This window comes from Pongo abelii, chromosome 5 (genome assembly GCF_028885655.2).
Source record: "Pongo abelii isolate AG06213 chromosome 5, NHGRI_mPonAbe1-v2.0_pri, whole genome shotgun sequence".
Taxonomy (NCBI): Eukaryota; Metazoa; Chordata; class Mammalia; order Primates; family Hominidae; genus Pongo; species Pongo abelii.
The window spans coordinates 123,785,344-124,362,059 of record NC_071990.2 but is presented as its reverse complement, the minus strand read 5'-3'; the positions used below and the strand labels follow the sequence as shown (position 1 = coordinate 124,362,059).

At 37.4% G+C, this 576,716-nt stretch overlaps 5 protein-coding genes, 1 long non-coding RNA gene and 2 pseudogenes across 28 annotated transcripts; 3 read left to right on the top strand and 5 right to left on the bottom strand.

Annotated features, from left to right (window-relative positions):
• The first annotated feature begins 118,998 nt into the window (after positions 1-118,998).
• On the top strand, positions 118,999-119,444 carry LOC100459893 (ATP synthase subunit g, mitochondrial-like; annotated as a pseudogene).
• Positions 119,445-158,410: 38,966 nt separating this feature from the next.
• Positions 158,411-189,028, bottom strand: SMPDL3A (sphingomyelin phosphodiesterase acid like 3A). Of its 6 annotated transcripts, XM_054558112.2 has the most exons (9): positions 188,685-188,912; positions 182,285-182,498; positions 181,208-181,352; positions 176,730-176,826; positions 174,316-174,485; positions 173,058-173,238; positions 171,785-171,909; positions 168,824-168,977; positions 158,411-158,651 (listed from the first exon to the last, which is right to left on the bottom strand). In XM_054558112.2, exons 1-9 carry the CDS (start codon positions 188,794-188,796, stop codon positions 158,635-158,637), a joined length of 1,215 nt encoding a protein of 404 aa, XP_054414087.1. In that variant the 5' UTR covers positions 188,797-188,912; the 3' UTR covers positions 158,411-158,634. The 6 variants fall into 6 exon arrangements, with proteins under 6 accessions (XP_054414087.1, XP_002817363.1, XP_054414088.1 ...); XM_002817317.6 differs by lacking the exon at positions 158,411-158,651 and having other exon boundaries at positions 168,341-168,977; positions 188,685-189,028; XM_054558113.2 differs by lacking the exons at positions 158,411-158,651; positions 188,685-188,912 and adding an exon at positions 188,133-188,667 and having other exon boundaries at positions 168,341-168,977.
• A 4,985-nt stretch (positions 189,029-194,013) lies between these two features.
• On the bottom strand, positions 194,014-198,451 carry FABP7 (fatty acid binding protein 7). Of its 2 annotated transcripts, XM_002817316.6 has the most exons (4): positions 198,183-198,444; positions 197,588-197,760; positions 196,853-196,954; positions 194,014-194,378 (listed from the first exon to the last, which is right to left on the bottom strand). In XM_002817316.6, the coding sequence occupies exons 1-4, from the start codon at positions 198,253-198,255 to the stop codon at positions 194,328-194,330; spliced, it is 399 nt and encodes a 132-aa protein (XP_002817362.2). In that variant the 5' UTR covers positions 198,256-198,444; the 3' UTR covers positions 194,014-194,327. The 2 variants fall into 2 exon arrangements, with proteins under 2 accessions (XP_002817362.2, XP_009240479.2); XM_009242204.4 differs by lacking the exon at positions 194,014-194,378 and having other exon boundaries at positions 196,505-196,954; positions 198,183-198,451.
• A 51,173-nt stretch (positions 198,452-249,624) lies between these two features.
• Positions 249,625-255,167, bottom strand: LOC134761553 (uncharacterized). Its single transcript, XR_010140337.1, has 4 exons — positions 254,495-255,167; positions 250,844-251,046; positions 250,543-250,651; positions 249,625-250,036 (listed from the first exon to the last, which is right to left on the bottom strand). It is a non-coding gene; the product is annotated as an uncharacterized LOC134761553 (long non-coding RNA).
• A 3,958-nt stretch (positions 255,168-259,125) lies between these two features.
• PKIB (cAMP-dependent protein kinase inhibitor beta) lies at positions 259,126-495,691 on the bottom strand. 16 transcript variants are annotated; one of them, XM_063724971.1, is made up of 11 exons: positions 494,285-495,691; positions 493,974-494,096; positions 396,038-396,124; positions 378,099-378,218; positions 351,472-351,556; positions 311,196-311,410; positions 309,759-309,825; positions 283,884-283,988; positions 283,550-283,610; positions 267,067-267,243; positions 259,126-259,886 (listed from the first exon to the last, which is right to left on the bottom strand). In XM_063724971.1, exons 8-11 carry the CDS (start codon positions 283,950-283,952, stop codon positions 259,819-259,821), a joined length of 375 nt encoding a protein of 124 aa, XP_063581041.1. In that variant the 5' UTR covers positions 283,953-283,988; positions 309,759-309,825; positions 311,196-311,410; positions 351,472-351,556; positions 378,099-378,218; positions 396,038-396,124; positions 493,974-494,096; positions 494,285-495,691; the 3' UTR covers positions 259,126-259,818. The 16 variants fall into 16 exon arrangements, 13 of the variants coding, with proteins under 13 accessions (XP_063581041.1, XP_054414073.1, XP_054414074.1 ...); XR_010140336.1 differs by lacking the exons at positions 311,196-311,410; positions 378,099-378,218; positions 396,038-396,124; positions 493,974-494,096; positions 494,285-495,691 and adding exons at positions 263,404-263,512; positions 266,227-266,377; positions 361,874-362,238 and having other exon boundaries at positions 259,757-259,886; positions 283,430-283,610; XM_054558098.2 differs by lacking the exons at positions 378,099-378,218; positions 396,038-396,124; positions 493,974-494,096; positions 494,285-495,691 and adding an exon at positions 361,874-362,022.
• On the top strand, positions 453,601-455,002 carry LOC129059830 (histone-lysine N-methyltransferase SETMAR-like; annotated as a pseudogene).
• Positions 495,692-504,473: 8,782 nt separating the features above from the next.
• Positions 504,474-532,607, top strand: SERINC1 (serine incorporator 1). The gene is given in 10 exon segments (NM_001132252.1): positions 504,474-504,573; positions 517,297-517,458; positions 519,323-519,492; positions 521,738-521,817; positions 522,062-522,199; positions 523,913-524,082; positions 524,213-524,303; positions 528,707-528,851; positions 528,964-529,194; positions 530,779-532,607. Coding segments are annotated over 10 exon segments (1,362 nt in total). The 5' UTR covers positions 504,474-504,534; the 3' UTR covers positions 530,915-532,607.
• A 10,427-nt stretch (positions 532,608-543,034) lies between these two features.
• Positions 543,035-576,489, bottom strand: HSF2 (heat shock transcription factor 2). 2 transcript variants are annotated; one of them, XM_002817308.6, is made up of 13 exons: positions 576,201-576,484; positions 563,525-563,633; positions 563,240-563,367; positions 562,356-562,480; positions 559,699-559,774; positions 556,767-556,828; positions 555,785-555,872; positions 553,721-553,869; positions 553,060-553,299; positions 552,325-552,430; positions 548,053-548,106; positions 544,476-544,563; positions 543,035-544,067 (listed from the first exon to the last, which is right to left on the bottom strand). In XM_002817308.6, exons 1-13 carry the CDS (start codon positions 576,291-576,293, stop codon positions 543,772-543,774), a joined length of 1,614 nt encoding a protein of 537 aa, XP_002817354.1. In that variant the 5' UTR covers positions 576,294-576,484; the 3' UTR covers positions 543,035-543,771. The 2 variants fall into 2 exon arrangements, with proteins under 2 accessions (XP_002817354.1, XP_002817355.1); XM_002817309.6 differs by lacking the exon at positions 548,053-548,106 and having other exon boundaries at positions 576,201-576,489.
• Positions 576,490-576,716: the final 227 nt, after the last annotated feature.

Sequence of the window (576,716 nt, the reverse complement as noted above, 5' to 3'; positions counted from 1 at the left end):
CAGCAGGGCATCTGAAGATATGAAGCTGCCTGTGTGAGGCCACAAGAACTGATGGTAATTGTGGCAAACTAGAGAACATGCTCAGCCTCCACATATTCTGATTTCTTTTCATACTGCACAGTCAACTAAACCATCTGCTGGGCTACCAGTTTGCAACTCTTGACATTACATAAAACCTTCTGCCAAGCTACTCCTCTCTCATTCTTCAAACCTGAGATTTTGGGGACCATTCCAGTTTCTGGATGCTCAAGTTGTGCACTCACACTGACCTCCCCCAACAGCACCTGACAACTTCCTTATATCTGACCCACAGGTGGACTCAATCCACAGGACTGAGCTGTGAAGCATGCCCCAGACCCTTACACACTGTCTAGCCACCTGTTATTCTGATTTTCTCCTTCTGGTTGCTCTCCCTGTGACTGTGTTAGTAGTGGAAGAGATCTAAGTTACTCCGAGTTACCGGCAGCAAATCCATAGGCTCTGCAGCAACTTCAGCCTTTGCCCCCTCAGAAGAAAAAATTCAACTGAGAGGCATAAAGCAGAAAAAGAGACCAGACCGAGGCAAATTTCAGAGCAGAAGTGGAAGTTAATTTAAAAGGCATTAGAACAGGAAAGAAAGGAAAGTTCACTTGGAAGAGATTCAAGAGGACATGTGAAGGTTAAAGAGAGAGGTCAAGTCCCCATTAGCCATGATCCTAGGACCTTTATAGGCTCACCTCTTTCCCATGATTCTTCCCTTAGGGTGGGCTGCCCACATGAGCAGAGTCCTCCTTACCCTTGGGAAGTGAGCACGTGCAGTGTGTTTAGGGAGTTGTACACATGACCATCTGAGGCTTTCTTTCTTTTTCTAGGGGAACCTACCTGGAAGATCATACTTCACCATTTTTGTCTTTTTTTTTTTTTTTTTTTTTTTTTTTCCTGACGGAGTCTCCCTCTGCTGCCCAGGCTGGAGTGCAGAGGCGCGATCTCGGCTCACTGCAAGCTCCGCCTCCCGGGTTCCCGCCATTCTCCTGCCGCAGCCTCTCCAGTAGCTGGGACTACAGGCGCCCGCCACCACGCCTGGCTAATTTTTTGTATTATAGTAGAGACAGGTTTCACCATGTTAGCCAGGATGGTCTCCATCTCCTGACCTCATGATCCGCCCGTCTTGGCCTCCAAAAGTGCTGGGATTACAGGCGTGAGCCACCACGCCCGGCCATTTTTGACTCTTAATGTCCATGCCCAGGAAGTTGCTTTTCCCTGGGGTCTGCCTTTAATTAACACTTTAATGTTAACAGGTGTGGACAATCAGAAACTCGCCTCTCACTGGTGCAGGCTGACAATGTAACACTTTGAGAGAAGCAGTACAATAATTGCTGAATCATCAGCCGACATTTCTAGTGGGTGTGGGGAGAGACCTCTGCTGTTCTACTCATGCCTATCTACCTGTAACAGCTGGAACACTGCCTTGTATCTGAAATTAGGCACCCATTATTAATAGACAATTTTTCCAGAAGCTGACCACAAACCCACCGACTTCAGAATGTTCTTCCACCCTGATGGGGACTGGAGGCTGCACCCTGTGTACCTGAACATGCAGCCAGGTCCCAGAATCTACTGCAACTAGAATCATGGTTGACAGCAGGTCTCTCCTCTAATTCTGTGACCTAAGAATGCAATCCCCACCATATAAGCACCTGAAGCCTAGCAGCATCTTAGAGAAATTTTAGGGCTCCATCCTTCCTTCTTTATCCAACAAACATTGTTCCTCAGTTCACCAAAACTGTAATTCAAGAATATGCAATGGATAGGCCAGAATAGGACTTTAGTTTTCCACCCTCTGAATTATGTATGTTTCTCTCCACATTTGAAGAAACTATGGATAATTTGTTGTTGACCACCAGAGTGAAAACCACTCATAATATACTGACCAGGATACTCTGCCCTGTAAAAGCGGCCAGCTGCTTGGTCAAACTGTGAGCGGTCCATTTTCATACTGCTTGGTTGCAAAAGTTAAGAGGCATCTTCACTATAAATACTTTCCTACAACTCAGAAACTTTGTAGCATACGCCTATCAAGTCACTCTGAAAAAGATATAAGCAACTCTCACAATGAGGCAAAACATAATAAGAATGTTACATCATTAAACCGTTAGTAGCAATTTTCTCCATCTAGTCCTTTCAAATTATCTATTGCTAGAATAATAATCCCTGAAAATCATATCTTACTTCTTTCTTCTGATCTTGTAATCCTCTAAAAGCTACAAAACAGGACACTAAAGATAGCTTCAAGCTTGCTGAAAGGCAGTACAAGGGAATAGCAAAAGAGTTTGTTATATATTTATTGTCAAATAGAAGAAATAAAATACTGGCATCATGATTTCAAAATCAGTCAAAGAATAATTGACTTAAGGCTGTAATAATTTCTTAACTATAAAACAACTTATGGAAAAAATTTTCAACCCAAATCTTCAAAATACTGCCTACTTCATGCAAAGTGATCCACTCACTGTCTCCTGTAATCAACATATCCGTTCTCCCAGTGCCATCCATTCCTCCATGCTCACAGCCTCAGAGCTATATAGTTCAAGATTTGGTGTGGCTTCCCAGCACAGGGAGCTGTAAACTTGATAGAGCTTGACTAACATCCCATGACCAAAAGCTTAGTGGTCACTTGGGCTCTGGGCTATTGAATGCCATGTTGGAGGATTTACGGAGGAAAAAGAAGATGCTCAGATAAATTTGAATTTTAGATAAACAAATAAAAATTTTCAAAATAAGTATGGACTATGCAATATTAGAGACATAATTTAAAAATTTAAAGTTAAACTTAAATCTAATTAGACATCGTATCTTTTCTCCAGCAACCCTGGTTGAAAAGTCAGTTGGCTACAGAGGGGAAGAAAGAAGAGTAACATTTAACAGTAAAAGACAGGGCCTCTTTTATCAATACTAGAAATGGAAGCAGGAAGGAACTGGTTAGCAACATCAACCTCATGGTGATGGCACTGCACCTGCCAGATCAGATGATCAAATGTCTGCAGGAGAGTAGCCTGCTAGACTGTGGGATAGTGGTAGTGGGTGGAATATAAGGAGTGGACTCCAGAGGGACTTTGCATAGGAGCTCAATAAGGATGCCTGCAGGCTGGGAAGCAGTCATTTGACTTATCTGACCTATCTTATATGATTGCCCTAACTACTTTTGGAGGTAGGGCAGAGACTCTAAGACATTCCCCTGTCTCATGAAAGGGAACCAAGGAGGTGAAGAGTTGGAAGTTCAGAGAAATTTCATGGACGTTTGAGTTAAATGTGTCTTTGAGTATAATTCCAGCCTTTGAGATATCCTGTGGCTTAAATGAACTAAAAACAGCAGGCACAACTATGTCTGTCTTGCATCCACAAGCTCCTTTAGCTTCTTCAAGAAAAGAATACAACCTTGTTCATCATTGACTCTCCGGTAATGGATACAAACTTGTTTCAAAAGATATGACTCTAAATATCTATCGATTTGATTTGTTATAGTTATGAAACTAAAAATAGTATTTCTCCAAAGAAAATAAAGGGGTCTCCAGCGTCGAGAGCTATATTTGTTTTTAAAATGATCAATAAATCAAGGTATAATTGAGAATTTTTTAAAAAACAAAGAGAAAGTAAAAGTAATCTGGTAAAAAAATGTTCCTCTTTCTTTATGTAAAATTGTACTATTTCTCTTTGAACACTAAAAACTACTGACATCTCTATGCACAACCGAACACTCCGCTCTTACAGGAAATAGTTAGCTATACTCTGGTGGCAGAGTGATCTCAATATGACCTGGATTTAAATCACTGGATGGACAAGGAGTACTTTGTGGAAGAGCAATGAGCTCAATATCTACTGATGTGTCTGGAATAATGTCCTGTCTTAGCCTCCCTCCATCTCACATCCGTGGTCCACTGCCCTAACTTAGACTGCTGTGAGACTCAACATGTCCCTTCCAATAGATGAATAGCATAGCTCAGAAGGAATTGCTTCAGCCTGAGAGACTTACCTTGGAAAATGTCATTTTGAGCATAAAATGTTATATTAGATACCATGAGAATAAGGAAATGATACAAAATTAGGAGCATCAGACAAAGCAAATATTTTAGCTTAAATCATAAGCTTTATCTTTCACGTTAATGCCCAGACTGTCTGGTTGACATGAAAAGTCACTTAGTTGGTATGGCTTAAGTCACCCTCTAAAGTTCATTTTACTACTTGTATAAAATATATTTTAGAACCATTTCAAAATTGAGATTTTTATACTGTCAAATAGTAGAACAATATTATACTAATTTTTATTAGCTGTCATCTTACCTCCACGAAAATAACAAAATGAGAATATATTCTTAGAAAAAAACTGACCTCTTGCAGAGGATTCGCTAAATTCATAATATTTGTAACTATTGAGGTAAAGACAGAGGGATGAGATAAACGAGTTATCCCATGAGGGTTTAAATGATCTGGCACTATTTTATATTTTAGGATGTATGGTGAGTATAAAGATTTTCTTGTAATACTCTTTGTATCTGTATCTATCTTAAATGTTTCATAGCAAGCTTTTAAGAAAGATGAAAAATCATAGCTACTTCATTCATACATATACTATGGTGACCTTATATACAGGTCAAATTACGTGCTACACATTTATTTAGTATACATTTTTATCTTTAGGAATGTGATTGCCCCTCTTCTCTGATGCTTTTATAGTTATTTAATTAAAAATCAAAGAAAGATATTTTGGTGAGCTATTGAAATGGCTTTAGATTTTCAAAATCTATCATCTGTAAAAAATGGCATTGATTGTAGGCTTCTTCAACCCCATAAGCCTCTCTAACTATCACCCTCTTTCTTAGTCTCCTCTTCAACATTTTGAAAAAGCTGTTTAAAGTAACCATCTCCTCTTAGCCACTCTCCATTCATCCTCAGCTGTGTCCTCTGACTCACTCCATTAACACTGAAGTCATGCATTAGTAGTTGTCACTAACAAATTCTTGCTAAATCTTACTTAATCTCTGAGCTTTTGCGCTGTTAATCTTCCCATGTTTCTTGTCACATTATCTTGTCATCTTTAGGCTTCCATAATAATATATTTACTTGGCTTTTCTCTTCTGAGTCCAGTTTTCACCGCTTAGCCACTTTCTCTTTACAATTTTACTCTAAACCTAATTTTCCCTATAAGCCTAACTTTCTTCACTGTAAATATTACTCATTGCAGCAGATTGCTTATTGTATCCATACAGAGGAATTTCAGGAAACTACTTTAAAGTATAAAGGAAATCAGTTATGATCATTCGGAAAAAGTAAGTTGTACAAAACAACACATTTAAAAAAAAGAATTGTTGATAGCAATATAAATGTTCAGAGTAGGAAAAATTAAAGAAATATGCACTATGCTTTACCAAAAGTTGTTTTATAGAGTGAATTACATAGGATATTTACCTTCTAAATTGTATATTTATATCATTTTGAATTTTGTATGAGCATATATTACTTTGAAAGCTGTAAAATATGAAAGAGAAAGTGAGAAATAGGGATGTAATAGACTTCATTGTATTGTCAGATTGATTAAATGACACAGGACTTGCCTGGATTTATTGTGGTTTTAACTGTCTGTAGGACATAGTAAACCCACAATAAATGTTAACTATTATTATTACCTCATTGCACCTTTGCAGTTTCATTCTTCTTCTTCTCCCAATCCTAATGCTTTGTTCGGTAGGGTTGCCACCTCAGCTCTTTTCTATCATTCTCTTATACTTCCCCTGACATTCCTATGCCAATAACTCACACATTTCTAGCCAAATTATCCTGTGAAGCTCCAGACCCACCTGCCATAGTCTTGAGCACAGTTCTACTTGTATATCCTACAGGCCCCAAAATGCAACACACATAGAGCCAAAGTCTTCATCTTGAGCCTCGGTAAGTATTTGGCCTCTGAGGTCCCCATTTCAGTGCCTAATACCATCATCAATCCATTGTGCAAGCCAGAAACCTGAAGGTCAACCAATATTCTGCCAACATCCATTACAACTGATACCTGTGTCCAGTCAATTCTTCCCCTTTATCTCCTTCACAGCTCAAGAGCCCATCCACTTCTATCCAACTCCACTGCCATTCCCTTGGTCAGTTCCTACAAATATCTGTAACTGCTTCCTATTGAACTCACTGCCTCAGTTTTATACCATCCCAATTCATTTATTCAACAAGCATTTACTGAGCATAGTTTACAACCACTGGGGAGAGAAACAAGTAAATTTGCAATCATAACTTCTGCTTTCATTAGTGCTGGTGTGGTTATTCTTATTTCCTATATTGTACACACACACACATCTTATTCATGTTTAATTTTTTTAAGAACACAAACATTTTAATGCAGTCATACTATAGGATGACAATGTTATAATAGTGATGGTACAGAGAATCTCAAAGACACAGAGTAGATGAAAAGCAGCTTAGAGTAGGTTATTTCAAGGAAGGCGTCCTGGAGGAAGCAACTTCTGTGCTAAAGTATGTGGAGGTGTTGGCCAGACGAAGAGGAAAAGGAGAAGTGTCCCAGGTCAGAGACAGCATTTTCAATGTTCTGGAGGCCTGTCTTCTTAGCATGAAACAGTCTGTTCCAGTGTAGCTGTTGTCATCAGCTACACTGATGACAGAAACCAAGGCAGATTCCTGTAAACTTTATCAGGATATTACATTCTGTCCTAGGGAGAGTGGGAGCCATTGTATGATTTGAAGCAAGAACATCACATAGTAAAATAATCACCCTGGCCACAGGGGTGTCTGTCCCTGCCCTCCAAATCAGAGTAAATTTTGTACATTCTACTTAATACCCTTCAACAGATCTCTGTTTCCCTCAGTTTTAAGTCCAAGTATTATCTGACCCCTGCTTACTTCTCTATTCATGTATCTTCCTATTCATCCAGCTTTAACAAACTCAGCTTCAGCAAAATCAGTCTTCTAGCACCCCATGGAAACAAAAGTACTGCACAGTTTGCTTCTGAGCCTTTGCATACTCTGTTCCACACTTCCTTTACTAATTCTGGAACATATTTCCATCCTTCTTCACTATGGTAACAACTAATCATTTAGAACTCAAGTTAAAATTAACCCCGTTATATGGTACCCACCACATCCAAAGTTTGATCTGTGCCCTTTCTTTTTTTTTTTTTGTTTTTTTTTTGTTTTTTTGTTTTTTATTTTTTATTTATTTATTTATTTATTATTATTATTATTATTATTATTATTATTATTATTATTATACTTTAGGTTTTATGATCTGTGCCCTTTCTTTGCAATCAAAATGCTATATGATGATCTTTATATTTTATCACCTATCATGGTCCACTGTAAGTGCCTGCTTTTCTCTTTTCTTTTCTTTTTCATAAGATACTTTGATACAGGCATATAATGCATTTTTTCTTTTCTTTTCTTTTTGGTCTTGCTCCCTAGTGTGCATAAATTCTGTAAAGCTAGGGATTTGTTTTATAGTAATGTGATAAATATATGTTGAATTAATGTATAACAGTATTTGGCTTTCTTGTTTAGAGAATATATCAGGTTTCTAAAGAAATGCAAAAGCTCAATAATCAAGTAAAATATTATAATAGCATTAATTTAAAATATGTAATAAATAGCTTTATAAATTACATAGTGGAAATTGTGGGATTCAAGAGATCCAATATTAGTTACATCTTTCTTACTTGCTGTGCTGTTAAGTTAGATAATTTTAATATTTCTTTCAAATTTAAAATCCTCTAATCAGATAATAAAATTGATTGTAGATAGAATCTACTTAAGTTACAAATGTTTCCCAGACAAATAATTAACAATATAGTTTACTTACTTCTATTCAGTTGTTTAAAACAAAAGTGGGAGAAAAAAATATCTTTGTAAGCCATCAATGTTTGACTAATATTTTTCACACTATCCTGATAAATTGGTTTGTTTTTGTGATTATGCTACTGAATGAAAAATTTAATTCTTAAATAAAATTGTAGTGGAAAACAATTTGTCTCAACTACAAATGGTGCCTTAAAACCCACTCTTAAATCTTCTCTTAGTAATTCAATTCTAACCACTATAATTCAACCTTAGATACAAACTCATTTATCAATTGAATAGTCATTTCCCCTGACTCTGTGTTTTATTAGTATCTTTCTACGTATTACCTTCTTTAATTAGAGAAATACAGAAACTGGCATAGAGAATTTCAAACATTAGTATTATACATCTTCAAATGAGTTTAATTTAATGTCAGAACATTGCCATGTGGCTATAAATCTGGAATTTCAGTTTTAGATTAACAAGGTCATATCACCTTTGAGAATCTATCCACAAACTGCCAGAGAAAAATTAAAAGCAATTCATCAAAAGAGCATACTGACTATCTTAGTAGAACAGACATTGATTATGTACCAATTAAAGTGAACATGACTCACACTGAACGGAAATCAATCGACTCTATCTGTATAATAAGCATGCTCCCCCCTTCACTCTTGGAGAAGGCGCCATGCAGACAGCTGGGAAAAAAGATGGGCACTATATGTCACATTAGTGCTACATTGGAGTTCAGGAAAGATAAGGGTGAGTCCCAAAGGATATGTGGCCACGGAAACACTAGACACAGGCTTGTACACACACACCCCTCCATTTACTTAGTGGCCAGCCAGCCTGTAGAGGGAACTGTAGAGGGAATTATGTGAACTGCTGTCCTCAGCCAGACCCAGGGCTTCTCCAAAGACAAAGAAGATTGAACTAAGTTGAATGTCTGGATGAGGGACAGAAGAGGCCCCTTCTCCCACTAGAGCCAGCCAGTGTGCATTCCTCAGGGCAAAAGCGAAAAGCATACTTTTCTTTTCAAAGTTTTTCATAGCCTTTGCTTTTCTTTCTTTCCTTCTCATTTCCCATTTATTATTTTTTTAAACAGATTTATTGAGCTATAATTCACATACCATGTAGTTCACCATTTTATAGCGTACACTTCAGTGGGTTTTAGTATATTCACAAGGTTGTGCAATCATCACCACTATCTACTTCCAGGCCTTTTTCATCACTCATGCCATTAGCAGTCATTCTCTGTTTCTCCTCCTCCCACACCTCACCCCAGTCAACCACCAATCTCCTTTCAGTCTCTATTCTATTTGCCTAATCTGGACATTTTATATCAATGGAGTTATGTAATACGTGGTCTTTTGTGACTGCCTTCTTTCACTTAGCATGTTTTCAAAGTCCATCCATGTTGTAGCATGTATCAATACATTCCTAGATATGACTGAATAGTATCCCACTGTTAGGATATTCTGTGTATTTATCCATCCGTTGATGGCTATTTTGGTTGTTTCTACATTTTGGCTATTATGAATAGCTGCTTTAAACATTCACGTACATGTTTTGTGTTGACATATGTTTTCATTTTTCTTGGGGAGATATTCATTTGCTTGGGGAGAAATGCTGTCATATGGTAACTCTATGTTTAACCATTATCCTAAGCAAATTATCACAGGAACAGAAAGCCAAATATCACATGTCTTCACTTATAAGTGGGAACTAAACATTGAGTACACATGAACACAAAGAAGGGAATAATAGACACCGGGGTCTTCTTGAGGTGGGAGTGTGAGAGAAGGGTGAGGACTGAAAAACTACTTATTGGGTACTATGTTTGTTACCTGGATGAAGAAATAATTTGTGCACAAAACTCCAGTTCAGATAATTTGTCTATGTAACAAACCTGCACATGTACCCCCTGAACCTAAAATAAAAGTTGGAAGGATAAGGTTACATGGCTTTAAATTGGTGGGTGTCAATGTATCCCTCACCTTCTACTTCCCAGCAACTGAGTTTCACACCACATCCTCCCAGTGCTGCTGTGATACACTCAAAGTTTCCCCAACATTTCTTAAAAGAGAAAAAACAAATTCTTACACATTACACACTTTGTTACATAGCACTAGGATGGCGAGAGTGAAGGCCTTAAAAATCTCATCAGCTCCATTTATTAGATGTTGTGAACCTTTTATGGTTGGTACAAACAATTGAGCATTGCAGTGCAATGAAACGAGAACAACCACATGGTGCCTGAAAAAGCTCTCTTTGAGTTGTGTGAATTCAGTAAACCATATACAAATCATGAGAGCAGCTGCTTTGACTAAAAAGCATACTATAATTTGATGCTATTTTTTTCACGGAAACTATTTAAACCTACAATGTTATATGGTACATTTAGAAAAACTCCTCATTATACCCTCTAATATCTTATTAATTTTTTTTTCTGTTATTGGCTACAAATGCCACACATATTATCAATCTTCCTTTGAGACTGTGGATTAAAAAAAGAAAGAAAGAAAAACCTACACTGTTTTCTTTAGACTTCAAATTTGTTTCATACAATTGTTTTGTTTTGTGTTAAGTGGTCTCTCAAGGCAAGAAAATATATTACCCTATATTTGATTTTCTCAGGCTCTGGAGATAAATTGCAACCCTCTAGTTAAGCATTTTTTTTTTCTTTCTCACTCTTCTTTTCCTCTGGATTTAATTGCTCCTTTCTCTGTCTTCATTTATTTGGACCTCCATAAAAGTACTTGTTTTATTCTTTCCAGCAGTGGATCTCTTTTGTGTGTTTTTCTCTATGGAAGGATGTGCAAGCTCTTAAGAGAGTGGTACACATGGCTTTTTCATCTTTGCATACCTGACAGGCACACAAAAAACGTAGCTTCCAAAGAGACGTCGTATCTGATTGAACTAAGTTTAACTAACCAGGTGAAAAAATCTTACTTTTAAGAGATTTAGGGAGAAAAAAATTTATTGACAACAGTCAACCACTGTGGTCACTATGGACAATCTATGATCAACCAGAATCCATGCAAGAAGATCCATTTTGTGATCACATTAGGCAGCAATGTTCCCTAAAGACACATGTTAGAAACTAAATGCAAAGATCTGACATTTAACATAAGCAGTAGTGTGCAAAACACAGCACTTTTAAGCATCAAAGTAAAAAAATCTGTCAATTATATGGTCATTTTAATGACAGAAGATTAAAATAACAAATGGTTTAAAGGCATACATTTTATAGGCTACGTACACAATTGCTATTTCCAAATGGCTGCCTATTCTATGTCAGTTGAGCAAAATATTTGTTTAGGTGATCCAACTTTATACTTTCCACACAACCTTGTACAGATAATAACTTTAATTCATTTTTTACACTCACATTCTTCCATTTAACACATTTATTTGGTGTTTACAATGCTCAGTTCTCTATAAAAGGTGTCTTAATACTTTGTATTTGAAGTTTCTAAAGTGAACCTGTATTCTTTATATATTTCATCCTTGTAACAAGCCAGTATTTGCCTCTGAGCTAAAGGACAGTTTTTAATTCCTACTTTAGAGATGAGAACTGAGGACATAGAACACAAGGTACATGACAAAAATCCCACTGGTAGCATATATCTGAGTCAGGACTTCTAACTCAAGGAAACTAGAAACTTCCCAGGGCTCCTCAATACTGTACCACATGAACATATCCAGGGGAGATACTTGTGTTTGTCACATTCATTTGAATATTTTTCTTATACAATCCTTAACCTTTAACAAGGGCTCCATGCAAATAAAATTACATACAGGTGAAATGATGTGATGTCTGGGATTCTCTTTAAAACTCTCTAGGGGGAAAAAGTGAGGGGGGTGGAAAGTTTCAAAATAATTGAGAAAATGTTGCTAAGTGTTGAAGCACGGTTATGGATATATAGGACTTGCTATGCTATTGTCTTTAATTTTGTGTGTGTATGAAAATGCCCATAATAAAAAGTTAAAGAAAATAGAGACAATTTTAAACACTCACTTGGGAGCATAGATGGTAAATTATTCAAGTAAATGGTTCCTTCTGATCTTGACAACAGAATGATTCTGGAGGAAGCCCAAGATTATAACTCTTAGAGCTTTAGACCTGTAGATTCTACTTCAACTCATCTCCTTTCAATAAACAAAATGTTCACTCCGCAAAAACATTTACTGAGTATTCAAATTCTTCCATGAGCTAGCCAAAGAAAACAAAGTTAATGGAAAAAATATGCATAAAAACGAAAATTAAAATTCCTTTGAGAATAATGGATGAGAAGAGCTATTGGGAAAAGGAAATGATAAGAAAACACCAGTTGAATATATTATTCTCAAATTTTTTATAATATGCATATGGCTTGGCACATTTTAAATTTCAGACTTTTTATGGAACTTAAGAGAATACTCTCTAAAATAATGCAAGAATAAAACCAAGGATGGGAACAAATTTAGTATAGCATGAAAAGGAAAAATGAAAAGTGTGACTGCTTTACCCTGGACCCCTTTTATGGCCTTACAGAAGAAAAGTGATGCAGGAATGTGACCTCAGATTTGTTATAAATGCACCACATAGTAGGTGTGATGGCCCTTAGTATGTCACCTGTGAAGGGAAATACATATTTTTCCTAACCAGATAAAAATTAAGATGTGAAACATCAGGCTTGCCCCTACCCATAGTGACAAAAAACAGCACTTAGAATAAGAAAGCAAGTGTCCTATTGACAATCTGCTTACTAGTCCATGAGAGCAATTTGTCCAACTTCTCTAAAGAAACACGGAACTGAACTTTCTGCAGAGAGTAGCTAACTACCTTAAAGGATTACGGCAACCTCTCTGAGCATTTAATTATATTCGGGGTTTATATAATTAGGCAGAAGTTAAAAGAGAAGAGTGGAAACATTAAGAGTCTCCATTTCTGCATTAACTTAGGACAACAGAATTCATATTTTGTGTTAGAAAGTCAAGGTCATCCCATACTAGAACAGTGAAGGGGAAAATACAAGTTGGAGCCATATCAGGAGAGACAAAATGTGATCATTATATGATTCTTGCTCTTTCCATTACCTTCAAGTGATTACACAAAATGTTGTGAATCAGTGTTAATATTTTTGCTGCTTTTATGCTTTTATAGTGATTTTGTCAATCATTTAAGGCAAATTAACTCTAAGCAAGTTTTCTTATAATAGAGCCCTCTGACTTTTCTCTGGAATGTTCTAAGGGAGTGGGCTTTGCCATTCTACTGCTTGGGTTTGAGTCTCTCTTCCATACGTTACCTATCTGGAGCAAGCTGCTGAAACTCTGAGGCTTGATTTTTATATCTATGAAATGGATATCATTGTACCTACTGTAATAGAATTATTGCAAGGGTTAAATTAGGTACCACATGTAAAGAGCTTAGCTTAGTATTTTGACACGTAGTAGGAATTCCACAACTGGTAGATAATAATATTATGCCCAATACAACATATACATCTTTCTGATTTTTCTTTCTATTTTTAATTAAAATGGATAGATCATAGGCCAATAAATCTCAGCCTTGGATATTGAAGCACAGTCTTGATTCCTCATGAATCAAAGATTCTGTTTGAATAGAGTATCATTAACATTGTTTTTACGTACCAAGAATCTATGCAACCTCCCTTCTTTCTTCCTAAGAAACACTAATTAAAAAAATTTTGTAGAAAAAAATAACAAAATCTACCCACTTAAAATTGTAAGTGTAGGGCCAGAGAGATGGTTCATGCATATAATCCCAGCACTTAGGGAGGCCAAGGCAGGTGGATCACTTGAGGCCAGGAGTTCCAGACCAGCCTGGCCAACATGTTGAAACCTCGTCTCTACTAAAAACACAAAAATTTCCCAGCTACTTGGGAAGCTGAAGCAGGGGAATCACTTGAGCCTGGGAGGTAGAGGTTGCAGTGAGCTGAGATCATGCCATTGCACTCCAGCCTAGGCAACAGAGAGAAACTCGGTCTTGAAAAAAAAAAGTATGTAGTACAGTATTATTAACTCTATGCATATTATTGTAGAGAAAACCTCCAGAACTTTTGCATTCTGCATGACTGAAACTCTATACCCATTGAACAGCAACTCTCCATTCAACCCTTCCTTCCACTCCAAAATTATACAATTTTCTTTATCATTCAACTTTCTTTTCTTTTTTTTTAGATTACTGTTTTTTCAGCTTTATTGAGGTATAATTGACAAATAAAAATTGTATACATTCAACATATACAACATGATGTTATATACATATATATATAGTAAAATAGTTTCCACAATCAAGCTAATTAACACATCTATAACTTCACCTACCTTGTGTGTGTGAGAGAGGTGAGAATACTTAAGATCTATTCTTTTAGCAAATTTCAAAGATACATTATTATTAACCATAGTCACCATGCTGCACATGAGGTCTCTGTAACTTATTCATCCCATAACTGAAAGATTGTTCCCTTTAACAAACATTATCCCATTTTCCCCACTCCCTAATTCCTGGCCACCATTCTTCTAGTCTATGGCTCTTTTATCTTTTCTTTTTTTTAACTTTTATTTTAGGTTCAGGGATACAAGTCATGTTTTTTTATACAGGTAAATTGCAAGTCACAGGGGTTTGGTATACAGATTATTTCATCACTCAAGTAATAAGCATAGTACCTGATATGTAGTTTTTCTATTGCCTCCCTCCTCCCATCCTTCACCCTCAAGTAGGCCCCAATGTCCATTGTTCCCTTCTTTGTGTCCATGTGTTCTCAATGTTTAGCTTCCACTTATAAGTGAGAACATCTAGTATAATATTTGATTTTCTGTTCCTGCATTAGTTCACTTAGGATAATAGCCTCCAGCTCCATCCATCTTTCTGCAAAGGACATAATCTTGTCCTTTTTTATGGCTACATAGTATTCCATGGTGTATATGTACCATATTTTCTTTATTCAGCCTACCGTTGATGGGCATTTAGGCTGATTCTATGTCTTTGCTATTGTGGATAGTGCTACAATGAACATATGAACACATTTGTCTTTATGGTAGAATAATTTATATTCCTTTGGCTACACACTCAATAATGAGATTTCTGGGTTGAATGGTAATTCTGTTTTAAGTTCTTTCAGAAATCGCCCAACTGCTTTCCACAATGGTGGAACGAATTTACACACCCACCAGTAATGTATAAGCATTCCCTTTTTCTCTGCAGCCTGTTCAGCATCTGTCATTTTTTGAATTTTAGTAATAGCCAGTGAGACTTCTGTGAGATGGTATCTCATTGTGGTATTGATTTGTGTTTCTCTAATGATTAGTGATGTTGAACATTTTTTTCATATGCTTGTTGGCCATGTTTATGCCTTTTTTTGAAAAGTGTTCATGTCCTTTTTCCACTTTTTAATGGGGTTGTTCATGTTTTGCTTATTGTTTCAGTTCCTTATAGATGCTGGATACTAGACCTCTGTTGGATGCATAGTTGGCAAATATTTTCTCCCATTCTGTAGGTTGTCTGTTCACTCTGTTGATAGTTTCCTTTGCTATGTAGAAGCTCTTTAGTTTTATTAGGTCCCATTTGTTAATTCTTGTTTTTATTGCAATTGCTTTGGTGTTTTTGTCATAAAATCTTTGTCAGGAAATGGCATTTCCTAGGTCATCTTCCAGAATTTCTATAGTTTTAGGTTTTACATTTAAGTGCTTCATATAGTTTTAGGTTTTACATTTAAGTGTTTCATCCATCTTGAATTGATTTTTCTATATTGTGTAAGGAAGGAGTCCGGTTTTAATCTTCTGTATGGCTAGCCAGTTATCTCAGCACCATTTATTGTATAGGAATTACTTTCCCCATTGCTTGCTTTGTCAAAGATTAGATTACTTTAGGTGAGCAACATTATTTTAGGGCTCTCAATTCTATTCCATTGGTCTATGTGTCTTTTTTTTGCCAGTGCCATGCAGTTTTGTTTACTGTAGCCCTGTAATATAGTTTGAAGTCAGGTAGTATGATGCCTCTAGCTCTGTTCGTTTTGCTTAGGGTTGACTTGGGCTATTCAGGCTCCTTTGGTACTATGTGAATTTTAGAATCGTTTTTTTCTAATTTTGTGAAGAACATCATTGGTATAAAAATAAGAATGGCAATGAATCTACAAATTGCTTTGGGTAGTATGGGCATTCAACAATATTGATCCTTCCTCTCCACAAGCATGGAATGTTTTTCCATTTGGTTGGGTCATCTCTGATTTCTTTGAGCAGCGTTTTGTAATTCTCATTGCAAAGATCTTTTATCTCCCTGGCTGGCTGTATTCCTAGGTATTTTATTATTTGTGTGTCTATCATGAATGAAACTGCACTCTTGATTTGACTCTCAGCTTAGACATTGTCAATGTATAGGAATGCTAATGATTTTTGTGCATTGATTTTGTATTCCAAATCTTTGCCAAAGTTGCTTATCAGATCTAGGAGCTTTTGGACAGAGACTATGGAATTTTCTAGATATAGAATCATATCGTCTGTAAACAGAGAACATTTGACTTCCTCTCTTTCTATTTGAATATCTTTTATTTCTCTCTCTTGCCTGATTGCTCCAGTTAGGACTTCCAGTATTATACTGAATAGGAGTGGTGAGAGTGGACATCTTTCTCTTGTTCCAGTTATCAAGAAAAATGGTTCCAGCTTTTGCCCACTCAGCATAATGTTGGCTGTAGGCTTATCATTCATGGCTCTTATTATTTGGAGGTACGATCCTTCAATGCCTAGTTTGTTGAGGATTTTTAACATAAAGGGAAATTGAATTGTATCCAAAGCCTTTTCTGCATCTATTCAGATGATCATGTGGTTTTTGTTTTTAGTTCTGTTTATGTGGTGAATCACACTTATAGATTTGCATATGTAGAACCAATCTTGCATCCCAGGGATAAATCCTACTTGATTGTGGTGAATTAGCTTTTGGATGTACTGCTGGATTTGCTAGTATTTTGTTGAGAATTTTTGTGTAGGTGTTCGTTAAAGATATTACCCTCAAGTTTTCTTTTTGTGTGTGTGTCTCTGCTGGGTTTTGGTATCAGGATGATGCTGGCCTTATAGAATGAGTTAGAGAGGAGTTCCATCTAAATTTATTTGGAACAGGTTCAGTAGGGATGGAAGCAGCTCTTCTTTACACAGCTGGTAGAATTTGGCTATGAATTGGTCTGGTGGCTTTTTCTGGTTGGTAGGCTTTTTATTACTGATTCAATTATGGACCACATTATTGATCTGTTTATGGGTTCAATTACTTTCTAGCTCAACCTTGGAAGGTGGTATGTTTCCAGGAAATTATCCAGTTCTAAATTTTCTAGTCTGAGTGCATAGACTACTGAGTCAGTGTTTACGGTAGTCTCTGAAGGTTTTTAGTATTTCTGTGGGGTCAGTGGTAATGTCCCTTTTGGCATTTCTGATTGTGTTTACTTGGATCTTCTCTCTTTTTTTCTTTATTAGTCTAGTTAGCTTCCACCATGACTGTAAGTTTCCTGAGGCATCCCCAGCCATGCTGAACTGTGAGTCAATTAAACCTCTTTCTTTTTAAATTACCCAGTCCTATTCTGTAGGTTGTCTGTTTACTCTGCCGATTCTTTTGCTGTGCAGAAGCTTTTTAGTTTAATCAAGACCCATTTATTTATCTGTATTTTTATTGCATTCTCTTTTGGGCTCTTGGTCATGAGGTCTGCCTAGGCCCATGTCTAGAAGGGTTTTTCCAATGTCATCCTTTAAAAGTTTTATGGTTTCAGATCTTAGATGTAAGTCTTTGATTCATCTTGACCTGATATTTGCATAAAGTTGGAGATGAGAATTCAGTTTCATTCTTTTACATACGGCTTGTGAATTATCCCAGCACAATTTGTAGAACAGGGTGTCCTTTCTCCACTTTATGTTTTTGTTTGCTTTATTAAAAATCAGTCAACTACAAGTGTTTGCTTTATTTCTTGATTCTTTATTCTGTTCCATTGGTCTATATGGCTATTTTTATACCAGTACCATGCTGTTTTGGTGACTATATACTTATAATCTGAAGTCAGGTGCATTAGTCTATTTTCACGCTGCTGATAAAGACATACTCAAGACTGGGCAATTTACAAAAGAAAGAGGTTTAATTCGACTTACAGTTCCACATGGCTGGGAAGGCCTCACAATCATGGCAGAAGGAAAGGAGGAGCAAGTCACATCTTACATGGATGTCAGGAGGCAAAGACAGAGCTTGTGCAGAGAAACTCCCATTTTTTAAACCATCAGATCTCGTGAGACCCATTTACTATCATGAGAACAGCATAGGAATGACCACCCCCACGATTTAGTCGTCTCCCATAAGGTCCCTCCCATAACACATGGCAATTATGCAATCTACAAGATGAGATTTTGGTGGGGACATAGAGCCAAACTGTTATCATCAGGTAATTTGATACCTCCAGATTTAGTCTTTTCACTTAGTATTGCTTCCTCTATGTGGGCTTTTTTGGTTCTCTATGAATTTTAGAATTATTTTTTCTAGTTCTATGAAGAATGATGGTGGTATTTTTATGGGAATTGCATTAAATTTGTAGATTGCTTTTGGCAGTATAGCCATTTTCACAATATTGATTCTACCATCCATGAGCATGAGATGTGTTTCCATTTTGTGTGTGTGTGTCATCTATGATTTCTTTCAGCAGTGGTTTGTATCTTTCCTTGTCAAAGTCTTTCACCTCCTTGGTTAGGTATATTCCTAAGTTTTGGTGTTTTTTGTTTTTTGCTTTTTTTGGCAGCTATTGTAAATGAGGTTGAGTTATTTATTTGTTTTCAGCTTGCTTGCTGTTGGCATATACCAGAGTCACTTATTTGTGTACATTAATTTTGTATCATGAAACCTTGCTAAATTCATTTACCAGTTCTAAGGGCTTTTGGGGTGAGTTCTTAGGGTTTTCTAGGTATACAATAATGCCATCAGCAAACAACAGTTCAACTTCCTCTTTACCAATTTGGATGGCCTTTATTCTTTCTCATCTGATTCCTCTGGCTAGGACTTCCAGTACTATGTGGAATAGTAGTGGTGAGGTGGGCATCCATGTCTTGTTCCAGTTCTCATGGAAAATGCTTTCAACTTTTTCCTTTTCAGTATAATGTTGGCTTTGGCCTTATGATAGAAGGCTTTTATTACCTAAAGGTATGTCCCATCTATGCCAATTTTGCTGAGAGTTTTAATCATAAAGGGATGCTTGTTTTTGTCAAATGCTTTTTCTGCGTCTATACAGATGATCATGTGATTTTTGTTTTTAACTCTGTTTATGTGGTTTATCACAATTATTGACTTGCATATGTTAAACTATTCCTGCATTCCTGGTATGAAACCCACTTGATCATAGTGAATCATTCTTTTGATATGTTGTTGGATTTGGATAACTAGTATTTTGTTGAGGATTTTTGCATCTATGTTCATCAGGGATATTGGTGTGTTGTTTTCTTTTTTTTATGTTATTTCCTGGTTTTGGTATTAGGGTGATATGGGCTTCATAGAATGATTTAGGGAGGAGTCTCTCCTTCTCTGTCTTTTGAAATAGTATCAATAGAATTCGTACAATTCTTCTTTGAAGGTCTGATAGAATTCAGGTGTGAATTCATCTGTTCCTGGACCTTTTTGTTGTTGGTAATGTTTTAATTACCATTACAACCTTCCTGCTTGTTTTTGGTCTTTTAAGAGTTTCTATTTCTTCCTGGTTTAATCTAGAGGGTTGTATATTTCCAGAAATTTATCCATCTCCTCTAGGTTTTCTAGTTTATTTTTCTAAAGATGTTCATAGTAGGCTTGAATGATTTTTTGTAATTCTGTGATATCGGTTGTAACTTCTCCTATTTCATTTCTAATTGAGCTTATTTGGATCTTCTCTCTTCTTTTCTTGGTCAATCTCACTAATGGTCTATCAATTTTATTTGTATTTTCAAAAAAGCAACTTTTTGTTCTATTTATCTTTTGTATTTTTTGTTTCAATTTCCTTTAATTGTGCTCTGATCTTTGTTATTTATTTTCTTCTGCTGGGCTTGGGTTTGGATTGTTCTTCCTTCTCCAGTTCTGTGAGATGTGACCTTAGATTTTCTATTTGTGCTGTTTCAGACTTTTTGAAACAGGCATTTAATGCTGTGAACTTTCCTCTTAGCTCTGCCTTTGCTGTATCCCAGAGGTTTTAATAGTCGTTTTTGTCACTATTATTCAGTTCAAAGAATTTTTAAATTTCCATCTTCATTTAATTATTGACCCAATGATCATTCAGGAGCAGGTTATTTAATTTCCATGTATTTGCACGGTTTTGAAAGTTCCTTTTGGACTTGATTTTCACTTTTATTCCACTGTGGTCTGAGAGAGTACTTGCTACAATTTTGATTTTCTTAAATTTGTTAAGACTTGTTTTGTGGCCTATCATATGGCCTATTTTGCTGAATATTTCGTGTGCTGATAAATAGAATGTATATTCTGCAGTTGTTGGATAGAATGATCTGTAAATATCTGTTAAGTCCATTTGTTCTAGGGTATAGTTTAAGTCTATTGTTTCCTTGTTGACTTTCTGCCTTGATGACCCATCTAGTGCTGTCAGTGGAGTATTAGAGTCCCCCACTATTATTGTGTTGCTATCTATCTCATTTCTTTGGTTTAATTGTAAATTTGGGAGCTCCAGTGTTAGATGCATATATATTTAGGATTGTGATATTTTCCTGTTGGACTAGTCCTTTTATCATTATATAATGTCCCTTTTTGTCTTTTTTAACTGCTGTTGCTTTAAAGGTTGTTTCATCTGATATAAGAATAGCTACTCCTGCTCACTTTTTTTGTCCAATTGCATGGAATATCTTTTTCTATCCCTTTACCTTAAGTTTATGTGAGTTCTTATGCTTCAGGTGAATCTCTTAAAGATAGCAGATACTTGGTTGGTAAATTCTTATCCATTCTGCCATTCCGTATCTTTTAAGTGGAGTATTTAGTCCATTTACATTCAATGTTAGTATTGAGATGTGAGGTACTAATCTATTCATTGTGCTTTTTGTTGTCTGAGTACCTTGTTTTTTTGTTTTTTTTGTTTTTTTTTTTTTTCATTGTGGTGTTGTTTTATAGGTCCTGTGGGATTTATGCTTTAAGGAGATTCTACTTTGGTGTATTTTGAGGATTTGTTTCAAGATTTAGAGCTCCTTTTAGCAGTTCTTATTGTGCTGGCTTGGTAGTGGCAAATTCTCTGAGCATTTGTTTGTCTGAAAAAGACTCTATCTTTCCTTCATTTATGAAGTTTAGTTTCACTGGATACAAAATTATTGGCTGATAATTGTTTTGTTTAAGGAGGTTAAAGATGGAACCCCAATTCCTTGTAGCTTGTAGGGTTTCTGCTGAGAAATCTGCTGTTAACCTGATAGGTTTTCCTTTATAAGTTACCTGATGCTTTTGCCTCACATCTCTTAAGATGATTTTTGTCTTGATTTTAGATAACTTGATGACTATGCGCCTAGATGATTATCTTTTTGTAATGAATTTTATAGGCATTCTTTGACATTCTTGTATTTGGATGTCTAGATCTCTAACAAGGCTGGGAAAGTTTTCCTCAATTATTCCCTTAAATATACTTTCCAAATTTTTAGATTTCTCTTCTTCCTTGGAAACATCAATTATTCTTAGGTTTGGTCATTTAACACAATCCCAAACTTCTTGGAGGCTTTGTTTATTTTTTTTTTTTATTCTTCTGTCTTTTTCTTTGTAAGACTGGGTTAATTCAAAAGCATTGTTTTCAAGCACTGAGTTTCTTTTTTCTGTTCGTCAATTCTATTGCTGAGACTTTCCAGTGCATTTTGCATTTCTCTAAGTGTGTCTTTCATTTCCAGACGTTGTGACTGTTTTTTGCTTATTCTATCTATTTTACTGAAAATTTTTCCATTCATATCCTGTATCTTTTTTTTTTTTTTTTTTTTTTTTGCTTTAAGTTGGACTTCACCTTTCTCTGGTGCCTCCTTGTTTGGCTTAATAATCAACCTTCTCAATTCTTTTTCTGGCAATTCAGAGATTTTGTCTTGGTTTGGATCCATTGTTGTTGAGCTAGTGTGATTTTGGGGGGAGGTTAAAAGAACCTTGTTTTGTCATATTACCAGAATTGTTTTTCTGGTTCCTTCTCATTTGGATAGACCATATCAGAGTGAAGATCTGGGACTCAAGTCCTGCTATTCAGATTCATTTCTCCCACGGGGTGCTCCCTTAATATGGTGCTCTCCTTTTTCCCCTAGGAATGGGGCTTCCTGAAAGCTGAAATGCACTAATTTTTATTTCTCTTCTGGATCTAGCCACCCAGCAGTGCTACCAGGCTCTGGGCTGGTAGAGAGGGTTGTCTGCAAAGAGTCCTATGATGTGTAATGTGATCCATCTTCAGGTCTCTCAGCTGTGGATACCAACCCCTGATTTGGTGGAGGTAGCAGGGGAGTGAAGTGGATTCTGTGAGGGTCCTTTGTTGTATTTTTGTTAAGTACACTGGTTTTGTGTTGGCTGGACTCCAGCCAGGTGGTGGCGCTTCCAAGGGTGCATCAGCTGTGGTAGTGTAGAGAAGATCAGGTGGTGAGTGGTGCCATAGAGCTCTGAAGAAATTATATCCTTTGTCTTTGGCCACCAGGGTGGGTAGAGAAAGACCATCAGGCAGGGGCAAGGTAGGTGTATCTAAACTCAGATTCTTGGGCAGGGCTTGCTGCAGCTGCTGTGGAGGATGGGCATATGGTTCCCAGGTCAAAGGAGTTACGTTCCCAGTGAAATTACGGCTGCCTCTGCTCTGTCACACAGATCACCAGTGAAGTGGGGGAAAGCTGGCAGCCACCGGCCTCACCCACGTCCCAGGCAGCCCACAGCCCAAAAGACCAGTCTCACTCCCGTTGTACACCCCCAACAGCACCGAGTTTATTTCCAGGCAGTCAGTGAGCAGAGGTGAGGAACGTGCCCCAGGTTACAGCCTCCCAGCTGAGAAAGCAAGCCAATTCACAGTTCTTTGACTATCCTATGGTGCCTGCAGCAGCATTTCACCTCCTTCGAAGGGTCTGTGGATTCTCTCTGCTTTCCTGGTATATTCCTGCAGTAATTCCAGGAGCAAAAGTTCATGATGTGAGCCTCCACACACTACTACTCCGTCCTTCCAAAAGGGAGCTGCAAGTTAGTCCTTCCTCTTAGCCACCATTTATTTTTCCTCTCTTAGCAATTTTCTCAGTATTAATTTTTATTTTTGCTATATTGTGGCCTGAGATTGAGTCTGGTATCTTTTTTTTTTTTTTTTTTTTTTTTTTTTTTTTTTTTTTTGCTGAGGTTTGTTTTATAACCAATTTTGTGGTTGATTTTAGAGTATGTTCCACGCGCAAATGAGAAGAATGTAGGATTTTGTTGTTTTGTGGTGGAGAGTTCTGTAGATATATGTTAGGCCCGTCTAGTCAAGTGTTCAGTTCAGGTCCTAAATATCTTTGTTAATTTTCTGCATCGATGATGTTTCTAATACTGTCAGTGGGGTATTGAGGTCTCTTACTATTATTGTGTAGTTATCTAAGTCTCTCCATAGGTCTCTAAGAACTTGCTTCATGAATTTGGATGCCTCTGTGTTGGGTGCATAAATATTAAGGATGGTCAAGTCTTTATGCTGAATTTAACCCTTTACCATTATGTAATGCCCTTCCTTGTCTTTTTTGATGGTTGTTGATTTAAAGTCTGTTTTGTCTGGAAATAGAATAGCAACACCTCCTTTTTTCTCTTTTCCATTTGCTTGGTATATTTTTCTTCATCCCTTTACTTTGAATCTATGGGTGTCATTGCATGTGAGATGGGTCTCTAGAAGACAGCATAAAGTTGGGTCTTTCTTCTTTATCTAACTTGCCATTCCATACCTTTTATTTGAGGGCATTTATCCCATTTATATTTAAGCTTAATATTGATATATGCAAATTTGATCTTGTCATCATGTTGTTAGCTTATCATGTGGATTTGATAGTGTGGTTGCTTTATAGTGTCAAAGGTCTATATACTTAAATATGTTTTTGTGGTAGCTGGTAATGGTCTTTCATTTCCATATTTAGCACCTCCTTAAGTACTTCTTGTAAGGCAGGTCTGATGGTAACAAATTTCCTTAGCATCTGCTTGTCTGAAAAGGATCTTATTTCTCCTTTATGAAGCTAGTTTGGCTGGATATGAAATCCTTGGTTGGAATTTCTTTTCTTTAAAAATGGCTAATACAGACCCCCACTCTCTTCCAGCATTTCAGATTTCTGCTGAAAGTTCTGCTATTAGCCTGATGGATTTCCCTCTGTAGGTGACCTGCCCCTTTTCTCTAGCTGCCTTTAATATTTTTCTTTCTGATCAAGTGGGCTTCATCCCTGGGATGCAAGGCTGGTTCAATATATGCAAATCAATAAGTGTAATCCAGCATATAAACAGAACCAAAGACAAAAACCACGTGATTTTCTCAATAGATGCAGAAAAGGCCTTTGACAAAATTCAACAACCCTTTATGCTAAAAATTCTCAATAAATTAGGTATTGATGGGATGTATCTCAAAATAATAAGAGCTATCTATGACAAACCCACGGCCAATATCATACTGAATGGGCAAAAACTGGAAGCATTCCCTTTGAAAACTGGCACAAGACAGGGATGCCCTCTCTCACCACTCCTATTCAACATAGTGTTGAAGTTCTGGCCAGGGAACTTAGGCAGGAGAAGGAAATCAAGAGTATTCAATTAGGAAAAGAGGAAGTCAAATTGTCCCTGTTTGCAGATAACATGATTGTATATCTAGAAAACCCCATTGTCTCAGCCCAAAATCTCCTTAAGCTGATAAGCAACTTCAGCAAAGTCTCAGGATACAAAATCAATGTACAAAATCACAAGCATTCTTATACACCAATAACAGACAAACAGAGAGCAAAATCATGAGTGAACTCCCATTCACAATTGCTTCAAAGAGAATAAAATACCTAGGAATCCAACTTACAAGGGACGTGAAGGACCTCTTGAAGGAGAACTATAAACCACTGCTCAATGAAATTAAAGAGGATACAAACAAATGGAAGAACATTCCATGCTCATGGGTAGGAAGAATCAATATCATGAAAATGGCCATACTGCCCAAGGTAATTTATAGATTCAATGCCATCCCCATCAAGCTACCAATGACTTTCTCCACAGAATTGGGAAAAACTACTTTAAAGTTCATATGGAACCAAAAAAGAGCCCACATCGCCAAGTCAATCCTAAGCAAAAAGAACAAAGCTGGAGGCATCACGCTACCTGACTTCAAACTATACTACAAGGCTGCAGTAACCAAAACAGCATGGTACTGGTACCAAAACAGAGATATAGATCAATGGAACAGAACAGAGCCCTCAGAAATAACGCCGCATATCTATAACTATCTGATCTTTGACAAACCTGAGAAAAACAAGAAATGGGGAAAGGATTCCCTGTTTAATAAATGGTGCTGGGAAAACTGGCTAGCCATATGTAGAAAGCTGAAACTGGATCCCTTCCTTACACCTTATACAAAAATTAATTCAAGATGGATTAAAGACTTAAACATTAGACCTAAAATCATAAAAACCCTAGAAGAAAACCTAGGCATTACCATTCAGGACCTAGGCACGGGCAAGGACTTCATGTCTAAAACACCAAAAGCAATGGCAGCAAAAGCCAAAATTGACAAATGGGATCTAATTAAACTAAAGAGTTTCTGCACAGCAAAAGAAACTACCATCAGAGTGAACAGGCAACCTACAAAATAGGAGAAAATTTTCCCAACCTACTAATCTGACAAAGGGCTAATATCCAGAATCTACAATGAACTCAAACAAATTTACAACAAAAAAACAAACAACTCCATCAAAAAGTGGTTGAAGGATATGAACAGACACTTCTCAAAAGAAGACATTCATGCAGCCAAAAGACACATGAAAAAATGCTCATCATCACTGGCCATCAGAGAAATGCAAATCAAAACCACAATGAGATACCATCTCACACCAGTTAGAATGGCAATCATTAAAAAGTCAGGAAACAACAGGTGCTGGAGAGGATGTGGACAAATAGGAACACTTTTACACTGTTGGTGGGACTGTAAACTAGTTCAACCATTGTGGAAGTCAGTGTGACGATTCCTCAGGGATCTAGAACTAGAAATACAATTTGACCCAGCCATCCCACTACTGGGTATATACCCAAAGGACTATAAATCATGCTGCTATTGTTTACTGTGGCACTATTCACCAATAGCAAAGACTTGGAACCAACCCAAATGTCCAACAATGATAGACTGGATTAAGAAAATGTGGCATATATACACCATGGAATACTACTATGCAGCCATAAAAAATGATGAGTTCATGTCCTTTGTAAGGACATGGATGAAATTGGAAATCATCGTTCTCAGTAAACTATCACAAGGATAAAAACCAAACACCGCATGTTCTCACTCATAGGTGGGAATTGAACAATGAGAACACATGGACACAGGAAGGGGAACATCACACTCTGGGGACTGTTGTGGGGTGGGGGGAGGGGGGAGGGATAGCATTAGGAGATATACCTAATGCTAAATGACGAGTTAATGGGTGCAGCACACCAGCATGGCACATGTATACATATGTAAATAACCTGCACATTGTGCACATGTACCCTAAAACTTAAAGTATAATAATAAAAATATATATATATATGTTTTTCTTTCATGTTGACTTTGCAGAATCTAATGATTGTGTCTTGGGGATAGTCGTCTTACATAGTATTTCACAGGGGTTCTCTGCATCTTCTGAATTTGAATGTTGGCCTCTCCAGTGAGGCTAGAGAAATTTTCATGGACCATAACCTCAAATATGTTTTCTAAGATGCTTGTTTACTCTCCCTCTCTTTTGGGGATGTCAATGAATCATATATTTGGTGTTTTTACATAATCCCATATTTCTTGGAATTTTTTTATTCTTTTTAATTTTTTTCTTTATTTTTGTCTGACTGAGTTAGTTCAAAGAACCAATCTTCAGAATCTGAGATTCTTTCCTCAGCTAGTCTATTCTGCTGTTAAAACTTGTGATTGTATTATGAAAACCTTGTTGTGAGTTTTTCAGCTCTATCAGATCAGTTTGGTTCTTTTTTATAATGTCCATTTTGTCTTTCAGCTCTTTATTATTTTATTGTAATCCTTAGTTTCTTTGTATTGGATTTCTACGTTCTTCTGAAAGTCGATGATCTTCCTATACATATTCTGAATTTTATATCTATCAATTCAGCCATTTCATCGTGGTTAAGAGCCCTTGTTATGGAAATGGTATGGTCATTTGGAGAAAAGAAAACACTATGGCTTACTGAATTGCCAATGTTCTTGTGCTGGTTCTTTCTCATCTGTGTCGGCTGATGTTTCTTTAACAGTGTTGTAATTTGATTACAGTCAATTGACTTCCTTTCTGGATGAGCTGAGGCCCTAATGGAGGTAGGGTGACTCATGGGAGATCTCCTGAGCCTAATATTGCAAAGATCCATGGAAGAAGTGTGAATCCCCAGGGACTCTCACTCATTGTTTCCTCACAGTTGGAGGCCTCCCCTAGCTCCACACCACTCCTGCTTGGTTAGTTGCCCAGTCTTGCTCTTCTCCCATTCTCTGTGGGTTGCTTTGCTTCCTTGATGAATCCCAATGTGTTCCCCTGGATGATCCAGTTGAAGAGCAAGTGTTTACTCACCACTCTCTTCTCTCTACGAGAGTAGCACACACTAGCTACTTCTAGTTGGCTGTCTTGGCCAGAATCTCTACTCTCTGTTTCTATGAGTTAAACTTTTTAGATTCCGCATATTAGATCATGCAGTATTTATCTTTCTGTGTCTGACTTATTTCACTTAGTGTAATGTCCTCTGTGTTCATCTATGTTGTCACAAGTGACAGGACATCCTTCTTTTTTAAGGCTGAATATTCCATTGTATATACATACCACAATTTCTTCATTCAGTCATCCATCAATGGACACTTAGGTTGTTTCCATATTTTGGCTATTGTGGATAATATTGCATTGAACATAAGAGGCAGATATCTTTTTAAGATACTAACTCACCATTCTACTTTCTGCTTCTATGAGTGTGATGACTTTAGATACTTCATATAAGTGGAAACATACAGTATTTGTCCTTTTGTGACTTTCTCATTTCACTTATCATAATGTCCTCAAGGTTCATTTATGTTGTAGCATATGATAGAACATTCTTTTTCAAGGCTGAATAATATTCTCTTATATGTATATACCACATTGTCTTTAACTATTCATCCATTGATTGACATTTAGGTTGTTCTTACCATTTTGCCTTTGCGAATAATGCAGAATAAACATAGGAGGACAAATGTCCCTTTGAGATCCTGTTTTCAACTTTTTGTATAAGTCTCCAGAAGTAGGGTTGCTGGATCATGTGGCAGTTTTATTTTTAACTTTTTGAGGAACTTTTATACTGTTTTCCATAGATGCGACCCCATTTTGTATTCCCACCAACAGTGCACAAGGATTCCAATTTCTCCACATCCTTAGCAACACTTGCTATTTTCTGTTTGTTGTTTCTGTTGTTCTTGTTTGCTATCCTAACAGGTGTAAAGCCGTATCCCACTGTGGTTTTGATTTGCATTTCACCTATGATGAGTGTTGAGCATCTTTTTATATACCTGTTGACCACTTGTAAGTCTATTTTGAAAAAAAAAATCCTTTGCACATTTAAAGGCTTTTTTATATTGAGTTGTGGAAGTTTCTCATATATTTTGGATATTAACCCATCTTTCCTTTGCTGTGCAGAAGCTTTTAGTTTAAAGTAGTCTCACTTGTCTATTTTTGCTTTTGTTGCCTGTGCTTTTGCTGCCTGTGCCTTTGCTGTCATAACCAAGAAATCATTCCCAACACCAGTGTAATGAAGCTTAAGTTTTTAATCCAATTCAAGTTGATTTTGTGTACGGTGTAAGATAAGGGTTCAATTTTGTTCTTTTTCATGTGGATATCCAATTTTCCCAGAACCATTTATTGAAGTACTGGGTGCTACATATTTTTTTCATTGTGTAGTTTTGGCATGCTTCTCAAAGATCATTTGACTACATATATGTGGGTTTCTTTCTGATCCCTCTATTTTGTTTCATTTGCCTATATATCTGTACTTATGCTAGGGTCATACTGTTTATAATACTATGGATTTATAACGTGTTTTGAAGCCAGAAGTGATGAGGTCTCCAGTTTTGTTCTTTCTCAAGATTGGTTTGGCTATTCAATATCCTTTGTTGTTTCATATGAATATGATGATTTTTTCTCTTTTGGAAAAAAATTTCATTGGGATTTTGACAGAGATTGCATTGAATAGATTTATAATATGTTTTAAGGTCAGGAAGTTTGAGGCCTCCAGTTTTGTTTTTCTTTCTCAAGATTGTTTTAATTATTTGATTGTTTGTAGTTTCATATGAATATGAGACAGAGACTGCATTAAATCTGTAGATCACTTTGTGTAGTGTGGACAATCTAACAATATTAATTCCTTCAACCCATCAATATGAGATGTATTTCCATTTATTTGAGACTTCTTTAGTTTTTTTCAGCAATGTTTTATAGTTCAGTGTATATACCTTTTGCCTACTGGTTAACTTTATTCCTAAGTATAAGTTGAAACATTCCTTCTGATGCTATTGTAAATGGGAATATTTCTTAATTTCCTTTTTGGCTTGTTTTTAGTGTATAGAAACACAACAGATTTTTGTGTGTTGACTTTGTATCCTGAAAATTTGCTGAATGTATTTATTAGTTTTAAAAGATTTTGGAGGATCTTTGAGTTTTCTACACATATTATCATGTCTTTTGAGAACAGACATAATTGTACGTCTTTCTTTCTAATTTAGATGCCATTTATCTCTTTTTCTGGCCTAATTGCCCTGAGTAGGACTTCCAGTACTACGTTGAATAGGAGTGATGAGAGTGGGTATCCTTGTCTTGTTCCAGATCTTAGAGAAAAAGCTTTCAGTTTTTCTCCATTTAGTGTAAAGTTAGCTGTGGGCTTTTCATATAAAGTCTTTATTATGCTGATCTGAGTTTCTTCTATTCCTTGTTTGTTAAGTGTTTTTTTTATCATGAAAGAATATTGAATTTTATTAAATGCTTTATCTGCATCTATTGAGATGATCAAATAATTTTTATCCTTCTTTCTGTTAATGTGGTATATCACACTGATTGATTTTCATATGGTGAATTATCCTTGCATCCCAGGGATAAATCTCACAAGGTCATGGTGCATAATACTTCTGATGTACTGTTGAATTCAACTTGCTATTATTTTATTGAGAATTTCTGCACCTACGTTCATCAGGAATGAATAGTTTGATTGATTGATTGATTGACTGAATTATTGGTTTCCTATAGTTTTCTTTTCTTGCAGTGTCTTTGTCTAGCTTTGGTATCTGGCTAATGCTAGCCACATAAAAGAAATTATGAAGTTCTCCCTCTTCTTAAACTTTTTTTAAAATAGTGTGAGGATTGGCAATAGTTATTTTTTAAATGTTTAGTAGAATTTGTCTGTAAATACATCTGGCCCTGGGCTTTTCTTTGTTGTGATACTTTTGATTCCTGATCAATCTCCTTACTAGTTATAGGTCTGTTAAGATCTTCTATTTTTCCAGTGTTCAGTTCTGGTAAGCTGTATGTTTGAGGAATTTATTCACTTCTAGATTATCTAATTCAATCACAAATAATTGTTCATCATAATTTATTGTAGTCCTTTTTATTTCTGTTGTACTGTCTCCTCTTTCATTTCTTTTTTTTAATTTTTTTCCTGCTTTCAAGCTAACAAGTTATCCTCTTTCATTTCTTATTTCATTTGTGTTTTCTTTTTCTCTTAATCAAACTAAAGCTTTTTCAATTCGTTGATATTTTCAAAAAATCAACTTTTAGTTTTGCTGATTTTTTGTTGTTTTTCTTTTTTTTAAATTTATACTGCTCTAATCTTTATTATTTATTTATTTGCTTTTGATAACTTTGGGCTTAGTTTGTTTTTCTTGTCCGTCAAAATGTAAAGTTAGGTTGTTTATTCAAGATCTTTAAACTTTGTAAATGGAGGCACTTACTAGTATAAGCTCTCCTTTTAGAAATGCTTTTGCTGAATCTCACAATATTTTATATGTTTTGTTTGGGTTTTTTGTCTCAAGATATTTTCTACTTTGCCTTTTGATTTTGTGTTTGACTTATTGATTGTTCAAGAGTGTGTTGTTCAATTTTCATGTAATTATAAATTTTCTAGTTTTCCTTCTCTTACTGATTTCCAGTTTTATTTCACTGTGGTCAGAAAAGATACTTGATATGATGTCAATGTTCTTAATTTAAGACATGTTTTATAACCTAATGTGAGCTATACAGAAGAATGTTTCATGTGTGCTTGAGAATAATGTGTATTCTACTACTATTGGGTGAAACATTCTGTATGTGACCTGTAACATTGTTAAATGTTACATGTTAAATGTCCATTTGGCCTGTAACATTGTTAAAGTTCTATTTATTTTTTATTGATCTTCTGTATAGATGTTCTACCCACTATTAAAACTGAAGTATTGAAATCTTTTACTACTATTACTTTTCCCTGCAATTCTGTCAATGTTTACTTCATATATTTGGGGACTCTGATGTTGGATGGATACATAATCATAACAGTTATACATTCCTGGTGAATTAACCCTTTAATTACTATATACAGTCCTTCTTTGTCTCTTGTGACAGTTTTCGATTTAAAGTCTATTTTGTTGCATATTAGTATGGCCACTACTGCCCTCAGTTGGTTGCCATTTCAATTAAATACCTTTTTCCATTGTTTAACTTTCAGCCTATACCTGCCTTAAATCTAAAGTGAGTTTCTTATAGACAGCATATGTTTGGATCTTGTTGTTTTAATCCACTCAGCCACCCTATGTCTTTTCACTGGGCACTTTAATCCATTTACTTCTAAAGTTATTACTGACAAAGAACTCACTATCCCCATTTTGTTAATTTTCTTTTGTTTATCTTGTAGCTCTTTAGTGCCTCTTTTCCTCTTTTACTCTTTTTATTGTGTGTTTCATGGATGTTTCATAGTGATATGCTTTGACTCTTCTCTCATTTTCTTTTGTATATCTTTTATAGGCATGTTCTTTGGGAATACCATATATTGTAACAATTTATTTTAAGCTGATAAAAACAACTTTAATCTTATACAAAACTCTACTTTTATTTATCCTCTTTACATTTTATGTTATTGATGTCACAAATTACATTTTAATATTGTGTGTCCATTAACATATTTATATAGTTGTACTTATTTTTTATATTTTTGCCCTTTAACTTTTATTCTAGAATTAAAAGTGACTTATGTACCATCATTATGGTTTATAGTATTCTGTATTTGTCTATATATTTGCCAGAAAGCTTTACACTTTTATGTTTTATGTTGTTGTCTAGCATCCCTTCATTTCAACTTGAGAGACTTTGTTTAGAATTTCTTGCAAGGCAAGTCTAGTGGTGATGAACTTCCTCAGCTTTTATTTATCTAGGAAAGTATTTTTTCTGTATCTTTGAAGGAAACTTTTGCCAGATACAGTATTCTTAGTTGGCAATTTATTTTTAAATTTCAGCACCTTGAATACGTCATCCCACCCCCTTCTGTCCTATGTGGTTTCTGCTAACAAGCTGGCTTATGGGAGTTTCCTCATATGTGACAAATTGCTTTTCTCTTGCTGCTTTTAAAATTCTCTTGTTCTTTGTCTTTGACTTTTGACAATTTGATTATCATGTGTCTTGGTGTGGAATTCTTTGCATTCATCTTAGTTGGAGGCTGTTGGGCTTCTTAAACCTGGAAGTCTATTTCTTTCCCCATATTTGGGATTTTTTCAGTTATTATTTCTTTAAGTAAGTTTTCTTACTCTTTTTCTCTTCTTCCTTTTTTTTTTTTTAGAACTTCCGTAACGTATGTATTGGTTAATTTGATGTGTCCCATAGTTTTCAGACTAGATAATTTCAAATTATCTCTCCTTGAGTTTGCTGACTTTTTCAATTTTTTTAATTCAGTTATTGTATTCCTCAGCTCCAAAATTTCTTTGATTCTTTTTTATATTTCTTATCTCTTTTTAATATTCTCATTTTGTTCATAAATGATTTCTCTGAGCTTGTTGAACCTCTTTATGCAAGTTATTTGAATTCTTTGTCAGGTAATTTATATCCCCTTGAGATATGGTTAGCACCACCCAGATCTTATCTTGAATTGTAATCTCCATGTGTAGAGGGAGGTACCTGGTGATTGGATCATGGGGGTGATTTCCCCCATGCTGTTCTCATCATAGTGACTGAGTTCTCACAAGATCTGATGGTTTAAAAGTGTGTAGTGGTTCCATCCCCTGCCCTGACTCCTGAAAGCTTGTGAAGAAAGTGCTGGCTTCTCCTGTGCTATCTGCCACGCTTGTAAGTTCTCTGAGGCCTCTCCAGCCATGAGGAACTATGAGTCAATTAAAACTCTTTTCTTTATAAATTACCCAGTCTCAGGTAGTTCTTTATAGCAGTGTGAAAATAGAATAATACACCTTGCATCTTCAGAGTCCATTTCCAGAGATTTATTTTGTTTCCTGATTGGGCCAGTTTTCCCTGTTTTTTGTTTTGTTTTGTTTTGTTTAATATGCTTTTTAATTTTCTGCTGAGATCCACACATTTGGAAATATAGCCACCTCTCTCAGTGTTTATGACCTGACTGTACAGGGAAAGACCTTTACCAATCAACCAGGTTGAAGATTCTGGGGGCCTCTCAGACCTTTTCTGTGGATACTTACTCTCTGAACCTGTGCATGTAAATTGTCAACGAGGGGATTTTACTGGATTATTTTTTCAGGAGCTCATAATCTCTTGCACCCCCTGGTGTCTGCAGTACTGCAGAGTCTCTGGGGTTTCCACAAGCCACCCAGTTTCTCCTTTGTTCTCAGCAGCCTCTATTCTTCTAGACTATGCCATGTCTAATCAGTGCTTTTAGTAGGGCAAGACAGAAGTCAGTCCTCTGGGAAGTTTCCTGTAAAGCCAGAACTTTGGATGCACACTCCACTCTTCTCTTCCCCCTTTACCTCCTTGAGGGAGAGGGAACCAAGCTGTATCTCTCTCTCTGTGTCTGCTGTAACACAGCTCATCTGGAGGAGGAGCAAGCCACCAAAACTCTCCTGTTTTTAGTGGCCCCAAGGCATTTAAAATATGCCAGATGGTCCCCTGAGTGCTTCAAGACAAGTGACACAGAAACCAGTACCCGAGGTGATCCATCAGAAAATTGGAATATTGGATACATGCTCCAACTCTTTCACTCCCAAGGGAGAAGCCAGGAGTTGACAGTTTTCTTTTACTCGTTTCATGATGAGCCTGGGAGAGAGACTATTGCAAGTTAATGCAAGCTAATCCAAACCATTGCCTTTATTCTCAGTAGCCCCAAAAGTGATGCCCTTTCCTGTCCATGCTTAGATTCGGGCAAGATAGAAATCATCCCTTTGGAAGACCACCAAAATGTCTACACTTTAGACTATGTTCTAGTTCTAGTTTTCTCTTACCTTCCCCAGAAAAAATATCTAGAAGGTGGAACTTTCCTCCCAATTGCACTGTGCTGTCCTGAGGGTGGGGATAGGAGACTACATTGAAAGGGTGATGCACTTTTCCTACCAGCTTCAATGTTGCTGGTGTCATGATCACCTGGTGTGCAGGAGCCTCTTAATGGATTTCTGAATTTCTCACAAAGGGAATTAGTTCATGTATATTGTTGAGTCAGTCTCAATGGGGTGAATGAGGTTTTAGGACATCCTATACTGCCATCTTATTCTAGCAGAACAGAGTTTTATTCATATATCCATCCACCCCTTTCATCCTCTGATTCTCAAGGGAATTGACTCCACCACCAGCTCCAGGGATAGCTCTGACTGTTCAAAGGATCATTTCATCCTTTTTGCCAGCAATGAGATTGTGCTTAGGCCAACTTCATTCAAGGAAAGTGTTGCTATCCCTATAGCATTCTGGAAAAGTCTGCCTTGTTCTTCTGAGAAAGCCTCCAGAAGCAATGTTCTCCCCCATGTGAAAAAAGAAGCATGAAGCGATTGGAAGGTATTGTAGGGTCGTGAAGAAACTGGTCTTATGATGAAGACAAAACTGTAAATGGCATCACAGAGAGACCAAAAGAAACTGAGTTCTTGATAACATATTTTGTTTCTTGAAATAATCAAAGCTGAAGCCCACTATTAGCTTTGGATTTCTTGTAATGTGAATCCTTATTGAAAAAATTTGAATCACATATTCTGATACTTACTAACAAAAGCATATGGGATGAACTAGAGAATATCATTAACATCTCTGAAGCTTAGTTCTCTGATCCGTAGGGACTCAGCTATGATTTAATGTGAAAATGTTTATAAAGCCTCTATCCACAGTATCTCAGACATTCAGTTCTCAATAGGTATTAGTTTCTTTTCCTTCTTTGAATACAGAGACTCAGCATTTCTTTATGCACACACCCTTAGACTTATCAAGGGGCATACTTCCTCTTTTTCATTTTCTAAGGTATAAGCAAATAAATTTCACATGGCTCTCAAAAGGAAAGAGTACTATTCCTTTAGCAGAAAAATGCTTTTTCTCTTTTGTTCCCAATAATAAGATTAGTCCAAATTTCTTTTCAATGTTCACCCCCTTACTCCAGCCCCAATTTTCTATGAAATTTTAAGTGGATATGCTTGAAATAACTGTTGTTTATTATGTTATAACAGTTGGAGTACAGGAACATATGATCAAGAACTAACAGTTTTTGTTGCAAGTCTAAGACCAGAAACAATGTTCCCCCAAAATCCACAAGCTATATTTGATCAGTAGTTTTTACATAAAAGCAAAGGGGACTTCTGAGGGTGGAGCCAAGATGGCCTAATAGGAATAGCTCCAGTCTACATCTCCCAGCCTGGGTGATGCAGAAGACGAATGATTTCTGCATTTCCAACTGAGGTACTGGGTTCATCTCACTGGGGATTGTTGGACTGTGGGTGCAGGACAGTGGGTGCAGGACAGTGGGTGCAGCCCATGGAGTGTGAGCTGAAGCAGGGCGAGGCAGTGCCTCAGCCGGGAAGCACAAGGGGTCAGGGAATTCCCTTTCCTTGCCAAGGAAAGGGGTGACAGACGGCACCTGGAAAATCGGGTCACTCCCACTCTAATACTGCACTTTTCCAATGGTCTTAGCAAATGGCACACCAGGAGATTGTATCCCGTGCCTGGCTCAGAGGGTCCTACACCCACGGAGCCTCTCTCATTGCTAGCACAGCAGTCTGAGATCAAACTGCAAGGTGGCAGCGAGGCTTGGGGAGGGGCGCCCGCCATTGCCGAGGCTTGAGTAGGTAAACAAAGTGGCCAGGCAGCTTGAACTGGGTGAAGCCCACCTCAGCTCAAGGAGGCCTGCCTGCCTCTGTAAACTCCACCTCTGGGGGCAGGGCATAGCCAAACAAAAGGCAGCAGAAACCTCTGCAGACTTAAATGTCCCTGTCTGACACCTTTGAAGAGAGTAGTGGTTCTCCCAGCACGCAGCTTGATATCTGAGAACGGACAGACTGCCTCCTCAAGTGGGTCCCTGATCCCCGAGTAGCCTAACTGGGAGGCACCCCCCAGTAGGGGCAGACTGACACCTCACACGGCCGGCTACTCCTCTGAGACGAAACTTCCAGAGGAAGGATCAGGCAGCAACATTTGCTGTTCACCAATATCCACTATTCTGCAGCCTCCACTGCTGATACCCAGGCAAACAGTGTCTGGAGTGGACCTCCAGCAAACTCCAACAGACCTGCAGCTGAGGGACCTGACTGTTAGAAGGAAAACTAACAAACAGAAAGGACATCCACACCAAAACCCCATCTGTAGGTCAGCATCATCAAAGACCAAAGGTAGATAAAACCACAAAGATGGGGGAAAAACAGAGCAGAAAAACTGAAAATTCTAAAAATCAGAGTGCCTCTCCTCCTCCAAAGGAACACAGCTCCTCACCAGCAACAGAACAAAGCTGGATGGAGAATGACTTTGATGAGTTGAGAGAACAAGGCTTTAGACGATCAAACTACTCTGAGCTAAAGGAGGAAGTTTGAACCCATGGCAAAGAAGTTAAAAACCTTGAAAAAAGATTAGATGAATGGCTAACTAGAATAACCAATGCAGAGAAGTCCTTAAAGGACCTGATGGAGCTGCAAATCACAGCACAAGATATACGTGACGAATGCACGAGCCTCAGTAGCCGATTTGATCAACTGGAAGAAAGGGTATCAGTGATGGAAGATCAAACGAACGAAATGAAGTGAGAAGAGAAGTTTAGAGAAAAAAGAATAAAAAGAAATAAACAAAGCCTCCAAGAAATATGGGACTATGTGAAAAGACCAAATCTACATCTGATTGGTGCACCTGAAAGTGATGGGGAGAATGGAACCAAGTTGGAAAACACTCTGCAGGATATTATCCAGGAGAACTTCCCCAATCTAGCAAGGCAGGCCAACATTCAGATTCAGGAAATACAGAGAACACCACAAAGATACTCCTCGAGAAGAGCAAATCCAAGAAACATAATTGTCAGATTCACCGAAGTTCAAATGAAGGAAAAAATGTTAAGGGCAGCCAGAGAGAAAGGTCGGGTTACCCACAAAAGAAAGCCCATCAGACTAACAGCTGATCTCTCAGCAGAAACTCTACAAGCCAGAAGAGAGTGGGGGCCAATATTCAACATTCTTAAAGAAAAGAATTTTCAACGCAAAATTTCATATCCAGCCAAAATAAGCTTCATAAGTGAAGGAGAAATAAAATGTTTTACAGACAAGCAAATGCTGAGAGAGATTGTCACCACCAAGCCTGCCCTAAAAGAGCTCCTGTAGGAAGCACTAAACATGGAAAGGAACAACCAGTACCAGCCACTGCAAAAACATGCCAAATTGTAAAGACCATCAATGCTAGGAAGAAACTGCATCAACTAATGAGCAAAATAACCAGCTAACATCATAATGACAGGATCAAATTCACACATAACAATATTAGCCTTAAATGTAAATGAGCTAAATGCCCCAATTAAAAGACACAGACTGGCAAATTGGATAGACTCAAGACCCATTAGTGTGCTGTATTCAGGAAACCCATCTCACATACAGAGACACACATAGGCTCAAAATAAAGGAATGAAGGAAGATCTACCAAGTAAATGGAAAACAAAAAAAGGCAGGGGTTGCAATCCTAGTCTCTGATAAAACAGAGTTTAAACCAACAAAGATCAAAAGAGACAAAGAAGGCCATTACATAATGGTAAAGGGATCAATTCAACAAGAAGACCTAACTATCCTAAAAATATATGCACCCAATACAGGAGCACCCAGATTCATAAAGCAAGTCCTTAGAGATCTACAAAGAGACTTAGACTCCCACACAATAATAATGGGAGACTTTAACACCCCACTGTCAACATTAGACAGATCAACGAGACAGAAAGTTAACAAGGATATCCAGGAATTGAACTCAGCTCTGCACCAAGCAGACCTAATAGACATCTACGGAACTCTCCACCCCAAATCAACAGAATATACATTCTTTTCAGCACCACACCACACCTATGCCAAAATTGACCACATAGTTGGAAGTAAAGCACTCCTCAGCAAATGTAAAAGAACAGAAATTATAACAAACTGTCTCTCAGACCACAGTGCAATCAAACTAGAACTCAGGATTAAGAAACTCACTCAAAACCGCTCAACTACATGGAAACTGAACAACCCGCTCCTGAATGACTACTGGGTACATAACGAAATGAAGGCAGAAATAAAGATGTTCTTTGAAACCAATGAGAACTAAGACACAACATACCAGAATCTCTGGGACACATTCAAAGTAGTGTGCAGAGGGAAATTTATAGCACCAAATACCCACAACAGAAAGCAGGAAAGATCTAAAATTGACACCCTAACATCACAATTAAAAGAACTAGAGAAGCAAGAGCAAACACATTCAAAAGCTACCAGAAGGCAAGAAATAACTAAGATCAGAGCAGAACTGAAGGAAATAGAGACACAAAAAACCCTTCAAAAAATCAATGAATGCAGGAGCTGGTTTTTTGAAAAGATCAACAAAATTGACAGACTGCTAGCAAGACTAATAAAGGAGAAAAGAGAGAAGAATCAAATAGATGCAATAAAAAATGATAAAGGAGATATCATCACCGATCCCACAGAAATACAAACTATCATCAGAGAATACTACAAACACCTCTATGCAAATAAACTAGAAAATCTAGAAGAAATGGATAAATTCCTCAACACATACACCCTCCCAAGACTAAACCAGGAAGAAGTTGAATCTCTGAATAGACCAATAACAGGCTCTGAAATTGAGGCAATAATTAATAGCTTACCAACCAAAAAAAGTCCAGGACCAGATGGATTCACAGCCGAATTCTACCAGAGGTACAAGGATGAGCTGGTACCATTCCTTCTGAAACTATTCCAATCAATAGAAAAAGAGGGAATCCTCCCTAACTCATTTTATGAGGCCAGCATCATCCTGATACCAAAGCCTGGCAGAGACACAACAAAAAAAGAGAATTTTAGACCAATATCCCTGATGAACATCGATGCAGAAATCCTCAATAAAATACTAGCAAACTGAATCCAGCAGCACATCAAAAGCTCATCCACCATGATCAAGTGGGCTTCATTCGTGGGATGCAAGGCTGGTTCAGCATATGCAAATCCATAAACATAATCCAGTATATAAACAGAACCAACGACAAAAACCACATGATTATCTCAATAGATGCAGAAAAGGCCTTTGACAAAATTCAACAACACTTCGTGCTAAAAGCTCTCAATAAATTAGGTATTGATGGGATGCATCTCAAAATAATAAGAGCTATCTATGACAAACCCATGGCCAATATCATACTGAATGGGCAAAAACTGGAAGCATTCCCTTTGAAAACTGGCACAAGACAGGGATGCCCTCTCACACCACTCCTATTCAACATAGTGTTGGAAGTTCTGGCCAGGGCAATCAGGCAGGAGAAGGAAATAAATGGTATTCAATTAGGAAACGAGGAAGTCAAATTGTCCCTGTTTGCAGATGACATGATTGTATATCTAGAAAACCCCACTGTCTCAGCCCAAAATCTCCTTAAGCTGATAAGCAACTTCAGCAAAGTCTCAGGATACAAAATCAATGTGCAAAAATCACAAGCATTTCTATATGCAAATAACAGACAAACAGCCAAATCATGAGTGAACTCCCATTCACAATTGCTTCAAAGAGAATAAAATACCTAGGAATCCAACTTACAAAGGATGTGAAGGATCTCTTCAAGGAGAACTACAAACCACTGCCTGATGAAATAAAAGAGGACATAAACAAATGGAAGAACATTCCATGCTCATGGGTAGGAAGAATCAATATCGTGAAAATGGCCATACTGCCCAAGGTAATTTACAGATTCAATGCCATCCCCATCAAGCTACCAATGACTTTCTTCACAGAATTGGGAAAAACTACTTTAAAGTTCATATGGAACCAAAAAAGAGCCCACATCGCCAAGTCAATCCTAAGCCAAAAGAACAAAGCTGGAGGCATCACGCTACCTGACTTCAAACTATACTACAAGGCTACAGTAACCAAAACAGCATGGTACTGGTACCAAAACAGAGATATAGATCAATGGAACAGAACAGAGCCCTCAGAAATAACGCCGCATATCTATAACTATCTGATCTTTGACAAACCTGACAAAAACAAGCAATGGGGAAAGGATTCCCTATTTAATAAATGGTGCTGGGAAAACTGGCTAGCCATATGTAGAAAGCTGAAACTGGATCCCTTCCTTACACCTTATACAAAAATTAATTCAAGATGGATTAAAGACTTAAATGTTAGACCTAAAACCACAAAAATCCTAGAAGAAAACCTAGGCAACACCATTCAGGACATAGGCATGAGCAAGGACTTCATGTCTAAAACACCAAAAGCAATGGCAACAAAAGCCAAAATTGACAAATGGGATCTAATTAAACTCAAGAGCTTCTGCACAGCAAAAGAAACTACCATCAGAGTGAACAGGCAGCCTACAGAATGGGAGAAAATTTTTGCAATCTACTCATCGGACAAAGGGCTAATATCCAGAATCTACAATGAACTCAAACAAATTTACTAGAAAAAAACAACCCCATCAACAAGTGGGTGAAGGATATGAACAGACACTTCTCAAAAGAAGACATTTATGCAGCCAAAACACACATGAAAAAATGCTCATCATCACCAGCCATCAGAGAAATGCAAATCAAAACCACAATGAGATACCATCTCACACCACTTAGAATGGCAATCATTAAAAAGTCAGGAAACAACAGGTGCTGGAGAGGATGTGGAGAAATAGGAACACTTTTACACTGTTGGTGGGACTGTAAACTAGTTCAACCATTGTGGAAGTTGGTGTGGCGATTCCTCAGGGATCTAGAACTAGAAATACCATTTGACCCAGCCATCCCATTATTGGGTATATACGCAAAGGATTATAAATCATGCTGCTATAAAGACACACGCACATATATGTTTATTGCAGCACTATTCACAATAGCAAAGACTTGGAACCAACCCAAATATCCAACAATGATAGAGTGGATTAAGAAAATGTGGCACATATACACCATGGAATACTATGCAGCCATAAAAAATGATGAGTTCATGTCCTTTGTAGGGACGTGGATGAAGCTGGAAACCATCATTCTCAGCAAACTATCGCAAGGACAAAACACCAAACACTGCATGTTCTCACTCATAGGTTGGAATTGAACGATGAGAACACATGGACACAGGAAGGGGAACATCACACTCCGGGGCCTGTTGTTAATATTAACATTAAATGTTAAATGACGAGTTAATGGGTGCAGCACACCAACATGGCACATGTATGCATATGTAACAAACCTGCACGTTGTGCACATGTACCCTAAAACTTAAAGTATTAAAAAAAAAAAGAAGCAAAGGGAAAAATGTGCTACCATGGTAGATACTGGACCAGACCACTGGGTCTAAGTCAGCCAAAAATACATGTATGCGTATGCAACAGTAGTGACAGACTTGAGGTCTGCAGATCATCATTTGTAGTTCAAAAAAGCAATTGGTTTAGCAACTTTCACCCCACAAATTGTAATTTAAACTTTCATCTTTTTTCTTAAGAGACCTTGGAGTATGAATCAGATGAACACTCTGCCATGTAATAAGCTAGAGTAGATTTAAGCTGATACAATAAAAATTGAGTATTTCATGTCCACTTGTGAAAGATTTATGCATTTATGAACTACATCATTTATGTGATTTGTGAAGTCATCGGATAAATGACACCAATACAAATAGGGTTCATTGTGTAACATACAGCAGATTTCTAATTTTGTGTGTTGTCAGGCAGCGTTTATGGTACTTTAAAATTTCCACACAGCTGGTGACAAATTATAATGGAAGAGACAGCTAGCTCTAATATAACTCTACTGTAGATTTTTGCTCTTCAGAACACATTATCAAAGCCATTTTTACCAACTTAACACACATCACTGCCCTTCACATGTGGATTTAGCTTCCTTCAATTTATTTTGACTTCCCCTGCCTATATTTTCTTTCTACTTGCTCAAGTATCTGTGTTTTTCCTAACCACTGGGCTAAATCAGCACCATGGAGCACATTATAAAATATTGAACATAAGAGTTACACTATTTTAAGTGGCATCAATGAAAGCAGTTTGGGACTACATAGTTTCAAGCAGTATTGGTTATATTGCTTTTTAATCCATCAATGTCCATAGATTTTACGGTGTACCAAAAACCCTGTGGGAAAAAAAGCATACAAGTCTAAAGCAAAAAGTTCTGATTCAATAGTACATTGAGCTGACTGCTCCCTATATGTAACTGTTTGCTGCTAATAAGACACTGTAAGAAGTTCATTAACTCTTTGAGACTGTCTAATTGCAACCCACAAAAGACTGTATGCTTATCTTGCATGTGAATAGCTCCTGCTATAAGTTCCTGCAATAAGTTCCTGCTATAAGTCCCTGCAATAAGTTATTAATTTATATTCGTTTTACTTATTTTACTCCCTACCAAACTTATCTTCTGGATATTTTATATAAGCATCCAGTTCAGGAGCAAAAGTCTATAATAGATGGATTAACAATTAATATAACTTAAATAATTTCTATCAACTAGAATATTTATTGAATACTTTAGCACAAGGCTAACTTGGAAAAAGAATAAAAATTAGAAGGCACAGTTTCTTTCTAGGGTTTAATTGAGAAAAAAAATAAAAATTGTGAGTCAGGCACAGTGGCTTGCACCTGTAGTCCCAGCTACCAGGGAGGCTAAGGTTGGAGGATCGTGTCAGCCTAGGAGTTAAGGCTGCAATGAGGAATGATCATGCCACTGCACTCCAGCCTGGGTGACAGAGAGAGACCCTGTGTCTAAAGATAATAATAATAATAATAAAAGTTGTGGAGATACACACACATACATGTATTATATAGTGCTATAATATATGGTTATATATCATACATAGTTATACAACTATATATTATTTTTATATTATATATAACACTTTTAATATACATGTAATACATCTTATGTTTACATATATATTGATATGTATACATATGTATTACATATATGTTTAATGTATGTAAAACAAATATACAATGAATATTATATAATATACATTATGTTGTATACAATGATATCACTATGTATATGACAAAGTATCAAAATTGAGTTATTCTGGGTGTAGAACAAAGCTTGGCACACTTTCTATAAAGAGTCAAACAGTACATATTTTAGGCTTTGGCGGCCATATAGCCTCTGTTGGAACCGTTCTACTGTCCAGATGTACAATATAAATGAAGGGTGTGGCTGTGATCCAATAAAACAGAAATTCTTTCTGTGACTGTAAGGGTCTGTGTGATCCAGCCTTTTGTTTGCTTTTATCATTGCATCTTTGCTGTCCGTAGGCACAGGGACTTCTTGTTGGCAACCACCACAACAGGGCTTAGTACTTGTTTCCACCTGCAATCCTCCTTCCCCCAGATATCTGCATGACTTGTTTCTTTATCTTTCTACTCATATATCACCTTCTGAGTGAGTTCTTTCTGACCATGTTATCTAATACCATAATATGTCACACTGAAACCTCCCAACAGCCTTGTCCAATACTTTATAATACATGGCCCTGATTTAGCCAGGGGTGAGGAAAAACACAAACACTGGATCAAGAATGTCTGGGTTGAATTCTAGTTCTTTTCATTTGCCGGCTATATGACTTTAGGCCAATTATTTTATCTCTCTGTGGCTTATTTTTTCTTTATAATGTAGACATACCAATAATATATACCTCATAGGGCTGTTCTGAGGTAATTAGTTAATATATATAAATATGTAAAATATATATGTATGTAAAATGCTTAGTGCAGTGTCTGGCACTTAGTCTCGTAGGAGGGTTAGCTACTATTACTACCCTTTGCTAGAATATAAACTCCAAGAAGAAGAGATATGCATCTTCTCTGGTCACCATTGTCTTCTTAGTATCTAGAGCAGTGACTGTTACAGAGTAAGTGTCAAATTGTTACTGAACTGAATGAAATTCCTAAAACGACAGAGTAATCTAAAAAAATAATCCAACACAAGGCAGAGAAGCAAGGCAGAGAAGTAGACAAGTAACAAAAGAAAAAAAATATGAGAAACAGAAAATAGGTTGCAGAAATAATTCCAATCATTAAACATTAATTACAGTCATTAGCTTCAATATACAAAAATGAATTAAATCTATTTTAAAAAAAACAGATTTCATGGTTCGATTTAAAAAAGAAAAACCAGCAGTATCATGCTGACAAGAGACATGCTTAGAAAACTCACACACATGCATACATAAATGCACAGAGATTGAACATAAAATGAAGGGAGAGACTACGTCTTGCAAAAACTAGCCAAGAACTTTAGAGACCAAGAAGAGGGGCAAGAGAGAAGGAGATGAAGGATGAAAAGCAACATATTGAATACAATCTACACTACTTGGATGACAGGTGCACTAAAATCTCAGACTTCACCACTATAAGATTCATCCATGTGACCAAAAACCACCTGTACCCACAAAGCTATTAAAATATATACATAAACCAACCAAGAGAAAGTTCAGGTAGAATGTTAATTGTAGATAAGATACAAGTTAAAGCAAAATTCATTAAAAGAGATAAATACATAGAAGTATAATTCCACTAAAAAGATATAACAATGATGATCTTGTATGTACCTAAGGTATATATGCAAAAATTTTTATTGTAGCACTATTTATAATAGCAAAAATATGGTTTATTTGTTTATTTAAAAACCATGAGATAAGAAACAAATTCAAATTTTAAAAATATAACTTTATATGCCACATTTGTAAAATATGTAGATAGACTTATATTTGCATAGAAAAAGAAACTAGACAGAATTCATCAGACATTGAACGTTTGTTATTTCTAAATAGTAGAATACCAGGTGATTTTAGTTCTTCTGTTCCTTTTTTTTAAATTTATCTTTCCTAACTTTATATGCTGGACATTACATATAATTTTTTAAGTAGGAAAATAAATAATTTTTAATTTAAAGCTTTACCAGCAAGCCATGGAAATTTATTCTCATCCATCATATATATATATGTGTGTATATATGCATTGTGACATCAATATTAACTTTTGTTTAGTAGGAGCACTGCTTATTAGAGTGCTTATAAAACTACCATTGTCAATTGAATTTTGGACACATTCAAATGTTTCTATTTCTTAATGTCTCTAACCTTAGTTAGGTACAGCAATTTTAGCCATAAACAAATAGTAGAAATTCTTCACATATTTGTTGAGAACATAAATATGCATTAGTATGTCTTATTTAACCCTTCAGGATAACTTCAGCCTATATCACTACTCACCAATTGCAAGCTCTCAGCTTCCACACTCCAACTTTGCAGTGATGCAGGCATGTTATTTATGCTTTCATACATATATTCTATATATTTGAAATAATATGAAGTAATATGAAAACCCCCTGCTGTCATTATCACTCAAAACATTTCACACAATGCCACAGGAGTAATGGTTTGAAAAGGAATAAAACAAATATTTTTATATTAAATTTATATTATATAAATTATTATTTAAATTATTTTATAAATAAAGGATTTTCATTGTTACATTTTAAAGATCTAAACAGAAATTTCTGCCTGATTTTTTAAATCTTTTTTTTAAATGCCATTCTGTTATTGTCACACTAAAGGGAGATATTCTACACTCATGAGTGGTACTTTCTTAGTAACCTCAGGTGTTTGCATAGGTTCTCTAGCTCTGTCTCACATTATGTCTCTTAGATTCTCTGTCTTCCTGTCTCTGTGGTGTGTGTGTGTATCTCCTTCTCTTTCCCACCCTTGTTCTCAGACCTTGGGCTAGTCTTTCACTAAAGGAAAGAGAGAAGCACTAAATTGCAAGTAAAATTAGAATTTTGAATTAGACTAGATTTTAGGTTTCAATATCTGCAAATAACTGAAAAGATATGTAATCTTCTCAAAATGCTGAGACAGGGTAGGAAAGATTGATTCTACAATATTTAATTAATTGATGCTGTTAAGATTGAAAAACCCTGTTTCTTGGTGGTACCCTGCTGAGTCCAATCCATGTAAGAAATCAATTTAAATTTATTCCTGAACTCTGAATTATTCATCAACAGCCCTGTCCAGGTCTTGTTCACTGTGCCTTATGAGGTCTTTGTTTCATGAGGGCTTTCAGGTTGACACGAGGCCTAAAGATCTCTCCTGCAGTCTTAAGGAATCTAACCTGTATTCTCTGTGGTCAACTGCTTTACAAACTCACAGGGGACAAGAGCCATTTGTAAGTTTATACAAAACAGGATAGCCTAAATCCAGCCATGGAAAAGACCATTTGTCTATGGGTAAAAGACTCTAAGAGATGAACTCTGTGTCACGGGTAACTTTTCTTATTATTGTGAGGAGAGGTTTAGTGCCTACTAGCCATCAAAACCTCAATCTTTTCTAAACAAAGAGGGTCTTTGCTGTATATTTGTGTCACTGGGGTAATTTTTCCAATAGAAAAGAATAGATGAAGTCATCTGCCCAATGGTGAAGTCATCTCAAATTACATGCGTTTCTTCATTTCTGCCTTCATAATCAGAGGCAAGTAAGTTACATTTCCATTTTGCACGTATGTCCATTATTTTTCATACCTTCCTTGTCTCAGAACTTCCCCACTACCACTTCCACTGAAACAAGGGAAGGCGCACTTTCTTTGTATGACTTTTAAGAAGGGCATAACATTGAGAAAAATAGTGGCTTTTTAATGCAAGCATATTATTCTTTACTCATTAATGAATTTTACAGTATTTATCAAGTCTTACCCAGTTCCAGACCTATGACCTGGGATACAGTTGTAAGCATGATGCTATTGCTTCTCTTTACTGAGCTGTGGTACAAGAGAGACCCAGATAAGTCAAGAGGAGATTACAGAGCACTCTCACAGGCCTGGTACCCAGGGCTGTCTACCACTTGCTAGTTCAGTGACCTTAATTAGGTGACTTTCCATTTCTCAACCTCAGTTTCCTTTGCCTGCCCAAGTCATGCCACCTTTACCTGTCCTGGCATTACTGTTTCACCCCTGGACTTCCCAAGTCTGTTCAATCAATCTCCACCCACAACTTTTCTTGTTATAATGCCAGGTGTTTTTTCAAGACAGAGGAATGGGGGTGTGCCGAGAATAGTGAAAAGTATTTCAGACTTTGAGAACGGAGAGTCTCGGGGGTGAATGTCAAATCTAAGAAAGAAGCAAATCAGCTGACAAGATTGACTCAGGCATAGAGTTCTAGAAATAACCAGCATTTTAGAATAGTTAAGAACAATGGTTAGTAACAATGCTCAGAGCAAAAGGCCTGGGTTACTATAAGCCAAGTAAAGAGGTTATAATAATAGTTTCTGGAAGTATACTGAGACAGACCTCCTGAGGGAAAGTCAATCTAATGTTTTTATACAGAGAAAAAATGTGCTGAAGAATGAAAATATAATGCCAAGCTATACAAATTGCATATTAGCTTATTCTACCTCCTGTGAGTCATATAGGAAACCCTAAGAATTATGTAACCTCAAAAAAGATGACTTTTGAAATACATAAGTTAGAAACCTCAGCCCTCTCACCACAACACACACACACACACACACACACACACACACAATTTAGCATGATTAATGAGATTAAATATATTTACAAAGGAAAATTAGTTTTTATGGGACAGACACATTATTTTTCCTGAATAAAAGTTAGTTCTATATTCCAGAAAATCATGTTAGTATTATTTTCAACAAACTTTATCTGTAATGAATGAAAATAATTTATCATTTCACATGTGTCAACAAAGGAAGGGGGTTCACTTTTCCTCAAACTTTGCACTTTGAATAAATATTACAAAATTGATTAACATGTAAGTGTTAAGTGCTCTTTATAAACCTCTTGACTTTGATCGAAGAATACAAATTGAACAGAGTTCTAAGTATATATGGTGTGTTACAGGAGCCCATGCGGTGTGGGCAGGCTGCCCTCCCCAGGGAAGGATAGCATTAAGGAGCACTCAGCACTTACTAGGTTACCAGTTGTGCTTATTGAGATTAGATACTTCGGTACATAATCATACATATAATGTAGGTTTCATTAATAGTAATGGCCCAAAGCATTTACCCACACCTGATCATGGAGCATTTCAGCTCCCTTACAAAATGTTCCCAAGCTGCATCCATCCAAGTTTCCTGAGTGTCTCACATGTTCCCACTAGCATCACCTTTCTCCCACACAGTATGCATGGAAAAACCACCATATTTCTCAAGGGTTAGCTGTCTCCACCAAAGGTGCAATCTGCATCTTTAAAATGCCAAATTTCCATAGTAATCTGATGTTAAATAGGGAAAAATTCATCTTTACTTTAGGTTTTCTTACTAAATCAGTTTTTTTTTTCATGCATTATTCCTTTAGCTCTCAGGATGAATTACCACACATGAAAATGGACTTCCATAAGATTGGACTTCTCTCCCAATTCTTCAGAAATGCCCATATATGCTTATTTCTAGATGTGAATACAGTTTAGGCTGATACTGGAATTTCTACTATATTATTAAAAATCAATACTGCACTAAGTTACTTAAACTACATTTTTTAAAAGAAAGGAATGATAGAAGGGGGCAAGATGACTGATTAGAAGCAGCTGCAGTCCACAATTATCATGGAGAGAAATGAAAATGGTGAGTGAATTCAGCACCTTCAACTGAAATATTCAGTTTCTCACATTGGGACTGACTAGGCAAACAACTCGACCCACAGAGAACAAAGAAAAGCAGCTGGGGCAAAGACCTGCCAGGAAGTGACATGGAGCCAAAGGAACCCCTACCCCCAGCCAAGGGAAGTGGTGAGTGATTGTGTGACCCTGCCCGGGAAGCCACACTTCTCCCAGGGATCTTTGCAACCCGTGAATCAGGAGATCCTCTTGTGAGCCCACACCACCAGGGCCTTGGGTCTGATACACAGAGCTGTGCAGAGTCTCAGCAGAGCAGTCACTCATGTTCACACAGAGAAAACCCAGGAGTTTTAGACTCCCACCTTGGGAATCCTGGCAAATCAGGAGATCTGCCTGTATATTCCCCTAGGAAGGGGGCTGAATGCAGGAATCCAAGCAGCATTGTTCTGTGGGCCCCACTTCCATGGCACTTCACAAGTTAAGACCCACTGGCTTGAAATTCCAGCCAACTAGTACAAGAGGTTGGAGACTGCCTGAGATAGACGAGTTTCTGTGGGTAGGAGTGGCCACTATTTCTGTGGTTAAGTCGACTCGGCTATTTTAGCCTGTGGGCTCTGGGGAGTCTAGGTGATCTGAATAAGGAGGAGTCCCCAACAAGAGCTGCTGTGCCAGATCATGGCCAGACTGCTTCTTTAAGTGGGACCCCAGTGCATCCCTCCTCACTGGACAGGTCCCCCCTGTGGGAATTTCAGCAACTCCAGCCAGGGTTATATGACAGAACTCTGATCTCTCCCTGGGATGGAGCCCCAGGGGTTGCGGGGGGTTGGGGGGTGAAGGAGAGTGGCCAATGTCTCTGTGGTTCAGTCAACTCCGGCTTTCCAGCCTGCTGGCTCTGGAGAGTCCAGGTGTTCTGGACAAGGAAGGGTTCCCCCCAATGCAGCACACCTGCTCTACCAAAAAGCAACCAGACTGCTTCTTTAAGCAGGTTTCTGATCCTGTCTCTCCTGACTGGGTGAGACCTCCCAATAAGGGTCTCCAGACACCTCCTACAGGAGTGTTCAGGCCGGCAACAGGTCAGTACATCCCTGGGATGGAGCTCCCAGAGGAAGGAGCAGGCTGCCATCTTTGCTGTTTTGTGGCCTTCATTGGTGATACTACAGGTAAGGGAAAACCCAGGCAACTAGGGTCTGAAGCAATCCCCCAGGAAACCAAGCAGCTCTATGGAAGAATGGCCTGACAATTAAAAGGAAAACAAACAAACAGAAAGCAACAACAACATCAACGAAAACGACACCTCAAATCCAGTTCAAATGTTAGCAACCTCAAAGATCAAAGGTAGATAAGCCCACAAAGATTAGAAAGAATCAACACACAAAATCACTGAAAAGTCAAACAGCCAGAGGGCCTCTTCCTCCCCAAATGACCACAACATCTACCCAGCAAGGACGCAGAAACGGACTGATGCTAAGATGGCTGCATTGACAGAAGTAGGCTTCAGAAGGTGAGTAATAACAAACTTTACTGAGGTAAAGAAGTGTGTTGTAACCCAATGCAAACAAGCTAAGAGCTGATAACCAGAATAGTCAGTTTAGAGAGGAGCATAACTGATTTTATGGAGCTGGAAAACATAGCATGAGAACTTCACAATGCAATTACAAGTATCAACACCAGAATAGAACAAGCAGGGAAAACTATCTCAGAATGTGAAGATTATCTTTCTGAAATGAGAGAGGCAGACAAAATGACAAAAATGAATAAAAAGGAACAAACAAACCTCCAAGAAATATGGGATTACATAAAAAAGGCCAAAGCTACAATATGATTGGGATACCTGAAAGAGATGGGGAGAACAAAAGCAAGTCAGAAAACATTCTTCTATCATACAGGAGAACTTCCCCAACATAGCAAGACAGGCCATCATTCAAATTCGGGAAATCCAGAGAACCCCAGTAAGATACTCTACAAGAAGATCAAACCCAAGACACATAACTGCGAGATTCTTCAAGGTCAAAATAAAGGAAAAAAATGTTAAGGACAGCCAGAGAGAAAGGCCAGATCACCTACAAAGGGAAGCCCATCAGACTAACAGCAGACCCCTACAAGCCAGAAAAGATTGGGGGCCAATATTCAAATTTCTTAAAGAAAAGAATTTTCAACCCAGAATTTCATATCTGACCAAACTAAGTTTCATAAGTGAAGGAGAAATAAGATCCTTTTCAGACAAGCAAATGCTGAAGGAATTCATCACCAGCATGGCTGCCTTGCAAGAGCTCCTGAAGGAAGCACTAAATATAGAATGGAAAAATCATTACCAGCCACTACAAAACCACACTGAAGGACACAGACCAGTGACAATATGAAGCAACCACATAAACAAGTCTGCAAAATAGCCAGCTAGCATTATAATGACAGGATCAACTTCACACATAAAAATATTAACCTTAAATGTAAAAGGGCTAAATGTCCCAATTAAAAGACACAATTTGGCAAGCTGTATAAAGTCAAGACTCATTGGTATGCTGTCTTCAAAAGACTTACCTCACAAGCAAAGACACACATAGGCTCAAAATAAAACAATGGAGGAAAATTTACCAAGCAAATGGAAAACAGAAAAAAGCAGGGGTTGCAATTCTAGTTTGTGAAAAAAACAGACTTTAAACCAACAAAGATCAAAAAAGACAAAGGGCATTACATAATGGAAAAGTGTTCAATTCAACAAGAAGAGCTAACTATCCTAAATATATATGCAACCAATACAGGGGAACCCAAATTCATAAAGCAAGTTCTCAGAGACCTACAAAGAGATTTAGACTCCCACACAATAGTAGTGGGAGACCTTAACACCCCACTGACAATATTAGACGGATCATCAGAACAGAAAATTAACAAAGATATTCAAAACCTGAAATCAGCTCTGGATCAAGTGAACCTAATAGATATCTACAGAACTCTCCATCCAAAAACAACAGAATATACATTCTTCTCATTGCCACATAGCACTTACTCTAAAATTGATCACATAATTGGAAGTAAAACACTCCTCAGCAAATGCAAAGGAACTGAAATCATAAGTCCCTCAGATCACAGTGCACTCAAATTAGTACTCAAGATTAAGAAACTCCGTCAAAATCACACAACTACATGGTAATTGAACAATTTTCTCCTGAATGACTCCTGGAGAAATAATTAAATTAAGGCAGAAATCAAGAAATTCTTTGAAACTAATGAGAATAAAAAGATAATGTACCAGAATCTCTGGGATGCAGCTAAAAAAGTGTTAGAGGGAAATTTATAGCACTAAATTTCCACATCAAAAAGCTAGAAAGATCTCAAATTGACAACCTAACATCACAACTAAAATAACTAAAGAACCAAGAACAAACAAACCCCAAAGCTAGCAGAAGACAAGAAATAACCGAGATCAGAGCAAAACTGAAGTAGATAAAGGCACTGAAAACCCTTCAAAAAATCAAAGAATCCAGTAGCTGGTTTTTGAAAAAAAATTCATGAAATAGATAGACTTCTAGCTAGACTAATAAAGAAGAGAGAGAAGAGAATCAAATAGACACAATTAAAAATGATAATGGGGATATGAACACTGACCCCACAGAAATACAAACAACTATCAGAGAATGCTGTAAACACCTCTATGTATATAAACTAGAAAATCCAGAAGAAATTGATAAATTCCTGGACACATACACCCTCCCAAGTCCGAACCAGGAAGAAATTGAATCCCTGAAAAGACCAATAACCAGTTCTGAAATTGAGGCAGTAATAAATAGCCTACAACCAGATAAATTTACAGCAGAATTCTACCAGAGGTACAAAGAAGAGCTGATAGCATTTCTACTGAAACCATTCCAAAAAATTTAAAAGGAGGGACTCCTCCCTAACTCATTTTATGAGGCCAGCATCATTCTGATATCAAAACCTGGCAGAGATACAACAACAACAATAACAATGACAACAACAAAAAAAAACCTCAGGTTAATATCCCTGATTAACATTGATGCAAAAATCCTCAATAAAATACTGGCAAATTGAATTCAGCAGCACATCAAAAAGCTTATCCACCATGATCGCATTGGCTTTATCTTCATGATGCAAGGTTGGTTCAACATTCACCAATCAATAAATGTAATTCATTACATAAGCAAAACTAAAGACAAAAACCACACAATTATCTCACTAGATGCAGAAAAGGTCTTCATGTTAAAAACTCTCAATAAACTAGGTATTGAAGGAACATAGCTCAAAATAATAAGAGCCATGGATGACAAACTCACAGCCAATGAGAAATCTCATTACTAGGTATATACCCAAAGGAATATAAATCATTCTGTTATAAAGATACATTCACATATATGTTCATTTCAGCACTATTCACAATAACAAATACATGGAATCAACCTAATGCCTATCAGTGATAGACTAGACAAAAAAAATGTGGTACATATTCACCATGGAATACCATGCAGCCAAAAAAAGGAACAAGATCATGTTCTTTTTTAGGGACATAGATGGAGCCGGTAGCCATCCAAACACCACATGTTCTCACTTATAAGTGGGAGCTGAATGATGAGAATCTATGGACACATAGTGGGGAGCAACACACCCTGGAGAGCCAGCTGGAGGGGGTTTGGGATGAGAGAGAGCATCAGGAAGAATAGCTAATGGAGGCTGGGCCTAAAACTTAGGTGATGGGTTGATCTGTGCAGCAAACCACCATGTCCTGTGTTTACCTACATAGCAAACCTGCACATCCTGCACACATACCCCAAAACTTAAAAGTTGAAGGAAAAAAAGGGTAAATATGTAAATTTTTTTAAAAAGGAAAGGAGTTACCTGAAAATAGTTCAATGTGCCCAATATGGCTAAAATTATAATTGGAGATAATTAAGCATGTGAATATATATACATATGTAGAATTATAAATATCTCATACCACTAGATTGGTAGACCATATGCAATTATGATTGTTAGACATATCATCCTGGGAATTATGTCAATAACATTCTTTCAAAAAACATCAATAACACCAATGTTCTTTCAATAATGCCAACAACAAATACCTTCCATTTCCCTGTTCTTGTAAATAGCAACCAATGGATTTCTTCATTTTAAATCCTCACATTCTGTGGTTGTATGGCAGACATCAAAAGGTCATTATAGGCAATGGAACATCCTAGGTTACACAGAGTTGAATAGAGGCATAAGATTAGCACATTAACTACAAGTGGGTTGTATATGGAAATGCATAGAGTACATGATTAAAAGTAATTCTAGTATGAAAACCTAGATCTATCTTTTCAAAGTACATGCTGAAGGCCGGGCACAGTGGCTCATGCCTGTAATCCCAGAAATTTGGGAGGCTAAGGCAGGTGGATCATCCAAAGTCAGGAGTTTGAGACCAGCCTGGCCAATGTGGTGAAACCCTGTCTTTACTAAAAAATACAAAAGTTATCTGGGAGTGGTGGTGCGTGCCTGTAATCCCAGTTACTTGGGAGGCTGAGGCAGGAGAATCACTTAAACCTGGGAGGCAGAGGTTGCAGTGAGCCAAGGTCACACCATTGCACTCCAGCCTGGGCAAAGTCTCAAAAAAAAATGTACATGCGTAGTGGCAGTGGCATCTGTAAGGTAATAGAAAAGCTTGAATCTTTATTTAATATGCAGCCTTTGTCACTTGGTTTTACTGTTTACCATTGATTTTTACATTTTAAAGAAATCTTACTTTTTCTGTTTTCCTATTTTTATTGTTATTTATACTCACCAAATCACATATTTATGTCAGAATGTGCATAATTGGGTATGTTTATTTATACAGGCATGTAACAGTGTAACATCTGTGCTAGAAAAGACTGGTCTACAAGTATGACCCATGAGAAATAAAGAGGAGGAAATTATGTATTTAAGAATCTACTATTTGACAAGACTAAAGGTACCATCAAAAAATTATCTTATTTAATTGCCAGAGTTTATTAAGATGACTAATATGTCCTCCTCTTGCTAATGAGAAAACTGAAATTCAGAGAGGTAAGTAACTTGCTAAAATGTATACGTGCATTAATGATAAAAATCAGATTCAAGTCCATGTCCAACTCCAAAATCCTTATTCTTTCAGTTACGCACTAATTGCTGTCTTGTGTTTATATTAAAATACAGTGTGGGATGTGTGTGTTTGCCTGAATACATTTTTAAAAAGACATTTTTAATAGTAAGTGTTTTCAAAAACACAGACTGCATAATCACAAAAACAGAGATCATCAAATAATTTCTCCCAAAACACAAGTTTTACCCAGCACCAGCCTTCATTGCTGGCTAGCAAAAGACGCAACACTTGCAGCAGCATGTAGCAGAGGCCTTGAACTATAACATTCTTGATTCTATTTCCTACAATGGGATATGTGGTGGTTCCATTATGATGAGTCAACAGAGGGCAAGTTCAACTAAAGGAAACTCTTTAATTTGGGGGTCTGTACACTTTGTGTGTTGTGCTAGTCATCAAGCTCCATTCGGGTTACATAACTAACCTTCATTCTTCAGTGTACCTGTGGTCATATATTGCAAGTTTGTTTACATAAACAGATTGAACAACCAGAAATCCATATTCCTAGTGCGTATCTAGGTCATTGGTCAGGTGTTTAAAAATGCATGCAAGACCTTCATGTGTCTTCTAGCTAATAAATTCATTTAGTTAACATTATCAAGGACTTCAGGTTGGAGTAAAAATGACACCAGATGTTTTTGAGGAAGAAATCAGGTATCAGGTACACTTCTTTCTCTCCCATAGATTTTATTGTGTAGAGATTAGTCATTTTTACCAGGATTCTGAAAAACACGGAAAGACAGATATATTCTTCTGTCTGAAAACAGTGGATGTTTATAATTATCTCTATAACACATATGTAGATTTATAGCAAATGAATACATTTACATATCACTTTTGGTATAATAAGGCTCTTTCAGAATTAAGACATTAAGTTGCTGATTACTGCTTTAATGTGTCTGGAACAGAGCTTCTGAGAGTCTGCCTAGAGGAAGCAAGAAGCCCTAAAAAGGCTCTTAAAAATATTCTTCCCTCTCAATTATGCCGATTAAAGATTATTGAGTTTTCAAGACCTCTCTTTGGGCCATCAATCATTCACACCTCGACATGAATTAATCAGTTAATTTTGATTTGTTTCTTGCTATGTATTAGCAGATTTGATAGACGAAGTATGGTATAAGTATTCTAGCTGAATTTTGAGGACAGAAAGGACTTAGTAGGGTCTCAGAGTGTGCAATATGAGGGCAGTGATCAATCTGGGGATGGGAAAGATTGAGGAAATGTCAGTACAGAATAGGGAAGAGAAAAAGAGCTGGGAAAACATTCAACATAAATCCAGCTTTTTAGCAGTTTTGACAATGGCAAATCTTGGTGGTGTCCCCACGACCACACAACTGAAATCGTCTGGGCTATCATATGTTGTTGGCCATTGCACATATCATTCTCCAATGTTCCTAAATTTGGATGGCAGCCTAAGAGAAATAGTTTTCCCAAGATAATATCTGTGTATAGAAATAGACCCACTAAAGTTTCCTGCAATCCTTTCGTCAATTCATAAAGGTAAGGACTATATTATCTATCAGCAGTAAATAGTGAGAGAATTGACTTTAGCATAAATGTAGTTTAAAGTAGAGGAGATATTGTGTCCATAACTGGAAAAGAATAATCTGTAATGAGAAATAAATAAAGTAAATAAAAGAGGTCATGAAAATAAATAATATGATTACTGAAATAAAAATTCAACTCAGAATTTAATGATAACATGAAAATTGTATCCCCCAAATCTAAACAATTAAAAAGAGGTAAAAATGCAAGAGAAAAGATAAACAATAAAAACCTTAGAAGACCAATTCAGGACATCAAACATGCAATTAATATAAATTCTAGAAAGAAAGAGCCAAGGAAGAGATGAGAGGAAGTTATTATTTAAGCAGAACAACAAAAAATATCTCAGAATGGAAGAAGGTCATAAGAACCTAGATGCAAAATTGTCCAGAATTAAATGATCACTTAAAAATGCGGAAGAGAATGTTTACCACTGCAACCTGTAGACATAAGCAATTTCTTCAAGTTCTGAAGAAACACTTTTCATCCTAGAGCTCCATTAACTAAACAATTATCAAGACTTTGGAAAGTAAAATTGAGACATGTTCACACATACAGAAGCCCGGAAAATGTACCCTCACACAATTCTTTTTAAGACACTACTTATGGCAATGTGCTCCAGACAAACAAATGAAAAAACTGCAGCTGACACCTTTTTAAAAGCCAACCTGCTTTTTCTATTTAAATTTTTACTTCTCTCATAGATGATCTACGAATGGTGATCTTATTTCCTACTTTGAAGGTAAATTTTGATTATTGAAACCAATCATAGTAATTCCATTGCTCTTGCCAATAATTGGTTTAGGAGGAAGACAAAGAACAGGAAGTCCGCAAAATGGCTTCCAGGGAAAAAATTTTTAGTACAAAAACAGAGAAATAAAAATAAAACTCTAGATATTCCTGTGTGTGAGCCTAGAATCGTGAAGGCTGTTTTTCCACACTGTCAACAGGAACACAGCTGGACAAAGACAGTATGCTGAGGATAGTAGCACAGAAAGATGGAAAGCAATTACTTTTTTGTTGAAAACTCCCTTTTTTCTTTAACATTAGCACGCTTTATTGTCTTCATTTCATTCATCAATATTTGAATTTTCTCATTAATTCATTTGCATGCTGATCTCTCCCATCAGTGGGCCATATGCTCTTTGAGAGCAGGGACTTTGTCTCATTAATTGTTGTAACCCCATGACCTCACTCATTGTGTGCACTCAGTAAATATTTCTTGAATGAATAAATGCGGGAGTGGGGGTGAGATGATATAAATAAGCCAGCATAGTAAGAAATCCATTTAGAGGGCACAAAATTAATAAAGTTTAAGCTAACTATATGAGCATATTATTTAGAGATATAAAGACAGTCAGGGAAGAAACAGTTAAAAGATTTAAAAGTGACTAAGTTGCCACTTGGGAAGCATTATCAGCAGTCAAATACGGGCTTTCTACAGTGTTGCAAGCTATAGGTATAATATTCTTTTTCTGTTTTTTCTATGATGACATTTAATATCCTCCATTCATTATTTTAACCACTTATACTTGTCTTCCTAGTCCTCTCATGCTGAGGCTGAAGATCATAAATTGAGGAAGATGGTACAAAATTCCATTTCTTATACAAATGAATATAACATTTGCATAAATCATTATCTGGAGGCAATGCCCTCACTGCTATTTCATGCCTTTAAAACTTTTTCCTAGGGCTCAAGAACAGAAGTCTGAAACTGACTGATCTACTGGAATGTTGGCTTACTCTTCCACTGCCAAGTAAGAGCTCAAACTTGACTTTAAACTTATTACAGAAAACAGGAAATTTAAAGAAAAAGACTTTTATTTATAAGGATACCAGTGCCCCTTACCTATCCATAGAGAAAGAATTAATTTTGCAGATATCATAATAAAAGGATAACATTTTCATTTTCATTTTATATTTCTGGGAGAAACAACAAGGATTCACTTAGTGTTTTAAAATAAGGCTTGAAGGAAAATATATACTTTTAATTAAAAGAATAATTTCAACGGATACTGAAACCAAATTAAATTTCCTTGGGGTTTTAATATTATCCTAGGCCTAAAGGAAATATTACAGAAGGAATTTCCCTTTGATTCCATAATAGAGGCAGACTTAAGACATTTCTCAGTATGTCATTTACTGTCCATTTACTCCCAATGTCTCTTATATTGCAACCTCTGATGTTGTGAAGCCAATAGAGTTTCCTATCAAATTGGATAATCTATGCCCTTAACATTGAAGGGTTTGGCATAAATGTTCTGGTATGAGTCTGAATAGAGTAAATGACTCATGGAATTAAAGTTCTTGATGAACTGTGTAGATACAGATTTTACATACTTAATAACATCTTTTACATTTACATTTTACATTTACAAAAAAAGTGAGAAATGACATTTCTGTATGAGACTAAAAGAGCTTACATGGAGGGCATGTAAAATATGACAATAAACAAAGGGGAAATAGGGATGAAGTCATTTCAACCATTTAAGAAATGGCAGTTTCTTAAATGATTAGTTATTATTAGTTATTCTTAAATGATTAGTTAATTCCTTCCAAAACATTGTTTTTAGGGACTTTCATTTCCAGCAACATGACGAACCAGATGTGTATTTCATCCTTCTTATGAATAACATCTTCTCAACTGTATCTGTGTGTTGACATGTGAGGACTAATTTATACATTGATTTCCTTTCTTCATTAAGACTGGAAAGCAGAGGACAAAGCTAAGGGTATATGTAACATGGGAAGTCTAATAGGAGACTCTCATAAAATTGGGACCTCAAAGGACTCCAGCCACAGTATAAGGATTAATTATAAATAAATGCCCTCTGTCTACCTATATTAAAACATCTCATGTACCCCATAAATATATACACCTACTATGTAGCTACAAAAGTTAAAAATTAAAATTTTTTAATAATAACAACAACAATAAATTTGTTTAAATGCCCTCAATGGTTCAGCAAGAAAAAAATGCCTGTCTTGAAATTTGGCACTGAAATATGGGAAATCAAAGGGCAATAAAACCAAGACACACTTAGGGAAGAGAACAAGATGAAACGACTTGCTCTAAGACCAATTCTTTCTTTAAGCTTTTCTATTTATTATAATATCAAATGTAACTAACAGACATTACTTATATATTATTTCCCAACATTATCCTTTAGAGATACATGATCATTAGGTATATTTTCTGCCTTGAAAATTCTTTTAGACAACGATTTGCCATGCATTCATGGTTACATGCATTACAAAAATAGCAATTCTTTTTGCCTCTCATATTTTTCACTGTTGGCCAATGGTCATTAAGCCAATGCCACACATTTGAAATTTTTAAAAAAATTATAACAGAACCCATTCCCTCTACCAATTTCTATATAAGTCAGGATACTATAGTTTATATTCTCATAACAAAAACCCAAATCTCAGAGAAAAATACAACAAAAGCTTATTTTATACTTAGACATATCTAATGTTGATCAACAGTCATACTTCTGGTATTATACTCACTTAGGAACTCAGGCTGATAGAAGCTCAATTATATGTTTCCATGACTACAACAGAAATAGAAGACAATATAGCAAACTGTGTACTGGTGCTTAAAAGCTTCAAACAGGAAGGTACACTCATCATTTATCTTCCCATATTACTGGTCAGGATCTCAGTAGAACATATCAAACTTTCAAAAGGACACAGAAGTCAAATCATATCATGTGCCCAGAAAGATAAGAGATCTAGGATACTGGTGAAAAGCCTTAATTAATATCAAATCAGCAGAAACAATGAACATCAGAATCTAACGATAAAATTAAAAGAAAGAAAATATCTTAATATATCCTGCATTAGTTTTACTGCTGCTGTAACAAATTACCACAAACTGACAGGTTTAAAAAAAACAAATGTATTACAGTCCTGGAGGTCAAAAGTCTGATGTGGGCCTCACTGAGCTAACATCAAGGTATTGGCAGAGCTATACTGCTTCCAGAGGCTCTAGGGAAGAATCCACTTTCTTATAATCTTTTCCAGCTTCTAGAGGCTGTCTGAATTCCTTGGATTGTGGCTCTCTTCTATCCAACAAAATACTGTATAAGATAATTGCAAAAAAAAGTCACTCTCCAAAAGTAACATGACTGTAAAAAAATACAAAATAATTTTGGATGAATTATTATAGAAAATAAGAGAGTTTGGAAATATTGTTGGATTCAAAACAGTATAGAACAAACAAACATTTTGGTAAAAGGAGAAATGCATTTAAAAATAAATCATGGGGGAATGACATCAGCAACATGGAGGAATAGGAGGCTTCTGACTCTCTCCGCTCATGATGTACTGACTTAGCATCTTCATGGATCACTCCCCTCTGAGAGAAAAACAGAAACCAGTTGTACCTCATAAATACGTACAACAATTATGATGTGTCATTCCAAAATAAAACAAAACTTTTTTAAAAACAGTTTAAAAAACTTCTACCCGCCAGGCAACTGAGAAAACATCCACATCAAACAAGTAGGAAAAGCTGAGGCACACTTGGGCACAGACCCCACCCTGGGCACTGTGCTATACAATTGGGAAAGGAATCACCAACACCCATTACCTCCCTGTGGAGAGGAGGGCTTTGACCTCACATATAGCACCCCAACTCTAAGGTTCCCCATAGTCTTTTAAGTCATTAAGTCTGGGAGCAGAGGGGACTAGGCATTTATGAGTCTCTCTAGACCACAGGAAAAATTGGTGGTTTTATATGTTGGCACAAGCATTTCGAGGGCTTCATTTCCTTGGAGAAATACAGAGAAAGATCTCAAAAATGAAGCTTTCCATTTCTTCTGGAAGGAGTTCATAACACACTCTTTCCTTAACTGCTTAGGAAACCTTAGAACAGGTATTCTAATTAACTTTCATGGAGGAGTTGAAGAGGCACACAAAAACAGTAACTTGCTGGCAGACTGAGACGCAGCATCTTTCTGATTTTTCTCCCCCAGCTCACGCTGGAGATAACTTCAGGTCTACCAATTTCCTCTGGAAATTTGTCCACTCATCAAGTGCCCCAGATTTTACAGTTCCTACCCAAGGGACTTAATTCTAAACCTCCTTGCTCTGGAGAGAGAGAACTGGACATGTGTGAGTCCCTCTAGATCACGGAAAAAAGAGCTGGTTTAAAACAGATGTGCAATTACTTTCAGGGGCTACACCTCCCAGGAGCAGTATGGAGTAGGAGCTAAAAAAGCGAAGCTCTCTTTCTCCCAGGAAAGGGTTTCGGGCACACTCTTCCAGTGTCTACTTGATTACCTGGCTTCTAACTAACTTTTATCCAGAAGTTAAATGGCTAAACAAACAAGAGCCCTGCAGTGGCTTGAGCTGCAGTTCAGCACTGCTTGTGCTTTTCTCCCTCAGCCTGACCCAGCATAACGCAAGGTCTACAAATTGCTCCTGGAAGGAGTTTGTTTATGCAATTGACCCAACTATTATAGCTACACACCCAAGGCACTGGACCACAAATCTCCTAGTTTTGGGAGCAGAAAGGACTAGGCATATGCAAGTCTCCATAGGTCACAGAATAAAAAGGTGATTTTTTACCGGGTATGCAAACACTTCCAGGGACTACTCACCCTGACAGCAGTGTAGAAAAGTGGCTGAAAGGCACAACTCTCACTTTCTCTCTCTAAAGGGGCTTACTACACACTCTTCCAGTGGCTTTTTTATGGCCCAGCCTCTAACTGCTTGCATTGGGTCATTAATGGAACAAACAGCAGCCCTCTGGTAACCTGAGCAGGAGCCTGGCACTTCCCAAGCCTTTCCTCTCGGTTGCCTCAGTGATAAATCCAGGTCTATCCATTCTTTCTGGAGTAAATTTGTCCACACACTGTGTGCCACAAATTATAGAGCTCTCACCAATGGGCTGTCTCCAAAATGAACCAGCTCTGGAAGTTATAGCCATCCTGAGTCTCCCTGGACCAAAGAAAGCAAAGAGGTGAGCATGCAAAAGACGTGCTTCCAGCAGCTATCTTTGCAAGGTCAGAGGGTATAACCTAAATGTGAATACAGGGCATTTTCCAAAGATCCTCTCCTCAGCTTAGTGCAGACAGAGTGGGAGGTAAACACCCACGCTCAACTTCACTGTGAAGATAAAAGCAACCGGAATACACATCCGAGGCATCAACCTTTCCAGCTATATCTAAAGAACCTGGCTTTTACCTTACTGATCTCAGGGTATTAACAGGACATGGCACATCCTAATCAAAAACAAAGATAACCATTTGTTGGAGGTCATCAGAAAGAGAGAGTACAGTTTGAACAAACCAAAGATTTTAGAGAAACCTTAAAATCTCTCAGTGGACAGATTTGTGAGATCCTTCTCCTATACAAGCCAAGTCTAACAGGACTGAGAGAGGCAGCTGTCTTATCTAGTATGCAGAAGCCAATCCAGAGAATCAAGGAAAATAAAGAAACAGAGTGATGTATTCCCAATAAAAGAACAAGATAAATCTCTGGAAACAAACTCAAGTGAAATGGAGATGTATGATTTACCCAACAGGGAATTCATGATACTTGTCAAAAAGATGCTCACTAAGCTAGGGGAGCAAGGTAAAGGCAAACTGAGAATTTCAACAAAGAGATACAAAAGATTTAAAAATACCAAACAAAAATCATAAAGCTGAGGATGTCAATAGATCAAGCAGAAAAAAGATCAGTGAACTCAAAGACGGGTCACTGGAAATCATCCAATCTGAGGAGTAAAAAGAAAAAGAATGAAAAAGATTGAAGATAGCTCAAGAGATTATAGGACACTATCAAAAACAACTTATGCATTATTGGCATTCCAGAAAGAGAAGAAACAGAGAAAGGGACAGAAACATTTTCAAAGAAGTAATGGTAGAAAACTTTCCAAGACTTGGGAAGGAAATAGAAATCCAGATGCAGAAAGCTCAACAGACACCAAATAAGATGAATCCATAGGCACACTGAGACACATCATAATTAAATCATCAAAAGTTCAAGACAAAGAGAGAGTTTTGAAAGCAGGAAGGGAAAAGTGAATTGTAACATATGAGAGAACATTTATAAGACTACTAGCAGATTTTTCAGCAGAAATCTTGCAGGTCAGAAGACAGTGGGATGATATATTCAATATCCTGAAAGAAAAAACTGCCAATCAAGAATACTATACTCAGCAATCATGTCTTTCAAAAATGAAGGGATGATAAAGACTTTCTCAGACAAAAGCTGAGAGTTTATCACCACTATGTCTACATTACAAGAAATGCTGAATGGAATTTTTTAAGGTAAAGAAAATGGATGCTAATTGGTAACATAAAAACATATAAAACCACAAAACTCACTAGTAAGTACATTGTCAAATCCAAAACACTCTAATACTGTAATGGTGGTGGATAAATTGATTATATCTCTAGTATAAATGTTAAAAGGCAAAAATATTAAAAACAGTGAAAGCTACAATTATTTGTTAAGAGATACAAAATATAAAAAGATGTAAGTTTTGACATAAGAAATAAAAAATGGGAGGATGTGGTGTATAAGCATAGAGTTTGTGTATGTGATTAAAATTAAGTTGATATCAAGTGAAAATAATCTGCTATAAGGATAAGATGCTTTATCCTGTGGTAATCACAAAAGTCTATAATGTATACACAAAAGACAAAAAGAGTGATTCAAAGCATACTACTAAAGAAAGCCATCAAACTGCAAAAGAAGGAAACAAGAGAGGAAGAAAGAATCAAAGAATCTACAAACAACCAGAAACAATTGACAAAAAGATACTAGTAAGTCATTCACCTATCAATAATTATTTTGAATGTAAATAAATTAAACTTTTCAATAAAAAGAGAGTGGCTGAATGTCTTAAGAAAAAAAGACTCAACTACATGCTGCGTATTCTTATAAAAGACTCACTAATTCACCTTAAATGATACTCACAGGCTGAAAGTTAAGGGATTCAAAAGATTATTCCATGCAAATGGAAACCAAAAGAGACAGGGGTAGCTATTCCTATTTCAGAAAAAAATGACTTTAGCTCAAGACTGTAAAATGAGACAAAGAAGATTATCGATGCAGTGATGAAAGGGTCAATTGCTAAGAGGATATGTAAATTATAAATACATATGCATCAAAATCAGAACACATAAATATATAAAGCAAACATTAAGAGATATAAAGAGAGACATAGACTGCAACACAATAATAGTATGAGATTTTAATATTTTGTTTTCAGCAATAGACAGTGCATCAGTCAATTTTCACACTGCTATGAAGACATACCTCAGACTGGGTAATTTATAAAGAAAGAGGTTTAATTGACTCACAATTCCACATGGCTGAGGAGGCCTCAGGAAACTTATAATCATGGCCAAAGGGGAAGCAAACACATCCTTATTCACCTGAGTGCAGGGAGAGGAAGTACCAAGGGAAGGCGAGAAAATTCCCCTTATAAAACCATCAGATCTCGTGAGAACTCACCCACTATCACAAGAACAGCATAAGGGAACCACTTCCATGATCTAATCACTTCCTACCAGGTCCCTCCCAGGACACATGGGGATTATGGGAACTACAATTCAAGATGAGATTTGGGTGGGGATACAGCCAAATCATATTATTCAGCCCCTGGGCCCTCCCAAATCTCCTCTTTCTCAAATTTCAAAATACAATCATGCCTTTCCAATAGTCCCCCAGAGTCTTAACTCATTCCATCATTAACCCAAAAGTCCAAGTTCAAAGTCTCACCTGAGACAAGGCAAGTCCTTTCTACCTGTGAGTCTGTAAAATCATAAACAAGTTAGTTACTTCCTAGATAGAAGGAGGTACAGGCACTTGGTAAATACACGCATTCAAAGTGGGAGAAATTGGCCAAAACAAAGGGGCTATGCAAGTCTGAAATCCAATAGAGCAGTCACTAAAACATTAAAGTTCCAAGATGATCTCCTTTGACTCTATGTCTCACATCCCGGTTATGCTGATGCAAGACATAGGCTCCCACAGCCTTGGGCAGCTCTGTCCCTTTGGCTTTGCAGAGCACAGCCCCCCTCCTAGCTGCTTTCTCAGGCTGACATTGAGTGTCTGTGGCTTTTCCAGACGCACGGTGCAAGCTGTCAGTGGATCTACTATTCTGGGGTCTGGAGAATGTGGTCCTCTTCACACAGTTCCACTAGGCAGTGCCCCAGTCGGGGCTCTGTATAGGGGATCCAATCACACATTTCCCTTCTGTACTGCCCTAGCAGAGGCTCTCCATGAGGGCTTCACCCCTGCAGCACACCTCTGCCTGAACATCTAGGTGTTTCCATACATCCTCTGCAATCTAGGCAGAGGTTCCCAAAACTCAATTCTTGACTTCTGTGTACCCACAGGGCCAACACCATGTGGAAGCTGCCAAGGCTTGGGGCTTGCACCCTCTGAAGCAATGGCCCAGGCTGTACTTTGGCCCATTTTAGCCATGGCTGAAGCTGAAGTAGCTGGGACACAGTCCACCATGTCCTGAGGCTGCACAGAGCAGGGGGGCCCTGGGCTTGGCTCGCAAAACCATTTTTCCTTCCTAGGCCTCCAGGCCTGTGATGGGAGGGGCTGCTTTGAAGGTCTCTGACATGCCTTGGAGACATTTTCCCCACTATTTTGGTCATTAACATTTGACTGCTTGTTACTTCTGCAAATTTGTGTAGCTGGCTTGATTTTTGTCCCCTGAAAATGGGTTTTTCATTTCTACCACATCATCAGGCTGCAAATTTTCCAAAATGTTATGCTCTGTCACTTCTTGAACACTTTGCTACTTAGAAATTTCTTCCACCAGATACCCTAAATCATCCCTCTCAAGTTCACAGTTCCACATATCTCTAGGGCAGGGGCAAAATGTCACCAGTCTTTGCTAAAGCATAGCAAGAGTGACCTTTACTCCAGTTCCCAACAAGTTCCTCATCTCCATCTGCAATCACCTCAGCCTGGATTTCATTGTCCATATCACTATCAGCATTTGGATCAAAGCCATTCAACAAGTCCCTAGGAAGTTCCAAACTTTCTCACATTTTCCTGTCTTCTGATCCCTCCAAGTCTGTAGGAAGTTCCAAACTTTCTCATATTTTCCTGTCTTCTTCTGAGCCCTCCAAACTGTTTCAACCTCTGCCTGTTACCCAGTTCCAAAGTTTATTCCACATTTTTGGATATCTTTACAGCAGCACTCCTTTCGATGCAGTACCAATTTACTGTCTTAGTCTGTTTTAATGCTGCTGTGAAGACATACCCAAGACTGGGTAATTTATAAAGGAAAGCGGTTTAATTGACTCACAGTTCTGCATGGCTAGGGAGGCCTCAGGAAACTTACATCCATGGCAGAAGGGGAAGCAAACACTTCCTTCTTTACATGCCAGCAGGGAGAACTGCTGAGTGACAGCAGGGAAGCCCCTCATAAAACTGTTAGATCTCGTAAGAACTCACTCACCATCATGAGAACAGCATTAGAGAACAACCCCCATGATCTACTCTCCGCTGGGTCCCTCCCATGACATGTGGGGATTACAGGAACTACAATTCAAGATGACACTTGGGTGGGAACACAGACAGATTATCAAAACAGAAAATTAATAAGGAAACATTGGACATGAACTCCACTGAAGACCAAATAGACCTAACAGGCATATAACAGAACATTCCATCCAACAGCAAAAAAATGCACATTCTTTTCAAATGTTCAGAGAACATTCTCCAGGATAGATCCTATGTTAGGCCACAAAACAAGTCTTAATAATTTGAGAAGATTAAAATCATATTATCTTTTCCAACCTCATCTGTATGGAACCAGAAAACAATGAAAGGTACAATTATAAAAATCAACAAATATATGAAAATTAAGCAATATAGTCCTGAACAACTATTTGGTCAAGGGAAAATTTGAAAGAGAAATTTAAAAATACCTTGAGACAAATGAAAATGGTAACATATCATATCAAAACATACCTGATACAGTAAAAGTACTTCTAAGAGGGAAATTCATAGAATCAAATGCCTACATAAAAAAAGAAAAAAGATCTCAAATAAACAACATAATGTTACATCTCAAAGAACTAGAAAAAAGGATAACAAATTAAGCCCAAAGTTAATAGGAGGAAGTAAGTAACAAACATAAGAGCAGAAATAAATGAAATAGAGACTAAGAAAAACAACAACAACAACAACAACAACAAAAACCTAAGAGTTGTTATTTTGACACTCTAAACAAAATCAACAAGCTCTTAGCTGGACTTAAAAAAAGGAATATCAAAAAATGAAATCAGGAATAAAAGAAGTCTCACAACTGATAACACAGAAATACAAAGGGTTATGAGACTACTATGAACAACTACATTCCAACAAATTGGAAAACCTAGAAGAAATGAATAAATTCCTAGAACTATATAATGTATTAAGACTAAATCATGAAGAAATTAGAAATATGAACAGACCAATAATGAGTAAGAAGATTAATTCAGGAAATAAAAGTGTGCTTTTATTAAAAGAAAAGCCCAGGACCAGATGGCTTCACTGCTGAATTCTAGTGAAGATTTTTAAAACTAATACCAGTCTTTCTCTAACTCTTCCAAAAACTTGAAGAGGAGGGAGTACTTACAAATTCATTTTATGTGTCCAGAATTATCATGATACTAAAGCCAGACAAAGGCACTACAGGAAAAGAACACTACAAACCAATATCCCTGATAAACATCAGTGCAAAAAGCCTTAACAAAATACTAGCAAACTATATTCAACATTATGTCAAAAGGATCATTCATCATGATCAAGTGGAATTTATCCCTGGGATGTAAGGATGGTTCCATATATGTAAATCAATACATTTCATTCACCATATTAACAGAATTAAGGACGAAAACTAGATGATTATCTCAACAGATACAGAAAAAGCAAAATTTGAAAAAAATTTAACATCCTTTCATAATAAAATCTCACAAGTTAGGTATAGAAGAAATGTTCTTCAACAAAATGAAGGCCATATATAATAATCCCATAGGTAGCATAATACTCAAAGATAAAAAGTTGAAGGCTTTTATTCTAAGATTAGGAACAAGAGAAGGTTGCCTATTCTCACCACTTCTGTTCAACATGGAGTAGCCAGAAGTCTTACAGCAATTAGGCAAGAAAAAGAAATAAAAAGTATCCAAATAGGAAAAATAAAATGAAATTGTCTCTGTTTGCTGGTGACATGATCTTACATATAGGAAAACCTAAAGACTTCATTTTAAAAAAAAGTTATAACTGGTAAACAAGTTTAGTAAAGATGTACAATGGAATACTATTCAGCCTTTAAAAAACAGAAAATTCCCTTATTTGCAACAACATGGATGAACCTAGAAGATATTTTATGCTAAGTGAAATAAACCAGGCGCAGAGAGATAAAAACAATCTGCTCTAACTTGCATGTGGAATCTTAAAAAGTCAAATCCATGAAAATAGAAAGTAGAAAAGTAATTACCATAGTTGAGGGGAATGGACTGGGAAGGAGGAGATGGTGGTCAAAGGGTACAAAGTTTCGGTAGAATGCAAGGAATAGGCTCTAGTGATCCTTTGCACAGCATAGCATGGTGACTATAGTAAATAATATATTTCAAAATACCTAAAAGAGTGAATTTCACAAAGAAATAAGTATTCGAGGTGATAAATATGTTAATTAGCCGGTTTGATCACTCCACAATGTATATATGTATCAAAACATCACATTTTACCCACAAATATATGCTATTATTTGTCAATTAAAAATAAGATAAAACTGGCCGGGCGCGGTGGCTCACGCCTGTAATCCCAGCACTTCAGGAGGCCGAGGCGGATGGATCATGAGGTCAGCAGATTGAGACCATGCTGGCTAACACAGTGAAACCCGAACCCATCTCCACTAAAAATACAAAGAAGTTAGCTGGGCGTGGTGGTGGGCGCTTCTAGTCCCAGCTACTCGGGAGGCTGAGGCAGTAGAACGGCGTGAAGCTGGGAGGCGGAGCTTGCAGTGAGCCGAGATCGTGCCACTGCACTCCAGCCTGGGTGACAGAGGGAGACTCCGTCTCAAAAAAAATAAAAATAAAAATAAAACTTGGCCAAGTGCCTTGGCTCGTGCCTGTAATCCCAACACTTTGAGAGGCCAATACAGGGGAATCACTTGAGTCCAGGCGTTTAAGACTAACCTGGGCAATATAGCAAGACCCCATTTCTACAGAAAACATTTAAAAATTAGCCCGACATCATGGTGTATGCCTGTAGCCCTAACTACTCGGGAGGCTGTGGAAGGAGGATCACTTTAGACCAGGAGGTCGAGGCCGCAGTGCGCCATAATTGTGCCACTGCACGATTATCTGGGTGACAGAGCAAGAAAACTAAATACATAAGTAAAACTAAATAAATACATATATCCTTGAAAAGTACCTAAGATTAATTTAACAAAATAAATGAAATTTGCTTATAAAAATAATAGTAAACTTAATTAATAGACATTGACAAAGGTTTTTTAAAATGTAGTTTACTATTTTTATGGCTTAAAGACTTGATATTTTTAAAATATCCATGTTTTCCCAAGTTAATTTATTTCTGATGCACTTCCAATCAGAATCCTAACATGATTTCTATAAAACTTGATAATTATTTCTTAAATAATAATTGATAATTATTCTAAAATTATGTAAAATAAGGAAAATTTCTAACATCAGAGGACCTGTCTTTTTACATACCAAGAGTTATTAAAAAGATATAATTATCTTTTTTAAAAGTTACTGTTTTGCTTTCTGAATTCAATTATAAAACAACTATAGGCCAAATGCAGTGGTGCATGCCTGTAATCCCAATGCATTGGAAGGCTAAGGCAGAAAGATTGCTGAGGCCAGGCATCTGAGACCAGCTTGGGCAACATAGCAAGATCCCATCTATAAAGAAAAAAAAAAAAAAAGAAGGCAGAATCTCAGCCTTTTCCCAGTGGCTGAGTCAACCAGCATTTTAAAAAGAAATAAATAAATAAAATAACTACACTTAATTTTTGTTTATGAAGTGAGGTAGGGATCTGATTTCGTTTTTGCATTCCATATGAGTATTTAATTACCCTCACACTAATTATTGAAAAGATTGGCATTTCCCCCATTGCGCTTTAATGTCACCTTTATTTTAAATTACATGTCAACATATATATATGAGTCTGTTTCTCAGTTCTTTATTCTACTATGATGGCTAATCTATTCTTAAACCTAGTACCACACTTTCTTATTTACTGCATATTCCAAAACACGTATTACTATGTTATAAACTACCCCAAAACTCAGTGGCTTCAAACAGCCACATTGTATCTCATTACTCCTGGATCAGAAATTCAGGTGGATCCCAGCTAGCTGATTTTTTTTAACCATGTGAAGGCTTATAACAAAAGTCACTAGGTGGTACTCAGCTGGTGGTTGGAATGGCTTAAAGAGTCTGAGGTCATTTTACTCACATGTCTGGCACTTTAGTGGAGATGCCTAAGAAACTAGGCTCAGCTGGATCTGTTGACCACAGCTCCTACACATGGCTTCTACAGCACAACGGTTTCAAAGAACCTGATCTTTTTTTTATGACAGCTCAGATTTTGCAGTGAGAGAATGTTGTAAGAGTCCTGGATGGAGGCTGCAGGACTTTTTATGACCCTGATTTTAGAAATCCAGGGATGTAATTTCTACTGTATTCCAGGAATTGTTTAACATTTGAAAATCAATGTATATTCAACACATTAAAAAGATAAAAATAGATAGATGAAAGAAAGTAAACATAATCATTTTGACCAATGTAAAAAACACATTTGAGGACATCTAATATCAATTTATAATTTTTTTCAAAATCTTGGAAGTGGAAATAGGACTTCAGTCTGATAAAGGAAATCTTTACAAACAAAGAACATGATGGTAATACCATGTCTAATCTACTTCCCTCTAAGACTGAGAAGGAAGTAAGCATGTTGTCTCATGTCTTCTATTCATCATTGTAATAAAGTACCTATACAATGTATGTATTAGTCTGTTCTCACACCGCTATGAAGAAATACCCAAGACTGGGTAACTTATAGACAAAAAAGTTTTAATTGACTCACAGTTCTGCAGTGCTGGGGAGGCCTCAGGAAACTTACAATCATGGTGGAAGGCAAAGGAGAAGCAGGCACCTTCTTCTCAGGGCAGCAAGATGTAGTGAGTGCAAGCAGGGGAAATGCCAAATGCTTGTAAAACCATCAGATCTCATAAGACTCGCTCACTATCACAAGAACAGCATTGGGGAAACTGCCCCATGATCCAATTACCTTCACCTGGTCCCACCCTTGACACATGAGAATTGTGGGGATTATGGGGGTTACAATTCAAGATGAGATTTTGGGTGGGGACACAGCCAAATCATATCACTCTAAGAAAAGAAAATGAAATATAAGTGAATAATTGTGTGGGTATAAAACCTAAGGAATCTACCAGAAAATATATTAGATCTACTAAGTAAAAGCAATAAGATTGCGGTGTAAACCATCAATAAACAGAAATCAGTGCTATTTCTGTATATATTAGCAGCAAACAAATGGAAAATAAAATGTTTAACTACCATTGAATAGAACATCCTCCATATATAACACACTTAGAAAATTTAACCAAAAATGTACATTTTTTTGCAAATGAAACCACAACTGAGTTAAAGATAACTGTATTGTGTGAGGGCAAGGCAGAAGGATAGCTTGAGGCCATTAGTTTGAGGCCAGCCTACGCAACATAGCAAGACCCTATTTCTACAAAAATATTAAAAATTCAGCCAGGTATGGTGGTGCACACATTGCAGTCCTAGCTCTTTGGGAGTGTGAGTCAGGAGGATCGCTTGAGCCCATGAGTTTGAGGCTGCAGTGAGCTAAGAAAGTCATTGTACTCCAGCAGGTGACAGATTGAGATCCAATCTCCATTAAAAAAATTAAAATAAAAAATAAAGTAACAAAGACTTAAATAAAATGGAAAAATATTCCATGTTTACAGATTAGTTGGCTTAATATCATTAATATCTTCATTTTCCATTAATTGATATATGTAACTTCATTGCATTCATAATCAAAATCCCAAAGGCTTTTTTATGACATTGACAAGTATTTTACGATTACTGACAAATTTTATATGAAAATACAAAGGCTCGGCAGGGCGTGGTGGCTCACACCTGTAATCCCAGCATTTTGGGAGGCCGAGGCGGGTGGATCACGAGGTCAGGAGATCGAGACTATGCTGGCTAACACGGTGAAACCCCGTCTCTACTAAAAATCCAAAAATATTAGCCGGGCGTGGTGGTGGGTGCCTGTAGTCCCAGCTACTCGGGAGGCTGAGGCAGGAGAATGCCGTGAACCCGGGAGGCGGAGCTTGCAGTGAGCCGAGATCGCGCCACTGCACTCCAGCCTGGGCAACAGAGCGAGACTCCGTCTCAAACAACAACAACAAAAAAAAACAAAGGCCCACTAACTAAACAATATTGAGAAGGGAAAACAAAGCTGGAGTATTTACACTATTCGATTTCAATATTTACTCTAAACCTATAGTAATAAATAAAATTTAGTATTGGAAAAAGAATAGATAAATATATCAACATGCAGAAGAAAATTAAAAACCAACCCCAAAATATATATAGTCAATTGATTTTTGATCAAAGTACGAAGATTGTTCAATGGAAAATGAAAAATCTTCAACAAGTAGTGATGGAACAATTGGAAAACATATAAAGAAATGAATATTGGCTGGGCGCGGTGGCTCACGCCTGTAATCCCAGCACTTTAGGAGGCTGAGGTGGGTGGCTCCCCTGAGGTCAGGAGTTCAAGACCAGCCTGGCTAACATAAGGAAAACCCGTTTCTACTAAAAATACAAAAAATTAGCCAGGTGTGGTGGCGCACGCCTGTAATTCCGGCTATTCAGGAGGCTGAGGCAGGAGAATCTCTCGAACCCAGGAGGCGGAGGTTGCAATGAGCCAAGATTGCACCATTGCACTCCAGCTTGGGCAACAAGAATGAAACTCTGTCTCAAAAAAAAAAAATGAAATGAATATTACCCATTCTTTATAATGTATGCAAAAATTAATTCAAGATCATGACAGGTGCAGTGGCTCGTGCCTGTAATCCCAGCACTTTGTGACGCCGAGATGGGTGGATCACCTGAGGGGCCAGGAGTTCGAGACCAGCCTGGCTAACATGGTGAAACCCCATCTCTACTAAAATTACGAAAAAATTAGCTGGGAGTGGTGGCACATGCCTGTAGTCCCAGCTACTCGGGAGGCTGAGACAGAAGAATCACTTGAATCGGGGAGGTGGAGGTTGTAGTGAGCCAAGATCATGCCACTGCACTCCAGCCTGGCCAACAGAGTGAGACTCTGTCTCAAAAAAAGAAAGAAAGAAAGAAAGAGAGAGAGAGAAAGAGAGAAAATTAATTCAAGATCAATTTTATAATTAAAACTATAAGCAAAGCTATGAAGTTTCTAACATGAAACATTGAATAGTATATTCAGAACCTGGGTAAGATAAACATTTCTTAGGGAGGATACAAAAACACCAACCCTAAAGCAAAAAGACAAAAAAGGAAATATGAAGAAAGAGACATTGGATTTCATCAAAATAAACATTCCGTCCATCGAAGGCACCATAAGTAAAAGTAAGAGAGATGCTACTGTATGGAAGAAAATATTTGCAATACATATTTCTAGAAAAAGGCTTGTGCCCACAAAATATTAAGCATTGCTACTAAACCAATAATAAATAAAAAGACAACCCAATCTTTAAATGGCCGAAAGATTTAAACAAACAAAAAATGATTTGTGAATGGCCAATCAGCATAGAAAAATGCTCAAATTATTCACCAAGAAAATGCAAAATAAACTCACAACAAGATACCACTATAACTCCATTAGCTTGGTTACTATTTCAAAACCTGACAATACCAAATTTTGGTGAGAATACAGAGCAACTGAAACTTTTTAAATTGCAGTTGTGAATTTAAAATGTCACAGCCAAACCATACACACTGGGGACTACTAGAGGATAGAGAAAGCGAAGGGGGCAAGGGCCGAAAAACTACCTATTGAGTACTATGCCCATTACCTGGGTGATGGGACCATTCATAACCCAAACCTCAACATCACCCAATATACCCATGAAACAAACTTGCACATTTACTCCCATGAATCTAAAATAAAAGCTGAAATTATAAAAATAAAATAAAATGTCTCAGCCACTTTGGAAAACTATTTGGCAGTTTCTTGTACATTTAAACCTTATAACCCAGTAATTTCACTCCTTCAAATTTACTCAAAAGAAATGAAAACATATGCTCCCAAAATGACTTTTATAGGGATATTTATAGCACCCTTATTTATGACGGCCAAAAACTGGATACAAGTCAAATGCCTACCAGTCCTAGAATGTATAGTCACAATAGTGTAATACTGTTGAACAGTGGAGAAGTACAAATGTCCACCCACATATATGAACCTCAGAAACATAATATTCATCAAAAGAAGCAAAGCACAGAAACTTATATATAACACTGAATATATTTAAGTTTAAAAGTTGGTATAATTGAACAGTACATTGTTTATGGATTTATCGTGGATGATATTTTAGTCTGTTCTCATACTGCAAAAAAAGACATACCAAAGACTGGGTAATTTATAAAGGAAAGAGGTTTAATGGACTCACAGTTTCACATGGCTAGGGAGGCCTCATAATCATGATGGAAGACGAAGGAAGAGCAAAGGGATGTCTTACGTGGCAGCAGGCAAAAGGGCTCGTGCAGGGGAACTCCTCTTTATAAAATCATCAGATCTCATGAGGTTTATTCACTATCATGAGAACAACACAGGAAAGACCCACCCCCACGATTCAGTTACCTCCCACTGGGTTCCTCACACAACACATGGGAATTATGGGAGCCACAATTCAAGGTGAGATTTGAGTGGGCACACAGTTAAATCATATCATAAACCTATAACAATGAGCAAGCAAATGGTTACACGAAATTCAGGTTAGTAGTTAGCTGCTGGACAATGAAAAGATATATGATTTGGTACATTACATAAGGGCTTCTGAATGTTGGCAATGTTCTATTTATTAGCTTGCATGGTCATACTTCTTAATTTTATTCTTCTTTGTATTGTAAATACACTTTTTTATAAATGAATATAAATTTTATAATATTTTATAAATCCCTAGCTAACTTCTTAACTATAAAGACAGATAGAATTATTTTTATATATTGTTAAAAGCCTAGTAATTGTGGCCAAATGCCATGTGATTTGTAGAGTTCTCCACTTGAGTTTCATTTAACATACATATTAAGATATTGCTTTTCAATAAGAATATTGCTTAAATTAAAATTTTAAAGTTCCAATAAAAGCTACTTATAATTTTAAGGGAAAAGGCTAATTTTTTGTCACTGAAGTGCCTACCTTTTTCTAAATTTATCTGATGTAGTTCCTACTACTTACTTGTATGAATTGTGACAGTCAAATAGGCTTAACTTTTAAATTTAACTTACTGAAAAGTAAACATTCATATGAATGTCATTATACAAACAATTCACCTTGAAAGGCTAAATACATGCCAGTGATGCTGCAACTATTTTTGGAAATCCTCCCGTAAAATGCCCTTCCAAGTCAATTTAGGAAACTGTATTAACTGCTTTATAGTTTCATATCTTATTTGTAAATCAGAATTCCACATTATACTTAACATGAAAAGAGATACAGAAAACCAGCCACTGTTTTAAAGCATAGAATCATCTGGCAGCACAGATGACATGAATAAATGTACATTCGACAGATGGGGAACGATAGGTGGTCGCTGTACCTGGAACAATTCAAAGAACAGATGGTATTTGTCTAGATTTTCTAACAAAATAAAGAGATGTTTACTTATTTAATTTTAAATGATGGTTCAGAGAGCTATAGAAGGACAGAAAAATCACCTTAAGAAGGACCTAGTGAGCAAACAGTAAAGATAAGTATATTTTATGTTCTACAACAGGAGATAGCATATTTTCTCTCAATTATAAACACTACATGCTAAAGAACATTGACTCAAAGCCCAAATAAAAATGTAGGAAATACATGCTTTGAGATGCTGTATAAGTCTCAATCAACTAACCCAACTGCACAAGCAGACACTTAAGTCAAACTTATGGTAGACCCTATTGTATTTTAAAATGTTTTTTGCTTAGTATATAAACATTTTTTGTCATCTCATTCTCCCTGGGCAGCTTAAGTAACAGAAATTAACATGATAAACTTACTATTGTAAGGTGGTAATGATGGATAATGTAGTAAGATATTTCTACTCAAAGTCTTTAAGAACAAATGTTAAAATAATGAGATATCTTTTTAAATGCCAAACAAAAAGCGTGTACATACACTTAAAGGCTATCCTTCAGAGTATCCTTCACCTTGAAAGATTATAATACACATTTATTCCAGGGAGGTTTACAGTAATCAAAATATTTGGGGGAACTTTTTTTACAATGCCCTTGAATAGGTTCTTAGACACACACACACAAATTACAACTTTACATTTATATTTTGATTGGCATACATATCAATCTAATCAAATATCTTTCTTTCTTATCACTTCTGGGGCCAAATAACATTTGGAAGCCTCCGTTCAACCTAATTTCTCACCAAACAAATGGAATGGAGATATGTCCCCACTGAAGTTTCCATAAGAATTTTATGCAGATTACGAGGCAAGTACTTTGAAGTCAAACTTGAGCTTGAATCCTGACTCGTTTTTTATAATCATAAGACTTAGGACAAGTATTACATAAACTCAAGTCTAAATCTCTCATCTATGAAATAATAACCACAATGCCCCTAATCTCTGAGCCAGAAGATGGAGGATGAAAAATAAGTTTGAGGCATTCTGTTTACTCAGAGACTGACACAGCACACAATACACGTATACATTCAATAGATATTTATTGGCTATATAAATAATGGCTTTATTTTTAAGGCTATGGTTACTGGATTAAGACTTTCTACATTTTATTAAGAGGACTATAGGTAGACTTAAGGAAGAACAATTTGTGAATTGTTGAAAAAATAAGAGAAGACTAACATGTGATGGGTAAAAAAGGGTGTTTTAGAGAAATGGGAGCAGAAGGCATGAAGAAATTAGAAGAGAAATAAGATAATATGTTCAAGGTCACGAAAACACCTGAATACAGTCATCAGCCAGAATATTGTGCACAAGTTTTAGAGCAGGAAGAAAAAGAGAGGCCAAGTCAGGAAGATGTCTGAATCCAGAATAAAATGTAAGAAAATCATTGATTTTAGAGCTCAGATAATTGAAAAACAGTTCTTACTAGGATTAAGGAACAACCCTGGGATGCAGGCAGGACAAAAACCCTTCTTCCTCAGTGACTAAGGAATCTCTGAGAAATATTTCTGGTATTGTATTGAGGAGAATATAAAACCAAATTCATTTGTCTATGTGCACTCAGAAGCAAAGGAGAGTCTACAGAGAGCAAGAAAAAAGCTGATCTGCTTGAGAAGACACCAAGGGAGACCTCCTAGCACTAAGAGATGGAGCAAGGAGAGCCAGGCCATATTGCTGTCCAGCTCTGGCTCCAGGCCCTCCTGTGGCCCACCTGAACTTCCAGCTGGTAAACACAACAAAGCAACTCTGAAGCCTTCCAATTTTTTCTCATTTTTAGTTAAATTACTTTTAATGTGTTTCTCTTCTTCATAATATTTCTCTCCTATGACAAAAAGTCTCATGGAGTGCAACCTTAGCAAAGTTTTTAATACATTTTTAAATTCAGACACCCTGAGTTTTAATCATGGATCCATTGGATGTAATTTTTCCAGAATAAAACTAGGGTAAATATTACATCCCTTTGCTCCACATAATGAGGCTAAGAGGTAAGCAGAGGCCATATCCTGAGGGATCTACAGAGGCCAAGTAAGATAAAGTCAGAAAAGCTGACAGTGACATTACGAAGAAGAAAAAAGAAGAGGAAGCAGAAGGAGGAGGAGGAGGAAAGAAGGAAGAAAGAAGAGGAAGAAGAAGAAGAGGAAGAGGAAGAAGAAGGAGAGGAGGAGAGGAGGAGGAAGAAGAAGAGGAAGAAGAACAGGAAGAGGAAGAACAGGAAGAGGAAGAAGAGGAAGAAGAAGAAGGAGGAGGAGGAGGTGGAGGAGGAGGAAAGAAGAAAGAAGAAGAAGGAAGAGAGAAGGAAGGAAGGAAGCGAAGGAGGGAGGAAGGAAAGAAGGAGGGAGGGAGGGAAGGAAGGAGAGGGAAGGAAGGAGAGGGAAAGAAGGAAGGGAAGAAGGAAGGGAGGAAGGAAGGAAGGAAGGAAAAGTAGATTATGAATAACCTCATGAGTTGTTTGAGTGGAAAAGTTGAAGCAGAAATCAAGAAGTTTTTATTTAAAGGATGAAAGTAATAACATAGTAGCTGGCGCATTGTAGGTGGGTTGTTTATATAAATGTTTGCTTTTGTAAAATCAGCTACTTTGTTGCTTGGCTTTTGATGTTTTAAATTAATTTAATATGGAGCAATATGAGTGTGATTAAGTGCTGACAGAGGAGACCATAGAAACAAAAGAGAGGACAGAGTGCAAAGAATTTTAAAAGTGATGTCCCTCAGGGAAGGAAACACACGCCAAAGAGTTCTATCTTTGATATTAGGTGCAAAAGAAGAGAGTATTGATGTTGATATAACTAGGTTTATAGGTTTGTGGGCAACATTTTTAAAATGTTATGTTTGATGGCCCCATTTTCTTTCTGAAGTAGGGATAAGATAATGTACCCAAATATGAAGGGGATCAGTGGAATAGTAGAATGATAATTTTGAGAAGATTATAGAACATTTGAAATGACACACGTAGAGAGAACTCACAAGGCAAACAGCAAGTATCATTGGACAAATCTTGAGGATGGGGTGAGTATGATCCTCAGAACCATTCATTTAGAGCATCTATTATCGGCTTGTGTGATTGTTTCCAACAGTACTGCGCAGCTCCTACGCAGACAAAAAAAGTTAAATAGTTGGATTTGTTCAGCACTGGGGTCTATCCGTGTGACAAAATAATAGAGCAAGGAAGCTTAGTATACATGTAAGGGAGTGACTGGAACTGTGTACCATGAAATCTAAGCTACCTGTCAGGGGACATGAAGATGGAAAACAGATAAAATGAGATTGAATTAGAAGGATCTATGCTAAAATTCCTGGTAAGGCAAAACCAAGGAAGAAGGGAGTAATTATTATGGTAGTTATTTGTAATATGTTCTGAGTTTTAGGAACCTGTTGATTATCTGTGAAATATTTGCATATTTTCTGCCTTATGAATCCTACCTATCCACAGTCGGGACCAAGAAATTTCCCTGGAAACCTTTTTGACTGGAGTGTAGGCATGTGAACAGCAATCAGGTGCATCCTCTCAGAACATCACTATAGAGAGTGAGCAAAGTAAGGATGCTGGCTAGAGGAATTTACTTTCTAGCTAGCAACCATATTAACAAAGACACCTGGATCCTCAGGAGAATTAGCAGGGAGCTTTCAGCATCCAGTGAAACCTTTGGCATCACTGGCATCACCAACAATGGTGGTGCTAAGTAGTGGCAGCAAGGATGTTTTTACTAGAGCAGTCCCCAAGGGAGCCAGTCAAACACCATTTCTGGCTTCTGGCAGTTAGACATGGCTCTCTGACTTCCTCAAGCTATCTAGTATACTTCAATTAATTGATTTTCTACTTAAGCTATCCAAATCAGATTTATTTTTTGCAACAAAGAATCCTGCCTAATATTAAGTGAAGTAGGTGGAAAGATTAAAAGTTGGAGTGCAAGAGTGGAACAGTTCTGAGTGATGATTTGGTCCAGAGCATAGACATGAAAATGTGTGACTGAGAAGTTGAAGATGTCATTACAGATGAGGCTCCCAAGGAATGGGGCAGCCAGGATGCAAGATATTTATCCAGAGATGTGGATGAATATCTCTGGAATGACTGAGCAGAGGATGAAATAAATGAATGATGACAGTAACTACAAACAACACAAGAAGTACAGCTGATTACATGAGCCTCAAAAGAGAAGAAGAGCTACATGAAGGAGAGTGATTAATGGTCCTGACATGGTGGCATGGGCTGAGAACCCATCAAACACATTCCATTACCTTAAGATTTGGGAATAAGATATTATAGCCTTAATCTGGGAGGGATGCAGGGCCTTGATGTCCTCAGGGATAATTAGCTTTCAAGGAAGAACAGGAGGTTGAGGAAATGTCAGTAAAGAAATCAAGGATGTAAAAGATTTCTTAACAACAGAAATGTGCTTAACAGTGCATAACAAAAGGTGTGAAGAGGAAAGAAAAGTAAAAATTGAGTCTGGAGAAAGAAAATAAAAATGAGAATTCAGATGAGAGAATAAAAACAGCATGTGATCCACAACCATAGGGACTTTCATTTCTGGCAGTGAACAACGATAAAGTGGTTGAGAGTGATGTGTATTTAGGTGACCATAAGTATGCATGATAATTAATTTTCATTTCTGTCCTCTGTTGATATATGAGAACCCTTAGCTCTCATGGAATACAACTGAAGTCTAAACAGATGACCATTCAGAAGGGTAACTGTCTACCGTTGTGCACACTTACACTGTAAAATACTGTGCAGGCATATGTACTGAACTTGGGTCTCTGGAAAATAAAGGCATCTCCAAAATCCTTGGAAGGTGTCTGAATTCAAGACGAGAGAAGAAGAGAGACTAAAGGCTCAAGGCTGCTGGCACCCTGGTTTCTGGGCTTGATTATAGACTTTGTTGTGACAGAAGGGCTTGCAGTCTGGGAGCTCCTGGGGGTGGATGAAGACCCTACAGTATCTATGGAGGCACGGCTGGAGGTAAAGCATAAGAAAGGTCCTTCCATCTATCAGATTATGACAGTATGAAACCTCATACTTACATTCGATAAAACTCTGTTTCATGGTTACTGAAGCTATTAGTAGTTCCATCCTTTGGGGTCTTGCAAAAGCTGCCTTACAACTTATTTAAAACAGGAGTCATTACACATATGTGAAGAAAACTGTCTTGTCTTCCCAGAGTCACATTTCTTAAATGTTTGTATTCCATTTTCCTATACTATTTCACAACCAAATTCCTTTGTTACTGACTCCCAGTTTGATTGTGTTTCTTTTCAATAGAACTGAATAAAATATTCATGTTTTATCTTACCTCCTTTGTCCATGATTCTAAACGTATAATGTAACCTAAGATAAGAATAGCTTTTAGGCAATTATGGCCCACTGCCAATTCCTATAGTTTGGTATCAGTTGAGATTTCCAAGTCTTTTTTACAAATGTTCCTAATGGTAAATGAGACAGTGTGCATGTTTATTCATGTAATAGACCAAAAGAACAGGGCCTTATATTTATTCTTTCATTTGACAAATATTTATTGAGCAATCTCTATATGTTTGGAACTTTTCTAGGTGCTGGGGATACAAGAAAAATCAGAACAATCCAAAACCTCTTCTTTTGAAGCTTACTTTCCACCTGAGGGTCGCTAAAAACAAATAAGGTAAATATATGTCTGTATTATGTTAGATAATTAGTGATGCTGTAAAAACAAGACATGAAAAACAGATACTACTAAGATGGAGAGGCACAATTTCAAATGGGGAGCTAAAGAGCAATCACACTGAAATGTATATCTTCATTGAGTTGAAGGTATGGATCATGGGGAAGTGTAAGGATGGAGTTGCCATGACCCAAGTTGTGGACATGGATCAGGTTTGGGGTCAGGGGCCAGGAATTTAATTTTGGACCTTTTAAGTGTTAGTTTAAGTGTTAGAGCCTCTGAGTGGGATGTCAACTAGGCAGTTAGATACAAAAGTATGGAGTCAGGAAAAAGTTGGCTAGGTATATTACTATAAGAAAAGAGGCTAATGAAGTAGTCAACTATGACAGTGTGAGAAGGAGCCACTAGGGGAATGTAGTAGGACTACAGGCCTGATTGAAGTAAATGTCAGAAACAGAAGGTGAGAAACAAAGAGCTCAAGCAGGGGACATGTCTACACTAATACTGGTTTTATGACAGAGGTGTTTATGGACCAGTGAAAGGCCAGTACTACCCAGAAGGATGGCTGACTTTAAAAAATAAAAGCTGATAATGTGAAGTTATAGCAAAAATGTGGAGAACTGCACCTCTCAAACACAGGTGGTGAAGGTATAAATTGCTAAGACTTGTAGTATCTGCTGGAGTTAAATATATGCATAGCCTATGACCCATCTATTTCAACCGTAAGTATTCAACATATGTACATCAAAGATATATCAAAGGATGATCGTATCAGGATTGTCAACAGCAGATCCAATAATTATAAATTTGTTTTATAATTTATTCTCTAATATTGTATTTGTTTCTTCTTGTTTTCGCAACAACTGTAACATCAGTAAAACAGTTACATAATTGATGGTGATGGTATAATTATACAATGGAAAACTATACAGCAACAAACATGCCCAATCTACATGTACATACAGCATCATAGATGAATCTTAAAACATTGTACAAAATAAGGAAGACACAAAATTATACATATATTATACATACATTAGAGTTATAACAATAGAATGCAAAAACAGATTAACCTAGCCAATATTTTTTACAAATGCATACTTAAATCATTTTAAAATGTTCAATGAAATTATTTAAAATAATTCTAAGTGGTAATTACTTAAGACCAAGGAGGAAAATAATTATGTTTGGAAAGGGACACATGAGGGAACTGTTAACATTCAACTTTTTTTTACCTGCGTGGTTGTTAAATGATGTTTGCTTTATAATTATTCTCTAACTGAACATTTACCTTTTACATGTTTTGTTGATGCATGCTGTATTTTTCAATTAACAAGTTGTTTTTTTTAAAAAAAAAAAAAAGAAACATCAAGGATCTCTCCTCCCTGCTCAAAACTCACTGAATCCCCTTCCCCGCTCCAGCCCCACAACCCAACATACACACAGACAGATCAGAAAAAGTTTCAAAGGCAAGTGATGGGGGCAAGTCAGGGGGTGGAGATAGTGAAACGGAGTTGAAAAAAAATAAGAAAACTAGCCCAGTTTGGGGCTTTGTTAGAAAATATGGAAGAAAGAAGGAAACTCAAAGGTCGAGGCAGCTGACTTATGATAGACATTTGGGGAAAGATGAGTGGATATTCTGCTGTGTCAGTCTGTGTAATTTTCCATTAAAAAACTCTTTAGTAAATAATTAAATAACTTTGCAAGGGAAAAATATATTAAAGTGACAGCAGTCAACATGGCAGTGTTTTCTCCACTGCCATTCCACTGAAGGGAGAATCACTGGAGCAGTGACCTTGAGTCTGAGAGAAGGAGTGGGCTCCAGCACAAAATGCGGGGTGGGCCTCAGGTGCAGCACAGACAGTTCTGTTGTAATGTGGCAGGCGACACCGTACAAGAAGGCAGAAGCTGATAGTTGGGAAGATGTGCGAGAATGTGTGGCAGTTTACTGAAGTTCTCTTCTGATAGTTTCAATATTTTCACACATGGGTAAGAAAGCAGGAGCATTTAGCTGGGAGAAAAAATTTGGCTAAGAGAGTTGGAAGTTTGAGGAGTGAGTAAAATGTGCATTTCTTACAAATTTCCACTTCATTCTGAGATGTAATTGCCCGAAATCAAAAGGCATTTTATCCTGTGATGTAATTCAGTGATTAACACCTGAAAATTACAATCTCAAACAGAAGTGCTTATGACAAAAATCAATGGAGAAGGACCATTGATGGAAAGAGTGGGAATATTTGATTAAAAAACTTTTTAAACTACTGATTGAGAGAGTTTTGGATTGAAAGAGTTTTTGTATGATGGTGGGGACTTTACACACCCCACCCTAGTACAAATGACAAATGTTCTTAAATAGTATAGTCTTCTATTATAATTTAATTCATTAGGCCAGAGAAGCCAAATTCACTCTGCCATCTTGAAACTAATCAACCAACCAAACAATAACAAAAAAGAAATTGTGCAAGTGTAATTTAATTTCACTGTATCATTGTTATCGGCTCATTACCTGAGCTCAAATTTTTCATTAAGTCTCTCCAAAACCCAAGTATGAAAGATGGGGGTCAAGAAGAAAATGGATAGAACAAAAGCCTAACAGAACCTTACCACATCAGAAACATCAGGTTTCTCTCTTTTTTTAAATCTTCATTGAGACAGCCTCCTGAGGTTATCAGATTTCAGTTTCATGAGATTTTATAGACACATAGTCACCTGAACACAGTGCCAGCCTAACCTTAGAGACCGTAAAAGAAAGTACACTACACCAGTGAATGTCCATCTGGGTGGGGTGAGATTTATGGGAAAAAAGAACACCGTTACCTTCTACTCAAATAAACTCTTGTATTATTAGCTCTTCCTACACTAAGCACTCTTCCTACACTAAGCACGTCTGATTTTAAATTAAAAACACACAAAAGTATTGTTTGTTTTTTTTTAAGACACTGGTTTTTTTTTTTTTTCTCAGCCATCAGTAAACTCTAGTGATTATAGCTCTGGATCACACTGCCTGTATTTATACTCTGTGTCTGCTACTTTCACATGTGTGACCTTGGGCATGTTTTTTTAAACATCTGATGTCTTATTTATTTTCCTACAAATGAAAATAATAGTGCTTTCCTACAAAGACGAACAAAGTTAACATGAGTTAAATACTTAGAAGGGTGCTTGGTATATAACAAGCACTTGATGAATATTAACTGTATACTTTCTTTTGAATAGGGATACTTTTTCATTTGTGGGTTTTTTTTTAAGTTTTGAGCTCTTTTCTCCCAAATCTCAAAATATCCTGTTTACTCTACTATATGTGCTATACCATATTCTTATGTTCATTTTCCTGCTTGTGTATCAGTGCATTTTATACCAATTTTCCTTAACATTTAGGTTTTAAACATTTGTGCATTTTAAAGCCACTCATCATTTGAAATTATTTCCTATATTGGGGAAATTCATACCTTATTAGTCCTAGTGAGAAATAAAGCAATCTCTCTGAAGCTTAAAGCACCAGTTGCACATTTTCCCAGCTTCTCTTGTATAATAGTTAAGGTGTGCCTCATGTGACCCAGCCTTGATCAATCAGATTTACCCAATTGAGGCTATGAACAGGAGTTAAAGATTCAAAGATACAAGGTCCACAAAAAGTCTATTCTAGTGGCACGGGATAGCAACACCAGCAAAAAAAGTAGGTTTCCAGAGATGTCAGGGTCCGCTGAGCAGGGTGGTGTTTGGTTTCTGGTACCATGATGGACTACCAAGTGAGCCATGGTGGTGAGTGGCAGTGGCGGCAGCAGAAGTGTCTTCACAGGTTTCATCTGGAGAGTGCCGTTAGCCTGGTCTTGGCTGATACCTAGCTCCCTTGTTCTTATGTATTTTTCTAATTCTGCAGTTTCTGTGATATTCCTAATATCCTGTCAGTAAATTCATTTTCTGTTATCTGAGTTGTTTTCTGATCCTTGCAACTAATAGACATTAACCAATAGAATTTATTTTTGTGTAGCATTGCATAGATTAGTGTTCACTCCCCCAGATGCCTTCTTCTCACAGCACCCTGGGAATGTCTGTATAGAAATAAATGCTTTTCTATTTATGACAAATGCATAGCGAATATCACACAGCATGAGCAAAAGCTGGAAGCATTCCCTTTGAAAACCTGCACAACACAAGGATGCCCTAACTCACCACTCCTATTCAACATAGTATTGGAAGTTCTGCCCAGGGCAATCAGGCAAGAGAAAGAAATAAGGGTATTCAAACAGGAAGAGAGGAAGTCAAATAGTCTCTGTTTGCATATAACTCATTGTATATTTAGAAAACCTCATCATCTCAGCCTGAAAGCTTTTTAAGCTGATAAGCAACATCAGCAAAGTCTCGAGATACAAAATCAATGTGCAAAAATCACAAGCATTCCCATACACCAATAACAGACAAACAGAGAGCCAAATTGTGAGTGAACACCCATTCACAATTTCTACAAAGAGAATAAAATACCTAGGAATACAACTTACAAGAGACATGAAGGACCTCTTCAAGGAGAACTACAAACCACTGCTCAAGGAAATTAGAGAGGACACAAACAAATGGAAAAAAAATTCCATGCTGCTGGATAGAAAGAATCAATACTGTGAAAATAGCCATACCACCCAAAGTAATTTATAGATGCAATGCTATCACCATCAAGCTACCATTGACTTTCTTCATAGCATTAGAAAAAAACGACTTTAAATTTATATGGAACCAAAAAAGAGCCCATATAGCCAAGAAAATCCTAAGCAAAAGGAGCAAAGGCGGAGGCATCACACTACCTGACTTCAAACTATACCACAGGGCTACAGTAACCAAAACAGCATGGTACTGGTATTAAAACAGATATATAGACCAATGGAACAGAACAGAGACCTCAGAAATAACACCACACATCTACAACCATCTGATCTTCCACAAACCTGACAAAAACAAGCAATGGGGAAAGGATTCCCTATTTAATAAATGGTGTTGGGAAAACTGGCTAGCTATATGCAGAAAACAGAAACTGAACCCCTTCTTTACACTTTATACAAAAATTAACTCAAGATGGATTAAGGATGTAAATGTAAGACCTAAAACCATAAAAACCCAAGAAGAAAACCTAGGAAAAGCCATTCAGGACATAGGCATGGGCAAAGACTTTATGACTAAGACACCAAAAGCAATTGCAACAAAAGTCAAAATTGACAAATCAGATCTAATTAAACTAAAGAGCTTCTGCACAGCAAAAGAAACTATCATCAGAGGGAACAGGCAACCTACAGAATGGGAGAAAATTTTTTGCAATCTATCCATCTGACAAAGGTTTAATATCCAGAATCTACAAGGAACTTAAACAAATTTACAAGAAAAAGAAAACTAACAACCCCATCAAAAAGTGAGGAAAGAATATGAACTTTTGAGACACTTTTCAAAAGAAGGCATTTATGCAGCCAACAAACATGAAAAAAGCTCATCACCACTAGCCCATCTCTCTAGTTATTAGAGAAATGCAAATAAAAGCCACAATGAGATACCATCTCACACCAGTTAGAATGGCAATCATCAAAAAGTCAGGAAACAACACATGCTAGAGAGGATGTGGAGAAATAGGAACACTTTTACACTGTTGGTGGGAGTGTAAATTAGTTCAACCATTATTGAAGACAGTGTGGTGATTCCTCAAGGATCTAGAACCAGAAATACCAGATGACCCAGTAATCCCATTACTGGGTGTATACCCAAAGGATTATAAGTCATTCTACTATAAAGACACATGCACATGTATGTTTATTGCAGCACTATTCACAATAGCAAAGACTTGAAACCAAACCAAATGCCCATCAATGATAGACTGGATAAAGAAAATGTGGCACATATACACCACGGAATACTATTCAGCCATAAAAAAGAATGAGTTCATGTCCTTTGCAGGGACATGGATGAAGCTGGAAACCATCATTCTCAGCAAACTAACACAGGAACAGAAAACCAAACACCACATGTTCTCACTCATAAGTGGGAGTTGAACAATGAGAACACATAGACACAGGGAGAGGAACATCACACACACCTGGGCCTGTCAGGGGGATGAGGGGCAAGGGGAGGGATAACATTAGGACAAATATATAATGCATGCAGGGCTTAAGACCTAGATGATGGGTTGATGGGTGCAGCAAACCACCATGGCCCATGTATATCTATGTAACAAACCTGCATGTTCTGCACATGTATCCCAAAACTTAAAGTATATTTAAAAAAAAATAAGAAATGTTCTTATACTGGATAGATAGGCAGATGTTAAATTAATAGAAAATATACATAATATTGTATTAGTTTCTTATTTCTGCTGTAATAAATTACCACAAACTTAATGGCTTAAAACAACACACATTTATCCTCTTACAATTCTGGAAGTCAGAAATCCAAGATGAATTTTACAGGGCTGACATCAAGGTTTCTAAAGAGTCGGTTTCTGGATGCTCCAGGGAAGAATCCATCTCTTGCTTCCCTTGCCTCTTCCCACTTCTAGATGCTGCCTGCATTCTTTATTTTATGACCACACTATTGGGTCTCTTGCTTCTGTCCTCATATCTCCTACTACTAACTTTGATCTCTTGCATCCCTCATATAAGGACACTTGTGATTACATTTAGGGCTTTCAGGATAATACAGAATAATCTCCCCATCTCAAGATTCTCAACTTAATCATATCTAAAAATATCTCTTTACTACATTAGATAACAGGTACAGATTTCAGGGATTAGGATGAAGATATCTGTAAGAGACCATTATTCACTCTACCACAAATACATAAACTAACCACTACTAAGTGCAGCTGAACATAAGTAATCTCATCTCTTCCAGAAATCTCTGACTCTCTTTATATTAGAAGTCTTCAGTAACCTCCAGTCCTTAGCCACTTACTAGGGATTGAGAAAACTCAAGTTGTGTAAAGCTACTGACTGCCAGATTCAGAGAAACCGAGAAGATGTTCTTGAGAAGAGATCTCATAGAGAAAACAGTCACACACAATACCACTATAGAGTTGTATAGCCTGTCTCACTACCTGCCTAGCTCGGTCATGACTCAAATCACAATTTGACAACTGTGATTATCAGTACAGGATGACATAGTCTTAATCAGGTGTATTATCTTTGTTTTACATGTAAGAACACTTTCTTTTTCATCCCATTTCACACATTAAGAAAAAGAAGAAATACTTCTTGATGATATCTTTGAGTGATGGTGTCATTGCCTGTACGTACTGGGATCCATTACAATCACAGAACATCCCTTCTTGTTAGTGAACTCCACGTTGCATGGCCAGAATAGCAGCTCACCTTCTCTATGGTCACTCTACTCTAGTCGGCGATCACCTGATTAATTTTACTTTCCCTTGCACATCACACTTAGTTTTTCAGAATTCTACACAGCTTTTCCTCATGAAGATCAAGCATCATTCTGTGAATTTAGGGACTTTCACACATTCTTTGGTTTCAGTGAATCAGTGAACTGTCTGCTTTATTCTTGTGCCAAGTCTCATTTCTTTCTTTACTTTTGGTTCTATCAATTAATACCTTTGTTTCCTTCCCCCTTGTCAATACAACAAACTTCCCTTTTCATTTTATGATATTTCCTTTGCTTTATCTATAAATGTGAGTTGTCTCCAGATATTTGAAGGGTCGTCATGTGATACAAAAATTCAAATTATAAAATAGCTCTATGGGAAGAATTTACAGAAACAGCTGTTAGAAATTATAACAAAATGACTTACGATTATGTTAACAAAGACTTTTCAAACAGTGCTCTTTAGAGGTAGAATGAGCTTGCTTAGGAGTGAGTAATATGTTAAAACTTCATGAAGAGACCAGGTGGTCATTCATCAGAAATAGTGTTCTAAGTGTTCTAAGTAGAGGGAATTCTATCACTAAATAAATAGCTGGATCAGATAATCCCTCAAGACCTTTTCATCTCTGAATTCTGTTATTCCCAGTAGCTAGGGTCATATGGTACATGGATTAAAAGAGTATTTTTGCCTGCATTTGATACTTTTTTCATATTTATAATACCTTGTTAAGGTTGTTGGTTTATTCTTGCTGTGTGTGAAAGTAAATATAAGTATGAAAATGAAATGAAATTTTCATGATATGAAAATTGAAAGACAAGAAGGCAGAAAGAGGTATCATAGTTTCCATTCAGTGTAAGGTTTTCTATTGGGATGCTATTAAATTTGCATGAATAAAAAGGATCATGAGTGTATGTTCAATGTGTGCTGTTTATGATTTTTAAATCAGCAATTATCTTGAGACAATACATCTACTACCAGGGACATAAATAACAATATATGCATGATGCTTGGGTATTAGCAAGATTGCCCAAAAGAAAATGTGAGGTAGAGCAAATTGAAAGCTTATCAGAGTCAGCCAAATGCAAACAGGGAATTGGAAGTTGAAGGAGCCAAAAGAACAGATGGACAGAAGAGGCAATGAGGTTAGCAACAATTTCTGTGATGGCAAGTCTTCTGCCAGTGATGCCACCATTAATGCCACACAGAAAGGCACGCCATCAACTTTTATTAGGGATAATTCTTAAGGTTATAATATCTCATTATAATGGATCTAGTTCTACCATCCTCCATTTTACTTGGAATGCTATTCTACCAAATATGCCTGAATTTAACTTAAGAAAATTAAGATTAGGGAACTTTTGGAGCCATGTATAATAGTTAGAGAAGAGTTTCAGTAAATGAATTATTAATTTTCCCAGAATGCATATGTTTTGTATGTTTTCCACTTGGCCCTGTTATAAGGTTTAGGATTTGGTCTTCACAGGAGTTAGAGAGAGCTTAGAGAGTCCTGGGATCCAAACTCCATTTAAAAAGCCTACTTTAAGAACAGAATAAAGTTAGGTCTCTGGAGAATGGGTGGTCTTCTGTGATCCCTCTGGAGAAATGCAGAGAGCTCTCTCCAACTGGCAAGGCATCTACATAGTAACCTCTGCTCTTTGAAAATCCCCTCTGGTAAAGTTAAAGGCCATCTATCATATTCAGCAAAGATTATATTCTTGGAGTTATATATGTTTTTAAAATCTCTAGGTATTTTTCTAATTTTTCTGGTTTCCTTGATAACTTTTTAAAGTTGAGATAGTCATTCAAATACCTATCTAATTAGTTAGTACCGACTTTCAATAATTTATAACTAAATACAGTACTATTGTCCGCCATTTGTGTCAATAATCAGTTTAGTCCAAGAAAAGGACAAGTGTACATGTGCTCTGAATATGAGGCAGAGGACCTCAAGGGAATAGTGTATAATGCAGATAAACTCCCTTTAAAAACTCAAGTAGAAGTAATTTAAAGGAGGTCAATTTTTTAACGCATAGCAACACCTCTTAAAACAATCCCTCACTGCCTCTCTCGTTCTCTAATCCTCCAGAATTTCTCTTTCTCTAAACCCTTACTCCAACTCCCTGCCTGCTAACTTTCATGAAGCTCTACCATATCCAGTTAGCTTTGGATCTTTTTCTTTGTCCTCCTCTCAAATTCCTTTGTTTCTTCTGTCCTCTTTTCTAAATTCCAGTCCATATTCCTAATTCTGAATCACACTACTTCAAACACAAGACTGGAAAAGAGAAAATTCTTAGGTTTGGGGAAAAGTAAACAGTTTAGTAAATATAAATTCTCTTTAGCAATGGGGGAACATCGTATGTGTTAATAAACTTTATCTATTATTTTTATTCATTTGACAAATAGTCGTTTAGCATCTACATGTTACAGGTACTATTCTGTTGTAATATATCAGTGAACAAAACAAAGAATGGCCTTATGCAGTTTACATTTTAGCAGGAAAGGAACGACAATAAAATTCTGTGGGGAAAAAAAGGAAAAGTGGAAGCAGTTAAGGGAAGCTGAGATTCTAAGTCAGTGTGGTAACCCAGCAGGGGTTGCAAATCTTGAATGGCTTAGTAGACATTTGTAAGTACCGGGCAGCGAAGGAGAGAGCGTTGCTAGAGATTTTAGCAAACTTTCCTAAATTGGTCAAGTAGAAAAATGTTGAGGATGAATAACATGTACAACGAACCACCATGACACATGTTTACCTATGTAACAAACTGTACACGTACCCCCAAACCTAGAATAAAAGTTTTTTTTTTTTAAATGTTGAAAACAGAACTGAGTTATTATATGAACATAGAGGTATAGAATTGCCAAACTCAAAAGAACTCTCCTCATAGCAGCCCTTTCCCCACTCTCAGTAAGAACAGATACACCTTGCAGATTCTATTTCTTCTGATACTAACTTATAATAGCTCATTAGCAGATCACTATATATGTTCCAGCTAATAACAGCTGATTGCCACTAATAAATAAAAAACACTTTTCAGTTTTATTTTTAGATATACCATTAAATTGATTGGCTCTTCAATAAAAATGATAATTGATGATAAAAAAGGTTATTGTTCAACAGGAAAAAATAATAAAAACAATAATATGTGACCCAATTGATGTGTCTCACATTCAAAAATTAAGAGTCAATCTAACAACAAGTAAAATATAAAAAAATACATCAATACATCTTCCTACTATTAAAGTCAACATCAATTATTTAGTTTCAGCCTAAGATAATTCATTGTGTATATATATTTTTTTTATTTTGTTTATTTGTTTATTTGTTTTTTTGTTTTTTTGTTTTTGGAGACAGGGTCTCTCTCTGTTGCCCAGGCTGAAGTGCAGTGGTGCAATCTTGGCTCATTGCAGCCTCAATCTCCTAGGCTCAAGCGAGCCTCTCACCTAGCCTCCCAAGTAGATAGGACTACAGGTGTGCACCACCACAACCAGCCAGCTGATTTTTGTATGTTTTGTAGAGACAGAGTTTCATTACATTGCACAGGCTGGTCTCAAACTCCTGGGCTCAAGTGATTCACCCTGCCTCGGCCTCCCAAAGTGCTGAGATTACAGGCATGAGCTACCACACCTGGCCCATTATATAATATTAATGTTATTTGAGTTTTCTGGTATTTTTTGTATTTGATTTAAAAATGTTTTGTGGTAAAAGCAAAAAGTGTAAGAAATGTATCCCTGTAATAGGCCTATAAGTTTTTAAGTAATGTTGTGATAATTGCAAAGTAAACATGGTAAAGATCTACTTTAAAAAAATCTGTGTATTCCTTTTGTGTAAGGAATTTGGATTTGTTATTGGTATTAATTATTCACTTCAGATTGCTTTCGATCGGTAAGCGCAGAGAATCCAGAGAATAATATACAAGTAAGTTAAAGAATAGAATGTTTGTGAAGACATGGTGGGGCTCACCTCAGTGTGGTGCCCTGGAAAGAGATTCAGGACAGCTCATAGCCCTGAGCAGGTACCAGGGGCCCAGTTGAATAGGACACAGGAGAAAGTACTAAGTAACTAGGAATTTCCCATACACCCATCTCTAATGTTTCCAGTTTCTTCTGATTCCTTCTCTTGTAACAACAGAAGACCCTTGATTACAAGAACTAGAAGAAAAATCACAGTGTACTTCAAAACACATGTAACACTAAATATGTCTTCACAAAGTGAGAGTGAAAAAAAGAAATACAGCATACTTATTTACTTATTTTGTGTAGGAAAACACTCAATGGGTTTCTAAACAACTAATTTATACATAAATTGGGAAAGTGATATATTGGTGAGTTGGACACTATCTACAATGTTATATTTTTGTCCTTATATGTTTCAGCTATCTTACATCTAAAACACATATGTTTACATCATGTTGTACATATGTTTATTATGTAATATGTTATAAACATATAATATGTACAACCCTATCGATTTCATTAGCAAAACAAAAATACTCAAAAATTGCTGCGAGTTAGTTTTCACATTAAAACACTGTGCTGTAACCTTTTATCAAGGTTCTTAGCTTCCTTGCATTGGATTAGAACATGCTGCTTTAGCTTCCAGGAGTTCATTATTGCCCACCTTCTGAAGCCTACTTCTGACAATTAATCAAATTCATTCACCATCCAGTTTTGTTCCCTTGCTGGCAAGAAGTTTGTGTACCTTTGGAGGAGAAGAGGCATTCTGGTTTTTGGAATTTTCAGCCTTTTTGCAATGGTTTTTCCTCATCTTTGTGGATTTTTCTACCTTTGGTCTTTGATGTTGGTGACCTTCGAATGGGGTTTTTGACTGGTCATCCTTTTTGTTGATGTCAATGCTATTGCTTCCTGTTTGTTAGTTTTCCTTCTAAAAGGCCTCTCTTCTGCAGGTCTGCTGTAGTTTGCTGGAGATCCACTCCAGACCCTGTTTGCCTAGGTATCACCACTGGAGGCTGCAGACCAGCAAAGATTGCTGCTTGGTCCTTCCTCTGGAAGCTTCGTCTGAGAGGGTCACCTGCCAGATGTCAGCCAGAGCTCTCTTGTATGAGGTGTCTGTCAACCCTAACTAGAATAGCTGGATTAGAGAAGAACATAAATGACCTGATGGAGCTGAAAAACACAGCCTGAGAACTTCGTGAAGCATACACAAATATCAATAGCCAAATTGATCCAGTGGAAGAAAGGATATCAGAGATTGAAGATCAACTGAATTAAATAAAGCATGAACACAAGATTAGAGAAAAAAGAATGAAGAGGAATGAACAAAGCCTCCAAAAAATATGGGACTATGTGAACAGACCAAACCTAAATTTGATTGGTGTGCCCAAAAATGATGGGAAGAATGGAACCAAGTTGGAAAACACTCCTCAGTATATTATCCAGGAGAACTTTCCCAACCTAGCAAGACAGGCCAATATTCAAATTCAGGAAATACAGAGAACACAACAAAGATACTACTTGAGAAGAGAAACCCCAAGACACATAATGATCAGATTCACCAAGGTTAAAATAAAGAAAAAAATGTTAAGGGCAGCCAGAGAGAAAGGTCAGGTTACCCACAAAGGGGAGCCCATCAGACTAACAGCGGATCTCTCTGCAGAAACCCTGCAAGCCAGAAGACAGTTGGAGCCAAAGTAAAACATTCTAAAAAAAAAATGTAATTTTCAACCCAGAATTTCATATCTAGCCAAACTAAGCTTCATAAGTGAAGGAGAGATAAAATCCTACACAGACAAGCAAATGCTGAGGGATTTTGTCACCACCAGGTCTGCCTTACAAGAGCTCCTAAAGGAAGCACGAAAAAGGAAATACCAGTACCAGCCACTGCAAAAACATACAAAAATGTAAAGACCATCGACACTATAAAGAAAGTGCATCAACTAATGGGCAAAATAACCAGGTAGCATCATAATGACAGGATACAATTCACACATAACAATATTAACCTTAAACGTAAACAGGCTAAATGGCCCAATTAAAAGACACAGACTGGCAAATTGAATAAAGATTCAAGACCCATTGGTGTGCTGTATTCACATGCATTTCACATGCAAAGACACACATAGGCTCAAAGTAAAGGGATGGAGGAAGATTTACCAAGCAAATGGAAAGCAAAAAAAAATCAGGGGTTGCAATCCTAGTATCTGATAAAACAGACTTTAAACCAACAAAGATAAAAAAAAGACAAAGAAGGGCATTACATAATGGGAATGGTATTAATGCAACAAGAAGAGCTAACTATCCTAAATATTTATATACCCAATACAGGAGCACCCAGCTTCATAAAGCAAGTTCTTAGAGACCTACAAAGAGACTTAGACTCCTACACAATAATGGTGAGAGACTTTAACACACCACTGTCAATATTAGACAGATCAACGAGACAGAAAATTAACAAGGATATCCAGGACTTGAACGCAGCTCAGGACCAAGCGAACCTAACAGACATCTACAGAACTCTTCACCACAAATCAACAGAATATACATTCTTCTCAGCACCACATAGTACTTATTCTAAAACTGACCACATAATTGGAAGTAAAACACTCCACAGCAAATGCAAAAGAATGGCAATCATAACAAACAGTCTCTCAGACGACAGTGCAATCAAATTAGAACTCAGAATTAAGAGACTGACTCAAAATTGCACAACTACATGGAAACTGAACAACCTGCTCCTGAATGACTACTGGGTAAATAACAAAATTAAGGCAGGAATAAATATGTTGTTTGAAACCAATGAGAACAAAGACACAATGTACCAGAATCTCTGGGATACAGCTAAAGCAGTGTTTAGGGGGAAATTTATAGCACTAAATGCCCACAGAAGAAAGTGGGAAAGATCGAAAATCGACCCCCTAACATCACAATTAAAAGAACTAGAGAAGCAAGAGCAAACAAATTCAAAAGCTAGCAGAAGACAAGAAATAACTAAGATAAGAGCAGAACTGAAGGAGATAGTGACACGAAAAACTCTTCAAAAAATCAATGAATCCAGAAGCTGGTTTTTTTTAAAGATTAACAAAGTAGACAGACTGCTAACCAGACTAATAAAGAAAAAAAAAAGAGAAGAATCAAATACACACAATAAAATATGATAAAGGAGATATCACCACTGATCCCACAGAAATACAAACTACCATCAGCAAATACTATAAACACCTCTACATGAATAAACTAGAAAATCTAGAAGAAATTGATAAATTCCTGGACACATACACCCTCCCAAGACTAAACCAGAAAGAAGTCGAATCCCTGAATAGACCAATAACAAGTTCTGAAATAGAGGCATGAATTAATAGCCTACCACCCAAAAAAGCTCAGGACCAGATGAATTCACAGCCAAATTCTACCAGAGGTACAAAGAGGAGCTGGTACCATTCCTTCTGCAACTATTCCAAACAATAGAAAAAGAGGGACTCCTCCGTAACTCATTTTATGAGGCCAGCATCAACCTGATACCAAAGCCTGGCAGAGAATTTTAGACCAATATCCCTGAAGAACATCGATACGAAAATCCTCAATAAAATACTGGCAAACCAAATCCAGTAGCACATTAAAAAGCTTATCTGCCATGATCAAGTCGGCTTCATCCCTGGGATGCAAGGCGGGTTCAACATATGCAAATTAACAAACATACTCCATTACATAAACAGAACCAATGCCAAAAACCACATGATCACCACAATAGACACAGAAAAGTCCTTCAATAAAATTCAACACCCCTTCATGCTAAAAACACTCAATAAACTAGGTATTGATGGAACATACCTCAAAATAATAAGAGCTATTTATGACAAATCCTAGCCAATATCATACTGAATGGGCAAAAGCTAGAAGCATTCCCTTTGAAAACTGGCACAAGACAAGGATGCCCTCTCACACCACTGCTATTCAACATAGTATTGGAACTTCTGGCCAGGTCAGGAAAGAGAAAGAAACAAATGGTATTCAAATAGGAAGAGAGGAAGTCAAATTATCTCTGTTTGCAGATGACATGATTGTATATTTAGAAAACCCCATCATCTCAGCCCAAAAACTCCTTAAGCTGATAAGCAACTTCAGCAAAGTCTCAGGATACAAAATCAATGTGCAAAAATCACAAGCATTCCTATATACCAATAAGAGACAAACGGAGAGCCAAATCATGAGCGAACTCCCATTCACAATTGCTACAAAGAGAATAAAATACCTAGGAATACAACTTACAAGGGATGTGAAGGAACTCTTCAAGGAAAACTACAAAACACTGCTCAAGGAAATAAGAGAAGACACAAACAAATGGAAAAACATTCCAGGCTCATGAATAGGAAGAATCAATATTGTGAACATGGCCATACTGCCCCAAGTAATTTATAGATTCAATGTTATCACCATCAAACTACCATTGACTTTTTGTGCAGAATTAGAAAAAACTACTTTAAATTTCATATGGAACCAGAACAGAGCCTGTATAGCCAAGACAATGCTAAGCAAAAAGAACAAAGCTGGAGGCATCATACTACCTGACTTCACACTATACTACAAGGCTACAGTAACCAAAACAGCTTGGTACTGGTATTAAAACAGATATATAGATCAATGGAACAGAATAGAGGCCTCAGAAATAACACCACACATCTACAACCATCTGATCTTTGACAACCCTGACAAAAACAAGCAATGGGGAAAGGATTCCCTATTTAATAAATGGTGTTGGGAAAACTGACTATCCGTATGCAGAAAACAGAAACTGGACCCCTTCCTTATACCTTATACAAAATTAACTCAGGATGGATTAAAGATTTAAATGAAGACCTAAAACCATAAAACCGTAGAAGGAAACCTAGGCAAAACCATTTAGGACATAGGCATGGGCAAAGACTTCATGACTAAAGCACCAAAAGCAATGGCAAGGAAAGCCAAAATTGACAAGCCAGGTCTAATTAAACTAAAGAGCTTCTGCACAGCAAAAGAAACTATCATCAGAGTGAACAGACAACCTACAGAATGGGAGAAAATTTTTGCAATCTACCCATCTGACAAAGGTCTAATATCCAGAATCTACAAGGAACTTACACAAATTTACAAGAAAAAAACTAACAACCCCATCAAAAAGTTGGCGAAGGATATGAACAGACACTTTTCAAAAGAAGACATTTATGCAGGCAACAAACACGAAAAAAAGCTCATCATCACGGGGCATTAGAGAAATGCAAATCAAAATCCTAGTGAGATACCATCTCACGCCAGTTAGAATGGAGATCATTAAAAGTCAGGAAACAATATATGCTGGAGAGGATGTGGAGAAATTGGAACACTTTTACACTGTTGGTAGGAGTGTAAATTAGTCAACCATTGTAGAAGACAGTGTGGTGATTCCTCAAGAATCTAGAACTAGAAATACCATGTGACCTACCAATCCCATTATGGGGTATATATACCCAAAGGATTATAAATCACTCTACTATAAAGGTACATGCACACGTATGTTTATTGCAGCACTATTCACAATAGCAAAGACTTGGAACCAACCAAAATCCCCATCAATGATAGACTAAAGAAAATGTGGCACATATACACCATGGAATGCTATGCAGCCATAAAAAAAGAATGAGTTCATGTCCTTTGCAGGGACATGGATGAAGCTGGAAACCATCATTCTCAGCAAACTAACACAGGAACAGAAAAACAAACACCGCATGGTCTCACTCGTAAGTAGGAGTTGAACAATGAAAACATATGGGCACAGAGACAGGAACATCACACACTGGGGCCTGTCAGTGGTGGGGGGAAGGGGGAGGGATAGCATTAGGAGAAATAACTAATGTAGATGATGGGTTGATGAGTGCAGCAAACCACCATGGCACATGTATACCTATGTAGCAAACCTGCAGGTTCTGCACATATATCTCAGAACTTAAGCATAATTTTAAATAAATAAATAAAGCACAGTGCTGTCTATCTCGCTAAGCCACATGTTGCAGGAGGGGTAGGCAGTATGTTATGCTGACAATGGGAAATGATTGAAAGTTGCCATCCAGACAGATCATCCCTGGAAGAAAAAGAAAAAAAAAAGAAAAGCTACTTTTGCTCCACATTGTAAGAATTATCTAGACTATTGCTCCAATTCCATATTTTGCCTTAGGATTAAGGGTTTCTACTCAGAAGCCTCTCTTCTGCAACAGTTCTACCTTTAGACCCAGAAACCATGTTAACTAACCACCACAGCAAAGGCAACTTCCTGTGCCACTGTGTATTTTCTAGATCTTTACAGCTGAGACTTAAAACACTGCTGTATAATCAGCCAATCCCTCAGACTGTGCAGTCAGCTCGTTGCCCTTTATTGATATGACTGGCATCATTAATTTTTGGATGAATGTGCATATAAGGCAACATTTTGCATAGAAGGGATTAACTATGTGCTGTTGCCTTTTGCTATCATTAGGTGACAAACTCTTGTAGCTCTATTTTATTGTTTTAATTAAATCCCCAGAAGGCAGAGAAAAGTGAGAAGATATCATGTCCTGAACATAAAAACAGATGCTCTTATCTTTTCTAAATATGATATTTATATTGTTCTCAGAGAGTAATATCCCAGAGATTATCTGTCACTTGGGCCATATATAAAATAAAGAATGGGTTTCAAGAGATAGTATGTGCACATATGTGTGTCAGTATGTGTCGGGGAGGGTGGTAGAGAGAAAGAATTTTGTTAAGTCAAATACCATTGAAATGTAGATAACAGTTTTATCATTTGGGGGTTCCTCAAATTGTAGTGTGTCATTAAATAAACTCCATTAAATAAGCATGTAAATCTCCCATTTATAGCACTGAAAACATTGGAAGGTAGAGTGTAAAACAGTTTAAAGAAAATATTCTAGACTGAACTACCTCATTCTTCTGCCATATGCTGGCTTTGCAACCTCAGGAAGGCTGCCTACCATCAGTACTGTGACTTCTTTGCTTCATCAGTTCTAAAATGGGGGTAATAATAGTAGTTCCTATTTCTTTGGACTGTCATGAGGATCAAATGAGTTAACATATATAATTCATAAATGTGTCTAGAATTTAGTGTTTGATAAATCTATGCTATTATCATAATAATCATCATTTATTTTACCATTATTAAATTATTTCTGATATAAAATTGAATTTCAACAGTAAAACAAATAATCGAAGACTAATAAACAGATAAATGAATAAGTACCGAAGAAAAGAAAACAGATACACAATAGCTTCAAATCATTTAAAAAATTGCCTTTTTAAATAGAAAGGCTCTAAAAGATAATTCAATGCTTATGCTACATTGTACAACTTTGGACACCCAGAAGCAAAGAAGGACAGTAGCTAACTCAGGGTCCTGGAACTCTTCTAGGTTGGGAGAGGCAGGTTGGGAGAGGTCACTGACTCAAGTTTCCTAATCTCTAGTTCATTTCTACTCCATCACACTAATCCCCTTTATAATCCTTATTCCATAGGTTAGCTATGTTAAACTTAGCTTTCCAGAGATGTCATTTAACTTGCAATATTAATAAATATGGTACATAGGTCTTCCTGTTACTGGATCCATTCATGTGTGTATATGGAAATCTTAAGTTAAGTGCACAAGTGTATATGTTGTGCATATTTTCTGTTCTTTAATAGGTGATAATGACAAAATAAATGTCTTAACTTGTTGAAGCTGCATTATATTTTTCAAAGTTATCAGTAAGTACAATTGTTTGGGTAAGAGCATCAGCTTTGAAATTCAACAGACTGACAGTCAAGGCTTAAATCATGACTCTGCATTTTAATAGTTGTGCCTCAGTTTCATCATTTGTAAAATTAGGATTAATAATATCTCCCTCAGAGCTTTACTGTAAAGGTAAAATGAGATAAAATAGATATTGCCCTTAAAGTGCCTTACAAATAGTAAAAATTAGCCATAATTTCTTTGTCGCAGAGGAATTATGGTTTAGGATCTTTTACTATACTGTTTCTTAGTATAACTTTGCCAATATCTCTACACACAGAGATTTTCATTTTTCATTACTAGTTTTTACATATAGTTAGATCCAAAACACGAATATTTTGTGAAATCTAAGAAATCTTAGGGATATAGGAAATACTAGACTTTCTGGAGATCTCTGTTGACTCCTGAACTTCTCCATACCCACAACGTCTAGGGGGTCTACCTTGGTTGCATAGATGAAGCATCCGGAGATCTTTTCATTTCCCAGCCCTCATGCTGATTAAGTATGAATTTCTGAGATGGAACCCAGGCATGAGTAGATTATAAAGCTCTTTGGGTGTTTCCAATATGTATCTAAGGATAAGAACTATTTTAATAATTATATGATATTTGATATGTAAACGTTGTACCTGATTGAACTAATCTGTGAGCTCTATGTAAATCAGACACCGCCTCCTCAAACCTGACTAAAAAATCCAGCACATCTGCCGCCGGCTGGCCTTTTCTCTTGGAAGTCCCCTCTCTCTCACTAGAGAGAGAACTATTTTTCTTTCTTTTTCTTTTGCTTATTCAACCTCCGCTCCTAAACTCCTCATGTGTGTCTATGTCCTAAATTTTCCTGGCGCAAGACGATGAACCTTGAGTACCCCAGAAAATGTAGCTGCTTCACCACCGCCACCCCCTATCTGTCCTCTGATGAAAAGCTGATATTTCTAAAGCATAAACCTGACCAAGCTATTCCATAGCTTAAGCTCTTGACTTCCAGTTTCTGGAAAGCTAGGCAAATTTTCACTCTGTATGCCCGTTTTTGTACTGTTTCTGCCCCAGAATGCTGTTCCTACTCTTGTTCATGAGAAAATTTTTGGTGAAGAGAAAATAGTTCCTCACTTTAACACTTGTAGGGAATGAAGGTTGATTACTTTCTATATTTCAGGGATTAAGTTGATTGGCTGTTTGATTAGTTTATTTTATTAAACAAATTTGCTGTTTAGCCAGTGTATCATGAAAGCCTTTCAATAACACTTCAACACTACTCTCAGGCCGGGCGCGGTGTCTCACGCCTGTAATCCCAGCACTTTGGGAGACCAAGGTGGGCAGATCAGGAGGTCAGGAGTTTGAGACTAGCCTGACCAACATGGCAAAACCCTGTCTCTACTAAAAATACAAAAAAAAAAAACACCACTACTCTACTCTCAGAATTGAGGATGGTATAGGAAATAAGAAGCTTCCAAACCATGTATGAATCTTGAATAGAATGTGGTAGGCAGAATTTTAAGGTGGCCCCAAGATTCCTGGTGCCTTGTGTACATATACCTTCTCTGAGTTATTCAATCCAACACTAATCTAGGAACTGCTGTACCTAGAGTTTTGCAAAGAGAGTCAAGATTTCAAATTAGTCAACCTTAAATTAACATAAGGAGATTATCTGATGGACATGACCTAGTCACATGAGCTCTTTAAAAACAAATCTCTAGCAAATGGCAGAGGAGGAAGTCAAAGACTCAGAGCATAACAAAGATTTGATCAACACACATCCCTGGCTTGAAGATGGAGGGGATAGCTTAGCAAGGAATGCAAGTGATCAGTAGGAGTTCAGAGGAGCTCTCAGCTCCCAGCCAGCCAGGAAACATGGATCTCAGTTTTAGAGCCAAAAGGAATGAATTTTTGCCAATGGTAAGAATGAGCTTGGAAGAGGATTTTTCCTCAGAGCCTTTTGAAAAGAACCTCATGTGGCCAACATCTTGGTTTCAGCCTCATGAAACCCTGAGCAGAGAACCCAGCCATGCCAGACTTCTGACCCACAAAACTGTGAGCTAATATGGGTATTCTTTTATGCCGCTGTTTGTGGTAATTCATTACACAGGGTAATTCAATACAAGGGGCTTTGAAATACATTGAAAACAGCCGTTCTCTATTATCCTTTCCTTAACCTCCTTCTCTTTCCTGTATCGATCTGGCTAAAAGAGCCCTTGTTTTTATTATTTTAATTGAAAGTAAATAATTATTTTAAATATGCCAGGAGTGACTCCTAAAAAAGCAGTAGCACTCCCGTGTGCATGCACATATGTCCTTGTTCTCTACCATGCCAGCTCTCACCGTGTCCAACTTCAAACCCAGACAGAGTACAAGTGGTGTGCAGAGTGACTCGGAGAACCATACCCAAGGACTCGGAGTGACAGAGTACAAGTGGTGTGCAGAGTGACTCAGAGAAACTTACCCAAGGTAGCCAGGCGCGGTGGCTCACACCTGTAATCCCAGCACTTTGGGAGGCTGAGGCAGGCAGATCACCTGAGGTCAGGAGTTAGAGACCAACCTGACCAACATGGTGAAACCCCATCTCTATCAAAAATACAAAAATTAGCCGGGCATGGTGGCAGGCGCCTATAATCCCAGCTACTCTGGAGGCTGAGGCAGGAGAATTGCTTGAACCCGGGAGGCGGAGGTTGCAGTGAGCTGAGATTGCGCCACTGCCCTCCAGCCTGGGTGATAGAGCAAGACTCCATCTCCAGAAAAAAAAAAAAGAAAAAAAGGAAGAAACTTACCCAAGATAACAGTAAATGATAAAACTTGGACTTAAATACCATGCTGAATTTAACTCTAGCTCTGTTCCCAATTGTGTTGATCTTGTGTAGATTTCTTTTTCTGGATCAATAACAGTCATTCTCAACTTGACTGTACCTTAGAATCACCTTGGAGCTTCACAACAATTCCTGATGGCCAGACAACACTCCAAACTAATTTAATCAGAGTAGCAAGCACTGTTCCCAGACATCAGTATTTTGTAAAGGTCCCAGGAGATTCTAAGGCACAACCAACTTTCAGAATTACTGGTCTATAAAAGAAGACTTAGACTGCCAGTTCTAACAGTCTATGAGTTTATGCTTACTAAACACAAATATTAATATTATTAGACAGGGTCTCCCTGTGTTGCTCAGGGCTATAGAGCAGTGGCTATTAACAGGTACAATCATAGTTTACTGCAGCTTCAAACTCTTAGCCTCAAGCAACCCTCTCACCTAAGCTGCCTGAATAGCTGGGACTATAAACACAACTATAAATTCACAAGCAATATTTTAATGATGATGAGAAGGAAGGGGTAAATTACTATTTAAGTCTACCATTTCCTGCAGCTGTTTCTGTCCCTAAGCGAGTTGGAATAATTTCAATCCAGAGGACATGCCCATTTCATTCTTTTAGCAACTTTGGATATAAAAGCTCATCTTTTATGTATATGATTTTGAGGCAGGGGAATACAAAATAAAAGGGGAAAGAGCGTAGTGGGGAAACAGGGAAGAAGAAGAAGGAGAAAGGAGGAGGAGGAGGAGGAGAAGAAGAAGGAGGAGGATGAAGATTGAGGGAGAGAGGGAAAAGGAAAGGGAGGGGGAGGAAGAAGGGGAGGGGAGGAAGAGGAGGGGGAGGGGAAGGAGGAGGAAGAAGAGAAAAAAATACATACAGATAGGTGATGATAGATTGATTAGGTATCTTGATACTGGAAATGAGAAATATTAGCCAATGACATATCCCTGATAGTGAACTAAAGGACTTTTAAGTCCTGAGATGTAATAACAGTTGTCCAATTGTCAAACCTTCAGTAAATGTGACTATGACATAAAAAAAAATCTTGTGGGAAAAGGAGTGTTTTAGGGACAAGAGAAATGGTGGTTTTTCTTAGCTTGGGAAGTACAAGGCAGAGAGCACAAAACAGTTCTGTGTAGTGAGACTCAATTGATGTTAATAACTCCTACGGGAAAAAAAATTCGATCAGTTACCATGAGAAAACAAGTACTTTGGAATTCCTGGGACTCTTAGGAGGGCACTGGCGTTTTTACTGAACATAGGTTGGGGGATCTAGAATTTATGTCACTCCTCCCAGTGCTTCAGATTCCTAAGCTGTAAAATGGATTCAATCAGTGGGACCCACTTCACAAGTTTATTTGAAGATGAAATGATTTCAAAGTTATAAATCCCTAAAAATAATGTTCAGCATGTAGTGTTAAGTAAATGTTTATTAAATAAAAATAAATATCAAAACAGTATTAAAATAACATAGTGTTGGAAGAGAACTAGGCAAATAAATCAACAAAATAAATTCATATCTAAAAACAGACTTGGGGATATGTAATCATTCAGCATATGATGAAGCTCACATTTCACCTCAGTGAGAAAAAATGGCATATTTAATGAGTGGTGTCAACTGTTCCCCTCTGATTTGTCTTCTCATTTCTTGGTGAACTAAAGCTGTGAAAAAAAGACACTGAATTCAGATTGACCTCACTCCCTCTCAAGCATTGATATAACTGAATAATGTCTAGATATAATTTATCAAAAAAATACATTTATGTCTTAGAGTTCTAGAGGCTGGAAGTCCAAAGTCAGGGGTCCCCCATCTGCTAAGGGCTTTCCTGTTATGTCATACCATGGCAGAAAGGAATGAGAGGATGAGAGAGAGAGCAAGAGGGAGCTGAACTCACTTACATAAAAAGCCCCATGTTGCAATAACTAACCCACTCCTGAGATAACGACATTAATCCTTTCATGAGGTTGGAACCCTCATGGCATAATCAGTTCTTAATGGTCCTGCTTTATAATACTGCTATAATAGCAATTACATTTCAACATAAATTTTAGAGGGAACATTTAAATCACAGAATTCCAACCCTGGCACCTCACAACTTATGTCCTTTTCATATACAAAATACATTCATTTTATGCCAATAGCCCCAAAAGTCTCACTCATTTCAGCACCAACTCAAAAGTCCAAAGTCCAGCATCTCATCTGAATCAAATGTGAGTGATACTCAAGGCATGATTCATCTTTAAACAAATTTCTCTCCAGCTGTAAGCCTGTGAAATTAACAAGTTACGTGCTTCCAAAATAGCCAAGACATAGGATAACCATTCTCATTCCAAAAGGGTGAAGTAGGCAAGAAAAAAGGGTAGCTGTAACAAGTAAGTCCAAAATCCAACAAGGAAAACAACATTAAGTTGTAAATCTGAAGAATAATCTTATTTGATTCCATGTCTCCTATTCTGGGCACCCTGGGCTGGGGTTGGGCCCCCAAGGCCTCAGGCAGCCCCACTATGAGGTTTTGCTAGGCTCAGTCTACCCAGCAGCTCTCATGGATTAGAGTCTCATGCCTGTGGCTTTCCCCAGCTAGAGTTGGCATGCTGGTAGCTCTACAGTCCTGGGGTCTTGACAGCTGCCCCACTCCCATAGCTCCCAGTAAGTGTTGCCCAAGTGGGGACTCTGCAGTGACCCCAGCCCCACAGTTCTGCTGGGCATTGCCTTGGTGGTGGCTGTCTGTGGTGGCTCCACCCCTGAGACATTTCTGCCTGTGGCCATGCTGTCTACGACATCCTTTGAAATCTAAGTGGAAAAAGTTACAGCTCTTGTATTCCACCTGTCTGCAGAATTAGTACCACATAGGCATTGCCAAGATTTATGTCTTGTACCTTCCAGAGTGGTTGATTGAGCTGTACTGGGCCCATTTGAGCCAAAAAAAATGGGGCAGCTAAGGTGTGCTGCACCAGAATTTAGGGACCAAAGTCTGGGATAACCCTGGGCAGCAAATCCTGAGCTTCCTTGGGTACCTCTCTGGAAACTTTGCCCTCAAGGTCACAGCTTGCCTGGAGGATCTCTGAAATGCCTTCTGGGTCATTCGCCCATTTTCTTGAAAACTAGCCCCTGGCTCTCCTCTATCAATACCAATTTAGCAAATAGTTGCTTGGCTAGACCCTTGGTTTGCTCTTCTAAAGCAAATGTAAAAGTCCTTTTCACTGTTTACATGGCTGTAATAGTTAATACTGAGTGTCAACTTGGTTGGATTGAAGGATTTGGCCTTCCTGGGTGTGTCTGTGATGGTGTTGCCAAAAAAGATTTACATTTGAGTCAGTGGAATGGGAAAGGCAGGCCCACCCGCAATCTGGGTGGATACAATCTATTCAGCTGCCAACCCAGCCAGAATAAAAGCAGGCAGAAGAATGTTAAAAGACTAAACTGGCTTAGCCTCACAGCCTACATCTTTCTCCCATGCTAGATGCTTCTGCCCTCAAACATCAGACTCCAAATTTTTCAGCTTTGGGACTAGACTGGCTTCCTTGCTCCTTAGCTTGCAGACAGCCTATTGTGGGACCTCCCATTGTGATCATGTGAGTCAATACTCCTTGATAAACTCCCCTTTACATATACCTCTATCCTATTAGTTCTGTCCCTCCAGAGTACCCTGACCAATGGCTAAGCTCCAAATTTTTCAAATTTTTCTGCTCTGCTTCCCTTTTATTATAAATTCTGTCTCCAGTATCTCTCCTCTCACATTGTACTGTATGCAGTTAAAAGTAGCCATGCAGCTCCTTCAATGTTTTGCTTAGAAATTTCTTCTGCCACACATTCTAATTCAGTACTCTTAAATTTGTCTTCCATAGAGTCCTAGGACATGGACACAATTCTGCTAAGTTCCTTACAACTGTGTCACAAAAATAACTTTTATGTCAGTTTACAATATTTTGTTCCTTATTTCCATTGAGACCTCATCAGAATGGCCTTTACCATTCATGTTTCTACCAACATTCTAATCATGACCAATTAAGTAATATCTAAGAAGTTCCAGGCCTCTTCACATTTATTCTCAACTCTCACCAGAATCACTCTTACTGCTCTTTTTATAGCAATCTAGGCTTTTTCTAGCCTGCTCCTCAAAATTCTTCTAGCATCTATCCATTACTTACTTTCAAAGTCACTTCAACATTTTTAATAGCAGTGGCCCCACTTCATGGTACCAATTTTGTGTCTTAGTCCATTTTCTGCTGGTATAGCATGGTACATGAAACTGGGCAACTTACAAAGAACAGATATTTATTTCTTACAGTTCTGGTGGCTGAGAAGCCTAAGTTGAGGTGCCTACATCTGATGAGGGCCTTCCTGCTGTGTCATCCCATGGCAGAAGGCAGAAGAGCAAGAGAACATGAGAGAGACAGCAAGAGGGGTGCAACCTCACTTTTATAACAAGTCTACTCTCAATAATAATGTGCTCCTGTGATTATGACATTAATAAATTTATGAGGAGCACAGAAACCTTGTGACCTAATCACCTATTAACAGTTGCCTCACAAGTCTACTGTCACAATAACTAACCCATTCCCACAATAATAATGTGCTCCTGTGATTATTACATTAATCAATTTATGAGGAGGGCAGAGACTTGTGACCTAATCACCTGTAAACAGTTGCCTCTCTTAATGCTATCACAATGACAATTAAATTTAACAAGTTTTGGAGGGAACATTCAAACCATAGCATCTACTATCCCTGTCTTCTTTCATATACGTGATAAAGGCATAACTATTTCCAAGAGCTATGAAAAATATCTTACCTAGTATGTACCAGGCTCATATTGTAAAGAATAAAATTATTAAATAAAATTTCTATAGCTTGTTTTAGTGGCAAAGCATGTGAATATTTGCAGGACAACTTTTTAATCTAGATACAAAGATTAAATGCTTAAGTGGTATTTTTAAATAGTATTCCAGAAATACTTTGTGATGTTTGACTGCTACCTTTTATCTTTTTCTGTCGCAATACCCTCCCACCCTCACCTAGGTAATTCTCATTGAAGGTCATGATAAACTTAATATTATGCTCAGCTCCTATAAGGTTGCACAATTTCCCAGTGTGTTCTCTTCCCCTGGCCTCTTAGTGCACCCTGCTGGACTTCCTCAGGAACACCACCTGCTCTTAGACTGCCACATAAGAACAAGCTTCATTTATATACTCTAAATGACGCACACACACATTAACAGATGCATCATAGTCTGTAATGCTAAGATCCCACAAATATTTTCCTTCTCTTTCTTGGTCCACAGACTGACCCAGCTAATATTTAGATGTCAGCAATTTCTGCAAATGATTGTGCTTTCTTAGTGCTATGAACTGAATGTTTGTGTTCCCCCAAAATCTATATGTTGAAATGTGATCCCCCATATGATGTATTTGGAGGTGGGGCCTTTGGGAGGTGATTAGGTCATGAGAGTAAAGCCCTTATAAGTGTGATTAGTGTCCTTAAAAGAAAAGAGCTCTCAGTCATATAAGGATGTAGAGAGAAGGCAGCTGTCTACAAGCTAAGGAGTGGGCTGTCACCAGACACTAGATCTGCCAGCTCCTTGATCTTGGACTTCCCAGATTGTGGAACTGTAAAGAAATAAAGGTTTGCTATTTAAGCCACCTAGTCCATGGCATTTTTGTTATATCAGCCCCAACTGACTAAGATCCCAGTTAACTTCAAGTTTCTGAAAGCTAAAGTAATTTCTATTTGTTATGTACAGCACAGACAGATGCTTCTAGACTCAGTCTGTCAGATAGCCTAGTGGCACTGTGATAGCAACAAGAATTCTAACCCTGCCAGTAAATTTCCCAGTCACCAGTGATGGTGAAGATACTACTGTTCCTCTCCTCTAATACAAAGAGCATAATGCTCCCCTGCTTGCCTTTCTACCTGAAATCCCAAAGGAATCTCTTTTAAACTGGTAGTCCTCCTCATACCCTCATTTGTCTTAGTCCATTCTGTGCTGCTATAAAAAAATTCCTAAGATTAGTTAATTTATCATGATCAGAAATGTATTGGTTCACACTTCTGGAGGCTGGAAATTTTGAGATCAAAGTGCCGACATCTGGTGAGTGCCTTCTTGCTGTATTATCAAAGTGGTGGAAGGTGGAAGGGCAAGAGTACAAAAGAGGGAATCCACTCCCATAAGCCCTTTTAATAACAGCATTAATCTGTTCATGAGCGCAGAACCCTTGTGACCTAAACAACTTCCATTAAGCCCCACCTCCCAATACTGTTGCATTGGGAATTACGTTCCCAACATATGAATTCTAGGGCACACATTCAAACCATAACATCATCCATTCTTCACTTGTAAAATTTGCTCTTCTGGTAGCTCACCAAAGGGTACCATTTTCTTGCCCTCCTCTAACCATTTCCCTTACTCAGCTAATAATGACCTCAATTTAGTTTAATAGCTGCCTAGAGAATCTGGTATAATTTAGTTTATCTGCATGCTTTGCTTATGTTAATGCTGCAAGTTGGCTAATTTCCTAATGATCCTCACAATCACATAATATTAAAATTTGTTATAGATACAATAAAGAGTTGTAAGACCAGAGTTTACTAAACATAGATAGTGTTCCTTGTCCTGTGCTGAGTTCTGTTGATACAATTAAACATATATCTGTACTTCATCCCAGATACTGCAGAGAACTCAAGCAAGTATGTAGCAATAAGTTCTCAAGAATGTATAACTCTAAAGGGGAAAAAAAACCCTAATATTTAGTGAGCACCTAACATGCATTATTCTCACAATAAATCTACAAAATAATTATTATTTCACTCATTACAAATGAAAAGAAAACTGAAGGCCAAAAAGATTTAAGAATTTGCCCAATATTCCATAGTGAGAAAAGACAGAATTGTGATTAAAAGTATTTAACACTATGATAATCCCATATTGTACTGACGAATGAGTGTAGTATTCAGTTCACCATAATATAGAGAAAAAAAGACAAGTGACATGTAGGGACAAAATGATTTGTAAATTTAACGGATGAAGAAATCACATCTGGTAAAGGGAACTAGAAAGGCCTCAGAGAAGAAATTGTATTTAAGAAAGGGCTGGAAGAAAGGTCAAGACTTCAAAGGCCAATCTGGGGGAAAATGAAACAGTCCTGCAAAAATACTCCTAGAACTTAAAAGTGAGTTTAACATGATCACAAGATACTAAGTGAAGACACAAATATCCATAGTATTTCTATATTTTAGCAATATATATTTGTAAGCTGATTTAAAAGCACTACCATGTATAACAGGTTCCTCAAAAGTGAAATGAGTATACATCTAACAGAACATTTTCTAGATCTGTATGCTGAAAACTACAGAATACTAATGAAAGAGATTAAAGAAAATCCAACTAAATGGAGAGACATACAATGATAAAGGTCTGAAGACTCAACATAGTAGAGATGTCTATTATCCCCAAATTGATCTATAGATTTAATACAATGTCAATAAAAATTCCAGCATGATTTTTTGTGGCTATAGAAGAGTTAATTCTAAAATTTATATGGAAAGACAAAGTAACTAGAATAGCTAAAATAATTTTGAAAAAAGGAATAAATTTGGAGAAATCACTCTCCTATATTTTAAGACTTTAGAATAATCAAGAGAGCATGATATTAGCAGATGTGTAGACAAAGATCAGTGGAACAGAATAGAGAACGCAGAAATTGACCCAAATAGATTTGGCCCATAGATTTTTGACAAAAGTGCAAAAGCAATTCAATGGAGGGAGGATATCTTTTCAACAAATAGTGCAAATAGTGATGGAACGATTTACATCAATATGCAGAAGGAAAAAACAAATAAAATGTTGACCTAAAATCTGAAGGGAACATTTTAGAGAAAATCGTATGGCCATGTTATTTAATTTTTTAAATCTCGAGTCATCACTCTAAATTACGTATTATGATATGAGAATAACCAGAACTACAATTTGCTAAGATATTTGAATTGTTTGTCTATGTTGTAACTTTAAGCAATATTAATTGGTCACCATTAAACCCAAAATTTGAAAGAAAACAACAGATAATTAAAAAACGAAAATTTTCATTAGTGAAGGGAAATACCTTCTAAGTTAATACATGGTGTTCTTAACTTGAAAAACTCATTTCCCCACAGAAGTTTTAAAAGTATCAGTGCAAACTTTGTGTTCTAATTGTAATTCCATATTATATTTACTTTATATTGTTCTTCAAAACTGAAATGTGTTTACAATTTGGGTCTACAAATATTTATATTATTTTGCTCTAAAACTTAATTGGACAAAGAAAATGGGAAGATTAATTTAATGTGCAAGTTGGTAAAGTATTGGGAATCTTTCAAGAATTTATTATCTCCCAGGCATGGTGGCTCACATCTGTAATCCCAGCATTTTGAGAGGCTGAGCCAGGTGGATCACTTGAAGCCAGGAGTTTGAGACAAGCCTGGCCAACATAGCAAAACCCCAACTCCAAAAAAAAAAAAAAAAAAAAAATTATTATCAACTGACAAAAATGTGACATTTTGCTGTAAAAATAGAGGATAAAGTATAAAATATCTTTAAGATGAGCTGTGGTGAAATACTGCTCATATATAACTAATAAAAACATTATAACAGTTTATTGAGATATAATTGCCATATAATAAGGCCCACATACCTGTATACAGTTTGATAGGTATTGACATATTTATATACCTAAGAATTGATCACCTCAATTAAGATAGTGAACCCAGCCATCAACCCCAAAAATTTCCTTGCTCCTCTTGTCGATCCTCACTTCTGTCCTACCTAGCCCCAGGCAACCACTAATCTATGTTCTGTTACTATGGATTTGTTTGTTGTTTCTAGAATTTAACAGGATGGAATCATACTGCATATAATCATTTGTATCTGGTTCTTTCACTCAGTACAATTTTTGTGAGATTCATCTATTCTGCTGCTTGTATCAATAGTTTATTCTTTTTATTACTGAGTAGTATTCAATTGAATGGATATACTGCAATGCTAGTTACCTGCTGGCGGACTTTTGAGTCATTTCTACTTTTCAATGCTAATCACTAATAAAACTGCAATAAAAAAGAAAATGTTGACCTAAACCTCACATCTTACCTTCAAAATGTAAAATATAAAACTATAAAACTTTTTAGAAGAAAACATACGAGAAAACCTTTATAAACTGTAGTTAGACAAAGAATTCTTAGACATGACACCAAAAACATGATCCATGAAAGAAAAAACTTGATAAATTGGAATTCATTAAAATAAAAAATGTTACCAGGCACAGTGACTCATGCCTGTAATCCCAGCACTTTGGGAGGCTGAGGCAGTTGGATCACTTGAAGCCAGGAATTCAAGACCAGCCTGGCCAACATGGCAAAACCCCATCTCTACTAAAAATACAAAAATTAGCCAGGCATGGTAGCACTCACCTGTAATTCCAGCTACTTGGGAGGCTGAGGCACAAGAAATGCTTGAACCTGGGAGATGGAGGATGCAGTGAGCCGAGATCGCACCACTGCACTCCAGCCTGCGGGACAGAGCAAGACTCATCTCTAAATAAATAAATAAAATGTCTATTTTGTCAAAAGCCTTATGCTTAGTAAAGAAAGCCATACTCAAAAGGTAACATTCTATTTAATCTATCTATGTATTTATCTGATTCCATTTACGTGATATTCTCAAATTCTATTAAATATTTTTAAGGGATAAAACTACAGTTACAGAAAATACAGTGAGAACACATGGACACAGCGAGGGGAACAACACACACTGGGGTCTGTGGAGGGGGCGGCAGGGGAGAGAGAGCATCAGGATAAATAGCTAATGCATGCTGGGCTTAATACCTAGGTGACTGGTTGATAGGTGCAGCAAACCACCATGGCACACGTTTACCTGTGTAAGAAGCCTGCACATCCTGCACATGTATCCTGTAACTTAAAATAAAATAAATTTTTTAAAATATTTAATTTTTTTTAAACTATAGTTACAGAAAATAAATTAGCTTGCCAGAGGTTATGGATAAAGTGAGGGTGTGATGTTATAGGGATACCATGAAGGCATTTGAGGGGTGATGAAACTTCTTTATATTCGGATTGTGGTATGATTACATGCATCTCTCTATATATATGTTAAAATTCATAGAACTGTACACCAAAGAAGCCTATTTTTAAAGTAAAGTTAGAGGCTGGGCAGTGGCTCATGCCGGTAATCCCAGCACTTTGGGAGGCAGAGGTGGGTGCATCACTTGAGTTCAAGAGTTCAAGACCAGCCAGGGCAACATAGTGAGACTTAGTCTCTACAAAAAAATAAACAAGAAATTAGCAAGGTACAGTGGTGCATGCCTGTAGTCCCAGCTACTTTGGAGGCTGAGGTGGGAGGATCGCTTGAGCCCAGGGAGACTGAGGCTGCAATGAGCCATGATCACACACTGGACTCTAGCCTGGGTGACAGAGCAAGAGTCTGTCTCTAAATAAATTAAAAAAAAAAAAATAGTGAGATAAGAAAAGAAGAAAGAGGCCGGGTGCAGTGCCTCACATCTGTAATCCCAGCACTTGGGGAGGCCGAGGCAAGTCGATCACCTGAGGTCAGGAGTTCAAGACCAGCCTGGCCAACACAGTGAAACCCGTCTCTACTAAAAATACAAAAAAATTAGCCGGGCATGGCGGCACATGTCTGTAGTCCCAGCTACTCAGGAGGCTGAGGCAGGAGAATTGCTTGAACCCGGAAGGCAGAGGTTGCAGTGAGCTGTGATCGCACCACTGCCCTCTGGTCTGAATGACAGAGCAAGACTCTGTCTCAAAAAAAAAAAGAAAAGAAAAGAAAAGAAGAGAGAGAACCATAAATTAGCCTATTGTAGATGAAAGGCAGTAGAATAGATACAGGCAACTAGTGGGAGATACAACGGGATGAAGTATTGGCATCAGGTTCAAAACTCTCATAAGTAGAATAGACACTGTTGTGACCTTAATGTGCCAGAGCTGCCTGGTTTCCTTCTCTGTAGTCAAGGTTTCTTCCTCCCTTCCTCACTTTGCCCTGGAAGCAGATATTCAAACAGCCCAAGTTCTTTCCTCTCTTTATGAACTGTGTATTCAAAAAGATCTGGCACCTGACCTGCTCCTGTTAAGAGAAAGATGAGAAACATTACTGGTAGAGATCTTACTGGGAAGATCAAGGCCTGAGTGGAGGAACACAGGTTATGTTTGGCCACTGCAAGTATTTCAACAAGATTGGCAAATGCATGAGAGCAGTGGGGAATTAAAACTTCCCAGCATTTTAGGAGGCCGAGGCGGGCAGATCACGAGGTCAGGAGATCGAGACCATCCTGGCTAACACGGTGAAACCCCGTCTCTACTAAAAAATACAAAAAATTAGCTGGGCATGGTGGTGGGCGCCTGTAGTCCCAGCTACTCGGGAGGCTGAGGCAGGAGAATGGCGTGAACCTGGGAAGCGGAGCTTGCAGTGAGGCGAGATTGTGCTGCTGCACTCCAGCCTGGGTGACAGAGTGAGACCCCATCTCAAAAAAAAAAAAAAAAAAAAAACCCTGAGGCATGTTGGGATTAAACTAGAGAAGGCAGTGAATGAGGATTGAGGAGGATTGAATGAGGATTGTGTATATAGTTTGGTAAGCACCGGGGAGCTATGAAAGTTTTCTTAAGATGTGCTTCAGGAATATTAGGCTATGTTATAGGATGGAATCGAATGGAGAGGTAGGAGTGAGAGCTCAAGAAAGAGAATGCAAACAATAACCAACACTGGTAGCAGTCAGAGTTCATGGGTGTGGCCATGCTGATGGAAAACGGGAATGCAGACAAGTAGCAATTTGTGAATAAAAGTTAAGGAAAAGAGAGAGGAGTTTGAACAATCAAATATGTCACTTGCTATATGCAAGAAATAATGTTTTAGGGGAATTTCTGACAAATGTTAGGGAAAACCACTCTTTTTTACCAAGTCCCAAAGTAATGCATCTATGCGTCAGCAAAAAGAGTTTCAGAACTCCCAGAGACAAATAGTACTATGAAGAGTTTTGTAACAATATTCCTTTATTTTCCACTCAAGATAACATTAAGTAATCACTAGAATTATGCACACTGTTCCTCAGCCGTCTGCTGGTGTAGCCTCTCTCCTGGACCTCTTTTAAAAGTAGAGCATCAGGGAAACAGCCATCCCTAACCCACAACTATCCATAATCAAGTTCTTTCCTCTGCTTCTCCTCCCTGCTAGATTTCCTCATTTACACCCAACATGACTGACACTGATGACACCCAGTTGTGCTTTTCCATTCTCGTTTGGAGCACTGAGTGGCAGACATCTCTATTTTCTAATAAGGACAAATTAGCAAACAAGATGCAGAGCAAGTTGGAAGGGCTGAAGAATGCCTCATCCTTTCTTTCTCTCCCCATATTGAAGCTTATGGAATAACCCCAGCCTTGCTGTACATGTTTCTTTAAAAACAGTTTCTCAAGCCCATTCATTCTCAAATGAAGGAAGAATTTAGCAAATTTTTCCAAGGCTTTTCTCCCAGCCTGCTTCATAGGACTGTCCTAAGGCACAAAGCATAGCAGGTGCTTGACATTTCTGTATCAATCATAATTATAGTTGTTTTTAGAGGCTTTTTATTTTTTTGCTGCATCTCCATGTCTTATCTCAGTAAAGCAACAGTATGCTAATTTTACAGATGGAAAAGCTGGTATTGAGATTGGTTTTAAGCTTAGTCATAAAAGGAGTAAATGGCAGAGTCCGGACTCAAACATTCAGATTCTTCATCTTTTCTTCCCCTAATATAACCAGGGCTCCCTTGTTCTTTTTATTTGCAGAGACTTCTGATCTCTTTATTTGAAACGAGGTTAAGGACCAAGACTTTTAACCTAGCATCAAAGAATTAGCTCAGCTTCGCTATCACACTATTCTCTCCTTAGCCCAGCAGGTGGGCGATTAATTGTGTCCTTCATTTAAATGAGGATATTCTGGGCTGTGCTTTGCATTTGCAAAGTGCATGCGTCAACTGTAAATGACAAGTACCCTTCACAAAGAGATAGCCAGTGCAATCTCTGCACAATCCAGCAACATTCTGGAAGATGCATTGATCCCTTGGGTTTCATTTTCTAATTCTCTTTAGCTTCTAGGAATTTTAAAAATATAATCTATAAGTTATATTTTTTCTTTTTCTGAGCCACTCTCTGCCATATTATTAATAAATAAATTATTTCCTGAGGAAAGACTATAAGAAATTTTCTGAAGATGATTATTTTCACTCAAGAATTTTCAGGATAGGGATTATGGAAGAGACAGGAGGACCTATCCTGAACTCTAATTATGATATTTAAAATGTTCAGTCTTGCCATATAAAAATATTATGCTAACATAATGTTTTTATATGTATACTTTGGCTACTAGATGTATATATTGAAAATTGTGAAAATGTTTCTCTTAGCGTTGTGAGCATAATGATCTGAATGCATGCATAAGTGCCTTTAATGCAAACAGATACACTCATCTGTAGAAATCTAATCTAGAGGAGTAGATGTAATTTACTATCAGATGCTTTTATTAACTTGATGGCTTGAAGCATTTCATTATTTGTCTATCCAGCAGGCCAGGGCCTCTGGAGTAGCCAACTGTGCATGTTCAAAATCTGTTCATGCCAGTCAAACATGAGTCCTGACAAAGCACCTGCAAGAGCCAAATCCAGTGGTGCGTCCTCACCACTACACCCATTTACGTTACCCATGTCTGAAGGAAACCCCTTGCAAAGGGATTTGCCAAAATATGGTCATAGATGACCAGTTTTGGGGAGTGGTTCTGTGGTGCTCAGTCAGAATGGAAAGCATGTCCCCCACCCAAATACTAAATGACCCCTTTCCTCCCAAAGCTTTCCTATCTCCAGTCCAAACAACATAATATCGAGGTTGAGCGTCCCTAATCTGAAAATCCAAAATCCAAAATGCTCCAAAATCTAAAACTTGTTGAGGACTGACGTGATATAACAAGTGAAAAATTCCACTTCCACACTTGACTTCACATGATAGGTTGCAGTCAAAATGCAGTCAAAAGTTTGTTTCATGGACAAAATTATTTAAAATATCCCACAAAATTACCTTCAAGCTATGTGTATAAGGTGTATATGAAACATAAATGAATTTCATATTTAGACTTTGGGTCTCATTCCTAAAATATCTCACTACATACATGTAAATATTCTGAAATCCAAAATAATCCAAAATCTCAAACACTTTTGGTCCCAAGCATTTTGGATAATGTATTACATTATATATATGTGTGTGTATATATATATAATGTGTTTTATATATATTTTTATGTATAATTATATATGTATATATAAAGTTACATATATTTATACATATAATGTCATATTATATATAATATATAGTATATACATATATATTATATGTGTGTGTAATGTTTTCATTCCACAATAAAGCATATAGGTCTGGAAAGGATAACAAGTGTTGTCTATTGGCAGTTCTGTGTGAAAGAGTTTATCAGCTCCTGTTCAGCTGATGGCAGCTCACTGCAGAAGTTACTTACAGGTGGACTATCTCTATCCAAAATGCTTGGGACCAGTTTTTCAGATTTCGGATTTTCTCTAAACACAAAATTTCTTTATGTTTTAATTACATGAAACAAAGTTTTGACTGCCTTTTGACTGTGAGCCATCACATGAGGTCAAGTGTAGAATTTTCCACTTGTGGCGTTCAGGATGACAGACTTTCCATCCCAGAACCATGGCCCAATTTGTCCGTAACCTTGTGGAGAAGACCCTGGCGCTGGTGAATGCTGCTGTGACTTACTTACTCAAAGCCTCGATTGGCCACATTTTGGTACTACACCAAGTTTGAGCTGGTTCCTCCCACCCCTGCTGAGATCCCTAGAGCTATTCAGAGTCTGAAAAAAATAATAGTGCTCAGACTGGTAGCTTCAAACAACTCACAGTTAAGGAAGCTGTGCTGAATGGTTTGGTGGCCACTGAGGTGTTGATGTGGTTTTATGTCAGAGAGATCATAGGCAAACGTGGCATCATTGGCTATGATGTTTGAAGACCGGTCTTTAACACCTGATTATATTTGATTTATTATTTGAATGTTGTTGGAGCATGTGTGATCAGACTGCTATCTGAATAAAATAAGATTCATCAAAATTCAAAAAAAAAAAAATTTCCACTTGTGGCATCATGTCAGTAACCAAAAAGTTCTGGATTTTGGAGAATTTGGGATTTTGAATTTTTGGTGTAGGGATGTTCAAATGGATATACGCATATCCATTGTTATGGAATGAAAATATAACACACACTTGTGTATGTGTATATATATAACATTTTGTCCCTAAAGTGTTATTTCAATTTGTGGAAGTAAACTGGAAGAATAGATACCATCAGCATCTTTCCAGGGTCATTCCAAGAACCTTCCAATTGTAATAAATTACATAAAATAAAACAAAAAATAAAACCTCTTGCCATGTTGTCATGGAGACCTCCCCTAAATGTGTATGCCACAAAAGAAGCAGTGTCAGCAGCAAGGGGGAGGATCCCAGAGAAAATAGAAGAAGGGGATGCCTAAGCACCATACATCATGTTGCTTGTACAATACAAAAAGAAAAACAATTAAGCAGATTTTCCAAAGTAGAAAATAATTGGTTTTTATATAGAGTTGACAATTTATATAGAGTAATTTATATAGAGTTGACAACTTCAGAAAAAGATAGGGCTGATTTTCCAAGTCACCCTAATAGATTGTACCTTTTCTTATTTAATAGACATTTTTACTGAAGCTTAACATATATCAAGGACCCAAATCCTAAGTCAATGTATTTACATGAAATGACCACACTTGTGAAATGAGCACTGAGACGGAGAAACAGAATGCACTGTTCCAGCACCTCAAAAGACCCTTCATGCTCTTTTCCAGTAAGTAATGACCCTTCCAGATGTAACTGGTATAACCATCCTTCCTTCTAATACCATGGAATAGTTTTACTAATGTATTCCTAAGTAGAAACAACTCTGCCATTTTGTAATAGTTGTATTATTACCATCTGGTATTAAGTCAAAGACACAGTAATTAGAGACACTTGGTTTCCTTAAGGTATTCTTCAGGGCATGTGCTTTTCTGAAAGCCCATCATCTTGAATTATCAAGAACTGAAAGTGCCAGTTTTAAAAAGATGACTTTTTATCACAAAGTCCTAAACCAGAAGAGTAATGATGTTGAAAGAAGCCACTGTCAGATGAACAACAGCATTACTACTGCAGCATAAAATACAGCCTGGCTCCAGCCATAAATTCATAGTGAACTTCTTTTATGAGCAACACTTTATTATTTTATTATTATCAAGAAGAAATACAACTTTGCCTTTAACCACATTCAAATCTTCTGGGGGGAAAATATTAAATATATAAATGTGTGAGAAATGAACTTCAGCACTGTAATACATTATGAATATATTTGAGGCATAAAATCTATGATAAATGGATAGAACCAGTACTAGTACATTTCATACTTAAAGAGTGGCTGCTAATACGTCATTCTGGCTGAGCAATTTATAGATTGGGTAGCTATTTTCCTGGCTCTTCATCCCAACAATTCGTCAATTTTTATGTTTTTTAAAAGTTGGATGATAAGTTTATCGAACTTTGATTTTCCTACTACCAATTTTTTTTTCAGGGCAGAAACGGGGAGAAACAAACTGACTTATAAACCTTCACTATTCCTTGGTAGTTTTTTTCCTCAACCATAGACTCTGATAAATACAGTATGAGAAGAAGGGGAAGAGAAATGTTATTGCATGAATTTATTAAGCTATTGGGTAGATATAGTACTTTACTCATAGTTGGTCAACTAATAAGGCACATATAGTCCTGCTTCCTATGAACTTACAGTTCAAAATTAAATTATATCAATCATATTACATTATAAACACAGAGACAGTCACCTTTATATTTTCTGTAGGAATGGAAGAAAGCAACCATATGAAAAGTCCTGAATATTACAAAAGCTTTTATTATTGGATGTACTCTCACCTATATTCACATATGGCCCTGTCTGGTGCTCTGGTGATTAAGCCACAGCACTTCTAACAAAGTAATGAAACAACCTTGTAAAAGCCTAGCTCATAAAAATGGAGAAAGTAGTCAACACCTCTATTTGATTCTATCTCAACTTCTTCCTAATCCTATTTCAGGCTGATACTGTGTTTGTTGGAGAAATTTGAAATTTGTGAGCTTCACAAATTTCTCCAACTTGTGAAAAACAGTTTCCCTCTCTTTAAAAGCTTTCACTCAAATAAGGAAAACAAAAATTGTGTCTTCAAATTATTTATTTGATTTGGTACAGGAACAAGGTAAATAGATATGAATAAACAGACAGAAAAAGATGATCATAAGCATAATCAATGAGAATAGTTGCTAATTCTTAAAAAGATCTAGATGTCAACATTCTAATATATTGTACCTCAGAAAAAATAAGGAGAAAGGAAGGCTTTCTTTTTAATGTAAGCAAATAGCTTATCTTAAAGACTTGTGCAGAGAGGACTCACACATAGAGGGAACCAGTAGGGTGAAAATGGAGTTCCATAAGAGCGACAGTCCATGCTGAGGTAGCAGCAGAGCCTGATTGAGCTTGTACAGGCAGTTTTTTCCTTGATCTAGGCAAGGGTGAGTTCTGAGGGTACAAAGATACTGTTGAAAGCAGTAGTTTTCTGATATAGTTTGGATTTGTGTCCCCACCAAAACCTTATGTTAAACCATAATCCCCAGTGTTGGAGGTGGGGCCTGGTGGGAGGTGACTGGATCATGAGCGTGGATTTCTTTTTTTTTTTTTTTTTTTTACATTTACACAACATTTATGTTAGGACTGCATTTATTCATCAGTTGCAACCATAGATTGGTTGCTATAGGTACAAGGACTTGGCAAAAATTAATAAAAACATTGTATAAGAATAAATTGGATTTATAAAATTTACATTAAACAGTATTGTGTATTTTATCATAATTTTTAAATTGTGAGCTACACATCCTTTACATCAATAAAACAATATTATAGCTGTCATTTTTTTTTTGGGGTTGTATTTTATTTTTTTATTTTTTATTTTTTTAATCTTTTTTATTATTATTATTATTATTATTATTATTATACTTTAGGTTTTATGGTACATGTGCGCAATGTGCAGGTAAGTTACATATGTATACATGTGCCATGCTAGTGCGCTGCACCCACCAACTCGTCATCTAGCATTAGGTATATCTCTCAATGCTATCCCTCCCCCCTCCCCCCACCCCACAACAGTCCCCGAAGTGTGATGTTCCCCTTCCTGTGTCCATGTGTTCTCATTGTTCAATTCCCACCTATGAGTGAGAATATGCGGTGTTTGGTTTTTTGTTCTTGCGATAGTTTACTGAGAATGATGATTTCCAATTTCATCCATGTCCCTACAAAGGACATGAACTCATCATTTTTTATGGCTGCATAGTATTCCATGGTGTATATGTGCCACATTTTCTTAATCCAGTCTATCATTGTTGGACATTTGGGTTGGTTCCAAGTCTTTGCTATTGTGAATAATGCCGCAATAAACATACGTGTGCATGTGTCTTTATAGCAGCATGATTTATAGTCCTTTGGGTATATACCCAGTAATGAGATGGCTGGGTCAAATGGTATTTCTAGTTCTAGATCCCTGAGGAATCGCCACACTGACTTCCACAAGGGTTGAACTAGTTTACAATCCCACCAACAGTGTAAAAGTGTTCCTATTTCTCCACATCCTCTCCAGCACCTGTTGTTTCCTGACTTTTTAATGATTGCCATTCTAACTGGTGTGAGATGGTATCTCATTGTGGTTTTGATTTGCATTTCTCTGATGGCCAGTGATGGTGAGCATTTTTTCGTGTGTTTTTTGGCTGCATAAATGTCTTCTTTTGAGAAGTGTCTGTTCATGTCCTTCGCCCACTTTTTGATGGGGTTGTTTGTTTTTTTCTTGTAAATTTGTTTGAGTTCATTGTAGATTCTGGATATTAGCCCTTTGTCAGATGAGTAGGTTGCGAAAATGTTCTCCCATTTTGTAGGTTGCCTGTTCACTCTGATGGTAGTTTCTTTTGCTGTGCAGAAGCTCTTGAGTTTAATTAGATCCCATTTGTCAATTTTGGCTTTTGTTGCCATTGCTTTTGGTGTTTTAGACATGAAGTCCTTGCCCATGCCTATGTCCTGAATGGTAATGCCTAGGTTTTCTTCTAGGGTTTTTATGGTTTCAGGTCTAACATTTAAGTCTTTAATCCATCTTGAATTGATTTTTGTATAAGGTGTAAGGAAGGGATCCAGTTTCAGCTTTCTACATATGGCTAGCCAGTTTTCCCAGCACCATTTATTAAATAGGGAATCCTTTCCCCATTTCTTATTTTTGTCAGGTTTGTCAAAGATCAGATAGTTGTAGATATGTGGCATTATTTCTGACGGCTCTGTTCTGTTCCATTGATCTATATCTCTGTTTTGGTACCAGTACCATGCTGTTTTGGTTACTGTAGCCTTGTAGTATAGTTTGAAGTCAGGTAGTGTGATGCCTCCAGCTTTGTTCTTTTGGCTTAGGATTGACTTGGCGATGCGGGCTCTTTTTTGGTTCCATATGAACTTTAAAGTAGTTTTTTCCAATTCTGTGAAGAAAGTCATTGGTAGCTTGATGGGGATGGCATTGAATCTGTAAATTACCTTGGGAAGGATGGCCATTTTCATGATATTGATTCTTCCTACCCATGAGCATGGAATGTTCTTCCATTTGTTTGTATCCTCTTTTATTTCCTTGAGCAGTGGTTTGTAGTTCTCCTTGAAGAGGTCTTTCACATCCCTTGTAAGTTGGATTCCTAGGTATTTTATTCTCTTTGAAGCAATTGTGAATGGGAGTTCACTCATGAGTTGGCTCTCTGTCTGTCTGTTATTGATGTATAAGAATGCTTGTGATTTTTGCACATTGATTTTGTATCCTGAGACTTTGCTGAAGTTGCTTATCAGCTTAAGGAGATTTTGGGCTGAGACGATGGGGTTTTCTAGATATACTATCATGTCATCTGCAAACAGGGACAATTTGACTTCCTCTTTTCCTAATTGAATACCCTTGATTTCCTTCTCCTGCCTAATTGCCCTGGCCAGAACTTCCAACACTATGTTGAATAGAAGTGGTGAGAGAGGGCATCCCTGTCTTGTGCCAGTTTTCAAAGGGAATGCTTCCAGTTTTTGCCCATTCAGTATGATATTGGCTGTGGGTTTGTCATAAATAGCTCTTATTATGTTGAGATACGTCCCATCAATTCCTAATTTATTGAGAGTTTTTAGCATGAAGCATTGTTGAATTTTGTCAAAGGCATTTTCTGCATCTATTGAGATAATCATGTGGTTTTTGTCTTTGGTTCTGTTTATATGCTGGATTACATTTATTGATTTGCATATATTGAACCAGCCTTGCATCCCAGGGATGAAGCCCACTTGATCATGGTGGATAAGCTTTTTGATGTGCTGCTGGATTCTGTTTGCCAGTATTTTATTGAGGATTTTTGCATCAATGTTCATCAAGGATATTGGTCTAAAATTCTCTTTTTTTGTTGTGTCTCTGCCAGGCTTTGGTATCAGGGTGATGCTGGCCTCATAAAATGAGTTAGGGAGGATTCCCTCTTTTTCTATTGATTGGAATAGTTTCAGAAGGAATGGTACCAGCTCCTCCTTGTACCTCTGGTAGAATTCGGCTGTGAACCCATCTGGTCCTGGACTTTTTTTCGTTGGTAAGCTATTGATTATTGCCACAATTTCAGCTCCTGTTATTGGTCTATTCAGAGATTCAACTTCTTCCTGGTTTAGTCTTGGGAGGGTGTATGTGTTGAGGAATTTATCCATTTCTTCTAGATTTTCTAGTTTATTTGCATAGAGGTGTTTGTAATATTCTCTGATGGTAGTTTGTATTTCTGTGGGATCGGTGGTGATATCCCCTTTATCATTTTTTATTGCATCTATTTGTTTCTTCTCTCTTTTTTTCTTTATTAATCTTGCTAGCGGTCTATCAATTTTGTTGATCCTTTCAAAAAACCAGCTCCTGGATTCATTGATTTTTTGAAGGGTTTTTTGTGTCTCTATTTCCTTCAGTTCTGCTCTGATTTTAGTTATTTCTTGCCTTCTGCTAGCTTTTGAATGTGTTTGCTCTTGCTTTTCTAGTTCTTTTAATTGTGACGTTAGGGTGTCAATTTTGGATCTTTCCTGCTTTCTCTTGTGGGCATTTAGTGCTATAAATTTCCCTCTACACACTGCTTTGAATGCATCCCAGAGATTCTGGTATGTTGTGTCTTGGTTCTCATTGGTTTCAAAGAACATCTTTATTTCTGCCTTCATTTCATTATGTACCCAGTAGTCATTCAGGAGCAGGTTGTTCAGTTTCCACGTAGTTGAGCGGTTTTGAGTGAGATTCTTAATCCTGAGTTCTAGCTTGATTGCACTGTGATCTGAGAGACAGTTTGCTACAATTTCTGTTCTTTTACATTTATTGAGGAGAGCTTTACTTCCAAGTATATGGTCAATTTTGGAATAGGTGTGGTGTGGTGCTGAAAAAAATGTATATTCTGTTGATTTGGGGTGGAGAGTTCTGTAGATGTCTATTAGGTCCACTTGGTGCAGAGCTGAGTTCAATTCCTGGGTATCCTTGTTGACTTTCTGTCTCGGTGATCTGTCTAATGTTGACAGTGGGGTGTTAAAGTCTCCCATTATTAATGTGTGGGAGTCTAGGTCTCTTTGTAGGTCACTCAGGACTTGCTTTATGAATCTGGGTGCTCCTGTATTGGGTGCATATATATTTAGGATAGTTAGCTCTTCTTGTTGAATTAATCCCTTTACCATTATGTAATGGCCTTCTTTGTCTCTTTTGATCTTTGTTGATTTAAAGTCTGTTTTATCAGAGACTAGGATTGCAACCCCTGCCTTTTTTTGTTTTCCATTTGCTTGGTAGATCTTCCTCCATCCTTTTATTTTGAGCCTATGTGTGTCTCTGCACGTGAGATGGGTTTCCTGAATACAGCACACTGATGGGTCTTGAGTCTTTATCCAGTTTGCCAGTCTGTGTCTTTTAATTGGAGCATTTAGTCCATTTACATTTAAAGTTAATATTGTTATGTGTGAATTTGATCCTGTCATTATGATGTTAGCTGGATATTTTGCTCGTTAGTTGATGCAGTCTCTTCCTAGTCTCGATGGTCTTTACATTTCGGTATGATTTTGCAGTGGCTGGTACCGGTTGTGCCTTTCCATGTTTAGCGCTTCCTTCAGGAGCCCTTTTAGGGCAGGCCTGGTGGTGACAAAATCTCTCAGCATTTGCTTGTCTGTAAAGTATTTTATTTCTCCTTCACTTATGAAGCTCAGTTTGGCAGGATATGAAATTCTGGGTTGAAAATTCTTTTCTTTAAGAATGTTGAATATTGGCCCCCACTCTCTTCTGGCTTGTAGGGTTTCTGCCGAGAGATCTGCTGTTAGTCTGATGGGCTTCCCTTTGATGGTAACCTGACCTTTCTCTCTGGCTGCCCTTAACATTTTTTCCTTCATTTCAACTTTGGTGAATCTGACAATTATGTGTCTTGGAGTTGCTCTTCTCGAGGAGTATCTTTGTGGCGTTCTCTGTATTTCCTGAATCTGAATGTTGGCCTGCCTTGCTAGATTGGGGAAGTTCTCCTGGATAATATCCTGCAGAGTGTTTTCCAACTTGTTTCCATTCTCCCCGTCACTTTCAGGTACACCAATCAGACGTAGATTTGGTCTTTTCACATAGTCCCACATTTCTTGGAGGCTTTGCTCGTTTCTTTTTATTCTTTTTTCTCTAAACTTCCCTTCTCGCTTCATTTCATTCATTTCATCTTCCAGGGCTGATACCCTTTCTTGCATTTGATCGCATCGGCTCCTGAGGCTTCTGCATTCTTCACGTAGTTCTCGAGCCTTGGTTTTCAGCTCCATCAGCTCCTTTAAGCACTTCTCTGTATTGGTTATTCTAGTTATACATTCTTCTAAATTTTTTTCAAAGTTTTCAACTTCTTTGCCTTTGGTTTGAATATCCTCCTGTAGCTCGGAGTAATTTGATCGTCTGAAGCCTTCTTCTCTCAGCTCGTCAAAGTCATTCTCCGTCCAGCTTTGTTCCGTTGCTGGTGAGGAACTGCGTTCCTTTGGAGGAGGAGAGGTACTCTGCTTTTTAGAGTTTCCAGTTTTTCTGCTCTGTTTTTTCCCCATCTTTGTGGTTTTATCTACTTTTGGTCTTTGATGATGGTGATGTACAGATGGGTTTTTGGTGTGGATGTCCTTTCTGTTAGTTTTCCTTCTAACAGACAGAACCCTCAGCTGCAGGTCTGTTGGAGTACCTGGCCGGCCGTGTGAGGTGTCAGTCTGCCCCTGCTGGGGGTGCCTCCCAGTTAGGCTGCTCGGGGGTCAGGGGTCAGGGACCCACTTGAGGAGGCAGTCTGCCTGTTCTCAGATCTCCAGCTGCGTGCTGGGAGAACCACTGCTCTCCTCACAGCTGTCAGACAGGGACATTTAAGTCTGCAGAGGTTACTGCTGTCTTTTTGTTTGTCTGTGCCCTGCCCCCAGAGGTGGAGCCTACAGAGGCAAGCAGGCCTCCCTGAGCTGTGGTGGGCTCCACCCAGTTCAAGCTTCCAGGCTGCTTTGTTTACCTAAGCGAGCCTGGGCAATGGCGGACGCCCCTCCCCCAGCCTCGCTGCTGACTTGCTGTTTGATCTCAGACTGCTGTGCTAGCAATCAGCGAGACTCCGTGGGCGTAGGACCCTCTGAGCCTGGTGCGGGCTATACTCTCCTGGGGCACCGTTTCCTAAGCCCGTCGGAAAAGCACAGTATTCGGGTGGGAGTGGCCCGATTTTCCAGGTGCCGTCTGTCACCCCTGGAAAGGGAACTCCCTGACCCCTTGCACTTCCCGAGTGAGGCAATGCCTCGCCCCTGCTTCGGCTGGCGCACGGTGCGCTCACCCACTGACCTGCGCCCACTGTCTGGCACTCCCTAGTGAGATGAACACGGTACCTCAGATAGAAATGCAGAAATCACCCGTCTTCTGCGTCGCTCGCGCTGGGAGCTGTAGACCAGAGCTGTTCCTATTCCGCCATCTTGGCTCCTCTCCCCGAGCGTGGATTTCTTGAGTGATTTAGCACCATTCCCTTGGTACTGTACTCATGAGAGTGAGTGAGTTCTCACAAGATCTGGTTGTTTAAAAGTGTGTGGCACCACCCCCACCACCTTGCTCCTGCTGTGGCCATGTGAAGTGCCTGCTCCCCGCTCACCTTCCACCATGATTGTAAGTTTCCTGAAGCATCCCCAGAGGTCAAGCAGATGCCAGCATTATTTTGCCTGTACAGCCTGCAGAACCATGAGCCAATTGAACCTCTTTTCATTATAAATTACCCAGTTTCAGTTACTTCTTTAGAGAGATGCAAGAGTGGACTAATACATTCTCAAAGTGTTGCCCCCAGACCAGCAACATCAGCATCACCTGGGAACTTGTTAGAAATGTAAATTCCCAGGCTGCATTCAAGACCTACTGAATCAGAAACACTGGAGGGGAGGCCTGGTGACCTGTGTTTCAAACCCCTCTCCCCACCCCAGGGATTCTGATGAATGCTGAACTTTGAGAACTGCTGGTCTCAAGGAGAGGTCAGTAGACTTTTTCTCTAAAACGCCAGAGAAGAAAAGTTTTAGATGTTGCACTTCATACATTCTCTGTCACAACCAAACTCTGCTGGGTAGTGCAAAAGAAGTCATAGATAATATGTTAACAAATGGGCATGGTGATGTTCCAATAAAATTTTGTTTACAAAAATGGGTCAGAGACTAGATTTGGCCCATGAGCCATTGCTGATCCCTGATACAGAAAACAAATGGGTGAGAGGAAGAAGAGGCAGCAGGTTTGCTCACTACTTCTCCTTCCTCACCTTTTCACTTTCATTGGTCCTGACACCTAGTGATGAGCCCAGATGGTATCAACGTACCTCCCAATATACATGCACTTCCCTGCTTCCACTTCAGAATTGTGCACAGAGTACCCAAGCCATGTACTAATTAAGAATAAGACACAGAAAGGAAAATAGAAAGAGATGAACCTAAATCTTCCCGTCAGTTCACAGAATTCCAGAGCTCTTCTGAAAAAAAGTAGACTTCAGACTGAAATATCAACACCATAACTATCGTTTATCCAAGTTTTGTGTGTATCATTTTTCTAAAAGAAATGTTCTCTGTGATTCTGTTTGTCCTCAAGGAACAAGGGGGTAAAAAGGAGCTTGACAGCTCTTCCTTCACTAAAAAAAAACAAGGAAACAAAACAATAACAACAACAAAAACCCATAAGACTAAGCACAAGGAAGCCAAGGAAGTTCAAGGCCACTCGAACTTCGCTGAACGTCCTGCTGGAACATTCAACAAGCCTCGGGTGGAAAGTATTACCTTACATCCAAACAGAAACTCTCAAATTCCGACATAGATCAGAATTACCTGGACAGGTTCTTAGATCACTGGGCCCCACCCCCAGAGTAGACGAGGGTGCAGTCTGAGAATTGCATGTCCAACAAGTCCCCAGATGATGCCGATGATGCTAGTCCAGGAACCACACTTTGAGAACCACTGCTCCAAAACATACTGTTCTCTTCCTTCTGTGTTCCCAATCTTAGTTGGCAAACCACCGCTATCTATCTAGGCACCTAAGCAATACCTGGGTCATCCTTGACTCCTCACTATCTCTCACTCCCATATTAATCAATCACCAAGTCTAATCAAGTTTGCCTTATCAGCATCTTGGAAATATAATTCCTCTTTACTATCCTCATTGCCCATGAATTAGTTTAGGCCAGGGTTTTCACACTTTCCACATAAAAGTGAAATTATTTTCACATTAGAAAATAATTATATTCTATAAGTATAGGCCATAGGGGTAAAAGATCTTTTTTCTTTCTTTCTTTTTTTCGAGACAGAGTCTCACTGTGTTGCCCAGGCTGGAGTGCAGTGGCATGATCTCGGCTCACTACAACCTCTGCCTCCTGGGTTCAAGCTATTTTCCTGCCTCAGCCTCCTGAGTAGCTGGGATTACAGGCGCCTGCCACCACACCTGGCTATTTTTTGTATTTTAGTAGAGACAGGGTTTTGCCATGTTGGTCAGGCTGCTCTTGAATTCTTGACCTCAGGTGACCCACCTGCCTCAGCCCCGCAAAGTGCTGGGGTTACAGGTGTGAGCCACTGTGCCTGGCCAAAAATATCTGATTGTGTAAGTTACTGGAAACAAGACTCAGACTCCTTCAACCATCCCGAGGGGTGAGGGGTCCATATTCTTGTACAGCTATTCTCCATTCATTCAGTAGGGAAGCCTTGACTTAGGCCCTCATCATCACCTGTCTAGGCATTCTGCCAATTCTAGATCAAACACTTCACTCTTTCCACTAGCCAAAGTTATTTTTTTAATTACTGTATAAGATAACCAAATAGTCTAAGACCAAACATGTTATTTCTCCTTGTGCACCTCAAAATGAACTTCAAATTCATTTAGCTTTGCACACTCTGTATCAGTCACTAATTCCAACAGGATACAGATGTCATACTTAAAATACGATAATTCAAGGAAGGTTTATTTACAAAGGTGAGAGTTTAGGGCAGTGCTTCTCAAGTAACAGTGATTTTACTCTTGGGACATCTGTTGATATCTGCAGACGTTATCAAGACTAAGGGGGGTTGAGCATACGCCTGGCATCTAGTGAGTGAATGCCAGGAATATTGCTAAACATCCTACAATGTGCAGAACAGCACAGCACAGCATAGAATTAGACAACAAAATGTCAAGGCAAAATGTCAAGAGTGGCAAGGTTGAGAAACCTTGCTACAGAGTAAGGTCTTGTTAAATGCTTGTCAGACTGAATTAAATGAGAAGCGCAAACAAAGTTCCCAGGTGCAACTAACTCTGCTTGAGTAAACTGAAGAGAAATCATGATGGGTAACCTGTGTGGAAAGATGGAAACTGCACCTCACGTTGGGCCCTTGTATTAGTCAGGGATCTCCAGAAAGACAGAACCAATAGGATGGATATAAATTCTATATTAGAGGAGATATGTTATGGGAATTGACTCAGCAATTATGAAGGCCCAGAAGTCCCACAATCTGACATCTGCAACTGGAGACCCTGGCATGATGGTTAATATTAGGTGTCACTTGATTGGATTGAGGGATGCCTAGATGGCTGATAAAGTATTGTTCCTGGGTGTGTCTGTGAGGGTGTTGTCAGAGGAGACTGACATTTGAGTCAGTGGACTGGGAAAGGAAGACCTGCTTTCAGTGTGGATGGGCACCATCCAATCGGCTGCCAGCACTGCTAGAACAAAGCAGGTGGAAGAAGGTGGGATAAGTTTGCCTACCAAGTCCCCTGGCTCTCTTTGTTCTTCCTGTGCCAGATGCATGCTTTCACTTCCCCTGTACTTTGAGATCAGGCTCCAGGTTCTTTGGTCTTTGAACTCTAAGACTTGCACCCGCAGCTTCCTGGGGACTTTTGGGCCTTTGGCCACAGACTGAAGGCTGCATTGTCAGCTTCCTTCGTTTTGAGGCTTTCAGACTTAGACTGAGCCTCTACTGGCTTCTCTCTTTCCCCAGCCTGCAGACAGCCTAATAAGGGACTTCACCACGTAAATGTGTGAGCCAAATCTCCGTAATAAACTTCCTTTTATATATACATATATCCTATTGGTTCTGTCCGTTGGGAGAAGGCTGACTAATAACACCAGGAAACTGAGTGGCAAAACTCCCAGTCTGAAAACCAGGGAAGCAGAGATGAGAGTGGTGGTGTAAGTCCCAGAGTCCAAGAACTCTGCCATCCAAGAGCAGGCAAAGATGGGTGTCCCAATGCGATGGGAAAGAGAGAGAGAATTTGCCCTTCCTCCACTTTTTTATTCTGTCTTGGCATTCAGTGGATTGAATGATGTCTGCCCACATTAGTAGAGAGGATCTTCTTTACTCAATTCACTGATTCAAATACTAATGTCTTCCAGAAACACCCCCCCAAACACCCCTATAAAAACCTAAAAACAATGTTTTACCAGCTATCTGGGCATTCCTTAACCCAGTCAGGTTGACACATAAAATTGACTATCATGACCCTGTTATCTGGATTAAATTCACCCTTTTGAAGGTATTGCTCAGCCACAATTAGTATCTTTTATGTGGCTGAGGTCTTTCAAGGCTTGCCTGAGGTGTTTTTTGATCCCAGAGTGTCAACATTTGGCTGCAAGGAAAGGTCTCAGCAATAAGCTTAGGTATTTGATATGGTTTGGATTTGTGTCCTCGCCCAAATCTCATGTCGAATTATAACCCCAGTGTTGGAGAAGGAAACTGGTGGGAGGTAACTGGATCATGGGGACAGATTACCCCCTTGCTTTTCTCATGATAGTGAGTTCTCAAGAGATCTGGTTGTTTAAAACTGCGTAGCACCTCCCGCTTCACTCTCTTCCTCCTTCTCTGGCCATGTAAAACGTTCCTCCTTTCTCTTCATCTTCTGCCATGATTGTACATTTCCTTGGTCCCCCTGCCCCAGTCATGCTTCCTGTACAGCCTGTGGAAGTGTGAGTCAATTAAACCTCTTTTCTTTATAAATTACCCAGTCTCAGGTATTTCTTTATAGCAGTGTAAGAATGGACTAATACAGTATCCATTCAAGGTTGAAAATAGAAAAGTCACTTAATGCATTCACAAATTGTTTATTGAAAGCCTACTATATTCCAAGTATCATTCAAATAAACTTGAAGATACAATTCAATATAATCTAAAGAAGGTTTAGCTCTGATGTTCCAGGTAGAGCTTTTCTTAACTTCTAGTTTAAAAAATATGATTTTTTTTCTTCTAGATTTCCCCTTATATAGGAAAGACAGCTGGGCTCCAGTGATAAGCCCTATAACATGAAAAAGAGAGAGAAGAGATTTCCTTTGCCTTTGCCAACACCCTCCAATATATCGAATGAAGCCACTGTTAAGAGAAAAACTTGGGGCTGTAACGTTCCCCCCTTTTAAACTGGGAAGTTGCCAAGAGACCAAAGAATGGCTCAAACAAGTCCAGATTGATGAGTAGATGATTTATTTTGACTTACATACAGGGCATTCCTGGATGGCGGCATGCTATTCAGCTAATTTTTTGGCTCTTTGCTGACTGTGTTTGAACAATGAGACTGTTTTTCTTGGTATGTTCTCAGATATTCTCCAGGATGTTTGGTTTCTCAGGGACACCTGGGTTGGGCGCCATGGCCTTGGCTTACTGCCCAGCCTTCAGGGTTCAGGTGGCAGACATACGCCCTTAGGTAGCCTAGTGAGGGACCTGTCACACCACAACCACCTATTATTTGAAAAAGGAGATGTTCTATTTTCCAACTACATTGTGCTAGAAAAAAATCCAACATGAATTTGTGTTATTAACTAATTTGGGGCTGGGAATATATGCTTATGAGTTATTCTACAGAAATAACTAGCTAATATCTTTCTCAATAAAAGCAAAATAGTTGATAGTCTATATTGTGTTGTTTGTATATCACTTGCCCCAAATATATCCATTTATTGTTTCATGCCAAAACAGGCAGCATAACACATGGTACAGTTATCTCTATTCTCCTTCCTGCTTCCACAACAGAAGTAAGTAATCAGCCATGGCATTCTTTGCCTGGACATGGCCTCAGATTTCTTCTGTACATAGCACTTCAGAGAGCCACTATTAATGGAAAAGAACTGGCAATTCAGGTAAAATTTATTTATGTTTGGTTGGCAAGAATATTGACTTGGGTAGGCCCTGTTAACAAATAAATATGTACCTGGAAAGAGTGACTCAATGACACTATTACCTTATTTTATTTAGTCTATCTCCTTAGTGACACCTGATAAGATAGAATGTGTAACAGTTTAGTTCTGATAAGAGGGATGGGGCCATTGGAAAGAAATTTTCCAAGGCAATATGTGATTAAATGTATATAACAAATGTGTATCTCTAATCTGGAACTCTTTCCTGATCTCCAAACACATATCTAAATGCCTGCATGACAACAGTACTTGCATGTTCAACAGACATATCCCCAAATTAAAATGCCCTAAGAGTTTCTGCTTTCTACCAATTTGGAATAACAGAAATTGGATTTAACCACCACCAGCAGCATCCTAGGCTTTTACATGTACTGAATCAGACAACATATATGAAACAATAATTTTCAGCCATTGGACATTGGTAGTGTGCACAGTGATTCCCCAAGAGAAGAAAAAAAAACGAGTAAGATGAGCTCTATCCTTACTATCAGCTTACTGCTTGGACAGTTTCCAGGCTGTAGAGGAGACAGAAGAAACCCAGAGCCAAGGTATCTCACAGAGTAGAGAAGAAGAGATCTGAGTTGAGAAAGGCCAAAACAGCTAGAATCTGTGAGGCAGAGAGGAGGGAGCTACACAGAGAGGATTCAAGAACTGCAGAGGAGCACCTCAGTCATTGAGTACTGATGTGAGCATACATGACAGAAAACTATCTGAGACTGGAGAAAACGCCTTTAAAAAACAGCAGGCAGAAAAATTCTAAACATTCACACAGGGTGGAAAATACTCAATGTTTCCACCAGCCAAAGAAGAAAGACCTTGAAATACATAGAGCATTGGGTAAAATCCTCAGAAGAGTGTACACTTAGTATTGGGGATAAGTTAAATTTGAACCAAAAGGTACCCTGGATTCACCCTAACAAAGCTTAAGGCAGGCCTCAGAAGGATCAAACTGAATCTAAGCAACTTAACTAACTGCGTGCCAGAACAATGTTCAGCATTATTTAAAAGAATGCAACAAAATACAGCCCCTGACAACACAAAATGTATAATGTCTGTCTTCAAATAAAAAATAACAGACATCAAGCCAGACACAGTGGCTCATGCCTGTAATCCCAGCACTTTGGGAGGCCAAGGCGGTCGTATCACTTGAGGTCAGGAGTTCAAGACCAGCCTGGCCAGCATGGTGAAACCCCATTTCTACTAAAAATACAAAAATTAGCCGGGTGTGGTGGTACATGCCTGTAGTCCCAGCTGCTTGGGAGGCTGAGACAGAATAATGGATTGAACCCAGGAGGCAGAGGTTGCAGTGAGCCAAGATCATGCCATTGCACTCCAGCCTGGGTGATAGCCTGGGTGAGACTCTGTCTCAAAAAAAAAATAATAATTTTAAAAACAATAATAATAACAGACATCAAAGAAGGAGGATATATGACCCATAACCAAAAGGAAAGTCACTCAATAGCAACAGAATCAGATTTACAGAGATGATGAAATTAGCAGACCCTTAACCCTACAAAATTGAAGATCAGTGAACTTAAAAATATTAAAGTAAACTTAAAGCAATAGAAAATGTCCAAGATAAAGCACAGAGAAAAAAAGACTTTTTAAAAAATGAACAAAGCATCATGACCTTATCAATGATATTGTTTGACACTATCAAGCAATCTAACAGCATGTAGTTGAAGACTCAGTAAAGGGAATTGACAGAAAAAAATACCCTTAAAAAAAATGATAAAAGATGTTCTTAATTTGATGAAAACATAAACCCGCATATCCCAGAACCTCTAAGAACCCCAAACAGAAGAAACACAAAGAAAACCACACCAGGGGCACATGTTCTCAGGACCTCCTGAAGCTTTGTCACAGACTACATATATATATATATACACACATATATGTATGTGCATAATTTATGTATATGTATGTATATAATTTTAAAAGAAAGAAAATACTGGGTTCCAGTGATAAGCCCTATAAAATGGAAAGGAGAGAAAAAAGATTTCCTTTGCCTATTGGCAATACCCTCCAGCATATCAAGGAAACTACTGTTATGAGAAAAACTTAGGACTATAACATTCTCTCCCCCCAAACAAGGAAGGTGCCAAGAGACCAGAGAATGACTCAGACAAGTCCAGCTTGACAACTAGATGAGTTTATTAGGACTTACATACAGGGCAACACACCAAGGCACACCATAATCAAATTGCTGAAAACACATGACGAAGCGAACAGTTTAAGCTCGACCAGGAAATAAAAGTATATTAAATTCAAAGGAGAAAGCTCAGTATGACAACAGAATTCTTGTCAGAAACTATAAAAGTCAGAAGACATTGAAGCAACCGAAGTTATTGATTGGGGTAGGGGTAGGAGGTGGGGGGAGGCAGGAACTGCTGACCCAGAATTCCATATCCAGTGAAAATGTCTTTCAAAATTGAAAGTAAAATGAAGATGTTTTCAGAAAATGCTGAGGGGATTAGTCACCAGCAGATGTGGACTAAAAGAAATGTTAAAGGAAGTTCTTCTGATAGAAGGAAAATTATACCAGATGCTAATTTGGATCTACATGAGGGAAGGAAGAGCACTGTAAGTAATCAATATGTAAATAAATAGAAACATTAACACGTTCTAAACTGAGCTCCTCATCTTCTTCTGAGAATCTGCTTCTCACTCAGCCTTTTCTTAGCACATTTAATGGCCACTCCATTCTTTCATGTTCAGGTAGAACATTTGAGGGTCAACATTGATGTGTCTCTTTCCCACACCTCCTACATCACATCATCAGCAAAGGCTAATGGCTCTAACTTCAGGACATGCACAGGGTCTCGCCTCACAGCCGTCTCCCCACTACTCACTGCCATCGTTTTGTCTCGGTTATTGCAATGGCCTCATGCTAGGCCTCTGTACTTCCACAGTGTATTCGCAATGCAGCAGTCGGAGGACTGACTCTAAAGGCTTCCGAAGGTTCATGCCATACCTCTACTCACGAAAGGCCAGTGGTCCCCATATCCAGAGAAAAACCAAACTCTTGCTCCAGCCCACAGGCCCCACTGGTCCTTCCCTTCTCTGCCTTTTCACGGCTCTGTGCTTGTCTCTATTCTCTGCATCTCACTCAGCTCAGAGCACAATGGCCTCTTTACCGTTCCTCAGAACCAGCAGATGCCCTCTTGATCCTTGGCATCTTCACATTTCCGCGGCCCGGGCCGTGCTTCCCCTGGCCCCAACACGGCTTATGCCCTCACCTCCTTCAAGTCTTTTCTCAAACGTCTTATTTCCAGAGAGGCCAACCTAGGAACACATGATTTAAAGTTGCAATTCTCCAGCCACATATGCCTGTCCCTTCTCTGATTTATCATCTCCATAGCCTTATGCGTTATTTGATGTGTTTGACAGAGATATTGCGTTGCTTTTTTACTACTGAAACTCCAGTGTCTAGAAGGTGGCTGGCATAATGTCGATCTCAATAAATATTTGTCAACTGAGTGAATACAGAGGGAGGAGCATGCTTGGGCCAAATTCTGTAGCTGTAGTGGATAATCTTTGTCACCAGGGGGCAGCACAACAGCATTAAGGGTTTGATAAAAGCTGGGGAAGCTATTACAACCCAGGTGCGCACAGAGGAGATGAATTTTCCAAACTCAGACCATGAAGAAGAGCCTACATGGAAGAGGAAATCAGAGGTAGCAGAATCAACCTCTGTTTTGATGTGACCTTGAACATCACTTCACTCTCTGGACCTTGGTTTCAGCATATTAATTCAAGGGCATATTAGTCAAGTTTCTCTAGAGGGACAGAACTAATGGAATAGATAGATAAATATATATAAAGGGGAGTTTATTAAGTATTAACTCACACGATCACAAGGTCCCACAATAGGCTGTCTGCAAACTGAGGAGAAAGGAGAGCCAGTCGGAGTTCCAAAACTGAAGAATTTGGAGTCCAACGTTCGAGGGCAGGAAGCGTCCAGCAGGGGAGAAAGATATACGCTGGGAGGCTAAGCCAGTCTCTCTTTTCACATTTTTCTGCCTGCTTAAATTCTAGCCATGCTGGCAGCTGATTAGATTGTGCCCACCCAGATTAAGGGTGGGTCTGCCTTTCCCAGCCCACTGACTCCAATGTTAATCTCTTTTGGCAACACCCTCACAGACACACCTGGAATCAATATTTTGTATTCTCCAATCCAATCAAGTTGACACTCAGTATTAACTATCACAACGGGCTAGCACTTGATTTGTTGACTCTCATTTACTTCTGGTTCTAACATTCCATGATTCTAAAACAAACAGAAATCACACTGAAGTACAAAGCCCCCAGACCCCAGAAAGCAAAAACACGGCAGAAACTGCAAACAGCTAACGATATCGTGATAGGATCGAAACCTCATGTATCAATATTAAACTTGAATGTAAATGGTCTAACCCCCCTGCTTAAACAGGACACCCTCTCAACTTCTCCTGCCTATTTTAATTTCACATTCAGACTGGAATAAAGGGGCAACAAATTTCCCATAAATTTGTATTTGAGCTACTGGAATTCAGTTAAATACCCACAGGTTCAATAGAAAGGCCCTTTTGTGTGAGGTAAAGCTATATCAGGGAGTGAGCTTGACTCAATTTAGTTATTCCCACATCTATTTTTTTAATGAGAATGAGTAATATTTCCGGAAAGAGAAGAAAAGTTAGCACCACTCAGGAGATCCCGGGGCTCTAAGATAGCATCAACTAAATGCTACAGTTTCTTATTACTTTTAGGGAGAAGCTAATGTACAGCAATTTGAAACATAGGCAATATTGCATCCTAGAAAAGAAGCCATTTAACTTTATCCATGGGATGAAAAGACTAAATTTTCTTTTCTTAGTACTATCATAGAATAATTTAGTTTTCTCCAATAGAAGCAGTATTTCCACAACAGATCAGGGGAGGGCAGTAAAGAGTTGCTGTCTGGTCAATAAAGTATTTGTATGACAGAGAAAAATTATAGTCTAAACTAATTTATTTTTATATTGTATTGCCCATAATAAAATTCACTCACCATTTTGTTGGCTTGAATTAAAGTGTCATCAAAGGGCTTGTGGAGATGAGTTTGGACATTGACTTAACATGACATCTCAAAATAAATACTCCCCAAATTGCATTTTACCATTGCATATGAAGACTGCAACCATAGAAAATCATAATGATTTTATCAGGATCAGGTATTTAAATGACTTTAAATCCATATCTTGTATGGGGTTATTGATTTCTATTTTAGGGCAATTCTTTTTCTTAATCCAAATATTTGAATTATTTCAGAATATCTAATTCACATCCCTGTTTCACAGAATTTTACTTAAAGTAAAAACCAACCTAGGAGCCTTGTGTCTTTGTCCTAACTCTATAGATATGTGTGGTTGTCTCTCATTGGAAATGTACAGGGCTGCTAGAGAAATGGAGAAAGAAAGCATCCACACCGTGCATCTGAAGGGCACTAAGTGAACTTCTCTGTCTTTCTGTCTAATGTTCTGAGCAATATTAGATAGGGTACCTGGAATGAATCAAACTGTTAGCAGTGGTGAGTATCTGAGTTACAAGCAGCAAATCCATATGGGTCTGCAGCCACCTCAATTATTGTCTTCAAAGAAGAAAAAATTCGACTGAGGGGCATAATGCAGAAGAATAGATTGAGGCAAGTTTTAGAGCATGAGTGAAAGTTGATTTAAAAATTTTAGAGCAGGTGCACGGCTCAGTGGCTTATGCCTGTAATCTCAGCACTTTGGGAGGCTGCGGCAGGTGGATCATCTGAGCTCAGCCTGGGCAACATAGTGAAACCTCATCTCTACAAAAAATTTTTTTAAAAAACTACTCAGGAGGCTGAGGTGGGAGGATTGCTTGAGCCTGGAAGGTGGATGGTGCAGTGAGCCAAGATCACGCTATTACACTCCAGCCTGGGTGACAAAGTGAGACCCTGTCTTAAAAAAAAAAAAAAAAAAGAAAAAGAAAAGAAAAGAAATGAAGAAAGAAAAGGAAAGGGGAAAAAAAGCTTTAGAGCAGGAACAAAAGGAAAAAAAAATACATTTGGAAGAGGCCCAAGCAAGCGACTTGAAGGACAAGTGCAGGGTTTGACCTTTTGACTTGGGTTTTGTTTTTTTGTTTTTGTTTTGTTTGTTTGTTTTTTGTTTTTGTTTTGGTGACAGAGTCTCGCTCTGTTGCCCAGGCTTGAGTGCAGTGGCGCAATCTGGGCTCACTGCAACCTTCGCCTCCCAGGTTCAAGCAATTATCTGCCTCAGCCTCCTGAGTAACTGGAATTACAGATGCCTGCCACCACGCCTGGCTAATTTTTGTATTTTTAGTAGAGACGAGGTTTCATCATGTTGGCCAGGCTGGTCTTGAACTTCTAACCTCGTGATCCATCCGCCTCAGCCTCCCAAAGTGCTGGGATTACAGGCGTGAGCCACTGCACCCGGCCTGACTTGGGGTGCAGGCCCCAATATGTTGGCATGATTCTGGGTCTTGCGTTCCTTCTCCCCTGATTCTTCTCTTGGTGTGAGTTGTCCACATACACAATGGCCTGCTAGTGCTTGGGAGGGGAGCATGCACGGTGTGTTTACTGGAGTTGTACGCATGCTCACCTGAGGCATTCTTCCCTTTTGCCGTGGAATGGGCGCGGAAGGTCATATACCAGTTAAATTCCACCGTTTTGCCTCTTAGTGCACATGTGTGAGCCCACTTGCCCAGCTCCTAAGATCTCATCAGGAAGCTGCTGATCACTGGTTTCAGTTTTTTTCTATCTATAGGGAAACTGCCTTTCCCTGGCACTGGCTGCAACCAATTATTATTTTAGAGAGGCAGTGTGACAACTGTCTGACCATCACCTGATGTTCACCCGACTTTCCTGATGGGGTGTTGGGGGAGCCCTCTCTTGCCCCATTCATGCCTGACTAGCCACCTACTGTAACAAAATCATCCAAGCTAGATCCCAGCTATATTCTAGTACCTGGGACTTCCTTTGTAGCACTTATCAAAACTGTAATTATTTAATGATTTGTATTTTTCTAATTATCTATCTGCACCACCTAGAGTGCCCCACCTCACCTTACTTCCTTCAAGGTTGTATCCCTGGCAACACTCACAATGCCTGTTCATAGCAGAGGCTCAGGGATAGTCTCATAGTCATCTTAAAATTCCTAGTACTTAGCACATATCATGTAAATGTAAGGTTTCTTGGATAAAACTTTGGCTACTTTAGTCTGTCTATAGGATACTGCAGTAAACAAAAAACATTTCATGTTCTCATGAAAACATTCTAGTGCAAGATGGGAAAACAGAGGTAATAGATACAAATACCATATGTATGAATAGTTAAGCAATTATGATATCATATCAGACAGTGATAAGTGTGTGTACACAGACACCTCTACAATGTCAGGGGTCTGCTCTGGGTAACTGATAGCCAAGCACAGAGTTGAAAGAACTGTCCCCTGAAGAGCACAGAAGAGACTTCTAGGCACGGGAACAGCTCATGCAAAGGTCCTGCACAAGAGTTTGGCAGGTTCAAAAGGCCAGTGAGGCCAGAAGGAATTGTTGAAGGAAGGCATGGCCACACATCCATGCCATTCCTTTCAATGAAAACCAAAGAAAAGTAGCTTGAAAAGAACAACCCAAGAAGTCCAGTAATAGAACAATCATTTAATAACAAACACAAAGGAACCTGCCCTAACCATCCAAACCCATAGTGTTCAACAATCTTAGCTTCTGATTTTGCAACATTATGTAAAGCTTAGGGAAAGATTCTTTCTATGATGCTAATTTAAGTATCAAGAGAAAAAATTGCTTAAGACAGGATAGGTTCAACTGCACAAGGACTCTTGAAAGGTAACACATGCTTGTTCATTAATGCACTATTTAACAAATACTGAATGGCTTCTAGTGTCAGACATTGTTCTTAATAGTATTGGGGACATGACAGTGAACAAAATAGAAAACAACACCTGTCCTCATGGAGCTTATATATTTATTGGGGAGAGATAGCCAAAAATAAAAATAAAAATTTCACAAAGGACTAGATCAAGCTTGTCCAACCCATGGCCCATGGGCTGCATGCAGCCCAGGATAGCTTTGAATGTGGCTGAACACAAATTCATAAACTTTGTTAAAACATTATGAGATCTCTTTTGCAATTTTTTAAAGCTTATCAGCTATCATTAGTGTTACTGTATTTTATGTGTGACCCAAGACAATTCTTTTTCCAAGGTGGCCCAGAGAAGCCAAAAGATTGAACACCCGTGGATTAGATCATTTCAGCTGTAACAAGTACTAAAAAAGAAAAGTGCCAAAACCAACTTGGATAGTTGGATGCTTTCTTTTTAGCAAACAACCTGTCAGCCAATCAATCACTTAATAATAAGAGAGGTTCCCTTTATGTAATAGAATAATGGAATGATTTTTCTCCTTCATGTTTTCTGCATTTTCTAATTTTTTTACAGTGACAATGCTACTTTACTTATCAAATAAAAAATTTATTAAATAATACATAAAGATATTCTTGTTAACATTTCAGACATTAAAGACAAAGCTAAGGCTTCCTTTACCACAGGAAAGGTGACAGGCATAAACTCACATAATCAATCAGCTTTGTTAAAAGTGACAGAAAGATTTGAAGTGTGTGATTCAGTGCCTCTGATTCAAAACTGGAATAAATTTTCTCAGAAAGTTTTATCTCTTCCCAGAAGAATAAGAAAACATACTTTATTTTTTTAACACAAATTCCTCCTTCCTTTATTTTTAACACAAATTCCTCTTTCCTTTAATTTGTGAAAAAAAGTAGTATCAGGAGGGGTACCATTGTTAGCCCCATGTGATCAAACAAATAATTTGCAATTCTATTGTAGATAAGCAACAAGAAATGCTTTTAGGGTTTGGTTCACGTGTTACGGAGAAGTTAGTGGACCTCAGTAGAATGAGGCTCTTATTTTAAAAACCTTCTTGATCACATGTTCAAACTGAGGGTCAAAACACTGTTGATTGCCATGAAACCTATTGTGAAAATGGGTTATCAACACCAACTAAAATTGCTTCCACAGGCATATGGAATCTCCACGGTACAGTCCTCAGATAACAACACTGGTAAAACCAATGTGCCACATTACTTTCAAATAAGCCCCCCCTGAACAATATGTGATATTGATGAAACATATGGGGACTACCCTACTATATTTTTAAAGCATACAGTCTGTTTTAAGCAATGAAGTCTGAGGGAGAATAACCAGAACATTAAGATCATAGAAGAAACATTCTAATTATGTTGGTTAACCTTCCTCCCAACTGAAAGAAGTATTATTTTCTGCCTCTGCTCTGTTAATGTACATACATATTTCTAGATAAAAATTAATACAACCACTGCAAAAACCTAGGAGCAAGTTGGGGGCAGGGGGAAATCAATAAAGTACCAAAACAGATAAAACTGATATATACCACACCAGAGTTTCAATATACTATAAATTATTTCTTCCTCAAGACTCTATCTTTCTTTACTCCCCTCCTCCCTTACAGAATCTCAATTTAAAAGAAAAATGTATTTTATAATAAATAGCATTTAGAAATTCTCAAGGAAAGGCAGGCGTATCTTGCATCTCTTCTTGCTGTTTTCCAAGGCTTTCTTATCTTTCTTTGAAAGACCAAAAAAAAAAAAAAAGAAAAAAGAAAGAAAGAAAGGGCACCAAGAAGAGACTGTTTGGCACTGCCCGGTTCACCATCATGCGATACTGACGTAATGGTCTGGGACACACTGACTGGCTGCCTCAGAACTGGTCACTCTCTTTGTTTTCACATATGGAGCAGCAATGAGCTTACAACTAAATCACATCTGAGCACAAGCTGTCTCCACAAAGCCAACCAAAGAGGCAACATTCACAGGCTGACAAAGCATCCCTAAAGCAGGAAAGAAAAGAAGCCCCTGAGGCTTCTGTGGGGAGAAGGCTTTCAACATTCATACCAGTCTGTTGGGGCATTGTGCAGACCACAGAGGGAGAGTAACTGATGGAATACTCTCTGAAGTTCACACTTGGGCAAAGCTGCATGTTTAACATCAGGAGTGGGAGGAAAGTGTCAAGATACAAAATAAACAAATAAAAAGACAGAGATATAAAAATAAGAAGGAAATGCAGTGTCAGTGTGGTAACACCAGGGACTGGTGATGTCTGTTGAATTTTAGGCTTCTGGTGAACTCAATTAATTATTTCCAAGCAGAATTTTTGTGAATTTATAGTTTACATATAGTTTGCATGTCATTTATTTTTTAATGTAAGCAGTGGGAAGAGTCATTTCTTGAAAGTACAGATGACTTTTGTTTGGAAACACTTTAAAAACGGTAACAGTGACTAAAGATCATCAAATGATATCTAAAATCTGGATTAACTATAATACATCTGTTCTCCCTGGGCAGATGGTTAGTTAATCCTTTATAAATTAATTACAATGACATCATTGGTGATCTCACAAATGGATTGTACAAGAAGAAATATACCAGCTCTGACTTAATGTGGCCCTGAGATCTGAGCCTTTTCTCTTTACTTATCTATTAACCTTGTCTCTACACTTGCTCCCCATCCCTACGTATGCATCCTTCTACCCATTCAGCACTCACCAAGGAGCTCACTAATTTCTTCACTGTATTTACCTCTTTGTCATCACCTCCCTCTTCTTAAAAGATTTCAACAATACCAAGTCACATCCTTTTGTGATACTTTTTCAAAAGGACAGTTTTGGTAGATCCATATATGGAAGCTGCTGAACTCCAAGTTGATAGCATGCAAATGTCAATTTACTTCTAACTGAGTTAACAAAATAATGAAAACATTGAGCCTACTATAATTTGAATGTGAGATATACAGGGTTTTAGAATGACACTTAGAATTTAAAAGGTAAGAGATTAGTTCACGCTTGCGCAGAGTTCACCTCATTTATTTACAGTTAGGTAGTCCTCACTTTTTGTCAGGTAACAATTTTATGAGTAAGGAAACTGAAGCCCAGAAAACTGCCAAATTCCTATGGCTAACTAGTAGTAAAGATGAGATTTAAACTGTAGCTGTCTAAATCTAGAAGTTGAGTTCTTAATCTCTATGTCAGACAATGTATTATGCCATTTTGTATTCAAGTATATTTAAGATTTTCTATCAGTCCCTTTCAAGATGTTTTAACTCCTGAGGGGTTTTTTTTATTATTATTAAAAGGCTCCTATAACAAAAACAGATTACATATACATTTATTTAATACTTTTCTATGATCTGGGGCCTTCTGAAGTGAAGGCTCAATAAAACAGGTAAAACTTTGTGTTTCTTATGCTAGCTATGATGAAGTGGAGGGTTGAGAAGTATGATCAGACAAAGTAGGTATAATCTGATGGTTAACAACTGGGGAAAACCTAGTGAGACTTGTTTGCTCAGATTCTTCTCCGTGTCCCTGTGCCTTCAGAGATAAGGAAGTTCTTTCTTCTGGGCATGGGCAGGGCCCTTCTGGAACGAAGGTCCTATGACCTGCTTCAGGGTAGAAAGGTGGAAAAAGGTCAGAGATTGACCTTTCTAGGTTTTACGACTTGCTTCAGAGAAGGGCAAGAGGAAGGTAAGTGTGACCTTCTAGCTTCCACCATTTTCTCAAATGCGAAGGTGCCATATTTTGGGGGTAACATGTTGTGAACCCCATCACCATTTTAAAATAAATCTGTGAGAAACTCTTTAAAAGTATTATCACTCTAATGTGTCCATGAGATTAGGCCAAACTATTTTTTCTAGAATTCTCCTTACCGTATGCTTCTGGTAAGGGTGGCCACACAAGAGAACCTTGTGGGAAATTGCAGGATAGAAGTGGTGGCCACTTTGTAGCTCATATATTTTGTTGCTTCTCTGCCTGCTCACCTTGTTGGCATGGATCAGCTGCCTGATCTGCAACTGCTCTACCTGTCCCTGGATCTTCCTTCAAGTTCTCTAATTCCTGGAACGAATGTGTGTATAGCTCTTTGATGAAGAGCACCAGCCTCTCCAGCAGCATCTCCACATCATTATGGTTGGGGGCAGTAAGAACTAATGTGGATCTCAGTCTGTTCTTGATTAAGCTCATGCTTAAGGGATCCAGCTTGTTCTCACTCTCTCTGACTTTACATTCAGTTCCCCTTCCAGACTGTCTGCCTTGTGGAATTGAAGCTTCAGCATTAGATGCAGAAGCTGCCACCTTACAGAGACTTTAACCAGATCCCAAAAGGGCATAAAATCAAATCTTTGTAACAAATCCTTTCTTTTACAAAAATAGATACATTGGTTAACCAATTAATCAATTAGATAGACAGATAGATGGATAGAGAGACCTCCCTAATGGTTTTGCATCTCTGATTGAAACCTAAGCACCATAGCGAATTGATACCCACCATTACTGATCTTAAAAATACACCATCTAGGCCGGGCATGTTGGCCTATGCTTGTAATCCCAGCACTTTGGGAGGCTGAGGCGGGCAGATCTCTTGAGGTCAGGAGTTCAAGACCAGCCTGGCCAACATGGCAAAACCCCGTCTCTATTAAAAATAAAGAAATTAGCTGGGCATGGTGGTGAGCGCCTGTAATCCAAGCTACTCAGGAGGCTGAACCAGGGGAATCACTTAAAAAAACACAGGAGACAGAAATTGCAGTGAGCCGAGATTGCACCATTGCACTCCAGCCTGGGTGACAAAGCAAGACTCTGTCTCAAAAAAAAAAAAAAAATCATCTATTTTTTTCATTCTTTTTCATTTCTTGTATTCACATGCTTATTGCATTTTCATTCAAATGAATTACATTTTTGTTTTACCCAAATGTGACCACCCATTAATACTTCTCTTCAACAAAAATAGGTACCTAAAATAATTTTTTAATTGTCTGTGGCCATAATGCTCTAAGACATGTATTAAAATATGTCTTACCGATTTCCTTCTTACTTTTGTTATTAATAGTAAGCAAGTGATCCAAATTACAAGAATAATACATTGTTAACTATTAAATATCTATGTGGGTTAGCAATTGCTGCTACCCAAAACTCAGTAGATTCAGTTTACTAGTTATTCTAATTTATGTGTCTGTGGGGCAGAGGGGAGTCAGCGCTCTTCTGGCTGGCTTCGGCTGGGGCAGATCATCTGGGACAACTCTACTTCACATGTCTCTCACCCTGTCTTTCCACAAGCTGCCTAGCCTGGTCACTTCTTTGCCACAGCTCTGGCAGATGCATGAGAAAGAAAGCAGAAACATGTAAGCTCTATTGAGGACTATACCCAGAACTGGCACACTGTCTCTTCCAGCCAATTCTATTAGCTAAAGCAAGTCTCAAAGTCAAACCCAGAAGTGAGGGATTGGGAAATTGTGATATGTTGATTTATAATAAGAGGCATATACTTAGTCTACATCCCAGTTCCTGGCACAGGCTTCTAAAACCCTTGGAATTTTCCAAGTGATAAAGGTGAAAGGACCATTTTTTGTTATTCATAGCAAGCTCCTTCAACCACACCTGAGTTTATGTTAATGAAGTGACTTTTGGAAAGTCCCTAAGGGTGGGGACTCGTTGCTAGGGAACCATCCAGGTGATTAGAGGGCTAGAAATCTCAGCCTCACCCTCCTACGCCTTCTTCCAGAGAGGGAAAAAGGACTAGAGATTCACTTAATCATCAATGGCTGATGGCTTAATCAATTATACCTATGTAATGAAGCCTCCATAAAAACCTAAAAGATTGTAGTTTAGAGAGCTTTCAGGCTGGTGAGCACATTGAGGTGCAACAGGGTGGCAAGCCTGGAGAGGCTGTGGAAGCTGTGCCCCTTCCCATTGACTTTGCCCTATCCATCTCTTCCATCTGGCTATTCTAGAGTTTCATCCTTTTACAATAAATTCTAATCTACCAAGTAAACTGTTTTCTTGAGTTCTGTGAGATCTTCTAGCAAATGACCTGACCCGAGGAAGGGACAATGGGAATCACTACAGTGTGTCACTCAGAAGTGACAACCTGGACTTAACGATTGACGTCAGACTAGGGGCCTTTCTTGTGGGACCTAACCTGTGGATCTAATGCTGTCTCCAGGTAGACAGTGTCAACATTTAACTAAATTAAAGAACACTCTGCTAGTCTCAAAGAATTGGTCTGTGTAGAAAAAAATCCAGACATCTGGTGTCAGAAATGATGGATTGAGAGTGTTGTGAGAGTATAAAAGGAGATTTTCCTACTCAGAAACATAATCTGCTACTTTTATGAGGAGAACTGCAAAGCTTCAAGGCAAAGAATGGAAAAAGTGAAGAATCGAGGCCAATAACATAGTTTACCATGGCATCTGTTAAGGATATTGATGGTACTGTGGGATTTTTTTTTCTTTCCAGTTAGCTTATATATTATAGATATGTCATATTGCTAGAATAAGACAGATGTGAGAATTTATTTTCTCCCTTAAAAATTTTTTTTCATGGACATATGTACTGAGAAACATTTACATAAATAATAGTTGAGGTGAATGTAACATTAGTATTGAAATATCAATCTATTCTTTGTTTTTCTTGTTTTTTGAAACAGCGTCCTGCTCTGTCACCCTAGCTCAGGTAATCCTCCCACCTCAGCCTCCTGAGTAGCTGGGACTACAGGCGCATGCCGCCACATCTGGCTAATTTTTAAATTATCTGTAGAGATGAGTTCTCCTCATATTGTCCCGGCTGGTCTTAACCTCCTGGGCTTAAGCAATCTGCCTGCCTCAGCCTCTACAAAATGTTAGGATATAGGCATGAGCATGTGGCAAATCCATTATTTGAATTGTTTCCAAGTTAATTGCAAACTCCTATAGTGATCAATCATCAAAATTATTTTAAATAACCTATCTGTATATATTGATAGCAAAGAATTAGAAGTCATCTGGCTTTCAAAAGGATTTGCTTACCAGTCATTAGAGTATTCACTGTCTCAACACTGTAATATTTCTAGTGTCCCTTTATTTTGTATCTGAGAAATTTTTACATGGTGAGATCATCAATCATATAAAGATACTAAATAGATAAGCAGAAATCCTTTCTATTTAAAATGGGAGAAAAAAATGGTTATGAATGGGGCAGTGAAAAAGAATTATCCTCATGCTTTCAATCATAAGTTCTTCCTTAGGCATATAAATTTTAGAAAGCGTGCACCTGAAAAATTCTTGCCATAGTTATCTGGGCATGAAACTCCACTGTTTATAAGCTTTAATTGCTATGTTCACATTATCCTAGAGATAGAATAAATACTGGGAATTTCATCAAGCACTTTCATCTATAATCAGGCAAACAAACACAAATAATGCTACATATGCAAACCAAAAACAAAAACAAAAAAAAGGAACAGTTCTTGGGTTTTCGAGCAAGGTCACAACTTATTAAGGTTTTTAGGTGATTACTCCTACCCAAAAAAATTTCTTCATTTGCAACAAAAGCCAAATGTTTAGACCTTTCCTCTTCCAAATATAATAGTGCAAACCACTATAGCAGCCCCCACTTATCTGCAGTTTGGCTTTCTGTGATTTCAATTACCCAACTGCAGTTCAAAAATATTAAATGCAAAATTCCAAAAATAAATAATTCATAAGTTTTAGATTATGCACCATTCTGAGTAAAGTGAAGAAACCTCATGCCGTCCTGCCTGGGAGGTAGATTATCCGTTTGTCCAACAGATCTACACGATATGCACTATTCATCCATTAGTCACTCAATAGCCATCTTCGTTATCAGATTGATTGTCTTGCTATGGCAGTGCTGTGTTCAACTAATTATTTTAATTAATAAAGTGCAAGAGTAGTGATGCTGACAACTTGGATATACCAAAAGAAACCCAAACGTATGCCAAAGAGAAGTTGTTAATCTCTTACTGTTTCTAATTTATAAATTAAACTTTATCATAGGTATGCTCACATAGGAAAAACATAATATATATGGGGTTCGGTATCTGTGGCTTCAGGTATCCACTCGAGGGTCTTGGAACTTATACCCATGGATAAGGGAGGACTATATTATTTAATTATCAAATCAAAATGCTTCAAAGAGAAATACAGTCAAAGAGAAACATGCTTGTAGTAACTTTTATAGTAAAAGAGACACAGTAGGACAAAGTGTGCCTTACAACAAAATCCCTTGACACTAAAAAGCACTTTTCACTTAATGATGACTTAATAGCAGGAAGAAGCACCAGAAAATGATGACAATCCCAGGTCACTGATATTATGAAAATACAGTTGACCCAAACAACGCAGAGGTCACCGATCCCTGCACAGTTGAAAATCTGTGTATAGTTTTTGACTCCCCCAAAACTTACGTATTAATAGCTTAGTGTTGACTGCAAGCCTTACTGATAACATAAACAGTTGATTAACACAAATTTTGTATGTTATATGTAGTATATGTTCTATTTTTACAATAAAGTAAGTTAGAGAAAATAAAATGCTATTAAGAAAATTATAAGGAAAACATATTTACTATTCATTAAGTGCAAATGGATTGTCATAAGATCTTCATCCTCATCATCTTCATGCTGAGTAGCCTGAGGAGGGATCGTCTTGCTGTTTTAGGAGTGGCAGAGGCAGAAGAAAACTTGTGTATACATGGACCTATATGTCCGGACATGGTAGCTCACATCTGTAATCCCAGCACTTTGGGAAGCCAAGGCTGGTGGATCACCTGAGATCAGGAGTTCAAGACCAGCCTGGCCAACATGGTGAAACCCTGTCTATACTAAAAATACAAAAAAAAATTAACCAGGTGTGGTGACAGGAGCAGGTAGTCCCAGCTACTCAGGAGGCTGAGGCAGGAGAATCGCTTGAACCTGGGAGGCAGGAGTTGCAGTGAGCCGAGATCGCGCCACTGCACTCCAGCCTGGGCAACAAGAGCGAAACTCCATCTCAAAATAAATAAACAAATAAAATTAAAAAATAAAGCCATAAAGTTCAAATCCATGTTGTTCACAGATGCCAAGGGGCAGCTGTGCTCTATACAAGTGCTGGGTAAGCTCTTTCATTGTAACCCGCCGTTTTGTAACTTTGAAAATTTTGAAAGTATAAATGAATATATTTAATTGATTCTGCATAAGACAGTAGGTCATCACAAGCACATACACAAAATAAAGCTTTCTATTTTTCTCTTCTAAGCTTCCAAGGTAAGCTAAGAGAACAGTCCCTTTTCTGCAGGAAAATGTGGCTTACCGTTATAGAGACTACTCATTGCAAAATTTATATAAGAAAGAAAGAAAGATTTTCTTCCGGATGATTTCCACAGAGGGACCAGAATCCCTTAAAGAGATGTTCAAAATGGAGGCGGGGTGCGGTGTCTCATGCCTGTAATCCCAGCACTTTGGGAGGCTGAGGCGGGCAGATCACCTGAGGTCGGGAGTTCGAGACCAGCCTGGCCAACATGGAGAAACCCCATCTCTACTAAAAATACAAAATTAGCTGGGTGTGGTGCCGCACACCTGTAATCCCAGCTACTCGGGAGGCTGAGGGAGGAGAATTGCTTGAACCCGGAGGCAGAAGTTGCGGTGAGCTGAGATCATGCCATTGCACTCCAGCCTGGGTAACAAGAGTGAAACTCCGTCTCAAAAAAAAAGAAAAAGAAAAAGAAAATGGAAGGCAGACATGTTAAGCAAGGTTGTCCATTTACAGGCTCAGGAAGAAGCTGAAAATGGCTGTGGGAAAGTAGCAACAGTGATTCATACAAATCTTGAACTTGACTTTTTGGGAAAAGGAATGTATTCTGCTCTGTGTTTACAGCATCTAATCCAAATCACCTCTGCAAGAAAGCCTGTAATGAGAGCCGATTACCTCACAACATGCCACTAGAAAGAATGATCCATCTAATTTCCATTATTTACTGAGTTACAAGGGTTACCATGGTTCAGGAAGCCTCATTACAAGCGATGCTAAATATGCAGAGTGTGAATGTAGATTACATAAAGGCACCAGGGATAGGGCTGTATAAAATCCAATGGTTCCTTGTTTTATAGCAACAAAAGTTTGCTTCAATGGTGAATATAGCAAGAGAGAGAAAAAAGCTTCAAGAAAACATAATTAAGTTGCACTCTATATGAAATTTTATAAGCTACCTAAAACAATTAAGAAGTAGTTTATGACACTCAAAAACAAAAAGGTATTTCAGAGAGCTTGCCATAACAAAAGGATTGTAAACAAAACAAGTCTCACAAATTTTGTTCCTCATCTTTATAACTTGGTTAAATTATTTCATTATTTCCAAGACACAGACAGAAGGAATAACAACCATTGTAGTCTCAATAATTTTTGTTCCCTTTTGCTTTGCTTTGTTTTATTTTTTAGGTACAATGTTTTTCTTGAATTAACTTTTTCATATTTTACGTTTCAACTTTTTATTTTAATGCATATATATTTGTATATGTGTATATATGCATGTATATGCGAACATGTATTTGTGTATTCATACACTAGTTTTATCAAATTCAGGAGACTTAACATTAATGTAATATTATAGTACACACAGTTGATTTTCAGTTTTCACCAAGTATCCCGATAACATCCTTTATGAAATTTTTTGTGTCAATCCAAGATCATGCTTTGCATTTACTTGTCAGGTTTCTTTAGTCTCTCTTGACCCGAAATGATTCCTCCATCTTTCTTTCTTTTTCTTTCATGACATTGACCCTTATGAAGATTACAGGCCAGTTGTTTTGTAGAATGTCCCTCAATGTGAATTTGTCTGATGTTTCCTTAACTGTATGTTCATTTTACGTATTTTAGGCAGGAATGGTATATCATTCGTGCATCACAACAGGAGGATCAGCTGTTTGTCCCATTATTAGCAATGTTAACTATGAATACTTTGGTTAAGGTGGCATCTGCCAGGTTTCTCTACTGGAAAGTCACTGTTTCAATTTTTGTAATTGGTTTGTGAGCTGTAGAAAGAAACTTTGGGATAATACAATATACTGTTCTTATTCAGATTTTCACTCTATAGTTTTAGCAAACATTGATGATACTTGCTTGAAATAATTATTACTCTGTAGGTTGAAAAATCATTTTAATATCTTTTGAAAAAACTATATTAGTAGAAACTAAGAAAAGAGTTTTGGGTTGTGTCATTTCTCACTTTTATGCCTTTAGATATGTATTAAGAGATACTTGGGCAATTTGATCAAACATAAAATTTAATTGACTTTTTGAGAAATATAGAAATATTTCTTTCCCACTCACGTATCTTTGAGTGAAAAGCCTTTCCTCTTGTAAGAGTACCTTAATGTGTGTGTAAGTATACGTGTGTGTGTGCAGCAGTTATTATTCATATTTCTTCTATTCAGAGAAAGTTCTGGGGCATGATATAAACCATATATCAGTGTGTTTTTCTTAATATAATTATTGTTCTTGACATGCAATTGTAGGATTTTTTTTTCTTTTCTTAACGAAGGGATTGGTGGATGGGTGTCCAAGGCCTCTTTTAATATCAGATGTTCTGGGGACCTTGATAATCCAGTACCAATGCAGAAACTTGAAAACCATTCCATAAACTGAAGCAATCGAGCCTGTAGGAACTAACTGTGCACCTTCCTTAAAATGGATGCTTACTAGACCATGTTAAATGTGTAACTGACTGAGCCTCATTAAATATGTAATGGGCTGTTAGAGGATAAAAGAAAGCTTTCTAGCAACATACTTGAGAGTCATTATGCATTTAATATATGAAAATCAAGACTGAAAAAAATCTAAAACTTGAAAAGATATATTTTATCTTCTCTGAGGTAATGGAAAAAAGATGGGCTCTTTCTTCTATGGTTCCTAAATTATATCTTGGTCAGAAGAAAAAGGAAACCAAAATATAAAATGGGAGCTTTAATGCAATAGAAGCTGACCAAGAAACATCATGTGGCCTTAGTGTCAGTTGTGTTTTCAACTCACTGATAACAACGAAATGAGTATGTCCTCATAAGGAGGCTTGTAGCATCAGAAGAGTGTTTGATAGTGAGCACTCAGAACAAGCAGACTCTAACAGGTCAAAGAAGCAAGAGGCTTACTGAATACACACAGCATTTTGAACTACTGACAGGCAATCTTGGAAAAAATCCATGGCCTAATTCAATTGTGAAAAAAACAACTGGCCGGGCGCGGTGGCTCACGCCTGTAATCCCAGCACTTTTGGAGGCCGAGGCAGGCGGATCATGAGGTCAGGAGATCGAGACCATCCTGGCTAACACGGTGAAACCCCGTCTCTACTAAAAATACAAAAATATTAGCCGGGCGTGGTGGAGGGTGCCTGCAGTCCCAGCTACTCGGGAGGCTGAGGCAGGGGAATGGCATGAACCCAGGAGGCGGAGTTTGCAGCGAGCCGAGTTCGCGCCACTGCACTCCAGCCTGGGCAACAGAGAGAGACTATGTCTCAAAAAAAAAAAGAAAAAAAAAGAAAAAAAAACTGAAATTGTTTTGGTAGAACAGTTTATTATCTATTGCCCTGTGAATTTAATGAATTATTCATCAACATGGAAAGTACTGAAAACTGCATATTTGACTAGTATAATGGAATTATTACTGAACTTGAAGTCAGAAGTCTTGGGTTTGAGTTTCAGCTTCTTTACTTAATTAGGAATATCCCTTAAGCAGTTTATTTAATCTTTCTGCACCAACTCTGCCCATAAATAATGTGGTGGATGGACTGAAATGCTTCTGAAACATTAAAATACTAAATGAATTATATTAAAAGTCCATGTAGAAGATATATAAAATGCTGTGCAGCTTTATTTAACAATTTAAATTTCCTCAATGAGTAATTTATGGATATGAGAAAAGATCAAACTGATTACCCTAATATTTGAAATTCACTAGATATGCCAAAGTGTTTTAGGTTGGGCTTCAGTGTCAAATGATATCTATCTAGCAGCTCTTCTTACTCCTATCCATGAATTCACAGAATGAGATGAAAAGGCAAAACAAGAATTTAAGCTTTATAAAGGCAGGTTTATTTTATCTGTGTTCCCAGTGCCTAAAATAGCACCTAGTATGTAGGAAAAATTCCATAAACATTTGATGAAAGAATAAGTTAACTAACCAGGACTAAGAGTCATATTGTTGCCAGAATCTGAAAAGAATTACAACTGACAGTTGGGTGGGGAGACAATTACTGACCCCTGCACAATATACACTCAAGCAATGAAAATCTGCTGCCTTGAAAGAAAAGGAAAATGCTTTGTCTTTACCCCTTTATCTGCCACTGGCACAGAAATACAAGGCATTTATAATACTAGCCAGAAATCAAGGCATATACCTCTCACCAGACAGAGTGCAGAAACCTATGTGTTGGTCTCCTTGCATCCTCAGTAAGTCTATCTCTTTCTATGTAAAATTAGTGACTACAATTCCTAGAAAAGAACTGGGCAAGAATTATAGAGGAGAAATGTTTGTAGAACTCTGGGAGATGTAGTCTCCTTAAATAAAATTATATGTATGTATGGAGTCAAGATGAGCCCAAATACTACTCCATGTGGGAAATTATGGATTTTCCCGTAATTCTCATGTTTTAGCATCTCAGACAACCAAACAGTAGGGACAAAAGAAGATACCAACTCAAATCTAGGGGCAGTTTCACTGTAATCCAAATTTCACATTTGGGAGTGGTCACGTTAATTTACCATCAAGAATGCAGGGCCCACAGGCAGTCAGTGAGAGCTCTAATCAGGAACTGTTACTCTGCTAATTAGCATATTGGATCTCAGAAATAGGTTTTTATTGGTGGAAATAATGGCCTGTGGATTAGCATGTAGCATGATGAAACTCTCAATGATGAAATTTAAAATACCTGAAGTATGTAGTTTTGGGTTTTTTGGGTTGTTTGTTTGTTTTACAGAGACACTGACTCCTCCTAATATGCATGACCAAGTAGAAGAACCCTGAAAGGTCAAAAGTCTTGCCTTTAGGGATAATGCCTTGGACTCAATCTCTACCCCCTCCTACCTCCAGAGGTGAACTCTTGAGGGATCTAAGCAGTGCCCCATCAAGCCATACTGGAATCTGAGTTCAGCAAAGAAAAGAAGTGTGCCCCTATATATATTTACAAAAATATTCTCCCATATTTTGAACTAAGTGAAAAAAGTTAATAACATCTCTACAATAAAAGAACATGGCTATATATAAAGCTCCACGTTATCCGCTGTGTTGCCCAAGGGGATTGCATGCCATTGTCAACCCCTATAAAACCATCTGGCAGCCCCAGAACCATCGGTTATTTGGATATAACTTTTCTTGTTGCACAGTAACCCAGAGACATAAAACAAACAACAGCCTCCCGTTATGTAACATTTTGATATTTTCTTTACGATTTTTGTTTTGAATTTTTTTTTTCAATCCTGCCTTAAAGTACACTCCTGGTGGGGTGCGGTGGCTCATGCCTGTAATCCCAGAACTTTGGGAGGCTGAGCCAGGTGGATCACTTGAGGCCAGGAGTTTGAGACCAGTCTTGGCAATATGGTGAAACCCTGTCTCTACCCAAAATACAAAAATTAGCCAGTCTCATAACCTAGTCTCTAAATAATAAATATATTTTTTAAAAGAATTATTTTAAAAAATATTACTACTCCTGATTACTGAGTTTTTGGCACTTCCTTAAATTTTGCACCTGTGATAAGTGCCTCACTACCCTGATTCTGAGCATCTGAGAGTCTACAAAGCTGAAATGTCTTGTCCTAGAATTTCGGCATTTGGTTCTAGCAAATCTTTCATTCAGGGTAGTGCTCAAAGCACTTCATGGCTGGAGAACTGGAGCTATCTAGAAACTATAAAATGAGTTGTACAAAATATTTGTTTCAATTTTTGTTTTATATGTTCTCTTACTAATCAATATTTAGTTAATAAATGTCTGTATATGTGGTATAATTTGGCTGAAGTTTGCTTTCGCTTTTATTTGAAACCCAGGAATTTCGGGATGGCTACCATTTCTACCAAAAAGAAAGAGTTAGTTGACTTCGGTCAACCACAACCACCAAGTAGACAATGACTGGAATGGGGAATCGGGTATATTTTATTTTATTTATTTTATTTAACTACATTTTGTAGCACTTACTATGTGCCAGACATTGTTATGCTTTTAAACGATTAACTCTAATCATCACAACACCACTCTTTGTGAAGTACTGTTACTATTTCTGCTTCACAAATGGAAAACACTCTTTTGTTTCTCTTGGTAAAATACAGAAATAGGTGTACGTCATTTGAAGCTGGCTGACAGAAAACGTCCACCATGAATATTATAGAAAACTAACAACAAAAGGAAAGAAAACACTGCCTTAAGACTCACAGCAATACTATATTTCTAAAATAATTCATCATGAGAACCAAAACTAAATTAAGGAAACTTATTAAGATCCTCAACTGAATGCAGAAAACTGCAAATCAAAACTACAAAACACCACAACTCAAAGCTACAAAGAACTGGGCAAAATGTGCCAGCTCAATCAACATAATTTCTCTACTATATATTCTTTTTATTTGTCTACATATGTATTTATCTTCCCTTTTGTTTCATATTTTATTTTAATTATCTTTGTACTCCATACCTAGCCCAGGCCCTGCACATAACAGGCTCCAAGAAAATGCTTGATGAATAAATGTATGAGCCCACTCCTCCTTTTTACGAAAACAGTTGTTGAACATATGAGTAACTTAAATAAACATATTTGTAGCCTCTAAACAAAGGAACCACCAATTTAATTATCTGTGGCTTACAGACACCCATTGAAGAATATAAACGGAATCTTAAATATGCACTTATTGAAGTAATCTTGTTTTCCTTCCAAAGCACAAAGATTTCAAATGAAAGATTTTGGTTCTTTCTGGTGAAACAAACATATTGATTAAAATATAAATAATTAGTAAATGGTATTTTGAATTTTTAAAGTCATTTTTTATATTCAAAGGATTTAATATTTATATATTCTAAGATAATTACTACCAACTCTTCCCAAACAAAAGATTATAAAAAACTACATAAATTTCAGCTAAAGATTCTAGCTAGATTTGAAGGGAAATTGTGATTAATGAATTTTCAGGTGAATAGAAACTAACTCCTATTGTTGCTATGGTTCTTTGACACCACTTGGCAGCGATTTAAGGGCTTAACAGGAAAGAAGACAAATGAACACTATAGCAAAATGCTCCACATAACACTAGTCATTGTTCCAAGCACAATTCCATTTGCAGTCTGAGGGATCTGAGAATAAATGCTTTGAAGGCACATCCATAAAAAGGGATTTTGTAAGTATCAGACAGGCACCTCCACACTGATCAGCGAAATAATAAAATCTGCCAATGAAAGTAATCAGAAAATAGATTTTTATTCTATATTATGATAATCATTTCCATGTTTATATAACTACATGGTTTTAGACAAAGTAGTTATTTTAGTAAGTTTTCATCATTCTTCCCAAATATTTAAAACTCAAGTGGATATCTTTGTAATATAGTTGACAGTATTTCCAGCATTTTTGTTTTGTGCCTTGACAATCACAGCCTCTATTAATTAGTGCTCTGGGAATGAAGTCCATTACACTGAAGGTGACCCTGTAAGAAGACATTAATTATTAAATCATTTTTATTATGTGTGGTGTGGTTCAAAGACAATCAGTGTTATTTCGAAGCTGTACACAAACAGACACAGACACACACACAAGCACAGATGTTGCGCTACACCAAGCTCTACCTGAGCAGGAATCTTTGTCTATTATGCTCAGTGCTGTAACACTAACAGCTCCTTTGAGCATCTAATAATATTAAAAAAGTCTTAATACTTCTAACTTCTCATAATGCTAACTATGTCCAGAAACTGGAGTGTGCACTATACGTTTTTATTTAACCACCACTGCAAAGTTGTAAATTAGGTGATATTATAACCCTCATTTATTTGATGAGACAGATTGAATTACAGATAGGTAAATAACTTGGCTGCAATTGAAAAAATTGGAGGAGCTGGGATCAGTCTCATATGCCTCCAACTAGAAGTTCTGGCCATGATAGCTTTATTATATCACCTCCAAATGACCTCCTAGTCACTAAGTCTTCATCACTATCAGAACATGAGATAATATTTTGTCTTTTCTTTTCTAATAACTCACTATCCCCATCTTTCTCGTTCCAGTTCACTTTCCCCAACCCTCCAATGCCAGAATCCATCCTCTCTGTCTGAACTGGAACGAGGTGCACTCAGTCATGTAGGATGGTGACTAATCAACTCATTACACTTTAGAGTAAATGATTTTCAATAAATTGCCTCACCCAAACATTTCTATCTTAAACCATTCATCTCTGCTGCTCAAAGTTTAATCTGTTTCTAAAGGAATTTAGACATCTGCAAGTAGTTGAGGAAAACATTTCTGAAAATAAGAATAATGTCATTCATTCAACACATTTTATTGTAAAGTTTATTGTTATGGAATGAAATTTGCCCCCTTGAAAATTCATATGCTCAGGCCCTAACCCGCAATGTGACTCCATTTACAGATAGGGTCTTTAAAGAGGTAATTAAGGTTAAATGAGGCTATAAGAGCGGGCCCCTAATTTGATAGGACTAGTTCCTTATAAGAAGAGAAAAAGACGAGAGCTCACTCACTTCTGGGCTTAACGTGCTCTCTCTCTGAGAACACACAGAGGAAAGGCCATGTGGGGACACCAAGAGAAGGCAGCTGTCTGCAATCCAAGAGGAGAGGCCCCACCAGAAACTGACCCTGCTGGCGCCTTGATCTTGGCATGTCCAGAACTATGAGAAATTTGTCTTGTTTAAACCACCCGGTCCATGGCATTTTATTGTGGTGCCAGGCAGACTAATACACTTCCTTACCTATTTGTCAAGCACTGTGTTAGACAGTAGGGATACAGAGTCGAGTAAAGCAGAGCCCTTATTTGCTCAGAATTAATGGCGGTGAGGAAGATAGAGAAAAGGAGGTGTGATCAGTGGCACTACTGATTGTAAGTAAAGTGCTATGATGGCCTCAAGAAGAAAAGATTAATTCTACCTAAAAATGTTAGATAAGTCTTAACAACAGAGGTAAATTTTATGTTGGGTCTTCTAGAAAAAATAATAGTTTGGGAGAGGAAGAAATAGGGTAGTTTAGACTGGGAAAAGGAATAATATGAGAAAGGTAAAGATATGGGTATTGCATTTGTGTTTCGAAACTGACAATCTGTTTTAATTAATTAGAATATGGGTGGTGATGGGAGATGAAGGAGTCTGCATTGAAAAAGAAAAAAAAGCTACAGAAACCAATAGAGCCATATCAGTCCCTGGTCTTGTATGAAAAGGAGTCCTCCAGGCCTACAAGGCAATGGTCAGGGGATATTCACAGCCATCTTCTTAAATCATTAGTTCTTAAAAGTTTGAGGACACCAAACTTTCAATAGGAAATGCATTATATATAAAGCAGAATGCAAAGGATCTGAAGTTTTACAATAAAAGATACAAAGTTTATACTGATTTAAAATTTTAAATTAAAGAACTAATACACATTATATAAAGAAATTCATTCTATTAATGAGTAAGGACGCTGAATCATGCTGACGTTTAATAAGGATAATTTTGTATAATAGAAACTTTTGGTATATCTCAGAAAATTGAAGTCATAGAATAGATATGATCCTTATCTTTTCCTTATTTTGTCCAGTGTTCCATGGAGTGATTACCCACATTATGCTAATCCATATAATTGCTCCAAGGAGAACTAATCCAAGCAGGGGATTCTAAAAGAAAAGGGAACCCATTCTCCAACAAAAAAATTAGATAGCTCATCAATAATTTAATTAAAACTATTTCTAGCAAGGTGTGGTGGTATGCACCTGTAGTCCCAGCTACTCAGCAGGCTGAGGTGGGAGGATCACTTGAGTCCAGGAGTTCAAGAGAAAACCATCTCTTTCTCTCTATATATAAAATTTAATAATATACAATTATATATTATTAATGTAACATAAAATAATACATATATAAACTGCCTCTATACATTATATTTTATATATATAAAACTCCCCATATATAAATATTATATAATATATATTTATATATATTTTATATATTTTATATATTATATATATTGTATACAGAAAAATATATAAATATATAAATATATTTGTATATACAGAGAAAAATCAATATATAATATGTATTATATATCTGTAGAGAGAGAGAAAGAGAGGTTCCATATATATATATATATATATACACACACACACATATATACATACACACACACATACAGAAAGAGGGGAGTTATATCTATAAAATATATATGTTTATATATATAAAACCTCTCACTATATATAATTTACATATATAAAATTTCCCTGTATATATACACATATATATTATATAGAGAGAGCCTCTGTATAATATATGAATATTTCTATATAAATACAATATATAAATATTCATATATAAATACAATATATAAATATATATAAATATAATATATAAATATATATAAATATAATATATAAATATATATAAATATTTATATATTATATTATATATAAATATATTATATTATATAAATTTATATATAATATAATATATTTATATATAATATATAAATATTTATATAATATAATATATTTATATATAATATAATATATAAATATTTATATATAATATATATATAAATATAATATACAAATATATAAATATTTATACATAAATATAATATATAAATATATAATATATATAATTTTATAATGTATATTTATAAATATATATAAACTTATATATTATATATTTATAAATATATACTATATATAATATATGTAATATATGTATATAATATATACATATAATATGCATATTATATGTACATAATATATGCTATATATATAATTATATATAATATAAATATAATTACATATAAATATATATAATTATATTTATAAATATGTATAAATTTATATATAATATATATTTATAAATATGTATAAATATAATATATAAATATATATAAACATAATACGTAAACTTCTATAGAGGCTCTCTATATAAATATATAATAAATATATCATATAATATATGATATATATTTATAATATATAATATATGATATATTTATATAATATATAATATGATATATTTATATAATATATAATATATAATATACGATATCCATTTATATGTAATATATGATATCTATATTACATAGTTATATAATATATAATATTGATATCTATATTATATATTTATATAATAAATAATATATGATATCTATATTATATATTTATATATTATATATTATATATTTTGTATATAATATATTTATATAATATATATTATATATTATATACTATATATTTATGTTATATATAATATATAATATATATTATATATTTATATAATATATATTAATATATATATTTATATAATATATATTAATATATATATTTATATAATATATATTAATATATATATTTATATAATATATATTAATATATATTATATATTTCTATAATATATATCTATATTATATATTATATAATATATAATATATGATATCTATATTATATTTTATATAATATATAATATATGATATCCATATTATATTTTATATAATATATAATATATGATATCTATATTATATTTTATATAATATATAATATATGATATATTCATATAACATGCATATTCTATATAAATATATAATATACATTCTATTTAAATTTATAATAAATATGTAATACATATTTCATGTATAATTTCAGGTCCTTTGCATATATATATATATATATATATATACACACACACACAGAGAGAGAGAGGTTTTTATTCATATATATAAAACCCTTGTACACTGTCGATGGGAATATAAATTAGTACAGCCACTATGGAGAACAGTATCGAGGCTTCTTAAAGAAAAAAAAACCTACAAATAGAACTACCATATGATCCAGCCATCCCACTGCTAGGTATTTATCCAAAAGAAAGCAAATTGATGCATCAAAGAGATATCTGTACTCCCATGTTTATTACAGCACTATTCACAGTAGCCAAGATATGAAATCAAACTGTTTCTCAATGGATGAATGGAAAAAGAAAACGTGGTACATATAAACAATGGAATATTATTCAACCATAAAAATATGAAATCTTGTGATTCGCAACAACATAGATGAAAGTGGAGGATATTATGTTAAGTGAAATAAGTCAGGCAGAGAAAGATAAATACAGCATGTTCCCACTCATATGTGAGAGCTAAAAAAATTGGAATTCGTGAAGGTGGAGAGTAGAATGATGGTTACCAGAGGCTGGGAAGTGTAGTTGGTGGGGTGGGACAGAATGAAGAGGGGATAGTTAATGGGTACAAAAATACAGTTGGATAGAAGAAATGAGATCTAGTGTTTGGTAGCAAAATAGGGCAACTATAGTTGATAATAGTTTATTGTGTATTTCCGAATAACTAAAACAGTAGAATTGGAATGTTCCTAACACAAAGAAATAATACCTGCTTAAGGTGATGGGTATCCCAGTTATCCTGACCTGACCATTACACATTGTCTGCTTGCATTACAATATCACATGTACCCTATAACTATTATGTATCCATAATGATTAAAATTAAAACAAATTTTAAAAAAACAAGCATTTTATCTGTCCTTTCCTTTATCTCCTCAACATTTGTCTAGCGTGGTTTAGGCAGTACCAGAAGGGACGGGGCAGATAATACACTCCTATAAGTAAGTCATGTTTATCTCTAACAATTTTTTTTTTTTTCTGCTTTTTTCAGAGGGAGTGTCTCTCGTCGCCCAGGCTAGAGTGGAGTGGCAAAATCTCAGCTCACTGCAGCCTCCTCCTCCTGGGTTCAAGCAATTCTCCTGCCTCAGCCTCTTGAGTAGCTGTTGTTACAGGTGCCTGCCACCATGCCCGGCTAATTCTTGTATTTTTAGTAGAGACGGGATTTCACCACATAGGCCAGGCTAGTCTCAAACTCCTGACCTCAGGTGATCCACCCACCTCGGCCTCCCAAAGTGCTGGGATTACAGGTGTGAGCCACTGCGCTTGGCACAAATTTTAAATATTGTAGAAACAATCATAGTAGACTGAAGCTGGGTTGGTTAGGCTTCTTTTATAAGATAGTGATTTATTTTTTAAAAGAAACTTTTAAAAGAAAGCCTCCCACTTAGAGATAATTAGAATAGCAAAGCATTTAAAGAACTAGAGAGATTCTTGGGTACTCTGGGTTAGCTGTAATACACAATAAGACCCTCAGTCTTTCACTCTGCACTTCACACTCTCCCCAGGAGTCCTTCTAGTAATCTTAACTCCCTCATGATACCACTATCTACCAGTTGCTCCAGCGAAAAATCCAACAGTCAAACCTTATTTCTCTCTGTATTTCATTTTGTACATCTATGTCAGCAACAGATCACACTGCTTCTAATTCCAAAACATATCATAAACTGAGCTATCTCTCTCCACTGCCACCTCCTCAGTCCAACTACAATCTGCTCTCAGCTAGATTTCGTCAAACTCTCCAATATCTCCAAGCTTTCCCAATAAATCATTCTCCCTACAAGAGCGAAAGTAATCATTTTTAAAGGCTGGACCTCTGTCTCCGCTTAAAACAAGTGATTATATAATACTGAATACATGTATTTAAGAAAAATAGAGCAGACATCTATACAGCCACTACACATTTAAATCTCCTTATGTATCTCTTCCCAATTAACTATGCTGTTCATTATCTTCCGATTACCCTGTACTTGATATTTATTTTACTAACATACTTCTTTTGGTTGTCTAAATCTATCTCTAAGCAATATATATTATTTTTGCATTTTTAAAGTTTGGTATAAATGATATTGTATTTATTCTTTGGCAATTGGTTATCTCATCATTATGCTTATGACATTTATTCTCGTTCATTTTTGCTTCTGTATAATATTCCACGTTCTGAATAAACAATACTTCACTGATCCATTTTCCTGTTGATGTGTATTTAAGTGGTTTATATGTTTTTCTTGTTGTTGTTGTTATTGTTATTACAAACAATGCTAACCAGGTATTTTATACATGATTATTACTACATATTTTTGAGAGCTTACTCTTAAGTGTATCCCTAGAATGAAATTGCTAAGCAATAGCAAGTTTAATCCTTAACTCAACATTGTAGAACTGACCCAATGTAGTTATTTGCACTTATTTGGTATTTTGAAATTTATAGGTAGCTCCAATAGTAAGAGGAAGGTGAAGGTTATTGCCTTCTTCCCTCATAATTTTGTTATCTGATGAGTTTAACAATGAAAGCAAATCTCATAGATTTTATTCAGCAAGCAGGTCCAGAAATAGTCACATTACCTGTACTATTAGCCTAACGAAGTTCTAGTTTTCTCCTTTTGGCATAAAGCTCATTGCCTAAAAGTGTCACTCAAGGCAGATGTGACAAGGATTCAGCTCATCTTCCAAGAATATAGAGAAACAGAATGCTCTGTTAGAGGTCTGTACACAAGTTCAAGTGGTGTCCTAGGCTAGGCACCACCAGAAGAGCAACTGAGTTTATTAAGCAGATTCCTCTACTGCATATTAAGAAGGGGGGTGCCTGCTCAGTTTAGCCAATCCATTCATAATATGGGAGAGTATTGCCATCAGGAATGGAAAAAATTTATTCAAATAGATATTTCTCTGTGTGTGTGTGTGTGTGTGTGTATGAGTAAGGTATAGTTTGCCCTTAAATCTTTCTATTCTCCTAAAACAGTGGTTTTCATTTAAGGACTCTTTCCTATTCTCTTCACTTTTACTTCCCCCGCTCCTTTTTTTTTTTGAGAGGATGTCTCCCTCTGTCGCCACCCTGGAGGGCAGTGGCACGATCTTGGCTCACTGCAAGCTCCACCTCCGGGGTTCACACCATTCTCCTGCCTCAGCCTCCTGAGTAGCTGGGACTACAGGCACCCACCCCCATGCCCGGCTAATCTTTTGTGTTTTTAGCAGAGACAGGGTTTCACCATGTTAGCCAGGATGGTCTCAATCTCCTGACCTAGTGATCTGCCCGCCTCGGCCTCCCAAAGTGCTGGGCTTACAGGCGTGAGCCACCACGCCCAGTCCCCTTTTTTCCTACCAATATATGGTTAATGTTCATTCAAAACCATTTTCAAAGTAGCAGTGTCTATATCTAAACAGGATACAGTTTATGAATTTGCCAAAGCACCACCAATAAACAGACGCAAATATTAAGGTAAGTTTTACTGTGGACATAATAAAATTCATAATTTATTTGAACATAATCTGAAATAAACCACAATAAATAATTGTAACATGCTCTGGTTTTACAATGGAAATATCAATTTAACTGTTGATAATGTCCCTAAATGTCACTCAGATTTTAAAATCATTTCTATTTCAAGAGGAAAGTAAACTGAATACAAAAATGTGTAATTAAAAATGTAAAAACTGTAGAATAAAGTAGGATAGACCCTAAATATTCACTGCCCCAAACCCCCAACAGATGCAGAAATTTTCTCCACAATAACCCTGCAAGCATTTCCAGTGCTGGGACCCATTTTCCAAGTCAGCTAAAACCATATTTGCTTTTCACTGTTTCTAAATTTTCCTACATGTTGCAAATTTGCTTTCTTAGAACCTCTGTCCGTAAGTATAAGAATATATGAATATCGTATATTTTTAAATAACTAAAATAGTATAATTGGATTGTTTGTAACACAAAGGATAAATGCTTGAGGGTATAGATACCCCATTTTTCATGTGATTATTACGCATTGCATGCCTGTATCAAAATATCTCATGTACCCCATAAATATATACACCTACTATGTACTCACAAAAATTAAAAATTAAAAAAAGTATGAATACACAATCTAGTCATTTGAAAATACCAACTTTAAATATAATTGCAGGCATGAAGTTTTCTAAATGATGTGACTATTTTATAACACAATTTTGCTGTTTCAGCATTCTCACTTTTAAAGCATACTAATTTATTTGTTGAAACCTAAAAAGTAAAAATTTTAAAAGAAACTTTACCTAATGAATCATGATTGCTTCTCAGATATGATATCTTTGTTTTGTAATACTTATTTTATTAGCTCTCTGGAAATCAGGATAATTTGGTTTCATTATTATGCAACGTTGCATCTAAAAGTCATTTTAATACATGAAGTCAAGACAGTCACAAGGATGATGAGTTCCATTCTCCTCAATCTAAGGTTGCTCATTTTATGTCTTGACAAAGACTCTCTCTTTTGACCAAAACTTTAGTCAGGCTCCTCCGATTCCTCCGCTTGACTAGGCCAACATTGGGCTTCCTTCTTTGTTGTTGCAGGATCCAGTTTGAGCAAGAATCCTGTTAAGTTGGCTTAGGGAGAATGCCCCACCCTTGGTATCTGACTGCCTTTGATATCCTATCACACTGGCCTGCCTTCAGCAATAATCCTATCAAGTTGGTATAGCCAGAAACCTCTTACCTTTGATGTTTTTCCTCCTGGTGATTTTCCATTCATTGATCCCCACTCTGCTCCTTGGTTATAATTCCCTACTCAGCCTTGTTGAAGTCAGAACTGAGTCCACTCTCTCTCCCTCACTGCAGGATTCCATTGCAGTGGTCCCTATACCTATCACTAGGGCCTACCTTGGATAACGTCTGCCTTAACATCTTTAACAAGTGTCATGATGAGTTTTTTTTCTTTAACAGTCTTCTCCACTATGCCAAAGTGTTGGGATATACAATCTTCTCTTCCTTTAAATCCCCCAGTCCCTCCCACTCTCCCTTCCATTTCTACTTTAATTCTCCTACTTAACCTGAAAGCAGAAAACAGCTTGAGCCATTGGAGAGTCCTAAAAACAATCCCATTAAATAAAAGGCTCATTTTTATCGTATCTTGGAATACTGTGACAAAGAAAATGCCACCACTGCAATCTAGGACGTTTCTTTGAAAAATATTCACAGCTTTCAATTCATTTCAACAATTATTTACTAGGTGCCAGGCACTGGACTAGGACCCAGGCCTTGTGCTAGTACTGCAGTTGCAATAAGTATGTGTGACATTCTCATCCTTAAAAGTTAGCAATGCCAAAGACTCACAGAATGAAGAAAGCTAGGCAATAGATGCCCTGTGATGTTTCAGCATGGTCCTAATGACCATGGTATTTTCCCAAGAACAGATAGTGCATGTAAACAGTGGTAACCTCTGTTTACATATGAGAGGTAAACAATTTGGACCTCAGTTAACACATAGATTTTAACTAAAAATTATCATGTTAAGAAAACTTCATCATATTTAGAGATAAAGAATTTGCTTTATTGTATAAATGACAATTTCAACAAGGGTACAAATTAGATATAATTATATAAACTGAATATTTACATCCAATTTATATCCATCATTCTATTAATGAGCAGTTTAAATATATAATACAACTCAGAATGATAAAGATATCTACATTTAGGCATCAAAAAGAAAAAAAAAACAGAAAGCAAAGACAGGAAGTCTACTTGCCCACTCAGGAATTAACAAAGATTTATGTAAAATTCCCACAAATTGATCTCAGAATCAGAATCAGAATCAGCATTTTCTATTAACAAAAACTGTGAAATACTAGTAATTGTGCTTTATATAAAGCTGTTTGAGGCAATCTACATAGGAAATATTATCAAGATTCATAATTGCACAAATCTGAAAGGCCTTACATGTCTTATCACATATTACACTGCTGTCATAACTCACAAAGAAATAATTGTAGTATTTTATAAACTGCTTACTGTCTAGGATTGCAAATTGTTTAGCTAATCCGTATAAACTTTCCGGCTGCAAATCTTCAATGTCATAGGTCTGGGTCAGGATATACTCCAGCTTCCAGATGGACTCTCCCTTTAGATTCGCCTCTGTCAGATTCAAGTAATACTGCAACATATCCTGCAGTTAAGAACAGTAACAAAACCTGGTTCACTTTTTGGCACATGAGGCATTGTACAACAAGAAGCGTTCATGTTTAAATTTCTGTGACATTTTAGGCTGGGCACTGTGACTCACGCCTGTAACCCTAACACTTTGAGAGGCTGAGGCGGGTGGGTTACCTGAGGTCAGGAGTTTGACACCAGCCTGACCAACATGGTGAAACCCCATCCCTACCAAAAATACAAAAAAGAAAAAAAAAAATTAGCTGGGCATGGTGGCGGGCACCTGTAATCCCAGCTACTCAGGAGGCTGGGGCAGAAGAATTGCTTGAACCCGGGAGGTGGAGGTTGCGGTGAGCTGAGATTGCGAGATTGCGCCACTGCACTCCAGCCTGGGTGACAGAGCAAGACTTCATGTCAATAAATAAATAAGAAAGAAAGAGAGGGATGGAAGGAGGGAGGGAGGGAGGGAGGAAGGAAGGGAGGGAGGGAGGGAGGGAAGGAAGGAAAAGAGGTTCAATAAAAAACCTGTATCACTTTTTCAATTTTAAAAAGGATGAAAGAACATAACAGCACATAATCCAAACTACAAAGAGAGATGTACAAAACAAAAAACCTTCAATTCACACAACCTCAGAGGTAACCATCACTAATGGTTGTGTGTATCAGTGGTGTGCTGGAGGCAGCTTGTACCAGCTCACAACAGCCGACTGTCAAATTTTTAGGAATGTTGCTAGTCAATCTGTGGCACTTTGGTAGCTTGAAATTGTCCATGATGTGAGTATTTCTGTCATGGAAATTGGCAAACACTACAAATTAAGGCACTTTTCCCCTCAGTGAACCAGCTGTTAAACATTTTTCAGTACTACAGTGTATGTGTGGTGATCTAGGCTTTATATCAAAACAAAGATAAATATTTGGAACGTGCATACTTATTTACATTTTTGGCTTTTTCAAAAAAATGGAGTCTTACTATATACATTGTTGTATTTTAGAAAATTATTTAGAAATTATATGAGAAATTATTTTTATATTTTTAGAAATTATTTAGTGCTATATCAGGAGAATCTTCCCACATCGGTACATATGTACACACGTAAATATACATCGGGGTCTGAACCTCAGATGCTGTGTATTAGATACATAAACACATATATAGATGGATATATAGGTGTGTGTGTGGACCTACATATCTGAGGTTCAGATCCAAAATTAGGCAACTGAAAGTTGTAGAAAAAATTCTTTTGGACTAATTTATCACATAATTGTTTCATTTTCCCATTTAATCAAATATTTATGAATAAAACCAGATTTCTGCCACCATACCTCCTCCCTGTTATTCTGGGGAATAACAGAACCATCTCCTATTTAAATTCATCTAGAAAAAAAAAGCAGTTATACCAATAATGGCTTTAATTGAAGTGAATTATTTTCAAATTATGTTTGTAGAAAGGGGAAGTTACCCAAACTGAAGTACCCATAAGCTAAATGGCCAGTCTTTTGTGCTAAATTGTTCTAAAGCAAGGAGCCATGAAGCTGCTCCAAAGAACTTTTGTCCCAAATATCCAATTCAATTTTTTTTTCCTTTATTTTATTTTATTTTATTTTGAGACGGAGTCTCGCTCTGTCGCCCAGGCTGGAGTACAGTGGCACAATCTCGGCTCACTGCAAGCTCTGCCTCCCAGGTTCACGCCATTCTCCTGCCTCAGCCTCCCAAGTAGCTGGGACTACAGGCACCCGCCACCACGCCCAGATAACTTTTTTGTATTTTTAGTGGAGACGGGGTTTCACCGTGTCAGCCAGGATGGTCTCGATCTCCTGACCTCATGATCCACCCAACTTGGCCTCCCAAAGTGCTGGGATTACAGGCTTCAGCTACCATTTTTTTCCTTTAAAAAATTTTTTTGGGTGGGCCCAGTGGCTCACATCTGTAATACCAGCAATTTGGAAGGCCAATGTGGGAGGATCACTTGAGCCCAAGAGTTCAAGACCAGCCTGGGCAACATAGGGAGACCCCCCATCTCTACAATAGGATTATAAAAATTAGCTGGGCTTGGTGGTGCATGCCTGTAGTCCCGCCTACATGGGAAGCTGAAGTGGGAGGATCACTTGAGCCCAGGAGTTTGAGGCTGCTGTAAGCTATGATCGCACCACTACACTCCAGCCTGAGTAACAGAACAAGAACTTGAAAATAAAATCCTGTTTGTTAACATTTATTAAGCATTTAGTATGAGCCAAACCTGGGTAACAGAACAAGAACTTGAAAATAAAATCTTGTTTGTTAACATTTATTAAGCATTTAGTATGAGCCAAGCATTTTTCTAAGTGCTTCACATAGATTTGCTCATGCAATCCTCATAGCAACTCAGTGAATTAAATAATATTTTAATTCCCATTTCATGGAGAAATAGACTGGGACACAGAAAAGTTTAGAAATAATGGCTCATGAGAGGGAATGGGGGAATGGTAACAGAGCCTACCCTCTTCTTGATACTTATATTCTGGAGAAGAAGAATGAACATGACTTAGTGAAACATTTCAGTATGTATACAAGTCCACAAACATGGCACTAACCAATGAAAGCATCTAAATAAATGTGAAGTCCTTAGAAGAACAGAACAGAAACAGCCTTCCAAAGACTAACTTCATCAGCTCACACTTAGTAAGTCCTGATAACATTGCAAGTATAAAAAAGAAGAAGGATGCCAGGAGATTTCAACATAAAATACATCTCACATGACTGTCCTGAGAAAAATTCAACTAAACTAATGAAAACTGCAAGGATATGCATAAATATGGGGTCAGCTCTGAAATCTGCCAACTTACCAATAATTTATAATCACGAGGATCGTACTGAAACAGTCTGATACCAGGATTGTTGGTCTGTTTTTCTAAAACATTCTTCACTGGTGTAACAGCAGGAGCCACAAACAAAGAATTTACTGGACGCCCTGAACAAAACACATGCACATAAACATACATTTTTAAATAATAGAGTTTAACTATATTAAAAATATAAACAGGCTCCAGATTAAGAGATTAACAGAGATAACCAAGTGATATGTGATCATTGATGGATACTGACTTGAAACAACTGCAAAGAGACAATTTTGAGAAAATAGGGGCATTTTTGTTATTGATACAGGATAATTATTGTTGATTTTGTTAACTAAGTTTGTGGTTATGTAAATTATCCATATATTTTAGCAAAGAATATAGAATATGTAGTGCTGAAAGGGATCCAGTGTTTGAGATTCACTTTCAAATACTCCAGCAAAAAATTAAAAGAATATAAGGCCAGGTGTGGTGGCTCATGCCTGTAATCCCAGCACTTTGGGAGGCCGAGGCGGGCAGATCACTAGGTCAAGAGATCGAGACCTTCTTGGCCAACATGGTGAAATTAGCTGGGCATGGTGACACACATGTAGTCCCAGCTACTTGGGAGGCTAAGGCAGGATAATCACTTGAACCAGGGAGGCAGAGGTTGCAGTGAGCCGAGATCGCAGGGTGCACTCCAGCCTGGCAACAGAGCGAGGCTCCGTCTCAACAACAACAAAAAAAAAGTGAAAAGTCTTGATAGATGTTGAATGTGAGTGATGGAGTACATAGGAGGTTTGTTTGTATCATTCTCTCCGCTTATATATGTATCAATAAGAACTTACAAGTAAGAGCTTAATATATTTTATTTTAAGCCGCTGTGTAAATTGTGCTTTGCTTTCTAAATTCTGAGAAATAAAACAAGTAGCATCAAAAGAAACTTCAGTGTAGCAGTTAAAATAGAGTGATATTTCTTTAAACTCTAAGATTTAAAAGAAAATTTGAGTGAGCTGAGGGTTTCTGAGGCTTTGGTGTTGACAGCAAATAAATAACGCTGGCCCTGTGGAGCTAATAGGAGCTTATGTTGAAGAAATCTAGCTGCAGGCCTAATGTTGTGATTTGGACACTCATCATACAACCATTGAGGATAATTCAGAAAAGGCTAGTGCTGGCAGATTTTTAAATAAAATGTTTAATTTACTAAATCAGCAAATTTACTGGATATTCACCACTTTGCTCTAGACTCTTAGACTGGGGAGATGCAAACACAGCATTACATTACCTTTTTTATCTGAAAGAACCATAATGCTGTCTCTGTGAGTGTGTCCATAAAATTGTCCTGCAATGACATCACTGTATTTTCGAAAAATATCTATCAATTTCTCATTATAGTATTCTCTCATTGCTGTGATGTTCTGTGAAGATGGCAGATACCCCACTGGAACATGTGCTATGATATACACCTGGAAAAAGAAACACAAAAAGGCCTCATGAGAATCTTTCTGCACATTCATCATAACTAAATGACATTTGGATACCCAAGATTGAAAGTATATTAATTAAAATTTAGAAAGCAAATATATCATCTCTTCTATTTATAACAAAAAGAGATGAAATTATAAAACTATTAGGGTCACTATATTTGCACACTGTTGATGATGTAAGGCAACTGTGACTTCAGTCACAATTTTTTGAATTGGCCTCTTTTTATACCAATAGATGTCCACTAATCCTAAAAGCAGTAAAAGCAAAACAAAATAAAACTTGCTATGCGAGGTGGCTCAGGCCTGTAATCCCAGCACTTTGGGATGCCAAAGCAGAGTTTGAGCCCCGCCCAGAGTTCCAGACCAACCTGGGCATCATGGTGAAATCTTGTCTCTACAAAAAATAACAGAAAAAAAAATTAGTCAGGTGTGGTGGCGCACACCTGTAGTCCCACCTACTCAGGAGTCTGAGATGGGAGAATCACTTGAGCCCAGGAGGCTGAAGCTGCAGTGAGCCATGATCACACCACTGCACTCTAGCCTGTGCAACAGAGTGAGACCCCTGTCTCTGAAAAAAAAAAAAAAAATTAAAACTAAAATGAGTTGGCCAGGCATAGTGGCTCATGCCTGTAATCCCAGCACTTTAGAAGGCCGAGGCGGGTGGATCACCTAGGTCAGTAGTTTGAGACCAACCTGGCCAACATGGTAAAACCCCGTCTCTGCTAAAAATACAAAAATTAGCCAGGCGTGGTGATGGATGCCTGTAATACCAGCGACTGGGGAGGCGGAGGCAGGAGAATCGCTTGAACCTGGGAGGTAGAGGTTGCAGTGAGCCAAGACTATGCCATTGCACTCCAGCCTGGGCAACAGAGTGAGATTCCGTCTCGAAATTAAAAAAAAAAAAAAAAAAGAAAATCTGTGAATTGTAAAGTGTTTATGCAAAAAAATCTTCAAATTCTAATACTTTTATTGATACTGGAGTCCACCCCAAGTTTAATAAACATACAGATTTTGCCTTCCGTCTATTCCCAGATGGTTTTGGTCTATGGGATCTACCTTCTCCTTATTCTGCTGAGAGCTGTTCAGTGTACTTTCTAGCCATTCAAACTGGTTGGCTGGGTCAGTCTTGTTCAGTGTCATTATATTTGGGCTGTAGTACAAGTTTGTGTTTAGACTGATGATCCTAAGGTTTGGATTAGTTGTAACTTTCTGTGAATAAAAACCACCTATAAAAACAATTTTAAAACACATTTAGGAAAACATACACATACACACAAACATTGTGAAAGCAAATTCCTGAGGTTTACAATCCAGTCAGGAGGTTGGTGCTTATTTCTCATTGTTTAGTTTGCACATAGACAGGCTGTCATTAGATAAGAATCAGATTTAGCAAGCATTTACTGCAAACCTGCTATGGTGCCAGGCCCCGTGCTATCACTTCCAACATATTGAGATAACAACAGCTGTATCCAATATTCACATGAAAAGATAAATAAGTGTTTTGGCAGTAAGCAATGAGATTTTATGAAAGAAAGACTTACACAACAACTTCTACTTTTATGATTAGGGGCTTAAGAAGAGAGACATTGTGAAATATAAAATCCAAAAAATGGTAACACATATGGATCTTGCTAGAGACTACTCGGAAAAAAAGGTCAGACAAACCACAGCTGCTACAATCTCAGGGGAGAGGAGGTTTAAAGGCATCATTCCACCCACGCCTCTGAACCACTGGTGATGGGACACCTGAGGATCTGTTGCAATGACACTTTCAGAGCTGGGCACTAAGATCTGGCCCAGCTTTCTTTGCCCTGAGCCTACTCACTATGCACGGCTTTCCCTAGCTTTCAATCATGATGGATCACTGCCCCTTTAATTTTCTCTATTCTTTCTTGTAGTTATAACACCTTATTATTTTTATTATGGTACTAGCAGGGCAGTTGGGTTTGACTTTGTCAGAAGTTATTTTTGAGAAGCTGCCTTTCATGTCCTAGTAGTAGAAAATGACAACAGGTCTCACTAGGGCCTCTGGGATGACAAAGTTTGAGGCCCCTCATGCAAGACATCTCTGCCCCAAATCACTTTTGCCTTTAAGACTTTCTCAGGATTGCTTCTATGACTTTTAACTTAATATTATACTCCAGTGTTTAACTGGAGCTTTGAGGGCTGTCATTGGAATGGATATCATTATGAAACTCATATGGCTTTTTCTTAGGGCCTGCATTCCACTTCTCAGCTTTTTTCTACCTCCCCTGCTTTATGCTGAGTCTCCTTAGAAGGCAGAGCATTTCTTTAGGAATCTTGATCATTCTTTATGGCTCTCCCTTCAACCTGCATAAGCTCTCCGTGTGTCTTGTAGGATGTGAAGTATAAGACTAGACATAGGCCGGGCATGGTGGCTCATGCCTGTAATCCCAGCATTTTGGGAGGCCGAGGCAGGTGGATCTCCTGAGGTCAGAAGCTCAAGACCAGCCTGACCAACATAGTGAAACCCTATCTCTACTAAAAATACAAAAATTAGCCAGGTGTGGTGGCGGGTGCCTGTAATCCCAGCTACTCAGGAGGCTGCGGCAGGAGAATCGCTTGAAACCAGGAGGCAGAGGTTGCTGTGAGCCAAGACCATGCCATTGCACTCCAGCCTGGGCAACAAGAGTGGAACTCCATCTCAAAAAAAAAAAAAAGACTAGATATAGTTCCCTAGATTAATCAGAACCATAGTCTAATTCTAAGCTATCATCTCTCAAATTCATATATACTATGATTTGCTGCATGCTAGCAAAAACAATAACAAAATAGTGGCAAAAGCCAAAGGGTTAACAAAAATACCGAAAGAAGTGTTTTAACTGAGAGAAGTCTAGCCATTAACTTAATATTTGTCTCAACATTCTGAAAACGCCAAAGTCTTAGTTTAACAGCTGGACACCTCAGTTAAGCTCACAAAATGTCAGGGATTTACATAATGATGTGTCAAGAGCCACCGGAGCAGAGGGCCTTTAGACATGACCCAGGGAAGTCCTTATTATGCACTAATTATGCATTACTTTCCCAAGCACCTCAAAGTCCATGTTAAAAGCTTAGTTATCCTCACTTTACCAGCTGTTTGTTTTATAAAATTGTGCTGCTTGGTTAGAAGTTAGTGTCCATTCTCTCTTCTCAATCAATTTTCCAATTAGAAACATATACTTTTATTTACATTCAAATCCAAAGTTCAGCTTTTGCTCCATGGGGAACATACCTACCTAATTAAGAGTAGAAGAAGAAAAAAGAGTAGAAGAAGAACAGGAAGAGCTCCCTGCAAGATAAACAGGTTCATGACCTGTGTCACAGGCAGCATTACTACTCACTGTCCTCCACAAAAACTGGGGGCTGTGCTCCAGAAGTGGCACACTCAAGCAAACATTAAAAATTTAAGTCTAAATAACATGAATAAAAATTGAGGCAAAATAGGAATAACTAAGTCTTTCACTTACCTTTCCTTAAAGTACTAATAGCTTCTTCATCTAGCCATGGTTTCCAGAGGTTTGCTACTGCATTGTACACTTTACTGGTGACTACAGGCAGTTGATCCTGGCCACAAACAATATAATCCACCATTGAAATTTAAAGATACACAACTGAATTAATGTAAACACTACTTGAGCACTGACAACTACGTTAGGCATCTAGAGATGCAAGGATGATTATTAGATAGACTTCATCTTCAAAGAATTATAACTTAGTTGGAGACTGGGGGATAAAATGTAACCAATTAACTATAAGACAATGTGCTGGGCACTACCCAGAGGTCCGGGGAGCCTAGAACCTCTAGAACAAGAACAATCAAGTGTAGAACAATCAAGCAAGAACAATCAAGTGTAGAAGAAAGAATAATCAAGTGTAGCCAAGGGCCAGGTGCAGTGGCTCATGCCTATAATCCCAGCACTTTGGGAGGCCAAGGCAGGCGGATCACTTGAGGTCAGAAGTTCAAGAAGTGCCTGGCCAATATGGTGAAACCCCATCTCTACTACAAATACAAAAATTAGCCAGGCATGGTGGTGAGCACCCATAATCATAGCTACTTGGGAGGCTGAGGCAGGAAAATCACTGGAATCCGTGAGGCGAAGGTTGCAGTGAGCCAAGATCGCATCACTGCACTTCAGCTTGGGCAACTGAGTGAGGCTCTGGCTCAAAAAAAAAAAAAAAAAGAAGGTGTAGCCCAGGGAATTAAAGAGTGAAGAGACTGTTTAAGCCAGGCCTTAAATAAGGACTTTATCAACTTAACAAAAGGGCATCAAAGCAAATGCAATGGCCCAGATACAAACACAGGCATAGGCACAGGCACAAGCACAGAGTTCCATAGGTGTGTACCATGTACAGAGAAAAGCTCATGTTTTAGCATGGCTAGGATATGGGAAGGATGTGGGAGTGTGCTCATTAAAGAGATGCCAAAGGCAGGTTTGAGCCTGCACATGCGCTGCCTGATGCAGCATGCCGAGGGAACAGGAAAACATCATGTTTTAGAATTTAACAAAGTCTTCTGAACTGTTCAAACTATTATAAGCTTCTTAACTCTTTGAATAAAAATTTACAACCACATGCTTTTGATTTGGAGAAGTCTCTTTAGGGTAGCATAAATTATATCAAAATATTTTGATTTTTTAAATAACACATTTTAAGTACAAAACATTTTTATTATCATAAAGTATCTTCAGGATGACATAAGCTCTAGTGTAGAAGTAAATGGGGACCCTCACCTGGAGGAAAACAAACAAACAAAACTTTAAGAAAGTAAATACTGAAGCAGGGCATGGTGATTCATGCCTGTAATCTCAGCACTTTGAAAGGCTAAGCCAGGAGGATAGCTTGAGCCCCAGAGGTCGAGGCTGCATTTATCTATGATTGTGCCACTGCACTGCACTCCAGCCTGGGCGACAGAAAAAGACCCTGTTGCAAAAAAAAAAAAAAAAAAAAAAAAAGTAAATACTGAGTAAAAACCCATAAATCATTTGTGAATTGGATAATTGTTTTTAATTTTGTTTTAAAAAATTATGTTAAATGACTGAAATCCCTTCTTCACTCTCTTCATTTACTTCTCTACATTGGTAAAATAGACCTATTTCTGAGAGAAGTTTATCAAAAGTTATTTTTCAAGAAGATGCCCAAGTCCTAGTAGTTCTTGATACATGTGTCTAATACATGATGAACATATAGATACACATAGGGCAAGTAATAACCAAATGACTTGTTTCAATTGGACTAAACATGTATTTTCAGTTTGTGTCCAAGATCAGGGTCGCCTATCTGAGAATTACACAACAGCTTAGGCCAATCTAGATTCTGATTGAAAATTGGTATGCATCATTATCATCATATAATAAAAAGCCATAAAGTCTTGGCCATTTGTTTACTTTGGGATGGATGCCAAGTATGGTGTGGTGACGGAGAAGCTTAGAGTTATGTAAAAATCACTTTAGACTTTCTTCTCTCTTTTAAACATGAGAAATACAAGCACCAGAGAAGTTAGATGGCTTATCCAGGGATAGGTGTCAGTCTCAGGGCTGGTCTAAATCCCATGATTACTCTCACAGTCAATTGTCTATTGCACCATGTTTCCTTCCCAATCCTTTTTGGCTCTGACATAACCACTGCTGAGAAATGAAGCCTAATGGAAAGTGATCCACCCACAAATTCAGTGGCACCAGTCTTGCCAGTGTAGGAGTAAATGGGGACCCTTCCTTGGATGGCAACAGGAAGAATCCTCCAGGATGTCCACACTGATACCTACTTCTGATGTCATAGGTGGGGACATGCATCTGTATATGTATATTTATGTAGCTATGCTGCATGAACATAGAATTTCAGTGGAAAAAATAGCACTTATGAAATTTATTTGTTTCTAACATTCTCCAGAGTTAGATCTCAGACATCAGCCTCTAGGAAATTTTGTTGCGGAGCTTTCATGTTACATTTGACATTTCCGAAACTGTGAGGTGGAAAGATGGTAGTAGAATAACAGAAAGAACATTTTTAGATATCAGATCATAAGCTAGAAAGAGAAAAAAAATTAACTGTTAAAGGTATGTAGGCTGCCCAATTTACCCTAGCTGTATATATTAATATAACAGGATATGTTATAGAAGTTAGGTAGCATTTCTGTCTTTGAATTGTAAGATCTGACTTGACAAAAAGAGGACAGAGATAAAAATAAAATGAAACAAATCCTCAAAGGAGTTACAAACATGTATCCCCTTGTCACCACTTAATGTGACAATCACCACCAGCCCACTTACTGAGGGCTGATGCTGTGCCAGATAGTAAGCTATGCCTTTTTCATATCACCAATGCTCACAAAAGCTTTGAAAGGTAGGTACTTCTAGCTTCTATTTACAAATGAGTGATCTCTGCATCAGCAAAGTTAAGTGAATCACCCGAGTTGGCCAAGCTATTAAAAGCAGGGCTGGGAGGGAGGTGTGGTGGCGGGGAGGGAGGGAGCGGAAAGCAGGGCTGGTTAAAGATGTACATTCTAGTGACTATGAACTCCTGTGTTTTCCAATATTCCAGTCTTCCTGCCACCTAAGGCATATAAACACAATGTGTGTGACCTTGGGCTGCTGGGGCTCATTTGTTCCCAAGCCTCTTCACTATGTGGTCTAACACATCCACAGGAACAAATGCTCGTTGACAGGCTGACTCAAAAAGACTCACATATTACTCATCTCAAGATAGTAGGCCAGGGTCAAGAAGTCACTTGAAACTTAAGCTTATTCTAGAATACAACTCATCAAAATTACTGTATTCAGGTTCAATTAACTAAAAATAATCAAAACCCTCATTCAGCATTCATTTGACATGAGACGGAAGATATTCTAAGCAAAGAGAAAAATGTGGACACAGGCGTGAAAGTAGATATGTTTGGGAAATACTGAGTATGTTAATCAGGCAAGGCAAGGGATGTGCAAAAGGATGTTGGTTTAAGTGAACACAGATCTGAGGTAAAAAGATCTAGAGCATGGGCTCTGCTCCCAAGGGATTCTGAGCACTTGGACAAGTAATTCACATTTCTGAGCCTTCATTTTCTCACCTACAAAATGAAGGGTAGGTCTAGACCAGGAGTCAGCAAACTTTTTCTATCCATTTCAACTGCTCTATTCTGAAACATGAAACAATCAAAAGCAACGTAGAATGAATGGAAACATAGCTGTGTTCCAATAAAACTTTATTTACAAAAACAAGCAATAGGCTGAATTTGTACCACAGGAGACAATTGCCAAGCCCTGGACTAAACAAAAATCTCTGGGTACAAATCTAAGATTTTACACTACTACGATACGATGCTGTGAACAGGATGGCTATCTTGCTGTTATGCACCGGTTGGTTCTCAAATAAAAACCTGTTGGAGCCAGGGGTATCTCAGGCATTAAATGCTCCGAACATGGTTTCTGCCTTGAATCATGTCTTAATTAGATAAACTATGACTTGAACATGGACCTCCTTCCTCTTTGCTTCTTATGGTAATTTGTAATGTTTTTGTTTTTATTTACAATCTAGCTTAGATCAGGGTATGCACATCTTTGTAGGCCTAATAAGAATTCTGGAAAAAGTAAATATTTATCAATATTAACCTTACTTGCTAACCTTGTCATGGACATGCAAATGAACCAGAACATTACTCAAAAGAAAAGAGAAATTGAAGAAGATTATGAAGGAAAACATAAATTAATAATCCACAAACTGGATAATTTTATTCTGAAAACTCACTATTGATATAACTTCTCATGAAGTATTAAAAGAATACTTTTACAGTCCCCAAAGTACTTGTCTTTGCCTTTCTTGATGATTAGGATTAAGACCATATTCTCCCTCTATAAGACCCATTCCCATGCCCTATCACTAGCTAGTTATTGTCACAATTTTGACACTACTAATAGGAAAAATTCTTTAAGCATTTCTGAAAGTCTATCAAATTTACCTGTGGCCAATAGTCATGATTACCCAGTGCAGGGAAAACCTGGAGATTTGGAAAGAGACTCTGGATGGTGGTTGTCATATTAGTGATCACATTTATAACAGTGTCTGTTGAGAGTTCAGGTACAGGAACATGAGGCGGGCTATCCCTGAAAAAGAGACAGATTGTAAAGAACAAAATCAGTTTCATGAAGAGTTACTAGACTTATGCATGATGCCTTGCTATATCTATCATTGCAGACTTCCATTTTAAAACAGCAGATTACAGCTAAAGAGTTGATAGACTACTCTTCACCTACCTCTACCCTACAGATAATCCTATAAAAGAAAATTAACAAAATATAATACAAAAAATAAGCTGGAAATCCCAGCCTATTTCACTACCTGACTGAAGATTTATAAGAGGCTAAAAACTGCAATAATTAAAAGCAGATGCCAATTGAACGAGAGCCCAAATGCCTATTTCAAATCCCAGTTTTGCCAATTACTAGCTGTGTATACTCATAAGTTACTTAGATGTTCAGTGCCTTCATTTCCTCATCTGTAAAATGGGAATAATAATACCCATTGTAAAAATTAAATAAGTTACAATGTATAAGTTAATTAAAACAGTGCCAAGCCCCAAGTAAATACTCTACAAGTATTAGCCATGGTCATTATTCCAGGTAAAGAAATATGGGCCTCTTCACCCTATAATGATGAAGGGAACCAGTTAGTTATACTGCCAGAAGATGATGCTTTACAAAATTGTCATGACAGGTAAACTTCCATTTATTGCCTTTCGTCTTTGATAATTTCATGAAGACCTAGTATCAACACTTCAAGATATTGAAGCAAGTGTGCTGTTTATGGATTCATCTCTTAGTTAACACTGACATCTTTCTGAAATCTGTATTCCAAAATAAAAAAAACTTCTAAAATTGTTCTTACCTCTAATAATGTTGATTAGTTTGACCTAGTGTTTTTTTAACTCAAATAACTCTTAAAATGTAACTAATCTTACGGAATTCAGCACTCTTATGAAGTTTAGGACACTGTAAATAAATATTGAGTAATTAATGGTACTTATATAATCACTTACCCTGTCCATATCATGAAAGATGCTTCTTGTCCAGAATTTTTAATAAAATCAAATGCTGACAAAATAAGTTGATATGGAGAATCACACAGAACATCTCCAAAAGGGCCAGGGTTGGAGGCATTTGCACCTTTAGATGAAGCGCACACTTTTGTGTGGTCATCTGTGATGTGGTAAGTAGGGTCTAAGTGTAAGTCAGTCACATGCCAAAACTGTCCTGTTGATTACACAAAAAATGCAGATAAATCTACTTGTTCTCTTTTGGAATTCTCATACAAATATTTATATTAAGACTAGAGACGGTTGTTCCTCCCTGTGATGGAGGAAAGCCTTGATAATTTAAATGTTCATACGCCTTGAAGTTAAATACAATCCTTCTCTGTGAGAAGATGAGCTTCAAGGAACTGTAGGAACAATTTACTAAAGTGTGTCAGAACTGAAGAGCTCAGGCCGGGCGCGGCGGCTCATGCCTGTAATCCCAGCAATTTGGGAGGCTGAAGCAGGTGGATCACTTGAGGTCAGGAGTTCGAGACCAGCCTGGCCAACATGGTGAAACCCCATCTCTACCAAAAATATAAAAAATTAGCCGAGTCTGGTGGCACACGCCTATAATCCCAGCTACTTGAGAGGCTGACGCAGGAGAATCACTTCAACCCAGGAGGTAGAGGTTGTGGTAAGCTGAGATTGTGCCACTGCACTCCAGCCTGGGCGACAGAGCAAGACTCCGTTTCAAAAAAAAAGAACCGATGAGCTCAGTATTAGTATCAGCATGATAACCTAACAAAGAGTACTTAGCAAAGCTATGTTTCCATAATAAAATGTATGAAAATATTCTTCGGAGAGGCCAATGATGATATCACCTTGTGTCTTAATAGCATGTCTCCTTTAAGAATTTAAGATTTTACAAATTATTTACATTCTTCTTGTAGAAAAATTGACGTATAAATACGATGTTGTTTGTTAGGGTTACACAGTGAGTAAGCAGACTGCAGAACCAGGAACTATATATCACTCTTACTTTCTCATAAACCTTGCCTCTCAACATTAATTCAAAGAACATAAATCTCTAATACAAGCTTTAAGCCAAAAACAGGAATTCCCAAAGGTTCTTAAAAGTTATTTAATAGAGGTACATCTTCTATCATATACTCATATAAAAAGTTAATAATATTAAGGGAAGCAGTTGTTAAAAAGGATGCTTCCATTGGGTTTTTAGGAAGCAGCCAAGCCCATTTGATAGCATCCTTACTTGGAAATCATCTTAAGAAAGTTTTGTGTGTGTGTGTGTGTTTTTTGAGACAGAGTCTCGCACTGTCTCCTGGGCTGGAGTGCAATGGCGTGATCTTGGCTCACTGCCACCTCCACCTCCCGGGTTCCAGCGATCCTTCTGCCTCAGCCTTCTGAGTAGCTGGGATTACAGGTGCATGCCACCACACCCAGCTAATTTTTTATATTTTTAGTAGAGACGGGGTTTCACCATGTTAGCCAGGACGGTCTCGATTTCCTGACCTCATGATTTGCCCGCCCCAGCCTCCCAAAGTGCTGGGATTACAGGCGTGAGCCATCGCGCCCGGCCAAGAAAGTTTCCTCTATTGAAGGTAATACTAGAACAAATAATCACAGCGGTATCTCTCTTTATTAAGTATTTGCTATGTGCCAGGCACTGTGATAAGCAATTTAAATATACTATGTCATTTGATTCTCAAAACTACTCTCTGAACTAGGAATTATAGTTCTCATTTTAGAATTGAAAAACCAGTGCTGGGTCAAACAGAAAATTTGTTAAAGTATACACAGCTAATAAATTTGAACTCCCATACTGAAGGGCTTCCAAGTTTGTTTATACATCATTTATATATGTATTCAATGATCCTTATAGACCATGTTCAAATTGTTTTAATAGAGATTTTTTTCCACACTTTTGAGTTTTTGTGTTTACTCTGATTATGACTAGAAACACATCAGAAGTGACAAAGTAGCATGTACTACACCAGAAGCACAGAGCAAACAGGTAGGATGCAAACTTTAAACTCTACCAATATGTTACAACTGAATAAAACCCAAAGCTGGGATAAGGTGAAACAGTTGATAAGTTAAGGTGAAAGGGGCGAGTTATCTTGTGGTTGTTGTTTCCTCCCAACATAGTAGTCATTATAATTTCATAACACATTTATGTTCACAACTAAGAAATGGTAGACAAAAGATCCAGAAGAAAGTAGTAGTACGGTCAATTACTTGGCACTTAGTCACTATTTGAAAACATCTGCCAAAAGCAATTTTATTTTATTCCATAATGCAGAAAATACCCCAATCTTTATTTCCATCTTAGATATACTTTACCCAGCACAAAAAGTATAAAGATGGCAAATAGCTCAGAGTCATCCCAGAGAATCGTTTTAATGTGAACATGTATTTGTATTATTTCGAGAATTTAAGGGTATAGTAAACGAACATGAAACAATACAGTGTCGTGGTTAAGAGTGGAGGCCAGAGTCAGACTGTTTGACTTTCCAACCCAAGCTCCACCACCTACTAATCTTGCTGTGTGATCTTGGCCTATTTCATTGATGAAATGGGAATAATAATAGTGCCTACTGTGAGGGTTAAGTGACTTAGTAGAAGTAAAGCCCTTAGAAGGTGTATGGAACCAAGTAAGCTCAATGTTAGTTTTACTGTTATTTTTTTAACTTCAAACCCCATTTCCAAGTAATACTTAAAATTCAAGTACTTATTACATGTTTAGTACTATTTTTTATGCTTCACATGTATGAGCTCATTATTATGTATACTCCATTTTACAGATAAGAAACTGAAGCACACAGAGATTAAATTCAAGTTACATGCATCATCTGCAACAGAGCTAAACTATCATCTGCAACAGGGCTAAACTGAATTCAGGAAATCTGACTCCAGAGTCCACATTGCCCTTATCCACATACAAATCCTCTCTGTGTTTTCACGTTCAAATATCTCCAGTCTCACTTGCCTCACATGAAAACAGATAATGATACTGGGCACTCATGCCTGTAATCTCAGCACTTTGGGAGGCTGAGGCAGGAGGATCACTTGAGCTCGGGATTTTGAGACCAGCCTAGGCAACATGGTGAAACCCCATGCCTACGAAAAATACAAAACTTAGGAAGGATCTCTTGAGCCAGGGAGATTGAGGCTGCAGTGAGCCAAGATTGGGCCAAGGCACTCCAGCCTGGGTGACAGAGACCCTGTCTCTTAAAAAAAAAAAGGAAGAAGAAGAAGAAAGAAAACAGATAACAACAATATCTACAAACGAGATACTGTGAAGATTAGGGGAAAAGAGACTATAAACATATTCAGCATCTGTTTCAGTAAACCCAAACCTGAAACGCATTAAGAGTACACCCCTCTGATATAATTTAGTACCTAGATTTATATCACCAGCATCTAGAATATGCATGACTTATAGTAGCCCTTCAACAAACATTCTTTAATTTATATATGATGACATTTAGGCAAATTTCATGATATCCTCAAGATCACAGACGACTCAGTAATGAAAGCTTAACTGGAACCAGTCTCTTCAGACTTCCGGTCTAGTGATCTTTCTACTGCATGGCATTGCCAGACAGATAAATTAGGGGATAATCATTTAAATTCACTGAAAGATGTCTTTAAATAGAAGCCAAGAACAGAGCTCTGACAGGTTCTTAACCTGGGACTCACAAATAATGAACATCTGGAAGCCTCATGTCCCTCCCCTAACTAAACTGTGCGCATATGTGTTTCTAAGGCCTGGCCTGTGGCAGAGCCCACACTCTAATCCATGTTTCCTAGTTCAAAGTCCAAACTTCTTTTTACTACACCACGTTTTCCTGTTCTGCAGACTATCTCTAAAAAGATTTCCAGGTCGGGTGCGGTGGCTCACGCCTGTAATCCCAGCACTTTGGGAGGCTGAGGTGGGCAGATCACGAGGTCAGGAGATTGAAACCATCCTGGCTAACACGCTGAAACCCCGTCTCTACTAAAAATACAAAAAATTAGCCGGGCGTGGTGGCGGGCGCCTGTAGTCCCAGCTACTCAGGAGGCTGAGACAGGAGAATGGCGTGAACCCGGGAGGCGGAGTTTGCAGTGAGCCGAGATAGCCCCACTGCACTCCAGCCTGGGTGACAGAGCGAGATTCCGTCTCAAAATAAAAAAAAAATTTTTAAAAAAATTTCCAAAAATATGTGTGTGTTCAATATATCTAGAAAAACGCTCAAAATTATACCAGAAAATCTTTTAATCCAAAAGACTTTATAACTTCTCCTCAAGAATCCAATGAACCATAGTTCAGACATAATTCAGCTCGCCTTATGCTTTATTTGAACGCAGTTTGAACACTCAGCAGTATATGAACGGTTGAAGTATGGCTGCTGAGATTGGCCAAACTTAGCTATTGTTACCGGTGCATACTCTTAAGTTTTCAGTTTCATCTGACTATTAAGCTAGGTTACAGTTCATTCACAAGGATTCAAATATACAAGTAAGGAGTCCTTCTCAGGCCATATTTAGTTTGCTTTAACAGTACCAATACACAAGCCAGTCCCAGCCTACTAAATCCAAAGAACTGTAGCCAAAAACACACAGGTGAAGCTTCTTAGGACTTTTGTCGTCCGAGCACCAGGACTTGACAAGGCAGAAAACTAAGACTGGGAATGTAAACGCAAAAACACAAAACAAGAAAGCAGTAGCCAGGCAGGGTGGATGCTGAAAGGAAGTCCAAGCATTTGGGGCTGAGAGGAGGAGGCAGGGGAGTTGTCACATCAAGTGGAAAATATGCAAAATATTACAAACAAGGAGAATTGTGAAACTGCTGAGTGAACACTTCAGACCTTTGAACTCCAGTAACACTTCAGACCTTTGAACTCCAGTGACTCCAGTAACGCTTCAGACCATTGAACTCCAGTAACCCCTCTTCCTTCCCCTTTAGTAGGAGGGGATTCAACCTTGCAGTTTCCCAACCAAATAGGAGGTGTGAAGACTCAGAGTCCCCAGAAAGCGCTCATTGAGGCCTCTTTAAAACACAGGTGAATTTGCCACTGTGTGGCCTCAAGCAACCTGAGACATTTTATTTCAAAACCCTAACCGGTCACATAATTAAAGGAACACAAGCTAAGCTGTAATAAAAGCAGAAACCAGTATACATAAACATTTTGGGGAAATTTCTTGTAATGACTGACATTTGCCACAGTTCGGAAACCAGATTTACAGTTTTTGCTTCAGACCTGACAGCTGAGTCGTGAGGACTTGGCCTTCAAAGAGAAGATATTTGCCCTAGAGCGTTCCCAAGTCCTGAGAAAGCACAGAGGGAGCGAAAGAGGTTTCAGCACTAGGTGCTGCTACCGAGTCTCAGGGACAACTCTCCCCCAAAAGAAAACAGAACCCCACTTCTCTAATTTTGTTTTTCCTCTTAAGAGTGCAATTATTTTTAAAGGGAGTTGAGGAGGTGGGGGCACCTTGATTTTTGAAACTGGAGGCTCAGATGGCATTGTACAATCTCCCACCAAAATGTATCTATTCTGGATCAGTGAGTCTCAAACTTAGCCGAACGGAATCATGCGGAGGGTGGGTTAAACTGCATACTGTGGAACCCCAAAGCCGGCGTTTCAGATTCAGTAGGTCTGGGATGGGCTGGAAATCTGCAACGCTAACAATTTCAGGTGCGGCGGCTGCTGCCACCCCGGTCCAGGGCACACTTAGAGAATCACTACTGTAACGGGCACTCTGTTAAGTGTTGGGAATGAATAAAATGGGTCCCGCCCGCAAGAAGCCTAGTGGACATCCAGGTGAAATGAAGTCCCCGTGAGTTCCACGGTAGACTAAGGGGTGAGTCTACCTGAGGGTGCTTTCGCGCTCTGGCTGGGTGAGTGGCAGAGAAAGCCACCGACCTCGGTCGAGCAAGACAGAAGATAGTCTGAGTCACGCTGAAATTTACATCTCTGAGCTGAGGGCGAAACTGCAGTCCCCCTCCATTCAGGACCGATTAGGGGCCTCTTGCTGTGCTGGACATCGGACTCCCAGCTTCCTCTTCCCTTGAGTCCCGCAGCTTTTCCTTCCTTCCCCAAGGAGCAAAACAACTGAGATGCAGGATGTAAACAAAAGCCAGGCTGGCGAAATCCGGCTGACGCGCCCTTGGAGCGCCCCCACCGGCGAGGGCATTTCCCCCGCCCAGCCCCGGCCTCCCGGCTGGACGCCCTGACGCTGTAGTCCCTTGGTCGCCCTCCCCGCGCCCAGCAGCCGTAGTCAACGCCGGACGCGTCAGGTGCCCCGCTAGCCCGAGCCTCTGCCGGGGGCAGCTGCCCCCACGCACTTTCTCCTGCTATGCGCAGGCGCCGCCGCTCCGCGCTCTCTGCCCCGGCTGGGAAGAGAAGGGTCGCGGACAACTCACCTATCGCCGGAGGAGGATTCCTGCCGCCTGCGGGCGCCACGGGCAGCCCGAGGCCGGAGCGGCAGTGCCAGGCAGTCAGCAGGCAGCAGACGAGGGCGCGCAGCAGCGCCATGGAGGGCCGCGGGGCTGACCCGGAGCCTCGGGCTGTCCCGCAGCTCCACACGGACCGTCAGGCCTGAGGGTGAGGCGGAGGCAGAAGACGGCTGCGGGTGTAGACGCCCGGCTGATCACGTGCAAAGGCAGATTGCGCGCGAGTCAGTTCGCCTGACCTTCAGCTGCTGTTTAGCGATGATCTGTTCTCGTATTTCTTAGCGTCAGTGTTTGGCCTAGGAAGGAATGTACTTGTAGAAGCTCAGATTCCGGCTCGTGTATTAGTGGTGCAGTTGATGTCAAACACTGACATACTGGTGCTTGGGGATAGAGAAAGACATTCAATTTGGTAAAAGCCAGAAGGAGGGAGAACAAGATCTCTCAAATCCGTGTGTAAAAAGGAAAAAGCAGAGAGTTTTTATTCTGCTAGAGAATAAGAGAGGGGGAGTTTCAAAGAATCCAGGGGAAAATTCTGTTTCTTCAGTCTCAGATAACACCTTTGAGCAATTAGACGTCCAGGCATCCGCAGCTGGTTGCAAAGCCCTTGGATGTATTCATCCCTTCTGCAAACATTTTTGTGACCCTGAAGTTACCTCTTTGTTCTAGACGAGGAAGCAGTACATCAGCAGTTCATAATTATATTGTGGAAACAAGGAGAATATTGGGCAAAAAGCCAGTGGTTAAAATGTGCAAGCAAGCAGGAGCCTGATCAGAATTTTCATTATTTCAGTCACTAAAAAATGCTGGGGTGCTGAAATCTCAACGATCCCGGTTCCATTCTTGGGCCAACCTACCCAGCTTTAATGGGTAGGGCTCCTCAGTTGAGGTGATGCAGAGAGAGCCCTGAAGTATCATGATTTGAAGGAAATCAGCAAAAGCTCTGGATACCGCAGTGGATCTCGAATTGTCGTCTCTGGACTGGGAACATTAGCACCACCTGGGAACTCTAGTTAGAAATGCAAATTCCCAGGCACCACCCTAGACCTGTTGAGTCAGAAACCTGCTGGAGCCCAGCATTTTGTGTTTTCACAAGCATTTCAGGTCATGTTAAAGTGATTGTGATGTTTGAAAACCAATGCTCAAAGGTATCACGTTTTGTTTTTTGTTTTTTTTAAACTGCCGGGAAGAGAAGGGTCTTAGAATTATAACATGTTCTGAAATCATGCTTTATGCATTCCAGAGATGCATGGAAATCATAAGTAGAGGTGGTTGATTTGATGCTTCCACGGAACTTTTTTGAATATACTTCTGGCAAAGAATTAAGTCTGTACAAAGAAGTAAGCAAAGATAAGTCTGGCAAAGAAGCCAGAATCCCGAAACTGTGCTGGATCCTGTATTCTGTGTTCCTTCTCTCACCATTTATGAGGATGCTGATCTCTTGGAGATGACAAGCTAATAATTTAAATTTATAGGGCGTGGAATTCCTTTGCAGAAGAAAATGCTTTCCATAATTACTAACCTCAAAAAAGATGTTGTAGAGTGTATTTCTTTCCCAGCATAGAAAGCTTTGTTTTGTATCCCATGTAATTTAATGGGAGTGTGTGTCATGAAAGGGGCTTTGAAGTGGGAAGCAAGGTGCTTCCATTTTCTGTTTTGTAAACCAAAAATAAAATTTGAAGGCCCCCCACAACCATCTGAATGGGCGACCATCTGAATGGACTCTTTCCCCAGTCAGGGCACTCTAAAATTTAACCTAAAAGACTGGTTCAGGCCATGAAAAGGGGGATGGGGGGGGGGGGTTGGACATGTGTAATTAACATCAACACAGACCTTGAGTCTGATAAGAAACATTTAAGGTCTGTTTTCTCTAAAGCCTGCTACGTGGAGGTTTCATCTGTGTGATAAAATCTAGGTCTAACAACCCCTTCTCATAACCCAGACATCCTTTCTATTGATAATAACTTTTTCAATCAACCAATTGCCAATCAGGACATGTTTAAATCTACCTATGATCTGGCAACACCCACCCGCCGCCCAGCTTAAGGTTGTCCTGCCTGTCTAGATCAAACCAATGTAAAATCTTACATGTATTGATTGCTGTATTATGTCTCCCTAAAATATATAAAAGCAAGCTGTACCCTGACCACCTTGGGCACATGTCAGGACCTCCTGAGGCTGTGTCACTGGCCCATCCTTAACCTTGGCAAAATAAACTTTCTAAATTGATTGAGACCTGTCTCAGGTATTTTTGTTTTACAGTTTCAAGTCCTGCCAGGGCAGCCCAAGTCCTGCTTCAGCTTTTGGATGATTCAAAAGCTTGCAAGAACCAAAGTGCATTCCAGTGGTGTACAAGATGGTCCCTGGAGTTTCTCAGTTCACAACCTCTAGAGTATGGGAGAAAATGGAGCCAGAAAAAAATGGTGAGCTGGTGAGAGGAAACAACTGTAAGGATTAACAAAACAACTTAGAAGTTTTTAGTCCAAACATTTAAAGCTAGGAAAAGGATAAATTATAAAAATAGCTCTTTTCACTCCTTTTTTTTTTTTTTCCAATTTCAATATACTTTACTGGAAGTAGCTGGTTGCAAAATAGTTTTTCAGTAAGCGTGAAACAAGGCATACACATTTAGAAACTTAAGAAATGTTTGAAATCCTAAAAAGTACAGTATATTAAAATTAGTGGGTAGAAACACCATCCTTCTTTCTACTCACTCCACTTTCTTTTTTTTTCCTTAATACTCACTAAGAAGCAAAAAACTACAGTGCCCCAACATCTCTACAGGTATATCTCAACCATGGGCATATATTTGTAGGTCTCCATGTTCCAGGTGTACAAATATGTCATCGTGAGTGTGTGTATCTGGGTGAGGGAAATCACATGAAAGACGAGCAGAAGCTTCACAAGACAGCCTTAGCTTAGTTTGTATCATTGAGACCTTTGTATCATTTCAGAAATGTTCTTCCAGGGCCTGTTGGTCAAATTGCCTTTGGTCTTGGTCATTTTTCCTTTCCTTTAATTATGTTTCTTAACTATGTTAAGAAACAAAACAAAGGTGGCAAACCAGAAAAGTTAGTGCATTGACAGATTGACAGTGTGAAATAGAATTTGGTTTGAAGAAAGATGATTTGCGACTACCCAGAAAAATTTAGGAAGCAAACATGTTAATTATCTTCCCTCTTAAAATCATTTGTTCTACCACTGCAACCCTTGATCTTTCAGACCATTGCATCTTTGTTTCCCATTTAGGCCACCCAAAAACCTTCTCATTCTTCACTCTGGGAGACAGTTGTTATGGAAACTGGTGCCGGTGTTATTTGGCTTCATTTTAATGAGCTAAAGATAAATCTATCTTTGGCTTTGTATCTTTAATAAGAGAGAGGCCAGAATCTGGGCTTCTGGTAGAGTGTAGGCTGAAATCCAGTTGTTAAGCAGCCCTCCACTAGAAGCAGAGATGGTGGCTGTCAGAACAGTTGGAGCCAACAACCTGTTCATGTTCTGTTTCATGCTTTTAAAGACAGGTAAACTGAGTGCAGTGGTATGTGCCAGTAGTCCCAGCTATTCAGGAGGCTGAAGTAGGAGGATTGCTTGAGCACAGGAGTTAGAGACTAGATTGGGCAAATAAGCAAGACCCCATCTCTTAGGAAAAAAAAAAAAGGAAAATTTTCTCATACTTATAGCTGTAAGTTAATTGAACATTTTTTTTTTCTTTTGAGACAGAGTCTCTCTCTGTCACCCAGGCTGTAGTGCAATGACACAGTCTTGCCTCACTTTAACCTCCACCTCCCGGCTCAAGTAATGCTTGTAACTCAGCCTCCTGAGTAGCTGGGATTACAGAAATGCACCATCACACCTGGCTAATTTTTGTATTTTTAGTAGAGACAGGGTTTCGCCATGTTGGCCAGGCTGGTCTTGAACTCTTGGCCTCACGTGATCCACCTGCCTCGGCCTCCCAAAGTGCTGGTGCTGGGATTACAGGTGTGAGCCACCATGCCCGGCCAGTTAACTGAACTTTGAATTAATTTATAAAAACTTACTGAAAACACTGGGCTGATTAAAAATGAATACAGTATTACATATAAGTGCTGAAATATATTTACCTCCCTAGCCTCCCAAGAGGCTAACAAACAAAAGGAATGATCGGGAGAATAAAATCTTGTGTTTTTGTTTCAGAAGAAAAGTTAGCTGAAATATTAATTTTGGAGAGGAAATAAAGAGAAATATTGCAAGATTTCCAGCTCTCAATATTATTTACTACTCATGAGAACTTGGACATGCAAATCTAACCTTCAATTTCCTTGTTGGTAAAGTAAAAATAATACCTGCCTTCTTGCTAAACATTGTATGGTTGAGAAAATGTATAAAAAGCATTTTGTAAATGATGAAATATGTAATAATATTTGTTTGTTTGTATTTCACAAATTCAGACCCCAGCCAGACACAAACAGGTATTTAATTTGGTTTGGTCAACTCAATCACCTTCCCTTTCTTCTCCCCACCCCGCCCCACCACCCTGAAATTTTGAGTGTCTTTATGCGCAGCACTCCATTTGCACTCTCATTGACTTTATCCAACTCAGTTTAGTTGTCTGGAGAAACATTTTTTATAATCCAGGATAAAATTCACTCCTTTTCTCTGTTGCCTTTCAATAAGAAATTTTGATTACATGGTATTTTGATTATATTTACCGTTTAACAAGATATTTTGATATACACCATTTTGTTTCTTCAAACTGTTTCTTCTAAAGACACTACTTCCACCGAGTGCGGTGGCTTATGCCTGTAATCGCAGCACTTTGGGAGGCCGAGGCGGGTGGATCACCTGAGGTCAGAAGTTCAAGACCAGCCTGGTCAACACGGTGAAACCCCGTCTCTACTAAAAATACAAAAATTAGCCAGGCGTGGTGGCGGGCACCTGTAATCCCAGCTACTCAGGAGGCTGAGGCAGGAGAATCGCTTGAACCCGGGAGGCGGAGTTCGTACCACTGCACTCCATCCTGGGCAACAAGAGTGAAACTTTGTCTCAAAAAAAGAAAAAAAACGACACCACTTCCGTAGCCCAACCCACTATACAAGGCTTCTCTGGGTCCTGGCCAAATGAGTTTTACCATCACAGATTCTTCATGGAAGGCTCAACCAAAACTGTGGCATTTCTGTATTTTCTAAGGCATTTGCTTATTTTTTAAATTAGTATTTTAAACAAAATGCTAGCTTTTTCAGCCTTCCTTTATGCTATAAGAGTGACTATTTTACTTAAAATTGTCTAATATAGAATTCTTAGCCAGATTAATGATATTAGAAACAACAACAAAATTTCACATGTAAGATTTTTATTCAAATTTGATTTACATTCCAAAAGAAATTATAAAATGTATTCACTTGTTTATTAAAAAAATGGGGGGGACAAAACTTTAATTCAAATTATAAAACATGATAAATTTTCAGATTAAAATTGGGCTAGTTGCTTGGAGTAACAAGCTTTTAAATCACCATTTTCCACCTCCACACCAAGGGTAACCTTCTAATTAATGATCAGCCATGCTGTAATAGGATAGCACTGAGACTTGAGGAAACAGAAAAACTGAAGAGCTCTTCCAAGCCCAGACCTGGAACATTTTTATGCCTTCTCATAGTGGCGAACAGCAACCACATCACCAAAAGTAAGGGTCTGCAAGGTTCAAAAAATAATCAAATCTTTTTATACAGGAACGTCAGTCACTGAATTTTAAAGACCATCATATATGTGATCTAAGTATTATGCAAAAGAATGACATTTACAAACATTAAATGCTGCATAAGCATTTCACATCTTGAAAAGAGAACCTATATTGATATACAGTTTATGTCTCTGAAATGAGAATGAAGCAAAAACTAGGATTAGCAATTTAGATTCAAGTCAAAAGAATTTCTTTAGCCTTAAATTATCAGGGTAATTGAGCAGATCAGGTGTGAGAAATGGAGTGTCTATGTTGTTTTCTCAGCTGTCTGCTTTAAAAGTGAATGAGTTGTATAATAGGTTTACATAACAGTTTTCAATTCTTAACCTAGATAAATTTTGAATAGTCATTAGAAAATTCAATCATTTGAGCTGATGGTATTTGGAATGACTTGTTCCAAAATCACGAGGAACATGTAAAGGTACAAATGTTCTCCTTGCTTTGGTTGTCATGGTTTAGCCTAAGTGAACCCAGGTAGGTAGGTGGATAGGATGTAGAACATCAGCTCTATTACTCTAATGTCAAATCTAACTTGAAGAGTTATTATAAAACCACTTTACAGAACTTAGGGGGTTTTGGTGGTCATCGTTTTCATGTATTGATGTGATGTTCAGGAGTATAGTATATCCTTGTAGTCTATTGCTTTAATCTTCCTTTTTGAACTCAGTCTTGCCTGATCATGGTCATGCATGAAAAAAATGGAGGTAAAAGCATAAAGGAGAACTTCAGAGCGAATCTTTTAGAAATGAGTCCTTTCTTTTATTGATTGTTGCCAAAAAAAATGTGAGCAAATATCCTTTAACATGAAAGGAAAACTGTCCCTCTGCTCCCCACTTCCATCTCCACAGAAACATGCATATCTCAGTGTAGAACAGTGCTGATTGCAGTAGTCAAGGGGAGAAGGAAACATGAGTCCCCATTCTTAAACAACAAAACTTTCTCTGCTGTCATCTTACAAGGACTATGTAAAGCATTCTCACACCCTCCTCCAAAATTGAATGAGCCTGCCCACTTATGTCAGTATCATCAATATACCATTGCAGGTCACATAAAAAGTGTCTGAGGAAGGCTTGATCAAGGCATAATATTTCTCCTAGTTTGTGATACTACTCCATCATTAGAGAAATTATTTGTTAATTATTTTATATTTGATCAATTTAGGACAAAAACAGACAGGGGGAAAAGTCTTGTAAAGGGGGAGTCAGAAATGGATCAGAGTGATACAAATGTAAGCCCAACAACCTCAATGATTGCCAGGAGCCATCCGGGAAGTAGGAAGAAGCAAGGGAGGGGGCCCGGAGAAGGACAGCGGCACTAGGGTCGCCTTGATTTCAGGCATCTAGCCTTCAGAACTGAGAAAATTCATTTCTGTTGTTTTAAGCCACCAAGTTTGTGGTACTTTGTTGTGGCAGCCTTAGGACACTAATAAATCAGATAATTCCTAGTAAGTAAGAAGAGGCTGATTGAAAAAAATATTTTTCATGGCTACCTAGTATTGAATATATATGTTTAAAAGGCATATTATGTATTCGAGAAAAAAACTGGAAAGAAGTAACATCAAAATGGTTCTCTTTGGGGGCTGGGAGCCTTGGCTCAGGCCTGTAATCCCAGCACTCTGGGAGGCCAAGGCAGGAGGCAGGAGCATCACTTTGAGCTCAAGAGCTGTAGACCAGCCTGGGCAACATGGCGAAACCCCGTCTCTACAAAAATACAAAAAAATTAGCCCGGTGTTGGTGGCTTGCACCTGTAGTCCCAGCTACTCAGGAGGCTGAGGTTGTAGAATCACTTGAGCCCATGAAGCAGAGGTTGCAGTGAGCCAAGATTGCACCCCTGCACTCCAGTCTGGGTGACACAGCAAGACTTCATCTCAAAAAAGAAAAGGTTATCTCTGATAAGAAATCAGAGGGGATTTTAATTTTTTGGTTATACTTTTCTGTTATATTGTAAATTATCTGCCCTGAACTTGTGTAACTTTATAAATTAAAATATAAACTGTTTAAAGATCTCTTATTACAGGAGCTATAAAGTCATCTGTCTGAGATTCTCTTATAATAGCAATTATTTTTATATATTTCAGTGATTATGGGCTTTATATTAAATTTTATTTGTGAGACATCCATAGTTATCCTACAAAAAATCTTTTGACACAGTTTTAGGCAAATCAGTGGCAACTTTTATTTTTTTAACTACACATGAATTTTTCTCTTTTTCTGCAATCAAAGAAGTTGAGCTGAAGAAGACAATTAACTAGGATCTTTTTGTTTCCCCTGTTTTACATATAGTTAAAGAACCTTGCCAGTGATGTATTATTAAAGAAGGAAGGAAGGAGGAAGAATGGAAGGGGGAGGGAAGAAGAAGGAAGGAGGTGAGAGGTGTGGGGAGAGGAGCAAAAAACAAGGAAGAAAAGAGAATTGTCATTACTTACCATAACCATTTTGCCATCCTTAATTTCTCTTACAAAATTTGTTTCTTTGCCATCCCATTTCTGTATGTGAACAAGTTTGTCTCCATCCAGGCTAACAACAGACTGAGACCAACAACAAAATGCAGAACATAGCAATAAATACAATTCAGATTTCTGATACCAAAAACAAATGATGTGATTTTTGAAAGAGTTGTATAATTGAATAAATCATGATCAATTAATTATCTTATTGTTATTTCTATTACTTCTAGATTTTCTATTATGTAAATTTGAATAATTCATAATTTGATTAAAAAGTATACATCTAAATACAAAAATTTAATATATTAAAAACAAAAATCCTAAACTAGTGCTTTGCAGCTAGTCGTCCCTCTAAACAAAGCCTTAGAATGAGGCAAACTGTCTATTTAGTCAATCTGAGGCAACCTGGGGAATTAAAATGCAATCTCTCTTTCAAACAAATCTTATTAAATATTTTCTGAAATACAAGTTTGATATAAAATGTGAACAGTATATGGTAAGAGACAAATACAATTGAGATTTATGCTATAGCAAGTACCCACTGTTCAAAATATAACATATGCACACTAAACTAATTTTGGTGTATTGCTCCTTGGATTGAAATGCTGAAAATATTCTACACTTTCCAACATCTTAAAAAAAAACATGCATTGGAAATCTTTATCTTTATTCTCCCCTCCCCATCCCCACTCTAGAGAAGAAGCAGTTTCTCACCTTACAGTTTCTATCGTCTGCAGTGGTTTCATCAAACTCTTCTCCCAGGTGGAAACTAATCTCCGTGTTCTTGAATGTGCTGAGAGTCCTGATGACCACTTTGTCTCCTTCTTGACTGATAATTACTGTTGGTTTGGTCACATTTCCCACCTGCCTAGTGGCAAAGCCCACGCCTATAATAGCAAAGGAAACAGTACAGTCTGCAGCAACTTCCAAAATAACTCACAAAGCAAGAGTCTGCTTTCTGATTCTGGAATCCAGGTTCTAAAGTGTAAGTTTCATTAGAACATGATTAGCCCATTAATCATGTAAAACACTACTGTGATAATAAGTGGATGCAGAAGAAAACCAAAAAAGTCAGAGAAGCTTCATATTCTCCACAGAATAGCAAATGTTCTGTTTTTATTAGCCCTGGGTAAGAAGGCAAGCAAGTGCCACATTAAAAATCCATTCAGTGGAAAATGCATAGCCTAGCATCTGATCAGGACAATGTGATCTGTCTTTGCCTCTTGCTGACCTGATGAGTGAAAAATGGAATCTGCAAATATCTAAAGCTGCACGTTAAGAAGAGACAGCCGGTCTTATTGTAACCTACCTAGAGCCTTCATGTACTCATCAAAGTTCTGACTGTCGGTCAGCTTCCAGGTAGCACAGAAAGCCTCCACCATCCTTACCCTTTCCCCTCTTTAGAGACAGGAGCAAGGATCTTCTGGTCTAATTGCCACTGCAGCTCAGAAGACCCTTTACACATCAGCAAGCAGCTCCTGCCTTCTTATTTGGAAAGAGGGTGGGCAAAAATCCAATGATTTAAATTGCAAACACACCCCTCCAATGTCCCTCTTTCCAAGAGGCTGTCACAGAGAGAGGAGAAGGGAAGGAGCACTCGAGTGAGGCTCCAATCCTCTTTGTGATTGGCTCAGGCCACTGGGTTAGCGGAGTAGGTCGAGTTCCTCCCGATCCTCACACTACAGCCCTTATGCCTGAGAAAGCTCGGCAGGGATTCAATGGGGCTGGAGGCAGGGAACGGGAAAATGAGAGAAGGGCTTTCAGGTTCAGTGAGAAAAAACTTGGCAAAGGCAATCTCAGACTGCAAGGAAAGAAAAAAGATGCACAATGGGGCATTCAGATTGATTTCCGTTAATGACAAAGCTGGTCACAAATGAGGACCCCCCTTACAGAAAACCACTGAAATGCCAGACTTTGCAGACAAAGGAGAGTGAATAGTGTGTGTTATTTTCTCTCATAGTTACAGGCAAAGCGAAATGCAGGCTAGAGTATGCCAAACTGAAAAAGAGGGCGGGGAGGAGGTGTAAATGCCTTCCCTAGATATATTGCTTGAAGGCTACTCTGTCAGTGAAGAAGCACACTAATTTGGGTCCTTTCCCAACACAAACCGAGAGAATTTAAAGATCTCGTTGTCCTTTCTAAAAATGTGAGAACAAGACTGAGTTGGAAAAGGGACCTAAGGAAGAGTATGGTTAGGACTTACTAATGAGGTACAAAAATAAAGAAAAGAATGCTTTTCCCCCCGACCTCCTTGAACAGATTATAGAATCCATGTGGAAAAACTGGACAGAAGATTATTTAGTAAGACTTTAAGTTACCTGCATTCTAGGACCTTTTGATTTCCTGAGGCCACATCTACACAAATACAATCTGTGTACATTTGTTGGGAGTTAATGATGGGGAAGGGCAGGAACTGGAGGAGCGGTAGGAATCAGAAGGGCTTTGGTTTCAGTTTGCCCTGGCTCGCGGTCCCCCAAGAATGGCAAATACCTTGAGGGTTCTAAGTAGAGTATTTAAAGGAAGTCTCTAAAATTCCCCTTCACCCAAAGAGATTCCTTCCTGACTTACTAGTGCTGACCAGCAATGAAAGCAGCTTACCTGCCTCTCCTGGGGACAGAGCAGGAGAATCCGACTTGATATTCCCTGCCCTTCTCTCTCCCCTCCCAATTAAACTGCAGCCCAGCACATTTCTACCCAATCCACACCAGATCCAAGAGAGAAGGCTCAGAAGGCCTCCTACCCTAGCTGGCGGCTACATGATTCTTCTTTGGTTTCTCAAGGGCTCTTGTTTAACAAAAACTGTAGTCTTCCTTCACAACTGCTTTTCTTCCAATTTTCACTGTATTTGTGACTGATACCACCATGCACCCAACTGTACAAGCCAGAAACCTCTGAATCGTTTCTAATACTTTACCACTAAAATCAAACTTAATGTCAAGGCCTATCTCTCTTGGTTTGCTAACAGAAAAACCAAACTCTGTAAAATGTTTTACAGAAGTTTACTCTGAGCCAATATAAGCAACTGAGGCCCAGGGAAAACACAAACCCAAGAAGCCTTGAGAAAGTGGTCCCAAGGTGGTCAGATTACAGTTTGGTTTCATACATTTTAGGGATCCAAGAAGCACAGTCAAAAACATAAATCAATACATGGAAGGCATACATTGGTTCAGCTCAAAAAGCTGGGATATCTTGAAGCTGGGGGCTTACAACTTATAAATGAATTCGGAGATTCTTTAATTTGCACTTGGTTAAAGGAATAAGTCTCTGTCTAAAACTTGGAGTCCACATAAAAAATTATTTTTATTTATTTATTTATTTATTTATTTATTTATTTTTGGAGACAGAGTCTTGCTGTCTCACCCAGGCTGGAGTGCAGTGGTGCGATCTCAGCTCACTGCAACCTCCACGACTCAAACGATCCTCCCACATCAGCCCTCTGAGTAGTTGGGACAACAGACATGTACCACCATGCCTGGCTATTTTCTTGTAGTTTTAGTAGAGTCAAGGTCTTGCCATGTTGCCCAGGGTGGACATAGAGAAATGTTTTATATTAACATAAGGATGCTCTGTGGCAAGATGAGTGGCCTAATTCTTGCCTTGCATTACCTTAGATCTTGTTTATAGTTTGGTGTCTTATTGACACAAAGAGTCTGTTTTGTCAGTTTTATAATCTCTATTTTAACATGAATACCTGTCAGTTGTGTCTAAACTCCAAAAAGCCAGAAGTATGTCCGACTTCCCTTCCTTTTATGGCCAGGAATTCAGGTTTTAAGGTTTTTTTTGAGGGGGGGGTCCCTTGGCCAAAAGGGGGTCTGCTCAGTATGTGGGAGTGCTTAGGATTTTATTTCCAGTTTACAGCTAAAATTCCAATGACTGTTTCATCTATGCAAACTATTTCTCTAGTAAAGGTTCTCAAACAGTTGTTTTGTTACAAGTTATTGCTATATGTTTCATCTAATAAAACACATTTAAAGTGGTAGAATGTGTAAGTATTGTTCTAAAATATAATAGATCATTTCCTTTTTGTATTCTAAGAACATAAAATTGTTGAGAGCAGGAACCATGTATTAGATATCTTCATCTCAGCCCTTTATAGATCACAAGTGCTGAAATATTTGTGCATACCCATTTATTTCTTCCACTCTCTAGATAAAGAATATGAGATGGTGACATATTTATTCGTAGAGCATATATTCCTGTAATTCTGATTCCTTTAAACCTTATCAAAAACATGAAAGCCCCACAATTTAGAGGCAGGTTTTTTTGGTTGCATATTAATCTTGTAATAGGCAGAAAAGAATACATGTTGCCATACAGATATCTGTAATAGAAATTTTAGAAAAAGTCAAGTGACTATTTTTTAATTAATCATGTATGGATACATAATAGTTGTGCATATTTATCAGGTACATAAGATATTTGGATGCAAGCATTACATGAGTAACGATTGAATTTGGGTAATTATGATATTTATCACCTCATTGGTCATTTCTTTTTGTTGGGAACATTCTAAATATTCTTTTCTAGCTATTTTGAAAAATGCTATGAATTATTGTTAACTATAGTAAACCTGTTGTGGTATCAAAGGCTAGAACTTATTCATTCCACCTAACTGTGTTTTTGTACCCATTAACCATTCCCTCTTCATCCCACATTCCTGACTACACTTCCCAGCCTCTTGTAACCACCATTCTATGCACTACTTTCATGAGACTAATTTTTTTAGCTCCCACGTATGAGTTAAAACATGTGATAGTTCTCTTTCTCTGCATGGCTTATTTCGCTTAATATCTTCCAGCTCCATTCATGTTGTGGCAAATGACAAGATTTCCTTCTTTTTTTATGGCTGAATAATATTTCATTATGTATATATACCACATTTTCTTTATCCATTCATCCATTGATGAACACAGGTTGATTCCAAATCTTGGCTATTGTAACTAGTGCTGTAATAAACATGGAAGCACAGATAACTCTTTGATATACTGATTTTCTTTCTTTTGGTTATATACACCACAGTGGGATTATTGCATCATATGGTAGTTCTATTTTAAGTTTTTTGAGGAATCTCCATACTGTTTTCCATAGTGGCTGATCTACATTCCCAACAACAGTGTATAAGCATTGCCCCTTTATCAACATTCTTACTGTCTTTTTGATAATAGCCATTTTAACTGGGATGAGGTGATATCTCATTGTGGTTTTGATTTGTATTTCCCTAATAATTAGTGATGTTGAGTATTTTTCATATGCCTGTTGTCCATTCTTATCTCTTCTTTGAGAAATGTCTATTCAGATCTTTGCTAATTTTCAATCAGATAATTTGATTTTTATATATATATATATCAAATTATATATATATATATATTTTTTTGCCATTCAATCATTTGAATCTCTTACATCTTCCCTTGTTGGATGGATAGCTTCCAAATATTTTCTTCCATTCTGTAGGTTTTCTCTTCACTTTATTTAGTGTTTTTCTGTTTTGTTTTTGTTGTGAAGAGCTTTTCAACTTCATATAGTCCTATTTGTCCATTTCTTCTTTGGTTACCTGTGCATTTGAGGTCTTACTAAAAAATCTGTATCAAACCAATGTCCTGAAGTATTTTACCGATGTTTTCTGGTAGCGGTTTCATAGTTTCAGGTCTTACATATAAGTCTGTGATTCATTTCAATTTGATTTTCGTATACAGTGAGAGATAGGGGTCTAGTTTCATTATTCTGCATATGGTTATCCAGTTTTTCCAACACCATTTGTTGAAGTGACCATCCTTTCCACAGTGTATGTTCTTGGCACCTTTGTTGAAAATAAGTTGGCTGTAAATGCAAAAACATTTTTCTGTGTACTCTATTCAGTTCTATTGGTCTATGTGTCTGTTTTTATGCCAGTACCATGCACTTTTTGTTACTATAGCTTTGTAGTATCTTTTGAAGACAGGTAATGTGATGCTTCCATGTGTTCTTTTTGCTTTGTTCTTTTTACTTAGGATAGCTTTGGCTATTTGGAGTCTTTTGTAATTCTATATGAATTTTAGAATTTATTTTTCTGTGAAGAATGTCGTTGGTATTTTAACAGAGAGTGCATTAAATCTGTAGATCATTTTGGATAGTATGAACAATTTAACAATATTATTTTTCCAATTCATGAATATGCAATATCTTTCTTTTTGTGTGTTTTTTTCATTTTATTTCATTAGTATTTTATAGTTTTCATTGTAGAGATCCTTCACTTTTTTGTTTAAGTGTATTCCTAGGTATTTGTTTATTGTAGCTATTATAGATGGGATTGCCTTCTTGATACCTTTTTTAGATTGTTCATTGTTGGCATATAGAAATGCTACTGATTTTTGTATGTTGATTTTGTATCCTACAACTTTACTGAATTTATCAATTCTAACCTTTTTTTTTTTGGAAGAGTCTTTAGGTTTTTCTAAATCTGAGATCATGTCATCAGCAAACAAGAACAATTTGACTTCTTCCTTTGCAGTGTGGATGCCCTTTATTTCTTTCTCTTGTCTAATTGCCCTGGCTAGGACTTCCAATACCATGTTGAATAAAAGCCACTTGAGTGTTCTATAACTCCATATACTGACATATTTGACTTATTTTACATTATGCAGAATATAGTGGCTGTATACACCTAAGAACGGTTGCTTTCAAATACTAGCTTATTTGCTCTGATTACTGAGGAGTTTAATAGAAGATAAAGTGAAAGAACAGAGAGTGTGTTGTGCTAAGGATTTAACATTTAACAAATAAACCTTTTTCCAAGCTTTCTTTTCCTTTCTTTCTCTCTCTTTTTTCTTTTTTCTTTTTTTTTAATTTTTTTTCTTTTTATTATTTTTATTATTATTATTATTATTATTATTATTATTATTATACTTTAGGCTCTATGGTACATGTGCGCAACGTGCAGTAAGTTACATATGTATACATGTGCCATGCTGGTGCGCTGCACCCACCAACTCGTCATCTAGCATTAGGTATATCTCCCAATGCTATCCCTCCCCCCTCCCCCACCCCACAACAGTCCCAGAAGTGTGATGTTCCCCTTCCTGTGTCCATGTGTTCTCATTGTTCAATTCCCACCTATGAGTGAGAATATGCGGTGTTTGGTTTTTTGTTCTTGCGATAGTTTACTGAGAAGGATGATTACCAATTTCATCCATGTCCCTACAAAGGACGTGAACTCATCATTTTTTATGGCTGCATAGTATTCCATGGTGTATATGTGCCACATTTTCTTAATCCAGTCTATCATTGTTGGACATTTGGGTTGGTTCCAAGTCTTTGCTATTGTGAATAATGCCGCAATAAACATACGTGTGCATGTGTCTTTATAGCAGCATGATTTATACTCCTTTGGGTATATACCCAGTAATGGGATGGCTGGGTCAAATGGAATTTCTAGTTCTAGATCCCTGAGGAATCGTCACACTGACTTCCACAAGGGTTGAACTAGTTTACAGTCCCACCAACAGTGTAAAAGTGTTCCTATTTCTCCACATCCTCTCCAGCACCTGTTGTTTCCTGACTTTTTAATGATTGCCATTCTAACTGGTGTGAGATGGTATCTCATTGTGGTTTTGATTTGCATTTCTCTGATGGCCAGTGATGGTGAGCGTTTTTTCATGTGTTTTTTGGCTGCATAAATGTCTTCTTTTGAGAAGTGTCTGTTCATGTCCTTCGCCCACTTTTTGATGGGGTTGTTTGTTTTTTTCTGGTAAATTTGTTGGAGTTCATTGTAGATTCTGGATATTAGCCCTTTGTCAGATGAGTAGGTTGCGAAAATTTTCTCCCATTTTGTAGGTTGCCTGTTCACTCTGATGGTAGTTTCCTTTGCTGTGCAGAAGCTCTTGAGTTTAATTAGATCCCATTTGTCAATTTTGGCTTTTGTTGCCATTGCTTTTGGTGTTTTAGACATGAAGTCCTTGCCCATGCCTATGTCCTGAATGGTATTGCCTAGGTTTTCTTCTAGGGTTTTTATGGTTTTAGGTCTAACATTTAAGTCTTTAATCCATCTTGAATTGATTTTTGTATAAGGTGTAAGGAAGGGATCCAGTTTCAGCTTTCTACATATGGCTAGCCAGTTTTCCCAGCACCATTTATTAAATAGGGAATCCTTTCCCCATTTCTTGTTTTTGTCAGGTTTGTCAAAGATCAGATAGTTGTAGATATGTGGCATTATTTCTGACGGCTCTGTTCTGTTCCATTGATCTATATCTCTGTTTTGGTACCAGTACCATGCTGTTTTGGTTACTGTAGCCTTGTAGTATAGTTTGAAGTCAGGTAGCGTGATGCCTCCAGCTTTGTTCTTTTGGCTTAGGATTGACTTGGCGATGGGGGCTCTTTTTTGGTTCCATATGAACTTTAAAGTAGTTTTTTCCAATTCTGTGAAGAAAGTCATTGGTAACTTGATGGGGATGGCATTGAATCTTTAAATTACCTTGGGAAGGATGGCCATTTTCATGATATTGATTCTTCCTACCCATGAGCATGGAATGTTCTTCCATTTGTTTGTATCCTCTTTTATTTCTTTGAGCAGTGGTTTGTAGTTCTCCTTGAAGAGGTCCTTCACATCCCTTGTAAGTTGGATTCCTAGGTATTTTATTCTCTTTGAAGCAATTGTGAATGGGAGTTCACTCATGATTTGGCTCTCTGTTTGTCTGTTATTGATGTATATGAATGCTTGTGATTTTTGTACATTGATTTTGTATCCTGAGACTTTGCTGAAGTTGCTTATCAGCTTAAGGAGATTTTGGGCTGAGACAATGGGGTTTTCTAGATATACTATCATGTCATCTGCAAACAGGGACAATTTGACTTCCTCTTTTCCTAATTGAATACCCTTGATTTCCTTCTCTTGCCTAATTGCCCTGGCCAGAACTTCCAACACTATGTTGAATAGAAGTGGTGAGAGAGGGCATCCCTGTCTTGTGCCAGTTTTCAAAGGGAATGCTTCCAGTTTTTGCCCATTCAGTATGATATTGGCTGTGGGTTTGTCATAAATAGCTCTTATTATTTTGAGATACGTCCCATCAATACCTAATTTATTGAGAGTTTTTAGCATGAAGGGTTGTTGAATTTTGTCAAAGGCCTTTTCTGCGTCTATTGAGATAATCATGTGGTTTTTGACTTTGGTTCTGTTTATATGCTGGATTACATTTATTGATTTGCGTATATTGAACCAGCCTTGCATCCCAGGGATGAAGCCCACTTGATCATGGTGGATAAGCTTTTTGATGTGCTGCTGGATTCGGTTTGCCAGTATTTTATTGAGGATTTTTGCATCAATGTTCATCAAGGATATTGGACTAAAATTCTCTTTTTTGGTTGTGTCTCTGCCAGGCTTTGGTATCAGGATGATGCTGGCCTCATAAAACGAGTTAGGGAGGATTCCCTCTTTTTCTATTGATTGGAATAGTTTCAGAAGGAATGGTACCAGCTCATCCTTGTACCTCTGGTAGAATTCGGCTGTGAACCCATCTGGTCCTGGACTTTTTTTGGTTGGTAAGCTATTGATTATTGCCACAATTTCAGCTCCTGTTATTGGTCTATTCAGAGATTCAACTTCTTCCTGGTTTAGTCTTGGGAGAGTGTATGTGTTGAGGAATTTATCCATTTCTTCTAGATTTTCTAGTTTATTTGCGTAGAGGTGTTTGTAATATTCTCTGATGGTAGTTTGTATTTCTGTGGGATCGGTGGTGATATCCCCTTTATCATTTTTTATTGCATCTATTTGATTCTTCTCTCTTTTTTTCTTTATTAATCTTGCTAGCGGTCTATCAATTTTGTTGATCCTTTCAAAAAACCAGCTCCTGGATTCATTTATTTTTTGAAGGGTTTTTTGTGTCTCTATTTCCTTCAGTTCTGCTCTGATTTTAGTTATTTCTTGCCTTCTGCTAGCTTTTGAATGTGTTTGCTCTTGCTTTTCTAGTTCTTTTAATTGTGATGTTAGGGTGTCAATTTTGGATCTTTCCTGCTTTCTCTTGTGGGCATTTAGTGCTATAAATTTGCCTCTACACACTGCTTTGAATGCATCCCAGAGATTCTGGTATGTTGTGTCTTGGTTCTCGTTGGTTTCAAAGAACATCTTTATTTCTGCCTTCATTTCGTTATGTACCCAGTAGTCATTCAGGAGCAGGTTGTTCAGTTTCCACATAGTTGAGCGGTTTTGAGTGAGATTCTTAATCCTGAGTTCTAGCTTGATTGCACTGTGATCTGAGAGATAGTTTGTTATAATTTCGGTTCTTTTACATTTATTGAGGAGAGCTTTTCTTCCAAGTATATGGTCAATTTTGGAATAGGTGTGGTGTGGTGCTGAAAAAAATGTATATTCTGTTGATTTGGGGTGGAGAGTTCTGTAGATGTCTATTAGGTCTGCTTGGTGCAGAGCTGAGTTCAATTCCTGGGTATCCTTGTTGACTTTCTGTTTTGTTGATCTGTCTAATGTTGACAGTGGGGTGTTAAAGTCTCCCATTATTAATGTGTGAGAGTCTAAGTCTCTTTGTAGGTCACTCAGGACTTGCTTTATGAATCTGGGTGCTCCTGTATTGGATGCATATATATTTAGGACAGTTAGCTCTTCTTGCTGAATTAATCCCTTTACCATTATGTAATGGCCTTCTTTGTCTCTTTTGATCTTTGTTGGTTTAAAGTCTGTTTTATCAGAGACTAGGATTGCAACCCCTGCCTTTTTTTGTTTTCCATTTGCTTGGTAGATCTTCCTCCATCCTTTTATTTTGAGCCTATGTGTGTCTCTGCATGTGAGATGGGTTTCCTGAATACAGCACACTGATGGGTCTTGAGTCTTTATCCAATTTGCCAGTCTGTGTCTTTTAATTGGAGCATTTAGTCCATTTACATTTAAAGTTAATATTGTTATGTGTGAATCTGATCCTGTCATTATGATGTTAGCTGGTTATTTTGCTCGTTAGTTGATGCAGTCTTTTCCTAGTCTTGATGGTCTTTACATTTCGGTATGATTTTGCAGTGGCTGGTACCGGTTGTGCCTTTCCATGTTTAGCGCTTCCTTCAGGAGCTCTTTTAGGGCAGGCCTGGTGGTGACAAAATCTCTCAGCGTTTGCTTGTCTGTAAAGTATTTTATTTCTCCTTCACTTATGAAGCTTAGTTTGGCAGGATATGAAATTCTGGGTTGAAAATTCTTTTCTTTAAGAATCTTGAATATTGGCCCCCACTCTCTTCTGGCTTGTAGGGTTTCTGCCGAGAGATCTGCTGTTAGTCTGATGGGCTTCCCTTTGATGGTAACCCGACCTTTCTCTCTGGCTGCCCTTAACATTTTTTCCTTCATTTCAACTTTGGTGAATCTGACAATTATGTGTCTTGGAGTTGCTCTTCTCGAGGAGTATCTTTGTGGCGTTCTCTGTATTTCCTGAATCTGAATGTTGGCCTGCCTTGCTAGATTGGGGAAGTTCTCCTGGATAATATCCTGCAGAGTGTTTTCCAACTTGCTTCCATTCTCCCCGTCACTTTCAGGTACACCAATCAGACGTAGATTTGGTCTTTTCACATAGTCCCACATTTCTTGGAGGCTTTGCTCGTTTTTTTAAATTCTTTTTTCTCTAAACTTCCCTTCTCGCTTCATTTCATTCATTTCATCTTCCAGGGCTGATACCCTTTCTTCCATTTGATCGCATCGGCTCCTGAGGCTTCTGCATTCTTCACGTAGTTCTCAAGCCTTGGTTTTCAGCTCCATCAGCTCCTTTAAGCACTTCTCTGTATTGGTTATTCTAGTTATACATTCTTCTAAATTTTTTTCAAAGTTTTCAACTTCTTTGCCTTTGGTTTGAATATCCTCCCGTAGCTCAGAGTAATTTGATCGTCTGAAGCCTTCTTCTCTCAGCTCGTCAAAGTCATTCTCCGTCCAGCTTTGTTCCATTGCTGGTGAGGAACTGCGTTCCTTTGGAGGAGGAGAGGTACTCTGCTTTTTAGAGTTTCCAGTTTTTCTGCTCTGTTTTTTCCCCATCTTTGTGGTTTTATCTACTTTTGGTCTTTGATGATGGTGATGTACAGATGGGTTTTTGGTGTGGATGTCCTTTCTGTTAGTTTTCCTTCTAACAGACAGGACCCTCAGCTGCAGGTCTGTTGGAGTACCTGGCAGGCCGTGTGAGGTGTCAGTCTGCCCCTGCTGGGGGGTGCCTCCCAGTTAGGTTGCTCGGGGGTCAGGGGTCAGGGACACACTTGAGGAGGCAGTCAGCCCGTTCTCAGATCTCCAGTTGCGTGCTGGGAGAACCACTGCTCTCCTCAAAGCTGTCAGACAGGGACATTTAAGTCTGCAGAGGTTACTGCTGTCTTTTTGTTTGTCTGTGCCCTGCCCCCAGAGGTGGAGCCTACAGAGGCAGGCAGGCCTCCTTGAGCTGTGGTGGGCTCCACCCAGTTCAAGCTTCCAGGCTGCTTTGTTTACCTAAGCGAGCCTGGGCAATGGCGGTCGCCCCTCCCCCAGCCTCGCTGCCGACTTGCTGTTTGATCTCAGACTGTTGTGCTAGCAATCAGGGAGACTCCGTGGGCGTAGGACCCTCTGAGCCAGGTGCGGGCTATACTCTCCTGGGGCACCGTTTCCTAAGCCCGTAGGAAAAGCACAGTATTCGGGTGGGAGTGGCCCGATTTTCCAGGTGCCGTCTGTCACCCCTGGAAAGGGAACTCCCTGACCCCTTGCACTTCCCGAGTGAGGCAATGCCTCGCCCCTGCTTCGGCTGGCGCACAGTGCACTCACCCACTGACCTGCGCCCACTGTCTGGCACTCCCTAGTGAGATGAACACGGTACCTCAGATGGAAATGCAGAAATCACCCATCTTCTGCGTCGCTCGCGCTGGGAGCTGTAGACCGGAGCTGTTCCTAATCGGCCATCTTGGCTCCCTTTTTTTTTTTTGACAGAGTCTATCTCTGTTGCCCAGGCTGGAGTGCAGTGGCGTGATCTGGGCTCACTGCAATCTCCACCTTCCAGGTTCAAGCAATTCTCCTGCCTCAGACTCCAGAGTAGCTGGAATTACAGGCATGGATCACCACACCCAGCTAATTTTTGTATTTTTAGTAGAGATGGTGTTTTACCATATTGGCTAGGCTGGTCTCGAACTCCCAACCTCAGGTGATCCACTCTCCTGGGCCTCCCAAAGTGCTGAGATTACAGGTGTGAGCCACCACTCCTGGCTTTTTCCAAGCTTTCTAAACCTGAGAGCAATTTATGATTTTGCTGTGGCTTTTGTCATACAAATGCATCTACAGTCTCATAAGGGAAAGATTATGACAGATTGACTCCTCACTCAGAGTTGTTACCTTTATTTATTAACTAATAGCACTAATGGTAAATAATTCATTATAAAGACGTGTTTAAAAAAAAAAAAGTTGTGAAATAAAAGAAACAAAGGTAAATTGCTTTAGGAGATCCTGGCAGAATGTTCACGTGATGCTGAATCTCTTGGCCTCGCTTTACAACAGTTTTTCCTTTTTAACAAAATAGAAGGTGTTAATAAAGTTTTAACATTGTTTTGAGCAAAGTAAGCTAACTGAGGTTATGACATTATTTCTTGTAAGATATCCAAGGTCATGCAGCAACAAAAATTAACATTCAAAGTACTTGCTGCTTGAGGTTCTCTTTCTTACCAAATTACAAAGAATAAAATAGTAATTGAATATCTCTGTAGCTGGAAATGAAATGTAATTACACAATAAAAGCACCATTGGCCCACAGTATCTCCCATAATAGGTAATGCTGGGCAAGGTGTCAGAGCCCTGGCATCGGAAAGTAGTCAACTCAAGGGTTGGCAAAAAGAATTTACAGGTGACAGTATAGATTTTAAAAAGCAAGTTTTATTAGATAGAAAGAATGCTCCAGAAGAGTGCAGTGGGCACCTCACTAAAAGAGGACTGAGTGCGCAGCAGTGGATTTTTCCTTAGGAGTATTTATGGTCCTTAAAGGAGGAACTTAAGGGTAATTTAGATCATATCAGCCATTTAGGTCACGATAAATGATTACATTTGTAGACATTTTGGCGCCTTAATGTCAGCAAGGGTTGCATAATGAGTTTGGATTCGCATGTATTCTGGAGACACATAGAAATTCTAGTTACTTACAAATTTTTGGGAAAGAAACCTGCAACCAGATGCCTGCTTTAGATAATAGGGAAATCTAATTACTTCTGAATTCCTCTGATAAAGAGTTTTGCCTCTGGACGATCTGCTTGTTGGCCACCAGGTGATCTTTGCTCTCCTCAGGAAGATCAGACAAACTGTTTTTGCTGAAGCAATAGTACAGACATTCCCTAGGGGCTTACCTGTCTATTCATGTATACACATTTTATCAATGCCTACCCTCACCAATCAACCAGCTAAGCCAGCTCCTGCCCAGGAAGGATGAGGATTCCAATCTTCAAGCAAGAGCTAAATGCAATATCAGTAATGGAATTTGATGGTGTGAAGAGGTGTGGGGGTAGGAAAAAATGAGTGAATTATCTGTCTATTGGTGATATGTAACTTTTATCTTATTGCATTTTAGAAAGTATAGACTTGGCTGTGCATGGTGGCTTATGCCCGTAATCCCAGCACTTTGAGAGGCAGAGGTGGGCAGATCAGTTGAGCTCAGGAGTTCGAGACCAGCCTGGGCAACATGATGAAATCCCTTCTCTACTAAAAGTACAAAAATTAGCTGGGATGTGCTGGCACATGCCTGTAGTCCTAATTACTCAGGTGGCTTAGGCATGAGAATTGCTTGAACCCAGGAGGTGGAAGTTGCAGTGAGCTGATTGTGCCACTGCAGTCCAGCCTGAGCAATATAGACTAGGTCAGAGGGAGATACATCTCCAGGTATGGCATGCCCTTGAAAAGAAGCATTTTGGAGAAATTTCCTTCTCATTTCTCTACTATTTTCTGCAGTTTTTTCTCCTTTTACCTACCATTATTTAAATATTCCACTCTTAGCCTGCTTCTAGATCTGACATAGTGACTGAGGAGAGAACTTTTTGCATATTCCGGGTTTATTATTAAAAAGTCCCAAGACCTTCCTTCTGCTCGGGTCACGCATATGCCACAACTCTGCCAAGAAAACTCTTCTCTCCAGCCTCCTGTTTAATTTCACTTTTAGGGTTAATTCAATTAATATTTCCTCAAGGAAGACTGGGTCAAAACCCCATGGTTATGTCATCCTATGGTTTCATTTATGTATTACACATATACAATAATTTCAATTACTTTTGTCATCGGTCATTTAGTATCTTTCTCCTACCTTAAGAACACAAGTTCCTTGAAACATCTATTTTATTATGCATTGTGCTCTACAACCATTGTCTAGCATAGTGTCAAGTCCACTTGATATGTGCTCCACAAATGTCAAACATATGAACAAATATAGAAATATACAGAAAACCAGAAAGGGTCAAAAAGTAAGAATTTAAACTAGAGTTCATATGATCTCTTCTAAGTTTTCAGCCAAACCTTTCTTCTCTTTGCAACATATATGATCCCCAAAGACAGGTATCTAAGCTTCTTCTTTAATCCTATCATGTTAATGTTTAAGAGGAAATTAAGGCTCACTGTTTTTAGGTTTTTTCTTTAAAATGAAAGCACACAGAATAGTTTTAATAAGCGTTCAAATGCATGATGGATTTAATAATGCAAGAGTAGAAGAGTTTTGTGCCATGCCATATTTGGAAGCCTGATGCCAATGAGTATGCATGGTAATTGTCCTTTTTATAGATCCTCTGGTCTGTTTACTATGGGTTATTATCACTTGTAAATCAATCAAGAATTTTTTTGTTCTTATATTCCTTGAAGATCTTTTTTGTTTACTGATCTCTGTTGATTGCTGTGTACATTGAGCAATGATTATCAGGTAGGTAGCTATAAAAGGAAGTTACTAATCTGGGATCAGTTGAAGATTACAGAAACCACCCTAGCTATTTTTAACAGAAACAGGACAACATATAGGGAATCAGATGCTTACAAAACACTTGGAAGAGTCGAAATAGCAGGTTTTAGGTTGGGCTAAGCTTTCAGGAATACTCCCAGAACACCACCGCATAAACTGACCTGCTAAGGCAACAGTTATCTCTACATAATTGGGAAGCTGAGAATCAGGAACCTGCTTTGCCACCTGCTGGCTCCCAAATATCCTGCTAGTTGTTGCCTAGAAATGAGAGCTTTGCTCAGAAATACTGATTCCAAAACCACACCATATGGGCTGAATCTCAACAGCAAATGTGTGACTTGTGTGCATACTCTCTCACCACTTACTTACATTTTGAAATCTAGTCTTACACAAGTATATTGCACAAGTTATGCAATAGGCAAAACCTAAATCAAGTGTAGGTGTAGGGAAGTTTGGAAACACTGTTTTACCCTCTGCTGCTTCTGCAGAGCATGAATCAGATAAGTCAGTCTACCACACCCCATCCATCACACAGATAAATGAACATTTTTTAAATGTGTTTGTTAAAAGGGGAGAATAAAGTAAAGACAGAGATCGTATAGGTCTGAAAATATTCTATAGTAGTAGTATCTAAAACTGGAAGATCATTAGAATCATCTGGAAAGATTTATATTTATGGAGATTTCAAGTTTATCAAGATTTTGACATAGGCAGTCTGGGGGTAAGGCTGAACTTCGTATTGAAAAACAAAATCTTAAGTTGAAATCCTATGTATGTAATACATTTAATGCCTTATTAACTTGTAAACTAGTACATTCCAATCTGTCAGAATCATATTAGTAAATTTAGATTCTAATATTTCTTCAGTGCTAAGTACAAAGTAGGACTACAAGACCACTGATGCTACTACTAATTCCCTGACCCTACTGATGATCGTAGAAATGGTGTGTGACTTATGCCAAGACTGCCTCCAGATCAGATAAAAGTGTCTTGTGTTATGCAGCAAGGAAGAAATATGACCTATAACTACCCTAAAGATGAAATATGCTAAACCAATGTTAACATGAAAAGCTCTGTGTTACAATTAAGATTATCCCCAATCAAAATATAAATTTCCAAGATCCACAAAGTTTAATCAACTCTCTATTAACTTTTATGGGAACATGCCTGAGGACATTAAAAAGTCCTCTTCCAAGAGAGCCACTGGTTCATTTGGGCCTCCAGATGAGTGAAATATATTTATTCTCATTAAAAAAAAGATAATTCTCATGTAAATATTTTCTAACTGAAATTTAAGTCTTTGCAACACGTTATTTGCAAGAGAATTTGTTGAAGAAGCTATCGATATGGTTTGATAAATAACATCATTGTAAATTACAAGCGAGCCATTGAAATTCGCATTCAATAGCTGATTGGAAACATAGTATTATAAGCCTTTGTTTGAATTTTAGCAGCATAAAATTAAAATAAAATAAAATTGGGGCATTATTTTACTTTTTCTTTCACCACAAAGCAACTTTTTTAAGTGAACATATCGGTTGAAACCATTAGGATTACACTATTTTTGCTGTTGTTTTTAAGAATATGGGAATGACTTTACAAATGTTTGTACTCCTCAATTTGTTGACAGATAAGTCTCCATTTGGGACTCAAGAAAATGCCAGCATTTCGTAAGTTTTCTGCTCGGCCTATTAATTTTCTATCCTTTTGGAAATATTTAATATCCTAAAAATAACATTTGTAGACATAAATAAATATGAGAGATTCTGTGTAAGTTAAGGTGTTTCTGAAACCAAATACATTTTCTGAATGCATTTATTTCTGCCTTTCCAGTACTTACAAGAAAGTGCTAATCCTAGAAGGAAAGTAAAATGATGCTACGTAAACATATAATAATAAATTTTGTATATTTATGTACTTTCAGAAATAGAGCTTACAATAGGATTTAATTTTATAAATTATGTTATGAATTATGTTACAAATGTATCGTTTCATTTATAAATTATAGTGAGCAGCAATTTTTGAAGACTATTGAGTCTTGAGGAGTGCTGCTTTTATACATTGTGTAATCTGTAATATATAAAAGGAAATTAAAAGTTGATAGAAAACATTATTGGGGAAACCTTGAATTTCCCCTGAAAGTCCATGTCATCATCATGGTATCTTTAAAACCCTGAGGTGAGTTTTCCCGGGTCACTTCCAGATTCCTGCTGCTGCTACCAATGGAGAATATCAGGGTATGGTTTGCTTTTCCATCCTCAAGTGCTCAAGCTGTTTTGAACTATGATAGGTAGATGTGGAACTCTATGTCATTCCTTTGTTTCCACAGAGAAACCACCGGACAGGAGGCATTTAAGAGTCTGGTGCTTTTTCCTGAAGTTTTAGGAAGCCACAGTTAATATTGCAAAAACGCAAAACCTGTTCAAATGGTGATATTCTCATTTCTTTCTCCTTGTTTCCAACAAGGAAGAAATCACCATTCATTTCTAATCCAGAGTAATGTAGCCATCTCTTTTATTTCTTTGACACCTGTTAATCCATGACCTCAGTACTAATTGCTTATTAAAGTATTTTCTAATATAATACAGCTCCTTCTCTAAGAGAAAATTCTGATTATCTGGGGCACAAAGTTATATTAATCATACCCCTTGGTTAGTGTCATAATCTTATCACTTGTCCATGCTGGTCCAATTTTCATTTATTTGGCTAATTACACAATTATTTTCATTAATGTAATAAACACCCACATGTGAATCCTCCTTTCAAAACAAAGCCTAGGACTTTGAAAACATTCCTGCATCCATTTCCTTACTTTCTCCAACTCAAAGTAAACATCTTCCTGAATCTCATGCTCATCATTTGTTTTTTTGCTTTTATTTAGTTCAGTGCATCTACATATTTTCTTAAAACATATATACTAATGTAATCTTCATAAAATGTTTTACATTGTTATGTAATATGCTAGGAATTAACTTTTTTACATGTGCAATAGTTTATTTTGGGCACATAGTTTGAATTGAAATTGATGGGTCATTGATTGGTCATAGGTTAATCTTCAGTTTTAGAAGGCTATGCCAAATTGTTTTCTAAAGTGGACTCACCAATTTATACTCTCACCAGTGGATCAACATATTCCTCAACACTTAATATTGGCAGAGTTTCAAAATCTAATTTTTTCTTGACTTGTATTTTCCTAATCATGAATGAAGTGAACATATTTTCATGTGTTTATTGGTCTATAATTTCTACCTCTGTGAAATGTCTGTTCTCCTGCCCATTTTCCTATAGGTTGGTTGTGTTTTTCTTATTTTGTATTATTGATCCTAATTTTTGTAGTATGGGAGTCATGAATATATTCTTCCAGTTTGTAACGTACTTTCACTTTCTTTAAAGTAGCTTCTTATGACCAAAAGTTCTTATTTTTAATATTGCCCAATTTATTAATATTTTATGTCATTGTCAATATGTTTCATGTCTTATTTAAGGAAACCACCTACCCACGGTCCAAAAGATATTCACTTACATTTTTTACCAAGCCCTTTTTTTCTCTCTCTCTCTCTTCTTTTTTTTTTTCTTTTTGTGGAGAACAGGGTCTTGCTATGTTGCCCAGGCAGGTCCCAAACTCCTGGGCTCCAGCTATCCTCCCACCTCTGTCTCCCTAAGTGGGGGAATTACAGGCATTAGCCACTGTGCCTGGCCACCAAGTGATTTAAAGTTTTAACATTTGAACCCTTAACTTGCTGGAGTAGATCTTTGTATATCATAAGAAGTAGGGTTTCAAATTCACTTTTTAATATGTAGATAATAATTTTTTCCACTCCACTTATTGAACATTTCACCACCTAAAGGGAATACCATCTCTGTGATTTACCAAAGTCCTCTATGTATTTTAATATATTTCTCTGAACCCTATTCCACTAATCAATTAGGTTTGTAACCTTCTAACATTGCTAAGCTGTCAATTTTTATAGCCTCATGACAGTCCTAATAACCGGAAGAGCAAGTCTCCCAATTTGTTACTCTTCAGAAATATCCTATTTATGGCCCTTTAATATATGTATATATGGTACTATCATTTTATTATCATCCATAAAAAATTATGTTTTTACATTGGAATCATATCTATTTTATATATTGATCTGGAAGAATTGATACTTCTATGATACTGACTTCCTAGTCATGAAAATGATGTACTTTTTTACATATGTAGTCACTAATATTGCATAATAATATTTTATAATTTCCCCTGCAGGGCTTTTCTACATATTTTTTAGATTTATTCTTAGATAATTGAGGTTCCCTGAGACTACTGAAAATGTTGTCTTCCCTTTAATTTTCTAATAGTTTGTTACTGTTATATAGAAATACAACTGACTTTGGCAAACATATTATATCTAGTCTGCTTGCTACACTATTCTATTATTTGTAACAATTTGTAGAATATTTTTCAATGTAAATGATCATAAAACATGCAATTAGTGGTATTTTAATTTCCTCCTTTCCAGTTTAATATTTCTTACAATATTATTGCACTGAGGACTTCAATTCAGTTTAACTATAAGCTACCACACTGTGTATTGTTGTCTCATTCTTGATTTTTCCAGGAATACTTCTAATGTTCGCCTATTTATATCACCTCTAGATGTTAATTTTCTATAGAAAATCACTTTTTAATAGTAAAACCTTTCCCTAAAATTCCTGATACCCTAATCATTTTTATTATGAATGTGTATGCTGGTGGGTTATATGCTCTTTATCATCTAATACTGTATGGACTTTAAGACCTAAAATAAAACAAGCAAGTCTTTGATCTCCTCTACCATCTGCCTCCAGGATATGGGATGCTAGGTCTGTGCCAACCAGAAATCTGGCAGTATATCTTTCCTTAGATATTGCAAACAGAAACACTACATTTTAAGTGATTACAGCTCTGTTCCTTCTTTCCTGCACAGTCTTTCTTCTTTCTTCAACCACTCGAAGTTAGAGAAGGACTGAAAGTAGCATATTGTACCCTAAGAAGTGTAGTACCTACATAAAGGTTGCTGTCATCTTGAACAAATACTTAAAAACCACTTGAAGCAGCAACTAATGAATATGCATACAATATGTTAAAAAGCCTCAGGGAAGTAGGCAGTAGGTGTAGAAAATACCCCAACTCATTTCACAGCAGTTTCTAAACTGGTAGCTGATCCTCTAAACCTATTCTCTAGCTAAATATTTGAGAGCAGAACTCTATCAGTTACCATATGACAGCATGTTGAGGGAAAGAAAAAAAAAAAGATCCTTTCCTGTTGTTTGTAACAAAATTTCAGGTCGTGATAAATATTTCTCTTTGCTTGAATAAGAGAAGCAAAATATAATCAAATCTAGCATGAAATCTGTGGGCAGAGTTGTAAAAACAATAAAGTAGTAGAAGCCACATAATCTTGAAGACAGAGAATAAGGGTATATTCTCGGAAAATTATCAAAGCAAAAAGAAGAAAAAAAAGTCTCTTTGGCATATCAGTAGGTAGAAGTGGCTTCTATGACACAGGAGCAAAGAGTCCTAAGAAGAGAACAGATTGAAATTTTAAAAATGAGCCAGATGAAAAGGAGGCGGGGAGGCTAAAATTAAAAAATAAGCTGAGGTGATGAAAAGATTCAAGAAAATTAATAATTAAATAGAAGGAATCAGATCAACGTAGGAGACAGTAATGAATAGAATGGCATTGTTTGAAGAGAACTTTCAGAATGCAGAGACATCATGAATAGTGAAAATAAAAATATTAGACAAGACAGAATAGACAGCCTAAGAGGCACAGATTACCAAGAATGACATCAAAACAACTGGAATATAAAATATATGCAATAAACAAAAGCATTATTGAGGAAACCTTTCATTTGCTGAAAATAGGCTATATATATATAGATAAATATCTATATTGATCTATCTTTATCTAAACTCTCTATATATAGATACATAGAGGTCAAAATGCCATGCCAGCTGATTTAGTTAATGAAAAAAGGACCTAAACTTTCTAATTCTAGCAGTATTTTGAATCAAATATAATTCAGATCAATAAATATAAAACGTAAGTGAAAAAATCCAATAAACATTCAATCAGAGAAAAAGATGCCTGCAATGTCATAAGTATGATTGCCTATAGTTTTTTCATTGTAGAATTGAGATACCAAATGAACACACAGCAACGTTACAAATGTTTTGAAAAAGCTGAGACTCATTTTTTTCCCATTACATGTGCCTGTAAAAAAAGATTTTTCTCTTTGAAAATGAATCAACTGGCATTCTCATTATAATGTTTTCATGTTACTTATCTGTAGGAAGAAACTACATTAGGCAGTGGACTTGGTAACACCATTTACTCTGCAATTATATTTCCCTTGCAAATTAGTAAAGTCTGATTGCATACAACAGTCTTGACAGCCTAGTTGACTTGAGTCTGCTGTTTGAGACAAGATCAAGTTTTGCTGTCAAATCATGTTTCAAAATCCTCAGGATTAAGTCTAGATTCTGAACAATGGCAAACACTTTAAGGCAATGATCATCAACTCATAGAAAAGACAAACATACACACATCCCTTTCCAAAGGGAAGGGTCTTGCGTGTGGGCAGGGAAGATGTATTCAGTTTCATAAGCCATGTTCAAAATTGCCATTGTTTTGACTTACAACATCAAGGGAAGATATGCAGTTTTTAACAAAAAGGGGATGGGTCATAAATGAAACAGTTCATGATTTCCTTTGAACATCTTTTTTTGTCTTGTTTATTTTCTCTTTTTTTTATTATACTTTAAGCTCTAGGGTACATGTGCAAAATGCGCAGGTTTGTTACATATGTATACATGTGCCATGTTGGTGTGCTGCACCCATTAACTCATCATTTACATTATGTATTTCTCCTAATACCATCCCTCCCCACTCCTCCCACCCCACAAGAGGCCCTGGTGCGTGATGTTCCCCTTCCTGTGTCCAAGTGTTCTCATTGTTCAATTCCCACCTATAAGTGAGAACATGTGGTGTTTGGTTTTCTGTCCTTGCGATAGTTTGCTCAGAATGATGGCTTCCAGCTTCATCCATGTCCCTACAAAGGACATGAACTCATCATTTTCTATAGCTGCATAGTACTCCATGGTGTATATATGCCACATTTTCTGAATCCAGTCTATCATTGATGGACATTTGGGTTGGTTCCAAGTCTTTGCTATTGTGAATAGTGCCGCAATAAACATACAAGTGTATGTGTCTTTATAGTAGCATGATTTATAATTCTTTGGGTATATACCCAGTAATGGGATCACTGGTTTTATTTCTAGTTTTAGATCCTTGAGGAATCGCCTTCCTGTCTTCCACAATGGTTGAACTAGTTTACAGTCCCACCAACACTGTAAAAGTGTTCCTATTTTTCCACATCCTCTCCAGCACCTGTTGTTTCCTGACTTTTTAATGATTGCCATTCTAACTGGTGTGAGATGGTACCTCACTGTGGTTTTGATTTGCATTTCTCTGATGACCAGTGATGATGAGCATTTTTTCATGTGTCTTTTGGCTGCATGAATGTCTTCTTTTGAGAAGTGTCTGTTCATATCCTTCCCCCACTTGTTGATGGGGTTGTTTGATTTTTTTCTTGTAAATTTGTTTAATTTCTTTGTAGATTCTGGATATTAGCCCTTTGTCAGATGGGTAGATTGCAAAAATTTTCTCCCATTCTGTAAGTTGGCAGTTCACTCTGATGGTAGTTTCTTTTGCTGTGCACAAGCTCTTTAGTTTAATTAGATCCCATTTGTCTATTTTGGCTTTTGTTGCCATTGCTTTTGGTATTTTAGTCATGAAGTCCTTGCCCATGCCTGTGTCCTGAATGGTGTTGCTTCGGTTTTCTTCTAGGGTTTTTATGGTTTTAGGTCTAACATTTAAGTCTTTAATCCATCTTGAGTTAATTTTTGTATAAGGTGTAAGGAAGGGATCCAGTTTCAGCTTTCTCCATATGGCTAGCCAGTTTTCCCAGCACCATTTACTGAATAGGGAATCCTTTCCCCATTTCTTGTTTTTGTCGGGTTTGTCAAAGATCAGATGGTTGTAGATGTGTGGAATTACTTCTGAGGGCTCTGTTCTGTTCTGTTGGTCTATATATCTGTTTTGGTACCAGTACCATGCTGTTTTGGTTACTGTAGCCTTATAGTATAGTTTGAAGTCAGGTAGCGTGATATCTCCAGCTTTGTTCTTTTTCCTAAGGATTGTCTTGGCAATGTGGGCTCTTTTTTGGTTCCATATGAACTTTAAAGTAGTTTTTTTCCAATTCTGTGAAGAAAGTCATCGGTAGCTTGATGGGGATGGCATTGAATCTGTAAATTACCTTGGGCAGTATGGCCATTTTCACTATATAGAGTCTTCCTACCCAAGAGCATGGAATGTTCTTCCATTTATGTCCTCTTTTATTTCATTGAGCAGTGGTTTGTAGTTTCCCTTGATGAAGTCCTTCACATGCCTTGTAAGTTGGATTCCTAGGTATTTTATTCTCTTTGAAGCAATTGTGAATGGGAGTTCACTCATGATTTGGCTCTCTGTTTGTCTGTCATTTGTGATTTTTGCACATTGATTTTGTATCCTGAGACTTTGCTGAAGTTGCTTATCAGCTTAAGGAGATTTTGGGCTGAGACGATGGGGTTTTCTAAATATACAGTCATGTCATCTGCAAACAGGGACAATTTGACTTCCTGTTTTCCTAATTGAATACCCTTTATTTCTTTCTCCTGCCTGATTGCCCTGGCCAGAACTTCCAACACTATGTTGAATAGGAGTGGTGAGAGAGGGCATCCCTGTCTTGTGCCAGTTTTCAAAGGGAATGCTTCCAGTTTTTGCCCATTCAGTATGATATTGGCTGTGGGTTTGTCATAAATAGCTCTTATTATTTTGAGATATGTCCCATCAATATCTAGTTCATTGAGAGTTTTTAGCATGACAGGCTGTTGAATTTTTATCGAAGGCCTTTTCTGCATCTGTTGAGATAATCATGTAGTTTTTGCCATTGGTTCTGTTTATATGATGGATTACGTTTATTGATTTGTGTATGTTGAACCAGCCTTGTATCCCAGGGATGAAGCCCACTTGGTCATGGTGGATAAGCTTTTTGATGTGCTGCTGGATTCGGTTTGCCAGTATTTTATTGAGGATTTTTGCATCGATGTTCATCAGGGATATTGGTCTAAAATTCTCTTTTTTTGTTGTGTCTTTGCCAAGCTTTGGTATCAGGATGATGCTGGCCTCATAAAATGAGTTAGGGAGGATTCCCTCTTTTTCTATTGATTGGAATAATTTCAGAAGGAATGGTAACAGCTCCTCTGTACCTCTGGTAGAATTCGGCTGTGAATCCATCTGGTCCTGGACAATTTTTGGTTGGTAGGCTATTAATTGTTGCCTCAATTTGAACATCTTCTTTTCAAAACTTGAAAAACAGAACAGAATTGAGTTAAAATTGATTTCTTTTTCAGAAAGCATTAAATTATTATTATATGAAGTCTTCTCATTTAGAGACCATGAGGTTTTGACTTCATTTATTCCAAAATTTGATACTTCTTTGGGTAACATATTTATTTTCTACATTTAAGTATGTGTTATCAATTCTTTTACTCTCCTTAAGATAGCCGTGGGTTTCAAAATAATTAAAACAAAACCAAAATGAAGCAAACTCTACAACCCAGGGATTAGCATTTTTAATCATAAGTCTGTTTGGATCTAGTACTTAGATCAATTAATATAATAAACTTTGACTGCCCTATATTGAAATCCTATTATGAGAAGATTTTCTTGTTTTAACTCTGAAAGATTACTGTCCAAGTTCAAAATACAGGGTACATCTTTACATAAATGATATAGCCTGGCCAGTTTCAAAACACAGGGTATATCTTTAGATAACCTAACTACTTTAGCATATAAGTAATGGTCTGAAAATCAGTGTTACTCTGGATCATCTCTTAGGTTTCTTCTTTGTCTAATGTCGTAGAGTTCTTTGGTATTTCTATATTATTTGGCTCATTTTCAAATTTAACCTCATAGAAACCCTATCAGACAAGTTAAAATGTCTTCCCCTGTGTATGTTAACAATCACCTTGTAGGAAAACATTATCTCATACCTCAGGAAGCAGTCATCTAGATGCTCTCACTATTCAAGTTCAAAGCAAATGAAACAATTCTACCAAAATATAACTTTGAGATAGAAAATATTTTTATACTTTTAAAAGACAGAATTGGGGAAGAGGGACAGAACTAAATAGTTATGTTTGAGTTCACAGATAAATAAAGCTAACTTTAACCTGGAAGTCTCATAAATCTTGCTTTGACATGAATTTTAATAAAAATCTGATTAGTTAATGAGGAACCATGTACTAATCTTTTACAAAGCTGCAAAGCATTCATTTAAGTTATAATAGTGATATATCACTATTATATATTCATTTTCTCATTTCTAGCATTTTGCAGTTTTTATTATATCAATTTTGGCCACCATTATATATCAACATTGATTTAAATATCATTTAAATTCAATATAATGTTACAGCAAATTAAGATATTTTCTGTTTGTAAAAAAGAACAATTTAAATCACTCCCCAGTCATATTTTTCATAGTCAAAATAAAGTGAAAAGAAGTATAGCTAATAAGCCAAAAGTGGCTATAAATTACAATGCTAAAGAAAATTCAATTAATCTAAAAGAAGGCAGGAACAGAAAGAAAAAAATAAAAACAAAGAGCAGATGGATAGGACTAAGAGAAATCAAAGAGCAAGATGGTAGAACTTAAAAAAACAACAACAGGCCCCAAGTTATGCTGTCTACAAGAAATTGACTATAAATATAAAGTCACATATGTTAAAAGGATGAAGAAAATGTATCATGCAAATGCTAGTCATAAGGAAGCTGGTATGGTTATATTATGAGATAAAGTAGACTTCAGGACAATGAACCTTACTGGGGACAAAGAGGAACATTTTACAGTGATTAAAATATCAATTATTCAATTATTTCTTGAAAGGGGCATGAGGGAACTTCTTAACAGTGATGGAAATGTTCTCCATCTCAACTGACTCTTTGAATACTTGGGTGTGTACCTTGGTCAAAACTATTAAACTGTACACTTTAAATGGGTACATTTATGGTATGTAAATTATATCTTTTTTTTTTAAATCAGAGTCTCATTCTGTCACCCAGACTGGAGTGCAGTGGCAACCTCTGCCTCCCGGGTTCAAGTAATTCTCCTGCCTCAGCCTCCTGAGTAGCTGGGACTGGGACTGCAGGCGTCCGCCACCACACCCAGCTAATTTTTGTATTTTTAGTAGAGATGGGGTTTCACCATATTTGCCAGGCTTGTCTCAAACTCCTGACCTTGTGATCTGACCCCTTGGCCTCCCAAAGTGCTGGGATTACAGGCATGAGCCACTGCGCCTGGCCTGTAAATTATATCTTAATAAAGTTAAAAAAAAAGAAAAAATGGCATTTCCAAATGAATCATAAGTGGGCTAGAGTAGTATTGTAGCATAGTTATTTAGAGCATGTATGCTTGGCCAGATTGCCAGGGGCTAAACCTGCCTCCTTATATTCCTCACCATATATAAAATTAACTAATTTAACTTCTCTGTGCCTCAATTTAATTTTAAAATAAGCATTATTGTCACAGTTAAACAGTAGTTGTAAGGACTAAATGAGTTACTACAAATAAAGTGCTTAGAAGAATGTCACAGCAAGTACTCAATCCATGTTAGCTATTATTAAATTCTGTATCCTCTGATTAAGCCTGATTAAGATTGGATGCTTGTAATGATTTGTAGCATTATTTTAATGCATCAAAAGGAGAAAAATACGAAGAAAAGAAGAAGGAAGAAAAATAGCCCTTTGTTGGAAATCAGTTTTTAACCAAATTAACTAGAATTTATTTGGATGTCTAGATTTTTAGCTTGAGCAATGACAGACCTCTTTCCGTAATTGAATTTGCATAGCTGGCACACACCATATGGGGGAAGTTTGTGGCCAAATACCGAGAACAGTTTAGAATTGTTGCCAAGAATTCTTGCTACCTGATTTGGAAACGCCCATGAGGAACATCTAGGCTCTGCACTGTCAAATTCTACAAAAAGGAAAGGCTTCATAAGTATGTTTGAATAAATTAATGAATGGGAGAGCATGGAATTCATTCTAAGTATGTGAAACCTAGTGGCCCTGCTTTATAACTTTATAAAGGAAAAACTCAAGAAGAGAACAGAACATTATGTTGGTCCCAAGGGAGCTTGTTTCTTTAAATAACTCTTTAGAGCATTGTGTAGCTCTACCATTTTCCACTATAAGATTTAGAAGCAGTCATGCTAATTGCTGTCCTATTGAGCAGTGGTCCCTAAATAATTTTTATGTTTTACCCCATCAGAAAAGTTTGTCAACCCGATATATGTATATTTATTTATTCATAACTTATATGCACATATTACTATATTAACATAGTGTGAACATTATAAAACATATAAAATATATAAAATATAATGTGGAGACAATGAGATGAAGATGACATAAGTAATATTTTTATATATTGTCTTCCTAATTGTAGATTGCTTCATAATACTGTTGGCTACAATTTCAAAGCCCAGTATACACTTAGGGTAAGGATTATCTTCAGGAACAATGGACATAAATTCACATTTCAAGTCATCCTGTAATTATGAACTTCCTTAGCGACATTTTTCATTAAAACTATTTATATGGCCCAAACTTATACCTTAGAATTTGATTGACAAGAACTTGCACTAGGAATAGAACACCTATGAGCACTCATCTTTTGTTGCTAGACTATACACATAGTATTAGCATTGTTTTATATCCTCAGTTGTTTTACAGACATTCTCCCAGTCTTTTAGTCTCATTTTAATTAAAACTAGATAACACTGGGAGGCCGAGGTGGGTGGATCATCTGAGGTCAGGAGTTTAAGACCAGCCTGGCTGACATGGCAAAATTTTGTCTCTACTAAAAATACAAAAATTAACCAGATGTGGTGATACGTGCCTGTAATCCCAGCTACTTGAGAAGCTGAGACAGAAGAATTGCTTGAACCCAGGAGGCAGAGTTTGCAGTGAGCCAAGATTGTGCTACGGCATTCCAGCCTGGGAACAAAGCAAGACTCTGTTAAAAACAAACAAACAAACAAACAAAAAAAAACCTAGATAATATAATTTACAAATTTACTTAATTTGCTTTATTGCATTGCAATGAAGTAAAGCCCAGTCAGGTAAAATGGATGAAAAGTGAGACTGCCCCTGTCCATTGTTTACTCTGTCCTCAGGATACTATGAAAAGTGACTGACACATGTCTAAGTAAAGGACCAGTGTCAATCCACATACAAATCTTAGTAAAGATAAAATTCTATCTCATTTTATATAAAATTAAATAGTAACGGGAATACTAATATTTTCTTCTTCTAGTACCTTAATATTTTATTCCTGCACCTTAACAGACTCCTTGGAACGCATGCACCTCCCCTAAAGGAACCAGCCAATCATGAAAGAAAGCCTGCAATCCACACAAGTAGGAGAGAAGCCTCAAGGATAGTGGGTATAAATTTTCAGCTCAGACCTACATATAGTAACGTATTTCTTTGTCTTGTTTTTATCTGAACTTCATTACCGACTCAACTTCTCATGTGTATCTAGTAGCAGAAAGCTCTATTCAGTCACTTTTCTGCAAACTTCGTTTAATTTGTGATTATTGAGGGATTTGAATGTTTCACTAAATCAATTTAAGGACTCCCTCCTCCTCCTCTATGACATTGCATCTAATATCTGAGGACAGGGGATGACATGACAGGGGCAGGAGCCTAGGGCCAGAAAGGAATTTATGGTCTTTATAGTAGTATCACGACATTTAGTCTTCAGTCATCTTCTCGGTGATTCCTACTCAGCGCCAGTGCATCTGATGCTGTCCCACATATAAAAAGTGAGGTGTCAAGAAAGAGCACAAGACTTTTGGCTGGAGAACTGATTGAATTGTAATTCCACTTAGCATACTGTGGAGACTAAGAGAAAAAATTGGATTGGAAGGGGTAAATCAGCATCTCTCTCTTGGAAATAAGTTTGAGATGTCTATTATATACTCAAGGCAGATATCAGACGGTAGACTTTTGAATATAGCAGTCTGGAGTTCATTAGAGAGGTTTATGGTTAACATATACACTTAGGAGAAACCAGAAGATATGATTGATCTTTAAAGCCATGGGACCAAATTAGTAATAGATCACTTAACCCTTAGTTTCCCATGAGTGAATGTGGACAGTGCAAAGAAGTGATTAAAAGGCTGAGCCTTAGGAACTCTCCAGCTTTCATAAATCAGGAAGAACAGAAGGATCCAGACAAGGAAGCTGAGAAAGAGAGGCCAGTGAAGTGAGAGGAAAACAAGGATAGTGTCATATATCAGAAGCCAAAGGAAGAAGCTCTGTAAGGAGTGAGTGGTCACCTGTCAAGTGCTGATGAGAAGCTGGGAAAGACAAAGATAGAGTTGATCTTCAAACTGGGTAATGTAGTAGTCATTGATGACTTTGATGAGTGATTTCCATAGACTGGAGGAGAGTGGCTTTAAGAGAAACTAAGAAGAGAAAAATGGGATGTGTTATCTACAAGTCCTTTAAAGAATTTTTCATAAAGAAGACTCAGAAATTGGGGCAGTAGTTAGATAGAGAGGATTGAAGGAACAAAGCATTTCAGTGAGCAAGAGAACAGAGGACATGGGATATAAGTAGAAGTTTGAGGTTAGATGAGAGTAGAATGCAGATTATATTGCTACAGATGCATATATGTTGGTGAGCATGGTGGTGCCGACAGGAAGTCCTTTTTAACTGGGTCTATTTTCTCATTGAAATTAGAAGCAACTTCATTAATAGAATGAAAAGGGGAAGGTATTTGAGCAGTTAAGGAAAATATGAAATAGTTACCTCACTGTAGGAGTTCAATCAGGGTAGTGGGAAAAATTATAAAAATTATAGAAAGACACAAACCTTCTTGGAAGGCCAGGAGGTTTTGCAAAGCTTCAGGGAAGAATGAGCCAAAGGCGGTGGTTCTTACTCCGGGGCAAAGGGCGAGAAGTAGGTACAAAAGAATGCAGAGGAGTTTATCTGAATAGCTTGTTTACTCATGTCTCCAGAAACCTGGCCTGTAATCACCTGCTCTCTCCCGTGGAGGGGAGGGGGGGAAAGGGGGGAGCGCAGAACTGCTCTATCCGCGGAGGAGGGGCGGCCATGTTAATTACCCACAAGTATGTTGACTCAAAACCTTTGTCATTAAATCTGTACTGTATAAATGCCCGCAGCACTGGCTTGTCGGGACTGCAGCCGCTGTGGCCCTTTACAGCATCCTCCTTGATGTCTTTAAGTAGCCCGGTCCCCTAACCCACTCTTTCAATGGATACCTGTGTCTGTGCGCATTTTTTCATCTGTCGTTTGGCTAGGGTCTGCTGGTCAGACCCAGCACCTCATAGAAAGTGGGAAGGAATTCATTCAAAAAACATACTGGGAGGAGGCCGCGCGCGGTGGCTCATGCCTGTTATCCCAGCACTTTGGGAGGCTGAGGCGGGCGGATCACAAGGTCAGGAGATCGAGGCCATCCTGGCTAACACGGTGAAACCCCATATCTACTAAAAATTTAAAAAAAAAATTAGCCGGGCGTGGTGGTGGGCGCCTGTAGTCCCAGCTACTCGGGAGGCTGAGGCAGGAGAATGGCGTGAACCCAGGAGGCGGAGCTTGCAGTGAGCCGAGATTGCACCACTCCAGCCTGGGCTACAGAGCGAGACTCCGTCTCAAAAAAAAAAAAAAAAAAAAAAAAAACATACTGGGAGGAGTAGAAAATGTTGAATTCTCACTTAAGAATCACGGTTGCATCTTTCTTCCTTATACATTTCTTTGCAACTTTCTATGAATTTATAGATATTTCAAAATAAAAAGTTTTTTTTTTTAAGGAAAAAAAAATCCATGTATAACTTTTGACTCCCCCAAACTTAACTACGGATAGCTTACTGTTGGCCAGAAGACTTACTGACAACATAGTCAATTAACACATATTTTGTATATTATACACTGTATTACAATAAAGAAAGCTAGAGAAAAGAAATGTTACTAAGATAATCATAAGGAAGAGACAATATACTTAGTATTCATTAAGTGAAAGTGGGTCATCATAAGGGTCTTCATCTTTGACATCTTCACACTGAGTGGGCTGAGGAGGAGGAGGAAGGGGAGGACTTGTCTTGCTGTCTCAGAAGTAGCAGAGGTGGCAAGGTAGAGGAGGTGGAAGGGGAGGCAGGCATACTTAGTGCAACTTTTATTGAAAAAAAATGCATATCATTGGGCCTATGCAGTTCAAACCCATGTTGTTCAAGAATCAATTCTAGTTTCCAGAGGTTTGAGAGAGGAAGGGGAGCACAAAGGATTTTTAGGGCAGTGAAACTACTCTGTGTGACACTATAATGGCGGATGCATGCCATTGTACGTTTTTCCCCACCCACAGAATCCACAGCACCGAGAGTGAATCCTGATGTCAACTATGGGCTTTGAGCGATAATGATGTGTCAATGTAGGCTCATCAATTGTAGCAAATGTACCACTCTGGTAGGGGAATGTTAAAACGGGGAAGGCTATGCATGTGTACGGGGCAGGGGGCATAGGGGAAATCTCTGTGTCTTTGTCTCAAGTAAACCTAAAACTGCTCTAAAAAATAAAGTCAATTGAAAATAAAAAGAATCTTAAGAGAAAAAGAAAAAAGAATCATGGCTATAAATAAAAATTCACACTTTATAATACATTTTATAATATAATAGTTCATACTATATTATAATGAGATGTAACATAAATATAAATTAATAATAAAAAGAAGTACATGTTTTTTAGTGTTCAAATGCAGCCCAGAGTAGGAAGACAGATGAATTTTGCTAGGGTTGAGTTTCACTTGGTGAGGACAATGGAGAGAGAAAGGGTCAAGTGACTTTATGATACATGCAAGGAAGTACAGCAATAGGTCATGGCATATAAGCCAAGTATTGGCAAGGTGAGTAAGTGAGAGAGAGAGGACACACGGAAGAAATGGTAGAGTAAATTGATTAGAAATCCCTGGTGTTAAAGCCTTTTGGAGTAGCACTATTGGAAGCAGTGAACTGGAAGAAAAAAAGTGATTGTTAGAGAATGAGAATCTGGGAGTGGTACAGTTATTGGTGATGTCAATACCTGGGAAATAACCAGTAGAAAGGTTGGTGAGTTTAGGTGGAGAACATTGTAATTAAAAGGGACACCAGGGAACTGCAAGTCCTGGGAGTTGGATAGATCTTCTGTGTGGGTATGAGGGCTATGAAAATGATGCTGAGTTTAAGAGATAGGTGGTGAGCCAGGTAATTTAATTTTCATGAAATAAAGAGGTGCGAGAGGAAGTTCTTAGGCTAACAAGGGGGGACGGAAAAGAGGATAGTCTTAGCGCATGTACTTCAAAGGAGGCTACACAGAGACAGAAGGAAACAATGATCTGAATGAATTGGAGAAAACACCCATTGTTACCACTGAAAAGTGGGTGGGGGGTGGGGGGATGGGGGGGCATGGGAGGAAGTAGTTTTAAAGGGAATGTTTTTCAGTTTAAGAAGCCCGAACCTTTGACAAAAGTCGAGATCTTGAAGGTCTCGGGGCAAATGAAGAAAAGGTGGATCATTTCAGAAAAGAAGTCATCCAGAAGTTGGAAGCGTCTGAGAGCTGCAGCACAGTGGAGGACTTGCCTCAGGAATGGAGACATTTCTTCCATTGAAATAGGGAGGAGGAAGGCAGAGCACGTGGACACTGAAGCAGGAAGCTGGCAGATTTGGTGGAAGAAGATGAGGAAATATTTGTTTGATTTTCTCTATGAAATATAACACATTCATCAACTAAAGACAATCCTTAAGTGAACTGAGCTTATCTAGGATTGAAAAAGATTGGGCAGAAACCACTTTGCAGAACTCTTATTTAAAACTAAGTTTAAATTTAGAAAAATAAAGTTATATTTCTTATACAGCTAAGTCTTGTGAACTGATAATGGTACCTGAGGCAGGAGAATAGGGTCTGAAGGCAGGGAACCTAAGGCTGTTTCATGCTGACTTCCTATAACTAAATTGAAAGGAAAACCCTAACTTTCCATGCCTAAGTAATAAAAGGACCAGAGGCTTCTCCCTTTGACCTTTTCTGGGTGGCAGATGGGAGACTGGCAACAAATCATCCTGAGTGCCCGTCTGGTCTTTGTTTGCAACTTTGTAACTTCACTCTAGCCTCTGAATGGTAGCTGTCTGCAACCAATCAGACTGATTGCCAGCTACTTCAGTTACATGAAGTGAGCATGAAGTGGCCAATGGAAAACTTCTGTGGGGGGGTATCTGGACCCAAGAAGATACTGTCTCCAGGCCCTTAAGCCGCTGCTCTAGTCCACTTCCACACTGTGGTGTGTACTTTCATTTTCAATAAATCCCTGCTTTCATTCTTTTGTTGCTTCATTCCTTCTTTGATTTGCTGGGCGTTTTATCCAGTTCTTTGTTCAAAATGCCAAGAACCTGGACAACCTGCAGTCATGACCCTCTATCGGTGACAGTACCCACTGTGTGTAGGAGCTCATCCATGACAAATACGTGCACCACAGCAAGCCATCTTGAGGTGACAGATGGGAGAGAACTTGGGGAGGAGGCAGACTCCAAGGTCAATACAGTTCTAGATAAACCAGTGGACAGTGATGAGCCTGAGTGTGAGCGAATTACTGAATGCTTTCAATTTTCTGAGTAGATGCACAGAAGTATACGTAAAGAAAGAAACAAGAGTCAGCAGAGCCTTGTAAATTGCCAAGATTCAATTTGCTAAATCAGTGGAGAACACTTAGGGAGGGGTGAAAATTATCTTTGGAGCCCATTCTTTAAGTTCTGAATTTCCAAAACAGATATCTACAAAAGCACAGCAATACAGATAGCCCAAGTTACCCTGCAGGACTGCCAGAAAGCAGTGGCCTGGGCACCTGCTGGGAGACATATCTTGTTTTTTAAGAGGAGTTGGGATTTCATTATAAAGCCACAGAGAATCAGTTAGTCTCGCAGACAGAATTTTTTTCAGAGAGCTGCTAAGCATTTTGTCTAGAGTAAGCATCTTTCTTTTGCTTTGCCTTTATGAAAATGGCATTTTATCTTTAGCTGGGACTCTTAAAGAAACCACAGCAAAAAACAATGGAAACAACACAGGCTTAGTTAGTGGACTCAACAAACCAGAGAGAGACCACTAACCCTATGCAAGCCTCAGCTTGACTAATAACTTTCTTGAACTAAGCAGGTGATGGCAAAAGATTAGTCAATGACAATGTGGAGGGGGTAGAGATGGCTAAAATTTTGGGTTGGGAAACAGACTACACTGTAAACTCTAAATAGAGCCACAAGGCTTACTTCACTGGAGACTGTCCAAATTCACGCATGGTGTCCTGGCATAATTATTAAGTGTCCCCTTTCACTTTCAGAAGTGTACTAGCTTAGACAAAGGTCCAAGAGATTCTATCTATAGAAAAACTAACTCTTCACCCCTTATGCAAGAAGTTTCCTCAGAGCTTATTCATAAAGGAGAAATTCAGCCGGCATCATGCCAATATCTCCGGGAGGGTAAGGTTGAGGGTGGGAATGGCTTAGGCCAGCATTTAGAGGAAAGAAATCCCCTATATATAAAATATTGACAATTCTAGCCAAGGAGATTGCAGATGTAACCCACTATTTAGGTTTAACCCTGCAGAGGGGTTAGGAAATATTATCCATAGAACCACAGAGTGCATGCATGCATGATTGAGGGACTTACTATTTTTGTGAAATAGATTCTGTACAGAAAACTAGTTCTCACCCTTTTAAAGATTGCAGGCAAGGATGAACACATCTAAATGAGAAGTCAATTTTCTTCCTCAGAACACAGAGTTACTAGAACAAAATAACATTTTGAAATATACATCATTGTTTTTTTTATATTTGCTCCTTGGCCTTTTCCTCAATCAAATTAGTACATTAGAAAAGTTGCCAGGGGAGGTTTGCTAACAAAGAAAATTGGGAGATGGTGATGGGGTTAGGGGTGGAAAGCTGGGGTGGGTGGTGGTTTTTCAGTTACAGAAGTCAAATCATTTGGCTTTGGGGACCCAGGGATATAAACAATGGGTCTGAGAGAATGTCTGCTGACATAAGAGCCAGTCCTCCAGCTCAGGTTTTATAAGATCTGTAGGAAATAAAGATGACCTGGGTTGGGGCAGAGGGATGAGAGGAAAGCAAGGAGGGAGATGGGGAGGAAGCAAGAGATCCTGGGAGCTAGCAAGGCCCTGAGGAGCCCCAGATTCTTTTGTGGGCTTCCCTTCCTCAGGCTGAGTGCTGAAATAGGTGTACAAGGTAGAAATTCTTCTTAAATTGGGAAGGATGTGAGGGTTGAAGCATTTGTACCTCAGTTCCCAGGTGAAGTGGAAGGTGGAAAGCTTTGTTGAATTCTGCAGCATAGCAGAGCATAATAATAGAATCTGCCATTTGCTTTATTTAAATAGATGTCTCTGACACAGAATTTCCGAGCTAAATGTTTCTTATGTGCTCAAAAAAAGTGTGAAAATAACTAAGTGTAAAGTGAAACCAGAAGGGTGTTTTAGACAGGATGTGGTAGTAACTATGTGGAAACTTTAAAGGAAGGAGACTTCTCAGCATAGATGCCTGCATGCATAGATAGTGAAAATCAAGGACAAGATGCACCCACAGTACCGGGCTTCCTCACAATCCATCACCATCATCTGGAATATAGAGACAACAGGAAGGATGAGGCAGTAAGAATAGAAGCACACATTTATATAGGGACCAGGCATGTAGTTTACATATTCTGTGTAGTTTACATATATTAACACACTTAATTCTCACAACCACCCTATGATGTAAATACCACTATAGAACTCACTTTATGGATGAGAAAACAGGCATGTAGAGGTTAAGAATAAAATTTTGAATTAATTTAGAGTAAGTGGAACTGATTGATATCAATTTTATGATACTTTCTAGACTAGAGAACTCAAAGAAAAAATTTAAGCACACATACATATTTATTTATTCATAATACATATGAATTTATTACATACCTAAATTTTCACACAGACATGTGAACCCACTAAAGATACCTATTGGGAATTATGAGGTGATATATAAACCAGCTAATAAAGACTGAAAATAACAGCACAATTGGCATGAAAACACAGAAGAAGTCAGAGTAACTCAAGCAGTCCAAAAGAACAGGCAAAGCTTCAAAATCCAACATTTTCAGCACAGTCTCTCAACCTTCTCTTATTCTTCCACTCATCAGCTAACTCCTGACTTCAGTTTTCTCTCTTCACTGTCTTTGCCTGAGACTAAAGGCTGCTTTTATCAACACCTTAAATTATCACACAACATCCTGGTTTAGACCAAGTTTCTTGTCTTTGTTTAGTTCTTCCTTTAACATCAGTGGGACCCAGGGGAGAGTAAAAATGAGGCCCACATACCATTAAACATATGTCTTATCTCCCTACCTTGACAAATACACTTTCCTAATGAAAAAATCCAAAGACATGGGTAACGCTATGGTTTCATAAGGCTGAAAACTAGCAAGATATCAAAGACAAATGAATTTAGTTATTATTGCACATGTCTGGTTGTACTGTTGATGCATGATTCATGTATAAATGAGTAATAAAGACAAGTTTAATTTTTGATCTATTATTTATTACATAAAATGTGTTTTTCTTGCTTTCATTTTAGCAAAATGATTATTTTATAATAATTAATATTTTCACCTATTTTAAGATCTATTGGTAGCAATTATTCTAAAAGACGAAAAGACAATATGTAATCATATTCAATGTACGCAAAGCTTGAATACTATTTCATCAAAAAAACAAATTAAAATTAATGTAAAATAATTCAAAAATTAAAATTATTTTTTATGTTTCCAAAAAATTATCTTTTTATGAAATAGTCAACATTAGTTATTAAAATTATAAAACACATACAAATTTAAAATGGAATATTTAAGGTTTTCATTTAATTTTTAAAAATTTACATAAATCTTATTGTATACGTTAATGCAATTAAAACTACTCATAATTCCCATGTTCAATTTTCAGCTAGCTGAGTTGGTATCACAATTCATGTCTAGAAGTAACATAAATAGCTTAATTCTATAAAATTCTATAAAATGTCCCTCAGCCACCAGGTGCAACTGTTGTGAATGTCATTATGATTTGTGGTTAATACTGGAACCATAAACTGCAACATGAAATGAAGCAAGAAACAGTATGCTTGGTATTACAGGAAATGATCTTTTATCATGCAAGAATCTACTGCCTTCTTCCTGTCTGTGAGAAATCATTTGACAAGTTAATTTGTCTTTTATCTTAGCTAAATGATTCCCCTGCTCAAATCTTCCCTCTACTCAAAGCATTATTTGTTTTGCAGACTGGCAAGGAAACTGCCCACAAACATTTGTGGCATTTAAATACAGCTGCCTTCTCTTTCAAGGATATAGGATATTGGAAAGGATATATATGAAGTGATTCCCTGGGTCTTGGGTGGTGTCAGTCATGAGAGTGGATATTTAGGGTTATAAGTCACGTTATTCCATCTTGGAGCATCGGACCTTAAGAAACAAAGACACTTCTTTTTCCTAATATGGAAATGTTCACACATAAAACCATATAGAGAGACTATTAATCATCACTTAATTTTCACTATTATCATTATGGTCATGTGTTCTTTAATAAATGTGGGCAGCATCATAAAATGTTTTCAAAATTCAGAAAAATAAGGTGTTTGATTTGCTGTTTTGATAAGTGCAGATCTCCAATCCTTCTCCTTCAGTTGAATTCCACCGGGTTTAAGGGAGGAGACCACCCCTCATATTGTCTTATACCCAATTTTTGCCTCCAAAGAAAGAAGAAGTAAAAACTAAAAGGCAGAAATGAAATCCACAAGCAGACAACCCAGTGCCACACCCTGGACCTGGTAGTTAAAGATTGACCCCTGACCTAATTGGTTATGTTATCTATAGATTACAGACATTGTATAGAAAAGCACTGTGAAAATCCCTGTCCTATTCTGTTCTGTTCTAATTACCGGTGCATGCAGCCCCCAGTCATGTACCCCCTGCTTGCTCAATCAATCACTACCCTCTCAAGTGGACCCCCTTAGAGTTGTGAGCCCTTAAAAGGGACAGGAATCGCTCACTTGGGGAGCTCAGCTCTTGAGACAGGAGTCTTGTTGATGCTCCTGGCCGAATATACTGCTTCCTTCTTTAACTCAGTGTCTCAGGGGTTTTGTCTGCGACTTGTCCTGCTATATTTCTTGGTTCCCTGACCAGGAAACGAGGTGATTAATGGACAGTCGAGGCAGCCCCTTAGGTGGCTTAGGCCTGCCCTGTGGAGCACCCCTGCAGGGGACTCCGGCCAGCTTGAGCGACATGGATCCTGAGAGCGCTCCCGGGTAGGCAATTGCCCCGGTGGAATGCCTCGCCAGAGCAGCATGTGGCAGGCCCCTGTGGAGGATCAACACAGTGGCTGAACACCAGGAAGGAACTGGCACTTGGAGTCCGGACATCTGAAACTTGGTAAGACTAGTCTTTGGAACTTGCCCACTCCATTTGAGTGGAAGCGTGGCCTGATCACCCACAGCGTGCCTGTACTAGCACTTTGGTTTTTGTTTTTGACTTGACTTGAATTGCTTGATACTTTGGTTTTAATTTTGACCTGGCTTGGATTTCTTGATACTCTGATTTTGGTTTTGGTTCTGGTTTGGTGTAAACCGTAAAAGTGTGTGTGTGCCCTTTTTACCCGTTCTTTGTTTTGTGGTGTGCGTGTGGTGTGAGTGTGGTGTTTTGTCTTGAGGAAATATGGGTCAGGCACAAAGTAAGCCCACCCCACTAGGAACTATATTGAAAAATTTCAAAAAGGGATTTAGGGGAGACTATAGAGTCATCATGACACCAGGAAAACTTAGAACTTTGTGTGAGATAGACTGGCCATAAAGGTGGGTTGGCCATCAGAAGGAAGCCTGGACAGGTCCCTTGTCTCGAAAGTATGGCACAGGGTAACCTGTAAGCCAGGACACCCAGATCACTTCCCATATATAGATTCTTGGTTACAGCTAGTTTTGGACCCCCCACAGTGGTTAAGAGGACAGGCAGCAGCAGTACTAGTAGCAAAGGAACAGTTTGTTAAGGAAGGTTCTCGCTCCACCCGCAGAGGGAAGTTGGCACCAAAAGTCTGTTCGACACAACACCAGAAGAATCATGGCAGGAATTGGTACCAGCAGTACTCCCTCCTCAGGGGTGGGGAGGAAAGGCTCCCCACCCCTGAGCCCACAGCACCTACACTTCCACCAGATAACCATACCCCTAGACCGCCCAGAGTAGACAAAAGAGGAAGTGAAGCCACAGGAGAAACTCCTCCCTTGGCAGCTCACTTACCGCCCAAGACTGGAATCCAAATGCCCCTGAGAGAGCAGCGATATACTGGGGTACATGAGGATGCACACATGGTGGAAAGGTGTGCCTTTGTGTATCAACCTTTCACCTCTGCTGACCTCCTCAGTTGGAAAACTAATACTCCATCTTACACTTAAAAGCCTCAAGCTTTAATTGACTTGCTCCAAACTGTTATACAGACTCATAATCCTACTTGGGCTGATGGCCACCAGCTGCTCATGTACCTCTTTAATACAGATGAAAGGCGAAGGGTGCTCCAGGCAGCAACTTAATGGCTAGAAGAGCACGTCCCAGCAGATTACCAAAACCCCCAAGAATATATAAGAATTCAGCTGCCAGGAACAGACCCCCAACGGGACCCGAATGAGGGACCAGACGTGAAGAGGCTAAGATGGTACTGTGAAGTATTAATAGAAGGTCTAAAGAAAGGGGCTCAAAAGGCTACAAATGTAAATAAGGTCTCTGAGGTCATCCAAGGAAAAGAGGAGAGTCCAGCACAATTCTATGAAAGCCTGTGTGAGGCTTACCGTATGTACACTCCTTTTGATCCAGATAGCCCTGAAAATCAGCACATGATTAGCATGGCCTTAGTTATTCAAAGCGTGGAAGATATCAGGAGAAAATTGCAGAAACAAGGCTGGGTTTTCAGGTGTGAATACCTCACAGTTACTGGAAATAGCCAATCAAGTGTTTGTGAATAGAGATGCAACCAGCCGCAGAGAAAGCTGTAAGGAAGGTGAACACCAGGCTAGGCGAAACGCCAACTTACTGGCCGTGGCCATTAGGGGAATTCCTCCGAAAGGAGAGAGAAAGGGGGGTTCCGGGAAGAATACCCAGTCTAATCACCCACGCTTGCAACATAACCAGTGCACCTACTATAAGGAAATAAGACATTGGAAAGATAAGTGTCCCCAGCTGAAGGAAAAGCAACGTGATTCAGAACAAAAGACCTCAGATAAAGATGAGGGAGCGTTGTTCAATCTGGCTGAAGGGCTACTGGACTGAAGGGGACCAGGCTCAAGCGCCCCCAAGGAGCCCATGGTCAGGATTACAATTAGGGGCAAAGACATTAAATTTTTGGTCGATACTGGTGCTGAACATTCAGTAGTGACAACCCTGGTCGCCCCCTTATCCAAGAAAACCATTGATATAATCAGAGCAACAGGAGTTTCCACTAAGCAGGCTGTCTACCACGGACCTGCTTGGTGTGGGGACATAAGATAGTTCACCAGTTCTTGTACATGCCTGACTGTCCCTTGCCCTTGCTGGGAAGACTCTTGCTTAGCAAGCTGAGAGCCACCATCTCCTTTACAAAACAGGGCTCTTTACAGCTAAAGTTACCAGGAACAGGAGTTATCAAGACCCTTACGGTCCCCCAGGAAGAAGAATGGAGACTTTTTCTAACCAAGCCAGGCCAAGAGATAAATTCAGCTCTAGCTAAGCAATGGCCCCGAGTATGGGCAGAGGATAATCCTGCAGGACTGGTGGTCAACCAAGCCCCCATACTCATAGAAGTTAAGCCTGGGGCACAACCAATTAGACAAAAGCAGTATCCGGTTCCCAGAGAAGCTCTTAAGGGAATCCAGGTTCATCTCAGTCGCTTCAAAGCCTATGGAATTATAGTTCTTTGCCAGTCTCCATGGCACACCCCCCTCCTGCCTGTGCCTAATCCAGGGACCAAGGACTACCAGCCAGTACAGGACTTGCGCTTGGTCAAGCAAGCTACAGTGACTCTGCACCCAACAGTTCCTAACCCTTACACATTATTAGGGCTGCTGCCAGCTGAGGACAGCTGGTTTACCTGTCTGGACTTAAAATATGCCTTCTTTAGCATCAGACTAGCTCCTGAGAGCCAGAAGCTGTTTGCCTTTCAGTGGGAAGATCCAGAATCAGGTGTCACTACTCAGTACGCTTGGACCCGGCTTCTCCAAAGGTTCAAGAACTCCCCTACTATCTTCGGGGAGGCCCTGGCTTGAGACCTGCAAAAGCTTCCTGCTAAAGACCTAGGCTGCATCTTGCTCCTGTACGTGGACAACCTTCTGCTGGGACACTCCACGGCAGTCGGGTGTGCTAAAGGGACGGATGCCCTACTTCGGCACCTGGAAGACTGTGGGTATAAGGTGTCCAAGAAGAAAGCTCAGAGCTGCAGACAGCACAGGCACGATCCCACTACTGATTAGCACGGGAGTTTTGACCTGCTCCATTTCTGACCTGGGCCGGTTCACCCCTCCTTAGGCAACCTGGTGTTCCCCTGCTCCCGGGAGGTCACCGTATTGATGCTGAACTTAGATCAGACACCCAATTGGCATAGCGCACTACAGCTGATTCAGAAGCTCGAACAGCAGCATCTACCCCTTACCGGGCATCAGTAGCAGCCCTCTTACTCCCTCAAACACCTGACCTGGTACCTACCTATTCTAAGGAAGAAAAAGACTTCTTCCACACAGAAGGGGGCAAGTAATAAAAGGAGGATGGATCAGACTGCCAGGTAGAAGGGTAGCTGTGCCGCAGTTGCTAGGAGCCATAATCATATTGGCCATGCACAAAACCACTCATCTAGGACAAGAGTCACTTGAAAAATTGTTAGGCCGATACTTCTATGTCTCACACTTGCCAGCCCTTGCCAAAGCAGTAGCACAATGGTGCATTACTTGCCGACAGCACAATGCGAGGCAAGGCCCCACTGTTCCACCCGGCATACAAGCTTGTGGAGCGGCTCCTTTTGAGGATCTTCAGGTGGATTTCACAGAAATGCTGAAATGTGGAGGTAACAAGTATTTGCTGGTTCTTGTGTGTACTTACTCTAGGTGGGTAGAGGCTTATCCAACATGAACTGAAAAGGCCTACAAGGTAACCCGTGTGCTTCTCCGAGATCTTATTCCTAGGTTTGGACTGCCCTTATGAATCGGCTCAGATAACAGGCCGGCATTTGTGGCTGACTTGGTACAGAGAACAGCAAAGGCATTAGGAATCACTTGGAAGCTACATGCCGCCTACCGACCTCAGGGTTCTGGAAAGGTGGAGCGAATGAATCAGACTATCGAAAATAGTTTAAGGAAAGTATATCATGAAACAGGACTAAAGTGGATACAGGCCCTTCCTATGGTATTGTTTAAAATTAGATGCACTCCTTCTAAGAAAATAGGATACTCCCCTTATGAAATGCTGTATCGTAGGCCTCCTCCAATACTACAGGAACTTCCAGGCACTCCCCAAGAGTTAGGTGAAATTGAATTACAGCGACAGCTACAGGCTTTAGGAAAAATTACACAAACAATCTCAACTTGGGTAAATGAGAGGTGTCCCATCAGCTTATTCTCCCCAGTTCACCCTTACTCTCCAGGTGATCGTGTGTGGATCAAGGACTGGAATGTAGCCCCTTTGCGGCCACGGTGGAAAGGACCTCAGACCGTCATCCTGACCACCCCCACGGCTGTAAAGGTAGAAGGAATCCCAGCCTGGATCCACTACAGCCATGTGAAACCTGCAGCCACTGAAACCTGGGAGGCAAAACAGAGCCTGGACAACCCCTGCAAAGTGACTCTGAGGAGGACGACAAGCCCTGCCCCAGTCACACCTGGAAGCTGACTGGTCCACGCACAGCCGAAGCATGAGGAGAATCATCATGAGACTCATTTTCCTTGTAATTTGGACTTGTATAGTAAAAACTTCCACTGATTTTCCCTGCATGGAGGACTGCTCTCAGTGTATACATCAGGTTACCGAGGTAGGGCAACAAGTTAAAACAATCTTTCTGTTCTATAGTTACTATGAATGCCTAGGAACTTTAAAAGGAACATATTTATATAATGACACTCAGTACAAGGTATGTAGCCAGGAAACGACCAACCAGATGTGTGTTATGACCCCTCTGAGCCTCCCATGTCCACAGTTTTTGAAATAAGATTAATGACTGAAGACTGGTGAGGACTCATAAATGATACAAGTATTAGCCAGAACAGAAGAAAAAGGGATGCCCAAATGCATAATCTCGAAATTTGATGCCTGTACTGTCATTAATAGCAATAAGTTAGGAAGGGGATGTGGCTCTTTAGTTAGGAAAAAGGCTATATGACCGAAAATAAGTACATTTGCCATGAATTAGGACTGCGTGGAAATGAATATGGATACTGGTCTTGTGTTATTTGGGCTACTTGGATAAAAAATGAAAAGGATCCAGTCCACCTTCAGAAAGGAAAAAATGGCCCTTCCTTTACTAAGGGACAATGTAACCCCTTAAAGCTAGTAATAACCAATCCCCTTCATCCTCGCTGGAAAAAAAGGGGAGTGTGTGACCTTAGGAATCCACAGGGCTGGACTAGATCCTCCAGTAAATATCTTGGGTTTGAGGAGAAGTTTACAAACACTTTCCTGAGCCAGTGTTTCAAACTTTCTATGATGAACTAAATGTGCCAGTACCAGAAACTCCAGGAAAAACAAGAAATTTGTTTTTGTAATTAGCCGAGCATGTGGCCCAGTCTCTCAATGTCACTTCATGTTTTGTATGTGGAGGAACTGTAATGGGAAATCAATGGCCGTGGGAAGCCCAAGAATTAGTACCTACAGACACAGTTCCTGATGAATTTCCGGCTCAAAAGAATCACCCTGATAATTTCTGGGTCCTAAAAGCCTCAATTATTGGACAATATTGCATAGCTAGAGAAGGAAAAGAATTCACTCACCCCATAGGACGACTTAGTTGTCTGGGACAGAAACTGTATAATGGTACCACAAAAACAGTCACTTGGTGGAGTTCAAATCACACAGAGAGGAATCCATTTAGCATATTCGCAAAGTTGCAAACCATGTGGACCCACCTGGAGTCCCACTGGGACTGGACAGCCCCACTGGATTATACTGGATATGTGGGCATAAAGCTTATGCCAAATTACCTGACCAGTGGGCAGGTAGTTGTGTTATTGGCACTATTAAACCATCTTTCTTCCTACTGCCCATAAAAACAGGTGAACTCCTGGGCTTCCCTGTCTATGCTTCCCGCGAAAAGAGAAGCATAGCTATAGGAAATTGGAAAGATGATGAATGGCCCCCTGAGAGAATCATACAATATTATGGGCCTGCTACTTGGGCACAAGATGGCTCGTGGAGATACCGGACCCCCATTTACATGATCAACCAAATCATACGGTTACAAGCTGTCTTAGAAATAATCACTAATAAAACCGCCAGAGCCTTGACTATTCTAGCCTAGCAAGAAACTCAGATGAGAAATGCTATCTATCAAAATAGATTGGCTCTCGACTACTTGCTAGCAGCTGAAGGAGGGGTCTGTAGAAAATTTAACCTTACTAATTGCTGTCTACACATAGATGATCAAGGGCAAGTAGTTGAAGACATAGTTAGAGATATGACAAAACTGGCACATGTGCCTGTGCAAGTGTGGCATGGATTTGATCCTGGGGCCATGTTTGGAAAATGGTTCACAGGACTAGGAGGATTTAAAACTCTTATAATAGGAGTTATAATAGTAATAAGAACCTGCTTACTGCTCCCTTACTTGCTACCTGTACTTCTTCAAATGATAAAAAGCTTCATCGCTACCTTAGTTCACCACAATGCTTCAGTACAGGTGTACTATATGAATCACTATTGCTCTGTCTTGCAAGAAGACATGTGTAGTGAGAATGAAAGTGAAAACTCCCACTATTGAGTGAGATTCTCAAAGTGGGGGAATAAGGGAGGACACCACCCCTCATATTGTCCTATGCCCAATTTCTGCCTCCAAAGAAAGAAGAAGTAAAAACTAAAAGGCAGAAATGAAATCCACAAGCAGACAGCCCAGCACCACACCCTGGGGCTGGTAGTTAAAGATGGACCCCTGACCTAATTGGTTATCTGTAATTACAGACATCGTATAGAAAATCACTGTGAAAATCCCTGTCCTATTCTGTTCCAGTCTAATTACCAGTGCATGCAGCCCCGCCAAGTCACATACCCCCTGCTTGCTCAATCGATCACGACAATCTCAAGTGGACCCGCTTACAGTTGTGAGCCCTTAAAAGGGACAGGAATTGCTCACTCAGGGAGCTCGGCTCTTGAGACAGGAGTCTTGCTGATGCTCCCGGCCGAATATACTGCTTCCTTCTTTGACTCGGTGTCTGAGGGGTTTTTATCTGGGGCTTATCCTGCTGCAGGTTCAGATGGGGCCAATTCTCCATTCCTTGCCACAGTGGGGAGAACAACTCTCAGTCATAGCAAATCAACGTGTCTTCTTTCCACAGCTAGATGGTTCAGTGGCAGGAGCATTTCTCAAGTCAGAAAGACCAAATTATTCCAAAAATTATTTGCTGGGACTGTTGGGGGGCAACAGTCTCCTTCCCCTGTGGGATGGAATGTTGAAGCTAGGAGTAAGAAGTCTGGGGTTACTGGTGGCCATCTTGCCTATCACATACCTGGTTCTAATGTGACAAATCAAGCCAAGCAAAGACAAGCTGAACAAAGGAAAAGAGTATGAACCCTGTCGACAAAGCCTGAGCTCCTGGAAATAGCTACAGATAAGGCCACACAGACACTGAGAGATCAGAAATATAGGCAGAGCACAACAGCATTATTGAAGCCCCTAAATTCTCTTTTTCTGAGGTTGGCTACACCTCTGTACTTAGTTACATGAGTCAATAAATCCTCTCTTTTTGCTTAAATTCAATTGAATATCTTCTTCTTGCAGTAAAAAAAAAAGCACTGACGGGACTTTAAGGTCATTTATAATAGATGATTAAGTATGGAGATACATATATATAAAAACATATATATATATATATAAAACAGGCACTATCTAGATATGGCAAGTGGGATGGAGGAAGATGGAAAATGAGCTTTGCTTATATTTCTAGTGCTGATATGAGTGATACTATAATATAGTATACTATATTATAGTATAGAGTGAAGCAAAGGTGTGTTGGTCTGGTGTCCCTACATAATAGACTTTTAAGTTGTCATTGAAGTGTTGAAAGTAAAAGTACATAGGATGTGAATGACATTGCATGACACTAAGAATAAAGTCATCATCAGTACTTCCATCTCTGCTGCCTGCACTTCCTTACTGGTTCACACCACATGGGTTCTGTGGAGCAAATCTGAAATCTTGGATTTGCAGGACAAACTGCACTATTTCAATTATTTTGTTTTGAGAGATGGATATTTTTAAAAATTGCATCAAGAATATTAAGGTAATTAATCTTTGTGAAAAATAATAGAAAAATGGAGTACTTGGGGAAATCTATTTTATTTTTTTAAACCACTTTATTGAGGTATGATCTATATATAAAAAGCTGTCCATATTTAATGTATGCTACTGGAGGAATTAGAAGATAAGTATACACTGTGAAACCAGCACCACAATCTATACCATAAATATACCCATTCCCTCCAAAAGCTTCCTCCCGCCCTTTTATTTATTGTTATTGTTTTGTTTGATAAGAGCATTTAACATAAAATCTGCCTGCCCTTTTAGCAAATTTTTAAGAAAAAAAAAACAATTTAATTTAGCAATCTCTTTAGCTTTAGCTCATATGTAAGAAATAGTAAAATAGGCCAGGTGTGGTGGCTCACGCCTGTTATCTCAGCATTTTGGGAGGCCCAGGCTGGTGGATCACCTGCAGTCAGGAGTTCCATACCACCCTGGCCAACATGGCGAAACCCCATCTCTACTAAAAATATAGAATTTAGCTGGGTGTGGTGACATGCACCTACAATCCCAGCTACTTTGGAGGCTGAGGCAGGAGAATCTCTTAAACATGGGAGGTGGAGGTTGCAGTGAGCTGAGATTGCACCACTGCACTCCAGCCTGGCGACAGAGTGAGACTCCATCTCAAAAAAAAAAAAAAAAAAAAGTAAAATATAGTTAAGATTTCTCTGTTTTTACATTTTGTTTTGAAATTTACTTGGCTACAAACAGCAAATTTTGAATAACAAATCATTAAATTTAAAAATCCTGATAATCATTTGCCTAAGAGATCATACCAACAATAAAGTTCAATTATTCCATTGCCAAAGAGCCACAGAAAAATACCAATTTAATAAATTAAAGTGTTTTCTTACAATACATTGGAAATCAAGATTTAAATCCTTTCACTGTTTTAATAGAAATTAAGAACTATCATAAGGAAAAGGTTTCACATATGACAAGTTTCATATTATGATAGCCAGTTTTTTATTTTTATTTTTTATTTATTTATCTTTTTTTGAGAAAGAGTTTCACTCTTGTGCCCAGGTTGTAGTGAAATGGCGCAACCTCGGCTGACTGCAACCTCCACCTCCTGGGTTCAAGCAATTCTCCTGCTTCAGCCTCCCAAGTAGCTGGGATTACAGGTGCCCGCCACCACACCTAGCTAATTTTTTCTATTTTTAGTAGTGATGGGATTTCATCACCTTGGCCAGGCTGGTCTCGAACTCCTTACCTCAGGTGATCCATCCACCTCCGCCTTTCAAAGTTCTGGGATTACAGGCGTGAGCCACTATGCCTGATAGCCAGTTTAAAAAAAAAAAACAAAAAACAAAAAACTCTGTTATCCTCGTCAAAAATTAAAAACTTACCATCTAACTTAGCCTTTGTAAATCTTATATATTGGAAGTCTTTTATTCAGAATATGTTGTCAAAATATTCTACAAGGTGCAATATAATATATATAGAAAAATGATAGATGATAGCTATATAAATATTACTTATATGAATATTTATTGTTACCTAGCAGGTTTGTTTTGCTGTGCATAATTCATCAAATGGAAAAGATGTTTTCTTAGTTTAAAATATGTTTTATGCCTAATATCTCTGCATTTCTTAGAGATTAAGTAGCCTAACTATCAGTAGCTATAGATGTATTGTAAATATATTAAACAAACTATAAGAATCTTTCAAGAATCTTGTAATCTAAACTGGTGATAACTTCATAGTTCTATAATATCATAACACATGAAAAGTGAACAATATGGTTGAATCATTCAGTTGACTAGTAGAAAATGTCAGTATATTTACAAATCAAGAAGTTTACTGAATTTAAGTATAAACTTGCAGATACTGAGTTTTTAAAAATATAAACTTGAAATTTTGGAGACCTGTGGACATTACCAAAAGTTGTTTAAAAATTAATATACCTCCAGAGAATATGTGTAAAATAAATTTCTTAACTTCCATATACAGAATCTCATTTTCAAACTTTTAAAGTTAGATACAGAATTTACTCTACAATAGTAATAAAACATCTCCTTTGCCAGACATTGATGAGTTTTAATGTTTAGTGTTTTTTTGTTGTTGCTGTTTTGCTTATACATACACATATTCTTATAGAATAAGGTATTGAGTCAAAACAGCTTAAACATTGACAGTCGGCTGGGCAGCTCACGCCTGTAATCCCAGCACTTTGGGAGGCCAAGGCGGGCAGATCACGAGGTCAAGAGAGTCATACCATCCTGGCCGACATGGTGGAACCCCATCTGTACTATAAATACAAAAAATTAGCTGGGCGTGGTGGCACACACCTGTAGTCCTAGCTACCTGGGAGGCTGAGGCAGGAGAATTGCTTGAACCTGGGAGGCAGAGGTTGCAGTGAGCCGCGATTGCGCCACTGCACTCTAGCCTGGCAACAGAGCAAGACTCTGTCTAAAAAAAAAAAAAAAAAACAGTTGACAGCCTTGGCTAAGGGAAAATATAAGAACATTTAATTCATTGTGCTTCCCAAACTGTGATTGCTGGGTCCATTGTTCTGTTATTAAAAACTATTTGAAGCATGTTAAAGACAACTTAATATTTCATTAATACATTTTCCAGATCCTTATTAAAATATCTGTACCATTTTACATTTCCACTTGCTTGAATGACAATAATTCATTAAAATCAGTCTCTTAATATATGGTAGGCACTGTGCTAAGCACATAACAGTCATCTCATTTAAATCTTCATTCATCACACTATGAGATAGGTGCTATTGTTATTTCCAATTTTAGTAGGAAAATGGAGACTTGCCCTAGGCCCCACAACCTACAAAAGTTGAACAGCAATGCCAGTCAGGTTTGTCCGTCTCCACTGCACTGTTTGTTCATTTTGGCTAATGCAATAGTTTAAAAAACAAAACAGAAACAACTTGTATATGTTTGCACTTTTATTATTTTTTTAAACACATGTTTTTTCTCCTTTGTGAACTTCTTTCTGGAATTGTCTTTTATTTTAAAATTAGAATACTAATACTTTTCTTATTGTTTTATTTGTATTCACTTATATTATCTATGTAATTATAAATATGTTCCCAAGTTTTATCTTTTCTTAATTTTTATATAAGGAATTTTTAAATAGAAAAATCTATAGACTTTTTTCAGAACAGAATTTTTAAAAATCTCTGGGCCAATTTTTTCATATATTTGAGGAGAGTTAGGGACATACACTCAGCTAATTGCTAATCTCTGAGTATAGCTTGAGAGGCAGTAGGTAAGATATATACTATACTAACATTGTAATATCAAATTTTTATTGGAACTTCTGCAATTATTTGTTTTATGATAATCAGTATTCTTGAATTAAATTTTTTTTGCTTATTTGTGAGATTTACTTAGAATTAAGATATGTAGCTGTCTTCCTCACTAAAACATAAGATCTAGAAGACAGAATATATACATACATAAACTATGTCTAAATGTTGTGAAATATGCAGAGATATGGTACATATTATAACTGACCGTTTTTTCCCCAGTATTTTTTTTTAAACCAGGAAAACACATAAATACAACCAAAATAAAAACCCATCAAGATTTTATTGGCTTTCTCTTCCTCATTCCAGTTTTGGAAACAATCTTGACCTAAATCCAGACAGATGGCCGAGGGTTGAATGTCATGTTTGCTTTGCTGCTGGTCCTGTTATGAACTGAGATTTTATTTTTTTCTACAATAAATGAAAGTGACGAGGCAATACCAATACAAGGATGAATAAATGTTTGACAAAATGAATTCCAAGGATGCAATTCAAACATTTGTCAGGAGCCCGAGATAATTTCTTATTTGTTTTGTTATGCCTTTCCAATTTGTCTCTAAATAAAAATATTTACAATTTAGGATTCACTGTATCTCACAGGATAAGATACGTATGACCTTACAAATTTATAGAAAACTTCTCTATGTTAATGTGAAGAAAAAAATAAGATGAAATAACCATGGTCTATTTCCAACCAACAGCAAACGTTCTCACACTCTTAACTCCTGCTTTTGTTTAGGAAAAGGATAGTATGAGTCACTATGAAAAACAATCCCTCCCACACCTGTTTCCCCTACCCCTCTCACAATTCTCTAAGTGCACATGTATGCGCATGTGTACACAAACACATGCACACATGTATGCATGCCCGCATGCACGCACATGCTGAGAATTCAGCCCAAGAAATAGAGGAGGGACAACTTTATAGAGATGGGCTTATTTAAGACAATGTATATAAATATTTTCTGCAAAATTCACTAAACTATAGGAAAGGCAAATTCAAATGGGAGCAGTAAAGCATTTTTTAATGCTTTTTGTTCTTTATAATTATTAGATTAAAAGGAAAACACTGATAATAAGATCCATAGGGGCTGTACGCTAATGGAAGATAAAGAACTGCTTTGTAACATGAAACTTTGCCTCCACACTATATGACTTTAAGTGCACCAAGCTCTTTATATGGAAAATTGGTTTTCAACAGATACCAGGCAAACTGTAAAGATGATCTCACATTGCCAAATGGGCCTTCAGCTGCTTTTCTAATTGACTTTTCCACGATTTGTTGCTTAGTGTTACACATACTAATGTGTCATCCTAGACCAATCAGATTTTCAAGTCTCAACCTGCCTGTGTTTGTAGGTTTCAAACTTACAATTCCTCTGCTATTACCCTCCAAAATTGTTGAAACTGACTACTTCTGTTGTTAGAAGCACGATATAGAAAGCATGGTGCTCGTAACTACTATGACTGACACGTAAGTTTCCCAGTTGATACAATAAAGCCAAGAGACCCTAAGTCCAGTGTGTTTCTCAACGATTATTCAGTACAGGGAGAAACACTCCTAGTTGTTTGCTAGGCAACCATTTAGTGAAAAATGTGCAGTTATATTTCATTTCATCCCATTTTCTATTTTTCTAGAACTGTCTAATTTTTCCCCTTATTTTCCAATATCCATTTCTCCTCACATTTCTCTTTATACATTGTCTTTGATATTTCTTCTCCTCTAGCCTTTCTCTCCTGTTCTTTCCCGCTATTAATTATCTAACTTTCTTTCCCTTAGGCATGAGATCAAAACAAATACTTGTGTTTAAAGTTGCCCTGTCAACTACCATCTGGTTACTGTTTTGTTCGTTTTTAGAAAATCAACAGTAGACCCTTCGTGAATGTGGAAATTCTATTCACTTTTGCTTCCAGGGCAGGGTTGTGTCCCAGCTTATTAAGATGCAGAAGTCTTAGTGCTTTGGAATCTAATTTACACATCTGTCTGCTTTCTTGGAAGGCTGAGGGGATTTGAAATGCCGTTTCTTAAACAACACCAAAAACAAACAAAGAGAAAGGGCCAGAGAAATTTTCATCTGGGGAGAGATTGCTTTTGTCAGTAGATGGCCAGCAGAGTAAGTCAGATATGCAAGAAACACACCAAGTGTTCTGGGAGGGGAGTATTTGAATGCTAAGCAGTCGTTTGTGTGGATCCAGGCTTCTTACAGCTTCCAGGTCTTGGTCTCTGATGTGGAGATCTTTTTGACAGAGTAGGCTAGTTTTTGTTAGTTGCCACTCAATCCCGTTTATTGGCTAAGAATAAAATAGAAAATAATTTATTTTATACAACTTAAGAAAAATACCAAGGTTTGATAGCACTCATCCCGTTCGTTTACCACACACACACACACACACACACACACACACACACACACAGCCTTTTAAGATTCCCTGTTGCCTGCAGGATAAAGGCCAGGTGCTTTAGCCTGCCATTCCTGGATCTCTAGAATCTACCTTGAGCCTCATTTCCAACCCTGTTTTTCTTGTCTCCCACCACTTTCTCTCTGCGCCTCAGTGCCAACCACCCCAGCCTGCTTCTCTCGAAATAGCCGTGTGCACTTCTGCCGTCTCTCAGCTTCTCCTCATGTGAAGTACTCTCCCTTTTCCTGCCCATCTCTCTGTCCCGTCTTTCTGGACCCAAGTCCATCTTCCCTCTGTGACCACACCTGTAAGTGGCCCTCACTCAGGCCCCCGATTGGCATGGCTCACGCTCATCATGTGTTTCCACGCACCATGTCCCCCGTCATCATTGTACATACCTGTACTCAGACAGGCAGCAGAAAGACAGCTACTGGTGGGTTCCTTTCCTCTCCTTTCTCTCTGGCCATCATTGCCAGAAGAACTCAAATATGGAAACTCCAGAAGCATCTAAGAATAGGGACTCATTGGTGTGAGGAGAAACAGGAAGATTATTTCAAGGAGCAAAAATCTTAAGAGAAGGAGAACACCTTATGGTTCCCAGCCAGTCAGATAGGATGACTCATTACCCGGGATAACATGGTATAACACATATGTAACATAGTTAGACATGTGGCAGTATGGGGCTGCCTATTTCCATACCTTGGAGAAGAAATGAGGGGGAGTGAGGACAGCTTCAGGAAGGCATTCATCAAAGTAATTGAGTAAATGAACACAGCATTACTTTCTATAGGGATTCTGATCATTTCTTCAATTAATACTGAGAAATGATATAACTCAGTTGTTGAATGTGCAGTTGTAGATACTGTATGCATAATACAGCCTGTTTTCTTTCAGCTTGAAAACTAAACACAGAAAAAATAGAAAACAAATTAAAAAAGGAAATATTAGTTTAGTTGCAAGTTAAAATACATATATTATTACTGATAATCCATTTTATTGTCTCAAATTTCTCTTAAAATGAGTCCAAAATTCAGGGACTATCCGAATTAGCTAGAATTTAGAGGGCTTTTCAATAAATTCATTTTGCATATTAGAAAACTGAAGTTCCAAGAAATAAAGGAACACTTGTATTGAAAAGAACCTGTAAATGGAAGAGAACCACTCTTTTTCTTTTGGATTTTCTGTCATTCTTGGTGACACGATCATCCAGCCACTGGACCTCATTTTCTGCTAATAGGTAAAGTAACTAATAAGGTATCTCCTTGGGTCTACACATTCCCCCTCCTGGCCAACCGCCGAAACATCCATTGCTATAGGGAAGCAGATGTTTTCATCAGAAGAGTGAAATGATTCATTTCGTTAATTACCAGTAGGCGACAAGCACCTGGGGAGGAGACCCAAGCCCTTCTTGACTGTGGTGTTAAAAGGGAAGACTTAGGAAGATGGCGCCCATGGAGGGCAGGCTGGTGCTAGGGAGCAGGAGGTGTCTGTGAAGTTGCCTCAGAACTTTGTTGCTAAAGCAGCACTCTTTCAAGGTGTAGAGCTCAGTGCAGAGGAAGTGTGTCCTGTTCTTCCTCTATATTTAGTGTCTTTTTTAAATCCCAACTATGACAAGAGGCACCAGGAACCAAAATTATCCCTATGCTTAGACCAAAGCCTTCGGAGGCTGTGCAGCATGGATCTAACCAAGTAAGAGGAACCCCAGGGAAAAAAGAAGGTGGTGGAGATCAGAGCTCAATTCTGCACCTGCTGAGTGCCCTTCAAACAGACTTTAAGAAGAGGCAGTCTTGTCTTTAAGCACACCCCCAATGTTAATTATCCTCTTAACCTTTTAACTAATCTGTGCTTCAGTTTCCTCAGCTGTGAAAGGAGGCCAAGAATAAATCCTGTGTCATGAAGTTGTTGTGAAAATTAAGAGTTAATATGGATAAAGCACTTAGAACAGTATCACTGTGTGTTTGCTCTCATTTGGGGAGATGATGTAGATTAGTGATTAAAAGCATGGATTCTGGAACAAACTTGCTTTGGTTTGAAGCTTGGCTTTACTATTTACTCATGTGAGCTTGGACAGTACCTCTCTGGGCCTATTTTCTCATATGTTGGCCTATTGTGAGAATTAAATAATCTCGTAAAGCACTGAGAACAGTTTTAATATATACAAAGGGTTAGTTATATACTATCGGTTCCTTCCCCTTGTTAACTACCCACATGTGGGCCTGTCACTGAATGTACGTTGTCCTGTAGAGCGAAAGCACACCAGAGATTTCAGAAGCTGTGCTCAGAATCTCTCACCCCAATAGAACCTCACCAAGACTACCTGGCCAGCGTCCCCTTTGTGCATTCAACTTTCCCACATAACACACAGTAGGATTTGTGGAAAACGTTCTCCCTATTTTCCTTCCTGCTCTTGGAAAACCAGGAATAATCATCTTGTTAACCCCAATTCCTCCACTTAGGAGACACCAATCTTTCTTCTAATTGGAAGAGGAACTATTAAGCAATAAGATGATATTTTGAATTAAATCAAGAATAAAACCACACATTCACACAGCATTTACACATTTACTTGAGTTCAAACTGCCGGGGGCTCTTCCAAGTCTAAAAGTTACAATTGAAAACAGTGCTTTAAACTTGAAAGACATCAAAGGTCTATTTTGAATTGAAGCTTGTAGAGAACTCAGCTTGTAATTTGATTTTAATGATTAAAACATTTGTGTATTGCTATTTTAAATTTTTTTAAAAAAGATCCAGATGACCCTGTTACACAGAAAAAGGAACTCTTTGTTACACATCAGAAAAAGCGATAGACTTTATATTCTTTTTATTTATTTATTTATTTATTTTTAGCTTTTATTTTATTATACTTTCAGTTCTGGGATACATGTGCAGAAAGTGAAGGTTTGTTACATAGGTATACATGTGCCATGATGGTTTGCTGCACCCATCAACCCATCATCTAGGCTTTAAGCCCCGCATGCATTAGGTATTTGTCCTAAAGCTATTCCTCCCCTTGCTCCCCGTATATTCTTAAGAAGTGTATTTTTTTATTTTTATAGATTTAGGGGTTATGTATCATCTTGTTACATGAATATATTGCCTAGTGGTGAAGTCTGGGCTTTCAGTGTAGTCATTGACTGAATAGTGTACATTGTACCCAATAGATAATTTCTCATCTCACTCCCACCCCCTTCCAAGTCTCCAATGTCTACAATTCCAATTTCTATGTCTGTATGTATGCATTATTTAGTACCCACTTATGAGTGAGAACATGTTGTACTTAAGTAAAATAACTCAGAAACTTTCTGATGGCCTCCAGTTCCATTCATATTGCTGCAAAAGATATGATTTTATTCTTTTTAGAGCTAAGCAGTATTCCGTTGTATTGTACCACATTTGCTTTATTCAGTCATCTGTTGATAGACACAAGTTGATTCTGCATTTTTGCTAATATGAATAGTGTTATGATAAATATACTGGTGTAGGTATCTTTTTAACATAATGATTTATTTTTCCTTTGGGAGAAGTATATTTTTAAGCTATATTAGAACACCTTTTGGTACCTAAGAACATAGGGTATCCTAAAAAATCGGTAGCCACAGAATAGCACACTGTTATAATTTTATTTTTCTTGTGTCTCTGGAAAAAATTGTGTTTGAAATACTGTAGTTTTGGTTGCTGTTTTGTTTTTGCAGTAATCCTGACCAACATATGTAGCAGAATTGGTAAAACGAACTGGAAACCTCAGGCATGCCTCGATTAAATTTTTTGTAGAGCCAGTGGGAGGAGAGCACCACCTAGTGTCAGTTTTGAATAATTCTCTCAAATAAGAAAAACTGCCCAGGGTGAAAATAATTTACCCAAAGGCACGTAGTCAATATAGGTGAAATTTAGGTCAAAATCCTGGAACCAAATCCACATTTATTGACGACAGCCCCATGCTTTTTCTCCTATTATTCTCCACAATTTTACACCAAAGAAAGGCAATACGTAAAAAGCAAATCCCTTCCACTAATGGAAATTCAATTTAGGTGACAAATACGTTATAAAACAGGACTATTTGAATATCTGGTATGCCTAAAGCACTATGAGAGCTCAATGCCACAGACTCTAAGGTGAGGCTTTTTTTGAATATCTGGTATGCCTAAAACACTATGAGAGCTCAATGCCACAGACTCTAAGGTGAGGCTTTTTTTTTTTTTTTTTTTCAGATTTCTGGCTTTCTTATGGTTCCCTGAGGTCTCTGTAGCGACCCATCTGGCACTTCGGATGCTTCTCTGCCATCAACGTTGCCAAAAATAATTCAGCCTCTGAAATTTATCGCTGAGGAACAAATGAGATGATTTCACTTACCTGTGTGGCCCTTCTCTAAAAATGTTCAGTTAGTTCATGCCAGATGCAGTTTGTGTCTCAGAATGTCCGTGTACCCTCTTCACAACCATGGTTAGCCCCAAGCCGAGTGTGAGCCGAGCCAAGGATGGGGAGGCTTTCTTCTCTGCCTCTCTTCCAGCTACTACTTCCCACCCCAAGGAACCCCAGGCTTCTCACCAACTCTGCACTCCTTCAGGGCCCTACAAGTTAATGGCAAATTAAATGACAACAATACCAACAGCTTGCCATGTAAAATCATTTCTGGAATGAGGTAAAATATGAGTTAATGAAAGAATAAAGCCAAATAAATAAATAAAACTGCTGTTTTGAGATATCAGTGCTCCTGTTGGCTCACATGTTATTCTTCTTATACAACTTTTAAATTTCCCTAAGAATTTTGAGTAAATCCAGACAAATCTAATATGCTCATGGATGAGCCGGTTTGGGGAAGAGGGGACTTTTGGTACAAGAGAGGCTGTGCACATCCAAATTCTGAGAGCCCTGTCCTAAGTCACTGTTGCACTTTCTTGGGTGAACTCTCAAAGATACTCTCTGAATCCATTTTCTTCATCTGTAAAAATGAGAAACATTAACAACTATTTTATATGATTTTTTATGAAGATTCAAAAGGATCTACTATGTGCTAAGTAATCACCAGTCACAAGAAATTTGGCTATGATGATGATTTTCTTTTTTTTTTTTTTTTTTTTTTGAGACGGAGGTTTGCTCTGTTGCCCAGGCTGGAGTGCAGTGGTGCGATCTCAGCTCACTTCAACCTCTGCCTCCTGGGTTCATGCCATTCTTCTGCCTCAGCCTCCCAAGTAGTTGGGACTGCAGGCACCTGCCACCACGCCTAGCTATTTTTTTTTTTGTATTTTTAGTAGAGACGGGGTTTCATCGTGTTAGCCAGGATGATCTCGATCTCCTGACCTCATGAACCGCCCGTCTCGGCCTCCCAAAGTGCTGGGATTACAGGCACGAGCCGCTGCGCCCGGCCTGTGATGATGATTTCTATTGATGTGTGCCCACTGAGAAATCCATTCTAGGATTTTAACAAGTAACAACAATATTGCCCCAGCCCTTTGTTTGAGCCAATGCTTCCAGTTTTTAACTGGCTGCAGATTTTTAATGTTCTGAGAGTTGTCATCAATAACTGAAAAAAAAAAAAGGGACTCACTCTGATTAATCAGTCCTGTTTTTAGCCATGGAGGTGTTGCTAAGGGAAAGAAAAGAGCAGAAGAATAGAAGGAAATCTATTCTGGCAAATAACATAGGAAAAAATCAACAAGTCTAGAACATTCAAAAAAGTCTTTATCACCCTTTGTGTTCTGGCAAATAATAATAATACGAGTTTTTGCTAGTATGCCAGGGACTGCCCTTATCAATGACCAACATTCACTCACTTAATCCTCATAATAATTTATCATTTTACACGTTGAATAAATGGAAGCACAAGGAATAAGATAAACAAAATCATAAGAGCAAATGGCAGAGCTGTAGTTTGAACTTGAGAGGTCAGTCTCCACAGACAGGGCAACAGATTAGTGAGCTTTGGTTACATCTTTTTTTATTTTACTTTTTAATTAACAAATAGTAATTATACATATTCATGGGGTACATAGTGATGTTTCGATACATACAATTTAGAGTGGTCAGATCATGGTATTTGCATATTTATCATCTGAAGCATTTGTCATTTCTTTGTGTTGAGAATGCTCAACATCCTCCTAGCTATTTTATTTTAATTTGTTTTTGTTTTTGTTTTCTGAGACAGAGTCTTGCTCTATTGCCCAGGCTGGAGTGCAGTGGCACAATCTCGGCCCACTGCAAACTCTGTCTCCTGGGTTCAAGTGATTCTCCTGCCTCAGCCTCCCGAGTAGCTGGGACAACAGCACCCGCCATCACATCAAGCTAATTTTTATTTTTTTTACACCCAGCTAATTTTTGTATTTTTAGTAGAGAGGGGATTTCACCATGTTGGCCAGGCTGGTCTTGAATTACTGACTTCAAGTGATCCACCCACCTTGCTCTCCCAAAGTGCTGGATTACAGGTGTGAGCCACTGCACAGGGCCCCGTCTGGCTATTTTAAATTATATATTATTACTAAGTATAGTCATTCTACAGTGGCATAGAACACCAGAATTTTCATTTTCCTCTGGCTCCTCTCTATCCCCCTGTCCCTTACCAAACATCTGCCCAAGTTGTCAAGTCACCTGAGGAAAACTAGTGGTTTATTTTCTAAGTAGGGCACCTCCCCTTATACTCACTAACGTTTTAAGAAAGTTCAAATCTTTTCTACCCAGATCACAAAATATTTCTGGGTACATGACACAGAATAGATTCTTTTTGTTCTTTCTCTTTTATACAGAGTTAAGTTTTCAGACAGCTGCTTTATAGCTTTATTGTCACGTTTTAGCCCGATTATCTGACAGTGTTAATTTAGACTTTATAGCTATTGACTAAAGCAAGTGCCTTGTACAAAGACAATGGCAAAATGGGCAAGGACACTTTCTTTAATGAGTCCCAAATAAATAGCTTTGGTAAAAGTGTCTACTTGCTATGACAAAATACCATAGCTTCCTCAAAATAGCTTGATTTTTTGAAAAGCTGGCAGGCAAATTCAGCGTTGTCTTTAAACTGCTACTGACCTCTCATTCTCCTTTGTCTGGACTCCTCAGTAAAAATAAACCATTTCTGTTGGCACATATTCTCAGTTAACAAGCCTGATACTTTGGGTAATGCAAAATAATGGAACATTTGTGTGTGCATTGCAGTGAATAAGTGACTTAGAATATATATCATTCAGAATATATGTAACTGTTAGCAATAATGAGGAGGGACATGGCTTTACTTTTGGTTTTCTAAATGAGGAAAATACTGTAGAAAACTATGACCCAAGAACGATGTTACTTTATTTCTTCTACATTTTCATGGAACAAATTACTCATTTAAATACTGACTCAAGATTCTATTTTTTTGCAGTAACTGTCATAAAACACTAGTGAGTAGACTCATTGTTAAATGGTAATACTCATGGCCTGTCAGTCACCCATTAGCATGATTGAATTGTCATTCATGTGGTAATTACCATGAATTGTCTATTTCTACCATCCTGTTTTCTCCCAGCACCAAGCATTGGGGATATCACAGAGATTTTGTGAAGTCACAGAGAAAGGCAGAAGACAGACAAATAAACAAATTGAGCTTCCTACCACCTCCACTACCACCGTATTGGCAAGAGCATCTTGAATAAATATGACAACTATGATGATGAAAGCTAATATTTATTGAATAATTATTCTTTGCTGGGCATTGTTCAATTGTTTTGCATATACTATCTCATTTACTGCCTCCACCCACCCTATAAAGTATGCACTATTATTAAAACCATTCCACAGAGGATAAAACTGAGACTTAGAGACATGATGTAAGTTGCCCAGGATCACACAACTACTGAGTAGCAGAGCTAGAATTCAAACCCAGATAATCTGAATTTAAAATCCACATGCTTAACAGTTTAACTCTACTCCAGAGTGTCTCAACCTCAGCATTGTTGACACACATGGCCGGGTAATCCTTGCTGTCAGGGCTGCCCTGTGGAATAGTAAGATGCTTAACAGCTTAGTGGTATCCCCGGCCTCTGCCCACTACATTACAGTAGCACCTTTTCTCCCTTGCTTTCCACCTCCAGTTGTGGCAGCCAAAAAGTCTCCAAACATTGTCAAATGCCCTCTAGGGGGCAAAATTTCTTCTCCACCCATGCTGAAAACTATTGTTCCACTCTAACCCCTCTTTATCTGATTATATAAACTCATGTCATTAAATAACTTTTAGAACTATAATTTTAATGGCTGTGATAAATGTTATTGAATATTAAATTAGTGCTATACTTAAAATATTACTTTTGATTATTTAATAAAGAAAAAATTATATTTGAAAACTTAAAGCAATCAGGTTCTTTGAGATCTACCCCTTTGGTGTATATAAGATATAAAGGTAAGCTCTGTCAATAAAATAATAAGCCAGAGGTGATTTATATTGCAAAGACTGTTAACTTCATTCTATAAAATGTGTCACCACTTTTTACCCAGCCTACTTCTGAAGATAAAATGAAGGAGACTTGTGTCAGTAACAAATCTCTTTAATAGTGAAAGAGTTTATTTGGTTACTGTATACAGACATGGCCTAAGTCAACAATCAAATAAAATATAACTGCATGCATATATTTCTGAAAATGAAAATAATCACTGACATTTTTAAAACTTCAGAATTCTATTATTTTTCTAAAATATCTAATAAATCAAAATTTACTAACACTTTGGTTTTATTTTTGCTCCTTTTAAAATATGTGCTTAGATATATATTTAAAGGATGTATTTTACTATTTCTACCAACATCATTGACTAAATGCTTAAGTGCCTACTGCTATGTTAGCTACTTTACAAAAATATAAAAATTAAGGTCTGCATTCCTGAGGAAGGTATTTTAAAACAAGTCAGACATACACAAAAGCCCTAAGAATAAGAAAAGAGAGTGTAAAACAACTAGTATTTTGTATAATTCATATTAAAGTAAAACACACACACACACACATACACATACCAAAGTTAAGGAAGATAGTAAAATTCATTTAATAGGCATGTTCCATATAACCATTTTGTTACAAATTTTGCATTTTCCACGTGAAAAAAATCACATTAGGCACATACTAGAAGCAAAATATGTCAGACAAAAATATCCTAAAGATGTTTCTGTTATCAAACTTTTACAGTTTTTCCAAATCATTTTTGAAGTTTGGGAAAAAGTCTGGGGCATTTTTGGCTAAAAATAAACACATTCTATCCATGTGAGTTTTGACCATTGTTCTTTCTCACCAAAAAAAGTCCATAATTTTCTACAAATTCCATGAAGTTTTAAATCAATCGTGCTTGATTACATTTACCAAGAAATGATTTGCCCATCACCATAAAAATCGAATTAAAAATACATCAGGCTAAATAAATCCAAAAGAGAACAGTGAATTTTGTCGGGTTTACAGACAATGATATGCATTTACATGATCATGTATTATTCTTAACCTTTTCCTTCAGTGCGATTTGGAAGTAACCTGCCTTTTAATAGCTTACATTGGACATCATCATTGCAATCAAAGTGAGTAGCATCACAACACAATTATCTAATATACAAATGCTGCTTAGGGCTGCAATGTTACCACAGTTACCACCAGATTAAATGTCTCAGGAAAACAGAACCACTAAGTCTTTCAACATGCGGAAATTCAGCACTCTTGTTAGATTATGAGCCTTCATTTGTCTTCATTTTGAGGCTTTTCCAATTGGTCTTGTATTGTTTCTTCATCTTTCTCTTTTGCATCTGAAAAAAAAACCTTCCATTCATATGTGGAATATATTGAAATTTATTTTATATTATGTTGGAATAAAACCATTGGTTTTTCCTTTGTCCACTGTCCATATTTTGCCCTCAATTCAGATATGGAAACTATACAAAGAAGAGAGATATGAGTAGGTTTGGGAATCTGTCTTCTCCTGAGCAACTTTCTCCTATTCTACAGAGTTATTAAGTGCCTGACAGTCTTCTAGGGTATTCTCAGAGCCTCCATTTACAGATTACTAAAATGAAACACAAGCAGGTAAAGTGACTTGTCCAAAGTCAGAAACTAGTAAGTGACAGTCACAACTTGAGCTTGGGCCAACTGACTCCGTGGTCCATGTCCTTAGCCAATTCCCTATGCAGGATTGCATTCTCCCCAGCTTCTTCACACTTTCTACTCCCTTTGCTCTTTCTTAGGAAATAACCTCACTTTCTACTTGATAGGAAAAAAATAATAATCAAAGCTATCAGACAGGAGCTCCCTCAACTTCCTGCCATTAAATGTCCAAAACTCCCTGTGATCTGTGCTTATTCTTTCTGCCTTCCCTCTTTTTACAATGGAAGATGCACTTGTCAGCACTGGCTATGTAATTTGTTGGTGCCCAGTGCAAAATGAAAATGCAGTACACTTGTTCAAAAATAATGAAAAATTTCAAGACAGCAACAATACAACATTAAACCAAGTGCAAGTCTCTTCTAACCAAGGAGCCCTATGCAACCACCCTGGTTGCACAATTTTGGAGCTGGCTCCTGGTGTTACTCCTGCTATGCAGTCTAATACCTTCATGATCCCCCATCCTATCCATTTTTGCTTCATCAAGAGGCTGACTCTAGTAATCATCTGCTGCTCTTCATTTTATCTGACTTTCCGTTTCTCTTGGCTCCTTCGTTCCTGCAAGTCACTACCATCTTTAAACTAACAAAGACCCTCTTTCAACCATAAGTCTTCCACATACTATCTTCTCTTTCATCCTTTAAAGGGTATCCCTCCTTTGTTGTCTCCATTTCTAAGTAAAACTATTTAGGTCTACCACTCTTGCAAAACTGCTCCTACCAAGTCATCAATGGCATCTTTGAAATCTGATGGACTCTGTTCAGTTCTTCAACTCTCATTCATCAAATATTTATTAAGCATGTACTACGTACAAGGCAATGAACAAAATATAAATCCCAGCTCTCAAGGAAAATCTGATGAGAAATATGGACAATAAACAAAATAAATAAAATGTGTGGTCAATAAGAAGTAAAAAGGGCTAATGAAGACATTAAAGCAGGAGTGGAAAATAGAAATTTTCGAGAAGTCTTGTGGCCTGGAGGATGCAATTCTAGACAGAGTTAGCTGGGAATGACTCACTGAGAAGGGGACATATGAGTAAAGGCCTGAAAAGGTGAAGAAGAATTCTATATAGATAGTGGGGAGAAGAGCATTCCAAGCACAGAGAAAAGCAAGGCCAAAGACAATAATACGCAGGAAGGATTTGCAAGTGGGACAGTGGTAGAGAAAATTGGAATGGAAAATGGAGTCATAAAGGTACCAAAAAAACTAGATCCTGTGAGTGAAAAATGGCAGATTTATGGACCAATTTTGAAAGTAGAGCTGTCAGTATTCACTGATAGATGGGATGGAGAATACAAGAAAAAGAGGGGAGATAAGGATCATTCCAATATTTTTGGCAATAATTTTGTTAACTGGAAGTATGAATTGCCACTCAGAGATGGGAAAATGCAGAAAAAGCTGTTGTTGAGAGAGTTTCTGGAGTTTGCTTTTATACCCATTAAGTTTGAGATTCCCTTTAGATATCCAAGCGGAGATGCCAATTAGGCAATTAGTATATGAATGTGCAGTTCAGGGGCGCTCCAGGTTGGAGATACAAATTTGTAAGTCATCAAAAGCACAATCATTATCCCAATGAAATCAGATTACATCACAAGTGAGGGAGTGTTGATAGAGATGACGTTCAAAGACTGAATTCTGATAACCTCCAATTTATTAAGAGTTAGGGGAGATGCGGAAAGAAAAGCTGAAGGAGGAGCAGCCAGGGAAGCAGGAAGAAAACCAGATGAGTGGAGTGTCCGGAAAGACAAGGGAAGAGAAACGTTATAGGAAAGAGTGACAATCATCTATGACTAAGAGATCATGCAAGAGGAGGGCTAAGAATGAACCACTGATGTTAGCAGAAATGATGTCATTCGTGATCCTGAAATAGCAGTGGGGTGATGTGGTGAGGTGAAAATCTTATTAGGGTGAGAGAAAGAATGGGACGCCAAAGATTTGGAGCCACAGAAGCAGATAACTCTGTCAAGGAGTTTTGTTACAAAACAGAAATGGAGAACTAGGACAGTAGCTGGAGGGAGAATTGGGATCAAGAGAATTTGCACCCTAACAATCATAATTGGTTGCCTTCTAATTAACATGGCAGGTGCTTAATAGGTGTTTATTGAAAGAAATCCCTCAGAAAAATAAGCTTGGTAGAAAATGGTACTCTATAACAGTATGCAATACAAAGCCCTAAATTATTTGTAAGCTGCACTTGCCACCACTGATTCTAAGCAAGCTACACACAAAGCTTTATAGCTTTCAGAGAAGAGTTGTTATATCTGCTATCTCTAAGTTGGTCTAATGAGCGGATGATGACATGAAGTCCCCTTAAGTTGTTATCTTTCTGTGAAATGAACTAGGAACTCAAGATAATAATTAGATGAAAATTAACAGGATATCATTTGTTGTCAATCTAGTATCTTGCTCAGGATTATTAACTAAAATATAAAACATGATTCCAAATACCTCTTACAGTCATTTTTTGCTTTGTAATGTGAAAGTGTTTAGAAATACATTGAAAGATGATTGCAGATAAAAAGAAACAATAATCTGCTCAAGAGGTTATGATTGCTGTCAACTTTGTATTGTGATGTTAATGAAAGGAAAACTTTTTGTATTGTGATGTTAACGAGAGGAAAATTATGTTTCATATATTATGTGCCTCCTAGTTAACATTGTTGTTATTCTTCAACCTTCTGCACATGTCAAGTTCTTTCAATGTAATTGAATATATTTTCAATATATTCTTTCAACATAATTTCTCTGAGAGTGCAACATCAAACTTCCCTTTCAAGCCTGTTACAGTCATTTCAAATGTGAATAAGCTTTTTTGAACAGTTACTTATCTCACTTTTTTGATCATAATAAGAACTCTTGGGAAAGTAAGAAAATGTTGAGTTCTAGATTATCTGGCTTGATTCTGTTCTCTAGAAGCCTAGCTTGGAAAAACATATATTTTTTATATATATATATATATTTATATATAAATACATATATTTTTGTATATGTATTTATATATATGTAGTAACATGTTACTTTATGTAAATATAAATATAAATATTACATTCAGATCCTTATTATATATCTTTTAGGTAACATACCACTTTAACTGTTTACTAAATTAGGCTTTTCATTAATATACATTTAATATAAATCAGATATAATAGTCTATTTTTTTACATTTTCTATTTCCATCCTTGTGTTCTTCTCTTCCTTGTATCAACTGCCTTTTCTACTCCTTGTCACATTTTTAGAGTGCTTCCCAGAACAATAATTCTGCAAGATGCTTCTTCAGAGATGGCCAAATAAATGAGAGAAAAAAAATGCTGTATGTTCTATTTTTAGAAGGGTGTAAACACACTATTACTTTAAAGTCTCTGTAGCAAAGGCTCTGAGAAGTCCTTGTCTAAAAAGGAAACATTCCGAGAAGTGTAAAAAGCCAATTATGTTGAAACTAGCAATTCCAAACTTATTTGACCACAGCACCCCTTTTTTCTGGGTGACACATTAACAACCAGAAGAAACATTTATTGAGAAAAATTGGTATAATGGGAAAGACGAAGGCTTTGGAAACAGAAATTCTATTATCACTTAATTTTTGTGAGCTTGGGCAAGTCACTTAACCTGTTTGGGGTTAGTTATGGTAACATCTATATATCAAAAGAGTGGAGGCCTTCTAAGGCTCCGTCTTTCCTTCTCATATTCTGTGGTTCCATTTGTACTGAAAAGGTAATCTACTCATATGGCTTGTCAGGTATGGGAGAATTTCATTTGCACTGTTTTCTCCTCAGTCATATAAAATATGTTTTGAAAATATACACTCAAGGCCAGGCACAGTGGCTCGTGCCTGTAACCCCAGCACTTTGGGAGGCCAAGGCGGGCGGATCACCTGAAGTCAGGAGTTTGAGACCAGCCTGACCAACGGGGTGAAACCCCGTTTCTACTAAAAATACAAATATTAGCGGCGTGTGGTGGTGGGCACCTGTAATCCCAGCTACTCAGGAGGCTGAGACAGGAGAATCCCTTGAAACCGGCAGGCAGAGGTTGCAGTGAGCCGAGATGACGCCATTGCACTCCAGCCTGGGAGACAAGAGTGAAACTCCATCTCAAAAAAATAAAAAATAAAAAATAACTAAAATATTCAAAAATGTATATCTCTGAATCTTTTTCCATCTGGTCCACCAGACCTATATATCAAATTGCTTCATTGGCTTGTCCATTTAGATGTCTCGTAGGCATCCTGAAGACAAAAATTTTCACTCCTCCAACTCTTAAAATTGCCCATCCTCTAGGCTAACCCTTCTCAGTGTATGGCATCAGCACCTGCCTGACTGCTCTAGGAGTTACCCTCCAATTCTCTTCCTCATCTCTGCCACATCCAATTCATCAGCAAGTCCTATTGGTTCTGCCTACAAAACACATCCCAAATCCACTGACCTTTCTCCATCCCAGGATGGCACCCTCTGTCACCTCTTGTTCATATGTCATCAAATATCATTGACTTTTTTATCATGGTTATCAATTTATAAGGGATAGATTAAGACAGATTATGAACTGGGCAAATCTCAGGTTAATTTCATGCAAAACACTTGAAATCCTAGATTTCCTGCCACTTATGCATATTTATGAAAAAAATTTTAAATAAAAACAAAAGAGGATAGACCTGAGGGAAATCTGCAGATCTTCCTCACCTCAGAATTTGTATGTTTAAGTGAATAAATTATTGAAACCATAACATCTGAGACAGACCCCCGCTTTCAGTTTTCATTAGCAATTGCAAACCATTCATTTTAAAATTCATAATAATATCTATGCTTAGCTAATGAGAAAAAGATAAGCCTTCAAACTGCTTACTTGTAACTTTGTTAATAAAATGTTATCTATGTCGTCTACCTATGTAAGCCTATATCCTTTTGTGTATTTTTTTCTACTCTTTAATTTTTCATTGACAAATAAAAATTATATATATTTATGTTGTGCAACATGATGTTTTGATACATGTATACATTGTGGAGTGGCTAAATCAAGCTAATTAACATACCCATTACCTCACATACTGTGTGTGCGTGTGTGTGTGTTTATGTGTGGTGGGAACACTCAAAATTTACTCACTTGGCAATCTTCAAGTATACAATACATTGTTATTAACTATAGTCATCATGTTGCTACAATAGATCCCCTGAACTTATTTCTCCTGTCTAATTGTAATTTTCTCTCTTTTGACCATCATCTTCCTAATTTTCCTGGTAGCTACCATTCTACTCTCTGATTCTAGCAGTTTGTCTCTTTCAGATTCCATGAATAAGATCATGTAGTATTTGCCTTTCTGTGCCTGGCCTATTTCACTTTACAACTTGCCTTCATCCTTTTGTGTAATCTTTAGAATCTGGTGTTATTTGTGAATTCATTTTTAACATTTTCAGTTTCTTAACTGATGGCTTTGACTTTATTTCAAAATGATATGAAGAAAAATATAAAAATATAAAAACAGGAACATATTCTTTCAGATCCTAGTCTCTCTAGTGACCAAAATAAAATGGAGAACACTGCTGACTCTCCCACAGTGTATTTGCTCTCTTTTGCTTGATTAAGTAATGTCAGTAAACATTAAGGTTTTGTGGTGTTGAAGTTATATAAAATTTAATTAGGGTTTTTACACTAACAAGTAATTGCCTTCTCTACCTCACTAGTTTAGAATGGACTCTTGAACAGCAACGTCATGTTCCTATGGTCATATTACATTTTCAAACTTAAAAGGCCAAAAACATCACATATATGTTTATTTCTTTCTTCCCTTATCTTTTCCATCTTTTCATTCTTCTTATAATATTTTACATTGATGTGTATGCTTTTTTACTCTCACCTATAGTGTTGCATATGAGAAATAGTGGCCTTTGGAAAAAGATGAGGTAAACACGGAACTGCAGGATCTGGTCACAGCTCCTGGCCTACAGGGATATAACTATTTCATAGAGAATGAACCAGGAACATTTGCAACTTTACCAGGTAGTAAATAACCTCCTGAAGCAAAGAACCAACAGCTTTCTTCTTGGGCTCCCGGGAATGGGCCAGATGTGAGCGGCTTCTGGTTCTCACTTGCTTCATTGTCACCAAGAATAAATTCCAAAACATACACTAGAGTCCACCTGAGAGTCTAAAATGGGGCACAAAACGTGAGTATTTTGCAAAGGGCTTGGAACTAAAATGATCTTTAATCCCTCTGAGTGAATTTTTTAACTTTGATTCAGGGTTTTTTGTTTTTTTAACTCTCCATGAGGGTTTTTAAATGAAAGGCACCTTTTAACACTTTGTTTAAAGTATCCTTATACTTTTATGTAAAGTATCACTTTTTATACAAAAATTCTCTTGAAAGAATCTCATCCCTACTTGATAGCAAACTTCTTCCTAGATTTGAGAATTAAAGGGCTTGTAGCACACTACAGTGAAGCCGAAGCTTCCAAAGTGATGGCAGAAGAAAATGGATGGCAGAAGAAAAATTATTTTATTTATGAATACTTCTCAAAAAAATTGAAAGCTCATTGAGAGAAAGATCATATTTGTTCACCTTTGTATTCCCAATTACTAGCTTTGTGCATGACTATACACACGCAATGAATAAATAAAACTTCAGTTTCCACATACACAGCATGAGACAAAAATATGAAATATTCTACTTTGGAAAAGGCTGAACATCTACTAAGCCTTAAACAAAAGCTGAGAGATTTAAGTAAACAAATAAGGAAACTGAGCACTTTTAACTAGATAAAAGAAAGACTGTCCAGCGAAAAGGATTGGTTAAGAAGGGACAAGGGCTGTTAATTGTAAGAGGATTTTGAGTATTACCTTCCTTCACGGAGAGAGCCTCCAGTTTGAGGGGCAAATCTGAGGTTCCGTCTGTGGCAGCTGAACTCTGGATGTCTGGTAAGGCATTCCGGCGGCCTGCCCTTGCTGAAGATGCAAAATTGGCGACCCCAGACTCCACATCAGTCATTTTTGATGAATCTGTCCTCATAGCAACATCTACAAATAGAACGTGCATATGAAGAAGATGAGCCTATTCAGAGCTAAATGTTCACCACAGTGGTTGAAAGGCATGGCTAGATCAAAAACACAACAGGCTTGAGAGTCTAATCATTGATCACAACCTCCATCAATGTCTACTGTTACGGTCCTGCAGCGTCCATTTGCACATTTGCTGAATAGAGCAGGAAGTCCTCAGTGTGAGCCAGATTGCTAAAAATAACCCCTGAGCCGAATGAGCCACTTGGATGCTTAAGGGTGCAGTAATCCCTTGCCTTTTGTTCTGCTTTTCTGTGGATGGATCAGCCAAACTAGGGCTTGGAAGGAATTGAAAACTGACTTTTTTGACCACTCCTGTAGAGACTCTGCCTGCCAGTATTTGCTTGTGGTGGTTGTTCAGGCTGAAACCAAATAACTATAATTTGTAGGGACCAAACAAAACACTCTTTTCCTACTTCTTAGAAATAAGAAATTCCACTTTATCTCAAAAGCTTTTTCCCTAGAGAGCACTATATATTTTGATCTGTTCTGCTCTGAGACCTAATTTTCGATAGACTCATGTTAATGGTTGGAAGAGTAGGACCTATTTCAGGTTTCTTTACCTTCAGGTCGACATGGTAATTACTAGTTCTTTCCTAAGCACCCTTTATCTCCCTAGCAATTGTCTCTCTCTAAGAAAGAATTCTCAAGAGATCATTCACTATAGAGGGAGGAAGGTAACAGTTATTGCTTACTCTAAAACTGACCTTCTTTTTATTATGTTTTCGAATGAATCTCTCCTGAGAAGCCAACTCTGAATAAGCATCTCGAAAGCAGAAGCATTGTATTGAAAAGCTATCTAATGCTAGCCTCTCAGCTAGGCGTGAGAGTACAGATGTATGGTATACTTTCCATCTTTAGGGAACTTGCACTCTCAAAAGGGAGAGAAAATATATGCATGCAAAGATAGACACCCTAACACAGAATGCACTAAGTATCGACCGAGGGGTGGAGATGCTCATTTGTGATACCTAAAAAGGGCAGAAATATGTAAACCTTGGGCTACACAGAACAAATCCAACTTTTCATGGTAGTTGGAGGGAGTAACTTCAATTCAGGAAATGCTAAACACTAAATGGCATAGTCACAAAACATGGTGCATTTGACATTAGAAACACAACATCTTTGGTTCACAGAATGCAAGAAAAGCAAATTGAGCTTAGCATGGTCCTTAGGAGTCCAGGAATAGTTTGGAATTGCCCAAAAAAGAGTCATTCTATTAATTCCATAGATATTATTGTCTCTCCAGGAATCACAGGAAATTTGAGAACAGAGCTATGTTTTGAGATCCAATTTTGGAATCCATTAGACTTTTAACTGCTTGGTATTTGGCAACTGTGGAGAATGTATAGATATCTTAGAGTACTGTAAAGAGCACTAGACTATTGGTCAAAAAGAATATGCTCCATTATAGACTTGGAAGGTGATATTGTTCAATCCATTTAATTTCTCTGAGTCACAGTTCCTCCCCTATATAACGGGTATAGCAATTAGCCTATGGATTCACAAGATGCTTGTGAAGCAATAATGAGATAAAGAATAAATAAACTCTTTGTAACTCTAAGGTATATGTCTGATTGTTGGCATCATTGTTCGTATCTCACTAAATGTTCTTTATTCTACCACCTTCTTCTGTATCCCATTTAATCCTAACAAAAAGTATTTTCCTATTGGGAAGACCTCTTGCTTTTTCTAAGAGGAAAACCAGCATTTTTATTCAATACTACATGAACATTTTTATACTTTATATTAGTTAAACCTCCCAATAATCCCATGAGGTACTGAAGTATGACCCTTGCTTTGCGGATGTGGAAACTGGGGGTCAGAGAGGTTAAGCGACTCATTTAAAGTTGCACAGCTGCTAAGTCAGCACTCAGGCATGCAAATCAATTTCAGTTAACTCTGAAAGCAACACTATATGGATTATCACAAAATTTTCTCTTCAAATCCCCATAATGCACATAGATAGCCATATAAAGCTACTTTAGATTCTGCCTTTATTATTTTTATATAGAGAAAATGGGGGAAAAATGTGTGTGTGTGTATATATATATATATTTAAAAGTTTGTTAAAGTTTATATATATGTATATGTGTGTGTATATATATATATAAAATACCTGAGTGATGAAATAATCTCTCTCTCTCTCTCTTCAAATATATATACAACTGATGCATATAATTGGTTCCCTGTCTTTTCACAGTGCTCATCTCTAGTTTGAATGTTTGGTTATCTTGTGAGCCCTCCCATGATACATTAATTTCAGTTAGATATCTTCTCAACAGGTTGTGAGAAGTGGCTAGTTTGGAAGTAGACTGCATTTTCTGGCCTCCACTCTGTCCTCCACCAATTCACATCACATCAGAAACCACTATGGCTGCAAGTATCTCTTCCTGTGTAACTGCAAAGAAGTTAACTCTGCTGGTCTTAAAGGAACAGCTCCATGAATAACTGAATTCTTACTTGCCTGATAGTCTAAAACCTTAAAATTAAATGTAATAATAGTTTTTAAAATGTTAAGATATGTGATCTTAAATATTTAAATAAAATACTATATATTTTATATAAAATAAAATGGGTAAACTTCTTCACCAAGATGGGACATTTTAAATGAATATTGAGTTGAAATTTGTATATTGAAAGAGAAATTCTTTTTTTTTAAATTTTTTTTGGCCTGGCGTGGTGGCTCATGCCTGTAATCCCAGCACTTTGGGAGGCCGAGGTGAGCAGATCATGAGGCCAGAAGTTTGAGACCAGCCTGGCCAACATGGTGAAACCCTGTCTCTACTAAAAAATAAAAAATAAAAAAAAAAATCAGGCATGGTGGCTCACACCTGTGATCCCAGCTACTCAGGAGGCTAAGGCAGGAGAATCGTTTGAACCCAGGAGACGGAGGCTGCAATGAGCCAAGATTGCGCCACTGCACTCCAGCCTGGGTGATGGAGCAAGACATGTGAAAGTTTGTTACATAGGTAAACTTGGGTCATGGGGATTTGTTGTACAGATTATTTCATCACCCAGGTATTAAGCCCAATATCCAATAGTTATCTTTTCTGCAGCTCTCTCACCTCCCACCCTCCACCCTCAAGTGAACCCCAATGTCTGTTGTTAAAAAAGAACTTCTAAAAAGTGGCCCTTGGAGTGGGCCGTCAGTATGGAAAAGAGATTCTGGGTTTCACGTTTATTTCAAGATTATTTTGCTGCTAGCTGACTGCTATTTGGGAAGTTTTTCCTTTTGCCTTTATATTATTATTTCAGATAGAGGCTTTCTAATTAGTCGTTTTTGTAGCTTGATGCTGGAAAATAAAAGAATCACAAAACTATCTAAAAGTTTGTTAAAGTTATATTCATTAACTACTATTTTAAGATCGAAAACAGAACTGGCCATAGAGGGAGGCTAAGTAACAAAACTGTTTTACTTCCAGGCTGTACTTGGCCGTGGCAAACTCACATTTGGCACTACCTTCCTTTCAGTCTGCCACTGATATTGACTAACAAAGATGTCATGCTTCCCCACAGGTAGACCAAATAGCTAACCCCGCCCAGCCTCACAGCGATGTAGGAAGATGGCACTTTCTACGAGAAAAGCTATTTTCCTGACCAAATGTGTCAATGGCCTGGAAATCAGTGGCAGGAATATTGGAATCCACAAGGTGACTCTTAGCTGGGCTCTTTAAACTCCAAAGCAAAGAGATTTATTGTACCACTGGAGATAACCTGAAAGCCCAACAAGAAAAAAAGTATATGAATAAACTATGTAATTATGTAATGGAATGTTATACCACAATGTTAAAGAATGTATTAGATCCACTGACACACTGTGAAATAAAGCAAGTTTAAAAATTAATATTTATAGTGTGCGGGAAAAGGGGAGAATATTATGAATACAATGTAATCTCAACTTTATACAAATAATAAAAATTCTAGTTGGGAATGGAAGGTAGAACAAAGAAAATATTAACCTTTTTCTCTACCTCTTTACATATTTTGATTTGTACTAATGAGCATATATTACCTTTGTAATTTAAAAGAATTGAAACATCCACCTGGAAAAACTATGAATAAACAGATATTCTAGCACAGAAAGGTTCTAAAAGTATCATTTTGAAAATTAAACCAAATGATAGCATATCCTTAAGTGAAAGCTTCTCCTTCCCCCAGTAGCCATCTCTCATTTGTCTGTTGTTAGTTTTCTATACAACACCGATTGCATATGCTTGGTTTTTTTAAAAGGGGTGATATACATATAGAAAAGAGACAATTGCTCTCTTCAAATGGCTTGTGACAATTGTAATATATAGCCCACAGAAAGATGAGGAAATACTACAGAGAAAAATGACAGATTAACTTGAGGTTCTTTTAATTTTCTGGGCTTAAATAGCTAATTATGTTATGTTTGCTAACCAAGGCAGCTGACTCACTAGCAACTCTTCCTCTTTCTCTTCTATAGAATTAACAAAGGACTCTAGATGAGTGCTGCTTTGTCAAGTGTGGCTGCTTACAGGAGCTGGAACCATTTAGACATTTGGAGATTTCACAAAAGTCCTTACAATCCCACAGCAAGGTAATGCAGTTTACATTGCCTGAGACACACTTCTATCTCTATTGAAAATATACAATTTTCAGGCTGCTTGACAAAAGACTATTACACAGTCATACATATACATGTGTGTATATATATATATACATGTATATGTATGACTGTGTGTGTATATATATATATATACACATGTACACATGCCAGCATCTTTACAGTCTCTGAAATATTGAAAATGCAACACCAGCACAACTCAAGAGGACAAGATGTTCAAGATAAACGGAGCACTAAAGGCATATTAAAAAATCACCAGTCAGAACCCAGTGGGCCCCAAAGAGCCTGCTAAGAAAAAGAGGATGTTAGTATATTAGAAGCATAATTATAAACAAATAGAAGTTTTTGCAAACTCTTTCTTACCCACAACAGGTCCATTTTCTTAACTCATACACATTATTTTCTCAAGCTTCCTTACTTGAAGCCAAGATTGCAAAATGGTAGATACATTCTTTTCTCATCTCCAGACACATATCACTCACCCTATCTTCCACAGAGAAACCATTGCTCATTTTGTACCTAAGACTTCAAATAAACTTCTTGCCCACTAAATTAGTTCCCTGGAGGTATGAGTCAGACTTTCTGAAAAAACACAGAATAACAAAGAAGTAAAAACGTGCATTTTGGAAAAAATGTCGGTGCTTTTCCTGACCAAAGACTGAGAGAGAAGGAGAGACTGACAAATGGACAGACTGACACTGGTCTCCCCTGATAACCAAATGCCTTATCTGCCTCTCTCCAGCTCTCAGTATCCTAATACCTTATGCTAGATGTTTTCAGTTCTCTGCCTACGAATCATTTATTTCATATAATTTTCTGTTTTGAAACATATGAACCTCTTCCAAAAAAGGTGAAAGAACTAGAATTACTTCTTTGTGTGCCAACAAAAACAGATCATTATTTATTCATCCAGTCATCTCTTGAGCTCCTACTAAATTATTAAGTGCAAAGCCTTGTTGTTGGCCCACAAGTTACAAAGAGTTACCCACAGTCCAGTGAGATGAGACACAGTTTGATCTTTCCAGTTACCTTTCTTGACCTCAAATCCTATTATTTGGAAATAAAGTAAAATTACCCACTCCTAAAATGTAAATGCTTTACATATCTCCTATTCACTTAAGTATCAAGATCATTTTAAGCTAAACAGAACTTACATGAAATGTAGACCTGTGTAATTTTTTTCAACTTAGAAACCTTCCTGTTTTTGAAATTTTTCCAAAGATGGTATTTCTGTGCTAGTAGTATAAGTCAAAAGGAACTCTACCTTTTGTTTGTTGACACGCACATTTTTTAATGCTTATGTTCTTGCTTGCTAATTGCATAGACAGATCCTTCAATATACATTGGTAGGCACATGGAAGTTATTTTTACCACAGAGAATCTTTGACAGCTTAAACATATAAAATTCAAAACGCAAAGTCAAATTAATTTTTTCATAATTTTCCAGATAAATTAATGCACAAAGCTGAATACCTTTCCACCACAATGTTATTTCTTATACTAACATAGGGCCACTTACAACACTAATATACATGAATGTTGTTAATGATAAAAAAGATGAACTGCAATAAACTATGTAGCCCCCTTGAGTATGTGTCTGTGTCTGGGGGAGTCAGATTTAGCTGGTCATCTTATTCTTTTTAGTTTCATGCTAGAAAGACTTATTCAACATGTACCCTCCATAAAGGTTTGCAGGGAGTTAGTTGGGCTTCTCCCAACCACTTGCAGATTCCCAAAAGGACTAATAAATTTCTCACATGATTGCAGGATATTACATTTGAAAAGATGATATAGTCCAGACTTCCAGATCCAGACACTTAAGTGATGCATCAATATAACATAGCTTAATTTGTGTCAAAGTCTTTCCTAAGTTTAGACGGTACTGTTTCTTCCATTACCATGATTCCTCCTGCTGCTTTCCGTAACAAAAAACGAAAACAAACCCAGCTATCTACAGGGATAAAAAGAAAAAAGAAAATTCACTGTATATGAAAAAGTCTTTCTAAAAATTAAACAGGTTTCCTTTTTAATACATTAGTTTGAGTGGGGTGTGTGTGTCCCTGTGTGGTGTGTGTGTTTGTGTGTGTGTGTGCTATGTATAGTGGGTGGTATCCAGAATAGAGTGATAGTTTCACTTCTCCTGTAGATGAATATAAGTGGTTATAACCATAGCAAAGCATCCCTACTGTCTACATTTTATGTAGTTTAGCTTTTATTTCTAGCTTCAGAGTATTCAGAATCGAGAGGATTTAGCATGGATTTGAAGAAATCCTTCTCATTCTTTTTTCCCACCTTACCTCAAACCCTATTTATACTCCTTCACTTTCATTTGTTTCACATTATTCTTTCTAACCAGTGACTCAAATATTGTTGGTTCTTATTTTATTGAGGTACTGGAGCCTCCTTAAAGAAGTTAGGGTTCAATTCAAAAAGCATTTATGTAACACCAACTCTGCGAAGCCCCACGCTAGATACTGTGGAATTTGGCACAGTAAGTAAGGTCTTCCCATGCCTTAACTGGCAGTCTGTGAAGGCTGCGTGCAAGGCACCTTTACCATGTGAGCAGTGGAGGAAGTGCTTAATTCCAGGATAGAAAATGAGGCCAGGCTTCACAGGGAACATAGCATTTAATGGAACCCCAGAAAATAAGTAAGCAAATTTCAGAGAAGGGCTGCCCTCAGACCACCCATTTCTCATTTAGTTGCTTTTCCAACTACTATTGTACACAAAGTATTCTTAGATTTCAAAGGGGGCACAAATACACTCCAAGTACACAAAATCCCCAGCACTGAATTTGCCCTAGTAGGAAAATAATGTGATTTTGAAGTTCTTGTGTACAATGTGATTTTGAAGTTCTTGTGGTCTGCTTGTACTCTTCCCTACAAAGAGGGAACACAGCCAGTCTGTGTTGGGGGTTTACATGCAAGGCCTAAAAAGTCAGTTCCCTTTTCAATGAGATATATGGCTTTAAAATGTCAAATGACTGTTTATGACATCAGTAGGAAGAAGAGAAGGGGAAGTTAATTCTTACCAATGTGGTCACAGTAGAAATGCCTTTGTATCCCTCTGCCTAGTAGAGAGACTGGAACATATCTGCTTAATACAATCAATAAATCAGTGTTGAATTAATAGCTGATACCTATCGATTATGAGCTGAAAATGAAGGTCCTTTATATTATTAATAGTCATAATAAAGACCGAAAGTAAATAAAGAATAAAATAAGACTGAAAGTTCAGTTATTCAGTATTAAAATAGATTTTGTTTTGTTAACATCAAAATAGATAGGAGTCAGGCTGTAGACTAATGGCAAATACAATGGCTTTTAGATGTGGGTAGTAAACCTGGATTGGTAGAGCCAGAGCAGTAGTTGCTGCAAAAACTCATACAGCACCACCCTCATCTAGGACATCTGATGGTTATACACATGGACACTTTAAATTTTATGCTTTCATTTCAGAAAGCATTTATGATTAATATATACTTATTTATCTTTCAAAGGGAAAATGCAGTGTGATACCAAATAATAGAACTATTTTTACTAACACACCAAAATTTATAGGTGGAAATGAGTATCATCTATCAAAGCAATTACTTTAAGTAGCCACATATTTATTCCACTTCTGAAACTGTTTTTGTGACTCCATCATTGAAACTCATTTTATACTCATACATCAAATAGTGGTAACATGTTCTATTTAAAATATAACATATTTTATAGTAAACTGTTTATAATTAAAAAAAAAAAAACTCCCACTTGATCCCATCTCTTTGTACTAAGAATGACTTTAGCTACTTTCCAAAACCTCCTTAAGTAATTTAGATTTGCACATATTCAAAATAAAACTATTTTAAATGACGATTTGAAAGCAGAGCTTTGGGCACTACTGAACTGCATTAACACACTCTCAAAGTGACTGCCCTGACTTAGTCCTCTTGTTTGTTACACGGTCTATATGGAGCAATGGGAAGTTTGGTCGCCTGAAAGTGAACACTTCTGAAGTTGAATCCTGAACTTCCAACTCCTAGAAAGACATCTAACTTCTTTGTTGATTAGCATTCTACATTTTTAAAAAGTAGGATTTATATTATCTACTTTACTACCCTGGACTCAAATGAACTAATGCTATAAACGTGCTTGGTTAACAACTACACAAATGGAATTTATTTAGATATCAGTCATATAAATTTATAGGCACTATGACAGAGTATCATTATGAATATCAATTATTCTTTTAAGCAACAGTGTTGACGTGGCTCTAGAGACGGCCTCTGATGTTGGACTGTAGACAGAAAGAGATTAACGCAGCTGGGCGTGATGCCTTATGCCTGTAATCTCAGGGTTTTGGGAGGCTGAGACAGGCAGATCACCTGAGGTCAGGAGTTTGAGTCCAGCCTGGTCAATATCTACTGGCCAGTATCTACTGAAAATACAAAAATTAGCCAGGCGTGGTGATGCTTGCCTGTAATCCCAGTTACTCAGGAGGCTGAGGCAGGAGAATCACTTGAATCCGGAAGAAGGAGGTTGCAGTGACCTGAGATCATGCTACTACACTCCAGCCTGGGCAACAGAGCAAGACTCCACGTCAAGAAAAAGAGATTAACTCTGAGACATTTCCAGAAAGTTGATATTGTTTAAAAAGGCATTCAAAAAATCATTTACAATCTGCTTCCGAGCACACCCTCAAACTTGTCTACGTTTCTGCAACATCTGAACCATGCAAGTCACCAGTCACAGAAAACCATATCTCCCCTACACTGCCCATAGGAAGATTTCTCCCTGAAGGTGAAATTTTCACGTACTTTCAGAAACAAACCATGTTTAAGTGTTCTTTCCAATGGTTAAAATGGGATTGAAGTTCTTGATTTCTTCATGATGCCTAAAAAAGCATTCTTAATCTGAGTAATATTAAAATGAGATAATATGGCAGAGGAAAAAGGGTCACAAAAGATAATATTGACAGAGTCCTGCTTTCTCAGTGGGGCTTGCTTTAACCACCTTGTTTAAAATTGCATCTCATCCCTCCAGCTTCTGATTCCTCTTACTTTCTCTTAGCACTTACCAGCTTTGAAAATGTATTCTCATTTACTTATGATTGCAGTTGTTGCTTATTGTCTGTCTCCCTTCACTAGAAGGTAAACTCCACAAAGCAGAGCTTTTGTTTTTGTAGGTTGTTTCATTGATGTATTCATAGGACCAAAAGCCATGCCTGATTCTTATTCAGCAGGCACTCAATAAATAAAATAATTGTCTTTCCACTTTTCTTTTTAACAGGAATTTTTTTTCTTTTTGCATATGACATTAATATATGCTTGTTGTTGGGAAAAGGACAATTCCGAAAGACAAAGAAGGAAAAAGAGATTGCCATCCCACTATCCAGTAACAGTGCTGTTGTAATTCTGGTGCATATCCTGCCAGAATTTTTTTCAGCGGCACATACACAAGAATATCACAACATATTTTACACACCATTTAGTTTGAAGCTAGATGATATTTATTTGACGTCATTTTATTATATCTTAAAAATGCAATCTTTCTCAAATCAACATAATTCAAAATTTCTAATGACAGTTTTGAAAAAATAAAATTTTCTTGAATGTTAACATTACAGAGCATATACCAACTATCTTAAATATGCATAGCCAAAAAGCAAGGAACATGGCTGAGTACTGAAATTATTTATAAATTTTTCTTCAATTGGATAAATAAAATGGGTATAAAATAGGTATAATGCTTTTTTAAATGCACCCACAGTTTCAGTAGTGTCTTTTTCTTCTATTTCATCAATTTAAAGAAAAACTCTTATGATGTCTCTTAGTCCTTATTTAAATGAATATAAATGATTAAGCCTTTTTAAGCTCTGATTTGTTTTCTAAGTTATCTTCGGTACTTTACAGAAGAAATCATTATAATGTTGCAGCAAGCAAAAAATTCAATCAAAATTACGGGAACAAAAATTAAGAGTAGTTTTGAGAATTTTTCTGGGTCACAGAGGAAAAAAAACCCAACCAAATGGCAAACTACTTTAGAAAGAAAAATCATCTCATTGAAATATTTTTTCATCAAATTATGCATGTTCATATTAACCTGCAATTAATAGAAGTAACATTATTTAAATCGATACATTTAACTTTTATAAAAATCTTTTGTACAAAATTATGCTACTATAGTCCTTTAGTACCATATAAGTTAAATAGAAAAATGACGCCATAAAAATATCTAAAATATTTAAAAACATAAATTTTCAAAACTTTAAAACCACTATGCATATATTAGTTTTAAAATACATGCACAGAAAAACATTTTAAGGGAAATATACTGAAATTATAATAGTTATTCCCTTTGTGTATGTTATTATTAATGATTTCTACTTTCTTCTTTGAATTTTACTTTTTTCCAAATTTTCTATAATAAAGATTTTTATGATATGAAAAATGGCATACACATGTGTTAAGCATGCATTGTTTTAAAGCACTTTAATGAGAATTTGTTCATGTGATTCTATACTGTGGATTAGTCACTACTATCTTCATTTTAAGGGTGAGGAAACTGAAGGTCATAGAAATAAAAGGGTTTGGCTAAACCTAGCTAGCAAGTAACAGAGACAAGATTGGAACCCATTTCATCTGACAACTCATTATTTTCTCCTTCAATTACACCTCAGCAAACATTTATTGAGCACAGTCTCAGTCCTCATTCAATCAATTATTGTTAAGCATCTACTATATCTTCCGTTCAGTGCAAGACTCTGGGGAAACAGTGGCAAATAAGACTAAGCATTGTGATAGAAACAGTGGGGACACATGAAGATGCTTAATATATGGTCCCCACCCTGAAAGAGTTGTGAACTCGTTGTACAGATGGAATATGTGCATATTAAAGGAAATGTAAAAATAGAAGTAAATATATGATATATTCAAATAAGTGTTATAAATAAAACTACTATAGAAATGTAAAAGATAAATGGTTATTGAATTTTGGGGTGATTAAGGAATATTTCACAAAGGCTGTAGAACACATACAGAGCCTCAAAATTTGGGAGGAATCTACACAGGTAGAAAGGGAATGAAAGGCTTACTAAGTCAGAGAAATATCTGTAAGCTAAAAGGGGGGAGTGTAAAAAGCAAGTTCTAAATAAGAGAAAAGGAAACATTTTGCTGCCATGGAGTGTTATGCCCAGGTGGAGCCGGAAAAATGAGTTGGAGCATAGTCATAACATAGTTGCAAAGAAAATGAATGCCATGAACAATATGTGAACGTATCCTGTAAGCACCAGGGAATCATGAAACTTCTAAATCACGTAGTAAAGGTGTGTATGAGATGCATTTTCTGGCCAGGCGCAGTGGCTCATGCCATAATCCCAGCACTTTGGGAGGCCAAGGCAGGCAGATTACGAGGTCAGGAGATCGAGACCATCCTGGCCAACATGGTGAAACCCCGTCTCTACTAAAAATATAAAAAAATTAGCTGAGCGTGGTGGCATGTGCCTGTAATCCCAGCTACTTGGGAGGCTGAGGCAGGAGAATCACTTGAACCAGGGAGTTGGAGGTTGCAGTGAGTCAAAATTGCGCCACTACGCTCCAGTGTAGCCACAGAGCAAGACTCCGTCTCAAAAAAAAAAAAAAAAAAAAAAAAGATGCACTTTCTGAAAATAGAGACAGATGTCAAGGAGAACCATTAAAGCATATTAAAAGGTGAAGTTTTTAAATCAAATCTACCACAATAGGAGTAATAAGCTGATTCCAAAAATTTATATGAAAATGCAATAGACTGAGAATAACTTATTTCAAATAGAAAGGAAAAAGCAAAGGACTTACACTATCAGACTTGATGGCTTAATTCTGTGTGGTATTCCTCAAGGGTAGACAAATAGAATAAAAAATAAAATAGACGCTCTAGAAATAGACAAATACACTCATTGTCCATTGATTTCTGAAAAAGGCTTTGATTATTAATGTGGTCATTGAACCATGATGATCTTGGAGGACTCACAAAGGCACCACAAAATTAGATATTGGTGGAGAAATTTTTGATCACGGAAACAACAGATCTTGTTTATAATAACTTGTGAGAAAAATTCTAAGGATTATTAAATAGATGGCTTTCAGCTATAGTGTTTTTCTGGTATATTTTATTTTTAGACAGGGTCTCCCTCTGTTTCCCAGACTGGAGTGCAGTGACATGATCATAACTCACTGCAGCCTCAATTGTCTGAGCTAAAAGCAATGTACTGTCTGCCTCCTGAATAGTTAGAGATACAGGTGGGAAGCACCACACTTGCCTAATTTTAAAACTTTTTGTAGAGTTGAAGGATGGTCTTAAACTTCTGGCCTCAAGTGATCCTCCCTCCTTGGTCTCCAAAAGTACTGGGGTTTCAAGCAGGAGCCTCCACCTGATTCAATGATCAACACTTTGCTATATTTAATCTCTCTAAACAGAAACACGCACACACACACACACACACAGTTATTATTTCACCAACTGAAAGCAAGCTGCCAATAACATGATACTGCATATCTAAATACCTTAGCATATATCTAAGTATTTAAGAATTGGTCTTTTGTGTATATCCATAATACCGTTATATTTCCACAATGTTATTTTTTTTCATGTTCCAATTCCTGAGATAATTCACCTTTTCCCCTGGAGTTTAGTCTTTGAAATTCTTTTGGGAACTATGGGTTTTTTTGATGCCTGAAAAGATCTATTTTTATCCTCATTCTTACAAATACACTATTTTAGGATGAAAGCACCCAACAATATTATTCCACATTATTCTATTTTTGCTGTTAAGAAGTTTGCTAATTGTGATGGCTAATTTTATATGCCACCTTGACTGGGCTACAAAGTGCTCAGATACTTGGTTAACCATTTCTCAGGGTGTGTCTGTGAGGGTGTTTCCTGATAAGATTAACATCTGAATCAGTGGACTGCATAAAACACATTGCCCTTCTCAATATGGGTGTGCCACATCCTATGCATTGAAGTCCTGAATGGAATAAAAAGATAGAGAGCAGGACAATTTCTTTCTCAGCCTGTCTTCGAGCTGTCTTCAGTCTTCAATCTTTTGCCTTAAACTCGGACTTGGACTGGAACTGACAACAGTGGGTCTCCTGGTTATCAGACTAGAACACAAACTGGAACCATATCATTAGCTCTCCTGAGTCTCCAGCTTGCCAAAGCCTTAGGACCTCTCAGCCTTCATAATTGCATGAACCAATTTCTCTCTCTCTCTCTCTCTCTATATATATGTATATATAGTGTTTTTTAGATATATAGAGAGCATTTTTGCCGTTCTTACGTAGAGCTTTTACATATATACACATATATATGTGTGTATATATAGCTTTTACATATATACATATGTGTATATATATATATGTGTGTGTATATATATGTAAAAGCTCTACATAACAACGGCAAAAACGCTCTACATAAGAATGGCAACTGCATCATAAATGTATTAGATTCTTCAGAGAATTGCATCGTAAGTGTATATAGTTCACTATTCTCTCTTCAGCTGTGTCTAATCGGCTGCATAATCCACACACTGTTTTTATTTCCAATTATCATATTTTTATTTCTAGGCAATCTACTTTGCTCTTTTTCAAGTTTAGTTCATTGTATTACAGTATCTTATTACTTAGTTACTTATACTTACATATTTTTTCTCATAGTAAAAATAATAAAGGAATGTTTTAATAATTGAAATAAAAACAATAGTCTTATCACACAAGAGCAGCTGTTTGCTTCCAGTCTTTTTTCTGTGGGGTTTTAAATAGTTTTCAAAATACTGTACTGTTTCCTGCTGTGTTTGCTTAACATATGACATGAGCATTTTCCCATTAAAATTCTGTAAGTTTAAAAGAAATAAAAAATAAAAAAACCCTCAATTATTCTTTTCAAATATAGTAAGGCTATAAAAATTTTTCACAAATAGTAATAACAATATCATATACAATGTGTGTTCAGTACATAGATAATATGCATGTGTACATTATACACAACGCATTAAAATGTTATTTTATCTTTTACTTAAAGGGCATTTCACAGAACAGTAGAGCTGATACAATGAAGCTTGTTTCATAAGAGAAGTCAATTGAATCTTTCTGTAGCACATTATTGAACAATTATGGCTTTAAACAAAAGTTACAAGTCACAAGTTCTTACATTTTGGGTCATGTTGTAGAATGTATTCCAAATGAAAAATAGAGGAGAAAGTACACGACATCATGCTTCATGTTATAGAATATAAATATTAACTATTTTAACATATAACTGTATGATGAATGATACAGTTAAGACCTATACTACATACTACATCATATATAGTTATTATTATAAAAATTTATACATTATGCCACAGTACTAAAATATATTCTTCTCAAATAGTGAAAAAAAATTCTCTATGAAAAATTCCAATATCTAAATTCTTTATACTCTGATCCCATTGTTTACTGTTTTTGTCAAAACTTTCTCATGGAGACTTATTTCTTTGGTCGCTTTGTGATTTGGGGTTCTGAGATCATATTTTTAAAAACATTTTCCTTAAGGCCAGGTGCAGTGGCTCATGCCTGTAATCCCAGCACTTTGGGAGGCCAAGGTAGGCAGATCACCTGAGGTCAGGAGTTCGAGACCAACACAGCAAAAACTTGTCTCTACTAAAAATATAAGAATTAGCTGGGTGAGGTGGTGTGTGCCTGTATCCCAGACACTAAGGAGCATGAGGCAGGAGAATCACTTGAACCCAGGAGGTGGAGGTTGCAGTGAGCCAAGGTCATGCCACTGCACTCCACCCTGGGCAACAGAGTGAGACTCCATCTCAAAAAAAAAGAAAGTTTTTTAAAAAAATTACCTGAGACCTGGGTTAAATGGGGTTAAGGTGTTTTCCTCTACCTAGATCTGAATTTGCCTCTGCTGGGTGTCTGGGGTAATAACAGATTGGTTAGCCTTATATTCTCAGCATGACTTTTGTTCGGATTACACAGACTACACAGTTGGAAATTTGCACACTCAGTGTGAGGTTTCATTTTCGTTCATAAGTTATTAAGAGAGCGTTTCCCCCATTTCCATCTGAGGCAAAGTCAAGACTGGGAAAGTCGCTTTACTGTCTTCCTTGGAGGTTAGGGTTTTGTCATATTACCCTTTTACTGAGCATGTCACTCTTAGAAATCCAAGTCTTATTCTGGTTACCTAATGTAACTAATAGTAACTCTTGCTACTATTACTCCCACAGCCCCTGGTTGTTCATACTATTCCTGGTTACAACCCCCACATGCTCCTGCATGCCCTGCAATGTTCTTCTCCTTTGGTGGTGAGTATGTATGACCAGTAAACTGCTGTGGATCTCATCTGTCCAGTGTTGGGTGTTGGTTGTCTAGGCATCTCTGAATCTCCAGGGCAGGAATCTTTCGTTCACCAATGGGGTGAATAGAAAGCAATAAAATCCACTGGTGTTATGAACCATATGACATGCCCAACCATTTCAGAAGACACCTTGTCAGTTACAATTAACTCTTCCTTGGTTATTTGGTTCTGAGTTATTTGGCAAGCATACCTGAGACAGAACTGCTAACTGCTGATGGGCTTGAGCTATGGCCTATGTGGCACTGTTATGCCATCTCTTTTAACTCTGCAATGCTCTTGTCCCCAAGAAGAAAATGGTTGTTAACTATACCCTGGTGTGACATGCTGTCAGGTTCAGCCTGTGTTTGGCAGGTGATCTCTGAAGCTTCAGCCTGTAAATGCAATGAGAAAACAGTGCCTTAACCAGTCAGTACTTCAGTCTTGCTTACCAGAGCTCAGGCTAGAGCTCTCCGATCACCATATCTAGCCTGGTGACTGTCACTGGCTGCTTGGAGCAGCAATACAGACATTGCTTGTAATGGTACACCTATGGAACAGGCACAGAGGCAGCCCTGTGTGAGGTTTGTGGGAAGGAAGGTGGCCACCCCATGGAGAACCAAGCATGGTATCCTGGTTGCCATTGTTGTTCATGCAAAGGTAGTGACCTTTCTGGTCTCCTCTGCTGCTGCTTCCTGAGCTGCTATTGCTTGCGCTCTCATGACTCTGAAGGGCATCGAGGTGCAGATCCATGGTGGCCTGTGGCACAGGTGCTAATGAAAAAAGAAAAGGGTGGAGAGAGGAAGGAGCATTTGGTACTCAAATGATTTGCCAATGCAAAACCCACAGCCAGTATGTCTGGACTCAGCACTGCTGCCTACCAACACACCAAATGGCCAGTCTTGCAATCATGGGCTTGCTGGCCCTATCCAAGCCATAGACTAATGACTTTACTGGATATGGACCTCAACTCCAGAGAGATGGACTCGCACTCCCTAGAGGAAGAGGCAGCCACTTCTGAGAAAGGCCACTAAGCTCCCTGTTTTCCCATAAGTACCCAGAAAGTCTGCACCAGAGGTGATTGTACAGAAAGCTCCAATTTCACCTAGCTACAAACTCAAAATATTCTCAGGGAATTTGTGCAGAGAAAGAAACAAAGAAAGAGGAAAAAAGTCCACAAGACAGAAAAGGTAGGGCAGTGGCAGCAGGAGATAATTTTGGTCTATTGAGTCTGGGTTATAAACCTAGCTTTCTTTCCCTGTACCACTCTGCTTACTATGTCTCTGTTGCAATAAAGATCCTAATCCTTGAGGTTATAGAAAAAAATCCTATGTTACCTTTGTGGCATGGTGGTACTCCATGGCACCATTAATTCAAACTCAACTTAAGCCCAGGGTCTTTAAACCATATAAATCAACCATTGCTGTGGGGGAAACCCCTAACCTTGATGATACTAATTTGAAGCTCTCTGAGAGAAAAGACTTATAAATATCATCAGGGTAAAGAGGATCCCTCACCACCACCCTACCACCACCAAATATGTCCAGTGACCACCACCAAAAAAAAAAAAAAAAAAAAAGAAAGAAAGAAAGAAAAGAAATTTAAAAAAAGCAAAGAAAAAAAAATCCTGGATACAGGGAGGAACCAACAACAACAACAACAAAAGAACCCTAAAACAAAGATCTACAATTTGACCCAATTGGAAATTGAAAATATATTAAAGGCATTCATATAGCCAAGATAAAGGGGCACTGACTGGCTTTTGTGCCTCTACAGTATAGGTTCTTAATTAACTTTAATACCTGCTGAAATGCACCAATTGGCAAACCTTCATGGTTTTAACTGGCACTAGGGCTCAGATTACAGTTATGACTAGGATCTTACTAAATTTAAACATGGTATCCCCCATAACATTAGGGGAGTTCTGGAATATAAAATAGAGGACAAAAAGATACGTCTCATCTTAACCATCATAATTACTGTCTTGCCTAAATTTCCCATCATGGTCATAGCAATCATTGCCCTAAAATATCCCATAATGGACATGGACGCTCTGACCCAATGAAAAATAAATGGAAATTAGATTAAATCTTGACACTTATAAATTGGCTTGACAAAATGGAAATTCATGACTCTTCTGCCTCCACCCCAAATTAAAATAATTATTAACATGGCTCAAAGTAATTTAAAACAGGGCTTTTGAGGATTAAAATTTGTTATATGACAGCTATAGAGTGCAGGGGTGATTATCCCCACTGCTTCTCCATTTAACAACCCAATCTGGCCTATTTGGCCTGTTCTTAAACCTGGAACAAATAAATGGTGCAGCACAGTAGACTGCTGCTACCTTAATGCCATGGTCCCATACAGTTCAGGCCCCTATTTCCAACAAACTGAGTATTGAAACTTCTGACTCCATGCAATCAGCAACTGATAAATATTTTGCTATTACGAATTAGGCTAATATGATCCATTTGGTGCCAATGTCAGCAGCTTAGCAGTCACAGTTTGCTTTTACCTCCCACGAGACACAATATATTTTTACCAGGCTACTCAAGGGCTACCTCAGCAGCCTTGCCACTGCACACAGTCTTTGCAGGCAGGATCTTAATGACATCCACCTTCCTCCAAGAGCACAGGTATATTACATTGATGACATCCTTCTCCAGGAAGATTTGTTTGACGTATTCATTAAGAACATACAAATACAAAGGAACTCACACAAAAAGGGTGGATCATTATTTCACACATAGTACAAAGTCCTATGACTTCTGTTAAAATTCCTGAAAGTTATTTGGTAAACCAAAAGCTGCTTCATCCCTGATACTGTCAAAAAACAGGTATTAACCCTCTCAGTACCCACAAGGTTAATACAAGTCCAACATCTTTTAGTCTTTTTTGGGTTCTGGAGACAACATATTCTTTTGCAAATTTTCTTTAATTTCACTAATGCTGTTACTTACAGATTGCCCATCTTAAAGGGGAACCTCCTCAACAAAAGGCTGTAGAAGCCGTCCAAAATGAAATCAACAGGCACTCCAGTTAATGCCCTCAGAGGCTTCAGCGACCTCATCTCACGCCTCCTGGAGTCTCTAGGCCACCTGTGATGGTCATAAGTTGCTCATGGGCTTCTGATGCAAGAAACTGCCTTTCCTGGCCTTGTACTATACACCGTTATAGTGGCAATTACTGGCCACACACCGGGCTTTTCTGGAAATAGAGGGTCTCACAGACTTTGAGCCTGTGACCCACTGTACCCAGCTACTGCAATGCCTTGTAATGCATTGGAGCAGCACCCCCATGAATTTGGCATAGCTATGAGACCTCTTTGCGACAGGATGGAGTCAAGCTTGGGCCTTCTGGCATATTCTATCTGTAGAAGGTGGTAGCCTCCTCTACCACCAGTCCTTTGCCAAAACCGTGGTGCTAGGGGAAGTCATCCCTTTCTTAGAGTCCTTGGCTACCTGGAGAGCCCCCTGGGATCAACTGAATGAACAGCAATATGAGGCCATACACTTTACCAATGATGTTGCCACAATTATACATGATAGAGCTCAGTAGAGAGTTGTTGCTCTTAATTCCTTAACCAAGATGTCCCTGATAAAGAATAGAATCCAAGGGTCAGCACAATTGGCACACTCTAGACATTTATCTTGGCAATGGATGCCCTGGCCATTTTGCCTCATATGTATATTTTTACAACTCTTAGACCATTGCCTAAGAGTCACACTTTAAAGAACTCTGTGAATCTCTTGTTTCACAGGTACCCATATATAAATATATAAACCAAATTAACAGGTTTCTCTACATATCCTAAGGCCACAATACAAGGCCTCAACAGGATATTCCTTATCTCATTTGGAGTTTTAGACACTAGATTGTTACCAAGGCACTCATTTTATGTCTCAGAATACAAAATGGAATCTTGAAGAAAGCTTTCCATTGAAATGCAGCCTTCCCATAGGCCTCAGGTAGTCAGCCCCAGGCAGCTACTTTAATTGATAAGCCTAATGGGCTTTCAAAGAACTATTTAAGTCACAATGAGAAAAATGTCCCTCTACCCCTTGATGTCACCACTGCCACAAGCATTGGTTAGTCTCAATTCACACCCTCTGGGAACACCTCTCTGCATCAATGTCACACAGGTCTCTCAATGGCCTTTACTGGTTATATATGGAGACATAACCGAAGTTCATGTTTTTAGCGACCACCTCAAAATGTGGCCCTCTCTGCTTGGTCAGGTGCCTACTTTGCTTCCTAGGAAGGCATGTCTCCTAATCCCTAAAAGTCTCAGTTATCATCAAGATTTAAACTGATGTCAAAGCATCAAGTGATCAATTGTAGCATAAAGCCAAAAATTAAGGCTTGATATCTGATAAAATAGGTCTCTAATGGCCTAACTACAAGTTCTCCTCCCCACTCTGCTCCCATAGATCAGGTATCCTAGCCAGACCACCATCCTTACCAAGGGGACCAGGCACAGTTTCTGTTTATCCTTGAGTAGCAGGTTTTGTTCTCTGTTTGCCTGCCAAATCAAACAACTGAATCACCTCATTCCACAAGAACTGGGAGCACCCTACCCTCTTAATTCTCCAAAGCCTACCTCCTACAGCCCTGGTTGTTCACTCTGCTCTTGAGTGCAACTCCTGTGTGGCCCTGCAAGGTGTGCTGTGTCCTCCTCCCCCAGGCATTCAGTAGATGTGACTAATAACCTGCTGTTGGTCTCATCTCTTCAGGGTCAGGTGGTGTTTAGCTCTCCCTCACCAGCAGGGTAAATAGGAGGTGACTAAGACAGCCTACCACTAATAGCATGTTCCTTTCTTTCATGAAAGGGAGACTGAAGTGTAGAGAAAAGGCATCAGGTTCACACATATCCTGTGTCCACGCTGACCCTCACTGAGCTGCAATGTGTCCAGTTACATCAGTGCACAGGGATCCACTGCTATTGTCTCAGGTATAACTATTACTTCAGGTAGAGATATGTGCATCTGCATCCTCTTTGTTCCATCTCTGGACTTTAAGGTTGATGGTCTATTTAAATCGTTCTATGCCCTCCATGAGGTCCATGAAATCACTTCGGAGTTTCACTCTTCTGAGGGGCTGGGAACTCTGTGAGGTGGCAGTCAGGCCCATCTGCTTGGGCACTTCTCTTGACCATTGCTTGTCTACCTTTCTAGGGTCGAAGAACATATAGAGAGAGCTTCTTTATGATACCAAAATTTTCCCTGGGAAGTGAGGGATAGTCCTCTTTACACTTGGATTTTCATTAGAATTTTTATTATTCAATCTCCCTTCTGTTCAACCCAGTGAGCTGGAGTCCTGGCCACCTTCACAGAGACTTGAATAATGACTAGGGTCTCATTACATCCTGAATTCTTCTCCCACTAGCTAGTCAATGACTCATTTCCCTTCCCAGAAACATCAAAACTTTTACATCATCATATAGTAATTCCCACTCTACGGTTTGTTCTCAGTTCTTCAGTTTCAGATAGCTCAAGAAATCTTTTCTTTCAAAAAGTCAGGCTATTGTCATAAATAATGCTGACTTTCAAGACTATGGCTCTTTGTTTAGATTTTAAAAAACAGAAACTTAAGTGATCGTTTGTTCTAGATTAAGTGCATCAACCCTCAGTAAACAGCCTTTATAGAGTATTAAAGCAAGTATAAAGGAGTAAAGAAATCTCAGTTGATAATTAAAAATGTTATCAGCCATACACAGGTAGAACAGCTACTCTTAATTGGGCCCTTAGCTAGGCAGTGGCTTTTATTAATATATACTGTACATGGCTTTATACGCAATATTTTATTTAATCTTTACCACAGATGTCAGAGAGGGAGGGAGAGAAGAGGGAGGAGAGAGAGATGCCCTACAATTCAAAAGAAACAACTGAAATAGAGTCTTTTAGATATTAAGAAACTTGCCGTAAGATAGGATTTAAGCCCTGTCACATAGGATTCCAAAACACGGATTTTTAAAAATTTCATTATATTGCCTTTTCTAGAGTCATAGGCCCTTATAAATTTAGAAGAGATTAGACTAAAATAACTTTATAAAGTTATAAAGAAGTCACCTAAAAGTCACCTAGTACAGCCATCTACAATATGCCTGAATCGTTTCAACAAGAATATTTTTCTTCTTTGAACCACATATTCACCATAGTGTTTCAGCAAACCCAAAATATTGTTTCAGTAATTCATCTGATATGAAAACTTTAATTCATTTTTGAAACTTAAAAAAGAAGATCATACAATTGAATAATGTGCACAATTTTGAAAAAATTTATTTTTTGTTCTCTATACCTATTATTATGTAATACACATACAATATAATGTATATAATATGTGTAATCCATGAACACACACACATTTAGATGTCATAAAATTCTTTCACAGAATAAAACAGAAACAAATACTTCTCTCATTGGTGGTATAATCCTATCTAATATAATTTAAATATTTTGTTGTTTTTAAGGTGTGTGAGTTTTGCCTCCTAGCTTATCTTTCATGTCACAACAATTGGCAGAATTCATTAAAAATATTGAGGTCAATATAAATTTTTGTTTAATAATCCTGTTTTTTGGTTTAATTTTAGACTTTTTAATGCACTTAATCTTTGTAGCTTTTTTGTTAAAATATGAAAATAAGTTTGCATTTCATGAAAGGGTATTTTCTGGTTACAAAGGAGAGAAGGCCCCAAAGAATGCAGCATAGGAACCCTCTACTGTATTAGATTCCCTCAGGGTAATTGAAATTGACAGCTGACTACACTGTATTTACCAGTCCTTTTAGTCATTTCTATACAGTAAGGCAAATCAATATGCGTCTACTGTCAAATCCAGGACATTCCCCCTGAAAGCTTTAATTAAGATTTGTGACCTTCTCCCAGCTAAGTACACCTCAACCTGAATATCCTTTTAGCTCAGTAGCTGTTCAATGATCAGGCACTCTGCTCCTTCCATCTGCTCTAACAGTGACCTCCTTCAAATTTTTTTATGAGCTTTGGGTATTTTCTTTTTATAGCTTTGCCAACATAATCATATTACATCCTGACACCAGGCAGTGTAAATTAATTCCCCTTTTTTTTAATGCACCACTCCACAAAGAACCAGATTTTTCACTTTAACACTTGATTAAATTGTGGAAAGGAGAAGAAAAAAAAAATTGAGAAAACTTTATCTCACCTGTGCCAGCTTGGAGACTGAAAAAGTTAATTTAAAGCAAATTAGCTCTTCCTAAGATTTTTTTTACAAATCTTAACGTGGGAGATGGGGAGAAATACAGGAGAGATAAAGCAAGTTTGAATAAAACACCTATTTACTGAAAATTAATCTTACGCCATTTAAACCAGGACAGTGTTTCCCCAACTTCTGTTCATAAGACTCAGCTGAGAAGTCTGTTAGCAATACAGATTCCAGGTACCTTCCCTAGAATTTTTGATTCAGTATGTCTGACATCATATGCATTACAAGCACCCTAGGTAACTGTGGTCACACAGTTTGAGAATAATGAATTGGAGTAAAGGTTAGGCAACATTCTCCTCCATCTTTCTCCAATAATACTCTTGGGGGTGGGGGTATGCCACATATATCCATTAAGATTAAGTATCTTCAGGATCTAACAGCATATATACCAAAATGAATGGACTATTTACTGTGGTTTTAACAAAGTGTAGAAATGCATACACATGACCTTGGAAGCCTACTCATCCAATTTCAGACCTTATTTAAAATTGCCTTGTAGTAAATTAAAAATTTAAATCTCAAAATTAACTTTCTCAATACCTGCCCTGTCAGGATATATGCTGATGGCCTTGTCTAGATCAGTCATCTCCTAAAGTTTTTTACTTTTCACTCTGATAATCAACCCTGAAGTTCACCACTAAATCAGTTTAATATGATGTTCACTAAACATTCTCTATGGGTAATGGTTTTTCCCCAGAAGACTAAAATATCCCGAGAGGTAAGAACAGATTCTAAGGGTGGAAAGTAGATAGAAAATATTCATTGAGTGCTTTCCAAGTGAACTTAACATTGATCTGACACTGTGTAGTCCACATCATTTGCAGATCCTGTCTATGGGGAGAGAAAGTGTATGTTATCAAACTTCATAAAAGTGTTCTGTTGGCATTTTAAGTATTGTCACATTTATATCTTAGGCAGCATGTCTGAACCAAGAAAAACCTTTCAAGTCATCCTGCCAGTTTGTTCATTCCACATCAGATCTTTCAAATATTATACTTTGACATTTGATTAAGGATGCTGAAGAATTTTAGTATGAGAAAATTCCCACAAATCTATCATAATTCAAATAGCTGAAGAAAATACTAAAAAGCTGACTCAGCTTGTCATAATTTGAAAACTAGTATAATTAAAGATAATTTTAAATATCCTCACTAGCAGGGGGCGGTGGGGAGTAAACGAAGTATAGAAACACTGAAAGTCAACAGTTAGTTGACTCTAACTTCCAAGCTACGTACTCCACCCTAGAGTACTGAAGTTTCAGAAAACCTTGAAGCCTTGTGTTCTGGGGTCTGCTGGACCCTGAAATTAATTATACATCACAGGGTACAGAGGATAGAATGTTCTGACATTTTCAGAAGCCCCAGTTACAGTTGTGGATCTTAAAAAACAATGCAGATATGCATTGGTTCTTGTCTTGTTTTTATGTACTTGCATGTAAATGCAAGTCCTTTATCCTCAGCAAATCCTCTATGGAACATGGAGAGAAAGCAGAGGTGCCTACCTTCTCTTAATTTGAATAGTCTTTATAATTTAAAGTATTGTTAATTGCCAAGATTAAAATTCAAAACTTGTTTCCTAGTAACTTATAAATCAGAAGGCTTTATGTAGTCTGAAACATAATATTTCTTTGATGTATTTTTAATCTAAAATAAGGTAGCCCAGATGAGGGATAGATCTTGATGGCTGAATAGAAGCCTCTTCCTATTGTCCCCCTGACAGAAACAACAATTTAGTTTAACAACTATCTACACGTTTATAAGAACCAAAAATCAGGTACTAGCTCAACCACAGTGGGGTAGAGCACCAACCAGCCTTGTGAGGTCCCCAATTCTAGGCCTTGGCTCTTGGATGGCATTTCTGGACCTGCCATGGGCCAGATGGGAGCCCACTGCCCTGAAGGGTGAGTCCCAAGCCTGGAAGCATTCACCACAAGCTGACTGAAGAGCTTTAGGCAAGTAGTGAAAATAAGCAATGGCCTGGAAGTACTCCCCATGGGGCTGTGGTGGTGGCCACTGAAAGAGATTCCTCTGGCTGTGGAAAGGAGGGGAAGGTGGGAAGGACTTTGTTTCATGGTTTGAGTGCCAGCTTAGCTGCAGTAGAATAGAGCAACAGATAGATTCCTGAGGTTTTGACTCCAGTCCCTGGCTCCCATTTGACATCTCTGAATTCACTCAATGTGCCAGGGAATTCACTGCCCTGAAGGGAGGACACAGGTCTGACTGGCTTTGCTACTCGCTGATCATAGAGCCCTAGGGCCTTGAGCAAACATAGGCTATAGACAGGGGGTGGTTACAGCGGGCCTTGGGCAAGACCCAATGCAATGCTGGCTTCAGATCTGACCCAGAGCAGTCCCAGCACTGGTGGTCACAGGGGTGCTTGTGTCACCCTCCTTCCAGCTCCAGGCAGCTCAGCACAGACAAGGAGACTCTGTTTGGAAGAAAGTAAAGCAAGAGAGCAAGAGTCTTTGCCTGATAATCCAGAGTATTCTTCTGGGTGTTATTGAACACCACTAACGTGGTACCTCTATAAGCCTACAAGAACCACAGTGTTACTGGGCTTTGGGTACCCTGTAATGCAGATATGCCTTAGATCACAATCCAAATCCTTTCAAATACCTGAAAAGGCTTCCCAAGAAGGATGAGTAAAAACAAGCCCAGACTGAGAAGACTACAGTAAATACCTAACTCTTCAAGGCCCAGACACCAATGAACATCCACAAGCATCAAAAACATTCAGGAAAACATGGCCTCACCAAATGAACTAAATAAGGCACCAGGGACCAATCCTGGGGAAAAAGAGATATGTGACCTTTCAGACAGAGAATTCAAATTAGCTGTTTTGAGGAAAGTTAAAAAAAAATCAAGATAACACAGGGAAGCAATTCAGAATTCTATCAGTTAAATGTAACAAAGAGATTGAAATAATTAAGAAGAATCAAGCAGAAATTCTGGAGGTGAAAAATAAAATTGACATATTGAAGAATGCATCAGAGTCTCTTAATAGCAGAACTGATAAAGCAGAGAAAGAATTAGTCACCTTGAAGACAGGTTATCTGAAAATACAGTCAGAGCAGACAAAGGAAAAAGGAACAAAAAGGAATAAAGCACTCATACGAGATCTAGAAAATACCCTCAAAAAGGCAAATCTAAGAGTTATTGGCCTTAAAGAATAGATAGAGAAAGATATAGGGGTAGAAAGTTTATTCAAAAAGATAATAACAGAAAATTTCTCAAACCTAGACAAAAATATCAATATCTAAGTACAGGAAGGTTATAGAATACCAAGAATATTTAACTGAAAGAAGACTACCTTAAGGCATTTAATAATCAAAGTCCAAAAGGTCAAGGATAAAGAAAGAACCCTAAAAGCAGCAAGAGAAAAGAAACAAATAACATATAATGGAGCGCCAATATGTCTGGCAGCAGGGTTTTCAGTGGAAAATTTAGGGCCAGGACAGAGTGGCATGCCATATTTAAAGTGCTAAAGGAAAAAAACCTTTTACCCCAGAATAGTATATTTGGCAAAAAAAAAAAAAAAAAAAAAAAAATGTCCTTCAAGCATGAAGGAGAAATAAGGACATTCCCAGACAAACAAAAGCTGAAGGATTTCATCAACACCAGACCTGTCTTACAAGAAATACTAAAGGGAGTTCTTCAATCAGAAAGAAAAATAAATGTTAATGAGCAAGAAGAAATCACCTGAAGGTACAAAACTCACTGGTACTAATAAGCACACAGAAAAATACAGCATATTATAACACTGAAATTGTGGTGTGTAAATTACTGTTATATTAAGTAGAAAGACTAAAAGGTGAACCAATCAAAAATAATAACTGGGACAACCTTTCAAGATATAGACAGTAAGACATAAATAGAAACATCAAAAACTTAAAAAGCAGAGAGAGGAAGTTAAAGTATAGAGTTTTTGTTAGTTTTCTTTTTGCTTGTTTGTTTGTTTATGCAATTAGTGTTAGGCTGTCATCAGTTTAACATAATGGGTTATGAGATACTATTTGCAATCCTCATGGTAACCTGAAATCAAAAAACATACAACAAATACACAAAAAAATAAAAAGTAAGAAATTAAACTATGCCACCAGAGAAAATCATCTTCACTAAAAGGAACACAGGAAAGAAGAAAAGACCACAAAACAACTAGAAAACTACTAAATGGCAAGAGTAGTCCTTACTTATCAATAGTAACATTGAATGTAAATGGACTAAATTCTCCAATAAAAAGACACAGAGTGGTTGAATGGATTAAAAAACAAAAAAAAAAAAAAAAAAGAAAGAAAAGAAAGACCCAATGATCTGTTGCCTGTAAGAAACACACTTCACCTATAAAGACACACATAGACAGAAAATAAAGGATGGAGAAAGATATTCCATGCTAATGGAAGTCAAAAAAGAGCAGGAGTAACTATACTTATATCAAACAAAATGTACTTCAAGACAAAAACTATAGGAAGAAACAAAGGTCATATAATGATAAAGGGGTGTATTAAGGAAGAGGTTATAACAATTTTAAATATATATGCATCCAACACTAGAGCATCTAGATATATAAAGCAAATATTATTAGAGCTAGAGAGAGAGATAGACTCCCAACATAATAATAGCTGGAGACTTCAACATCCCACTTGCAGCATTGGACAGATCTGCTAGACAGAAAATTAACAAAGAAACATTGGACTTAATCTGCATTATAGACCAAGTGAACCTGATAAATATTTACAGAACATTTTATCCAACAGCTGCAGAATACACATTCTTCTCCTCAACATACTGCACATTCTCAAGAATAGACCATACGTTGGGCCACAGAACAAGTCTTAAAACATTTTAAAAATTGAAATAATATCAAGCATCTTCTCTGACTACCATGGAATAAAACTAGAAATCAGGAGGAATTTTGGAACCTATACAAACACATGGAAATTAAGCAATATGCTCCTAAATGACCAGTAGATCAATGGAGAAATTAAGAAGGAAATTGAAAAATTTCTTGAAACAAATGATAATGGAAACACAACATACTAAAACCTATGGAATTCACGAAAACAGTACTAAGAGGGAAGTTAATAGCAATAAGCACCTACATCAAAAAAGAATAAAATTTCAAGTAATCAACTCAATGATGCATATTAAATAACTAGAAAAGCAAGAGAAAACTGAACCCAAAATTAGTAGAAGAAAAGAAATAAACATCAGAGCAGAAGTAAATGGAATTGAAATGAAGAAATAACACAAAGGATCAATAAAATGAAAATTCGGTTTTTAGAAAAATAACCAAAACTGACAAACCTTTAGGCAGACTAAGAAAAAAAGAGAGAAGACCCAAATAAATAGAATTAGAGATGAAAAAGGAGACGTTACAATCAATACCACAGAAATTGAAAGGATTGGCTGGGCGCGGTGGCTCAATCCTGTAATCCCAGCACTTTGGGAGGCTGAGGCGGGTGAGTCACGAGGTCAGGAGATCGAGACCATCCTGGCTAACACGGTGAAACCCCGTCTCTACTAAAAAGAAAAGAAAATTAGCCGGGCGTGGTGGCGGGCGTCTGTAGTCCCAGCCACTCGGGAGGCTGAGGCAGGAGAATGGCGTGAGCCCGGGAGGCGGAGCTTGCAGTGAGCCAAGATCACGCCACTGCACTCCAGCCTGGGCGACAAGCAAGACTCTGTCTCAAAAAAAAAAAAAAAGAAAGGCTCATTAGTGGCTACTATAAGTAACTATATGGAATAAACTGGAAAATCTAGAAGAAATGGATAAATTTCTAGACATGCAATCTATCATACAATCTATCAAGATTGAACCACAAGAAATACAAAACCTGAACAGACCAATAAGAAGTAACAAGACTGAAGCCATAATAAAAAGTCTCCCAGGAAAGTAAAGCCTGAGACCCAATGGCTTCACTGCTAAATTCTACCAAACATTTAAAGAAGAACTAATACCAATCCTACTCAAAGTGTTCCAAAAAAACAGAAGAAAAGAATATTGTCAAATTCATCCCATAATGCCAATATTACCCTAATTCCAAAACCAGACAAAGACACATCCGAAAGAGAAAAATACACACCAGTATCCCTAAGGAATATCAATCCAAAAATCTTCAACAAAACACTAGCAAACCAATTCAACTATTCACTAAAAGTTTCATTCATGATGACCAACTGGGATTTATCCCTGGGATGCAAGTATGGTTCAACATACACAAATCAATGAGTGTGATACATTACATTAACAGAATGAAGGACGAAAAACATATGATCATTTCAATTGATGCTGAAAAAGCATTTGATATAATTCAACATCCTTTCATGATAAAAACCCTCGAAAAACAGATACAAAAGAAACATACCTCAACATAAGAAAAGTCATATGTAACACACCCACAGCTAGTATTACACTGAATGGGGAAAAACTGAAAGCCTTTCCTCTAAGATCTGGAATATAATAAGGATATCAACTTTCACTACTGTTATTCAGCATAGTACTGGAAGTCCTAGCTAGAGCCATTAAATAAAATTTTTTTAAAAAAAAGGACATCCAAATTGGAAAGAAAGAAGTCAAATTACTTTTGTGTGCAGATGATATGATCTTATATTTAGAAAAATCTAAAGACTCCACCAAAAAGTATTAGAACTGATAAACTCAGTAGAATATCAGGATACAAAATCAACATTCAAAAATCAGTAGCATTTCTTTATGCCAAGATTTAATAATCTGAAAAAGAAATCAAAAAAGTAATTTCAATTACCATAGCTAAAATTAAAATATCTAGGAATTAACCAAAGAAGTGAAATATCTCTACAATGAAAACTAAAACGCTGACACAAGAAATTAAAGAGGACACAAGAAATTAAAGAGGGCACAAAAAATGAAAAGATATTCCACGTTCATGGATTGGAAGAATCAATAATGTTAAAATGTCCATATTACCCAAAGCAATCTACAGATTAAATACAGTCCCTATGAAAATATCAATGACTTTCTTCATAGAAATAGAAAAAACTATCCTAAAATTTGTATGGAATCACAAAAGACCAGAATAATAGCCAAAGCTATCCTGAGCAAAAATAACAAAACAAGAGGAATCACATGACCTGACTTCAATTATACTACAGAGCTATGGTAAACAAAACAGCAGGCTACTAGCATAAAAACAGACATATAGACCAATGGAACAGAATAAAGTACCCAGAAACAAATCTATACATCTACAGTAAACTCATTTTCAACAAAGGTGCCAAGAACATATACTAAGGAAAAGATAGTCTCTTCAATAAATGGTACTAGGAAAACTGGATATCCATATGCAGAAGAGTGAAACTAGACCCCTGTCTCTCGCCATACACAAAAATCAAACCAAAATGAATTAAAGACTTAAATCTAAGACCTCAAACTATGAAACTACTAAAGGAAAACATTGAGAAAACTCTCCAGGATACTGAAATGGGCAAAGATTTCTTGAGTAATAACTCACAAGCACAGGCACCCAAAGCAAAAATGGACAGATGGGATCACATCAGGTTAAAAAGCTTCTTCACAGGAAAGGAAACAATCAACAAGGTGAAGAGATAACTCATGGAAAGGGATAAAATATTTGCAAAGTACCAATGTGACAAGAGATTAATAATTAAAATATATAAGGATCTCAAATAACTTTATAGGAAAAAATTAATAATTAGATTAAAAATGGGCAAAAAGGGCTGGATGTGGTGGCTCACACCTGTAATCCCAGCACTGTGGGAGGCTGAGGCAGGAGAATCACTTCAGCACAGGAGTTCAAAAGACAATCTACTGGGACTCCATCTTTACAGAAATTAAAAAAGTTATCTGGACATGGTGACACCTGCCTGTTGCCCCGGCTCTTTGGGAGGCGAGGTGGGGGGATGGCTTGAGCCTAGGAAGTTAAGGCTGCAGTGAGCCATGATCATGCCACTGCACTCAAGCCTGGATGAAAGAGTGAGATCCTTTTTCAAAAAATAAAAAAAAAAAACTTAAAAATGGGCAAAAGATTTGAAAAAAAATATTTCTCAGAAGAAGACATACAAATGGCAAACAGGTATAAGAAATGGTGCTCCATATTATTCATCTATCAGAGAAATGCAAATAGAAACCAATGAGATACCATCTCACTCCAGTTAAAATAGCTATTATTTAAAAAAGAGGCAATAACAAATGCTGGTGAGGATGAGGAGAAAAGGGAACCCTCATATACTGTTGGTGGGAATGTAAATTTGTACAATCACTGTGGAGAACACTTTGAAGTTTCCTCAAAAAATTAAAAACAGAGCTACCATATGATCTAGCAATCCCACTGCAATGTACATACTTCAAAGAAAGGAAATCAATATATCAAAGAGGTCTGCACTTCCATGTTGACTGCAGCATTATTCACAATAGCTAGGATTTGGAACAACCTAAGCGTTCATCAGAAGATGAATGGATAAAGAAAATGTGATACATATACACAATGGAGTACTATTCAGCCATAAAAAGAATGAGATACTGTCGTTTGCAACAACATGGATGGAACTGGAAGACATTATGTTAATTGAAATAAGCCAGGCACAGAAAGACAAACTTTGCATGTTCTCAGTTATTTGTGGGAGCTAAAATTAAAACAATTGAATTCACGGAGACAGAGAGCAGATGGATGGTTACAGAAGCTGGGAAGGGGATCATGGGGTAGTGTTGGGATGGTAGTAAAGGATGGTTAATGGGCACAAAAAAATGTAGAAAGAATAAGACCTAGTATTTGATAGCACAACAGGATGACTATAGTCAGTAATAATTTAATTTTATATTTTAAACTAAAAGAGTATAATCAGATTGTTTTTAACACAAAGGATAAATGTTTGAGGTAATGGATGCCCCATTTACCCTGATGCATGCCTGTAACAAAATATCTTATGTTCTCCATAAATATATACACCTACTATGTACCCACAAAAATTAAAAATAAAAAGCCAACAAAAACTAATCAATTAATTAATTTTAAAAAGCTAGCCCAGTTACAGCAGAAATTTTCCTTGAGTATTTCTTTTTTTCATAGGCAGTTGTCCAACTGAGGCCAAATAGAACGGGCATTTTGCTGCTGTGCTTATGCATGATGTAAACTCATTTGAACCTAAGATTCTTCTTTTTCTTTTTATCCTTTTTAAAACTTGCCTTGAGATTTATCTGGGAAATACAAATTGGGTCATTCTTATCTCTATTGCTTATATACACTGTAGTAATTATAAATGCCAATAGAATTTTTAGTCTTTTTAAAACTGCAGCTTTTTGGTATTACCTACGCTTTGGCCCAATCTCCCCCTTTAATTCATGATGATCTCATTTCTTAAATTAAAGATAGTGATAGGATCCAGTTCCTAATTCTATCACTGTCTATGACTGGGGGCAAGTGACTAACTTTTCATAACATATTTTCAATAATCTGAGAAGTTTAGCAGCTGGAAGAAAATTAATAAATGTGTTTTCTGAATTTAAAAAATTTATAGAAATATTTCAATAGACTAATTTTTAAGATTGCAATGTACATTTTACATGAGACTCACATGTGTATCTGACCTTGACCAAAGCATACCTTATCCAGTTTTTCTTATTTTACAACTTAAGAGAATTGATGCAAAGCCAAATTAATCAATGCTATTAAAGGCAGTCAAGAGGAAAACAAAACAAGTGACGATCAATGTGTAATTTGTAGATATCTGAGAATTTTGGAGCTAGAAAGAATTTTAATCATCAGCTCATTAATAAACAAAACTAAACTAAAAACAAAAAAGCAGGTCTATTTTCAAAGATGTGTATAGGAGACCAGATTGCTGGTATGACTAATCATCTGATTAATTTGAAAATCCAGTCTAAAGCTCATGTCACTGGACTTCTAGGGCAAACTTATAAGATAATGGTGGTTTCTATAATTTTTTTCAAGAATAAACATCAGTTTCTAACATCAGATTACTAGTGGACATGGTGGTGTGATTTGTAAAGGTAAAAGGCCCAGCCTCAGTTTGGGGGAGATGTGGAAGAGAAAGATAGATTTTCTGATATCCTTCTTTGAGGGCTAGGTCTTTATTGTACTTAGGGGAAAGCGTTTTTTTCCTCCCAATTTTTATTTTATTGTGATAAAAATAACACTTAACATGAGATCTAGGTGCTTAACAAATTTTTAAGTGTAGAATACAGTATTGTTGACTAAGGTACAAGTTGTACAGCAGATCTGTAGAGCTCACTCATTTTGGTTTACTGAAACTATATGCCTATTGATTAGTAACTCCCCATTTCCTTGTTCTGCCATCTCCTGGCAACCACCATCATTCCACTCTTGGCTTCTACAAATTTGACTATTTAAAGTGCTTCATGTAAGTGAGCTCATGCAGCATTTGTCTTTCTGTGACTGGCTTATTTCACCTCAAGGTTTATCCACGTTGTCATACTTAATAGAATTGTCTTCTTTTTAAAGGTATAAATATACCAAGTTTTCTTTTTCCAATCATCTATTGGTGAACAATTCAGTGTTTTCACATTTTGACTGCTGTGAATAGTGCTGTAATGAACATGGGAGTGCTAATATCTCTTTAATATCCTGATTTAAATTCTTTGGAATAAATATCCAGAAGTATGACGGCTGGATCATATCATAGTCTTATTGTTAGTTTAGGGGAAAGTTTCTGATTGTAAGGTCTATTAGGGAAAGACATGTACATTTCTTGCCCTTGAGTCTTGCTTAGAAGTCAGTCTGTGTTCTTTTAAGGCTTTATGAAAAAACTGATTTACTACATTGGTAAAGCCATCTTGCTTGGGAGTAGATTGTTGGGGTAGAGGAGACTTGGTTAAATGAGAACTCCACTTTGAAACAATAATATTCTGAATGATAAAAGTTCCTTACTGATGTGATTTCAAAGTTGTACTCATTGAGGTCTGATGTAATTTGGATATTTGTCCCCACCCAAATCTCATGCCGAATTGTAATCCTCAACGCTAGAAGGAGGGACTGGTGGAAGGTGTTTGCATCATGGAGGGTGAATTCCTTATGGCTTGGTACTCTCTTCCTAATAGTGAGTTCCCTCAAGATCTGGTAATTTAGGAGTGTGGCACCTACCCCTCCAACTCTCTCTCACTTGCTCCTCCTTTTGCCATGTGACATGACTGTTCCCCCTTTGCCTTCTACCATGATTGGAAGCTTCCTGAGGCCTCTTTAAAAGCCAAGCAGATGCCAGCACCACGCTTCCTGCACAGTCTGTAGAACCATGAGCCAATTAAATCTTTTTAATAAATTATCCATTCTCAGGTATTTATAGCAATGTAAGAACAGCCCAATTCAGGCTCTGAATTCCATAACTGCCAAATTTTAATAATCATAATGTGTACTGATTTATGTGCAGAGAGAATTATTGACTCGATTCCAGGAAGGCAGCACATAATTAAATCAACCTTGCCTGTGGGAGATGAGCAGATGCCTGAAACAGGTTACAAAGTAAGGAAAGAGCCAATCAACTGGGGACCCTTGTGAATGGGCCCAACTAATGAACTTTAGTAATGATGTTGAATAACCAATTCCAGGTTTCCCATTTCTGCACTATAATTCTCTCATGTTATCCTCAAGGCTTGGTAAAGTTTACTATGCACCATAATCATCCTAGTGATGCCTCTGCTTTGGACAATAAAGTAAAATTGCTGAGAACAATCCCGGGAGGATGTAGACCAGAGAAAACTGTAGCAGGCTCAAGAAGCTTTGGAAGACAGCAGAAGTCTCTCTTTGGAAGAGAGCAGAGAGACCAGAGCAGCAGACGAGAGGTGATGGGCAGCATCCAGGATAGATTCATAGAATCTGAGGGTTGTCAGAAACACTCTGTATGGGTAATACTAAAAAATATGGCACATTCTGAGGTGTAAAAGTTACAACTATGTTTATTGAGGTCTTATGCCAAAATAACCCCTCAAGTTGAAAAAACCTACAGTTTTTAGATAATCCATTGATTCAGAATATATGTAACAAAAAAGCATTTTTGTGAATTAAATACTTTAAATAAATTATTTTTATAAAATAATCTATGCATATTTAGATAATGGTAGCATTAATGTGACAGTATTTATTTAGACACAGACACATGGCTTTGTGGACTCCTCTAATAATTCTATAGAATCCTAGGAGACCAGGACCTCCATGTTGGCAAACATTGAATTGTATCATAAATCATGGCCCTACTGGCCAACCCCCTGACACAACTGTGTCCTGTAACAAGTATAATTTTGCTCTCTAACTCATAAGCCTTCCTCCACCTATCTTTAACTCCCCACTTCTTCCATTTAGAATTATAGACTATGCGAGCTAAAAAAAAAAAAAGTTAGTGTTTATCTAATCTATTTCTCTGAGGTGGTTCATGGATATTGAAAGGCTAGATAACTATGATTGAGTCCCAGAGGGCCTCAGCAGTATATCTGGAAAATAGGATGTAGAAATTTCTCATGCTAGACTCCATCCCACAGTTCAATCAGTTGTTCAGTCCTGAGTTCTGGAACGAATATTGAGCACTGATAGCACATCACCACTTGAGGGCTGTAGGCTGACACATTAGTGCATCCTTTCTTAAGCCATATCCAAGCCTCATTAGTTATATGGTGCACAGTCACATGGCAGAAAATCATTCTTGAGGGAACAATTAAATATTACTCCTGAAAATTCTAAATCATTTTCAATGTGGCTGGGATGGAAAAGCATCATTTAATTAGCAAGTGCAATAAAGCTGTGACATTTAAAGTAAATTATGATATATTTTCCTCTTTCCTTGGTACACTGAATGGTGATATATTGATCTTTATAGTTGCCATTTCCAAGCTTTAATTTTTTTTCTTAATTGGTTAATCCAAAAAATGTCAATTAGGTAATTACCCCTCTGCTGTTTGAATCGTCTTCATTTATTGAGCAAAAGAAAATTGACTTCAGAAGGAGAAATTCAATTATAATATAATACCAGGGGAAATGTTATATCATTGGAGTATAATAAAACAATATTGTATATGAGCAAAACTCAGTTTATTTTATAGGTGTAAAAGAAATGTCCTTTTTCTGAATTCTAAAAAGTAATTTACCAAACAAATGATCAAATATAAATTAGCTAATCCAAAGTCATTTTTATTCACTTATGAATGTATTAATTCATTTGAAAAATATCTGTTGAGTGCCAACTATATGCCTGCCCAAACAGTTTTATAATTGTTTTAACGAACTCCAATGGATGAGAAAAAACATTATAAAAACTATTAACACAAATCCATATATAATTCCAAAATGTGGTAAGTCTTAGATTAAAAAAAATTACAAGGTTTTATGTGAGTATATCAGGACCTGGCTCATTGAGAGTATGAACTGAGATATAAAGGAAGAAATGTAGTTAACTGGTATTGAGGTAGGAAAAGAGTATTTCATGCAGGAGAGACGAGCACATTTTAGGAACTGAAGGAAGGTCAGTGTGGCCAGAGCAAAGGGAAGAAGGGAAAGATAGACACAAGATGAAGTGGATCAGTTAGTAGGGGCCACAGCATTTAGACATATTAAGAATTTATTCTATCCTAATAGTGACAGGAGGTCATTGAAGGATTTTAAGTGACAGTATGACAATCAAAACTGAATTTTAAAAAGTTCGTTTTGGCTACAGCAAACAGAATAGATTGGAAAAGAGGAAAAGTCAGTTCAAGAGATGAGTTAGGAGGCAATTGCAGTATTTCAACTGAGGGATGGTGGTAACTCAGACATGTTGGAGCTCAGAAAGCAATACCTCAAAGTGAAAACTTCAGAAGCAGCCTCAGAAGCAAAATTTTTTCTTTGATCTTGGCCTGCCTTCCTGTCTGGCAGTCCCATTCTCCCCTGAGGCTTGTCATAAAAACTAGAATCCCTCTTCCCCAAGGCAGGTCGCAGAAATCAGAATCCCTTTTTTTCCAAAGCTAGCCATGAAACCTAAAAATATGACTCTAATCTTCCCTCTCCCTTTCTGTCTAAAAACTGGCCACAAAGAAATTATCTAACTCATTCAACCATAGGTCTGAAGAACCCCTCCATTTCAGAGAGGGTCCTCCCCCAAATCCAGAAGGAAAGAATGCATGCTTAGAGCAGCCCAGAAGAATCTAGACTGACAGACCTTGCTGGGTTTCCCCAGTCAGACTATTAGCATGAGATCATACAAGTTTTGTCTAATCATATTTCCATATGGCAATCCATACTTTTTTGAACATAAGCGTAAAAATGGAAAATAGCCCCTGTATTTTGGGGTCTTCATTCTGAAGGCTCCTGTGTATTCATGTTAAATAAATTTGTATGCCTTTTCTTCAATTAATCAGCCTTTGTGAACTGATTTTTCAGCAAACCTTCTATAGAAAGTAGAGTTTATGTGTTCTATTTAACAATCCATAAAGTCCCAAGTTATTTGTGTTCTACAATTGACCTATTTTTACAGAATTATATGTGTCAAAAGAAAAAAGAAAGCAGATGCTATAATAGAAGGTACATGTGGTTTGGTTTAGAATCTGTTCTGAACTTTTGGCTCCTCTACCTATTATCTAAGGGACCTTATACAAGGCACTTAAGCTCTCGAAGCCTCAGCTTCCACCTCTTTGGAGTTCACAAAAGAATACCTCTCACAACTGAGATGATGAAGTGTGACAATGTACGTGATTCTCTCGGCATGTGGAAGGCAAGTTAATATTGAAGAGCCCCAGGACAAATCAGCTCATCTCATCACCTTGGCTTAGAAATATCACCTTCCTTTTGAAACCTGTTCCTCCTCCTGGATTTTCCTGCAAGTGAACACCACTGTACATCCACCCCAGAAACCCAGGAGGCATCCTTTTCCTTCACCCTCCATGATCAAGTCATATAAACTCTGGTCTCTAAATAGGTTTTAAATCTGTGGATGGACTGCTTTTCTCATCCCTTTTCACTACCCAAGATCACCAGCCTCTCCAGCTTAGATGATCTCTTCACTGAGTTTCCTGCCTCGGTTTTTGCCCTCTCATCCATTCTTGACAACAGCCCAGCAAATCTTACCATCTCAGCTCTTCAGCCGTCCCCTTACATCAGGAAAAGCTCACCCAATTTCTTAACAAGACCTGTAACACACTTCATGAAATACACTCTGCTTACTTCCCAGGCTTCTCTCTTGCTGCTCCTCTGATTCCCTCCGGTCCAGCAGTTGAAAGAAACTACCCTCCATTCAGGACTTACAACTCTCAGACATACTCCCTTTCACCTCCAAACACAGGTCACTGCACATTTGTGCTTCCTCCTGGCTGAAGTGCTCTTCCTCCAAAACTCCTTTTCACTTGGGCAACAACTACTCAAAACTGAAGTTTTGGCACACATAACACCTTGTTTGGGATGCACTTTTTTTTCACTTCATGGTATCCCAAGTATGTTGGATCGCCTGTAGCCACAGGAGTCTGACTGGATCGTGGAGAGTCACACAAGTTGGAGGCAGTGGTGTGAGAAGACACAGGCCTCCCGCCACGTGTTGCAGTGTCCCTCTTCCTCCATCATGCTGACGCCAGCCTTATTTATCTGCATTGCATTTGCTCTCTTTATTAAGACTTAGATATATTATTTTCATGTGGTTTCAAAATGTTGTACATTTATATTGTGGGTTATGGTTTTGCACCTAAAACAGACCAATGTCACCTCCTCTCCAAAGACTTCTTTCACTCTCCTAGTAAGTGGAAGTCACGGCTTCTGTGCTCCTGTGGCACTTGCAAACATTCCTGCAGCAATTTTCATACTTATCTCATTTCTCATGATGTTGTGAATGCTTTTGAAACTAGGACTATACTGGATTCATTTTACATCTCTAGTACCCAGGACTGCTCTTCGGACAGAGAAGCACTGAGTATTTGTTGAACATAATTGCACTCCAGAGCTGAAAAATGTCCAAATTAGGGCAAGTAAAGATGTGCCACAAAAAAAACAAAACAAAAAAAAAAACAGAAAGATTCAAGTATTAAACAAAAGAAACAAACTAAGATGATGGCTCTGCCTTCTGGACATACAGAATTTACGAAAAGGCCTGGCTCTGGCTAACATAAAGACCAAGAAGGCAATAGAGAAAATGGTGCAACTATAGGAACAGAAGTCCTGTCCAGGTGAGTATGAGCATTCCCTCAGTGGCCCTTCTGCCTCTTTTCATTCAGGACAGAGAACTGGAGTTGGGAAGGAAGATGCTCTCACTTTCATAGAGCTGGACAGTTAAGAGCACTTTCTATGCCTGCTCTGGAAGCCTGAAGTCAGCACTAGAAAAGCTGGTTTTGCTCATGCCTGTAATCCCAGCACTTTGGGAGGCCGAGGCGGGCAGATTACGAGATCAGGAGATTGAGACCACCCTGGCTAACACGGTGAAACCCCGTCTCTACAAAAAGTTAGCCGGGCATGGTGGTGGGTGCCTGTAGTCCCAGCTACTAGGGAGGCTGAGGCAGGAGAATGGTGTGAACCCAGGAGGCAGAGCTTGCAGTGAGCCAAGATCTCGCCACTGCACTCCAGCCTGGGCAACAGAGCGAGACTCCATTTCAAAAAAAAAAAAGAAAGAAGAAAGAAAGAAAGGAAGGAAGGAAGGAAGGAAAGAAGGAAGGAAAGAAAGCTGGTTTCACAAGTAGCATAGGTTCCTAAAATGGCAGAATTAGAGTCATTCAATTGTGATAAAAATGAAAGTAAGCTTGGGGCAAGAATCCAACTGTTAGTCCTGGTCTTCTCCAGGGGCCTTGGGGCAAATCTCTGAGTTTAATTCCCTCCTCTGCAAAATAAGGGGCTTGAACTAGATGATCTCCAACAGTCTTTTCTGGTTCAGGAAATCTGAAATTTATGGGCTTGACATATGGATTTACTTAAAGCAGCTACATAGCCAAGGGTGAGAAGACAGTCAATCTCAATGTATGCACTGCAGACAATCCAAACTCATCATTTTCATTCTTTACTTGATCTGCACTAGCAGAAGCACACAAGCCTGACTACATCCCCTCATCCATATATGGTAAGCAGCACAGCCAAAACCTTCTTCAACTAAAAGTTAGCGATGCAGTGAGGCTGTAAAGCAGGAATTTTCAAAGTATTATAATCAATGAGGCAGTTTTTAAAAAAAAAAAAAAACAAGTTCCAAGGCCTTGCTTCAGCCCTGCTGCTAAATCAGGAGCTCCAAGATAGAGCCCTAGAAATGTGTATTTTTTACAAAGCTCCCCTTCGATTTTGATTTGGGGATCATTTTTAAAGGAAAATTTGTATTTCTCAAAGATTAGCTTATGAATTACTTTCATAAGAGTTATCTAAGATACTTGTTAATAGTTGGAAGTGTGGCCAAGAATCTGCATTATAGCAATTCTTCCAGTGACTTTATAAATACCAATATCATCCATAACATAGCATATATATGCTTACAAATGAAATATTTACAAGGACAAAACCTCAAGATCTATAAAACAATGTAGTAAAGACAGGAAATCACAGGTACAGTATAGGTTAATGTCATTGTTAATATTTACAAACTGAAGTGTTAGGAAGTTCAGGCAACTTACCCGGAATCACAAGATTAATAAATGTATGCAATGAAACTGAAAACTAATGTCGCAAAGCTATGAAACAGCCTATATTGCTGCAAAATGTGTAATTAAACATTTAATGCACCTTTTCATTAAACAATTGCTGAGGTCTTATCTGATGAAGCAAGATAGAAATATATCTCAGTTCCTGTTGGTCAGTTTTATTAGCTACTACACAAATGTTAATGTCATATAGTAATAATAGTTAACCAAGATAAAGTGACTGTTAACTACTAAGCAGCAATGTTTCAGTGATATCCTGGAATCATAAAATGATCTAGGGTAGTCATCATTTTAGTCAACAACCCTCAAACACAAATATTTATAGTTGAGAACCCCAGAATTATGCTGTCCAAGGTCTCATACAGCTAGTGAAGAGCCCACTCAGCTCCAGACTTTAGTTGCATGACTTTGCTTTACTGATCTTCTTTACACTTGGGCCATGGGCTGGGTACCAATCCATGGCCTGTTAGGAACTGGGCCACACAGTGGGAGGTTAGCAACAGGTGAGCAAGCAAAGCTTCATCTGTATTTACAGCCACTCCACATCACTCACATTACCACTTGAGCTCTGCCTCCTGTCAGATCAGTGGCAGCATTAGATTCTCATAGGAGCATGAGCCCTATTGTGAACTGTGTATGCAAGGGATCTAGGTTGTATGCTCCTTATGAGAATCTAATGCCTGATGATCTGTCACTGTTTCCCATCACCCCAGGTAGGACCATCTAGTTGCAGGAAAACAAGCTCAGAGCTCCCATTGATTCTACATTGTGATGAACTGTATAATTATTTCATTATATATTACAATGTAATAATAATGTAAATAAAGTGTGCAATAAATGTAATGTGATTGAATCATCCCAAAACCGTCCCTATCCCCTCCAACCCCAAGTCTGTGGAAAAATTGTCTTCCATGAAACCAGTCCCTGGTGCCAAAAATGGTCAGGGACTGCTGCTTTACACCATCACCTCTGTGTTCTTAAATTCAATATGCTGATTATTTGCTTTAGTGCTATAATAAAACTTCATTAGACATGATTTTTTTTCAGGGAATAAAACATAATTTTTTTTCACTTACAGGTTCTTCTAAATTTATCTAATAAAATATTTGTGAAAATGTGTGCTTGTCTCGAATTCTGGTAAATTAAAATAGAAAAAGTCTCCTAGATTCCTCATTCTTGAGTTGATCAGTTTTGGGTATAGGACAATAATAGGCCTTTCAGAACTATGATGAAACTGCATGGACCTTAGTATTATGAGACCTAGTTTTGATTTTAAAAAAAAATTCACCAAAAGTGGTCATAGAAAAGCCATATTAACTTTTAACAGAATACTATTTCTTCCCTTTCCTGTGGACCTCTTTTTCTCTTCCTTCTCATTGATGTGACAAACTCTCTAAAATATGTAGACACACATGTGTCTTCACAAAAGGCAGAAAGATAATGAAAAAGACATCATCAAAGAGAAATGTCCAAAGAATAAACCAAATATTTATGAGCTATAGATAGATTTGGTGAAGGTTTTCTAATTGAGGCTTTGGTTTATTTATTTTGTTGTTTGAGGAGTGGTAGATTTTTGCATATATATTTCTCTCATTCAAATTTTGCATGCCACTTCAGACTAAATATCCATTTCCTGTCAAGTGTTTTATGGTAGGAACCATTTCTTTCACAAAATCAATATATAATTTCCTAAATAAAGAAGAAAAGGATACTTACAAATCTCTGATTAAAATATGTTGTTATTTCTGAGACAGGTTTAAAAAATTCTGATAAACTTTCTTTCCTGCAAATTAAAAAAAAAAAACTATGAAGAACCAGAAAAGATGGCGATTCAGTTAATAAATTTTAATTACTTTTGGCTTTTAAAAATATTTAGTTAAAACTGGTAAACATCACGACTTGCCTGACTTTCTCAGGAAAAGCCGAACCTCTAATTCAAACATAAAATTTTCTATTAAAAGTTAAAAGGACCTTATTTCAAATAACAGTTATTAGTTCCCAAGATTATCAGCTACAAAATCCAGTGGATGATTGCTGCATTGATGATGTTAAGGATCATTGTCAGGTTGAGAAATCATCATGTAAAAACAACTGATCATTACAGGAAATATTTGTAGCCACATAAAAATGATTGTAGGACAATATTTCGCATGATACCACCTTTGGAAGCTTGTAGAAACACACCAGACTTTGAGAATATAATTGTAGAGAATCTTCTGCACCCTCCATAAGTATTCTAAGGCATTGTACCAATATTCCCAGTACCCACATAAGGATCATGTCAAAGGAATCGAACCATCTTGCTCTTGGAAATCAAAGTAAACTACCTATATATAATTCCTATTTACAGAATGGGCCTTATATTTCAGGACTTAGCATCTGGCATAAGAAGGGTGAAAAATAATGTGAGTATGAACCATCGGTATGCACATTAGCCACTCATAGCAATAAGGCTCTTTGCAAATTCCCTTCACCACACTCTCACTGCCTTAGTTCAACCTACCATTCACTCTTCCTGGACTGTGGCAACAACGTCCTGATGATTTTCTTGTATGCATTCTTGCTACCTGCAAATCCATTCTTTACACAGGTGTCAGGCAGAATTATTTCAAAGTAAATACAGTCATGATCATTCTACAATTAACCCTTATTAGTCTGCCTATCACCTATAATATCAAGTCCAAATCCCTTCACATGGTACATGGCGCCCTCCAAGAACTAGCCCCACTCCACTTTTCCTTCCTTTTCATCCATGCCCAACCTGCACCAATCCTAAAGCTCCACAGTCACACTCCACCAGTAGAATCCTGTGCTTTATTTCTGTCACCCCTGTGGCTGAGTTTCTTTGCCCTCCATCTCTTCCCCATCCCCTTGCTAGTATATCTTCTTCATCTATTCTGGGTCAACTTGGGCAACCCTTTCCAGAGCCTTCTATGCCTTCCTTAGTCTAGGCAGGTTCCTTCCTATGTGCTCTAAAACACCCTGGTATATATCTGTCTTTGTGCTTATCACAGGTATTACATATTTCGGTTTAGTGTCTGCCTTCCTGCTGCAAACACATTTTTTTAAGCCTTTTGAGGGCATGGACTGTGACTCATTTGTCTTGTCCCCAGCACAGTGTTTCACAGATGGTAGGAGGAGTGCAATAAATACCTGTTGAATGTCAAGGTGCATTAGGTGTTTTTCAGACTTGGAGCTGCCTGAATGCATATTTTATCACCTTGGAAGAATTTTAAAATTAAAAGCAGACATCATTTTAACCTTGTTCCCATACTCAGTTTCTCAAATGATCTTTGCTCTTCCTCTCACTCTTTGTCTGGGACTTTTTCCTTCAATGAGTCCTATATGTCCAGACCAAATAAAAGGAACTGAGAAAAGGAAGTGAGAAATAAATGAAGAAATGATGATACAGTAAGTAGCAAAAAGATAAAAATTTGTAAACTTCAAAACTTATATAATGTAATATAAATATACACCCCTAAAAGACATAATTAAGAAAACAAAATTTTGTAGTCTTAATATTTTCAACCATTTGGACACAGCTCTTGGCAAAGATCTAGTAGAAACTATAAATAAAAATCTAGTTTAAAGTCTGTTAGATAAAAGTAAACATTGCTATTTGCATTTTAAAAATGCATGTTTAAAATATCCCTATAATTTTATAACCTTTCCATGATTAATTTTATTTTACAGAAATGCACCTATCCCTGTCTATTGCAACACAACCAAAATAAAAAAAAGAGTGAAATAGTTGTTTTTCCCTCTCCACTTCTTTCCAGTTTATTTTACATACAAATATACATACGTGGTGGACTTTGAAAATATTTCATCCATATTTTTTATTACTAATGTATGTAAAAATTCAGATTTAATGAAGATATGCTTACCGCAAAAATACTAAAGATTAAGAGACTGTAACAGTCTCTACTCATCCTTTAAAATATCAGTTATCAAATATTTTACTAATGAAAGTGCAGTAATTCTTGGGAAGATTGCAAGAACAGTAGCATGCCCCTAACAAATACAAAAATAATTTTTGTGTGTACATATCTCCCATATATGAATATTTATACTATAAATTATAAGTATTACTATCCTAATAGTCTAATATAACTTATTTGCTATATTATTATATATGTTAAATACATTAACAGACATTAAAAATAAAATATAAATAGATATAATTAGGTGTTCTAATATGTTTTTCATGATCCTCAGTATACGATGCAGAATTTACAGATGTTTCTACCACACAAGGTCTGATTCTTTCTCCATTCTCTCTCCTGAAACTACAACTAAATCAAGAGAAAACTTGATGATATACATGGAAGCTAAGACATACCAACAGCCAAAAAGTCAGTGGACTCATCAAGGTGTATTGATACCCTTTACAAAGGGAGCAGATCAAAGTATGGGTGAATCAGCAGAAATTTATCACAGTAGAAACACATGCACGTTCAGAATTAGCAGAGATCTTGAATGTCATTTAGTTCAATCTTTTTCAAACTATTGTTTTTAGATGAGGAATATTTTCTTTTTAAATGAACCCCTTAGCAGAAGGCCTACATTCAAGATGGATACAAGCAGAACTGATCTGGGTACCTCGGGCTTCAAGGTCTGATGCTCTACTCACTCCCTTCCCTACTCTGCTCCTCTTTCTCAGGGAAAACTACATGTCTACACTGCCACTTTAGAGATGAGGCTACCAGGCTGGATATGGAACAAGAGCAGCCTTTTCAAGAAAGATATAATAACGTAGCTAAAAATATTAATCTTGGTGCTTGTCCATCCTCTTTTTTGATGGACAATCTACTTGCTTGCAGGAACTGATTTCTCTGCATGTCCCAAGCTGACCTCAGTTGTAAATATAAATACTTAAACCATTAACTAACAGGATTTAAGGTAATTTTTGGTACTAGGGTTTGGTAAAACAATAAATACTTATTTTTTCTTCCAAATATATATTTTCTAACTTGAGTTTTAATTACTCAAGCAGCCAGCCATGTTAACATGCAAATAACATGGATAAAGGAGAAGAATCTATTGGGTCTGAAGCACAAAATTTCAGGGGGTGCCCAAAAGCTCAGAAATAAAGATAAATAACATGTAAATGCCATACACTGTAAAAATAGAAATTTATGCAAAGATCTATGATGAACAAAATATCGAAGTATTAAATACAGATTTAACCCTGAACTTGTGTAACAGCCTCATGTATCTCACCTGGTTCAGTGACTTCTCTGAAAAATGAACTGTAAACATAAAAATCATGTCAGGTTAGTTACATTATGCAAATTTCTGCCTCAAAACACCAAGGACTGTAGAAGGAGAAGGAAATGTAGTTTGGAGGACAAAGTCCAGTCAAAGGCATGTTCCGGTAAAGGCTTTTACACTTCAGTCTGTAAGACTGGGGATAAGATGAGGTTGCTTGGGAACAAATAAGCAACTAGACAACTGTAACACATGAGATAAGACCTAACCTATGCTTTCATTTGAACTATTTTACAATGTCAATGAGCTACTAAATCTAGTTATAGCTACTTCAATAAGCTTTTTTTTTTTTTTTGAGACAGAGTCTTTCTCTGTCACCAGGCTGGAGTGCAGTGGTGCAATTTTGGCTCACTGCAACCTCCGCCTCCTGGGTTCAAGCCATTCTCCTGCCTCAGCCTCCCAAGTAGCTGGGATTACAGGTGCCCACCACCACGCCCAGCTAATTTTTGTGTTTTTAGTAGAGACAGGGTTTCACCATGTTGGCCAGAATGGTCTCGATCTCCTGACCTCGTGATCCACCCGCCTCGGCCTCCCAAAGTGCTGGAATTACAGGCGTGAGCCACCGCACCTGGCCCCTTCAATAAGTATTCTTTTAAATTTTTGTTTTGTTTTTAAAAGCAAGGCATAGTTCTAAAATACACAAAAATCTGAAAGTTAAAATGTGTCCAGTGAACATCATCTGACTATGTGAAGCAAATTAACCACTTCAACTGTAAGACCTAGTTTTAAAAGTCTACTCTTAAGAGGATGCATTTAACCTCTCAAGCATTACAATGGTGAACATAATCATCACAGAGATGAATCATGGTGACATTGAAAATGATGTGCATTCATGAGGATGTTTTCTGTCCACCAACTCAAATGAACTAGCTTAGGAGAATGAATGACTCTGCCTGACACATAGTAAGTACTCAACATACATATACTAAATGAATAAATTAATGAAATAATAAAAGTTGAAAGATGGCTGGCAACAGGTATACTAGGACCAGATTGTAAAGAATATTGAAACAGAGATTTCATGCTGTGGGCCACTGAGCAAAGGTTTGATGAGGTTTAACAACAACAACAACAACAAAAACATGTGATTCCTTATAAGAAATAATGGGTGATGGGTGGATTGGTAGTGAGCAAATAGCAAATCCAGCAAAAGTTTTTAGAAATAGCCTTGGCAATGGGCAATAAGGCCCCACCAAAGGGTGAGGACTATAAAACTGGAGGAAGACGAGTATAGGGAATACTGCTGGCTGGCTGCTATTTGCTCCTCTCCCCCTTTCTATAGAAATAGAAAGTTTAGCTGGGTACATAGCCACAGATAGTATTACCAAGCCTTCCATGCTGCTAGGTCATGCAACTGGATTTCTTCATTAACTGTGGCTAGGTGCAGAAGTGATATATTCCAGTTCCAGGTTACATACTGAAAGAGAAGGGAATGTGGTCTCTCCTTCCTCTTTTGCCCTTTCTGAAAACTGGACTGCATCTGTTGTTGCGAGTCATGCTGCATGAGGTGGACAAACACAATACCTTGGAGATGACAAAGCAACTAGATAGAAGGGGCCTGCATCCCTAACCTGGTTAAGCCACTATACCAGCCCTACAGCACCTGCCTGTATTGCACATAAGATAGAACTAAACTTACATTGTGTTTCATCCACTGTTATTTTTGGATTTTGCAATAACTGCCAAACTGATGTCCGAAACTAATATACATGGACATAAAAAGCATTTACAAAATGGAAAAATCCATGGAATGTGGTGATAGGCTACACCGAATGAGGGAGAATGACGAACTCAAACAATTCCTATGCCCAGGGAACTAGGACAATAGTGGAACCACTAACAAAATAACAGGTGAGAGGGAGATGGGTGGAGTTCAGATGGTGGAAAATAGCCAAGGCAGGAGCTGAAAGTATGGGCCTGGAACTCAGACAAAAGGAAAAATTTGAAAATAGAAATATCAGCAATTTTGTGTAGTATATTCAGATGAAAATGTGAAAATTAATAGAATCTAAGACTAAGATCAGAGAATGCCAAAAGCTGAATGATGGGGTATTCTCACAGAAGGCAGAAGAGAGCAGCAGTAATCGGCAAAGGTGAAAAAAAAAAAAAAGAATGTTATTATCCTACATAGGAAAGGGTTAATGATTAAAATCATAGAATAATAGAATTAACCTTGATTCAAGCTGACAAACAGATTTAAAGGGAATCTAATGTGGGCTAAATGTCTTAAATCCATTTAAAGCTCCCAAGAAAAACTAAAGCAATCATTTCTTGAAACAGAAAGGCATTAATTACAGTTCTGAACAAGCCAGATCACAATAATTTCTTTAGTTTAAATTTCCAGAATTCCAAGAGGAAAAAAAAAAAAAAAACACCCAACAGGTACCTATGTCATTCTGTCCTTTTTAAATTCTCACAATAGAGGAAGAAAAGAGGTGACAAGAATGAAGGGAAAATGAAGCATAAGTGCCTTGCTACTCACACATTCTTTCTAGGAGGCTGATTGTTTTTGTTTTGTTTTTTAAATAGGGATGGGGTCTCAATATATTTTCCAGGCTGGTCTCAAACTCTTAGCCTTAAGCAATCCTCCCACCTTGGTCTCCTAAAGTTTTGGGATAACAGGAGTGAGCCAACGCACCCAGCCAGGGGCTGATGTCTGTAAGTAGAAATGGCAAATTGAAACAAATCCTCCTCCAATTTTTATTGTTTCATTGGAAGATATAGTGATTTAAATTTCACATTAAGCTTTGAAGTTAATAAAGTTGGCAACATAGAAGCCAACTGTTACATATAAAAAGAAAGAGTTGGGGAATCTGTATCACTTGTGAGATGTGCTAATATTCCTGGAAGGTCATCAGCATTCCAGAACATTCAGGCAACATTATACTAGGCCCTCCAACAGTTCTTCTTCCCCATCTGGCCTGGTTGATCCAACCAGGAGGACATTTTTTAGGGAGAAGTCAGACCGAAGATTTCTGTTTTGTATTCCATTATCCACTTCATATTGACAAAACACACCATTTTAGCTTTTTCTTTGAAGACCGTTTTCTCTCTAGTTTTAGTCTGCAGAGTGTGTAGTATAGCTGCTTAAGGGACATCAGGAAAGACTCCATTTTTCTTTACCAGCACATTTTCATAAAAGTCGATCATACTAATTCACTTTGTATGAGAAATTGATATCCCTCTCTCTTCCTTTGAAGAGAAATCAGTTAGGAATCTCCTTTATCTCTTCACATAGTGACTGCATTATCCACGGTCTTTCCAATTGTTTGGAAGACAGTTTTCGCTGTTGTTTTTAGTGTTATCCTTGAATCCTATATACAGTATTCTTTTAAATTCTTAATACTGGCGCACATTTTGGGATTTTAAACCCTGTCATTTTTTTACTTAATGACCAGACAATACTTTTCACTTCTCCAAGTAGATCAGAGTGTGAAAACCTGCTTTAAAATGACCATTCCTTTACATATGGTTGCAGAATACCTGAACAAAGGTTGCTGTACCACAAGAAATTAGCTTGAGGGGAAAGAAACCTTTTTTTCTTATTTTGAGTTGGAGTAAGAGAAGAGTGTGTATATATTAAGTGGGAGCAGGGTAGAGGATGGGGGTTGCATTTCATGACACAGCATTCGACACGCAAAATTGCCATTGCTTCACTCCTATCTGTCTGTATATCTTTTCAGGTGTGGCCTGCGTGGTTCTAGAATTCCTGGCATTTAAATATAACCTGAAAGCCACTCAGATCAACCTGGAAAGAGCTTCTCTTTACTTTTTTACCATGTGCCACATAAAAACCACAGCACCGAAACAGCAGATTCACATTTTTTTTTTTGGTAAACTATTCAGTGCTTCTTAATGTTTGCTTGCAAAGCCTCAATAAAAGAAGTAACTTTTAATTTTTTTCTGTAACTATTAAACTTCTTAGCTTATATTACTTTCTTACCTATATTATAATTCTCAAACACCAACAAAAAAGTTCATAAGCTTTACGTTATCTTTCATCTCACTTACAACTTTTATTTTTATTTTTATTTTTATTTTTTTTGAGACAGAGTCTTGATTTGTCCCCCAGGCTGGAGTGCAGTGAAGTCATCTCAGCTCACTGCAAGCTCCGCCTCCCAGGTTCACGCCATCCTCTTGCCTCAGCCTCCTGAGTAGCTGGGACTACAGGTGCCCGCCACTATGCCCGGCTAATTTTTTGTATTTTTGGTAGAGACGGGGTTTCATCGTGTTAGCCAGGATGGTCTCGATCTCCTTGACCTCCTAAAGTGCTGGGATTACAGGCACGAGCCACCGTGCCCGGCCGACTTACAACATTTTAATAGGTATATCTCAGGTTAAAGAGGAAATTGTTAGGCATCATAGTTAATTTTGATGTTAATTATAAAATAAATTGAAAAAAGTTAAGTCTAACCCCAGTATTGTTACATACATAGACGCATATTTCCATCTGGCATCTATAAACATTTGTGCTCACAGAAGAAAGCCAATGAAAACTATGTTAAATATAAAAAGGAACATACCAACTCACTGGGAGGAAAGGGAGCAAACAATTGTGGAATGTCCATGACTTTCCAGATGCTTTAAACATTCTCTCACTGAATCCTTTCAAAAGCCATCAGAAAAAAAATATTAGTACCGTTGGATGTCTAAGGAAGCTTGAGGTTATAATCGAACCAGTGCCAAGCAAGGTCAAGTCATGAATCCAGGTCTGCCTGCCATACTGACTTAATACTAGTAGTAGTGGTTGACTAAGTCGATTTACAGGAGCAACAAAAAGAAATACACTTTTCAGACTTTGTCTGAAAGTAAAGTTGATGAATTCTACTTTAGAGGTCACTTTTGATATATCCCATATTTTTTCAAAATAGTTTCTAAAAGATACCCTCTTAGCATTATAGATTAATACCGGATGTTCACTCCCTACCTTGATAAGATCAGTAACCTGCTCAAAGGAGTCTGGTCTGTTTCAAAAAGCACACACAAATGTGCCCATGAGGGCACCTCGAGACTACTAAGAGATGTGTTGTCATATTGCGTATCCACCAGAAAGTGACTTGATAAACTCCTAGAGATACAGAGGGGAAAGGTGGAAGAGAAGTATAAAAAAAAACTAGCACATATCCCCAGTTTTAAAAAATGTTTTTGAAGTAGATATTATAATTTTGTGCCCTTTTGAGTCAGTCAAGATACTGCTATTAAACGGACATGATTTTGGTTAGCTAAATGACCTCTTACAAAGCAATAAGCCCTTTGAACTTTAGTTTCTTCTTCTGCATAGGTAACCTGTTGGAAATTTAAGGGCTTTTGCAAGGTTAACCGGCTTGAATCTGGCTGAGAGGCAGTGTCGATGGTGAGTGCACTGGGCAAAGGAAGTCAGATGGTCATAAAGGTTTGGTCATGGAAGGCTAAGGCTGGAAAAGACTAACATTAAAGACAGTATAATGCTATGCACATGAGCTGTGGAGACAGACTGGCTCTAGAACATAATAGCTATATGACTTGGGCAAACTCGGCTCACATTTCCTTATTTGTACTGTGGAAATAAAACTTCCAGCTCACAGGATGTTGTGAAGATTAAATGAGACAATGTCCGAAAAGTACTTAGTGTAATTCCTAACACATAGTAAGTGCTTAATAAACAGAAGTTGCTATTATGACTATTCTTTGTACCGAAGAAAAAACTGTGCTTTAGAAGGTTAAATGACTAGCACAAAGTCACAGGCCATTCCTTTACTGAGGTGTCAGTTTAGGGGGTGGAGGATAAACTCAGCTTCATCAAAAACCAAATTACCTCTAAATAACCAATTATATGCATAGGACCAGAAAATATCTATAAAAATTTCAAATGCATTTTAAGTTTTTTTTTCATTAAAAACTGACTTTACAACCAACTTTCTTTTTTCCTTTCCCTGACGTCTGTTTCCTTTCAAAACTAACACTGTGTGAATTCCTACGTGATTTTGATCTCATTATTTCTTGAGCTGAAGGTCTCTCTCCCGAGTCTACTTTGTCCTAACACTGTCATTGCTATTTCATTCTCCTGTATCCTAGAAAAAGCACACAAAAGCAGAGAAATGCATTAGAAGGATCTTATTCAGAGGAATATTTCTTGGCTAACTATTTAACATGCTGCAGATTTAGATGCTTTTATCTAAATAAGATGCAGATTGTTAGTTTTGAATTTTAGACTAAGAAAATAATTTGAAATAAAATTTTGCAATAAATCCATTTTAAAGGGCCCTTTGAAGAGTGACTCTTAAGCATTATCTGTAAGAACAATCTCTCAAAAGTAAACTGGCCAAATTAAGGTTTCATATTTTGCTCAACAATGAAGAGACAAAGGTTGAAATGTTTTCACTTCTGGTTTTGCTACTTATCTTTACTAAGCAATGCAGACTAACCTTATTTCTTTTTGTCATTGCTGTCATTTTGAAAATTTTTTTAACCCAGGTATATGAGTCAACAAGAACAAAAAAAAGCTTAATTTTTCTAATTCATGATCTTTCTAGAACTGGAGAAGCATTTATAGAAGTTCACTGTATTAGGCTGTACAGACTATGTACTTCAAGGCTGCCATTCAATCTAGTCCAAGGAAGACTAATAGCTAAATGCAAACACTATTGATGTCACTAAAGTCCAACTTTGAATTTAAAAATGTATTAATATGCTTTTTACAAAGGTTTATTTTTCCCTAAAGGGGTGTTTACTAGGCATACTAAATTCTAAACATTACAATTATATATTATATATTTGCCTTTAGAAGATGAATTATTTAGATATGCTTCACTTTAAGGCATTACATTAAATTAGATTTAAAGGCAAGAAGGCTATAAATAAAACAAAAATAACAACAACAAAAAACTTGACGAAAATATATTTAATGTCAGACCAGGAACAGTGGCTCGTATCCATAATCCCAGCACTTTGGGAGGCCGAGGTAGGGGGATTGCTTGAGCCCAGGAATTCAAGACCATCCTGGGCAATGCAGTGAATAGAAAAATTAGCTGGACACGGTGGCACACAAGTGTAGTCCCAGCTCCTTGGGAGGATGAAGCAGAAGGATTGCTTGAGCCCAGGAGTTTGAGGTTACAGTGAGCTATGATTGCGCATCACTGCACTCCAGCCTGTAAAAACCCATCTCTAAAATAAATAAATAAATAAATTTAATATTTACATTAAGTGTCAAAATTATCTCCTTCCTTTAATCTGAGAATGACTACAAGTCTCATATTTAGGCCAATGACAGTCATAACTAGCTGAATGTATACTTCCTATAACAGTATGTTGTTCATGTCAGGATTTGTCTGGCTCAGAGAAAAATGGCAGCTGCAGTGCTAAGTCACTAAAACCAATTCTCAATGAAGCAGCTACTGCTGAAAGCTGAGCTTCAAACATCAATCAATCTCTGACTGTTGCAGCTAGTCTGTGGATTTTGTCAGTTGTTGGTACTTTCACCACATTGCAGTATTACTGTTGTCATATCATACTGCACTAGTTGACATAACATCATCTTGTAGAGACCTTCAATATGAGAATATCCACATCCTCATGAATATGTAAATAAATTTTTTGAAGGAAGTGGTACAAAGAACATATGTTCTAAATGCTAAAATACTAATTTTCAGTAGAATGATTCCACCCACCTCCACATTTCTCTGAGGCATTGGTCTGAAACAATCACACTACAGCCCTAAAACAAATACAGATATGGTGTTATGGGTTGCATCGTTTCCCCTGAAAATATATTAAAGTCCTAACCCCCAGTACATGCGAATGTGATCTTATTTGGAAATAAGGTCTTGGCAAATGTAACCAAGTTAAGATGAAGTCACACTGGAGTAGGGTAGGCCCTTGATCCAATATGACTGGTGTCCTTATAAAAAGAGGGAAGACAAATGTAAAGACAGACACACAGAGAATGTCCTGTGAAGAGATAGGGGGGACACATCTACCAGCTGAGGGATATCTGGAGCTACCAGAACTGAAAGAGGCAAGAAGGATCCTCCCCTCTAGGCATCAGAGGGAGCATGGCCCTGGCAACACTTTGAGTTTAGGCTTCTGGCCTCCAGAACTATGAGCAAATAAATTTCCTTTGTTTTAAGCCACCCAGTTTGTGGTACTTTCTTGTGGCAGCCATTTTGGGATATCCACCTGGGGATGATGGTAGACAGCAGCTCCTGGAGGGCACAGGTATAAACTATGTTAATCCAGGAAACAGTAATTTAACAGACTCTTCTTTCAGGTTGCATTTTCTCAGATTCATCTTTTTAAAATTAGAGCATCCTTAAATGCGTAACCAATTCCTAAGATAAGCAAAACCAGGATCAGACTAAAAGATCTTAGATTAAAGAATACATTAAAATGGTTTGAAATGAACCAGGTATTCTAGAATAGCTTGTGTTTCTAGTGCTTTTAGGTGTCATCTCATGATCTGTGGGTATTAACAAATATCAAGCTATCACCACCATTACCCATGCCCAGAAGTTTCAACACACTGAAAAGAACAGAGACGTAACAGAATCACCAGAGTCCAATTTCCATGAAGTTTTTCAAGGCAAAGGAAATGAAGAAGAAATAATAACAATCAGGATAAGGGCAACAACAGAAATAGACCTAAGGAATTGAGCCACAGAACTAAACCTACATAATTTATTGCTCAAGCCTCTCTCTTGGAAGGCAGACAAACAGCAGCTAGAATCAGACACCCCTGAGTCTTGCTAGCTCCGCTACTGACTAGCTCTGTGTCTTTGGACAAGTTATATACCCTCTCCAAACTTCAGTTTACTCATCAGTAAAGTGGCAGTAATAATTTTACCAACCTCATAAAGAAAGCTTTCAGTAGTTGTTAGAAATGTTATTACTAAATTCAATGTTAACTTAAGTTGCCACCTCATTCATGGAAAAGATATTACTCCATGCCTCAGCTTTATGTTTTTAAATCAGTAAGAGACCGAGCGTGGTGGCTGACACCTGTATTCCCAGCACTTTGGGAGGCCAAGGCAAGTGGATCACCTGAGGTCACGAGTTCGAGACCAGCCTGTCCTACATGGGGAAACCCTCTCTCTACTAAAAATACGAAAAAATAGCTGGGCACGGTGGCGCATGCCTGTAATCTCAGCTACTCGGGAGGCTGAGGCAGAAGAATTGCTTGAACCTGGGAGGTGGAGGTTGCAGAGAGCCGAGATTGTGCCATTGCACTCCAGCCTGGACAACAAGAACAAAACTCCAAAAAAAAAAAAAAAGAGACAAGGAAAGAAGAGAGAAGGAAGGAAAGAAAGAAAGAAACAGAGAGAGAGAGAAAGACACCTTGGTTTAGGCAATCATTTCTTAGATATGACGCCAAAGCACAAGTGACAAAAAAAATTGATAAATTGAACTTCATCAAAATAAAAAGACTTTGTGCACCAAATGACACCATCAAAAGTGAAAAGACTACCTACAGAATTGGAAAGAAACACTTGCCAATCATATGTCTGATCAGAGACTTGTACCTTAAGTATATATAGAACTACAACTAAATAAAAAAGATAAATAACCCAATTTAGAATATGGGCAGTGAACATGAATAGACATTTCTATAAAGAAGGTATGTAAATGACCAATAAGCACATTAAATGATACAGAGCATCATTATCCCCTATTAGGGAACTGCAAGTTAAAACCGTGTTGAAATACCACTTTACACTCACTATGATGACTATAATAAAAAAGGCAATGACAAGTGTTGAGAAGGATATAAAGAAATGGAAGGCTTCATTCATTGCTGGCTGGAATGTAAAATGGTGCAGTCTCTTTGGAAAATAGCTTAGCATTTCCTCAAACTGTTAAACATAGGGTTACCATATGATCCAGCCATTCCACTCCTAGATATATAAACAAGAGTAATGAAAGCACATGTCCACAAAGAACTTCTACAGGAATATTCATAGCAATGTTATTCATAATAGCCAAAAAGTGGAAAAAACACAAATGTCCATCATCACTGATAAATGTATAAATAAAATGTAGTATATTCTTACAATGTAATATTACTTGGCAATAAAAAGGAATGAAGGATTGATACATGCCACAACATTGATGATCCTGGAAAACATTATGCTAAATGAGAGGAACCACATGTTGTATGATTCAATTTATATAAAATGTCCAAAATATGCAAATTTACAAAACAAGAAAAATTTGTGGTAGCCTAAGGATGGAGAGGGAGTCCCTAGGCTTTGGGGAAATAGGGAGTCACAGCTAGTGTTTACAGGGTTTCTCTTTGGGGTGATGAAAATAACCTAAAATGGATTGTGGTGACATGACAGTGTGTGAATATACTAGAAACTATTTAAATGGGTGGCTTTTATGGTAGAAAATTATGTCAATAAAGTTTTTTTTAAGTTAAATAAATTGACTCAGAGGATGTTAGTGCTGAGTGTGAATCTCTGAGGGAGGATTACGGTGTGCAATATGCCAATCATCTTTATCCATACAATTTATTCTTGTAGCATTTTGATGAACACATTGATTACAGATCCCAAATTGAGCTTATTTTATTTTTTCAAATGTAGAACTAGGATGCCAGCTTGTTACGTTTAACAAATCATGTATATTTTCTACCTTTTGATTATTCTTCTAAAACACTAAAAAAGTCTAAGTATAAATATTTAATCTATAAATGTAAGTGTCTTATACATAAAAGGTTTATCAAATGGGTGGGTCTTGAGATGAATGGTAATATTTATTGCAGAAATATATCAATCAGTGGATTTTCTCTCTCATTTACAATCCTGTTGCAAGTATGTTTTCTTGAAGAAATCACACATTTCCATATGGGAACATTTTCCTTTGGTTGCTTAATAATAAACATGATCATCTTAGCTTAATCCTTTAGGCTATAGAATTGCAAAGGTGGGGGGAACTGCCTCCTTGTATGCTAATCAAGAATTTGTACTTAATGAAACAGAAACTTTTTAGTGTAAGTAGCCATGTGCTTATTTAATTCCAATATATCCATGCCCTGTAAACTTTCCAGTGATTACAATTGTAAACATACACTAAGGCCTCTCAGCCCTGAGATCCAAGCATGGAGAACATGACTGTATCTGTGGTTTAGTCTGTAAGAGAACAACATATCCCAAGGCTACAGCATGATCAATTTGGAAGGGACCTTAGAGGAGAATATGTTTAACTCTTTCATCTCAGTCCTCTAGTTCCATAGCTGAAATCCTACATGGCTTGGTCTCCGAGTTGCTGAGATGAAGAGTGAAAGTGTAATTAGGTCTCTGGAGATTCAACCTAGTGTTTCTTCCAACATATCACCTTGTCTTTCAAAGCAAAGGGCAACATGGGCTTCTTTAATCTTGACCATATTGTCCACAATAGTGGAAGTGCATATGACTATGAGAAACCCACCTAAATTGGTGGGGGCTTTTCTCATATATGTCAGAATCCACCAGGCTCTGCTGTGTTCAGAAAGCACCTGCAAATGATTCAGTGCTTAGCCTTCTCATTTATCCAGAAATTTGTTTGACATTTCCAACTCATTTGTAAAGGAAAACTAAAGTAGATAATTAATTTTCATGCTCTTTCAGAATATTTTAATATCATGCTGCACTGGATAAATGTTTCCATTTTTATTTTTATTTAATGCAGCTCTTTCTATTGTGCACTGACATTCTCTGTGTCTTTTCACATAAAAGTTCCTTGTTTTTTTTCCATTTTTTTCTTTTAATTGTGCTCTCTAAATACAGCATGAGCAGGAACCTCTCAGCTAATAGATTTTCAATTACTTCACTTCTGCATTTACAGATTCTCCTCTCGCTACTTCATTAAATCAATGCTAGTGATACACATAGGCAACTTTACCGAAAAATAGCTCAAGACTAAGAGTTATTAAATTATAGTTTTAACCTGCACTTGTACCCCTGAAATTAAAATAATAGTTAAAAATAAAAATAAATACTAGTTAAGAAGATGTCTTTCCCTTCAAACAGTGGAACTCTCACCATGTTTCACTCTTGCCATTTCACTGTTTGAAAGGAAAATAATACTCCTTTCACTAAGTTAAGTTTACTCAGTGCTTTTGTGGGGAAAACAATCAAGTACCTATAACTAGATCATATAAGAACCAAGTGGTCTTACAAAATGATTTCCTATTCAGTTTGATTTATCCATAGATCGATTATGCACAATGTGTTTAAAAGCACAATTAAATTTTGCATAATCTCTGAGGGAAACAGCACAGTAAGGAGTGAATCTTTCAGATGTCAACAATTTTGAAAATATCTTTCTAAAGAGTATCCACATATACATAGAACTCTATATGTAGACATTTAAAAATACATTAAAGTTTATTTTATATGTATATAAAGCCTCATTAACTTTCTAAGTCAATTACAGACTAAATAAAATTCTAATGAGAGCTAGAGATCTTTAAACTTTGTCAGGAAAAAAATTATTTTAAACTGTTTAGAAGCATTCATTTCCATGTAAATAATATGCAAATAGAAATGTCTATTCATTTTAAAAGTTCATATGACTTCTATTTGGTAAAGTGTAGTTTTCATTCCTTATGAAAACTTGCTTTGATTAATAATATTATATAATTCAAGCTTACTGTTTAATATTATTTTAAAAATGGGTGTTCCATTAGGCTGTGATTCTTTTTTGTTCAACCCTATATTCCCAGTATCTAGAGGAGTGCCTGGCAGATGGTAAGTAGGTACTCAATAAAAAATTTGTCAAATGAATGCTTAACAAATGAATAAATGCTACTGATAACATAAACATTTAGCGTTACCAAGATCCCTTATCTTCAGTGATTCCTGGTTCAGATTTAAGGTAAGAGGATGTTGCAGCCAGTAGTGGTCCTGAGATAGGTCTGCTTTTGCCAACAAACAAGGCTTTCCCCTGGCCTTAATTCAGAAAGACCTCTGCCCAGAGAGGGTCCCCACTAATAAGGAAAAATCAAGCTTGAACTCCAAGTTTATGTTACACTTCCATAGTGATCTGTGCATCATATCATTATGAAAACAACAATTTCAAGCTTGAAAATATAAAAAATAAGAGTATAAATGAATGAAGGCAATTAGTGAAATGTGAAATATCAAGGAATTGGATTTATTAACATCTCAAGGGACAGTATTTAAATTATAATCTTAAAGCACTCAGCAAACTAAGCCAATACATTTCCTACTCTGTGGTAGAGTAAGATGTAGCCAAAAATTGTATCATTACTTTTAGGAATTTGTAAATCAAATCTGATTCATCACTTAGTAAAAATCATTTAATTATTGTAATTATACAGTAACTAATTTAGTGATCATGTGTGCCTGATGTTGTCAAGGAATAATATACATGACTTGGCCCAAACTAGTTCTGCAAATATAAGTTATGTCTAATATTTTCAATTAATTATTCCAGAACCAGCACAAAACCAACCCATTACAAAAATATTTTAGACTCCCAGATCAAAAGTACATAATATTTTAAATTATTTTTAATTAATAAGCTAAGGTTTCAGGAAGCTTTTTCTTTGAATTTGCATAAAAGATTAGTAAATTTAATTTTAGTGTATATCTTAATCAACATGATATAAAGAGCTTAACCAAGTGATTCAGGACAATAGCAGAAAATTAGAATTTGTGAGTTTATCTTTAAGGCTAGCGTACACACAACACATATCTGATATATGACAAAACCCTTATCTTTAGTTATGTCCCTTAATGGCTCCAGAAAGAGCTGCATGATTCCTGTATCTGTGAAGCTGGACTGAAAGAATTTTTATTGGTTTTATGAGTATATTGACATGTGGCTGAAAGCCAGTGTTTAAATTGGATTGCTTCCATATCTTTCAAAGATTAGAAACATACAGCCGAAAAAAGAGCAACAAATATCAACAGAGTTTTCTGGAAATATCAATGTAAGAAGGATTCCAAGCAATTCCTGCTAAACCATGATGAAAAAGGAAGTAGCATTGCAGATATGTCCAAAACTAGAGACAATCCCAATACTTCTGCAATCATTCACTCATAAATTCTCCTCAGTATGAAATTCTCCACATTTCACTACAAATGAAAGCCAAGTTAGCTCCAAAATATCATCTACATCTATCATTGACATCATTAAAAAACAATTAATTACACTAACATAATTGTGATATTATGTTGGGATAAATAGCTGCATTTTGGGGGTAGGTGATCACTAACATCTATTGCAAGCCAACAGAATAACCACTTTGAAAAAATGTGCACATTTCCAAGCATTTTGGTGATGTTCGTGTGTGCCCCTAATGAATATGTAGCCATGAGTAGCAATTTTAGACTCAAGTCCTATTGGATAAAGGGAAACACCAACAGCAACTGGTTGAAAGCTTTGGTCATCATTCATTCGTTTAATAAATGTTTATTGAACAACTGGAAGATAGTTGGTGTAAAAAAGCCTAAAAAGACAAAATAAGAAGTAGCTACGTGAGATGATAGATATGTTAATCTACTTCACTATTTTAACTATTTTGCTATCTGTATATATTCCATAACATCATGTTATAAACCTCAAATACACACAATAAAATTTATTTTAAGATAAGACTAAAAGAGAATATAGAACATATATAAGTAACCGAATATATAATTTACAGTTTACAATTCTGAAAGGGAAAAACAAGTCATTAGATAATAATGAGAACTTAAGGAGTATTTAAATGAGATGAGGAGACAGAGACAGCGTCTTTGAGGAGGTGAACAACCTGGAGATGTACGTGGCAAATATAGCTAGTGTGCATAGAGCAAACATATGGATCATTGGTGGTCTTACCTTTACTGGCTTTTATCTATAAGCCAGTTCTGCTTTGACACCCTCAGTACTACATCTATAATTTTGGAATTCCCTTGTTTCTCTCATGTTCCACTCCCTGGACACCTGACACCCCCATCAACCTTCTTGCCCCCTCACTTCTCCCACCTGAGTTTCTGGCTGAAGAGCTAAAGCTGCAACTCCATGGTCCTGCCTCACTGTGGGTCGGGGCAGTGACAGCCAGACATGTGGCATGAATGAGGACAAATCTCAGTAGTGATACATCAGTTTGGCTAAAAATCTTTCCTTGATGTTATGGGAAAAATTTCTTAGCACAATAGGCAAATTTAATTTCTCTCAAATTCAAATACTACGTTTAAAATATACTCAAGTAAAAAATTTTATTTAATTCTCCATGAACTGATTCTTTTCAACTGTATAGCAATATGCTTAAAGTCTTAGCATGCAGTTTACCTAAAATAAAAAATGAGATTTATACAATTGTTACTATTCTCTGAAAGAGGATTTAAACTTTCATGATATGTCTACAACACACTATTCTTTTATGTAACAGACTTATCAGGTCTTTTATTTAATGGAGACAAAAAGTCATCCGGTCAGATTATACTGGTACATACAATAGTTGCATAGTCAATTGTTTTTATGTATAAATATTTGTAAGTGCTAAGCCTGAAGATTTGCTAGAAAGAAAGAAAAAGAATCTATTAGGAATATTATATCATACCCAGACAAACAAAACTCACAATACCATAAAAGATAAATTATTATCAAGGGGGAGAAAAAAATACAAAAATATAACAAGGTTACCGTTGAGCTCAATTTTTACAATTTCAAGCACCTTTTTAAGTCTTTGTTTCAAAGCTCTAGAGCTGGACAGAACATAAATAGCTACTTCGTTCTCAGTATTTTATACATAGAAGAATAAACCTAAAATAACTTTTTTTCCTTATATAGGCTAGTATAATAGTCAATAATTAGAGAGCCTTATAAAGGCTATCTAATTTTTTAAAAAGTAAGTTATTTTTATTAGCATTATCAATATTAAGGTTATTCTCTCTAAAAATATATATTTTTCCCATAATTCTCTTCATTATTAGTAGCTATATTTGTGTATTTTTATTTATTTATGTCTGTCTTCTCTACTAGACTGTTATCTCCATGAAGGCAGTGTCTTCATCTGTCTGGGCTGCTACAACAGAATCCCATAGAGTGGGCAGCTTATAAACAACAAAAATTTATTTCTTACAGTTCTGGAGGCTGAGAAGTCCAAGATGGAGGCACCAGCAGATCCAGTCTCTGGTGAGGGCCTGCTTTCTGGTTCATAAATGGCTACAGTTTTGCTGTATCCTCACATGAGGAAAAGAGAGGGAGTTCCCCTGGATCTATTTTCAAAAAGCACTAATTCCATTCATGAGGGCTCCATTTGCATGGCCTAGTCACCTAACAAAGGTTCGTACCTCCTAAAACCATCCCCTTGGTATTTATGATTTCAACATATAAACATTTTTAAGTGGAGAGGAGAACACAAATATTCTGTCTCTAGCAGTCAGGTGCCATTTCCATTTTTTGTTTCACATCTTTAGGCACTCAATATGTTTTTATTGAAACAATGAATTTTTATAATGATAGACTATATGGTACTTATACATAAGAATTAAAAGTCCCTGGATCTGAGCTACTTGGGAGGCTGTGGCAGGAGAATCTCTTGAACCCTGGGGGTGGAGGTTGCAATGGACTGAGATCATGCTATTTCACTCCAGCCTGGGCAAAGCCTGGGCAAAAGAGTTAAATTCTGTCTCAAAAACAAACAAACAAAAAGTCCCTGAATGTTGACTGAAATGCAGGACAGAAAACATGAAGGCCAAAAGTAATTTAAGTTTCTAATTATATTAGGAGAATGAACCAAAAAGTGAGCTAACATGAGTCATATTTTTCTCCTACAAGAAAAAAAATCTGAAGTATTAAGATACATTTCTCTTTCTAACACTAAAATTGTGAAATAGTATGAAGTTAAAAAAATTGAAATCTACTGTAATATATTCAGACAGGTTATGAGTAAATCAGTACAGAAAAATATAACAACTGATGACTGGGAATAAGGCTTACCTCTGTTTTTGAAAGTTGAGGATAGAACACCAAAATGTAGGTTTACATTCTTAAAATCTGCAATCACACAATAATGTTGACTGATATTTATGGTCCTACTTAGCCTTGGTTAAGAACCCTGTACATAGCAGACCTTCAATAAATGCCCATTATTAATACAAACAATATTCTAGAGGTAAATGGCAACTTGTGTGAGTTTACCTTTAGCATGTAAGATATGGAGTCACAGTTAAAGGATTGGAAGAAATGGCAGGAAGGACAACTCTCATCTCCACTCAAAATCCTATTTGTTTCCATATTTTTGTGTTCAGGAAATGGAGGGTTGGCAGCAAGGAAAATACACTTTGCATCTATCCTGTACCATGCACTTTACACAAACATGATCTTATTCCAACAGAATGCTCTGAATTATCCACATTTTCTTTATGAGGAAATCAGCTAACCTCCTAAGAAGAATCCAAACCCTGGTCTGACTCCAAACCCTAAAATCTTCACACTTCGTCTTATTGACAGAGCAGAACATAAAGATTAGGACTTAAGAAAGACTAGACGAGGCAATAGAAAGAATCAGGTTGGCTTCAAGCACTAACATTATCTGGCCTAAAATAAAATAGAGGTGCATATCTTGCTGACCATAATTGGAGACAGGGAAAGGCAACCAGTGAAAGAGGGAACTGTTGATTGTCAGGAAGCCCCCACCCTGCCTTTTTTGTTTGCTCGTTTTGAGACAGAGTCTCTCTCTGTTGCTCAGGCTGGAGTGTAATGGCACGATCTCAGCTCACTGCAACCTCCGCCTCTCAGGTTCAAGCCATTCTCCTGCCTCAGCCTTTCGAGTAGTTGGGACTACACCATGCCCAGCTAATTTTTGTACTTTTAGAAGAGACAGGGTTTCACCATGTTGGCCAGGCTGGTCTGGAACTCCTGACCTCAAATGATCCGCCCTCCTCGACCTCCCAAAGTGCTAAGATTACAGGCGGGAGCCACTGCGCCTGGCCAGGAGCCCCTTAACTCCAATTTTTTTTTTTTTTTTTTTCAAATAATCCCTTCAAGTTACATTAAAGAAAATGCACTCAGTTTAATAGAGAGAATAAAGTACATGTTTCGGAGTCAAATTCCCCCCACCTCATCCCCGCCCCACCAGGTTTGAATGATAAAACATCAGAAAACATGCTCTAGAGGTTCTTCATAAAAATCTCTCTCACAGCTGTAGATTGGCACCTGCAATCCTGTCAGAGCAATTTATGTCTTTCCTCTTGGTCACCAGAACACATCCAAGAGAGGAGAACAGCCCAACACACACACCATTATTCCACATAAGCAAATCACAAGAGCTTGGGCGGAGATGCTAGTCACCTGGAAAAACAATCCAGGAAGCCCTTTCACCTTGCTTGTTGATGACTAATCAAATGTTCACCCAGGAATGTGCTCCTTTCACTCAGCCAAGAGATCACTCTAGTCATGTATCAACCTCATTATTTTCTTTTTAGTACATTTTAAACTTTTTAAATAATAGGCTGAGAAAGCTCAGCTATCCAGGGACCAGTTTTCTGGAACTTTCCAATTCTAGAATTCTTCCTGACTAGCCAAACAAAATCAAACTCCAAACCTATTAGCAGAATTAGCCCCTGCACAGGCAGCAATACATGAGTACAATTGAAAAGGGTCCTGGACCCAAAGATCAGGATGACCCCATTGTGCTATGTATGTGTCAATTCAAAGACGTTAATAACAATAGAACACAGGCAATTTTCTGAAGAATGAACAAAAATCTGTTGAGAAAAGACCGCCTCAATTAAATCTTAGTGGGGGATGGGGAACCGGGGGAAGAGCCAAATCATGCTACCAAGGAGCGTTTTGTGGCCACAATATTTCATTCTATGTTTTAAAGAAAAAGAAACTATTACCTACAACTTCTTCAAGAAACCAAGTTCTAGAGCCTATGTGGATAATTAGCTTCAATCTTTGTGGACACAGCACCTACATCTGCCTACATGTGGGATGACTCTGAGTCATCCAGAGCAAAGTTAAACTACTGTTTAGTTAGGCCATAGGCACAAGTTGTTCAATCAAACATTAATCTAGGTGGTGTGGTAAAGGAATTTTGTAGATATATGTAACATCTATAATCAGTTGATTTAAGTAAAGGAGATTATCAACAATAATCTGGGTGGGTCTGACTCAATCATCAAAAGAACAAATGAGTGCTTTTCCCTGATGAAGAAAATATTCTACCTGTGGACTATGCAGCTTAAGTTTCCTCCAGGGAATTCCCAGCTTGCAGATTGCCCTAAAGATTTTGGACTTGCCCAGCCAGCCTCCATAATCACATAAATCAATTCCTTTCAATAAATCTCTCTCTCTCTGTCCACACACACACACAAACCAACATATATGCACACAACACATATATATGTATGTATACACATACATGTACATTCTCCATAAATTGCACCTAAAGTTATGTCAGAGCAATTTCTGTTTTTCTGGTGGAGCCCTGACTGACCCATACAGATTTCTGCCCTAAGAGTGGTTCCATGGGAATAGAATTTTTAAGGATAAGCTTTATGAATTGGTTTGGTTCTGCTATTCTTGGAATATGTTCCCTAATGTGATTAAATTTAAAGGTATTAAAGACAATTCTCAGTTGCGAAGAGGGTACTGATAGTCTATGGCATGATGTGGCAATAGAGAAACACAAATATCACCACTGAGTACTCATGATCAAATATTTGTAAAAGGCAAGGTTTTAGGTGACCATATATTTCACGCCTTAGAGCATTTTAGCCAAACTAAAGAGTATGATGAAATTGGCAGGTTGCTGCCAACTGTGCTATGGAAAATGGAAAGAAAAAGATAAACTCAGGGCTTGAAATTTCCTGTCAAGCTTTGCATAAATAACCTGAATACTTCTATGTCTGCCCAAAAGCAAATCCTTATCTCCTATAGCCACAGGGCTAAGATTTCAAAACCAGACTCTAACACTGTGGGTTGCTGAATTACAACACAAAATGAATTTCTCCCGTTAAAGTAGGAGAATTGATTGAGAACAAATGGGATCTTGAAAATTAGAATGGGGACATATGGGAAATCCCACTCAAACTTGTGACATCAAAACTCTAAATTCTGATGAGTTTATTTGCCAATAGAAAAATCTTTTCACCCCTGTCTGAGGTTAACTCTGCGTTGCCTAAAGAACCAGTAATGGCTGCTCCCGAGGTAGGTGTCTTGCAAGACCCTGTTGATTCTCCTCAGAACTTATCCCTGACACCCCTCTTTGCTTCTAGACTTATAACAAGACTCAAGTACCAACAGGCCCTAAAGATTAAGGTACAAAGTGTAGTCCACAAGGAAGTGTGCTACATACCAAATGAATTGCACGAGTTTTCCAATTTATACAATCTGAGGAATATGTAAATAAATATTAAGTATGTGGGATAATTGTGGAAGGAACATAAAGTTGAATCACATAAATCATTTCCTTTCAAGTGCATTCCTAGAGGGATTATAGGGATTAGTGCCAGCATCAAGGACTTGAAGGATGCAGGGTTAACGATTCCCACCACATCTTGTTTCACTCGTCTATTTGGCCTGCGTAGGGCCTTCCACCATAGTAAAATTCCCATAAAGTTGAATTAGGATGAATTTATTGCTATCATCCCACTAAGCAGAGATTCTGGATTCAGTATTTTAGCTCAAAGGGTTAGAAAAGGCTCTAACAGTTTGGTTCGTTGGCTGAAACATGGACTACAAGGCAGTCTACATTAAATGAAATCAAATGCCAGAACTAACTGCCTTGCTACACTGAAGAGGAAGGTATCCAAAGGCTAGAGAGGGAGATCGAAATATTAGAATAAATTTATCATGTAAGACCTACTCACATACCCCAGGAGAATCCTGAGGACACACATTTCATCATGATGGTGAGAAATAAATTTGTGAGGGGGGCCCCAGCATCCTTAAAGAGCTCTGTGGTCATTCTTCTTACAGGTCAGATATTACAGTGGGAATTGCTGCCACTGAACTGTGTGGGATACCTAAATGCAATAAGGATAATTGGCTCCCTTGTGGCAGCCTTAATCATCAAAGGCAAGATTGAGGTGGTTACACAGTGAACAGCAAAGACAATGCAGTAATCAGAATAGTCTAACTTGTGGAGACCTTTGGAATTGGCTAGTTGATCATGGTGTTTCTAGAAAAGAAATAGGTAATCTACTAAATTCTTAATCTGTATATAAACAAGGGTTATAACACTACTGAACTATGGAGTGAGGCCAAGTAGAAATCACCAGAACTGTCTACACTTAGAAAAAGTGTAAATCATAAGCAAATCTGTATTCCTAGAGGGATTGCAGATTCAAGCCCATTAAGGGCTTGAAGGATGCAGGGGTGATGATTCCCATCACATCTCATTTACTCGTCTACTTGGTCTGTGTAGGGCCTGCCACCTCGATGAAATTCCCAGGGATCTAGTGGTATGGGGCATGTTAGACATATCCCTTCTAAAGTAAACATTAAGTTGTTGCATTTGGCTTCTCATACAACCAAAAATGAAGCACAATGCCAAGTGGGCCTCTTTGGATTTTAGAAGCAACTTATTCTTTATTTCGGTGTACTACTTTGGCCAATTTATCGAGTGACCCAAAAAGCTGCTAGTTTTAGGTGAGTCCCCAAATAAGAGAAGGCTCTGTAACAAGTCCAAGCTGCCATGTAAGCTTCTTTGTCATTTGGAACATATGATTCATCAGATCTGGTGATGGTGCTTGAAGTGCCAGTAGCAGATAGAGATGTTGATTGCAGCCTTTGGCAGATCCCTGAAGGTGAATCAAAGTGCAAACTCTGAGGCTTTGTTCCAAAACCCTGCCATCTTCTGAAGACAGCTACTCTTCTTCTGAGAAACAGCTTTTTGCCTGCTACTGGGCCTATATAGAAACTGAACACCTCACCATGGGCCACCAAGTTACTATGAAATCTAAGCTGCCCATCATTAAATGGTTGTTGTCTGACCCACCAAGCATTTTAACATTGGGCATGTACAGCCATACCCCAATATCAAATGGAAGTGGTATATATAAGATTGAGCTGAAACAGGCTCAAGTAATTTACATAAGGAAGTGGCCCAAATCCCATGGTCCCCACTCCTGCCTTTATCTTCTCTCTACCAGTCAATACCTAGGGTCTCCTGGGGAGTTCCCAGCAACCAATTGACTGAGGAAACAAGATTTCAGAGTGCTTTACAGATGCTCTTGCATGATATGCCAATGCCAATGCTCTACTGAATGTAGAGAGTGATTGCACTACAACCCCTTTCTAGTACATATCTGAAGGACAGTGCTAAAGAGAAGTCTTCCTAGTGGACACAACTTTCAGCAGTGAAGCTGGGTGTTCATTTTACTTGGAAGGAGAAATGGCCAGAGGTACAAGACTATATTGACTGATGGGCTGTGGTCAACAGTTTGGAGATGACCATCAACTTAAAAGGAACATGACTGAAAAATTGGTGACAAGGATAGCTGAGAAGAGGTATGTAGATAGACCTCTCTAAATGGACATAGAACACAACATTCATGTCCCATGTAAATGCTCACCAAAAGATGACCTCAGCAGAGGAGAATTTTAATAATCAAGAGGGTAGAATGACACATTCTGTGGATACTGCACTTCTTTCCCCAGCCACTGCTGTCTTTGACCAGAGGGCTTGTGAACAATGGCCATGGGGAGGCATGAAGTTTATGCGTGGGCTCAGCAACATGGACTTCCACTCAACAAGGAAGTTGGAGATGGGCCAACCTGACTTCAGCCACTGCTGAGTGCCCCAATCTGCCAGCAGCAGAGACCAACACTGAGTCCCCAATATGATATCATTCCCTGGGTGATTAACCAAGCTACCTGATCACAGGTTGATTATATGAGACTGCTTCTATCTTGGAAAAAGTGCTGCTTTGTTATTACTGGAATTATATACTTACTGTGGATATAAATTTACTCTCCCTCATGTAAAGTGTCTGTCATAACTACCTCCTCGAATTTACAGAGTACTTCATCCATGCTTACAGTAATCCACACAGCATTGCTTCTGATCAAGGAGCTTACTTCACAGCAAATGAAGCAAAGAAACTCTAATTCACTGATCTTACCATGTTCTCCATCATCCTGAGTTAGATGGCATAATAGAAAACAGTGGAATGGCCTTTGAAAACTCAGTTATAGTGCCTAGTAGGTGGCAGTATTTTGCTGGGCTCTGGAAATATCCTCTAGGAGGCTGTATATGTTCTAAATCTAAATATGTATGTGCTCAATATGTGGTGCTTGATCTCCTATTGCCAGAATTTGTGAATCCAACAATCAAGGTGTAGAAATGAGAGTGGCATCACTAACTATTACACTTAGCAATCCACTAGAGAAATTTTGCTTCATGTCCCCACAACCTTATGCTTTGCTGGTGGAGAGGTCTTAGTTTCAAAGGGAGGTGTTCTTCCACTAGGAGACAAAAGGATTCCACTGAACTAGGAATTAAGGCTGCCACCAGTCACTTTGGGCTCCCCAGACCTCTAAATCAACAGGCAAAGAAGGAAGTGACTATATTGGTTGGGGTGGTGAATCCTGATTACCAAGGGGAAATTGGGCTATACCACGCAATGGAGGTAAGGATGAGCATGTCTGAAACACAGGAGATCCCTGAGGGCATCTCTTATTACTCCACATTCTGTGAAGAAAACCACAATAATTCAATTCAGACAGGACTGCTTAATGGCCCAGCCCCTTCAGGAATGAAGGTTTGGGTCATGCCACCAGGCTAAGAATCATGACCAGCTGAGGTGCCTGCTTAAGAGCAGAGAATTATGAAATGGGTAATGGAAGAAGGGAATCATAAATACCAGCATTGACCACATGCCCAGTTCTAGAAGCAATTCTGTAAATTTTAAGCATCCCTTATTTTGTTAGAAATGTGTGTGCACGTGTATTTAAGATTTTTGCTTTCTTCCCTCTTTTGTCATTATTATCTAACATAAGATATATTAATAATAGCTAACTTTACATCTAAGTGTTTAAGTTACAGAATGTCAAGGAGAACAGTGAATGACATTGCATCCTCTTCTAGGGAAAGGCTTACCATGTTTTGGGTTTGAAAACATGCTTCAAGATAGCTGTATCGCATTAGGTGGAAGAATGACTTTGCTATGCTCTTTATTTTGAGATTAAATATGGTTTCAGGAAATGTGCTTGAGTCTAAAGTCGCAAAGTGTGGACTGTGATGTGGTGATCAGCTTCATGCGTCAACCTGACTAGTCTATAGTCCCCAGTTAATCAATCGGGCACTCATCTAGGTGTTTCTGTGAAGGAATTTTATAAATGTGACTAATATCTGCAATCAACTGACTTTAAGTGAAGAAGATTATCCTCAGTATCTTAGTGATCCAGATTCAATCATCTGAAAGGGCTTAACAGCAGAACTGAGGTTTTCCTGAGGAAAAAGAAATTCTACCTGTGGACTGAAGCTCGAACTCTTGCCCCAGAGTTTCCACCCTACCCTTCTGCGAGTGTATGGATTCCTTAAGCCCATTCCTCGCAATAAGTTTCTTAATGTATATCTCCTACTGGTTCTGTTTCTCTGTTTTTCATCTATTTCTCTGGTGGAAGCCTGACTGATACAATTGCATATAGATTGTGAGGGCATGTAAAAGTGGAACATATTAAAATGACTTCCAGTAAGAAAAATTCCATTAAAAAAGGAAAGCTTTGTCATCCATCATGATTCCCAAGGGTGTACTAGAAATACAGTATTTCTATGAAGAAGGTGTAAATTGAGATACGAAACCAAAACCCAATATGATAAACTACTTGCCCCAAAGTCACACAGGTGATAATTTGAAGCTAGATTTTACGACAGAAACATTTATTTTATTTTAATTACATAAATTAACTTCTATTTAATAAATGAATGCATTGTTTCTCTAGACAAGGTTCACCATTGTAAAGAATCTAATAAAAAGAAACACGGATTTTTTCCTCTATTGAAAGTAGTACTTGGAAAAACAATGATAGCACTTTGAAACTTCATAGTAACTTAGATTTTTAAAAAGTGGACATCAACTAGAGATTTAATTTCAAAATGTAAAGCATGAGAATGTTTGGATTTTGTTTTGAGGGTTTCGTTTTTCTTTGATTACAAATATATAGGTACACATAAAGTCTAAGATCAGTAACAGAAGGCTGTTAAATGCTAAGACTCAAGCAAAAGAGTCAATGTTCAATTTTTTTCTTAGTCCTTAGAAGTGAAGGCCCTGGTTTGATGTAGGGCATTCCCAAATAGTGTAACTGGGGCTGATATTCCCCCAAATAATGATTGTCAGGGAAAAAGCCAGTTAACACTCATATTATTGTAAGGAAATTAATTTCAGCAACTTCCACATAATTTTCTCTTCTATTACAAGCAAGCTTCAGTCAAAAACAAAGACCTACTTCCTAATTCTTTCATTTTATACTTTCTTCTTAGATAGATAACCTCTTCCTAAGGATAAATCTAGGCAGAATAAGGAATAATAACACCTCCATATTGCATGCTTCACTTCACCTAGGTCCCATGTGAGCAGTTTCAACTGCAGGAAGTTAAGTCTGATCTGAAGGTTACTACAACCTTTGCAAAAAAAAAAAGGTAAGGCTGATTGTATCAAAGTTGTCTTTTAATCTCCTCATCAGTAATAAAGTAAAGCACAATTTTGTAATTAACACACTTGAGTTTTTCAGTTTTCAAAAGGTGACCGTCACATGAGTCTGCACTGAGGAATATGGAAGCCAGCATCTTTAAAGACCTTCCTGGTTCCCAGCTCTAATATCCTTCCAATCCACATAACCCCCAAACCTAAGGATGTCACAAGTATCCTTTAACCCGTAGCCCCACATAACAGAGTCTCTGCTTTAATGCCCTGTGTAGTTCACTACTCCCTCCAAGATTGGCCTCTGTGCTAGTCTATCCAGGTTTCCCAGGGCCTGTATTTCAGGCTCCAGCCTCAGCCCCAATCCATGGGACCCACAATCTGTGAACATATCTATCTGTTTATCTGCCTGGATATTCTCTGCTTCCAGACTCTGTGTCACCACAGCCCACCCACCTGCTGGGACACCATCTGCTGCACCTTGCTGGTCCTAGTGGACTCCGACCCCCTATGTGCCAGGACAGCCTCCTGTTGACATCATTATTCTCTCCAGATAATCAGCCTACTAGCTCGGTTGGACTTTCTCCCATCAGTGGAAACAAGTTCCAATTCCAATGGCCTCTTTCACACTGGAGACCATGCCCTGTCATTAAAAAACAAACTAACCCCACCCTTTACCACCAACTCGTATACTGACAAGTTACACTACTCTTTGTCCTATAAAATATTCCAATTTAACAGGTTTCAAGCATAATTAAAACAGATTGTGGATTATTTAAGAAAGAGTTATGTGTGTATGATAACCCTAAAAGATAGAAGTCATGTACCAACCTGTACTAAAGAAAAGTGATAAACAGCAGAATATTTTCACTGGCAATACAGAACTGAAAAGCAATAATCAAATTCAGCTTTCCAAACAGTCTGCCATCTAATAGCACAGTTACAAAGACAAAAATTAAAAAACAAAATAAATGACATTAACCCTTTAGGAGGTAAACAAAATGTGTACCTAATGCAGAAACAAGTCCCAAACCCAGTTACAGGAGTTGTCACAGTCCATACAACTCTAAGATATATGAATATTTTGCTTAGTTTTTAAAGCAGTCCTTTATTTCTGCAAATGTGCCTTGACTTAAAACAAATGACAAAGAAATCATCAGTGTTGGCTGTATAATCATTAACACTCCACATAGAAACAATGTTTTCACCAGTCTAAGTTTAATAATTTCAAGATGTATTGAAAACAAAGGCAAGAAACACTTAAAATGATAACAATTCTAAAACTCAAAGTACTGTTTGTAGACATCAGATCTAATGAGGTCACATCACATTAAAATGTTATTAAATAATTAGTTGTACAGGCAATATTCTAAGTACTTTACAAATATCAACTGCTTTAATCTTCTTAAGAACCCTGGGGGAGAGGCACTAATATTAATACCATTTACAAATGAAAACACAGAGACAGAGAGATTAAGTTAATTTACCAGCTGTCACACAGCTAATAATAAAAGACAAAAGTAAGACTCAAATTCAGCAATCAACGGTTTGATCCCCTGCACTTTGCTGCATCTCTGAATGACTTCTGAGCCAGAAAGGGGCAAAGCAAGGTATAGAATAGAGATTTGACTTCCATTGTCTCATGCTCTTTACATAAAATCATCCGGTCAGTTCAAATGTTCACCTAGTGTTAGAAAGACTAAGAAATTCTATGTGGTGGACTAGTCAATTGTCACAAGCAAAAACAGCAAAAGAAATATAAAGTATTCCTGAAATCACAACTTTATGTGATATGATTAAACTATGATATCCGTTTAAATACCAACAACGGAATTCACAAACTAACATACAGAATAATTTTAAGTGAAGTGGCTCATTTTGGGTTAACCCCTTGCAATTGGCTCCATGATATGAAAAAACAATAAAACTACAACCCAAATTAAACCAAAGAAGAGCTTTCACTGATATGAAGCATTGTTTTTTTTTAAGCCGCACTACAGCAACCATACCCACACAAACAGAATGGACATATACTAAAGACTTTACCAATAATTAGCAATGAAAATATTCATGATGTCTTCCAGCAATTTAAAGATACATCTTCTAAGACAAACAATAATAATCAGTGTATGTGCAGCTTTTAAATAGTGATTTCATCTTTATGAAAGTTATAACCTCAACCTTTTGTTGTGTTTTAGTAAAACCATACACTTCCCTACCAATGAAATTTGATTTTTTTAAAGACTATAGTTAAAATTTGTATGCTATTTACAAGGTAGGATAATAGTTTGACATTAAGTTAATCAAAAATGTTATGTGTTCTCAAGCATCTGTAAATTAGAATATTATAGGCTGAACATATTTGTAGAGAATTCAAATTACCATTATTTTATTAAGAACATTAAGTGAAACTTGAAACTTAACACATGACAGATCTTTACTGTAATGTATCACTTAACTTATACTGAGTATTTTAGCAATTACATTTTTATTTCCAGCAGGTAATCAAGAATACTGATTTTAGTGGCATTGGTGGTAGAGTGGTGATCATAGCTGCCTTCTAAAAATGCTGATTTTTATTTATCTTATAAATGTGCAAAACGTTTTGGAGAAACAAAAAAAAATTTGAAGTGAGTAAAACTTAATAGTTAACACCAGGTTACATAGCTGGTTAATGGCAGTCCTTGAAATACCTAGCTCAAATCTCAAAATCAAACAATTGCATGGGGTAAGAAATAGAAAGCTTTCTACTCCTTTGTTTTGTTTGTTATGCTGCTCCTTATGTTTAGAAAACATGTAGGGAACTAAGATAATGCATTCTTAGAGCTGCCTCATTAGAAAAATGAAAAAGCTTTACCTTGTCTTCAAAATGGCTGGTAACAGCATAGCTTTAATTTATTCATTTTTCCTTATGCTTGTTCTCTCCCCTACCAGGTACACCTAAATACTCCGTCTTTTTAAAAAAAATTAAAAATCTGCAGTCCTTTTAATCCTAGGAGCTATACTAGTTTAGAAGTTTAAAATAAAGATGTAATGAGGAATTTGGTGTCCTAACACCACGAATCATAGTGATACAATAGTAATATCACCTTTACTATGAAGAATACCTGAGACCAAGCCTAGGTAAAGGAAATTGCAGGCCTGTATTGAACATGCAAGTTTCAGGCTATGGTTTAATTAGTGAGTCAATTTTCTGTCTCCAGTACTTTGGCACACCCAAACCTTAAAGATATGTCACACTCATTAACTAGCCGGAAATCAAGACAACTGTAGGACAAAACTAAGCTGACAGTCACTAGAAAAGTGATGATGTCTGATCACCAGTGACACCTCATTTTCCCGACCACATTCTCCTACCTAGAGGGACAAATGGGATAGAGTGAGAAGAGGGAGCAAATAGCATGTGAGATAGCAAGCATAAGGAAACAATGATAGATTAAAACTATACTTTTACCAGCCATTGTGAAAGCAAGGTATCAGACTTCATTTTTCTAAGGAGGTGGCTCTAAGAACGCCTTATCTTAGCTCTCTGAGTGTTTTCTAAACATAAGCAGCAGAATAACAAACAGAACAATGAACTAGAAAAGCTTTCTATCTCTTGCCCCATGCAATATTTTGATTTTGAGATTTGGGCTGGATATTTCAAGCACTGTCATTAACTAGCTATGTAACCCAGTGTTAAAAGAACAACTTTAGACAAAATAAATTTAAGAGTTTATTTATGCAAAGAAAGAATAATGAGTCAGACAGCACTCAAAACTGAAAGAGGTTCAAAGAGCTCTGCTCTAGCAGCCTAAGCAGTGGGCTTTTATAGCCTGAACATGGAAACAAAGTAAAAAAAATCACTTAACTATAGCTATGCATTTCCGTACAGTTCAATGGGAGGTTTCTTGTTATATAACCAATCAGCTAGCTGGGTGTCTGTGATTGGCTGAAGCTCAATTCAAAATTAATCAGTAACAGCCAGGAGCTGTGGCTCACGCCTGCAATCCCAGCACTTTGGGAGGCCGAGGTGGGCGGATCATCCGAGGTCTGTAGTTTGAGACCAGCCTGGCCAATATCGTGAAACCCCATCTCTACTAAAAATAAAAAATGAGCCAGGTGTGATGGCATGTGCCTGTAGTCCCAGCTACTCGGGAGGCTGAGGCAGGAGAATCACTTGAACCCAGGAGGCAGAGGTTGCAGTGAGCCGAGATCATGCGGTTGCACTCTGGCCTGGGTGACAGAGTAAGATTCCATCTCAAAATAATAATAATAATAATAATAATAATCAGTAACAAGGAATGCCTCTAAGTTAACTTTTGGCGTGGCTTGTATAAGGGTTCTGGAAACAGAAACAACCCTAGATGAATGGCCTCCTGATTATTTGGCTTTAACACCAGAAAGTCACATCACCTCTCAAAGCTTTGTTTGCTTCATATGCAGTCTGATCCTTCATTGTGGTTTGCCTGGGAAAATTCTAGTTTATTCGTATTTTCCTGACTTCCTATCCAGTTTAGCTTTTGCCGTTTTCAAAAGTTCCCAGCATTGGTAATATACAAAACCATAAATTAGAATGATGTTTTCTTCCAACTTTTCTAGCAATAACGTTCTGCTATCCATGGGCCCAATTTAGGAGTAGGGAAGGCCACTAGATGTGAATAGCAAATGAAGTGTTTCATTTACCAAGTGAAATACAAATTTCACAGGGAGAATAGAGCTAGAACTATATATATCTACATATATTTCAAAAACAATCTTTTGAAAAGAAGTGTGATATTATTTTTGTAAGTTAAAAAACACAAATCAAGACTAAATATTGGAATGGTTGTATAAATACATGAGTGAAAATATAAAATAGACTGGAACAATGCACACTAATTCATAGGAGCTTCTGAGAGGAGACTTAACTGTTGCATTTTATTTCTTTATAAAGAAGACTTTAAGCAGACATTATAAAATAAAATGAGTCAATTTTGGGAGGTGAGAAATTGATTTTATTCTTTGTTCTTCTCATTATTTAAATGTCTCATTATTGGAATTCATATTCGTATAACATGAATTACACAAATAAAAAAACAGAACACAGACTATGAAAACAAAGAGAAGGTGAAACTAATCACAGATAGGCCTGGAAAAGTGAGCCCAGAGTATTGAAATATTTATTTATTTAAATATTCATTATTGCAGCTGGTAGGCATGTGAGAAGTGAATCATTGAGTTAACTTTCTTACAGGCAATCACTAATTGCTTTATGTGTCTCATGTTGGCATAATCTCGCTCTAGTTCACCACCTGAGTCCTTTTGGACTTTTTACTGGCTAGTTCAAATTATGCAACAGTTGATACCAACAACATGATTGAAAAATAGGAATTGATTACAACATAGATACTTAGAACTAAACCCTAGCAACTTTCAAACTCATCCAACTTGCATGAGCAGGCTGTCTTTGAACATGTCACAATGTGTTGTCCAAGATCTCCTTTGATATGACAAACTGAAGTTGACAGTACAGGTCTCTTAGAATACTACAAAGTAGAAATTGAGCTAAAAAAAATCTTTCCAGTAACTAAGAATAGGCAAATAATAAGGAAATGGTAATGAAGTAGAACAATTGTCTTGGTAGCTTTTCTAATGTATATGTTTAGCATTTCTCACTGTACATTTTAGAAACATTTTGTTTTTATGAATCCCAAATAAGAAGAGAAGAACTTTTTACCTTAGTGGGTGTCATTTTAACTTTCTGGATTGTTTAAGGGAGTCCAAATGTTTCCCAAGATGACATTCTAGTTCCCATGTATTGAGTATCATCTATTGAGTGCCCACTATATAGCAACCATTTTGAATTAGTTCATTTACACTCATTATTTTTTTCTCTTCTCACCACAGCCCCGTGACACGTACTATCTCCTTTTCTCTGATGTAGGCACTAAGGATCAGAGATGAGAGATTTGATCAAAGCCTAAGAGTAAATGACAAAGCTGGTAGGTCTAACTCAAAAGCAGCCTTGTAGTCCCTTATTGTATTGTCTTCAGGAGAACCCTTCCCACATCAATGGTTTCAACAACAGACCCTGGAACTTTTGTCTTTGGAGATTAATTAATTACCCATCCCCAACACCAACCCCTCACCCTCCCACTTATGACCAATCAACTCAGTTATCAGAAGTAGCTTGTTATAATTTCAGGCGGCCTTTTCCTTGATTAAGCAAAAATGTTTTCTCCTCTAATTCCATCCACTCAAATCTAGTTTTCCCTTCTCAATCACACAGATTTTTTGACATGATATTTCTCACATAATTGAAGGAAGTTAGCACATCTTCTCTAGGACCTCCACAAAGTAAATCATCAGCCACTTCTGATATAACACCTTTTGGGTCTCCTCACACTCCTCTAGTCAATTTTACTCTAGTTCAGAATTTCCATGCTAGTGATTCACAGACTCTGGAGAATTGCAGTGTCTTTAGCTCTGATCCCCACAGCTCACAACAGTGCAGGGCACAGGGTAAATGGAATAAACGCTCAAAGAACACTTACTGAATGAAGAAATGAGAAAATGAATTTGGCACACTGCAAACACTAATCGACAATGACTTTGATCACTAAGAATTAGTGCTAATCTGTTAATGACCACCTTCATTCTTTGTATATATTCCCTTTACTCTCCTTGACAAGGGTGTCTGTGTGTTCTGCTCCTTTGTTTGTTGGTTGTTTTGTTTTGTTTTCCATTTTCCCCTCGAGAATTCACTGCTTACAGTGTTTGGACAGTCTTCAAAAAGTGACAGTATGGTTAGCATGAACATTAACAAGATTTATTCTTTAAGTTTAGGGTTATGCTTGTTTGATGTGGTTAGTCGTGCTTAAAACAAAACAGCTAAGTTTCTCTTTTGCATTTATTACCCAAGAGAAGAAGAAAACATTTTACACAGTTCTTTTGACTACTTCCAGACTTTTTTCTGGTGGTGGTCAAAGAATATATGTACTAAATGTAGATTTATGAACAAATAAAGATACGTGCTTAAAAATCAATGTTTATTTAGCAAGGGTATTAGAGCTAAGGTCTATTCTGTAGTCTTTTTTTAGTTTCAGGCACTTTTAGGCATGTCTCCTGAGCCAGCATGATGAATCTGCCAGGGATATAACTTCATGAATGTCTAAAAGTTCTTACAGGAAGGACAATGATGATGGTTGTTAACCAAACCCCAGGACCAAGACCTGCCTGGCAAAAATTCACTTCTTAACAGTCCCAGTCCTTGTGTAAGTGAGGGAAAAAAACTCTTTAAGGTGGATGGATAAAAAGAGTTGAAGTACTAAACTCAATACAGAGACAATGGTCGGGGTTAGAAGGCAAGAGATGAATGCCTGAAGGCAGAATTTCAGGCAATTTGAGCCCTGAAACAAAAGGGCAACACAGGTGGGGGAGCAGATTCCCTGTCAGCTGAGAGACTGCTAGTGTGAGGACATGAAGCAGAGTGCTCTCTGGAGGAACAGCAGTGAACAGGAGTCAGTGCATTGGCTAGAATCATGGATAGGGGCTGGATGTGAACAGAAGGACTAGGAAGTTCACGGGTACACTGGTTACTCTTTCCTATGAGATATTTGGACCTCAGAGTATAGCAATTATGCTAATATGGCCTGGGACAGAAAATTGCTATTTTGTTAGTGTTAGTTGATTGTTATAGCACAGGCTGATACAACCTTGAATATTTTACATAAATTAAAACTTTAATAAAACAATTATTGGTCATTAATTATAATACATTTTCCTTTCACACTTCCTCTGAGTCCCCAGCATTGAAGGAACAGAAGTACTCTGGAAGGAAGCAAACAAACTTTCCTGTATCATCAACTTCAATAAAACAGGAAACATTTCTCTCCAAATTGTATCATTGTGTCACTCCTCTGCGATTATCTACTGCATTATTCAAGACAGAAATTGAATTATTTCATTTTTATTAGAGATAACTTATTTTAACATGTTATTTTAATTCAGAGATTACTCAAAGAGGTTGCAAATAATTTCTACTGAAATAAAATGCCCTGGCACATGTAAGAATTATAAAACTGTCTGGTTGAAATCCTCTACTCTCTTGGATACTCTAAGCCAAATTTAATTGATCTTTTTAGGTGGAATAATTCACCTTTCCATATTATCACTGGTCTTTACTGGAACTTCATCTTTATTTATTTATTTATTATTATGTTTTTTTTTTGAGACAGAGTCTCGCTCTGTCGCCCAGGCTGGAGTGGACGTGATCTCCACTCACTGCAAGCTCCGCCTCCTGGGTTCATGCCATTCTCCTGCCTCAGCCTCCCAAGTAGCTGGGATTACAGGCACTCGCCACCATGCCCAGCTAATTTTTTGTATTTTTAGTAGAGACAGGGTTTCACTGTGTTAGTCAGGATGGTGTCAATCTTCTGACCTCGTGATCCACCCGCCTCGGCCTCCCAAAGTGTTGGGATTACAGGCGTGAGCCACCGCGCCCGGCCTTCATCTTTATTTTTAACTAAGACATATTATGTATTCTTCACACAAAAATTTCTGTGATGCTGTGTGCCTTCAGGAGATAAAATAGAAAATTAGTACTATCCCAGAACAATTTCTACTTTACTAAGCCATCAAACAGTAATATTTTGGAATGTTAGTCAGAACTTACTGATTTATTAATTCCATTTCCCCTCAAAAATCAAGAAAAAGCAATTTTCAAACATTTATTAGGTTCATGCTATGTGAGTCTCTTCTCTGTTTTATATGTACAGAAGTTTTAATATATCTACAATAAAGTCTATCAATCTCCAATTATGATTTTTGCCTTTGATGTCATGTTAGACAAGATTATGAAATTATTTGCCAAACTATTTTCCTCCAGTTATGTCTCTGTTGTTGTTCTGCTTTTATCAATCTGACAAGTATTTGTATATTGTATAAATAAAATATCCAAATTTACATGTTTTCCTAACGTTAATTATTGTTCTTGTGCTTTTTGAATAGTCATTACTTTCTCCATCAACATGAAATGTGGTTTTTCTTATGCATTACTTTTACATGTGCTTTGATCTGTTTGGGGAATTCTCAAACTGATTTGGCTTCTCTAAGTTTCTATATTAGTAAATAGTACCACACAATTTTAATAATTGTAACTTTTTAATATGCTTTAATACTGGGAAATAGCAAGTTTCAACTTTCTTCTTTTTTCAAAAATGTGCCTTTTCCAGACTGCCCATGCTTCCAGATGAATTTTAATAATCATTTTGCCAAGCTCTCTCCCAAATCCTTTTTTGGATTTTAAATGAAATTGTACTAACTTTATAAATTAATTTGAGGGAGCTAACATCTGTACAACATCTATTACTCTCATCCAAGAATACAATATAAAGCTTCATTACTGCTAATTTTTCTTTCTGCATAACATACTTAACAGCCAATTGTTTATCTTGTGTTTCTCAATAGATGTTATTTTCTTAAGTCTTGTACATTTCTTTAATAGTTTATTCATAGCTATATAATATTTAATTGCTATGATGAGATTTTTAAAATGTTTTTTATTTGGTGCTGTCATAGAAAAATCAACTGATTTTTACACATTTATTTTTTGTATAGTTACTTAACAAAGTTCATTACCCTAATGGTTCTTCAGTTAATTCTCTTGGGATTTTTAGTAAAATATATATTTTTAGCAAAAAAAGATATAACCTTTTTTCTAATAATTATAACTTTTGAGAGGCAGCATAACATGGTATTTATGATTAAAGACTCACGGATCAAACCACATGAGTTTTAATTCAGCTCTGCTACTTATTAGCTTCATGACCTTGGCCTTGTTACTTAGCATCTCTTGGCCTCAGCTTCCTAATTTGTAAAATAGAATGATAGTAGTCCATATCTCCTAGGGTTGTTGTGAGGATTAAATGAGTTAATATTTGTAAAGTATTTAGAACAGTTCCTAGCGTATATAAGAAAAATGCAGAAAATATTAGTCTTTTAAAACATTTATTGAGTTGGTTAAAATTTGTTAAATGATATTAACTGTAAGTGATGAAATTGGTCATGTAGTAAGCCACTAGGGTTTTTCTGCTTTCTTGAAATCACGTTTTATATTTTAATGACATCTCTCTATTCCTAAATTACTATGCTACATGTATGTGTGTTTTCTTAAAAGAAATATAGTTGCATTTTATCAAATGTCATTTGAAATCTATTTGGAAGTTAAAATAGGGGTTTTATTCTTTGGTCTAAGACTATGAAATCACTTTAATAACTTTCCTGATACTAAACCACTTTAATATTCCTAGAATAAACACCATGTGTTGTATTATTCTATTTTATTGATATCTACATTATTTAGCTAGTATTTCAATGAATTTTTATGATTTCTTTTTTGTGATACTTTTATTCGTTTTGTTTATTTTTTACTTTTTTGGTACTGTGCTTCTTATTAAATAAATCAGAAAAATGTTTTCTTTTTCAAAGAATTCATAGAGTATAGGGATAATTTGTTCCTTAAGAGTGTATATTTCTAGTAATTGATTATAAATAGCTGATGAAAATAAGATACTATAGTCATTTAAATGTAGTATTTTAGCTCCCATCAAACATTTCTATTCGAGCTGGTCAAGGACATAGGCTTATGCTTCCGACAAAATTAGGCTCAAGTCCTAACTCACCACCCACTTGCTAAATGTGTGCATTTGGCAAGGTATGCTTGTATCACAGGAAATAACCATGCCTTCCTTACCTTCCTCATAGAGTTATTGCGAGAATTAAAGCAGATTATGCTAATAAACCACTGTATACTCAGCCCACAATATAGACCCGATAAATTATTTTATATATTAGTTTTAATTTTCCTTAAGTGCAAAATTAATTCATATTTATAATTCTACTTATTTTGTTCTAGTATGGAGATTCTAGTGGTTTATGTAGAAATATAAATGGTTTGGGTAAAATTATTTGTGTGAAATTATTTTATAATAAAAGTAGATTTCAGTTAAGACATGTTATTCTTTTTTTTTTTTCTTTGAGATGGAGTCTTGCTCTGTCACCCAGGCTGGAGTACAGTGGTGCGATCTCGGCTCACTGCAAGCTCCGCCTCCCGGGTTCACGCCATTCTCCTGCCTCAGCCTCCCGAGTAGCTGGGACTACAGGCGCCCGCCACCACGCCCGGCTAATTTTTTTGTATTTTTTTATTTTTAGACATGTTGACATAAATTTAAATTTTCACATCAAAGTAAAAATGCTCTGATGAGCCATGGGAATGAACCTATTGCCAACGTTAAACGAAATCACAGAGGGTTAATAGGAAAGTTGTACACTGGTTTTAAGAAGACCAGGCAATGAGCCTAAACCAAATGTAATGTCTTCCACTCCTTCCTGCTTCCCTGGAGTTGTGTTCTAGTAGGAATCTGAGAGGGGGAGAAGAACGTTGGAGCCTTCCCTCAGGCAGCAGCTGACCTTGGGTTCTCTTGCTCTGTCATCTAAGCTGCAGTGGAGAAGCAAGGTTCTCACTCCGGGTAGGAGAATGTAGCACTAAGGGGTCCAGGTGCCCTCAAATACAAGTTTTACCAAGCTGATAACATTTATTTATTTATTTATTTATTATTTATTTATTTATTTTTATTATACTTTAAGTTCTGGGATACATGTGTAGAATGTGCAGGTTTGTTACATAGGTATACACGTGCCATGGTGGATTGCTGCACCCATCAACCCATCATCTGCATTAGGTATTTCTCCTAATGTTATCCCTCCCCTTGCCCCACACCCCCTGACAGGCCCCGGTGTGTGATGTTCCCCTCCCTGCGTCCATGTGTTCTCATTGTTCAACTCCTACTTATGAGTGAGAACATGCGGTGTTTGGTTTTCTGTTCCTTGTTACAAACAGATAATATTTTTATGAAATACTAATAAGACTGCAATATGAATGTGGCCTCAATTTTCAAAGGATGCACTACTGATGTAGGCAAGTATGAATATATACAGATATCTGTCATAGATGGATAGATAGATAGATAGATAGATAGATAGATAGATAGATAGATAGATAGTAGATAGATAGGACAGATATCTGTGAGATACCAGCACACAAAAACCTGTCTCTCAAACAAGTATTAACTTGAGGTTTATGTTCACCTATTAGTGTCATCAAGAATATTTAATTGTAGGTACTGATTATAATTCTATTACTATGGTCTCTGAGGAGAGTAGTAATAAGAAAAGCAGTCAGTTTATAAGACCTGATAGGCAGTATGAATTTCTCTTCTATTTTAAAGGCTATAAATTTCAAAATATTATTCTGATGAGCTACCTGCCTCTACAAGAACCATTTAAATAGGCACAGCTAAGAGTGGAAATATCAAACCAAGCTCACTTATCCCTGGCAGATACGAGTTGAAAATGTGTATCTCAAGGTCCCCGTATGTATTGTTTGCTATTAATTAGAAATTAACAGTATATTCTATCAATCTTATATTAAACTACATTGTTTTCTAAAATGAAGATATCCCACCTTACATTTTCTTTGCTGTCATCTGGCTTTATAGCAACAAATATATTTTTAGGAACATCTTCAATACATTATTCCATATGTTCCAAGATCAATGGAATAAAAATGTACTTACTCCTATCTTTCCTGTCCCTGGCACAGGGTTTTCTGCTTCTCCCAGAGTTCTCTTGATCAAGTGTCTTTTCAGTATAGCATGACTCCTGAAGGAAACAAAGGCAGGAAAAGATTTATTAAGATAAACATCTCTAGTTTCTAGTCTCTTGCAAAAAAGAACAAGTTGTTCCTTAGACAAAAAAGTCTAATTTAGTGACCAAATGTCACATGTTGTTAAAACAACATTCATTGTCTTTTTTATTCCTTTTCCCAAATTGTTTTATTCAGTTTCTCTGATAGCAAGAGCAGGACAAATTTTCTTGAGTAAGCAGCTCCATACACCCGGATAAATAAGGAATGTATTTCTTTGTATTATTTTGTTCACCATTCAAACACATCAATTGTATTCTGAGCAGTCTTTCTCATGTTTTGCTCTAAAACTGTGTAACATGAACAGTCAGAGACATTCTTACTAAATAGTAAAATCAATAAGAAAGCAAGATTTTTTTTAGATTTTCAAATTTCCAATGAAAATAGATTCACTAGGTGAATGATAGCCTTCTCAAATGTGTGCTTTAAAAAGTAATATATCCCTGCAACCGTTCATCTTTGAATTTAAATACCAAGGAGCAAGGACATTGTTTTCCTCAATCACAAGATCTAGTGACTGGAATTTTTGGAGAGAAATGAATCCAGTAAAATCCAGTCTATGCATAATGCCTCACCATCTAGAGGTAATCTAACATTTTGCTATGAATAGGTAGCCAATCAACTTGCATATTTTTTGCAGATCGTATTCTTTTAGGTATTTATATGTAAAAAAGTCCCCATTTAAAAACTAGTTATTAGCTTTAAATAGCTGGAAAACAACCTAGTTATTTTCATTTACGTATATACTTCTGTGGAGCTGGCTACAACTGATCACTGGGTTAACCAGATGCCCTTTCACTCAGGCAGTCTACATATTTGAGCAGACACATAGTAAATGCTTAGATGTTAAAAATGAATGAGCCATGTTTCTTTCATTTTATGAAGATCATCTGTTTCTTTTTCTAGATGTGAGGCCAGTAATGTCAACATTCCTCTGCTTGTATACTAGGGTTATTCAGAGCAGGAAAGAGTCTAGTTTTATATTATGTATTCAAGGATCAGTGTTGTCTGCTGTCTTCTCTTCTCTATTCCTTTTTAATAAACCATCAAATTCTATCTATTCCAGGCTCTTAATGTTCTTCAATTCACTCTTCATTCCAATTCCATTTGCATGGGCAAATCTAGTTCAACTCTCCCCAGCCATAGCTTCTTCCATTCCACCCATTCTTCCAAGGGTTATGACATCTCTCACTAGTATCCCTGGCCTGAGTCATTCCCCTTCCAATCCATCCTCCACACACCTTTCACACTGGGACAGTAACTGAACTTCCAATTTGTATAAAACCCAAGAACTATACATGGTGGAGATATTTCACTATGATTCTCAAATAAAGTATCTTTTTCCCCAAATGTCAACATCATTATGTTAGCCACTTTAAGTTAGTTTTCAGATAGTTTGATTACTCTCTCCTTTGCTTCTCACATAGCTTACAAATGCACCAGTAAAAGAATGTCCTAAGGGCATTGCAACATAAAGGCAGAAGCACTGAACTCAGTTCTAGTTTCAACTCATCTATTTATCAGCTGGTGATTTTGAGGAGTCATGTCCTTTCCTGGAGGTGAATGACAGACCTTTGTTCATCAAATGGCTTAATAATATTAATCCTGCCTGTCTCTCCAGGTTCTTCTGAGATTTAAAGAAGATCACATGCAATGAAATTTCAAATATACGGTTATTACGCTCCCTGAAGATCTGCAAAAGTATAAACTTGCTTCCTTTGTTTAACACTAAATTCAGATTGAGACCCAAGAGGTATCTGTGATCACACTCTTAAGTCTTACAGCTTTCTTTTGGAAATGTGATGTTCTAAAGAGTTTGTTTTGGCTTCCCAAAAAAAAGAGCACCAAAGGAGTTATACTGTAATATATTTGGATATCAAAGACACTCTGAATCTAAAAGAGTGAGAAAAAGGAAAGGGAGCTCAAAACAGTGACAAATCTCAGTTGGCTGAACCTGCCATTTAATTAAAATAACTCAACTGCCATATGTGGCACAGATATTAATGCCATCTTTTTCAAACTCCGCTAATATCTTCAGACATTACTGGACACTAATAGAAAATATGTCCATATTCCCTGTCATTGTGTTGTAGAGTTTTAAATGAAAGAAATGTAGAGTGTGTGTAATAGGATGTTTGTTTGTTCTGTTTCCAAAGAGGAAATAAAAGATGTCAACCAAATATTCCTTAATATATAATTAGCACTGTGGCCTCAGCTCAAGGAAATCTTTATTTTAGACATAAAAACGACAAAAAATGCTGCTAATCCATGCTTTCCTCTCCTTCAACCCCTGAGTTCTCATGAGCGTCCCATCTGCTGGTTTCCAGGTAACTTTTATATGGGCTTTTGGATGAGCATTCATTGCAAATACTTTTGGATGATACTGATTATCCTACTTAACCTCTTTACCGTTTTAGATCACTGGGTAATTAGCCAAACAGTATACTGAAGATCATAAACTGAAAAGAAACAGATATAGCATATCTGTGCAGTACCGATTTCATCAGGCTAATGGATTGAAAATGGTAATTTTAATAGTGCTTTTTAAAAATTATAGTTAAAATCATATAAAATTTATCATAATCATTTTTAAGCATATAGTTCAATATTCTTCATTATATTCATATTGTTATACAACCAATCTCCACAACTTTTTTGTCTTGCAAAACTGAAACTTCATACCCATTAAACTACCACCTCCATTTCTCTTTTCAAAACCCCTGACAACCACCATTTTACTGGTTCTATAAATTTTACTATCTAGTTTTATAAGTGGAATCACATAGTACTTGTCTTTTTGTGACTAGCTCATTTCACTTAGCATAATGTTCTCAAAGTTTATCTATGTGGCAGCAAGTGCCAGAATTTCTTTCCTTTTTTAGGCTGAATAAAGCCTTAAATAAAAATAATCTGATGTATATATCATATTTTGTTTATGTATTCATCCATCAATGGACACTTGAGTTACTTTCACCTTTTGGATATTATAAATAATGCTACTATGAACATGGGTGTACCAATATCCCCTCAACACCCTGCTTTCAAATCTTCTGGATATATACACAGAAGTGGAATTGCTAGGTCCTATGATAATAGTATTTCTTTTTAACATACTTTTTTACAATAGTTTTGATTTACAAAAAAAATTTGAAGATAGTACAGAAAGTTCTTATACTGTTCCATACCCAGTTTCCCCTATTATTTGTATCTTACATTAGTATGGTACATTTATTACAATTAATGAACTAATATTGAAAGTTCTTATACTGTTCCATACCCAGTTTCCTCTATTATTTGTGTCTTACATTAGTATGGTAAATTTATTACAATTAATGAACTAACATTGATATGCTATTGTCAACTAAATCCCATACTTCATATCTCTTTAGTTTTTATCTAATGCCCTTATGGTATTTCAGAGTGTCATTTAGGATACCGCATTACATGTAGTCATAATGTTTCCTCTTTACTGTGACATTTTCTTAGACTTTCCTTGTTTTTAATGACCTTAATAGTTTGACAGATATTTTGTAGAATGTCTTTCAATTAGGATTTGCCTGGTGTTTTTCTCATGATTAGACTGTGGCTATGAGATTTTGGGAGGAAGACCACAGAGGAAAAGTGCCATTTTCATCACATCATATCAAGGGTCTATAATATCAGTACGGCATCACTACCGATGTTGACCTTGATGAGATAGTGTTTGTCAGGTTTCTCCACTGAAAAGTTAGTCTGCCTCCTGCTGCTTTCGTCTGTATTTTTGGGAAAGAAGTCACTATGTGTAGCCCACAATTAAGAAGAAAGGAGTTATTTTCTACCTCCTTGAGGATGTTGTATCTACATAAATTATTTGGAATTCTTCTGCATAAGAGATTTATCTCTTCTCATTTATTTATGTATTCAATTATTTATTCATAATGATATGAACTCATGGTAGATATTATATTTTATACTTTGGATTATAATCCAATAGTACTTTATTATGCTCTGCAAATTGTTCTAGATTGGGTCATCATTAGCTCTTTCAGTTGGCGCCTGTAGTATTTTTCCTGTTAATGCAATACATATTGCATTATCTATCACCACTCAATATTTCAGCCTTGACATCTAGCATATAGCTCTATCTGGGTAACACAGCTGAGAAAAGCCTTATTCAAGTACAATGAAAGACGGGGAGTATTATGAAGCAGTTGTAATGGACATTGTGGTGTGCCACCAGATGCCCCCTTCAGGACTGAACCATTCATTTCCCCAGCTGATTATTGGCGGTTGATGGCCCTCAACTGAAACCTTCCAATTACAAGTTACTGCAGGGCATAAAGAACCTGCGCTAAGCCCTTATTTGGACTGATTCTGAGGGCACATCCCAGCTGCTGAGTTCCCCATGGAATCAGCTTTCTCCTCTACCCAGGAATGTTTCCTGCATACACAAACAACACTACATAACCTCTAGTAAGGGAGATAAGGTGAGAGTCAGCATACTGAACACAAGCAACTGGAAAGAAATTGGTTACAGAGAGGAGAGAATATAAATTGTGAAAAATGTTGTGAGTCAGATCAGGCTAGGTTATAAGGAATCCTGAAAGCCAGGCAAAAGGTTTAAGATTGAATTAGTAGGCAATAAGTCTAACTGGTGGTGCAGTCCAATAAAGTATGATGTAGCCATAGGGAGAAATAGTATCTAGATACACGAAACCAGAAATTGTAGCTAACATTTATACTAGCTATTAATGCACAGGGCATACTTTGTATCCACTATGTCATTAAATCTTCATTACAACTATTAAGATCTCAATTTTGCAAATGACAAAACTGAAGCTCAAAAATATTCAGTAACTTACCCAAGATCACATAGCTAAGAAGCCCACTGGAGAGATTCAGACTTTGCTCTGTATTACTCTTAAAGTAATGCTATTCAACTCAGCAAATCTTAAAGAATATGTAATCATAAGACATGGCAAATGTTTCATAAATGTTAAATGAAGGAACTGGATAGACTCAACATACAATAGAATCACAATTTTGTTTTTTAAAAGTATATATGTTAATCCCATACATAACAAAATATGAATGTTTTCTGTAAGATGATATACAGTTAAAATCTTGTATGAGTTAACTTATTTATTTTCCCTATTTTATGTATTTTATAAATTAAATCATGTTCTTTTCTAATCAGAAAGAAATTAATGATATTTTATAAAAAGAAGTTTTCTTTATCAGTAAATAAGGGATGACCATGAAAGTGTCTATGTTAAGTCAAGAAAGGATGTAGAACAATTAACTGTCTGTAAGACTGAAGAAAAATGAATGAAGGCCATTTGGGGTAACCAGCCAAGTGTTTTAGTTTGTGACTAAAAGCTGACAAATGTGAAAGATGTCAAAAGAATTTATGCCAGGGTTGATTGTTGATTTGGGTAGGGAGAAAAAAGAGTCAGATATACCCCAGGAATTATCCAGAAAAGGAAGAATTGGCAAGAAAAGTTGGAAGGAACACGATGAGTTCTAATTAAGACATTCAGGTATTCAGTGAGTGTGATTCAACCAAGAAGAGCTTATCCAATAGGCAGATGGGAAACAATATTAACAGTAAATACAATCAATTGATCAAATCCAGGGGAGTAAATCAGGGAGTAACTTATGAAGTGATACATTTGAACTCATGCATTTAAACAAGGCAACAAAAGTGTAGAAATTAATTATAGAAAGAGAAGAGCAGAGTGCTAAGACTAAAACCCACAGGAGTTAAAATTTGGTGAGATGATTTTTTTTTTTCTTTTTTTTTTTGAGACGGAGTCTCACTCTGTCGCCCAGGCTGGAGTGCAGTAGGCACAATCTCGGCTCACTGCAAGCTCCGCCTCCTGGGTTCACGCTCTTCTCCTGCCTCAGTCTCCCGAGTAGCTGGGACTACAGGCGCCCGCCAGCACGCCCAGCTAATTTTTTTTTTTTGTATTTTTAGTAGAGACAGGGTTTCACCGTGTTAACCAAGATGGTCTCGATCTCCTGAGCTCGTGATCCGCCCGCCTCGGCCTCCCAAAGTGCTGGGGATTACAGGCATGAGCCACCGCGCCCAGCCGAGATGATTGTTACTCAGAGTTTAGAAAATTCAAATTGTCCTTTGGATTGCACAGCTGTTATCAGGTAAAGAAAAACAACTCTCAATGTGGTATAATTTTTATTTGAAAGTTATCACCCCATATTAAGAAGGATCTGTGTGTTCATTCATTCATTCATTCATATACTAAAAAACAATATTTACTGAGTGCTTCCTTTGTATGAGAACTTGTACAACTTGTGATAAAATGTGGTTGTTTGGATCCCTTGGCCACACAGGGCTAGCAATAAATAGCAAAAGATTAACACAAATAGACCACACAAAAAACATTCTGCTTCATCTGTCCAGAATGCACATTTCCTTTTGTTCTTCCTGGAAGGCTGTGGGCCATCCTTAATGGCCCAACTCAAATGCTGCCTCTTCTGTGAAGCTTTAGGGATTGTTCCAGATTGGTATTAATCATAATCTCTGCCCCAAAATCATTCTTCTCATGACTCTCTGATGCTTTCTGTTACAGCTGTGTTTGATAGTCTTCCCCAGAGCATGTGAACATCTTGAATGGCAATGTTTTATTCAACTATCTGCAGGACTTAGGACAATATACTGTAGGTATTCAATAAGTGATCATTGAATGGAAATTCATAAATCTTTACTCGTATTAGCAAAAGGTAAATAATAACTTTAAAGAATATTTGCAAATGTGTTTTACACTCACTTTTGCTCCATAAAGTTCAAAAAGGATGAATTTATACAGTTGTGAAAATATGAACCACTAAAGCATATTGATTAGTAAGTGTTCACAACAAAATTAGCATTATTCTATTCAACTTATCTTATTTACCTACTATTAATTTTTCATTTCATTGACTTCTAATCTATCTCTATCTGTCTGTCTATCTATCTATCTATCTATCTATCTATCTATCTATCTATCTATCTATCTTTTTGAAATTGGATCTCTCTCTGTCACCCAGGCTGAAGTGCAGTGATGCAATCCTGGCTCACTGCAGGCTTGACCTTCTGGGCTCAAGTGATCCTCCCATCTCAGCCTCCTGAGTAGCTGGAATTACAGGTGCATGCCACCACACCTGACTAATTGTTGTATTTTTTGTAGAGATGGAATTTGTCCATGTTGCCCAGGCTGGTCTCAAACTCCTGGGCTCAAGCTAAGCACCTGCCTAGGCCTCCCAAAGTGCTAGGATTACAGGTATGAGCCACTGAAGCTGGCCAATCTAATCTGTAGTCTATTTCTTTCCGTATTATATATGCTTGATTTCTACAACTGTGACAGTTTTTAAACTAACCTTGGCAATTGCTACATTTTCATAGCTTTTTTAAAAAAGTTAATTATTATTATTATTATTTTTGGAGACAGAGTCTTTCTCTATTGCCCAGGCTGGAGTGCAGTGGGGCAATCTCAGCTCACTGCAACCTCCGCCTCTCGGGTTCAATCGATTCTCCTGACTTGGTTTACCAAAGTCCTGGGATTAAAGGCGTGAGCCACCAAGCCAGGCCCCACAGCTTTTTAATTTACATAAAATTGCAAATAACCTGCTTTATACATTCATGGGCAAATCTTTTTATCTACCATGTGGTAGATACAATGGAGGAAACACAGACCCACTTTTGTGGAAAGGAGGGTTAGAACTAGACTAGTTGATTTTAAAATATACAGAAATGACCAAAATCCAATTTATCTGAAATTTTTTATTCAAGTAGTAAAAGCCTCAGTAGGTGAAGAATGAATAAAAAGGAACTGATACAAATGACTAAGAATTAGAGATATATTCATCTTTCAGGTATCAGTTTATACAAGTAGTTAAACATCTCATCTAATTGTCTTCTTAGATTCAATTCAAAACCATAAACTTTTTTAATAGGCAAGGTAAAATCAGGTTTTCTTAATTAAAAAAGTAACATCTGCATTGTGCAACTGCTTTTACATAGTAGTTTGGTAAAGTTGACTCAAAGTCTTAAAAATGTTGACGAACTTTAACCCATTAATTCCACTGTGAAACTCCTTTCACACTTCAGGTCCCCAGGATAAACCTCTTTTTACTTTGCTACTGTTAGGAGGAAAAGGAGATAAAGGGATTTTGACATTTAACAAACACCTGTTCTGTATCATGAACCTTAGCAGACACCTTGCATTTTAGTCCACTTAATCATTGCAATTAGTCTATCACAGAGTGGACCTTTTGCAAAGCTTAAAGATAGTGAGATGCATCCCTAAGATCACAAAGCTAGTAAGTCCCAGAGCTGGGATTCAAACTCAGCTCTGTTCAACTCTAAAGCCCACAATTAATCCACTACACATCATGGTGCCTCACAATATTCTTGGACTTTTGACCTGGCTTTTATATATATTTTCTCCTCTATATGATTTTTCTCTTATGATTAAATGACCATTCCTTGATACTTAATATTTTTATATCTCAAAGCTCTAAGAAACATGAATGTTTTTGGAGAACTGACTCAAAAGCAGTTCATAGACGTATTCATTACCTCTAAGTTTTCTTTTAAGTTTTAAGGATTTCCTCTTCCTTTATATCTCATATCAAAGACAATATGTCTTCACATCTTATACTGGAGAAAAACAAGAGTGCTAATATGCCCCCTGAATTTATGTTTCATGTTCATAGGATGTGATGGATATAAAGAAGCTTGATCAAAAAGGTTTCCTGCTATGGACTATGGCCCAAAGAATAAAATAAACAAAACTTGTTACCTAAATGATTTTGTAATATTCAATCTCTTGCATTCTTTCGTCATACCATTATAACTTAGAAACATGTTTGCTTTGGATTTTGATTAAGTTGCCTTCATGAAATAATTTGGTACTTACAATATATTGTCATGTTTGAGAACATGGATTCTGAAGACAGACTTAATGATTATAAATCTTTACTGTGTACACTTGGCCAAGTTACTTAAACTTTCTGGAACAGTCTAGGCTTCCCTATAAGTAAAAATATCTATAATAATAGTATTTATCACATAGAGTTGTTAGGAGGTTTAAAGGACGTACTGAATTCTTGTCACAAAGAATAATGCCTGGCACATATTGTGTTTAATATGTTTTAGATTTATTAGTACTCTTACACAAGAAAGATAAACGGATTGCTCCTGCCAATGAAATATATGATAGAAACAGTAAAAAAAAATCACTCTTAAAAGTAGGTTTAAGTATGATATCTTAGAAAAAAACTTAATTGTTCTATTACTATTTAGGTAATACCTTAGAAATAACTTGAATTGAATGATCTTCAATATATTTGTATATATGTATGCGTGTAAAGTATCTGGGTGCAAGGCTTGAGGGAAATTTTCAAGTTTTTAAGTATTTTTTTAAATAATGTAGATCCTACAGAGAGTACAGATCTCAAAGCCAACAAAGAGGCTTCCCTTTTGTATACAGAACAAAGCCGTGCCTCCTCACCCTTTGAATCAGTAGGCAAACAGTTACAGCCCAAGGCCAGAAGTACTGAATAAAAAAGTGGTGGGAGGGAAAGAGCTGGCAACATTACTTCTCAAATCTGACAAGGCACATTTCTCTACTCCACATTTTAGCCTTTGATGCAACTGTGCATTACTTCAACATACTGATGATGTTATGTCTTGATCTTTAAAATATGTACCTGGATCTTAAGAAGAACCCATTGCTCAACACTGGCAGAACTCAGCCTTCCTTACAAGAGCTAATTAGTTTCAACTTTTTGTCAACTCTCCTAAAGAGTAATTTATGTGCTGCGTTAAATATTAAAAATAAAATAAGACGTGGTCCTCGTGAATTGTTATTTTCTGACCTTTCTATACAGAAAGAAAATTCAAAGAATATCTCAAATATTAGTGGAAAATTCTTTTATCGATATTAAATCGAATACTCTGACATCCAGGCCCACATGACCAAAGTAAGAATTTGCTTGGCGGGTTTTCTCAAACATAAATGTTTGCTCTGGCTTAATAATGCTAATTGGAAAGTTACGTATTCCATGCGGCATAAAAAATTACTTTGCATTGACCCAGAAAACTCACCTTGCAAATAAGCCTCAAGAAGAAAGAAACTGAAATCAAAGTATTTGAAATGAGAACTCTAGCTGCCAGAACTACCTGCCCTGCCCCAAGTTCATGTTTAATTAAATCTACATCAATAATTCCATAAATCACTTGCACGTTCAGAGAACATAAGTTATCTTCTCTGATTCTAAGGTCAAATACTTACTAAGAATCCTCATGCCTCTGGGGGATGTTTGGCACCCTGCCAGACTGTACTACTTCTCCGGTGGGGGTGAGCCCCCACTACTGCAAAATGCCATAGGGGATGAAGCACCACTAGAGCATTGGTTGCTCAGCAACAACCCCTTATGACTGATCCATGGGGACTGCTAAGCAACAGGGCTGCGTCTGACCCAGCTGTTCCCAGTGCACCCCCAGCTCACTGTCTCTCAAGAGGGCCAGGTTAACAAGGGGTCAGGGCCCCTAAGTGACTGGTTACATAATCTACACACACACTTTTTGGAATGTTCCCCAATGATAGCTAAATAAAAATCAGAGCAGATCTAGTTCCTACCTAAAGGATACCCTTGAATGTATCCTTCATTTAAACTCTATCCTTGAATCTTTGGAGTAGCTGTCAGAAAAACTGAAGCATCGGAACTAAAATCTTTGGCAAAAATAGTCTAAGTATTTACCAAAAAAAAATGAAGAAGGCTGTTCCTTTTAAATTATGACTTTAAAAGTTTCCATAATTTTATAGAATTTTGCTATTTACCGAGTTTGTGCTAACACAAAAAAATGGGGAAAACATAATTTAAGAGTTAAATCACATGATTCTTATGGCAAACTTATTCCTAAAATATTTTAACACATAACTCATGTTTAAGTACAGCAATTTCTAGGAAGGGGCTTCAATTATCTACAGTTAAACCCACACTTTATATCTTTAGTCTTGACTTCTCCTTAGTTCCACACACCCTAACTCAAATTCAACAAATCTAAATTAGTCATGCTTCTTTAATCCATATGTGACTTACTTCTTAGAAGGCAACCACCCAGTCAATCCATCTAAAAATTTACCCACTCAGAACTTGAGTCCAGCCCTCCCCATATTTCCTCTAATATCTTTTACTTCTCTGTAATGGAGGAAGAGACATGTGCTCTGAGGGACATGGGCTTTCAGCCAGTACACCACTATACAAATAAGATTCCATTTTTCCTGTAATTTGAAACGTTCAATCAAGTCCAAGCTATTTAGCATAATAGGCAAAGCACTTCTAAATCTATTTCCTATCAAATTTCCAGCTACATCTCCTGTCACTGTCCCTTAGTGTGCACTTTCTATTATGTTGAATTAACTATAGTTCCCTAAACATATGCTGCACTTTAAGTCCCTTTCCTCTTCCTAGAACACTTTCCCCTTTACCTGGAAAACTAGTGGTTATCTTTCAAGATCTAACAATAGCATCACCTCTACAGAGAAACCATTCCTGATATTAGGATTACTTATAACCACCTCTGGACATGTCTATACTTGATTCATACTGCTATGGTGGCTTTCATCACACCGTGTTTGCAGTTATTTACCTATCCAACACTAATCCTGTGCTCTTGAAGGGCTAGAATCTTGTTCTGTTCAACCTGATCTCCTCAGACCTGGCATATTCCTTAGCATCAAGGAGGAATTTATACTATAATTTATTAAGATTAGGGAACGGTACTCCTAGGCAAAATTGTAAAATAAATGAGGACTGGGCATCTCTCCGTTTTTAATCTCATTAATCCCCCCAGAAGCCATTAACCTATAATATTAGAGACAGGTAGTAAAGTAATTAACCAAAAACTAAAAAAGTAAATCTCCTGACCTCTAAGCTGGTCTTCTTCCTCCTAAACTGTGATGAGTCATTGTGGGGTAAATAAGCCAATATCCCGCAGTGATCTAATCCATCCGGTAGTAGGCTAAAATGACCAGATTGCTTGTACTCCTTTTATTATAATCATAATAACAAGAAACTCAAGGGAACTACATGGTCAGGTAAGTAAATCTTCAAAAGTTGGTCTGGATCTGGTCTCAGGGAAGATAACTTTTCATTCAGATAAGCAAATCTTGAAGTAGTTAATGCAGAAATCTTTGGTGCAACTAAAATAGGGAAAATAATATAAAACAAAAAAATTTAGAGCTAAACAAAAATCAAAAAAAGGTATTTCAATTTTTAAAAATCCTAATTAAAAATTTACAAAACAGCATTTACTCAACATCTGCCTCCCTCAACATACTAATTAAAAAATTAAATAGGAACACGTGCAAACAAGGCACAAAAGTCCATGAATGCAGCAGCCGGGCATAGTGTCACAAAGCCACTCAACCTCTTACCTCACCGCCTCAGAAGCTAGACATGTATAACCACTTTCATCCCTTTTGTGGAACTTCTTGATTCTACACATATGCTTATGCAACTATATTCTCAAATATTTTGATACTAGCAGTAAACGATTGTCTAAGTTAAACCAAGCAACACAAATTCTGATCAATGGAAAGCTGAATTATTAACCTATCTGTGTTAAGAAACCAAGAGAGAATTCTTAGTCTATAATGAGCTTTTCGGTTCTATATACTTCTGAGTCTGTGCTTCTTTAACTAGGTTCTCTTTGGAATACATTTGGGAATTCCAAAAACACACACGACCACATGGTAAGTGAGAGGTCAGGATATTGGATGTGCATAGGAAGGCACCAGATTTAGGACAGAAGAAGGATGGGAGAAGATGACTGTACACCAATTACTAGAGTGTTCAGAAAAGGAGGTGTTTGTTCAGGTGCTAAACCCTCAGCATTGATGATAGAAATGAGAAATGGTAGAGGATGGTATAGCCAGAGTGCTCAAAGGAGCCGGGAGTGAGTATAAGAGGGTGGAAAAATATTGTACAGGTGGCATATGGGGGCATGAAGGGAATGTGCCCCCCTCGACTACTCTGAGATTATAAAATTGAAAATAATAAACAGTTTCCAATAGAAAGGGCTTAAGGGGAAGTAAGATACCCAGGGGAGAGTCAAGCTTCGGGGCTAAGGGAAAAGGTGGAAGTTAATAATATAGATTAATTTATTATTATTGAACAGTTGTTCCACATAGCATGATGGAATGCTTTTGAAGGAAGAATACAAAGGAGACATTGGGTCAAGGGGGAGGTAGCAAAACATATAACAAAGTTTCAACACAAAGAGAAAAAATGAGCAGGTGAATGATAAAAGCAGAGACTTGAAGCATTTGAAAATTAGCTGTTTTTCAGGACCAACAAAATTATATGTTCCAAAACTGGTAATGTGGTAATTTAGGAAAGCTGGATGCTATGATAAGGGTTATAGAAAACATTGTACATTCAAGGCCTACCACTTTTGTCCTTAACCCAATCCCCTTTATTGGAAAGCAGCTCCATAAATTATCTTTTCTATACTTAACAGCCTCTCCCACACTAATGACTCCTAAAGACAGGACAAAGGCTTTCCTTTAAATATTAAACAAAAATTCATTGGACACTGTGTCATGATTCCCTGCATACCCAACTTTCTCCTCCATCTTCCACCTATAATCCTGGGAAGACTACTGGACACTGCTGATCCTGTCTCCTTACTTTCCATTTCCTTCTCACGCAGCACAATCTGGCTTCAACCTTCCAATCATAAAGAAATTACTCTTACTTTCTACTTGTCAAAACAAAAGTCCCTTCAATGCTTCTCCTACCGTGTCCTCTTATGTCTATGACTTGTTCATCATGCCACACATTTTGAAGCTCTACATACCTTTGTTGCTATGACAATGCCCTTTCCAGCTTCTCCTCTTGGGCTCTGACTGGAACTCATTTCCCAGGATTAATTTTTCTCCCATTTTCCTTCTGATTCCATGTGATTCCCATAGGAGATCTCATCATTATATTTACCTACTGCGTGCCAATGTCAACTCAATCTGCATCTTCTGAGATTGTTATACAACAGCTTCTTGGATATCTGCACCCCAATGTATCTTTTACTCACACCCACTGTATTAGTTTGATAGAGCTGCTGTAACAAATTACCACAAACTGAGTGACTTAACACAACAGAAATTTATTTTCACACAGTTCAGAATGGCAGCAATCCAATCAACTGTCAGTAGGGTTGGTTCATTTTTGTGGAATCAGAGGGGAAATCTGTTTTATGCCTCTCTCTTAGCTTCTAGTGGTTGCCAGCAAACATTGGCATCCCTTGGTTTACAGTTTCATAACTTCAATCTCTCCCAGCATTGTCATGTTGTCTACCTTCTATGTGTCTTTCTCTTTGTGTCTCTTGCCTCTTCTTATAAGGAAACCAGTCATATTGGGTTAAGAGCCTACCTTACTCAAGTATGACCTCATCCTAACTAATTGCATATGTAGTGATCCTATTTCCAAATAAGGTCACATCCTGAGATTCTAGGAAGGATGTGAATTTTGGGGAGACATTATCCAACTCAGTACACCCATGAAGTTGCCCCATTCTTAAATCTGCATGTTTGTAAATTGTGCCAGCTCTCACTTCAAGCTAAGAATCTGAGAGGCACTCTTCATTCTCATGTCTTCTTAACTTCATATCTCAACTACCATCAAACTCAATTATTTTCATCTCCTAATATTTCTAGAATCTGAATACTTTTCCTCACCCCTAATTCTGCTGCCCTGACTCATTCAGCATCTCTTGCTTGGCCTACTACAGCAGTCCTTCCAGTAGCCTTCAAATGAAACCTCCTCAGGATTACAACAGTATATACACATGCACAGCTTCATGGCATGTTAGAAAGACATATTTTTAAATTATTTTTTTTCTTTTCACTACTGTGAAAAGTTCTGCTACTTCACTACAATACACAGAATTAACATAGACACCCTTCTTCAAGGATGATGGAACTGAAAAGAAGAGTGGTTTCTGTGGAAGTCCTGGCGTTTATAAATTTTGGCTTGATAGACTTTTTGCAAACCCTTGGAGTGTAACAAAATCCACCATACCTATAATCTGGCTTTTCATTAAATTTCAAGGCCTTTTTGGGAAAAGTCAGAAAAGTAGGGCTTATTTCAGCATTTTAAAATTTAATATTATACCTGGCTCCAGAAGCTCCATGGTAGAGGTATTTATTCTCATTTTAAAATATAAAATAAACTAATGTAATACACTAATGTAATTGCATGAGTTGTAAGCCCTCTTTACACACACATGCACATACACATACACACACACTGATTTTAAGATTTTATGATTTTAAGAATTTCAAGAATGGTGTTTTCTTCTTCTGAGATGTATTAGCTCAATCTATAAAATTTAATCTAGATGTAAATTATTTTGTGACCATTAAAATATAAGCATACTTGAGAAGACTACCTAATATTTCCTGTCTTCCATGGTTTTATTCCTGAAGCTATCACACTGGACTTCAGTTCTCCCTTTACTTTATTCAAAAAAAAAGAAAGCCCACAGTTTACTTACTCCCACTCCCCCATGGGGATGCTTACTTCCACACCCCCATGGGGATGAGAATACTTTCAACAGCATAGCCGATAAGAGTGCTTAGAAGAAAGCAGAGACTGCAGGAACGGAGAGTCTGGGAGGTATAGGAAGGCATCCAGCTCCATTCATATTGTCTGTAGATGCTTCTGTTGCTGCTTCTTCAATTACATTAAAACTATCTTGGCTGCAGACCACATTGTCTTAAAGAATCTCCATTTCCTTGGCTCTCTTTCCAATCTGAGAAATCCTATTTCTAACAGATCCAGGATTCTAGGTGAGAATACCTCTTCCCGTTCAGGAAATTATGCAAATCTAAATTGTTTTATTTTTATCTAAACATCTCTGAACTCTCTTCTCCAACCAAGCACCCAACTCTGGGGCAATGTCACATTTTTACAACTAGGAGTGACTGAAGAACACAAATCCACTCTGCTCTGGGCACATAATACTGCTATTTGCCATTTGACAGCTAGAATAAAAAGTGTACCTCACTTCAGTAAAAAGTAGGATATCCATTTGATTTCTCAAAATCAGCTGTAATTCTTTTTTTTTTTTTTTTTTTTTTTGACGGAGTCTCACTCTGTCACCAGGCTGGAGTGCAGTGGCGCGATCTCAGCTCACTGCAACCTCCGCCTCCTGGGTTCAAGCAATTCTCCTACCTCAGCCTCCCAAGTAGCTGGGACTACAGGTGTGCACCACCACACACAGCTAATTTCTGTATTTTTAGAGAGAAGGGGTTTCACCATGTTCGCCAGGATGGTCTCTACCTCTTGACCTTGTGATCCGCCCACCTGAGCCTCCCAAAGTGCTGGGATTACAGGCATGAGCCACCATGCAGGGCCAAAACCAGTTGTACTTCTAATAAAAATAAAAAAATAATAACCATCTTTGATTTTATGGGGATGTTCAAGTGCTTAACCTAGATTCTTTCCATGTAATGTCACTACCTGGTAATGACTTTTTTAAAGTACATATAACATATGAAAATGTCCGAAACTAACAGGATTTAGAGGAACATGTACTAATGGGGGAAGTTTTAAAACAGGAAAACCAGAGCCCTGGCCTAACATGTGATTTTTGTATATGTAAATCACTTACTCTTGGGCCTTAGATCCCTAAATCTACTAATAGAATATGCTTAATTATTATTTAAAATAATTATATGGAATCATGATTAACAATGCTTATCACAAGACATATAGTTCACAAGACGTATAGTTTATTTTTGATGTTGAGAAAAGAATAATTTTGTTTTTTCTAACTCAATTAAAACTTTGCATTGAAGAAATGGAAAACCACCGAATTTATTGCCAAGCCATTCAGAGCTGGCTGAGTCTCAACACTTAAAATACAATTTTCAAACTGCATTCTTTCTCATTTTCAATTGACATTAATGAAAATTTAGTCTTGATTAAGCCTGATTCATGCTCATTTAGCATTAAAAAACATTAGGCAAGAAATAGCTCATTTCTGAGAAATATTGCGACATTTTTTTCAAAAGTGTTTGCTGTACCTCAGCTCTAAATTTGAAGAGAAGTAATGGTTCCTCTCCCAAGCCTCTCACTACATACATATAGCATCATATATGATCCAGTAAGAAACATTTATTTTTCCAGAATTTTTTACATTTTTATATATATATCTTCTACAAAAATTACTCTACAGTGTTCTTTAAAAGTTAGACACAAGTTTGTCATACAACCCACCAATTTCACTGTTAAGCATCTACCCAAGAGAAATGAAAACGGGTACTCACAAACACTTGAATGCAAATGTTCTCAGCAGCATGATTCATAATATTCCCATATTGGAAACAACCCAAATGTCCATCCACTAGTAAACTGACAAAATGTGGTATATCCATACAATGGAAAACTATTCAGCAATAAGAAGAAATGAAATACTGATACATGCCACAACATAGTTGAACCCCAAAAACATTATGCTAAGTAAGAGAAGCCATAAACAAAAGACCATATAGTATATCATTCCATTTATATAAAATGTTCAGAAAAGGCACATCTATAGAGACTGAAAGTAGATTAATGGTTGCCTGGGGATGGGAGTGGGAACAAAGACATAATGGACATAAGGAATCTTACCAAGTGAGTAAACTGTTCTAAAACCAGATATGGTAATGGTTTTACAATTTTGGAATGTTCCAAAATCAGATATGGTAAAAGTTTTACAACTTTTAGAAAATTAAGAAATTTTCTAAAACTCACTGAAATATAATTTTTAAATATTATTCACCCTTAAAGGGTGAACTTTATAATATATAAATTATATCTCAATAAAGTTGTAAAAAAATGTTGTAATGCAAACTGCATAAGAATTTAAATAATTGTAAGAACTGTGAGGAAAATTAAATTGATCTATCATTGATCTAAACCATATGTTTGCAATCGACTAAAAAGGAGGAAAAACTCTTTAACAAAAATGAAATTTGACACATTTTAAAATATTCTGCATAATGTGGTCCATTAGTCTTTGATATTTTATTGAAGAGAGTTGTGGTAAAGATAAGATTGAGAAGTCCATTACTAAAAACGTTTTCCAAAAGACTTCCTTTCCAAAGCTATACTTTCCTTCAAAATCGAATCTTTGGAACTTCCAAAACACCGTGTTAACAAATGATCTCTTGAGATAGTGTCACTAGGGGGGCATTGACCAGCACCCGGCACACTAACAGGAAACAAATTTATAAACTGCTGATTTAACCAACCTTGATCCATAACCTACCCCATTTTCCGTGAGCATTATGGTCATCAATTCTCATTTTAATAATCCAAATGCTGAGCTTTCTAAATATTAAATCCCAGGAGGATTTTTTTTGAATGTGTGGCAATGTCAGTAAGAAGGAAGGCATCTTGTGAAGAGATAAAGTGGACGGATGAATTTTGAAATCTATCTGTATACGAAGAGAAATGCAATACTCGCAATATTTCTTATCCAATACCTTTCAGTATGCAAACCACTGATAAAAGAGGTTTTTTTTAAATTTTTTTTCTAGGTGAACGTTTAAGTGGTCATTCGCCTCAAATCTCCACTTTCCAGTCCTGCACAGACTCCAGCTAATAACACTACCACCTGCAGGGTGTTTTGTTGTTTGTTGTTTGTTTTAGTGCTTCCCACATGCCTAGTTCACGCATACACTTTTCTAAAGGACCCGAGTTCCGTTGGCTGCGTTCCCCGGAGGAGCTCTACGAAGACCGGTCTGACCTGGTCCTCTCAGCTCCCTTAGAAGGAACCTGCTGCAAGGCAGGGTCATTTGGCTCCGGAATGCACCTTCAGGAATTTCCCCAAGGGGCTGAGCAGCACTAGCATCAGCACCAACCGGAACCTAGGCCCTCCGCTCCCTCAGCCCCGCGACCACCTGGCACTCGTGTCCCTCCCCGCGGCCTGCCGGGGTCCTAAGAGCAGGGAAAATCCAATAGCTACGGGCGACCCTTGAGTTTACTCGGTCTACCCACCTCCATATTTTATCCAAAGAATGGACGGAGGCCAGTGAAGTGAGGTGACTTGGCTAAAGCCACACAGCCGGACGCTGGCCGAGCGAGTTAGTACTCGGGTCTCTGCTAACCCCGCGGCCGCTCGCGACTACCCGGGGCTTGCTAAGCACCGCCCAGGGGAAAGACTTGACATTGCTGGCGCGAGAGCCGAAGGACTCAGCGACTTGTGGCAGGAGGTCATCAATGACCACCTGCAGGGCAGAGTGGGCAAAAGGCAGGTGACAGACTTCCCACGTCACGCCTGTTGGCGTGAGCGTCCTTTTCACTCTCTAAGTACCGTGGCTTGTGAGTTAAACGATGGGTCGGGTCGCCCAAGCAAAAGAGGCATCTGCTTCGAACTCCCCCCATACTTGTGCCAGCAGGGCAGAAAATAGGAAAGTTGCACTTACCACATCTTCCCTGGATCAGTCTCCCCCGACTTCCCAAGTCCCACGCCTCCCTCCTCGCACAGGGACACCCACTTACGCGCCCGCTCCACCAGGTACGTACCAGCCGCGCGCAGCTGCCCGCCCTGCCGGTGCCCTGGCGCTCGCCGTCGCCCAGCGCTCTGCGGCCCGGAGCTGCGACTCGGGCTCTAGCTCGCTGCCGCCTCTACAGTCCACCGGGATGCGGCCGCGTCTGAGCTACTGGGCTGGGGCGCAGCCAGGCGGTGGCAGCTACTCGGGGGCGGAGGGAGCGGCCGCCGAGTCCCGCCCCCAGGCTACGAGCGCGGCTCCCCAGGCGGTGTCCCGCTCTTCGTGCAAACCGGGCCACCGCAGCACTCCCCGGGGCACGTGCCACGGTGGCTTTTTTCTGCTGGCAGCCTGGGGCGAGCTCTTTTATCCTACTTGTGCGTTAACCACCAACTAATTATCGTTGATCGTCACACAACCCGCGTCCTCCCCGCCCGCCACTCCCAGTTCCCTTGGGCGATGATGAGGTTCTGCCAAGATTTCTGTGACGTGACTGCGGGAATTTCAATTCCCTTCCTGCTTTCCGACGTCGCATCGTTGTTTTCTGTCCCTCCGGTTGTACGCGCCCTGAGCAGGGTTTGTGCTCCAGGTGTCATTAAGGTTGCCCTTTGATCTAATGTTGGCTGTTTGGAGAAGGTAGGAAGGTACACAGGCTTCTTATCTACGCCCCGAATCTGGGTCTTCGAGTTTGTTAACAGATTATTTTAACAGATTAGGAAGCAATATGCAATGGAAACAACTTTTTGTGCAATAAAAGCAGAAAATAATGTATATCAAGTTTCACTTTCAGGTTCTCACTAAGAAAAATAAAGTCGTTACTACTAAGGTCTCACTGCGCTTTTTAAAAGCCATATTACATGGACGACGATACTGCTGATAAAATTAATTTCTCTGCTTCCTGAGAAAGTGGTTTCTCACTGAAGTCTTAAAATCTCCTCTGGTCTCTTGAAACTCTTAATTGGTACTCAAAGTCTTTTCTTATCTCTAGTCTTTAGTAATTTGCTCATTCATACTATGCTCTGACTTGCCACCCAAAGCCTATGACACCTGCCAATGACCACTTCCAAATTCCCTTTTTAGGCAAAAGCCTAAATATGGAAATATGAAAATATAATCAGACTAATATTTTATTCCGTGTGTGCTAATGGTAGTACAATCAAGCTCTTTAAATTATTCAATATTCATACCTCCACAATATAGTAATAATTTCCTCTATTTTCAGATAGTAAACTGAGGTTCAGCAAGGTTAGATACTTTGAACAAGGCTAAATAGCTGAGAAGATTCCAAATCAGTTTTGAACTTAGGTCTTTCTGCCTTCAGGATTGATTGACTTCCTTAAATTGTACTCTGTTAATAAAGCTTGTGATTTTTCTAAATTGTGATATAGGCACATTTTGTTTTGTATTAGGTTAGTGCAAAAGTAATCGCAAAAAAGTACTGGCAAAAACTGCAGTTGCTTCTGCACCCGCCTAATAAAAATATAGTTACTTGTGTGGTTACACAAGCATTAATCAAAGAGATTGAGAGTTATTTATATCATTAGTGTAACTTTAAAACTTATTATCTGGCATACTTCTAAGGCCTGTTATTATTATATTATATAATAACATATATTTTTATTATCTAGGGCAAATTATTCTAATGTTTATTTATTTTAGAGGTACTATGACAGAGAGTGATACTAAAATGTTTGAACTTATGAATTATGGTATCATGATTGGATTTTTATGATCCTGCAAGTGTATTTTGTATACTTGAAAATTTTGCTTTGTAAAATCTGTATTTTGGGATCAATGTGAGAAAACCACTAGACCTCACTGCTAAGCTTTTAACCTACATATGAAATCATCAGAACCACTGGAATGTATGGCCCATGAAGGCCATATCCTCAACACCTAGAATAGTACCTTCACAAAGTAGGTACTCCACAGGCAGTTTTGAAATGAATAAATATTAACCTTGTTTCCACACTTAAGACCAAATAATGACTTATAAGAACACTATTTATAGAATGCTTTTGTGTATTTAGATTTAAGATTTTTGATGGCCTCTCATTTCTACTAGGAAAGTAAGGAGAAGATGCGGAAAGGTTTGCAGTAGCTGCTTTTGGGTTTCTACTAGGAAAGTAAGGAGAAGATGCGGAAAGGTTTGCAGTAGCTGCTTTTGGGAATGCTAGACACGACCTGACCATAAGTGCAAGGAGGAGTTTTTGAGTCCAAGAATTGGTGGTAGCAGTAATTCCACACAATCATGTGAATTGTGAATTTGTTGTCAAATACATGACTTTAAATGCAGAAAGTTTAATCCAACTTTGGGATTGTGCCAAGTAATGTGATGAAAACAAGGAGCAAGCTTGGATACTATTTTTAAGAGAGGGTTTTAAGGTTAACAAGAATAAATAGGAAAATAAGTGAGGACAAAGAGGGGGGAAGAAGGAAGAGTCCAAGAACTACAAATCTACATCAAATGAGAGAGATAGGAAGATAAATTGTAGTCAGGAAATGGGATCGTTTTCTTTGAAGTTTTAGAAGTACAAAGATAGGTAGTTTAGGAGGAGCTAAGGGTGGGGTTGGCTAACATAGAATGAAGATCAAGACATTAGGGACTAAGGTATTGAAGAAACTATATGGACATTGAAGCCACCAACAGTAACACCAGAATAAACAAAGGAGTGAGGCTAATAACAAACACTTCCGTGAATGTAGTGGACTGATCCAGAACTGAGAGGATGACTATGCAAAGTTGGGGCAGAAGGTGCATATCCAGGGAGGAAAAGCCTAAGTGGATCAAGGACTGGTAAAAGAGACAATTAAGACTTCAGAAGTAATACTGGGGAGCTAGAAGGATCCCAACACTGCCCCTGTGACCCTAGAATGTGAAACAATGAACAGTCTATATCAAAGGGACATCTAGGGGAAATAATTCTTAGAAGAAAGCTTATTTCCACTTAAGGCCAGAAAATGGAGAAAAGCACTGTGTAAATAGTTTATGAGGTTGGTGGTATTTTTCAATATTAAATGAGGATTCTCCAAGGTCAGAGTAGTTAAGAGGTGGGAGGTAGGGCTGGCTTCATGGGTCTATGACCCATGTTGAGCAGGGATCTACGTGTTGTTTGTTTTTGAGACAGAGTCTGACTCTCTCACCCAGGCTGGAGTGCAGTGGCCCAATCTTGGCTCACTCCAGACTTGGCCCCCCAGGCTCAAGCAATCCTCCCACCTTAGCCTCCAGAATAGCTGAGACTACGGGCACACATCACCACACCTGGCTAACTTTTGTAGGGTTTTTTGTTTTTTTTGTTTTGTTTTTTGTAGAGAGGGGGTTTTGCTATGTTGGCCAGGCTGGCCTCGAACTCCTGAGCTCAAGCAATCCACCTGTGTTGGCCTTCCACAGTGTTTGGATTTCAAGCATAAGCCACATGCCTTGCTCAGGATCTACTTTTAAGAAGGTCCTGTGCAATGTTTAATGCTCTCCTGTCCCTGCCTTGAAATATTTAATAAATTTTTTTTTTTACCAAGGGGACTTGCATTTTCATCTTTCATTGAGCCCGGCAAATTACGTAACCAATGCTGTGTGGAAGGAAGGAGAAATTCTTGCATGGGTGAAGCAAGAATCAGTATTTACCTTCTAGGTATTAAAGTTTGGGAAAGACTAAATGCAGAAGTTTGTATTTTGAGGGGAGACCAAGAGATGCAGGGAGCAGGATGTGGCTGCAAGGTTTCAAGTGAGATCTAGTTTTCACATCTCTTTAGGGCCAGGCTGGCTGACACCTGGGCAGAAGAAGTGGACAGTAGTTACCATCATCCCACTCCATGTTTTTATATGCTAGTGGATTAGTTTTTTTTAGGGTTGCCATTAAAAATTACCACAAATTTGGTGACCTACACCAGAAGGAATTTATTCTCTCACAATTCTGGAAGCCAGAAGTCTGAAGTCAAAGTGTTGGCAGGGTATCACTTCCTGTGAAGACTCAGGGGAGAACCCTCTTTTGTCTCTTCTAGCTTTTTTTTTTTTTTTTTTTTTTTTTTTTTTGAGACAGAGTCTTGCTCTGTCACCCAGGCTGGAGTGCAATGGCGCGATCTCTGCTCACTGCAACCTCTGCCTCCTGGGTTCAAGCAATTCTCCTGCCTCAGCCTCCCGAGTAGCACGGATTACAGGCACATGCCACCACACCCTGCTAATTTTTGCATTTTTGCAGAGACGGGGTTTCACCATGTTAGCCAGGCTTGTCTTGGACTCCTGACCTCAGGTGATCCACCTGCCTCAGCCTCCCAAAGTGCTGGGATTACAGGCGTGGGCCACTGTGCCCAGCCCTCTTCTAGCTTTTAATGGCCACAGGCAATCCTTGATTGTCTTTAGCTTATAGCTACATAACTCCAGTCTCTGCCTCCATCTTCACATCTTCCCTATGTTTCTTCTCTACTGTTGGCATTGGTATTCCCCTCTTCTTATAAGGACACTTGTCATTGGATTTGCATCCACCCAGTTCATCCAGGATGATCTCCCCTGGAGATCCTTACTTTAATTGCATCTTCGAAGATCCTTTTTCCAAGTAAAGTCAAATTCACAGGTACCAGAGGTTAGGTCATGGACATATCTTTTTAGAGACCACCATTCAGTCCACTGTAGCCAAGTCTATGGAGGCCAGAGGAATAGCAAGGCTGGATGACACTGGCATGATAGCTCTTCAGGTCTATTTGGCAAAGATACCTACAATAATATGAACCTTATCAATGTTTCTAAAGCTTTCAAACTGTGACATTTAATACATATGAAAATCAGAAGATTAGAGCTGCCCAGAGTCTTTACACCCCTGAGAGTAGCTATCTGCCTTGGGGACAAAAACCACTGAGAAATCATGTACCTGGGACAGTGAGAAGTGTGGGAGGAAGTTGGATTCTCCACTCCTCCTCTTGGAGGGGAGGGGAGGATTCGCCCACTCTCCATTCCAGAGGACGTGTGTGGTTCCTTGGTGTTAAGGGAGAGTCTACAGGATGACCATATCTCATTCTTTTCTAAAAATATAAGATTCAGAAGGACTAGAGTAGTGACCTTGTTCACCTGTGGGAGAGGCTGGGCTAGTTTCTCAAGCCGTACCTTGTAAAGGAAAATTTTTAAAATCCTTAGAGAGGGAAGAAGGAAATGTTGAAATCAGTGCTACCCTATCCTTTTCCTCCAGCTGACAGACACTCTGAGAAATATTCAAGTAGCTGCCAGAGACAAGTGGAACTCTCTTTAAAAACACAACACTCTCTGGCTTTTTCTTCTTTCTGCTCCAGGACAGGAACCATAAATTCCACCAAAGACCAGGAACTATAAGTTCCACCAAAGCTTCCATCCATTATTTGCAGAGTGATGATGTGAGAGAATTCCAAATTGCGGCAGGGGCAGCAGCATAACTAAGCCGAGGTTTGGAACAGATTACAGGAGCATCCATCTTTGAAAGGCCAGTAAGGATGTTGCCCTGCAACCAAGCTTGGGTGACAGAGTGGCCTAGGGCACAAGGGGCACAGACTGTGCTACTAGTTAGTGACCCTGCTCCTTTTGTATAGCAGAAAGGGTGCTACAGACCCACATTCACCAAGGGAGAAGCTGGACAATGAAACAGTTGGGGGCACAACTGTCCTTTAAAAGATCAGAGTCTATAAAGTAAGAAGCAGAAGGATGGGAAAGAGACTGATTTCTTTTCAGTATTTAAAATAGAAATTTTCTAACAAAGTATTCCTTTATTACCATTGTAGTCATGTGTCTCTCCCCGCTCCTGATCAATGGGACATTGTTTTGCAGAGTAGCAGGGCATATGAAAAGAACACGGAAAACAGAAAATGTTGGGTTCTAATCTCAACTGGCAATGCCACTCAAGGCTGCGTAATCTGAGTAAAATTAGTTTTCTTATGACTGAAGGGAAGATGAAGAGCTAAGGGATTATCCTGCTCTAAATTTCTTTAAGTCTCTGAATTGGCCTCCTTATTAAATCGAAATTAAGCCCAACATTTAGAACACTTTATCCATCCACCTCCAACTAACTAATTCTTATCACTTCCCAGCACAAATCCTGCTTTCCAAATAAACTCATCAACTTGACACTCCACGTGACCTCTTTTTTTCTAATTTTCATAATTGGTGCAAGGGGATGTATTTGTTTTCATTACCTTCTGCTCTTAAGCAGTGTCACTTAATTTCTTGAAATTCCTGTCCACAAATCTTCTACTTTGGGAAACTTATTGAGGAATTTTTCTCCATTTCTGATCAATTCATTCAAATGTGCCAAGTTGCCATCCAATCTTACAGACTTTCCTCCATGTGTTTGGGGAGTATGGCAATTTTAAAAGAAAAATATTATTCTCTTAAGTTTTTGACATGCTCTTAAAACTTTTCATGTATATTGTCTAATTCTACTATCATTGTCAGCATGAGATTCTTCTATTCCAAAATTGGTATTTTCTAACTTCTTCAAGTAAATGAGACAACTCTGAATGTTTCAGGACCAATAAATGAATTGCTAACCCTAACCAACTAACCATTTAATGCTGCAGCATCTGTGTTTGGCACAGAGTGGGCATCTAATAAATATTTTTGTATAAATATGTAAATAAGCTAATGTGCACCTTTTTATTTGACCATAAATACACACACACACTAACCATTCTCCCAACTCTCTCCTCCATTCAACAGGATGACCTTAACACATAGCAAAACACCAAAAATAATTAAAGAAATCACAACTTACCAAAGATATTTTTGTGACTCATAAGTATGTGGTAAGTTATTTGCCCAAATAAGCTTTATTTGTACTAATACCTGTAAAAAATGTAGTTGAAAGCCAGGAGTGGTTGTTCATGCCTGTAATCCCAGCACTTTGGGAGGCCAAGGTGGGCGGAACACTTGAGGCCACCAGTTCAAGACCTGCCTGGCCAACGTGGCAAAACCCCATCTCTACTAAAAATACATAAATTAGCTGGGCGTGGTAGCACGTACCTATAATTCCAGCTACTCGGGAGAGTCTGAGGCAGGAGAATCGCTTGAACTCGGGAGGTGGAGGTTGCAGTGAGTTGAGATAGCACCACTGTACTCTAGCCTAAGCAACAGAGTGAGACTCTGTCTCAAAAAAAAGAAAAAAAGAAATGTCTTTCAAAATTTTTCAATATACTTTTTGTGAATTTCTTCTGTGCACAGATTCATAAAATCTAAGATTGGGTTAGATCTAAGGTTAGATGCTCATCATAAATTAAAAAGTGAATTCACAACTTCTAACATGGGAAATCCTGATGTCTCTCATGCCTTCTCTTATTAAATTGGAAAATATACATTTTATCAGAACTCCAGTAAGTAGCACCTTTATGACATTTATGTTATTCATATTAGATATTATTTATTATGATCCCAAATTACTCAATAACTATAGATAAATATAATGAATGTTAAGTTGTCTTATAAAATGAATTACGTCTTTTTAATTTAGATAAACTCTAATTTAACCATAGCTCCTGTATCACTGTTCAGAGTTGGGGTGAATGGAGTCTTTTAAAAAAGAGAAGCTGGCCGGGCGCGGTGGTTCACGCCTGTAATCCTAGCACTTTGAGAGGCTGAGGCGGGCGGATCACGAGGTCAAGAGATCGAGACCACGGTGAAATCCCGTCTCTACTAAAAATACAAAAAAAAATTAGCTGGGCGCGGTGGTGGGCGCCTATAGTCCCAGCTACTCGGGAGGCTGAGGCAGGAGAATGGCATGAACCCAGGAGGCGGGGCTTGCAGTGAGCTGATATCACGCCACTGTACTCCAGCCTGGGTGACAGAGCGAGACTCCGTCTCAAAAAATAAAAAATAAAAAAATAAAAAAGAGAAGCTTTTGAGATGTTCCTGGGGAATTGGACTTAAAAGTTAGCCTCTTTTAAAAATTTGCTTAGGAACCTAAAATGTAAACGTAATCCTATTTTTTTTTTTTTTTTTTTTTTTTTGAGACGCAGTCTTGCCCTGTCACCCAGGCTGGAGTGCCGTGGTGCGATCTCGGCTCGCTGCAACCTCCGCCTCCTGGGTTCAGGCAATTCTCCTGTCTCAGCCTCTCGAGTAGCTGGGACTACAGGTGTGCACCACCACACCCGGCTAATTTTTTTGTTTTTTGTTTGTTTGTTTGTTTGTTTGTTTTTTGCTTGTTTTTTTGTATTTTTAGGGGAGACGGCATTTGGCCACATTGGCCAGGCTGGTCTCGAACTCCTGGCCTCAAACAATCCGCCGGCCTCGGCCTCTCAAAGTGCTGGGATTACAAGCGTGTGCCACCACGCCTGGCCAACTTACCCTATGGATACGGGATTTTTTGTTAGTTTGTTTTTTGTCTTTTTTTGTAAGGAATTACCCTTATACTCTACTGGAATTAGAAAAGCTATAAAAATTAACATTAGCTCATTAATCCAAAGTAAATAGCAACCAAAGTTGTATTCCTTAAAGCATCTTAACAGTTGAAATACAATCTCTGGCATCAACATTTCTCAGAACACCAAGGCTAAGATGCATCTTATGATTCTCATTAGCTGCAGCTCTATAGACAAAATTTTAGAGAAAACAAAGCCTGTCTCCTTTCTGCATCTTTTTCATCTTCCCATTCTCAACCACTTGAGCTTCTTCTATGAGTCCTAAGTGGTTTTCAAGCCACACTGGCCCTATCAGTAGCTTCTTGTGAAACACTATTTGGGTTCAGCCGTAGGAAGGTGAAGCAGAGTAATTTACATCACAGAAAAGAATCTTAGGGAGATAATAATGTCTGAGAATAACTTCCAGTGGTTTGAGTTGAAGCACTGCTATGATTCCTAGGAGTAAATATCTTCCTTTACAACCAGACTTCAGGACTACCAGTTAATAGATACGCATAAGATAAATCTTTTTCCCAACCTGTATTTATAAAAAAAAAAAAAATGAAGGGAAAGGAAGGGAAAAGCTTGGAAGGAAAGAAAAGGGAGGACTCCATGCTTTCCTAATTGATTCCAAACTACAGGTGACCCTTAAACAATACTGGGTTAAGGGCACTGAACCCTCGCCTGTTGAAAATCCTCATATAACTTTTGACTCCTCCAGAACAAAACTACTAATAGCTACTGTTGTCCAGAAGCCTTATTGATAACACAAACAGTTGATTAACACCATTTTGTATGTTATATGTACTATATACTGATAAAGTAAGCCAGACAAAAGAAAATGTTAGTAAGAAAGTCATAAGGAAGAGATAATATATATATAGTATGTATTAAGTGGAAATCCATCATTGTAAAGGTCTTCATCCTCATCGTCTTCATGTTGATTAGGCTGAGCAGGAGGAAGAGGAAGAGGAGGGGTTGGTCTTGACGTCTCAGAGGTGGTAGAGGTGGAAGAAACTCTACAGATAAGTGGACCCACGCAGTTCAAATCTGTGTTGTTCAAGGGTCAGTAGTACTTGATGGAGATCCCTTTTCTTGAGTAGTAAGGAAGATATTGATACAGAATTCTAGTGTGAGAGGTTATTTTCCCAATACTTTAAAAAAGTTGCTTAACTTTGTGCCATGTACAAACTCTTTTTCTCTAATTTCTTTTAAGGTTTTTTTTTCTTTATTAATAATTTTAAGTCATTTTATTATTATATCCTTGATATAATTTTCTTGACAAACTTGAGGCCCATTGACCTTCTTGGGTTGGAAACATTTCACTCATTTCTTCATATAATTATTCCTTCTCCCCATCTCCTTTGGTGACTCTAATTCCACATGTGCTTGGGCTACTTGAAGTTGTCCCACAGATCATTAATGCCCTGTTCATAATTTGGGGCCCTTTCTCTTTCTGTGTTTTATTTTTCATAGTTCTATTGCTATGCCTTACAGTTCACTGACTTTTTTTTTACTCTGTCATATTTAAACTACTGTTAGTTTATACAATGCATTCATTATCTCAAGAAATTTGATGATCTGTTTTTTTCCATATCTTCCATATCTCTATTTAACATGCTCAATCTTTCCTCAATTTTCATGAGCATATGAGATATAGTTACTATAACTTTCATAATGTCCTCATCTATTAATTCTATTATCTGTGTCAATTTGGAGTTTGTTACTATTGATTGCTTTTTTCTCTTCATTATGGGTCATATTTCCTGCTTCCCTGCATGCCTACTCATGTTTTATTAGATTCCAGACATCATGATTTTATCATTTATGGTGGGTGATAGATATTTTTGTTTTTCTATTAGTATTCCTTAATGTTGGTCTTGGTCATAGTTATGTTACCTGAAATGACTTTATCTGTCTGAGTCTGTCTATTAAGTTTTGTGAGGTAGTATTAGAAAGAAGTAATTTATCTAGGGCTTATTTTGCCCCTTTTCTGAGGTAATGACTTTTTGAATACTCTATCTGATGTCTCTTGAATTACGAGGTTTTCCACTTTTGCTGCAAGGAACAAGAACTAATCCCAGCTCTTTGTGCCCTTTTCTTGTTGTTCCCTATGCTCCCTCAGGTGGTTTCTTCTCAGTCTGTGATAGTTAATACTGAGTGGCAACTTATTGGATTGAAGGATACAAACTATTGATCCTGGGTGTGTCTGTGAGGGTGTTGCCAAGAGATTAACAGTTGAGTCAGTGGGCTGGGAAAGGCAGATCCACCCTTAATCTGGTGGCCACAATCTAATCAGCTGCCAGCAAATATAAAGCAGGCAGAAAAATCTGAAAAGAAGAGACAGGCCTAGCCTCCCAGCCTACATCTTTCTCCCATGCTGGATGCTTCCTGTCCTTGAACATCGGACTCCAAATTCTTCAGTTTTGGGACTCATACTGGCTCTCTTTGATCCTCAGCTTGCAGGCAGCCTATTGTGGGACCTTGTGATCATGTAAGTTAATACTTAATAAACTCCCCTTTGTATAGATAGATATAGCTATAGCTATAGCTATAGATATAGATATAGAGATATCCTATTATTTCTGTCCCTCTAAGAGAACCCTGACTAATACAGATTTTGGTAGCAGCAGTGGTTCTAGAGGAACAGAATATTAAGGATGGAGTTATTTCATTGGTTTTGGGGTTTCTGGAGTTGGCTGCTTAATATGATTAGACCCAAAAAATGCTAAGGACTGTACTTCTAATAGTATAGAGAACACTGATAGTGCTTGGCGGCAACTGTTTAGAGAGTTATACAAAATAAATCCATTTGACACTCCTGATTCACTGCTCATGACGGGCAGAATGAGGTGACTCTATACATAATGCCTTTGACCATATGTGGAGAACCAATGAACATAATGAAGCTGGTTGGCTGCTCCTAAGTTCAGTGGACAAAGTGATGAAAGAAAATGATGAATGAAGGGATTCTGTCTCCCGGCTTCAAAAGCAGATACTGAGCCTCAAATCTGCTAAGATTGCCCTGAGTGAGTCTTATCTCCTGTAGAGAAAAAGCTGAAATTGTGGAAAAACAGACATAAGCTCTTATCGTGCGAGTGGCTGACCTGCAATGAAAAATGCATGCACAGCCTCACCAGGTGTCTACTGTTAAAGTGAGGGCATTGATTGGAAAAGAATGGGACCCTGCAACTTGGAATAGGGATGTGTGGGAGGACCCTGATAAAGCTGAGGATACTGAATTTGTAAATTCTGATGAACCTTTTTTGCCAGAAGAAACAGCTTCCCCATCCCCAGAAGTGGCAACATCCGCTTCCTGACCCATGCTGCCATCAGCCTTTCCACCTTTGTCTGAGGAGACAAACCCTGTGCTGCCTGAGGCAACAGCGATGGCCTCCCCAGAGGCAATTGCCAGGCAACATAATGTTGATTCTCCTCAGAAGCCACCCCCAACACCTCTGTTTGCTTCCAGACATATAATGAGACTAAGCTACCAGTGGACCCTAGAGGTGAGGTTGAGAGTGTGACCCATGAGGAGGTGCACTACACTTGAAAAGAACTGTTTGAGTTCTTTAATTTATATACACACAAATCTGGAGAACAGGCATGGGAATGGATATTAGGGGTATGGGATAATGGTGGAAGGAACATAGAATTGGATCAGGCTGAATTTATTGATTTGGGCCCACTAAATAGGGACTCTGCATTGCATTTAATGTTGCAGCTCAGGGAGTTAAAAAAGGTTATAATAGTTTATTTGTTTGGTTAGCTGAAATATGGATTAAATGACGGCCCATTATGAGTGAGCTGGAAATGCCTGATCTCCCTTGGTTTAATGTAGAGGAAGGGATCCAAAGGCTTAGGGAGATTGGGATGGTGGAGTGGATTAGTCACTTTAGACCTATTCATCCCAGCTGGGAGGGTTCAAACAGAAGATATACCCTTCACCAATCTCTTGCAAAATAAATTTGTGAGGGCAGCACCTGCATCTTTGAAGAGCCCTGTAATTGCTCTTCTCTGTATGTCAGATCTAATGGTGGGAACCGCAGTCACTCAACTACAAAATTTAAATACAATGGGAATAATTGAATCCCGAGGTGGGAGGAGCCAAGTGGCAGCACTCAACTGTGAAAGGCAAGGTGGGTGTAGCTACTATAATGGTCAGCAGAGGCAAAGCAGCAATCAGAATAGTCTGACTCGTGTAGAGCTCTGGCATTGGCTGATTAATCACAGTGTTCCCAGAAGTTAAATTGATAGGAAGCCTACTGCATTCCTACTTAAATTTTACAAACGGAAAACTTCTAGGTCGAATGGACAGAAGACTAATTTGAATTATAAAACAGAGAATCACAGCCCTTCAATCAATTTCCATACTTGAGCTAGTTTACAGATCCAGAACCCCTTGAGTGAAGGGGAGGCCGGGTGCCCTTGAGGAAGGACTCCACTACATTGCCGACAATTTATGCAGTGAATCTTTCTCCCATCCTTCCCCAAGGAGACCTCCAGCCTTTTACCAGGGTAACTGTGCATTGGGGAAAGGGAAATGATTAGACATTTTGGGGACTACTGGACACTGGCTCTGAGCTGATGTTGATTCCAGGGGACCCAAAATGTCACTGTGTTCCTCCAGTTAAAGTAGGGGCTCATGGAGGTCAGGTAATTAATGGAGTTTTAACTCAGGTCCAGCTTACAGTGGGTCCAGTTGGTCCCCGGACTCATCCTGTGGTCATTTCCCCAGTGCCAGAATGCATAATTGCAGCTGGCAGAACTCCCACATTGGCTCCCTGACTGGTAGGGTGAGGGAAGGCTACATGGTGGGAAAGGCCAAATGGAAACCATTAGAGTTGCCTTTACCTAGAAAAATGTAAATCAAAAGCAATATTGCATCCCTGGAGAGATGGCAGAGATTAGTGCCACCATCAGGGACTTGAAAGACGCAGGTGTGCTGATTCCCACCACATCCCCATTCAGCTCTTCAATTTGGCCTGTGCAGAAGACAGATGGATCTTGGAGAATGACAGTGGATTATCGTAAGCTTGACCAAGTGGTGACCCCGATTGCAGCTGCTAGACCAGATATGGTTTCATTAGTTAAGCAGATTAACGCATCTCCTGGTACCTTGTATGCAGCCACTGACTTGGCAAACCCCTTTTTCTCCATTCCTGTCCCTAAGGTCCAACAGAAGTGATTTGCCTTCAGCTGGCAAGGCCAGCAATATGTCTTTACTGTCCCACCTTAGGGCTATATCAACTCTCCGGCTTTATGTCATAATCTTATTCAGAGAGACTTTGATCACTTTTTGCTTCTACAAGATATCGCACTGGGCCATTACATTGATTATATTGTGCTCACTGGATCCAGTGAGCCAGAAGTAGCAAACGCACTGGACTTGTTGGTGAGACATTTCCATGCCAGGGGATGAGAAATAAATCTTACTAAAATTCAGGGACTTTCTACCTCAGTAAAATTTCTAGGGGTCCAGTGGTGTGGGGCCTGTCAAGATATTCCTTCTAAAGTGAAGAATAAGTTGCTGCATTTGGCCCCTCCTACAACCAAGAAAGAGGTAAAACATCTAGTGGGTCTATTTGGATTTTGGAAGCAACACATTCCTCATTTGGGTGTATTACTCCAGCCCACTTATCAAGTGACTCGAAAGGCTGCCAATTTTGAGTGGGGTCCAGAAGAGGAGAAGGCTCTGCAACAGGTCCAGGCTGCTGTGCAATCTGCTCTGCCACTTGGGCCATATGACCCAACAGATCCAATGGTGCTTGAGGTGTCAGTGGCAAATAGGGATGCTGTTTGGAGCCTTTGGCAGGCTCTCATAGGTGAATCACAGTGAAGGCCTCCAGGATTTTGGAGCAAGGCCCTGCCATCTTCTGCAGATAACTAGATAACTAGTCTCCTTTTGAGAGAGAGCTCTTGGCCTATTACTGGGCTTTGGTAGAAACTGCACGTTTGCCTATGGGTCATGAAGTCACCATGTGACCTGAACTGCCTATCATGAACTGGGTGCTTTCTGACCCATCTAGCCATAAAGTGGGTCATGCACAGCAGCATTCCATCATCAAATGGAAGTTGTATATATGTGATCGGGCTTGGGCAGCTCCTGAAGGCACAAGTAAGTTACATGAGGAAGTGGCTCAAATGCCCATGGTCTCCACTCCTGCCACCCTGCCTTCTCTCCCCAAGCCTGCACCAATGGCCTCATGGGGAGTTCCCTATGATCAGTTGACAGAGGAAGACAAGACTAGGGCCTTGTTCACGGATGGTTCTGCATGACAGGCTGGCACCACCCGTAAGTGGACAGCTGCAGCACTACAGCCCCTTTCTAGAACATCCCTGAAGGACAGCGGTGAAGGGCAATCTTCCCATTGGGCAGAACTTTGAGCAGTGCACCTGGTTGTGCACTTTGCATGGAAGGAGAAATGGCCAGATGTGTGTTTATATGCTGATTCAGGAACTATAGCCAATGGTTTGGCTGGATGTTCAGGGACTTGAAAGAAGCGTGATTGGAAAATCGGTAACAAAGAAATTTGGGGAAGAGGTATGTGGATGGACCTCTCTGAGTGGTCAAAAACTGTGAAGATATTTGTTTCCCATGTGAGTGCTCACCAACTGGTGACCTCAGCGGAGGAGGAGTTTAATAATCAAATGGATAGGATGACCCGTTCTGTGGACACCACTCAGCCTTTTTCCCCAGCCACCCCTTTCATCGTCCAATAGGCCCACGAACAAAGTGGCCATAGTGGCAGGGATGGAGGTTACACATGGACTCAGCAACATGGACTTTCACTCACCAAGACTGACCTGGTTACAACCACTGCTCAGTGCCCAATTTGCCAGCAGCAGAGACCAATACTGAGCCCTCGATATGGCACCATTCCTCAGGGTGATCAGCCAGCAACCTAGTGGCAGGTTGGTTATATTGGACCTCTTCCATCATGGAAAGGGCAGAGGTTTGTCCTCACTGGAATAGACACTTACTCTGGATATGGGTTTGCCTCTCCTGCACACAATGCTTCTGCCACGACTACCATCTGTGGACTCCTAGAATGCCTTATCCACTGTCATGATATTCCACACAGCATTGCCTCTGACAAAGGCACTCACCTTATGGCTAAAGAAGTACGGCAGTGGGTTCATGCTTATGGAATTCACTAGTCTTACCATGTTTGCCATCATCCTGAAGCAGCTGCATTGATAGAACAGGGGAATGGTCTTTTGAAGTCACAATTACAATGCCAACTAGGTGACAGTATTTTGCAGAGCTAGGGAAAAGTTCTCCAGAAAGCCATGTATGCTCTGAATCAGCATCCAATATATGGTATTGTTTCCTTCCATAGCCAGAGTTCACGGATTCAGCAATCAAGAGGTGGAAGTGGAAGTGGCACCACTCACCATCACCCCTAGTGATCCACTAGCAAAATTTTTGCTTCCTGTTCCCACAACATTACATTCTGCTGGCCTAGAGACCTCAGTTCCAGAGGGAGGAAAGCTGCCACCAGGAGATGCAACAATGATCCCATTAAACTGGAAGTTAAGATTCTCACCTGGACACTTTGGGGTCCTTCTACCTTTAAGTCAACAGGCTAAGAAGGGAGCTACAGTGTTGGCTCCTGTGATTGCCTCAGACTATAGATGAAATCAGTCTACTACTCCATAACCAAGGTAAAGAAATGTACGCATGGAATACAGGAGATCCATTAGGGTGACTCAGTATTACCATGTCCTGTTATTAAGGTCAATGGGAAACTACAATAGTCCAATCCAGGCAGGACTACAAATGGTCCAGACCCTTCAGGAATGAAGGTTTAGATTTCTCCATCAGGAAAAAAACCACGACCTGTTGAGATACTTGCTGAAGGTAAAGGGAATACAGAATGGGTAGTAGAAGAAGGTAGTCATCAATACCAGTTATGACCACATGACCAGCTGCAGAAACGAGAACTGTAATTGTCATGAGTGTTTCCTTCTTTTGTTAAAAATATGTTTGTGCATGTATACACTGTACTAAGAAAATGTCTTGGCCATGCACAGTGGTTCATGTCTGTAATCCCAGCACTTTGGGAGGCCGAGGCGGGCAGATCATGAGGTCAGGAGATCAAGACAATCCTGGCCAACATGGTGAAACCCCATCTCTACTAAAAATACAAAAATTAGCTGGGCATGGTGGCACATGACTGTAATCCCAGCTTTCGGGAGGCTAAGGCAGGAGAATCGCTTGAACCCGGGAGGCAGAGGTTGCAGTGAGCAGAGATCACACCACTGCACTCCAGCCTGGTGACAGAGCAAGACTCCATCTTAAAAAAAAAAAAAAAAAAAAAAAGTCTTTATTTTATTTCCTTTCTCCTTTATCATGTAACATAAGATTTATTGACTTCACATCAGCATTTAAGTATTGTTAACTTTATGTAATAGCTTTTGGGTTGGGGATTGGTGCATTTCTGGTTGTACAAAGGATAGTTGTATTATGTTAGGCATAATTACGACCTCATTATTGTCTTCATTTGAAGATTTATGTATGATCTCAGGAGATGTGTATGGGTTCAGGTTGACAAGGGGTGGACTTGTGTTGGTTAACACTGAGAGTCAACTTGATTGGATTGAAGGATACAAAGTATTGATCCTGGGTGTGTCTGTGAGGGTGTTGCCAAAAGAGACTAACATTTGAGTCAGTGGGCTTGGGAAGGCAGATCCATCCTTAATCTGCAGGACACCGTTCTGAGATAACCAGCCTGTTCTCAATTCTGTTCCTGACAACTTTTGTGTTCTTAACTTTTTATGTCTAAAGTCATATAAAATTGTAATTAATATTATCATCCCTCTATAAAATTTAGTAAGGCTTTTACATTAGATTTTAATGAAATCAGTCTTAACTAGGATTGCATTGAAATACAATTGAAAGGCAATCTATATTGCCTTTGAAAAGCTTTAATAATTGTGAATATTATGTTTACAAATTATTCATTATCAACAAGGGAGCAGATTTTGAGCTGTGCTCTGGAATTCATGTAATAAAGTCACTATCAATAGCAATGCTGAGGCTACATCTCGAGGAGAGGGACAAATAAAAAATATTTTTCAGTTCTATGGTGATAGTCTTCTCAGCTTGTACATTAACTTAATGACTTAATGGTTCCTTATTAATGAATGTCTCCATTTCCCCACTAAATATTTCTACAATATTTATCTATAAACAGTCTATATAAATTTGTTTCAAAAAAATAAAAAGCATATAAACTTGCTGCAGCCAACTTTTTTCTACCCCTGCCCCTGGATTATATCGGGTCATCTGGAGCATCCAAAATAAAGAAAGTTAAAAAGCACAGGTACATAAGGAAATTCTCTATTTTCTCCAAAACCTATGTGCACAAATCTGTAGACACAGTTGGCCTGGTGTATTAGATTTAGTTTCATTCCAGTAAACAAGTTCTCTCAGTAAAGCGACAATTTATGGCTGAAAATAGTAGCTTGACACCACACACCTTAACCATCAAAACTTTAGTCTGTGAATGTTTAGGAAAGCCAGTGACCTCTAAACATTTGTAAATTTAATATCAAAAATATTAACGTTACTTGACTCCAAATATTAGAGTTATGTACATTATTGTTACCTGAGACCCCGAACCAGTAGAATTGGTAGTACTGGGAGTTTGTTAGAAATATAAGATCTCAGACCCCATCTCAGAACTACTAAATCACAATCTGCATTTCACAAGATCGCTATCTGATTTGTAAACCCATTAAAGTTTGAAAAGCACTGCTGTACTTGCATCCTTAACTCAGTGGCTAATCCCTTGAGATTTTACTCTAGAAAAACTGTGCTTCTTTTACTCTAGGTTAACTGTGCTTCTTTTACTCTAAAAAAGGCAATGGCTTTCATCTTTGCACAATAATCTTAGTGTTTACGTTTATCTGATTTCTGTGATGACAAATGTAATTTATAGGCAAAGTTTCAGGTGGGTGAGAGAAGTGATGTGGGACACCATTCAAGAAAGCAGGGATTTTTCTTTCCTGAAAACGTGTTCCTGATCTCTTGACTGCAAATTATCAGACACTATATGGCTAGACAATATATAAAAGGCAACTTCTTCATGATTCTTTTAAAGATCAAAATTTTTCAGAATTTACTCAAACCCTAACTTAAGATAAACCAGTTTTCATTTTTCTGATGGAAAGGTTGCATACAGTTGTTCAAAACCAGTCATAATAATAGAAATTTAGATCCAGAAAGTATGCTAGTCAGTCCATCCATCTCCTTTGCATTTTATAGGAAGTAATTTGCAAAAATTTTTAGAATTCATTATTTATCCTCTAGCTAAATTATGCCCTGCCAGCTTCCAAAATAAATTTATTATTCTAAAAGATTACATATGTGAAATACAATTATTTAATTAGATTTATTTTTTAATGTAAAGGGGAATCAAATAGGTGTACCAACCACCTCAGCTGTGTTTACTGAAATTGACCATTAAGTTAGAATCTTCATTAAGTTCAGGAAAAGGAAATTAAGGTTAAAAAAAAAAAAGGGAAAAGAGACTACATAGCAAGTTAGCATTTCAATACCATGTGTTGAATCCCAGTTGAGGACATTAATAACCAAATAGTTCACTTTGTTTTTTAAAACCTTATATATGGATGATTAAAAAAAAAAACTAGCCAGGCACGGTGACACACTCATGTAATTCCTGTAATTCCAGCTACTAGGGTGGCTGAAGTGGGACGATTGCTTAAGCCCAGCAAGTTGAGGCTGCAGTGAGCCATGATCATGCCACTGCACTCCAGCCTGGGCAACAGAGTGAGATTTTGTCTCAAAAAAATAAAAATAATAAATAAATAAATACAAACCACATATAAATGATCAATTTGAACCAGATTTCTATCTGAAGGGTTACATTTCTACAGTAAATGAAAGATGCTTAGATTTGGCTCGGCATCATACTAATGTACTGAATTAGAATAATACTATTCTACTGAATGAAGTCTAATATACAAAAATAATCTCATTGGCTAAATGAATGAAAATGATAAGAGCAAAGATATAATTTAACTTTTTTAAAAAGGACAAAACAAAATACTGGGTCATTGACTTGGACTTCAACTAACACCTTGACAATTGACTTAGACATTCAAATCTATGGGGTGTTATGCAAAGAATGGTGAATAGATATTATCCATTTTAGTAAAGGAAGAAGAGGAAATCAGTATGTCAATGCAAAAAATACAGAAAATCAGTAACTTCCAGTAGCCCTTCAGTTATTCATAGGAAAGGCATATAGTTAGAAAACGTTTGTCTAATCTGGGAAAACATGTGTGTATGTGGGGGGTGTGTGTGTGTGTGTATGTGTCGAGAGATAGGAATTAGATGAAGGAGATATCTTCCTTGCTATACAATTTTTAATAAGGAGAAGCTGGAGCCTGCGGAATTTCCTAACTTAGAGATAACTTTAATAGGTGGATACACTATAATCTGTCCAGATGTCTGAAATCAGGGTTTGTTTTTTTGTTTGTCTGGTTTTTTTTTAAAAAAAGGCAAAACTCGTGAAAGATACTCCATGATAGGCAGGGGCAATTCTAAAGGAACCACACAACTGTGGAGTGATTTAGCATTGGCAGACACCTTCTACACTTTTATCTCAATCCCTTTTCTCCCAAATCTTTGCCAACAGAAGTCATTACCCTTTGTGGGCAGAGGGCAGCCCTGTGGACCGCACGCTAAGCATGCATCACCTCCCCACCATCACCTTTATCTCCAGCCTCTCCCTGGCTTTGCTCCAACTCTCCCTTTTTTCTTGGGCATGCTAGACTAAGAGAAATGTCTGATCGTTCTGCCCTTATCTAAACTTGAAAAATGCACTATGGAGATAAAATTCTCATATCTTTGGTGTCTATATTCACCAAGTTAACTAAAGAGCTAAATAATCTACACCTTGTTTTGCAGAACACTAATAAAAGGCTATCATTTTGCAGTCTGCCTACATTTATACACTTCCACTGGAGGGAGAAAAAAGTATCTCTTCTGTAGCTTACTGAGCACTTGCAGAGCTAAGTGCTTTTCTTTTATTACCTCATTTATTACCTCTTTAGAGCAATCTGTGAGGTATGCAGTATTATTGTCTTCAAAGAAAGAGTAAACTGAGGTACAGATAGAGTAAATAACTTACCAAAGATCTTAAAATCTGTAAATGGTGGAACCAGATTTCAAAATTTAGATACATCTGAGCCTGTGATCTTAACCTCCACACTATATAGCTTCCCATAAATAAACCTCACGAAGTTTCACTGTGAATGATTTTTTATGTAAAATAGCTATTCATGAAGCACTTCTTCCTATAAATAAGGCATCATTTCAAAATGACACATTTGCCTGCAGCAGGCTCAGAGCTTAGAAAGATAATATTTTAATCAGATACCACTCATCCTTACCAATAATTTGGCATTTCTGAATACTTTACCATTTTCCCGAAAGTGTATGTTTAAAATTCCCCTTTTTTCTATCCTGATTTTTACTCATTTTTTTCTGATTTCTATTAATGTCAAAACATATATTATGATTATGTACAGAAGCACCAAAAGATAATATATTTCAGAATAACCAAAGACTGAAAATTCTGAACTTTAACAGAGACTATGCATTGCAAATATTTGAGGATCACTTATTTGAACTTGAAGAAAATTGGTTTCCTGTTATTAACTAAATTGGCTCTGTTGGTAAAAACATGACTACCTTAACTGTCTTCTTTCATTGCTACCCCCTTATTCTTTGTTATTTTCTTTTTCCTGTAATAATGAAATATCAATAACTTATTTATGTTATCTGCTTTGTGAAACATGAGCCAGCCTAGAATGACAACCTCCTTTCCCACATCTGCATATTCTCTCCTTGCCCCTAGTCTAAGATCATGTCAAAACAGGGACATATTAAGCTTTTATTGGATAATGTGCTTTAACCAACTTGTTTTTACATTACACTGATACATTTATAAATACATTTTATTTTTTTTACAAATTTAAGACATGGAGATGAAATCAAATCACCTTTGACAGCCACCTTCAACTTTTAGTCCCACCATTCCCATAGGTGACTATCTCTATCACAGTTTAACATATTTAATTCCCACCCTTTGTTAATGCTTTTACACACACATCACATGGATCTAGATATATTATATAACATTGCTTCTTACATGGCTATGTGTTTTACACACTGTAATACAACATCTAGAATTCAGCTGTTTTTGCCAAACATAGGTATGACTCATTCTTTTAAATTGTTGCATAGTATTTCATGGAATAAAAATATTAAGATTTATTTGATCATTCCCCTATACAAAAACATTTAAGTTCTCTCCACAACTTTATTATTACAAACATTGCTGCAACATCCTTTTTTATGAATCCTTATAAACATGCATTACTCTAGGGTAGATATTGAGAGGTAAAATTTCTAGGTTGTGGCATACATCTTAGTTGAAGAGATATTCCTGTGCTAGGAAGTTATATTAGGTCATAAAGGCTCAGCACTAAAATAACAACCTCTTCAATCCTGTAGTCAAGACTTATAGGAAGTCTATCAGTTTGGCAGCAGTTGTATTTTTCTGATGGAAAACACATTGCAGTGGGAATCAAAAGAAACCAAGACTAACCCTTTCTGCTGCTGATTAGAAGTCATGCAGCCTCTCCAAGTTTCTGTTTCTTTGTCTGCAGTAATTAGGAGATAGGGCTAGATTATTTCTCAGAAATTTATATATCTACATGACATATTTCTATTCTTAAGTTATTCATTCACTGTACAAGAATATACAAGGCATATATAAGAGTCTACAATGTTTCCTTAAGGAATTAACAAGAAATAATACCAGAAAACAAAGCAATGTGTAAACATATTTATACAAATACACATAGGCTGCAAAATGTGTGATTTTTTAAAAAAACTACAAAAAATTCTGTTCCATTGGTCTACATCTCTGTTTTGGTACCAGTACCATGCTGTTTTGGTTACTGTAGCCTTGTGGTATAGTTTGAAGTCAGGTAGCATGATGCCTCCAGCTTTGTTCTTTTGGCTTAGGATTGACTTGGCAATGCAGGCTCTTTATTGGTTCCATAGGAACTTTAAAGTCGTTTTTTCCAATTCTGTGAAGAAAGTCATTGGTAGCTTGATGGGGATGGCATTGAATCTAGACCAATGGAACAGAACAGAGACCTCAGAAATAATGCCACATATCTACAACTATCTGATCTTTGACAAACCTGAGAAAAACAAGAAATAGGGAAAGGATTCCCTACTTAATAAATGGTGCTGGGAAAACTGGCTAGCCATATGTAGAAAGCTGAAACTGGATCCCTTCCTTACACCTTATACAAAAATTAATTCAAGATGGATTAAAGACTTAAATATTAGACCTAAAACCATAAAAACCATAGAAGAAAACCTAGGCAATACCATTCAGGACATAGGCATGGGCAAGGACTTCACGTGTAAAACACCAAAAGCAATGGCAACAAAAGCCAAAATTGACAAATGGGATCTAATTAAACTAAAGAGCTTCTGCACAGTAAAAGAAACTACCATCAGAGTGAACAGGTAACTTATAGAATGGGAGAAAATTTCTGCAATCTACTTATCTGACAAAGAGCTAATATCCAGAATCTACAATGAACTCAAACAAATTTACAAGAAAAAAACAACCCCATCAACAAGAAGACAAAGGATATGAACAGACACTTCTCAAAAGAAGACATTTATGCAGCCAAAAGACACATGAAAAAATGCTCATCATCACTGGCCATCAGAGAAATGCACATCAAAACCACAATGAGATACCATCTCATACCAGTTAGAATGGCGATCAATAAAAAGTCAGGAAACAACAGGTGCTGGAGAGGATGTGGAGAAATAGGAACACTTTTACACTGTTGGTGGGACTGTAAACTAGTTCAACCCTTGTGGAAGTCAGTGTGGCAATTCCTCAGCCATCTAGAACTAGAAATACCATACGACCCAGCCATCCCATTACTGGGTATATACCCAAAGGATTGTAAATCGTGCTGCTATAAAGACACATGCACATGTATGTTTACTGCGGCACTATTCACAATAGCAAAGACTTGGAACCAACCCAAATGTCCAACAATGATAGACTGGATTAAGAAAATATGGCATATATACGCCACGGAATACTATGCAGCCATAAAAAATGATGAGTTCATGTCCTTTGTAGGGACATGGATGAAGCTTGAAACCATCATTATCAGCAAACTATCGCAAGGACAAAAAACCAAACACTGCATGTTCTCATTCATAGGTGGGAATTGAACAATGAGAACACATGGACACAGGAAGGGGAACATCACACACCGGGGCCTATTGTGGGGTGGGAGGAAGGGAGAGGGATAGCATTAGGAGATATACCTAATGCTAAATGACGAGTTCATGGGTGTAGCACACCAATATGGCACATGTATACATATGTAACAAACCTGCACATTGTGCACATGTACCCTAAAACTTACAGTATAATAAAAAAAAAACTATAAAAAAAAAACATTGCTTATTTAGTTGGTTTTATTTAATAAAGAGGCTGCTTGGTACCCTTCTCTGCAAACACTATGTACTGGAGTGAAGTTATCGCTCCCTCCTACCACCCCACCCAGGTGGAGGCAGAGGGAAATTCGTTATAACAGGTGCTTAATATATTTTCTGTGGCCCTAAAGCTGTAATTTCCTGGAAATGCAGTGCCCAGTACTGAGAGAGTTCTTGGAGTTGTTTCTCATGTTCTCCAGACTCTAGCTTCCCAAATTCTGTTTAAGATCCATCTGCTCCATTGTCTGCCTAAACATAAGCCCTTCCCTCGGCTATATCATCAATTATAAGGAGTACACACACATGCTAAATAAAGAAGGGGTCAGTAGAGGGGAAGTACAGGGAAAGGACTTTCTCAAAAAGAGACTTTGGTGAATTTAATACTCAGTAAAGACTGAAGAGAAAAATATAACCATTTTTTATCCATGTTTTTCAAGATTTCTGCCCTTTAGCACTGAGCCCATACATTCTCTTCATTTATTTAAACTCTCTTTGAAGTTGTAGTAGCATCAAAGGCAAAAGGACTATATGAGGACAAAAACATGAATCAAAATAAAGACAACGTAATTTGTAATGTGGAATTATCAGTCAGCTGAAAGGACAGATGGGAATAAATTATAGAAAATATAGTTACAGTAAAATGAGAAAAATCATATGATGGTATCAAGACTGCATTTAACCATCACAACACAAATAATGAAAAACCTAACCAGGACAGAACCATAAATAAGTTTGATAATGTCATCCTTGTTTCAACAGATCACAGTTTACTTTCAATTTAGAGAGTGTCTACCCACACAAAGTGGAAACTCGAAGCACTCTCTTGAGTAGATGATTTTTAAAGCAAGATGTCACAAAACATGTCAATTGTATCAACTTGTTTAAGTTTAATTCAGTTCTGGGAATGTTTATTATGCACCAGGCATTCTATTAGCTGCTAGGCACATAAACATGACAAAACGTGATCACTACCAAAAAGATGTTACCTTCCATTGGAAGTATGTATGTCCAAGTTCTCAAATCTCAAAATCAAATTAATTTCAGAGTGTGTCATCTTTAAATGAAAGAAAAACCTGAGAGAGAGAAAGAGAAAAACAAGTTATACATACATTTTACAAAGGTTCAGCATAATTAACATAACATGTAAGTAATAACACCCCAAACACATTAGGAATAACTGTTCTGGATAATTCAAGAAAATATATTTTTGCACATTTTTAAAAATTTTGTAACAAAATGCTTGGAGGAAGCAGGATAGTAGCATGGAAAGAACATTGGACCAGAAGTAAAGAAATGAGGTAACTATTGTTTTTTCAATAATTTGCAGTGTTCACTTACATAATTAATTTCACTTCTATAGACTTAATGTTTCTTTAGCTTTAGACTGTTGAATTTAATCTTATTAAAGACCAAAAAGAAAACTATAACACTTTTCACCCTGTTTTTAAGATTCCTCTCCTTCAGCACTGAGCCCTGTGGAGCCTGTGACCTTGTGAGACCTCTATTCCAGTGAGAGAGAAAAGAAATTAAAATTATCTCTGGCCTCTTTTAGCTTTAGCCCAACAACTAAGTCAACTGTTAGAAAAGTAGCAGGTGAAGGGTAGTCCTAACAGGCCAAGTGAGGTTGAAAGATGTTCAATTATTCAGTAGACCATCTGCTGCTCTTTGTATACCTTACCTTATTGCACAGGAGACTCTTGCATTGATCATAAAGATGCAGGGCAGACAAGTCTTAAAATTGGGGCTTAGCCCAGGAGGGTTCTTGGCTTTGCTAAGGAAAACATTCAAGGGTGAGCTGGTGGTGTTAGACAGCAACTTTTATTGAAGCAACAGCATACAGCAGCAGCAGAGGTGCTGTTTCTTGGAGAGTAGGGCTATCCTATATGCAGTGTGCCCAGAATAGCAGCTCAGAGGCAGTCCTGCAGTCATATGTATACCCACTTTTAATTATATGCAAATTAAGGGACAGATTATCAGAAATTTCTAGAAAAAGAGTGGTAACTTTCATGCTGTTTGTTAGGTTATTGACATGGAAAGGGGCAGTAACTTACAGATGTTGCCATGGCAATGGTAAACTGACATGGCACACCAGTGGGCTTGTCTTATGGAGAGATGTTTCTGCCCCATCCCTGTTTTAGCTAGTCCCCATTGTGTCCCAGTGTCTGAGCCCCTCCACAGTTGCATCCCACGTCCTATCTCAATAACACTTTGTGAATACAGTATTTAATAAATTTAATATTTTGAGATAACAGTAAATTAAACAGACAATTCATACTTAGTTTCAATCTTCCATTTCAAGATTCTTTCTTAATAAATTGAAGCCACTTTTCTAAGCATAAAAAATTGTAAGTATAATTCAATTTTTCTTCAGTTCTGTTCATTAAAACTGTATTTAAGTCTACATGACATAAAAGTTAATAATCTCTGAGATCTATTTCTTTACTTAATTTTTGCATATTTCTTATAAATTTGGAATGCAGTGGAAAAGAATCCCACTAGGTAGTTAGTCAGTATGTTACAGGCCTCTAACTTGCTGCTATAATATTTATTTAATGAATTCATTCACACAAATCAAAACACCTCATTGAAATTCTATTTATGGCTTACTTAATTTATGATTATCATTTCCAACAGATATTTCACTTTTTTATTGACATATTTAATCTCTGGTTTGTAGATGTAAATTTGAACTTATTCATTTGATGTTACCGTGAGATAAGAAAAAAATAAACCTTATTTGGTGAAATATGTAGCAATAAGGTAGAGATACTATCCTGAGATCTTGTGCATGCTTAATAATTTAACCATTTTTACATTCTCCCCTTTTCTCATATATTTTCTTTCTGATTAGACTGTTCATGTTTTAATTAGTTTTTTCACACTGTCAACCTTTAAATAGCCATTTGCCTCACTCACAATCCTTAATGATGTGTAATCTCTCACGGGTAAAATTAAATCAATTCAGCTACCAGAAAAATACCAGAGAAATAAATAGATAAGACCTTCATTCTTCTATGACTTCCCAAGTTAGACTCTCCCACACTGCAAAGACACTAACTACTAAATCTCCAGTTCTTCATCCAAGGGAAACTGCGAAAAGGGGCATAGCCCAGCATAAAAAATGAAGTCTGACAAGCTTAACAGTTGGCCTCTTTGCTCTATTCTCACTAGTCTCAGAGGTCTCTAAGGAACTGCTTACCTCTCAAGTCAAGAAGCAATCATTTTAAGTCAATGAAAATGAATAAACTAATCTAGAATGGGTAATCATTGTTATTGATATTAATACCATCATTATGATTAATGGTGTTTATTAGAGGTGATATTTGTGCCAAGAAGATAACGGAAAAGACAGATTAGAATTAACACTACAAAATGTATATGTGCATATTAAGTGTGAGGGAATTTTCTTAAAGTAAGCAGTGGGAAGGGGTGTAGTAGCATACTAAAGTAATAGCAGTAAAAATTTCGTGGAACAGCCTGGAAAGCAAAGAAGAATCCTAAAGAGGTATTTCAGAGAGTCATTTGTGAATAATTGTATTTTACAAGATGAATTTTAGGTCTCACCTTTAATATGTGTCTCATTGGCATATTACCCATGTCATTATTAGAATAAAAATTCTCAAATCTGGGAACAATTGAAATTCCTATTAAGAATGTGTAAGTCCTTCCCTAGAAATGCTTGAGCATGCCTGTCTCACAGTTTGCTGCCTGCATAATGTAGAAGATATTATTAAGATTTCTGTTTAAGGCTAGAAATAAAATGTTTCTGAAATATATTTTGCAAATAAAATTATTAAATGCTCTATTGTTTCTTTCAAAATAATCTTCACTAAAGCTTAGTTTGTTTGACCTCAACACTGTATTACACAATGAAATCAAAACATAACCAACCTATTTAAGATAAATAGAAAAAAGGAAAAGAAAGAAAACACTTGGGATATAAATGTTTTTTCTATCTTGATTGTTAAGACTATTCTATATCTTATATTAATATTTCTTCATATGACTAAGAATTAGTCAATATTCAGAAGATAATTATGAAAACAGGAAAATACGATACAACTTACATAGCCAAAGAAAACAAAATGCAAGAATAATGTGACCATATTCTAGTCTTTCATTCAGTAACTATTTCCTTAGTAATTACTATGTGTTAGGTACTGTTTTAGGTCTTGGGATACATAAGAGAACAAGAAAACACAAAAATCCCTGATCTCGTGGAGCCTCTATTACAGTCTGTACTTAAACATGTTTATATGTAATATTAACCTGGCCATCAGTTCCTTTATCACAAGCAGTACAAAGGAAATGCACTTTCTGTCAACACCTCCCATAGCTGCAAAGAAGGTAGCTTCTGTCTTAAGAACATAGGATAGAAAAGATAACTGGTTACATATCTATATGTCTAGCCCCTCCATCAGATAATACCATTTCTAGCTCAACCTCTTTGAGTGACATATTTATAATACAAACATTAGTGCAAATGGCTTTTGAGAAAAATAAAATTCAGACTTTGGATTCAGAAATGTTTAATGTCACATCACGGAATATAAACATTTTTTGGCCTTTGGAGTCATTCCTAATCATTCTCATCTGGATGAAAGCCATGAGCCAACAACTGGATGGGTTGTTAAACAGTAACCACATCTCCTTATCCCTCTCTTACATTCTTTCACTTGCTTTTTTGGTGGCAAATAGGAGAAAATAAGGGAAGTCCACAGTGGTATGACTAAGTTCTGCTTGGTGAAGAATAGCTACTAAATTCTGAGACATTCCAGCCCTGCTTAAGAATGACCTGGATGATTTTAGGACTTTAACTTTTTCCTATTAGGATGTAACTGTTACCATGTTAGTTCCATAGAGATGACAAAAAATAAGCAACTACAAAGTCCTCATCTATCATCAAGAAGTGCAAATGTTTTTCAAGCAACTGCTATGTACATCACATGTTATATGGCTCATAGTGGTAAAAGACCATCTCTGCAGTATAAATTTGTAAGAGAATATAAACACTTAAAAAATTAAAATGATGTCATATCCCACACCTACACTCATTGCTCACCTTCCATTCAGGCCACACTTGCCCATAGAGATAGAAAGCTACAAAAAAACTTTATATTTGTAATGGATAGAAAGATGGCAATATCCTCATAACTCAATCTTCATGGCTCAATCAGCAAATGTTGACTCAGTAGTCAGAGACATCTGGCACAATTAAAGATTTTTAATGGCCCCTGCCCACAAAGGAGATTAAGATATCATAAGGAAGAAAAATAGAAAAAAAAATACAATAAATGCAAATGCGTCTAGGTAAATCACAGAATTAAAAGAACGAAGCACATTAAAAGGAGGATTATGTTTGTGTAAGAGAAAATGAATTAATTTTAAACCTGTAATCTTGATGCCTAAAATTTTAGGGATTTTGGTAATTGTTTTCCAACATTTATATGGCAAGTTATTTAAATTAACCTAGTCTTGCTATTTTTCATTCCAAATCTGTTTAAGTCCTTTGTGAGGCTCTCTGACCAAGTAATTTGTATTAGTTCTTATTTTCTTTTCAGCTTTTCATGCTTAACAATGCCTAGTTTTAATAATAACTAACAATCATAAGTCAAGATGGAAAGGATAGTCTTATATTGTAAAAGAAATGTTACAAGAAAAACAACTTCGAGATGACTGATAAAGTAGGAAGAAATTCTCTATATTGAAACCAACATTTCCCAGGAAATCTTACATTGCAATACCAAGAAATTGCTTCAGACCTGAAACATCTATTCTGTCCTCTATGTAGAAAAATGATGATGGTATTATAATGGTTAAATTCTTCCAAATCAGAGTGTGACGCAGTAGTTAAATTTTTATTTCCACAAAATTACTAGAGCTATTTGAAGAGTGAGTTGATATTCCACCTGTGCAATAGCTAAAGGTCCCTGGCTCTGGTGGGACTCGAGGTATATCTCCAGCCTGTGATTGATGGAAGATCCTGGGTATTTGGCAGGCTACAGTCTGTAATACAGAATCTGCACCGTCCACCTAGTGGTAGCCCAGACAAGAATTGATGATAATGACTGTTTCCCCATCAGCTATGACTCACATATTTTCTAGAGGGTGTAAAAGAAACAGATTGACCACAGGTTGTGTCAGACAAGGTATTCAGTGCAATTCGGTAAAAACAAACAACCCTTACTGTTTCGTTTATCCATTAACGTTTCATTCTGGAGGCTCACTAAAACAGATTCAATCTTTTTTAAAAGTTGGTGGGGGGAAGGTGGGATGCTGGGAACTAAGAAGATACAAGACAAAATAATATATTTTGTGCTGCTTGTAGTGTATAGTGCATATAGATACGATACAGGATAAAACCAGTCCCCAAGTTTCAGCAGCCTGAAAAGCCTAGTGTTCAGGGAGGCTTTATAATCTGAGATGGGGCAAACCCTATGTAGGCAAACAATTCACTTTAATATTATGCTAAGGAAAAAGCCAGTTAATCTTTACAGAAGAAGAAGAGAATGAGAAAAAGCATAACATAGGAGAAATGTATTTTAATAATTCACTTAATGAATAACATACTAATGGGCAATAAGCTTAGCAATTACCTTTATTTAATATAATAGATAAAAACAAATAGCATCATTAGATGCCAACATCATTTTCCAGAGCTCCCAGTTTCCCATCAAAATCAACCAAGTTCCAATTTCTAGAGCTTTATTTGTTTCCTGTAATTTATAATTTAAGATAGTAGAAAATGTTTGCATGCTTAGACTCCACATGAAACATTTCTGCCTAAAGAAGAATCCTCAAGCAAATATGTTTGAATTTGACTACATTCACATAGAACTTTCTAGTTTTTTTGAAGATAGAAAAACAAATTGTAAATGCTTTTATATATCAAACTAGCAACACAGGTCAAATATAAAAATAGTGATTAAATAATTTCAGTATAAATTCACTGAACATAATTTTTTACTTTAAAAATTAAATGAGAGGTATTAATTTTACTGAATAGAAAGCACTTTAAGACCTATTTTTAATAATCTTAGAACAAGGCTAACTACAATATGTATCTGTATACAATGTCTTCTTTTATTTGCACCTTAATTTCTCTGAATGAGAAGAAGCCAGCTGTGTTTAATTGACATTTGTTAAACACATTGTGTCAAGGTACAGATAAGGTTTATTTATGTGGCTACTTGTGTGAGAATAATTCGGATTTCTCCAAGCCGAACCTGAAGAGGTTGCTGCTTTATTTGCAGTAAAAATATTCTTTATTTACAACCTGATCTTGATACATGGGGCCTAGAGAAAATACTAGAGAGTAATTTTCATTTTGTTGTGTAGTACTTTTCATTAGGAACTGATACATCTCAAATTTTAAAATTCGAATAAATCATAAAATACAAGATATTTTAAAAAATAATACTTTGCTTTTTTACTATCGATTAAAGAGCCATAAATATGAGTAATACACAAATTCCTGCTCTGGAAAATGCTGTAATGTAGTACAGAAAATTAAAATTATATGTTCTTGTAACAGAAAGGATGCAGCACAAAAATACAAAAATATCGTAAAAGTTTAAAGAAGAGAAAAGGCCCTAAGAATTTGATGTACCAGAGATCTCTACAGAGAGATGAAGATAGGTTAGGGCATATGGGATAGAGGAGGAAAGGGAGGATATTCCGTGCACCACAAACACAAGTGCAAAGATATGAAGATGGAAAAGCAGGTGTTGTGTCAGGGCATCAGTGGAAAGGTCAGTTTTATTAGAATGTAAGAAGACTATAAGGAAGTCATTTAAAATAAACTTTGGAAAGTAGGTGGTAGGTAAATTATGGCAACCTTGAACTTCTGAGTAGATTCTGAAGTCATGAGAAGTCATGAAAACGGTTGGAGCAGGGGAAGTGTACTAGTCCATTCTCAAGCTGCTGATGAACACATACCCAAGACTGGGTAATTTATAAAGGAAAGAAGTTTAATTGACTCACAGTTCAGCATGGCTGGGGAGGCCTCAGGAAACTTGCAATCATGGCAGAATGGAAAGCTAACATGTTCTTCTTTACATGGTGGCAGGAAGGGGAAAAAGGAGCAAAAGAGGGAAAAGCCTCTTATGAAACCATCAGTTCTTGTGAGAACTCACTTACTATCATGAGAACAACAGCATGAGGGTAACTGCCCCCATGATTCATTTACCTTCCACCAGGTCCCTCCCACAACACATGCAGATTATGGGAACTACAATTCAAGATGAGATTTGGGTGGGGACACAGCCAAGCCACATCAGGAAGTGATATAATTAGGCCTGGCTATCAAGAGTAACATCATTAACCATGTACAATGTGAGAGAGGCTCTGTGGGCCCAGGCAAGGAGTAACAGAGACCAAGATCAGGGTAGTGACTGTGGAAATGGGAAGGAAGGAAAGATGGCTTAGACAAAGGGAACCTGCACAACTAGGTAAATAATTTAATATAGGGAATTGAAAAGATAAAAGAACATTTTGGCATCTAGATGACTAGATAGTGTTATAATTCATCACAATAGATAAGTCCAGAGGAAAATTAGTTTTGCATGGGAAACTGATGAGCTCCATTTTGAACACGGAGAATTCAAAATGCTTGAAAGATACCAAAAAGGAAAGGTTAAATAAAATAAGATAAAAATACAAAATAAAAAACAACTATATCACCTTTTTGTTTATGTAAGTAGCAAACTTACCACCTTGAAGCAGAAGCATCATACATGATGCTAACTTATTTTCCATATCCCGTGAAAATGTTTTCGTTGAACCCTGATTTAATTTTTAGCCATGGTTCCCAGCCTCATTTTACTCACATTTAAAGTAGAATCCATCTTCCTGGACATTTCTATCTACACTTCCTTCTAATTTAAACAGTATTTCTTAACTTCTCATAAATCAGATTGTCTCTCTCTTTAAAACTGTCCTGTAATAATTCCTGCCCACTAAGTTTTACCCCTTTATCTTAAATTTTACAAAAAAAAAAAAAAAACTCCTCTAACTATGCTTTTGTCTGTTTATCCCAGTTAATGTGTTCTAAATAAATGTATTTCTTTTTTCTTTTCTTTTTTTATTTTTTATTTTTTTTGAGACAGAGTCTTGCTCTGTCACTCAGGCTGGAGTGCAGTGGCGTGATCTCGGCTCACTGCAAGCTCTGCCTCCCGGGTTCACGCCATTCTCCTGCCTCAGCCTCCTGAGTATCTGGGACTACACGCAGCCACCACCACGCCTGGCTAAATTTTTGTATTTTTAGTAGAGACGGGGTTTCACCGTGTTAGCCAGGATGGTCTCGATCTCCTGACCTCGTGATCCACCCTCCTCGGCCTCCCAAAGTGCTGGGATTACAGGTGTGAGCCACAGCGCCCGGCCCAATAAATATATTTCTTCCCCATATAAAATGAGATAAAACCATTTTATTTCCCCTCAGTGCTGGTTTCTGTATTTCTTTTTTTCATGGACATTGAGAAGAAATGGGTACTGTTTTTTCAAGATTAATTTGGACTTGATTTGACAACTCACAAATCTGACATCTTTTTGTGTCTTTATTACAAATGTTCATCAAATCTGTTTGAAAAGCAGTGTAATGAATTACTATAAACTTCTAAGAAAAAAATATACAAACAAAATGAATCCAAATTCAAGGGCCATAAATTGCTTTTTCTTTGCATTTCTCCAACCCTGCATCCCTCATCCCATGAAAAATTATTCCACATACTTTTTTTTAACTTAAAAGTAATGTAGGTCAGGTTTTAATCTCATTTTATTCTCTAGAACTTCTGATTTGAAATCTGCATATGATACTATTTGGCTAAATGCTGAAATCAAGCCACGAGTAGCCCCAACATTTATGTACCCACAGCATTTTTTATATAGCCCCATATATAATGTTATAATGTAATTATTGTTTGTCTTTCCAGTGTATTGTAAAATCTTAAAGACACAATCATCATGTATGGCGCAGTCCCTGACACATGGTAAGTGTTCCAATGTTTAATGAATATATGAAGAAATGTATGAATGCTAGAGATAGACCTGGTGGCTATCTAGGAATTCTTTAGATCCACCATGTTAAAATATCATATTTATTTCCTTTATTTTCTCTCCTTCTGATAGTTTTCAATTTGTTTAATTACACACAAAGCCAGGCAAGTTATACTTAATTTAAAAATACAAGCGATAATATACATATGTCTAACAAAATCAAGACGTGCTATGTTAAATAGTTCCTTTTACTTTTTTCTTTTTAAAATTAACTTTACTAAGGTATAATTATACAAAATGAATAAATATACATATATACATATATATGTGTATATATATATATTTTTTTTTTTTTGAGACGGAGCTTCGCTCTGTCGCCCAGGCTGGAGTGCAGTGGCGCCATCTGGGCTTCACTGCAAGCTCCTCCTCCCGGGTTCATGCCATTCTCCTGCCTCAGCCTCCCGATTAGCTGGGACTACAGGCGCCCGCCACCACGCCCGGCTAATTTTTAGTATTTTTAGTAGAGATGGGGTTTCACCACGTTAGCCAGGATGGTCTTGATCTCCTGACCTCGTGATCCACCTGCCGTGACCTCCCAAAGTGCTGGGATTACAGGCGTGAGCCACCGCGCTTGGCCAAAATATATATTTTAAGTGTAAGGTTTAATGTGTTTTGACAAATTGAAAGAACCATGTAATCATCATCACCATCAAGTTATAGGACATTTCCATAATCTCAAAAGGTTTCTTTTACTTCTTTCCTCACTGCTGTCCCTGGTTCCAGGCAATAACTGGTCTTCTTGTATCATTATTGATTAGATTTGTCTTTCCTAGAGTTTCATATAAATGACATTGTGTAGTGTGTACTGTTGTGTGTCTGGCTTCTTGCACTTACAGTAATGCTTTTGAGATTCATTCATGTTGTTGTCTGTATCAGTAGTTTCTTTTTTAAAGTTTCAGTAGTTTTGGGGGTACAGGTGGTTTTTGCTTACACGGGTAAGTTCTTTAATGGTAAGTTCTGAGATTTTAGTGCACCCGTCACCCAAGCAGTACACACTGTACCCAATATATAGTATTTTACCCCTGCAACTATTCCCTCTGAGTCCACAAAGTCCATTATAGTACTGTTATGCCTTTGCATCCTTGTAGCTTAGCTCCCACTTATAAGTAAGAGCATACAATATTTGGTTTCCCATTCCAGCATTACTTCAGTTAGAATAGTGGCCTCTCACTCTATCCAAGCTGCTGCAAAAGTCATTATTTCATTCCTTTTTTATGGCGGAGTAGTATTCCATGGGGTATATATAACGCATTTTCTTTATCCACTCATTGGTCAATGGGCACTTAGGTTGGTTTAATATCTTCACAATTGCAAATTGTGCTGCTTTAAACATGAGTGTGCATGGTTTTTTTTCATATAATGACTTATTTTCCTTTGAGTAGATACCCAGTAGTGGAACTGCTGGATCTACCACATATTGCTGCAAGATAGTTCTACTTTTAGTTATTTAAGGAATCTCCATACTGTTTTCCATCGTGGTTGTACTAATTTACATTCCCACCAGCAATATAAAAGTGTTTCCTTTTCACCACATCCATGCCAACATCTATTGTTTTTTGACTTTTTACTTATGGCCATTCTTGCAAGAGTAAGGTAATATCTTACTGCGGTTTTAATTTACATTTCCCTGATGATTAGCAATGGTGAGCATTTTTTCATATGTTTGTTGGCTGTTTGTGTATCTTCGTTTGAAAAATGTCTACTCATGGCCTTTGCCCACTTTTTGACGGTTTTTTAAATTATTATTATTGCTGATTTGTTGAGTTCCTTGTAGATTCTGAATACTAGTTCTCTGTCAGATGCATAGTTTGCAAATATTTTCTCCTACTCTGTGGGTTGTCTGTTACTCTACTGATTATTTCTTTTGCTGTGCAGAAGCTTTTTAGTCTAAGTAGGTCACACTTATTTATTTTTCACTTTGTTGCATTTGTTTTGGGGATATTAATAATAAATTCTTTGCCTAAGCCAAAGTCCAGAAGAGTTTTCTGATGTTATCTGCCAGAATTGTTATGATTTTAGGTATTAGATTTAAGTCTTTGATTGATCTTGAGTTGATTTTTGTAGAAGGTGAGAGATGAGGATCTAATTTCATTCTTCCACATGTGGCTTGCTAGTTTTCCCAGCACCGTTTATTGAATAGGGTTTTTATTCAAATATCCAGTTTATGTTTTTGTATGCTTTGTCGAAGATCAGTTAGCTGAAAGTATTTGGCTTTACTTCTGGGTTCTCTATGCTGTTCCATTGGTCTACATGCCTATTTTTATACCAGTGCCATGTTGTTATGCTAATTATAGCCTTGTAGTATAATTTAAAGTTGGGTAATGTGATGCTTCCAGATTTGTTCTTTTTGCTTAGTATTGCTTTGGCTATGGGCTCTTTTGTGATTCCATATTAATTCTAGGATTGTTTTTTCTAGTTCTGTGGAGAACGATGATGATATTTTGATGGGAATTGCATTGAATCTGTAGATTTCTTTGTGAATTTGGATATTTTCACAACACTGATTCTTCCCATCCATGAGCAGGGGATGTGTTTCCATTTGTTTGTGTCATCTATGATTTCTTTCAGCAGTGTAGGTGATCTTTCACCTACTTGGTTAAGTGTATTCCTAGATTTTTGTATTTTTATTCTTATTTTTGCAGCTGTTGCAAAAGGGATTGAGTTCTTGATTTGATTCTCAGTTTGATTGTTGTTTATAGCAGTGCTACTGGTTTGTGTACATTAATTTTGTAACCTGAGACTTTACTGAGTTTATCAAATGTAGGAGCTTTTTGAATGAGTCTTTGGGGTTTTCTAGATATATGATCATATCATGGGTGAACAGAGATAGTTTGACTTCTTCTTTTCCAGTTTGGATGCCCTTTATTTATTTCTTTTGTCTGATTGCTCTGGCTAAAACTTCCAGTACTATGTTGCATAGAAGTGGTGAAAGTGTGCATCCTTGTCTTGTTCCAGTTCTCAGGGGGAATCCTTTCAACTTTTTCCCATTCAGTATGATGTTGGCTGTGGATTTGTCATATGTTACTTTTATTACTTTGAGGTAAATCCTTTCTATGCCTATTTTGCTGAGGGTTTTATCACAAAGGGATGCTGCATTTTGTCAAATGCTTTTTCTGCATTTATTGAGATAATTATATGGTTTTTTTGTTTTTAATCCTGTTTATGTGATGTATCACATATATTGACTTGCATATGTTGAATCATCCCTGCATCCCTGAGATAAAACCCACTTGATCATGATGTATTATCTCTTCTCTTTTTTTTTTTCTTTTTTTTTTTTTTTTTTTTGAGACAGAGTCTAACTCTGTTGCCTAGGCTGGAGGACAGTGGCACAATCTCAGCTTACTGCAACCTCTGCCTCATGGGCTCAAGTGATCCTTCCACCTCAGCCTCCCGAGTACCTGGGAGAACATGTGTACACCACCAGCTAATTTTTGTATTTTTTGTAGAGATGGGGTCTTGCCATGTTGTCCAGGCTGGTTTTAACCTTCTGGGCTTAAGTGATAAGATTACAGGCATGGGCCACTGCGCCCAGCCAATCATGATGTATTATCTTTTGGATGTGCTTTTGGATTCAGTTAGCTAGTATTTTGTTGAGGATTTTGCATCTGTTTTTATCAGAGATATTGGTTTGCAGTTTTCTTTTTCTCTTGTGTCCTTTCCTAGTTTTGGTATTAGCATTATACTGGCTTCAGAATAACTTAGGGAGGATTCCCTCTTTCTTTACCTTTTGGAATAGTTTCAGTAGAATTGATGCCAACTCTTCTTTGAATATCTGGTAGAATTCAGCTATGAATCCATCTGGTCCTGAAATTTTCTGTGTTGGCAATTTTTTCATTACTGATTTAATCTTGCTGCTTGTTATTCGTCTGTTTAGGGTTTCTAGTTCTTCCTGATTTGATCTAGGAGAATTCCATGTTTCCAGGAATTTATCCATTTCCTCTAGATTTTCTAGTTTGTGTGTATAAAAGTGTTTATACTAGCCTTGAATGTTATTTTTTTATTTCTGTAGTATTTGTTGTAATATTGCCAGTTTCATTTCTAATTCAGCTTATTTGAATGTTCTCTCTTCTTTTCTTGGTTAATCTCACTAATAGTTTATCAATTTTGTTTATCTTTTCAGAGAACCAGCTTTTTGTTTCATTTATCATTTTTATTTTTTTGGTTTCAATTTCATTTAGTTCTGCTCTGATCTTTGTTTTTTTCTTTTCTTCTGCTACGTTTGGATTTGCTTTGTTATTGTTTCTCTAGTTCCTAGAGGTGTGACATTAGGTTGTCTATTTTTGCTGTTTCAGACTTTTTGATGTGGGCATTTAATACTATTAGCTTTCCTTTTGGTACTACTTTTGCTGTATCCCGGAGGTTTTGATAAGTTGTCACTTTTATCATTCATTTCCAATAATTTTCAATTTCCATCTTAATTTCATTATTAACCCCAAAATTATTCAAGTGCAGATTATTTAATTTGCATGTATTTGTATAGTTTTGAGGGTGAGTTGCTTTTAGATCTAGCAGTAATTGTTTTATAAATCTTGGATCTCCTGAGTTAGGTGCATATAAATTTAGGATTGTAATATCTTCTTGTTGAACTAATCATTTTGTTATTATATAATGTCCTTCTTTGTCTTTTTTTATTGTATTGTTTCAAAGTCTGTTTTGTCTGATGTAAGAATAGTGACTCCTGCTTGCTTTCAGTTTCCATTTGCGTGGAATACCTTCTTCCACCCCTTTACCATGAGTTTATGTGTCAGTTTCCGTTTGCATGGAAAACCTTCTTCCACCCCTTAACCATGAGTTTATGTGAGTCCTTATGTATTAGGTGGGCCTCTTGAAGACAGTAGATATTTGGTTAGCAGTTTTTTTAATCCATTCTGCCATTCTGTATCTTTTCAAATGAAGCATTTAGCCTATTTACATTCAACCTGAGTATTAAGATGTGAAGTACTGTTCTATTCATCCTATTAGTTTTTACCTAGATACTTTGTTTTTCTTCATTATGTTAATGTTTTATAGGCCCTGTGAGATTTATGCTTTAAGGAGGTTCCATTTTGATATAGATCAAGGTTTTGTTTAAAGATATGGAACTCCATTTAGTATTTATTGTAGTGCTGTTTTGATAGTGGAAAATTTCCTCAGCATTTGTTGAAAAATACTTTATCTCTCCATTTATGAAGCTTAGTTTTGCAGAATGCAAAATTCTTGGCTGACAATTATTTTGTTTAAGGAGGGTAAAGATAGGACCCCAATCCCTTCTGGCTTGTAAGGTTTCTGCCGAGAAATCTGCTGTTAGTCTGATAGTTTTTCTTTTATAGGTTACCTGATGCTTTTGTCTCACAGCTACCAAAATTCTTTTCTTTGTGTTGACTTTAGATAGCTTAATGACTACGTGCTTTGGTGATGATCTTTTCGCAATGGAATTTCCCAGGAGTCTGAGCTTCTTGTATTTTGATATCTGTGTATCTAGCAAGGCAAGGGAAGTTTTCCTCAATTATTTCTTAAAATAAGTTCTCCAAACTCTTAGACTTCTCTTCCCCCTCAGGAACATCAATTATTCTTAGGTTTGGCCATTTTACATAATCCCATATTTCTTGGAAACTTGGTTCACTTCTTTTGATTCTTTTTTCTTTATCTTTGTCTGATTGGGTTAATTCAAAAGCCTTGTCTTCAAGCTCTGAAATTATTTATTCTACATCTTTTTGTCTAATATTGAAATTTTCACTACATTTTGTATTTCCCTAAGTATGTCTTTTATTTCCAGAAGTTCTGATTGGTTTTTCTTTATGATATCCATCTCTTTGAAAATTTTTTCATTCATATCCCGAATTTTAAAAAATTTTTTATGTTGGTTTTCACCTTTCTCTGGTTATTTCCTAGAATAGCTTAATAATCAACCTTCTGACTTCTTTGTCTGGTATTTCAAAGATTTCATCTTGGTTTGAAGCAATTTTGGGGGAGCTAGTTTGATCTTTTGGGGGTGCTATAGAACCCTCTTTTGTCATATTACCAGAATTACTTTCCTGGTTCCTTTTCATTTAGATAGACTTTTCTTCAAATTTTTCTTGAATTTATTTTTATTTGACTGTGGTTTTTATTTAATTTCTTTTTTTCCCTCTTAGGAATCTGACTTTAATGTTTATAGTTTATTGCAGCCTAATTTAATTCCTGGTGCTTTTAGCAGGAAAGACTCTGTATGACTTTCTTAGTTATAGAGGGTCTTTGTGCACTGGCTTTTCCAGATGCTTGTTGTAGTAGTTATGTACATGGTGTGTGGGCAAGTTGACTGTCTCATATGGGGTTGGAATGGCAAGGATTTTTGAAGCTTATCTCATTCTCCCATGGTGTACACTTTTTTATTTATTTAATTTTTCTCCAGTGTTTTATTTACTGATTTGATGATCCAGGCTTCGGGTCAGTAGGGGAGTTATCCCTGGGTAGGCACTGGTTGTAGCTAAAGCAGGTGGGTAGATGTAATACCCAATGGTGGGCAGACGTCCCAGCCTTGTTGAAGGTGGCTGGGAAGCCCTCAATTAGATGTACTGAGGTTTTATCAGGTTGAAAGGTGGGAGCACCTCAGCTACCCTGCCAGGCCAGCAGGGAAGGCATCTACTTCCTAGCCTCATTTCTATCCCAGTGTTCTGGCTATTCAGGTTAGACAGGCTCCTCTTTTCATCTGTAAGAATGTTGATATTCTAAGTAAAGAGGAGTTGTGACTCTGCCTCTCATGAAAGCCTGACCTGGACAGTGCTCTTCCTGTGGGGATGTAATCACCCTGACTTGTTCTAGGAAAGCTGCCTGTAGGTGCATCCATGTTGCATTCCTGTGGGAGAAGCCCCAGCTATGTCTGCAGTGGTGTACTCATGGGAATAAGGACACCGTCTCCAAGACCCTTAATGATCAGAGAGGTTGCCTCCCTGTTGGGATAGAGGTTCAGAGCAGCACTGTAATTGTGTCTCTGCTGTAAGAAACTTCCCATTAGTGGAAAGATCTGAGACTCAAGAACTGCCGTTCAGATTCTTTTGTCCCACGGGGTGTTCCCTTGATGTGGTTCTCTCTCCCTTCCCCTAAGAACAGGAATTCCTGAGAGCCAGACTACAGTAATTGTTATTGCTCTTCTGGGTATAGCCACCGAGTGGAGTTACCAGACTCCAGACTGGTGCTGAAGAATGTCTGCAAGGGATCCAGTGATGTGACCTGTCTTCAAGTCTCCCAGCAGTGGATACCAGCACCATTTCTGACGAAGGTGGTAGACGAGTGACGTAGACTCTGTGAGATTCCTTGGTTGATAGGCTTAGTGTGCTGGCTTTCTCAAGTGCTGGTTATAATTATTGTGAACTTGTCACGTGGACCCACTCAGAACCTTTGGTTAGCCAGGGTGTTGTGCGCAGTGGTGATGAGTACAGCTGAGGTCATGCAGCCGTTTTCTCCATTCTGGACGCAGTATTATTCTACCTAGAGGTGCTGTAACGGACTGTTTTGGTTGGCCTCCAGCCAAGAGATGGCACTTTCAAAAGAGCACCAGCTGTGGTAGTAGCAGTAGGATTTGAGTTTGCCCTAAGTTACCCAGGGGAAGTATTCTGGGTTCTCAGGCAATGGGTGGAGCTATAAAGCTCCTTAAAGTTTATGTTCTTTGTGTTAAGCTATCAGGGTGGGTGGAGGGGCACAGCCAGGTGGGGATAGGGTTAGGCGGGTCTGTGCTCTGACTCTCCTTGGGTGGGGCTAGCCACAGGCCCTGTGAGGGTCAAGGAGAGGGTTTCAGGCTACTGGGATAAAGTTCCAGAGGGGAGTATAACTGCCTTTGGTGCACAGAAGAGTTTGCAAAGGGAGTGGAGAGTATCAGGCAGCAGTAAGCCTCACCCAGCTCCCATGCAGTTGGTAAGGCCAATCTCACTCCCACAGTGCTCCACTAACAGCACTGGGTTTAGATCCAGGCAGTCTGCACACAGAACTCAGACCTGCCCGAGGCCATAAGCTTTCCACAGAGATAGCAACCTCCACTTTCTGGCCACACCGATCCCTATCTCTCCACAAGGCTGGGCACCCAGCTCCTGTGCTCATGTCTGCAGTGCAATTCCCATTTGGGCTCCCCACCTCCAACCCTGGGCTCTGGTCAAGGGAGTTTGTTCCTACTCAAGATTATATTACAAAATTCAGCGGGGAGCTTCTTTCACCTGCAACCTCTTCCTGAGCTCATTGGCTGACTTCTTTGAGGGCCCCTGTGAGATATAGTCGGTAATGGCTTTCTTGGGTTCACACTGAAGACTGGGATTGCTTGCAAGGCACTTCCTGCTGCTGCTTCTACTTTTATATTTCACACCACTTCCTCAATTTGTCCAGCTCTGTGTAAGGTTAAGGCTTTCTCCCAAGACCTGGATTTTCAGATTCCCTGGTGGGGATATGTTCTCTGGAGGCAGACTGTCCTCTATCACATTCTGGGGACTTAACAGTTTTTCACCTGTCTCATGGAGTAGACTTCAGCCTGTCACTTATTTCAAAGGCTCTGTGGATTCTTTCAGATTTTATGTTAAATTCCTGCACTGGTTCTTGGAAAAAATTTACGGTGTGAATCTCTACACACTATTCTGTCCAGAATGTATCTTTTTAAACAAGTAAACATTGTCAGTAATTTTTTTACTTTAAATTAAATTTGCTTCTTTTCATCATATTACCTTTGAAACTATTTTTTTTATTATGAATGCAATGCTGTTTGTGATAAAAGACTTGGAAAATACCAAAAACATAAAGAAGAAAAAGAGTCATTCATTTTTTGACATATGAAAATGTACAACCTTTATAATTAATTCTGTCTATATTTTAATTAATAATGTTAATAATGGCATATTTCAGGCATACAAAAAAAGGACATAGAATGATATAGCTATACAGAACTGTAATGCAACTTTAAACAACAGTAAAACATTACTAATATAATTGAAGCCTCCTTATATAATCCTCCCAATGGTATTCCTAACTACAGTAACCTCCTTCTCTCTAGAGGTTATTGTAATTCTGAATTTGGCTTTATTATTTTCAAGCATGCTCAATTGGTATGTTTCGTTACATATTTTATATCATTTTGCATTTATGAAAATTTTTGAATGTATCTTATTGCTTTGCATGTATACATTATTTTGCCTATGTTGTTTTATAAGAGTTCTTTTATGAATACTACTCTACTTATAAATTCGTTGAAGGTTGCTTTTTTCATTTAATAGTACTTCAGATTTATCTATGTTGCTACAAATAATTGATAACTCATTTTCTATTAAATTAGCTGATTTAAAAATTGAGTGAAGATAACTAATTCTGGTGTTTTATTTTGGGTTGCTCCAGGAGCTGACTCTGAGATGAAGCTTCAAGTATAGTTAGTTTATCTGCACAATACAGGGAACCATGGCAAAGGACTGGCGAATAGAAACAAGGAACAGAAGATGGCCAATCAAGAGTGCATTATGAAACCAGCTACCACTGTGAGTGAATAGAGGTTAATTCTGTGGATCAGTATAAAGCACACACTTCAAAGGGTATCTTTTCACCAACTCTCATCAGCCACTATTTGAGGACTGCTCCCAAGGCATGTTAATTTCCTAGCATTTCTGACTTGCAGCACACACTTGGAGAGAAACGCCTTCTGCATCTCAGAAAAACTCCAAGCACAGAGGTAACAGGCATCAGCAATTGGAAGTCACCTGAGTAGACTAGAATGGGATAGTCTGAGAAATATGAGCAGGACAAGGGCAGCATCTACCACAGCTGGTGAGAGCCTATTGAAATTTTTACCTCTATATATTTCTAAGGACATTGTAAATTGCCACAATTATTTTGGAAAGACATTTGACACTACATATCAAGAGCCAGGAGTTCAAGGCTGCAGTGAGCTAGGATCTTGCAATTGCACTGCAGCCTGGGTGACAAAGTGAGACCTTGTCTCTACTTTAAAAAAAGAAATGTTCCTACTAAGGGGAGCTCCATGAAAACAATTATGTGTACATTCATTGCAGTGTTATTTATAATGTTAAAAATAATAAATATTCTAAATATCCAACAATATAAGAATGGTTAGGAAAGTTATGTATGCCTGCTGGATGAAGTTTTGCTATTAAAGTTGAGAATTATGAAGATTATATTGCTATATGAGAAGATGTTTGTGCAGGAGGATAAAGAGAAGGAAGGAAGGAACGAAGGAAGGAAGGAAGGGAGGGAGGGAGGGAGGGAGGAACGGAGGAAGGGAAGAATTATTTCAAAATGGTAATATGATTTCCTGGGAGTAGGCCTATATTATTGTATTATTTTTGGTTATAATATTTTTAGTATAAAAATAATGTATTTTAAAGGAACATAAGCATTAGTATAAAGATCATTCAAAAATATTTTAATAACAATATCTGTTATCCATATATAAGTTTTGAGGCTATATATAAAACCTCACCTGTTATTACAAAAATCTTGTGAAATAATCGAGTTCAGTATTAATGTCCTTATTTTACAGATAATAAAACTAGGCTCAGAAAGTGCCAAATGGCTAGAAAGTAATGGAACTGTGGTCAGACTATATTTCTTCTGACTCCTGGCCCAGTGTTCCTCATGACAGTGAGGAACACTCGTTGTGTTTGCTTGTTCAACACCCCTTTTATAATAAGTGAACTTCTTTTTTTATTTCTTTTCCTCGTCCCTCATCTTCAAGGGCAGGTGGTAGACCCAAGCCTGTCTACTAAAAGTCCAACACACAATGATTAGTACAGGATTAGGCATGTGACCCAAGTTAGGCAAATCAAAGTCAGCTCAGTACTTGAAAAAAAAGATAGCTTCTTCCATTGGGGGTAATAAACTGTCAGAAGATGAAAAGCCTGAAGTCACTTATAGCCATAGTTTGTCAGCTCATGAAAGATGTTGCCTAAGAGTGAAGAAAAGACAAAGGAAAACAGAGGTAAAAGTGGTAAGAGACAGATTTGTGATGATGTCATTAAAGCACTCACAAATTCAGATCTGGCCATGCCTCAGGCTACCCTTGGCCTTTTCAGATTTGTGAACCAATTCATACCTTTTTCTTTAAATCAAAATTGGGTTGCTGTCATTTTCACCTAAAAACATCTTGGCTAATATGGAAGACAGTTGTTGTTACTGGAAAATCTTAAAAAGTTGAATTGGCCAAGTTGAGGTGGACAACAGGGCAGTTAGTGTTTTTTACAGTAGTTATAGGGTAGTCCATCCATGCTACACAGTAGAAAAGTAGACAGTTAAACTGGTTAAACTGTTACCTGTCATACTCTTAGACTCATGTGTCTACTGAGACTATAATTTTAAGGAACTTGGTAGAAAAATGTCAGGATACTGGAATATCTTAGCCAATTCTCTCAAGCTTACCTGTTCAAAAGCAAAGACAGAAGAAAATACAACCTTGATTTATATCTGCATCTAACAATCTGAAACAGCTGAGATTCAAATAACCATGAGCTTTGAAAATCAAAAAAGGAAAAATCTTTACCCCAAGAAAAAGTTAATGCAAAGGAAACTCAGAGAGGCTGACAAGAACATTGAAAATAAGAATAGAATCTAGGGGAAGCTATGATATGATCTCCAGGACCTTCCCAAGAACTTTGAGTGGTATTTTCTGCCAGAAGAAGGTGTTAGCTATGATATTGTAGGTAAAAATGACAGTAACTCCAATTTAATTATCTCAATCAAAAGGCAGTAAAAAAATTTCCTGTCCTGCTTCCTAGAGATACGAGGAGAATTAGTTACCACTTCCAATCCCAGCTAATTATTCTGTGCCACTTACAAACCATTAAGCTAAAAGTTAAAATATGGGTAAGCCATTGAGGTCTTACACTAAGAAACAGAAGCCACAAACTCACACTTCTCTTGAGACTATGCTCAACATGGTCTCAGTTTTCAGTAACTAGTCTATATCATTAACTAAATACAGATTAGCTGCATACCTCCCAAGGCTGTAAGAAATTTTTTCTTCCAGAGATATCCTAACACTGGCAGCAAATGCTTGGAAATATCCAATTCCTAAGTGTTTCCTACACCACCAAAATTTCACCAATGGGAAGTAGGTCCCTAACCTACAGCAGTCACCAAAAAAGGGTCCTTCCCAATGTCAATAGCAAATGTCAAGTAATTTACTTAAGAATATGAAACTGTTAAATAAAATCCTCCATGATGCAGATTGGCTGACCAACGAGCTCACTACCCTTCCATGCAGAAAGAATTTGCAAACTCTGATGAGTAAAACCACTGTTTCTTAATTTCCCGCTTTTCTCATTTCTGTGTGAAAATTTTATTAAATTTTATATTTTATTTACTTTATTTTATCTATTATGTTATATTGTAGGTGGTTAAACAAATAAACCACTTAGTCATAGACTGCTCAAGCATAAGAAGCTACCTTTAAGACTGACAGACAAGCACAAAGCAAAGATCTTACTAGAGGTACATAGAGTAAATGTGTGTGCTTTGTACTTTTTAGAGAGGAGATGGAATTCTAGGATCATCATGACAGACGGGAGGCAGGACTAGAGTGCAGCTCTGGACAGAGCAGCTTGCAGAAGCTCGCATTGTGAATTTTAGCTCCAGATCGAGTGCAAGAACAAATCAGCAATCCCAAGAGGACCCACATACCCTCTAAAGGAAGCAGACTGCTCCTGCAGGACCCTGGAGACACCCCAAAAACTGTGAGTGCCCCAACTGCAGAAGTGGGAAAGGGAAACCCTCCTCTCCCAAACACACATATCCACTGGAAAAGTTGAAGGTCTGTTTGCGGGAGAAGTTTCCGACCTTACCTGGAGCTGAGCCAATTTAGACAGCCAAGTGAGGGTAAAACTACATAAGGAGAAGGAAATCTCTAGCTGAACTTTGTAATAATATGAACAGGATGAGAAGCCTCCTTACCAGAACTTGGGGGAAGGTGTGCAAATCTGGTGTGCAGGCTCCACCAGCAGGGGAAGAACCAAGCCCTTTTCTCTCACAGCTGGGAGGCGGGAGATTTCAAGCCTGTCATCCCCTCTGCCTGGAAACAGACTTGGGGCTGTTGTCGGGGGGAACAGTGGGAGTGAGACTGACCCTTCAGTTTGCGTGGGAGCTGGGTGAGGCCTGTGACTGCTGGCTTTCCCCTACTTCCCTGACAACCTGCATGGCTCAGCAGAGGCAGGCATAATCTTCCTAGGTACATAACTCCAGTGACCTGGGAATCTCACTCCTATCCCCTACAGCAGCCGCAGCAATACCCACCCAAGGAGAGCCTGAGCTCAGACATGCCTAGCCCTGCCCCCACCTGATGTTCCTTCCCTACCCTCCCTGGTAGCAGAAGACAAAGGGTATTAATCTTGGGAGATCTAGGGCCCCACCCACCACCAGTCCCTCTCTATACTCCTACAGCTGATGCTTTCTGGAAAGCGCCACCACCTGGCAGTAGGCCAGCCAGCACAAAAATAGAGCATTAAATCACTAAAGCTAAGAAACCTCATGGAGTCCATTGCACCTCCTGCCACCTCCACCAGAACAGGCACTGAGACACACGGCTGAGAGACCCAAGGACAGTTCACATCACAGGACTACGTGCAGACAATCCCCAGTACCAGCCCAGAGCCAGGCAGACTTACTGGGTGGCTAGACCCAGAAGAGGGACAACAATCACTGAAGTTTGATGCACAGGAAGCCACATCCACAGGAAAAGGATGAGAGTACTACATCAAGGGAACACCCCATGGGACAAAAGAATCTCAACAACAGCCTTCAGCCCTAGACCTTCCCCGTGACAGAGCCTACCTAAATGAGAAGGAACCAGAAAACCAACCCTGGTAATATGACAAAAAAAAGCTCTTCAACACCCCTGAAAAATCACAGTAGTGCACCAGCAATGGATCCAAACCAAGAAGAAATCCTTGATTTACCTGAAAAAGAATCCAGGAGGTTAGTTATTAAGCTAATGAGGAAAGGACTAGAGAAAGGTGAAGCCCAGTGCAAGGAAATAAAAAAAAAAAGATACAAGAAGTGAAGGGAGAAATATTCAAGGAAATAGATAGCTTAAAGAAAAAAACAATAAAAAATTCAGAAAACTTTGGACACACTTTTAGAAATGTGAAATGCTCTAGAAAGTCTCAGCAATAGAATTGAACAAGTTGAATAAAGAAATTCAGAGCTTGAAGACGAAGCCTTCTAATTAACCCAATCCAATAAAGACAAAGAAAAAAGAATAAGAAAATATGAACAAAGTCTCCAAGAAGTCTGGGATTATGTTAAATGACCAAACTTAAGGATAATTGGCATTCCTGTGGAAGGAGAGAATTCCAAAAGCTTGGAAAACATATTCGGGGGAATAATTGAGGAAGACTTCTCCAGCCTTGCTAGAGACCTAGACATCCAAATACAAGAAGCACAAGGAACACCTGGAAAATTCATCACAAAAAGATCTTTGCCTAGGCACTTTGTCATCAGATTATCCAAAGTTAAGACGAAGGAAAAAATCTTAACAGCTGTGAGATGAAGCACCAAGTAACCTATAAAGGAAAACCTATCAGATTAACAGCAGATTTCTCAGCAGAAACCCTCCAAGCTAGAAGGGACTGGGGCTCTATCTTCAGCCTCCTCAAACAAAACAATTATCAGCCAAGAATTTTGTATCCAGCAAAACTAAGCTTCATATATGAAGGAAAGATACAGTCGTTTTCAGACAAACAAATGCTGAGAGAATTTGCTGTTACCAAGCCACCACTAAAAGAACTGCTAAAAGAGCTCTAAATCTTGAAACTAATCCTGGGAACACATCAAAACAGAACCTCTTTAAAGCATAAATCACACAGGAACTATACAGCAAAAATACAAGTTAAAAAGCAAAAAAAAAAAAAAAAAACTATGCAGGCAACAAAGAGCATGATGAATGCAAGGGTACCTCACATTTCAATACTAACATTGAATGTAATTGGCCAAAATCTCCATTTAAAAGATATAGAACCATGGAATGGGAAAGAACTCACCAACCAACTACCTGCTGCCTTCAGGAGGCTCACCTAATACATAAGGACTCACATGAACTTAAAGTAAAGGGGTGGAAAAAGGCATTTCATGCAAATGGACACCAAAAGCGAGCAGGGGTAGCTCTTCTTATATCAGACAAAACAAACTTTAAAGCAACAGCAGTTAAAAGAGTCAAAGAGGGACAATATATAAAGGTAAAAGGCCTTGCCCAACAGGAAAATATTACAATCCTAAACATATATGCACCATACACTGGAGCTCCCAAATTTATTTAAAAAAAATTACTAATAGACCTAAGAAATGAGATAGACAGCAATACAACCTCAGAATACACATTCTACTCAATTGTACATGGAACTTTCTCCAAGATAGATCATATGATTGGCCAAAAATGAGCCTCAATAAATTTTAAAAATTTAATAAAATTAAAATTATATCAAGCACTCTCTCAGACCACAGTGGAATAAAACTGAAAATCAACTCCAAAAGGAACCTTCAGAACTATGCAAATACATGGAAATTAAATAACCTACTCCTGAATGAGCATTGGGTCAAAAAACGAAATCAAGATGGAAATTTAAAAATTCTTCAAACTGAACGGCAATAATGACACAACCTATCAAAACCTCTGGGATACAGCAAAGGCAGTGCTAAGAGGAAAGTACATAGCCCTAAGCACCTACATCAAAAAGACTGAAAGTGCACAAACTGACATTCTAAGGTCATACCTCAAGGAACTAGAGAAACAAGAACAAACCAAACCCAGGCCCAGCAGAAGGAAGGAAATTACCAAGATCAGAGCAGAACTAAATGAAATAGAAAAAATAAAAATTAAAAAGATAAATGAAACAAAAAGCTGGTTCTTTGAAAAGATAAATAAAATTGATAGACCATTAGCAAGACTAACCAAGAAAAAGACAGAGAAAATCCAAATAACCTCACTAAGAAATCAAACAGAAGACATTACAACCGACACCACTGAAATACAAAAGATTATTGAAGGCTACTATGAACACCTTTATGAACATAAACTAGAAAACCTAGAAGAGATAAACAAATTCCTGGAAAAATACCACCCTCTTAGCTTAAATCAGGAAGAATTAGATACCCTGAACAGACCAATAACAAGCAGCAAGATTAAAATGGTAATTTAAAAATTACCAACAACAACAAAAAAGTCCAGGACCAGATGGATTCACAGCAGAATTCTACCAAACATTCAGAGAAGAATTGGTATCAATCCTTTGACACTATTCCACAAGATAGAGAAAGAAGGAACCCTCCCTAATTCATTTCATGAAGCCAGCATCACCCTAATACCAAAATCAGGGAAGGACATAACCAAAAAAGAAAACTACAGACTGATACCCTTGATGAACACTGATGCTAAAATCCTTAACAAAATATTAGCTAACCAACAACATATCAAAAAGATAATCCACCATGATCAAGTGGGTTTCATGCCAGGGATGCAGGGATGGTTTAGCATATGCAAGTCAATAAGTGTGATATACCACATAAACAGAATTAAAAATAAAAATCACATGATCATCTCAATAGATGCAAAAAAAAAGCATTCAACAAAATCCAACATCTCTTGTGATTGAAACTCTCAGCAAAATCGGCATACAAGGGACATACCTTAGTGTAATAAAAGCCATCTATGACAAACCCACAGCCAACATAATACTGAATGGGGAAAAATTGAAAGCATTCTCTCTGAGAACTGGAACAAGACAAGGATGCCCTCTCTCGCCACTCCTCTTCAACATAGTACTGGAAGTCCTAGCCAGAGCAATCAAACAAGAGAAAGAAATAAAGGGCATCTGATTCAGTAAAGAGAAAGTCAAACTGTCACTGTTTGCTGATGATATGATTGTTTACCTTGAAAATCCTAAGGATTCCTCCAGAAAGCTCCTAGAACTGATAAAAGAATTCAGCAAAGTTTCCAGATACAAGATTAATGTACACAAATTAGTAGCTCTTCTGTACATGAACAGCAACCAAATGGAGAATCAAATCAAGAACTCAACCCCTTTTACAATAGCTGCCAAAAAATAAAATTCTTAGGAATATACCTAACCAAGGAGTCAAAGACCTCTACAAGGAAAACTACAAAACTCTGTTGAAAGAAATCATAGATGACACAAACAAATGGAAACACATCTCATGCTCATGGATGAGTAGAATCAATATTGTGAAAATGACCATAGTACCAAAAGCAATCTACAAATTCAATGCAATCCCCATCAAAATACCACCATCATTCTTCACAGAATTACAAAAAAACAATTCTAAAATTCATAGGGAACAAAAAAGAGCCCACACAGCCAAAGCAAGACTAAGCAAAAAGACCAAATCTGAAGGCATCACACTACCTGATTTCAAACTATACTATAAGGCCATAGTCACCAAAACAGCCTGATACTGGGATAGAAATAGGCACATAGACCAATGGAACAGAATACAGAAGCCAGAAATAAACCCAAATACAGCCAACTGATCTTTGACAAAGCAGACAAAAACATAAAGTGGGGAAAGTGGCATATATATATTATATATATAATTATATATCTATTTTATATATATATTTGTTGGCCATTTGTATATCTTCTTTTGAGAATTGTCTATTCATGTCCTTAGCCCACTTTTTGATGGGACTGTTTGTTTTTTTCTTACTGATTTGTTTGAGTTCATTGTTGATTCTGGATATCAGTCCTTTGTCATATATATATGACGGAATACTATGCAGCCATAAAAAGGAATGAATTAACAGCATTTGCAGTGACCTGGATGAGTTTGGAGACTATTATTCTAAGTGAAGTAACTCAGGAATGGAAAAACAAACATCATATGTTCTCACTGACATGTGGGAGCTAAGCTATGAGGGCACAAAGGCATAAGAATGATACAATGGACTTTGGGGACTTGTGGGGAAAAAGTGGGAGGGAAGCAAGTGATAAAAGACTACAAATATGGTGCAGTGTATACTGCTCAGGTGATGGGTGCACCAAAATCTCACAAATCACCACTAAAGAACTTACTCATGTAACCAAATACCACCTGTACCCAATAACTTATGGAAAAAATATATATTAATCAATTGATTAAAAAATAAAATTTAAAAAAATAGAGAGGAGGTGACTGTGGCTTTTTCTTGTGTATGAAGGAGTTTTATTATATTACATAGAAGCAATGTATGTACTAAAAGAAATGTTGAAGATACATGAATTAAAAGAAAGTTTATGTATTTACTGGACAACTAAGGATGATATAATGGAGATATGTAGATTTTACTTATCAAACATCTTGACAATGGAAGCCCATTTTTTCTTATAGACTTCTCTATTTCCAATGTGTGAGGTTTGGATGGGCTGCCATAGTTCTTGGGGACTAGTCTGACTGTACCTTTCACTAGTAGAAGCCACAATTGCTGCTTAAGAGGTGAACATATGACTCAAGGTACATGAACCAAATCAGCTTGAAGACTTGCTAAACCTATTGAGGAAAGAATATTCTTAATCCACTGGCATTACTAAGCTGGTAGAACATAAGCCTGGAACTGTCAATATTTGTCTTTGTTACCACTTACAGAGCTTCTGAGAATGAAACCAGCCAAGAAATCAGAGCTGAGAAGCATGAAAAAAGAGACTTGATAACACTGTGTGTGTATCTAAATTCAGCCATGACTAAACCCTACAAATACAACCTGCACTTCTCAGCAATTTGAGCCAATAAATTCACCTTTCTGCTTCAGTAAGTTTAGTATGTGTTTTTGAAATGTAGAGTCCTAACAAATAGGACTTCCCAATTTCTTAAAATTCACTTAGTTATTCACCTCTTGTGTTAACATTATGATGATTTCCAAAAAAAATCGGGAGCTTGGAGGGTATATGATAGTCCAGTCATGGAAGTAGGGTCACTATAAGTGCAACAGGGTAAGGGATACATTGTAAAAATCAGACCTTACCCAATTGTGGGAGGAGCTAGGTAACTGCAAATCCAAAGGGAGAGTAGGAAGATCAAATAAGGAGTAGGATCCTCCCTAAGCAATGGTGCAAGTAAAAAAAGTCAATGATTGCAGGTAAATCTGAGGACAGCACATCTAGCCATCAAGTGATTCTGTTAGAGGTAAGCTAATGAGAGGTCTATGGGAAGTTATCTATGGCTTCTGTTGATTTACAGACAAACATCTGTTGTTGAACCTGGACTGCTCTTAATTGCCAGGGCCAAGAGCTGGGAAGAAGAGCTCCTTGGTTTTGTCACTTTGTCTGCCCACAAAGACTTCCAGAAAGTAAAGGCTGCTGTTTCACATGTGTGCCTTCAAATCTTACACAAGTTCTCTTTTGGTCAGCTTTAACTTACAATCTTACAGGGAAAAAGATTCTGGGAAATACGGTTCTCAGCTTAACCAAGTTGACACAGAACAATCCAAAACAATCCTCTCCTGGTCATATAAAGCAGACCCCAAATTTTGTTCTTCCTTAGTTGATTATAGGGAGCTCCCCATGAGAACACAGGTATCGGTTGAGTTGTAAGAAGCAATGAGGCAGAAATATGGGCCATGAACATCTGTGACATTTGCTCATGCACTAACTTGTTACCTTGAAGATCTGCTTGAGCCTGTTTTTCTGTTTTTAAATGAAGTTTTTCTCTGTTGCCCAGGCTGGAGTGCAGCCATCTCAGCTCACTGCAAGCTCTGCCTCCTGGGTTCAAGCGATTCTCGTGCCTCAGCCTTCTGAGTAGCTGAGACTACAGGTGCCTGCCACCACACCTGGCTATTTCTTTTGTATTTTTAGTAGAGACAGGATTTTACCATGTTGGCCAGGCTGGTCTCAGACTTCTGACCTCAAGTAATCCACCTACCCTAGCCTCCCAAAGTGCTGGGATTACAGGCGTGAGCCACCACGCCTGGCTGAGCCTGGTCTTGTATATATTACTTTCATTTGACAATCAAGTGTTATTATACATATCCAGTGTTTTGGCTTGGTGCAAAACACTTAGTTTGTGATAGGTAGCACATGTGGCTTGGTAACTTAGTAGATAATTGTCAAGCTTTCAGTTACTTGTGGCTTGCCCAGTAGCAAGCCTGAAGCTGGTTTTCAAAAGGAGGAGAGTCTTCTGCAGAGGAGACAAAGTTTTGCTCCAAAATTATTAAAGCTCTGTGCTAGGATTCACTTGTAGGGACCTGCCAGAGGTTCCATACAGCATCTCTGTATACCTTTGACACCTCAGGCACCCGCAGATCTGCTCATTCATATGGCCCAAGTTGTAGAGCAGCTTGTATGGGAGCATGGACCTTATAAGAGCCTTCTCTTGTTCTGGTCGTACTCAAAATTGGCAGTCTTTAGAGACACTAGGTACATAGATCAGAATAGCATGTCCAAATAAGAAGTTTGTTGTTTCTAAAAATTCAAGGAGGTTGACAAGTTGTTGTGCCCCCTTTTTGTGTTAGAAGGGGCCAGATGCAATAACTTGTCCTTTGTATTAGTCTGTTCTCATGCTGCTAATAAAGACATACCAAAGACTGGGTAATTTATAAAGGAAAGAGGTTTAATTGACTCACAGTTCAGCATGGCTGGGGAGGCCTCAGAAAACTTACAATTATGGTGGAAGGGGAAGCAAACACATCCTTCTTCACATAGCAGCAGGAAGAAGTGCTGAGCAAAGGCAGGAAAAGCCCTTTATAAAGCCATCAGATCTCATGAGAACTCATTCACTATCATGAGAAGAGCATGGAGGAAACACCCCCATGATCTAATCACCTGCCACAAGGTGCCTTCCCCAACACGTGGGGATTAAAATTCGGATTACAGTTCAAGATAAGATTTGGGTGGGCACACAGAACCAGACCATATCATCCTTCTTCTTTAAAGGCATAGATCTAAATGCCCCAAACCACTAGACCACAATAAGTTTCACCAAGGTGACAAGCCCCTGAACTTTTGTGTGATATTTCTGTATTATACACATCTTTTCATTTCCAAGTTGGTGTTTTTCTCTTACATGTTATAATGAGATTAGCCTTTTCACAAGTATCAACACTAATAAACAAGAGCTAAATGACAGTGAACAGGATGTTCAAACCAGCCATCAAGTAATGTTTTGAAAGAAAGCAAAACACTAAGATAAGAAACAGAACCAAAGGCTAAAGTCCTAACGGCAATTCGAAAAGAAAAAGAAGGCCTGCAGGATAGGAAACTACAAAATTAGGATATGAGATTATCCCCCCCACATCAAAGAGAGAATGCTGCATTCAGGCCTAGCTCTGTGTGGCTTTTATCTTCTATTTTTTTCCTTGATTTTAGCACTTTGTGTCTTGTCTAAAGTTAATTTAAATGTTGAGTTTTCTCAATTATCCTTGCCACAATATATGAAATTCCAATGTCTCTCTGCTGTCTACAAGATAAAAAGCAAACAACTCATAGCCAAAAACCTCCTTCAAATATTACTTCCAACTGTTTTTATGGCCTTGGTTCTAACACCTGCAGCTTATTCTCAAGTCAGGATGGATTCCTCACGTTAATTTCCAGTCTTTGTACATCTTGGTCCTTCTGCTGAAAATGACTTTGCTCCTCTGCTTCTCGTGGATTACTCAATTAATCCTCGAGACTCAACTCAAATATCCTTTATTTTCTGATTTTCTTATTCCCCCAAACCAGTGGATCAGTCCCATCTCTAAGTTACCCCCAGCACATAGTTCATAACTAATAGAGCGCTTTTCACAGAGGCTGTTGTTTCTCTATTTATATGTGTTTATCTCAATGACTGGAACAAAGAAAAGAAGCATCATAAACATGTGATCTAGAAATAAATTGATGAATGTATTACCTTCTGCTTTGCCTAACTCCTTCACGGTATATCCCTATCTGTCCCCCCTTAATTTTCTGTTGGATTTATTTAAAATCTTTAAGAGGAAACTTATTTTTCCCCAAATAGCTGTGCAGGCAATTATCTAAAGTTACTAACAGAGTGTTCCTTTGAAATGATTTGTTTAGAGGTCACTTAGAAAAGTCTGGTATTTTCTGTCCAATTCACTGATTTTTTGGTGCCCCAGCCTTGCATGAATCTCTATATAAGAAAAGAATTGACCTGTCCATTAAAATGTTGATCTCTTTAAAGTTTACTCTGTTCAGGTTATATACTTACCCCTGAATAATACAGCCCTCGATTAAAGTCCCTGTTTTCCAACATACTGGCTGTGTGACCTTTGATAGACAGCCCAACTACTGCTCAGTTATCTTTCCACTGTAAAATGAAGATAATAATTCCTGCCCATCTTATAACTGTATAAATGTGAGTTTTTGAAGTGAGTACAAGCACTATTCAAACGCAAGCATTGTGAGTATCATGTGCCTAATAAACATATCAGAACATTTAGAGAGGCATTGCATGGACAGTCTCTGTGCCCTAGGATTTATTTAACATTATATTTCTATTGAACTGCATAATGTCTAAACCAAATAGAAAGCTAATTAACACATATTTAAATATCTACATTTCAAAGCAGATCATTGAGACAATGCCTGGAAAATTCAAGAATCTTTGCTTTATAGGTGGAATTAATTACTTTTTCTGTCATTATTGTAGGCTAGTGTGTTATCTTCATCAGAAAGAAACAAATAGTTTGAAGTCACAGTAATGTAGTCTAGTAGTCCTCATGTATAAGCAAAATTCCAGCCCAGGGAAATGCCAACACTGTAGTACAAACTATTTAATTGACAAATTTAAGGAATCTAAGAAATGCTGATTTCTGATTGCTTTTGCGAACTATAAATTCTCAGCTATACCTGTTGACCTATAAATGCAAATGTCCACCAGAATACTAGAATATACTGATGATTAATTTTTCCCTAAACTAGAAGCATCTGTGTCACTTTGCTCCATTCGCATGATTTATGAAGAGCTCCAAGCTCCAGCTGGCCTGACAGCTGCTTTGAGATAGCAGGGTGGTGCAGTCGTATTTGTGGTGACAGGAGTGAAAATATAGCTGCACATTAAGGAAGAGTCATCCTACTATTTAATCTTTTTCCCTTTCCTGAAATCTCACCTTTCTCTTGCTTATTCATAGTTCAATTCTCTGTGGAGGAAACTGTAAATTAGATTCCTTAAAAATTAAACATGTTCATTTATTTCACAATTTTACTGAGTTCTTAATATACAACAAAAGGTCAGCATGAAAGATCTGGTAATATAAAGAAGGATAAATGGTTCACTGTAAACTCAGGGAGACAGACCTGTGGATGGCTTGTGTCCTAAGAGGAGAAAGAACTAAAAGCAACTCATTTCATGAGAGCGAAGAGTCAAGGAAGCCTTTTTCAGAAAAAAAAAAAAAAAAAAAAAAAAAAAAAAAGATATTTGAGCAATCTTGAGAGATGAGTGCAACAAGGTGATGAGTTCAGATATTTCTAGAGTGAGGAAACTGCACGCATTTAAGGGCCAGGATATCAATCGGCTTTGTGGACCCTGAAAACTGAGTATTCGGTTGGTGCAAAAGTAATTTGCGGTTTTGGTCATTACTTTTAATGGCAAAAACTGCAATTACTTTTGTACCAACCTAATAGTTTACACTCTTGAAAAGAAAATGAGTATTTAGAGGTTAGGAGCAGAATACAGGTGGTCAGGGTAGCCAGGGGGTAAATGGAGAAATGGTCAGGGGTAGATCAAGAAGAGCAGAGTAGACCATGCTATTACCTTGCGGGTGACAGAGAGCTTTGGGTAGGCTTTAAGTAACTGTAGCTGCTAAGAACAAATTGAACGCAGTAATTTGAACAGGGAGAGTTTATCATAAAGAATGACTAACTATAACAGGAGACTGGGATAAACAGATTAGTTAGTAAGAAATAAAAAAAAAATCCAATGAATTTAGGAATAGCAGATATAAGGAGTAGCCACTACTCTTTACAATGAGCTAGAGCCCAAGGATGAACCTATTTCTGTCCACTCTCCACCCAACCCCACCACTAGCCCTAAAGACTGAGATCCAGACCTTGTTGGAAAAGGAATAGAAATGGCTCCCTGGATGCAAAGAGGATGCCTTGATGCTGCACTGGTGGACTTGCTGGAAATAAATACACCATCTAGGGTGCAGAGAAAACTATTTCTAGGGAGATAGCAGACTGGAGGCAATCTGTTTTAAAACTGCCTGAGATGGGTTGGGCGTGGTGGCTCACGCCTGTAATCCCAGCACTTTGGGAGGCCAAGGCGGGCAGATCACTTGAGGCCAGGAGTTTGAGACCAGCCTGGCCAACATAGCAAAACCCCATCTCTACTAAAAATACAAAAAAGTAGCTGGGCATGGTGGCACGTACCTGTAATCCCAGCTACTAGGGAGGCTGAGGCAGGAGAATCACTGGAACCCAGGAGGTGGAGGTTGTAGCAAGCCAAGACTGTGCCACTGCACTCCAGCCTGGGTGATGGGTGACAGAGCAAGACACTGTCTCAAAACAAAACAAAACAACAACAAAACTGCCTGAGATGTGGAGATGCTGAGGAAGCTGCTGGCCGCTGGGTTATGCTACCTGGCGTGAACTGTAAAGCCAGGCCCTGGAGAAGCTATCTGCACTAGAAAGAGACTCATGCTGCAGAAGCTACTCATACTGTAGGAGCCTGACGAAAGGAACACATTGGAACCAAGAAAGAAAGCCTCTTCCTTCTGCGGTGTATCTCCAACACCACCTAGTAACAAAGCTTAACATCATGGCAGCTGCAAAGAGAAATATTTAATTGGCCCATCTCCATTTACACAGAGCAAGTAAAAAGGGTAAATTTAGAACTGAGAAGTAGCAGTGGAGAGAGCAGAGAACCAACATGACAACAAGAATGCACAGAAGGCTCAGGAAATGGCACCGTCTCTAGAATGGCCCAAGACTAAAAACGGAGGACTGGATGTTGTTCAAGAAGTACTAAGTCAAAGATTCCTTCCATCACTTTCTATAGCTGGGTGGTTACTCTCATTTAACCCAGTAGAAATACTGGAGTTTTATTATTTAAAGACAAAACAGGAGGTCTTTGGACTGGGAAATGCCAAGCACAGTGTGAAAACTGGGTGGAAAAGTGAACATAAACATATTGAATACTGAATGCTGAGACCCCTCCATTCTTTCCTCATGGCTTCCAGAATGCTGGCTCAATGTTGATGACTTTTTTGTTCCCCACACTTAAAATGAGGAAATGACAAGGATAAGGGGACATCAAAGGAAAGCTCTAACATGAACAATAGAGACAAAAACAATAATAGAAACAAAGACCTTAGTGGGAGAAGAAAGTTCAAATGTTCTCAGAGAAATAAGAGAAAATACTGCATCTATGAAACCAAAACAAGATGCTAGATAAAAAGAGATGTTTAGAAAACAAAAAAAGAACATGATTAAAAGCATGATGGCAGAGAGGAAAAACTCAATAGTACTGATGAAAGATAATGTCAAAGAAATCATCTAGTAATTAAAGTGCAAAGACAAAGAGATAGGAAATGAGAGAAAATATGAGAAAATAAGATGGTCCCGAAGGTGCAATATTTGAATTATAGATCTTTCAGAGAGAGAAATTAAAGAGTAACCAGAGAATCATCAAGAAAATAATTAAAGAAAATTTCCCAGCACTGAAAGTCATGAATTTCCAGATTAAAAGGGCACACTAAGTGCTAATAAGAGAGATGAAAAATAGATCCACACTCAAGCATATAAGTGAAATTTTAGGATAACAGAGATAACCTCAAAAAGAGATAAAAGATAGTATGCCATGCAAAAATGAGGAATCAAATTAATTTCAGGCATCTCAACACCACTGCTCTCTAGAAAAGGATGAAGAAACACCTTCACGATTGTGACTAAAAAATTTTCACATCATGGAAATCAATGCCCACACTAGCAGTGATATGGTAAAATAAAGACATTTTCAAGTATGCAAATTCTCAAATATTGTATTTCTCATGCACTCTTTATCAAGAAATAAAGGATATACTCTAACAAAACAAGGAAATAAACTAGAAAGAAGAAAAGACAGGATGAAGAAAATAGGACACCCAAATTAGGAGAAAATCAACGAAATTTTTTGCAAGGCAACAAAGGGAAGTTCCTGGACAGGTGCTGTGAAGCATTTCTAAAGGGCAGTTCATTCAAATAGAAAAGGGATGGAGATCTCTAGATGTATAACTCCATAAAAATAATTAGTAGATTACCTGCTAAGAATGATATTGGTGAAAATGGTATCAAAAGACTGTTGGAAAATATGAAAAATTAGCAAAAGTTTTAAATGAATTCTTTTTCATTTATGAAAAAGCAAGGCTATCATTAGTGTTAAAACATTAAAAATACAAATGAAAATGTAATTTTAATAAATTTCTAAAATGCTCAGTTATAAATATTACTCACATATTCATAATAATTTAAGCAATAAATATAGTTGTAAACAAAATCTTCTGATATAAATTTGTTGTAGGAAATAGGGAAGGGAAGCACAAGTGATAGAAGTTTCAGGGAGCTAGTTCTTTCATATTAGACTAGACTTTCATATTAGACATATTTCATATTAGCTAGACTTTTTATTAGAAAGTCAATAGAGTCCAGGTGCAGTGGCTCACGTCTGTAATCCTAGCACTTTGGGAGGCTGAGGCAGGTGGATCACCTGAGGTCAGGAGTTAGAGACCAGTCTGGGCAACATGGTGAAACCCCATCTCTACTAAAAATACAGAAATTAGCCGGGCATGGCAGCACACACCTGTAATCCCAGCTACTTGGGAGGCTGAGGCAGGAGAATGGCTTGAACCCAGGAGGCAGAGGTTGCAGTGAGCTGAGATGGTGCCACTGCATTCCAGCCTGGGTGACAGAGCAAGACTCTGTCTCAAAAAATGTATATATATATATATATATATAATTGTATATATATGTTTATATACATATACATATGTGTATATATACATATATATTATATATATATATACTATTTAGAAATATGGTAACATAAAAGGAAGAAACCTCTAAAGAAATCAAAAGTGATTGCCTCTAGCGAAGAGAACTGGAAAAGTGGGAGGAAATTACTGTATTTTGTTACATATCATTCTGTTCTATTTGGTTTATAAACTATGTGCAAATATAACTTTTTCAAAAGTAAATTTAATTTTAAAAGAACAAGAGAATATATTAGTTAAAAATGTTATTTTTCTATTCGCACTCACTGAACTTATGTATGTTAAGAATTGACTGAATACCCAGCTTCATGCTATGCACTGGGCATAAAATTGGAATAAGACTGGGATCCTAACTTCAAGGAACTCAAAAGGTTAAAGAATGGCAGAGGAATGTGGAGAAAAACGTGAAACAAATAATTAGAGGACATTGCCAATGCTAGATATACAGTATAAGTTGTAGCATGGGAAATTCAATTGTCTAAAAGAAATATAAGAGGAAAAATTTCTTGGAAAAAATGTTTTTATAGTTTAAAAGAGGTTGCTTAAGCAGGTTACCATATTATCTTCTTAATAATAATAGTAGTAGTAGATGCTTTTTTTATTGCCTCATATGTATGATACCCATACTGAGTGTTTTATCCACTTTCTTTGACTTAGTCCTCCTAACTCTATTAGACTCATTTTACAGATGAACTGAATAGTAGTAGTTTTAAGAATAGAAGAACAACTTCACAGTAGTACCCAGGGCTGACACATGATTCAGCCTCAAAGAGGGAAAGTAAACTAGATTATCTTTTTGGCTGTGATTTGACAGTTTATTTCTTTCCGTGGGTTGTAGTCAAGGAAAGTAAGGAAGTTACTGTTGTGGGTTATCAGAACCCCAAAGTGCTTTTGAAATGGATGTGTGCTAGAACATGATGTCTTTATTATGCCAAACATTCCTTTAAACATTGGATTATAACTATTTATTTTATACAGGTATATACAGTTATCAAAGAAAGTATTTCTTCTTTTTCTTTAAATAAAATTAAAATTTCCATGTGAATGGAATAAAACCACAATCAAAATATGCTTGTGTTTCTCTTCTTTTGTAATTCCCAAAATGCTATTATTAATTGTACTCAATATATTCTGAACAATGTAATTTAAATTTTAGATACTTAACTCTTTTTCTGCCCATTTAGTCATTGTGTGCTTGCTGTATTTGTCTCTTTATAACCTAAAGAATGGAAACTGAATAATAAAATAAAATGCTTAACTCTATTTTATATTTCTATCATTGAAGCACTTTGAATAGTATCTACATGTGATCTGTATAACTTTCTCAACACTGTATTCTAAATTGAAATGAAATGATAGCTAGAATAAATATTTGATGTCCTTTCTCCCTATCATTCTCTATGTATGCTTTCCATTTCGGTGTCAGATGACCACTTTGAAAACAGTAGGATGAGATTTAATATTTGCTAAGAGATTTATTTTTTGTAATGCTTTAGAAAGGCTCGGTAAATTAGGAGTTCAGCTGCTGACAGTCTATACACTGTTGCTTAAATTATAGAAGCTTTTAAAATCCTCACTGTAGAAGTCTCACAAAGGTTATTTTCATATGTAAAATTCTCTGGAATGTATGTTTTGACCAGAAAATGAGTCGAGGGTTATCTTTAAGCTACTGTAATTCTCAGGTGTATTTCAAATCAATTCAAGTCATGTCAAAACAGGTCTGTTAAAATTAAATTACCCTTGTGTAAGGCCTGTGTGCCAAACCGGTGAATCAAATCTGTATGCCCAAAACTTATGTATAAAGCCAGTGTGTGTATATCGAGCCTATGTACCCAAAGCTTATGTGTATAACCTGTGTATCCAAGGCCTATGTCTCCCTAGGGCTAGCGTTTGGAGTGTAAGGTATATGGATGTGCTTTGGTCAAGGATAGGCCAAGGGAGACATCCAGGCCAAAGTGACTCAGTGAGTTTGGAGCACAGACGCATAACTCCACTTGTTATATAATCACAGCTGTGTAGCCATAATATGGGAAGGCTCATCACCTGGCTCAGAGTCGCTATCGTTTGTAAAAGGTGTAACTGCCTTGTTGATGCTGTGCATATGGTTCGTGTCCAGAGAGAGAGAGTGAAGCTGCTGACCCTGTAGGGAGAGCCAGCCGTGCAGCTGTGTGTGGGAGCGGCTGGAGCTGCAGAGCCGGACCAGGCACCCAAGACAGACAGTGTAAGAAAGCTGCTGAATAGGCCAGGCACGGTGGCTCACGCCTGTAATCCCAGCACTTTGAGAGGCTGAGGTGGGTGGATCACCTGAGGTCAGGAGTTCGAGACCAGCCTGGCCAACATGGTGAAATCCCATCTCTACTAAAAATACAAAAAAGTTAGCTGGGCTTGGTGGCGGGCGCCTCTAATTCCAGCTACCAGGGAGGCTGAGGCAGGAGAATCGCTTGAGCCCAGGAGGCGGAAGTTGCAGTGAGCTGAGATCGTGCCATTGCACTCCAGCCTGGGCAACAAGAGTGAAACTCCGTCTCAAAAAGAAAAAAGAAAGAAAGAAAAGAAAAAAGAAGAAAAAGAAAGCTGCTGAATAAAACCATACTTTATCTGCTTACGCCTCCATCCCCACCACCCCAAGTATTCTTTCTGCGATTTCCCACCCATCCACCCACTCCCTTCGGACCTCAGCATGGGCTGGAACCTAACACTGGGCGTGACACCTTGTTTCTTCTTTCAGAACACCTTTCCAAATCTGAGAGGAAAGAGATCCTATGAAATACTAGCAATGAGGTTCCTGTTCTCCAAAATATGAATGGTAAATAAAATAGCCTACAGGTACACACAGATCTATTATATAAATTTGACTTTGTTATTCACTAGTCTAAAGCTGACCTGTATGAGTCAAAAGTAAATTACAAATGACTAATGGTAGTGGTCATAATCTCTTCTTCCCCTGTATCTCTGTGCTATAGCATTTGCTACTTTCTACTATATATTACGTTATGTGTGAAAGTCTCATCTCTTCTACTGTGATAAAGCTCTTTAAGGAAAACATCCTTTCTCTTACTCTTATGTATCCTTTTGTCCCCATAGTACCTATCTCTGATTTTGCAGTATTTAGCATTCAATTCATTAATTTCACAAGTTTTTAAAAAAATAATATTTGTCTACTCAAGAATATTTGAAAAACAGTAAAGTAAAAAAATGAATAAAATGAACCGCAGTTTCTTCATCTGAATATACCAGAGATATGTTTGAAAATATTTCCCCTCATTTACCTTTTTCTATGGCTTTTATATACAGTTAAAGCATGATGTCCATATAGTTTGAATATATAGTTAGACATTACAACATGAAAAGTCTACATGTAATTTTAAAATCACAGTAAACAGTTAAATAGCTCCATAATGTTTCATTTAGTGATTATTAGAATATTATTTTGCTTTGAGGCAGAAAAGTTGTTGCAAACTAAGCTGTGGCTCCAAACCACACTTCCACCCCCCAACCTGCCCCCACCCCATCCCATGTTTTTTGGAATGCTATAGTCATTTTGAGAATAGAAGGGTAGTGAGTGATCTGGTGATGAGCATGGCTCCAGGTATAGGTTTTAGGATGTATTGTGTCCAACCAAGAGTCCCTCATGCTATGTACGCTCTGAAGAGCAAGACCCTAGGGTTCATTAGATGTTATTGGCAGTTTGTTCCACAACTTTTCTATCTTGACCACCCAAAAAAACTTACCTTCTCAAGAAAGGGAAGGACTGTGCAGCTTAAAACAGCAGAAGACCTGATTTGCCTCAGCTTGTTTCTAGTTGACACTAAGACACCCTCTATTTATACTGTTAATCAGGATGCTTAAAGGGAAATGGGCCTTTAAGAGAAAACCCCTGCTCCTGGGACTTCACTCATACTAGAAACCCCTTGACGCTATACCTGGGCACCCAGGGAGATCTCTCTAGGCTGTACCTCTTCCTTACACACTTAACCACATTAACCACTCCACTGTCCTAAATACCAGCCATATTGCTTTGTACCATATGTTCACCTCTCTGCTTGACTTTTTTTTTTTTCACATGATGGAAAGCCTTTATTTATTCATTTATTTTCTTTCCAACTTTTATTTTAGGTTCAAGGGGTACAGGTGCAGGTTTGTTACATGGGTAAATTGCATGTTGCAGGGGTTTGGTGTACAGATTATTTTGTCACCCAGGTAATCAGCATAATACCTGATAGGTAGTTTTTCAATCCTCACCCTCCTGCCACCCTCCACAAAGAAGGGAACAACAGACACCACGCCCTATTTGTGGGTGAAGGGTGGGAGAACAATGAGGACTGGAAAACTACCTATCGGGTATTATGCTGATTACCTTGGTGACAAAATAATCTGTACACCAAATCCCTGCATCACGCAATTTACCCACATAACAAACCTATACATGTACCCCTTGAACCTTTGTGTCCATGTGTACTCAATGTTTAGCTCCCACTTGTAAGTGAGAACATGCAGTATTTGGTTTTCTGTTGCTGCATTAATACATGTAAGATAATGGCCTCCAGCTCCATCCATGTTGTTGCAAAAGACATGATCTCATTCTTCTTTATGGCTACATGGTATTCCATGATGTACATATACTACATTTTTTTCATCCAGTCCACCACTGATGGGCATCTAGGTTGATTCCATATCTTTGCTATTGTGAATAGTACTGTGATGAACATATGTGCATGTGTCTTTTTGGTGGAATGATTTGTATTCCTTTGGGTATATACCCAGTAATGAGATTCTTGGGTTAAATGTTAATTCTATTTTAAGTTCCTTGAGAAATCTCCAGACTGTTTTCAACAGTGGCTGGACAAATTTACATTCCCACGAGCAGTGTATAAGTATTCTGTTTTCTCTGCAACCTTGCTAGCATCTGTTATTTTTTGACGTTTTAATAATAGCCATTCTGACCAGTGCAAGATGATATCTCATTGTGGTTTTGATTTGCATTTCCCTAATTATTAGTGATACTGAACATTTTTCAAATGCTTGTTTGCCACATGTATGTCTTCTTTTAAGAAGTGTCTGTTCATGTCCATCGCCTATTTTTTGATGGGGTTATTTGTTTTTTGGTTATTGATTTCTTTAAGTTCTTTACAGATTCTGGATATTAGACCATTGACAGATACATAGTTTGCAAATATTTTCTCCCATTCTTTAGGTTGTCTGTTCACTCTGTTGATAATTTTTCTTCTACTTGGCTTTTCTGAAGCTGGTAGTTCATTCAGATAATTTTTTATATGGGAAAGAATGGGAAATCTCCACCCAAGTTCTAGCATGCACACTACATATTCCATCATTCTCCATTCTAACATCCACACCCAGATCTCAAAACACCCCTCCAGGTTGGAACCCCAGGGTAGCATCGTGTGCAGGCAAGGGGTAGTTCAGACACTGGCTATTTGGGAGACAATTTGCATATTTTCAAATGATTGTGGGGTTTATCTTACAGGTTATGATCAGACAATTTAGCTAGAATATTTTTTTAAATTTTTAAAAATCTATTAATATTTTATTTAGGGTTAAGTATATGACTTTTCACTTTCTTTAGACATTTTATAAGAAAGTGAGACAAATGTATATATCATACAAAAGTTTGTGTAAGTTTATTAGTTTGAATGCTTTAACATCTAGTTTAAATTTTAATGCTTAATCTACTATTGATGATTACTGCTCTGTTAAAAGTTACCTTATGATTATATACTTTTAAATTTTCTTTGTATTTTAAAGCGTTTGCTTTTGTGTTTTTTAATAGATATCAGTGTATTATTATACTGTTTTCAATATTGATTTGATTATGGTATTTACAAAACATTTAATAGAGTTTTGTCATAGAGTTAGTTCTCAATGAATATTATTGCTGTGGTTATTTTAACAGAAACAAAAAGGAAATGAGATGTTGTGTGAAATATACATATTTTAACAATATAAAATGATATTCCATATCAGTTTGGGATCATTTTCAGAGGCCTGTAACAGATATTCAACTACAGTGGATTAACCATATATGAGTTTATTTTATCCCACATAAGGAGTTGAAAGTTCACTAGTTTATCCCACATAATGAGTTGAAAGTATTACTTTCAGTTCATATACAGCAGATCGACAGCACTTTCTCTCTTTCTGCTCTGCTATCCTTAGCAGCAGCTGTCATATCCATGGTCACCCCAATCTCTTACTTCTAAAAAGTGATTCTAGCCAGGTGCATGAACATGCCTGTAATCCCAGCACTTTGGGAGACTGAGGCGGGTGGATTATGTGAGGTCAGGAGTTCAAGACCAGCCTGGCCAACATGATGAAACACTGCCTCTACTAAAAATACGAAAACTAGCCGGGCATGGTGGCAGGCACCTGTAATCCCAGCTACTCGGGAGGCTGAGGCAGGAGAATCACTTGAACCTGGGAGGCGGAGGCTGCAGTGAGCTGAGATCATGCCATTGCACTCCAGTCTAGGCAACAAGAGTGAAACTCTGTCTAAAAAAAAAAAAAAAAAAAAAAAAAAAACGGTGATTCTGTCAGAAAGAAGAATAAAGAAGCAACTAGGAGGAATAAAGAAGCAACTAGGAGGAAAAGGCAGCACCAGCATAAAGAAAAAAATTTACCAGAATCCACAGCAGATTTCTGATTATGTCCCAACAGATGGAGAGCTTATATGGCCCCCTCTATGCAAAAAAAGTTAGAAATACGGATTTTTTTTTTAGCAGGCAATGTGGCATCCCAAGCAAAATTTGAGGTTCTGTTGGTTAAAAAAAAAACAGAAAGGATATTGGGTAGACAAAAATACTGTCTTTCATGCCTGCTATATTTCTTTGATGCCTTTATTTTCATTTGTCTAATATTTATTATTGGTTTGTTTTTCTCTCTTTTATTTTTTAATTTTACTGTCATATTGTTTTAATATTATTATTATTAATGTTAGTCTTTACGTCATCTGGTACATAATTTTTAAGTTTTGGAAAATCTCCATTAAAATCAAAAGTTTTTTCATAAATAAAATCTATCCTTTCCAACATATTTCAAAGTGGACATAAACAAAGGATCTTTAGGAATCAATGCACTCATTAAAAAAGAAACTTGCTCAAAAGATTTAGGAATTTTTATGTTTATCACATTCACTGATGGTCAGAAACCCAAAGAATAGGCAAGTTTCTTTGTACCTTATTTTCCTTGGCATCCTTCAATCTAAAGTAGGCCAAATATAGACAGAGATGTCCCTATGCAAAATGCTAGGGTGCATTTCTTATAATTACTATTATTGGGAATATTTGCTAGAACTCATATTAGAGCTGATTACCAATTATATTTGATAATTAAAGGAGAAGCATTTTACATATTTTTGAAGTAATGCAATACCTTAATAACAATTTTTCCACTGACTTTTTTTTTCACAAAGACCATTTTCAAGGCTATAAAAAGGAAACTGCAGCTGGGCACAGTGCTCACACCTGTAATCTTAACACCTTGGGAGGCCAAGGCAGGTGGATCACTTGAGGTCACGAGTTTGGGACCAGCCTGGCTACCATGGTGAAACCCTATCTCTACTGAAAATACAAAAATTAGCTGGGCATGGTGGCACATGCTTGTAATCCCAGCTACTTGGGAGGCTGAGGCAGGAGGATCAATTGAATCCTGGAGGTGGGGGCTGCAGTGAGCCGAGATCGCCACTGCACTTCAGCTTGGGTGACAGAGTCTGACTGTCAGATTCTGTCTAAAAGAAAAAGAAAATTGCAACTGAAAACATTAGAGTGTCACGATGTTCATAGACCTTCCGAAGCTTATCAATTGACTCAAAGTGCCAAGTACAGTACTTGTGCTTTATAGATATTAGTTCATTAGATTACAAACCCAACTGATGTCATGATTCTTATTTTGAAGATGAGGAAACCACAGCTTAGACCATTTAAGAAACTTTCTCAGAGTCATACTACTAACAAGGGGTAGAGCTAGGGCTTAAATTTAAACATGTTTAATTGTCAAGCCTGTGTGCCTAACTTTTGACCAGTTTACTTCTCCTCTGTCCAGTTTTCTTGAAAAGAACAACAGTCAGCAAGTGCAAGTAGGACTAAGAGAAGAGTCTAAAAAGAGGAAGAAGGCATCATGTTGGAAGGTTTTTAGATTTTTTACCGGACAGACTGTGGTTGGAATCCATGGCAGCATAGGACAACAGAATCAAAATGTAATAGCTGTCATTTTAGTAATTAACTACATAACCAGACAAATGTATCATATTTTACTAAGAAAAAACTAGTAAAGAACTATTGTAATATTGTTTGAATGAATAGTGATTATATAAAAGGAACTCATAATTGAAGCTTCTTTAGGGAAGAAAGAAAAAGAGCAGCCAGTGATTTACAAATTATGTTTAAAAACCTAAATTTTAAATTGTGAACCTAAAGTCAAACTGCTTGAAAAATTATTGTTCTGATGAGTAAAACTCCTACCAAAATTGTAAAGTCTCTGAAGATAAACACAAATTCATTAATTAATTTTACAAAGACCAAACTTGTTCTGCAGACATAGATTGATTAAAAACAGATCTCCACAGTTAGATGTAAAGAAGAGAGAGAGAAGACAGAGAGAGGACAGGCGGAGGGTATTCTATAAATTACCCCAACACTAAAAATGCATCTATTTTCACTAAGAGCAGAACTGACCATTATGAATGCATTATAGCAACTATGAAATATCTGTATGAGGTAATACATGTGTGTTGAAGGGAGAGGACATCACAAATCTGCAGAAAATATAAATGAATATTCACTGAAACTCTTTCCTTGGCCTTCATTTTTATTAATCACACGTATATATAAATAATATCAATACTTTTAATTCAAAGTTACCCTTCCTGAATCTTTTCTCATTCAAAAATGAGGGGCCTGGCACAGCGGTGCCTGTCTGTAGTTCTAGTTACTCAGGAGACTGAAGTGGGAGGATCACTTGAGCTCACTGACTCAAGTCCAGCCAGGGCAAAATAGCAAGATAATTTTATATATCATATTATATATTTTTCCAATGAAAGTATTGTATTTGGTTGGTAGTTATTTATGAACCAGTAAAAATCTTTTGAGACTTGCTTTTATGCATTGGTATGGTGGGGCTTGAGTAGCCTCCATGCTAGTGCTAGTTTAGCCTTTCTACCACAGTGCCATGTTTCCAGGGTCTTTACCGTATTCCCTGCGTACAATGAGATATTTTTACTCTGGATACTCAGAGCTCGAAATCTCTTGGCCCTATGTAAACTCAGGGAAATGCTTAACCTAAAGATGACCAATTCTTCTTGACCTCATAAAATTTCACCTTATTCATGCATAACTACATTTAGCACATCTGCCTTAGCCAACCAAAATTCCAATCTATGTCCCCACAACCAGAGAGATTATCACGCTATATATGGGTCCATCTCCCTGTGCTGTGGTGTAGAAAAGTCCTCTAGGCCAATAACTAGGGTGATTGTAAGGTTGGCCTCAATTGTATATAATATATTATATATATTATTATATATATTATATATAAAATATATAATTTACCAGAACCTGGACATAGATTAGTTCATCAGTTAATATTATTATTGCTGTCATTATTTAAAAAATAGATTATTTGAGAAGTAATCAGGTCACAGATGAAGTTTATATATATTGGCAGGTGGGGGAGAGAGGAGGTAAGTGGGTTGAAGTTTCCGAAATACGAGATGTGATAAGCATAAAAGAAAGACAGAGAGGATGGTTGATAGAAGGGACAGGAAGTAGGAAGACTAAATTAGATGTATAGAGTATAAGAAGTAAGCACTACAACATCCGAGGACCATACAATATAGAGATAAGATTTTAGGCACAGACCAGTTGAAAAACAGTAATAAGAGGAAAAGGCAGACACATGAGAAAGGAAGCAAAATTTAAACATTATCTGAATATAATCAGGCAACGTTCTCACGAGTTAGCTTTAGAGTTGTAAATTGTTCTTGTTTCTTGAGTAATCCAATTCAAAATAAACTCACCTCAAAATAAAGTTGTTGTTCTCGCATTGATTTTAAAACATAAGCAAGAAAATTCTACAAATAAAACAGAACATGAAGTCTCTTACACTCTGAAAAAGAAAATGCATTATAATGTGAGACAATAGAGAAAATCATTTCTTTTCTTTGCCAAGTACGTATTTTGTATACATTATTTAGATCAGAAATTGGTATTGATGGTATACATTTAAAAATTAGATAAGGGCCGGCCACAGTGGCCGGCCAAGTGGAAGGCCAAGGTGGGCTTGAGACCAGGAGTTTGACACAAGCCTGGGCAACATAGCAAGACCACATTTCTACAAAAAATACACAAATTAGCTAGGCACGGTGGTATATGCCTGTAGTCCCAGCTAATTGGGAGGCTGAGGTGGAAAGATTGCTTGAGACCCAGAAGCGGAGGTTGCAGTGAGCCAAGATCATGCCACTGCATTCCAGTCTGGGCGACAGACCAAGACTCTGTCTCATAAATAAATAAATAAATAAATAAAAAGTTTTGTGCATCAAAGGACACTATCAGGAGAGTGAAAAGGCAGCCTACAGGAGAAAATATTTGCAAATCATATATTTGCTACGGTGTTAATACCCAAATATATAAATAACTGCTACAACTCAAAAAAAAGCAACTAAAAACTGGGCAAAGGACTTGAATAGATATTTCCCCAGAGAAAATACACAAGTATCCAATAAACATATGAAAAGATGTTCAAGATCACTAGTCATTAGAGATATGCAAATCAAAACAGGATGATCATGTGATTCGACAATCCCATTATTTCTGGGTATATACTCAAAAGAATTTACAGCAGAGTCTTGAAGAGATATTCGTGCACCCAACATTATTCATAGTAGCCAAAAGAATAGAAATAACCCAAATGTCTGTCAAAGGATGGGTGGATAAACAAAATGTGGTATGTAAATACAATGGGATATTATCCAGTCATGAAAAAGGAAGGGATTAACACATGCTACAACATGGATAAACCTTTAAAACATTATGCTAGGCAAAATAAACTACTCACAAACAAATACTATTTGAATCCACCTATATGGGATATATAGGATAGTCAAATTCACAGATAAAGAAGGTAGAATAGTGGTTGCCAGGAGCTGGAGGGGAATGGGAAAATGAGGAGTTACTCTTTAATGAGTACAGAATTTCATTCTGGAGATGGATAGTGGTGATGATTACACAACAATGTTAATGCACCTAATGCTAATGACTTGTCTGCTTAAAAAAATGTTTAAAAAGGCAATTTTTGTTTTGTGTATTTTACCACAATAAAAAGGTTGTTATAAAAAAGAAAACTGCTAAAAATGTAACCATTTAATAAAGTATTAAATAAACAAAAGAGTGATAGAGAACTAATTTGCTGAAAGAAACACATTTGGAATTAATTACTTAGTTCCCCATCTTGGAGTATGTTGACTAAACTAGGTGGAAGCATGTAGATATCTTTATTTTTCTCATTTCACCTTAGTTAATTGTTATCTGCAATTTAAGGGTAACAAGCTACATTATCGCTACCATTTACTGCCTGTTTATTATCTATGAGGCTGCATAAATGTTCTACACTGAAGCTCTCACGTGATCCTCACAGCAAACATTTATGGAGGCGTCAAGCTAATTTTAGAGATGAGAAAACTAAAGGACTGAAAATGTAGTAAGTCTGTATCATAGAGCTACACAAAAGTCAAGTAACATTGCATCATAGAGCTGGCAAGTGGAACAGCCAGGATTTAAACTCAGATCTGTCTTTTTGCCTACATTCATTCAACAATTATTAAGCTACTTTGTGCCAAACACAATGCTGAGTGCTAAAGCCACAAATATTAACGGGATAAATTCTGAGCCTTAAGCAATTCACAATCTAGTATTTGAAAGAAATAAGAATATAGACAATTAGAGAACAATGTGCTATCCCTGGGAAAATAGAAGGTGCATCTAGCTCATAGTTAGGAAACCCTTACCGGAAGTGAAAGATGGGGAGTGGAAGGAGGTGGAAACACCTGGGATGGGTCTCAAACGCTGAGTAGGAATTAACCAGAAGAAGGCGGCATAGGAAATTGAAGCAATTATGCTGTATCCCAGGCAGAAGGATAAAGAACATTTAAAGAACTAACAAGTTCAAGTGTCCACAAGTAGTGGTTTTCAGATAAAAACAGGAAAATCAAGTCTGGATTTGATAAATCAGTTTAGGATATATGAAGGTTTCTTCCCTGTATAATGAAGTAGATTTATAGGTAACTACAATGATGAAATCATCTAGTTAATGCCCTCTTTCTGTTACTCTTTGTGTGCCTGAACTTCCAAACTTTTAAGAGTCATAGAACAATCCAGCAATAGTGATAGCATATTTTTCAATCTCTAAAGGGTTCATCTGCACATGTGGACACGACGGGGCAGCAGAAACTAATTTTGTATTTACAGAGAATTCCCATGTTTTCAAAAAATTTCACATACATATTTTCTTTTGTGATATTAAAGAGGCAATAATTCAAGTTTTGTATAGCTCCCTTACAACGTTCAGACTTTTTCCAAAACATGTATGATATTTTAAAGTCACACACTCTTAAGGTCATTTCAGCAAGATGGCAGACTAGAAGGCTAAAAGTTCTCCTTCCCTCATAGACACTGAGTTGACAATAACAGAATACCCGGTGAGAACCATAGAGACAAATTCAGTAGATACATCACTTAAGTAAGCCATTGTAAAACCAAGACAGGATTTCAAAGAAAGAAGTAAGGAAATTTGCAGCATTTGATGTGTCTGTTCATGTGTCTCCCACTAAATGGCATATTGCAGAACAATTAGAAAGAACTCCTCTCCCATACTGGGGCTTTTGCCAAAAACAGGAGAGTAGACCACGTTTCCAATGTTCTGGTTTATCTGAGTGCTGTCTTGGGGACTGATCTCTTTCTCACCTGACTGGGAGAGTTTGGAAGCTGCTGAACAGAGGCTAGTAGCATGTTAGGCTGCAGTTCCTCAGAAAATCACCAGAGAGAGCCAGAGATCATAAAAGGTTTGAAGCTCTTTCACTTCCAGCTAGGCTCATAGGCAAAGTCTTCCCTGCTTGAAGACAGTACACAACTGGGAGAGGGTGGTTGTTTTTTTCAAATTCCCAAATCCCAGCAAACAAACAAACAAATTACAAGGCATACAAAGACAGAAAAAACATGGCACAATCAAAGGAACAAACTCCAGAAACTAATCCTAAAGAAACATAAATCTATGAGATGTCTAAAAATGAATTTAAAATAACTGTCATTAAAAATACTCAATGAACGAAAAGAGAACACAGATAAATGACTAAACAAAACCAAAAACAATCTGTGACCAAAATTAGAATATAGACAAGTCAATGGAAACTATGTTTTTTAAACACAGAAATTCTGGAGCTGAAAATTTCAACAATTAAACTAAAAATGTATTTTAAAGAATGAAACAGCAGACTTTATCAGTAAGATGAAATAATGAGCAAACTTGAAGACAAGTCAGTTGAGATGATTGAATCAGAGAATCAAACATAAAAAAGAGTAAAGGAAAGTGAAAAGAGCCTATGGGACACTATTAAGTGGACCAATATATACATATGAGAATACTAGGAGGAGAAGAGGGAAAAAAGGGGAAGAGAGCTTATTTGAAAAAATAATAGCTGAAAATATCCCAGATCTGAAGAAAGAAATGGACATGCGGATTCAAGAAGCTGAAAAAACTCCAACCAATATAAATCCCAAGAGAACAACACGGATGTATCTTATAATCAAACTGTTTAAAGACAAAGACAAAGAAAGAATCTTGAACACAGAAAGGAAAAAAGAGATTCATCACATATAAAGGAGTTTCCATAAGATTATCAGGGGATTTCTCAGCAGAAACTTTGCAAGCTAGAAGGAAGTAGAATGACTCATTCAAAGTGTAGAAAGGAAAACAAAACTATCATCAATAAATACTGTATCCAGCAAAAACATCCCATCCTTCAAAAATGAATGAGAAATTAAGATTTTCCCAGACCAAGCAAAAGGTGAGGGAGTTCATTACCACTCGACCTGCTCTACAAGAAAGGTTAACTAACAGGTGTCCTTCAAGTTGAAACAAAAGGATAGTAGACAGCCATTTGACACCATGTGAAAATATAAGGTACTCTCATAAAGGTAAATTTATAGACAAATATTGTGACTTGTATTATTGTAATTTTGATGCATAAAATTTAAATGACAAAAATTCAAAAGCTATAAAGTCATATTAGTGAGAATACAATATATGAAAATGAAAATGTAAATTGTAACCTCAACAACATAAAGTAGGGGAGGTGGAACTGTTAAGAAGTAGGGTTGTGTGTGATTAAACATACTTGTTATCAGTTTAAAATAAAATGCTATAACTTAAGATGTTTTATGTAATTGCAATGAAAGCCACAAATAAAATATCTATATAATATATACAAAAGGAAATAAGAAGTAAATCAAAGCATATCATTACAGAAGATCAACAAAACACAAAAGAAGCAGAGAGAAAGGAGAAACAGAGAAGCTGTAAGATATACAAACAACAGTTAACAAAATGGCAATTGTAATTCTTTTATCATCAGTAATTACTTTAAATGTAAATAGAATCAATTGCCTGTTATACACAGAATGTTTGTGTTACCCTAAAATTCACATAAGCCCTAGTCCCAAATGTGACAGTAGTTAGCAGTGCGATCATTTGAGGTAATTAGGTTTAGATGACGTCATGAGAATTAAGTGTCTTTTTTTCCATTTTTTCTTTTTTCTCTTTTTTAAAGAAATAAGGTCTTACTCTGTCACCCAGGTTAGAGTGCAATTGGTATGACCATGGCTCACTTCAGCCTCGAAATCCTAAGTTCAGTCTCCCAAGTAGCCAGGACTACAAGCATGTGCCACCATGCCCAGCTAGTTATTTTATTTTTTGTAGAGATGAGGTCTTGCTATGTTGCCCAAGCTAATCTTGAACTCCTGATCTCAACTGGTCCTCCCACCTTGGCTTCCCAAAGTGCTAGGATTATAGGCATGAGCCACCACACTTGGCCCACAGATTAACGTTCTTATAAGAAGAGGAAAATATTAGAGCTCCTTCTTTCTCTATCATGTGAGGATACAGCAAGATGGCAGCTGTCTGCAAGCCAGAAAAAGGGCCTTCATCAGAACCCAACCATGCAGCAACCTTGATCTCAGACTTCCCAGCCTCCAGAACTGTGAGAAATGAATTTGTATTGTTTAAGCCATCCAGTCTATGGTATTTTGTTTTATCAGCCTGAGCTTACTAAGACACTGTCCAATCAAAGAACATAGATTGACTGAATGGATAAAAAACATAGGACCCAGCTATCTGCTTTCTAAAAGAAACTCACTTTACATCTAAGAACACATGTAAGATGAAAGTGAAAAGATAGGAAAAGATACTCCATGCAAATGGCAATCAAAAACAGCAGAAGTGGCTATACTAGTGCCTAATATTGGTATAGTAGACAAAACAGCCTTCAAATCAAAAACTGTTATAAGAGCCTAAGAAGGGCATTTAGAATGATAAAAGAGTAACTTTGCCATAAAGATATAATAATCGTTAAGTATTTATGCACCAAATATCCAAGTTTCCAAATAAAAATATACGAAGCAAACTTTGACACAATTGGAGTGAGAAATAACAGCAAAATAGTAGTAGGAGACTTCAATACTTTCATTCGTGAATAGAATAACCAGACAGAATATCAATAAGAAAACACGGGATTTAAATAACACAGATGTACTTCATTTTATTACAGTTTGCTTTATTTTGCTTCACAAATATCGTGTTTCTTACAAATTGAAGGTTTGTGGCAACCCCGCATCAAGCAAACCTATTGAAACCATTTTTCTTACAGTATGTGCTCACCTTGTGCCTCATGTCACATTTTAGCAATTCTCACAATATTTCAACCTTTATCATCATTATTATTATATCTTAGGGTGATCTGTGGTCAGTGATCTTTGATGTTACTATTATAGTTTATTTGAGGCCCCACAAACCATTCCCGTATAAAACAGTGAAACTGATTGATAAATGTTGTATATGTCCTGACTGCTCTGCTGACCACTTAATCCCTCATCTCTCTTCATCCCCTTGGATCTCCATATTCTCAGAGACACAAAAATAATGAAATTAGGTCAATAGAAACCCTGCCATGGCATCTAAGTGTTCAAATAAAGAAAAATTTGCACATATCTGCTTTGAAATCAAAACCTACAAATGATTAAGCTTAATGGAAAAGCATGTCCAAAGCTGAGATAGGCCAAAAGCTAGTCCTCTTGTGCCAGTTAGCAAGTTGTGAATGCAAAAAAAAAAAAAATTCTTATAAAAAATGAAAAGTGCTACTCTAGTGAACACATGAATAATGAGAAATGAAAACAGCCTTCTTACTGAAAGGAAAACAGTTTGAGTGATCTGAATAGTTCAAACAAGCCAGAACACTCCCTTAAACCAAAGCTAATCAAGAGCAAGATCCTCATTCTCTTCAATTTTATGAAGGCTAAGAGAGGTGAGGAAACTGCAGAAGAAAAGCTGGGAGCTAGCAGAGTTTGGTTCATGAGGTTGAAGGAAAGAAACTATCTCCATAACATAAAAGTGCAAGATGGAGCAGCAATTACTTTTGTAGTAACTGTAGCAAGTTATCCAGAAGATGTAGCCAAGATCATTAATTCAGGTGGTTACACTTAACAACAAATTTTTAATGTAGACAAAACAACCTTATATTGGAAGAAGATGTCATCTATCACTTTCAGTGCTAAAGAGAAAATCACTGACTGTCATAATGAGGATGACTCTCTAATTAGGTGTTAACCCAGCTGGTGACTTTAGCTAGAAACCAATGCTCATTTACCACTTGAAAATCCATTTTGTAAAATCATTACCATTCTGAAAAATCCTAGAACCTTAAGAATTATGCCAAATCTACTCTGCTTGTGCTCTATAAATGAAACAACAAAGCCTAGATAACAGCACATTCACTGACAGCATGGCTTATTGAATATTTTAAGCCCATTGTTGAGACCCACTGATCAAAGAAAAAGATTTTGTTTTAAAATATTACTGTTCATTGACAATGCTCCTAGTTATCTAAGAGCTTTCATGGGGATATCCAGGGACATTAATGTTGTTTTTGTGCCTACTAACACAACATCCATTCTGCAACTCATAGATCAAGGGGTAATTTCAACATTCAATTCTTATTATTTAAAAAATACATTTATAAGGCTATAGCTGCCATAAAGAATGATTCATTTGATGGATCTGGGCAAAGTAAATTTAAACCCTTCTGGAAAGAATTCACCATTCTAGATGCTATTAAGAACACTTGTAATTTGTGGGAAGAGGTCAAGATGTCAACATTAAAAGAAATTTTCAAAAGTTCATTCCAGCCCTTATGGACAACTTTGAGAGGTTCAAGACTTCAGCAGAGGAAGTAACTAAAAACATGGTAAAAATAGCAAGAGAACAAAATTAGAGGTGGAACCAACAGAGGTGGCAGAATTGCTAAAATTTCATTATCAAACTTGAATGATGAAGAGTTGCTTTTAAGGAATGAGCATAAAAAGTAGTTCCCTGAGATGGAGTCTATTCCTGGTGCAGATGCTATGAACATTACCGAAATGACAACAAAGAATTTAGAAAATTACATAAACATAGTTGATATATCAGTAGCAGCATTTGAGAGATTTGACTTCAATTTTAAGAGAATTCTACTATAGAGTAAAATGCTATCAAGAAGCACTGCATGCTACAGTGCTTTCTTTCATATTTTATGAAAGAAAGAGTCAAATGATGTAGCAAATTTTACTGTTATCTTAGTTTACCAAATTGCCACAGCCACTTCAACCTTCAGCAACCACCACCCTGATCAGTCAGCAACCATCAACATAAAGGCAAGGCCCTCCACAAGCAAAAATATTATAAATCACTAAAGGCTCAGATAATCATTAGCATTTTTTAGCCATACAGTATTTTTTAATTAAAGTATGTACATCTTTTTAGAAATAATGTTATTGCACATTTGACTACAGTATAGTGTTAACATAACATATGTGCTGTGAAACCAAAACATTTGTGACTTGCTTCATTGTGATATTGTGGTCTGTGATTGAACCCACAATATCTCCAAGGTATGTCTGTATATACCAATTGGACCTAACAGACATATACAGAACATTCCACCCAACAGCAGCAGAATATGCATTCTTCTCAAGTGCACATAGAACATTCCCCCAGATAGACTACATATTAAGGCAGAAAATGAAGCTTTAATGGGCCATAAAACAAATCTTCAACAATTTCAAGTTTACTGAAATCATACAAAGTATTTTTTCAATCACAATAGAATGAAACTGTAAATAAAAACACAAGGTAAACTAAAAAATCTACAAATATGTGAAAGCTAAACAATGGACTCTTAAATAACCTAAGGGTCAAAGAAGAAGTAACAAAGGAAATTATATAATACCTTGTAACAGAGAAAAATAAAAATACAACATACCAAAACTTATGTAATGCAGTGAAAGCAGTGCTAAGAGAGAAGATTATATCTGTAAATGCATAATTTAAAAAGAAAAAATTAACAACCTAACATTGCACCTAAGGAAACTAGGGAAAAAAAACTGAGCCCAAAATTAGCAGAAGGAAAAAAATAATAGAAATTAGAGCAGAGATAAATAAAGCAAGAATAGACAAACAAAAGGAAAAAAAATCAACAAAACGAAAAAATGTTTTTCAAAAGATCAAAAAAATGGAAAGCCTCTTAAGTAGATTATGTTTAAAAAAAAAAAGAAAGAAGACAACTAAAATCAGAAATAAAGAGGGGATATTACAACTGATGCCACACACATTTAAAATTGTAAAAGAATAATATAAGCAAGTACATACCAAAAAATTGAATATCCTAAAAGAAATGGATAAATTCCTAGACACATAAAACCTACTAAGACTGACTCATGAAGAAACAGAAAATATGAACAAGTCAATAAAAAGTAGAGATTGAATCAGTAATCAAAAACCTCCTAACAAAGAGAAGCCCAGGAAAAGATGGCTTCACTGGAGAATTCTACAAAACATTTAAAGATGTAACACCAATTCTTTTAAAACTTTTCCAAAAAATTGAAGAGGAGGGAACACTTCCAAGATTATTCTATGAGACATTACCTGATACGAAAGCCAGACAAAGGCACTACAGACAACTATGACGATGATGACACTGAAGAAGAAGAAGCAGCAGAAGCAGAAGAGGAAGGAGAAGAAGAAAAAGAAGGAGGAGGAGAAGAAAAAGAGGAGGAGGAGGAGAAGGAAGAAGAAGAAGGAGGAGGAGGAAGAGGAAAAGAAAGAGAAGGAAGATGAGGAGGAGAAGGAAGAACAAGAAGGAGGAGGAGGAGGAGGAAAAGAAAGAGAAGGAGGATGAGGAAAAGTAAGAGGAGGAGGGGGAGGAGGAGGAAGAAGAAAGAAGAAGGAGGAGGATGAAGAGGAGGAGGAGGAAGGGGAAGAGGAGGAGGGGGAGGAGGAGGAAGAAGGGGGAGAAGGAAGAAGAAGGAAGAAGAAAGAAGAAGAAATCTATAGATCAATATCCCTGATGAATATTGATTCAAAAATCAACAAAATATTAATATTAGCAAACCAAGTTTAACAGCACATTAAAAGGGGTATATACCATTGTACTGGTCAATTTTCATACTGCTATGAAGAAACACTTGAGACTGGGTAATTTATAAAGAAAAAGAGGTTTAATGGACTCACAGTTTCACATGGCTGGGGAGGCCTCACGATTGTGGCAGAAGGCGAAGGAGAAGCAAAGGCACATCTTACATGGCGGCAGGAAAGAGAGCTTGTGCAGGAGAACATCCTTTTTTTTTTTTTTTCTTGATACCAAGTTTCACTGTGTTGCCCATGCTGGAGTGCAGTGGCTTGATCTTGGCTCACCGCAACCTTCATCTCCCAAGTTCAAGCAATTCTCCTACCTCAGCCTCCGAAGTAGCTACAGTTACAGGCACCCACCACCACGCCCCACTAATTTTTGTATTTTTAGTAGAGATGGGTTTTCACCATGTTGGCCAGGCTGGTCTTGAATTCCTGACCTCAGGTGATCCACCTGCCTCAGCCTCCCAAGAACTTCCCTTTTTAAACCCATCAGATCTCATGAAACTTATTAACTATCATGAGAACAGCACAAAAAAAATCCCACCTCCGTGATTCAATTACTTCCCACTGGGTCCCTCCCACAATGTGTGGGGATTATGGGAGCTACAATTCAAGACAAGATTTGTGTGGGGACACAGCCAAACCATATCAACCATGAACAAGTAGGATTTATTCCTGGAATGCAAGGATAATTTAATACACAGAAATAGATTAATGTAATACACTTCATTAACAGAATGAAGGACAAAACATGATTATCTCAATTGCAGAAAAAGCATCTGACAAGATTCAACAAACTCTCATAATAATAATAATTTTAAAAAACACTTAGCAACACAGGAACAAAGAAACTGCCTCAACGTAATAAACGCCATTTATGAAAAGCCCACAGCTAACATTATACTTAATAGTGAAACTGAAAGTTTTTCATTTAAGATTAGAACAAAAAGACAAGGATGCCCAGTCTCACTGTTTTATACAACATAGTATTGGATGTCCTAGCCAGAGCCCTTAGTCAAAACAAACAATGAAAGATACCCAAATTGGGGGAAAAAGTAAATTATTAAATGTATTAAATTAATGAACTTCTCTGTCCTCAGATGACATGATCCTATAATATAAAAATGCTATCTCCAGGCAAGATGTCCGAATAGGAACAGCTCCAGTCTGCAGCTCCCAGTGAGATCAATGCAGAAGGCGAGGGATTTCTGCATTTCCAACTGAGGTACCTGGCTCATCTCAATGGAACTGGTTAGACAGTGGGTGCAGCCCACAGAGGGTGAGCAGAAGCAGGGTGGGGCACTGCCTCACCTGGGAGGCAAAAGGGGTTGGGGAACTCCCTCCCCTAGCCAAGGGAAGCCATGAGGGACAGAGCTATCCAGCCCAGATGCTACACTTTTCCCACTGTCTTTGCAACCCACAGACCAGGAGATTCCCTCTGGTGCCTACACCACCAGGGCCCTGAGCTTCAAGCACAAAGCTGGATGGCTGTTTGGGCAGACACTGAGACACTGAGCTAGCTGCCGGAGTTTTTTTGTTGTTTTTTGTTGTTGTTGTTTGTTTTGGTTTTCTTGTACCCCAGTGGTGCCTGGAATGCCTGCAAGACAAAACCATTCACTCCCCTGGAAAGGAGGCTGAAGTCAGGTAGCTGAGTGGTCTTGCTCAGTGGATCCCACCCCAACAGAGCCCAACAAGCTAAGATCCACTGGCTTGAAATTCTCACTGCCAGTGCAAAAGTAATTACAGTTTTTGCATTGTTTAAATTTGCTGTTTGATATTAGAATACATTCTTAAATAAATGTGGTTAGGTTGTACATCATTTTAATGTGCATTTCTTGCTTTATGGTTTTTTTTTGCTAATGACTTATTATTTGCTGTTTATGTTTATTTTAGAATATGGAAATGATGTTAGACAAAAAGCAAATTCAAGCGATTTTTTTGTTTGAGTTCAGAATGGGTCATAAAGCAGCAGAGACAACTCACAACATCAACAATGCTATTGGCCCAGGAACTGCTAATGAATGTGCAGTACAGTGGCAGTTCAAGTTTTGCAAAGGAGATGAGAGCCTTGAAGATGAGGACCGTAGTAGCCAGTCATCAGAAACTGACAAGGACCAAGAGCAATAATCAAAGCTGATCCTCTTACAGCTACACAAGAAGTTGCCAAAGAACTCAATGTTGACCATTCCACGGTCATTTGGCATTTGAAGCAAAAAAAAAAGGTGAAAAAGCTAGATAAGTGGGTGCCTCAGGAGCTGATGGAAAATCAAACATATCGTCATTTTGAAATGTCATCTTCTTTCATTATTATTATTATTATTATTATTATTTGAGGCGGAGTCTCGCTCTGTCGCCCAGGCTGGAGTACAGTGGCCTGATCTCAGCTCACTGCAAACTCCGACTCCTGGGTTCACGCCATTCTCCTGCCTCAGCCTCCTAAGTAGCTGGGACTGCAGGCGCCCACCACCACGCCCAGCTAAATTTTTGTATTTTTAGTAGAGACAGCATTTCACCATGTTAGCCAGGATGGTCTCGATCTCCTGACCTCGTGATCTGCCTGCCTCAGCCTCCCAAAGTGCTAGGATTACAGGCGTGAGCCACCACACCTGGCCTGAAATGTCATCTTCTTATTCTACACAACAACAATGAACCATTTCTCAATCGGATTGTGCCGTGTGACAAAAAGTGAATTTTATACAACAACTGGCAATGACAAGCTCAGTGGCTGGACCAAGAAGAAGCTCCAAAGGATTTCCCAAAGCCAAACTTGCACCAAAAAAAGGTCATGGTCACTGTTTGGTGGCCTGCGGCCAGTCTGATCCACTACAGTTTTCTGAATCCCAGCAAAACCATTACATATGAGAGGTATGCTCAGCAAATCGATGAGATGCACCAAAAACTGCAACACCTGAAGCCAGCATTGGTCAACAGAGAGGGCCCAATTCTTCTCCACGAAACTGCCGGACTGCATGTCACAGAACCAGTGCTTCAAAAGTTGAAGAAATTCTGCTACAAAGTTTTGCCTCATCCGTCATATTCATCTGACGTCTCGCCAACTGACTACCACTTCTTCAAGCATTTCAACAACTTTTTGCAGGGAAAATGCTTTCACAACCAGTAGGATGCAGAAAATGCTCTCCAAGAATTCATCAAATCCCAAAGCATGAATTTTTATGCTACAGGACTAAATAAACTTATTTGTCATTGGCAAAAAATGTGTTGATTGTAATGGTCCCTACTTTGACTAACAAAGACGTGTTTGAGCTTAGTTATAATGATTTAAAATTCACGGTCTGAAACCACAGTTCGTTTCCATCAAACTAATATAAATTTGGTGGGGGGATGGGAACATAAACTTTCAGCCCGCACCACGCATTTACAGAGAGAGCTTAAGAAGAGGAAATAATGACTTTCCCTAGAGGAGAAGAATCACCGCAGGAGTATAAGCCAGATGAGAAAAACACAAACATGTGAACTTAGATGTGTGCCAATTATCTCAATTTTATACCATCTGCACAATAGGCCTATGGTAAATAGACACTCTTGATATGGAAGAGGCCTCTTCTAAGGAGACACATTCATGATTTATTGTGTTAAATCCCTTTATCAAGTCAGATCATCAGAATGCAACAAAATCAGCTTGTGTAACTCAGGTTTGTTACTCCAAAGGCTTATCAAACTTATAGAGTATCAGTAAACATTTAATGTGTACCTACTATTCTAAGTGCCAGATATATGACAATTAACAAAAATGCGTGGCTGTTTGCTTCTAGGAGCTTATAATCTAGTTTGCAGGAAATACATAAAATTGACCAATATGTTGATAATTTCAACATAATATAGCAAGTACAGTGATGTGGTATGGATACAGTGCCAAACAAAGCAGGTTAAAGGCTCAGTATGTATTTTTAGGGAATGCTTCTGGGAATTGATGAGACAAGGGATCCATTGTCTCAATGGATAACTATAACATAACTGGAAATATTAAGATTATTTGGCAATAATTAATGGCACCCTAGAGGGAATCTTGGAAGGTGGGAAACTACATGATAAATGAGGAAAATGCCAACAGTTCAGTGTAAAGCTGGAGGAAGAAAAGATTAGGGTATTGTATCTGGACCAAAGTGAACCTCAAGCCCTGCTAATGTGATGTCCTTTGTTTCCATCTAGGATTGGGATTAGAAATGACTCTTTATCCAATGACTCTGATAAAAGTGTTTTTGAGGACAACATTTATTATGTTGTCACTCCATGAACGTGAGTCTTTAATAGAAAGATTCAGGAAAACATAAAACAAGAAAAAACCTTGTATCTCTTTTTACTCACAGAGTAAGGAAAAAGGCATCTCTCCTAGTGAAACTGTATTTTGCTGTTTATTAGTCAGTGAGGGCTATATTTTAACCCATCATTCTTTCCTCTTGCCTTGGAATAGAAAAAGATTTTTATTAATTCATTACAGCTTGCTTTGTATGGCTGTATAACTTAAACAGTGATCCCCAACTTTTTGACACCAGGGACAAGTTTCGTGGAAGAAAATTTTGCCACAGACTGAGGTGCGGGATGTGGGGGATGGTTTTGGGATGATTCAAGTGCATTACATTTATTGTGCACTTTATTTCTATTATTATTACATTGTAACATATAATGAAACAATTATACAACTCATCATTATATAGGATCAGTGGGAGCCCTGAGCTTGTTTTCCTGCAACTAGTCAGTCTCATCTGGGGGTGATGGGAGACAGTGACAGATCATCAGGTATTAGAATCTCATAAGGAGGCACAAGCTAGATCCCTCACATGCACAGTTCACAATAGTGTTCACTCTCCTATGAGACTCTAGGAGCTGCTCATCTGACAGGAGGCAGAGCTCAGGCAGTAACGCTTGCTCACCCACAGCCATTCACCTCCTGCTGTGCAGTCTGGTTCCTAGCAGCCCACGGACTGGTACCCCTAGCCTAAAACATCTTCTCTCCCCCAAATTTGGCTCTTCCAACCTGATAAGTGCTCACACTTGTATTACAGCATTTTCTTCTTTCTCTAGATGGTACATTCCCCAAAGTGAGGCATCTTTCTATTTCATCTTACGATGAAAAGTACAGTAAAGTGGTCAGCATGTGGTGCTCAGTCTGTGTCTGAATGATCAATTTTTAAAATACCTTTGTATTTGAGCGTATTTTAACAGATACTTTAAAAATAAAATGAATAGCATATGATGCATAAATAAAATATATTTGTGTTAATGAATGTGAGCCTCATAGACTTAATTCTTCACTCTTTAGTTTCTTGGTCTAAAAGGGGTCATGATGGTTATAACAACAGGTACATTTATTGAATGCCTGACACCTACTAGACAATCTTCTTCTCCCATGTGCCAGAGGCCCTCTCAGCACCTTCTCAGGTGCTTTACCTCCTGCTTGGAAGGCGTGACCTCCAGCTCTCCCACTGCCATTCTGCCTCGCCCTTCAGTTCTTAGCTCAAATGGTTCCTCTCCAGAGAGGTCCTGACAACCTACAGCTAAAGCAGGGTGCTGCTCTCTCATTTTGTTTCATGAAATCTTCCCCAACACACTTGGATAGAGTCAGTCCCTCTCACTAATGAACTCCAACAAAACTGTGAAGGTACCACTCTAAAAAGACTAAATGTAGTGTTTAAAATTAGAGTATCTGCTTACTTTCTTCTATCCCCTTCTAGATTACCTTAAATCTTGAACTCTTAAAGCAGGGTTGGTAATCTAGGCCCACAGGCCAAATACAGCCCACTGCCTGCATTTGTACAACCAAGAAGCTAAGAGAGTAACTTTTACATTTTTAAATGGTTGGGCAAATAAGCTCAAAAGAAGAACATTTCATAGCATGTAAAAATTATATAAAATTCAAATCTCAGTTTCCATAAATAAAGTTTTATTGGGACACAGCCACATTTATTCATTTCTGGGGTTGCTTTTAACCCTTTACCTGTTAAGAAAAAAAAAAAGTGCAGCTCACTGCCAGCGCTCATTTAATATTACATGAACATGCTCTTTGAGGCTGAAGCAAATATGACTAATTTTTAAGGTGAAAATAAAATATAAAAACTATTTTTGGAGTTATTTATAAACAGAACATCAGAATCACCTATTTTGGAAAAATCGGATTCAGCAAATGATTCTTGGGCCAATATCTGTTTGAGAATGATAGGAATGCTATGTTTTCTAGGATTTGACATATTCAGTGATCAAGAATTACTATATTTTATAAATGGAAATGCCACTACTAAAAACAGAATGCCATAAATAGAATTATGTCCTTTGTTTCCAAAGTCAATATACATAGACAAAGTGAAAATAATAATAAAAGCCAGATATTTCGTGGCAAAGTTATCGAGGGGCAAATGCTGCAGCTGTAAGTGCCACCAGTGAGTATTCTTGGGGCAAACGGGAGAAGGGTTAAACAACATTTTAGACTGATGACTCTGAATAATTATGAGAAAAACCACGTGGCCCAAGCAGTCTAAAATATTTTCCCTCTGGACTTTCACGGAAAACATTTTCAGCTCCTCTTTTTAGAAGGCAAAGATGACATTTTATTCTTTTTAAAATCCCTATCGTTCAGTGCACAGTAAGTGTTTAGGGGAATATTTGTTTAATATTTAAACATTTCCTAAAAGCATTAGACTTACAAAAGAACAATATTTTTAAAAGTCTCTTTAATAGAAGTCAAAATATTAGTTACCTGTGGGGTTGAATAATGCCTGAAAGTGAGTACAAGGGAAGCTTCTGGGGTACTAAAAGCATTCTGTAACTTGATTTGAATGGTGATTAGAATGTGTTCACTATAAAAATTCCAGAAATTGTACATTTATTTGTATGCCTTTCTGAATGTATATTTTCAATAAAAAGTGAACAACAAAAAAACAGAAACATAATCCATAAGTGACGGAATATTTTTAAAGACGCTTTAACCTCTAAAAAGCTGAGATTCTCAGACATAATCCACTAAATAGTGATTCAGATGATCCACACATGGCCAGGGCACATGCACCATTCCCACACTATGGGTGGGAGGAGGTTATCAGCACAGAATTAGAATTGGGTACCTGCTCACCCCAGATTTTAAATGGCACGTTTCAAATATCCCTGGAAGACCAGGCAAAACCTTCCAATATGTCCATATTTAAACAAAATCTCTCACTTTTCCATTGCTCCGTGTCTCTTCTCCCTAATTTATTCCTTGAATGCTCCCAATCTCAATACTTGTTTTAGTATTGCCTTATGTGGTGGGACCTCTTCTGCTTTCTAATACTCATCTGTCCTACTTAATGCTGAATTTTATGTAACCCCTCAGTTTCAGTCAATCTGGCTCCTGCTACAAGCCAGATCTGAATGAGAGATGACACACCTAAGCAGGCCAACTTGGAAGTCTCCAGCAGAGTAATCAGAACTTGGAACATAGGCAAGGTTTATAGGATTAGTCACCTAGTAAATATTGACAAGGAAAAGGAGAACATATTGACTACCCAAGAAGTCATCTTAACAGTAGGCAACAAGGGTCTTGGAAGTTGAAGGCAAGAACTTGAACAAGTGACTGAGCATCAGTGATCACAACCATAAAAGAGGAGTATGCAAGAGGCACAGGGAACTGAAAGCCAACTCTTTGATTTATCTTTAGGTCTCCTATGGAGTTACATTAAAGGAAAAACCGGTTCCCCAAGAAGCAGATCTGAAGCCTAAAGGTGAGGATGAGTGGATTCACATGAATGATGAGAGAAGCAGATGACCAAAAGAGAAGACAGCTCCATACTTACAGTACAGTCTTCCAGGAAGCCAGATACTAGTTCACTCCTCAGCTTAAGTAGTTACGTTGCGTGCTCTTTGAGATTTATACTTTCTATTGCAGGACACTAATTGTATGATAGTAGATTCTATGGGAAACCCATTAGTTATTATAGCTTTTTAAGCTGACATCGATTTCAAATATGAGCCAGGAATCATTAAAAATTCATGAAGAGGCCGGGCATGGTGGCTCACGCCTGTAATCCCAGCACTTTGGGAGGCCGAGGCGGGCGGATCACGAGGTCAAGAGATGGAGACCATCCTGGCGAACATGGTGAAACCCTGTCTCTACCAAAATACAAAAATTAGCAGGGTGTGGTGGTGCGAGCTTGTAGTCCCAGCTACCCGGGAGGCTGAGGCAGAAGAATAGCTTGAACCCAGGATGCACAGGTTGCAGTGAACCAAGATCGTGCCACTGTACTCCAGCCTGGTGACAGAGTAAGACTCCATCTCAAAAACAAACAAACAAACAAACAAAAAACTCATGAAGAAATAGTTTACTAATATTTTAATTAATAAACGAGATCTCAAGTGAGAATTTTTGACTTATCTAAATGAACAAATTATAGAGGCACTCATGTACACGGGGTACCTGCTAATCTGTCTTATCTGTTCTTAAAGTAATTTCTCAAGGATCTCTGTTAATAAATGCTTTGTTCTTCAAGTTTGTGTTGTATTTAAAAATATGAGAAGACTTTGCCTTTATTCTCAAGTATTATTTAATCCTAACTTTCTCTTATTTATACTTAACCTTGTGTGAATCTGAACTAATAAAATTTTTCTAATGAAAATGAGCTTTTTGTTTCATAAATTAAAAAGTATTTTTTAAAATTAAGCTGGTCATTTAAAATGTTTCATTCTTTGCAAGTGACAACTCTTAATGTTTAATATTTATTGAGCTTAAAGAAGTCAGAAACAGAAGAAAGACAATTTTAAAAGACATTTTTGTATTTTATTGTTTATTTATACCTGGAATAAATGGTTCAAATCCAGAGTTTTATCATGAAATTATAGTTCAGAAAATGGAAAATTATTTAGTATTGTGTAATAGGGTTGAATATTTTATAAGTTAATGTCCACTTAAGTGCGTTACTCTTTCTTCCCCTCCAAAAATATGAATTTATAAGAAGCTACACTAATACCAGCTGTAAAAGTAAAATAGTTTTACTGTCAGTTTATCTCCGTAAGCACACCAAGAGAGAAAAAATCGCACCCAAACTGTACCATTTACTCTTGCAAAGACCTCAGGCACAGAAGCATAGAATGAATGTCACACAAAGCCTAAATATAACTTCACTCTATGGGTTACCCCACTCCTGTGAGGAAGTTCCCTTTTTCTCTCACCCCTGGGGCTTATATATAGATTATAAATATATAATAGGGGAAGGGGTGAGTTGGGAGGGGTTGTAGGGGCTCCCTTCTCCCCTTTCCACTTCCCCTGGTTCCCTATCCCTGGGCTGTTTGTTAAAAATGAATAATAAAAGGACTTGAGAAACAAAAACAAAAAAAAAACCCACTACTCTCTAAAGCAATATTTCCTATCTTGGTATCTATGGAAAGGAGACTGGTCAAGGCCCTGAAACTATCCTCTTATATTCTGATAAATATTTTAAATCCTTATTTTGTATGGTCTTTAAACATTCAAATATATGCCACTTTGTGAATCTGATTCTTCATTTTGTTGTTCTGCTAAATTTTGCCAGCGGTAGCTTGTTTTTCCAAGTGCTTTTCAAATATTTTTGTGAACTCATGTTTCTCTAAACTCTATCAGCATGACTTCTTTGTGGCCTGAGTTTCAAGCATGTACCACCACAGAGAATTTGAGTTTGCTAAAATGCCAGGAACCTGTGTGTACTACTAGCCCAGGACCACTTTTACATAAATTTGTGGCATGGGTTTTTTTCCAGGCATACAGGGAATGTGACCCCAAACTAGAAGGAAGGCATACTGAGAATTCTCAAAGAAAGAATTTTTTTTCCCTGTGTACTCATGGCCAAAGCCAAAAAAAGGCAAGCATTCTTATTCTCTCCCTTTTCCTGAATAAGAGAATTCATCCCTGGAATCTGTTCCTTTTAGAATTCCTGGATTTGCTCCAGTCTCTCACCTTGCACAGGAGCCCAAGTGTTCCTGTCTGTGATTATCAGCCCACCAAAATACGAAACTTTAAATCACCAAGGATGAGCAGATGCTGTTAGTGCAAATGCTGACTTCAGCACTGACCTAGAAAGAGATTCACAGTTTCTTACTGCTTCAGGTCTTAGTGAAGTTCCCTCACTTTCCTTATAATTATACATTTAAAAATATTTTATCTATGGATAAAGAAAATGTGGTGCATATACACTATGGAATACTATGCAGCTATTTAAAAAGAATGAAGTCATGTCCTTTGCAGCAACATAGATACAGCTGGAGGCCATAATCCCAAGGAAATTAACACAAGAACAGAAAACCAAATATTGCATGATCTCACTTGTAATTGGAAGCCAAACATTGAGCCCACATGGACCTAAAGATCGGGACAATAAACACTGTGAACTACTAGAGAGGGGAGGGAAGGAGAAGCCCATGGGGTGAAAAACTACCTATTGGGTACTATGTTCACTACAACCTGGATGATGACATCTACACCCCAAACCTCAACACCACACAATGTACTCACAATACTCTTGTAACAAAGCTGCACATATACCCTGTATTTAAAGTAAAAGTTGAAATTGAATACAAATATATATATGTAAATATTTTATCCAGCAATTTAGTTGTTCTTTCATTCCAGGATCCAGTTGGAAGAAGCATCACTCACCTGTGATTTGTAGTTCTCAAGGTAGAGAGTAAAAGCAAGAGAGCTGGTGAAACCACACAATAGAAAGCTTCTGTTCAGACTGGTGCACTGTCAATTCTGCTCACATTTCACTGGTCAAAACAAGTTATGTAGCTGAGCCTGGCCTAAATGGTGTGGGAAAGTATGCTCCTCTTATGGCTAGTACTGTATGCACATGGCAGTGGATGTAGATTAATGGTCTTACAGGGAAGGGAAGAATGAGCAATTGGGGATGATAATATGGTCTACCACAAAGAAAGATCAGAGGTGGAAGAGCAAATCGAGGGAATAAGATGATGTGTCCACATCAGGCATGTCATGGTTAAAGCGTCTGTGAGACATTCAAACAGAGATGCTGACTAAGAAACTGGATATACATACACACCTATACATATATACAAATATATGGCTAAGAAGTTTAGGAGAAAACTATGAAAGGGAGATATGTATTTTAGAATTATTAACATTAAAAATGGTAGTTTAAATCTTAAGGAAGTGAATGAATCTTTCAGGGAGAAGAGGGTAGACTTGCCCTCTTGGGCAATTTGGACATTGACACGTCTAATTTTCCTTTAAACACATAGCTGTCTTGGTCTTTCATTTTCTAATTTTAAATGTCAAGGAATATTTTTCTATTACAAGAAAAACAACAGTCTCAGTGTGATAAGTGATAACCGAGGCTTGGACTCAGTGTTTGAAGGATACCAAAGGGAGTGGTAGGTGAAGGGACAGAGCATGTGTTGTCCAAAGGAGCAGCTGGCACACAGCTCAAGCTAACTATGGACAGGTGGAAGTGCCAGCCAAGATGGTCCAGAGAGTCCAGGTTTTCAAAAAAGCTGAAAACAGATTTCATATATAATCTCCAAATTGTTAAATGTTAAATCCATTTATTTCCAAGTATTGCAAGAGTCAAAAAATAATAATTACTATTATAATACACTATCTGTAGACCAGATTTGGTCTGTATAGTCACCAGTTTCCAATATCTGATATAAAATGAGAAGAGGGAAAAGAGAGAAAGTTGAGAACATTTATGGAATGAGCAATGAAACAGAAGTTCACTAAGGAGAATGGGAGTCACAGATCCCAAGAATATTCTTGACTATTTCAAGAAGAAACTAACCTGGTTATTTTAAGTATTGGCATTTTCTTATTTTTTAAACATGTGCAAAATAAAATGCATTTTATATTACTTGAATTAAAAGTTTAGTCCTCTGAGGTACTGCTGTGTTAGGATACCACTATAATTTTAAATAGGTTAGGACATTGTTGGGAGAAAGGACTGTGGGGTGCCATATAAACTTGCCCTAAAAATATGGGACAATAAGTTGTGGAAATCCACAAGAGGCCTCTAAGGAGGAAAACCTCCTAATTGCCATCATGTTCCCATGCTCAGAGCGAGATCCGCTCTCTTATCTGTAAACACCGTGTTCAAGAAAAAAAGACACTCCTTTAAAACATTAAAATGTGGACAGATGTACAGGCTCCTAGTTAAGCCCGCTCCCACTAACTACTCTCTGATAAGTTAAAGATATATTGTTTGAACACAAAGAAAATTCATTTAAACCACTATTACCGTAGATTACACCTATGACATACTGCCTCCCTTTCACTGTTTTGCCCTGAACATCTGCTTCTTAGATCTATTTATTTCACAATAAATACTGTGAAAACCAGAGCATGGGGCCTTTTGCAGCCTCCATTTTACAACTGGCCCCCTGGCTCCCATTTTAAAGAACTCTTAACCTGTCTCTTCTCATTCCTTTGTCACCACTGGACTTCGGGTACCCTACGGGTGGTGTTGAGGCTGGTCCCCAACATTTTGTCACCCAACATGGGGCCCAAAAGAATCCAGTGAAGAAACGCTCAAGTGTGTGAAATGGAGGACCGATGGACAAAGGACTCCTGAGGACAAAAAAGTTTTAAGCTCTGCAGGTAAACAGGGTACTCGGAGAACGCTAGAGACACAAATGGGACAAACTGAAAGTAAGTACACCACATATTTGAGCTTGCTATGGCAGCTCTTGAAGTGTGGTGGGGTAAAAGTTGATACGGAAAATCTTATGGATTTGTTTTATGCTGTGGAACAATTTTGTGCTTGGTTCCGAAAACAGAGAACTTTGAAATTAAAAAATTGGGAAAGAGTTTAAGAGGACCTTAAAAAACACATAGAAAAGGAAAGGAAATTCCTTTGCCTGTTTGGTCTGTTTGGTCATTGGTGCATGCAGCACTGGTGCCTTTTCAGACAAATGATGAGGTTGAGTCACAGGAGGAGAGAAAGGAGTTTAATGATCAGGACCCTGAACCACCTCTACCAAGTACTAACAAAAAGGAGAGTCCTGAGGTGATTTCTGCCAATCCCCCCACGTCTCCCTAAACCTACTCAAAAAATTGTTCAGCCCATGGCTCCTTCAGAGAAATGTCCGAAATGGCCACCTTCTCCTCAGCCAAGTGAGTACTAGGAGAGGGAGCCCAAGACTCAGCTCGCCATGACTCGGCTCGCCGCACCTATTATTGCCCGACCCACAGTTCATTATGAAAAGGGGGCAATTCAGGCTCACCCTGCCATTCATTACAGTAAAGGAACAATTCAGGCCTGACCCAGCACCTTATCTGGGTCAAACAGTGGCCGCTCCCTAAGGAAAAATTGGGGACACTTCATAAAATAGTTAAACTACTAAAAAAAAGGATATATTTCACCCACTTTCTCTCCTTGAAATTCCCCAGTATTTGTAATTTAAAAAGTTTGGTAGATGGCACATGCTGACTGACTTGCAAGCGGTCAATGCTGTAATTCAACCAATGGGAGCCTTACAACCCAAGCTCCCATCCCCCACCATGATCCCTAAAGACTGGCCACTTGTTATTATAGATTTAAAAGACTACTTTTTTACAATTCCTTTAACAGAGGCAGGTTTTGAAAAATTTACCATTACCATCCCTGCCATTAATAACAAAAAACCTACAGCCAGATATCATTGAAAAGTTTTGCCTCAGAGTATGTTAAACAGTACCACAATTTGTCAAACTTTTGTAGACAGAGCTATCCAGACTGTTAAAAATCAATTTCCAGATTGTTACATCATTCATTATATGGATGACATACTGTGTACAACAAAAAATAAAAACCAACTTATTCAATGTTATTCATCTTTACAAAAGACAATTACAAACACTGGATTGCTTAGAACACCTGAAAAAAATTCAAACAACCACTCCTTTTCAGTATTTGAAAATACAAGTGCAGAATAGAGCCATTAAGCCTCAAAACGTTCAAATTAAAAAAAATTCTTTAAAAACCTTAAATAATTTTCAAAAATTGTTAGAAGATATTAATTGAATTCAGCCCAACTTAAAAATCCCTACTTATACTATATCTAATCTCTTCTCAATATTGAGAAAAAATTCCAACTTACACAATAAAAAAAAACTAACACCCAAGGCCATAAAAGAGTTAAAAGTAATTAAAACAAAAATTCAACAAGCCCAGATCAGTAGAATTGACTCAGACTTGCCTTTACAATTCACAGTGTTCCCTACTTCCCACTACCCAATGGGGGTTATTATTCAAAATGATGATTTAGTTAAATGGTCCTTTTTGCCACATAATACCATAAAAATGCTTACAGTATATTTGATCAAATGACAATTTTAAGCTGGGCATGGTGGCTCATGCCTGTAATCCCTCACGCCTGTAATCCCAGCACTTTGGGAGGCCGAGGTGGGCAGATCACGAGGTCAGGAGATCAAGACCATCCTGGCTAACATGGTGAAACCCCATCTCTACTAAAAATACAAAAAAATTAGCTGGGTGTGGTGGTGGACATCTGTGGTCCCAGCTACTCGGGAGGCTAAGGCAGGAGAATGGCACGAACCTGGGAGGCAGAGCTTGCAGTGAGCTGAGATCGCACCACTGGACTCCAGCCTGGGCGACAGAGTGAGACTCCGTCTCAAAAAAAAAAAGACAATTTTAATTGGACAGGCTCATATACAAATTGTTAAACTTTATGGCACTAAGCCCAATAAGATTGTAGTTCCAATAAATAAAAATCAGGTTAAACAAGCATTTATTAATTCAGTTACATGACAAGTTAATTTAACAAAATTTGTTAAATGTATTAATAATCATTATCCTAAATAAAATTTTCCAGTTCTTAAAATTAACTACATGGGTTCTTCCAAAAATTACTCATAATGCCCCTTTAAAAGGAGCTGTAACTGTTTTTACTAATGGCTCTAGTACTGAAAAAGCGACACATGTGGGACCATGTGATAAAGTTATCCACACTAACTTTTCCTCAGCCCAAAGAACTGAATTACAAACAGTAATTACAGTATTAAAAAATTTTAGGCCGGGCACGGTGGCTGACGCCTGTAATCCCAGCACTTTGGGAGGCTGAGGTGGGCGGATCACTAGGTCAGGAGATCAAGACCATCCTGGCTAACACGGTGAAACCCTGTCTCTACTAAACATACAAAAATTAGCTGGGCGTGGTGGCAGGCACCTGTACTCCCAGCTACTCGGGAGGCTGAGGCAGGAGAATGGCGTGAACCTGGGAGGCGGAGCTTGCAGTGAGTCGAGATGGCATCACTGCATTCCAGCCTGGGCAACAGAGCAAGACTCCGTCTCTAAAAAAAAAAAATTTTAATCAGACAGTTAATATTGTTTCAAATTCAACTTATGTTGTACAAGCTACTCAACATATTAAAACTGCCTTAATTAAATATATTATTGGTAAACAGCTTTATCAGTTGTTCAACTCTTTACAAACAGCTGTGCATACTCAGGGTTTTCCTTTCTATATAACTCATATCTGAGCACATACCAATCTTCCAGGACCCTTGACTAAGACTAATAAACAAGCTGACTTGTTGGTTTCCCCCATACTTACTAATGCCCAAAGTTTCCACTCAATAACACACCTTAACACAACAGGACTTAAAAACAAATATCAAATTATGTAAAATCAGGCCAAGGACATTGTACAACATTGTTCTCAGTGCCAGGTACTACAACCACCGCATCAAAAAACTGGTGTTAACCCTTGAGGGTTGACACCTAACATAATCTGACAAACAGACGTCACCCACGTTTCTACATTTGGCAAACTTTCTTATGTCCATGCGACCATAAATACATATTCTCATTTTATATGGACTACTTGCCAAACCAGCAAGACTACAATACATATAAAAAGACACTTACTTTCCTGTTTTACTGTCATGGAAATTCCACAAAAATTAAAAACAGACAATGGACCAGACTACTGTAGTAGATCTTTCCAAACATTTTTAAAACAATAAAACATTAAACACAACACAAGTATTCCCTATAATTCTCAAGGACAAACAATTGTTAAACAAGCCAATCAAACCTTAAAAATACAATTACATAAACAAACAAAAAATTAAAAATATTCCACCCCTCATATACAGTTACAATTGGCTCTTGTTACCTTAAATTTTTTAAACATCTCCCAAAATCAGGTTACTACAACAACTAAACAACATTTAACAGGACAAAAGGTAAATGTTCATAAAGAAAAACCTGTGTGGTGAAAAACCTGTGTGGTATAAAAACTCAAAAACAAAGACTTAAAAAAGCGGAAAAGTTATTACACGGGAAAGAGGGTGTGTTTGTATTTCCCCAGAAAAAAACCAACTTCCAGTTTGGGTACCTACAAAACATCTTAAACTCTACCATAAACAAAATTCCAAAAAAAAAAAAAAAATTTTAAGCCAAGATTTCCACCCCTGCCCCCAACACGCCTGATGGCTCAAATAAATATTTCAGCCAACCAGATAAAGACCAACACAACCCATCAAATGAGCCCACCAGCTTGAAAACAAATCAAATGACTGACCCAACTTACAAAAAAACACCTAAAGACACAACAAAACCCACTAACCTCAAGTAACCTGATGGTGACTATAATTACGGTAATTACTATGATGGTAAGTCTCCCTGTAACTACAACAAACCAAAATTATACCTATTAGATATATGTCCCATTTCTGCCTTTAATTAGGCCTGTTACATGGTTAAAACCCCGGGTTGAGGTTTATGTTAATAATAGTGTTTAGATGCCTGAGCCTATAGATACTCATAAACCCTCTCACCCAGAGAAGAAAGAAATGTTAATAAATGTGTCCATGAGTTATCAGTTCCCCCTCTTTACATAGGGCCAACTATCAGTTGCCTAAAAGACTACTGACAACATTGACTGTTAAAATTCCAGGTCATAATAAAAAACCAGTACCCTATCATTTATTTTCTAAATAGAACCCAGATCATTCACAAAGTTTGGTTCAATCAAAACAATTTAAACCCCCCAAAAAGAGGGATTAACAGCCTCAACAATGGTCAAAAAATTTAAAAATATTAATTTAAAAAAATTACATCTCTAATCACACTGTGGTACTACAAAATAATTCCTATAAAATCGTCATTAATTGGTCTCCTAAGGGGACCTTTACAGTTAATTGTACCAATCAAAATAATAAATACATGGCAGGACTGAAAAAAAACTATACTATCAAAAAGATGACACTACTTACACTAAAAAACATGCCCAGTTTCCCATAATTTGGGCCAATTTTAGTATGGCTGGCCCACATCCAAAAATAATTAAACCAATAATAGGCCCTAAACATCCCAAATTATGGAAGTTAATGATGGCCCAAACTCATATTTGGGTTTAAAAATATATATAATCTTTTAAAAAAAAATGAGAGACTTCAATTTGTGTATCAGTTTTCTTCCAACCAAATGGCACCCATTCAAAGTTCTGTCAAACCTCCTTTTATGTTAATGTTTGAAAATATTAATATTTGACCTAATTATCAAACTATTACTTGTCAAAACTGTCAGCTTTTCACCTGTATTGATTTCACATTTGGTGAAAAAACATCTGTGTTACTGGTAAAGATTTAAAAAAAAAGTTTGGATACCAGTTTTCCTCAATAGACCTTAAAAAGCCTCTCTTTCCATTCATATGGTCACAAAAATGTTAAAAAAAAGTGTTTACCAAAACAAAAAGATTTATTTTTAGCCTTATAACAGTCATTATGGGCCTTATTGCAGTCACAGCTACTGCTGTGGCTGCTGGAATTACTTTACACTCCTCTGTTCAAACTACAAAATATGTCAATAATTGACAAAAAAATTCCTCAAAAATTGTGGAACTCAGACCTAAATAGACCAACAATTAACAAATCAAATAAATAATCTTAGACTGTTACTTAAATGAAAGATCATATAATAAGCTTAAAGCATCAATTACAAATACAATGTGATTAAAATACTTCTGATTTCTACATAACTCCCTATTTGTATAATACTACTAAACATCATTTTAAAAAAGTTAAATATCATCTAAAAAAAGGGATAAAAAATTAATATTAAATTTAGTCAAATTAATAAAACAGGTTTTTAAAGGGTCTCAGGCTCATTCAACTCTCCCGCCTGAGACTGACATTCTCACCAAAACTACTAATGGACTTTCAAATGAAAACCCTCTTAAATAAATTAAGACCATTGGAGGATCAACTATTCCAAATTTTACTTTAATGTGTATCTATTTATGCTGTTTACTTTTAGTCTACAGATGCGAAAGATGCCTCTGGAGAGAGACCAGACACCACAAACAAACCATAATAACAATGACAGTTTTAAAAACGAAAAAAGGGGGACATGTTGGGAAAAGGGCTTGTGGGGTGCCTGTATAAACTGGCCATAAAAATATGGGACAATAAGTTGTGTAAAGCCACAAGAGGCCTCGGAGGAGGAAAGCCTCCTAATTGCCACCATGTTCCCATGCTCAGAGCGAGACCTGCTGTCTTATCTGTAAACACTGTGTTCAAGAAAAAAGACACTCCTTTAAAACATTAAAATGTGGACAGATGTACAGGCGCCTAGTTAAGCCCACTCCCACTAACTACTCTCCGATAAAGATACACTGTTTGAACACAAAGAAAATTCATTTAAACCACTATTACTATAGATTACGCCTATGACATACTGCCTCCCTTTCACTGTTTTGCCCTAAACATCTGCTGCTTAGATCTAAGTGATTGTACTCAATAAATCAAGTGGAAACCAGAGCTCGAGGCCTTTTGCAGCTTCCATTTTAAAACTGGCCCCCTGACTCCCACCTTTAAGAACTCTTAACCTGTCTCTTCTCATTCCTTTGTTACCACCGGACTTCGGATACCCTACAGATGGTGTTGAGGCTGGCCCCCCACAGGACATGACCTGAAAAGTGTCTGCATTGAAATCTTTACATATTTCTAAACCAACACATTTTATGTACTACAGTTATGCAAAATGATTATCCTTCAGTAGATAAACTATATAAGGATGTCTATAACAAAATACAATACAAATGTGAAAAATATTACATAACAGGGTAAAATTTTAATTTTTAAAATAACTGTTTAAAGCCAGAAAATGCAACACAATTTGTGCTAAATCATTGTTCAAGCTATGGACAATATCTCTGAGCATCCAGGGATTTCTAACAAACATGCTAAAATTAGACAAAATATGCATTCAGAGAGACTGACATCAACTTCCAAGAAATCTTAAATGAAGGGTTGCATTTTCTGAGCAACTGCACTCAGCAGATGAACACTAATCACCTAATGGTATAAGTACCATTTGGACCACAGTAAATAAAACATGCCTCATTAAATGCATATTCTTCCCAAGTAGTCAAGGCCCATAGTCCCTAAGACATGGTGAAATTTATAGTCAAATGAGTTATTTTATCAGAAGGAAAATGCATTTAGTTGATTATAAAGATTCTAAAATAAGGAAGAACCAGAAAGAGAAAGAAGCAAAAACTTTATTTAAGGAAATAATTCAGATTATTAGAGTTTTTCAGCCATAATCCTTAAGATCAAAAGACTTGACAACAGTAATAAAGCCTCAAAAAAGAAATATTTATCATTACTGCAAAGTCTACCACAAAAGGCAACATAGCCCAGAACACTGAGCCAGCAATGAAAAAAATGCATATGAATATATCTCTCATTAGCATATTTCTGAAGGATATGTATTGTTATCTGTTTTTAACCCCTAGAAAATCCTTGGGGAAACGTTCATGAAGTGCATTGGAATCAATTCATTATCATTACGAGAAACTAGAATGTAGTTGAACATGTTTGACTAAATACAACATAAACCCCTTTGGGTTTCATTTGTTTTGGTGCTCCTGTATTATTTTCCTCTCTCTTATATTTTATTTGGTGCCAGACCCCCCAATTTATTTGGAAAATTGTTTTACACCCTAGCCTGGGGGGTGAGGTGTTAAAAATCACTGTGTCTCACCAGCCAGGATCCTCCATTGCTCTGGTCCTGGGAAACAGGAGAGGAATGTATAGGACCAGTGCTAGGGTATCCACTTTGCTTTGCAATACCCCAAAATAAACTAGTCCTCTCTTTCTTTTGGGATACTAACTGGGCTGAGACACATCCTTCCTGAAGGAAGCTTGTGGTTGTGGAAGAAAATGACACTATAATCATAAAAGAAAAAAGATAAGTGATAGAGAAAGAGATAATCCTGAAGAGCTCATTTAAATCCCTGGACTCAGTCACCCTAAAATATAAAATAAACTCTTCTTAATTTCTTAAGCCACTTTGAATTGAGTTTTAATAAACAGAAATATTTATATAAATTTTTAACATTAAATAACAACTCTCCATAACAATAATAGCATTTGGATAAATTTACAAGCAATCCATAAGCCAATTATTAGGCATAATTTCTACTTCATCTGTGACTTTTGAATCTCTACACGAATTGCTACATGAACATTTCAGAGACCCACTACCTGTTATGTACTGAATGTTCGTGTCCCCTGCAAATTCATATACTGAAATCCTACCTCCTAATGTGATGGCATTTGGAAGTAGGGTCTTTCATGGGTAATCAGAATTAGATGAGGTCATTAAGGTGGAGCCCTCCTGAATAGAATTAGTGTCCTTAAAAGAATCTTGAAAGAGACTTCCCTCTTTCACTACATGAAGACACAGAGAGAAGACCGCATATGAAGCAGGAATTAGGCCATCACCAGACACTAAATCTGCCCATGCTTTGATCTTGGACTTCCCAGGCTCCAGAACTGTGAGAAATAAATGCTTGTTGTTTAAACCACCCAGTTTGCAGTGTATATTTATAGCAGCCTAAGCTAACTAAGAGACACTACTCTTGACTGACTCTTTCAAGGAAAATATGTAATTAGCAATGAAAAATTACTGAGGTTTGAAAGAAAAAAACAGGATCTACATAATTCATGAGCTGCAGAATTCATCTCCAAAATATCTAGAATTTACTATATTCAGTATGTATATAAAGAAAATATGTTTGACACATGATGTGGTTTAGCTCTGTGTCCCCAACCAAACATCATGTGGAATTGTAATCCCCACATGTTGAGGAAGGGCCTAGTGGGAGGTGATTGAATCATGGGGGCAGACTTTCCCCTTTCTGTTCTTGTGATAGTGAATGAGTCTCACAAGATCTGATTATTTAAAAGTGTGTAGCACTTCTCCCTTCACTATGTCTCTCTTCTGTTCTGCCAAATGAAGATTGTGCCTGTTTCCCCTTTGCCTTCTTCTATGATTGTAAATTTTCTGAGTCCTCCCCAGCCATGCCTCCTGCACAGACTGCAGAACTGTGACTCAATTAAACCCCTTTTCTCCATAAACTATCCAGGCTCAGGTATGTTTTTATAGTGGCATAAAAACAGACTACTATAGAAAATTGGTACCAGAGAAGTAAGGCATTGCTATAAAGATACCTGAAAATGTGGAAGCAACTTTGGAAGTAGGTAATGGGCAGAAATTGCAACAGTTTGGAGAGCTCAGAAGACAGAAAGATGAGGGAAAGTTTGGAACTTCTAGAGACCTGTTAATTTTTTTGGACCACAATGCTGAGAGTGATATAGACATTCCAGATGTAAATTAGCTGGGCGTGGTGGTGCAGGCCTGTAATCCCAGCTACTTGGGAGGCTGAGGCAGGAGAATCACTTGAACTTGGGAGGCAGAGGTTGCAGTGAGCCAAGATTGTGCCATTGCACTCCAGCCTGGGAAACAAGAGCAAAACTCTGTCTTGAAAAAAATAAAATTAAATTAAAAAAAAACAAACAAACATGTGGCCTGGCTGCTTCTAAAAGCCTATGCTTATTTGCATAAACAAAGAAATGAACTGAAACTAGAACTTATCACAAAAGTTTGGAATATTTGCAGCATGACTATGCAGTAGAGGAGAAAAATCCATTTTCTGAGGAAGAATTCAAGGCTGCAGAAGAGCTGAATGTTAATAGCCAAGACAATGAGGAAATTGCCTTCAGCGCATTTCAGAGACCTTCCTGGTAGCCCCTTCCATCACAGGCCTGGAGGCCTAGGAGGGAAAAATGGTTTCATGGGCCAGACTCAGGGCCCCACTGCTCTATGCAGCCTCAGGACATGGCACCCTGCATCCCAGGCATTCCAGCTCCAGCCACAGCTAAAAGGGGCCAAAGTAATGCTCGAGCCATTGTTTCAAATACCTTAAGCCCCAAGCCTTGGTGGTTTCCATGTGGTGTTGGCCTGAGGGTGCACAGAAGGCAAGAGTTGAGGTTTGGAAGCCTCTTCCTAGATATCAGAGGATGTATAGAAACACTTGGATGTCCAGGTAGAAGTCTGCTGCAGTGGCAGAGCCATCATAGAGAACCTCCACTAGGGCCTGTAGCCCCTTTGTTTTGGCCAATTTCTCCCTTTTGGAATGAGAGCATTTACCCAATGCCTGTACCCCCACTGTATATTGGAAGTAACTAACTTGATTTTGATATTACAGGTTCATAGGCAGAAAGGACTTGCTTTGTCTCAAATAAGACTTTGGAGTTGGACTTTTAAGTTAATGTTGGAATGAGTTAAGACTTTAGGGGACTGTTGGGAAGGCATGATTATGTTCTGGAATGTGAGAAGGACATGAGATCTGGGAGAAGCTGGGGGCAGAATGATACAGTTTGACTCTTGGTCCCCACTCAAATCTCATATCAAATTGTAATCCCCACATGTTGGGAGAGGGTCCTGGTGGGGGGTAATTGAATCATGGGGGCAGACTTCCTCTTGCTGTTCTTGCGGTAGTGAATGAGTTCTCACAAAATCTGGTTGTTTAAAAGTATGTAGTGCTTCCGCCTTTGCTCTCTCCTGCTTTACTATATGAAGACTGTGCCTGCTTCCCCTTCACCTTCTGCCATGACTGTAAATTTCCTGAGTCTTCCCCAGCCATGCCTCCTGTGCAGCTTGTAGAACTGTGAGTTAATTAAGCCTCTTTTCTCCATGGATTACCTAGTCTCAGATATGCCCTTATAGCAGTGTAGAACAAACTAATACAACATATAACTCATGCAAAATAAATTTCTCCATATCTAAGAAAATGCAATGCCTACTTGTTCTCTAGGAATTGGCCATATCTAGGATTCTATGCTTGTCAGTAGGGGTAAGTTCTTAATCCTCTGGAGCAGCCAGAAAAATTCTAAAGACAATCCTGGACAGCATTGTTTGTGTAAACTAGCTGCACAGCATACAGGTTTATATTTAGCATTATTGGAAATGACTCAAAGGAAATTATTTTTTTGTGCTGTGTAAATGTAATGCAAACAAAAATTTATCTATAGAAAAGTGTTAGAATGTAGAAGCAATCTTCTCTTCCCTTCCTCAGTGTTACAATTCTATTTTATTAATACCTACTGAGCATTTAGTATATACTGGATACTTAATATAAAAAAAAGAATGTGATATAATCTCTACCACTTAGAAATTCAGATCCTGTTGGGGACTATTTTTCCCACTATTTTTAATATCTCACTGGGTAGCCAATGACATCAATGCTGAATAGATTAAAGATGCTGATTTTATGCTGAACAGTTTCATAGAAATAGCACTGAATCCATAGATTTCTCTGGGAAGTATGGCCATTTTAATAATATTGATTCTTCCAATCCATGGGCATGTAATATGTTTTCATTTGTCTGTCTCATTTATAACTTATTTCAGCAGTGTTTCATAGTTTTCCTTGTAGATATCATTCATGTCTTTTGTTGGATGTATTCTTAGGTATTTTATTTTTATGTGGCTATTGTAAATGGAATTGCATTCTTGAGTTGGATCTCCACTTAAATGTTATTGCTACTGATTTTTGTACATAAATTTTGTATCCTGAAACTTTACTGAAGTCACTTTTCAGTTCTAGGAGGCTTTTGGTGAAGTCTTTAGGGTTTTCTAGGTATAGAATTAGATCATCAGCAAAAAGAGGTGAAATTTGGCTTCTTCTTTTCCTATTTGGATGCCTTTTATTTCATTCTCTTCCTTCACATCTCTGGCTAGGACTTCCAGTACTATGTTGAATAGGAGTGGTGTGAGTGGACATCCTTGTCTTGTTCCGTTTCTTAAGGAAAATGCTTCCAGCTTTTGTCCATTCAGTATGATGTTGGCTATGGTTTCTCATAAATGGCTCTCAATATTTTGATATATGTTTCTTCGATGACTAGTTTGTTGAGTGTTCTTTTCATGAAGGGATGCTGGATTTTATCAAGAGATTTTTTCTGTGTCTATTGAGACAATCATATGGTTTTTGTTTTTAATTCTGTTTATGTGGCAAATCAGATTTATTAATTTGCATACGTTCAACCAACCCTGACTGCTACGAATAAAACCTACTTGATGTGGTGAATAAATTTTGATGTGGTGCTGGGTTTGGTTTACTAGTATTTTATTACGAATTTTTCTGCCTATATTCATTAGGGATATTGACATGAAGTTTGTTTTTGGTTGTTTCTTTGACAGATTTCAATATCAGAGTGACGCTGGCTTTGTACAACGTGTTAGAGAAGAGTCCCTATTCCTCAATTTTTTGGAATAGTTTTAGTAGGATTGGTACCAACTCTTCTTTGTATGTCTGGTAGAATTAGGCTGTGAATCCATCTGATCCAGGGTTCTTTTTGGTTGGTAGGTTTTTAAATTACTGATTCAGTTTTAGAATTTGATATGGGTCAGTTCAGGCTTTCAATTTCTTCCTCATTCAGTCTTGGGAGATTGTGTGTTTCCAGACATTTATTCATTTCCTCTAGATTTTCTAATTTGTATACATAGAGGTGTTTATAATAGTCTCTGAGGATCTTTTGTATTTCCATAAGATCAGTTCTAATGTTGCCTTTGGCATTTCTGATTCAGCTTATTTGAATCTTCTCTCACTTCTCTGTTAATCTAGCTAGTGGTCATCAATCTTGTTTATTCGTTTAAAGAACTCACTTTACATTTCATTGATCCCTTGTATGGATTTTTGCCTCTTGGTTTCATTCAGTTCTCCTCTGATTTTAGTTATTTCTTTTCTTCTACTGGCTTTGTAGTTTGTTCTTGTTTTTCTAGTTTCTCGAGACGTGATGTTAGCTCATTACTTTGAAATCCTTCTAAACTCTTGATGTAGGCATTAATGCTATAAACTTTCCTCTTAACATTGCTTTTGCTGCATCCCAGAGATTTTGGTATGTTGTGTCTGTTTTATTTCAAAAAAATATTTTATTCCTGCCTTAATTTTGTTGTTTATCCAAAAGTCATTTGATATGGTTTGGCTGTGTCCACACCCAGATCTCATCTTGAATGGTAACTCCCACAATTCCCACATGTCATGGGAGGAACCTGGTGAGTGGTGATTGAATTATGAGGGCAGGTCTTTCCTGCACTGTCCTCCTGATAGTGAATGAGTCTCACGAGATCTATTGGTTTTAAAAATGGAACTTTCCCTGCTCAAGCTCTCTTCCCTTGTCCACCACCATATGAGGTGTGCTGTACACCTTCTACCATGATTGTGAGGCCTCCCAAGTCACATGGAACTGTAAGTCCAATACACCTTTCTTTTGTAAATTGCCTAGTCTCAGTTATGTCTTTATCAGCAGCATAAAAACAGACTAATACAGCATTCAAGAGCAAGTTATTTCATTTCCATGTAATTGGGTGGTTTTGAGAGAATTTCTTGGTAGTGATTTGTATTATCATTCCACTGTGGCCCAAAAGTATGGTTGGTATTATTTTGATTTTTTAAATTTATTAATATTTGCTTTATGGCTGAGCATGGGGTCGATCTGAGAGTATGTTTCATGTGCAGATATGAAGAAAGTATATTCTGTGGTTGGTTGATGGGTAGAGTGTCCTGTAGATGCCTATTATGTCCAGTTGGTCAAGTGTTGAATTTAAGCCCAGACTTTATTAGTTTTCTTCCTCTATGATCTGTCTAATGCCATCAGTGGAATGGTAAAGTCCCCCACTATAATTGTGTGGCTGTCTAAGTCTTTTCATAGGTCTAGAAGTACTTATTTTATTAATCTGGGTGCTCCATTGTTGAGTATGTATATATTTAGGATAGTTAAGTCTTCTTGTTCAATTAAACCCTTTATCATTATGTAGTGCCTTTCTTTGTCTTTTTTTATTGTTGATGTTTTAAAGTCTATTTTGTCTAAGAATAATGACCCCTGATCTCTTTTAGTTTTCCACTTACATGATAGATCTTTCTTCAACCCTTTGAGACCATGGGTGTCATTACATGTGGGCTGAGTCTCTTGAAGACAGCAGATGAATGGGTCTTGCTTTTCTATCCAACTTGCCGCTCTTTGCCCTCTAAGTAGGGTGTGAATACCATTTATATTCATGGCTAATATTATAATGTGAAGTTTTGATTCTATCATAAAGTTGTTAGCTGGTTGCTTTGTAGTTGCTATTGTGTAGTTGTTGTATACTTAAGTGTGATTTTATGGTAGTAGGTATTGTTTTTTGTTTCCATGTTTAGACTTCCTGAATAATCTTTTGTAAGGCTGGTCTAGAGGTAACAAATTCCCCTAGTGATTTCTTGTCTGAACAAGATTTTATTTATCCTTCATTTATGAAGCTTAGTTTGGCAGGATATAAAATTCTTGACTGGAATTTCTTTTCTTTGAGAATGCTGAAAATAGGCTCCCAATCTCTTCAAGCTTGAAAGGTTTCTGCTGAAAGGTCTGCTTTTAGCCTGATGGGGTTTCCTTTGCATGTAATCTAACCTTTTTCTCTAGCTATCTTTCAAGTTTTTTCTTTAGCATTGACTTTAGGCAGTCTGGTGACTATATCCTTTAATAACATTCATTTTGTATAGTATCTGGAAAGTATTCTCTGAATTTCTTGCATCTGGATATAAGAAATCTCTAGCAAGATTAGGAAAATTTTCTTGAATTATTCTCTTAAATATATTTTTCAGGTTTACTTTGTATCCTTATCTTTTAGGAATGCCAATAATTTATAGACTTGGTCACTTTACGTAATCTCATATTTCTTGGAGACTGCTCATTTTTTGAATTTTTAAAAATTTTTGTCTGACTGGATTAGTTTAAAAGAATAGTTTTCAAGCTCTAAAATCTTCTCTTCTCCTTGGTTTAGTCTATTGATAAAACTTTCAATTGTATTTTAGAATTTCTTAAGCAATTTTTTAATTCCAGGAGCTCTGATTGATTTCTTTTTAGAAGATTTACCTTTTCCTTAGTTTCCTGGATTACTTTAAAGTTTATTTGTGTTGATTTTAAATCTTGTGTTGGATTTCATCAAGTTTCCTTGACATCTATGCTTTGAATTCTTTAACTGTCATTTCTGAGTTTCCATTTTGGTTAGGGACCATTTCTGAAAAGAATGATTCTTTGGTGGTGTTGCACCATTCAGATTTTTCATGGTGCCAGACTTCTTATACTAGTTCCTTCAAATCTGGAGATAAATGTGTTGGGTAGGGCCTTTTGGCTTTACTTCTATAGCCCTTTGCACTTCTGTCACTTCAGATTTTATATTGTGCCATGTGGTTTGACCTACAGGCCAGTAGACAGCACTTGCAGGTAAGAGCACTGTGGCACAAGCAGGTAGTTGTGTACCTGATCTTTCTTTACCATGAGGTGCTTTCTGTTGTCTTGGGTGAAGGACTGGACAGTGAAGTACCTGGTGCCCTGAGCTTTCCATGGGGCTTGGGGGACACAGCTGGGTTGAGCTGGAGCCCCAAGCTTGCCTATGAATACAGAGATGGCAAGTGTAAACACAAGCTCTGACAAGGGTGACTAGGAGGATCATCTGGGGAAATGAGTCTCCATGTGGGGGAGAGGCTGCAGCAGCTGGACCACTCTGGACCACAATGTGGTTGAAAGCCATGGGAAACACCTGTTTCACCACTCTCTGTGGAAGTGGTTTCAGGGTATAATCTTGTCACCCAACCTGATACATATAGCTTCCTGGCTCTCCTGTTCTCCAATGTGAGAGTACTTCTGCTTCTTGTAAAGGGGTGGCTCCACCTTTGGACTCATGCAAGTGGTAGTTGGTTGTGGTGGTATTGGCTGATTTGGTCAGCTTGACCTCAGACACTGGGGGAATCAGCCAGATGCCAGCTGACTTGGAATGCGGTAGGTAGTTTCCCCAGTTCCCAGGCCCCAGATGGCCCACTAGATAGCACATATGACTCCTGAAGGGCCCGGACTAGGGTTGGGCTAGCCCAGAAGTCAAGTGCTGGCTGTGATGGGGAGGGGTGGCCTGGTCCCTAGATCACCAACCAAACTCTCAGGCAGGGGCAGATGGAACACTTAAGTGGTACAGGATCTGAGGGGATATTACAGGCCTGTGGGGGTTGGGTTTTCAGAAGGGCTCTGGACCACAGGTGAAATGTTCAGGTGGGGGCAGGGCAGCTGTGCTATGGGCCTTCCACCGAGGAAGGCAGGACACCCTCAGTTGCAGCAGTAAAGACTGTAGGGCATGTGATACACTTGCAATTCCCTCCCACCCAAGAGGGTGGACTTTGCTGTTGGCGGCATGCAGAGGTGCTAAACCTTGTCTATTACCTCTGAGAGTTGTGGCTCAGAAGAATGAGGAGCTGTCATCAACCAAAATGTTTGGATTGGGGGCAGGGCCACTGTGCTGGGAGCCCAAGCTGTAGATCCTGCCTGGCAGGAAATAGCAGGGCAGTCTGGCCACTCCTCAGCACTGTGGCTGCATCCTCTAGCAGGGCTATAACTGTTGACACCAAGGGATCCAAGGCCTGTGGGGCTTCACATGGGCTTAAACAGTGCCTGTGCAAAGACTCCAGGTGGCTCTCTGTATTGGCCTGGAGGAGTGAAGGTGTCAGGGAAGTTCTCCCATGCCCAGGATTGCAAGGTTCCTGGAGGAAGTATGGATCCTCTGGGGACACTCATTCACTCATCATTTCTCCACATTAGGGGGCTTCCGCTGGCTCCACACCAGTTCTGAGTAGGAGGCTGCCTGGCTTCACTTCTGTTTGTTCTTTTTGGTTCCTGTCGCTTCTTTGGTGAATCCAGAAATGATCCCTTTGATGACCCACTTGAAGAGCAAGTGTTTACTCTCTACCTTGTTTCTCTGTGTGAGAGTGAATTAACCTAAGTACACTAGCTGCTTCTAAGTCCGCCATCTTCAAGATTTTCTTAAAGGCAATTTTTTTTTCCCATTATTTTTCAACACCTGTTCTGGAACCACAAAATTAGTAAAACTTGCTGCTCATCTTCCAGTATTTCCCAAGGGGGTATTTTTGGCATTTTGTTGAGACAATTCTCTTTAGTATAAAACTGTCTCATGTTTTAAACCCTTGCCCCATAGCACTCTTCAGTTATTGTGACAACAAAAACAGCCCTACATACTTCTGAACACCTGCCAGGAAGAGGTTCCATATTGTACCATTGGCCCAATGCCTATTGTTTTAGAAGAGGGTAAATAGAAGTCCAGAAAAATTAGATGGCTCAATTAAGGTCTCAGAGCTAGCAACTTCCAAACTAGCAAGCAGATTTTTCTTACTATTCCAAAGATTAAATGAAAGTTTTTTAATGCCATAGCATTCCTTTCGAGTTTTCTGAACTTTTGGTGTTTGGATTTAATTTGAATTAATCAAGCATGTTCTCAAATAAGAAAGTTCAAGGTCTGTGTGGAATTAACTTGGCCATATATAAAGTGGGATTTAGTAATTGATTTTAAATTACTAATAGGTTTTTCAAAATTTTCATTTGATATTAACATGGGCACATATGTCTCATGACTCTTAAGGACAACTTAATAAAATAGTTAAATATTTAAAGCAAGCAATAAAGCAAGCAGAGAGGATGGGAAAAGATCCCATTTCTTTCCAGAAGAGCCACAGTAGATAAATGACTGCAAGAACAGGATTAGTGGGAACAATGTGGTACCTGGCTGTGGTCCAGAATTCAATATAACTAGAGTGAAGGTACAGAGAGGAAGACCAAGGTTAAGTCGGCAAAGACTGGACTAGCTAGACCACCCCTCATGTAAAGATAATTAAAGAAATTTCAGGCCTAGGAATTTTGCATACTACCAAAGCAGAAAATATTTTAGAAAACTCCTTGGAGTTCACAGGGTCATGGAAGAAAACAAAATATACTCTCAGACAAAAGGTACTACTTATGAGGCACTACCTATATCAAAGTTATAGAACAATAAACATTTATATGCTGAAAAGCACAGCTTCAGATATGCATAATAAAATGAAATCTGTTAGAAACATGAAGAAATTGAGGAAAATCACACAATTTTTCATAGAAGATTTCAACACATCATATATGTTTGGGCTGTTATAACAACATATCATAAATTGTGTATCTTATAAACAACAGAAATTTAATTCTCACATTTCTGGAGGCTAAGAAGTCTAAGATCAAGGTGCCAGCAGATTCAGTGTCTGATAAGGACTCACTTTCTGGTTCACAGATGGTGTCTTCTAGCTGTGTCCTCACATGGTGAAAGGGACGAAGCAGCTCTCTGGAGCCAATTTATAAGAGCACTGATCTCATTCACCTCCCAAACGTCCTAACTCCTAACATAGTAACATTGGCGATTAAGTTTCAACATGTAAATTTGCAGGGAGGACACACATATTCAGACCATAGCATCATGCTTTGACAGTTCAAAGGGATTTCTTTTTAAAAACTCAGAAAATATTGGAAAGTCTAAAATTAACCTAATTAATGAAGTTGAGTTTAGATAGACAATAGATAACTTGTAATAGAAAATATATCCTTTTCAATAATTCATGAAAGAGAAATTAATTATCTACTGGGACACAAAACCTTATGCCAGAGTAGAAGTAATAAAAGTCATATCTTCTGACTAAAATGTAATAAAACTGTAATTTAATGACAATGGCTTAAACAAAAAGGCTTGCCTTTGTGGAAATGGAAAACATGTTCTTAAATAATTATTGGGTTAAAAGGAAACCAAAGCTTCCAGTAAAGAATATTGAGAAAATTAAAAAAAATAAAAACTCTTTCTCTTAAGATATATATAAGATATGATAAAGCTATACTGGGGCAAACTCATAACCTCTTATGCTTAAATTACTTTACAGAAAAATATAAAAAGAACAAATGCTTCAATAAAATAAAACATAAAATGTTAGAGTTATAAAAATAATAAGTCAAACTGGAAACTGAGAGGAAAATGCAGTTTGATCACTAAAAGCAAAAACTGGTTCTTTGGGGAAAAATTTTCTTTGAAAGAATGTCTCTTAAGTCCATTACTCTGGTCTAGAAATTAGTGGAAAAGCAATATAAATATATATCTGGAAACATTACTGAGGCTATCGTTAGTCCCATATTGTTCCCTGAGTGCTTAATGTTATCAGTGATTTAGAGCCCGAAGTAATCATAGGTCGTAGATCCAAAAGGCACACATTCCCTAAGAAGCGCATGACTTCCCTATAACCTGAATTCTACTTGCTTTTCCTCTGCTCAGTTTTTGTCCCATGAACACTACCCAGGAACAACCAGAGATTCTCTCAATATGCTTATAATCAATTTTTCTTAAGCCATAACTCCTCCTTCTGTGTTTAGCATGAATAGATAAATATATTTCTCTCTCTAAAATCAGTATCCTTTCAACTGACATGTTCTCATACCTCTCCCTCACTGTTCTGGTGACCCTCTGCTGCCCCCTCTTGGTTCTAGGCTACCCTCTCAAGCGCTGAGATGTGTGGCTTAAGCCTCTGAATAAAACCTCCAAGTGTTTTTGAAATATCTGCGTAACTAATCCACAATTGGTGAGTCTTAGCTTTTAGTAATGTAGTGGAATCACAAAGGGCTTTCAGTACTCATAATTCTAACATATAACTAAAGAAAATTTGCCGACTGTAAAAACAACATATTTATTTTTACCGAATAGCTTCAGAAATTCAGCTCAAATCTTTCTAGATTAACCTTAGTTTCTAGATAAAAACAAGGTACAGAAATAATGAATGTTCCCAATAATGCAGTGATTCTTGACATTTTTGAGTCATAAATGGCCGTGAAATCAGATCAAAACTATAACTCAGAGGAGTGTGTATTCAAAGGCTATGCACTAGGACACTGAAATGTGCTTCCACAACCTATTTTCAAGAAACGACTTGTTGCACCAGTAGTGAGGAGTGCTATCTGCAGACATCTTTCAGCTGTTCACTTTTCAGGAAGACTTGGTTTGCCCAAGGCCACATGTCCTTTCTAGAGGCCTACGTTAATGACTAATTTTCACAGTAGGTAGCTAGCTAGGCATGAGCAGGGGAGGAGACGGCTCCCCCAACTCCAACAGGAATGTCAGGTGACCATCAGGTGATGGTCAGGCAGTTGTCACACTGCCTCTCTAAAATCATAGTAGATGCTTCCCAAAAAGATCTCAGGAATTGGGTGAGTGAGCTCAAGCATGCACATTAAGAGGCAAAATGGTGGAGTTTAACTGGTATATGACCTTCCCGAAGCATTCCACCGGTAAAGAGAAGAATGCCTCAAGTGAGCATGCGTATAACTCCAGTAACACACTGTGCATGAGAACAGGCAGCCCCAAGTGCAGAATAAAGAGATAAGGGACGCAAGACCATGGAAGTATGTCAAGATATAAAACCCCAGGTCAAAAGGTCAAACCCCACACTTGTCCTTCAAGTGGCCTGCTTGGGCCTCTTCCTAGTGTACTTTTCTTCCTGCTGTAAAGCTTTTTAATAAACTTTCACTTCTGCTCTAAAACTTGTCTCAGTCTCTTCTTCTCCCTTATGCCCCTCAAATTTTTTCTTCTGAGGAGGCAGGAATTGAGGTTGCTGCAGACCAGTATAGATTCACTGCCACTAACATAATCACTGATGGGTGATCTTAGCCCCATTCAGGCAACTCTAAAGGGTCATTCTAGTTCTAGAGCTTCCCCATGGATTCAGCTGAGGCTAAAGCTGGGCTGTATCACAGCACAACTTCTTCCTCTGCCTACTTGTATTAGGCCATTTTTGCTAGCTATAAAGAAATAGCTGAGACTGAGGAATTTATAAATAAAAGAGGTTGAATTGGCTTATGGTTCTGCAGGCTGTACACGAAGCATAGTGCTGTCATCTTCTGGTGAGGCACTCGGGAAGCTTACAATCATGGTGGAAGACAAAGGGTAGCCCATATGTCACATGATGAGAATGGGAGCAAGAAAGAGAGAAGGGAGAGGTCCCAGATTCAAAACAACCAGATCTCTGTGTGAACTGAGAGGAAACTCAATCATCACCAAGAGGATGGTGCTAAACCACTCATGAGGGACCTTTCTCCATGATCCAATCACCTCCTGCCAGTCCCCACCTCCAACATTTGGAATCATATTTCAACATAAGATTTGGAAGAGGTGAACATCCAAACCATAATACTACTACTGTTTTCTTTCCCTCCCTGCCAGTTGTATTGATCTCTTTGGTAAGGGCACACCTTAATAAACATCCTCACGCTAAACTTCATCTCAGAGTCTCCTTCCTGAAGAAGCCAACATGTGACAACTACAAACATAACTACATAAAGCAGCACTTTTTCTTTCTCCTGGAAATTATTCAAAAGCTACAAGAAGATGCTTTTATAAATTTGAAAAACATTTTTGGAGGACTTAGACACAATTTGAATGACTCTACACATCAGCATTTTCCCTTTTTCTTGGAAATTATTCAAAAGCTACAAGAAGCTTTCATAAGTTTGCAAACTATTTTTGAAGAACTTGGATGCATATTTAACTCCCAGACTCCATTTTATATCAAACACTATCAAAAGCAGATGACATTTTTTTGTATACACAGAAAGGGCAGTGAAAACAAGAATCCTGGTGATAAATCTCAAGAGCAGGGACCCACTGAAAAATATATCTCAAAAAGCACCAGCAAAATATACTTCCTGAAAGTGTGGGTACACTGTGAAGCCAAAAAGCAATATTCCTTTTTTGTGACCCTTAGTACAAAGACTGAATGGATTGAGTTGTCATGTCTTTCTTCTTAAGAAGGCCTGGGGCTATAAAAAGAATTATACAGAAAAATCATATTTACAAGAAGTAACATGACTCTGTAACAGGAAAGGAGAAAGCTTTTGCTCTATGAAAATTAGTTAGCCAGAAACTTTATCTTTCCTTCATATCCCAAAAGAAACCTCTTACAAATGGCCAGTCCAGGAAAGCCTAACTCATTCAATGATGAGTAGTATTTTAAAAGGAGAGAATCCATTTTTAAATTACTATTTTGGCCAGGCTCATGCCTGTAATCACAGCACTTTGGGAGGCTAAGGCAGCTGAATCACTTGAGGTCAGGAGTTCAAGACCAGCCTTGCCAGCATGGCAAAACCCCGTTTCTATTAAAAATACAAAAATTAGCTGGGTGTGGTGGCAGGTGCCTGTAATCCCAGCTACTCAGGAGGCTGAAGCAGGAGAATAAATTGAACCTGGAGGCAGAGGTTGAAGTGAGCTGAGACTGTACCACTGCACTCCAGCCTGGTTAACGGAGCAAGACTTTTCTAAAAAAAAATAATAACAATAATAATAATAATAAATAAAATACTATTATTTTATTTTATTTTATTATTACTATACTTTAAGTTTTAGGGTACATGTGCACAATGTGCAGGTTAGTTACATATGTATACATGTGCCATGCTGGTGTGCTGCTCCCATTAACTGGTCATTTAGCATTAGGTATATCTCCTAAAGCTATCCCTCCCCCCTCCCCCTACCCCACAACAGTCCCCAGACTGTGATGTTCTCCTTCCTGTGTCCATGTGTTCTCATTGTTCAATTCCCACCTATGAGTGAGAATATGCAGTGTTTGGTTTTTTGTTCTTGCGACAGTTTACTGAGAATGATGATTTCCAATTTCATCCATGTCCCTACAAAGGACATGAACTCATCATTTTTTACGGCTACATAGTATTCCATGATGTATATGTGCCACATTTTCTTAATCCAGTCTATCATTGTTGGACATTTGGGTTGGTTCCAAGTCTTTGCTATTGTGAATAGTGCCGCAATAAACATACATGTGCATGTGTCTTTATAGCAGCATGATTTATAGTCCTTTGGGTATATACCCAGTACTGGGATGGCTGGGTCAAATGGTATTTCTACTTCTAGATCCCTGAGGAATCGCCACACTGACTTCCACAAGGGTTGAACTAGTTCACAGTCCCACCAACAGTGTAAAAGTGTTCCTATTTCTCCACATCCTCTCCAGCACCTGTTGTTTCCTGACTTTTTAATGACTGCCATTCTAACTGGTGTGAGATGGTATCTCATTGTGGTTTTGATTTGCATTTCTCTGATGGCCAGTGATGGTGAGCATTTTTTCATGTGTTTTTTGGCTGCATAAATACTATTTTTAAAAGTCTCTTCTTTTTCTCCCTTCTTTAAAAAAATCTATTAATTCCTTTTACTTCCTGTCCTTTGAGGCAGCTAACACAAGTAAAAACTTTAGGACCAAGGAAACTATTGGGGCTACTGAGGTGGGCAGGGCCTAGAAGGCAACTTTCTGGGTTAGGAGTTTGATTATATACAGGAGGAAAAAGCAAATAAGTGAATAAATTGAGAATAATGAGAACCAAGTTTCTCATTATTGGATAAAGGAGTTACAAATATGAAAAGCCAATGGCCAGAATGATCCCTGTGGTATTATGTTTCAGTTGGAGTTATCACTGGGAACACACAATTTCTTAGATAGACAGACAGATAGACAGATAGATACAGAAGTAGATACAAATGTTTGTGTATGTGAGTGACAGACATTTTCTACCTCTGCCTGGTGGGAAAGCCTAGAAGCGATTAATCCCAGAAGCAGTGAGCAGACGTAGTGCTCCAATGTTGGTTTCTAAGTATCATTCTTCTGTAATGTAGAACAAGAGCTCCTTGGAGAAATGAAAGAATAATATAAACTGGTTTGAGAACAGCCTGGGCAACATGGCAAAACCCCATTTCTACAAAAAAAAAAATACTAAAATTAGTTGGCCATAATGGTATGCCTGCTGTCCCAACTACTCTGGAAGCTGAGGCAGGAGAATCACCTGAGCCCAGGGACGGAGTGGCTGCAGTGAACCATGATGGCACCACTGTACTCCAGCCTGGGCAACACAGTGAGACCCTGGAAGATCTTGTGCCAGAAAAGAAGAGCTCAAACAAAAGAATATGAAGGGAAAAACTAAAAGACAGGATTCAGCTTCTAGGTGGGGGGTTTCCCCGTTTGCCAAATACGTAGCAAATAGAGCAACAAGATAAATAATTATAACAGTAGACTATAAACTCATTAAATAAACAGAAATCTATAAGGAGATGTGTGTTTGTGTGTGTACATACGTGCGTGTGTGTGTATATATATGAATATATATATATGAAAGAAAAAGCTATTACTTCTAGCCAAATGCAAATTAAATGTAGAAAGAATGATGAAATGAGAAAATTACAATTTGGTAGCCATAATAAGAACATATTGAGATAAGAACCTTGGATGGATGCTGAAATGAATAGGTAAATAATTACTGAGGAACAAGATATTTACAGTCTAAAAACATATCCCTCCAAAATACTTACTAAAGAGAGAAACAGAAACTTTACAATTGAGAAACCTGGAAGATATCACTTTAAACGAGTGATAAATGTGTTATCATCAGTAATGGGACAAATCATCACCATATGTTTACTGATGCAGTATTAATACAATGAGAAGAACACAGCATAGCTTCTCTCATATCCCTGTCCTGAATCCCTAAGCTGTGACTTAGTTCATTCAGGCTGCTATAACCAAAAACCTTAAATTGGGTAGTGTATAAACAACAGAAATTTGTTTCTCACATTTCTGGAGGTTGGGAAGTCTATGATCAAAGTGTTAATAGAGTTGGTGTCTGGTGAGGGTCTGCTTCCAGTCAAGACTAAAGGGTCATCCAGAGCTTCCCCATGGAGTCAGCTGATGCTACAGTTGGGCCTGTCTCAAAACACAATAAAACGGCACCTTCTTGCTGTGTCTTCACATGGTAGAAGAGCTAGTTAGCTCTCTGGAGTCTCTTTTATAAGAGCATAAATCCCAATCATGAAGGCTCTCCCCTAACAACCTCATCACCTCCCAAAAGGCCCCACCTTCTAATACCATCACACTGGTGATTAGGTTTCAATGTATGAATTTTGGGGGGTGAACACAAACATGAATATTCAGAACGTAACAAGCTGAATCTAATCACAAAGAAATATCAGATGAATCCAAACATAAGAGGTATGATACAATTTAACTAACTTTCATTCTTCAAAAAAATAAGAAGGTCATGAAAGAAAAGACTGAATATGGGTTCTGGATTGCCAGATAATCAAGAGACATGACAACTAAAGGCAACACATAATCCTCTATTGGACCCTGGACCAGATAAACTATTTATTTTTTGTTATAAAATATATCACTGGGACAATTGGCAAAATGTGAGATGCTCAATGTATAGAAAGAAGCATTTTACCTATTAATTTTCTGATTTTGGTACATTGTGGTTATGCAGTAAAATGCTTTTACGTTTGAAGAAATACATATTTATGTAGTTACCTGAAATACAGCATCATGTCTACAACTTATTTTTAATTGATTCAGAAAATAGTAGTTACATAGATAGATAGATAGAGAGACAGCAAGTGTGGCAAAAGGTTAACATTTGGGGGACTGGGATAAAGAGTAGATGAAATTCTTCATACTATTATAACTTTTCTGCAAATCTAGAGTTATTTCAACTAAGATGTTTTAAAACACAGTACTTTTAAAAAGCAAAAGTAAAATTACATGAAAAATGTCATGGTGCAGATTAAAACTGTGATCAAATACTCTGCCATAAAATTAAAAATGTATTAATAAAATTCGCTCTAACTAGAATACCGTAAAGCAGAAATGTTAGAACTTGAGGAAGAAATGGTAAGACAATAAAAGGAGATACATAACATTAGTAGAAAAACTAGAAAGAAACAAGAAATAAAGAAAAAAAATCATACACACAAAAAACTGATATGAGAAATGAAATTAGAAGGAACATAATGGAAGTTAGATACTATTGGAACATAGAGGATGAAACTTATAAATGAAAATATATAACAGAAATAAAATGCATTAAACATGAAATAATAAATATAGAAGATGAGGGTGGATCAAGCAACTATGGTTGGAATCCTCAAAAAAGAAGCCAAAACAAGAGAACAAATAATTGCATAATATTTTTAAATGCCATACTTATTACTCTGAAAGAAAGATAACAATAATTGAATTGAGACTGGTTTAGGGGGAATAAAATGATTGGAGGACTTTTTATTATCTGAAACAACCAGAAATGATGAAACTGGACTCAAGACTTTTTCAATTTCTGCAGAAAGAAGCTGGCTCACAAGTTTAATAGAGACAGTGATGGATTTAAAAGAAAAAAAGTTTATTTTTAAGTTTGGCTATTCAATTTATCAGCTACATTTGTTTTTATTTTTATTTTAGAGTCAGGGGGTAATGTGGAGGTTACATGGGTATATTTTGTGATGAATTAGCCACATTTGTGTATGTGTCTATGAATACGTTATTTCTAGAAAGAAACAATCAACTGGCACCAGAAATTTCTCCTAAGAAGAGACATATGTTGTAAATTTGGGACAAAAAAATAGAAGAGAGACAATTTTTGGTGACAATTACTTCCATGCAAAAAGACAAAAGGCAAGATATACAGCAATAATCCAAAAGTTACAGTGAATCCAACCATGCTACCAAAGCACAGTCATTGCTAATTCATGATAAAGACTTCAACAGATGCAACATTCAATCCTCAGGCACTCGACTGCTAATGATTTCTGCCACCATCCTTCAAGTCATTAGCCCAAACTTCATCTTCCGCTTTAACACTGCCTTTGATGGCTCTGCTGTTAAACTAGCCATCCTTACTAGATTCTACTCTCTTCTAGTTTTGAATTGGAAATGTGTTAACCACTTTCCTTTGTTATTAAATGTGATTTTTGTTTACCATGTGTGCTTCCCTTAGATCCTGATTTCTGTATTCCAGTAACACATGACTGATGCTATCCTGAGGCCTAATTATCCCAGAAAATTTAATGTTTTTACCACTGATGCATCTTTTACCTAAAGAATGATGCCACTTTGATACATTAGTTTGTTCTAATATTTTAACCTAAACCTTCAAAATAAATACTTTATAGATGACTAGCTCTTCTATTTTCAGTGAGATTCTAATTTTCCTTTGAGAAATTATTTCAATGTATAAATACTTAGGCCTCTTATTTATATCTCATGTAATAGATTAATTGAGTTTTTCCATTTTGTCTCATTTTATTCTCAGTAAAAATACAGACCACCTAGCTACCACATTCCAGGAAAAAAAAAAAAAGAATATTTTTGTTAAAAGAAAAACTTCACCTGAATTAAATTTAAAGGAGTTTAATTGAGCAAGGCACGATTCACAAACCAGGCAGCCTCCAGAATCACAGCAGATTCAGAGACTCTAGAGCAGCCACATGGTGGAAGAAGATTTATAGGCCAAAAAAAGGGAAGTGAAGTACAGAAATTGGAAGTGAGGTACAGAAACAACTAGATTGATTACAGCTCAGCATTTGCCTTATTTGAACACAATTTGAACACTAGGCAGTGTATGAGTGGTTGAACTTCTGCTGCTAGGATTGGCCAAGACTCATCTATTGTTTCTGGCGCATACTCCTAAGTTAGGTTTTCAATCTTGTCTACCTATTAAGTTAGGCTGCAGTTCATCCACAAGGACTCAAATATAGACGTATGGAGTCCTTCTCAGACTATATTTAGTTTGTCTTAACATTTTAATAGTGTTTTCCTAAATGATGATCCATGGGATGTGATATGTTGTTTTGTTTCAGGGTTTGAGATCATACACATTTAAGAAACATTGGATTAAACAATATTAAATAATTTTATTTATGGCAGTATTTGTCAAAGTCTTAAAAAAGTAATGAGTGCTGTGAATATCTGATAAGGAAAATAGCAAACCTACTGAAAATGATTCCTTCACTTTGGGACTGCCCCTTTTTATTTCAGGATTCTTCTTTTTATAAGAATAAATAATTCCTCTTACTATAACAGTTCTTCACAGAATACATCTTCCAAAAATTAAGTCATATTTATTCCTTGCAATTGTCCTTGTTCCAAGAGTTGATGAAAATGATTCTCAGTTAAGATGTAAAGTGGCCTCTGATTTCTAAGGCAAAATCCCACTTTTCAAAACAAGTACATAAACCAAGCATATGAAATTATTTTATACAGTTTGGTTGGTGTTCATGTAATTTTCTTCACATTAGCTTTTAGATACTTGATAAAGGCGTTTTTGACCTTAGAATAGTATTTAAAAGTATATGAGTATATTTACTGCAAAAGTGTTTTTTTTTTCTTTTTTCTTTTTTTTTCTTTATTTACTGCAAGAGTGTTGTGTGGAAAATATGGAAGGCACAAGCAAATGCATTAATTCATTCAATTGTTTACCAAGCCCCTTCTCCATGTCAAGCACTAGGTTAGGTGATGGCAGTTAAAACTCTACAAATTAATCTGGCCTCTGCCCTCAAAGACCTTCACGTACAGATGTATTCTATCCTAGCTATGGTAGGGTGGCAGAATATGCCACAGCAAACTTTTCCACTTTGGCACAAGGATTACTTTGAGCTGAAGGCAATTGAGAAGAAAAAGATACAAGAAAAGCTCTCTGTTCTTCTGTCGTCTAAAAGCAAGACATAAATTTACAAAGTTGTTCCCCGCTTTCTACAAGGAAGGACAAAACTTAATTACCAGAGACAGCTTTAGACCCTTACAGCCTGCAGACAGAATCAGAGGACTGTATATAACAAACTTTGCAAACTAGCCTTTATTTACCTAGTTTCCCATATATTTGCCTTCCCACAATCTGCCACTCCTAGAGACTCTTGCCATTTTTCTAAAAATTGTTTCTTTGCTGAAATCCTATATAAGTCCAAGTTCTAACCAAACCTTTGAGTTACTCATCTCTGGATATATGTTACATGCACAATGCATATGTTAATAAACTTTTGGGTTTTTTTTTTTCCCTCATTTTTCTGCCTTTTGTCGATTTAATTTAGAGGACTCTAACCAGAAAACCTAGGAGTATATTAGGAAAGAATTTTTCATCTTCTATATGCATACACTAAATTTGTCTGAGGCATTATGATATGTGGCAGATAATTGCAAAAATCATTTCTGTTTTCAGTAGCATTCATTCTAATGTATTCAGGGGATGTTTCAACTTGTAATGAAGGATTATTACTCTCCCATAATCAAAAATTGATATAAATTAATGTATTTATAGTTGTTTAAATTACTTCCATCAGATTTTCATCAAATGTTCTTTATGCTGTATACTGAAACTTTTTGTCTGGTTTAAATTTAAAAATGAGGAAGCTACACCAGAAAAAGAGATAACTTACTAAAAATGTAAAAATGTAAACAAATAATTCTTTTAAAAAAATAGTCTCCGCGTTCTGGTTTATTATGAAAATTTTAAATAAATTGATATGATTAAGACAAGCAGGCTGGTTGAGTCCCTATTTTAAGATGGTCTAAAGGAAACGATAAAGCCCCTCACTCAAACACTAGCTTATTTAACTTTCAGCCAATCAGTGACAAGAGACCCAAGAAACTTAACAGCAAGCTCCTATTTCAGGGGGGTAGGGATTTCCCCAGAGCCTTGCACGTGCAGTTGGACTTAAAATCCAACCTAAAGTGGCCGGGCACAGTGGCTCACACCTGTAATCCCAGCACACTGGGAGACTGAGGCAGGCAGATCACGAGGTCAGGAGTTCGAGACCAGCCTGACCAACTTGGTGAAACCCCATCTCTAATAAAAATACAAAAATTAGCCGGGTGTGGTGGCGCATGCCTATAATCCCAGCTACTCAGGAGGGTGAGGCAGGAGAATCACTTGAACCCGGGAGGCGGAGGTTGCAGTGAGCTGAGATTGCACCACTGCACTCCAGCCTGGGTGACAGAGCAAGACTCCGTCTCAAAAAAAAAAAAAAAAAATCCAACCTACAGTTACCTCTTCTTCATTTTAATGCTAAAATTCACACACAAGGGTGGAGATTTTAAATGCTAATGCTACATGCAATGTATGGAGAAGCATGTTGAGCTACTGTGCAAGCACTAGAAAAAGCTGTCCTATATATGCCCTAATATAATCTTTCCCTATGAAAAGAGCCTATTAAATTAACCCACACACTACCCTCAGGGAACAGCCAACTTTTTCCTTTCTCAGTGCTAGCTCCCTTGTGCATAAGCTGGAATAAAATTAAACTTACCTTTGCTGGCCGGGCGCGGTGCCTCACGCCTGTAATCCCAGCACTTTGGGTGGCCGAGGCGGGCGGATCACGAGGTCAAGAGATCGAGACCATCCTGGCTAACACGGTGAAACCCCGTCTCTACTAAAAATACAAAAAATTAGCCGGGCGAGGTGGCGGGCGCCTGTAGTCCCAGCTACTCGGGAGGCTGAGGCAGGAGAATGGCGTGAACCCCGGGGGGCGGAGCCCGCAGTGAGCCGAGATCACGCCACTGCATTCCAGCCTGGGCGACAGCGAGACGCCGTCTCAAAAAAAAAAAAAAAAAAACTTACCTTTGCTGCTGTGTTCTGTGATGTCTCTTGATTTCAATATTGTGAGATTACAAAAACCCTGGGTGTTGATAACATAATTAGTATATTTTTGACACAGTTAACTACAGGTAAAATAGGAAGCCAAAGCAATATTTTAAAAAAATTTGAACTAATTTCTGACTTCAGAAAAGTTGCAAACACTGTACAAAAATTTTCTAAATATCTTTCACCTCTATTCACCAAATATTCAAATTTTATCTTGTTTACTTTACACAATGTGTGTGTATGTACACACACACACACACACACACACACACTGTTTTGTAAACCGTTTGAGAATAAATTTCCAACATGATCCTTTTTACTCCCATATACTACAATGTACATTTCCAAAAATATAATACTTTTCTACATAACCACATTATAACAATCAAAAACAGAAAATCAGTTTTGATATGATACTGCTTTGTAATTCACAAACCCCATTCAAATTTTGCTAATTGTCTCAATAATGTTCTTTACAGCAGTAACAGTATTTATTATTATTGTTATTTCTGCTCCAGTATCTAATCCATGACTACATGTGGCATTTAGTTGTCAAGTCTCTGTTTTCCTTTAATCTGGGCAGTTTCTTAGTCCTTTTCTTTCATGACCTAGACATTTTGAAGAGTACAGGCCATTTATGTTGCATAATGTCCCTTAATTTGGGTTTGTCTGATATTTCTTCACGATTTATTCCCGTTTATATGTTTTTGGCAAAAATGCCTCAGGAGTGATAGTGCTCACTCCTCAGTGCATTACATCAGAAGACACATGAAACCTATTTGTTCTATTACTGGTGATGTTAAAACTTTGATCTTTTGGATAAGGTGTCTGTCAGGTTTTCCACTGAAAAGCTTTCTTTTTAATTTTTTGTGGGCTTTTCTGTACACTTATATAATCATGGGCTTGATTTGATGCAAGGAGCTTGACTAAGTGATGTCTTAAGATTTACTCAATTTAACTTCATTTTATGATATTTCTACATTAAGTTTTTCAAAAAGAACACCATAAGATTATTTTTGTATCTCTGATTTTGTGGTATGTACAATATCACTTTATAATCAACACATATGCATGTCTATGATTAGTAATGATGTGGATTTTAGTTATCACTGTGAAAATGAAAGCACACCTACTAAGCTTTAGAGAGTAACCTTTAAATTTAACAGAAAAGTATTTGTACAGTAAGAAACGGAGATGAACACCACAACCCACTAAAAATTGTTTGAAAAAAAATTCTTTGAAATATAAGGCAGGCATAGCCATCAAACTGGATCAAAGGGAAGAGATAGAAATGGAGTAAATACTCTAGGCATATATATAGAACATGACATTTTTCTAGGATCACTATTACTACATTTTCAAAAAATTTATTCCCTTTGGATTAAGTAAATAACTTGCATAGAAAAAAGTACCTGAAGCTTCATTTAAATAATTTGTAGTTGTTCTTTATTATTACTAACATTAAAATATTACATATGTATGCATTGATTACTCAAATATGCATAAAATCAGAATTGAAAATCAAAATAGTGCATTCGTTATTGGATATACTAAGTGTAGGTTAGCATTTTTATTAAAAAATTTGACTATGGGCCACGCGTGGTGGCTCAAGCCTGTAATCCCAGCACTTTGGGAGGCTGAGGCAGGTGGATCATGAGGTCAGGAGATCGAGACCATCCCGGCTAACATGGTGAAACCCCGTCTCTACTAAAAATACAAAAAACTAGACGGGCGTGGTGGCGGGCGCCTGTAGTCCCAGCTACTCGGGAGGCTGAGGCAGGAGAATGGCGTGAAGCTGTGAGGCGGAGCTTGCGGTTAGCCGAGATCGCGCCACTGCACTCCAGCCTGGGTGAGAGAGCAAGACTCCATCTCAAGAAAAAAAAAAAATTGACTATGGTTGCCAGTACAAATCAAATAGAACTAACTTCACTTATTTCTATAAATATACTCATTGTTTTCTTTAATCTTTTTTTTAACTTTTTATTATTTTTTCTATATACCTTTAAGCTCTGTTGGACCTTTTCACTGTTTATTCATGCCATGGGAAGCTCTTACAGTCAATACTGGCACTGGCATTGTAGACAGTGAAAAGCAAGAAACAGTACATGCTTTGAGAGAATGTGTCAAGTCTATCTATATACAAAAGAACTTAAAACTTTTGAGATTGCTAGTAGAATATTCACGGCAATTTTGAGTGTCTGTGATGTTGGGTTTGGGGAGTGCCTGATATATAACTGCTCGCCAGAGGAAAATCTTTAAATAAAGCAGAGGGCAAAGAGAGGTCACGGTCTAGTCAATGTGTCAACTTAATCTTAGCATTATATTAACAGCTAGGAAAGAGGGTAAAGAAAATAATGAGACTTGTGATGTCTAAGCACTCATGAGTAAATGCATTGTACTCTCATTTCTGTTTTGTGATATTTATCAAAACTGTAGAACTGATCTGACTAAAAAGAAAATTTTGACTGTAGAACTGTAGAACTGATCTGACTAAAAAGAAAATTTTGACTTCTAATTGACAGAATTAAAACACATAGTTATAATACTACATGTTGTTTCCTAGGCCACTCAATTAGGATAAGGAACTTTTTTCCCCTTTGTTGATTCTTAGTGCCTCAAAACTCTATAAAGTATGAAGTACCTTTCTCAGGGCAGGATTAAGACATTAAGTTGCTGATTACTGCTTTAATGTGTCTGGGACAGAGCTTCTGAGAGTCTGCCTAGAGAAAGCAAGAAGCCCTGGAAAGGCTCTTAAAAATATTCTTGCAATTAGTCAAGATGGCCCAATAGGAACAGCTCTCTGCAGCATTCAGCAAGTTCAATGCAGAAGGTGGGTGATTTCTCCATTTCCAACTAAGGTACCCAGCTCATCTCATCGGGACTGGTTAGACAGTGGGTGCAGCCACGAAGGGCAAGCAGAAGCAGGGTGGGGCATCACCTCACCCGGGAAGTGCAAGGGGTCAAGGAAGTCCCTCCGCTAGCCAAGGGAAGCCGTGAGGGACTGTGCCGTGAAGAATGGTGCATTCCAGACCAGATACTATGCTTTTCCCACGGTCTTCACAACCCACTGACCAGGAGATTCCCTCCGGTGCCTACACCACCAGGGCCCTGGGTTTCAAACACAAAACTGGGTGGCTGTTTGGGCAGACACTGAGCTAGCTGCAGGAGTTTTTTTTGTTTTTTGTTTTTTGTTTTCTTTCTCCAGATTTTAAGCATGTCTCTAAAACACTTTCTCCTATTGGCATTTAATCCATGGTTGTATTCATATAAAGATCCAATGGGAAAAGTTCACTATTTTGGACTCCATTTGTATGTAAAAGCTACTTCTTAAAGCATACTCCCCCACGCTCTGCCGCCACATAATATGTTAAGTGACTCTAATTATGTTTTTTCTCTTACTAAAGACTACCATTTGGAATTGCTGAACAATGTGCAGTGTCCAGCCATGCCCGTATCAAAGCATACTATAGAATTGAACTATGGAGTACTCTCCCATGGCATCTAAACTGCTGGATGAGTATCGCTGGGAAGTGGAAATGTGCATAGCATTTGCATAAATGATGCTGGGAATGCTTTCTCCATGGCAGAGAAAATAGGTAGAAAGAATTCTGCTCTCAGAGATGATTTTAAAAACTGGATGATTCCTAGAAAGACTGGATTCTGCCACAAAATACAACTAAGTCAGGCCAGCTAAGGCAGAAAATTTCCTTCAGGAGATGTCGATTAAAAAAATGGCCTGTGGTTGGTTCATAAGCTTCATCTGACATTACATCTTTAAAAAGATAGGACTTTTCTGGAAAAAAGGGACAGACCCATAAGCAATAATGGAAACTAGTGGAAGCCAGCTTTCACTATAACAGGACTCTAGATGAGAGCCTGGGAAAAATAGAACAAATGATACAGCCAGATGCTACCAAACAGCTAAGCCTAGGATTTCTGCAGGTGATGCAAAGCGGGTTACTGGATATGAAGACCTTAATACTAGAAAATATTAGGAAGCTTTATGGAGAAATTAAGACCTTACCAGTGACTTATCAGGTTGGTCCTGAAGGGGTGTCCATACTTTGTTGTCATCGCTTTTGAAGTTAAAGCAAATCTTCAACAGGGTAAAAACTGTGAGGAAAAAGTACCCAAAGTTCTTAATCACTCAGCAGAAAGAGCTTTAGGTATGAATTTGCCAAAGTGTTATATGCAATAATGGACAATATAATCAGTGGAGTGAGGTGTAGACAATCGGGTAAGAATAAAAAATCACTGTCTGAAGTTGCTTGAGATCAGGCCGCTTAAAATGTCAGGGCCTCTGGATATCATTCTATTCTTACAATTAATTCTGGAGGAAAGAAAGCGGCTAAGGCCATAGAAATTCAGGTGAATAAAAAAGAAATCAGGATAAATTGGCTAAAATAACATAATGGAATATATGGATTACTGGAAAATAAAGTCAAATCTGGCAAATTTCATACATACAGTATAGTACTTTGATAGCCTAAATGATTATCAGAATATAACATTTATCCTTCTTACAAATCTCTCATATCTGATTTTTATATAAGAAATCAATTTAGGTTCAATACCTAAAGCAAATGCACAGGCTTAAAACCACTTTACCTGAAATATCTAAATAACTTATACTAAGAAAAATATGATTGCTTGCTTGTTTAGCTTGTATCACCTGGGTAATTGCCTCGACTTTCTCCTTCAGCTTACAGACCCGCATTGTCCAATACAGGGACTACTGGACATTTGAAATACGCTGGTCCAAATGGAGATGTGCTCTTAATTATATAACACAACCAGATTCTGAAGACTTAGTACGAAAAATAATGTAAAACATTCTATTAATAATTTTTATATTAATGTCATTGAAATATTTTGGATATAGAGTTCAATTAAATGCATCTTTAAAATTAATTTCATCTGTTTCTTTTAATACATCTACAAAAAATTTTAAATTACAAATATGATTCACATTTCATTTCTATTGGAAGGTGCTGATTTAGACGTTGCCTTAATAACATGTTTAATAAGAATTCAAAAATCTGAGAGTGTCAAATAGAACTAGTTGATTCCTTTCTGTAGCACAAATAAATAACGTTTTGGGTGAATGAATGTAAAGAATTTCTTCAGTATATAATTTCATTATATTTTATCAAGGTCAATACATCTGCCCTTGAAAAGTGAAATGTTTTAGAAATGCCATTTACACTTTTTCAAGAAGTCACTCACTTCTCAATGATTATAAAACAGTACATTAAATATTAGACACATATTTGAATTTGCTATCCACTTTATTATTTACACAGTGAATATTTCCTTTTTCCTGAATTTATGTATGTTCTGCCTGAAATAAATATATTTTTGTAGACATCTATTTCACTGGTATAAACATATCTGCTTGTTATGGAATTACAGGCTTAGATTTCAGCAAAATAAGAAAATCTGTGTGGAAAGAACATTGTTCATTTGCTGTTTTAACATTAAGACCATAATTGAAGAGAGTTTTTATACATTTGACACTATATCTTAGTTTTTGAATTATTTTCCAAAAATATCAATGTCTGTCTTAACAGATAAAAGCATGTCTTTAATCAGAATATGGTCTTTTCCAATTCTAAGTTTATACTGACCCCTATGGGTTACTGTGTCCTAATCTATTTCTGGCTTATCCTTTCAGAATATCTGTGAAATACTTAAACATGTTTACATTTAAGATATAATTAATTTAGGATGAAAGCCATAAAATACTTTTTATATTTTTACTCTCCTCAGATTATATAACAAACTATGCACAAATTTTATTCATCCTTTAACTACTGTGGGGGGCCAAGATGTTTCAGTCCTCATTATATTTAGTGTTGATGTACTAAGGACAAGAGAACTAAGCAGTATAATTTCTAATTTCCAGAAAAATATGATCTGATTATTTTCCTTAAAATCTGTTCCACTCTCAAAATATTTCAGAGATATAGATCATTTATTAGGATAAAAATTAAAGTTGATACAGAGATTTGTGTAAAGGCAGAAAGGATTATGGGACCAAAGATGAGTCTAATTTTAGTCAACCTTGATGGAGACACACTGATTCTAGGTTACACTGGGAATTTTTAATATGATATACATGACACTAAACTATATCCTTATGGATTGACTATTTATTTTTACTTGTTTTTTTGAGACAGAGACTCACTCTGTCACCCAGGCTGGAGTGCAGTGGCGCGATCTCAGCTCACTGCAACCTCCGCCTCCCAGGTTCGAGCGATTCTCCTGCCTCAGCCTCTTGAGTAGCTGGGACTACAGGCGTATGCCACCACACCCAGCTAATTTTTGTATTTTTAGTAGAGACAGGGTTTCACCATGTTGGCCAGGCTGGTCTCAAACTCCTGACCTCAGGTGATCCACTCACCTTGGGCTCCCAAAGTGCTGGGATTACAGGCGTGAGCCACCACATCCGGCCTATTTTTACTTTTATAGAGATGAAGTCTCACTATGTTGCCTAGGTTGGTCTCTAACTCCTGTGATCAAGCTATCCTCCTGCCTCAGTTTCTGGAGTGTTGGAACTAAGATGTGAGCCACTGCACCCAGCATAACCTTATGGATTTCAACAGGAATTACAAGAGGTGGTGAAGGGTTATAGACATTTATTTTCCTTTATGCTGAAGATGTGGTTTCTGAAAATAAAATTATTATTTTTAGTATTCTCTCAAAAATTGAATGGGCCAGGCGTTTTAGCACGTGCCTGTAATCCCAGCTCCTCAGGAGGCTGAGGTTGCAGTGAGCTCAGATCAGGTCACTGCACTCCAGGCAGCGGTTGCAGGAAAATCGCTGGAATTTGGGAGGTGGAGGTTGCAGTGAGCCGAGATCAGGTCACTGAACTCCAGCCTGGACAATAGAGCAAGCCTACATCTCAAAACAATAACAAGAACAACAACAAACCAAAGTGACTGATAACTGACAAATCTATATTTGAGAGTGACTTACATAAACCTAAATTTTGTACCTAAATCATTCTGAAATTACATTGGTTAATATTGATTTTTGTGAATCCATTATTGAAACTTTTACTATGACTAGGATAAGTTTTGTAATCCTGCTTTACATTTTTCTCAGGGTACAATAATCACAACTATAGTTCATCCGGGAGAATTCTTTATTTACCTATATGTGAGAATGAACCCAGACTATCTTCTAAGGAAAACCTTAAGCCTGTCTATAGTACTCCACAGATCTCCCAGCCCATTTCTGTGCATGTCTATTCTGACAAATATTTTGGTCTTTCTCCTGAATTTCCCTAAGAGACTATTAATTTTACATACCATTTATTTGAATGTTAAAGTTTATGTCTTGTCCTTAATTGACAACACAGAGCATTCATGCTCTGATGCTTGACAACAAACATAACCTTCAGCTCTCTGATGCCACATATGGATCAAAAGTTTAATTATGAAAAAAGATATTCTAGGAGGGCTGCCAGAAGGCTATGAAGTCCATCCTTCCCTCCATCAGTATTTCTTAAACTATATTTCACAGAACACTTACAGTGCATATTAATACAATTTCATAAGAAAAAAAGATTTTTTAAGGTCAAGTTTAGAAAACATTAGGAGTGAAGGAATTGAACATGCTAATATGCAACATCAGTCACAAGAGAAGAATGTAACAGGCAGTACCATCCAAGCTTATCTGAAAACTTTTTCCAGCATGGCTACTTAGTAACAGTCTCAAAAAAATCAATATTCCAATTTTTTTGTTTTATGGCATACTAGCCCTTAATCAAGTCAGAGAACTGAGTTATTAGATAGCATGGCTTTTTTGTTTGCTTGTTTGTTTTGAGACAGAGTTTTGCTCTTATCACCTAGGCCAGAGTGCAGTGGCACGATCTCAGCTCACTGCAACCTCTGCCTCCTGGGTTCAAGCAATTCTCCAGCCTCAGCCTCCTGAGTAGCTGGGATTACAGAGGTGTGCCACCATGCCCTGCTAATTTTTGTATTTTTAGTAGAGACAGGTTTCCGCCATGTTGGCCAGGCTGGTCTGGAACTCCTGACCTCAGGTGATCTGCCCGCCTCAGCCACCTAACGTGCAAGATAATGGGTGTGAGCCACCACGCTCGGCTAGACAGAATGTTTTTTACTAATGTACTTACTTAGACTAATTTGTATTTTGGCATTGTAAGTTATACATGTGCTACAGGAAGTCGCCTGGAGAAATGGGTGCTCCTACTAATAGCTGGTATATATTGAGAAAACTATGCTTTGAGCTGTGTTTGGGTTGAAATTTGAAAAAGTCATCATTTCAATTTTCTTTCATAGTTGGCAAAGAGAAAAACGAGACTGGTGTCGAACACTTTTCTAACGAATAAAATAGTCTATAATTTATATACTGTCATGTCCAATTAATGCTGTATATATAATAACTTAAGTGAGCAAATTCCACTCCACATAGCCTACAGGTTAAATAAAAGTAAATTTTTTTTTAATGTATTTCAAGGCCAAGTGTTACATTCCAGAAAGATTAATACGACTTTTGTATTTAACTCTGAATATCTCAGGTGAAAAAACTCTATTGAATAGTGCAAGAACTTACGAATATCTCAGAAACCCTCTTGAATGTAGCAAGAGACAAGAATCTGTGCAAATTTAAATTTTAAGAGACCCATTCTCCATTTGGCTAATAAACATATTCTTTACGACCTTAAAGTTACTCGCATATAAGTGTTTTTTGTCTCCTTCTCTGCTACTTTGAAAAGTTTAAGGACTTGAGATACTAGGATTCTCTTCTCCCATAAATAACATATTAAGTTTAGCATAATTAAAAATATTGTTAGGTTTGTAATTTCCATTTCCACAATTCTTTTTTTTTGAGACGGAGTCTCACTCTGCGGCCCAGGCTGGAGTGCAGTGGCCCGATCACAGCTCACTGCAACCTCTGCCTCCTGGGTTCAAGCAATTCTCCTGCCTCGCCTCCCGAGTAGCTGGGATTACATGCGCGTGCCACCATGCCCGGCTAATTTTTTGTATTTTTAGTAGAGATGGGGTTTCACCATGCTGGCCAGGCTGGTCTTGAACTCCTGACCTTGTGACCCGCCTGCCTTGGCCTCCCAAAGTTCTGGGATTACAGGCATTTCCACAATTCTTTAAACCTTATGGATGCTCTATTATAATACTTTGCTTTAAGAGTGGTCTACAAAACCATAGATAAGGCAAAGAAGAATAAAGCAAGATTGTCCCTTAGTGGTTACAATAATTAGGAGTAGGGATTCTGACATTCTTCCAGATTCTTAGGTGTTTACTGCACCTCGAGCCATGCAATTTTTGTAGATTTTACACTTTCTTATTATTAGTTATGGGAATGACTATTTCAAGTTTGAGCTGTTTCCCAGAATATTTTCAAGAACCAATAACTCTAAAAAAAAACTGGAACTTTTATAGGAATGCATTCCCTGCAGATGTGCATCATCACCTAATATGCAAGGGTTCCACATGCCTCAACAGCTCATGACATTCGAAATCAATGTTTGAGTTTGATAATAAGTCTTATCTAATTAATTAAAAATAATTTTAATGTGCAAATTTCTTGTAACATCTTAATAGCACAAGAAATTAAAATATAAGTCAATAGCAAACAGAAATGATACAGAGAAACTGAAGCACACAGATTAATATAAATATCCCAATAAAACTTGTTCCGGGCAGCGGGCTGCAGGAATACGTTGCGAACGCAAGAGCAAAACAGGATGCAAACGTGGGAAAAATGGGAAATAAGTGGAGTTAGGACGGACAAAGACTGAGAAAGAGGAAGCAATCCCCTAAAAAGCAGAGAGGTTCCTCAGATGAAGGAAGGCAAAACGTCAACCACCACCTCAGCTCTGTTCTCTACTAATGCCCAAATGCAAGTGAATGGCAGGTAAAGGTGGGTTTTGCTCACACCGTCTTCTTAATTTGGCAAACTACGGTCAGATCCACATTAGCCGTTAAGTTTCCAGCCAGCAGTCCTTGAGAAATTCTCCAGGAAAGAAGACAACCGTGCCCTCTAGTGAAGCGCATGCGCAGTCTCAGCGCTGCGCGCTCTGTGTTTTATCCCACCCAGGCCTGGAAGGAAGTGACGCGAGGCTGAGGGGCGGGTTGCGCTGTGCGTCCGGAAGTGTCTTGCAGATAGTAAATAATCTCGGAAAGGCGGAAAAGACGCTGTCTCCATCTTGTCTGTATCCGCTGTCTTGTGACGTTGTGGAGATGGGGAGCGTCCTGGGGCTGTGCTCCATGGCGAGCTGGGTAAGGTGCTTTTTGCGGCCTCTGGGGTGCTAGTGTGAGAGACTAAAGAGAAGGCGACCCGAGCCGGGGGCTGGGTGAGCCCGGCGGGAATGTGGTGCCCCACCCAACAGGGAGTGCCCTCTCGGTCCCCTTTTCTTCCCGTCTCCTCTCGTCACTCAGACTCAGCTTCAGAGCTTTGGGTCTTGCGAAAAACTGATCAGTGGCCGTAAGGTGTAGTGGCGATGGGAAGATGACCCAAATTGAGGAAGAGAACTAGAATAGGGCCCCTCCCCCACCCCTGTTTCTTGAACGCTGTCTTCCATTCTTTCAGGTCCATTTTCGTGGTTTTGTTTGTATCTGCGCAGGCCATCTCTACAAAGGTCTTTGCCCCTTTCCTTCTGTGGGGTACCCACTCTGTTATCATCTCTTTCCTGGCGACCTCAGACTGCCGCACTGTCGTTCCTGGATTCGTGTCGCCCTCTTTGTTCTGTGGCGCAGATTATGATTAAAAAGTGCCTGTCGTCATTTGAGACCGCCTTGCAGTAATGTTAATGTAGTAATATTGTTTTTGAAACAAATAGTCATAGCTCTGCCATAACTGTTTGAAGTGCCAATTTCAAATTTCAACTTAAAATTGAAATTTCAGATGACACACGCATGTTTTGTGCCTGAAGACAAAATTGTCATTAGGCACAAGGCATGCGTGTGTCATCTGAAATTTCATGCTTAATTAGCTGTACATTGCATTTTCATTAAAGAGTTGTTAGAGTAAAGCTATTTTCAGTATAGTGGCAAGACTTTGGTCCGTGTGGCACAAATTTCAGTTTATTTAAGATAATCTCTGCCGCCTTCAAAATAGTAGGCAAAACATTGGCAGTGCAGTTAATAAAGATATTTGTAATTTTAGGCGAGGTATTTGGATTCAAATCACTTTTCGTTAGTCTGGAATTTGTTAATTCTGTTTCTAACAATTGCTTTTCTGACTTCCCAAATGATTCCGTTATATATACTCTTAAAAAAGGTTTTGATATGTCTTGAACTAAAAATGTTGAATTTTAATCAGATAATAATGTGGAGATTGTTACTCCAGCCAGTCTGTTCTCTTGATTACATGGTATTTCTTCTTGCACGGAAGCCTGGAATATTTTATCTCAAGATATTAGAGAGTTTAATTATTGACTTTTATACAAAAGAGGCATATTTAGTGTAATAAACAGTTTTGAAAACTGATAATTATCATATAAGATTGTTTTCATCGGTTTTTTATTGGAAGATGTTATGCAATTTAATTTGTAATGTCGTATCTTGTCCAGTTATGAAGTGGGCATGCTGTAGTTTTTTGTATATAATAGAGATTTATAAGATGAGATACATGTTTTCCATTTTACAACATAGATCGCCACCTTTATTGATTAGAAGAATGTCCGTGATAAAATTGACACTGCCTTTTAGTTTCTGTGTTAATAGCGAAGTACATTGAAAAGGTAGCAGCAGTGAGGCAGTTTTTTAGAGATGGGGGTCTCAGTGTGTTGGCCGGACTGAAGTGCAGGGGATGGTCGTAGTGAACCGCAGCCTGGAACTCCTGGGCTTAAGTGTAACCTCAGCCTCCCAGGTAGCTGGGACTACAGGCAGGTGCTACAGTGCCCAGTTGGGAATTTATTTTATTGTTTGCAGTTTCAGTAATCTTTTTCCCTTTTCTTCCTTGTGCCTCTGTCTCTATTCATTAATTGTTTGATTTTACTGCAGGCCAGTAGTCATTGAAGGGGACCATCTCTTCCACATTCTTAACAGTTAATGTGCTCATTTACTTAGAGGTTTTGATGAAATTAAAATTTATTCAACTTTTCAAAAGTAACATTCAGAGCCTGCCGCAGTGGCTCACGCCTGTAATCCCAGCACTTTGGGAGGATGAGGTGGATGGATCACTTGATGTCAGGAGTTGGAGACCAGCCTGGTCAACATGGTGAAACCCCGTCTCTACTAAAAATACAAAAAAAATAGCTGGGTGTGGTGGCACATGCCTGTAGTCCCAGCTAATCAGGAGGCTGAGGCAGGAGAATTGCTTGAACTGGGAGACGGAGGTTGCAGTGAGCTGAGATCATGCCACTGCACTCCAGCCTGGGCAACAGAGCAAGACTCCGTCTCAGAAAACAAAACAAAACAAAACAAAATTAGCCGGGTGTGGTGGCGCATACCTGTAATCCCACTCAGGTGGCTGAGGCAGGAGAATCTCTTAAGCCCAGGAGGCGGAAGCTGCAGTGAGCCAAGATGGCGCCACTGCACTCCAGCTTGGGCAACACAGTGAGACTTTGTCTCAAAAACAAAACAAAACAAAACAAAAAACAGAACAAAAGAAAAAGTAACATTCACATCATTAAATTATATCAGGTAAGCCAGAATTAAAAACGAACCAACCTCATTCTTAATTAGTACAAGTTTCTGCAGGCGTAATCAAATTTAGTAAAAGTTTTTTCCTTATTTATAAAATAATTGTAGAAAATGTCTGACTATAAAGAGACAAATTATGTGTAATACCACTGAGCAGAAATTGGAGTGTTAAATTGTTCACTTTTTGTTTGCTGCTCAGAGACCTAGAATTAGATTGATCATAATCCTTGATTCATGGCAGTATAATTTTTTATTCATGCGTGGTTGTCTCTCTTTTTGATTGTTAATTACTTTAAACATTATAAACATCATACCAACTAATCCTGTAACTATAACATTACCAATCACTAATACCTACTTACATGCTTTTCCCCATCCCAGTCTCAACATTGGTATTTGTGAGTAGACAGAATTGATTTTTTTTTGAATGACTGAACCTTATATACAATACCCATGAAGATACTTAGTGTAGTTAAGTCGTTAAGAACTAGTGATTACTGAGTGCGTATTTTTTGCCAACCTCCTAAATTTTTGTTAATACAGTGACTTGTTTTATAGAAATGATTTATAGTTGCTGTGAATGATCAAGCAATGCAGAGTAGAAATTAAATAAAAATGTCCCCCCAAAATCTTCCTTCTCTCTCAATGCATAGGTGCATTGTGTATTTGTATACACATGGGTGGATGAATAGACAAAAATATATTCTTAAGAATGGCAGCATCTTAAACATATTTTTAAGCAAAGCATTGAATTTAATTTTTCTTGAATTTAACCAAAAAAAAAAAAAAAAGGGAATTCTTGAATGTTAACATTTGGCAGGAGAGTTTCTTAAAAAGATTCTTCTAAGGAGGTGTTTCCATAGCAGTGATTTTCAACTGGACATAGTTTTGCTCCCCAGTGGGCATTTGGCAATATCTGCAGACATTTTTCATTGTCTCAACTTGGGGTGAGTGGTGCCACTAGCATCTAGTTAGTTGGTAGAGGACAGGGATGCTGTTAAATCTACAATGTATAGGATAGCCCCCAACAACAAATAATTATTCAGCCCAAAATAGCAATAACAACATGGTTAAGAAAGTCTGTTTTAAGTTTAAGAAAAACATTGTATAAAACATTGAAGTTGGAGTAAATTTTTAAGGACATTTTAATTTTAGATTCACTTCTCTGAATGGTGGAACAAATCAATATTCACCCATTCCCCTATTTCCCAGGTTTAATTAATTGTATGATTTTTAAATTTTTTAATTCGTAATTCTGTATGTACATACTTCTCTGTGTGCTTAAGAAAAATAGTATACCACTCCCATTTCCACCCTTTGGAGACAGTATTTCTTTTGGTATTTATTGCCGTATTTCTAATTAACATACATATAGTGTATTCTTGATTTTGTTTGTTTTAGACATTGTCTTCTAAACTATGAAGACAAAGATTTAGCAATCATCCCTTGATTTCAACTGGCCCTCATGCCTACCCCCACCAAAATCACACACACACATTGATGTCCCCATAGCTTTCCATAATACTAAATAATTTTGGTAAATGAACATTATTGTGACTATTTAAATAAGTTTATATATGTAAAGCTATGGCAAGCACTTCCATGTTAGTTCTTTATTTGTGTAATGCTTTTCATAGGTCAGCCTTGTGATAAATATACAATGATTTTTCCTTTCATGCACAACATTTTTTGTTCATTGGTTTGCTTTCTTTTCTTTTGTTGACAGAATCTCGCTGCATTGCCCAGGCTGGAGTGCAGTGGCGTGATCTCAGCTCACTGCGACTTTGGCCTTCTGGGTTCAAGTGATTTGCTTGCCTCAGCCTCCTGAGTAGCTGGGATTACAGGCATGTGCCACCACACCCAGCTAATTTTTATATTTTTAGTAGAGATGGGGTTTTGCCATATTGGCCAGGCTGGTCTCAGAACTCCTAGCCTCAAGTGATCCATCTGCCTTGGCCTCCCGAAGTGCTGGGATTATAGGTGTGAGCCACCGCGCCCAGCCTATTTTCAGTGTATTTAAGTTATTTAACCTGAGACTTTTCCCCAGCTGTATGCATCTCTGAATAAGTTCAGATACATGTCATGATTGATCGAACCTTGGAGGTTATCTCTCCCAGAATCTTCTGACCTGCTCTAGTCTATAGTCAACTGTTTTCATCCTGGATCTCACTTTATCCTCAAATGAGGATGTACGTTTCCTCTCTCTTAGGTTGAAACCCTTTTTTTCTTCATTGCTTGTATTCGTTTGGTTGACGACCATGTTTCGGTATAATGCTCCTTGACAGAAGCACATAGGAGGTACACTTTGGTCATAGAAGTCTAGATTGGAAATCGTTTTCCCTCAGAATTTTGATGCTCCTTTGTAGACTTGTAGTGTTGCTGCTGGGTACTCTGAAGTCATTTTAGAAACTTTTTCTGTATGACCTTTCCATCCTTCCCTTCTCCACCAGTTAATTACATTTCTTGAATTCTTTTATTTTCTCACCTGTATTTTCCACATTGTCTTTCTGTTATTCAGATAATGTGCTTCCTGGACTGAAACTCTAGGTTTCTTCCTTTCTGCTTTCCATCTCATTGGCTTTTTGCACTGCTTTCTGAGAAATTTCCTTGATTGTTTTCAGAACTTCCGTTGAATTTTATTTTTTAAATTTTTTTATTGACTGATTGGACTTCTGTTGAATTTTTAAACCTCTGCTATAGGGGCAGTGTGCTCACACCTATAATCTTAGCACTTTGGGAGGCCAAGGTAGGCAGATCACTTGAGCTCAGGAGTTGGAGACCAGCCTTGGCAACATGGCAAAACACTGTCTATACAAAAAATACAAAAAAATTAGCCAGGCGTGGTGGTGGGTGCTTGTGGTCCCAGCTACACCCAGCATATCTGTGATCCCAGCTTCTGTGGAGGCTGAGGTGGGGGGATCACCTAAACCCAGGGAGGTTGAGGCTTCAGTGAGCTATAATCATGCCACTGCACTCTAGTAAAGGCTGCACTCCAGCCTGGACAACAGAGAGAGACTCTGTCTCAAAAAACAAACAACAACAAAAACCTCTGCTGTAACATTTTTAATTACCAACAGTTTGTTTTGTTCTCTGTTTCACCTAGTCTTGCTTTGTTGCCTGGGATGGAGCGTAGTGGCGTGATCTCAGCTCACTGAAACTTCCACCTCCCAAGTTCAAGCAATTCTGCCTCCCAAGTTCAAATGCCTCAGCCTTCTGAGTAGCTGGGACTATAGGCGCACACCACCATCCCTGGGTAATTTTTGTATTTTTAGTAGAGACTGTTTCACCATGTTGGCCAGGCTGGTCTTGAACTCCTGACCTCAAGTGATCTGCCAGCCTCAGCCTCCCAAAGTGCTGGGATTACAGGTGTGAGCCACTGTTCCTGGCCTCTGTTCCATTTTTATAGCATCCTGTGTTTGTTTCATGGAAGCAAGCTTTCTCCCTTTTTAAAAAAATCTTTATTTTTATCTTTATGATATACCCTATACTATGTAATTTATTAATATACTCTGTAAGTATATTAAAAATACTAAATTTTTTATGCTTTTATGTTTGCCTATAATTAATTTTCAAGTTTCTCTTATCCACTCCTCCCACTTTCATTGATCTTAGTGTTTTCCTGAGTATTCAGTGGTCAGTAGCTATTTGTTCGTATTTAGGCGTGGGACACTTAAGAGCTTGGTGTAGGACTTGTCAGCTGTGACTACCGTGAAGTGATCTGGCTGAACCAGTTTATTGTGGAAGCCTAATGCAAATATTTATCTAGGGCTATTGATAGATCCAGGATACACTTCCAGTCTCCAACCTGGGGAATATACCTGCATTCTGGAAGGCAAGTGAGGGAAGGAATGATGAGGTTCTTCACATTCAGTACATAAAATTTGATTTAATTTTATGTTTTTAGTATGGAACCCCTTCTGTCAACTCTACTTGGTGTTTCCCTGTCAAACCTCATGTTTTATTCTTTTCAGTTGACTAGTGCAAGAAATGGAATGAAATCTGGGAGTCTTAACTGCTCTTTGGAAAGACATTCAACCAATCATCTATTTTGACTCTACCTTTAGTATCACTTACAGAGACTCCTGGTGCCACCAGTTCCTGAACTATTTGGGGATTCTGCCGAATGAATTGTGTTGCTCGTTAACTTTTTCCTTTGATAACTCAGAATTCAGCTTTCTCTGTTAAGGCTGTTACTACTTCGTAGTTTCTACTTCCCAGATTTGTTCTCCTGGTTCTTTTTGACTTTTACATTTTATTTTTTCTTTTTTAAAGAAAAAAAAACACCCAAACCTTTATTTTTTATTTTATTGGGATTTCTAGAGGGAACACAGGTAAATTAATATATTCAGTCTGCCATCTTTAACTAGAAGCACTTCGTACTGTTATTTTTATGTTGCCATTAGGTAATTCTGGTAGTTGTTAGAGTTTGAGAACCAGTGCTCTAAACTTAAGTGGATGCAAAGCTCTCTACCAGTCCTTGGCTTACCATTGCTTTGCTCTAATTTTTTATTTTAATGTCATCTCCTAAACCACATTTTGTCATCAGTAGATTTTTCAAAAAGGATTTATGGGTGCCGGAATCCCTAAGTTCTTCGGTTTTTGAAAGTGCCTGCTAAATTCTTGAGAGACATTTTGGACTGGTATAATATAGTATACGAATTTCCTTCAGAACTTTGTAGTTATTTCTCTTTCGTATTCTGTCTTATATCAGCCTGGTTTCCACACCCTCCCAAAACAACTCTGCACATGCATAGGTGGTTTGTTTCCTCTGCCTGAGTAGCTGAAGAGTTTTTGTTTATCTTAGAAATGAAATAACCAGATAAGTCTGAGTTTAAATCTTTTACCCCTTTTTTTCCCCTTCTCAAAAAGTAGTGTGCTCTTTTGATGCACAGATTATTTTTCCATCTAAGGAATTTTTCTTATATTAGATCTGTAAATATCCTTTAATTCATTTATTTAGAGGATTCTCTATTTTAAGGACTTTTTTTAGTGAAGGTATAATTTACATACAGTAGAATTTACTCTTTGTAATATACAGTTCCATGAGTTTTGACAAATGCATCTCTAGTCGTGTAACCGTTTTGGAACATTGATCATCCTAAAAAATTGCACTGTCCTGTCCTTGGCAACCCCTATTTTCTGTCTTTAGGATTTTGCCTTTCTAGAGTGTCATATTAACGGAATCCTACAATATATAGTCTGAGTCTGGCTTCTTTTACTTAGCACATAATGAGTTTCATTCTCCATATGTTTTTATTGTTGAATATTGTTTTTGTTTGGATGTACCACAATTTATCCTTTCACCGTTTGAGGAGCCTTTCTAGGTTTTGATGATTACAAATAAAGTAGCTATAAGCATTCCCATCAAGGTTTTTTTGTGTAATTATAAGTTCTTATTTCACTTGAATAAATAACTGAGTGTGGATTTGCTTATTCATACAGTAAGTGCATGTTTGACTTAAAACTAAGAAACAGTCAAACTGGTTTCCAAAATGGTTGTACCATTTTTCATTCCTGCCACCAAAGTAAGAGAGTTCTAGTTGCTCTGCATTCTTGTCAGTAGTTGGTATCATCAGTTTATTTCATTTTAGCCATTCTAATATGCATGCAGTAGTATCTCTGATTTTAATGTACATTTCCCTAATAATAATATTGAGCACTTTTTCTTTGCTTATTTGCTGTCTGTATGCCTTTTATTAAAGTATCTGTTTAAATATTTTGCCCATGTTTAATTGAGTTGTTTTCTTATCACTGAGTTTTTAGAGTTCCTTTTATATTCTGGATGCCAATGATTTATCATATACCTGACTTGCAAGTATTTTCAAGTTTATGGCTTGCTTTTCATTCTCAGCAGTGTGTTTCAAAGAGCAAAAGTTCTTAATTTTGATGAAGCCCAATTCATTTGTTTTTCTTTTGTGAGTCCTGTTTTTTATATGGTATCTAGGAAATCTTAATTCTCATATATGGTTTGATTATGGCTTAAGGTTAACTTTCTAAGAAATGGATGAATATCCAGTTATTTCAGCACCATTTGTTAAAAATATTATCCTTTCCATAGTGAATTGCTTTGGTATCTTTGTCAAAAATCCTTTGATTATATTTGCATGAATCTATTTCTGAACTTCATTGTGTTCTACTTTAGTGTGTCCACCCTTTTCCCTATATCACTCTGTTTTAATTACTGTCACTTTAATGCTAGTCTTGAAATCAGGTAGTGTGTCTTTTAACTTTGCTCTTTTTTCAGACTTGTTTGAACTATTCTAGTGTTTTTGCCTGTTCAGCTAGTTTATTTCTGTAAATCTGATGTTGGGATTGTGATTGGAATTGGGCTGAATCTATAGATAACTTTGGAAAGACCTGATATCTTGAAAATAATTGTCTTCCAATCTGTGAACTCTGTATATTTTGCCATTCATTTAGGTCTTTGATTTCTTTCACCAATGTTTTGTAGTTTTCATTATTTGAGATCTTGTCTATGTTTTGTTAGATTTATAACTATTTTCTTTTTGTTTTCAGTTGTTACTAATACGTGGAAACATGATTGATTGTGTATATTGACTTTTTATCATGTGACCTTATTAAACTGATGAGTTAGTTCTAGTTGCATTTTTGTAGGTTCTTTGTGGGGTATTTTTGTTGTTATTTGTTTTGTTTTGTTTTGTTGTCATCCAGACTCGAGTGCAGTAGCGCTATCATAGCTTACTATATCCTTGAACTCCTAGGCTTAAATGGTCCTCCTGCCTCAGCTTCCCAAATTGCTGGGATTGTGGGTGTGAGCCATGGTGTATGGCCCTCTTTGAGATTTTCTATATAGACAGTTGTGTTATATGTGAAGAGGGCAGTTTCGAGGGCAGTTTCGTGTCTTCCATTCCAATTTTTATGTTTTATTTTTTTTCTTGCCTCATTATATTGGCTGGGACCTCCAGTGTGAAGTTGAATTCAAATGGTGAGAGAGGTATTTTGCTTTGTTTGATGTCTTAAGGGGAAAGCATTCAGACTTTCGTCATTAATTATGGGTGAGAGCTATAGGTATTTGTAAATGGTATTTATCAAATTAAGGATGTTATCTTCTATTCTTTGCTGACAGTTTATATCATGAATAGGTATTGAATTTTGTCAAATGGTTTTTCTGTATCTATGGAGATGACCTTGTTTTTTTTTAGTCTGTTTATATGGTAGAGGTCATTGGTTGATTTTTAAAAGTGGAACCAGCCTTGCTTTTCCAGGCTAAACCCTACCTGGTGACAATATATTATCCTTTTTATATACTTTCATATTGCTGTTTTTGACTTGCTAAAATATCATTAAGAATTTTTTTGTTTATGTTTATGAGGGATATTGGTCTATTATTTTCTTATGATGTCTTTGGATTTAGTCTCAGTAGTTGTGGCCCATTTTTTAAAATAAGAAGAATATATCTCTTTACTATTTCTATTCTTCATTCCTTTGTATGCAAATCCAAATTTCTGTCTGGATAGTTTTCTTTCTTGGAGGATTTCCTTCAGCATTTCTGGTAGTTTAATTCTGCTTGTTTGGATTATTTTGTCTTTTCTATTCCTGAAAATGTCTTTATTTTGCCTTAACTTTGGAAGATATTTTCACTGAGTACAAAATTCTATGTTTAGATATTTTTTTCTTTCGGTACTGGTTTTAGGCTTGAACCGTTTCTTACTCAAGTGTGATTTATTTCTTTGTTCCTCAGTTTATAATGTACATTTTATTTTTCTGCCTACTTTTACAATTTTTCTGATTATTACTTTTTTTAAGTAATTTGATTGTGATGTGACTTGGTGTGGTTTTCATGTTTATTTTGCTAGGGCTTTGTTAAGTTTCCTGGATCTGTGAGTTTATCGTTTTCATAAATTTGGAAAAGTTTTGGCAATTACTTCCTCAGAAGCACCCTTGTGTCACTTCTCTCCAATTGAAGTTCATTTCAGGGACTCTAATTTCACTTATATTAGGCTATTTAAAGTTGTCTCACAATGTTCTGATCCTTTTCTTATTTTTATCTCTCTTTCATTTTGGATCATTTACTTTCTTATGTCCTCAGGTTCATTATTAATCTTTTCTTCTGTCTTGTCAATATTTAGGGGGCTTATTTTATCATCTGGAGAAGTATGATATAGGTCTTAATTTTAAATTATCTTCCATGTCTGTCCGTAACATGATCGAGTTTTCCTCTACCTCCTTGAGCATGTGATATACACTTTTACAATAATACTACAATGCCCTATTTATAAATGAACTTAGTTATCTATATCATTTCCAGGTTGATATTGACTGATTGATCCTCATTATAGGTTGTATTTTTCTGTTTTTTGCATGCCTGCTAGTTTTTTGTTAGCTTTCCAGTGTAAATTTTTCCTTGATCAGCACTGGATATACTTTTATTTTCAAAAAAATATTCTTGGGTTTTTATCTTTGACTTGGGTGATCTTACTTAGAGACAGCGTGATCTTTTTATTTGCCTTTAGGTTTCGTTAAGTGCAGCTAGTGCAGCCTTTAGTTTGATGGCTGATTTTTCTCCAGTATTAATTGCCTTCTGATATCTCTACCCAATGCCTCATGGATTACAAAGTTTTTCACCTCTGGGTGGTAAAATTCCCAGACCCTCCCTGCAGTGGACATTCTCCCTAGGCAGAAATAAGGGCCAGTTCGCCGGGTGCAGTGGGCCACACCTGTAATCCCAGCACTTTGGGAGGCCGAGGTAGGCGGATCACCTGAGGTCAGGAGACCAGCCTGGCCAACATGATGAAACCCTGTCTACTAAAACTACAAAAAAATACAAAAATTAGCCAAGTGTGGTGGTGCACGCCTACAATCCCAGCTGCTCAGGAGGCTGAGGCAGGAGAATCCCTTGAACCCGGGGTGGGTGGGGGAAGGTTGCAGTGAGCCGAGATCGCACCACTGCACTCCAGCCTGGGTGACAGAAGGAGACTGTGTCAATCAGTCAATTAATCAATAAAATAAGGGCCAGTCATAGGGCTCACATTGTCTCCTCTTAGAAGTTGCTGCTTTATATTGCCTGTTGTTCATTGTCTGAAAACTTATTTTTTCCATTGTTTAAGTCAGGAGGATAAGTCTGGTCATGGTTTCTCCATCTTGACCTGAATTTATAGTAATTATCCCAAGCCTTTTTTCATCAGTAATTTTATTTTTACCTATGTCTGTTTTGTTTCTTGATAGTTATTAGTTAAGTCTGTTTTTTCCCTTCTCATTTCTTTAGCCCTTTGATTTCCACTTTCCATTGTGTTCTGTTCTTATTTCATTTTTGAGGTCTCCTTTTTAAAAAAAAAAAAAAATTTGTTATTTTTCTATAGCTCAAATGAAATACTGGTAGGGGATTTCCTTTTCTTACTGGATTATATTTATTTCAGACTGAATTCTTCATATGCCTTATATTTTCTTCATTCCTTTTTCTGAGGGGAGATGTTTATGTTTAATTTTTGCTAAAGTATATTTACATAGTTGCCATGACATGTATTTCCGTTTTGTGGACGTTTAATATAAAGCAGCTTTATTCTTACCTTATATTGTTTGGTGTAGTGGTCTAGCTTCTACAACATTCCCTTACTGTGATATCTAAGACTCTTTTCCCCTAGAGCTGTAATTCTAGGGCTGGAAGATCTGGTTCATCCACCTTCTAGAAGTCTGACATCTCAGCCCAGGTTATGATATTATGAGAATATTTACTCTGTGGCTTTCTTAGATACTGTTAAATACTCTGTACCAGTGTTCCTCTCTCCCGGACAGGAAGATATTCTGTTCCCTTGGGGGCATACTGCTAGTTTAGTGTGGTGGTCACTGGAGAAAAGCTAGCCCCAGTTGTATTATTATCCTTTTTGCCTCGCTCTAGTTGTAGTTTTCATTATTACCACTATCGCCAGGTCAAAAGAAGGAAAATATATCAATTCACTTTTTTTTCCCCTCCCTGGATGTATTTGAGAATTCTCAGAATTTTGTGTATTCATCAGTCTAGTATCTGGGGGCTAAAGGTCAGGGGCTGGAGGTGGGCTTAGCAGCTGTGCTACTCATGAATATTCCATTTCTTTTCTTCTTTAAACTTTGGTTACTGCTGATGATTTTTTTCCCCTTTTTGTTTTAGCTGATTTGTCCATTTTACTTGGCATAGAGTCCAAGGGCTTTTTTGTTTGTCTTTACTCCTTCTTAGAAGTTGCTAAGTTTTGTGGTATATAGGTAATTTATATGAACCAAATACCTTACGTCCCTTGATGTAATTACTTTTAGTCTTTTTTCTTTTTTGAACAGATAGAATGTCAATTTTCATTGTATCATTTTAAGATATACCGATTTACTGATTCTTAATAATATTTTCAATAATATTCTTTTTCCCAGATACCATGTTTGTGTGGAAGTGCCCCGTGTTTGCTATGCCGATGCTGTCCTAGTGGAAACAACTCCACTGTAACTAGATTGATCTATGCACTTTTCTTGCTTGTTGGAGTATGTGTGGCTTGTGTAATGTTGATACCAGGAATGGAAGAACAACTGAATAAGGTTAGTCTTGTTTCTTATTTATTGATTAACTGAGGCTATAGGGTATATATGTATATGTATAAAACTGATTTGGGGATATTGTAAACAGAATAATATAGAATAAGATAGTATGTAATCCTAGTTGTAGTTCATAATCTTTTAGGAAAAAGATAATATACATTAGCTTGTTAAAGTTCTATGATGGTGGTACAGGAAATGTACTGTGGTAATACACAGAAAGAAGTATAATTCTAACCAGGTGTCAGAATCTCAGTGGGTCATGGAAAAAAGGATGTTCTAAGAATGATTAGAACTTGCATATACAGAGATTGAAAAATAAAAAGCATAATGAGTATAAAAGAGCTTTTCAAGCAAAGTATCTGTACTTTAGGAAGATTAATCTTACAATTAATAAAGTATAAAAGTCAAGCAGTTAAATATGGAGGCTGTTGCAGTGGTATAATCAAGAAGAGAATAGAGGACCTGAAATAAGATTTTCTGGATGTAACATTGACTGAGCCTGGCACTGAAATATTGGCAGTGATATGGAATCATAAATAACAACCAGGTTCTGATCCTAGAAAACTGGGGGGAAAGTATTGCTATTAACCCAGAAAGGAAAATTTTTAGAGAGAGTCAGGTTGTGGAAGGAGATGGGGAACGTATAATAAATTTAGTTTCTAACATGTTGACTTGGTGGTATTGCATCATGTACATGTGTATATATATATATATGTATGTCTTACTCAGTTCAGGCTGCTATAACAAGAATATCAGACTGGGTGGCTTAAGACAACAAAAATTGATTTCTCAGTTTTGGAGGCTGAAAGTCCGAGATCAGGGTGCCACCATGGTCAAGTTCTGGTGAGGGTCTTATTCCTGGTTTACACATGGCCATCTTACATTTTTGAGAGAAAGCAGCAGCTCTCTTCTGTCTGTTTTTATAAGGGCATTAATCCCACCCTGAGGGCTCTACCCTCATGATTTAATTACCACCTAAAGGCCCCATCTCCCACTATCCTCCCATTGAGGGTTAGGGTTTCAGCATTTAATTTTGGGTAGACACAAACACGAAATCCATAATAATATACAGCAGTAAGTAGAAAACATGAAGGAATTTAAAAGAGAAATCAGAGCTAGAGACTGCCTTGAGGATAGAAATTGAATGTTGAAACCATGGCAGCATATGCTGAAGATCATTCAGAGCGAGCAGAGCTAGAACTTTGCCAAAGTCTCTTACTTAATGGAGTTAGTGGAGAAAGGAAAACCTGGTTCTGATCCTAGAAAACTGGGAAGGAAGGGATAACAGAAAAGAACAAAGAAAATGTACAGGTTCTAGGAAGAAAGTTTTAAGAATGACAGGGATAGTGTCTATGTAAAAATGAGATTAAGGAATGTGATTAAGCAGTAGCCTTTGGGTTTGGAAACCAGTACGTGACTAGTGTCCTGGAAAAGCAGTTTTTTTAGAGTGCTGGGACTGGAAAGAGTAGGAGGAAATAATTTATTCTTATATATATGAATAATAGATGTATTAATAGTTCTGAACAGTAGTCTCAGAAATAGCACTTACACTACTAAAACAAGTATATCATGCTATTCAAGTAGAATGCAAGTTTTTAAGATGTAGGATAAATCTATAACTCAAAATAAGCAACCAGCATAGAGTTGGTATTGTAGTTTAAGATTTGCGCAGATGGGGATTTAACTCTTTTTTCCCCACTGTATGTGATTAAAATGTATTAGACTCATCTTGAGTACATATTCATCATAAATTGTAAATAAATTCCAGTTTTCTAAACCTTTACTTAAACTATTTGATTACATATGATTTTTATTTTTACTTAATGAAAAAAATGATGGATCATAAACTCTTTTGTTTTTCTAGATTCCTGGATTTTGTGAGAATGAGAAAGGTGTTGTCCCTTGTAACATTTTGGTTGGCTATAAAGCTGTATATCGTTTGTGCTTTGGTTTGGCTATGTTCTATCTTCTTCTCTCTTTACTAATGATCAAAGTGAAGAGTAGCAGTGATCCTAGAGCTGCAGTGCACAATGGGTAAGTTTTTAAATAAGCTTCAATATAAAAGCCTGGGTAGCCTCTTCTTGATAATTGCCAGTTTATCTAAGGAAACTTTAAGGTAAAATAAACTTATACAATTTGCAGAATTACTTTATTCATGAATGACAGGGTAAGAAAATCTTGTTTTTACTGGAGAATGTCAGACTTTGGATATTAAATAATAGCTTTAATAACCTCTGATCCACAGTGTTTTATATTTTCATACTAAAAAAGAGGCTCTATTATATTTGTGGCTACTAAGGGAATAGCTGTTTCTCCTTCTACTCTTAACTTTTGGTGGACCAGTCCACATACATAGAACTCTCAGTTCCCTAGACCCAGAGAGCAGATTTTTCTAGGTTGGTTGTGTTGGACAACCCAGAAAGAAACTTCAGGGTTTCTTTCATCAATCTTCCTTCATATAGAGTACCCTTATTTGACTGTTTTAATATCTGCTGTTGCTTATCTAGTTACATGTGCTACCAAAGACAAAAGGAATAAACAAGTAGAATATAAATATTAATGAGAAAATACGTGACGGGTTGATTTTCCTTTGTTTTGTTCCTTTGGTCATTGATTATCTTATTAAATTATTAGAGTTTTAGATGGAGGCATTTATCATGTGTTTATAAAAACTATTCATTTATACAGTTCACCTTATACTTTGATACATTATCCCACTTATGTGAAATAAGCCTGTGAAATGGAACTAACATTCTCATTTTTCCATAATGAATTAGTGAGAAATACATCTTTCTCAAAATGGTCTTAAAAGCAGTTTATGTAATTGTTGTTTTTTCTGATAATCAAGTGTATTAGGGTTCTCTAGAGGGACAGAACTAATAGGATAGATAGATATATATAAAGGGGAGTTTATTAAGTATTATCTCACATGATCTCAAGGTCCCACAATAGGCTATCTGCAAGCTGAGGAGCAAGGAGAGCCAGTCCTAGTCCCAAAACTGAAGAACTTGGAGCCTGATGTTCAAGGGCAGGGAGCATCCAGCACGGGAGAAAGATGTAGGCTGGGATGCTAGGCCAGTCTAGTCTTTTCACTTTTTTTTTTTGCCTGCTTTATATTCTAGCCCTGCTGGCAGCTGATTAGATGGTGCCCACCCAGATTAAGGGTGTGTCTGCCTTTCCCAGCCCACTAACTGAAATGTTAATCTCCTTTGGCAACACCCTCACAGACACACCCAACATCAGTACTTTGCACCCTTCAATCCAATCAAGTTGACACTCAGTATTAACTAACCATTACAAGTCAGTACTTTGCATCTTTGAATTCAGTCGACACTCAGTATTAACTATCAGAAGTCTACCCATTGTCAACTTGAACCCGTATACATCTCCTGAGATCATACATAATCTGCAAATAAAGACAATAATAAGGTCATACAACTAACCTTACAACTGAAAATGCACCAGTCCCCAACCAAAATACTAATTACATAAAGTTAACAATACTTAAATGCTGATGTGAAGTCAATAAATCTTATGTCACATGATAAAGGAGAATGGAAATAAAATGAAGATATTTTCTTAGTACAAGTATATGCATGCATGAACATGTTTTTGACAAAACAAGGAGGAAGTACTCACAACAATTACAGCCCTCGTTTCTGCAGCTGGACATGTGGTCATAGCTGGTATTGATGACTGCCTTCTGGTACCCATTGTGTATTCCCTTTGCCTTCAGCAAGCAACTCAGCAGGTCGTGGTTTTTTTCCTGGTGGAGTGACCCAATGATCTCCATAAGTGCCTACTTTTAACTGGGGGACCACAATGATGTTTTGGGTCCCCTGGAATCAATGTCAGCTCAGAGCCAGTGTCCAGTAGTCCCCAAAATGTCTTATCATTTCCCTTTCTTTTCCAGCCATTTGCTCTGATGCTTCCTGTAGCACAGTCTGGGCTTTAATCCATTCCTTTCACATTTTGACTTGCCTTTCTTATCAGATTTTTTTTTGCTTTGTTTTTTCCAATTGGAAAGATCTATAATAAAAGCTTGGGTTCATGATAATGGTTAATTTTACTCTCTCTCCAAACTACGTTATCTAAATATGATGATTACCTTGTTTTGTAGTTACAAATATGGCTACACTCCAGATCATAATATCCTCAGAAAGAAGTAGAACATTCACATAAAGTGTAGCTATTTCTTAAGATGCAGTTAAATGATTTCATATATGAAATTATTTGATGAATGTTTATTAATAAAAAATTATATTTCTTTTTGTTTTAGATTTTGGTTCTTTAAATTTGCTGCAGCAATTGCAATTATTATTGGGGCATTCTTCATTCCAGAAGGAACTTTTACAACTGGTAAGAAATCCTTTTTAAGTTGTTTGACATTGATATTTTATAAAGGAATCTGAAATAATTGTCACCTGGAACTGTAACTCTTAATTGTTCGTCTTTTTGTGGGGGTGTGTGTGTGTTTCCCCAGTTGGCAAAATCAAGATGTTCATATAAAATTTTATTTTCCTTTTTGTGTACTGTGATTTTGAAAGGAAATGATAAAAATCAGACTAACCAATCACTTCTGTATGCTTTCTTTCCCTTTCAGTGTGGTTTTATGTAGGCATGGCAGGTGCCTTTTGTTTCATCCTCATACAACTAGTCTTACTTATTGATTTTGCACATTCATGGAATGAATCGTGGGTTGAAAAAATGGAAGAAGGGAACTCGAGATGTTGGTATGCAGGTAAGCTTTCGTCGCAGAACAACTTCAGTATAGTTGAACTTTGAAGTCGAGAATAGATATGTAGACTAGGTAAATCACTTAGGATTTTTATGGTCTACTTTCCTGTGAAGAGGTTTTTAATTTAAACTTTGTGAGTGTCAAAATATCACATTGTATCAGCAACTTGGTGAGCAGATCTTTTAGCAGATTAACTGGGAACATAACCCAAGAACCAGGAAAGAATCCAGAAGAACCTGAATAGCTAAAATAAATATTCCAAAGCATATTACTGAAAGCATGTGCACTTTATAGCCTAATTTTCTAGCCTACAATGGGTTAAAAGTAAAATATTAAAGGGAAGAGGATTGCTAGGAATAGATAAACACACAGTGATACAATTCATAAACAGCAGCAAATAAAAAATATAAAAAGCAACTCAGACGTTTTATGCAAGTGCAAAGGATGCTTTTATGTGCATCAATAACAACTAAAGGAATTCCTATAATAATGTAATTAATGATTATTTATAATGATGATGTTGAGTCCTTTGGGGTTATACTTGAAAACAGATATCACAATTCAAATGCTTACAGGGCCAAACTAGGTAATAAAAATGAGGGAACAGGAGGACAAAGTTTAGTGCAAATAGCTTTGTGCAAATAGACTACAATGAATTGGAGAGTATGAATGCCCCATCTAAAGTGCATTACTACTGCTCAGCTCCATTTATTAGTTGCCTTGTGGGAATGTGAACGTAGTATTGCTTGATTTTTCTAATGTTTTTCAAAAGAAGTCATAAATCTGGATTTTCATGCTAAATGACCTGAGTTTCAGCTAAAAAAATTTTAAATTGGAGTGCAAGCCAAATCCAGTGTGTCTGCTGGCCTAATATTCCTCTTACACAACTAATTTGTGGTGTTTTATCTCAGTGGTTCAAGTTAAAATAATTTGGTGCTCAAAGAAATAAGCTTTAGTTATTTGGAAATTTCACTTACATTGAATACCTTGTTCTCTAAATGCAAAGTCTAATGCAAGGGTTTCTGTGTCTTTTGTTCCCTGCTGTATCCCCAGGGCCTGGAATGCAGGCATTCAATAAATATTTGTTGGATGGATCCCCTATCATCGAGGCAAATCTACATAAATACTTGTATATTAGGCACATATTAGCATAAAGGCTAAACAACTTGTGTATGTTGAAATTTACATAGAAAAAGCATAGGTTGACTTATTAAATAATGACTTACCCTTGCATAATATGTATCTTTTAAGATTTTAGTTCATGAGGAAAAGCATCATTGTTTTGAGGGCTTAACATTAATAATGAAAATAATTTTCTTAATGCCCTTGTTTACAACTGAGTGATAATGGTTCTTTAAAAACCTTAAGTAATATTCCTCTTATAGTTATTTTTCTTTATTTTGAAAATAATGGCTAACATGTAAACAAAGTTTGTAAACTCTAATATAGATATTACTATTAAATCCTATTAGTTTCTTACTAACTTGCCATCCTTGCAAATACATAATAGCTATGTGTAAAAACTAGAATTCTTCAGCAATAAAGGTCAGAATTAATTTTCTTTCCTGCTTTTATAGCCTTTATAATGCTGAAAATGTTAGTTGCTTAAAATATATTTTTTGACAAAATGACAGATTGTTTATAAAACAGGTCCCATTTCTAATTGCTAATAATTTCTGATAAAAAGCTAATTATCCAATTATATTTCTTTCACAGCCTTGTTATCAGCTACAGCTCTGAATTATCTGCTGTCTTTAGTTGCTATCGTCCTGTTCTTTGTCTACTACACTCATCCAGCCAGTTGTTCAGAAAACAAGGCGTTCATCAGTGTCAACATGCTCCTCTGCATTGGTGCTTCTGTAATGTCTATACTGCCAAAAATCCAAGTATGCCCTTTAAAGCATTAGCTTTTATGAAGCTTACACCTTTTTAAGTTTTCAAAAATCTAGAATGATGTCAGACTATTTACCTGTGTTGCGCTATATATATATATATGTATTTTTTTTTTTTTTGTAGGAATCACAACCAAGATCTGGTTTGTTACAGTCTTCAGTAATTACAGTCTACACAATGTATTTGACATGGTCAGCTATGACCAATGAACCAGGTGTGTTTTATTTATATTACATGTTCCTAAAGGTTCTGCAGTTGTTGTTTTTCCAGAAATTGTCTTTTTGTGAGATTAAATTACTTTAAAATTAGGCTCCTAGAGGAATAAAGTATGAAGTTTTTATCTTTGATGTATTATTTATTTCACTTAGTTTCTTCCATCACTAACAAAATTATAAGAAGTTACATGTATACCTAAGAGAAATTGTGAGTTCAGTTTCAGAGCACCACAATGAAACAAACATGTGACATTGTAAAGCAAGTCATGATTTTTTGGTTTCCCAATGTATATAAAACTTTTGTTTATCTTACACTGTAGTTTGTTGTGTGCCATAGCATTATGTCTAGAAAAACAATGTACATTCCTTAATTTGAAAGTACTTTATTTCCAAAAAATGCTCACAGTCATCTGAGCCTTCATCAAGTTGTAATCTTTTGGCTGGTAGGAGTTCTTGCCTCAGTGTTGACGGCTGCTGACCGAACAGGGTGTTGGTTGCTGCAGGTTGGTGTGGCTGTTTTAGTATCTTTAAACTAAGACAATGAAGTTTGCACATTGATTGACTCTTCCTTTCACAAAATATTTCCCTGTAGCATATGATGCTGTTTGATAGCATTTGACCCAGAGTAGAATTTCCTTCCAAATTGGAGTCAATCCTCTTAAGCCTGCTGCTGCTTTATTAAGTAAGTTTATGTAATATTCTAACTCCTTTGCTGTCATTTCAATAATATTCATAGCATCTTCATCAGGAGTAAATTCCATCTCAAAAAACTCCTTTTTCATCCATAAGAAGCAACTCCTCATCATTCAGGCTTGATAATGAAATTGCAGCAATTCAGTCACATCTTCAGGTTCCACTTTTTAGTTCTCTTGCTCTTTCCACCGTATCTGTAGCTACTTCCTCCACTAAAATCTTGAAATCCTCAGTCATCCATGAGGGTTAGAATCGACTTCTTTCAAACTCCTGTTAATGTTGATATTTTGACATTTTTCCCATGAATCATGAATGTTCTTAATAGCATCTGGAATGGTGAATCTTTTCCAGAAGGTTTTCAATTTACCTTGCCCACCCAGATCTATCAGAGGAATTACTCTATGGCAGCTATAGCCTTACAAAATATATTTCTTAAATAGTAAGATTTAAACGTTGAAATTACTCCTTTTTCCATGGGCTGCAGAATAAATACTGTGTTAGCAGACATGAAAATATTAATCTCCCTGTACATCTCTATCAGAGCTTTTGGGTGACCCAGGTGCATTGTCAGTGAGTAGTAATATTTTGAAAGGATCTTTTCTTTTAGCAGTAAGTCCCAACAATGGGCTTAAAATATTCCATAACCCATACTTTCAACAGATGTGCTGTCATCTAGGCTTTTTTCTATTCATAGAGAGGCTGAATAGACAATATAATTCTTAAGGGCCCTAGGATTTTTGGAATGGTAAAGAACATTGGCTTTCTCTTAAAATCATTGTCTGCATTGGTCCCTAACAAGAGAATCAGCCTGTCCTTTTAAGCTTTGAAGCCAGGCATTGACTGACTTCTCTATAGCTATGAAAGTCCTAGATTATATCTTCTTCCAATAGAAGTCTATATTGTCTTTATTGCAAATCTGTTGTTTGGTTTGGCTGCTTTCTTCTTATTTTTATTTTTTTGAGATGGAGTTTCACTCTTGTTGCCCAGGCTGGAATGCAATGGCACAATCCCCGTTCACTGCAACTTCTGTCTCCTTGGTAAGCCATTCTCCTGCCTCAGCCTCCTGAGTAGCTGGGATTACAGGCCTGTGCCACCACACCCAGCTAATTTTGTATTTTTAGTAGAGATTGGGTTTCACCATGTTAGCCAGGCTGGTCTCGAACTCCTGACCTCAGGTGATCCACCCGCCTCGGCCTCCTGAAGTGCTGGGATTACAGGCGTGAGCAACCATGCCTGACCAGTGTAGCTACTTTCATTAGTTTTGTTGGCTAGATTTTTAGGATGACTTGCTGTAGCTTCTGCATCAGCACTTACTGGTTCACCTTATACTTTTATGTTATGGAGATAGTTTCTTTCCTTAAACCTCAAGAACCAACCCCATCTAGTTTCAAACTTTTCTTCTACAGCTTCCTTCTCAGCCTTAATAGACTTGAAGTGAGAGAGAGGGCCTTGCTCTGGATTAGGCTTTGGCTTAAGGGAATGCTCTGCTGGTTTGATCGTCTATCCAGGTCACTAAAACTTTCTCCTCCATATCAGCAATAAGACTGCTTTGCTTTCTTATCTATCATTTGTGTGTTCGTGTTCACTGGAGTGGCACTTTTAATATCCTTCAAGAACTTTTTCTTTTCTTTGCATTCGCAACTCAGCTAACTGGAACAGAAGGGCTAGCTTTTGACCTGTCTCAGCTTTTGGCATGCTTTCTTTACTAAGCTTAATCATTTCTAGCTTTTAAGTGAGAAAGGGAAGACTCTTTCACTTGAACAGTTAGAGGCCATTGCAGGGTTATTAACTGGCCTAATTTTCACATGGTTGTGTCTTGAAATAGGCCCAAGGAGAGAGGGATAGAGACGAGGAAATGGCTGGTTGGTGGAGCAGTCAGAACACACACAATGTTTGTCGATTATTTCACCATCTTATATGGGTGTGATTTGTGGTGCCTCAAAGAAATTACAATAGTAACATAATAGGTCACTGATGAGAGATAACCATAACAGATGTAATTAATAATAATGAAAAATTGTGAAATATTATGAGAATTACCAAAATGTGAAACAAAGTGAGTACATACTGTTAGAAAAAATGGAACCAATAGACTTGTTTAATGCAGAGTTGCCACAGACCTTCAATTTGTAAAAAGAACAGTATCTGTGAAATGCTAAAAAAAAAAAAAAAAAAAAGCACAATAAAACAAGGTATGTCTATGTAAGAAACTGGGTGAAATTATAAGAAAGGTATCTAATTTGCATAGAGCATATAATCGTTGTATATAGAAAGAAAAGCTCTTCAAATTCCTGTTGATTCAATTGTGAACAGTATAATTTTTTCACATTATTAAATTACTCTTTTAGCCTGTGACTACCTTACAATTGAATTTGATAATTGGGCTTTGTAATGTATCTTATTATAGGCTAGTTATATTGCATACCATGAGAATAGAAACATATGTTGAAAGAAAAATTAGAATAGACAAAAATTATTACCTATTAAAAAGAAGAAAATGATCTCTTTTCCTAAAAAATTTATCTGATGTTATATGAATCTCATTGTGTTTACAAACTGTAGGTATTTTATCATAGGTACTTATAACTTGGAGACCAATTTATTTTTTGTTTTTTGTTTTGATGTATTACAGAAAGATTTCCTGTTTTTTTCCAGGTAGGTGGTTAGAAAAAAGTTAGTAGTAGTTTGCTTTAGAGAAGGAAATAGCCTTACCTAATTGGCTTTAAGATAAGAATCATTTTCATTAGTAAGATAGAGTTTGACAGGTCTGGCTTTGTGGGAGAAAAATATGTATTTTAGACACTTTAGTGAATATTTTACCAATCCTACTTGGTTTTTTTGTTTTTTTTTTTTTTTTTTTTTTTTTTTTGAGACAGAGTCTCGCTCTGTCTCCAGGCTGGAATGCAGTGGCGTGATCTCGGCTCACTGCAACCACCTCCCGGGTTCAAGTCTTTCTGCCTCAGCCTCCCAAGTAGCTGGGACTACAGGCACACAGCACCACGCCCAGTTAATTTTTGTATTTTTAGTAGAGAAGAGGTTTCACCTTGTTGGCCAGGATGATCTCGATCTCTTGACCTTGTGATCTGCCTGCCTCGGCTTCCCAAAGTGCTGGGATTACAGGCATGAGCCACCGCACCTGGCCTACTTTCTTCTTTATAAAAGATTAAAACTTGAGTAAGCAGTAGGCTGTTATACCTTATTGGGTAATTTCCATGAGGTATTTGCTGGAGTCCTTATAACTGGTTTTTGTGTAAGCTGTCTTGCTTTTTTAACAATGTGCTGTATCAAATTGATAAGCTTCATAAAGTCTGTATCATAATCTCAACATATGATAGAAAAGCCAGTGCATTGTGGTTTATAATCTCTGAATTTTCTCTCTAAATCTACTAGAATTATACTAACCTTAGAAAGTTCATCTATATTTCACCTCTTTCCTGGTTGTAGAGGTAATTATCTCTCAGCTGTCACATGTTGTTGAAAATTAAATGATTTAACTTTTCCAGGTACTTCTATAAAATCAAACTATTAACACTTCAAAGGTCTTATTAATAAGTGCAAGTTTTCTTCAATTATTTTTGTTATACTGATGCCTTTTCCAGCAATTGTTTGTCAATTTGCAGGGGTATAGAGAGTTAAAAATAACTTTTGTTTGCTCTGAAAAACATCTTTTTAATATATTCTAACATTTTAATTTGGCTTTTTATTACAGAAACAAATTGCAACCCAAGTCTACTAAGCATAATTGGCTACAATACAACAAGCACTGTCCCAAAGGAAGGGCAATCAGTCCAGTGGTGGCATGCTCAAGGAATTATAGGACTAATTCTCTTTTTGTTGTGTGTATTTTATTCCAGGTAGGAAAAACTATGAAATTTTTTTCTTTAAACAAGAAGTCTAGCTGTTTATGAATCATTTCTTTTTAAAATGTTCTTTTCTTTCTCTCCTCCTAAACTCTCTTTCATACAGCATCCGTACTTCAAACAATAGTCAGGTTAATAAACTGACTCTAACAAGTGATGAATCTACATTAATAGAAGATGGCGGAGCTAGAAGTGATGGATCACTGGAGGATGGTGACGATGTTCACCGAGCTGTAGATAATGAAAGGGATGGTGTCACTTACAGTTATTCCTTCTTTCACTTCATGCTTTTCCTGGCTTCACTTTATATCATGATGACCCTTACCAACTGGTACAGGTATTTATATTTCATGAAAACTCTGGAAGTGTGAATTCTGATGGCATTTTATGATTCTCTTGTGAAACCATGATGTGATATGAAGTACTTTTTATCCTCTGATATATTTCAAAACGTACAGCTAAATGAATAGTGAGATCAGCATGAGAAATGCAATCTTTACTTCCTTGCTTTAACAGTAACACAAACATTGAAATAGTTCCAAATCTTGGAGAGATTAAAATAAAAATTTTCATGAAACTAATATTTTTTTTACAAAAATCCATGTTGATAGTGGATCTAACATATTTGTTTTTCTCAATTCTGTAAAGATAGTGAAGTAAAGGATACATCCTTTTTTCTCTTTTGTTTGAACTGTTATTAAAAGCTCTGAAAATTTTTAAATTTAAGTATGAATTCATTAATGTAGATAGATTCTTAGAATTCTTACAAGCTACAATTTTTACAAGATTAGAATTCTTTCTACAAGCAAGAATTTCTACAAATTCTACAAGCTTAGAATTCTTACAAGCTACTTTTTTTTTTAATCACTTCAAACTTAATCCATAAATCTTTTTCTGTTAAGAGGAAGGTAGTGATTTATAGTGTTTCATTTTTGAAAGTTCTGGTTTTGTCCAAATGATTACTGAAAGATTTGGTCAAAGATTCAAATTGAACTATGTGGTTTGGGAAGTTCTGTTTTTAGTAACTTTTTAATGCATAATATTAATAAATAATTTGTAAGGCGGCTTTCAGTATCAGCAAAAGATGGAGGAAAAAGATTATTCTTTGTTGTATGTCTTTGAGTGCAGCCTTTACCGATTTTTATTATTGAAAAGAATATATATTTTTTAATTCTTAACACTGTAGCATATTAAGCTGTAAGAATCCAGCTGGTTCTTTTTTTTTGAAATGGAGTCTCGCTCTGTCACCCAGGCTGGAGTGCAGTGGCTTGATCTCAGCTCACTGCAAGCTCTGCCTCCCAGGTTCACGCCATTCTCCTGCCTCAGCCTCCCGAGTACCAGCTGGTTCTTAACTCAGATCCTTGGCTGTCACATAATAGTAGATATTAAGGCTTTATACCAGAAGGATTTTGGTATATTTCATTAACTCAAAAATCACTTAAACTTGAGATATATTTCCTTTCAGTCTCTTAATTCTTTCTTTTTTTAAGGAGATGTCTCTGAGTCATACCAGTCTCTTAATTCTGAGAAGGGAGGGTCGGGGCAGGGGATGGGGGGAGCGGAAATCAGGTGAGGAGTTCCATATACACCTTGAACAATCTTATGTAATAGTGACATCTTATTTATCCAGAGGTCACATTCAGTTCCTTTTCTAATAACATGGCAGACATGCATAAAGTGCTTCAGAGATTATGCAAAATAACTATTTCAGAGGCCTGTGTACTTTATTAAAGGAAATAACAGATTTTTACCTTCACACTAGCAGTGTGGAAGGAAAGGGAGCAGAATAGATGCAGCAATGATATATCTGAAATCACAAACTGTATACAAAGCACACTTCTGAATTAATGAAGCTTCATAGCTTGGTGGCTGGTAATTCAACCCCCTTGCCCCTTTTTAATAATTTTCCCTGAAATTTTAGGTATGAACCCTCTCGTGAGATGAAAAGTCAATGGACAGCTGTCTGGGTGAAAATCTCTTCCAGCTGGATTGGCATCGTGCTGTATGTTTGGACACTCGTGGCACCACTTGTTCTTACAAATCGTGATTTTGACTGAGTGGGACTTCTAGCATGAAAGTCCCACTTTGATTATTGCTTATTTGAAAACAGTATTCCCAACTTTTGTAAAGTTGTGTATGTTTTTGCTTCCCATGTAACTTCTCCAGTGTTCTGGCATGAATTAGATTTTACTGCTTGTCATTTTATTTGTTATTTTCTTACCAAGTGCATTGATAGGTGAAGTAGAATGAATTGCAGAGGAAAGTTTTATGAATATGGTGATGAGTTAGTAAAAATGGAAATTATTGGGCTTATTCTCTGCTCTATAGTTGTGAAATGAAGAGTAAAAACAAAATTGCTTGACTATTTTAAAATTATATTAGACCTTAAGCTGTTTTAGGAAGCATTAAAGCAAATGTATGGCTGCCTTTTGAAATATTTGATGTGTTGCCTGGCAGGATACTGCAAAGAACATGGTTTATTTTAAAATTTATAAACAAGTCACTTAAATGCCAGTTGTCTGAAAAATCTTATAAGGTTTTACCCTTGATATGGAACTTACACAAGTAGGGAGTGTTCAGTGGACAATAGTGTAGGTTATGGATGGAGGTTTGGGTACTAAATTGAATAACGAGTAAATAATCTTACTTGGGTAGAGATGGCCTTTGCCAACAAAGTGGACTGTTTTGGTTGTTTTAAACTCATGAAATATGGGTTCAGTGGAGATGTTTGGAACTCTGAAGGATTTAGACAAGGTTTTGAAAAGGATAATCATGGGTTAGAAGGAAGTGTTTGAAAGTCACTTTGAAAGTTAGTTTTGGGCCAGCACGGTAGCTCACCCTTGTAATCCTAGCACTTTGGGAGGCTGAGGTGGGTGGATTACTTGAGCCCAGGAATTCAAGACCAGCCTGGACAACATGGTGAAACCCCGTTTCTATAAAAAATAATCTGGGCTTTGTAGCATATGCCTGTGGTCCCAGCTACTGAGGAGGCTGAGGTGGGAGGATTGCTTGAGCCCAGGAGGCAGAGGTTGCAGTGAGCCAAGGTCATGCCACTGCACTCCAGCCTGGGCAACAGAGTGAGACAAAAAAAAAAGTATTGAAAATCAAAGGAGGCAAAATTTTGACAGGGAAGGAAGTAACTGCAAAACACTAGGCTTTAGTAGGTACTTACATAAAATCTAGTCCAGTTCTCTCATTTAAAAAAATGAAGACACTGAAGTAGAGACTTAAATAGCTCAGATAGCTAATTAGGAAATTTCAAGTTGGCCAATAATAGCATTTGCTCTGACATTTAAAAATAATTTGTATTCAAAATACATGCATAATTGATTTTACACCTCATTACTGGTGGATAATTTATGTGATGTGGATTGCTGGTGTCCAGCATGACCCATAAACAGGTCAGAAGAATGATGGAATGTTTTAGAATAAACTCCTGCTTATAGTGTAATACACAGTTCAAAAGATGTTTAAAATGCTTTTGTATTTACTGCCATGTAATTGAAATATATAGATTATTGTAACCTTTCAACCTGAAAATCAAGCAGTATGACAGTTTAGTTATTTGTATGTGTCACTAGTGTCTAATGAAACTTTTAAAATCTACATTTTCTTCTTTAAAAATATTTATTAATGTGAATGGAATATAACAATTCAGCTTAATTCCCCAACCTTATTCTATGTGTAGACATTGTATTCCACAATTTTGAATGGCTGTGTTTTACCTCTAAATAAATGAATTCAGAGAAAGTGTGTAGTGTACTGATTATTTAGCAGCTTAACTTTAGGTGGCTATAACAACATTTAGACCTTTCTTCCTATGTGAAAAAGGACCTGGCACTAGAAAGTAACTGCCTGTTTTCTGTAATGATAATTAAATTGCTTAGAAGGAGATTGTTACTCTTTGGTTGTCTGTAAGTGACCCCAGAAGTAGGATCTCAAAGGTAAAGAGGCATTCTTCCCCTAAAGAGTCTTCAGTATATGGACCAGTTTAGTTTGGAGAATATTAATATATTTTCAGTGGATATTCTACATCTACTATGTCTTCCAGCTATTTTTTCTGGTTGCCAGTTTTGATGCTTGTCTTCTTTCACAGATACTTCAGATAGTATAAAAATTTCCCTTACTAAAAAAGAATGTACTTTTACTGATAAAATACTCCAACTCATGTTAGTTACCAAGCTTTAGTATATTTTATTCCATAATTCTTGTGAAGTGGTCTTTCTCCAACATTATCAGCAGCACAATGCCCATAAAAGTATTGAGCATTTATCCCAGATAAAATCTTATGTTCACATAAAAACCTGTACATAAATGTTCATAACATCTTTATTTGTAACAGACAAAACTGGTAACCCAGATGTCCTTCAATAGATGAATGAAGAAACACACCAGTAAACCTATACCATAGAATACTACTTAAAAAAGGAATGAACCATTAGTACATGCAACAACATGAATGCTGGGTTTTAAAAAAATCCAATCCTCAAAGATCACATATGATATAATTCCATTTATATAGCATTCATGTAATGATACAATTATAGAAATGGAGAACAGATTAATGGTTGTTTGGGGTCAGAGATGGGAGGGGAGAGAGAGAGCTTTGTGGATCATGAACTATGCCTTTGGTGTTGTATCTAAAATGCCACTGTCAAACACAGGACAATCTAAATTTCCTTCTGTTTTCTTTTAGGAGTTGTATACTTTTACATTCAGTTCTGTGATCCATTTGAGTTAATTTTTGTGAAGGGTGGAAAGTCTGTCTAGATTCTTTTTTTTGCATGTAGATGTCCAGTTGTTCCAGCATCATTTGTCAAAAAGACTATTTTTACTACATCGTATTGCCTTTGTCCTTTCGCTAGGTATCAGTTGACTAAATATGAGTCTGTTTCTAAACTCTGTTCTGTTTCATTGATCATTTGTCTATTCTTTTGCCAATACCACACTATCTTGATTATTATAGCTTTATATTAAATCTTGAGGATGAGTACTATGTCATTCCTCCTTCAGTGTTGGTTTTCTCCTTCAATATTGTGTTTGCTATTCCAGGTTGTTTACCTCTGCATATAAACTTTAAAATCAGTTTATCAAATATCCACAAAATATTGCTGGGATTTCAATTGGGATTACATTGAATCTATAGACCAGGTTGGGAAGAACTGACATGTTGACAATATTGAGTCTTCCTATCCATGAATATGAAATCTCTCTCCATTTATTTGGGTCTTTGATTTCTTTAATCAGGTTTGTAGTTCTCATGTAGATATTATGTATATTTTCTTAATTTTTACCTAAATATTTCATTTTGGGGTGCTAATATAAATGGCATTGGGTTTTAATTTCAAATTTGACTTATTACTGTTATAGAAGAAAGCAGTTTACTTTCATATAATAACCTTGTATCCTGCAACCTTGCTGTAATTGCATATAGGTTCCAGGAGATTTGTAATCAGTTCTTTTGGATTTTCTACATAAATGATCATGTCATCGGCTAGCAGAGACAATGTTAATGTTACATCTCCTTTTCCAAGTAGTATACTTTTTATTTCCTTTTCTTGTCTTAGTGCATTAACCAGGACTTCCATTAGGATGTTGAAAAGAAATAGTGAAAAGAAACATCTTTGCCTTCCTCCTTAGTAGGAAAACTGCTAAATTGCTCACCATTAAATATGATGTTACTGGTTGGGGATCTTTGGTAAATATTCTTTATCAGGTTGAGAAAGTTCCCCTCTATTCCTTTTTTATGGAGAATTGGAGAATTTTTTTTTTTTTTTTTTTTTTGAGACGGGGTCTCACTCTGGCACCCAGGCTGGAGTGCAGTGGCCCAATCTCGGCTCGCTGCAACCTCCGCCTCCTGGGTTCAGGCAATTCTGCCACAGCTCCCCGAGTAGCTGGGATTACAGGTGCCTGCCACCAAGCCCAGCTAATTTTTTGTATTTTTAGTAGAGACAGGGTTTCACCATGTTGGCCAGACTGGTCTTGAACTCCTGACCTCAAGTGATCTGCTTGCTTCAGCCTCCTAAAGTGCTAGGATTACAGGCATGAGCCACTGTGCCTGGTCTAGCTTATGGAAAATTTTTATCATGAATGGGTTTTGGATTTTGTCATATTTTTTCTGGATCTATTGAAGTGATCATACAATTTTTCTTGAGTTTCTTTATGTGGTAGATTCTATTAGTTCATTTTCAATATTTGAACCAGCCTTGCGTATCTGGGATGAATCCCTCTTGATCCTGGTGTATAATTCTTATACATTGTTGAATTGGATTTGCTAATACTTTATTGAGGATTTTTACATCTATGTTAATTAAAGATACTGGTTTGTAGTTTTCTTGTGATATTTTTGTCTGGTTTTGGTTTTAGGCCTCATAGAATGAGTCAGGAAGCACTCCCTCTGCTACCTTCTGAAAGAGTTTCTACAGAATTGGTATCGTTTTTAGAATTCACCAGTGAACCCACCTCAGTCTAGCATTTTCTGTTTGGGAAGGCAATAGATTCAATTTTTAAAATAGATACAGGTGTTATTTGGATTATCTATTTCTTCTGGTGTGAGTTTTGGCAGGCTGTGTGTTTCAAGGACTTCGTCATGTAGGTTATCAAATTTGTAGGCAATACAACTGTTTGTGATACTCCTTTATTACCTTTGTTACATCCATGGGATTTGCAGTGATATCCCCTCTTTCATCTCTGATATTAATTTTTGTCTCTCTCAGTCTGGCTTTACAGAAGCTTGCTGATTTTATCAATCTTTCAAAAACCAGCTTTTGGTTTCATCAATTTTCTCTGTTGACTTCCTGATTTTCTGCTTGATGTCTCTCTTCATTTCTGATAGAGGAGTGTTGACGTCTCCAACTATAATAGTGAATTCAACTTTTTCTGTGTTAACCTATTCTCTAATTTGCTATAAAGAAATACCTGTGACTGGGTAATTTATAAAGTAAAAAGGTTTAATTGGTTCACAATTCTGCAAGTTGTACAAGAAGCATGGTGCAAGGCACCTGCTCAGCTTCTGGTGAGGCCTCAGGTAACTTGCAATGATGGCAGAAGCCAACGGGGGACCTGGCATCTCACATAGCAAGAGCAGAAGAGAATGAGGGAGAAGATGCTACACTTAAGCATCCAGATATTGTGAGAACTCACTATCACAAGGACAGTACCAAGTGGATGGCACTAAAACATTCATGAGAAATCTGCCCCAATGATCCAGGTATCTCCCACCATGTCCTACCTCCAACACTGGGGATTATAATTCAACATGAGTTTTAGAGGAGACCACATGCAAACTATCATTCTGCCCCGGCACCTCAAATCTCATATTCTCACATTGCAAAATACAATCATCCTCTGCCAATATTCTCCCAAAAATCTTAACTAATTCCAGCATCATTCAAAAGTACAAAGCCCTTCTGAGACAAGGCAGGTCTCTTCCACCTATAAGCCTTTAAAATCCAAACAAGGTATTTACTCCCAAGATACAATGGGGGTGCAGATATTGGATAAATATTACCATTCCAAAAAAGAGAAATTAGCCAAAAGAAAGAGGCTGCAGGCCCCATCCAAGTCTGAAATACAGCAGTGCAGTCTTTTTTTAAATATCCCAAATAACCTTCTTTGACTACATGTCTTACCTTGTGCCTCACAAGAGCACATTGGTATAAGGGGTGGGCTCCCAAAGCCCTGGGAAGCTCCGCCCCTGTGACTTTGCAGGGTAAAGGGTTGGAGTTTAGTGCTTGCAGCTTTTCCAGGCACAGGGTGCAAGCTACTGGAGGATCGACCATTTTGGGGTCTGGAGGATCGACGATTTTGGGGTCTGGAAGACAGTGGCCCCCTTCCCACAGCTCCACTAAGGAGTACCCCAGTGGGGACTCTGTCAGGCCTCCAACCCCACATTTCCCCTCCATACTGGCTTAGTAGAGGTTCTCTGTGAGGGCTCCATCCCTGCAGCAGGTTTCTGCCTGGTTACTCAGGCTTTCTCATACATCCTCGGAAATCTAGGTGGAGGTTGCCAAGCCTTCTTCACCCTTGCACTCTCCACACCTGCAGGCTTAACAACACGTTAGCCACCAAGGCTTATGGCTTGTGCCCTGCACAAATGGCAGCCCAAGCCTTACTTGGGTCCTTTAGAACTTAGCAGTGTCCCAAGGCTGGGCAGCCCCTTCTTATGGCTGCTTTTACATTTTTTCTTTCATTTCAACCTTGGAAAATCTTATGCCTATGTGCCTGAGGTATGGTCTTCTTCTGAAGTATCTCCCAGGGCATTTCCTCAGTTTGAATGTTGGCCATTCTAGTGAGGTTGGGGAAATTTCATGAACAATATCCTGAAATATGTTTTCCACGTTGCTTGCTTGCTTCCCCTTTGGTTTCCTTTAAATAATCCCCTATTTCTTCGAGGTTTTGTTCATTCTTTTTGTTTTAGTTCAGCGAGCCAATCTTTGAGCTCTGAGATTCTTTTCTCAGCTTGGTCTATCCTGCTGGTAATACTCGTGATTGCATTATGAAATTCTTGTAGCATCTTTTTCAGCTCTATCAGATCCGTTTGGTTCTTTCTTATAATGCCCATTTCATCTATCAGCTTCTGTATCATTTTATTGTAATCGTTAGATTTCTTGGATTGGGTTTTGACTTTTCTCCTGAATCTCGATGATTTTTGTTCCTATCCATATTCTGAATTCTACTTCTGTCATTTCAGCCATTTCAGCCTGGTTAAGAACCCTTGCTGGGGCACTAGGGTGGTTGTTTGGAGGAAGTAAGAGACTCTGGCTTTTCAAGTATCTATATAGCAATGCTCCACTCCTCAGTACCAATTTTCTGTGGCAGGCCATCCTTATATTGCAATAAATACCTGAGGCTGGCTAATATATAAAGAGGCTTAATTGGCTTATGGTTCTGTAGGCTGTACAAGAAGCACAGTCCCAGGCATCTGCTCAGCTTCTGGTGAGGCCTCAGAAAGCTTACAATCATGGTGGAAGGGAAAGGAACCTGATGTCTCACATAGTGAGAGTCAGAGTAAGAGAGAGTGAAGGAAGAAGCCATATACTTGTAAACAGCCAAACCTCATGAGCACGCACCATCACGAGGACAGCATCAAGTGGATGGGGCTAAACCATTCATGAGAAATCTGCACCAATGATGCAGTCACCTCCTACCAGGTTCCACCTCCAGCACTGGAGATCACAATTCAACGGAGAGGGTTAGAGGGGTCAACTTCCAAACTATATCATTCTCCCTGCAGTTCTATCAGTTTTTGCCTCATGTATCCTGATCCTCTGTGCTTGGGTGCATACATGTTAAGGATAGTCATGTCTTCTTGGAGAATGGACACCTTTCATCATTATCCCTGATAGTAATTCTTGCTTTATAGTCTGCTATTCTATAATATACCTATTTCTTCATTGTGGTTAGAGTTAGCCTGGCATATTCTTCTCCCTTTAATTTGTATGTCTCTTTACATTTCAAGTGGGTTGCTTGTAACCAACATATAATTGGGTTTTGTTCTTTGATCTGCTTTGACAATTTTTTCTTTTTTAAACTGGCCCAGTTTTTCCATATAATTATCTTTTAATTGGTACATTTACACCCTTGACATTCAAAGTATATATTTGGATAAACATCTACCATAATGTTACTGTTTTCTATTTGTTAACCTTGTTCTTTATTCCTTTTTTTGTCTTCCATTCGTCTTGTGCCTTTGATGGTGTTAATTTGGCATTTTATTATTCTCTCTCTTCTAGTGTAGTTTTCTTGTGGTTGCCCTTGTGTTTGCAGTATACATTTATAAATAATGCAACCCCTCTTTCAAATAATAATATACTGCTTCATGGGCAGTGTACCTTATAGTAACAAAATAATCCTAATTTCTCTTTCCTATCCCATGTATCATTGCTGTCATTCCACTTATATATAAGCACCCCTAAGTATGAAGACTATACAGACACACACACACACACACACACAAATATATGTGTACAAAATAAAATACATTGTTGCCATTATTTTGAATGAACTGTTAACTGTTAGATTAAGAATTGGTACCATATGGAACAGGTTAGTGGAACTTACTACAAAATGCTTTTCTTTGGGGGAAATTTTTAATTACTGAAACTATTTAGGAGCTGTGGGATTACATGTCTATCTTCAATTAGTTTAAGTAAAATACTCATAGTAATTTGTCTATTTTGTCAGTTTTCAAATGAATTGTTCATAATATCCTCACATTTTCAAATTTCAACTGCATTTATAAAATTTTCCTTTTTCCATTCTCTATTTGTGTCTTCTTGCTCAATCTTACCAAAAGACTGTTTTAGTGCTTTTTCAATAAACAAGTTCTGGCTTATTTTACTTGGTTTTTGTCCAGCTCATTTTGTTTTTATTCCTTTCTTAAAAAGGCACTTAAGAATAGATTTCCCCTCTAGATATCACTTAAACTGCATCTCATAAATCTTGGCATGTACTTTTTTTTTTTAAATCATTAACAGCAGTATTTCCAACATTTTTGGTTTGGCCCAAAAGTTTAGCAGTTCTTTTCCAATTTCCAGAAATGTTAAAGAATCTCAAAATGGTTCTTCTGGTTTCTAGCTTATTTTCATTGTGGTTAGTCTGTTTGATACCAACTCTTAGAAGTTTGTTGACTTACTTTATGACCTACTATGCTATATTGATTCTCAAAAAATACTTCATGTGTGCTTGAAATGAAGGTTTAGGCTCTAAGTCTTGAACGTGACATTTTATATACGTTAAGTCATAGTGAATGTCATTTCAGTATTTTTCCAGTCTGCAGACCATTCTTCTCACATCTCAAGCTCTAGATTCCTGAGTATGCCATCTGTAATCAAACACATACTGACACAACCTAAAAGAACGTTTAGCTGTCTGTAATTCAAAGCTTTTATGGTCCTAGTTCTATCTCCCTAAGACAAAAAAAAAAAAGGTGGAAGTGGGATAAAAGCTGGAAACTAGTACTACACTGTCTTCACACTGTGGTACTAGTTTCCCAGATAGTACAGGCAGACTTCCTCTGGTACACACAAGCTAGATTGTTTTTTAAAGAAACCACATCTTTCATTCCTATGTGTGCTCTTCCCTAAAACTGATCTGGCTGAAACGGTGCCTCAGGCCTCAGGACAAGGCATCATCCTTTTTTTTTTTTTTTTTTTTTTTTCTTGAGACAGAGTCTGGCTCTGTCGCCCAGGCTGGAGTGCAGTGGCGCGATCTCAGCTCACTGCAAGCTCCGTCTCCCAGGTTCACGCCATTCTCCTGCCTCAGCCTCCCGAGTAGCTGGGACTACAGGCGCTCGCCACCATGCCCAGCTGATTTTTTGTATTTTTTAGTAGAGACGGGGTTTCACCGTGTTAGCCAGGATGGTCTTGATCTTCTGACCCTGTGATCCACCCACCTCGGCCTCCCAAAGTGCTGGGATTACAGGCGTCAGCCACTGCACCCGGCTGGCATCATCCTTTTTAACAATTATTCTGGCCAGGTGCGGTGGCTCACACTTGTAATCCCCGCACTTTGGGAGGCCGAGGAGGGCAGATCACCTGAGGTCAGGAGTTCGAGACCAGCCTGGCCAACATGGTGAAACCCCGTCTCTACTAAAAATACAAAAAATTAGCCGGGCGTAGTGGTGCACACATGTAATCCCAGCTACTCCAGAGGCTGAGGCAGGAGAATCGCTTGAACCTGGGAGGCAGAGGTTGCAGTGTGCTAAGATTGCGCCATTGTAATCCCCGTCTGGGCAACAGAGCAAAACTCTGTCTCAAACAAAACAAAACAAAAATTATTCTTTTCATACTTGACAAAACAAAGATATACCTCTTATCCATTCTGAATCTTACCAATGCACTTCGGAAAAAAATCTCCAGACAATTGGTAAAGGGACATTTAAAAATATTGGTGAGAAAGAGATGACACTGAGTTAAAAAACTTTTTTTGTGATTTGGCTGGTTTCTAATATCTTGCTTTCAACAAAATTGAAAGATGATCCAACTGAGTCATCAATTGATAGAATTCTGGTACATAATTCTAAAGGCATTAAAAAAATTAACAGTACTATACAAAACTGCTTTTTCATCTACTTGTCATTTTGTACTATAAACAAACATTCTCAGGATTTTAACATCAGTGAAAACAAAAATAGGAATAAAATTGGTACTAACTTTTATTATGAAAACTCAGGAAGACCTGTTTATCCCACTATAAGATACATTTTTGGTAAAACTTTTTGTTTAACAGATCATCAAAATTAGACTATAATTGTAGTAAACATTACAAGCTATAACAGATCAACCCCCAAAAACTCAGGTAGAAAAAAGGTTTGTTTCCTCTCACCTGAAATATAAAATGGTTATCCAGGACTGATAGGTGGCCCTCCTCTAAGCAGTAATTCAAGAAGCCATTTTTTTCCTTCTTGATTGTATATTTGAAAGCTACATACAACTCTGCATCAAGCCAGTGGAGGGGTAAATGGCGTGGGAGGAATGCATGGGGGAAGTTACACCACCAGAACTGGAAGTGCTACACATCACTTCTCCTGTTTTACTGATTAAAACTCAGTTACATGGCTACCCCATCTGCACTGGTGGAAATAATCTAGCCACGTGATAGGAAAAGGAAACGGTTTGGCAATCAGTTAAGTCTCTACCATATATATTTATATGGTTATAATCCACTGTGTAGTTATACAGTATAAAACTGGAAAGAAAGTTTTTAAATGCCTAGAATCTTACAGTTATAGGAAACAATCTCAAATTTAGATGTAAAGAGGTGTCACGAAAGATCATCATTGTCTAACTTTCAAACATAAAAAAGCAGGATAAAATTCTTTGGAGGAAGCCAGGCACGGGGGCTCATGCCTGTAATCCTGGCACTTTGGGAGGCTGAGGCAGGCGGATCACCTGAAGTCAGGAGTTCAAGACCGGCCTGGCCAACATGGTGAAACCCCATCTCTACTAAAAATAAAAAATTAGCCAGGTGGGTTGGCACATGACTGTAGTCCCAGCTACTTAGGAGGCTGAGGCAAGAGAATCGCTTGAATCTGGGAGGCGGAGGTTGCAGTGAGCCGAGATCACGCCACTGCTCTCTAGCCTGGGCGACAAAGTGAAACTGTCTCAAAAAAAAATTGTTTGGAGGAAGTAGAGTGGATGATAGAGATCAAATCACTATGGCATTCAAATTCCTTTAGGTAAATGTTAAAGAAACATATAACAATTATGTTTTAAAACAGCAATATTAACTATATCCTAAATTCCTTCCAACTATTTAAACTTAAGATGAAAAATCTTAAATGTCAACTTTAAAAGTACCAGGGTCATAATCAAGTTTTTCAAAATTATTTTTTAAGTGCTTCTAGAGCTCCAAAATGCCCCCAAGAAGAAGAAACTTGATTGTATTTCACAATGAGAAAGGAATGAAGAAAAGTCTTTTAAGGTTTTCTCCTCTCAGTTTCTAAACTCTTCTTATCACCCTTAGAAACATAACTCTTCAGCTCACGCAGAGCACTGTTGTAGGGTCTTGAATTAATTCACCAAGATCTCACCATCAGAGCCAAGTATTTTAGGATCTAACTAAAACTCTCCTAAGGGAATTTTCCTATTCTTCTGTGCTAGCCCTTACTTTGAATCTTTACATCATAATAAAAGAAATTCTAAGACACTGACAGAATATGGCCAATAGGAAAACCTGCCTTGAAACTCCTCATTAAATAGCCCTATACAATATTAACTGTACTGCTTTCAGCCCTTTGCCCAAAGGTGAAATTCTTCACATGATAAAGTGCCCTGGCCTTGCATTAAGTCTCTATAATTCTCTTGGGCAACTGTTTCAAAGGAAAGAGGTGATTTGACTATTTCTCTTATCTTCTCTCCAGACATCCAGTGATAATATTCTTACCCTATTTGGGACAATGAGAGGCATACTTCTCTCACTTTTTTATTAGAAACATAGAAAGCAACCCAGCATAATTTTTAAACAAAGAACTTTAAAATACATTAAAATTTAGAGATTATATTTCTCCCTTGTTGCAATATACAATATATTTTCGAGATGAGGCACAAATATCTTGGTATGATTCATATTGAGAATAATGAACCACAGACAGTTTAAAGCTACTGCTTCCTACGAGAAGAAAAAATTGTTTCATGTGAGTGTCACCTCTAAAGAAGACACATAACAGACACTAGTACTCAACATTCATTGTATTTATTTTACTAAACAGTATGGTTCAAAAAAAAACAAACCAGAAAACCTTTATTTAAAACTAGTCCAACTAACTGGATGGGGCTGACTCCATCCCATCCCACCCCCGATCTTTCTATATATATGGAGCTGGAACCCTATCAGACAGTGAGCATTCATGTACACTTTGTCTTTCCTGTTGAACATGAATAAACGTCTTTGAACATAAATGAACTTCTCTGAACCAAAAGAAACAAATGAAGTTTTACAAGATACAGGCACTTTATGTTCCCAGTTTTAAAAATAAGCCAAGTGAAAAATATTTAATAAAAATAACTGGAGCAGAGAAAGCTTTAGGAGTTATACCATTAGTTCAAATGACTTACATTCAATGCAAATAGACAGCATCAAACAGGAAAACAAAAATTTAACTGAGGTTAATGGTCGTATTTGTAAAAAAAAAGAAATCCAATTTACCAAAATTGGAGAAAAATGGCCATTTGAATCCAACTTAAAGATACGCCAATAATGTGCATTAAATCTGCGTAACTATGCAGCTGAGTAACATCTGAAAGCTCTGCAAGAGTGTGTGGTTAGTGACAAAAGCAAAAGGTGCTTTTATTCCACAGTATCTGATTAAACAAAACAAAGCAATTTACAAAAAAAGTACCAAATGATACTTTAAAATAAATAGTTCATCATTTTGATGAATATATACATGTAAAGTCCACTTCCTGGGGATTTAGCTATCTAAAAGTGGCATATCACTATCCAGAGGTGCAGGAGCAAGTTCACATAAATAAAACAGTGTAGCTTCACTAGCTTCAGCTTCAGTCAATGGCTCCAGGCGAACAAGCTTACTTTGGGTTGGTTCTGGGTCTAGGCTGCTATCCAGAAGCTCATCAACTTCTATGGGTTTATCTACAGAGGACAAAACTTCTGATGATGCTGTTGTACTCGCCTGTTCAACAGAAGAAGCAGGGTTCCCATCGAGGAATGCAAGAAGTGGAAAGGCAGTATACTGGATAAGCTGCTTATCTATAAAGATCAGAAAAACACTCTTTTATCAACAGCTTATACTGAGTTCAAGCTGAGGGGAAAAAAATGAAAACAGAGATGTACACACAGGCAATTACTACTCTCATATAGCCAAACAAGAAATGACATGATGCACTATGTCAATAAATTTTAAAGTGTGCAAGTCAATAGTTCTTATTCAACAATTAAGAAATGAGGGGTCTTTAGTTTCCTAAATAGGAAAAAAAAAAAAAAACTTAAAGAATTGTTACCTCACCAATTCAACTTTCTCTATATACTAGAACCTCGACACACTATTCACGGAACTAAAGCCAGCATATTCAATTGTTAAGACTACCCTCGGCTTGCACTTGTTTCTACATAGGATTAAAAAAACCTACAGAGACTGAATACTATATTTACACCTACCTGGTTTGGATTTAGATTTTCTTCCCTCTTCTGACCCAACTGGCTGAACTACATTGTTCTTGGTAGTTTCTAATCCTTTATTCTCAGACTAAAAGAAAAAAATATATATATAAGTACTTGTTTCGTATTTTATGTTTCTGAAAAAAATGAAAAATTGATACAATATGTAAATACTGGTATATTATCTGAAATATTTGAGATGGGGAAACATCAGGAAAAATGGGCTACAGAGAGAGATCTGAGTAGAGATAACATGACTGGTTAAGGAACTACTGCTGTCACTGAGAGGATAAAACAAAGAACCTGAATTAAGATGTTCTATATTAAGTATGAAATGAAGGGGGATTTCAACAGCAGAACAGATAGAATTTGTCACAAGTAAAAGATCAGAACGAATCAAAGATGACTGGTTTCAAAATGTTAATTGAGAGATAATTAACTAAGCAATTAAATTCATTTTAAGTAGTTTTGATTTAAAAAATGTATTATACATTTCACTCATAAACAGAATATTCAGCATAAGTGAACATATTTAGAGTAGCTCAGGATGACATAATGACATCCTTAAAACTATTTATCACTATTTAGAAGCCTCAAAGTTGAGGTGGTGTTTCTTCTTGTCCTTTTTGTAGCTCTGTCAGTTCTTTTCTGTCATTTAAATTGCTTCTTTGAACCACTTTCTTCTCTCCTCACATCTGACTGTGGTAGGGAAATTACATCTTTACCGTTGTTAATTTCTTCAGTGCTCCTTTCAATGATGTTCAAACTCCGAGGTGCAGAGGTTCTTAATTTTTCCTTTAAGTCCCAGACATCTCCAAGTCCCAGATCTACATGCTGGCTAAACAGTCTGGTGTAACCAACTGTAAACTAATTCCAGTAATTCCCCTGATATTTAACATAAAATGAAGCTGTGTAAGTTTTAGGATTTAAGAGAAAATAAGGGCTCCAAGATATAATAAAAACTACGAAACCTTTCCAAAAGTGTACATAAAAATATTTCATCACTTAGCATTCACTTAGCATAAATATATAAACATTAATGAAATAATATCATCTTTATTTTTAGGCTTCCTAAAATAGGTATTTTCCAAAGATGTCACTGTTATTCTAAAACATGAGAACCCGATAACAAATGGATTTCAAATAGACACAATAAAAAATGATAAAGGGGATATCACCACTGATCCCACAGAAATACAAACTACCATCAGAGAATACTATAAACACCTCTACACGAATAAACTAGAAAATCTAGAAGAAATGGATAAATTCCTCAACACATACACCTTCCCAAGACTAAACTAGGAAGAAGTCAAGTCTCTGAATAGACCAATAACAAGTTCTGAAATTGAGGCAGTAATTAATAGCCTACCAACCAAAAAAAGCCAGGACCAGACGGATTCACAGCTGAATTCTACCAGAGGTACAAAGAGGAGCGGTACCATTCCTTCTGAAACTATTCCAAACAACAGAAAAAGAGGGACTCCTCCCTAACTCATTTTATGAGGCCAGCGTCATCCTGATACCAAAACCTGGCAGAGACACAACAAAAAAAGAAAATTTCAGGCCAATATCCCTGACAAACATCAATGCGAAAATCCTCAATAAAATACTGGCAAACTGAATCCAGCAGCACATCATAAAGCTTATCCATCACCATCAAGTCGGCTTCATCCCTGGGATGCAAGGCTGGTTCAACATACACATATCAATAAACGTAATCCATCACATAAACAGAACCAATGACAAAAACCACATGATTATCTCAACAGATGCAGAAAAGCCTTTAATAAAATTCAACACTCTTTCATGCTAAAAACACCCAATAAACTAGGTATTGATGGAACATATCTCACAATAGTAAGAGCTATTTATGACAAACCCATAGCCAGTATCATACTGAATGAGATTTCATTTCCCATGCAAATTCTTATTCATTCATAGTGGCCAATTAAGATTGCTGTACTGAGGAGTATAAGGCATCTGATTTATTAGGACAGTGTTGTAATCTATGTTATGTAATACCCGTCATGAGCAAGGGAAGGACAGCTGATGTGCCAATTATTTGAAAACATTAAAATCTAGATTCAGAACTATAATGAAAAGTCACTCTCAAATGTAATTTTTCTACAGCATTGTAGAGCAAAATGCAATTTGTTGCTTAACTGCTTATAGTTTTTGAAAACTATAATCAAGGTCTTGGTTTCAGGAATAAGAAAATGATCCACAAATAAAGAATGACTCAATGTCCAGTCGCAAATAAACAACAAAGCACATTCACTAAATGAACAAATGATATGGGTCCATTCAACTTAAACGGTCCATGAGAATAACATTCAGTAATATATTTACTGAATCACAGAGCACGTTACACAAAATCTTGTAATATAAATCCAGGTAAACTTATGGTCCACATGCCAAATTCAGCATGCTGCCTGTCTGTAAATGAAGTTTTTTTGCAACACAACCACACATTCTTTTACATATTGTCTGTATCTGCTTTCATACTACAATTGCAGAACTGCATAGTTATGACAGAGAACATATGGCCTGAAAAATCAGAAGTATTTATAGCTGCCCCTTTATGGAGAAAGTATGCCAACCTCCAATATAAATTATCTGAATACTGAATGTATAATCAACTTCCTAGTTCACAAATTCATAAATTTTTTAAGCTCTAAGTTATCCACAATGTAACTTTGAAAATATAGAAAAGTCCGGTCAGGCTTACACATGACAATAATCATATAAATTACACCCCTCACCCTAATCACTTATATTTATTTGAGATGTGCTCATTTTTGGACTATAAAGAAAAAGAATCAAAATAAAATTCTGGCTTCACTAATCTGGAATCTGGACTTGATTTACCTTTAACAAGGCTTACTAAACAATTTGGTACAAATAAAAGATAAAGGGAGTGTATACCTATTCATGACAATAAGTTATATAAAATACAATGATACATAAACACTTGCTCTAATAACTTCAAATTGTCCTTACTACTCATTAAAAACAAGTTTCACAGAATCTCTTGTCAACACTTGCTAAGCCCAAGTGCAGTTCCTATATGTCAAAAAAAAAAAAAAAAAATCCTTATTACTGAAAAGTCAAAAATCCATACGTTTCAACTTCCCTTTTCTGCAATAAATAAGAATTCCTGAATTTTTACTGTATGCTAATGATAGAACTCACAAAAAATATGGGTACTATCACTTTTTAATAAAAAAGTTGAGAATAGAAAAAATAAGAATGTAAAATGCTGCCCATAAAACATGAAGAAATCATATTTTAGTTATTTGTTTCAATATACCAAGTTTAGTCAGGTGATCTCCCAGCACCAAAAGAAGTTAATTTCATACTGGTAGTTAATCCCACAAGTGCCAAAAGTGGGTAATAGTTCACCACATAACCAAAAGCTAATTTTTCAACTAGAATTTTATTATCTTGATCACACATACTGGGTAAGAATATAAAATGCTTTTTGTGGCTGGGAGTGACATTGCTCTCTACTTATTAGGACGTTTTTGTAGATTTTTATATCTATGGGTCCTGAGCAACATGAATTAAAACTTACTTTTGTATTATTGATGTAATCTGTGGGATTCATCTGCACAGAACTAGTGAAAAGCTGAAAGACCAAACAAGAAAGATGATAAGTTTAAAAAATAATTAAAAATAATTGTGTGTTCAAAATTTTTATACAGCCATGTTGGGTGAAGAGATGTAGCCCCTGCACTAGGAAGCTTCTATACAGTTAAACAAGTTTGAAAGAGAAAAGCAGAAAGAAAAACAAACAAAAGCAGAACAAGCTAGCCCATGCATTAGATAAAATTTCATGTTGTAAGAATTTCTCTAAAAAACACTGGGGTAAATCACTTGAGACAAATAGTGGTTTTCACCTCCTCCCTTCTTCATTATTTATCATTCAATTTCATTTCCTTCATTTTTTTTTCTCTAAATGTCTTTGGCCTTAAGTGGTGTGCAGGGTTGAGACCTCTGCCCTGACACTGAGCCTTCACTGAATACCCGGTTAGGTAAAAAATTCACAGAATCTGCTCTATGACAGTGGCTCCTAAACTATGCCTCAAGTGAAGCCCTCTGACAGATGGCATATCTACTTGTTGGTTCTTTTCACCACACCTCGCAAGGAAAGTTGTAAGTGCTAAGATCACTGCTTACTACACTCCTCAGTCCAGACAGTTCACAGATGTAGCTGTAAGTCATAAGCTTTAAAGTCATTCATTCCATAGAAATTTACTGAGTATCTTTAACAAATAACTGACATCATAAAGACATCATTCCTGCTCTCTAGGAGCTTACAATCTAAAGGACAAGGTAAGACCAACATCAAATAGCAACACATGTTCAGATATAATCCAGTGTTTTAACAGAAGATGGTGGCGCTCAAAAGCACTAAGGAGTTAAGAGAATGGGAAGGGAGGAAAGCGCACACAGAAACATACACAATGAAACAAAAGGGCTGATAAAACTATGTGATATATATCAGTACCTGGAGAATATTAGAACTTGGAAAGGAGAAGATGAGGGGAAGAACACATGGGTATAACACTAGCGGCATCAACAAAGAAGGTAGGATATGTTCCAGAAATGGAAATAACACAGAGGTTCTAAGTTGAATAAGTTATATACATAGGTTTGAAAAGTAGAGGCCACATCCTGTCAGCAATAAGAGCCTTGGGAATGGCCTGAATGATGAAATGCACTCACTGAGTTAGCCTTTTATGAGAATGAACACACCAAATGGTTCACAGGATAGAATGAGGTGCAAAAAAGCCACAGGCAGATTCTTCCTCCATTCTCTCTAGACACTGATTCCTCTCTTTAAAGTTCTACATTCATGGTAGTCCTACAAAATTCCCTGGCTTTGCCTTTTCATTTCCTTCTCCTTTCTTACCAACTACTAACCTCAGAAAAGGAAGAAAGCTCAGATCCTTGAGAGTAGATAGTGATTCATGATAATCAATCTCTGCCAGTTTAGCTTACCACTGCCTAAGAAGCCTAACCCAAATTTTGTCCCTACAGAGAGTGACATCTGAGGAGGACCAGCACTGTAAGCTCCTTTATTCTCCTCTTTGCCCAACAACCCCTACCCACTAACTCAGGGATCGCCTACATGTATTCCCAGGAGACAAATGGTAGAAAAAGTAGATCATACATAAGCTGACACAGCTGGTTGAATTCTAAGGCCAGGCCTCTCCTGCTGTGACCCCACTCTGGGTTACCAGTACTGGTACCGAACTCTTCAGAGAGAAGCTGTAAACTTTTCAGCACACTTATTCACATTCTTACCATTTTTGTCATCTCAGAGAACAAAGCATCATAGGTAGACTTTTTATTTATGACAATACAGCATAATTCAAGGATAAAATAATGAGGGTCTTGGATGAGAAAAGCAATAGTGAAAACAGAATATAGGGATGGCTTGTGAATGCTATTTTAAAAAACAGGACTTAATGAATGATGAGAGAAAGAGAATTCAAGGTGATTCTGTGATAACTATCCTCCTAAGTAAATAGAAGTCTAATACCACTACAGAAAATCAGAAAGCTGTAAAATGTAACTAATACAGAGAATAAAGAAGTTTGTTGTTAAATCAAGTAATCTGAGGTAAGAGCTAACTGATGATCTCAAAGTCACGGAATTAGAATTCAAGTCCAGTTTACTTTAGAAAAATGTTAAGAGCTGGATATACACATTTGAAAGCAATCTTACAAGCCAAAATCTCTTCACAGAGGAAGAATGGAAAAAGGAGAGATAGAAAAAGTAAAAGAGGCTGAAAGATTGGGTGCATTAGGGGATGCCCTTAAGTAGAAGATAGTAGAAAAAAGAAAAGCTCTTAGATAAAACAGAGAAGATTAGGGAGACAGGGAGAGAACAAAAAAGTACAGCACCTCTAAAATCAACAATAAAAGTTCTATTGTACAGAATGCCCAATAATGTTAATAATAGTGTTAATTATTTCTAATTCTTGCCAACAGCCCTTCATGTTAGACATTAGCAACATTTAACAGATGGAGAAACTAGGCGAGAGAGAATAACTTTTCCAAGGTTAGTAACATAGCTAGTAAGTAACATGAGCCAATAACAGAACCCAAATTTGTCCGATTCAAAACAAACTTTCCACTAGCCCAATGGACTAATATAGCAAAAAGAAAAGAAAAATCACACACAGCGTACTTACAACGGAAAAAACCAAGACAACACAGGCAGTACAGAGTTAGAGTTAATAAGCAACACAATACAAAGCTTCAGATAAAATAGAGTAAAAAAGAGGTAAATACAGCCGCTTGTTTCTAAAGTTTTGTAGTAAAGGAGTTAGAGAAGCAGAATGGTAAATGAACAAAGCAAGATGTAAAAATGGTTGTTTTTTTAAGATGGAGCAGATCTCCAACTACTGAAGGCAGACGGGAAAGATCAAGGATAGAGGAGACAAATACAGAGGCAAAGGACAGGGGTACAAATTGGTTTAAGGAATTACTTATAAGAAGAAAGGATACAAGATTGGAAACAGATTCATTACTTATAAGAGAATGAGAGTATAGTTAATTATCCTCTGTGAATAAGAAGGGGTTGTTGACTGGATAAGGTCTTTAGGACAAATAAATGTGACAAATGTTTTAAAGTTGAAATAAAATGACCTAGCGGAAGACTGTAAGGATTTGAACATGGCCAGAATTACAGAATTTTATTTCGTTCTTAGTGATCTAAAGGAAAAATATTTTGAAAGGTCTCTGGATCTAAAGAGGGGAGAAAGGCTGATAGGATCAAAAAACACTGTCAGGTTACCGCTAAGTTGAAGTAGGTCATCAACATGGATGCAAAATTCAAATTAACACGTATTCATAAGACAGAAACACAGGTCAAAATGGAAAAGAAATCTTCAAAGAAAGTAAAATCCACTCTGTGAGGTGCTAATGATTTAGTAAGAATAAGTCCTTGGGCCATTGACAAGGACTGGTGAGAAGCAGAGGAGTAATGCAGTAAATTAATGAACCTGAAATAAGATTGAAGAGCAGAAAGAACTAATTCTTGTTTAGCCTGAGAGGGTTTTAAAAGGGTAAGAGAAGCTGCAACGTAAGGCAAGAAACACAGAAAAAAGACAACAAAATTTTCCAGGATAAAGAGAGAAAACTGTTCACAACAGAAAATGGAAATAGGAGACAGAACAAGATTCATCTGAGCGCGACCAGACCATGTAGGAAGCTTTAGATAAAGAAGGGAGGAATAGCAGGAACAAGAGAGAACGAGTTAAGAAAGGTGGTTAGCGGCAGAAACGGTAGATAAGAATTCTCAGTCCAGTCAATATTGAAGTCAACTTCATAGGGATAGTGGTGGGGACTGGAGCAGGGGAACCTTGTGACTCAAAATATAAAAATGTAAAAAATAAGGCAAATATATTAAAATATATTTGAGTAAAAAATGTTAATCCCCAAAGTATTAAAAGGTGTCTCCATGCTATTTCCTGGCTATGTACCTCTATTACTAATTTCCACAAATTTCTATTTACTGACAATTCATTCCAGAGCAAAACAAAAAACAGCAACAAGTCCAGACAAGACATGAACTTAACAGTACTGCTGAAAAGATCTGATATGTTCTCACAGGGAGATTAGTTTAATTGCTACTCCAAGGCAGGTGGTAATCACACTCCTTCAATGTCCCAAACCTATTTTTTCATTCTTTCTGATAAACAAAATCATTAATTTAAAAAAAGAAAATGCAAAAACAACCTGTAGAATACAAAACCAAATGACGTACTGTTTTTTAAATAATATACATAAACACACAAACTACCAGTATAGCAAAGATTACCCAAAGTACCTACATCAACCAGGAGATCTGGGTCTATGCTAAATTGTCTTCCTGAAAGCATGGCCTGGAAGTCCTCTAAACTGCAATCAATACTGTCAAGATAATCCAACAGCTCAACCCTAAGGAAAAAAAAAATTTTTTAATCAAATATTAGATATCCTTGTTTTTATGTTTAAAAATCACCATTACAACTTGGCTAGGCAAGATATTTCTAGCAGCTGCTGCATCCTTACCGGTTCTTAATCTTAAGAGATCTTATTCTAGAGTAGGAATTCCTGAAAATCTGGTTAACTGAAAATTCATAGCCTTTACAGAAAACTTTAAGTATTTACAGAAAAACACACCCTGCAGGAACAGTCTGATTTACCTTTTTCCTCTATACTATATAAAATGTTTAATCTCATTACTGATTATTAATAATTATTAAGTTTTCTTTGTTATAAGTACCTTACTAGAAATTACATTATTCTGTAGTTTGGATACACAAATATATATAATCACAAACATTGTATGTACACTCAAAGGAAGTATATCATCAAAGGAATCTGAGAAACTACCAGGAAAATACCAAGACTACTCTTGGGATGATTAAATCCCATTCATTACAGAACTCAACACTGACCAAAACAGAGAAAGGTGGACTATGTGGGTTCATCATCTGAAAGGAAGATTACTCAAAGAGAAATAGAACATGTGAGGTGAACAAAGAAAGCAAATAATTTTAGACAACATCTAGATGAGCACTCACTTTCCCAAAAGATTGATGTTATCATTCAAAATGGAATCCATCATGGTCACTGGATCTTCTGAGGTCAGACTGGATGAGCCATTTAGCTGGACAGCACTAGACATGAGAGGGCTGCTGCCATCACTGCCTGAACTTAGGGATTCTCTGGCTGGTTCACTCTGCTCTCCACTCTGAATGACAGGTGCATACTCATCTTCATTGTCATCTTCAACGATGACAATATCAGGGTACTGGCTACAGCTAAATCAGCAATAAAAGAAGGAACCTATTACATTTTCAAATTTAATAAGTTCATACTATCCATTCATTCTAAATGGAAACTCTCTCCCCATACCACATACTGAAAGGCTTAAATTTCTTGAGCGAGCAGCTTAATCACAATATTGGTACTTCATAGTATAGAAGACCACAAAGATTGAATGAGAAGTGCTTAACTCCAAAATAAAAATTAAAAATCAATTAGTTTTCAGTATTACCTCCTTTGAGAGGAAGAGGAGGTGAGGCTTTATCTGGTTGAATAATTTACCTTAATTATCAAGTTTAATAATCCAAATGTGAGAAAGATTATTAGTTTTTCAAAGAACAAAGTAGTTTTGAATTTTGCTGTGTAATAAGAAAAGTAATCAATATTTTCATACATTTTCTCTCACAAACTCCTTACTTGGAGGGATCAGATATAACATCCTCATTAGTTTCTGGAATAACTGGGATATTTTCTTCATCTGCATTATCATCAGTAACATCATAAATAATGATGTCATCTGAAATCCTCTCCCTTGGCTTTAAACCTTCAGTCCTACTGTGTGGAACCTAAAAATTCAGAGAGAAAAATATATCTAAAAATCAAAATCATTGACTACCAAACAAGATATCATTTACAAAATAACTGGGCAACTACTATTTACTGAATCTTGGGGTATGCAAAACAGGTATGTTCTCTGCTGTTATGGAACTTACATACTAATTGGTACTAGTAGCACCAATTCACAGAGGTATGAGGTATATTAACTGCATTCTACACTTAACTACTTCTTTTACTGTAAGGGACCCTGAAGATGACATCCCTAAAAATGTTTCTATGGAAAGATCTTCAAATTTTAAAGTATTTTTTATGCCTAAAGCGTAAAAAAGTCTTAGGACTTCACTAGAAATTTCAAGCACAACCAGACAGCCACTGTGCTGATAGGGATATTGTTTCAGCTCAAGCTGCTCTGTTTTGAAATGTGTTTTATTCTTATTCATTAAATACCTCCACTAAGGGAAAAAAACGCACTTCACCTCTCTCAGTTACATGTTAGCTTGGCTTTTTAGCAATGATTTTTTTTTAAACTTAAGCTACAGATATATTCAGGCTATAGCTGTATAATCAAACTAAGTTCAATCCTGTAAAGCAAACTAAAGTCCTTATTAAAATGCAAAAATTCTACAAATTCCAATACTAGATAATAAAGAGGCAAAGGATGTGAAGTACTTTAAAATATATAAACCCAGTTAAAAATGTAAAAATCTTCATCCACTTACATGAGCCTTCAATCCTAAAAACAAAATAGGTATGCTTGATTATTTTCTAACAGTAGAGGGAAAAGAAACCAGATGTGAGGTTAAGTTTGACTGTCCAAGAACAAAAATCTTATCACTTTAATAATAAATCTAAAGAATTATTTTGAATTCTGAAGTTTGAAAGTAGTAACAAAAAGATAATAAAAAAGATCTGGACTTTGGACTGGACTAATTTGCCACTGGATAGAAATCTGACAAATTATCCAGAAAGCCTGTGACAAAATGAAGGTAAAAATTTAAATTGCTGGAGTAAAAAGCAGTCTAGTTGGTGCACATTAATAAAAAAAAAGTTGAAAATAAAATAACCAATATAAGAATATATAATCACATTAAATTATTATAATTACATTTTCAAAATATTCAATTATTATATAATATTGAAATGAATAAGCCAAGTGCAGTGGCTAATGCCTGCAATCCCAAAACTTTGGGAGGCTGAGGCAGGCAGATGGTTTGAGTCTGGGAGTTCGAGACCAGCATAGGTGACATGATGAAAATCCATCTCTACAAAAAATACAAAAATTATCCAAGTGTGGTGGCACACAAGTGTAGTCCCAGCTACTCAGGAGACTGAGGCAGGAGAACTGCTTGGGCCCAGGAGTTGGAGGCTGCAGTGAGCCACGATCGTACCACTGTACTCCAGTGTGGGGGCAGAGTGAAACCCCATCTCAAAAAAAAAAAGAAATGAATAAACTAAATCCCTATGTTTAATAAATCTCAAAAGCAACACCAAGTTAAAAAAAAAAAAAAGCCACACTGTAAAATGATATGCACAAAATGATATTATTTACATGAAGTTTAGATATATGCAAAATAATACCAAGTACTGCTCCTGGATTCACACATACAAAATGGCCATGAGAATGATAGATACTAATTCAAGATAGTGATTACCTCTAGGGTAAGCGGGGAAGAGTGAAGAGGGGAGACAAGAGAGGAGGAGAGAGAAAAACTTGGAAACAGGCAACTGGAACAACTAGATTTGTGATGATTTATTTCTTACAATATCTAAAGCAAATAATAAAAAATGTCACAATTTAACAAAGCTGTGGGATGAACACTTGAATTGTTATTCACCACACTTCTTTGAATGCATGAAACACTGCCTTAATAAAATTTAATCTGAGACAATAAATATAAAATAGACTCTTAACTAAAAAATTACTTTATGATGATGATTATCAGTTGGTTCTTTGACTATGTGCTGAAACAGGTTCTTCTTTTGGGCTCCATTAGTGTTTAGAAGTAGAGGCCTGAAAATCAGAAGAATATGCAGTTCAGTGAAGCAAACATACAATGAATTTAAACTCCCTCTATTAAACTTGCCCAAACACACTTTAATAATGAATAAAAAATTTCAGTAACAATAAATGAACTTAAAAATGATTACATCTTAGGAACAGAAACTGCTGGATGAGAATATCTAGGACTTTCAGTTCTCCACTTTTCTACACTCTTTTTGTTATAATAAACTATTCTCTCCAGTTATACTTCATTGCTTACCGAACCACACAACTCTATGAACTGTATTTATATAGAAAAAAAACAAATAGATAATATCATAAGAACTAATTAGTGGAAGTAGTTAAGGCCATAAAGCTCGATCATAATCAAGTTTTCCCCAAATCTTAGTGTTACAGATCATTTTTTCCTTCCAACTATTCCTTTTGTCCATTATTCTTCTAATGTTTTAGCTGTGACGATAGTAGCTACTGACATTGACAGGTATCACAACCCATGGCTGAGATACAGATTTAAAAAGACTATGAGTGGCTTAGACTAAGAGAGGTCAAGTAAAACAAATTTTCATTTTTTTTGAACATATGGCCTCTTTTTAAAAATTTCCCTCACTCAGGCCTCCTAATGCTACTTTAATAATGTGAATGAAAAGTGAATATTTTGTATTAACTGTATGTATGTCTATAAAGTGACCATTTAGGCTATCCTTATCTCTCACAAACATCAGCAGAATGATAAAACTAAAAAATAATACTACTCTAGAGATTTTAAGAGAATAATTTAACAAAGGAGAATTGTTCTTCTGGGACAACAAGCACATACTCAGCAAGTGTAGGCTACTCATGGTTAAACACTAAAAAGTCTGACTGTCTATATACAGGACATAATACTTTATCATAAAAACTTACCTTTTACGTTTTAAACTCACAAGTTGGTTATTTTGAACCAATGTAACAATAAACTGGACAATCTGAAAAAATATAAACAAAAATTATTTCATTATACTGTTAATTCTTTTGTCTCTATTACCAAGTCTTATAAAACAAATTCATATAATAATTTGTCCTCTAAGTCTCATAATTTCTCACATATTAACACTTGAAATCCAGACGCACCTTAGAACCGCTGTCTAAAGAAACATACCAGCTTCCAGGCAGTTTATTTGTTTTGGTGATAAGTACCAAACTTGCCTGGCTATAGATCCCAACTTTTTTACTTCAAATACTTTGAAGATTACATTATGGTGCAAAAGAGAAAACTGGTGTTTGATAGGCAACATTTTTCTTATACCAGGTAACAGAAGCAAAAGAAACTGTCAGTTCCTTCAGAATAATCATAAAATTTTCGAGTTAGAAAAAGGTGATGGGCCAGGCATAGTGGCTCATGCCTGTAATCCTAACACTTCAGGAAGCCTAGGTAGGAGGATTGCTTCAGCCCAGGAGTCGGAGACCAGCCTGGGCAACATCGTGATGCTCCACTTCTAAACAAACAAACTCTGCTTGCAACCAAAGAAAAAAAAGAAAAAGATAAAAGTTTATTGCCTGATTCTATAAAGATTAATGTTGAGACCTATCTGTCAAAACTTGCTACTGACAAGGGAAGCTAATCTTTAATATTTAATTAAATTTAGAGAGAAAATTGTGAAGACACACAAACAAGCTTTCATATTTTATAGTAGTGTTTCTTAAAGTGTGGCCCATAATACCAGGAACACTAGCTTAGGAACTTTGGATATGTTAAATTCCCAATCCTACTACAGAATTGCTGAATCTGAAATTTGGATCATGGGATCTAGTATGTTTAGAAAACCCTTTAGTGTGACCGGATACTGATGTGAGTATAAGAACCACTGGCTTAGAGTATGTCTTGAAATTACATTGCCAACTTCCTAAAGGTGCTATAAAAGGTGAGGATCGTATGGTAAACTATAAAAAGTAGTATATCACTGAGAAGCTACGAATAAAAGCCAAAATTTATTGGAGCACTATTTAGACTCTGTGCAGAAAGTGTGCTTATAAGCTTTGTGAAGTTACATGATTAAATAGAGTATTATCAATTAAAAGTATCTATTGTACAGCTTCTAACAGTGAGCATTTCCTTACAAAAAAAGGCTACTAAATGGTCTGCCTTATAATCAATATCAATTTTTCAATGGACAAAAATATAGACATTTTAACTGAAGAGTTTCGTAGTATTAGAGTCTATGAAAAGGAGGGTAGCCACTAAATTGCTTATTCAAGAGAAAATGTTAACAGCTAGTGAAAAGACAATATGTAAGCTTAAAGATATCTATGATACAATTCGACTTCAGTTTTTTTAATTAATAAATGTTATGGGAATATTCTAAAAACTTCAGGTTGAATTTATAAGAACATCACTGGCTAAATTAAATTTCTTCTACATCTCAGTTCTCTTTTGACACTTCTGGATCACATTACACAGGGATTTTTATCTGAAGAAGATAAGGCATCTAACACTTACAGCATGTAACTTCTGTACCTGTTAAGTCCTATAACTGGACCATCACACATATTATTCTCAATTAATCCATGGCTGAGAGTAAATTCCAGGAGCAGAGTAAAAATTCTTGGTTGTCATCATGCATTATATAAACACCACTCACCAAAGCACAGAGATTCAAACTCAAATTTTAGCAGACAGAATGTTAGCATTCATGAAAAACTGAAATGTCACATAGCTATTTTATCAACTATTCTTGCTTTCAGGAAAAAAAAAATCTACACATTATAGAGTGTTGTAAGCTAATATATTACCAAAACACTGTTTCTGAAAAGTATTAACAGACTGTTTCCATAAAGTACAGGTTAAGGTACATCTATTGTTTTAAATCAACTATTCTTAACCAGGCTGCACATTAGAGTTGCCTATGAAAGTTTTAAAAATACATGTACTTGGACTAAACACTTAGAACTGAATTCTACTACATTCAACCTTCACTTGCACACTTTAAAAAAAAAAAAAAAAAAAACAGTAAATCTATGTTGACTATAGGCTACAGGCTGCAACTGCTGTTCATCTCTGCTTTAAAGCCTTCTCCATTAGACCCTGATCCTGTCAGTCACAACCCTATTTTTAGTTCAAGGGCCTTCTAAGCAGGAGCAATCAGAAGCTCCCCCTCAAAAAACCTGTTGCTTAAACTCAGAGTCTGGTTTACTCATGAGCAAAAAATAGCTGCCTTAATTACTATGTTTCATCTCTTATTAGCAAATGAAAGCTGATATGCAAAGATTAAATCACAAGGACACAATGAAACGGAGGGATTCCAACTCCTCTATCAAATTTTCAGCTCAGATACTAAAATCTAAAATTCATTTTACAACACTATATTAACTGCTTTTCTGCACAGACTAATAACAGCATACATTGAGAAATCATTTTCTGAACTCATAATTTGGTCAACTGATTTGAAAATATTTGTCATTTGTCTTCTGAGACCTTAACTATGCCTTTTATAATAAAAACCAACAAAAAAACAGTAAGGCTATGCTTTCTAATTTTAAAAGAAATTGGTAGTGTATTAATTTATGCTCATAAAAATAAAGTATTTCAAAATTGTTATATTAGGCAAAAGATCATTTACTAAAAGCTACTGAGACATTATCTGCGAGTATGGAATAGCCATCTTTAGCTAGTGAGAAATTTTTTATTAAAAATATGTAACACTTGGCTTAATTTCATTTCATTTTTTACTTCTATCTGTGCATCCAATATGTAAGAAACTAAGATCAATCACAGACACTCAATAACGACCTTTTTGGGTCACCAACAGTACTCATTAAACAAATGCAAATTATGGTCCTGGGGAAAAGAGCTTCTTACCTTTCGAATAACTTGTTGCTGTTGTGCATGCTTTGCTCGTAATTCTGACACCTCCTTCCAAAGGGACTCATTCTCACTATGTTATAATTTATTAAGCAACAAAACAAAAAAAAATCAATCAAAAAACCAGATCACAGTATCTTTAATTAAGAATACCAGACAACTTAACTACACTTGTTTTTACTATATATATTTATGAGACCAATAAAACTTTGGTTCAATTACATAGGAATGACAACTACCTTGACACAACTCCTGAATCATTCCTTTTTTTAAAAAAAAGGTGTAGCTTTGCTCTGTCGCTCAGACTGAAGTGCAGTGGTACGATCTCGGCTCATTGCAACCTTCGCTTCCAGGGTTCAAGCAATTCTCGTGCCTCAGCTTCCTAAGTAGCTGGGATTACAGGCATGTGCCACCACAACCAGCTAATTTTTTTTGTATTTTTAGTAGAAACGGGGTTTCGCCATGTTGGCCAGGCTGATCTCAAACTCCTGACCTCAGGTGATCCACCCACCTCGGCCTCCCAAAGTGCTGCGATTACAGGCGTGAGCCACCGCACCCAGCACCAGAATCATTCCTTCTTAAGTGTATTATCTGCTACTCATGGCAATAGATACACAGAAACTTAAGACATATGCCTACATCAACACAGTAGTTGGCAATTTACTACTTTTGACAATCTGGCTCATTATTTTTTGCTTAAAAAAAATAAGCTAATCTTTTCGACTGTGGTTACCAAGTGAATTCAGGCCTTCCTAATCACCTTAGGAAACAAAGGGTAGTGATATATACCCAGTACTTCCTATACTCTAAGCACTATGCTAGACATTTTATGTGTATTACTCATTTAAAACTTCTCTAAAAACCACCAAGAAATAAGTCATCATCTCTATTTTATAGATGAGGACACTGAGGTACAGAGAATTGAGGGAACTACTCAAGATGATACAAATAATTTGGTAAGTGTTGAAATCAAACTAAAGTCTGTCAGATTCTAAAACTATCTTAAGATCTATCTCAAACAACAGCATATGTAAACCACTAAAATGTTATTCTGAAAAAGCATATCCAATAATAAACTAATAACTTGCCAAATATGAATAGCTTCTTCTTAGTTACCTTTTTTAATTGAAACTGCATTATGTTGTTAAATGTTAGCAGCACGGATAATGCTGAATACCTATTAAATGCTTTAATTTTCCATCTTTTGTTATTCTCCACAAGTCGTCTTCTTTAATCCAAACTAATATAAAAGGAACTGGAGATTTACATATAAGGGTATACCAAAGGAGATTTTAATATTTATTGAATAACTACTGTATTTTTCTGATTCAAATTAAAAAATGTTGTTATCTGCTTACTAAATAAAGATAAGTAGGGCTGGGTGCGGTGGCTCGTGCCTCTAATTCCAGCACTTTGAAAGGGCGATGTGGGCAGATCACTTGAGGTCAGGAGTTTGAGAACAGCCTGGCCAACATGGTGAAACCCCGTCTCTACTAAAAATACAAAAATTAGCTGGCACATGCCTGTAATCCCAGCTACTAGGGAAGCTGAGGCACAAGAATCGCTTGAACCGGGAGGCGGAGATTGCAGTGAGGTAAGATCAAGTCACTGCACTCCAGACTGGGTAACAGAGTGAGACTGTCTCAAAACAAAAACAAAAACAAACAAACAAAAAGATAAGGAGAAGAAAGTTCCCTCTAAGATACAAAAAATAATTTGGGGATCACTTTCTTTAAGGGCTAAAACTGTGGTCCCAAGGAACTGGGTCAAAGAGCGGCTAGTATACACAAGATACATACAGTAAACAAGTTGTTAAATAAAATACACAAGAAGAGAAAGCCTAAAGCTTATTTAAAAAAGAAATCAAAGTTATAGGTTCCTCTTTTAATGAAGATATTTGAGTTATGATTAACTAAAGTAACGTCCCACATTTGATATGGAAGAGAGAATATGTAAACTAACTACTCTTAAGCCCTTGGCACCTATTAGGATACAGAAAAATTCCAGCTACTTACTAAGAAGAGTAATACACCATCTACTCTATACACAAGTTATTAGTATGGCAAGTTAGAATAATGGTACCAAGAAATGTAGTAAAATAAAATGAAGCATCTTTCTGTAGATAAAAGCTCTGAATAACACTTTTCCAAGTCTACATGAAATAAGTATCAAGCAGGGCAACTCTCTTGCATCATTGTTTTCCGATTTTTTTGTGTCCTACTTTTTCCTAAGAGCCCACACAAAGAATCTTAAGAGACAGCCATTAAACAAAGGATGGGTAACATACAGGGTTTTTATGTCGTATGCCCTCATTGTCTATGAACACCATATGAGCTAATCTAAGTATAATCATATTTCCTACATCATCTTAAAGACCTACTGTTTATTGCTAAGACTTATACATCAAACTGTTTTGATATGCTTAGGTTTATATCTTCTTCTGACTATCATAATTAAAACAATATTAGGGTAAAGTCAGTGGCCACAAATCAAAGTAAAGGGAATCAATACTTGCAGAAAAATGACCTTTGATCTTGGCTTCAACAAAGTGATCTGAGTACTTATAATAAAACATCAGACAACCTCCAAACTCAACACACATAGACACATACCCAATTCCCAGATTAAAATTATATTTGGAAATAAAACTTTACCTTTTTAATTCAGAAAGCCTGGACTCAATAGTTTCCTGTTTTATCTGAACCTTCTGAGCACTACTTATAATTTTTGTTAAATCTTCCTGACGAATTTTATTTTCTTCTGGTTTTGAAGATGAAACCTTTGAAAAAGTAAATTTAGAAAATCAAAGAAACAGTAAACACCCATGATTGTAATTCAAAGCTTCCCTATTAGAAGAGGTTTTCGTAGCCTGTTCAGGAAGTGAGATCTGGTTCCAAAAGCCCAGGATGAAATGCTAGGGAAGGAATAAACTTCAGAGCTCAATGGGAGAGAACGCAAGGAATAATCTACTTAAAAAAATTTTTTTTTTAATGTGAAAAAGTTTCCACAAGCAGGAATATCTTAGGGTCTTTTATTCTCCCCTTATGCCAAGCTCCTTGCAACTTCCCCCAAGCCTCTTTATTACCACACTCCACATTTAATTAAATTTATGCAGTAAGAGGTTCATGCTAGGCCATTTTCTTTCATGGTCCACCCCTTTTATAGATTCAGTAAAATATCTTATTTTACCAAAAGATATTATGCATTAAAAAATATATTACTGACTGTATTTCTGAATGCCTACTATGTGGGCATATTATATTATTAGAAGAGACTTATTGTAGGCACTGGATGTATAATTACAAACTACAGAAAAAGTCTTCCAGGGAGCTCATATTCTAGCAGGAACTTACTTTTTTCTTTTCTTTTAAGCTAACTTAGGAAAAAAATACAGGGAAACAAGTAAAACTTTATGATCCTAATTCATCCCAACAAGGAACAGTTGTGCATTTCTGTCCTTTCAACAGCTGAAATAAAAATCTTGGCCAAGCACACTCCAGGTCAATACCCTAATTAGCTCATGTTCACAATAGCTCACCTTCCTTTTAATGTTCTCCAACAAGTCATCCTGCCCTTGTTTGAAGTAAGGATGCTGAAATTCTACAGGACCATCTCTTTCTTGCTTTACAATTCCAGAGTCGATATGTACTACTTTACGGAAACCATCTGAAAAATATTCAAAATTCAAATGACTAAAATAAACGAGTCAAAATTTGGTGGTGCTTATATGGAATAATTTTCCTTTACCACCCTAATGGGGAAAAAAAATGGCTTCATCAGTAGCTGATAATGGTACTCCAAATAAACTGCTGTCCATACTCACACATATTCAGTTGCCTCACAAAGCTTGCCATGTTATTGTGCTTGAAATATTTGGGAAGAATTTCTTTTGCAAATCGTTGCTCATCCAAGACCAGAAAACTCTGGCCATTCTGCAAGGGGAAAAAAAAAAGAAAGAAAAAGTAAATTAGTTAAGTTCCTATGACACATGGTGATATATTTATACATCCCACAACTGTCTTGAGTAGTCCAGTCCTTCCTTGATGCCTTCAGACCAACATTCTATTCTTGACAACAGGAACAAGAAACAAATTGCAATTAAGCAACAAATTGCAATTAAGCTTTTTGATGTCAACCTCAAAAGTTTAGCATCTCAAACCAAATGCCACATCACACTCTATGGTGAAATATTAGAATTTCCATTAAACCAGAAATGAGAAAATGAAATACAATTATGTAGCCAGCATAATTGTTTCAAAACTAGTGCAATTAAGACCAAAAAAAAAAAAAAGATTTTGAGAGGAAGTACCATTTTATAATTATTTGCAGTAGACATAATTGTATCTTTGTAAAATCAATTTAAAAACCCTTTAAAAATTCAGTAAGATACGTGGTTACTAAATTAATATTAAAAGTCACTAGTGTTTTTCTCTACAAAAAACAAACACCTGGAAACACTACAAAAATAAAGTAATCAAAGTAGCATGGTACTGGCATACTGACAAACATATAGATCAATGAAATAAAATAGACAGCCCAGAAATAAACCCTGCCAAAGTATTTTTGACAAGAGTGTCAAGACCATTCAATAAAAAAAGGACAGTCTTTTCAACAAATGATGCTGGGAAAACTGGATATCTACATACAAAAAAATGAAGTTAGACCCTTACCTGATACCATATATAAAAACTAACTTCAAATCAATCAAAGACCTAAACACAAGAGCTAAAGAAACTTTTAACAATAGTAAAGCATGACATTAGATTTGGCAATGATTTATTAAATGTAACACTAAAAGTACAGGCAACAAAAGCAAAAATAGATAAATGGAACTACATCAAATCTAAAAACTTTTATGAAGACTACTAACAGACTGAAAAGGCAGCCCTCAGAATGGAAAGAAGAAAGTGCAAATCATATATCTCATAAAGAGTTAATATCCAGAACATAGATAGAACTCTTAAAATTCAAAAAGAACAAAAGACAAAAAAACCCCAAACAACCCGATAAAAAACGAGCAAGGACGTGAGTAGATATTTCTTCAAAGAAGATATACAAACTGCCAATAAGCAAATAAAAAGATGGTCAGTAACACAAATCATTAGGGAAATGAAAATCAAAACTAAAACAACACACTACTTCACACCCATTAGAATGGCTATTATCAAAAACTCATAAAACAAGTGTTGGCAAGCATGTGGAGAAATTGGAATATTGGTGCATTATTGGTGGGAATGTTAAAATAGTGTGGTTGCTGTGGAAAACACTATGATAGTTCCTTTAAAAATTAAACAAAGAACATATAATCCAGCAATTCCATTCCTAGGTATATACTCAAAAAAAAAAAAAAAAAAAACCAAAAACAACAACAAAAAACCAAAAAAAAAAAAACCATAAAAGCAACGACTTGAACAGATATTTGTACCCCATGTTCACAGTAGCATTTTTCACAACAGGCAAAAGGTAGAAGTAACTTCAGTATCCACTAACACACGGTGAAATATATATGGATAAAGTATGGTATATACATGCCATGAAACATTATTTCACCTAAAAAAGGAAATTCTCACAAGCTACAACATGGAAAGAACTTTGAAAACATTATGCTGTGAAATAAGCCAGTCACAAAAGAACAAACACTGTACAATTCCCCTTATATGAAGTTTCCATAATAGCCAATTTCAGAGACAAAAAGTAGAATGGTGGTGGTCAGGGGCTGCGGGGAGGAAGGAGTTAGAAGTTATTGTGAAATGGGTATAAAGTTTCAGTGTGGAAAGATAAAAATTGTTCTGGAGATGGTTGGTGGTAATGGTTGCCTAACAATGTGACTCTAACTTAATGCACTTAAAATGGTTAATCTTATGTTATGTATATTTTACCACAATTAAAAAAATTAGAAACTAAAATGGAATAAAAAATCCCAATAATAATAGAAAAATGTTAAGTATCTAAAAATAAAATTTAAAAATATACAGGAACTTTAAAAATATTAAAACTATAGAAATATAAAAGGAAGACAAATGCAGTATTGTAAAGGTGTCAATTCTCTCTAAATTAACCAATACATTAAATTCTCTCTTAATTAAAAAAATGATTTGTGGAGTAAAGATGAATGGATGCTATCATAACCAAATGTTAGGTACTTAAGTTCATTTGTAAAAATAATTACATAACAACAGGCAAGAAAATATTGAGAACAATGGGGAGGAGTATTTTAACCCTACCCAATATAGATTATAAAATTATAGTGTTAACAATTTAGTACAAAAGAAGAAGTGATTAAATAGATGAATGGACTGACTAGAGAGGACAGATGAACCAGCAAATCTGAGAATTTACCAGGTAATAAGTCAAGATGGCATTCAAATGGGGGGATAATCAGGACAGAAAACGATTGAGAAATTTTCCGTTTGGGAAGAAAAATAAGAGCTCAATGTCATCTCACTCTTTACAACCAAGCTTTTGGAGACATGACATAATAAACCCAGAAGACATATAGATAAAATATAAATTTATAAACCCAGAAGACATATAGATGAAATATAAATTTATCCAGGGAGACTGCTAGCTTCCTACTCTATCTCTACTCTCCTCTACTTTCTTCCTAACAGAAACACAACTTTGATGAAAAACACATTGTGAAATTTAGAAGAGACCCAGACACATAAATGAAGAATGTAGAGCAAAACAAAATGATTTTCCCTTATTAGATTAAATTTACAACCCTTGACAATAACCAGTATTGGCAACTAGGTAATTATCAAAATTAAAATGCATACATCTTTTCCTATCTTAAAAGAACTTTCCCTCTTACACCTTCTTTTTCAATTTACCCATCTGTCTTTTCCTTAACTGCAAAATTTAACAAGCAGGTATTTTAAACCCCCCTTCTCCAATTCAGGACCATCCACTTACTCTCACTGAAAACTGCTTTTGGTTCCCTCACTCGACTGAAATCAGATTTCTAAAATGTCAAATATCAAATTAAATGCCCTCTTTTCAGTCCTGATCTTCCTACACCTCTCTGTGGCATTTCATTTGGTACAACTAATAATCTCCTCCTTAAATGTTCTACTCTCTGGGCTTTGATGCTAAACACTGTTGAGTCTCTTATCTCTCATATTTCCTTTCAATTTTCTTCCACCTATCAAATAAGAGGTAGCTGTGTTTTCCAGGTTTTTATCCTTGATCATGGCACCATTCATATTCTTTCCTTAGACAAAGCAAAGAATATGAAATATTCTTTCCTCATCCACAGTAGGGTATCTTATTACTGACTTTATTTTATAATAAACACATCTACAGCTGTGTCCCTGATCATCTCAAATTACACACTTCAATTTAAAATGTTAACATTTTTTACACTATGTTCTTTAACTCAGTATGTTCTAAACCCATTTCCTGTTTTCCCCCGAAGTCAATCTTTTCTTGTGTCTTCCATTCTACCAAGTTCCTTCCCCACTAAGTTACCCGACTATATTGATGTCGAAAAAAAAAAAATGAAGTTAAAAACTCTCATTCTAACAGCTAGTAAGGTGGAAACATTAAAAACATTCCCTTTAAAAATTAAGAACAAAGCCAGAATCCCATGATAATTGCTTCTACTCACTCTTAGTTACTGCCAAAAGAAAAATGGAAGGCATAAGGTCTGAAAGGAAGAAAATAAATGTCAATCACAGATACTATGGGTGTACTCAGAAAACTGAAATCAGTAAAACGATTTGCTCACTGATTTATTATCAACAGACAAAAATTACTTGTATTTCTAATTACCAGCAACAGGTAGAAATCTATTTTTAAGTCAAGAACACCATTTACAACATATATAAGATATCCAGGAAGAAAATGAACAAAGATCCACAAGTCCTAATAGCAAACATAAATCAACAAAATGAATTTAGAAATAAGCCTTGTCATGAGAATACACAACACAGAGAGATCGATTTTCCCTAATCTGATTTATATAGTTTTGATGCAATTGCAGCAAAAATCCAAAAGGCTTTTTTTCTTTATGGAACTTGATTTTAAAACCTATGTGGAAGAGCTAAAGACCAAAAATACTTAAGGCACTCCTGAAGGACAGATTATCCTACCAAAAGACTTTTTCTGAAGCTATAGTAATTAAGACAGCAGAAGACAGGCACAGGATAAATTGTCCAATGGAATGGCATAAAGACTCCAGAAACAAAACCACTGAATGTTTGTGTCCCCCAAAATTCTATGTTGAAACCCTTGCCCCTGATCTGGTGGTATTTGGAGGTAGGGCCTTTGGGAGGTAATTAGGTTCAGAGGAGGTAAAGAAGATAGGACCCCCAGGTTAGGTTAGTGTCCTTATAAGATAAAAGAGACCAGAACACACTCTCACTCTCACTCTCTCTCTCTCTCTCTCTCTCTATGCCATTGGGAAGACACAGAGAGAAGGCAGCTGTCTGCAAAGCAGAGAAAGCTCTAACGCAGGAACTGAAATGGCCAGTGCCTTCATCTTGGACTTCTCCGCCTCCAGAACTATAAAAAATAAATGCCTGTTGTTGAAGCCACCTGGTCTATGATATTTTGCTACGGCAGCCCAACTGATTAAGACAATATCTATATTTACTTGTGACGTAAGATAGAAGTGGCAATATAGATCATCGGAAAAGGAAGAACTACTCAGTAAAGGTGCTAGACAACTAAAACGTAAAAAGCCACAAACTGCAAGATATGGCCAAAACATAAACTCGAATACGTAGAATATATAGGAATTCTCACAAATAATAAAACAACAACAGAAAAATGGCAAAACAAACATTTCACAGAACAGGAAACACAAATGGCCAACAAACATGAAAAGGTTTTAGAACTCGTTAATAATCAAGAAAATATAAATCGAAACCTCATTGAGACAACGCTTTACATCAATTAGATTGGTAAAAAGTAAGAACAATAACTAATACACAGTTTTGAAGAGGTAGATTAACAGAAAATCTCATACATGGCTAATAGCGGAATAAGCTGGTGTGATCTCTTTGGAAGATAATTCACACTATCTTGAGGTTAGACATTTCATATCCTATATCCCAGCAATTCATGTGAGTGTACAGACCTTAGAGAAACTCTTGCTTATATACACCAGGAGAGATATACAAGAATATTCCTAACAGTATGTGACACAGCTGATCTCTTTCCTGAGCCATTTTCTTTCATTAACTTCTGTGGGTTCACTCCCTTGATTTTCCTTCTTTTTCACTGTTCTGTCTCAGCCTCCTTTGCTGGCTTTTGTCTTCATACTCCCTAAATGTTGGAATAATACATCTTTTGGTTCCTTCTATCTTCACAGAAGATGATTTCATTAAGTCTCCTGGCTTTACCAGTTACAAGGTCCAAACTCCACCCTGAATGCCAAAGTCTTATACTCAACAACCTATTCAACATTTCCACTTGGACATCTTGGAGTGTGGAAGTTAGTCAAGCTGTTCAAAAATACTCCTGTTTTTTTTTCTAGCACTGCACTTCCTCATCCCTTTTGAAATTAGGTGTGGCCATATGACTAGGCATGGTCAAATTTAAGAAAAATTAAACAATTTTCAAGTTGTTTCAAATACTACTAGAGATCCATTTTTAATCTCAAAGTTAATATGCCAAAAAGAATCTCTAACATCCTTCCTCAGCAAATGGATTTCTCCTGTAGTTCAAACCAAATTTATGAATCATTTTTAATTGTCATTCCTCCAACCATAGCCAATTTATCAATTTATCAGCAAATCCTGCAGCTTTGCCTTCAAAGATTTCAAAGCTACGTCTCAATACCTTGACTGCTGCTACTTTAGTCTCAGCCATCAATATTTTCAATACCCTATAGGAAAACTGTGAGTCTTCTAACTGGTCCCCTCATTTCCAATCTTCTTACTATAGATCTAGGGCCCTATACCATCTGCTCCTGCCTACCTCCCTACCCTCACTCTCCTAATTCCCTAAAGATACTCTAATCACATGGGCCTTCCTGCTTCCTTGACAGCCACATTCAAGGCCTTTCCTTTTGTCATTCCCCTTTGGCCCATCTTTTCTAATCATTTAGATCTCTCCTCAAACATCGTCTCCTTGGAGAGGCTTTCCTCATCACCTTACCTAAAATATCCACAAATCCTAGTCTGTTTATGGGCCAGTTATCAATTTATTGCTCCAAATTCATTCTTCATTGTCTGCTTTACAAGCATAGAGCTAGGTTCCTTAAATAAATATCTTTCTTTTTCTAGGTGCCATGATGTTAAGTTTTGTCAGCAGGGGATAAAAGAGAGATATTACAAGAAAAAGGAGTTCTTGTTCCTGACTCATGTATCCTTGGCAAGCTTCTGCAGTGGAGGCAGGTTCTCCAGTGCCTAGCTCTTGATATTAACGGTGGTCAGCAACACCCAAAGACCATCAGTTTTCACTGGTGCTCCCTCTCCCTTGGGAGGTTTCAAAGCAGAGTATCTCTAACAAGATATCTCCCCATAAACAGTTTTTTAGGGTACTCCAGAACAGGGATTTATAAACTTTTTCTTAAAGGGACAAGTAATAAATTAGGCTTGCAGATTATAACATCATAACTCTACCTTTGTAGTGAGAAAGCAGATACAGACAACATGTAAACAGATTGGGCATAGCTGTGTTCTATTTAAACTTTATTTATAAAACAGCTGGCAAAAGGACTACAGTTTGCCAACCCCTGACCTAGAGGGCATATTTGCCAGCAAGTTTTGAAGGATGCATTTCCAGTAAGTTCCATCAGAGCAACACCAGTGACTTCTCTGCTACTGAGTCATGGCCATAATCTTTACAATAAGGTAAGAATCTTAGCCTTGGCAAAAAGGGTTCTTACTTGGGCACTCTATTAGTGGCTGCTTCTTAAAACTATTCTTGTATTCTTTTAATTTTCTTTAATTTCCCTGATATAGTCAGTAACTCTATTAAACTTACCCTCTTGAAAATACCTGTGGCTTCTGACTTATGATTGCATCTTAACCAACACACAGTTTATCTCTTTTTTTTAAAAGGCATTTATCACTAACTGAAATTATATTGATTGTGTTTTGCTTGCTTTTAATTTTTTTTTTTTTTTAAGAGACAGGGGTCTCAGTATGTTGCCCAAGCTAGCCTCAAACTCCTGGGCTCAAGCAATCCTCCCAACTTAGCCTCCCCAGTACCCGGGACTACAGATATGCACCACCATACCCAGCTTGTATTTGCTTACTATTTATTGATATCCACCACTCAAATGTAAGCTCCATAAAGGTAGGCACTTTGGTTCACTACTGAATGAATTCCTAATACCTAGCATACTATTAGGTCATAACAGATTCATAACAAATATCTGTGACTGACTAAATTAATCTTTGGCCAAATAAACGGAATTTTTAGAATTTCAACTATTTGATTATATAAAATAGGGAGATGACAATAATCTCTTGCTATACCTGTGCTCACTCTCTCTCACATACACTCCTTATTCATTCACATCACTCTATCTCTGCTTATTGTATTCCCTCAGTCTCTATTCTAAAATTAGTAAATAACTTCTTTGAGTGCAAAAATTCACCTTCCTGTCTTTTAAACCTGTGAGGTTCAAGCAATACAACACAGAATCTCCCTAAGTATTTTACAAGGATGAGAAAACTACTACTGAGTGAGGTGGGAAAGATAGGCACCTTCTCCTTAAACCTTACCCACAAATGTTGGCAAGAGTCCAAAGACTAGAAACAGTCATTACTCTCCAAAGTAACCTTTTGGCACTCTTGTTAAAACACTCAAAATATTCCTAATAATCTAATACTTCAGCCACATTACTTTAAAACATTTTTCGGAACAGAAATTTGTGACTTGCCAATCTATAATATTTAATATGCACCAGCCACTCTTTTAGAGTCTTTGGCTCATTCTTTCTCTTATATATACAAATAAAAATACTTGAAAATAAATCTTTCAACTTTTCTGCAGGTCCATCTAAGTTGGATTTTACCCCCATCCTCCCACACTTGTAGCCTTTCTTATTTTCACTTTGAAATACTAATATAATGCAATGGTTGCTGGGATGTTCAAAACAATACTAGCACTTTGTGAAGTCCAAGGGCCTACTGCTCAAATTCATCCAAAACAGCTAGAAAACAATGGAAAAATTCTGTTTTTGCTCTTTCTCCCTCCTACCTATTTCCTAATTCATCTCTGCTGACATGAGGGGTATAGAGAAGCAGAGAATGCCAAAGGGCACAAAAAGGGGGAAAAGCTGGGTATGAAGTCTTTGGTGGAAATCACTTCATTTTCTCAAACAATCTGAAGAACAGAGACAAAGGTAACAACACTGACAAAAGGATGACCTTCCAGTTCTTTCCTTCTTTTATACTGCTTCACTTCAGCATACATTGGTTGTAACATTTCATTAACTTGTAAAGGCTGTTTTTTACTATACAACTTCATTTAACCTCTACAGCCTTGTCTCTGAATATCAAGTTTCACCAGTTGCTTCCAAGCTAATATGTGCCCTCTCTTTAGGACACTTAAGATTTAAAACAGCTTTAGGTCGTCTGACAGTACAATCTCTGTACTTGATTCTGACAACAGACTACCAAAGCCAAGAACAGTTATATAAAATTTTACATTTAAAGGAAATGTTAAAAAAAAATGAAACTTTTCATTTTTGTTCTTCAGAAGAGTAAGGAGAAAATGGAAATATGTAAAACATACTTTCTTTTCTTTCTGTTTTTGTTGTTGTTGTTGTTGTTCTGAGACAGGATTTCGTTCTGTTGCTCAGGCTGGCTTGCAGTAGTGTGATCTCAGCTCACTGCAACCTCCGCCTCGTGGGCTCAAGCCATCTTCCCTCTTCAGCCTCCTGAGTAGCTGGGACTAAAGATGCATGCCACTATACCTAGCTACTTTCTGTATTTTTTTGTAGACACAGGGTTTCACCATGTTGCCCAGGCTGGTCTCAAACTCCTGGGCTCAAGCAATCTGCCCATCTTGGCCTCCCAAAGTGCTGGGATTACAGGCATGAGCCACCACGCCTAGCCACATTATGCTTTCTTAAAGACAGTCTGGAATTAAGGCATTTCTATTATTTTAGACTCAATAACACATTTAAGTATAATTTCAGTTGTTCAGATTATATTCTTGTATTTAATGGTGAGAGGTATTATTTCACTTTTCAATTTTGTCATATTGCAAATTTCAAGGAAAATTAAAGTTATGTAAGTCTCCAGAGATATTATCCAGAGATATCACCAACTGCGTTTTCCAAAACGCAGTTGGTAAGTTTTTTTCCCTTGCCTTACACTCAAGGTAGAGAAATAAATTATTTTCCACCATTGAAAAAAAAAATTGCACAAAAGATTGGTTCCCAAAACAACTGCTTCTTCTGAAAGTTCTCAATGATTTTCATAGTATAAATGCTAAATTACCTCAACAGAAATACAACACAAGTTTGAAGGAAACCAGAAACCACCATAAATAGCAACTTTTAAAAGATGAGAGTACCTGGGCGCCAGTGGCTCACGCCTGTAATCTCAACACTTTGGGAGGCCAAGATGGGTGGATCACTTGAGGTCAGGAGTTTCAGACTGCCTGGCCAACATGGTGAAACACTGTCTCTACTAAAAATACAAAAATTAGCCAGGCATGGTGGTGCGCATCTGTAATCACAACTACTCGAGACGCTGAGGCAGAAGAATCGTTTGAGCCCAGGAGGCAGAGGTTGCAGTGAGCCGAGATCGTACCTCTGTACTCCAGGGTGACAGAGTGATACTCTACCACAAAAAAAAACGAATATGATATAGTGTGATATAGTCTCTGCCACTTAGAAATTCAAAGCCTGTTGAGGACTATTATATCATCATTCCTACCACTCTCATTACATTTTCTAGGGATTTCATTTATTCATCAAAGAAAAGAGAAAGATGAAAGTAACTTATTTTGGTTTTTCCACCTAACATTATTGTTAAAGTTTTACTTTTCAGTATTAGCACTGCTTTTAGAAAAATCCATGGAGAGCACAAGTGAGACAGCTGCCTAAGCAACTAGGCTTAGCCCTAGACAACATTTATTCAGAACTGTCCATTGACTTGTGGCAAGCAACATTTTGGTATAAAACTAAATATGTCAACTTGTATTAAGTCTAGTTCTATTGGTGGAAGACTGATCTGGGAGCTCAGAAATCTATTAGGGTAGGTGTGTCCAATCCTTTGGTTTTCCTGGGCAACATTGGAAGAAGAATTGTCTTGGGCCATACATAAAATACACTAACACTAATGATAGCTGATGAGCTTAAAAGCAAAATTGCAAAAATATCTCATGTTTCTTTAAGAAACTTTATGAATTTGTGTTGGGCCGCATTCAAACCCATCCCTGGCCACATGTGAGCCTCGGGTTGGACAAGCTTATGTTAGGGTCTTATCTCCGATCTTGGTGAGCTGAGTAATTATGGATAAATAATCTCACCTGTCCAAGCCTCAAATCCTCATCTATACAATGATGAGGCTAACCTAGATGATCTCTAAGATTCATTTCAAACATAATTTTATCTTCATCATTCCTACCACTCCATTACATTTTCGAGGGATCTCATTTATTCATCAAACAATTATTAAACACCTAGTGTGTCTCTGGCACAGTGATCTCACTGAGCTTACATTTTGATTGTCCCATTGGCATATTAGAAAATTAGTTAACACATAAGCTTAAAGTTAATAATGGGATTAAAAAATGGTTAAGTGGCTTGTTTATTTGGCTTAGAACTCATAGAATGATGCATTTACGGATCAGTACGAAACTCTCCACATTGGACACTTCTCAGAAAATAAGAATGTTATTAAAACACTGTTACTAATCAGAATTTAATAGGCCTACCACTGACATGATAGTCTGATTAAAAGCAACTGCCAATATATATAGCCCCTATTTCTGGCCCATAAAAGACAAAAAGGTATGATACAGTCAGCTTTCATGGGGAGAGAATCTCAGTCCAATCTCTAACACGAATACATGTCTGAGTAACAGTCTGTGCTGATCCTTCCTGTCAACTTTTAATCCTTCTAACTGATGAAAAGCATGAGACATGTGCTTATTTTAAGTACATGCTAGTGGCTGGCTTTCTTATTTTCACCTAGCTTTGTACAATTGTACAGAATTCATTAAATGCTTAATATAAATACTCATGCCCCCCTACTCAACTCCAAGCAGGGAGTGGGGCTAAAGGGATAACTCAGTTGCTCATAAGGAACACCCAAAAATTAAATTCTAGAAGGAAGTCAGAAAAAAGAACAAATAATAACACAAGGCAAACTATGGTATTACAGAAGTCAAAACTTCAGGGTCTTAATATGGTGCTCACTCCCTGTTAAGACAAAAGTAAATAAAACTGAGAGTTGCTATAATAGGAGGAGAACAGGAAAGAAAGGAGGACGGGAGATAACATTTACTCAGCACTTAACAGGTACCAGGCACTATGCAGGTAGTTTTCACTTATTCTTCTCAAGAACTACACATATGAAAATATGCCTCAATAGGTGATCATCTGCAATAAGAGTTAACCACTTCCCTTCATAAAAATGATTCCAACAGCCTAGGAGTGTATTCTAATGCAGATGCACTGTGGATGTAAATAATCATTCTGCCTAAAATCTTGTATTTGGAACTGATATAGGTCTTGGGTCACCTAGGCAACCCATCCACCTTATGAACGATTTAACTTAGGCCAGACAAGATAAAGGGCTGGACTAAGATCATCCTTGTTTAGAAGCAGAGTTGAGATCAAACCAATAATCAACACATCGATATGCCCCTCTGCTGGTAACTGTTCAGCGAAATTTAGTAACTACTAAGTTACCACCTATTAGTACTTTATTAAAACAATCCTAATAATCCGATTATACAAATAGCACAGAATCTCAAAAGAATAATTTATTAATTTCTATATATTTTTAAAATCAACTGATAAGCAGTAACCTGCGTTTGAACACGTCTATTTCCCTGACTGCTCTCCACATAAAGATGCCAGATGCAAAAGCAGTGTTGGGGGAACAGGGGGTGATCGGTCGCTGAGGTAAAGATCGCCTCCTATAAAGCCCCACGTTGATGATCCTGGCCCTGGGCTCCCTGTCCCCGCCGCGATTTGTAACCCCTGAGCCGGGCGGGAGGACGGAGGATGAGTGTGCAGTAAAGAGGCTCCCGCGCCCTCGGCTCGCCGATTCCCCTCGCGACGCCGGGCCGGTTCCGAACGCTGACCGGACCGTTAAGGGGCTGCATGGGCCGCTACGCCCCGCGCGGGCCGCCCCTCCCCCACCGCGGCCTGAGGCGAGCGGCGCTGCCGGCCGGGCCCCCGCGGCTCCCCAAGCGAACAATACAGGGGGTCCCCCGCGAGGCCGAACGCCAAGGCCCCGCACCGCGGGCCTCGCAGACAGCGTCGAGCCGCAAGGCCGCGAGAGACCACCCCGCAGGAGAGCGAGTGAGGAGGCGGTTATTCAGGGGGTTCAGAGGCCGCCGTGGCCTGACCGTACCTGGCTCCAGGTGATGAACTCGTTAGTGTGGGTTTCCTCCACAAGCGTCCACAGCTTGCTGAGGAAAGCCGGCACGTTCGAACTCTGCTTCATTGTTAACGCGGCGCAGGGATTCCAAATTCTACACCCGAACGCGGTGGTAGCAGCGGCAGCAGCTACGGCAGCTACGGCAGCAGCTCCCCGAGAACGCCCACAACGCAGGCGCAGCAGATCTTGGTCCCCGCCCCCCCAACCCCGCCAGGCGCGCGGCGAGGCCGAGAGGCCGGGCGGCCGCACGTGACGGACAAGTCTCCGCGCTCCGCCTGTGCGCGCAGTGGTTCCGCGCCGGTCCCGTTCCTGGCCAATCCCAGGGGCCGACTACACGACAGAGAAAAGCGATTGGCTGCTGCTGACATGAAGGGGATGGGAGCAGAAGGGGGTGGGAGCAGAAGGGGGTGCTGCCTGCTCATTTGCCTTTTATACAGAAGCCTTGATGGTAGCAGACGTTCGGTTTGGGAGACCGTGTTTGGATGTTTC

Excerpts from the sequence above, each read along its gene's own strand:
- SMPDL3A (XM_002817317.6), bottom strand. The coding sequence starts at position 188,796 with ATGGCGCTGCTGCGCGCCCTCGTCTGCTGCCTGCTGACTGCCTGGCAC. Across the intron at positions 174,486-176,729 it reads TATTAGTACTTTAAGGAAAG|GTGGTTTTTATTCACAGAAA; the intron begins GTAAGTGAAAGA and ends TTGTTTTTATAG. Across the intron at positions 168,978-171,784 it reads CTCGTGATTATAAATTATTG|GATATGTTGCAGTATTACTT; the intron begins GTAAGTTGGCAG and ends TCTTAACTGCAG.
- FABP7 (XM_009242204.4), bottom strand. The coding sequence starts at position 198,255 with ATGGTGGAGGCTTTCTGTGCTACCTGGAAGCTGACCGACAGTCAGAAC. Across the intron at positions 197,761-198,182 it reads TGAGTACATGAAGGCTCTAG|GCGTGGGCTTTGCCACTAGG; the intron begins GTAGGTTACAAT and ends TTGCTATTATAG. Across the intron at positions 196,955-197,587 it reads CAGACGATAGAAACTGTAAG|TCTGTTGTTAGCCTGGATGG; the intron begins GTGAGAAACTGC and ends TGTTGGTCTCAG.
- PKIB (XM_063724971.1), bottom strand. The coding sequence starts at position 283,952 with ATGCCCTTCAGAGTCATGAGAGCGCAAGCAATAGCAGCTCAGGAAGCA. Across the intron at positions 283,611-283,883 it reads CAGCAGAGGAGACCAGAAAG|GCTGAAGCTTCAGAGATCAC; the intron begins GTCACTACCTTT and ends TTGCATTTACAG. Across the intron at positions 259,887-267,066 it reads GGCTCTCTCCGTGAAGGAAG|ATGCAAAAGAGAAAGATGAA; the intron begins GTAATACTCAAA and ends TTTTTTTTTCAG.
- HSF2 (XM_002817308.6), bottom strand. The coding sequence starts at position 576,293 with ATGAAGCAGAGTTCGAACGTGCCGGCTTTCCTCAGCAAGCTGTGGACG. Across the intron at positions 559,775-562,355 it reads AGGCTTTCTGAATTAAAAAG|TGAGAATGAGTCCCTTTGGA; the intron begins GTAAAGTTTTAT and ends ATTATAACATAG. Across the intron at positions 548,107-552,324 it reads ACCCAGATCTCCTGGTTGAT|CTTTTCACTAGTTCTGTGCA; the intron begins GTAGGTACTTTG and ends TTGGTCTTTCAG.